The sequence below is a fragment of the Eschrichtius robustus genome, chromosome 13 (assembly GCF_028021215.1).
Source record: "Eschrichtius robustus isolate mEscRob2 chromosome 13, mEscRob2.pri, whole genome shotgun sequence".
Lineage (NCBI taxonomy): Eukaryota > Metazoa > Chordata > Mammalia > Artiodactyla > Eschrichtiidae > Eschrichtius > Eschrichtius robustus.
This window is the reverse complement of record NC_090836.1, coordinates 32,542,811-33,119,526: the sequence shown is the minus strand read 5'-3', so window position 1 is coordinate 33,119,526 and position 576,716 is coordinate 32,542,811. Positions and strand designations below refer to the sequence as shown.

Below are 576,716 nucleotides of genomic sequence, written 5' to 3'. Positions count from 1 at the left end.
TAAGCAACTGCACCAGCTTTAGACTGCCTACCTCCAGACTTCTTGTTATGTGGGGGAAGTGAGCTCCTATTAAGTTAAGCTACTGCAGTCTGTTATATGAAATTGAACAGAATTAATTGGTACAACCCATTTGGAAGAATGGAACAATAATTCTTTTCTGTCTAAATAGGATGATCTGTTATTGTAATTTGTGCCATGAAATACCAGCCAGAGCTGGTTTGTTGTATCGCATTTAGGTGTTGAAAAGCATAGTTCAGTTTTAACCACTGATATGCAAAAGTTTTAATGGTATTAGGCCAGCAAGTTTCAGGATTAGCCAAAAGTTCCTCCATACATACCATGTAAAGGAAAAAACTTTGGGGAAAAAAAGGAAATTGTGTACGGGCCCTGAGGTTATAAATTAGTTTCATAAGAGGTTGATTTGCAGGATGTGAGTCAGTATCTTAAGAATACAGTCCAAAGATTCTTGGGATGGCAGGAGGGGAATATGGGGAAGGGAGAGGGGGAAACAGGGGAGTGTCAGAGTTCATGGGAGAATGTGCAATTTGAAAAAATCATATTAGAGTTATAATGACTTTTGATCAATATATTTAATTTTCTTTGAAAATTAATAATGTTAATAATAGACATTTTTTATGTTCCAGGCTATATACTAAGCCTCATAAAAGTATCATAACACTGACTTGTCACAATGATACTTTGCAGTAGCTACTCTTAGTATCTTCATTTAAAAGATTAGGAAACAAGTGTAGAAGTGTCAGCTCACATATCTAACAAGCTCTGGCATTTAAAATCAAGTATGTCTGGTTCCAGGATCTATGTCCCTACTCACATCACTGAACTGTTTCCTTGCTAAATAACATTAAAGGAAATTATAGGGCTCTTATTTTATCAAGCGGCACTTTACAAAAGGGATTTTTTAAAAGTTGAGTAATATTGTCATACTCAGGGAAAAATGAAAATATGTTTTCCTACCTACTGATAGGAGTAAATCACATTGCCAAATGACATAAATGGCATATTTCTAGATGAATATAACAATTTAAATTGACAGTTGACTTGTATGAATCTATAACCTGAGTTCATTGCAATGTAGCTAAGAAATCTTTTCTCAATTAAAACATAAAAAATGAGGTATATTTGTTTCACATAAATTATTTGCAAGAGGAATATGTGTAGCCCTACTGTATACATTGCTCATAATTCACTTTTATATGAGATATTTTGAATCATGCTAGAAATGACAGGCAGCTTTAACTGTCATTCTGATTTAGGAAATGCTAGGTATCTGCAAACTTAATTGGCATGAATAAAATATGACTTATGAAAGATTTTGGAAGGATTTTTGTAAATTTTTCTATTCATAGTAAATGTATGTGATTGTATTCTTGAAAATTATTGTTTGATAAATTATGAAGTAGAAATTTCTACCAGAATAAGAAGAAATACATTTTCCAACATTTATAGTCCTTTTAGTAGGCATACTTTTTTTTTTAACCCTACCTATAACAGATTTTCACACTGCTTATAATAGATTAGCATGGAACAACCAACTATTGCCTTATGAACATAAAGATTTTCATGAAGAGCTTATGGCATTCCTAATAAAACTGAGCACAGGACTGAATAAATTGTCTCAAATAGCAATTCCCATGTATTGACAGTCATAGCAACAAAATCTCATATCTGAAGTAGCATCCATAATAATTTAATTCTAATATCAGTACATAGTTCCATAAATTATTGATTAAAGAAAATAAATGTACCTTCTTTTTTTCAGAAAAAGACTTCTGCATATAAATGCATAAAAAGAGACAGCTAAAAATCAATATCACTGCAGTACTAGCCTCTGTGAGGGACACTGCCTGATGAAGTGTATATTATTTGTACCCTAGATGTCATGTGGGATCGCCAGTCCCCTTAATGTCTGAATAAAATTTCCTCCATCATCCCATTCCATGACTCGTGTCAGCACAAAACTTTTCTCAAGTTTTCTGAAAATTATCTAGGTCTTACATTTTCTTTGTTCTTCTGGCTTCTAGCTTTCTGCTCTTTGAATTAGTTTACCTTTTCACCTTTTCAGCTATCCTTTCTGTTCCAGGTCATATTAACCCAGATATGAAATTCAGTCATTTATTATAGTACCACAAAATTTAAAAAATAATAAGACATATTATGTAATATAATGTACTAAATTTGGGGGAGAAAAGGGATAGGAGAGAATTTACCTGGAAGAAATATCATCATCTTAAATTGAATAATAGACATCTTAGTTCAAAATACTTCAGCCATGCCACTCACTGCCAGGGATTTTTCATTGGTACCTCACTGCATATAGACCCTCAGCCTCATACCATCTCTTTGGCTCCTTATTCATCTTCCCACTTCTATCTAGTCTCTTCCCTGCCCTCGCCATCCTGAATTACCACGAAGAACTCCAAATTCAGCCGAGAAATTCATCTTGTCTTCCTCTGAGTACCTTAAAAAAACAAAAAACAAAAAACAAACAAACAGAAACACACAGAGCCTGAATAAAGCTTCCCTGCTGTTTTATCAGGAAGTGAAATTCCAGGGAAGCAAGAATGAGGTAAAAAGGAAAGTGAAGCAAGGAAGAAAAGAAAATATACGGGGGTGTATTACTGACCTGGCTGTAGTTTCACAAGAAAACATAACTTAGTATTGCAGGACATGTGGAATTTTTTGCATCTCCAAATAGTCAGGGGCTGGAAGAGATCAAAATGTATCTGCGGGACCCTTTCCATCTCCTGCCTCTCATTGATCAGTTTCCTTCTAGTGGAGTTTTAACTTCACAGCCCTTGTGATTTTAAATAAGATTCCTCATCAGATACATATATTACATTACTTGATTTCTGGATACACATAAATGGTAAACTCTGCTTCAGAAGTTTAATTAGCAATCAGACTCACCGGCATCCATAGTCTGTCATTTCAAACAACCTCTTATCACTGTCCTAAATTCTTCAACCTTGTTATCCTTTTGTCACCACCTGCTAGGGAAAAAACCCCTAAAACAATATATCTGCACTATGCAATGCTGGTGAAAATTGTACAACTGGGAATTCTGGCTACAAATTCAACAACCTTAACTGGATTTTCAACACTGCCCAATTCAACTGCTTTGTTTCCTTCATTAGTTTGCTCTCCTGTTTCCACACAATTTAAAATCTTCACTCTCCTTAAATCTCAAGCCCCAAGCTTTTCCCTCACCCTTAGGAAATGACCCTCCACCCCATATTCAGAAAGAAAAAGAAAGCTTTTATACAGACTTTCCATCAAATACCTATGACCCAATTCTCAAAGCTACCTTCATCCTTTGTATCAACAGGCCCTGGCATAGAGTGGGTACACAATAAGTATTTTTAAATAAATACATACTCACTCTTATCTACTCCCCCATGTCTAATGAAGAAATGTCCGTTCCACCTGTCTCTCCTATGTCTTCAACCTCCCACTCCTTACTGATGGACATTTAAATTTGCTATAGTGTCTCTAACTTGTTTGTTTGTTTGGTTGTTTTTCAATCTTCCTTCAGTCTTACACTTTCAGCCTTACCCACCCACAGCTGAATAGGATTCCACTGTATAAGTGTCATTTCTGTATCCATTCTACTGTTGGTCATTTGAGTTGTTTCCAGTTTTTTTTTTGCTATTACAGCGATTCTACAAAGATACTTGTGCATGTTTCCTGGTGCATATATGTAAGATTTTCTCTAGAAGAGAAATTTCTGGGTCACTAGGTATACACATTCTCAACTATAGTACATAATGCCAAATTATGATCCAGAATGGTTGGACACTTTACACTTCTGCCAGCCATACGTAAGGTTTTCCCATAGCTCCACATCATCGTAAATTGATAAACTCATTATTTCTTAGTTTTTACAAATCAAATGGGCGTGTAATGATATCACACTTTGGCTATAATTTGCAGTTTCTTGATTACTAATGAAGCTGATTATATTTTAATGTTTTTAGACCATTCTTTTTTCTGTGAGGACCTTTCTCAAATATTTTGCCCATTTTTCTTTTGGGTAACTTTTTAGTGTTGGTTTGCTGTTCTTTGTATATTCTGGATATTAATAATTTTATATTAAATTTGTTTCAAATATCTTCTATTTTGACTTGTTTTTCACTTTCTATATGCTCTTTTGATAAATAGATGTTTTATTTTTAACATAATTGAATTTATCAGTCTTTTCCTTTATAATTTGAGTAGTTTGTTTCTTGCTTGAGAATCTTTGCTGTGAGATACTAAGGATTCTCATAGACTGTCTTTCAAAAGTATTATAGAATTATTTAATTCACCTATAATTTTTCTGTGTATATGTGGTAGTCAGTTTCCAAGATGGCCTCCAATAATCCCTGCCTCTGTTATTCTTACCCTTGTGTATTATCTCCCCACAATGAATAAGGCTAACCTGTGTAATAAATACTAGATGTGGAAATAATGGCTTTTGACCTCTGAGTCTAGATAATAAAAGGCATTGCAGTCTCCATTTTGCTCTCTCTTATATCACTAACTATAGGAGAAAACAGCTGCCATGTTGTGAGGATACTCAGGCAGCCCAGTGGAGTAGTCCATGTAGGTAGGGGCTGAACTCTCCCTAGCCAAGAGCCAGTAAGAAACTGGTTGACAACAGCCATATGAATAAGTCATCTCTGAAGTGGGTCCTCCTGTCTCAGTCTTGCTTTCAGAAGACTGAAGCACCTGGTTAACATTTTGACTGCAACCTCATGAGGGACTCTGAGACAGAACTACCAAATAAGCTGCTCTTGAACTTCTAATTTGCAGAAACTGTGTGAAATAAATGTGTTATTTATTAGCCCTAAGCGTTGGGCTAATATGCTGCGCAGTGCAGATAATTAACAATTATATATGTAAGATAGCATTTAAATTTCAATATTTTTCATTTGCATAATCAGTTTTTCCAGCATAATTTATTTGAAAAGTCCTTTTTATCTACAGTTATCTGCAAGACTAGCTCTGCCATAAATAAATTTTCCACTTATATGTGGATCTGATTCTGGACTCCTTATTCTATTTTATTGGTCAATTTGTACACCCTTGAGTTAATTCTTCATTAGTTACTAAGCTATATAACTTTTTATATTTGGAAGGCAGCTACAATAACCACTAACCAACACACACTAACTTTTTATATTTGATAAAACATGCTTCCAATATTCTTCAGGAAATTCTTATTTGTTTTTAACCCTTTGATCTTCTATGTGTATATTTAGAATCATCTTATCATTCTCTGCAAGAAAACCTATTGAGTCTTTTAGTATTTTAGCATTTTGAATATTTTAGTCTATGTGTATCCATTTGGAGTTGTCTTTAACAAGTATTATAATTTTCTTCAAAAAGACCACATAAATTTTTTTATTAGATTTATACCTAGGTATTTCATTTTTATAAACCAGCATGGAGTATTATAAAATGGAATTTTAAAGAAGATATAATCTAAAATAGCATAAAATATAACAAATTACTCAAGCCAGAAACCGGCCTATAGTAAGCACTCCATAATACTTTAAAGAAGACTTATGAATGAATAAATGGATAAATGGTAAATAACTAAATGGATGACCATTTACCATTTATTTTTGAAGTGACTGGTATGCCTACCTCTAATATCTATTTCAGATACCATTTTAATTAGGTACTCAGTATTCTCGGGGGATTTTTCCCCCACAATAATAAACCTTGATGTTTCTAGTTCTCATCTCAGTATGCCACTGATCCAGTGATACAGGATCTAAAGGAATACTTCAAAGGGGCATAAGACAGCATCTTATATCAACTCGTCTTTTCTTTTTCCATGATACCCTTTTCTTCTTTATAACATTTGACATGTGTTACTGAGCTCTCCTGCTAAGTATATTCAGTTCAACTTATTGTACTTCTGTTCAACTTATCGTACTTCAGTTCAACTTATTGTACTTCACTGAGGCCTTTACAAACCTTTTCATGTGTAAGGATAATAGTTACATATTTTTCTATACTTTATTTTGTTGCTGATATTGTTGTTGTTTTCTTTCATTTGTTATAAAGATTAGACTCTTATTCAATGGAAAAAGTTTCAAAAATTATATCACTATTATCCTCATTCCTCACTGTATATGGAATTTATAAATATTTCCAAATTCTCAACCCTGGACATCTTTCAGTGATATTTTTTTAAGTCTCTTAAGTTATTCAGCAATTTAATAACTCCCTTTTGCTATTTTTTTCAAAGCCTAGGGAAGAAAGTGCATATTGGACTTGGGCCAACAATATGTGTTTCTCTCTGTGGATAAGCAAAATTTCATATGAACTAAGATAATTCAAGCAGATGTTCATGATGTAACTGCCAGAAAAAGCACTCGGAGGCACAAAGATAAATTCAAATTCAGTGTTTGGAAATTTCCCCACTATACCCAAGCATCTTTTGAAGAAGCTATTTTGTGAGTTTTAGGTAATTTTAAAGACCTTCCTTAATTTCATCTAAAAATCACTTTTGAAATTTGAACTACTATTCCTGGAAATATATCTTAGATGGATTTTGGATGGAAGTGAGGGAGTAGATATGGGTCTTTATCTTTTAGTGGCTCACTCACAAATATATGGAGCTCTCCGTGATCAAGCCACAGCTTATTTCTTGTCACTTCCTATTTTCATATCCTCTTCCAATTATATGGAAATTCCAGCATCTCCTAAAGCATGTCATGTTATTTCACACCTCTGTGGCTTTGCTCACTTTGTTGTCTTTCCTTAGAATGCTCTACTCTAAGCCCCACTGCCATTATCCACCAGGCAAATACATACTGTGTTTTCAGGTACAGCCCAACATCACCTGTTCTAGGAAAACTCCTCTGACTGCCATTGATCTCCCACAGGCAAATTAACTACTTTATCTTTCATACTTTCTCTCTCTATATTCTAGACCTTTCTATCATGGTACCTATATCATTGTATTGGCTTATTTGAATTTTTGTTTCTCCCTGAGCAACCATAAATTATTTGGAGGTGAACATTTTATCGTCCAGTTCTGGATTACTAGCACCTAGTAGTATCTGACTCAGTATGAACTCAGTGAATTCATCTCAAAGGAATGAATGAATGTCTCTATTTCCATCAGTGATTTAATACTTGATAGTAAAGGTTTTAAATTTTATTCTCCCACATTTTGAGATTTTGACTTTAATGAAATCTCTTTCATACGTTAGACATTACTTTGTCCTTTTCATTTGTCCCTAACACATATGAGATAAATAATATCCATAAATGTTAAGAGAACATATTATAATATGCCATACCATAGAAAAGGCATACCTAAAACACCATAGTGCAGACACTTTGTTCCAATGTTTGACAGAATGCTGGACTAAAACTTAAAGAATCTTGAAAAGAAGGAATACTTAAATAAGGATAACTTTATAATGTGCATTTATATCCTTAGAACTGTAATGTGTTCCCTGAATAAGTTGCCTCATTTAATTTAATGTGCACAACAAGCCTACAAGATTTGTGGGTATTTTCCTCATAGCAGATAAGGAAACTGAGAGATTAAATAAATCTGAGAGAGAGAGATTTGACATAAATTGCAGCAATATTTTTTTCAGATTAAATAAATCTGAAATAAATAAATAAATAAATCTCAGAGAGATTAAATAAATCTCCCAAGGACACACAAAGTGACTTTGACTCTGGTATTTCTAACACGAAAGCCCATGATTTTTGTTTTCTTTTCTTTTCTTTTTTACAGTGGTAAGAACACTTAACATGAGATCAACCCTCAACACATTTTTAAGCATGCAATGCTGTATTGTTACTATAGGCACAATGTTATACAGCAGAGCTCTAGAACTTAATCACCTTGAGTAACTGGAACTTTATACCAGTTGATTAGCAGGTCTCCATTGCTACACCCCCCCACACACCCCACCCTTGGCAACACCATTTCACTCTCTACTTCTATGTGTCTATTTTATTTTATTTTTAATTGAAGTAGAGCTGCTGTACAATATTACATAAGCTACAGATGTACAATATAGTGATTCACTATTTTTAAAGGTTATACTCTATTTATAGTTATTATAAAATATTGGCTACAGTTCCCATGTTGTACAATATAACCTTGTAGGTTATTTTATACCTAATAGTTTGCATCTCTTAATCCCCTAGCCCTAGAGTCCCTCCCCCTTTCCTCTCCCCACTGGTAATGACTAGTTTGTTCTCTATATCTGTGAGTATGCTTCTTTTTTGTTATATTCACTAATTTATTGTATTTTAGATTCCACATATAAGTGATGTCATACAGTGTTTGTCTTTCTCTGTCTGACTTATTTCACTTAGAATGATGCCCTCCATGTCTTTTCATGTGCCTGTTAGCCATCTGCATTTCCTCTTTGGAAAAAGGTCTATTCAGTAATGCCCATTTTTTAATTAGGTTTTTTGTTTTCTTGATGTTGAGTTGTATGAGCTGTTTTTATATACTGAATATTAATCCCTTATCAGTCATATCATTTGAAAATATCATCTTCCATTCAGTAAGTTGTCCTTTGGTTTAATCCATGGTTTCCTTTGCTGTTAAAAAGCTTTTAAGTTTATGTCCCATTTCTTTGTTTTGCTTTTATTTCTTTTACTTAGCAGACAGATCCAAAAAAATATTGCTGCAATTTATGTCAAAGAGTGTTCTGCCTATATTTTCCTCTAGGAGTTTTATAGTATGAGGTCTTACATTTAGGTCTTTAATTCATTTAGGTTTTTAGTATGGTGTTAGACAATGAATTTGATAAAGTTGCAGGATACAAAATTAAGACACAGAAATCTGTTGCATTTCTATACACTAACAATGAAATATCAGAAAGAGAAATTAAGGAAACAATCCCATTTATGATCACATCAAAAAGAATAAAATACCTGGAATAAATCTACCTAAAGAAGTAAAAGATCTGTACTCAAAATCTATAAGACACTGATGAAAGAAATTGAAGATGACACAAACAGATGGAAAGATATACTGAGTTCTTGGATTGGAAAAATTAATATTGTTAAATGACCATACTACCCGGGTCAATCTACAGATTCAATGCAATCCCTATCAAAATACAAATGGCATTTTTTTGCAGAACTAAAACAAATAATTTTAAATTTTGTATAGAAACACAAAAGACCTCCAATAACCAAAACAATCATGAGAAGGAAGAATAGAGCTTGAGGAATCATGCTGCTTGACTTTAGATTATAATACAAAGCTACAGTAATAAAAACTGTATGGTACTGACACAAAAGCAGACACATAGCTCAATGGAACAGTATAGAGGGCCCAGAAATAAACCCACACAACTATAGTCAGTCAATTTACAACAAAGGAAGCAAGCATATACAATGGAGAAAAGACAGTCTCTTCAATAAGTGGTACTGGGAAAACTGGACAACTACATGTAAAAGAATGAAGACGTTTGACTATTTTAGAGTCATGGTATAGGTTGAATCATACAATATTTGTCCTTCTGAAAGCCTGTTTTAATTTATTAGCCCTTTGAAAAATAACAATAATAAACTGTAACATGTTAACATAAGATTTATGAATGATATTTGCTACTGAAGAATTGATTTACAATGTTGTTTTAGTTTCTAGTGTACAGAAAAGTGATTCTAATACATATATATGTATTTATATATATATATTTCCTGATTCTTTTCCATTGTAGGTTATTACAAGGTATTGAATATAGTTCCTGGTGCTATACGGTAGGAACTTGCTGTTAACTTTTTATGTATTAGTGTGTATCTGTTAATCCAAAGCTCCTAATTTATTCCTCCTCCTCCCTTTCCCCATTGGTAACTATAAGATTTTTTTCTATGGCTGTGAGTCTCTTTCTGTTTTGTAGATAGGTTCATTTGTGCTGTATTTTAGATTCCCCACATAAGTGATATCATATGATATTTGTCTTTCTCTGACTGACTTACTTCACTTAGTATGATAATCTCTCATCCATGTTGCTGCAAATGGCATTATTTCATTCTTTTTTATGGCTGAGTAGGATTCCATTATATATATATACCACATCTTCTTTATCCATTCATCTGTCAATGGATATTTAGGTTGCTGCCATGTCTTGGCTATTGTAAATAGTGCTGCTATGAACATTACAATGAATGTATCTTTTCAAATTAGAATTTTCTCCAGACATAGACCCAGGAATGGGATCGCTGGATCATATGGTAATTCTATTTTTAGCTTTCTGAGGAACCTCCACAATGTTTTCCATAGTGGCTACACCAACTTACATTCCCACCAACAGTGTAGAAGCGTTCCCTTTTCTCCACAGCCTGTCCAGCATTTGTTATTTGTAGACTTTTTAATTATGGCCATTCTGACAGGTGTGAGGTGGTATCTCATTGTAGTTCTGATTTGCATTTCTCTAATAATTAGTGATGTTGAGCATCTTTTCATGTGTTTGTTGGCCATCTGTGTGTCTTCTTTGGAGAAATGTCCATTGAGGCCTTCTGTCCATTTTTTGATTGGGCTGTTTGATTTTTTTGATATTGAGTTGTATGAGTTGTTTGTTTGTTTTGGATATTAACTCCTTGACAGTTGCATCATTTGCAAATATTTCTCCCATTCCATAGTTTTTGTTTTGTTTTCTTGATTGTATCCTTCACTATGCAAAAGCTTTGAATTTAATTATGTTCCATTTGCTTATTTTCACTTTCATTCCTGTCGCCTTGGGAGAGTGACCTAAGAAAATATTGCTATGATTTATGTCCAAAAATATTTTGTCTCTGTTCTAGTCTATGAATGAGTTTTATGATGTCGTCTAGTATTTACATCAGCCATTTTGAGTTTATTTTTGTGTATGGTGCAAGGGAGTGTTCTAACTTCATTGATTTACGTGTAGCTGTCCAGCTTTCCCAGCACTACTTGCCAGAGAGACTGTCTTTTTTTCCATTGTATATTCTTGCCTCCTTTGTTAAATATTAATTGACCATAGTTGTGTGGGTATATTTCTGGGCCTTCTCTTCTGTTCCATTGATCCATGTGTCAGTTTTTGTACCAATACCATGAAGTTTTGATTACTGTAGCTTTGTAGTATTGTCTGAAGTCTGGGTGGGTTATGCTTACTGCTTTGTTGGGTTTTTTTTTCCCCCTCACAATTGCTTTGGTAATTCTGGGTCTTTTGTGGTTCCATATAAATTTTAGGATTATTTGTTCTAGTTCTTTGAAAAATGTCATGGGTAATTTGATAGGGATCACATTAAATCTGTAGATTGCTTTGGGTAGTATGGGCATTTTAACAATATTAATTCTTTCAATCCAGGAGCATGGGATATCTTTCCATTTCTTTGAATCCCCTTCAATTTCCTTTATCAATGTTTTATAGTTCTCAGCATACATGTCTTTCACCTTCTTGGTAAGGTTTTTTTCTAAGTATTTTATTTTATTTTTTTGATGCAACTTTAAAAGGAATTCTTTTTTTTTACTTTCTCTTTCTGATATTTCATTGTCAGTGTAAAGAAATGCAGTAGATTTCTGTATGTTAATCTTGTATCTTACTAACTTCCTGAATTTGTTTATCAGTTCTAGTAGTTTTTGTGTAGAGTCTTTGAGGTTATCTGCATATAATGACAATTTTACCTCTTCCCTTCCAATTTAGATAGGTTTTATTTCTTTTTCTTGTCTGATTGCTGTGACTAGAACTTCCAATACTATGTTGAATAGAGGTGGTGAGAGTGGGCATCTTGGTATTGTTCCAGATTTTAGCAGGAAGGCTTTCAGCTTTTCACTGTTCAGTATTATGTTGGCTGTGGATTTGTCATAAATAGCTTTTTTTTAATTTTATTTTTTTAATTGAAGTATAGTTGATTTACAATGTTGTGCCAATCTCTGCTGTACAGCAAACTTACTCAGTTATACACATAGAGACATTCTCTTTTTTTAATATTCTTTTCCATTATGGTTTATCACAAGATATTGAATATAGTTCCCTGTGCTATTCAGTAGAACCTTGTTGTTTATCCATCCTAAACATAATAGTTTACATCTGCTAATCTCACACTCCCAGTCCTTCCCTCCTCACACCCCACCCCCTTGGCAACCACAGATCTGTTCTTTATGTCTGTGAGTCTGTTTCTGTTTTGTAGATAGGTTCATTTGTGCCATATTTTAGATTCCAAATATAAGTGATATCATGTGGTATTTGTCTTTCTCTTTCTGACTTACTTCACTTAAGAAGATAATCTCTAGTTGCATCCACGTTGCTGCAAATGGCATTATTTCGTTCTTTTTTATGGGTGAGTAGGATTCCATTGTATTTACATACCACATCTTCTTTATCCATTCATCTGTTGATGGACATTTAGGTTGTTTCCATGTTTTGGCTATTGTGAATAGTGCTGCTATGAACATAGAGGTGCATATATCTTGTTGAATTATAGTTTTGTCTGAGTATAGGCCCAGGAGTGTGATTGCTGGATCATAGGTAATTCTATTTTTAGTTTTCTGAGGAACCTCCACACTGTTTTCCATAGTGGCTGCACCAACTTACATTCCCACTAACAGTGTAGGAATGTTCCCTTTTCTCCACAGCCTGTCCAGCATTTGTTATTTGTAGACTTTTTAATGATGGCCATTCTGACTGGTGTGAGGAGGTACCTCATTGTAGTTTTGATTTGCATTTCTGTAATAATTAGTGATGCCAAACATCATTTCATGTGCCTCGTTGCCATCTGTATGTGTTCTTTGGATAAATGTCTCTTAAGGTCTTCTGCCCATTTTTATATTGGGCTGTTTGGGTTTTGTTGTTGTTGTTGTTGAATTGTATTAGCTGTTTGTATATTTTGGAGATTAAGCCCTTGTCTGTCACATCATTTGCAAATATTTTCTCCCCTTTCATAGGTTGTCTTTTCAGTTTTGTTTGTTTGTTTCTTTGTTTTTATGGTTTCCTTTGCTGTGCAAAAGCTTGTAAGTTTGATTAGGTCCCATTTGTTTATTTTTGTTTTTATTTCTATTGCCTTGGGAGACTGACCTAATAAAACATTGGTATGATTTATATCAGAGAATGTTTTGCTTATGCTCTCTTCTAGGAGTTCTGTGGTGTCATGTCTTATGTTTAAGTCTTTAAGCCATTTTGAGTTTCTTTTTGTGCATGGTGTGAGGGTATGTTCTAACTTCATTGATTCACATGCGGCTGTCTAAGTTTCCCAGCACCACTTGCTGGAGACACTGTCTTTTTCCCATTTTATATTCTTTCCTCCTTTGTCAAAGATTAATTGACCATAGGTGTGTGGGTTTGTTTCTGGGTTCTCTATTCTGTTCCATTGATCTGTTTGTCTGTTTTTGTGCCAATAGCACACTGTTTTGATAACTGTAGCTTTGTAGTATTGTCTGAAGTCTGGGAGAGTTATGCTTACTGCTTTGTTTTTCCCCCCCTCTCAAGATTGCTTTGGAAATTTATGTCTTTTATGGTAGCATGTAAATTTCAGGGTTATTTATTCTAGTTCTGTGAAAAATGTCTTGGGTATTTTGATAGGGATCACGTTAAATCTGTAGATTGCTTTGGGTAGTACTGCCATTTTAACAATAATAATTCTTCTAATCCAAGAGCATGGGCTATCTTTCTATCTCTTTGAAACCTTTTTCATTTCTTTTATTAATGTTTTATAGTTTTCAGCATATAAGTCTTTCACCTACTTGGTCAAGTTTATTCTTAGGGTTTTGTGGGTTTTTCTGGTGCTATTTTAAAAGTTTTTTTTTTTTAACATTCCTTTTCTGATATTTCATTTTTAGTGTAAAGAAATGCAACCAATCTTTGAATGTCAATCTTGTATCCTGTTACTTTGCCGAATTTATTTATTAGTCTTTGTGTGGAGTCCTTAGGGTTTTGTATATATAGTATTATGAAATCTGCATATAGTGACAATTTTACCTCTTCCCTTCCAATTTGGATATGTTTTATTTCTTTTTCTTATCTGATTACTGTGGCTAGGACTTCCAATATTATGTTGAATAGAAGTGGTGAGAGTGGGCATCCTTGTCTTGTTCCAGATTTTATCTGGAAGGATTTTAGCTTTTCACTGTTGAGTATTATATTGGCTGTGGGTTTGCCATAAATGGCTTTTACTATTTTGAAATAAGTTCCCTCTATTCCCGCTTTGGTAAGAATTTTTATCATGAATGAATGTTGAATTTTGTCAAATGCTTTTTCTACATCTATTGAGATGATCATGTGGTTTTTGACTCTTCTTTTGTTAATGTGGTGTATTACATTGATTGATTTGCAAAGTTGAACCATCCTCGTGAACTTGGGATGAATCCCACTTGGTCATTCTGTATGATCTTTTTTATATGTTGTTGGATTCAGTTTGCTAATATTTTGTTGAGAATTTTTGCATCTATATTCATCAAAAATATTGGCCTGTAATTTTATTTTTTTGGTGGTGGTCGTGTCTTTTTCTGGTTTTGGTATCAGGGTGACTGTGGCTTCATAGAATGTCTCTGGGAGTGTTCCCTCTTTTTCAATCTTTTGGCAGAGTTTGAGAAGAATCAGTATAAGTTCTTTGTATGTTTGGTAGAATTCACCTGTGAAGCCATCTGGTCCTGGACTTTTGTTTGTAGGGAACTTTATTTTTTATTACAGATTCTAATTTACTTCTAGTGATTGGTCTGTTCAAATCATCTATTTCTTCTTGATTCAATTTTGGTGGGCTGTATGTTTCTAAAAAGTGGTCCATTTCTTCTAGGTTGTCAAATTTGTTGACATATAATTGTTCATAGTATTATCTTATGGTTTTATGCATTTCTGTGGTATCAGTTGAGATTTCTCCTTTTTCATTTCTTATTTTGTTATTTGGGTTCTTTCCTTTTTCTTCTTGGTGAGCCTGGCCAGAAGTTTGTCAATTTTGTTTACCCTTTCAAAGAAACAGCTCTTGGTTTTATTGAGTTTTTTCTATTGTTTTTTAATCTCTATTTTATTTATTTCCTTCCTGATCTTTATTATTTCCTTCCTTCTACTGACTTTAGGTTTTGTTTGTTCTTCTTTTTCTAATTCTTTTAGGTGGTAGGTTAGGTTGTTGACTTGAGATTTTTCTTGTTTTTTGAGGAAGCCTATATGGCTATGGACCTCCCTCTAAGTAGTGCCTTTTCTGCATCCCATAGATTTTGTAATTATTTTCATTGTCGTTTGTCTCAAGGTATTTTTTAATTTCCTCTTTGATTTCCTCATTGACCCACTGTTTTTTTAGTAGTATGTTTTTTAGTCTCCATGTAGTCATTTTTTTCTCTTTTCTTTTCCTGTGGTTGATTTCTGGTTTCATGCCATTGTGGTCAGATAAGATGCTTGAAATAATTTCTATACTCTTAAATTTGTTGAGGTTAGTTTTGTGTCCTAGTATGTGGTCAATCCTAGAGAATGTTCCATGTGAGCTTGAAAAGAAGGTGTGTTCTGTTTTTCATGGATGTAATGTCCTGAAAATATCAAGTCTAACTGTTCTATTGTATCATTTAGGATCTCTGTTGCCTTATTGATTCTCTGTCTGGAAGATCTGTCCATTGATGTGAGTGGGGTGTTAAAGTCTCCTACTATTATTGTATTTTCATTGATTTCTCCTTTCATGTCTGTTAGCATTTGTTTTATGTATTTAGGTGCTCCTATATTAAGTGCATATAAGTTGATGAGTGTAATATCTTCTTCCTGTATTGATCCTTTTATCATTATATAGTGTCCTTCTTTATTTTTCTTTATATTCTTTACCTTGAAGTTTATTTTGTCTGATATGAGTATTACAACTCCTGCTTTCTTGTCATTTCCATTTGCCTGGAATATCTTTTTCCATCCTTTCACTTTCAATCTATGTGTGTCCTTTGTGCTAAGGTGGGTCTCTTGTAGGCAGCATATTGTAGGCTCTTGTTTTTTTAATCCAGTCTGCCCCTCCATGTCTTTGATTGGAGCATTCAGTCCATTGACATTTAAGGTAATTATTGATACGTAAGTATTTATTGTCATTTCAAACCTTGTTTTCTAGTTGATTCTTTGTTTCTTCTATATTCCATTCTTTCTCTTTTTGTTTTTCTTTTTGTGGTTTGATGGTTTCCTTTTATTTTATGCTTGTGTTCTCTTCTTTTTGGTTTTTATAAATCTATTTTATGTTTTTGATTTGTGGTTACCCTGTTTTTCAAGGATATTAACCCCTTCCTATATCTGCTTGCTTTAGACTGATAGTCATATAAGGTCAAAAACATTCTAAAAAAAAGAATCTGCATTTTCTTACTCTTCTTCCCCACATTTTATGATTTTGATGTCCCTCTACATCTTCATGTTTATCCTTTTGCTGTTCCATGAGTTTATCATTGTTTTCATAGATAGGTGTTTTTTTTTTTGATCTGTATACTTGTTTATTTAACTGATTTACTTTCCAATTTTGATTTCCTCTTTCCTATATCTTCTTGCTTATTTTCTACTTAGAGATGACCTTTCAATATTTCTTTTAGGATAAGTTTACTATTGCTGTATTCTTTTAGTTTTTGCTTGTCTGAGAAATTCTTTATTTCTCCTCTTATTCTAAATGATAATCTTGCTGGGTAGTTTCTAGATTGCAGATTTTTCTCTTTCAAATTTTGAATATATTTTGCCACTCCCTTCTGGCCTGCAGTATTTCTGTAGAGAAATCAGCTGATAGCCTTATGGGGGTTCCCTTGTAATTGACTCTCTGTTTTTCTCTTGCTGCCTTTAGAAACCTCCCTTTATCTTTAAATTTTGCCATTTTTTAGTATAATATGTCTTGGTGTAGGTCTGTTTGGGTTCATCTTGTTTTGGACCCTCTGTGCTTCCTGTATCTGGATATCAGTTTCCTTTTTAGGTTTGGGAAGTTTTCAGCCATAATTTCTTCAGATACATTTTCAATCCTCTTTTCTCTTTCTTCTCCTTCTGGAATCCCTATTATGCATAGATTGGCTCACTTTATATTATCCTATATGTCTCTTATATTGCTTTCATTATTTTTTTAATTTGGCTTTCTGTCTGCTCTTTTGATTGGGTAATTTCCATTATTCTATCTTCCAGGTCACTTATTCTTTTTTTCTGCATTGTTCATTCTGCTATTCATTGCCTTGAGCTCAGCTTTCACCTCAGCAAATGAGTTTTCTAATTTTTCTTGACTCTTCCTTATAGTTTCTAGTTCCTTTTTACATCAATCTGCATTTCTGTCAATAGCCTTTCTTCAGTATTTTCATTACCTCCTTTTTGAACTCTGTGTCTGTTAGACTGAAGAGGTCTGTTTCATTGTTTGTGACTTCAGGGGAATTCTCTTGGTCTTTTAACTGAGAGTGGTTCCTCTGATTCTTCATTCTGCTTATATTTCTCTTACTCTGTGAATTTAGGAGAAACAAATATCTACTGTAGTCTTGGAGAACTATTTATATGTGAGAGCATCCCTGTGTAGCTTCTGTGGGTTTAATATTTTTTTGGCATGAGGGCTGTTTTTGGTTTGGATGCTTGCCGTCTCTTTCCTCAGCATGTGCTGGTGGTTATCCCCTTGATAGGGGGTGTACAGGTGCATAGCTCATGTGCACACTCCCAGAAAGGCAAGTGCAGTGGTTGGCTCCAGGTTGTGGGTCCCTTGGCAGAGGCGACTGGCTGCATGTACTCCTGGGGTGGTGAGGGTAGTGAGCTGCACCCACCACAGGACCCTCAGTGAGAGCAGTTCACACCTGCCTCTGGAGTCTGAGATGGCAGCGGCAGCTCACACCTGCCCCCATAGTTCATGTAGGCAGTGCCCTGTCACCTGAGAGTTCATAGATAAAGAAGCTCCTGTGGTGGGCCCGCTCGTCTCCAAGTGTGCCCCCTAACAATTGCACCTTGCCTCTCTGACAGGCCCAGGCTTCTTCCCATACTCCCTAGTTGTGGCACACCACATCCTAGCCCTCTCAGGGCTGTCTTCATGCAGCCAACCCCCATCCTCTCCTCAGGGTCTGACCTCTGAAGCCTGACCCTCAGCACCCAGCCCCTGGCAGCCCCAACAGACAAACATCTCAGGCTGGGGAGTGCTGGTTGGCACAAATCATTTGTGTAGGTCTCTCTCTGCTTTGTCCTCCGCAAACCTGTTGCTGTCTTCTCTGGGCTCTGAAACTCCCCCTCTGTCCTGGCTGATCTCCCTGCCAGAGAGGGGACTTTCCTGTGTGTGGAAACCTTTCCTCTTTCACAGCTCCCTCCCAGGGGTGCAGGTCCCATCCCATTCCTTTCTCTCTTTTTTTTCTTTTGTCCTGCCCAGTTACGTGGAGATTTTCTTGCCCTTTTGGAAGTCTGAAGTCTTCTTCCACTGTTCAGTAGATGTTCTGTGAGAGATGTTCCACATGTAGACGCATTTTGATGCATCTGTGGGGAGAAGATGAACTCCATGTCCTACCCTCCACCATCTTGATCCTCTCTCATAAATAGCTTTTATTATGCTGAGATATGTTCCATCTATCCACTTTGGTGAGAGTTTTTTATCATGAATGTATTCTGAATTTTATCAAATGCTTTTTCTGCATCTATTGAGATGATCATGTGGTTTTTGTCTTTTGTTGCTGTGGTATATCACATTGATTGATTTGCTATGTTGAACCATCCTTGTGAATCTGGGATAATCCAACTTGATCATGGTGTATGATCCTCCTTATGTGTTGCTGGATTTGGTTTGCTAATATTTTGTTGAGGATTTTTATGTCTATATTCATCAAAGATATTGAACTTGTAATTTTCTTTTCTGGTAGTATCTTTGTCTGGTTTTGGTATCAGGGTGATGTTGGCTTTGTAGAATGAATTTGGGAGTGTTCCTTCCTCTTCAATCTTTTGGAAGAGTTTGGGAAGAATTGGTATAAGTTCTTCTTTGTATATTTGGTAGAATTCCCCAGTGAAACCATCTGGTCCTGGACTTATGTTTGCAGGGAGATTTTTTAAATTACAGATTCTATTTCACTTCTAGTTATTGTTGTCTTCAAATCATCTATTTCTTCTTGATTCAGTTTTGGTGGGCCATATATTTCTAGAAACTTGTCCATTTCTTCTAGGTTGTCAGATTCGTTGGTGTATAATTGTTCATAGTAGTCTCTTATGGTTTTTTATATTTCTGTGGTATCAGTTGTTATTTCTCCTCTTTCATTTCTTATTTTGTTATTTGGGTCCTCTTTCTTTTCTTCTTGGTGAGCCTGGCCAGAGGTTTGTCAGTTTTGTTTATCCTTTCAAAAGAACAGTTCTTGGTTTTATTGACCTTTTCTATTGTTTTTTAATCTCTATCTTATTTATCTCTGCTCTGATCCTATTGTCTCCTTCCTTCTGCTGACTTTAACTTTTGTTTGTTCTTCTCTTTCTAATTCTTTTAGGTAGTAGGTTACATTGTTTATTTGAGATTTTTCTTGTTTTTGAGGAAGCCTGTATTAGTATACAGGTCCCTCTTAGGACTGATTTTGCTGCATCCCATAGATTTTGTAATTGTTTTCACTGTCATTTTTCTCAAGGAATTTTAAAATTTCCTCTTTGATTTCATCTTTGGCCCATTGGTTATCTAGTATCATGTTGTTTAGTCACCATGTAATCATTTTTTTCTCATATCTCTTTCTGTGGTTGACTTCTAGTTTAATATCATTGTGGTCAGAAAAGATGCTTGAAATAATTGCTATACTCTTAAATTTGTTGAAGTTTGTTTTGTGTCCTAGTATGTGGTCTATCCTAGAGAATGTTCCTTGTGCCCTTGAAAAGAATGTGTATTCTGGGGGTTTTTTTGGCTGTAATGTCCTGAAAATATCAATTAAGTCTAAATGTTCTATTGTGTCATTTAGGATCTCTTTTGCCTTATTAATTTTTTGTCTGGAAGATCTGTCCATTGATGTGAGTGAGGTGTTAATGTCTCCTACTATTATTGTATTCTCATCAGTTTCTCCCTTTATGTCTGTTAGTATTTGTTTTATATTTAGGTGGTCCTATATTAGGTGCATATGTATTAATGAGTGTAATATCCTCTTCTTGTATTGATCCTTATATCATTATATCGCATCATTCTTTATCTTTCTTTATGGCCTTTGTTTTAAGTCTATTTTTTCTCATGTGAGTATCACTACTACCACATTCCTGTCATTTCTGTTTGCATGAAATATCTTTTTTCAATTTCCTCACTTGCAATCTGTGTGTCCTTCACCCTAAAGTGGGTCTCTTATAGGCAGCATATTGTTGGCTCTTGTTTTATTATCTAATCTGCTGCTCTATGTCTTTAGACTGGAGCATTTAGACCATTGACATTTAAGCTAATTATTGATAGGTATGTATTTATTGCCATTGTAAACTTTTTTTCCAGTTGCTTTTATATTTCTTTTTTGTTCCTTTCTTTTTCTGTTTCTTTTTCCTTTGTGGTTTAATGGTTTTCTTTTGTATTATTTATGCTTGAGTTCTCTTCTTTTTAGTTTTTGTGAATCTATTGTATATTTTGATTTGTGGCTACCCTGGTTTTGAGAAGACCTTTCAATATTTCTTTAGGTTAGATTTAGTACTGCTGTATTCTTGTAGTTTTTGCTTGTCTGTGGAATTCTTTCTCTCTCCTTATACTCTAAATGATAATCTTGCTGGGTAGAGTATCCTGGGTTGCAGGTTTTTCCCTTTCAGGACTTTGAAGATATCATGACACTTCCTTCTGGCCTGCAAATTTTCTTTAGAGAAATCAGCTGATAGTCTCATGGGGGTTCCCTTGTAACTGGCTCTTTGGTTTTCTCTTGCTGTTTTTAGAATCCTCTCTTAATCTTTAACTTTTTCGATTTTATTTATGATATGTCTTCGTATGGATCTGTTTGGGTTCATTTTGTTTGGGACCCTCTGTGTTTCCTGTACCTGGATATCGGCTTCCTTCTTTAGGTTTAGGAAATTTTTGGCCATAATTTCTACAAATACATTTCCAATCACCTTCTCTCTAGCTTCTCCTCTGGATCCCCTTTATACATACATTGGCACAATTTATATTACCCATAGGTCTCCTATACTGCTTTCATTTTTTTTCATTTGGCTTTCTGTCTGCTGTTCTGAGTAATTTCCACTATTCTATCTTCTAGATCACTTATTCACTCTTCTTATTTTTCTTTAACATCTTTATTGGAGTATAATTGCTTTACAATGCTGTGTTAGTTTCAGCTTTATAACACTCTTCTTCTTATTATTTAGTTTGCTGTTTATCACCTTTAGCTCAGTTTTCATCTCAACAAGTGAGTTGCCCAACTTTGATTGGCTCTTATTTACAGTTTCTAATTCCTTGTTACTGTTATCTGCATTTCTACTGATAACCTTTCTTAATTCATCAGCATTTTTATTACCTCCTTTTTGAACTTGGGGTCTAATAGACTGGAGAGGTCTGTTTCATTATTTGTTCTTTGAGGAGGATTTTGTTGTTCTTTAAACTGGGAGTGGTTCCCTTTTCTTCATTTTCTTTCTATTTCCCTGACTCTATAAATTTAGGAGAAACAGTTATCCACTGTGGTCTTGAAGAGCAGTTTTTAGGTGGGAGCATCCCTGAGGAACCTGTGTGAGTCCAATATTTTTGGTTGCTTTTGGTATGGATGACTGCCACATCTGTCCTCAGGATGTGCTGGCCATTATCCCCTTGATTGGGGTTGTGATTGGTATTGTGGGGACCAGAGCCTGCACTTTATGTTGAACGGGACCTCTTCTTTGCTCTGTTGGATTGTATTTTTGGTGTTTTTATGAGTGGAGGTGGGCTCTACACCTTTCAATTTCACTATCATGATCTCCACCAAATAACTATATTATTTAAAAATTGGAAGAATGACATAGTTCTATTTTTTATTTTTTCTAACATCTTTATTGGACTATAATTGCTTTACAATGGTGTGTTAGTTTCTGCTTTATAACAATGTGAATCAGCTATACATATACATATATCGACATATCTCCTCCCTCTTGCGTCTCCCTCCCACCCTCCTTACCCCACCCTTCTAGGTGGTCACAAAGCACCTAGGTGATCTCCCTGTGCTATGCAGCTGCTTCCCACTAGCTATCTATTTTACATTTGGTAGTATATATATGTGCATGCCACTCTTTCACTTCGTCCCAGCTTCCCCTTCCCCATGTCCTCAAGTCCATTCTCTACATCTGCATCTTTATTACTGCCTTGCCCCTAGGCTCTTCAGAACCATTTTCTTTTCTTTTCTTTTTTAGGTTCCATATATATGTGTTAGTATACGGTATTTGTTTCTCTCTTTCTGACTTACTTCACCCTGTATGACAGTCTCTAGGTCCATCCACCTCACTACAAATAACTCAATTTCATTTCTTTTTATGACTGAGTAATATTCCACTGTATATATGTGCCACATCTTCTTTATCCATTCATCTGTCGATGGACACTTAGGTGGCTTCCATATCCTGGCTACTGTAAATAGAACTGCAATGAACATTGTGGTACATGGCTCTTTTTGAATTTCAGTTTTCTCAGGGTATATGCCCAGTAGTGGGATTGCTGGGTCATATGGTAGTTCTATTTTTAGTTTTTCAAGGAAGCTCCATACGGTTTTTTTTTTTTTTCTTAAACATCTTTATTGAAGTATAATTGCCTTACAATGGTGTGTTAGCTTCTGCTTTATAACAAAGTGAATCAGTTATACATATACAATATGTTCCCATTTCTCTTCCCTCTTGCATCTCCCTCCCTCCCAACCTCACCATCCCACCCCTCTAGGTGGTCACAAAGCACCGAGCTGATCTCCCTGTGCTATGCGGCTGCTTCCCACTAGTTATCTATTTTATATTTGGTAGTGTATATATGTCCATGACACTCTCTTACCCTGTCACATCTCACCCCACCCCCTCCCCATATCCTCAAGTCCATTCTCTAGTAGGTCTGTGTCTTTATTCCCGTCTTGCCACTAGGTTCTTCATGGCCTTTTTTTTTTTTTTTTCCTTAGATTCCGTATATATGTGTTAGCATACTGTATTTGTTTTTCTCTTTCTGACTTACTTCACTCTGTATGACAGACTCTAACTCCATCCACCTCATTACAAATACCTCCATTTCATTTCTTTTTATGGCTGAGTAATATTCCATTCTATATATGTGCCACATCTTCTTTATCCATTCATCTGTCTATAGACATTTAGGTTGCTTCCATGTCCTGGCTATTGTAAATAGAGCTGCAATGAACATTTTGGTACATGACTCTTTTTGACCTATGGTTTTCTCAGGGTATATGCCCAGTATTGGGATTGCTGGGTTGTATGGTAGTTCTATTTGTAGTTTTTGCAGGAACCTCCATACTGTTCTCCATAGTGGCTGTATCAATTTACATTTCCACCAACAGTGCAAGAGTGTTCCCTTTCCTCCACACCCTCTCCAGCATTTATTGTTTCTAGATTTTTTGATGATGGCCATTCTGACCGGTGTGAGATGATATCTCATTGTAGTTTTGATTTGCATTTCTCTAATGATTAATGATGTTGAGCATTCTTTCATGTGTCTGTAGGCCATCTGTATATCTTCTTTGGAGAAATGTCTATTTAGGTCTTCTGCCCATTTTTGGATTGGGTTGTTGGTTTTTTTGTTATTGAGCTGCATGAGCTGCTTGTAAATCTTGGAGATTAATCCTTTGTCAGTTGCTTCATTTGCAAATATTTTCTCCCATTCTGATGGTTGTCTTTTGGTCTTGTTTATGGTTTCCTTTGCTGTGCAAAAGCTTTTCAGTTTCATTAGGTCCCATTTGTTTATTTGTGTTCTTATTTCCATTTCTCTGGGAGCTGGGTCAAAAAGAATCTTGCTGTGATGTATGTCATAGAGTGTTCTGCCTATGTTTTCCTCTAAGAGTTTGATAGTGTCTGCCCTTACACTTAGGTCTTTAATCCATTTTGAGTTTATTTTTGTGCATGGTGTCAGGGAGTGTTCTAATTTCATACTTTTACATGTACCTGTCCAATTTTCCCAGCACCACTTATTGAAGAGGCTGTCTTTTCTCCACTGTATATTCTTGCCTCCTTTATCAAAGATAAGGTGACCATATGTGTGTGGGTTTATCTCTGGGCTTTCTATCCTGTTCCATTGATCTATATTTCTGTTTTTGTGCCAGTACCAAACTGTCTTGATTACTGAAGCTTTGTAATATAGTCTGAAGTCAGGAAGCCTGATTCCCCCAGCTCCATTTTTCGTTCTCAAGATTGCTTTGGCTATTCGGGGTCTTTTGTGTTTCCATACAAATTGTGAAATTTTTTGTTCTAGTTCTGTGAAAAATGCCAGTGGTAGTTTGATAGGGATTGCATTGAATCTGTAGGTTGCTTTGGGTAGTAGAGTCATTTTCACAATGTTGATTCTTCCAATCCAGGAACATGGTATATCTCTCCATCTATTTGTATCATCTTTAATTTCTTTCATCAGTGTCTTATAATTTTCTGCATACAGGTCTTCTGTCTCCTTAGGTAGGTTTATTCCTAGATATTTTATTCTTTTTGTTGCAGTGGTAAATGGGAGTGTTTTCTTAATTTCACTTTCAGATTTTTCGTCATTAGTGTATAGAAATGCAAGAGATTTCTGTGCATTAATTTTGTATCCTGCTACTTTACCAAATTCATTGATTAGCTCTAGGAGTTTTCTGGTAGCATCTTTAGGATTCTCTATGTATAGTATCATGTCATCTGCAAACAGTGACAGCTTTACTTCTTCTTTTCCAATTTGGATTCCTTTTATTTCTTTGTCTTCTCTGATTGCTGTGGCTAACACTTCCAAAACTATGTTGAATAATAGTGGTGAGAGTGGGCAACCTTGTCTTGTTCCTGATCTTAGTGGAAATGGTTTCAGTTTTTCACCATTGAGGACAATGTTGGCTGTGGGTTTGTCATATATGGCCTTTATTATGTTGAGGAAAGTTCCCTCTATGCCTACTTTCTGCAGGGCTTTTATCATAAATGGGTGTTGGATTTTGTCAAAAGCTTTCTCTGCATCTATTGAGATGATCATATGGTTTTTCTCCTTCAATTTGTTAATATGGTGTATCACATTGATTGATTTGCGTATATTGAAGAATCCTTGCATTCCTGGGATAAACCCCACTTGATCATGGTGTATGATCCTTTTCATGTGCTGTTGGATTCTGTTTGCTAGTATTTTGTTGAGGATTTTTGCATCTATGTTCATCAGTGATACTGGCCTGTAGTTTTCTTTCTTTGTGACATCTTTGTCTGGTTTTGGTATCAGGGTGATGGTGGCCTCGTAGAATGAGTTTGGGAGTGTTCCTCCCTCTGCAATATTTTGGAAGAGTTTGAGAAGGATAGGTGTTAGCTCGTCTCTAAATGTTTGATAGAATTCACCTGTGAAGCCATCTGGTCCTGGGCTTTTGTTTCTTGGAAGGTTTTTAATCACAGTTTCAATTTCAGTGCTTGTGATTGGTCTGTTCATATTTTCTATTTCTTCCTGGTTCAGTCTCGGCAGTTTGTGCATTTCTAAGAATCTGTCCATTTCTTCCAGGTTGTCCATTTTATTGGCATAGAGTTGCTTGTAGTAATCGCTCATGATCTTTTGTATTTCTGCAGTGTCAGTGGTTACTTCTCCTTTTTCATTTCTAATTCTATTGATTTGAGTCTTCTCCCTTTTTCTCTTGATGAGTCTGGCTAATGGTTTATCAATTTTGTTTATCTTCTCAAAGAACCAGCTTTTAGTTTCATTGATTTTTGCTATTGTTTCCTTCATTTCTTTTTCATTTATTTCTGACCTGATCTTTATGATTTCTTTCCTTCTGCTGGCTTTGGGGTTTTTTTGTTCTTCTTTCTCTAATTGCTTCAGGTGCAAGGTTAGGTTGTTTATTCGAGATGTTTCCTGTTTCTTGAGGTAGGCTTGTATTGCTATAAACTTCCCTCTTAGCACTGCTTTTGCTGCGTCCCATAGGTTTTGGGTCGTCGTATCTCCATTGTCATTTGTTTCTAGGTATTTTTTGATTTACCCTTTGATTTCTTCAGTAATCACTTCGTTATTAAGTAGTGTATTGTGTAACCTCCATGTGTTTGTATTTTTCACAGATGTTTTCCTGTAATTGATATCTAGTCTCATAGCGTTGTGGTCGGAAAAGATACTTGATACGATTTCAATTTTCTTAAATTTACCAAGGCTTGATTTGTGACCCAAGATATGATCTATCCTGGAGAATGTTCCATGAGCACTTGAGAAAAATGTGTATTCTGTTGTTTTTGGGCAGAATGTTCTATAAATATCAATTAAGTCCATCTTGTTTAATGTATCATTTAAAGCTTGTGTTTCCTTATTTATTTTCATTTTGGATGATCTGTCCATTGGTGAAAGTGGGGTGTTAAAGTCCCCTACTATGATTGTGTTGCTGTCGATTTCCCCTTTTATGGCTGTTAGTATTTGCCTTATGTATTGAGGTGCTCCTATGTTGGGTGCATAAATATTTACAATTGTTATAGCTTCCTCTTGGATCGATCCCTTGATCATTATTTAGTGTCCTTCTTTGTCTCTTGTAATAGTCTTTATTTTAAAGTCTATTTTGTCTGATATGAGAATTGCTACTCCAGCTTTCTTTTGATTTCCATTTGCATGGAATATCTTTTTCCATCCCCTCACTTTCAGTCTGTATGTGTCTCTAGGTCTGAAGTGGGTCTCTTGTAGACAGCATATATATGGGTCTTGTTTTTGTATCCATTCAGCCAGCCTGTGTCTTTTGGTGGGAGCATTTAATCCATTTACATTCAAGGTAATTATCGATATGTATGTTCCTATTCCCATTTTCTTAAATGTTTTGGGTTTGTTATTGTAGGTGTTTTCCTTCTCTTGTGTTTCTTGCCTAGAGAAGTTCCTTTAGCATTTGTTGTAAAGCTGGTTTGGTGGTGCTGAACTCTCTCAGCTTTTGCTTGTCTGTAAAGGTTTTAATTTCTCCATCGAATCTGAATGAGATCCTTGCTGGGTAGAGTAATCTTGGTTGTAGGTTTTTCTCCTTCATCACTTTAAGTATATCCTGCCACTCCCTTCTGGCTTGCAGAGTTTTTGCTGAAAGATCAGTTGTTAACCTTATGGGGATTCCCTTGTGTGTTATTTGTTTTTTTTCCCTTGCTGCCTTTAATATGTTTTCCTTATATTTAATTTTTGGCAGTTTGATTAATATGTGTGTTAATCACACATATGTGATTTCTCCTTGGGTTTCTCCTGTATGGGACTCTCTGTGCTTGTTTCTCCTTGGGTTTATCCTGTATGGGACTCTCTGTGCTTCCAGGACTTGATTAACTATTTCCTTTCCCATATTAGGGAAGTTTTCAACTATAATCTCTTCAAATATTTTCTCAGCCCGTTTCTTTTTCTCTTCTTCTTCTGGGACCCCTATAATTCGAATGTTGGTGCGTTTAATGTTGTCCCAGAAGTCTCTGAGACTGTCCTCAGTTCTTTTCATTCTTTTTTCTTTATCCTGCTCTGTAGTAGTTATTTCCACCATTTTATCTTCCAGGTCACTTATCCTTTCTTCTGCCTCAGTTATTCTGCGATTGATCCCATCTAGAGTATTTTTAATTTCATTTATTGTGTTTTTCATCATTGCTTGGTTCCTCTTTAGTTCTTCTACGTCCTTGTTAAATGTTTCTTGCATTTTGTCTATTCTATTTCCAAGATTTTGGATCATCCTTACTATCATTATTCTGAATTCTTTTTCAGGTAGACTACTTATTTCCTCTTCATTTGTTAAGTCTAGTGTGCTTTGACCCTGCCCCTTCATCTGCTGTGTGTTTTTCTGTCGTCTCATTTTGCTTATCTTACTGTGTTTGGGGTCTCCTTTTCACAGACTGCAGGTTTGTAGTTCCCGTTGTTTTTGGTATCTGTCCCCAGTGGCTAAGGTTGGTTCAGTGGGTTGTGTAGGCTTCCTGGTGGAAGGAACTAGTGCCTGAGCTCTGGTGGATGAGGCTGGATCTTGTCTTTCTGGTGGGCACGTCCACGTCTGGTGGTGTATTTTGGGGTGTCTGTGGCCTTATTATGATTTTAGGCAGCCTCTCTGCTAATGGATGGGGCTGTGTTCCTGTCTTGCTCGTTGTTTGGCATAGGGTGTTCAGCACTGTAGCTTGCTGGTCATTGAGTGATGCTGGGTCTTGATGTTGAGATGGAGATCTCTGAGTGATTTTTGCCGTTTGGTATTACATGGAGCTGGGAGGTCTCTTGTGGACCAGTGTCCTGAAGTTGGCTCTCCCACCTCAGAGGCACGGCCCTGATGCCTGGCTGGAGCACCAAGAGCCTTTCGTCCACACGGCTCAGAGTAAAAGGGAGAAAAAATAGAAAGAAAGAAAGAAAGAAAGAAAGAAAGAAAGAAAGAAAGAAAGAAAGAAAGAAAGAAAGAAAGAAAGAAAGGGGCTATAATATAGTGAAGTAAAATAAAGCTATTGTAAAGCAAAGCTATACAGACAAAATCTCACCCAGAAGCATATACATATACACTCACAAAAAAAAAGGAACAGGGGAAAAATTAATATATCCTGCTCCCAAAGTCCACCTCCTGAATTTGGGATGATTCATTGTCTATTCAGGTATTCAACAGATGCAGGCACATCAAGTTGTTTGTGGAGTTTTAATCCGCTGCTTCTGAGGCTGCTGGGAGAGATTTCCCCTTCTCTTGCCTGTTCACACAGCTCCTGGGGTTCAGCTTTGGATTTGGACCCGCCTCTGTGTGTAGGTCGCCTGAGGGCGTCTATTCCCCGCCCAGACAGAACGGGGTTAAAGGAGCAGCTGCTTCGGGGGCGCTGGCTCACTCAGGCCGCGGGGAGGGAGGGGTACGGAGGAGGCGGGGCGAGCCTGCGGCAGCAGAGGCCGGCGTGACGTTGCACCAGCCTGAGGCGCGCAGTGCGTTCTCCCGGGGAATTTGTCCGGGGATCACGGGACCCTGGCAGTGGCGGGCTGCACCGGCTCCCGGGAGGGGCGGTGTGGAGAGTGACCTGTGCTCACACACAGGCTTTTTGGAGGCGGCAGCAGCAGCTCCAGCGTCTCACGCCCATCTCTGGGGTCTGCGCTGATCGCCGCGGCTCGCGCCCTTCTCTGGAGTTCGTTTAGGCGGCGCTCTGAATCCCCTCTCCTTGCGCGCAGCGAAACAAAGAGGCAAGAAAAAGTCTCTTGCCTCTTCGGCAGCTGCAGACCTTTTCCTGGTCTCCCTCCCAGCCAGCTGTGGTGCGCTAACCCTTTCAGGCTGTGTTCATGCCGCCAGCCCCAGTCCTCTCCCTGCGATCCGACCGAAGCCGAGCCTCAGCTCCCAGCCCCGCCTGCCCCGGCGGGGGAGCAGACAAGCCTCTCGGGCTGGTGAGTGCTGCTCAGCGCCGAGCCTCTGTGCGGGAGTCTCTCCGCTTTTTCCTCTGCGCCCCTGTTGCTGTGGGATCCGCGCTGTTAGCTGCGGCTCGCGCCCATCTCTGAAGTTCGTTTAGGCGGCGCTCTGAATCCCCTCTCCTCGCGCACCAGGAAACAAAGAGGGAAGAAAAAGTCTCTTGCCTCTTCGGCAGCTGCAGACTTTTTCTCGGACTCCCTCCCGGCTAGCTGTGGTGCGCTAACCCCTTCAGGCTGTGTTCACGCCGCCAATCCCAGTCCTCTCCCTGCGATCCGACCGAAGCCCGAGCCTCAGCTCCCAGCCCCCGCCCACCCCGGCGGGGGAGCAGACAAGCCTCTCGGGCTGGTGAGTGCTGGTCGGCACCGCTCCTCCGTGCGGGAGCCTCTCCGCTTTGCCCTCCGCACCCCTGTGGCTGCGCTCTCCTCCGTGGCTCCAAAGCTTCCCCCCTCTGCCACCCGCAGTCTCTGCCCGCGAAGGGGCTTCCTAGTGCGTGGAAATCTTTCCTCCTTCACAGCTCCCTCCCACTGGTGCAGGTGCCGTCCCTATTCTTTTGTCTCTGTTATTTCTTTTTTCTTTTGCCCTACCCAAGTACGGGGGGAGTTTCTTGCCTTTTTGGAGGTCGGACGTTTTCTGCCAGCGTTCAGTGGGTGTTCTGTAGGAGCAGTTCCACGTGTAGATGTATTTCTACTGTATCTGTGGGAAGGAAGGTGATCTTCGCGTCTTACTCTTCCGCCATCTTCTCTCCTCCCCCATACGGTTTTATAGTAGCTGAATCAATTTACATTCCCACCAACAGTGAAAGAGGGTTCCTTTTTCTCCACACACTCTCCAGCATTTATTGTTTGTAGATTTTGTGATGATGGCTATTCTGACTGGTGTGAGGTGAAATCTCATTGTAGTTTTGATTTGTATTTCTCTAATGATTAATGATGTTGAGCCTTCTTTCATGTGTTTGTTGGCACCATGTATATCTTCTTTGGAGAAATGTCTGTTTAGGTCTTCTGCCCATTTTTGGATTGGGTTGTTTGTTTTTTTGATATTGAGCTGCATGAGCTGCTTGTATATTGTGAAGATTAATCCTTGGTCAGTTGTTTCATTTGCAAATATTTTCTCCCATTCTGAGAGTTGTCTTTTGGTCTTGTTTATGGTCTCCTTCACTGTGCAAAACCTGTTAAGTTTCATTAGGTCCCATTTGTTTATTTTTGTTTCTATTTCCATTTCTCCAGGAGGTGGGTCAAAAAGGATCTTGCTGTGATTTATGTCATAGTGGGTTCTGCCTATGTTTGTTTTCATCTAAGAGTTTTATAGTGTCTGGCCTTATATTTGTGTCTTTAATCAATTTTGAGTTTATTTTTGTGTATGGTGTTAGGGAGTGTTCTAATTTCATTCTTTTACTTGTAGTTGTCCAGTTTTCCCAGCACCACTTGTTGAAGAGGCTGTCTTTTCTCCATTGCATATTCTTGTCTCATTCATCAAAAATAAGGTGACCATATGTGCATGGGTTTATCTCTGGGCTTTCTATCCTGTTCCATTGATCTATATTTCTGCTTTTGTGCCAGTACCATACTGTCTTGATTACTGTAGCTTTGTAGTATAGTCTGAAGTAAGGGAGCCTAAGTTCTCCAGCTCCATTTTTCTTTCTAAAGATTGCTGTGGCTCTTTGGGGTCTTTTGTGTTTCCATATAAATTGTGCAATTTTCTGTTCTAATTCTGTGAAAAATGCCAGTGGTAGTTTGATAGGGATTACATTGAATCTGTAGATTGCTTTGGGCAGTATAGTCTTTTTTACAATGTTGATTCTTCCAATCCAAGAACATGGTATATCTCTCTATCTGTTTGTATCATCTTTAATTTCTTTCATCAGTATCTTATAGTTTTCTGCATACAGGTATTTTGTCTCCTTAGGTAGGTTTATTCCTAGGTATTTTATTCTTTCTCTTGCAATGGTAAATGGGAGTGTTTCCATAATTTCTCTTTCAGATTTTTCATCATTAGTGTATAGGAATGCAAGAGATTTCTGTGCATTAATTTTGTATCCTGCTACTTTACCAAATTCATTGATTAGCTCTAGGAGTTTTCTGGTAGCATCTTTAGGATTCTCTATGTATAGTATCATGTCATCTGCAAACAGTGACCGCTTTACTTCTTCTTTTCCAATTGGGATTCCTTTTATTTCTTTTTCTTCCCTGATTGCTGTGGCTAAAACTTCCAAAATAATGTCGAATAGTAGTGGTGAGAGTGGGCAACCTTGTCTTGTTCCTGATCTTAGAGGAAATGGTTTCAGTTTTTCACCATTGAGAATGATGTTGGCTGTGGGAGTGTCATATATGGCCTTTATTATGTTTAGGTAAGTTCTCTCTATGCCTACTTTCTGGAGGGTTTTTATCATAAATGTGTGTTGAATTTTGTCAAAAGCTTTCTCTGCATCTATTGAGATGATCATATGGTTTTTCTCCTTCAATTTTTAATATGGTGTATCACATTGATTTGCGTATATTGAAGAATCCTTGCATTCCTGGGATAAACCCCACTTGATCATGGTGTATGATCCTTTTCATGTGCTGTTGGATTCTGTTTGCTAGTATTTTGTTGAGGATTTTTGCATCTATGTTCATCAGTGATACTGGCCTGTAGTTTTCTTTCTTTGTGACATCTTTGTCTGGTTTTGGTATCAGGGTGATGGTGGCCTCGTAGAATGAGTTTGGGAGTGTTCCTCCCTCTGCAATATTTTGGAAGAGTTTGAGAAGGATAGGTGTTAGCTCGTCTCTAAATGTTTGATAGAATTCACCTGTGAAGCCATCTGGTCCTGGGCTTTTGTTTCTTGGAAGGTTTTTAATCACAGTTTCAATTTCAGTGCTTGTGATTGGTCTGTTCATATTTTCTATTTCTTCCTGGTTCAGTCTCGGCAGTTTGTGCATTTCTAAGAATCTGTCCATTTCTTCCAGGTTGTCCATTTTATTGGCATAGAGTTGCTTGTAGTAATCGCTCATGATCTTTTGTATTTCTGCAGTGTCAGTGGTTACTTCTCCTTTTTCATTTCTAATTCTATTGATTTGAGTCTTCTCCCTTTTTCTCTTGATGAGTCTGGCTAATGGTTTATCAATTTTGTTTATCTTCTCAAAGAACCAGCTTTTAGTTTCATTGATTTTTGCTATTGTTTCCTTCATTTCTTTTTCATTTATTTCTGACCTGATCTTTATGATTTCTTTCCTTCTGCTGGCTTTGGGGTTTTTTTGTTCTTCTTTCTCTCTAATTGCTTCAGGTGCAAGGTTAGGTTGTTTATTCGAGATGTTTCCTGTTTCTTGAGGTAGGCTTGTATTGCTATAAACTTCCCTCTTAGCACTGCTTTTGCTGCGTCCCATAGGTTTTGGGTCGTCGTATCTCCATTGTCATTTGTTTCTAGGTATTTTTTGATTTACCCTTTGATTTCTTCAGTAATCACTTCGTTATTAAGTAGTGTATTGTGTAACCTCCATGTGTTTGTATTTTTCACAGATGTTTTCCTGTAATTGATATCTAGTCTCATAGCGTTGTGGTCGGAAAAGATACTTGATACGATTTCAATTTTCTTAAATTTACCAAGGCTTGATTTGTGACCCAAGATATGATCTATCCTGGAGAATGTTCCATGAGCACTTGAGAAAAATGTGTATTCTGTTGTTTTTGGGCAGAATGTTCTATAAATATCAATTAAGTCCATCTTGTTTAATGTATCATTTAAAGCTTGTGTTTCCTTATTTATTTTCATTTTGGATGATCTGTCCATTGGTGAAAGTGGGGTGTTAAAGTCCCCTACTATGATTGTGTTGCTGTCGATTTCCCCTTTTATGGCTGTTAGTATTTGCCTTATGTATTGAGGTGCTCCTATGTTGGGTGCATAAATATTTACAATTGTTATAGCTTCCTCTTGGATCGATCCCTTGATCATTATTTAGTGTCCTTCTTTGTCTCTTGTAATAGTCTTTATTTTAAAGTCTATTTTGTCTGATATGAGAATTGCTACTCCAGCTTTCTTTTGATTTCCATTTGCATGGAATATCTTTTTCCATCCCCTCACTTTCAGTCTGTATGTGTCTCTAGGTCTGAAGTGGGTCTCTTGTAGACAGCATATATATGGGTCTTGTTTTTGTATCCATTCAGCCAGCCTGTGTCTTTTGGTGGGAGCATTTAATCCATTTACATTCAAGGTAATTATCGATATGTATGTTCCTATTCCCATTTTCTTAAATGTTTTGGGTTTGTTATTGTAGGTGTTTTCCTTCTCTTGTGTTTCTTGCCTAGAGAAGTTCCTTTAGCATTTGTTGTAAAGCTGGTTTGGTGGTGCTGAACTCTCTCAGCTTTTGCTTGTCTGTAAAGGTTTTAATTTCTCCATCGAATCTGAATGAGATCCTTGCTGGGTAGAGTAATCTTGGTTGTAGGTTTTTCTCCTTCATCACTTTAAGTATATCCTGCCACTCCCTTCTGGCTTGCAGAGTTTTTGCTGAAAGATCAGTTGTTAACCTTATGGGGATTCCCTTGTGTGTTATTTGTTTTTTTTCCCTTGCTGCCTTTAATATGTTTTCCTTATATTTAATTTTTGACAGTTTGATTAATATGTGTGTTAATCACACATATGTGATTTCTCCTTGGGTTTCTCCTGTATGGGACTCTCTGTGCTTGTTTCTCCTTGGGTTTATCCTGTATGGGACTCTCTGTGCTTCCAGGACTTGATTAACTATTTCCTTTCCCATATTAGGGAAGTTTTCAACTATAATCTCTTCAAATATTTTCTCAGCCCGTTTCTTTTTCTCTTCTTCTTCTGGGACCCCTATAATTCGAATGTTGGTGCGTTTAATGTTGTCCCAGAAGTCTCTGAGACTGTCCTCAGTTCTTTTCATTCTTTTTTCTTTATCCTGCTCTGTAGTAGTTATTTCCACCATTTTATCTTCCAGGTCACTTATCCTTTCTTCTGCCTCAGTTATTCTGCGATTGATCCCATCTAGAGTATTTTTAATTTCATTTATTGTGTTTTTCATCATTGCTTGGTTCCTCTTTAGTTCTTCTACGTCCTTGTTAAATGTTTCTTGCATTTTGTCTATTCTATTTCCAAGATTTTGGATCATCCTTACTATCATTATTCTGAATTCTTTTTCAGGTAGACTACTTATTTCCTCTTCATTTGTTAAGTCTAGTGTGCTTTGACCCTGCCCCTTCATCTGCTGTGTGTTTTTCTGTCGTCTCATTTTGCTTATCTTACTGTGTTTGGGGTCTCCTTTTCACAGACTGCAGGTTTGTAGTTCCCGTTGTTTTTGGTATCTGTCCCCAGTGGCTAAGGTTGGTTCAGTGGGTTGTGTAGGCTTCCTGGTGGAAGGAACTAGTGCCTGAGCTCTGGTGGATGAGGCTGGATCTTGTCTTTCTGGTGGGCACGTCCACGTCTGGTGGTGTATTTTGGGGTGTCTGTGGCCTTATTATGATTTTAGGCAGCCTCTCTGCTAATGGATGGGGCTGTGTTCCTGTCTTGCTCGTTGTTTGGCATAGGGTGTTCAGCACTGTAGCTTGCTGGTCATTGAGTGATGCTGGGTCTTGATGTTGAGATGGAGATCTCTGAGTGATTTTTGCCGTTTGGTATTACATGGAGCTGGGAGGTCTCTTGTGGACCAGTGTCCTGAAGTTGGCTCTCCCACCTCAGAGGCACGGCCCTGATGCCTGGCTGGAGCACCAAGAGCCTTTCGTCCACACGGCTCAGAGTAAAAGGGAGAAAAAATAGAAAGAAAGAAAGAAAGAAAGAAAGAAAGAAAGAAAGAAAGAAAGAAAGAAAGAAAGAAAGAAAGGGGCTATAATATAGTGAAGTAAAATAAAGCTATTGTAAAGCAAAGCTATACAGACAAAATCTCACCCAGAAGCATATACATATACACTCACAAAAAAAAAGGAACAGGGGAAAAATTAATATATCCTGCTCCCAAAGTCCACCTCCTGAATTTGGGATGATTCATTGTCTATTCAGGTATTCAACAGATGCAGGCACATCAAGTTGTTTGTGGAGTTTTAATCCGCTGCTTCTGAGGCTGCTGGGAGAGATTTCCCCTTCTCTTGCCTGTTCACACAGCTCCTGGGGTTCAGCTTTGGATTTGGACCCGCCTCTGTGTGTAGGTCGCCTGAGGGCGTCTATTCCCCGCCCAGACAGAACGGGGTTAAAGGAGCAGCTGCTTCGGGGGCGCTGGCTCACTCAGGCCGCGGGGAGGGAGGGGTACGGAGGAGGCGGGGCGAGCCTGCGGCAGCAGAGGCCGGCGTGACGTTGCACCAGCCTGAGGCGCGCAGTGCGTTCTCCCGGGGAATTTGTCCGGGGATCACGGGACCCTGGCAGTGGCGGGCTGCACCGGCTCCCGGGAGGGGCGGTGTGGAGAGTGACCTGTGCTCACACACAGGCTTTTTGGAGGCGGCAGCAGCAGCTCCAGCGTCTCACGCCCATCTCTGGGGTCTGCGCTGATCGCCGCGGCTCGCGCCCTTCTCTGGAGTTCGTTTAGGCGGCGCTCTGAATCCCCTCTCCTTGCGCGCAGCGAAACAAAGAGGCAAGAAAAAGTCTCTTGCCTCTTCGGCAGCTGCAGACCTTTTCCTGGTCTCCCTCCCAGCCAGCTGTGGTGCGCTAACCCTTTCAGGCTGTGTTCATGCCGCCAGCCCCAGTCCTCTCCCTGCGATCCGACCGAAGCCGAGCCTCAGCTCCCAGCCCCGCCTGCCCCGGCGGGGGAGCAGACAAGCCTCTCGGGCTGGTGAGTGCTGCTCAGCGCCGAGCCTCTGTGCGGGAGTCTCTCCGCTTTTTCCTCTGCGCCCCTGTTGCTGTGGGATCCGCGCTGTTAGCTGCGGCTCGCGCCCATCTCTGAAGTTCGTTTAGGCGGCGCTCTGAATCCCCTCTCCTCGCGCACCAGGAAACAAAGAGGGAAGAAAAAGTCTCTTGCCTCTTCGGCAGCTGCAGACTTTTTCTCGGACTCCCTCCCGGCTAGCTGTGGTGCGCTAACCCCTTCAGGCTGTGTTCACGCCGCCAATCCCAGTCCTCTCCCTGCGATCCGACCGAAGCCCGAGCCTCAGCTCCCAGCCCCCGCCCACCCCGGCGGGGGAGCAGACAAGCCTCTCGGGCTGGTGAGTGCTGGTCGGCACCGCTCCTCCGTGCGGGAGCCTCTCCGCTTTGCCCTCCGCACCCCTGTGGCTGCGCTCTCCTCCGTGGCTCCAAAGCTTCCCCCCTCTGCCACCCGCAGTCTCTGCCCGCGAAGGGGCTTCCTAGTGCGTGGAAATCTTTCCTCCTTCACAGCTCCCTCCCACTGGTGCAGGTGCCGTCCCTATTCTTTTGTCTCTGTTATTTCTTTTTTCTTTTGCCCTACCCAAGTACGGGGGGAGTTTCTTGCCTTTTTGGAGGTCGGACGTTTTCTGCCAGCGTTCAGTGGGTGTTCTGTAGGAGCAGTTCCACGTGTAGATGTATTTCTACTGTATCTGTGGGAAGGAAGGTGATCTTCGCGTCTTACTCTTCCGCCATCTTCTCTCCTCCCCCATACGGTTTTATAGTAGCTGAATCAATTTACATTCCCACCAACAGTGAAAGAGGGTTCCTTTTTCTCCACACACTCTCCAGCATTTATTGTTTGTAGATTTTGTGATGATGGCTATTCTGACTGGTGTGAGGTGAAATCTCATTGTAGTTTTGATTTGTATTTCTCTAATGATTAATGATGTTGAGCCTTCTTTCATGTGTTTGTTGGCACCATGTATATCTTCTTTGGAGAAATGTCTGTTTAGGTCTTCTGCCCATTTTTGGATTGGGTTGTTTGTTTTTTTGATATTGAGCTGCATGAGCTGCTTGTATATTGTGAAGATTAATCCTTGGTCAGTTGTTTCATTTGCAAATATTTTCTCCCATTCTGAGAGTTGTCTTTTGGTCTTGTTTATGGTCTCCTTCACTGTGCAAAACCTGTTAAGTTTCATTAGGTCCCATTTGTTTATTTTTGTTTCTATTTCCATTTCTCCAGGAGGTGGGTCAAAAAGGATCTTGCTGTGATTTATGTCATAGTGGGTTCTGCCTATGTTTGTTTTCATCTAAGAGTTTTATAGTGTCTGGCCTTATATTTGTGTCTTTAATCAATTTTGAGTTTATTTTTGTGTATGGTGTTAGGGAGTGTTCTAATTTCATTCTTTTACTTGTAGTTGTCCAGTTTTCCCAGCACCACTTGTTGAAGAGGCTGTCTTTTCTCCATTGCATATTCTTGTCTCATTCATCAAAAATAAGGTGACCATATGTGCATGGGTTTATCTCTGGGCTTTCTATCCTGTTCCATTGATCTATATTTCTGCTTTTGTGCCAGTACCATACTGTCTTGATTACTGTAGCTTTGTAGTATAGTCTGAAGTAAGGGAGCCTAAGTTCTCCAGCTCCATTTTTCTTTCTAAAGATTGCTGTGGCTCTTTGGGGTCTTTTGTGTTTCCATATAAATTGTGCAATTTTCTGTTCTAATTCTGTGAAAAATGCCAGTGGTAGTTTGATAGGGATTACATTGAATCTGTAGATTGCTTTGGGCAGTATAGTCTTTTTTACAATGTTGATTCTTCCAATCCAAGAACATGGTATATCTCTCTATCTGTTTGTATCATCTTTAATTTCTTTCATCAGTATCTTATAGTTTTCTGCATACAGGTATTTTGTCTCCTTAGGTAGGTTTATTCCTAGGTATTTTATTCTTTCTCTTGCAATGGTAAATGGGAGTGTTTCCATAATTTCTCTTTCAGATTTTTCATCATTAGTGTATAGGAATGCAAGAGATTTCTGTGCATTAATTTTGTATCCTGCTACTTTACCAAATTCATTGATTAGCTCTAGGAGTTTTCTGGTAGCATCTTTAGGATTCTCTATGTATAGTATCATGTCATCTGCAAACAGTGACCGCTTTACTTCTTCTTTTCCAATTGGGATTCCTTTTATTTCTTTTTCTTCCCTGATTGCTGTGGCTAAAACTTCCAAAATAATGTCGAATAGTAGTGGTGAGAGTGGGCAACCTTGTCTTGTTCCTGATCTTAGAGGAAATGGTTTCAGTTTTTCACCATTGAGAATGATGTTGGCTGTGGGAGTGTCATATATGGCCTTTATTATGTTTAGGTAAGTTCTCTCTATGCCTACTTTCTGGAGGGTTTTTATCATAAATGTGTGTTGAATTTTGTCAAAAGCTTTCTCTGCATCTATTGAGATGATCATATGGTTTTTCTCCTTCAATTTTTAATATGGTGTATCACATTGATTTGCGTATATTGAAGAATCCTTGCATTCCTGGGATAAACCCCACTTGATCATGGTGTATGATCCTTTTCATGTGCTGTTGGATTCTGTTTGCTAGTATTTTGTTGAGGATTTTTGCATCTATGTTCATCAGTGATACTGGCCTGTAGTTTTCTTTCTTTGTGACATCTTTGTCTGGTTTTGGTATCAGGGTGATGGTGGCCTCGTAGAATGAGTTTGGGAGTGTTCCTCCCTCTGCAATATTTTGGAAGAGTTTGAGAAGGATAGGTGTTAGCTCGTCTCTAAATGTTTGATAGAATTCACCTGTGAAGCCATCTGGTCCTGGGCTTTTGTTTCTTGGAAGGTTTTTAATCACAGTTTCAATTTCAGTGCTTGTGATTGGTCTGTTCATATTTTCTATTTCTTCCTGGTTCAGTCTCGGCAGTTTGTGCATTTCTAAGAATCTGTCCATTTCTTCCAGGTTGTCCATTTTATTGGCATAGAGTTGCTTGTAGTAATCGCTCATGATCTTTTGTATTTCTGCAGTGTCAGTGGTTACTTCTCCTTTTTCATTTCTAATTCTATTGATTTGAGTCTTCTCCCTTTTTCTCTTGATGAGTCTGGCTAATGGTTTATCAATTTTGTTTATCTTCTCAAAGAACCAGCTTTTAGTTTCATTGATTTTTGCTATTGTTTCCTTCATTTCTTTTTCATTTATTTCTGACCTGATCTTTATGATTTCTTTCCTTCTGCTGGCTTTGGGGTTTTTTTGTTCTTCTTTCTCTAATTGCTTCAGGTGCAAGGTTAGGTTGTTTATTCGAGATGTTTCCTGTTTCTTGAGGTAGGCTTGTATTGCTATAAACTTCCCTCTTAGCACTGCTTTTGCTGCGTCCCATAGGTTTTGGGTCGTCGTATCTCCATTGTCATTTGTTTCTAGGTATTTTTTGATTTACCCTTTGATTTCTTCAGTAATCACTTCGTTATTAAGTAGTGTATTGTGTAACCTCCATGTGTTTGTATTTTTCACAGATGTTTTCCTGTAATTGATATCTAGTCTCATAGCGTTGTGGTCGGAAAAGATACTTGATACGATTTCAATTTTCTTAAATTTACCAAGGCTTGATTTGTGACCCAAGATATGATCTATCCTGGAGAATGTTCCATGAGCACTTGAGAAAAATGTGTATTCTGTTGTTTTTGGGCAGAATGTTCTATAAATATCAATTAAGTCCATCTTGTTTAATGTATCATTTAAAGCTTGTGTTTCCTTATTTATTTTCATTTTGGATGATCTGTCCATTGGTGAAAGTGGGGTGTTAAAGTCCCCTACTATGATTGTGTTGCTGTCGATTTCCCCTTTTATGGCTGTTAGTATTTGCCTTATGTATTGAGGTGCTCCTATGTTGGGTGCATAAATATTTACAATTGTTATAGCTTCCTCTTGGATCGATCCCTTGATCATTATTTAGTGTCCTTCTTTGTCTCTTGTAATAGTCTTTATTTTAAAGTCTATTTTGTCTGATATGAGAATTGCTACTCCAGCTTTCTTTTGATTTCCATTTGCATGGAATATCTTTTTCCATCCCCTCACTTTCAGTCTGTATGTGTCTCTAGGTCTGAAGTGGGTCTCTTGTAGACAGCATATATATGGGTCTTGTTTTTGTATCCATTCAGCCAGCCTGTGTCTTTTGGTGGGAGCATTTAATCCATTTACATTCAAGGTAATTATCGATATGTATGTTCCTATTCCCATTTTCTTAAATGTTTTGGGTTTGTTATTGTAGGTGTTTTCCTTCTCTTGTGTTTCTTGCCTAGAGAAGTTCCTTTAGCATTTGTTGTAAAGCTGGTTTGGTGGTGCTGAACTCTCTCAGCTTTTGCTTGTCTGTAAAGGTTTTAATTTCTCCATCGAATCTGAATGAGATCCTTGCTGGGTAGAGTAATCTTGGTTGTAGGTTTTTCTCCTTCATCACTTTAAGTATATCCTGCCACTCCCTTCTGGCTTGCAGAGTTTTTGCTGAAAGATCAGTTGTTAACCTTATGGGGATTCCCTTGTGTGTTATTTGTTTTTTTTCCCTTGCTGCCTTTAATATGTTTTCCTTATATTTAATTTTTGACAGTTTGATTAATATGTGTGTTAATCACACATATGTGATTTCTCCTTGGGTTTCTCCTGTATGGGACTCTCTGTGCTTGTTTCTCCTTGGGTTTATCCTGTATGGGACTCTCTGTGCTTCCAGGACTTGATTAACTATTTCCTTTCCCATATTAGGGAAGTTTTCAACTATAATCTCTTCAAATATTTTCTCAGCCCGTTTCTTTTTCTCTTCTTCTTCTGGGACCCCTATAATTCGAATGTTGGTGCGTTTAATGTTGTCCCAGAAGTCTCTGAGACTGTCCTCAGTTCTTTTCATTCTTTTTTCTTTATCCTGCTCTGTAGTAGTTATTTCCACCATTTTATCTTCCAGGTCACTTATCCTTTCTTCTGCCTCAGTTATTCTGCGATTGATCCCATCTAGAGTATTTTTAATTTCATTTATTGTGTTTTTCATCATTGCTTGGTTCCTCTTTAGTTCTTCTACGTCCTTGTTAAATGTTTCTTGCATTTTGTCTATTCTATTTCCAAGATTTTGGATCATCCTTACTATCATTATTCTGAATTCTTTTTCAGGTAGACTACTTATTTCCTCTTCATTTGTTAAGTCTAGTGTGCTTTGACCCTGCCCCTTCATCTGCTGTGTGTTTTTCTGTCGTCTCATTTTGCTTATCTTACTGTGTTTGGGGTCTCCTTTTCACAGACTGCAGGTTTGTAGTTCCCGTTGTTTTTGGTATCTGTCCCCAGTGGCTAAGGTTGGTTCAGTGGGTTGTGTAGGCTTCCTGGTGGAAGGAACTAGTGCCTGAGCTCTGGTGGATGAGGCTGGATCTTGTCTTTCTGGTGGGCACGTCCACGTCTGGTGGTGTATTTTGGGGTGTCTGTGGCCTTATTATGATTTTAGGCAGCCTCTCTGCTAATGGATGGGGCTGTGTTCCTGTCTTGCTCGTTGTTTGGCATAGGGTGTTCAGCACTGTAGCTTGCTGGTCATTGAGTGATGCTGGGTCTTGATGTTGAGATGGAGATCTCTGAGTGATTTTTGCCGTTTGGTATTACATGGAGCTGGGAGGTCTCTTGTGGACCAGTGTCCTGAAGTTGGCTCTCCCACCTCAGAGGCACGGCCCTGATGCCTGGCTGGAGCACCAAGAGCCTTTCGTCCACACGGCTCAGAGTAAAAGGGAGAAAAAATAGAAAGAAAGAAAGAAAGAAAGAAAGAAAGAAAGAAAGAAAGAAAGAAAGAAAGAAAGAAAGAAAGAAAGAAAGGGGCTATAATATAGTGAAGTAAAATAAAGCTATTGTAAAGCAAAGCTATACAGACAAAATCTCACCCAGAAGCATATACATATACACTCACAAAAAAAAAGGAACAGGGGAAAAATTAATATATCCTGCTCCCAAAGTCCACCTCCTGAATTTGGGATGATTCATTGTCTATTCAGGTATTCAACAGATGCAGGCACATCAAGTTGTTTGTGGAGTTTTAATCCGCTGCTACTGAGGCTGCTGGGAGAGATTTCCCCTTCTCTTGCCTGTTCACACAGCTCCTGGGGTTCAGCTTTGGATTTGGACCCGCCTCTGTGTGTAGGTCGCCTGAGGGCGTCTATTCCCCGCCCAGACAGAACGGGGTTAAAGGAGCAGCTGCTTCGGGGGCGCTGGCTCACTCAGGCCGCGGGGAGGGAGGGGTACGGAGGAGGCGGGGCGAGCCTGCGGCAGCAGAGGCCGGCGTGACGTTGCACCAGCCTGAGGCGCGCAGTGCGTTCTCCCGGGGAATTTGTCCGGGGATCACGGGACCCTGGCAGTGGCGGGCTGCACCGGCTCCCGGGAGGGGCGGTGTGGAGAGTGACCTGTGCTCACACACAGGCTTTTTGGAGGCGGCAGCAGCAGCTCCAGCGTCTCACGCCCATCTCTGGGGTCTGCGCTGATCGCCGCGGCTCGCGCCCTTCTCTGGAGTTCGTTTAGGCGGCGCTCTGAATCCCCTCTCCTTGCGCGCAGCGAAACAAAGAGGCAAGAAAAAGTCTCTTGCCTCTTCGGCAGCTGCAGACCTTTTCCTGGTCTCCCTCCCAGCCAGCTGTGGTGCGCTAACCCTTTCAGGCTGTGTTCATGCCGCCAGCCCCAGTCCTCTCCCTGCGATCCGACCGAAGCCGAGCCTCAGCTCCCAGCCCCGCCTGCCCCGGCGGGGGAGCAGACAAGCCTCTCGGGCTGGTGAGTGCTGCTCAGCGCCGAGCCTCTGTGCGGGAGTCTCTCCGCTTTTTCCTCTGCGCCCCTGTTGCTGTGGGATCCGCGCTGTTAGCTGCGGCTCGCGCCCATCTCTGAAGTTCGTTTAGGCGGCGCTCTGAATCCCCTCTCCTCGCGCACCAGGAAACAAAGAGGGAAGAAAAAGTCTCTTGCCTCTTCGGCAGCTGCAGACTTTTTCTCGGACTCCCTCCCGGCTAGCTGTGGTGCGCTAACCCCTTCAGGCTGTGTTCACGCCGCCAATCCCAGTCCTCTCCCTGCGATCCGACCGAAGCCCGAGCCTCAGCTCCCAGCCCCCGCCCACCCCGGCGGGGGAGCAGACAAGCCTCTCGGGCTGGTGAGTGCTGGTCGGCACCGCTCCTCCGTGCGGGAGCCTCTCCGCTTTGCCCTCCGCACCCCTGTGGCTGCGCTCTCCTCCGTGGCTCCAAAGCTTCCCCCCTCTGCCACCCGCAGTCTCTGCCCGCGAAGGGGCTTCCTAGTGCGTGGAAATCTTTCCTCCTTCACAGCTCCCTCCCACTGGTGCAGGTGCCGTCCCTATTCTTTTGTCTCTGTTATTTCTTTTTTCTTTTGCCCTACCCAAGTACGGGGGGAGTTTCTTGCCTTTTTGGAGGTCGGACGTTTTCTGCCAGCGTTCAGTGGGTGTTCTGTAGGAGCAGTTCCACGTGTAGATGTATTTCTACTGTATCTGTGGGAAGGAAGGTGATCTTCGCGTCTTACTCTTCCGCCATCTTCTCTCCTCCCCCATACGGTTTTATAGTAGCTGAATCAATTTACATTCCCACCAACAGTGAAAGAGGGTTCCTTTTTCTCCACACACTCTCCAGCATTTATTGTTTGTAGATTTTGTGATGATGGCTATTCTGACTGGTGTGAGGTGAAATCTCATTGTAGTTTTGATTTGTATTTCTCTAATGATTAATGATGTTGAGCCTTCTTTCATGTGTTTGTTGGCAACATGTATATCTTCTTTGGAGAAATGTCTGTTTAGGTCTTCTGCCCATTTTTGGATTGGGTTGTTTGTTTTTTTGATATTGAGCTGCATGAGCTGCTTGTATATTGTGAAGATTAATCCTTGGTCAGTTGTTTCATTTGCAAATATTTTCTCCCATTCTGAGAGTTGTCTTTTGGTCTTGTTTATGGTCTCCTTCACTGTGCAAAACCTGTTAAGTTTCATTAGGTCCCATTTGTTTATTTTTGTTTCTATTTCCATTTCTCCAGGAGGTGGGTCAAAAAGGATCTTGCTGTGATTTATGTCATAGTGGGTTCTGCCTATGTTTGTTTTCATCTAAGAGTTTTATAGTGTCTGGCCTTATATTTGTGTCTTTAATCAATTTTGAGTTTATTTTTGTGTATGGTGTTAGGGAGTGTTCTAATTTCATTCTTTTACTTGTAGTTGTCCAGTTTTCCCAGCACCACTTGTTGAAGAGGCTGTCTTTTCTCCATTGCATATTCTTGTCTCATTCATCAAAAATAAGGTGACCATATGTGCATGGGTTTATCTCTGGGCTTTCTATCCTGTTCCATTGATCTATATTTCTGCTTTTGTGCCAGTACCATACTGTCTTGATTACTGTAGCTTTGTAGTATAGTCTGAAGTAAGGGAGCCTAAGTTCTCCAGCTCCATTTTTCTTTCTAAAGATTGCTGTGGCTCTTTGGGGTCTTTTGTGTTTCCATATAAATTGTGCAATTTTCTGTTCTAATTCTGTGAAAAATGCCAGTGGTAGTTTGATAGGGATTACATTGAATCTGTAGATTGCTTTGGGCAGTATAGTCTTTTTTACAATGTTGATTCTTCCAATCCAAGAACATGGTATATCTCTCTATCTGTTTGTATCATCTTTAATTTCTTTCATCAGTATCTTATAGTTTTCTGCATACAGGTATTTTGTCTCCTTAGGTAGGTTTATTCCTAGGTATTTTATTCTTTCTCTTGCAATGGTAAATGGGAGTGTTTCCATAATTTCTCTTTCAGATTTTTCATCATTAGTGTATAGGAATGCAAGAGATTTCTGTGCATTAATTTTGTATCCTGCTACTTTACCAAATTCATTGATTAGCTCTAGGAGTTTTCTGGTAGCATCTTTAGGATTCTCTATGTATAGTATCATGTCATCTGCAAACAGTGACCGCTTTACTTCTTCTTTTCCAATTGGGATTCCTTTTATTTCTTTTTCTTCCCTGATTGCTGTGGCTAAAACTTCCAAAATAATGTCGAATAGTAGTGGTGAGAGTGGGCAACCTTGTCTTGTTCCTGATCTTAGAGGAAATGGTTTCAGTTTTTCACCATTGAGAATGATGTTGGCTGTGGGAGTGTCATATATGGCCTTTATTATGTTTAGGTAAGTTCTCTCTATGCCTACTTTCTGGAGGGTTTTTATCATAAATGTGTGTTGAATTTTGTCAAAAGCTTTCTCTGCATCTATTGAGATGATCATATGGTTTTTCTCCTTCAATTTTTAATATGGTGTATCACATTGATTTGCGTATATTGAAGAATCCTTGCATTCCTGGGATAAACCCCACTTGATCATGGTGTATGATCCTTTTCATGTGCTGTTGGATTCTGTTTGCTAGTATTTTGTTGAGGATTTTTGCATCTATGTTCATCAGTGATACTGGCCTGTAGTTTTCTTTCTTTGTGACATCTTTGTCTGGTTTTGGTATCAGGGTGATGGTGGCCTCGTAGAATGAGTTTGGGAGTGTTCCTCCCTCTGCAATATTTTGGAAGAGTTTGAGAAGGATAGGTGTTAGCTCGTCTCTAAATGTTTGATAGAATTCACCTGTGAAGCCATCTGGTCCTGGGCTTTTGTTTCTTGGAAGGTTTTTAATCACAGTTTCAATTTCAGTGCTTGTGATTGGTCTGTTCATATTTTCTATTTCTTCCTGGTTCAGTCTCGGCAGTTTGTGCATTTCTAAGAATCTGTCCATTTCTTCCAGGTTGTCCATTTTATTGGCATAGAGTTGCTTGTAGTAATCGCTCATGATCTTTTGTATTTCTGCAGTGTCAGTGGTTACTTCTCCTTTTTCATTTCTAATTCTATTGATTTGAGTCTTCTCCCTTTTTCTCTTGATGAGTCTGGCTAATGGTTTATCAATTTTGTTTATCTTCTCAAAGAACCAGCTTTTAGTTTCATTGATTTTTGCTATTGTTTCCTTCATTTCTTTTTCATTTATTTCTGACCTGATCTTTATGATTTCTTTCCTTCTGCTGGCTTTGGGGTTTTTTTGTTCTTCTTTCTCTAATTGCTTCAGGTGCAAGGTTAGGTTGTTTATTCGAGATGTTTCCTGTTTCTTGAGGTAGGCTTGTATTGCTATAAACTTCCCTCTTAGCACTGCTTTTGCTGCGTCCCATAGGTTTTGGGTCGTCGTATCTCCATTGTCATTTGTTTCTAGGTATTTTTTGATTTACCCTTTGATTTCTTCAGTAATCACTTCGTTATTAAGTAGTGTATTGTGTAACCTCCATGTGTTTGTATTTTTCACAGATGTTTTCCTGTAATTGATATCTAGTCTCATAGCGTTGTGGTCGGAAAAGATACTTGATACGATTTCAATTTTCTTAAATTTACCAAGGCTTGATTTGTGACCCAAGATATGATCTATCCTGGAGAATGTTCCATGAGCACTTGAGAAAAATGTGTATTCTGTTGTTTTTGGGCAGAATGTTCTATAAATATCAATTAAGTCCATCTTGTTTAATGTATCATTTAAAGCTTGTGTTTCCTTATTTATTTTCATTTTGGATGATCTGTCCATTGGTGAAAGTGGGGTGTTAAAGTCCCCTACTATGATTGTGTTGCTGTCGATTTCCCCTTTTATGGCTGTTAGTATTTGCCTTATGTATTGAGGTGCTCCTATGTTGGGTGCATAAATATTTACAATTGTTATAGCTTCCTCTTGGATCGATCCCTTGATCATTATTTAGTGTCCTTCTTTGTCTCTTGTAATAGTCTTTATTTTAAAGTCTATTTTGTCTGATATGAGAATTGCTACTCCAGCTTTCTTTTGATTTCCATTTGCATGGAATATCTTTTTCCATCCCCTCACTTTCAGTCTGTATGTGTCTCTAGGTCTGAAGTGGGTCTCTTGTAGACAGCATATATATGGGTCTTGTTTTTGTATCCATTCAGCCAGCCTGTGTCTTTTGGTGGGAGCATTTAATCCATTTACATTCAAGGTAATTATCGATATGTATGTTCCTATTCCCATTTTCTTAAATGTTTTGGGTTTGTTATTGTAGGTGTTTTCCTTCTCTTGTGTTTCTTGCCTAGAGAAGTTCCTTTAGCATTTGTTGTAAAGCTGGTTTGGTGGTGCTGAACTCTCTCAGCTTTTGCTTGTCTGTAAAGGTTTTAATTTCTCCATCGAATCTGAATGAGATCCTTGCTGGGTAGAGTAATCTTGGTTGTAGGTTTTTCTCCTTCATCACTTTAAGTATATCCTGCCACTCCCTTCTGGCTTGCAGAGTTTTTGCTGAAAGATCAGTTGTTAACCTTATGGGGATTCCCTTGTGTGTTATTTGTTTTTTTTCCCTTGCTGCCTTTAATATGTTTTCCTTATATTTAATTTTTGACAGTTTGATTAATATGTGTGTTAATCACACATATGTGATTTCTCCTTGGGTTTCTCCTGTATGGGACTCTCTGTGCTTGTTTCTCCTTGGGTTTATCCTGTATGGGACTCTCTGTGCTTCCAGGACTTGATTAACTATTTCCTTTCCCATATTAGGGAAGTTTTCAACTATAATCTCTTCAAATATTTTCTCAGCCCGTTTCTTTTTCTCTTCTTCTTCTGGGACCCCTATAATTCGAATGTTGGTGCGTTTAATGTTGTCCCAGAAGTCTCTGAGACTGTCCTCAGTTCTTTTCATTCTTTTTTCTTTATCCTGCTCTGTAGTAGTTATTTCCACCATTTTATCTTCCAGGTCACTTATCCTTTCTTCTGCCTCAGTTATTCTGCGATTGATCCCATCTAGAGTATTTTTAATTTCATTTATTGTGTTTTTCATCATTGCTTGGTTCCTCTTTAGTTCTTCTACGTCCTTGTTAAATGTTTCTTGCATTTTGTCTATTCTATTTCCAAGATTTTGGATCATCCTTACTATCATTATTCTGAATTCTTTTTCAGGTAGACTACTTATTTCCTCTTCATTTGTTAAGTCTAGTGTGCTTTGACCCTGCCCCTTCATCTGCTGTGTGTTTTTCTGTCGTCTCATTTTGCTTATCTTACTGTGTTTGGGGTCTCCTTTTCACAGACTGCAGGTTTGTAGTTCCCGTTGTTTTTGGTATCTGTCCCCAGTGGCTAAGGTTGGTTCAGTGGGTTGTGTAGGCTTCCTGGTGGAAGGAACTAGTGCCTGAGCTCTGGTGGATGAGGCTGGATCTTGTCTTTCTGGTGGGCACGTCCACGTCTGGTGGTGTATTTTGGGGTGTCTGTGGCCTTATTATGATTTTAGGCAGCCTCTCTGCTAATGGATGGGGCTGTGTTCCTGTCTTGCTCGTTGTTTGGCATAGGGTGTTCAGCACTGTAGCTTGCTGGTCATTGAGTGATGCTGGGTCTTGATGTTGAGATGGAGATCTCTGAGTGATTTTTGCCGTTTGGTATTACATGGAGCTGGGAGGTCTCTTGTGGACCAGTGTCCTGAAGTTGGCTCTCCCACCTCAGAGGCACGGCCCTGATGCCTGGCTGGAGCACCAAGAGCCTTTCGTCCACACGGCTCAGAGTAAAAGGGAGAAAAAATAGAAAGAAAGAAAGAAAGAAAGAAAGAAAGAAAGAAAGAAAGAAAGAAAGAAAGAAAGAAAGAAAGAAAGGGGCTATAATATAGTGAAGTAAAATAAAGCTATTGTAAAGCAAAGCTATACAGACAAAATCTCACCCAGAAGCATATACATATACACTCACAAAAAAAAAGGAACAGGGGAAAAATTAATATATCCTGCTCCCAAAGTCCACCTCCTGAATTTGGGATGATTCATTGTCTATTCAGGTATTCAACAGATGCAGGCACATCAAGTTGTTTGTGGAGTTTTAATCCGCTGCTTCTGAGGCTGCTGGGAGAGATTTCCCCTTCTCTTGCCTGTTCACACAGCTCCTGGGGTTCAGCTTTGGATTTGGACCCGCCTCTGTGTGTAGGTCGCCTGAGGGCGTCTATTCCCCGCCCAGACAGAACGGGGTTAAAGGAGCAGCTGCTTCGGGGGCGCTGGCTCACTCAGGCCGCGGGGAGGGAGGGGTACGGAGGAGGCGGGGCGAGCCTGCGGCAGCAGAGGCCGGCGTGACGTTGCACCAGCCTGAGGCGCGCAGTGCGTTCTCCCGGGGAATTTGTCCGGGGATCACGGGACCCTGGCAGTGGCGGGCTGCACCGGCTCCCGGGAGGGGCGGTGTGGAGAGTGACCTGTGCTCACACACAGGCTTTTTGGAGGCGGCAGCAGCAGCTCCAGCGTCTCACGCCCATCTCTGGGGTCTGCGCTGATCGCCGCGGCTCGCGCCCTTCTCTGGAGTTCGTTTAGGCGGCGCTCTGAATCCCCTCTCCTTGCGCGCAGCGAAACAAAGAGGCAAGAAAAAGTCTCTTGCCTCTTCGGCAGCTGCAGACCTTTTCCTGGTCTCCCTCCCAGCCAGCTGTGGTGCGCTAACCCTTTCAGGCTGTGTTCATGCCGCCAGCCCCAGTCCTCTCCCTGCGATCCGACCGAAGCCGAGCCTCAGCTCCCAGCCCCGCCTGCCCCGGCGGGGGAGCAGACAAGCCTCTCGGGCTGGTGAGTGCTGCTCAGCGCCGAGCCTCTGTGCGGGAGTCTCTCCGCTTTTTCCTCTGCGCCCCTGTTGCTGTGGGATCCGCGCTGTTAGCTGCGGCTCGCGCCCATCTCTGAAGTTCGTTTAGGCGGCGCTCTGAATCCCCTCTCCTCGCGCACCAGGAAACAAAGAGGGAAGAAAAAGTCTCTTGCCTCTTCGGCAGCTGCAGACTTTTTCTCGGACTCCCTCCCGGCTAGCTGTGGTGCGCTAACCCCTTCAGGCTGTGTTCACGCCGCCAATCCCAGTCCTCTCCCTGCGATCCGACCGAAGCCCGAGCCTCAGCTCCCAGCCCCCGCCCACCCCGGCGGGGGAGCAGACAAGCCTCTCGGGCTGGTGAGTGCTGGTCGGCACCGCTCCTCCGTGCGGGAGCCTCTCCGCTTTGCCCTCCGCACCCCTGTGGCTGCGCTCTCCTCCGTGGCTCCAAAGCTTCCCCCCTCTGCCACCCGCAGTCTCTGCCCGCGAAGGGGCTTCCTAGTGCGTGGAAATCTTTCCTCCTTCACAGCTCCCTCCCACTGGTGCAGGTGCCGTCCCTATTCTTTTGTCTCTGTTATTTCTTTTTTCTTTTGCCCTACCCAAGTACGGGGGGAGTTTCTTGCCTTTTTGGAGGTCGGACGTTTTCTGCCAGCGTTCAGTGGGTGTTCTGTAGGAGCAGTTCCACGTGTAGATGTATTTCTACTGTATCTGTGGGAAGGAAGGTGATCTTCGCGTCTTACTCTTCCGCCATCTTCTCTCCTCCCCCATACGGTTTTATAGTAGCTGAATCAATTTACATTCCCACCAACAGTGAAAGAGGGTTCCTTTTTCTCCACACACTCTCCAGCATTTATTGTTTGTAGATTTTGTGATGATGGCTATTCTGACTGGTGTGAGGTGAAATCTCATTGTAGTTTTGATTTGTATTTCTCTAATGATTAATGATGTTGAGCCTTCTTTCATGTGTTTGTTGGCACCATGTATATCTTCTTTGGAGAAATGTCTGTTTAGGTCTTCTGCCCATTTTTGGATTGGGTTGTTTGTTTTTTTGATATTGAGCTGCATGAGCTGCTTGTATATTGTGAAGATTAATCCTTGGTCAGTTGTTTCATTTGCAAATATTTTCTCCCATTCTGAGAGTTGTCTTTTGGTCTTGTTTATGGTCTCCTTCACTGTGCAAAACCTGTTAAGTTTCATTAGGTCCCATTTGTTTATTTTTGTTTCTATTTCCATTTCTCCAGGAGGTGGGTCAAAAAGGATCTTGCTGTGATTTATGTCATAGTGGGTTCTGCCTATGTTTGTTTTCATCTAAGAGTTTTATAGTGTCTGGCCTTATATTTGTGTCTTTAATCAATTTTGAGTTTATTTTTGTGTATGGTGTTAGGGAGTGTTCTAATTTCATTCTTTTACTTGTAGTTGTCCAGTTTTCCCAGCACCACTTGTTGAAGAGGCTGTCTTTTCTCCATTGCATATTCTTGTCTCATTCATCAAAAATAAGGTGACCATATGTGCATGGGTTTATCTCTGGGCTTTCTATCCTGTTCCATTGATCTATATTTCTGCTTTTGTGCCAGTACCATACTGTCTTGATTACTGTAGCTTTGTAGTATAGTCTGAAGTAAGGGAGCCTAAGTTCTCCAGCTCCATTTTTCTTTCTAAAGATTGCTGTGGCTCTTTGGGGTCTTTTGTGTTTCCATATAAATTGTGCAATTTTCTGTTCTAATTCTGTGAAAAATGCCAGTGGTAGTTTGATAGGGATTACATTGAATCTGTAGATTGCTTTGGGCAGTATAGTCTTTTTTACAATGTTGATTCTTCCAATCCAAGAACATGGTATATCTCTCTATCTGTTTGTATCATCTTTAATTTCTTTCATCAGTATCTTATAGTTTTCTGCATACAGGTATTTTGTCTCCTTAGGTAGGTTTATTCCTAGGTATTTTATTCTTTCTCTTGCAATGGTAAATGGGAGTGTTTCCATAATTTCTCTTTCAGATTTTTCATCATTAGTGTATAGGAATGCAAGAGATTTCTGTGCATTAATTTTGTATCCTGCTACTTTACCAAATTCATTGATTAGCTCTAGGAGTTTTCTGGTAGCATCTTTAGGATTCTCTATGTATAGTATCATGTCATCTGCAAACAGTGACCGCTTTACTTCTTCTTTTCCAATTGGGATTCCTTTTATTTCTTTTTCTTCCCTGATTGCTGTGGCTAAAACTTCCAAAATAATGTCGAATAGTAGTGGTGAGAGTGGGCAACCTTGTCTTGTTCCTGATCTTAGAGGAAATGGTTTCAGTTTTTCACCATTGAGAATGATGTTGGCTGTGGGAGTGTCATATATGGCCTTTATTATGTTTAGGTAAGTTCTCTCTATGCCTACTTTCTGGAGGGTTTTTATCATAAATGTGTGTTGAATTTTGTCAAAAGCTTTCTCTGCATCTATTGAGATGATCATATGGTTTTTCTCCTTCAATTTTTAATATGGTGTATCACATTGATTTGCGTATATTGAAGAATCCTTGCATTCCTGGGATAAACCCCACTTGATCATGGTGTATGATCCTTTTCATGTGCTGTTGGATTCTGTTTGCTAGTATTTTGTTGAGGATTTTTGCATCTATGTTCATCAGTGATACTGGCCTGTAGTTTTCTTTCTTTGTGACATCTTTGTCTGGTTTTGGTATCAGGGTGATGGTGGCCTCGTAGAATGAGTTTGGGAGTGTTCCTCCCTCTGCAATATTTTGGAAGAGTTTGAGAAGGATAGGTGTTAGCTCGTCTCTAAATGTTTGATAGAATTCACCTGTGAAGCCATCTGGTCCTGGGCTTTTGTTTCTTGGAAGGTTTTTAATCACAGTTTCAATTTCAGTGCTTGTGATTGGTCTGTTCATATTTTCTATTTCTTCCTGGTTCAGTCTCGGCAGTTTGTGCATTTCTAAGAATCTGTCCATTTCTTCCAGGTTGTCCATTTTATTGGCATAGAGTTGCTTGTAGTAATCGCTCATGATCTTTTGTATTTCTGCAGTGTCAGTGGTTACTTCTCCTTTTTCATTTCTAATTCTATTGATTTGAGTCTTCTCCCTTTTTCTCTTGATGAGTCTGGCTAATGGTTTATCAATTTTGTTTATCTTCTCAAAGAACCAGCTTTTAGTTTCATTGATTTTTGCTATTGTTTCCTTCATTTCTTTTTCATTTATTTCTGACCTGATCTTTATGATTTCTTTCCTTCTGCTGGCTTTGGGGTTTTTTTGTTCTTCTTTCTCTAATTGCTTCAGGTGCAAGGTTAGGTTGTTTATTCGAGATGTTTCCTGTTTCTTGAGGTAGGCTTGTATTGCTATAAACTTCCCTCTTAGCACTGCTTTTGCTGCGTCCCATAGGTTTTGGGTCGTCGTATCTCCATTGTCATTTGTTTCTAGGTATTTTTTGATTTACCCTTTGATTTCTTCAGTAATCACTTCGTTATTAAGTAGTGTATTGTGTAACCTCCATGTGTTTGTATTTTTCACAGATGTTTTCCTGTAATTGATATCTAGTCTCATAGCGTTGTGGTCGGAAAAGATACTTGATACGATTTCAATTTTCTTAAATTTACCAAGGCTTGATTTGTGACCCAAGATATGATCTATCCTGGAGAATGTTCCATGAGCACTTGAGAAAAATGTGTATTCTGTTGTTTTTGGGCAGAATGTTCTATAAATATCAATTAAGTCCATCTTGTTTAATGTATCATTTAAAGCTTGTGTTTCCTTATTTATTTTCATTTTGGATGATCTGTCCATTGGTGAAAGTGGGGTGTTAAAGTCCCCTACTATGATTGTGTTGCTGTCGATTTCCCCTTTTATGGCTGTTAGTATTTGCCTTATGTATTGAGGTGCTCCTATGTTGGGTGCATAAATATTTACAATTGTTATAGCTTCCTCTTGGATCGATCCCTTGATCATTATTTAGTGTCCTTCTTTGTCTCTTGTAATAGTCTTTATTTTAAAGTCTATTTTGTCTGATATGAGAATTGCTACTCCAGCTTTCTTTTGATTTCCATTTGCATGGAATATCTTTTTCCATCCCCTCACTTTCAGTCTGTATGTGTCTCTAGGTCTGAAGTGGGTCTCTTGTAGACAGCATATATATGGGTCTTGTTTTTGTATCCATTCAGCCAGCCTGTGTCTTTTGGTGGGAGCATTTAATCCATTTACATTCAAGGTAATTATCGATATGTATGTTCCTATTCCCATTTTCTTAAATGTTTTGGGTTTGTTATTGTAGGTGTTTTCCTTCTCTTGTGTTTCTTGCCTAGAGAAGTTCCTTTAGCATTTGTTGTAAAGCTGGTTTGGTGGTGCTGAACTCTCTCAGCTTTTGCTTGTCTGTAAAGGTTTTAATTTCTCCATCGAATCTGAATGAGATCCTTGCTGGGTAGAGTAATCTTGGTTGTAGGTTTTTCTCCTTCATCACTTTAAGTATATCCTGCCACTCCCTTCTGGCTTGCAGAGTTTTTGCTGAAAGATCAGTTGTTAACCTTATGGGGATTCCCTTGTGTGTTATTTGTTTTTTTTCCCTTGCTGCCTTTAATATGTTTTCCTTATATTTAATTTTTGACAGTTTGATTAATATGTGTGTTAATCACACATATGTGATTTCTCCTTGGGTTTCTCCTGTATGGGACTCTCTGTGCTTGTTTCTCCTTGGGTTTATCCTGTATGGGACTCTCTGTGCTTCCAGGACTTGATTAACTATTTCCTTTCCCATATTAGGGAAGTTTTCAACTATAATCTCTTCAAATATTTTCTCAGCCCGTTTCTTTTTCTCTTCTTCTTCTGGGACCCCTATAATTCGAATGTTGGTGCGTTTAATGTTGTCCCAGAAGTCTCTGAGACTGTCCTCAGTTCTTTTCATTCTTTTTTCTTTATCCTGCTCTGTAGTAGTTATTTCCACCATTTTATCTTCCAGGTCACTTATCCTTTCTTCTGCCTCAGTTATTCTGCGATTGATCCCATCTAGAGTATTTTTAATTTCATTTATTGTGTTTTTCATCATTGCTTGGTTCCTCTTTAGTTCTTCTACGTCCTTGTTAAATGTTTCTTGCATTTTGTCTATTCTATTTCCAAGATTTTGGATCATCCTTACTATCATTATTCTGAATTCTTTTTCAGGTAGACTACTTATTTCCTCTTCATTTGTTAAGTCTAGTGTGCTTTGACCCTGCCCCTTCATCTGCTGTGTGTTTTTCTGTCGTCTCATTTTGCTTATCTTACTGTGTTTGGGGTCTCCTTTTCACAGACTGCAGGTTTGTAGTTCCCGTTGTTTTTGGTATCTGTCCCCAGTGGCTAAGGTTGGTTCAGTGGGTTGTGTAGGCTTCCTGGTGGAAGGAACTAGTGCCTGAGCTCTGGTGGATGAGGCTGGATCTTGTCTTTCTGGTGGGCACGTCCACGTCTGGTGGTGTATTTTGGGGTGTCTGTGGCCTTATTATGATTTTAGGCAGCCTCTCTGCTAATGGATGGGGCTGTGTTCCTGTCTTGCTCGTTGTTTGGCATAGGGTGTTCAGCACTGTAGCTTGCTGGTCATTGAGTGATGCTGGGTCTTGATGTTGAGATGGAGATCTCTGAGTGATTTTTGCCGTTTGGTATTACATGGAGCTGGGAGGTCTCTTGTGGACCAGTGTCCTGAAGTTGGCTCTCCCACCTCAGAGGCACGGCCCTGATGCCTGGCTGGAGCACCAAGAGCCTTTCGTCCACACGGCTCAGAGTAAAAGGGAGAAAAAATAGAAAGAAAGAAAGAAAGAAAGAAAGAAAGAAAGAAAGAAAGAAAGAAAGAAAGAAAGAAAGAAAGAAAGGGGCTATAATATAGTGAAGTAAAATAAAGCTATTGTAAAGCAAAGCTATACAGACAAAATCTCACCCAGAAGCATATACATATACACTCACAAAAAAAAAGGAACAGGGGAAAAATTAATATATCCTGCTCCCAAAGTCCACCTCCTGAATTTGGGATGATTCATTGTCTATTCAGGTATTCAACAGATGCAGGCACATCAAGTTGTTTGTGGAGTTTTAATCCGCTGCTTCTGAGGCTGCTGGGAGAGATTTCCCCTTCTCTTGCCTGTTCACACAGCTCCTGGGGTTCAGCTTTGGATTTGGACCCGCCTCTGTGTGTAGGTCGCCTGAGGGCGTCTATTCCCCGCCCAGACAGAACGGGGTTAAAGGAGCAGCTGCTTCGGGGGCGCTGGCTCACTCAGGCCGCGGGGAGGGAGGGGTACGGAGGAGGCGGGGCGAGCCTGCGGCAGCAGAGGCCGGCGTGACGTTGCACCAGCCTGAGGCGCGCAGTGCGTTCTCCCGGGGAATTTGTCCGGGGATCACGGGACCCTGGCAGTGGCGGGCTGCACCGGCTCCCGGGAGGGGCGGTGTGGAGAGTGACCTGTGCTCACACACAGGCTTTTTGGAGGCGGCAGCAGCAGCTCCAGCGTCTCACGCCCATCTCTGGGGTCTGCGCTGATCGCCGCGGCTCGCGCCCTTCTCTGGAGTTCGTTTAGGCGGCGCTCTGAATCCCCTCTCCTTGCGCGCAGCGAAACAAAGAGGCAAGAAAAAGTCTCTTGCCTCTTCGGCAGCTGCAGACCTTTTCCTGGTCTCCCTCCCAGCCAGCTGTGGTGCGCTAACCCTTTCAGGCTGTGTTCATGCCGCCAGCCCCAGTCCTCTCCCTGCGATCCGACCGAAGCCGAGCCTCAGCTCCCAGCCCCGCCTGCCCCGGCGGGGGAGCAGACAAGCCTCTCGGGCTGGTGAGTGCTGCTCAGCGCCGAGCCTCTGTGCGGGAGTCTCTCCGCTTTTTCCTCTGCGCCCCTGTTGCTGTGGGATCCGCGCTGTTAGCTGCGGCTCGCGCCCATCTCTGAAGTTCGTTTAGGCGGCGCTCTGAATCCCCTCTCCTCGCGCACCAGGAAACAAAGAGGGAAGAAAAAGTCTCTTGCCTCTTCGGCAGCTGCAGACTTTTTCTCGGACTCCCTCCCGGCTAGCTGTGGTGCGCTAACCCCTTCAGGCTGTGTTCACGCCGCCAATCCCAGTCCTCTCCCTGCGATCCGACCGAAGCCCGAGCCTCAGCTCCCAGCCCCCGCCCACCCCGGCGGGGGAGCAGACAAGCCTCTCGGGCTGGTGAGTGCTGGTCGGCACCGCTCCTCCGTGCGGGAGCCTCTCCGCTTTGCCCTCCGCACCCCTGTGGCTGCGCTCTCCTCCGTGGCTCCAAAGCTTCCCCCCTCTGCCACCCGCAGTCTCTGCCCGCGAAGGGGCTTCCTAGTGCGTGGAAATCTTTCCTCCTTCACAGCTCCCTCCCACTGGTGCAGGTGCCGTCCCTATTCTTTTGTCTCTGTTATTTCTTTTTTCTTTTGCCCTACCCAAGTACGGGGGGAGTTTCTTGCCTTTTTGGAGGTCGGACGTTTTCTGCCAGCGTTCAGTGGGTGTTCTGTAGGAGCAGTTCCACGTGTAGATGTATTTCTACTGTATCTGTGGGAAGGAAGGTGATCTTCGCGTCTTACTCTTCCGCCATCTTCTCTCCTCCCCCATACGGTTTTATAGTAGCTGAATCAATTTACATTCCCACCAACAGTGAAAGAGGGTTCCTTTTTCTCCACACACTCTCCAGCATTTATTGTTTGTAGATTTTGTGATGATGGCTATTCTGACTGGTGTGAGGTGAAATCTCATTGTAGTTTTGATTTGTATTTCTCTAATGATTAATGATGTTGAGCCTTCTTTCATGTGTTTGTTGGCACCATGTATATCTTCTTTGGAGAAATGTCTGTTTAGGTCTTCTGCCCATTTTTGGATTGGGTTGTTTGTTTTTTTGATATTGAGCTGCATGAGCTGCTTGTATATTGTGAAGATTAATCCTTGGTCAGTTGTTTCATTTGCAAATATTTTCTCCCATTCTGAGAGTTGTCTTTTGGTCTTGTTTATGGTCTCCTTCACTGTGCAAAACCTGTTAAGTTTCATTAGGTCCCATTTGTTTATTTTTGTTTCTATTTCCATTTCTCCAGGAGGTGGGTCAAAAAGGATCTTGCTGTGATTTATGTCATAGTGGGTTCTGCCTATGTTTGTTTTCATCTAAGAGTTTTATAGTGTCTGGCCTTATATTTGTGTCTTTAATCAATTTTGAGTTTATTTTTGTGTATGGTGTTAGGGAGTGTTCTAATTTCATTCTTTTACTTGTAGTTGTCCAGTTTTCCCAGCACCACTTGTTGAAGAGGCTGTCTTTTCTCCATTGCATATTCTTGTCTCATTCATCAAAAATAAGGTGACCATATGTGCATGGGTTTATCTCTGGGCTTTCTATCCTGTTCCATTGATCTATATTTCTGCTTTTGTGCCAGTACCATACTGTCTTGATTACTGTAGCTTTGTAGTATAGTCTGAAGTAAGGGAGCCTAAGTTCTCCAGCTCCATTTTTCTTTCTAAAGATTGCTGTGGCTCTTTGGGGTCTTTTGTGTTTCCATATAAATTGTGCAATTTTCTGTTCTAATTCTGTGAAAAATGCCAGTGGTAGTTTGATAGGGATTACATTGAATCTGTAGATTGCTTTGGGCAGTATAGTCTTTTTTACAATGTTGATTCTTCCAATCCAAGAACATGGTATATCTCTCTATCTGTTTGTATCATCTTTAATTTCTTTCATCAGTATCTTATAGTTTTCTGCATACAGGTATTTTGTCTCCTTAGGTAGGTTTATTCCTAGGTATTTTATTCTTTCTCTTGCAATGGTAAATGGGAGTGTTTCCATAATTTCTCTTTCAGATTTTTCATCATTAGTGTATAGGAATGCAAGAGATTTCTGTGCATTAATTTTGTATCCTGCTACTTTACCAAATTCATTGATTAGCTCTAGGAGTTTTCTGGTAGCATCTTTAGGATTCTCTATGTATAGTATCATGTCATCTGCAAACAGTGACCGCTTTACTTCTTCTTTTCCAATTGGGATTCCTTTTATTTCTTTTTCTTCCCTGATTGCTGTGGCTAAAACTTCCAAAATAATGTCGAATAGTAGTGGTGAGAGTGGGCAACCTTGTCTTGTTCCTGATCTTAGAGGAAATGGTTTCAGTTTTTCACCATTGAGAATGATGTTGGCTGTGGGAGTGTCATATATGGCCTTTATTATGTTTAGGTAAGTTCTCTCTATGCCTACTTTCTGGAGGGTTTTTATCATAAATGTGTGTTGAATTTTGTCAAAAGCTTTCTCTGCATCTATTGAGATGATCATATGGTTTTTCTCCTTCAATTTTTAATATGGTGTATCACATTGATTTGCGTATATTGAAGAATCCTTGCATTCCTGGGATAAACCCCACTTGATCATGGTGTATGATCCTTTTCATGTGCTGTTGGATTCTGTTTGCTAGTATTTTGTTGAGGATTTTTGCATCTATGTTCATCAGTGATACTGGCCTGTAGTTTTCTTTCTTTGTGACATCTTTGTCTGGTTTTGGTATCAGGGTGATGGTGGCCTCGTAGAATGAGTTTGGGAGTGTTCCTCCCTCTGCAATATTTTGGAAGAGTTTGAGAAGGATAGGTGTTAGCTCGTCTCTAAATGTTTGATAGAATTCACCTGTGAAGCCATCTGGTCCTGGGCTTTTGTTTCTTGGAAGGTTTTTAATCACAGTTTCAATTTCAGTGCTTGTGATTGGTCTGTTCATATTTTCTATTTCTTCCTGGTTCAGTCTCGGCAGTTTGTGCATTTCTAAGAATCTGTCCATTTCTTCCAGGTTGTCCATTTTATTGGCATAGAGTTGCTTGTAGTAATCGCTCATGATCTTTTGTATTTCTGCAGTGTCAGTGGTTACTTCTCCTTTTTCATTTCTAATTCTATTGATTTGAGTCTTCTCCCTTTTTCTCTTGATGAGTCTGGCTAATGGTTTATCAATTTTGTTTATCTTCTCAAAGAACCAGCTTTTAGTTTCATTGATTTTTGCTATTGTTTCCTTCATTTCTTTTTCATTTATTTCTGACCTGATCTTTATGATTTCTTTCCTTCTGCTGGCTTTGGGGTTTTTTTGTTCTTCTTTCTCTAATTGCTTCAGGTGCAAGGTTAGGTTGTTTATTCGAGATGTTTCCTGTTTCTTGAGGTAGGCTTGTATTGCTATAAACTTCCCTCTTAGCACTGCTTTTGCTGCGTCCCATAGGTTTTGGGTCGTCGTATCTCCATTGTCATTTGTTTCTAGGTATTTTTTGATTTACCCTTTGATTTCTTCAGTAATCACTTCGTTATTAAGTAGTGTATTGTGTAACCTCCATGTGTTTGTATTTTTCACAGATGTTTTCCTGTAATTGATATCTAGTCTCATAGCGTTGTGGTCGGAAAAGATACTTGATACGATTTCAATTTTCTTAAATTTACCAAGGCTTGATTTGTGACCCAAGATATGATCTATCCTGGAGAATGTTCCATGAGCACTTGAGAAAAATGTGTATTCTGTTGTTTTTGGGCAGAATGTTCTATAAATATCAATTAAGTCCATCTTGTTTAATGTATCATTTAAAGCTTGTGTTTCCTTATTTATTTTCATTTTGGATGATCTGTCCATTGGTGAAAGTGGGGTGTTAAAGTCCCCTACTATGATTGTGTTGCTGTCGATTTCCCCTTTTATGGCTGTTAGTATTTGCCTTATGTATTGAGGTGCTCCTATGTTGGGTGCATAAATATTTACAATTGTTATAGCTTCCTCTTGGATCGATCCCTTGATCATTATTTAGTGTCCTTCTTTGTCTCTTGTAATAGTCTTTATTTTAAAGTCTATTTTGTCTGATATGAGAATTGCTACTCCAGCTTTCTTTTGATTTCCATTTGCATGGAATATCTTTTTCCATCCCCTCACTTTCAGTCTGTATGTGTCTCTAGGTCTGAAGTGGGTCTCTTGTAGACAGCATATATATGGGTCTTGTTTTTGTATCCATTCAGCCAGCCTGTGTCTTTTGGTGGGAGCATTTAATCCATTTACATTCAAGGTAATTATCGATATGTATGTTCCTATTCCCATTTTCTTAAATGTTTTGGGTTTGTTATTGTAGGTGTTTTCCTTCTCTTGTGTTTCTTGCCTAGAGAAGTTCCTTTAGCATTTGTTGTAAAGCTGGTTTGGTGGTGCTGAACTCTCTCAGCTTTTGCTTGTCTGTAAAGGTTTTAATTTCTCCATCGAATCTGAATGAGATCCTTGCTGGGTAGAGTAATCTTGGTTGTAGGTTTTTCTCCTTCATCACTTTAAGTATATCCTGCCACTCCCTTCTGGCTTGCAGAGTTTTTGCTGAAAGATCAGTTGTTAACCTTATGGGGATTCCCTTGTGTGTTATTTGTTTTTTTTCCCTTGCTGCCTTTAATATGTTTTCCTTATATTTAATTTTTGACAGTTTGATTAATATGTGTGTTAATCACACATATGTGATTTCTCCTTGGGTTTCTCCTGTATGGGACTCTCTGTGCTTGTTTCTCCTTGGGTTTATCCTGTATGGGACTCTCTGTGCTTCCAGGACTTGATTAACTATTTCCTTTCCCATATTAGGGAAGTTTTCAACTATAATCTCTTCAAATATTTTCTCAGCCCGTTTCTTTTTCTCTTCTTCTTCTGGGACCCCTATAATTCGAATGTTGGTGCGTTTAATGTTGTCCCAGAAGTCTCTGAGACTGTCCTCAGTTCTTTTCATTCTTTTTTCTTTATCCTGCTCTGTAGTAGTTATTTCCACCATTTTATCTTCCAGGTCACTTATCCTTTCTTCTGCCTCAGTTATTCTGCGATTGATCCCATCTAGAGTATTTTTAATTTCATTTATTGTGTTTTTCATCATTGCTTGGTTCCTCTTTAGTTCTTCTACGTCCTTGTTAAATGTTTCTTGCATTTTGTCTATTCTATTTCCAAGATTTTGGATCATCCTTACTATCATTATTCTGAATTCTTTTTCAGGTAGACTACTTATTTCCTCTTCATTTGTTAAGTCTAGTGTGCTTTGACCCTGCCCCTTCATCTGCTGTGTGTTTTTCTGTCGTCTCATTTTGCTTATCTTACTGTGTTTGGGGTCTCCTTTTCACAGACTGCAGGTTTGTAGTTCCCGTTGTTTTTGGTATCTGTCCCCAGTGGCTAAGGTTGGTTCAGTGGGTTGTGTAGGCTTCCTGGTGGAAGGAACTAGTGCCTGAGCTCTGGTGGATGAGGCTGGATCTTGTCTTTCTGGTGGGCACGTCCACGTCTGGTGGTGTATTTTGGGGTGTCTGTGGCCTTATTATGATTTTAGGCAGCCTCTCTGCTAATGGATGGGGCTGTGTTCCTGTCTTGCTCGTTGTTTGGCATAGGGTGTTCAGCACTGTAGCTTGCTGGTCATTGAGTGATGCTGGGTCTTGATGTTGAGATGGAGATCTCTGAGTGATTTTTGCCGTTTGGTATTACATGGAGCTGGGAGGTCTCTTGTGGACCAGTGTCCTGAAGTTGGCTCTCCCACCTCAGAGGCACGGCCCTGATGCCTGGCTGGAGCACCAAGAGCCTTTCGTCCACACGGCTCAGAGTAAAAGGGAGAAAAAATGAAAGAAAGAAAGAAAGAAAGAAAGAAAGAAAGAAAGAAAGAAAGAAAGAAAGAAAGAAAGAAAGGGGCTATAATATAGTGAAGTAAAATAAAGCTATTGTAAAGCAAAGCTATACAGACAAAATCTCACCCAGAAGCATATACATATACACTCACAAAAAAAAAGGAACAGGGGAAAAATTAATATATCCTGCTCCCAAAGTCCACCTCCTGAATTTGGGATGATTCATTGTCTATTCAGGTATTCAACAGATGCAGGCACATCAAGTTGTTTGTGGAGTTTTAATCCGCTGCTTCTGAGGCTGCTGGGAGAGATTTCCCCTTCTCTTGCCTGTTCACACAGCTCCTGGGGTTCAGCTTTGGATTTGGACCCGCCTCTGTGTGTAGGTCGCCTGAGGGCGTCTATTCCCCGCCCAGACAGAACGGGGTTAAAGGAGCAGCTGCTTCGGGGGCGCTGGCTCACTCAGGCCGCGGGGAGGGAGGGGTACGGAGGAGGCGGGGCGAGCCTGCGGCAGCAGAGGCCGGCGTGACGTTGCACCAGCCTGAGGCGCGCAGTGCGTTCTCCCGGGGAATTTGTCCGGGGATCACGGGACCCTGGCAGTGGCGGGCTGCACCGGCTCCCGGGAGGGGCGGTGTGGAGAGTGACCTGTGCTCACACACAGGCTTTTTGGAGGCGGCAGCAGCAGCTCCAGCGTCTCACGCCCATCTCTGGGGTCTGCGCTGATCGCCGCGGCTCGCGCCCTTCTCTGGAGTTCGTTTAGGCGGCGCTCTGAATCCCCTCTCCTTGCGCGCAGCGAAACAAAGAGGCAAGAAAAAGTCTCTTGCCTCTTCGGCAGCTGCAGACCTTTTCCTGGTCTCCCTCCCAGCCAGCTGTGGTGCGCTAACCCCTTCAGGCTGTGTTCATGCCGCCAGCCCCAGTCCTCTCCCTGCGATCCGACCGAAGCCGAGCCTCAGCTCCCAGCCCCGCCTGCCCCGGCGGGGGAGCAGACAAGCCTCTCGGGCTGGTGAGTGCTGCTCAGCGCCGAGCCTCTGTGCGGGAGTCTCTCCGCTTTTTCCTCTGCGCCCCTGTTGCTGTGGGATCCGCGCTGTTAGCTGCGGCTCGCGCCCATCTCTGAAGTTCGTTTAGGCGGCGCTCTGAATCCCCTCTCCTCGCGCACCAGGAAACAAAGAGGGAAGAAAAAGTCTCTTGCCTCTTCGGCAGCTGCAGACTTTTTCTCGGACTCCCTCCCGGCTAGCTGTGGTGCGCTAACCCCTTCAGGCTGTGTTCACGCCGCCAATCCCAGTCCTCTCCCTGCGATCCGACCGAAGCCCGAGCCTCAGCTCCCAGCCCCCGCCCACCCCGGCGGGGGAGCAGACAAGCCTCTCGGGCTGGTGAGTGCTGGTCGGCACCGCTCCTCCGTGCGGGAGCCTCTCCGCTTTGCCCTCCGCACCCCTGTGGCTGCGCTCTCCTCCGTGGCTCCAAAGCTTCCCCCCTCTGCCACCCGCAGTCTCTGCCCGCGAAGGGGCTTCCTAGTGCGTGGAAATCTTTCCTCCTTCACAGCTCCCTCCCACTGGTGCAGGTGCCGTCCCTATTCTTTTGTCTCTGTTATTTCTTTTTTCTTTTGCCCTACCCAAGTACGGGGGGAGTTTCTTGCCTTTTTGGAGGTCGGACGTTTTCTGCCAGCGTTCAGTGGGTGTTCTGTAGGAGCAGTTCCACGTGTAGATGTATTTCTACTGTATCTGTGGGAAGGAAGGTGATCTTCGCGTCTTACTCTTCCGCCATCTTCTCTCCTCCCCCATACGGTTTTATAGTAGCTGAATCAATTTACATTCCCACCAACAGTGAAAGAGGGTTCCTTTTTCTCCACACACTCTCCAGCATGTATTGTTTGTAGATTTTGTGATGATGGCTATTCTGACTGGTGTGAGGTGAAATCTCATTGTAGTTTTGATTTGTATTTCTCTAATGATTAATGATGTTGAGCCTTCTTTCATGTGTTTGTTGGCAACATGTATATCTTCTTTGGAGAAATGTCTGTTTAGGTCTTCTGCCCATTTTTGGATTGGGTTGTTTGTTTTTTTGATATTGAGCTGCATGAGCTGCTTGTATATTGTGAAGATTAATCCTTGGTCAGTTGTTTCATTTGCAAATATTTTCTCCCATTCTGAGAGTTGTCTTTTGGTCTTGTTTATGGTCTCCTTCACTGTGCAAAACCTGTTAAGTTTCATTAGGTCCCATTTGTTTATTTTTGTTTCTATTTCCATTTCTCCAGGAGGTGGGTCAAAAAGGATCTTGCTGTGATTTATGTCATAGTGGGTTCTGCCTATGTTTGTTTTCATCTAAGAGTTTTATAGTGTCTGGCCTTATATTTATGTCTTTAATCAATTTTGAGTTTATTTTTGTGTATGGTGTTAGGGAGTGTTCTAATTTCATTCTTTTACTTGTAGTTGTCCAGTTTTCCCAGCACCACTTGTTGAAGAGGCTGTCTTTTCTCCATTGCATATTCTTGTCTCATTCATCAAAAATAAGGTGACCATATGTGCATGGGTTTATCTCTGGGCTTTCTATCCTGTTCCATTGATCTATATTTCTGCTTTTGTGCCAGTACCATACTGTCTTGATTACTGTAGCTTTGTAGTATAGTCTGAAGTAAGGGAGCCTAAGTTCTCCAGCTCCATTTTTCTTTCTAAAGATTGCTGTGGCTCTTTGGGGTCTTTTGTGTTTCCATATAAATTGTGCAATTTTCTGTTCTAATTCTGTGAAAAATGCCAGTGGTAGTTTGATAGGGATTACATTGAATCTGTAGATTGCTTTGGGCAGTATAGTCTTTTTTACAATGTTGATTCTTCCAATCCAAGAACATGGTATATCTCTCTATCTGTTTGTATCATCTTTAATTTCTTTCATCAGTATCTTATAGTTTTCTGCATACAGGTATTTTGTCTCCTTAGGTAGGTTTATTCCTAGGTATTTTATTCTTTCTCTTGCAATGGTAAATGGGAGTGTTTCCATAATTTCTCTTTCAGATTTTTCATCATTAGTGTATAGGAATGCAAGAGATTTCTGTGCATTAATTTTGTATCCTGCTACTTTACCAAATTCATTGATTAGCTCTAGGAGTTTTCTGGTAGCATCTTTAGGATTCTCTATGTATAGTATCATGTCATCTGCAAACAGTGACCGCTTTACTTCTTCTTTTCCAATTGGGATTCCTTTTATTTCTTTTTCTTCCCTGATTGCTGTGGCTAAAACTTCCAAAATAATGTCAAATAGTAGTGGTGAGAGTGGGCAACCTTGTCTTGTTCCTGATCTTAGAGGAAATGGTTTCAGTTTTTCACCATTGAGAATGATGTTGGCTGTGGGAGTGTCATATATGGCCTTTATTATGTTTAGGTAAGTTCTCTCTATGCCTACTTTCTGGAGGGTTTTTATCATAAATGTGTGTTGAATTTTGTCAAAAGCTTTCTCTGCATCTATTGAGATGATCATATGGTTTTTCTCCTTCAATTTTTAATATGGTGTATCACATTGATTTGCGTATATTGAAGAATCCTTGCATTCCTGGGATAAACCCCACTTGATCATGGTGTATGATCCTTTTCATGTGCTGTTGGATTCTGTTTGCTAGTATTTTGTTGAGGATTTTTGCATCTATGTTCATCAGTGATATTGGCCTGTAGTTTTCTTTCTTTGTGACATCTTTGTCTGGTTTTGGTATCAGGGTGATGGTGGCCTCGTAGAATGAGTTTGGGAGTGTTCCTCCCTCTGCTATATTTTGGAAGAGTTTGAGAAGGATAGGTGTTAGCTCTTCTCTAAATGTTTGATAGAATTCACCTGTGAAGCCATCTGGTCCTGGATTTTTGTTTGTTGGATGATTTTTAATCACAGTTTCAATTTCAGTGCTTGTGATTGGTCTCTTTATATTTTCTATTTCTTCCTGGTTCAGTCTCGGCAGTTTGTGCATTTCTAAGAATCTGTCCATTTCTTCCAGGTTGTCCATTTTATTGGCATACGGTTGCTTGTAGTAATCTCTCCTGATCCTTTGTATTTCTGCAGTGTCAGTTGTTACTTCTCCTTTTTCCTTTCTAATTCTATTGATTTGAGTCTTCTCCCTTTTTTTCTTGATGAGTCTGGTTAATGGTTTCTCAATTTTGTTTATCTTCTCAAAGAACCAGCTTTTAGGTTTATTGATCTGTGTTATTGTTTCCTTCATTTCTTTTTCATTTATTTCTGTTCTGATCTTTATTTCTTTCCTTCTGCTAACTTTGGGGATTTTTGTTCTTCTTTCTCTAATTGCTTTAGGTGTAAGGTTAGGTTGTTTGTTTGAGATGTTTCGTGTTACTTGAGGTAAGATTTTGTTGCTATAAACTTCCCTCTTAGAACTGCTTTTGCTGCATCCCATAGGTTTTGGGTCACCGTGTTTTCATTGTCATTTGTTTCTAGGTATTTTTTTATTTCCTCTTTGATTTCTTTAGTGATCTCTTGGTTATTTAGTAGTGTAATGTTTAGCCCCTATGTGTTTGTATTTTTTACAGAGTTTTTACTGTAATTGATATCTAGTCTCTTAACGTTGTGGTTGGAACAGATACTTGATACAATTTCAATTTTCTTAAATTTACAAAAGCTTGATTTGTGACCAAAGATATGATCTATCCTGGAGAAATTTCTACGAGCACTTGAGAAGAAAGTGTATTCTGTTTGTTTTGGATGGAATGTCCTATAAATATCAATAAAGTCCAACTTGTTTATTGTATCATTTAAAGCTTGTGTTTCCTTATTTATTTTCTGTTTTGGATGATCTGTCCATTGGTGAAAGTGGGGTGTTAAAGTCCCCTACTATGATTCTGTTACTTTCGATTTCCCCTTTTATGGCTGTTAGTATTTGCCTTATGTATTGAGGTGCTCCTATGTTGGGTGCATAAATATTTCCAATTGTTTTATCTTCTTCTTTGATCCCTTGATCATTATGTAGTGTCCTTCTTTGTCTCTTGTAATAGTTTTTATTTTAAAGTCTATTTTGTCTGATATGAGAATTGCTACTTCAGCTTTCTTTTGATTTCCATTTGCATGGAATATCTTTTTCCATCCCCTCACTTTCAGTCTGCATGTGTCCCTAGGTCTGAAGTGGGTCTGTTGTAGACAGCATATAAACAGGTCTTATTTTTGTATCCATTCAGCCAGTCTATGTGTTTTGGTTGGAGCATTTAATCCATTTACATTTAAGGTAGTTATCAATATGTATGTTCCTATTACCATTTTCTTAAATGTTTTGGGTTTATTTTTGTAGGTCTTTTCCTTTACTTGTGTTTCCTGCCTAGAGAAGTTCCTTTAACATTTGTTGTAAAGCTGGTTTGGTGGTGCTGAATTCTCTTAGCTTTTGCTTGTCTGTGAAGGTTTTAATTTCTCCATCGAATGTGAATGAGATTCTTGCTGGGTGGTGTAATCTTGGTTGTAGGTTTTTCCCTTTCATCACTTTAAATATGTCCTTCCACTCCCTCCTGGCTTGCAGAGTTTCTGTTGATAGATTAGCTGTTAACCTTATGGGGATTCCCTTGTGTGTTATTTGCTGTTTTTCCCTTGCTGCTTTTAATATTTTTTCTTTGTGTTTAATTTTTGATAGTTTCATTAATATGTGTCTTGGCGAGTTTCTCTTTGGATTTATCCTGTATGGGACTCTGTGCACTTCCTGGACTTGATTGACTATTCCCACTCCCATATTAGTGAAGTTTTCAACTATAATCTCTTCAAATATTTTCTCAGTCCCATTCTTTTTCTCTTCTTCTTCTGAGACCTCTATATAATTAGAATGTTGTTACATTTAATGTTGTCCCCGATGTCTCTAAGACTGTCCTCAATTCTTTTCATTCTTTTTTCTTTATTCTGCTCTGTGGTAGCTATTTCCACTATTTTATCGTCCAGGTCACTATCCGTTCTTCCTCAGTTATTCTGCCATTGATTCCTTCTAGAGATTTTTTAATTTCATTGTGTTGTTCATCATCGTTTGTTTGCTCTTTAGTTCTTCTAGGTCCTTTTGAAACGTTTCTTGTATTTTCTCCATCCTATTTCCAAGATTTTGTATCATCTTTACTATCATTATTCTCAATTCTTTTTCAGGTAGATGGCTTATTTCCTCCTCATTTGTTTGGCCTGGTGGGTTTTTACCTTGCTCCTTCATCTGCTGTATGTTTCTCTGTCTTCTCATTTTGCTTAACTTACTGCGTTTGGGGTCTCCTTTTCGCAGGCTGCAGGTTCGTAGCTCCCATTGTTTTTGGTGTCTGTCCCCAGTGGCTAAGGTTGGTTCATTGGGTTGTGTAGGCTTCGTCATGGAGGGGACTAGTGCCTGTGTTCTGGTGGATGAGGCTGCATCCTCTCTTTCTGGTGGGAAGGACCACGTCCAGTGGTATGGTTTGGGGTGTCTGTGACCTTATTATGATTTTAGGCAGCCTCTCTGCTAATGGGTGGTGTTGTGTTCCTGTCTTGATAGTTGTTTGGCACACGGTGTCCAGCACTGTATCTTGCTGGTCGTTGAGTTGAGCTGGGTCTTAGCTTTGAGATGGAGATCTGTGCGAGAGCTTTCACCATTTGATAATGTGTGGAGCCAGGAGGTCTCTGGTGGACCAATGTCCTGAACTCGGCTCTCCCATCTAAAAGGCAGAGGCCTGACACCCGGCTGGAGCACCAAGACCCTGTCTGCCACGTGGCTCAGAAGGTAAAGGAGAAAAAAAGAAAAAGAAAAAAAGATAATTAAAATAAAAAAATGTAAAAATTATTAAAAAAAATTTTTTTAAGTAAAACAAAAAGAAAAGAAAGGAAAGAAAGAAAGAAGAGAGCAACCAAACCAAAAAACAAATCCACCAATGATAACAAGCACTAAAAACTATACTTTAAAAAAAACACACACAGAAAATAGGACAGACAGAACCCTAGAAAAAATGGTAAGAGCAAAGCTATTCAGACAAAATCACACAAAGAAGCATATACATACACACTCATGGAAAAGGAAAAAGGAAATATATTTAAAAATCTATATATAAAAAAAAGGAGGAAGAGAGCAACCATCAATAAATAAATCTACCAATGATAATAAACTCTAAATACTAAACTAAGATAAACATAAAACCAGAAACAAATTAGATGCAGAAAACAAACCCCAAGTCTACAGTTGCTCCCAAAGTCCATCACCTCAGTTTTGGGATGATTCGTTGTCTATTCAGGTATTCCAGAGATGCAGGGTACATCAAGTTGATTGTGAAGATTTAATCCACTGCTCCTGAGGCTGCTGGGAGAAAGTTCCCTTTCTCTTCTTTGTTCACACAGCTCCTAGGGTTCAGCTTTGGATTTGGCCCCACCTCTGCATGTAGGTCTCCTGAGGGCGTCTATTCCCGCCCAGACAGGACAGGGTTACAGGAACAGCTGATTAGGGGGCTCTGGCTCACTCAGGTGGGGGGCATGGAGGGGCACGGAATGCAGGACGAGGCTACAGGCTGCAGAGACCGGTGTTATGTTGCAACAGCCTGAGGCGTACCATGTGTTCTCCCAGGAAAGTTGTCCCTGGATCACGGGACCCTCGCAGTGACGGGCTGCATGGGCTCCCAGGAGGGGAGGTGTGGATAGTGACCTGTGCTTGCACAAAGGCTTCTTGGTGGCGGCAGCAGCAGTCTTAGCGTTTCGTATCAGTCTCTGGTGTCCACGCTGATAACCACTGCTCGCATCTATCTCTGGAGCTCGTTCCGGTGCTGCTCTGAATTCCCTCTCCTCGCACACCCCAAAACAATGGTCTCTTGCCTCTTAGGCAGTTCCAGACTTTTTCCTGGACTCCCTCCTGACTAGCTGTGGCACACTAGCCCCTTCAGGCTGTGTTCACACAACCAACCCCAGTCCTCTCCCTGGGGTCTGACCTCCAAAGCCCGAGCCTCAGCTCCCAGCCCCCACCCACCCCGGCGGGTGAGCAGACAAGCTTCTCAGGCTGGTGAGGGCTGGTCGGCACTGATCCTCTGTGCGGGAATCTCTCTGCTTTGCCCTCTGCACCCCTGTTGCTGCACTCTCCTCTGTGGCTCTGAAGCTTCCCCCCGCCACCCCCCGTCTCTGCCAGTGAAGGGGCTTCTTAGTGTGTGGAAACTTTTCCTCCTTCACAGCTCCCTCCCAGAGGTACAGGTCCCATCCTTATTCTTTTGTCTCTGTGTTTTCTTTTTTCTTTTGCCCTACCCTGGTATGTGGGGAGTTTCTTGTCTTTTGGGAAGTCTGAGATCTTCTGCCAGCTTTCAGTAGGTGTTCTGTAGGAGTTGTTCCACATGTTGATGTATTTCTGATGTATTTCTAGGGAGAAAGGTGATCTCCACGTCTTAACTCCTCTGCCATCTTGAAGGTCTCCTGCGACATAGTTTTACATATCACCACCAGTCTCCTTAAAATGTTTGAACTATTGGAAAACATTAACTTCATGCTGAGAGACACACATTTTCCAAAATTTAATTCTTCCTTTAAAATTCAAAGTTTATCATTGGCAACCTATACTGTCAGTTGTTTTCCTTGACGTTGCAAACCCACTTTGTGCATTTTCAAGAAAATATTTGCCCAATACCCAAATCTGAATAGATATAGTTTGTCAACATTCTTTTAATGATCTTCTGTTCCGTTAAAAAAAAGTGGCTTGTTCAACCTGCAACTCACTTGCACAAATGCTTTTCTTCAAGAAAACCATTATACCTTCATAAACAGCAGAAGAGCTTTATGTGTGCTTCTCATTTCATCACGCGGAATTATTAACAAGATGTATTCTCAAAGGTTGAGATTTAATAACTTTATAATTTCTATTACTACATCAAGGATATACAAACCTTTTTTTTTTTTTTTTTTTGATGTGCACAGTTGTGGTTGTAGAGAATACAGTGACTTTTGGTAGAGTTTGGTGCCACTGTCTTGATTCATGCTAAGGTGACACCAGTATTACACATCATTGCTTTTCCACCATCAGTGCATATGTCAACACAGTGAAAAAGGCAAATAACATCTTACTTACCAAGAAAATAGTCTTAACTTCATGGATTCCTGAAAGGTTCTCAGTATTTCCCTGGAGTTCCTTAGACTACACATTGAGAAGTATACAACAAGACAATTGCCACAGCTTCCTACTAGCCCTTCTATAATCTTTTCTCCCCGTAACACTCTAAATCAGATCATGTTACCCTTCTGTACAAAACTACATGAACTTCTCATCTCATGCAGAATAATGTGATGTGTTCTGATCTTTCCAGTCTCATTTCTTACTACTTTCTCAGTTTCTCACCTTCCTCAAATCTAGTGACCTCCTTATTCTTGGACATTTCAAGTAAGGTCCTTCTCAGTGGGTCTTTACACTCTCTATTCTTTCTGCACAGAGCATTTTTTTTCCTTAGAAATTTCCGTGGGTCATTTTCTCCTTTTCATTCAGGTTTCTGTTTCAATATCACCTGACAGGAAGGGCCTCCCTTGACCACACTCTACAATTGTGGTTCTGTCATTCTTTAAACCCTTGGCTTGCTTTTTGCCACTTATTTGTTATTGTCTAACTTCCCCCATGCTAGTATGTCAGCTCCATGTAACCAGGAATTTGATTTTGTTCACTACAGTGGAAAATTTTTGAATGAATTAATAAAAACTACATGCAGGTAGGCCCATCAAGGTGAATTCACAAGAATGTTTGCTTTATAGAAGCATAATATAGTACTTCTTAATTGCAAGTTCACAGGTAGACTGCACCAAATTAACTTAGGATATTTTTAAAGTAAAGAATTTAGGCTCTTCCCCCAAAATTCTGATTCAGTCAGTCTAAAATAAAAAGAGACAATGTATATTAAAAAATTCCCCAGGTATTTCTCAAGAGCTGTCAGTTTTGGAAACCCTTTTTCTAAATCAACATGCTACTTTCCAATGTAAGGCATTAGTAGATGCTGGATTTATATGAAATTCAGTTGGGCAATCTGCTAAATCATCATTCAGGTCATTCAAATGTCTAAGGATCATGATTATGCAGATGGTCATAAAAACATGTAACTTTATAAAAAGCCTCAAAAAGTAGAATAAACTAAATGTTCTATATTTACTTAGTTACAATATCAATATACAAAAATCAATTGCATTTCTATATGTTAGCAATGTTCAATATGAAAATTAAACTAATGAGGCAGTTCCATTTACAACGGCCTCAGAAAGAATAAAATGCTTAGAAATAAGTTTAATGAAAGAAATGTAAGACTTGTACCTACTGAAGACTACAAAGCATAAATAAATAGGAGGACATCCCATGTTCATGGTTCAGAAAACTTAATATTGTTAAGATGAGAGTAGTCCTCAAACTGATGTACAGATTCAATCAGAATCCTCTCAAAACTCCATCTGGCTTTTTTGCAGAAATTGACAAGCTGACCCTAAAATTCATACAGAAATTTAAGGGACTCAGAGAAGCCAAAAAAATATTGAAAAGTAAGAGCTATGCTTGAAAGAAGAGTTTTTTCAACAAATGATACCAAGATATCTGGAGATCTATATACAGGAAATGAAGTTGGATGCCTTCCCCACAATATACACAAAAATAATTCAAAATGGCTCATAGGCTTACATTTATGAGCTAAAACTATAAAACTCTTAGAAGAAAATATAGGAGTAAATCTTCATGTACCTTGGGTTATGCAGAGTCTTCTTAAATATGACAACATAGGCACAAACAACAAAAGAAAAAATTGACAAATTGGACTTCATCAACATGAAATATTTTGTGTTTCAAAGGATGCCATCAAGAAAATGAAAAGACAACCCACAGAATGGGAGGAAATATATGCAAAAAAAATATGGGATAAAGAACTGGTATCTATCTATAAATAATTATTAAAATGCAATACTAATAAAAAAATAAAATGCAACAATAAGACAGCCCAATTTAAAATTGACAAATAAAAAAATAAAAAAAATAAAATTGACAAATAATGTAAATATATATTTCTTCAAAGAAAATGGGCAAATGGCCAGTAAACACATGAAAAGATGCTCAAAATCATCTGCCTTAAAGATATGCAAATCAAAATCACAATAAGATGCTACTTCCAGCTGACTAGAATGGCCAAAATAAAGACCAAAAGAAAATAACAATCGTTAGCAAGAATGTAGAGGAATTAGAACACTCTCACATTGCTGGTAGTGATATAAAATGCTGCAGCCCCTTTGGCAAAGAGTCTGGCAATTCTTCAAAAAGTTAAGCATAGAGTTCAGCATTCCACTCCTAGGAATCACTACACCTCTCACCCAAAGTGAAAACATATATCCATGAAAAAACTTGTCCATTAATATTCATGGCAGCATTATTTGTAATAGCCAGAGTAGCAATAACCCAAATGTCCTTCAGCAGCTTAATGGTTTTAAAAAATGTGGCATATCCAGAAATGGAACATTATTTAACAATGAAAAGATATGAAGTACTGATGCATACTACTACACAGATGAACCTTGAAAACATTATACTAAGTGAAAGAAGCCAGTCTGAGTACATATTACATGATACTATTTGTATGAAATGTCCAGAATCGATCTATAAAAACAGAAAGTAAATCAACATTTTCCTATGTTGATAGGTGGGGGCTTGGAATGGAGTGACTGCTAATGTGTCTGTAGTTATGTAGTTTTTTAGGTCTATCAGCCAGAATGGACTAAGACAAACTCCATAGTTCAAGTATATGGTTTTCAAATCTTAAGTGTGTCAAATGTGTATTCTTGACAACCAGGTTACCTTCCAGAATAACAAAGACAGAAAAGCTTCCAAGAAAAGGGATGGAGTGAGTCTCTAGTTTAACTCCTGTGCTTCCTTTCATATCTTCCTTGATTAATTTGTGAAAAACTACATTCTTTTAAAGTTATGGACCTCGTTACCTACAAGGGGTTTTAGCATAATTTAAAAAATTATTTTCTTAAAGTACAGCAACAGAGGGTAATAGAGGTGGGTAGGGACATTTATTTTTCTCTGCCCTTTCTCTAATGCACTCAAATACTATTTAACACTCAAATGCCCTTTCACTGCAACATCAAAATATCTAATTCACTATTTATATTTTATTTTCACAGTAAAAACTTGTTCAGCCTAAAGAGTATTAAATTGTATAGTAAGTGACTTTTTTATTGTGGTAAAATACACATAACATAAATTTACCATTTTAACCATTTTTAAGTGTACAGTTCAGTGGCATTAAATGTATTCACATCATTGTGAAACCATCATAGCAAGTAACTTTTATATAAATAACTCGATAGAAAATTCAAACATATAATCAAATCTACAAAGTACTTTTCATTATTAAAGTAAAATCACAGTTCTAATAAAGAATGTTATAAGTCTTCAGCTAAACTAGTAATCCTATTGATAAATTCATGACATTATTATTTATGGAATCATATTAAAATATATTTACACTTGTAATTTCCTTTTTTAAAAAATAATTTATTTATTTATGGCTGCGTTGGGTCTTCATTACTGTGTGCGGGCTTTCTCTAGTTGCAGCAAGCGGGGGCTACTCTTCTCTTCGTTTTGCAGGCTTCTCATTGTGGTGGCCTCTCTTGTTGTGGAGCATGGGATCTAGGCGCATCGGCTTCAGTAGTTAGTTGTAGCACGTGAGTTTAGTTGCTCCTGTGGCATGTGGGATCTTCCCTGACCAGGGCTCAAACCCGTGTCCCCTGAGTTGGCAGGCGGATTCTTAACCACTGCGCCACCAGGGAAGTCCCCTCCTTTTTTTTTTTTAAATGTCTTTATTGGAGTATAATTGCTTTACAATGTTGTGTTAGTTTCTGCTGTATAACAAAGTGAATCAGCTATATGTATACGTATATCGCCATATCCCCTCCCTCTTTCCTCTCCCTCCCACCGTCCCTATCCCACCCCTCTAGGTGGTCACAATGCACCGAGCTGATCTCCCTGTGCTATGCAGCTGCTTCCCACCAGCCATCCATTCTACATTTGGTAGTGTATATATGTCCATGCCACTCTCTCACTTCGTCCCAGCTTACCCTTCCCCCTCCCTGTGTCCTCAAGTCCATTCTCTATGTCTGCGTATTTTTTCCTGTCCTACTCCTAGGTTCTTCAGAACCATTTTCTTTTCTTTTTTTTTTTTAGATTCCATATATATATGTGTTAGCATATGGTATTTGTTTTTCTCTTTCTGACTTACTTCACTCTGTATGACAGACTCTAGGTCCATCCACCTCACTACAAATAGTTCAATTTTGTTTCTTTTTATGGCTGAATAATATTCCATTGCATATATGTGCCACATCTTCTGTATCCATTCATCTGTCGATGGACACTTAGGTTGCTTCCGTGTCCTGGCTGTTGTAAATAGAGCTGTAATGAACATTGTGGTACATGTCTCTTTTTGAATTATGGAAAAATGTTCATCTAGATTTCATATTGAAAATAAATTCATTGACGCATCATGAGACAGATTGCATATTAAGTACATTAAATGTCAGGCTTGTTTTTCTAGTTTCATTTGAAAAACAAAGTTTTCCATAAGGCATGGACAGATGTTGATAAGATAATAGCAGCTGTGGTGAGAATACATTTTCGTTAAGGAAAAATGACAGTGTTTTTCTTTAATGGTTAAGATTATTAATAGTTCTTTGGAAGTATTAGACAGAAGTTGCTACAAGATATTTTAAAATAATCATTAACCTGTGCACTGTGTTTTTTATTTTGGTGCCAGCTGCTACTGTTTCTTCTCTCTTGACAAGACATCAAACTCCAAGGCCATGTCTACCTGACCATATCAGAGAGGTCAAAACATAGCTACCCACTTGACTAAGAGAATTATCCAATTAAGCCAGAATTTCCTCAGTTTTTCCTCTTTTCATGTTCTTCCTCCTTTATGCATGGGTCTTTTATCCACCCCCTCTAGGTCCTTAAGGGCTTGCTATCAATGATTTTTTCATCTATGCCTTTATCTTCAAAGTTTATAGGTTCTTTCCCCTCAGTGTTTCCACACTTTGTAAAGAAAAAAATAAAAAATAAAAATCCTTTTTCTTATCCCTCATGTTCCCACTTAGTTAGTATTTAAGATCTCTACTGCACTTTTTAACCAAATTTCTTTAAAGAGAAACTGACATCCCCTCTCCACTTTCTCACCATGATTCCCTCCTTAATCTACTGGAAGGTTGCATCTACTGAAATTGTCCATGCTGAGGCCATTAAGGCCAATGGATATGTTTTTGTCTTCCTACTTGACCTCTCTTGGCCTTTGATGGTTTCATGGATCTTTACCCTTGAAACTCCCCTGCACTGGCCTGTGTAACACTAGCTCTCACAGTTCTCCACATTTCTCACTCCTTTGCAGTTTCTCTTGTGGACTCTTCCTTTTCTGTCCTCTTAAATACTGATGTTTTCCATGTATCCAATTCCTTACAAAACATCTATAATTGGATAGCATATCTCAAACTCAATTACAAAATTCAATTCCTTATTTTCTCCTCAATATTCCCCCTCCTTAGATGCTTTCTCTCTCAGTGAAGGGTGCCACCATTCACCCAGTTGTTCAAGTCTGAGCACTATCCTTGGCTTCTTCTCCTTCCTCTCCCACATGGCACCAGTCACCAGGTCCTGCCATGTTCTCCCACTACTCTGTTCTCCCTCAACATACTGTGCTTCATGCTCAGAACTGGCTTACTGCAATAGCTTCTAACCAGTTGCTTTATCAGTCAGTTTGATTCCCCACACTGTTTCAGACTCATTTTTCTAGTATTTAAATCTGGTCATGTCACCCCTTGACTTAAATATCCATAAATATCCCAGGCATAACCTCAGGCGGACTTTGATGTCCCTCCATTTGTTCACCTAAAGCTGTCTCTACATGCATCTTTCTAATTTGGCTCATATCAGAGTAAATTGTAATCCTAGATTTGCTTTTATTTCCTCTACTAAATTGTCGACTCTTTTTTTTTTAATGTTTTCCTTATTAATTTTTAGTAGTTTTAAAAAAATTAATTTATTTATTTATTTTTGGCTGCATTGGGTCTTTGTTGCTGCGCGCAGGCTTTCTCTAGTTGCGGCAAGTGGGGGCTACTCTTCGTTGCAGTGTGCAGGCTTCTCATTGCGGTGGCTTCTCTTGTTGCGGAGCATAGGCTTTAGATGCGCAGGCTTCAGTAGTTGTGGCACGTGGGCTCAGTAGCTGTGGCTCACGGGCTCTAGAGTACAGGCTCAGTAGTTGTGGCGCACAGGCTTAGTTGCTCCACAGCATATGGGATCTTCACGGCCCAGGGCTCGAACCCATGTCCCCTGCAATGGCAGGCGGATTCTTAACCACTGATTCTGCGCCACCACAGAAGTCCCTAAATTGTCAGCTCTTGAGGGAAAGGAATGTGCTACAGTCCTAGAACTAAGTAAAGTGTTTGGCTGTAGTAGTGAGTAATAAAAGTTTGTTGAATGAAAAGTTTGTTGTAATGAATACAGGAATAAATTTAATCAACTAAACTCGTTTTGACTTAAATATATGGCTGACCATATATTGGTTATTCTTCTAACACAAGAACCCAGAATTATTACCCCGCTACTCAAAATGCTTTGAATTGAATCCACTAAATAATTGGGTTTCAGTTTGGTTGATTCTTAAACAAGAAGGTTTAGTATACTACAGAAGTCATTTAATTAAATTTTATAGTTTTATTTTTCCTAATTTTTGCAAACTGTCACATATGTATACTCTAGTGGAAAAAATATTTGAGCTTGACTTAACATACAGTTGGTAGGCATTTGTGTGTGCATGAATATAAAAATCTCTGGCCACCAGAATAACTTGATCCAAATTGTGAAACAAAAGGACAAGAGACTTCCAGAAACATTGATTACACTGTTATAATGACAGGGAGTTCCAGTCAGCCACTCTCAGGCAAGATCATAAAGCTATGGTTGGTTTATCTGTTTGCTTATTTTTTCCTTGCCTTCAGTGCCTGTCAATGCTAAGTACAGAGTAAGACTGAGTAATAATTTTACATTCACATAGCAATTTAAATTTAAAAGTACTTTCAAGTTAATTTTCTCCTGCGAAACATTTGTTGGTATGTCTATTTTATTTAATCCTCCTGAATCCTCAATGGTTCTAACAAGAAACAAAACTGTGTTTCTGCATTTTACTGTGTCTAAAAATCAAAATCCTATTTTTGTCTGAATATTTTAAAAATATTTTCATTGTGTTTCAGTCAGTTTTTTTTTCAATTTTAAAAATGGTCTGTCTTGGGTTTTATAATACTTTTAAATGAGCTTTAAATTATTGTTTTCTATTTTAAAATACATAGGTATCATTCAGAGAAATATGTAGCTCTAATCAGAAGTATTTCAATGACTTCTATGGATGACCTTTAGCTCCAAATTGCTTCTATGAAGTATTTTTTCCAGTTGTTAAGGTAAAATGTCAAGTCACTACTTTATTTTGAAGTTACTCCTTATTCTTGCAATGCATTGCAATGCTCTTATAAATATATCTTTTCTTTAATGGAGGAAAAGCAGTAACTGTTATTTCCAGGCTTTAGAAGTAACTTTCTGTCCTATCTTACCCTTGAACCTAAATCTTTGAAACCTACTGAACTTATTCTTACATGCTATCTACTCTCAATGTCTTCATATTTAATTCACAGTAGGACTATACTAAGAATGCATACATAATAGAATTTATGTTTTAAATTGTCTGTATGGCTTACATAGCTTCTGCCGGTCACATATGGAGACTGTGTGACTGAGCATAAATAGTTAAAAAGTCAGCAACTAGTTTTTGATTCCTCCTGTGGGTCAGGTACTGTTATAAACCCTGGTAAATAGTACTACCATTGATATGTTACAATCATACAGAATGGCCAATTGTGTTTTATATGAAGCGTCTTGATTACCATCATTCAGAGTCACACCTTAAATTTCATATTTATTTTTCCTACCTTAGTATTCCTTTTGCCCTTAATTCTTTAATACATTATTTTAAAATTCTTGATTTGTATGTAGGTTTGTATAACCCCTCAAGTCATTATGGAATGAGGTATGATGTAAATAACCAAACACAACTCAACGTAGAAATACATTTTCAGCATAGACACAATAAAGAAGTCACTCTTTCCTCCAAGTGAACAGGAAATGAGTTTCCTTTGCCTCAGCAGATGGAGAATGCAGAGCACTCAAGTCAGAAATCAGAAAAGTCAGCACAAGGAAGCAGAGACAGAAACCATTCCCAGATAATCAGTAACACACATTTTGCAGAGCAAACTTTTTAGAAATGATGCTTACATTTTTTAATAAGGTTGATATTTAAAGTAAACCTTGAGGAAACAATCAGCCAAACCCAGTACGTGGGAAATTCTACAGAACAAATGATCCAATTTTTCAGTAAATAAATGAAAGAAAGAAAAGAAAAAAAATAAAGAAGAAAGAAAGAAAGGAAGGAAGGAAGGAAGGAAGGAAGGAAGGAAGGAAGAAAGAAAGAAAGAAAGAAAGAAAGAAAGAAAGAAAGAAAGAAAGAAAGAAAGAAAGAAAGAAAGAAAGAGAAAGAAAGAAAGAAAGAAAGAAAAAGAAAGAAAGAAAGAAAGAAAGAAAAGAACTGCTATAGATTAAGAGAGTTGTACGACCTTGTTATAATCCTGACTCCAGTAAACTATAAAAAAGACATTTATTACACAATTAAGGAAAACTAAACACGTATTAGGTATTAGATAATATGAAGAAAATATTGTTAATTTTAGGAACGTGATAATGGGACTGTAGTTACATTTTTTAAAGACCTTATATATGAGATACATATTAATATATTTATAGATGAAATATGTCAGATATTTTCCTTAAAATAGTCCAGATTTATTCATTTTATATGTGAATAAGGAAGTTTATCAGTTTAAAAGTAAGTAAGAAGAATAAAGCATACCTTGAATCACAGTAAGTCTCTAGAACCAATCCACAAGAGATACCTAGGGATAACTGCAATGTTTTAGGAACATGATTCCAGGGAACAACATTGAGAGTCAGAGAGAATAAAAATGGAGAAGAGAAAGCCAGCAAAGGAATGCACACTGAGTTGGCTACCCACTTTTGGATGACAAGGAGTTCAATCCTGCACGAGCAAAATGCATCTCAGAACAATTCACTGGGGGAGCAAAAGAGAAAGCATTTATCAATCACCTCCTTTCTCCACTGATCAAGGCTAGACCACAGGGCATTAACACCTCTGGACTTCTTAGTTCACGAGCATGAATGCTGAGAGAATTCTGTGGTATCTAATGACTTGGCTAATAGAAGCCCTCCAGCAGAAAGTAAGAGGTGCTCAGCATTGGCCTGAGGCAATGTGCTGTCAGGTTTCACCTGAATGCATCTGGTTGAAGTCTTCAGGGGAACTAGTCTCCACAGCTAAGATCAGAATAAAAGGATTAGAAGAGATTCACAAGAGTTGTTCCAATAGTCTATTCCCTGTGCCTACCACCCACATTCCTTTTTCCTTCCATAAAGTCCAGTCAGTTACAGAATTCCTTTCAATATGGTGGCCAGCTGGAATCTCTGCAGAGACTGAATGTAAGAACGTTAGTGAAACAAGCTGCCATCCCCAACGCTATACCTGATTCCAAGGCCACAATAGACATTATTTATCTCCCTCATCTATTACCAAATTTAGAATTGTCTCAGCTTAGGTCTGGCTGATTTATGTTGTTTTCCTTCTGAGGTGACCCAGACTTTTATCCCCAAAGGTTCTGTGCCATTGATTTCCTTGTGCTTGGCAGTCTGTGGTTGCTGCAATCTTCCATCTATAATTTTCACTGGCCATGGTAGCACCAAGAGACATCCAGGGGGCATCCCCTAGGCACTCTGTAGGTCCCAGTTACTTATCTCCTTGCCTTCATTTTGTAGTCAGAACCCTAGCTCCTCATGGTAAAAATCAGAAATAATTACCACTATGAATACAAAATGGCTTTCTTTGCCTTTTGTTAGATTTCAGGGCTATAAGTGTTCAAACATAACAATGTACAGGTTACCAATAAGATACTCAGAATATAACATTGAATGTGGTAACAGAACAGTGATCAAGGTCAAAAACAGTCTAATTAGCAGCTGGTGATGTGTTATACTTTTGTAAACTTGACTTCAAACCATTACCTTAAAATACAAAAAACAAAGCTAAACAAAAACAGGTGGTTGAACAGGTCTCAAAATACAAGGTTATGTTACATGAAAATTTCTTCCCATGAACCATTCTAGAAAACTCTAATTCCCGTGATTGTTTTTTATACTATTTAAAATAATTTATACTTTTTCTCATTCAATAAAGACTTGAAGGAAATATGTTGGATTAATAATTTTTACCTAGTGTGGACAGAAGCGTAAGAAAGCTTATTTAACAGAAAAGTGGAGTCTTATCTACCTCATCAGTTATGTCTATTCTGGATGCATTTGCTTATTCATTAATAATGCAAATGCTTCCATTTATTTTGTACATCTGTTGTGATCGGCTCTTCTGTGAATTGGCCTTAATCCCCACAATAATCTGTAAGGTAGGAAACTGAGGAGTTATAGGAAGCAACTTACCCAAAGTCAAACAGTTTCTAAACACCTAAGCCAGAATTCCAGTTCAAACCTGTTGCCTTCAAACCATCATCTGGAATAACAAACGAAATCATTCATTTTATAGGTGTAAATATTGTAGGAAATCTATTTAGATTTGCCTTCATTGGATTGTCATTTTGTGAGTCCAAGTTAAGAACAGAGGTGTAATGAAGAGCTGAGGGGTAATTCACAGACCGTTGGTTTCAAACAGCTGGCTTTTGTATTATTCCATCATTGCCTCATCCATCACAGGCAAAAGCAGAAGTCCACATACAGTCTTTGTGGGTTGAAAATCAAGGTGCCCTGGTCTACCATAGTCAAGGAGTTGTCATTTGACTTAAGTAAGAACAGTCACATTTTCTCTCCTGAGATTTTGATATGTGAGTGAAGTGACATGACATGAAAGAATAGACAAAGCATATTTACTCTGGGGCAGCATTCTTACAAGACAGCTAAGCAATTCTGGCAGCTTAGCCTTTGGATTCTGTCATTTTATGGGCAGCTCTTTAGTCTTCCTGTAGCTTTTGTAAGGATATCATTATATCTTTCCAATTAAAAACTTTTTTCTTACATTAGGCAGTCAGCTCCTATTGGTAGCCATCAAAGAACCCTAAATTATATGCAATTGCAACCAAAAGTGATCATTTCTTTCTCTAAATACCTATTGAATCAACAGTCCACACCACAAAGTTCAGCATCAATGTTCTCTAATCCCACCGGGATTAATCCTGCCTCCCTAGCTCGAGTGTAAACTATTTGGGCATTACTATCATTATTCTTTGGCTTCCCTCACATGACCTAGCACAGGGCTATGTACTAAATTGATGGATAGACTTTAAAAACATGCTAGAATGGACACAATGGTAAGGGATAAGAAGTCAGGTAAACCAGGGGTAGGAAATGAACATAAAGATCAGGGAATGGCAAAACAGAAAGCCAAAGCCATCTCCTTATATCCTGCCTCAACCCACTCATGACTATGGCAAAAACACCATTCTCTACTGGACAGCTATTCAGACTAACAATAAGTTCATAAAAAACAATCATGCTGGTCATGTCTGCTTGTGTTTACTAAAACCCACTCTCTTCTATGTGGGGAAAAGAGTTGGGATTATTGGATTCCCATAGAATTATGAATGAGTCATGAACATGTTTTTTGCACAAATATTTTAAAAGTTATATAGAGTGGTATTCTCATCTTTTACCAGCATTAATGATTATTGAAAATATTAAGCAAATTGGCAGGAAGAAAATATAATCTCTTATTAGACACTGTAAACGTATTACTTTGTAGAGTTTCTAAAGTTGTAGTAGAATGAACTATTTTCCTAGGCTTCCAGAGTATAAACAATTTATTTCACACACACATACACACACACACACACACACACACGCCTCAATAGGAAAGGGTGATTACTTTTAGTATATTGAATCGTTGAGGAAGTGCTTATCATACCTCTTAAGTCCTTCTGAGATATGAATTAAGAGCATTTGTTGGTTGTTCACAAAGCATGGTTGTTCTCAGCCTGAATACTGAGAAAACAAAAAGGAAGAAAAACCTTTTAGGAAAAGTTTAGATTTTTAGAAAATAGTTCTGGTTGAATAGCATGACATTTACTGTTTCCTCTTTGCTTTTAGCCATATAAATGCATGCTTTTTAGCAATTACAAAAGGTGATTTCATCTCAGATTGGTCTCATTTACCTTGAGACAAATTAAACATTACCTCCTTATGCCTACCATGCTTTCCTTCCTTCCTATAATTTTCTTTGAAACTCTTCTTAAAGACATGTTATTATGGTAAAGTATATACCTGATAACTAAATTAAACAGGTTCTTGAAATTTTTCCATAAAGAACATTTTCTGCAACTAACAATAGTCCGTGAAGTCATTCAATTTTGAAGGACATTCACAAACTCTACCTCCTACAAAACTGCATAAAAAATTATATAAGGAGTTAATCCAGGCAGTGTGTAAAGAAATACCAAAAGAGGGAAACAGGATATAAGAAACAGGCCAGCTAAGTCTTACCCAGAAGAAGTTAAGAACAAAATTTGAAAAAAAAATAAGAATATCATAAGTTCAAGATGCTTGGAAGATTTCCCTTAGAGTAAGAAAATTTAATGATACAAGGTTACATATATTTCTTTAGGCATCCAACCATATTACTTGGTTCAACAGAAAATATCATTTATATAGTAATATTGTATTACTGTTGATTGGTTTTTGGAATGATTCTACAAAGGATTAGAAACATAATTTTAGTGACTGTCATAAACCTTAGCTATCAATATAATAACACAATAACACAACTATAAAAACCAGAAGGTAAGTGGGGGAAAGAGAAATTGGGAGGTAGGGTAAGTACACTAAATGTCCTCATGCTTCTGAGTGGGTAATCAACAGATACTGTCTAATGTTGTTGCTAAATCTAAAAATGACAACCAGGGACTTACTGACCTTGAAACTAATGAAGTTTAATCCTTAATCCTTCTGGAATCTTCACCTGCAAGGACTCCTTGAAAGGCATTGGGGGAGCCCTAGCAATTTTGTATATGTAATTTTGCATTTATTTTCTTACAGATGTGTCTTCCCAAATGTATACATTTTAGGCCCCACATAATCTGGATCCACTTCTGGGCCACTCCCTGCGTGTTGGGAGAGACTTATGCACCTGGAGGACCCTGAAGTTAAAATTTCTGTAGCTACAAAGTAAATTCAACCTTAATGGTAACAACCAAAATAACTAAAAGTAGAAACCTCTGCTTCTAGAGGGTGGTCCTGGTAGAACTAGGAGGGGAGGAGGGGTGGGGGAGAAGGAAGAGGGACATTTATACTTTTCATTTCATAGCCACTGGTATGGTTTTATTTATTTATTTATTTACCTGTAGATGTATTTTTTTAATAGCAATTTATTAGTCAACATGCACTTTCCTCTTTCACATGTACAAAAGCTGTAATATTGAAGACAAAAGATAGGGCTGCAATGTATATATGTATATTTTATCCACAACTGTAGTGACAAACCTTATTTTCTCCTTACACACAGATCTATCCTGGATTCGGTGCTACCTTTCAAGTTAATAGGAATTCCACATGTGAAAATAGCAGTGCCTAAGATAGTAGGAAATAAAAACACCTGGCTTTAAATTCTTGTTCTTAGGAAGAACAACTGCAGAAAACATCAGTGATTGTCTTTTCTCACCAAATACATAGTGTTATTGATAGAATGCTTAAAATATAGTATTTTCTTCTTATAAAGAGTTTTCTCGTGAATGAATTTTGTTCTTTCCTAAGATACTTAAAAAAAGAAATTCATGATTTTCATCATAGAATCTCTGTAGCATTACAACAACAGATGAAGCGTTGCTTTTTTCAGATAATTAGACTGTTCTTTACCTGCCATGAAGGAAGGCAACAGTGAGCAGACACTAAATCCATGGTAACATGCAGATCAGCATTTTCCTTTTCAATACCTAGGAAGCATCATTTCTCTGAACATCTGCTCGGGCATTTTTTTCTCAGTAACAGATTAGACAACTAGCAGCAAAGAAAATGTTTAAACATGTTTAAACCTGAAAGCATTATTGGGTCATTCAACTACTTAAACAAATGAAAGGGAACAAGAGAAAAAGATATGTGTAGATTTCCTCCCAGCCTTGAGGTAAGAGAAGTTTGGCTGGAGGATCCCTGCTGGTAACTAGGAAAGCCTCACTGCTTTCCTTTTGCTTATCTCCTGGACAGCTTTGCGAAGAATGGCAGAGTATAAAAAGAGAATCTAATTTAATTAAGCAATGTAAATAATTGCCTTTTGATTTATTTTTCATATTGCTTACTTCCAGTTGAATGGTTAATAGTATCAATAACATTAGAAGCAGGCATTTAAAAGCCCCAGAGAAGTTGGTGACAGCAGAATTAACAATAAAAATTTAAGTTGCATGGGTTATTTTGAAGTAGAAAGAAATGAATATTTGTAATTACTATACAATAACAATTAAAGTGCTAGCAAGAGCAGAATACCATGCAAGAATATTCAAGACTAAATGAATGATCTGGCATCATATTCTAGAATTCAAAAAATCAGGGGAAGAGAGAAAAACATCAAGCAGGAGCAACAAAAAATTTATTGAAAGTTTATCAGTAGAGAACACTCATTCTGCAAGACCCTATGGATCTTGTCCCTGTTACTTCTCCCAAATCATCTTATTCCCCATCACCTTCCCCCTACCATACCATGTGTTCTGGTCATATGATCTTTCATTAATTTGAACATGACAAACTCTGCTTAACTTCAGATCCTCTGATCATCCTGTTTCTTCTGCTACAAATGGTCTTCCTTCTCTGCATGACCAGTTCTTTCTCATCCTTTAGTCTTAGCTTAAAATATTATCTTGGCCCTTTATGATCCCTAGTAAAGATCCTTATAAAAGAAATTAAAGTCTAAGTACCACAGTGCTTAGACTTATGGCTACTGACTGCCACTATTTTCTATGTCGGCTATCCTTATATTTTTTTTCTGCAGAGTGCATTTCAAAACTTGCCATTATTTTACTTTTAAGACTAGAAATTCATTTCAAAGCTAGAAATTAAGCACAATGAGGGAAAGGACTGTGTCTTTCCTTTTTACTGTTATGAGCCCAAGACCTACTATGGTACTTAGCATGCAGTAAGCACAAAATAAAGTATGGTGGAATGAATGACTTAATTGATTAATGAATTAATAAGCAATACATATAAATAATATGATGTAAAATACAGTGCGATAGGTAGACAAACATCTGTTCTAAGGTTGCCTTTTGCAAATATGCTGTTTTCCCCTATTTTTTGGAAATCCTGGCTTAGCTTAGACCACAAGCCCATGGTAAAGCTGTCAGCAATCTGGCCTTTTTGGTTTCTGTAGTTAGAGGCCTCCACCAAGACTAGCAGAGTAGCAGATTTTCCAAATATCAGAGGAAGAGTCAGCACCTGGTGGCCTCTGGGCTCGAGCCTCTGAACTTCAGGACTTCCTGTACCCTGGAAGCCAGTGGCTTTAGGAGACTCCTCCCCATCTGCCCTTCTGCAGAGACTTAGGCTTTGAAGCCGGGTGTGATTGATTGCCTCTTGCTTGGTGAAGTCCTCACTAGATCATTAGAGCCATAAGAGAAGAGCCCTTGTCCAGTGAATTTGCTGCTCTCCCAGACCAGGCCGGGGACACATATAGGTGAGACCGAAACCTAGGAAATACTTATGACTAAGGTCTCTGGTCTCATGGAATTTATATTCTAGGCTGAGATTATGTAGAAAATAAAAACTGAACTATAGTTTTATCTTAGAAAAAAAAAAAAAAGGAAGAGTCAGGTGCTAAGCAGCCAAAAGACTCCCAAGAAATGTTCATAACAAGAGCCAGGGGTCCTCATATTGGGATTCATTGTGTACAAGGGCTGAGGAAGAGCTCTATTTAAGAAATACAAGTGAGTTTGTTCAACAGTTATTACTGAACTCCTGTTGAGTACCTATTGAGAAACAATTGAGTGCCAAGCTTACTACCAAGTCCACAGAAGATAAAGAAAAAGAAGCAATCCTTGCTTTGATGAAATTCAGAGTCTAATAGAAGAAACACACAGGTATATATATAGGACAGTTTTCTACAATTTTGAGAATTATGTTCTTGAAAACTCTGTGACTGGATAATTTGTAAGCTAAAAATGTAAGAACTTAAGAGGCAGTAGGGATGTGGGACAAAGTTCAAAAAAAAAAAAAAACAGGAAGGTCTTATTAAATGTGAGATTTGTATACCCTTAAAAACAGTTTTTCAATGCAAGAGATCATCCAAGGATTTCTTTTTATATTAAAATTTGATATTCAATTTAGCAAGGTTCTTCTTTAAAATTTTAAGTTGAACATACAAACCTACTTATAGTTTAGTTTAGCATTTCCTGAATAATGTTTGATTGGTCCCATTTAATATTTTAAAGTATTTTAAACTATACCTATAAATACACAATATTCAATTTCCTTCTTAAATCCTTTGATTTATGACTTAAAATCCTCTGAAGTATAAAATTAATTCTTATAACGATATTAAACTTCTGAATAATTTGGTTCTTAAGTTCTCTTAAATGTTTCAGTGTATGAATTTAATAAAGGCTTAGTTTAAAATCAAAAGTCTAAATGAATCGCTAAATTACTCATTTTAAATTGAATGAAATGCTTGACGTATGTTGCTCTAAAAGGCTAATTTCTTTTTTTCATTAGAAGGACATTCCTAATATCCTCAGATTCTGTAACATAGAAATGTTAATATGATGCTTCTGATTCTTTTTAACTTTTCTGTATTTAGTTCTAAATCTTTTAATAGTTGAGAGATGCTTCCTTGATAAGGAAATAATTATGTCATCCCACTTGAATTTCAGCCCAACTTCTGTTTGGTGTCACAATCAGAGCTTTTGGCTCTGATGCTGACTAGATTGTTATCAGAGACTGATGGGACAGGTTTAGCATTACTTGTACTCCTATATCAATGTGATTTACAGTAAATCACATCACTGGGTTCCACTTACAGATATCTGATTCTTCTGCCTACTGATAGAAGTGTCATAGCCCTACCTGGGTTGTTTATATCACATGATTGGGTTTCATAATTTGTAAACACTTAAAATATGTACTTGTATTTTCTGGCTACCTTTGATCTGGAAGGAGTCCTACATTTAAAATATAGATTTCCTAATTTACAGGACACATAACTTATAGATGTGATATGCAATTCTATTTTTAATGTTTTAATGGCTTAGTATGACTATTCAGGTACAACTTCTTAGGATTTGAGTTAAACTGCTTGTAACAACAACAACAACAAAATTTTTAAGATGAGTAGTTTCTTAAACATTGGTGCTTTTAATTTTTTCATGTATGAGGAACACATAGCTGGGCAGAAAATAGCTGATATGGCATCTTCATGATGACATCAGACACCCAAGCCCTTTCCATCTTTTCCCTAACCTTCCCATTCTCATGTACAAAATATTTTATATGCTTAAAAAATAATAATAAACTCAGCATATAAAATAGAAAAAATATTTTCTTTTTTTTTACCAAGGCATATAAATGTAAGCTCTTAAAATATAAGCTCTTAAAAACAGATTTATTAAGGTGTAATTGACACTCAATAAACTATATATTTAAGGTGTATAATTTGGTAAGTTTTGACATATGTATACACCTGAAAAACCATCACCACAGTCAAGGTAATGAACATAACCATCCATTTCAACTGCTTCCTACAGCACCTGTGAAATCTCTTCCAACTCTTCCCCTATCCCCAATGCCATTCTAAGACAACCAGTATCTGCTTTCATTTACTATAGATTAGTTTGCATTTAATATAACATTATATAAATGAAATTTTACAGGGTATACTGTTTTGTCTGGCTTGTTTCACTCAGCACAATTATTTTGAGATCATCTATGTTGCTACATGTACCAATAGTTCATTACTTTTTATTTCTGATTAGTTTTCCATGTATAGATATACCACAGTTTGTCTAATCATCTGTGATGGAGATTTGGATTGTTTTCATTTTTTTGTCTACTACTAGTAAAGCTTCTATGAACATTAACAAAATGTTGTATGTACATATGCTTTCATCTTCAAAGAAATACCTAGGAGTGGAATGACTGGATTGTATACTAAGTGTATTTTTAACTTTTTAAAGAAAATGTCTCACTATTTTCAAAAGTGGTTGTATCATTATACATTCCCACCTGCAGATGAATGTTCCAGTGCTTCCACATCCTTGTCAACTCTTGATATGATCAGTAGGTTTACTTTTAGCCATTCTATTAGGTATGTAGTAATACCTCATCAGGGTTTTAATGTACATTTCCCTAATGACCAGTGGGTATTAAGCATCACTTCATATGCACATTTGCTATCTACACATATAGTCTTTGATGAATGTTTTTCAGGTTATTTTGTTCACCTTTTAGTTGAGTTGTTTATTATTTAATTTCAAGAGTGTTTTATTCTGGGTACGAGTCTTCTATCAGACATAAAATTTGCAAATATTTTCTAGTCTGTAACTTAATCTTCTTATACTCTTAAAGTTGCCTTTCGATAAAAGAACATTAACTTCAGCAAGGTTACATGATAAAAAATAAAAATATAAAAATCAATTATAATTCTATATACTAGTGATAAAAATGTTAATGCCAAAATTGTAAATATATACCATTTACAATCTCTGGAATGCTAATGAAAGAAATCAAAGAAGTTAAATAAATGGAAAGACAGACCGTTCCTGGATATGAACACTCAACATACTCAACACTATAAAGACATCAATTCTCTCTAAACTGATATACAAGTTTAACACAATTCTTATCAAAATCTCAGCATTTTTGTAGATATATACAAGATTGTCCTAAATTTTAAATGGAAATGGAAAGGAACTAGAATAGCTAAAACAATTTCAAAAAAGAAACATAAATTGGGAAGAATCTGTTTACCCAATTTTGACACATTAGATAGTGGCAATAGTTAAGACTGTGTGGTACTGGGGGAGGGATAGACACCCAGACACCACAAATAGCCCAATTAATTTTTGACAAAAGAGCAAAAGTAATTCAGTGGAAGAAAGATGTCTTGTCAACAAAATGATGTTGGAGTAAATGGACATCCATGAGCAAAAAAATCAATATTGACCTAAGTCACACATCTTATACACACATTAACTTAAAGTGGGTCACTGGATTAAGTGTAACACTGTATGTTTTATTCCATAACACTTTTAGAAAAAAAAACTAAGAGAAAATCTTTGGGGTCTAGGGCCAGGAAAAAAATGCTTAGACTCAAAACCAAACACATAATCCCTAGAAGACAAAATGAATAAATCCGATTTGACTAAAACTGAAAACTTTGCTTTGCCAAGCTCTCTGTTGAAAGGATAAAAAAATCAAACTACAGACTTGGAGAAAATATTTGTTCTCCACATATCCAACAACAACAAAATAGACTATTATCTAGAAGATATAAAGAATTCTCAAGAGTAAAAAGAACAATCCATTAGAAAATGGGCAAAGAACATGAAGAGATATTTCACTGAAGATGATATAGAGATGGCAAATTAGGACACAGAAAGAGTTGAACGTCAATAGCCTTTAAGAAAATGTTAATTGTGAGCAGAGGGCTGGTGATGGCAGTTGTTGGGGCCCGGTGACTGCTGGCAGTGAGAGGTTTGGTCTGAGCAGGGAGAGCACCAAGCAGGGGGTCCTGTGGTGATCCATCAGTCAGACCATCAGCCTCAGCTTCACTGGCATCTGGCATATACGTCATCACCTCAAGAGCTTCTTTAGAGCCAAGAAGCTGGTGTAGTGTCCTCTCTGTTGACCCTTCTTTTTCACCTCAATTATTTGGTATTTCCCCAACTCAACACCTTGTCTACTAGTATTGAGAGGGGAAAATGAAAAAAAGAATATAAGCCACACTGATTTCATGGCAACAAAGCTTTCGGATCAGCCACTTGTTAACACTGGTCCTCAAGAACGTGAGGGCTTCCCTGGTGGCGCAGTGGTTGAGAATCCGCCTGCCAATGCAGGGGACACGGGTTCGAGCCCTGGTCTGAGAAGATTCCACATGCCACAGAGCAACTGGGCCCGTGAGCCACGATTGCTGAGCCTGCGCGTCTGGAGCCTGTGCTCCGCAACGAGAGGCCGCGATAGTGAGAGGCCCGCGCACCGCGATGAAGAGTGGCCCCCACTTGCCGCAACTATAGAAAGCCCTCGCACAGAAACGAAGACCCAACGCAGCCATAAATAAATAAATAAAATTAAAAATATATATATTTATATAAAAAAAAAAAGAACGTGGGACATTGGTCCAAGTTTTCGAAAATCTGTCTTAGCTTTTGTGAGGAGTTGGAACAAACTCAGAACTAAAAGTTTTGCTTCTTTCACCTCCAGGCAATTCCCTCCATCCTATCACAAAATGAGCAAATGAAAAATCTCCTCTTCTACTCCTTGGATGTCTCCTCTTCTGTTTATGCAGTGGATGACTCAAATGGCCCATCAAGGAGGCACCACCTCACTGCTCCCCTGTCAGCCCTGGGCTTATTCAGTGGCACTGTGAATGGAAATAAGGGGCAGGTCTTGGCTCCAGAGGATTTAGATATTTCTCAACTTACTACAACTATTTTTTGTTAAATTATATATCTTCCTTCCTAGTTGAAGTGTTCTTGCCTGTATGTGGCTACCTGAAAACACCAATGCAGTCCCTTCTGAATTCTGTTTATTCACACATTTTTGATAACTACCATGGCAGCTCTCAGGATTTCAGTGTCTATGGGCCAGAAAGCAGATGTCACAGCTGCCCTCCAGGCCTTATCAGAGAGCCCAACAGAGTGAATTCCCTGGCAGTCCAGTGGTTAGGACTCCGCACTTTCACTGCCAAGAGTGTGGGTTCAATTCCTGGTCGATCCCCACAAGCCTCATGGCACAGCCAAAAGAAAAAAAAAATTATAAAAAAAAAAAGAGAGAGAGCCCAGCAGAGAATTCTCTTGGGCATGTGTGATTGCCGTTACACAGGGCCTCAGAGCAAGAGGTAAGGTAGTGATAGAGCTAGCCCAACGCAGCACACTCTTACCGCTCCCCCCCTTCACCTTTATTTAAGCTGTGGGGGATGTTTTCTTCATAGGAACCAGATTTGGTTCTTTACACAGATTTTCCCAGTGAAATAAAATATGTTGTAGTTAAAAAAAAAGAAAGAAGAAGAAGGAGGCCGAGGAGGAAAAGGAGGAGAGGAAGAAAACAAAGGAAAAAGAAAATGCACACTGAAACCACAATGAGATATCACTACGCACCTATAAGAATGGCTAAAAGGAAACAAAGTAACAACACCAAATGTTGATGAGGATCTGGAGATTCTGGATCTGGAGGATTAATGTATCGCTGGTGGGAATGTAAAATGGTACAACCGCTCTAGAAATCATTTTGGTAGTTTCTTGAAAAACTAAACACGCAACTACCATATAACCCAGCGATTATACTCTTGGTCATTTATCTTAGAGAGATGAAAATTTCTGTTCACACAACAACTTGTACACAAATGTTTATAGTAGCTTTATTTATAATAGGCCAAAACTGGAAACAACCCAGATGTTCTTCAATGAGTGAATGATTAAATATACCATGGTATACCATACCATGGAATATAACACAGTAAGAAAAAGGGAGGAAAGATTGATACATGCAACAACTTGGATGAATATCCAGAGAATTATGCTGAGTGAAAAAAGCCAATATCAAGAGTTTACATACTGTGTGATTTCATTTAAATAACATGACAAGATTACAGAAATGGAGAACAGATTAGTGGTCTTCAAGGTTAAGGAGGATGTGAGGACTGGAGGGAAGTCAGTATGGCTCTAAAAGGACAACATAAGAGATCCTTGTGTGGGAAACATTCTGTATCTTGACTATTATCAGCAACAATATCCTGGTTGTGATATTGTACCGAAGTTCTGCAAAATGTTACCGTTGGGGGAAACTGGGTGGAGGATACCTAGGATCTCTTTGTGTTATTTCTTACAATGCATATGAATCTACCATTATCTCAAAATAACAAGTTTACTTAAAACAAAAAGTAACTTTTGACATGAGAAATTTCCAATTTTGATGAAAACTAATTTATCAATTTGTTCTTCTACACATTGTGCTTTTGATTGCGTATTTAAGAACTCTGCCTAACTTAAGGCAACAAAAAGTTTCTCCTCGGTTTTCTTCTAGAAGATTTTTAGTTTTCGGTTCTTACATTTAGGTAAATGTTCCATTTTGAATTAATTTTTGTGTCTGCTGAAAGGTATGAATTCAAGTTCACTGTTTTTTGCATATGGGAAACCAAATGTTCCAGCTGTCCTTTCTCCACTCAATTGCCTTTCACTGTGTTGAAAACCAGATGTGCATACATATGTGGATCTATTTCTGGACTCTATGCTATTACACTGTTATATTTGTCTGTCTTTACATCAATGCCACACTACCTTGATTACTATGGCTTTATAATACAGCTTGAAAACAAGTAGTCCTTGATTTTAACTGGCCAACTAAAGCATGTTTGTTAGTCCTCCAACTTTTTCATTTTAAAGTTGTTTTGGATATTTCACCTCCTTGCATTTCCATATAAAATTTTAAATCATTTTGTCAATTTCTTCAAGAAAAGCCTGTTCGAATTTTGAATGGGATTGTGTTTAATCTATGGATCAATTTGGGGAGAATTAACACCTTAGTAATACTGAATTTTTCAACCCATGAAGGTAGCATATATCTCCATTTGTTTAGGTCTTTAATTTTTCCTAGCAACGTTTTATAGTTTTTTTCAGTGTATAGGTTTTTCACATCTTTTGTAAGATTCATCCTGAAGTATCTAATATTTTTTGATGCAATTGTAAATAGTATTTTTATTCCAATTTTTGATTGTTGCTCGTATTTAGAAATACAACTGATTTTTGTTTATGACAGTATATCTTATAACCTTGCTAAACTCACTTATTGGTTCTAGTAGACCTTTTGTAGAGTCCTTTGGATTTTCTAGAGACCAATATGTCATCTGCGAATAAAGACAGTTTGATTACTTTTTTTACACTCTGGGTGAACTTTGTTTTACTATTATTATTTTATTTCTTTGTCTTGCTTTATTGTTTGGCTAGAACCTCCAGTACTGTATTGAATAGAATTGGTGAGAGTGAAAATCTTTAATTTGCCCCTGACACCAAGAATAAAGTGTTCCAGCCTTTCATCAGTAAATATGATGTTAGTTGTAGATGCCTTTTATTAAGTTGAGAAAGTCTTCTATTCTTAGCTTGTTGAGGGTTTTTATTTAAATCACAAATGAATGCTGTATTTTTCAAAATTTTTTTCTGCATCTGTTGAGATGATCATACGAATTTCTTAAAATAAGTTTTTAATATAATGAATTATATTGACTGATTTTTTAAAATGTGAAACCAACCTTGCATTCTTAGGACTAACTCCACTTAGTCATGATGTATTATCTTTTTAATACACTGTTTGGTTTAATTTGTTAAAAATTATTTTTAGAAATTTTGCATCTATGTATATGAGAGTTTTGCAGTTTTCTTAAAATGTCTTTGGTTTTGGAATCAGGATAATGCTGACTTTCTCCTCCTCTTTGATTTTCTAAGAGTTAGTATGGATCATATTATTTCCTCCTTAAATGTTTGGTAGACTTTACCTGTGAAGCCAACAGGGCCTGGAATTTTCCTCATGGGAAGGTTTTAAACTATAAGTTTCTTAATAAATATAAGGCTATTCAGATTATCTATTTCTTTTTGAATGAGATTTGGTAGGTTTTTTTTTTTTTCTATTTCAAGGAATATGTCCATTTCATCAAATTTTTTTGGCATGAATTGTTTATCCTATTCCTTTACTATTATTTAATATTTGTGGAATGTGTAGTGATATAACCTCACTCATTCCTGATACTGGTAATTTGTGTCTTCTATATTTTTTCCTTGATCAATCTAATGAGAGGATTATTAATTTTATTAATCTTTTTAAAGAACCAGCTTTTAGTTTTATTGATATTTCTCTATTGTTTTTCTGTTTTCCATTTCACTGATTTCCACTTTGACCTTTATTATTTCCTTTCCTCTACTTAAAGTTTCATTTGCTCTTCCTTTTCCTGTATTTGAAGTTTGAAACTGAAGTCATTGATTTGCAATCTTTTTTTGTTTCTATTATAGGCTATGCATATCCCCTAAGAGTTGCTTCAGTGGGATCCCACAAATTTTGGTCTGTTGTGTGTATATTTTCTTTCAGTTCAAAATATTTTCTAATCTCCCTTTTGATTCCTTCTTTGATACATGGATTATTTATATATGTACTATTTAGTTTCTAAATGTTTGGGGGCTCTCTGGTATTGATTTCAATTTAATTCCATGTGAACAGAAAATATACTAATGTCTTGAATCACTCTAAATTTATTAACACTAGTTTCAAAGCCCAAGTTATGGTCTAACTCGGGTAATTGTTTCATGTGTACTTGAAAGGGATGTGTATTCTATTGTTGTTGGATGGAGTGTTCTCTAAGTGTCAATTATGTTAATATGGTTGATAGTGTTTTTCAAATCTTTTACATCTTTGTTATATCCTATTTTCTGTGTACTACTTCTATCAATCATGGAAAAATGAGTATTGAATCTGACTGTAATTGTGGTTTTATCTACTTTTCTTGTATCTCTATCATTTATTTTGAAGTTCTAGTTTTTGTTTTCTTGTTTTTTTGGCCATGCGGCATGTGGGATCTTAGTTCCCCAACCAGGAATGGAACCCGTGCCCCCTGCAGTGGAAGCACAGGGTCTCAACCATTGGACCGCCAGGGAAGTCCCTTGAAGCTCTGTTTTCAGATGCTTAAACTTTTAAGATTATGTAATCTGATGAATAGACACCTCTATCATTATCTTATTTGTGTGTATTAATATATCCAGCTTTCTATTGGCTAGTGTTAGCATGATGTATCTTTGTCTATTCTTTTATACTTAATATATAATAAATAAATATAACAATATTTAATATATCCTTTATATTTAAAGTTGGTTTCTTGTAGGCAGCATAGAGTTGAGTTCTGTGTTTTATATCTAATCTGATCATCTTTGCCTTTTAATTGGTATGCTTAGACTATTTACCTTCTATGTGATTACTGATATGATTGGGATTAAATTGACCATTTTGCTATTTTTCTATCTTTCCCTGTTCTTCATTACCTTTTTCCTCTTTTTTCGCCTTTTTATGGATTGAAGTTTTTAGTACTATGGCTATTGTATATTATATATTGATATAAATGAAGTCAAAGGATTTTGCAAGAGCCAGATAATCACACCTGGAGGCGATGCGTCCAACCACATCTTAATTACTCCACTGGTTGCTCAGTGGAGACTCTTCTGCTGCTGCTGGGTGAAGACACCACATCATCCACTGCCAACTTTGGACATAGTATGCCCCCACTAGTACTCCTGCTGCCACTTTTTCAAGGCTGTATGGCTTCCCTCTGCCAGTCTTTGCCACCCTCAGTAGAATAGACTTCATAGAGAGCCTACCTCTTCATGTTATTCTCTTCCAATCAAAGTCTTGTGCAGATGTCTTTGACTGGCTGACCTTGGGTGATATACCTGCCCCTAACTCCAAGGAATGCTGGGAAAGTGAACTTCTGGCTTCTATTTTGACAAAGTGAGACTCATAATACAGGCAATTCCCCAGAGAAAGCGTGTCCAAAAGTACAAGATCACAAAGTATAATAGATGTCTGCTACAATTTAGGGAGGTTAAAAAAAAATGGGTTGTATTAGAAGATAATTTTAAAAAGAAAAAATTTAAAAGGCCATAAGTTTTTAAAAACAAAAGACACAAAGCAGTTTTTCTTCATACCTAAACTGTAACAGAAATCTGAAGCATTATTTTTTTAATGTTTAAAATTATGAGTATATATAGTTGACTGCTTTTCCCCCTTATTATTCACACTGTGAGTTTCTCATCCATTAGGATGATAATTGAAAGCTGAGTCTTCACTTAGCCTGTAGGTCTATGAAAAATAGCCTCAGGGTATTTTTAATATATATGATTACCTCAGGGTTCCTGCATGAAAATTTCATGGCAATTTCACAAAACAAAGATCCTACAGAAGAAATTGACTTTGCTTTTCTTGTCAGTGCACTATTACATTCTTATTTTCTTACCAGATCACTCCCTGATGAATAGCTGTCATCATTAGCCAGTGGCAATAACGTATTAACTGAATTTTTCTGTACTCATCCAAGCATCTCTTATAACAATTCGATGATTTAGAGAAAATAATGAAATTATCTTAGATCTTCAAATGGTGCAATCTAAGGAATGCTTTTTTGCACTTGGAAGCTTTCTTTTTCCTTTTGGTATTGGGAAGAGCTGCTAAAGTATTTCCATCCCTTTCTTGTTCTCCATAGAATTCAGAGTAATTTTCTAAGATGACAGACCATTGATTGATATGTATATTGACTTAGCTTTCAGCTTGAAAATTGTCAAAATTTTCTTTTAAAAGATTTTCAAAATATGTGTTCCTATTCTATGTTTTGGAATTTATGCAATTTTTCTTCTATTTGACAATTTTTCATTGGAATAGTATGCAAAACCACATAGTGATAAGCAGGGTGATTATGTCTGGTTAGTAGCTGGGTAAGATGTCTATTAATTAAGAGGTAGCACACAGAGATTGTGCTTTGCCACTTGTAACCTAGGGGTCCCCAAATTAATGATGAAATAGACTGTAATCACTAATAGACCAGAAAAATGAAAAAAACTAAGTATACTGTAAAACCCAAAAGCAAAATGATATTATTTACTCTTTAGTTTGATCAGTTGACATTTCATCAACAATTTTGGTAGCAATTAGGAATAGGAATAATTCTATTGCAACAACTTTGTTTTTTTATGTTATACCTTTGAACTGGAGAAAATAAATACCATTTTGTTTTTTTTAATTTAAATTTCAGTCCATTGATCTCTCTTCTCTTCTTAAACAGAATTTTGTCTCTTTCAATAATTTGGTACATAATGATTTAAATGATCAGCTATTTTTATATATGAGTCTGCAGTGTTTTCCTATTGGGAATGAGGACAATTGAAGACAGTGCAAAGTAAAGTGCTTTTCATAAAGTTCGATGCCCAAGAAATATTGCATTTATTTCTGTTAACATCTATAGGCTATGCTGCGTATTTCTTAAGAAAAAGCATGCTTGTTTGATCAGTTAAAATCTGACACTGCTTGAGCTATATTTAGGGTTTGGGTCAGGTGGCATGTTATACACATAATTTGTATTATCTCAACTTGTTATTTCATCATATTATGCATAGGTATGGAAAGTGATGACTTACAGACCTGAGCCAAACAGATTCCATGCAGACTGATATCCCTCACTCACTCATTCATTCATTCATTCAATAAATACTTATGTGCCAGCAATGTGTTAGACTCAGGAGATATAATGGTGAACAGAGAAAACACAGGCCCTGCTCTCATTTACTAAGGACACTTTTCTTTAACTATGGGCTGACCTGTAGATAAAACATCTCTAATTGCACTTATGAAGACATGTTTTCTAGGAGTCTCAGTTTAGAAAAATCACAGGAAGAGAGTACAATAAGTTCCCTACATATGAACGAGTTCTGTTCCGAGAGCACGTTCATAAGTCCAATTTGTTTGTAAGTCCAACAAAGTTAGCCTAGGTACCCAACATAATTGGCTATATAGTACTGTAGTGTAATAGGTTTATAATACTTTTCACCCGTGCGCCACAACTACTGAGCCTGCGCTCCGGAGCCCGCAAGCCCCAACTGAAGCCCCGGAGCCTAGAGCCCGTGCTCTGCAACGGGAGAAGCCACCGCAGTGAGAAGTCCGCGCACCGCAACAAAGAGTAGCCCCCGCTCACCGCAACTAGAGAAAAGCCGCGCACAACAACAAAGACCCAACGCAGCCAAAAGTAAAAAAAAATTTTTTTAAACCCCACAAAAAATAAAGAAAATAGTTTTAATCTTATAGTACAGTACCTTGAAAAGTACAGTAGTACAGTACAACAGCTGGCATACAGGGGCTGGCATCGAGTGAACAGGCAAGAAAAGTTACTGACTGGAGGAGGGAGACGAGGTGTGAGATGGTAGAGATGAAGGAACGTCAGCAATAGGAGACAGAGGGCAAGCTGCAGTTTCACTCATGCCTGATGTTGATGGAATGCACGTTTGCATCTTTGAATGTTCGCAACTTGAAGGTTCATATGTAGGGGACTTACTGTAATGAATGCTCCTATTTCCACCATAAAGACTCTCTGTCCCATACTTACTGACTCAGCATGAAAATCAGATATAAAAGCAAGTTCAGTGTTACTGAATTGTCATTTAGTGTATTTGAGATATAAAAATGTTCAATGCTGTACACTGTAAAAATTGTGAGAGAGAATCTGAGAGGAAATTACAATACTGTTTTTTTGGAAACATTGAGATTGACCACTCTTCCTGAAATATTTTTTGCGTAAGTTTGTTTAAACAGTCATATTTTGCATGTGCTAGTACTACTGGCTGGGAAAACAAAAGCATCCTTCAAAGCAGTGCTTGTTAATGCTGTGCAACTTATATGGTCAGTGAATTACATAATTTGTATTATTAAATTAAAAGTTTTTGGTTCTCCTGAGTTAAGAGGAATGTATAAGGAAATAGGAATTTATTATTTTATCTAAATAATTCCAACTACAAAGTATAAATTAATTGTTTCAGCTGGATATTTACTTAGTTTTAACATGGTAAGTTCACTCAGTTTGGCAAAGCAGAGTCACCCTATTACCATGCTTACAACATAGTGACTCTGCTTCAGACAGAATCACTATTACAAGTGAGTTTACAATTTGGACGCAAAATGCAAAAGAAAACCTACTGACTTTTTAAAAACAAAATCATTAGTGAGGAGCTCTTCATGTTACAAGATACATTTGAAAGTATTTTCCATTACTAGTCAAACGACTGAAACTGGCTGAAGAACCAGTGTCATACCAAGTTAATAATTTCTCAATTAAAGAGGGTGAGTTGTTACTAATTTCATTAGTGATTCTACTTTGAAACAAATACTTCCCACTACTCTCATTTCAGATTTTTGCATCCTGTTTAATTAAGAGATTTCTTGAAGTTGCAAGTCAAGATTTGTTTTTTTTTTTTTTTCCTTTCTGTTATTTTTTTTAACAGTTATCATTTGCAGCTACTCATTTGGGTCAATAAATAATATTTTGACACTCTTCAATCAAAGTTGAGTTCCACTGGAATTTTTGTTTCTAGCTCCAGTTTGGTATACTATGCTTTGTATTATTAGGTATATCTAAACATAGTCATGTTGGTCTTTTACTACTTGGAATATATTGCGTTTGAGAATAGGGACTAAGTACTGTACTTTTCTGTATACATTAGAAAAATGGTACCTGGAAATGTTAGAGCCCTCTTATAGAAGCCAGCAGAGGGCAAAACTAATACACTAAGAATAGCAGAGTGGAGAAAAGGACAGAATCTGGATCTTTGACACCATTTTTCAAAGACTGATCATACCATTCCTGATGCTGCCACTTCTGGACATTCAGATTTATGTAATAATACACTTCTGTAGTGTATAAGGCAGTTTCAGTATGGATTTCCTGTTACTCAGATTGAAACCATCTAACTACTGAGACAGTATTATTATCCTCCTTTTACAGTAGAGAAACCTGAAGTTTAGAGAAAATAAGTAAGTGGTCATACAGTTAAGGAAGTAGCAGATTGAAGATGTGAACTTGGGTGTTCCTGCTTACAACATCTAGGTTCACTCCATCCCCCATCCCCCTATTATCCATTTCATGAAAGCTTTCTTTTTCTACCTTTTTTTTAGTGATTATACTATTACTTATGCTATTAATTAACTATAAGAGCTAGCCTAGTAAAAGTCCTTGGGCCAACAACAGCACCCAGAATTGAGTGCTAATAGTGTGGATACTTGCCAGTCCCTCAGTTAAAAGCTACCAAGGTCAACACTGTATTTTTGTTATTAATGCCATGTTCTTCTTTCCTGCTTTTTTTATTTTTGCTTGCCTTCTCTTTTAGAGGAAGAAGTGTTCCTCCTCTTCCCTGTGGCTGGGTTAGCCTCTCTCTTAATGATCTTGCTCATTTCCTCCCTGCCTTCTTTGAGACTTTGCTCTATCAATCATGCAGGATCCTGACTTGTCAATATATTCTTTTCACTTCAGTATATGAATAAATTTGTCATGCCTAACCCCTCTACCCCTTCTCTTGATCCTGATATCTCTTTAAACTATTCTCTCCTTCATTGCATTTACCAAGAGACTTCTAGAAAATGCAACCTACAGTTGCTATTTCCACTATTTTCTGTTAATTGACATTGCTCTCCTAAAAGTCTCTGAGGAGGAAGAGGAGCTGCAACCCTCCCCACCCAAAAGAGGAGGAGGTGATATTATGTTGCGTCGCAAGTTCTGTTCCCAGTTGGGCATGGTTATTAGTGGGCAGGGTCAATGTGTGTTAAAATATCATCCATGCCTCATGCTTTCTTGTATTTCCTGCTCCATGTCTCCATGTAGTAAGCAGATCTAGATAGGGCATTGTCCATTGGGCATGGTGACCATCCTGTTTTCTTACCTTCCATTCTTGCCTCCCATTCCATCTCTTCTTCCTTAGAACAAGTCAAAGGCAAGATTTGGGGGGAAGTACTAAGCACATATTAAACCTCATAACTAAGCCATGGGACCCGCTACCTTTGTACCTACTAATAATATATTTATTTTGATGCTGCTATTGTCTATTATATGTACAGAAAGGAAGAAAGATCAATAGGGCAGGATTCTGGCATTACTACTTGGTTTCTGAATGTAATACCAGCAAAATACCATCAAAACAATATTCTGATTCTCAGCAGTCACCATCGACTTTTTTTTCTCTCTTCTCCCCCCCAGCTTTATTGTTGTATGATTGACAAATTAAAAATGTATATTGTTAAGGTATACAATGTGATGTTTTGATATACACATACACTGAAATGATTACCACAATCAAGCTAATTAGCATATTAATCACCTCACAGATTACCTTTTTTGTGGTGAGAACATTTAAGATATATTCTATTAGCAAATTTCAAGTGTACAATATATTAACTATTAACTCTAGTCACCATGGTGTACATTAGGTCTTCACCATTGACTTTCTAATAGTCAAGTTCAATGATTTCATATGAGTTTTTATTCTCTTTGATCTCTATGCAATATATTTGGTTCTCTTAGACAGCCCCTCCTTCCTGAAACGCTTTACTTGCCTTTTATGCCATGTTACTTTACTAACTCAAATCTGTTGGTTTTATTGCCCAGGATTTATTTGCCTGTCTTCCGGCAAAAAAGTACCCCAGATTTCTTATGGGAATGCCCCCCCAAACACACTCGAAGCCCACATGATTTACTTCTATTAATAGTTCAAGATGTGGGCACTAATTGGCCCTCAGATATGAGTAGAATAGGAAATAGACCTTGGAACCTGCTGTAGTCACTTGGCTACCACATGGAATTTGAGAGTGGAGTGCAAGTAGCAAGAAGCAGAATGGAGAGATGGAGCTCTTGGTGACATCCTGGTTTTTGAGGCCCATATTCAGCTGTACTCGAAATCAGCCTGTTGAAAGCTTTTCAGAGACAAGAGTCAATAAATCCTCCCTCTCCACCATAATTTTGGCTTAAACCAGTCTGATTTGGGTTTTCTTTCTTTGTGATCTAAACAACAGTAAAACAAACTTTGTGTTTTAGTGTGTACATATAAATGCATACAGAAAGTTCTGGAAAGATACGTTTCAAAGTGATAGGTGTGGTTATCTCCGGAGAAAGGGAACTGTTATGGTGGGAGAGATGAATGGAAAGGGATCTGTAGCAGTACAGCTAAAACCACTCTCTCACTTCTTTCCCTCTTCCTGGAGGTTGTAAAGCAAATGTACTTAAAACTTGGGTTTTCAAATTCACCTTGCAAGCCAATAATGATGCTTAGAATTATTATTTACTGTGCAATAGCAACTAGGTATATTTTAAAATTATTTTTCATTTCTAGTGAATGAGTCATTGCTGTACCAATATCTGCTCTGCAAATAAGAAAACAAAGAACAGACTAATTTAGTGGTTGTCAAAAGTTGTACAGTGAAACAGTGATACTGATAGGACTCATGTCTTTTGATCCTTAGCTTTCCATTTCATCATAATCTGCGGTTGGGACAGGCTTCAGGGAACTATACTTTGGACTCACGCTGTAGTGTTAAAATGAACTTGGCTCCCTCCAAGGGCTGGAAAGAACTCTGTTGAACTCTCTGATCCCTTTTTTTCATGTCACATTTCTTTTCAGATGTAACCTGATCGTAGGTATTTAGGTGCCGTGATGATTTGGAGTGGAACCATTTTAAGTAGTTTAGCGTTCTGTGACACAAAAGCTGAATTTCCAGCAAGGATGCTCAGGAGCCAAGGTGTTCCTGACAGGAGTAAAAGGAAGTTTGTTTCATCTCAGCAAGAGGGAACTGTCAACAGTACCAGCTGATTCTCATCTGGTAGAAGAGCCCTGCTCTTCAAAAGCGATGAACCGGCTCACCACCAGGTGGCGCGGTTTTATTACAGCAGGCATGGAAAAGGGCGCTCTCTTACCTAAATCTTTTTCTGTAGCCTGAATATTAGAGTTCATTGCTCCAGAGCTAAAAGCTCTCTCTGTTTAATTGATCCCTGGGAATTATGAGAGAACCTTACTTTAAAGCCACACAATAAGTTTAAACAGTTAAGTCCTCTAAGCCCATTAGTTCATTTTTCCTTGGTGCTGTTAAGGAAAGTGTTATATTATGGAGATAATCATGACTGATAATCCAAAGGAAAGCAATTTTGACAAATTCTAATATAAATTTTTATTGAAAACGAAACGACAAAATCCTTTTCTTTAATAAGAACAAGTTTTAGGCTGCATGAAAAAATAGGCCTCAGACTAAGACTTTTGCTCAAATAAGGAAAATAAAAGAGCACTGAAATGATAAGGAACAAAATTATATGATGCTTTACCTCCTGCCCTGAGCCTGAAGAATGAAAGCAAATCAGAGGGACAAAGTTTGTCTTCTAAAGTGGAGCTGTATAAAATGATTTACTACTGACTTCAAAGTGAGGAAAAAAACTAACAACCGGCAATTAACTCAGTTTAAAAAACTGGTGGCAAGTAATGTCATCTTTGCTTTGTTTCAAGCAAATGAAGCAGTTAAAATTGCCCCTGCAAATGGAAGGCAACAGTGCAGACTTCTCAGGGGAGAAGACATCCTTCCTTTTAGTGAGTATGTTGGGGGAGTTAGGTGGAGATTTCCTCTTAAACGTTAAATCACATCAAATATTGGGTTTACTTTGTACCAGTGGGAGCTCTTTGGTGATACAGGAGTGTAATGTATAAATGTGAATTTTCTTTTACACATCAGGGATCCCTGGAAGGAAGTTTGGGATTCACCTGGGGAGATTCGTTATCTCTGTCCTCAAAGAAATAAGATGTACCGTGCCTTTAAAATAAGCATAAGTTGAGGAGGGACTGGCGATAAGAAACTTAATTGCTCCAGAACAGACCCATTTTTGTCACAATATTATAAAAGTAAGGAAGAGTACTTGCTATATGCCATAACAGGATATTTTTTCCTAGGCCCTTTCCAGCCTTGGCCATCCTCAGGCTTTTATAAGAGATTCTCTCCTTGCCTTTCCAAACCGTGCAATCATCGTAGGCGGTTTCTCCGAGTCTGAAAGCCTAGTAGCCGGCATTCAAACATTGGCTTGCTACCCAGCTGCGGCCCCGAAACTAGGGGGCTTAAAGCTGTAAGGATGCGAGAGCCACGTAAGAAGGAGCCTAGGTCAGAGGTCGCGATCGACCGGGGGGGAGGGGGGGTGGGTTTTAGGGATCGGGGCGGGCTCAGGTTGGTCCCGCCCGGGGAGGGGGCGGAGCGTCTCCGGCCCGGCCCTGCCGGCTGGGGCTGCACGTGACCCGTGGCCCCACCTCCCGCTCGCTCCGCAGCGCCAGCTCGGCAGGCGCGGGGCGTGAGTCTCGAGTGAGACCTGCCAGGCTCCAACTCTGCAGCGCCGGGGCTCGGCGGGCAGCAACTTTCTCCCCGGAGCGGCCGCGGCGGCGGCGGCTGCTGCCGTGGCAGTCGGAGCGGGAGCCGGGAGGAGGAAGGCGGCGGCAGCGGTTCCTTGTGCCCGCTCGGGCTGTCTAGCCCTCCGAGACCGCCGGCCCGCGGAGCCTCGTCCCCCCGGGCAGCCCCGGGCCCCTGCCCTATGTCCCGCAAGGCGAGCGAGAATGTGGAGTACACGCTGCGGAGCCTGAGCAGCCTGATGGGCGAGCGGCGCAGGAAGCAGCAGGAGCCGGACGCGGCGAGCACTGCTGGGGAGCGCAGCCTCCTGGCGGCCGCCGAGTCCAGCGCCAGCCTGCAGGGCTCGGGCGGCGGCGGCGTCGGGGACCTGGAGCGCGCGGCGCGGAGGCAGTTCCAGCAGGACGAGACCCCCGCCTTCGTGTACGTGGTGGCAGTCTTCTCCGCGCTGGGCGGCTTCCTGTTCGGCTATGACACCGGGGTGGTGTCGGGGGCCATGCTGCTGCTCAAGCGGCAGCTCAGCCTGGACGCGCTGTGGCAGGAGCTGCTCGTGTCCAGCACGGTGGGGGCGGCCGCAGTCTCGGCGCTGGCTGGCGGGGCCCTCAACGGCGTCTTCGGCCGCCGCGCCGCCATCCTGCTGGCCAGTGCCCTCTTCACCGCCGGCTCCACGGTGCTGGCTGCGGCGAACAACAAGGAGACGCTGCTCGCCGGCCGCCTGGTTGTAGGGCTCGGCATCGGTGAGTTCCGGCTTGGCGAAGGGCGCCCGGGGGGCCCCTGGCGACACCGCCCTTGACCCTAGTCGCTGCGTTCCTTTTGCCCCTTCGGGGTCCCCGTCGGGTCTGGCCGGCTCCCGAGAATACTCCGCGTCTCTTGTTCCTGCTCTAAGAGCCCATCTGTTTGTTAGTCCGGCCTCGCAGGCTCCCCCTAGGGTGGGGGTGGGGGTTCTCTGTAGTCTGTCCCGAGCCCACGAGTAATCTTCGATTTCCCACAGACAAGTGAATCCGCGTGATTGTTGCCTCTCTAAGCCCTTCCAGGAGCCCCGCGTATCACCAGCGTTTTCCTTGATCCAGCCCTACCTGATGCCTATCTAGAGCTTAGGAAGGAGGGTCTCTTTACTTTTCAGCATTGTCTCACTTTGTTTCTCCATTGCTAGACCGTTTCCTTTACTAGGATTCCAAACTCCGAACCCAATCAGTCTTAAAAGTCACAGTAAGAGAATTTTTAAAGTTAATCAAGTCATCTGGACTCTATTTTTTGCTACTCTTCACTTTCCTTCTCTAGTCATTTATCTTTAGGGTGGAGTATTATTTTTTCTCCTCTTTTGCTGTTACTTTTTGTATTGCCCTTTGCTTTTCATTTTCTTCCCAAATAAATTCTTGCCTTTTCTGTTTCTCTGACTTTTTCCTTTAAATCTATATTCACCCACTCTCCTCTTTGTTTTGCCTCTCCTGCTTTCCCTTAGGTCATGTTCACTTCCTAAATTCATTTAGGAATTATTCGCCCTGTGGATAAATGCCTAGCAAGGTAGATGTTCGCAATTTACTTCCAAAATGAAGGGATTTAGGTTCCCTTGGCATTGATTTTTCACCCTGGTTGCTGAGCAGGGGAGGTGCAGTTGGTAAGTTCTTGGCAGATGGAAGCTATTTGGAATGTGCTTAGTATTATTAGAAAACACTTTTGAGACAAAGTAGGGGGTTGAGACTTAAATCTCGCTAGTAATTTTTCTAAGACACGCCACTGTTGCTTTTTTAATGTTGCCTTTCATAATTCAGTTTTTTTGTTTCCTTTAGGGTGCTGTTGAAGTATTTCTTCCCTGTGGCTAGGGATTGATGAAAGAGCCCTTTAAATCTTGGGCTCCTGATGATCTGTCCATTCACCACTTGTTTGACCTTTATGCTTTTTGCCTCTTCTCTGTAGGCTCTATGGGGGAGAGAGCCCCATTTATACAACTCCACATGTAGGAACCATGGGCCTAAAACCCAACTCACTGCACTTTTATATCCAAAATCGATTATTACTGACTTCCTTTTTGTTTGTGTATCGCACTGTTAATTGGGAAGCAGGACAAGCCTCTCAGTAAAATGTTGAGTTGGTGCATTAAAGTCCAAAATGACCAAAAAGTACAGCTGAAATGAAACCTCTCTGTACAGGAACTACCTGTGCCTTCAGGATTATTTTCTCAGAATTCTCTGCCTGGGATATCAGACTACCTTTTTTGTTTCTTTGGACATTGAAATAATGTAATTTTAGGTAGCAAGATTTGTTCAGTAAGACTGAATCTTATTTGTGATTTTGGAATTCAATACTGTTTTGCAGAGATCTCTAAATGAAGTTTCCTACTGTTTAGCTATGGCAAGTATTGGATGTTTGGGTATTATGTTTACTCTTATATCTGATAGGAAAATTAACCCGCTGTTGTGTGTAAGGGCCCTTTCCAGATGTTGTGAGCAGAACAGTGAGGAGCATTTATATTTCAGTGAGAGTGGCAGGGCAGGACTAAAGCAAGGTAGAACTTGCTCATCTCCATAAGAAAGGATCACAGTGAGGGCTGATGAATTAAAAGAGGGTACCATTACTCCCAACAGAAGAAAGCCTAAGCTCTTCCAGATGGAAGTGGTATGTTGATGAGTAGTATTTTGACAGAAGAAGTAAGGAAAGGACCTTCTAAGCCAGGGAATGAGTAAAGAAAGGAAACCATAGGCCATACGTGGGGAACCAGGTGGATGCAGCAAAGAGGATGAAGCCAGAGGTTAGATTGGAAAGGTTGGTGTGCAAGAACTGCATCTGTGTCTGTGGCACCTGGGCTGCTTTCCTGATAGTGCAGCCAGTTGAGACGTGGTCCTGATAAAAAATTAGTTAAATTTTTTTTAACTAACGGCCTGTCTCATTTCCAGGGAGAACACCCCTTAGACTGGAAGCCCTGATACAAAATTTCGTAAAAAGCCCTCCTTACTTAAAAAGTGAAGAATGTTTTAAGGTCATAAACAGGTTTTCAAATAAGCCACATTAAACATCACCACCTTTCAAATTAGGATCTATGTGATGCATGTAATTGTACACATAGAACTCTTAAAACTCACAAAGATTACTAACCATTCAAAAAAAGAAGTCACAAATATTTTTAGCTACAAGGAAATGGATCCTAACATGAGCATTTTTTTAGGGATACAAAATCAGTTTTGCTTGTTTAGTACACTAGATCTGAGTTTATTTCATGCTGTTTTAAATAGTTAAATTTTTTATGTGGTCAGGAGTTTTTGTTGTTGTTGTCGTTCTTTTGATATTTAGTAAATGTTGAAGAATAACAAAATGTGTCTTCTGGTATAGTTTTCAGACAAGTTTGCAATGGTAATTTCTTACTTCCACAGATTTACCTGTGGTAAATATAAGGGCCGGGAGGACAGAGTTTTTTATTCATTTTGTTCACTAATGTACAGTACTCCCAGCCCGTAGGAGGCACTGGTTGTACTTGTAGAATAAATGAGTGAATAGTAAGCAGAAACATTAAAAAATTCCACTGCTGATAGGGTATCGCTCTAAGTTAGGATTGTTATTATTTTTTTAAGGGTATCATGAAATATTTGAAAGGTCATCTAAGGGTTTTAGTTTGTAATAGTTTAATGAAATCATTTATTTGTTTAACAAATGCAAATTAAGCTTCCATTATTGATTGTGTCAGTTTCGGAGTAGGCAGTAATTAGATAAAAATCCCACCCTGGAGGTGTGCATACTCTAATGGAACAGAAAGGCCAGCAACAAGAAATTAGGGACTTCCCTGGTGGCGCAGTGGTTAAGAATCCGCCTGCCAATGCAGGGTTCTAGCCCTGGTCCCGGAAGATCCCACATGCTGCGGAGCAACTAAGCCCGTGCGCAACAACTACTGAGCCTACGCTCTAGAGCCTGTGAGCCCGCGTGCTGCAACTACTGAAGCCCACGCACCTAGAGCCCGTGCTCCGCAACAAGAGAAGCCACCACAATGAGAAGCCCGTGCACCGCAACAAAGAGTAGCCCCCGCTCGCCGCAACTAGAGTAAGCCCGTGTGTAGCAACGAAGACCCAACGCAGCCAAAATAAATAATTAATTTTTAAAAAAAGCAATTAAAATACAATAGAGGTTTCTCGAAGTGCCATGGGAAACACAGGAGAATAGGCAATTGCATTTTTGGGGGGGAAGAAAATAGACACATAATTAAGCCGGTTTTGTAGAAACAGATATTTAAAATGGGGTTTGAAGGATGAGTAGGAGTTCAGCAGATTTACAGAGAGCCATGAAACGAAATATTATTGGTGCTTTAGTATGGACTAGGAACCCTGCTGTTACTTTATATAGGTTATCTCATTTAATCCTTTTAGCTCTAGAAACAGATCTCCTTTTGCTGGATGCATACCTCATAGATATTGTGGGTTTGGTTCTACACCACCGAAATAAAGTGACTATTGCAATAAAGTGAGTTACACAAACTTCCAGTTCATAAAAAGTTATATTTACACTATACTGTAGTCTATTGTGTACAAATAGTATTATGTCTAAAAAAAAATGTACGTACCTTAGTTTAAAAATACTGCTAAAAATTGTTAACCATCGTGTGAGTCTTCAGCTAGTAATCTTTGGGGGTGGAGGGTCTTGCCTCCATATTGATGGCTACTGACTGATCAAGGTGGTGGTTGCTGAAGCCTGGGTAACTGTGGCAATTTCTTAAAATAAGACAACACTGAAGTTTGCTGCATCAGTTGACTTTCTTTCACAAATGATTTCTCTGTAGCACGTGATGCTGTTTGGATAGCATTTTACCTATAGTTAGAACTTCTTTCAAAATTGGAATCAATCCTCTCAAACACTGCCACTGATTTATCAACTAACTTTATGTATTGATAGTATTCTAAATCCGTTGCTGCCACTTCAACAGTCTTCACAGCATCTTCACCAGGAGTAGATTTCTTTTTGAGAAACTACTTTCTTTGCTTATCCGTAAGAACCATCTCCTTATCCGTGAAAGTTTTATCATGAGATTGCAGCAATTCAGTCACATCTGCAGGCTCCACTTCTAATTCTGGTTCGCTTGCTGTTTCTACCACATCTGCAGTTACTTCCTCCACTGAAGTTTTGAACTCCTCAAAGTCATCATTAGAATCAACTTCTTCCAAACTCTTGTTAATGTTGCAAAACAGACCTCTTACTATGAATCACTGATGTTCTTAATGGTATCTGGAGCGGTGAATCCTTCAGAAGGTTTTCAATTGACTTTGCCTGTATCCATCAGATAAATCACTATATATGGCAGCTATAGCCTTACACAGGTATTTCTTAAATAATAAGACTTGCAAGTCGAAATTACTCCTTGATCCATGAGCTGCAGAGTGGATATTATGTTAGCAGGCATGAAAACAACATCAATCTCATACATCTCCATCAGAATTCTTGGGTAACCAGGTGCATTGTCAATGAGCAGTAATATTTTGAAAGGAATCTTCTGAGCAGTAGGTCTCAATAGAGGGCTTAAAATATTCAGTAAACCGTGTTGTAAACAGACTTGCTGCCATCCAGGCTTTGTTCCATACATAGAGCACAGACAGGGTAGATTTAGCCTAATTCTTAAGGGCCCAGGGATTTTTAGAATGGTAAATGAGCATTGGAGCCAGGCATTGACCTCTCTCTATCTATGGAAGTCCTAGAAGGGATCTTCTTCCAACATAAGGCTGTTTTGTCTATGTTGAAAATCTGTTGTTTAGTTGTAGCCACCTTCATTAATTATCTTTACTAGATCTTCTTGGTAACTTGCTGCAGCTTCAACATCAGCTCTTGCTGCTTCCCCTGTACTTTTATGTATGGAGTTCTTTCCTTAAACCTCATGAACCAACCTCTGCTAGCTTTAGACTTTTCTTTTGCAGCTTCCTCACCTCTCTTAGCCTTCGTAGAATTGAAGAGAGTTAGGCCCTTGCTCTGGACTAGGCTTTGGCTTAAGGAAATGTCGTAGCTGGTTTGATCTGTCAGACCACTATAACTTTCTCTGTATTAGCAATAGGGCTATTTTGCTTTCTTATCATTTGTGTGTTGCTGGAGTAGTACTTGTAATTTCCTTCAACTTTGCCATCATCACAACTTGGCTAACTGGTGCAAGAGGCCTAGCTAGTGGCCTGTCTTGGCTTGAGACATGCCTTCCTCATTGAGCTTAATCATTTCTAGCTTTTCATTTAAAGTGAGAGACCTGTGACTTTTTTCACTTTAACACTTAGAGACTGTTAAAAGTAGGGATATTAATTGGCTTAATTTAAATATTGTTGCCTCTCAGGGAAATAGGGAGGCCTGAGGACAGGGGGAGAGGGGCTGGGAAGCTGTTGGTTCCTGGAGCAGTCAGAGCAAACACAACATTTTTTAAGTTCCCATCTTATATGCGTGCGGTTTGTGATGCCCCAAAATAATTACATTAGTAACATCAAAGATCACTGATCACAGATCACCATAACAATTATAGTAATAATGAAAGAGCTTGAAATATTGTGAAAATTACTAAAATGTGACCCAGAGACATGAACAAGTGAGCAAGTGCTGCTGGAAAAATGGTGCCAATAGACCTGCTCTCTGCGGGGTTACCACAGACCTTCAATCTGTAAAAAAATGCAGTATCTTCAAAGCTCAATGAAACAAGGTATGCAATAAAACAAGGTGCAGCAGTTAAGTGACAAAGTCACTGGTGCAAAATCAGAATTAAAAAAACAAAACCTCGGAGTCTTTCGCTCTTCGAATTACTGGGCATTTAAGTTAACAGCAAGAGTAAAGGCAGCAAAAAGTAAAAGCAGTATATGAAGCAAAAAGTGACTGAAGGGTGATGATGGGTCAGCCATGAAACTGGAATGATTTTTTGCGGGGAGAGGTGTGGATTAGGCTGAATAGGGTTTATTTGGTCTTGCCTACGCGGGGACAGTCTTTGGAGATTTCAGTTGTAAATGATATGATCAGATTAAACATCCCTTGAATTTTTTTTTTCCTTCTTCTTTAAACCATTCTGCTTTTAAACTCTTACTTTCTTCGACCTTTTGTTAACCCCCCCATCCCCCGCAAAAAAAAAAAAAAAATCAGGAGGCTGCAAATAAGAAAAGAGTTTATTTGGGGTCTTAAGAATTGTGATTCGGGAGATACAGATTCAGGTAACCCTGAAAGAGTGTTCCAAGGAAGGGAAAGAGTCAGGTAAAGACAGAAAGTCATGAGGTTGCTAAAAGTTGCCTGGTAAGAATTGTGATTTTCTCTGATGCAAGCTGGAAAATATCTAAAGGAATCATGAGTTGTTTTAGAGTAGGGCTCCAATAAGTATCTTGAGTTTCTGGCAGGTGTTCTGGGTGACTTCAGGTCCAAAGGTCAGATTCCATACAGGCTGAGAAATGCACTTTCTTAATGGCGTCCCAGCTCTGTTTAAGAGAGCTCTTTTAGCAGTACTGACTCCATTTTGATTTTCCTTTCACACCTTGCCTCTTTCAATTTTGTAGTATGAGAAATCCTTTGCCGAGATGGTTACTACCAGGTGGCTAAAATATGTGGTCATGAATTACTGGAATAGGAAGAGTCAGTGCTCCCTTCAACAGAAATCTTTGAAAAATATAAAGATATCAAGCAGTAGAGTATAATTGTTCAATCTATAATTAGAATGTATAATTATATTAAATGATTCATGTAACAGAAGCATAAGAAATCGGGGGTGTTTGTATTTGTTTTATTTGTTTTAGTTTAAGGGTTCAGTTTCCTTGACTAGTTACAACAAAATCAGCTTATTGAGTACCCATTTTGAAAATGGCATATTTCAGGTTTTGGTTTCACCAGAGGTTCCTTTGGTTCCTCCTGCCTCTTATCCTTGGCTTGAGTCCTGGGACCAGACTTTTGCCATTGTTCCTGCCCTACTACTTCTGACACCAAGCTTTTTAAACCTGAAGACTCTAATTTCAAATAGGACACAAATTTGCAAACTCAGAATTTATTATATTCTATAGAGAATCTTATTTTCATGTCTTTTACACAGTTAGATTTTGTAAGTGCTCAGCAAAATTGTACCTACAATCAAAGTTTTTAGGTGTGGTTAGGTACAAAAGGATTGAAGGAGTGTGAATTTGCATGTTTTGCTTCATGTGATTATTGTCTGGGACCTTGTGTCTCTCATGCATAACACACACACAAGGTTGTGTGACAGGGCAGAGTATAAGAATGCTATACTGTTATCATTGTTAGCATGTCCATAGCCAAAAAGCACACAATGTAATTTCTACCTTTTTCCACAGTGTTGGCATTTACTGCTCATTGTAAGTGGTGATTTAGCGCCTGTGTGGGGCATATTAAAAAGGGTCTAAATTCAGATATTTACCAGTATCCAAAACGTTTACTGAGAATTGACATGTTAGTTTATACAGCACTGGGTTTGCTGAATTAATCTTAGATTTACACCAGTTTCTCCTCTGTCGGCCTCTGTTGCGGTACTCCCTCTATTGGAACACAGTTTGTAGCTGCTTATTGCAGCTTTTAGTTGGTATGTTATGGCCTGTTGAGTAATATTTTTCAAAAATGTATCAGTTTTATTCAAACAGCACTTTGAATTTTTATCCTTTAATGCAAAGCAATTGTAAAATCCTGTCTGATCAGAAAGTCATACTTTCTCAATACAATCTCAATACTGAGATTAATATCAATAAAGAATTTCATTTAAGGTAATCATAGAATCAGACAGATTTTTAAATAGTTAATCAGCTAGTGCTGATTTTTTCTTTTTGCAATCAAGTTTGTTCCCTTCCCCACCCTCCGTAATTTCTTTCAGTTTTATCTTTTTTTGTTTGTTATCGGAATAATTATTTTCTTAACATCTTTATTGGAGTATAGTTGCTTTACAATGCTATGTTAGTTTCTGCTGTATAACAATCAGCTATATGTATACATATATTCCCATATCCCCTCCATCATGCATCTCCCTCCCACCCTCCCTATCCCACCCCTCTAGGTGGTCACAGAGCACTGAGTTGATCTCCCTGTGTGATGCAGCTGCTTCCCACTAGCTATCTGTTTTACATTTGGTAGTGTATATATGTCGATGCTACTCTCTCACTTCATCCCAGCTTACCCTTCCCCCTCCCTGTGTCCTCAAGTCCATTCTCTATGTCTGTGTCTATTCCTGTCCTGCCCCTAAGTTCTTCAGAAACAATTTTTTTTTTTTTTTTTTTTAGATTCCATATATATATGTTAGCATATGGTATTTGTTTTTCTCTTTCTGACTTCACTCTGTTTGACAGTCCCTAGGTCCATCCACCTCACTACAAATAACTCAATTTCGTTTCTTTTTATGGCTGAGTAATATTCTATTGTATTTATGTGCCACCTAAGTGTCCATCGACAGATGAATGGATAAAGAAGATGTGGCACGGTTTTATCTTCTTTTAAAGCAGGATTTCTGTATTGGATTTTTGCTCTCTACTGGTATGAAACTGACATGTAAAGTAAAACTTCATTTGACTTCTTTGACTTCTGTTTCCTTGTTTCATACATGTTAACAGTTTGTGTGCACTGCCCCACCCAGCTACCTCCACACTTTTATATCTGGTGGCATTGACATTGTAGAGTTATAGTGAGAGTTATGACCTAATTATGTTTGCCTAGTAGTATTGCATTGCGCTCCTTGAGTGAGTTGTCAGTGAGATGACATCAGTGTTAACGTGAGTTCTATGAAGTTGTTCATGTGACTTCTCTATAAAACATTTATCTTTTTTATCCATCCATACTTCTCTCTTCTGTGTCTTAAGCTCAGAGTAAGAACACAGTCTGAGTTGACTGAGTCACACTAATGTCTTTGGCTTTAACACCTTTAATGATATAGAACCTGCTGGTAGATCTCAAATAGCAAGCAGTCTTTGCCATCTTTACTCAAAAGCACATAAACTATTTTTCTTTTTTCTTCCTGATTGAACTTGGTTCCTTTATACATCCTTCCCATCCTTCCTGTCTGTAACTCTTTTCATTTTCTTACCTTTCTCTTTCCTTTGTCCTTCAGAGTAAAGAGTAAGCAACACTTCTATAGAGAAAACTTTCATTGTCTGGAGAAAATATGTACTCAGTAGAAAACCCCAAAACATTTTGTATATTTAAACTTTAACTTCCTTGGATGTATAGAGAAAAAAATAGCCAAGTTTTACAGATACGTCTAGACTCAAGTTGGGAGGGAGTACTGCATGCTTCATACTTAGGCCTTTTATTATTAAATATTAGCACCATTGTTTGGAATTATGTGGTCTGGAATATGTTTTGAAAGCCACACAGCAGAAGCCTCATTTCACAACAAGGCTGAGCAGTGTGATGGGGTCCCCAGTGCCACAGTGCACAGTGGCATCATGGTGGCACCAGCATCCTTCTGTACTGATTTCAGCATCTCCCTGCTCTGTGCCAGGGGGAGTCTCCCCAGTCGCTTCAAGGCAGAATGTGAATTGGCAATCGATTTAGCGACCAGCACCCTGGAAGTGATACCTAACATTTATTCAATGCTTACTCTATGCCAGACACTCTTCTAAACATTTTGCTTATATTCCCATAATTTTCATAATAACCCAGTGAGCTAATACTATTACAGGCATACCTCATTTTATTGTGCCTCACAGATAATTGTGCTTTTTACAAATTGAAGTTTTGTAGCAATCCTGCATTGAGCAAGTCTGTCAGCACCATTTCTCCAAGAGCATTTGCTCGCTTCATGTCCCTGTGTCACATTTTGGTAATTGTTGCAGTATTTCAAACTTTTCAATTTTTATATTTGTTACGATGATTTGTGATCAGTGATCTCTGTTACCATTGCAAAAGATTATGACTTGTTGGAGGCTCAGATGATGGTCAGTATTTTTAGCAATAAAGTGTTTTTTACTTAAAGTAGTACATTGAGTTTTTAGACTTACTGCTGCTTTGCTTTATTGCAATATTTGCTTCATTGTGGTGGTCTGGAACTGAACCTGCAACGTCTTGGAGGTATGCCTGTATCTTCTTTTAAAGAAGAGGATATTTAGGTGAAAAGAGATGAAGTAACTTTCACATGGTCACAAAGCTCCTGAGTAGTGGAGCCAGAGATAGCTCCCAAGAGGTCTGGCTTCAGAGTCTGTCCATGCTCAACTGTTTTGTAACTCTGTCGCTTCTCCCTGAAAATAGCCTAATTGTTTTTTACCATGATATATTATTGTGAAAGTTAATTTTAAAATATAACATTTTTAAATGAGTTTTTCAAGAACATGGCCACAGCATGTCAAGGAATGACAATGAGAAAAGCAAAGCTTAGAGATTAGAACATCTCTTTCCTTTGCTAAGAGCTTGTGGACAGGGATGCCTATAATCAGAGCTGCTGTGTTGCACAACTCCAGGGGGCTCATGCACACTGTATTCACCCTTGAGGAGGTATATTCACATGGAATATAGCGAAAGTGGGACTCCCTGGAGTTGGAGAGCACAGAGGTATTGCCTATGATACAGCAACTAAAATTAAAAACTGCTGCTTTTCCCTTTAAGTTCCTGATGTTCTCTCTGTTTGGAATGAGCTTTTCTATAACATTCTCTCTACCCCTTGTCCCAAAGCTATTTACTGAGTGATGACTTTGTTGGGTGTTGGAGAGAAAAAGATAAAACTAGTCGCTGTTCTTCAGAGACCTAAGTCTAGTGGGGGAGAGACAAACATGAGAGCACAGTAACATGTTCTTAATCCTACACGAGAAGTATCTATAGGATGTTTACTCATCCTTCCAGGTTCAGCTTTATCGTGAAAGCTTTCTCAGTTGGCCTCTGCTAAATATTGGCACTTTCTCTGAAGCAACTCATGGCCTTTAACTGCGTTATTCCTTACAATGTATATATCTTTTTGGCTGTGACTCATCTCCCCTGGTAGAACAGAAACTCATGGGGTTAGGTAATTAGGTATTAATAGTATTTGTGTCTTTTACTGTGCTGAGTTACACACTGTTTATATATTAAGCTCTTAAATATGTAGCAGACTAATGAGTACGTAAAAGTAATACCCAAAAGAACATTACTGTAGTTGAACACTAGAAGGCTCAGGTACATACTTAATTGCTTCACTGTTAATTCAGAAATGGGACTACATGGTGGTGAAGCTTGAGCCCTCTGGATTCACACTGCCTGGGCTCACACCCTGGCTGGCCACTTACTACTTGGGTGATTATGTCAAGTCTTGTGCTTCAGTTTCCTCATCTGTAGAATGGTGATAAGACCTGCCTCCTAGGGTAGTTAAGAGGATTAAATGAGTTCATATTTATAAAAGTGCTTTTAAAGTGCCTGGCAAAGTAAAACATCAGTGTTTGTTAAACATTCACACATAAGATGTGTAACCTTGGGCATTTTGTGCCTCAATTTCCATGTCTTTAAAATGAGTGTTATGATAACGCTTAGAAAATAGCATTGTTGTAGAAATTAAATGAGCTAATTCATGTAAAACTGTCTGGCTATCAATAAATGGTAGTTCTTGATCATTGCTTTAATACCTTTTGTAATCAATGGAATTAAATTATCCTTAGATTTTTATGTTTATCATAACTAGTAACAGATGAGTAAAAATTCCATAATATAAATCGAACAGTCAAACTTGAAAGAATGAGTAGTTTAAAAGTGGGGCAGTATTCTTTCTTTCAAGTGTTCAGTTATATTATGTAAAATTTATTTTCCAGCAAGACAGATGAAGTTTTGAACTGGGTCTTGAAGAAAGTTACAAAAATTGGTTATCTGAGAGAAGGGTACATTTCTGGTTGGGGAAGGGGGCAGTGATAAATGTAAAGCATTGAGGAAAGTAGGCAGCTTTTCTTGGCTAGGTGGAGGGGTTGAATAAGAAAGTAAAAATGTGAACCTGTTCGTTAGAGCTAGTAGTAAGGAACCAGTTGAAGCTGTGATATTAGCTCTGTCTTGTAATGTAGTATTTTATGTGCCTACTTACAGACAAAATAGTTCTGTTCTCAGTGGAAAAGATATATCTGCCTTTTTAGAGGCAAAGAATGAATAGTGTTAGTAAAACTTGAAAAATAATAGTTTTGGAGTAAAAAGAATTTTAATAATGGAAACTTTCATATAAAACTTCATTATCATGTTTTTGGGCCTAGTTTATGACTCCATGTCAGGAACTCATTCTGTACAACATAGCAAGAAAATTGGAAACGAAAATGCTGTGCATGGTTTTTAAGGACTAAACATTAACCATTTAATGTTTGCTTAGCAACTGCTTGTAGTTTTGAAAGAAAAATGCAGTGACTGAAAATAAGTTGCAACCATGTCTAACAGTAGATATCAAAGATTCTTGAAATATAGTCATTATTAGAAATTAACATCAGCATAAAATTTGAAGCAGTACTGCTGTGTCTACCTAATTCTAATATTTACTATAAAATCATAAAGAAAATGGCTTCTAGAACTCCTCTCTCCACTATTTTTGGATGCATAAGTATAGTCAGTGTAACGTGGCCCTCCGTGATTTTGTAGGTAAGATAATATGTGTATCTGGACTATATCAGAGGCCATGCAAGGCCCCTTCTGCCCACCTGGCAGTGAAGTTGGTGAGGCTGGAAAATGTACAAAAAACACACAAAGCCGAAAACTGTTCAAGTCCTTGGTCATGTCTCTTGAAAGCAAGCTTGTTTCTTATAAAATTCTTATAAAATCTTACAAAATCTTTCATTATATTCTTATAAAATCTTATAATTCTTGTAAATTCTTTCATTATAAAAATTCTTATAAAATCTTTCATTATATTCATTCCTAGGTTAGGAAAATATTTAGAATTTTTAGGAGTTTACTATTCCTTCCTCTACTTGTTTGTCCTTTTTAAATGATGTTTTAAGTTAAAATTCATCCCGTACTGCAAAGAACATAGAATTCTAACAGTTTGTCATTTTTCCTTGAATACCCTTTATCTGTGAAAATTCGTAATCTTCATTGCTTGGGATATGATGCTTACTTAAAGGTAGCTTAATAGAGGTATTGTAAAAAGTCAAAATATAGTAGGTCCTAAAACAAAGCCCATTCTTTATGCCTATGTGTGTATGTTTTTTATGTGCATTCACTCATTAACCAAGAAGGTTAGTACTTTCCTTAGTTTAAGAGTGAATTAAAGGAGTGCAAAGAGGTTAGGTAAATTAGTACTGTTAGTGACAGTGCTGAGATTCAAATCCAGGTTTCTGATCAAGAACCAATGTGTGCCTTACCTCTCCACTATGTGATAAAAGCAGTTTTTGATTGTGAAAGCTAAGTATAGTTATAATGATATTTCCTAGGTTAGTACATGTGTATGTATACATATATGTGTATATAAAATACATAATATATATGTTTTATGTGGTATAATAATATATTATTAAAAGCAGAAAAGAGGTGAATAGAACAGAATAAAAACTTCAGCAGTAGATCCAACTATTTGTAAGAGTTTCGTATTGAACCAGTCAGATAAGATAATAGGGAAAAGAAAGAATTATGAAAAACAACTGAGAAAAACACAATATGAAGAAAAATAATGTAAATGCAATTTGATCTTATATTCTCATTAATACCATATTGTTTTAAGAATCTAAGTTTAAAAAAATAGAAACATTAACAAATTGGAGAATAAAAATCATTCGATCATCTCAATAGATGCAGAAAAAGCTTTTGACAAAATTCAACATTCATTTATGATAAAAACTGTCCACAAAGTGGGTATAGAGGGAACATACTTCAACATAATAAAGGCCATATATGACAAACCCACAGCTAACATCATACTCAACAGTGAAAAGCTGAAAGCATTTCCTCTAAGATCAGGAATGAGACGAGGATGCCCACTCTCACCACTTTTATTCAATATAGTATTGGAAGTCCTAGCCACAGCAATCGGACAAGAAAGAAATAAAAGAAATCCAAATTGGAAAAGAAGTAAAACTATTACTGTTTGCAGATGGCATGTTACTATACATAGAAAATCCTAAAGATGCCACCAAAAAACTAGTAATGGCTCATCAACGAATTCAGTAAAGTTGCAGGCTACAAGATTAATATACAGAAATCTGTTGCTTTTCTATACACTAATAATGAACTAACAGAAAGAGAAATTAAGAGAACAATTCCATTTAGCATCACATCAAAAAGAAAATACCTAGGAAGTCTAAGGAGGTAAAAGACACATACTCAGAAAACTATAAGACACTGATGAAAGAAATTGAAGATGACACAAACAGATGGAAAGATATAATCTGTTTAAAAGAATTAATATTGTTAAAATGACCATGCTACCCAAGGATATCTACAGATACATTGCAATCCCTATCAAAATACCAATGGCATTTTTTACAGAACTAGAACAAATAATTTTAAAATTTGTATAGAAACACAAAAGACCCTGAATACCCAAAGCAATCTTGAGGAAAAAAACAGAGCTGGAGGTATCGTACTGCCTGACCTCAGACTATACTACGAAGCTACAGTCATCAAAACCGTCCAGAACTGGCACAGAAACAGGCACGAAGATCAATGGAACAGAATAAAGAGCCAAGAAATAAACCTACACACTTGTGTTCAGTTAATCTATGACAAAGGAGGCAAGAAAACAGTCTCTTGAGAAAAGACCATCTCTTCAATAAGTGGTGTTGGGAAAACTGGATAGCTACATGTAAAAGAATGAAATTAGAACATTTTCTCACACCATGTACAAAAATAAACTTGAAATGGATTAAAGGCCTAAATGTAAGACCAGAAACCATAAAACTAGAAGAAAATGTAGGCAGAACACTCTTCGACATGAATCGTACCAGTGTTTTTTTGTGTCTGTTTCCTAAGGCAGAGGAAATAAAAGCAAAAATAAACTAATGAAACCTAATTAAACTTAAAATCTTTTGAACAGCAAAGGAAACCATCAACAAAATAAAAAGACAACATACTGAATGGGAGAAATTATTTGCAAATGATATGACCAATAAGGGGTTAGTATTCCAAAATACATAAACAGCTCCTACAACTCAATATCAAAAAAATAAATAAAACCCAATTAAAAATGGGCAGAAGTCCTGAATAGACCTTTTTCCAAAGAAGACATACAGATGGCCAACAGGCACATGGAAAGTTGCTCAACATCGGTAATCATCAGAGAAATGCAAATCAAAACCACAATGAGATATCACCCACACCTGTCAGGATGGCTATCATCAAAAAGACCACAAATTACAAAAGTTGGCGAGGATGTGGAGAAAAGGGAACCCTTGTATACTGTTGGTGCAAATGTAAATTGGTGCAGTCACTATGGAAAACAGTATGGAGAGTCATTTAAAAACTAAAAATAGAACTTTCATATGATCCAGCAGTTTCACTCCTGGGTGTATATCTGAAGAAAACAAAAACACTGGTTCGAAAAGATACATGTACCTCAATGTTCGTAGCAGCATTATTTATAATAGCCAGTATATGGAAGTATTCTAAGTGTTCATTGACAGCTGAATGGTTAAAGAAGATGTGGTATATATGTACAATGGGATACTACTCAGCCATAAGAAAAAATGAAATTTTGCCATTTGCAACAACATGTATGGACCTGAAGGGTATTATGCTTAGTGAAATAAATCAGACAAAGATAAATACTGTATGTTATCCCTTATTAGTGGAATCTAAGAAATAAGTGAATATAACAAAATAGAAACAGAGATCAAACTAATGGTTACTTGTAGGGAGAGAGAAGCTGGGAGGGGCAAGATCGGATTAAGAGGATTCTTAATTAAGAGGGGATTAAGAGGTTCAAACTACTATGTATAAAATAGATAAGCTACAAGGATATATTGTACATTACAGGGAATATAGCCAATATTTTATAATAACTCCAAATGGAGTATAATCTATAAAAATTTTGAATCACTGTGTTGTACACCTGAAATAATAATTGTAAATCAACTATACCTCAATAAAAAAAGTGTTAAAATAAATGTATCAAAATTAAAAAGATAGGAATGGAGTGATTTTCTTTTATCTGTGTCAGTGACATTGTTCTTTACATTATAATTTTTAATTAAATTTATTTATTTATTTATTTTTGGCTGTGTTGTGTCTTCGTTTCTGTGCGAGGTCTTTCTCTAGTTGTGGCAAGCGGGGGCCACTCTTCATCGCGGTGCGCGGGCCTCTCACTATCGCGGCCTCTCTTGTTGCGGAGCACAGGCTCCAGACGCGCAGGCTCAGCAATTGTGGCTCACGGGCCTAGTTGCTCCGCGGCATGTGGGATCTTCCCAGACCAGGGCTCGAACCCGTGTCCCCTGCATTGGCAGGCAGATTCTCAACCACTGCGCCACCAGGGAAGCCCCTACATTATAATTTTTAAAACCTCCAATCAGGTTTGAAAAGCAAATGACAGATTGGAAAAATATTGTGGTATATTTATTTACCTAAAACTAAATATACTTATGCCCAAAGCATATTAAGTAGACTATTTACAGCAAGAGGAAGTGTAATTAGTGAATAAACTCTTGGGAAAGTGTTAAACCTTGTTAAAAATTAGAAGTGAAAATTAAGATAACATTGTACTTAGTAAATTAGCAAATTAGAAAACACTCAGGGTTGTACCCTAGGAAGAGATTTTTCTGCTTTAAAATATATTGGGATAATTTTCTTTAGAGAATATTCTAGATAATAGCCAGGCATATTTGTCATGTTTCATGCATTAATTCTTTTGTTCATGAATTCAACAAACCTATTTTGAATTACTCATATATTTTAGATACCAAAGTAAATACTTGGAATGTGGGAGTTAATCCAGTGAGGTGTATGCTCTTGGGGTTCACTTTGATCAGATATTCTTTGATCTGGAACTTTAGCTTTAGGGATTACAATATAAAGAAATAAAAGAAAAACTCATTTTGCATAAAGATATTTATAGATGTATACAATGCAATGTTTTAAAAACTTGGGAAATCTCCAAGTGCCTAGTGACTGGGAAATGATTATGTAGACCATGGTATAAAGAGGAACATTGCATTGCTGTTAAATGAAAACGTGGACCTGAGATACATATAAATCCACAAATAATAAATCCAAAGAATAGAACCTAGTTGTGTGGATACACTGGTTACAGTTATCTAAAAAGTTATGGCTGGATGTAGAGTTTGGAAGAAGGCATAAAATTGTATATATAATTTACCTATGACAAAATGGACTTTATATTTCATTTTTTTACTATTTCCTTTATATTTGTCATGATAACTGTACGTGGATTTCAGATTTTTGTTTTAAAATACACAGACACATATATAACAAAAGACTCCAGCAATAGAATATTTTTACAAATGAAATTTTACCTTTATTTTATGGAATGACCTTTTTAAGAAATGATGACAAAAGTATAAAGACTAATCATATGAAAGTGGCATGGTTGTATTTTTTTCTCCCAATTTTTAACTCACTGCATAAATTAGCAAGACCTCATGATGTATCATGCACATTTTTTTTTATCTTTTTTTTTTTATTTTAATGAATCCCAGGAAAGAATCTTGCTTACTTTATCACTATGAAAAATAGAAACAATCAGAATGATGGTGTCCATCCCCAAACTCCCTCATCTCCTTCATGTTTCCTCAGATGTCACTGCCTACACTGTCCAGAGGTTCTGTCTTCCACTGTTCGTGCTCCTGGCCAAAGCCAGCCCCTCTACTTGTGTCTGAGAGCTCATCCCTTCTCTCCTATTCAAAGCTATCATTCCAGCTATGAAATCCCTTTCTTTTATAAATTTCTCTTTCTTCTGGATCATTCCCATAAGCATGCTGTTATTTTTGCCATCTGAAAAAAAAAAAACAACTTTCTACCTCACTTCATCTTTCAGTTACTATCACATTTATCTCCTTTTTTTTACACAAAACAGTTGCCTATGGCATTCCTTCTCTTCAGTTCCTCTCTTTCCATTTTTTTGTGACCCCCTTCCCAGGCAGGATTTTGCCCTTACAATTCTACCAACGTTGCTCTTGTCAAGATTCCATGCCCTCTGTGTTGCTCAGTCCAAGGGCAATTTTCAGTCCTCATCCTATTTGACCTGTCAAAGACATTTGACACAGGAAATCATGACTTTGTGAAGTACTTTCGTTGGCTTCTTGGACACCACACTGTCCTGGATTTTCCTTAGGCTGTTCGTTCTCAATGGCCTTTGCAGATTCTTCCTCATCTCCCACACCTTTTTAACTTTGGCAAGCCCCAGGGATCACTCCTTGGAGCTCTCCTCCTCTGTGTTTTGCATTCACACTGCGGGTGATCTCATCCCATCTCATTGGGATGCCTTCTGTGTGCTGAAAACTCCCAAATCTAGATCTCAGCCCAGACCTCTCTCCAGATCTCTAGACTCCTGTCCACGGCTTCTCACCCAGGTTCCTGCTTTGCCCACCATCTTCCACATACCAGGTAAGGGCATCCTTCCTGGTGTTTGGGTCAAAAGCCTTGGAGTTGTCCTTGACTCTCATGCCCCACATTCAATCTGCCAGGAAATCCTCTGAATCTATATTCTTATAGCTTATATAACTATAATTAGCTTCTAATTATATCTAGACTCTGTTTCTTATCACTTCCACTGCTATTCACCCTGATCCAAAATGCCATCTCTCACTTGGAGCATTGCAAACTCTCCTAATACTTCACTTTGTCTTTTTCTTGACCCTTTTGCTACCTTTTCTCCACATGACAGCCAGAATGATTCTTATGTAAATAGGATTATGCCAGTTCACTACTACTCATAGTGCTGCCCTTAGTAGCTCCCCATCTTGCTCAGAGTAAAAAGCCAGTGGCCTGCAGTGCTGTAGTGTTCTTGCCTTTCCCCTCTCCTCCTGTGATCTTACTTCTCCTTCTCCCTACTCCTGCTGCAGCCACCCTGGCCTCTAGGAACAAACAAGTCATCCTCCCAGGCCTTTGCAAGGGCTGTTTCCTCTGCTAAGAAAGCGCTCCCCAGATATCCACTTCAGTCCCTCATCTTTGCACTTCCTAAAATGTCTCTTAGTGAGTTCTTCCTTAATCTCTCTGTTTAAAGTTTCAGCGCCTCCCACTGGCATTCCCTATTCTCTTTTTAAAAATTTCTTATTTTTTTGCTCTATTTTTTCTCCCTGTTTTATTTTTCTCTATGATACTTTTCACTAACTGATATTTATGTTACATATTCTTTCCCTCCACTAGGATGTAATCTTCATGAAGGCAGGTTTTTATTTTTCTGTTTTGTTTACTCCTGTTCCATGAGTACGTAGTATAGTATCTGGCACACAGCAGACATTCAATAAATGCTTAATGAGTAGATAAAAACTAAAACTGTGTAACCCTGGTGAGTAATTTTTGAGCTGAGATTGGATTATCTGTGCATCAGGGATATTGTAAGAAGTGTGTGCAGTGGGTGGAGGTAGTGTTCTCTAGGGTTGCTTCTGACTCAAGTCTGTGGTTTCAAACTTTTTAAAGTAGTTGGGAAAAAACATTAATTTTAGGTTCAATTAAGACATTTACAAGTCTTATATTGTTCTCAGTACCTGGGACAAAAGCAGGTCTCTTCATCAGTCTTGCGAGTCCAAAAAAAATAGAAGTTGATTCATGTATGAAAAATGACAGAGTCTCAGGGATGAATTTACAGTAACTACATTGACATACAATGGTGAAATCAACTGGCATGCAAACTTATTACGTGATGCATGTCCTTTTCAGATGGTACTAATGCTCTAATGTCTCTTATCTTTCCTCACAGGGAGATTGGTGGGAAGGAAGATTATGATTCAAATAGTTGCATCTTTATAGTTGAACCCAGAATTAAAATAAGATGGGAAGGAGTGTTGGAGAGTCATACTTCACTCAGACTATAAAAGAGACCTGGTCTCTTTTCCCTGACCTTCAATCATCTCTGTGATGACTCTAGTTTTCAAAGTTCATTGAATCTTTCTCCTGGAGAAAGATCCATACTGGATATGGAATTTGAAATCTTCTCTTGTTCTCTTCTTAGTGCTCAATCTGAATTTCATAAAAGACACTATTTTCCACTTACAGGTTTGCTTATAAATTTAGGGGACAAAACATATATGTAAGTGTATTATGATGTGATAAATGTTAAAAGAGGGTATTAAATGTATGGAATTTAAAAAATAAGTATCATGATCTTGAGTTTGCTCTGATCCTTAAATGATTTAGATTTTAAATCTGGGTATGAAAAGTGGGGCTGTGTTTCAAGTGAAGCTAGTTTGTAACTCTTCATAGCAATGAAGTGGCATGATCATTACTCCAATTTGTGATAATTAAAATACTAGTCTTAGATTACATTTTAAACTTTTGTTTGAATATAAGTGCTTCAGATAAATGTAGAAACTTAAACTGTCAAACAAAATAAATTATGTTATGAAGACCTGGCTCAAGCCAGATTTTCCAGTTTACCATTCTAGTTTTTAATTTTGTAAACCGCTTTAACCCTTAATAACTATGAAAAAGTCCCTGCATCCCAGACACACTTTCTTATGCCTTTCTCTATACCTCTTCTATTAACATATGTGATATTCATATTTCATTGATCCAGATGGTAATAGAAAAATATGTGAGGCACAGTAGCACAGATAAAATCTACCTGGAGCTAGCAAGTCAGATTCACAAAGAACTTACTTCATAGAGTTCTTTGTGTTGGCAAATTGATAAGGTATTTTCTATTAAAAGCTTAGCATAGTTCCTAGTACTTAGTAAATGCTCAATAAAAATTAACTAATAATATTGTTGTTGTTGTAATTGTGTTTTTACATAGCTGTTTTTTCTACCATACTATAAATTTTAGAAGTACAGAGACCATGTCTTTTGCCCACCCCTAACCCCTTTTTAAATCTCTGTGGTCTAGCTGAGTCCTGGCACCTGTGTTTGATTGACTGATCAGAATTTTTCCTCCCGTTTTCTTTCTGTTGTAGCTAGACATCAATACCTATTGGATTGGTGAATAGAACTAGGTTATGCTCATTAAGTTTTACTGGCATGTTAGTAATGAAAATCTTTTGTAGGCCTATAATTTGCATATTAGTATGAGTACAAATAGGCTACCTATTTACATAGTTTCACATCCATAATTCATAGCTAAATGGAGAAATTTTGAAATTTCCATAGTGTGATTTGAACCTTAAACTTTAGGGCTGGATAGAAAGAAATGGATTTACTACATTAATACATGAAATGTCATTACTCTTTGTTGTTAGTAGTTGGCCAGTTTCAACTTTAATTGAAGTGTAGGCTATTGTTATGGTATACAAAAATACAACAAAAGATTCTAATATGCTTTTGTTTTTAGATCAGATTTTCTTCTTATCCTGTGAAATAAACAGGAATAAATAAATGAGACTTTAATATTGTAACAGTGTCAACATAAGTAAAATTTATAGAATCTAATGACATTTAGATGGATGAATTTATTGTCCATATTTAACTTACTGCACAAAGTATGATACATAAAGTGGAATTCAGGGATCTTACTTTATATAACAAAATATCTACATGTGTACATCTTTACCAAGAATCTCTTACTAAAGATTCTATGGTAGTAACTTCATTTTCTTTTTCATAAGGCAATATAAAATAGCCACAAATAGAAAGGACATTATTTATTGTGAATAAGCAGATATTGAGATCCAGGAAGTAAGAACTCATTTTGAAAAACTGAGTTTCTTAACCTGATTAAGAAAAACATGAATGTTGGAAAAGAAACACATAATTTTGTGATATTCATTTGGTAATTACACAGTCATTTATTTAACCTTCATCCGTGTAAGAGATTTTGTTCTGGAGCATTTTCAAAATTAATATTTTTCTAAGTTTAACACCATTTTCAAATACACATTTATATGTATTAAGCATTCAGAATTCTACTTGTTGATAAGCATTAAAGATTTGCATATAGATAGCCACTGCTGTGGTTAATAGTTATCTTTTATTCTAAGTGAACAACTAGTGGACTTAACCCAACTTGGATTAAAAGAATTTGTAGATGTGAACTAAAAGCCACTGTCAGTAAATTTTTCTATTTCTAAGCAGTCATGAAGATGAGGTATCCAGAGATAAGACATAGAGGCAGACAGTGAATAGTTCAAGAGGGAATGAGTTCTTGGAATTATAGATCAACAGACATGACATTAATTTCTAGCAAAATTATAAAATATTAAAGTGAAGATTTGGAAGCACTTAGAAAACAGTCTGACGATTACTAAGACCTTTTGTGGGTTCAGTAGGAATATGTATTATTAAACTAACCTCATTTTTTTTTTCTTTGAAAGCATTGTTGGATTGGTAGATTAGGGAAATTCTACAGATAAAGAATTTGACATACTTCCTTTCATTTAACATATTTGTAGAACATTTACTTTGTACTTGGTGGTGAACAAAATAAACTTTATTAAACCTGTGGGGGATAATGATAACAAGTAATCTCTGAAATTTGGCAAATAAAAAAGATGAGGTTTCGTTGGATGCTCTATCAGGGTTGAAGAGTAGGCCCAGAAGGAGGTCACTAACAGGGTACAACCCAAAGCTCAGTCCTTTGTGCTCCATGCTTATCAAATCTGGGGAGCCCAGAGTAAGCCAAATCACTGTTATGCTCAATAACAGAGTTAATATTCAAAATATTTTCAAGATACTGGAATGCTCTGAAAAATTGAGAAAAATTAAAAGTCACAGGTAATATGCTTATAATATCTTTATACTATCTTTTACATTTCAGATATGTTTGCAGTATTTCCTCTTGACCCACACTTAGACCTGGCCAGCAGTGAGACAGAGTCCTCCAGTGTATGTCCAGTAGGGAGACTACAGGAGTCTGTCCAAGTAGGCAGTCTGCTTACGGGACAGAGAGGCCTCTTTAAAACCTGAAGGAGAAGTCTGCATTGTATTCACAGCTGGACTGGAGGACCGCCGTAGTCCCACCTGATTCTAAAATTCAAAGGGCTTCTTTGATGATTACAGTGGAGAAATGGTTTTGTCAAATCTACATGGGAACTTGTCCTCTGAAATGGAGTAAATCAGCTAATATTGCATACTACTTAAGAGGGGAGACACTGTCCCCTTTTTGTAACTTCCTGTTAGTGTTTAGTAAATGTTGTTTGACTCACTGACAATACCTGTGCCATTTTATTTTATTACTTTTGGCTCCTGTGTTATAAGTTGTCAAATTTATTCTTCTTGAATATAGTTTGAGCCTGTTTTTATGAAATCAAGAACATTATTTCCTGTTGTTCTTTTTATAAAGAGAATTGGTAGAATATGAAGAAGGCAACTCTGCAAGCCATATGTCTCTGGCATCCTCCATGGAATTCCTTAATTCTCTCTTGACTCTAAATGATTCATTCTGCCACTTGCATGATTCCTCTCAAGAAAATCAATTATTTAGTGTTCTTGAGGTGATTGGCTTGCAAATAATCTTGTGATCTTAAGCACTTTTTGGTAAATTTACCAATTTCTGAAAACTAGAAATTATTTCCACACTTACTTGAGTTGTAATTGAGTTCTTTAGAACAGATATTCAAAGATTCATAGGCTCTCAAAACTAGTAGGTGTGGGCTCAATATTACACGTTCATCTTCAGTTTTGTTGTTGTTAAAAAATATTTCGCCAAAGAAATTCTTACCTTGTAAAAATGAAAGCCAACTGTTTTGTCACATGCCTTTCCTGGAGCTTAGGTCCCCACCCCTCCCTATCCCCTCATTTTCTTCCCTCCTCCATGCTCATTATACGTTGGTGTTTTTACTCTGATAAAAAGGTTGGTGTTTCTCGATCTTAGGTAAAGTGTGAATAAAACCATCTTTAGAATTTCTTTGTTTATTGATCTGTAATATACCACACACATAGTATACTTTTTTGTCTGCGTTGAGTCTTTGTTGCGCGCAGGCTTTCTCTAGTTGTGGCGAGCGGGGGCTACTCTTCGTTGCTGTGCATGGGCTTCTCATTGTGGTGGCTTCTCTTGTTGTGGAGCATGGGATATAGGCACACAGGCTTCAGTAGTTGCAGCACGTGGGATCGGTAGTTGCGGCATGCGGGCCCTAGAGTGGGTGGGCTTCAATAGTTTTGGTGCGTGGGCTCAGTAGTTTTGGCTCACGGGCTCTAGAGCACAGGCTCAGTAGTTGTGGTGCACGGGCTTAGTTGCTCCACAGCATGTGGGATCTTCCCGGACCAGGGATCCAACCCGTGTCCCCTGCATTGGCAGGTGGATTCTTAACCACTGAGCAACCAGGGAGTCCCATAGTATACTTGCTGTGTCAACAATACTTCAAGACAAGGCCCCTAGCTCTTCTTCACCCTGAGTAACACTCCCCCAAATCCCATCCATATAGAACTTATGGAGCTGTGACAGCTGTTTAGGTAATTACCTGTCCTTAAAAGGCAGCCATTGTTGATTATTGGGTTCAGAAAGTATTCTGAAGAACCTATGAGTCTTACCCCCGAACAGTTGACTGGCTAGTCAGATGCAGTTTCTTCTACCTTGTAATTCCGTTTATATGTGATTTGAGGCCAGTCAGAAGGATAGCAGTTTTAAAATAAAGTGGTCTTGCAAAATCAGTGTTTAAATGTCATCTTCTTCAGTTTAGATATTAGTAAAATATTCACGTTCTACCAAGCAGGTTTTTTTTGTCGTTGTTGTTTTTTTTGAGTAAGAACTGCCCACACTGTGGTGCTTATTATCTTTAACTCTTCCTCTTTTGAGCTTCGTGTCCTAAAAGAAGTGTTATACCACTGATTCCTTTTACTTGATTCCTAATACTTAATTCCTTTTACTTTAAACACATTTTCAGGCCACTAAAAAAATGAATATCTCTCTTCCTCCCTCCCTTCCTTCCTTCATACAAAAATTTGGTAAAGTACAGTGGAAGAAAAAACCTGGCAGGTTAGGAAGAAATTGTAATACTCTTTCTGTCTGTAGTCTTTTAGTTTTTATTTTAAAAAGTTTTATTCTGATAAAAGCACTTATCTACTCTTAAATTTTTCAGTGTATGGTAATGTGTTGATAACTATAGGTACAATGTTGTACAGCGGATCCGTAGAACTTATTCATTGTGCTTAAGTGAAACTTTATGCCCAATGGTTAGCAGCTCCCCATTCCTCCCTCTGCACAGCCCCTGGAAACCACCAGTTTGCTCTCTACCTCTATGGGTTTGACTATTTTAGCTACCTCATTTTAAGTGGAGTCATGTAGTTTTCCAATTCATCTGACTTGAGCTGTTTCCTCTTCCTGAAATATATTTCTTCCCCTAGGCATTGTTCAAAGTATTCTAATGTATCAACTCACTTAATCTTCATAACATACAATAATGTTATTTCTCATTTTATAAAATAGGATCTCAGACACAGGAGATTGAATAACTTTCCGAAGGACATGCATTTAGTAAGTTGTGGAGGTGAGATTTGAAGCCAGTGGTTTAACCACAGAGTCTGGTCTCTTAACCACTGCACCATGCTGCTTCAAGCTGGTAATAAGAATACCTGTCTCACAGAGTTGGCATGAAAAGTAAATGAGACAAGCTGTACAAAGGTCTTAGGATAGTGCCTAGCATATAGTAAATATATAGTAAGTGTTAGCTATTAGCATTTCATTTTGATTTTAATAAGTCTACCATGTATCTTCCTCAGTGGGATAGTATAAATGATATTGATACTGATTGTAATGTGACTTGTTCCATGAACTTATATATTTTACCAGCCCCGTCTGAGTTGTTAGCATTAGCTATAGGGAAAATAGTACCCACTTCATAGTGGTTTTATGAGTATTAAATTAGGTAGCATTATATAAGAGTAACTGGTACATATAAATGTCTAGTAGTGTTGGCTTACCCTGCTCCCTTATGAGATGTATGTTCCTTAAAGACAGGGTCAATGTTTTATTATTTTTGCATCCAACCAAGGGTGTATCACAGCTGCTGGCACATAGTAGGCATTTTGTAAACGCTTGTAGAATAAGTGAATGAGAGCATTGGAAGGAGAAAGAACAGAAGGAAGGACATATGAGTGGAAATTTTTCTCCTGGAAGTAATTTTCTTCTAGGGAAAAAAGGTCATTTGAAGGCCACATGGATCTAAAAGCTTACCTTTTTTTTTTTTTTTTTTAATTTAAAGGTTAAACTGTTCTGATATTTAATTCTAAAGTATTATACAACTAATATGGCCACTTAAGGACTGAAGAGTGGAAGACAGTGGAGAGACAAAGAAAGGGTAAGAGATTTAGTAAGTACTATAGACATGTTACATTCTAAAGCTCTAGATAATACTCTTTAGCAGTAGCTTCAGAGTCTTAGCGCCAGTGATCAGGGGCCTTTGGAAATCGAATTAGATGATTAGCCTTTATTTTCAACAAATTATTTACTCTTTGCCTATAGGTCTTTGATGAATCCTTTCTGAATGGAACTGCAGCCAGAGGTGGTAGTGAGGGTCATGGAAGTTTGATGAGGGTGTGTGTGTGTGATTGCATCACCAGTAACAAGAGCAAACAACCTGGTATCTGATGAAATCAAACTGAGGACATATTGTCTGTCTTCACCGTCAGAGCTAAGGCAGCAGTTGGGAGGGAAGATGCGTTTTCAAGGGTTGGTTGTGATGTTCTGTCTCAAGGCCTCATTATGTCTCTTGGGATGAGGTAGTGAAACTTATGTCCTGAGACTGACCTTTGGTAACAACATGAGAGAAGTCTAGCTTGATAGGTCAGTCCCTCAACTTGGTGATTTCTCCAGAAACATGTTGCAGTGTTAGGTCAAGGGAACAACTAGGATCTGTCCGTAGCTTTAGAGGCACACCTAATTACACTGCCCATCAATTGTGTCCTGGCAGTTATGTGTGCCATGATCTTGTTGCAGGTCTTTCTGCTTGTGGGCAAGAGGCAACAGTGCCTCCCTCCATTGTTCTTTCCTCTTAGTTTCTAACTGTTTGGCTTTTAAGACTGAATTGTTTGGAATACCTTCTGCTGTTGAGGTAGTAAGGAAAACAGTGTGGTATTTTTCACCAGAGGGAAAAATGAAATATTTCTTACCCATAGGAATAAAGCATGAGACTAGACATGTAACTTCTTGTTTGTGAGCCTCTTTTGTTTCTCAGTTCAGGTTTGGTTTTGCCATGTTATTGGTGACCACAGGTTAAGAAAATATATGCCATCAAATGAAAAGACCACACTTCCTTTTCTCATGGCAACGTGTTTACTTTTATTTATTTTTATGAATAGATAAAATCAGATGTCTTCAAATTAAATTGTTTTTCGGAAAGATGATATCAGGTGGGAACAGGGAGATTAAGAAAAACATCACCCAGGCCACCTGCATTTCGACTGCCAATGTATCTGCTATTGGTGCCCGGATTAGCATCTCCCAGGTGGCATTGGTTCAGAAGTTTCCCACGTTTCACCCTCGCTTGGAAGGCATCATGGAGTAGTGGAGTGGAGGGAACTTGGCATATGAAATTGGAAATCCTGTGTTATGGTCTTGCTTTTGTCTTTTACTTAAATATGTGATTTTTGACAAGTCACTTAACTCCTCTGAGCTTGCTTTCTCTTCTATAAAGTAAGAGAGTTTCATCAGATTCTAGGCAGAGTTTCTTTTAACATAGGCACTTCATTGACCAGATGAGAGGAAAGAAAAATGAATACTGAAATGATCTGCCACCTTCCAGGCCCCTTTCTCAGTGCGAAATGGACACAAAAGCAGAGCATGTCAGGCCTTAACGGGAGAGAGAGCTCAATCCTAGTCTCATAAAATTACAAGATGCTACATAGATAACTTAAGTTCATTATGAAAATGAGGCTTTAAGTCCAAGCCTGCCCTATGGTATATTTTTTTGCATTCATCCTAAATCATTTTAGCTTTTAACAGACTGCTGTTTTCCTCCACTAGGAATTGGTACTCAGTTCTGGATAGCTCTTCAATTGAATGACCTCATTTACATTAAATTTTGTTATTTGAGCCAGTGCTTTGAGAAGCTTGCTTTGCTGGCTATATGTGTATTTCTTGTTATTTAAGGCATCTTGTTGAAGCTGAAGAGTACACTCTTTGAAAGTGTTTTTAAATGGAAAACTGTTGCATTGAAAAGTGGCTTTGTGTTTTCATAGACCACACAATTCTAAGCCAACTGACACGGTTTCAAAGTAGTTTTTGGTGGATAGAACACACAGGTAAGTACTTGAGAGCCCAGTGCTTGTAGTTTGAAGTATTTGTAAGTATTAAAGATGGAGAAGAAAGCATGACCCAGGTCTGGAGTTTCCTATTTGATTATTTTTACAGTATCTTAGAATACATTGACGTTTTGCTGTTACCTTGCGAGATGTGCACTTCTTCAATAAATGTATCAGTTAAAAGCATTTGGTCTAATGTCCAATATCCTGAATACTTAATTGTTACTGATATTGTTGGAATACCTTTTACTAACTCCCAAATCCATATTTGTATCTATACTATATGCCGTAAAGGAAAACAACTGCATTTTAAAATATGGTGAGTGATATCTAGTGCTGGTTAAAATGGAGTAGTAAGTCCTCTACATCCTGTCTCTCCACTGATTACAGTTAAAAAGTCTGGAAATGGGGCTTCCCTGGTGGCACAGTGGTTGAGAATCTGCCTGCCAATGCAGGGGACACGGGTTTGAGCCCTCGTCTGGGAAGATCCCACATGCCGCGGAGCAGCTAGGCCCGGCCCGTGAGCCACAACTACTGAGCCTGCGCGTCTGGAGCCTGTGCTCCGCAACAAGAGAGGCCGTGATAGTGAGAGGCCCGTGCACTGCACTGAAGAGTGGCCCCCGCTTGCCACAACTAGAGAAAGCCCTCGCACAGAAACGAAGACCCAACACAGCCAAAAATAAATAAATAAATAAAATAAAATAAAAAAAAATAAGTCTGGAAATGATGCAGAACACAGTTGAGGACTCTGAAAAGTAAATGATAGCAGGCAAATTGGGGAGGGAGGTCAAAATTTGAAGCCTAACTGGTATGGCAGTGAATTTACTATTTGTTTTTTTGTCCTTAATCTCCTGTGGGTGGGCTTTTTTCTTTCTTTCCTCTCCTGGCCCTGCTTTCAGGCCAGCTCCGGTCACAAAGCTATGCTGCTGCAGTGGTAGTGGCAATGGTGCAGGCACCAAGATGCTGAGATAGAGCCCACTTTCTGCCTAGAGGAACCAGGAAAGGGGTCTTTAGGCTCTAGAGAGTGTGTGGGGAAATTACTGTTACTTTCTCTCTAGTCTCTCTTGCTACTTTGCCCAAGGGCAGTCCCAAATATCTGGAACTGCATGCCAGTGTAAAAGATTAAAGTTCTGAGGGAAATCCTGGACTTCTAGACAATAGATTGTGAAAAGGGGACCCTGGGAGCAAGAGAGTGTCAGGGAAATTTTGGAGAAGAGAGAGCTGAAAAGGGGGAGCTTGTAATTTGTGTGTAAATCAACACAAGTCCCAAGTTCACCCCTAAGCTGCATATGCACCGATCAGTTATGCCCAAAGGGGCATAACAAAGTTTATGGTATAAACTACCATTCAAGTCCCAGACTATTCCCTAAATAACCCAAATAGCATAGGCTGTTGAAAACTGATTTGATATGGAGCTATTTTCTACAGAAGGCAGGGCAGAATTTGTATTCTGAACCTAACTGGGTTGACTGACTAGATTACTCAAACAAGCACACGAAAAAAGTAATCTACATTTGCTAAAGGATTTTAAGAGTACCCAGAGACTCACAACATATAATATTCAGTATATCTAGAATATAACCCAAAATTACTTGACATACAAAGAACCAGAGAGCTCTGACCAATTCTCAAAGGAAAAATCAACAAATGCTAATTGCAAGATGACCCAGATGATGGGTTTATCAGACAAAGAATTTAAAACAGCTTTTATAACTATGATCTAAGAGATAAAAGTGAATACTCTTGAATGGAAATATAGAGGTTCTCAGCAAAAAAAAAAAAAAAAAAAAAAAAAAAAGTGTAAAAAAGAACCAAATGGGTATTTTAGAACTGAAAAATACAATATCTGAAATTAAAAACAAAAACGAAAACAAAAACTTTGCACAGGCGTTTTAGCAGAAGGGAGAAAACAGAAGAGTCAGTGAACTTAAGATAGATCAGTAGAAATTATTCAAACAATAGAAATTATCCAAAAGAAAAGAGGAGCAAGATTTTAATTAAAGCCTAAGGGACGTGTGGGACAATATTAGAGGGTCTAAAATTTGTGACATCAGAATCCCAAAAGGAGAGGAGAAAAAGTTGGATTCAGGAAAAAAAAAAAATTGAAGTAACAGCTGAAAACTTCTCAAATTTGGTGAAAGGCGTAAACTTACAGATTCAAGAAACTCAGTGAACTTCAAGCAGTGTCAATTCAAAGAAGGCCATACTTAGATATATTACAGTCCAACTGTTGAAAATCAAAGATAAAAAACCTTGAAGGCAGTGAGAACCACCCCCCCTCCCCACCCCAGCCCTGCACCTCCAGTATACACTAGGGACTGTAATGATTGTGGTTTTCTCATCAGAAATCATGGAAGCCAGAAGACAGTGGAAGAAAACCTGTGAAGTGCTGAAAGAGAAAACTGTCAACCCAGAATTTGATATCTAGTGAAAATATATCTTTCAGGAATGAAAGCAAAAGAAAAGCATTCTCAATAAAGGAAAATTAAGAATATTTATTGCTAGCAGCTCTAACCTAAAATATTAAGAAAATTTTCAGACTGAAGGGAAATGATACCACAAGGAAACTTAGAACATCAGAAATGAAGGAAGAGCAACAGAAATAGTAAATAACTGTGTAAATATAGTATTCTATTTTTCTCCTTTTAAGTTCTTTAAATTATGTGTGGTGTTCAAAACAAAATTCATGGCATTGTCTGATGCTTTTTCAGTGTATGTAGTTTAATATATGTGACTCCTATTACCGAGGGGGAGGTGAAGGGTTCTCTATTGTTGTGAGTCTTCTGCATTTCACTGAAAGTGGTAAAATATGATTTTTAAGTAGACCAAAAAGTTAAGGATGTATACTGTAACCCTTAGAGCACATACTAAAAAGATAATACCAAGTGTTACTGCCAAATGACCCAATATGTAAATTAAAATGGAATATTGAAAAACAGTCAAAAAATCCAAAACAAGGCAATAAAGAGGAACAGAAGAACAAGAAGCAGAGTGTATAAACAGAAAACAAATAATAAATTAATTACAAAATTATATTAAATGTAAATGGTCTAAATACAGCAATTAAAAGACACAGGTTGTCAGATTGACTTAAAAGGAAATCTGTGTACTTTCTACAAAAAAAAGGTGACATTAAATATAATGGTAAATATAGGTTAAAAGCTAACAGAATGGGAAAAGATATATCATGCTAACACTAAGTAAAAGAAAATTGAGTGTCTATGTTAATATCAGATGAAGTAGCTTCAAAACAAGGACATTTTTCTTAGATGTCGTTCAATAAGTGAATGGATAAATAAACTGTGATACATTTATACAATCGATACATATTACTCACTGCTAAAAAGAAATGAGCTATCAAGCCACACACAAAAAATCAAGGAATATGCATTTAAACATATTACTAAATGAAAGAAGCCAATCTGAAAAGGCTGCATACTGTATTATTCCAACTATGTGACATTCTGGAAAAGGTAAAACTATGGGGACAGTAAAAAGATTGCCAGGAGTTTGGGGGGAAGGTGGGAGAGAGGAATGAATAGACAGGGCACAGGAGATTGTCAGGGCAGTGAGACTGTTCTATGTGATTCTGTGATGGTAGATACTTACCATTTTACATTTGCCAAAACTCATAGAATATATAACACAAAAGTGAACCCACATGTAAATTACAAGACTTTAATCAATAATAATGTGTGAATACTGGCTCATCAATTGTAACAAATGCACCACATTAATCTAAGATGTTAATAATGGGGAAACTGGTTAGGGGGATAGGGGATCAGGAAGTGAAAGGAGGTATATGGGAACTTCTGTACTTTCTGCCCAGTTTTTCAGTAAACTTAAAACTGCTCTAAAGAATAATAATTTTTAAACCGATGCTCTATATCATTAGTTATTAGAGAAATGCAAATTAAAACCACACTGGATACCACTATACACCTATTAGAATGGCTAAAATAGAAATCTGACAATACCAAGTTCAAGTGAGTATAGGGTGCAACTGGAACTCTCATATATTGCTGTTTTGAATGCAACATAGTGGAGCCATTTTGTAAAGCAGCTTGGCAGTTCATTCTAATTTAGATATTCACTTACCATACAGCCCATCTAATTTAAATATACACGTACCATACAGTCATCCCACTAGTAGATATTTACACAAGGAAAATGAAAACTTATTCACACAAAAATCTTTATACAAATGTTTATAGCAGCTTTATTCATAATCACCAAAAACTGATAACAACTGGAATGCCTTCAAATGGTGAATGAACAGTGGTATTTCCATACAGTGGACTATTACTCTGCAATAAAAAGGTATGAAGTACTGATATATGCACCACCATAACATATTTGAATCTCAAATGAATTAAGTGAATAAATCAGACTCAAAGACTATATGTTGTATAATATTTATATGACACTGTAGAGAAGGTAAAACTATAGGTATGTCAAAACCTAAGTCAGTAGGTGTGGGGCTGCTATTTGACTGCAGATAGCACGAGGGAAAGCTTTATGGTGATGGAAGTCTTCTGCATCTTGATTGTGGTGATAGTTACATTACTGTACATTTATCAAAATTCATGGAACTATACTCCAAAAGGGGCAAATTTTATAGAATATAAATTTAAAAATAATTAAATTTATTCCCTTTTATACAAATGAGGGAACTGAAACTTGGAGATGTTAAATAAAGTTTTAAGCTAATAAATGGCAGAGAGAGGCCTCATTTCTTTCTTCCTAACTGGATTTTTCAGTCTTGGCAGTATGATATATTAGGCTGGATAATTCTTTGTTGTAGGGAGCTATCTTGTGCATTGTTTGATATTTAGCACCATCTGTGACCTGTACAAACTTGATACCAGTAGCAACCTCCTGCCCCCAGTTGCAACAGTCAAAGTTTCTCCAGATATTGCCAAATGTTCCCCAGTTGTTAGATGTGGGGGGAATTGTCCCCAGTTGAGAACCACTGCTGTCACCCATACATTGAGTCACTGTATGTATCCTGTTTGGTCATCAGTTTCCACATAAGAAAATTGGCTCATAACTGGTCCTGCCTGTTTCAGAAGGTGGTCCTAAGCATCAATTAGATGATAATGTGGAAGTGTTTTGCTAAATGTAAAACTCCAAATAGATTTTATGATTTTAGGTTGTTAGGAATAAAAACTAAAATTCTGGGGAAAGAAAGGATGCACAGAAAAGAAAAGGAGTACCTATTATGATCACAACTAAAGAAAAATATTTTGAATAGAGATTAAGAATATTGACAATTAAGGAAAGATATATAGTGGCTGTTCAAACAGGACCTTGTTGGATGGTGTAACTTTACTGGGGTCACTAATGTCCAGGTGCTGGCCCTCAATTTTCAAGTCTATAAAGTTGGTTTTTCCCAGTTTTTATTGAGTTGATTAGGTTTAGGAGTGCTGTTTCCCACCAATTCAACCCAGCACAGATGGGGGAAGAACCAGATGCCTTTTGTGAAATTAGAGAAAAATAAGTGCCAGGTGGATTGAAGTGCTCAGTTTAGCTGGTCAGCATTTTGTTGTTTTTGTTTTGTCTCTCTTCCAACCCACTCACCTTTATGGAAAGATGCTTGGTGAACTTGCAGTAAGCACACAGAGAGTTAGTAGCATACGTAGAATATAGTTCGTGATATTTAAATATTCATTTCCCATTTATTTCGAATCTGGAGAGAAATCTACCAAGTCAAGTACTCTTCCACTGTTTTTTCAGGGAGTTCTTTACCTTTTCAATGCCAGAGACACATGGACAAGTCTTCCACTTTGGCTTTTTTTTCTCATCCTAGGTTTCATACAGACCAGTTGGCATTCTATTAAAATACTTGTTCAAACTAATACTAATACGACTGATTAGTTTACATCAGATTCCATTCATGCCTTCCTGAGGGTATGTCCTTACCACCTTGATTTATAATAGCTTTGGTGTTTGGAACCCTTCAATCAAGAATTTGTTTATAAACCTTCTCTTATGGAAGGGAACCATATTAATAATAGTTCTCTTACAATAATTACAAATAGCTCTCTTAAACTGATTACACTTAAGAAATAATGAGCAGTATAAAATTAGTGGTGCACAATAATGATTTAATGTGAAACCTATTGATGAAATGCAAAATTTAAAAAGTCATAGCAAGTAAATAATGTGACTGATGCCTTATCTGAACAAAAGTTTAAATGGCAAATTATTAGGAGGTTTTAAAACATGGGGTGTTTGTTAAATGGATAAGAAACTATTGAAAGAAACTTCTTTCTGTGGAAGGTAGGCACCATTCTCCCCTCTTCTCATCACAGTACTAATTAATTCATATATTCTACATTTCCATGGTAGCAAGATAGCACCTCTAGGCACTTTTTTTTTAATTTTAAATTGAAGTGTAGTTGATTTACAATGTTGTGTTAGTTTCAGGTGTACAGCAAAGTGATTTCAGTTATATGTGTGTTTGTGTGTGCGGGTGTATATATATACGTATAAACACATATTCTTTTTCAAATCCTTTTCCCTTATAGGTTATTACAAAGTACTGAATATAGTTCTCTGTGCTATACAGTAGGTCCTTGTTGGTCATCTATTTCATATATAGTAGTGTGTATATGTTAATCCCAAACTCCTAATTTATCCCTCCCCACACCCCACCTTTCCCCCTGTTGATAACCATAAGTTTGTTTTCTGTGTCTGTGGCTCTATTTCTGTTTTGTAAATAAGCTCAATTGTATTTTTTTTCCTTTTTTAGATTCTGCATATAAATGATATCGTATGATATTTGTCTTTCCCTGTCTGGCTTCACTTAGTATGATAATCTCTACATCCATCCGTGTTACTGCAAATGGCATTATTTCATTCTTTTTTTATGGCTGAGTAATATCCCGTTGTATATATATACCATATCTTCTTCATACATTCATCTATCGATGGACATTTAGGTTGCTTCCATGTCTTGGCTATTGTAAATAGTGCTGCAGTGAACATTGGGGTGAATGTATCTTTTTGAATTATGGCTTTCTCGGGATATATGCCCAGGAGTGGGATCTATGGATCATATGGTAACTCTATTTTTATTTTTTTAAGGAACCTCCCTACTGTTCTCCATAGTGGCTGTACCAATTTACATTTCTACCAACAATGTAGCAGGGTTCCTTTTTCTCCATACCCTCTCCAGCATTTATTATTTGTAGACTTTTTGATGATGACCATTCTGACCTGTGTGAGATATCTTGTAGTTTTGATTGGCATTTCTCTAATAATTAGCAATGTTGAGCATTTTTTCATGTGCCTGTTGGCCATCTGTATGTCTTCTTTGGACAAATGTCTATTTAGATCTTCCTATTTTTTGATTTTTAAAAAAAATATATTGAGCTGTATGAGCTGTTTATATATTTTGGAAGTTAATCCCTTGTTGGTAGTATTATTTGCAAATATTTTCTCCCTGTTGTTTTTTCATTTTGTTTATGGTTTCCTTTGCTGTGCAAATGCTCTTGAGTTTAATTAGGTCCCACTTGTTTATTTTTGTTTTTATTTCCACTACTCTAGGAGACGGAGCCAAAAAGATATTGCTGCTATTTATGTCAAAGAGTGTTCTGCCTATCTTTTCCTCTAGTTTTATAGTACCTGGCCTTACATTTAGGTCTTTAATTCATATTGAGTTTATTTTTGTATGTGGTGTTAGAGAATGTTCTAATTTCATTCTTTTACATGTAGCTGTCTAGTTTTCCCAGCACCACTTATTGAAGAGACTATCTTTTCTCCATTGTATATTCTTGCCTCCTTTGTCGTAGATTAATTGATCAAAGGTTTGTGGGTTTATATCTGGGCTTTCTATCCTGTTCCATCAGTCTATATGTATGTTTTTGTGCCAGTACTACACTGTTTTGATTACTGTAGCCTTGTAGTATTTTCTGAAGTCAGGGAGCATGATTCCTCCAGCTCCGTTTTTCTTTCTCAAGACTGCTTTGGCTCTTCGGGCCTTTTGTGTTTCCATACAAATTTTTAACATTTTTGTTCTAGTTCTGTGAAAAATGCCATTCTTAATTTGATAGGGGTAGCACTGACTCCGTAGATTGCCTTGGGTAGTATAGTCATTTTAACAATATTGATTCTTCCAGTCCAAGTATATGGTATATCTTTACATCTGTTTGTGTCATCTTCAGTTTTTCATCAGTGTCTTATAGTTTTCGGAGTATAGGTCTCTTGCCTCCTTAGGTAGGTTTATTGCTAGGTATTTTATCCTTTTTGATGCGATGGTAAATGGGATTGTTTCCTTAATTTCTCTTTCTGATCTTATTAGCATATAGAAAGATTTCTGCATATTAATTTTGTATCCTGCGACTTTACCAAATTCATTGATGAGCTCACTTTCTGGTAGCCTCTTTAGAATTTTCTATGTATAGTATCATGTCATCTGCAAACAGTGAGAGTTTTACTTCTACTTTTCCAATTTGGATTTCTTTTATTTCTTTCTTATCTGATTGCTGTGGCTAGGACTTCCAAAACTATGTTGAGTAAAAGTGGCCAGAGTGGATATTCTTGTCTTGTTCCTGACCTTAGAGGAAATGCTTTCAGTTTTTCACCATTGAGTATGATGTACACACTTGTAATTTAGTAGTTGCTAATGGATTAAAATAAAATGTACTATTACAGAAATGTTAGCTATTGTGTTGGACACCATGATTCGGGAGACTTTTCTTTTTTCTCTGACTTATTTCTTTATATTTCTTGACATGCAAAATCCACATCATTTACAAAATTAATATTTCATCTTATTGAAGGGATACAAAAGGGAATTAACTTTATTACTGAATGTCATCAAACGGATTGTTCAGAAACATTAAATGAATAAGTAGAGTATTCAATTTCTTTCATTATACTGTATGCACTTTTCTGAATATAATATTTCTGCTAATGGATACCATAAAGACTTTTCTCCCTTGCCTCCCTCTCTCTTCCCTTCAACAGATATTACATACCTAATATTTGCCAACTTATACCAGCTTTTCCTTATACTTTGTCTTTATGACTCTTATTTTAATTACGAAGTATGTAATCATCTTATCCATTAAGAAACATAAATGTGTAAAAAGACTGTCTTCCTCTGCCCATTTATGTTTAGACATTCCTAAACATGGCTGGTCATAAGTCATTTGTTCACCAGTCCCTCAATTCCTTGCAGGTGTACCCTGTGGTCAACTTTTGGTTACTCAGGTACTTCCTAGCCTTTTCTTCCTAGTCCTGTCTTTGGGTCATTTCACTTTTGGAAAAGGAAAAACAGAGTACTTAGATGAAGTGAATTAATTTGATAGTTATTCATTATATATACCTATTTGTGGAGTAGTTTCATAATTATTTTTAAATTTATGAAAAGTGCCTACAATTCAGAAGGTTAAACTTTTTGTGCAACAGAATATTTGTTCAACATGGTAAGAACAAACAACTTTTACTACAATCAACCTGTGTTTGAGGCTAAACAGTGAAGAAGGGTAAAGAAGAGAGAAAATCAATGAAAAAATTGATATAATGACAAATATTCTTTGAGTAAGTAAAATAAAGTTTGTAGAGAGAAAAGAATATATGCAGAAACATATTTGCCTTAATAAGCAGTTTCTTCAGTGCTACATATTACCAGCAACCTACTGGTGACCTTAATAGACATGTAATAAATTAGTAATACTAAATAGTATTAGTAGAATAAAGAAGAAAAAAGAATAGAAAGTTGTATGTTTAGAGAGACAGTAGTCTGATACTATAAATTACCAATGATTCCAAAGAATTAATACTTCTGTGTAAATAAAAAGCTAGTTAAAAAAGGATTATTATTTATATTACCATGTTTACTATATTTAAATAACAGACCCTGCTCATTATTAAATATTAAAGTTCTTTCAAAGAACGTTCTTAGGTACAAAAAACAGAACAGCTTATTTAATTTAGACTAAGAATTTGATTGTAAAGAATTTAGATAATAAAATTAGCACTTCTGCTTTCTCTTGTATATTATCTAATTGAATCCTAAACCTCTTGAGTTAAGATTATCACCCACATTTTATAGATGGTTAAATATTTTGCCAGTGGTCACATACATAGGAAGTGTAAGTGGCAGAGCTGTAAATTGAATATTGTCTGTTAGTGAAATCCAAATACTTGGCTCTCTCCATATATCACTATGTGATTTGCTTTAGTAGCTAGTTTAAATTAATTTCCTTAGGAATATTAAAATTAAGTCTTTAGGATTGTTAAGTCTCATGATTCTAGAGAAAAGCTTTTTTAAATTCAACTTTGGGATTTAGCTTTTGACAGTTATGTGACTGTGATATAATTATTCATTAAGATGTAATAATTTTCCTTTCATTAAGTTACCTCCTTTTTACTTCAAGCCTAGTTCTTTGAAACTGCCTGATAAATCCAAAGTGATCTTCCCCTCCTATGAATTTAGGAGCGCTTCTTATCGTTAACATTCATTTCACACATACTATTATGCATTATTATTAATTGTTTTGTGTCTCCAGCTATATTACAGGCTCCTTGTATTTTATTTATCTTTATGTGTAGGCATAGCATCTTATTATAGTACATGTTCGATATTTTCTGAATGAGTGATTATTATTGCTCCTTTATATCTTAGTTCTACTTCTAAAACATGTTGGGTCATCTTCTCACAGTGAATGTTCGTTAGGTAGAGTTTGAAGGAGCTGAAAGCCTTTGCTACTCTGTCATTTCTTAAAAGAGTGCATGTTATTTCTTTGACTAGACACTCATATAACATTCACTTTTCCTTTAGAGTAGTTATATTTTAGGCAAGCAAGATTGGAAGAAATGCCTATGGGTTTGTTTTATGGCTGACTTTAGGGCCATTACCTGAATATTATATTCAGTACAGCTTGTCTTTCTAGTCACTGCTTTAAATATTATTAGATACAGGCCTAAAACTTTCTGGCCAGACCTCTTTACCTGGAGACTGGTTTTATGGACTCAAAGTTACTTTAATATATAATTAATCTCAAATGTCTGCATTTAGTTACATCCATTAGATGGCTCCTTTTAATTTTTTTTTTTTTTGTGTGTGTGTGTACATGCATGCACTTTCTTAAATTGTTTTTCATGTGTAAGTTTCTTAAAACTATTTTTGAAAAGTGGGCCAAATATAAATAGTTTTAGAGAGACTCTTGGGCTACATAAGCATGAATATTCAGATCAGACAGTCTTGCCACTTGCTAGCTGTGTGACCTTGGGTATTTTGTTTACTTCATTCAGGCTTCTGATTCTTTAGTTTGTTGTATAATTGGGCTTAACTATATCTATTCCAAAGTGCAGTTGTGAGAATTAAAATGAAAGCATGTATGTAAAACCAGGCTCATAGTAGGTGTTCAAGAAATTATTATTGTTTATCTCCTGATTTACCTTGCCTCCACTGTGGTCAAATTTTGTAATATAGTATCACAATCAAATATTCCTATCCTTTTAAGATAATTTGGCTCTTCAGGTCACTTCAGGTTGCAATGGAGAAGTTATAAGGTGTCTGTGCCATATAGAATTTTTATAGAATCCTAGTAGACAGCTAACAACATTTTTTAAACATTCAGGTTTTGAAGGGTGGCAGAGAGATCTGAGTATGTTAATAAAATAGCCAGAAGGATCTATAATTATTGTATTATCTCAGCGATTTATTTTCATGTTGATAATCCTGTTCATGTAGCCTACCATGGACTAGAGTTTCCTTCGTTTTTGTTTTTTTGGTCTTACTTAAATATTGGTCTTACTTAAATATTAGTGCTCCACTTAGTTTTTAGTAGCTAGACTTTAGTAGCTAGCTAGACTTTAGTAGCTAGACTTTAAACTTTTCAAGATTGAGTGTTATGACATCATGTGTTATGACATCAGTGTAGACCATCCACAATATTTGCTGAATGAATTATAAATTAAAAAATAGGGCATTGTTTTGTTGTGTCATTTAATTATAATGATATCAGTGTTTACATTTTTAAAGTTTTTATTTTAATCTATATTATTTGGTTTTAAGAAAAAAGTTTAAATTTTTCTTTGAAATAATTTTATATTGAAATTTAATGAGTCTTGATTTACTAAATTAACCATCAAAATACAGATTTTTGAAGGGTTTCTAACAATATGACTAATGATTCACCATGATTTCTCCTGTTGATTTTCACTACTAACACTTTAGTATTTTACAATAGCCTCAAATAACATCCTTGATGGAATATTAATAGCCTTGATTAAATATTTTGCTATGTTTGTTGTAATGGAAACTTAATATACTGAGATATTATTATGAGATGTAACAAGCTTATAATGGATTCCAATTTTGGTAATTTTAATAAGGCAGAAAGCTGTGGGACACTTACCTTGGAGTGAGAGTCTCTTGATCATGAAAAGAAATTCCTTGCGCTGTGGGAGTCCATTAGCTTTTTTAGAATTATTGTCATATTTATTCTTTCCTTCCTTCTTTCATCAATAGATAATTGCTTCACCCTAGGTATTTTTATTTAAGTTGAAATGCAGCAAAATAACATTTATTATTTATTTATTTATTTATTTATTTATTTTTTTTTTTTTTGAAACTTACATGTTAAAAATTTAAGACCACTCAGTTGTGAGAAATGGACCTGATACTTTAACGTATATTTATAATTGATACTGAAGATTTTTTTCACACAAAAACCACTAGAGAAAAGTAACCCAATGTTTGATATTTGCTGCATAAGCAATGATGTTTGGTTTTATCAAAAGGAAACAAACTAGTTCATGAAATTACAGTCATTATTTTTATGAGGTAAGCTGAATAAAACAAGGTGAAGTTGTCGATAACATTTTTTGGAGTTGCACACCTTAATTAATTAATCTCTCCTCTTTGACTTTCTGGTTGGAATCATTCCTCCAGTTATAAATAGCCCATGCTTGGTAATCCAGATGAATGCGTGTGGCTATTGTCATTTCATCGCTATGGCAATTCTACAATTAGTGTGGGACTTTCTGGCAGGCTCTTGGGCAAGAGTTTTGATGTACTGACTTAGAAGTGGAAGAATAAAACCCTTTTCACAGCTGCTGTGTGATTCTGAACAGAGAAACAGAAGCTGGTTTTTTTTTTTTTTTTTCAGTTTTATACTAATTTAGGTATATAGACATCATGCTTCAAATGAATTGTTGGCAGGAATACTTCCTTTTTCTACTGTTTATCAAAGGGAAAGCAAATTTAGATTTCAAGTAAATATTGGGACAGTTTGTGAAAATTCCAGAGAGTAGTCCTGGAACTGAATTTTCTCTCTCTCTTTTGGCTTTAAAATTGAGATGTTACAAATGGTGGAACAATCAATAATCTACAAAACTTCACTAAGAGATTTTTTAGTAATTGAAATGTATAGATTTATCCCATTCTTTGGGGTAAAATAAAAAGTTGTTTAGAGAGATTGATGAAAGAATATCTTTCATCAATTATAAAATAGATACTGGAAAATGGTAATTTTATCTGCATTTCACTAGCTAGCTATTAACTTTTTCAGTAAATGTCATTTTAAAAAAAGAGATACAGTGACTTCTTACTCTTTCACCAATCACTAAGTTTCCATAAAGATAGATAAAGCAGGATATATAATTCATGTTTTCAAAAGGGAGACTTTTCTCTAAATTTAGTGTCTAATTAATGTTAGTGTAATACTCAAAAAGATTTTAGAAAAATTTTTTCCTACTCAAGATGAATTTGAATGTTTATCTTAAACTCTAAGTTTATTTTTTTCCCCTAACAGCTTAGTACGTTTTAAAAACATGCCAACCCAGTGTAATTTTTTTCTAGGAATATGAAAGATTGCAGTAAAGTTTAGTTTAGCCATCAGTTTTTATTCTGAACTTACTCCTAAAATAGTTTAGAGTTGACTTCTTAATTTTGTTTTTAATTACAAACATCTTTTTCTCATTTTTTTCTGAAAATCCTCAAATATATAAAATCAGATTTGCTTTTTTTCTTTCTGTTTTGTGTTATCAATATGCAATATTTTCTTCTTTATACCATCTCCATATTTACAAGCTGTGGATCTTTTGCTTTCTCTTTCTGATGCTACAAAAGTAAGAAAACAAGAAATTTAGTGTTTTTTTGTGAATCTGTACTATAGTAATCTCAATTTCTGGTCAGGGTGCTACCGTCTATCATCAGCTAGCGTAGGTTATCCTGAAGATTTGCAGGTCTTCTCATTACAAAATAGTAGCCTCATTACAAACTTTGTAGGTTTGATTTTGGAATGCATTTCTTTAACTCAGCTTGCATTGATAATAGTGAGAGGTAGGGGTTCAATTTCATTTTTTAACATGTTGATGGCCAGTTATCTCACCATGATTTGTTAAAAGGCCCATCTTTTCCTCTTGACCTACAATATGTCCTCTGCTATATATCAAGTGTTGATGTATGATTGTGTCTCATTCTGAGTGTTCTCTTCTGTTCTGTTGGTCTGTATGTACTATGTGGTTATAATAGCATTATAGTTAATCTTGACACATGGGGGGACAAGTTCTTTATTTGTTCTCAAGAGTAAGTGACTATTCTTGGTTTCTTGATTTCCATCAAAGTGTCAACTTGCAAATTTCCATTTTTATTTTCAGCTTATCAAGTTAAAAAAAGCCCATAAGCTTGTTGGAATTTTGATTTAGAATGTTCTGAATCTATATATCAATTTGGAAAGAATTAGCATCTTTATAATACTGAGTTTTCTAATCCATGAACATGGTTTATGCATCAATATTGAGATATTCTTTAATGTTGTAAAAATAAAGTCATATAATTTTCTCCTTAAAAGTCTTCTTTTTTTTTTTTTGAGTTTACAGTAGTGTGAAAGCAATGGCATTCAGTAGAGAACTGCTTTGAATTTTGATCTTTTCCCAGGCTAGCAGTATGTGGTATGATACTCTTGTGATGGTGGGCAGGGTGGCAAGCCACAGCTCCCAGTCAACCATGCAATCATGAGGGGAAACAACTGATATACTTACAACCATTCTGTACCTATACAACCATTCTGTTTTTATTTTCAGTACAGTATTAAAAAAAATTACATGAGATATTCAACACTTTATTATAAAATAGGCTTTGCGTTAGATGATTTTGCCCAACATAGGCTAATATAAGTGTTCTGAGCACATTTAAAATATGACCTTTGGTAGGTTAGGCATATTGAATGCATTTTTGACCTAAGATGTTTTCAACTTACAATGGGTTTATCGGGACATAACCTCATTGTAAGTTGAGGATCTGTCCTTGAAGCTAGATGTTTTATATTTGTTGATGCTGTTGTTAATGGTATATTTTAAAATTTTATTTTCAGCCATTGCTAGTGTGTAGATATATAATAGATTTTTAAGTACTTTTTAAAATCCAGTGATATTGTTAAACCCTTTTATTAAATTCCAATAATGTATCTGAAGTATTTTGGGGATTTAAAAAAATACACAATTATATTACTTGTGAATAATGACTTTTTCCCTTTTCAAATCTTATACATATTTTCTTGTCTTATTCCATTGGTTAGAACCTCTAGTGTTGACTAGAATTTTCTTTCCAATTTCAGATAAAATGCTTTAATCATTTCTTGTTAAGTATGCTGTTTGTTACAGATTTTTTTGTGGCTACCCTTTATCAAATTAATGTAGTCCTCATTTAATTCTTTGTTTGCTCTTCATTTTTATTTTTAATTATTAATGGATGTTGAATTTTATCTAGCACATTTTCTATATCTGTTGCTAGAAGCATGTTACACTTCTTTGATGGCTTACTAAAGTACATACATTAATTGATATTGTATTTGGAGGCTAATCTTGGTTCCCGGGATAGCATGAAACATTTTTATACAGTGGTGGACTGCTAGGTTTGGTTTGTTATACATTCTTAGGATTTTTCTTTTTTCATCTGCTCATTTGTGCTATAGGACTTATGCTGACCTTTTTGGGTTTAAGCATGTCAGGAGCTGTGAAGGGTGTGAGGTTTTATTCTTCTTGTAAGCTAAAAGTTAACCTGCCATAGTTTTATGGATTCTGGTAGAAGACACAAGTTTCCTGGGTCAGAGATGAAGGGCAGTTTTTTATGCACAGCAATACCCAGAGAATCAGCATTTTTGCACCTATTCCCTGAGCCCCAATTCCTGCATGGTGATGTGAAGAGAACCGGATAACACTTGCACACACAGTGGATTGTGTTTCAGGACAGGATCCCTGAGCTTAAGGAATTCAAACTTTGTAATGGGCAGTAAGCATGCCTGCCTTCTGCTTTGGTGGGAGATGCTATCTATATCTTTAATGCTGTATTCAAAACTGCCCTTTGCTCTGAAGAGAGATACTCTCTCTGTCTTACAAGACTGTTTGCTATACTAAACATCCTTGAAAAGACAGTGTGGAACAAAGCAGTCAGTGCCTATTTGTAAGACATGGAAAACCCAAGAGATCCACAGAGAAGAGTCTCCCAACACAATTTGTTTCTTGAAAGTTTGGTAGAACTACTTAAATAAAACCATCTAGACTTGATGTTTTCCTTATGACAAATTTTTTTGACCATTGATCTTGTTTCTTTAATGGTTACAGGACTATTCAGGTTTTCTAATTATTCCTGAATAATTTTTTTTAGGAGTGTGTCCATTCATCTCAGCATTTTTTTTTTTTTAAGTTTCCTGTGTAATTGCTTTGAGGTTGGAAATCGTGATCCATATCATTTTGACCCTGTGATACATGGTGAGGACTGTTTCATGGACTAGAAGATAGTTTTTATAAATGCTTCTTTTTTGCTTGTAACAATAATATGTATTGATATCTTCACTTGTTGAATGTAAAGTTCATAAAGTGGATGTAGATCCACTTTAATTGTATTGTTCACCTCGTCTGTATTTTTCACTGAACACTTATTTCCTACATCTATCAATTACTGATTTTAGATGTGTTACTGTCACCCACTATGATTTTTTTTTAACATCTTTATTGGAGTATAATTGCTTTACTCCCACTATGATTTTTGTGGATTTGTCTGTTTCTTCATATATTTCTGTCATCTTCTGATCTCTATGTTTTGAAACCATATTATAAGGTCATATACAGTTTTTTTTTAACATCTTTATTGGAGTATAATTGCTTTACAATGGTGTGTTAGTTTCTGCTTTATAACGAATTGAATCAGCTATACGTATACATATATCCCCATATCTCCTCCCTCTTGCATCTCCCATATACAGTTTAACAGGTGAATTGAACCCTTTATCATTAGCAAATGACCTGTTTGGTCTTTAGTAATGTTTTTGCTTTAATGTTTATTTTGTCTGGATGAATATGGCTACTTCAGCTTTTTTTTGTTTAGACTTTTCCTCATTTATCTTTTCTATTCTTTTGCTTTCAGTCTTAATCCTATCCTTTTAACTTATGTTTTTTCGGTACAAAAATAAAGTATAAATTTTAAATCCAGACAGATTGCTTTAAATCCAGGCTGATTGCTCTTCTTTTTACTTGGTACATTTGATCCATTTACACATATTATGATTATTGATGTAATTGTATTTATATCTGTGTTTGCATCCCCAACTTATTTGTGCTTCTTTTTCTCTCCTCTTTGAACTGCCCTGTATGTATATTTTTTTCTCATGCAACTTTCTTTCAACTAGTTTGGAAGTTATATTTTGTTTGCATGTATGTTTTAGTAGTTGCCATTGAAATTTTACTTATGCATATTTAACGTAACAGAGCCTGAAGTTACACAGTATCTTTATCTTCCTCCTCAATAACATAAACAACTTAACAGCACATTAACTCCTTTTAACCTCCTCCCAACTTTAATTCCATTTTTTCATGTATTTTGATTTCCTTCCTGAGGTTGCATTTATATACCACAAGATATTGCTAATGTTGTTTTGTTTTGTTTTGTTCTTTAGATTTTCATATGTATTTACCACATTCTATGCCTTTCATTCCTTCTTGCATTTTTCTTGCATCATCTATTTGAGATCACTTTCTGTCTGAAATACTGTGATATTATGATTTATAGGAAATATATATTTGGTCATTCAGGTGACCAGGATATATTTCTCATGTATATTTGGTCTTCATCCACAGTTTTTGGATCACACAGCTTGAAAACCGTTGGAATTTCCTAAATGTTGAGAGTAATAAATGTGCCATTTGTTATGTTAAGGAGGTGACTTTTGGAAAGCACGTAAGGATGGGGCTGGTTGCCAGTGGAGCCAACCTTGTGATTAGAGGGTTGGAACTTTCATTTCCACTCCCTGACCTCTGGGGAGTAGGGTGATAAAGTCGCCAGTGGCCAATGATTTAATCAATCATGCCTATGGAATGAAGCTTCCATTAAAAACCCAAAAGGACAGGGTTCAGAGAGCTTCCAGGTTAGGTAACATGTGGAGGTGCTGGGAGAGTGGCTCCTGAAGAGGGCATGGAAGCTCTGCATCCTTTCCCCATTCCTTGACCTGTGCATCTCCTCCATCTGGCTGTTCCTGTGTTATAACCTTTTATAATAAACTGGTGATCTAATAAGTAAAAAATTTTCTTTGAGCTCTGTATGCTGCTGTAGCAAATGAATCGAACCCTAGGAAGAAGTTGTGGGAACCTCTGATTTATAGCCAGTCAGTCAGAGGTACAGGTAACAACCTGGATTTGCAATTGGCATCCTGAGTTGGAGGGGGTGGGTCCCTGGAACCTCCAGTTTGTAGCCAGTTGATCAGAAGCACAGCCTAGACTTGCAACTGGCATTTGAAATTGGGGATATGTGCAGGGGGTGGTCTTGTAGGACTGAGCCCGCAACCTGTGGAATCTGATGCTGTCTCTGGGCAGATGATGTTAGAATTGAGTTGAACTGAGTTGAATTCTGAGGCATCCTGTTGGTGTCCAAGAATCGTTTTTTAGTGTGGAGAACCGCCCCCCCCCACTGCGATTGGGTCCCCAAAGAAATACACTTTTGGAATTTCCTTATTTAGGAATTTTGCTTTTATTCTTTTTTTAAAAATTAACATAATAAACTTTTATTTATCTCTCACTCTACATGTGTAATGTGTCAAACTGTTTCTCACAGTCTGTCATGGATCCGGGCTGGTGGAGGCTCCACTGTCATAGAGCTGTACAATCTGAGACACATAGGCTTCCTGGTAGCTGTTGTATTGGAAGAAGATGCTGGAGGGTTTGTACCAGGAGTTAAATGAATGCATATCACTTCACCTCACAGCTTGCCAGTCTGTCATGCACAGAGCAGGGAAATCCTCCCTCGTGCTAGGTTGGAGAGGAGAAGTGGATGTGAATAATCACTCTGAGGCTCTCCTCAGGTAGTTTTTTATTTTAAGTTATAATTTTTCTTTTTTCTTTTTTTTCTTTATACATCTCTGTATATGTTTAAGGTGTACAGCATAATGATTTGATGTATATCATGAAACGATTATCACAGTAAGCCTAGTGAACATCCATCATCTCGTATAGATAAAACATTAAAGAAATAGAAAAAATGTTTTCCTTGTGATGAGAAATCTTAGGGTTTACTCTCTTAACAACTTTCATATATAACACACAGCAGTGTTCATTATATTTATATTTAGGTTATATATATTATACTTAATTATAACTGGAAGCTTGTACCTTTTGACTACCTTCATCCAAGCCTCACCTTTGTTCTGAAAAGGGATTTTTTTCTGTTGGAGTAGAAACCTAGATTGATAGTTATATTCTCTCAGCACAATGAAAATGAAAATACCATTTTACTGTCTTTTGGGTTCCATTGTTGCTGGCAAGATGTTAGCTGTCATTTAACAAAGAATTTCTGATGTTAATTAGAACATTGGAGATGGCCAAATACTGTAGTATTTCTTGCTTTCAACTTTGTATTTCAGAAGAAACTAGTTATGCATGGGAATTTCCCTTCTTATGTTTCTGATCCCCTCCCATAAATATGAAGAAAGACACAGGCTTAAAGTTGGGACATACCTGAAGAAAAGAAACCTCAGGACTTGGGGGATCTTTTCCAACTTTTCCAAGGCAAATGTTAATAAAAGGAGTTTTTAATTTTTTGCATTTAAAGTTACCCATTTAAAAGTTTTCATCAAGTTGAAATTAGTCCTTTGAAAATGGATTTAAATGATATTTAGTTATATATCTTTTTTTTTGTCACCTACTCATCATCCTTCCACATCTGTCTGTCCTCTGTATCTATCTATCATAGGTCTTTGTACCTACTCTGCCTTCTCTTGAATAGGAGATTGACTTTATATAAATAAGAGCCCATTGAAATATGCCATTGACATACTTATAGATAAGAGATTTTGCAAAATATAATTCAAAAAGAATAAGACAATGAGCTAGGTATTTTTACAATTAAATCGTTAAAGTAAAATGTGAGTAGCAGCAGTGGTAAAAGTCATCTTACCTCATTATTTGTTAAAGAATTCTAAATCACTGCTTCTGTTCTGGCCTGTCAGTGTCACAAAGCTGCTGGAACAGAAATAAGAGACAGTTTCAGAGTTAATGCCTCATAATTTGTGCCAGAGCTAGGCTCTGTTGACTTAGAGCTGCCATTAGATGTACAAGTAGAGTGAAAAGATGTTTATAAGTCATGGAGAGTAATAAGGGGTTCATTTTAATCACCTCTCTCTAAGGCCAGCTCTTTTCATAGTCATTTGGCTTGTTCATTATTTGTCATATCACTTGGAGTCTGTTTCTAACAGTGTTAGTTGTGGTATCTTGCTTATTGCCTTTTATAAATGTTAAGGATCCGTATACTCTCTTTAGACCCTCCAAGAAAAAAGTATTGTAAAGCATTGATACATGTTTCACTGTGATTGGTTCTTACAATTTCAAAGAATCAACCAAATGATATTAGCATTATGTGTGCATTCCTGATATACTAAAGAACAAATTATGAAGTTGGTTATATCTATTAAAATAATCTTGACTCTGTGTTAAAGAGAACATAAAGATCTTCCCTCTCCTTCACTCTATTCCCTTTTATCATTAGTGAGATTTAGCTTCCTTAAAGCTAGATGATACAGAACTAGAGCTCCTAGAAGCAGACTCTGTTTAATTTTAGCGTGGCTCTAATTCTTACCATTGCTCTTTAACAAACTTCCATTTTCTATTTCAAAAGTGTCTTGGACAATAACACAAAACATGTACATGTAGAAAATAATTCCCTATTTTATAGTACTGCAATAAGAGGAAGTGGAAGCAAAGTTGGCTATGTTCCTCATCAAAAAATTAAAAATTTATAATAGACTCCCATGATTACCATGGATTATCATTGAGGAGTCTGGAGAAGTGTGTATCACTGTAGATCTTAAAAAAATGTACCTCTTTCCTATGCATTTTTACTTGGTTAAGAATTTACTACTTATATTGATTTTTGAGTATAAGCAGCATAGCGATGTTCATATGGCCTAGGTAGAAAGATAATATTAGAAGAGATTGGGAAAGATAATATCTTTTGGTGGGTGGCTTATATGATTTTTACCACTTGAAAAAAACTCAAAAGCCAGGGTCATTCAGTCTACTTTTTAGAGACACAGGAAATCATTAAGAGAGATCTTTGGTCATGAAGATGGACATTATGTTGCTCTATGAATCTATGTCTCATGAACATTAAAAAAAAAAAGAAATTTTAATTTAATAATTACTCAAGCTTAGCGTTCTCACCAGGTAAAATATTTAGTGATTGTTACCAAGTGCTGGAACAGGAAAAGGGCAGTTAATACTTTGAAGTATCAATAGTTATCAGACAAGCCAAAAATTCTTTCTGTGTAGCTGAAGAAGTGTGTTACTAGAACTGGGGAAAGAGATGAGCCATAGGAAGAATAGTTGAGTGAGCACTCAGTGGTATACTTATTCAGCTCGATTTCTGTAGTCCAAACTAAGTGAGGGGCAGATCCTCTGAGCCGCTTATACTAAAACTTTCCTATTCGTAAAGTTTTTGTTGTTGTTAATCTTCGGGTTAGTTTAGAGGTTGTTTCAAAAGTAGTAAAGTGGTGATTTATTTTCTGAGATTTCTCCTACTTGAGACTGGCTTTCACATGCTCACTCCTGAAAGACAACTTGGCAAGGCATAAAATGCTTGGATCACATTTTTCTCCTTAAATGTTGCAGTTGTTGCTATATGGTATTTCATACTGCCTGGTTTTTATTACTTTGTGTGTAAGCTTTTTTTTTTTCTTTCTGCCCTGTCCATAGAAAACTGATCAATTTTTGTTAACCTTGCAAATCAGAACATTTCCCAGGATGTCTCTAGCTGTTACTACCTACCCCTGGGCCCGTTTACTTTTTTTATAATGGTTTCTTTTTCAACAATATCTTTTATCATTTTAATTTCCTTTGATTTCCATTTTTATTTTTTTCAATTAAAATTTATTTATTTATTATTTATTTATTTTTGGCTGCATTGGGTCTTCGTTGCTGCACACGGGCTTTTCTCTAGTTGAGGTAAGGTAAGCTGGGGCTACTCTTCATTGCAGTGCACGGGCTTCTTATTGTGATGGCTTCTCTTGTTGCAGAGCACTGGCTCTAGGCGTGCGGGCTTCAGTAGTTGTCACACGCAGGCTCAGTAGTTGTGGCACACGGGCCCAGTTGCTCTGTGGCATGTGGGATCTTCCTGGACCGGAGATCGAACCCGTGTCCCCTGCATTGGCAGGCAGATTCCTAACCAGTGTGCCACTAGGGAAGTCCCTCCATTTTTAAATTGAAGTATAATTGACATTATACCTGAGGTATAATTAGTATCAGGAGTACAAAGTAATTATTTGATATTTATACATACTGCAAAATGATCACCACAGTAACTCTAGTTGAAATCCATGACCATACATACACACAAAATTTTTTTTCCCTTCTGATGATAATTTTTAAGATTTAGTGTTTAAGCAACTTTCAAGTATGTGATAAAGTATTAACTATAGTCAACATGCTATGCTATAGTTAACATTACATGTAACTATAGCATGTACATTACATGTACATTACATCCCCCCATGACTTATTTATTTTTATAACTGAAAGTTTGTACCTTTTGATTCCTTTCACCCATTTCTCCCACTCCCAACCATTGACCCTGGCAACCACTAATCTATTCTCTGCATCTATGAACTTGGCGAGTTTTTGGTTTTTTTTTTAAGATTCTACATATAAGTGAGATTATATAGTATTTGTCTTAATCTGTCTGAGTTATTTTACTTAGTATAATACCCTGAAGTCCATCCATCTTGTCACAAATGGCAAAATTTCATTTTTTTTATGACTGAATAATATTTCATTGTATAAACATACCACATTTTCTTTATTCATCCATCCATGAACATTTAGGTTGTTTCCATTTCTTGGCTGTTGTAAATAATCCTGCAGTGAACATGGGGATGCATATATCTTTTCCAGTTAGTGTTTTTGGATAAATACCCAGAAGTGGAATTACCAGATTATAGTAATTCTATTTTAATTTTTTGAAGAACATCTAAACTGTATTCCATAGTAGCTGCACTAATTTACATTCCTACCAACAGTGCACAAGGGTTCCCTTTTATCCACATCCTCACCAGCAGTTGTTGTCTCTTGTCTTTTTCATAAAGGTGGATCATTCTAACTGGTGTGAGGTGATATCCCATTGTGATTTTGATTTGTATTTCCCTGATTTCTTTTCATATTCCTGTTGGCCATCTGTATGTCTTCTTTGGAAAATATTACTATTCAGGTCCTCTGCCCATTTTTTAATTGGATTGTTTACTTTTTTTGCTAGTGAGCTGTATGAGTTCTTTTTATATTTTGGATATTAGCCCCTTATCAGATATATGATTTGCAAATCCCTTCTCCCATTCAGTAGGTTGCCTTTTCATTTTTGTTGATGGTTTCCTTTGCTGTGCAGAAGCTTTTTAGTTTGATGAAGTTCCATTTGTTAATTTTTGCTCTTATTGCCTTTGCTTTTGGTGTCAAATCCAAAAAATTATTGCTAAGGCCAATGTGAAGGTGCATACCACCTATGTTTTCTTTTAGGAGTTTTATGGTTTCAGGTCTTACATTCAAGTCTTTAATCTATTTTGAGTTAAGTTTTGTGTATTGTGAGATAGTGGTCTAGTTCTATCTTTTTTGCATGTTCCTCTCCAGTTTTCCCAACACCATTTACTGAATGAATTTAGCCTTTCCCCATTATATATTCTTGACTCCATTCTCATAAATTAATTGACCATATATGAGTGGGTTTATTTTTGGACTATCTGTTCTATTCACTTGCTTTCCACGTGTCTCTTTTTATGCCAGTACCCTACTGTTTTGGTTATTGTAGCTTTGTAATAGAGTTTGAAATCAGGGAACCTGATGCCTCCAGCTTTGTTCTTCTTTCTCAAGATTGCTTTTGGTATTTGAGGTCTTTAGTGTTTCCATACAAACTAAAAAGTTATTTGTTTTAGTTCTGTGAAAAATGCCAATGGAATTTTAGTGGGGATTGCAGTGAATCTGTAGACTGCTTTGAGTAGTTATGGGCATTTTAAAAATATTAATTCTTTAAAAGGTGGATCAAGATGACAGAGTAGGAGGATATGGAGTTTACCCCCCCACCCCACCCCGCAAACAGATCAAAAATACACTTACATGTGGAAAAACTCTCACCGAAAACCAACTGGAAACTGGCAGAAGATCCCATACAGTCAGAGCTGCAAGAATTGGTAGGATAGAAAGAAAATGAAGAGGACAAGACCTGCACCTCTGGGAGGAATCTGTGAAGGAGGGAGGGTCCAGCCATGCAAGCCCTCACCCTTGGAACCCCCCCTGCCTCCTTAGAGGTCTGCCAAGACAGATAGAGGGGCTAGAGGGGCCTGGACTCTGCTTATGAGGAGTGCATGCATGCTGGCTTGCTAGCAGTCAGGGTGGAGAGTGACCAGCGCTGATGGCTGCCACCTCATAGCACTTCCCAGCCCAAAATGGTCACCAGGCAGGGCTGCTAGTATGCACAGTGGCTAAGTGCTGAGTCTCAGGTGGACAGGCCCTGGGAGAGGAATCAGTCTAGCTGCTCAGAGACAACCCTGAGGGACCTAAGATGGGGTCTGGGCCTAACCTCAGAGCCCATGGTCAGCATGTGCATAGTGCGGTATGGGTCTGCCATTGGAGCCCATTGTAAGCCTGTGCATGGTGGGTGGGTTGGAGGTGGGTCTGGCAATGGTGAACTTTGTTTGCATGCCCACTAGGTGGTGTCACAGAATCACATATTTCTGGTGGACAGCCCCTGGGGAGAAGTATGTAGCAGTTTCTTTCCCTGTGGTAATGCTGTGGTTCCACTCACCTAACACTGAAGCTTGAAACCACATTGGGGGTGGACAGGTCCTGGGAGAGCCCTCCCACAGAGACAGCCCAGGTCCCATGTTGCAGCACAACCATCTCAATTCCTGCAGTCACAGCACCTCAGGCCCCAGCACCAGCCTAGCACTAGGTCTGAGATGAACACAGCTGAGAAAGGAACATGAACTTGGGCTGCTTGTGGGCAGAACCATGGATGTCTGCAAGGGTAGTGCATAGGTTTGCTGTGACCACAAAGGCGGCCTCGCTTGCTTCAGCACTCACCTCCTTTGGGAGAGAGCATGCACTTAAGGGCAACGGAGACTTATCAACCGCAACCCTCAGGGCTTGTACTCCAACAACTCGAGAGCAGATCTCACCCCTGACAGGGCTGGGACAGCCAAGCAACAAAAAGGAGGCTGCACCTAAAATCCAGTGCAGACTCTGGACACCACAACATCAATCACACCCACGCTCAAGGGGATAATGGCCAACACACTCTGAGGAAAGGTGTGCCTGGCATCCATGCCAAAAAAAGCCCTTGCACCAAAAATATTGGACTCACACAGTCTACACAGGGATGCCCCCACATAAAAACAACACTTTAAGACCATAGTGGATAACTATGAAAATTAAGTAAAGTGAAAAAGCAGAGGAACTACTCCTAATTAAGTGAACGAGAGAAATTCCATGAAAGAATAGTGAAACAGATCTCACTAGTCTATAGACCCCAAGCTCACAAAGGAGGTAATAAAAGTGCTAAAGGAATTACGAAAGTTTATTGATAGAAATGGAGATCACTGTACAAGGAAGTAGAAACTATAAAGATGAACCAATCAAAAATAGACAACTCAATTGTCAAACAAAAACCAATTTAGAAACAATGAATAGCAGACTAAGTAATGCAGAAGAATGACTAAGTGATATGTAAGATAGAATAATGGAAATCGCCCAATCAGAACAGCAGACAGAAAGACAAATGAAAAAAAAAATGAAAGCAACATACAAGATCTATGCGATAATATAAAGTGTGCCAACCTACACATAATAGGGGTTCCAGAGGGAGAAGAGAGAGAAAGGGATTGAAAATGTATTTGAGGAAATTATGACCAAAAATTGCCCAAACCTAAAGAAGGAAACAGATATCCAGGTACAAGAAACGCAGAGGGTCCCAAACAAGATGAACCCAAACAGACCCACACTAAGACATATCATAAATAAAATGTTAAAAGTTAAAGGTTAAGAGAGGATTCTAAAAGCAGCAAGAGAGAAACAAAGAGCCAGTTACAAGGGAACCCCCATAAGACTATCAGCTGATTTCTCTACAGAAAATTTGCGGGCCAGAAGGGAGTGTCATGATACATTCAGTGTCCCAAAAGGGAAAAACCTGCAACCTAGGATTCTCTACCCAGCAAGATTATCATTTAGAATAGAAGGAGAGAGAAAGAATTTCACAGACAAGAAAAAACTACAAGAATACAGAAATGCTTAACCTAACCTAAAGAATTATTGAAAGGTCTTCTCTAAATAGAAAAGAAGCAAGAATCTATAGGAAAGGGAAAATCACAATAGGAAAGGAAAATACATAAAAGGATTGAAGATCACTTAAATAAGCCAGTACATAATCTGTACATTCCAAAAAACAATCCAAAAATTTTGTGAAAGTGATTATGACTAAAATTAACAGCAAAAGGGTAAACATGAAGATGTAAGTAGGACATCAAAATCACAAAATGTAGGGGAGGGGAGTAAAAAATATAGATCTTTTAGAATGTGTTTGAACTTATATGACTGTAAGTCTAAAGCAAGTAAATATAGTTTGGGTTAACATAATTGAAAACCAGGGTAACCACAATCAAAAACATACAATAGATACACAAAACCGAAAAGAAAGGAACTCCACAATAATACAAAAGAAAACCTTCAAACCACAAAAGGAAAAGCAAAAAGAAGAAATGAACAAAGAACTACAAAATCAACTGGAAAACAAGGTTTAAAGTGGCAGTAAGTACATACCTATCAGTAATTACTTTAAATGTTAATGTACTAAATGCTCCTATCAAAAGACATAGAGTTGCAGACTGGATAAGAAAAAAAGAACCTACAATACAAGATAGAATACAAGAGCCTAAAAGAGACTCACTTCAGGGCTAAAGACACAAAGTGATTGAAAGTGAGGGGATGGAAAACCATTTTTATGCAAGTGGAAATGACAAGAAAATGAGGGTAGCAATACTCATATCAGAGAAAATAGACTTTCAAATAAAGTCTGTAACAAAAGACAAGGGCATTATACAATGATAAAGGGATCAATACAAGAAAAAGATATTACACTTGTTAACATATATGCACCCAATGTAGGAGCACCTAAATGTATAAAAGAAATACTAACATACATTAAAGGAGAAATTGACAGGAATACAATAATAGTAGGACACTTTTTCACCCCACTCTCATCAATGGAAAGATCTTCCAGACAGAAAATCAGTAAGGCAACAGAGATCCTAAATGACACAATAGACTATTTGGACTTGCTTGATATCTACAGGACACTACATCCAAGAAAAACAGAATACACATTTTTTTCAAGCTGGCATGGAAAATTCTCTAGGTTAGACCATATACTAGGCCACAAAACAACCTCAACATATTAATGTTTAAGAGGATAGAAATTATTTCAAGCATCTTTTCTGACCACAATGGTATGAAACTAGAAATCAACCACAGAAAGAAAAATGGGAAACAAAAGCTATCACATGGAGACTAAACAACATGCTCCTAAAAAAACCAGTGGGTCAATGATGAAATCAAAGTGGAAATCAGAAAATACCTTGAGACAAACAACAATAAAAACACAATCTCAAAATCTATGGGATGTAGCAAAAGTTCTTCTAAGAGGGATGTTTATAGCAATACAGGCCTTCCTTAAGAAACAAGAAAAATCTCAAATAAAAAAACCTAACCTACCACCTAAAAGAATTAGAACAAGAACAAAAAACCCAAAATCAGCAGAAGGAAGGAAATAATAAAGATCAGAGAGGAAATAAGTAAAATAGAGATTAAAATAAATAGAAAAAAATCAATAAGACTAAGAGCCGTTTTTTTGAAAGGATAAACAAAATTGGCAAACCTCTGGCCAGGCTCACCAAGAAAAAAAGAGAGAGCACCCAAATAAACAAAATAAGAAATGAAAGAGGAGAATTACAACCAATGCTGTGAAATACAAAATACCAGAAGAAAATATTATGAACAGTTATATGCCAACAATATGGAAAACCTAGAAGAAATGGACAAGTTTCTAGAAACATACAGCCTGCCAAAACTGAGTAAAGAAGAAACAGATAATTGGAATAGACCAATCACTAGAAGTGAAATAGAATCTGTAACAAACACTCCCTGCAAACAAAAGTCCAGGACCAGATGGCTTCACTGGGGAATTCTACAAAACATATAAAGAAAAACTTACACCTATCCTATCAAACTATTCAAAAAAATTGAAGAGGAGAGTACAGTCCCAAGTTCATTCTATGAAGTCACCATCATCCTGATACCAAAACCAGACAAATAACACTACAAAAAAAGAAAATTACAGACCAAATATCTTTGATGAATATAGATGCAAAAATCCTCAACAAAGTATTAGCAAACCAAAAAAAAAAAAATCTAGGAATATACTTAATCAAGGAGGTAAAAGACCTATATGCTGAAAACTATAAAACGTTGTTTTTTTGTTTTTTTTTTTAATTTATTTTTTTGGCTGCCTTGGGTCTTCATTGCTGCACACAGGCTTCCTCTAGTTGCAGTGAGTGGGAGCTACTCTTCGTTGTGGTGCACAGGCTTCTCATTGTGGTGGCTTCTCTTGTTGCGTAGCACGGGTTATAGGCATGTGGGCTTCAGTAGTTGCAGCATGTGAACTCAGTAGTCGTGGTGCTTGGGCTCAGTAGTTGTGGCTCAAGGGCTCTAGAGCGCAGGCTCAGTAGTTGTGGTGCACAGGCTTAGTTGCTCTGTGGCATGTGGGATCTTCCCAAAGCAGGGATCGAACCCATGTCCCCTGCATTGGCAGGCAGACTCCTAACCACTGCACCACCAGGGAAGTCCCTAAAACATTGTTAAAGGGAATTGAAGATGATTCAAAGAAATGGAAAGATATTTTTGATTGGAAGAATTAATATTGTTAAAATGGACATACTACCCAAAGCAATCTACAGTTTTATGTGATCCCTGTGAAAATACACATTACATTTTTCACAGAACTAAACAAATAATCTTAAAATTTATGTGGAACCACAAAACATCCAGAATTGCCAAAGCAATCCTTAGGAAAAAGCACAAAGCAGGAGGCATAACTCTTCCAGACTTCAGACAATACTACAAGGCTACAGTAATCAAAACAGCATGGTATTGGCACAAAAACAGACATATAGATCGGTGAAACAGAATATAGATCCCAGAAATAAACCCACACACCTACAGTCAGTTAATCTACAACAAAGAAGACAAGAATATACAATGGAGAAAAGACAGTGTCTTTAGTAAGTGGTGTTGGGAAACCTGGACAGCTATGAGTGCTTTAATGAAATTAGAATACTCACTCAAACCATATACAAAAATAAACTCAAAACGTTTCAAAGACCTAAATATAAGACATGACACCATAAAACTCCTAGAAGAGAACAGAGACAGAATATCCTGGCACATAAATCATAGCAGTATTTTCTTGGATAACTCTCCCAAGGCAAAAGAAATAAAAGCAAAAATAAACAAATGAGAACTAATTAAATGAAAAGCTTTTGCACAGTGAACGAAACAATCAACAAAACAAAAAAAGACAAAGTATGAAATGGGAGAAAATATTTGCAAATGATGCAACTGACAAAGGGTTAATATTCAAAATAAACAGCTCATACAACTCAATATCAAAAAAAGAATCAATCCTATTAAAATATAGGCAGAGGATCTCAATAGTAATTTTTTCCAAAGATGACATACAGATGGCCAACAGGCACATGAAAAGATGTCAACATTACTAATTATTAGAGAAATTCAAGTCAAAACCACAGTGAGGTATCACTGTGGAACCAGAAGGCTATCATCAAAATGTCTACAAATAATAAATGGTGGAGATGATGCTGAAAAAATGGAACCCCTCGTGCACTGTTAGTGGGGATGTAAATTGGTATAGCCACTATGGAGAACAGTATGGAGGTTCCTTAAAAAACTAAAAATAGAGTTACCACATGGTCCTGTAATCCCACTCCTGGGCATATATTGGAGAAAACTATAATTCTAAAAGGTAGATGCACTCCAATGTTCATAGCAGCACTATTTACAATAGCCAGTACATGAAAACAACCCAAGTGCCCATCAACAGACGATTGGTTTAAGAAGAAGTGATAAATGGGTAAATATGTATATACACACAAATATGCATGCACATATATGTAGTGGAATATTACCCAGCCATAAAAAAGACTGGAATATTGCTATCTGCATTAACGTGGATGGACTTAACAAATATCATACTAAGTGTAGTAGTTAGAGAAAACAAATAGTATATGATTATCACTTATATGTGGGATATAAAAAATAATACAAATGAATCTATGCAGAAAACAAAAACTGACTCACAGACATAGAAAACAAACTTATGGTTATCAAAGAGGAAAGGGAGGGAGGCAGATAAATTAGCAGTATGGGGTTAACAGATATTAAACTACTATACTTCAAATAGATAAGCAGCAATGATTTACTGCATAGCATAGGGAACTATATCAATTTCTTGTGATAATGGAAAATAATCTGAAAAATATATATATAACTGAATCACTTTGCTGTACACCTGAAACTTACACAATATTGTAAATCAACTATAATTCTCTAAAAACACATTCATTCTTCCAGTCCATGAGCACAGAATATCTTTCCATTTATTTGCATCATCTTCATTTTATTTCATCAGTATTTTATATTTATCAGTGTAGAGCTCTTTCACCTCCCAGGTTAAATTTATTCTTAGGTATTTTATGCTTTTTGATGCAATTTTAAATGAGATTGTTTTCTTAATTCTCTTTCTGATAATTCATTATTAGTCTATAGAAATGCAACAGATTTCTGTATATTGATTTTGTATCCTGCAGTTTTACTGAATTCATTTATTAGTTCACAGTTTTCTTGGTGGAGTCTTTAAGGATTTTCTATATATCGTACTGTGTCATTTACAAATAGTGACTGCTTTACTTGTTCCTTTCCAATTTGGATGCCTTTTATTTTTTATTTTATTTTTAATTTTTTACTTCTTTTGCCTAATTGCTGTGGCTAGGAATTCCAATACTATTTTGAATGAAAGTGGAGAGAGGGAGCATCCTTGTCTTGTTCCTGATCTTAGATTTTTTTTTTTTTTTTTTCGCTGTGCTGTGCAACTTGTGGGATCTCAGTTCCCCAACTGGAGATTGAACCCAGGCCACAGCAGTGAAAGCCTGGAATCCTAACGAATAGGCCACCAAGGAACTCCCCCTGATCTTAGATGAAAAGCTGTCAGCTTTTTATTATTGCATATGTATTTTGTGGGCTTGTCATATATGGTCTTTATTATGTTGAGGTATGTTTCCTCTGTATTCAGTTTGGAGGGAATTTTTATCATTAATGGCTCTTGAATTTTATCAAAAGCTTTCTGCATGTATTGAGATGATTATATGATTTGTATCCTTCATTTTGTTAATATGGTGTATCACGTTGTTGATTTGTGGATATTTAACCATCCTTGCATCCCTGGGATAAATCCCACTTGATCACGATGTATGATCCTTTTTTTTAATATATAAATTTATTTATTTATTTATTTTTATTCATTTATTTTTGGCTGCATTGGGTCTTCGTTGCTGTGTGCGGGCTTTCTCTAGTTGTGACGAGCAGGGACTACTCTTTGTTGCAGTGCACGGGCTTCTCATTGCAGTGGCTTCTCTTGTGCGGAGCATGGGCTGTAGGTGCACAGGCTTCAGGAGTGTGACACGCGGGCTTCAGTAGTTGTGGCTCACGGGCTCCAGAGCACAGGCTCAGCAGTTGTGGCACACGGGCTTAGTTATTCCACGGCATGTGGGATTTTCCTAAACCAGGGCTCAAACCCATGTCCCCTGCATTGGCAGGTGGATTATTAACAACTGCGCCACCAGGGAAGTCCCTGATCCTTTTAATGTATTGTTGAATTTGGCTTGCTAATGTTTTGTGGAGGTTTTTTGCCTCTATGTTTTTCAGGGATATTAGCCTCTGATTTCAGTGTGCATATGTATTTTACTAATACGTGTTCATTGTATGTACTTATTACATATATATACTTATTATATGTATTTTTTTTTTGTAGTATTTTTACATTGTTTTGGTATCAGGGTACTACTGGGCTTGTAAAATGAATTTGAAGTGTTCCTTCCTCTTCTGTTTTTGTAAGAGTTTGAGAAGGACAGGTATTAATTCTTTCATGTTTGGTAGAATTCACCAGTGAAGCCATCTGGTTATGGTCTTTGTAGGGAGTTTTTAAATTACTGATTCAATCTCATTACCAGTAATCTGTCTCTTCACATTTTCTATTTCTCCATGATCCAGTTTTAGAAGATTGTATGTTTCTAGGAATTTACCAAATTCTTCTTTGTTGTACAGTTTATTGGCATATAATTTTGTGTGGTTTCTTATGATCTGTTTCATTTCTGTGGTATCAGTTGAAAGGTTTCTTCTTTTATTTCTGATTTTATTTATTTGAATAAAAAATAAAAAAATTATTTTTTTCTTGCTTAGTCTAGCTAAAGGTTTGTCAATTTTGTTTATCTTTTTAATGAATCAGCTGTTGGTTTCATTGATTTTTTTCTGTTGTCTTCTATTTCTGATCTCTGATCTTTGTTATTTCCTTCCATCTACTATCTTTGGGCTGTGTTTATTCTTTTCCTAGTTCCATTAGGTGTAAGGCTAGGCTGTTTATTTAAAATTTTTCTTGTTTTTTGAAGTAGGCATTTATTACTCTGAAATTCTCTCTTAGAAATGCTTTTGCTGAACCCCATAAGTTTTGGTATGTTATATTTTTATTTTTCTTTGTTACAGGTATTTTTTTATTTCACTTTCGATTTCTTTGTTAACCCTTTGGTTGTTTAGTAGTGTGTTGTTTAGTCTCTACATATTTGTGACTCTTTCATTTTCTTTTTGTATTTGATTAGTAGTTTCATACCACTTTGGTTGTAAAAGTACTTGATATGATTTCAGTCTCCTTAAATTTGTTTAGATTTGTTTGTGGCCTTACATATGATCTGTCCTGGAGAATGTTTCATTTGCACTTGAGAAAAATGTGAATTTTGTTGCCTTTTTGTGGAATGTTCTGTATGTATCTGTATACCTTGGACTAGGCCATGTAGTCCAAGGTATCCTTTAAGGCCAATATAGTCTTACTGATTTTCTTTCTGGATGTAAGTGGGTTATTAAATCCCCCCAGTATTATTCTGTTACTGTCTATTACTTCCTTTAGGTGTGTGAATATTGCTTTATATATTTAGTTGCTCCTTTTTTGGGTACATAAATATTTACAAATGTGATATTCTCTTCTTGAAATGGCCACTTTATCAATATTTAATGTCCTTCTTTATCTTTTATTACAGTCTTTGTTTTAAAATCTTTTTTGTGTGATATAAGTATAGTTACTCCAGGTTTATTTTGGTTTCCATTTTCATGGAATATCTTTTACCATACTTTCAATTCTAATCTATGTCTGTCCTTACATCTGAAGTGAATCTCTTACAGGCAGTATACATATGAATCTTGCTTTTTTTTTTAAATCCATTCAGTCACTCTGTCTTTTCATTGGAACCTGTAGTCCATTTCCATTTAAAGTAATTATTGATAGGTGTGCTTATTTCCATTTTCTAAATTGTTTTGGCTGTTTTGTACTTCCTGTTTCTTTTTTCTTCTTTTGTTCTCTTTCTTTGTGGTTTGATGACTTTCCTTAGGGGGATGCTTAGATTCCTTTCTCATTATCTTTTGTGTATCAACTACAGGTTTTTGCTTGGTGGTTACCATGAGCCTTACATATAACAATTTATATGTAGAACAGTCTATTTTATGTGGATGACAACTTAACTTTTAATGCATTCTAAAGCTCTACATTTTTACTCTCCCTCACACATTTTATTTTTGATGTCACATTTTACATCTCTTTATATTTTGTATCCCTTACTAATTATTGTAGTTACAGTTATTTTACTACTTTTGCTTTTTAACCTTTATATTCGTTTCATAGGTGATATATATGCTACCTTTACTGTATAGTTACCTTTACTAGTGAGACTCGTACTTTCATATGTTTCTTGTTACTAATTAGTGCCCTTTCTTTTCAGCTTAAAAAAGCCTTTTTAACATTTCTTGTAAGGCCAGTTTAGTGGTGATGAACTTTTTTTAGCTTTTGGTTATCTGGAAAACTCTCTGTCTCTCCTTCAGTTATGAATGATAACTTTGGCAGTTTGAGAATTCTTGGTTGGAAGTTTTTCTCTTTCATCACTTTGGGTGTATCATGCCACTCCCTTCTGGCCTGCAAAGTTTCTGCTGAAAAATCTGCTGATAGTCTTATGGAGTTTCTCTTACATGTAACAAGTTGTTTTTCTCTTGCTGCTTTTAAGATTCTCACCTTGTCGTTAACTTCTAACATTTTAAAATTATAACATGCTGTGTTTTGTGTCTCTTTTGGTTCATCTTATTTGGTAGTCTCTGAGCTTTCTGAATCTGTTTGTCTGTTTTTTTCGTGAAGTTAGGGAAGTTTTCAGGCACTATTTGTTCAATGAAGTTTTCTGCTCCTTTCTCTCCTCTCCTTCTGTGACTCCTATAATGTGAATGTTAGTTCACTTGATGTTGTCTTGTAAGTCCCGTAATTTCATTTTTAAAAATTCTTTCCTCATTTTTCTGCTCTGTCTGGGTGAGTTCCATTGCTCTATCTTCCAACTCACTGATTCATTCTTCTACTTCATCCAGTCTGCTATTGAACCCCTCTAGTGTATTTTTAAGTTCAGCTATTGTTTTCCTCATCTCTGTTAGTTCTGTTTGGTACTTTCTGATGTTTTCTGTCTTTGTTGAAATTGTCACTGTGTTCATCCATTGTTTTCCCAGGTTAGGTGAGCAATTTTGTGACCATTACTTTTTAATTCTTTATCAGGTCAATTACTTATCTCCCTTTCATTAAGGTTTTTTTTTTCTTTAATGAGGTTATATGTTATTCCATCTCTGGAAACATATTACTCAGTTTCTTTCTTTTCTTTTCTTTTTTTTTTTTTTTTTTTGCTTCACTCTCTGTGTTGGTTTGGTTTCTGTGTATTAAATGAAGCAACTCCCTCTCTCAGTCTTGAATACAGTATTTGTCCTTGTATAGGAGATGAACCTTATCATTCATCCCTGCTGTAGCTCTTGGTTGTTTTTCAAACCTTTGTGATTGTCCAAGCAGCCTATTTTATTTTTAGTAGCTCCTGGTAATTGAGGGTGTGCCAAGACCAGTCAGTGTCCCAAAGGGGAAGATCTCAATCAGCATCTAGATTCAGGTTGATTGGAAGGCAGATGCTCAGGCCATGGCTTTTAAAGAGTGCAAATATATAGTCATGTGGGTCTGCAAGTTTAAGCTCTGAGGGCTCTCTGGGGTGATCTGGCAGTGTCACCTGGGTAGCAGTCACAAAAATCAGGGCTTCACACAAGTGTACTAACTCCTTTCTGGGAGATATTGATGAGCTTAGCGAGGCAGAGGTGGAGTACAGAAATGTTGGTCCCCATTCTGCTATCCCTGAGCATACCTCCATAGCTTCTAGCTGTGTGCCAAGGCTGAAGCCTGCCCCTGTGGCTGAACCTCCATGACTAGCAAGGAGGCTTCTTTCACCAAAAGACTAGGGGTGTGTTTTAGTCTGCTATCTCTGTTGTGCTCTGGGGGTGGTAGCCTGCCAAGTACTGTCTTTCTGATTGTTTCAGTCCTGTGGGACCTAGGAACATAAGCCCTCCTGGCCACCAGAACCAGGTGATCAAGGGGTATCTCTTAGGCAGCAGCCATAAAAACCAAGGCACCAGTCATAAAAACAGGGGAACCAGATATGTATAAGAGCTCCCCTTGGAGAGATTCTGGTGGTCTGGAGTGCTGCAGAGGGAGAATGTGAAGTTAGTAACCTCCCTCCAAGGTCTCAGGAAAGGTTTACAGTCAGACCTTAGATGTGTGTTTAGTTAGAAGCCTACCCCTCATGTTGCTGCTGTGGTGGCACGGTAATAGTCCTCTTTCACAGAAAGGTGAGCTCTTGAGTCTGTTGCCTCTTCCTGTGCCCTGGGGGTGGGAGCTGTTTAAGACCTCTTTCTATGTTGGTTACAGTCCTGTGGGACCTGCGAGCTAAGCCCCACTGGCCACCAGAGCCAGGTGTCATAGGTGTGTTTGTTCCCTGGCTGCAGCCACACAAATCAGGGTGTCAGACAGGTGCATAAGCTCCATTCTGTAAGATGCTGATGAGCTGGAGTGAGAGAGAAGGAGAGTGCAAAGATTGCATTCACCAGCCTTTGTTCACTGACAGCCCCTCCGTAGGCCCTATAAGTGTGCCAAACCAGAAACCAGCCCCTCAGGCCAAAGCTCCTGGACAGGCAGCTAGGCTTATTTCTGAGAAAGATTAGGGTGTGTTTTAGCCTGCTATCTGTGCAGGGCACTGAGAGTGGCAGTCTGCCAAGAACTGTCTCTCCAATTGTTACAATCCCAGGGGACCAAGGGACAAAAGCCCACTGGCCTCCAGAGCCAGGCGCTTCAGGAAATCAAGGGGCATCCCCTGGGTGGCAGCTGCAAAAAACAGGTCATGGGTGAAAACAGGCTCCAGATACGTGTAGAAGTTTCCCTCTGGGAAATACTGGAGCTCTGGAGCATGGCAGAGGGGGAATGCAAAGATGGCACCTGCTGAGAAAAGGAAAACAATGGAAAATAAAAGAAACAAAAGAAAAAGAAAAATATGGTACCCACTGGCTTTAGCAAGGCAGATGAGAGTGTGCAAGATGACACCCACTGGCTGGAGCATAAAGATGGCACCTGGGGGAAAGGGAAAATAAAGTGTTGTGGTGGGGAGATGGTGCCTGCCAGGTTTAGCAAGGCAGAGAGAGAGCAGGACGATGGCGCCCACCAGCCTGCATATCCATAGAGTATCCCAGGAGGCCCCTGCCCCTCAGACCAACACTTTATTTAAAAGTCGAAAATGAGTCTCTTTCGTATAAAGTCTGGTCACTTTTCAGAGGGCTGCTTCTCCACTGGGACCTGGGTGGATGCGTCTGTGCACTGGCCCTTTAGGAGCCATTCCTCAGTTCATCCCAGCCTCGTTGGTCTCATGGGTGTGAGTCCTACTGGTCTTCAAAGCTAGATGTTTTGGGGGCTCATCTCTCAGGGGCCCATCTTAAAAGTTGGGGTGCTGGATGTTGTTTGCCTCTCATTTGCCTGATGTGAAGCAGTTGCTCTGCCGGTGTTTAGGTTTTCTTTCAGAGGCAATTGTTCCATAAATAGCTGTAGATTTGGCGTGTCTGTGAGAAGAGGTGAGTTCAGAATCTTCTTAGGTTGCCATCTTGAACTGGAACTTCTGCTTTCCGTTCTTGGAGAACATCTCAAATTGATGTTCCACACTGGTTCATATTTCACACATATTTATCTCTATTATTTACTGCCTCCAATATGGTGTTTACTTCTGTAATTATTTATATATTCTGCTATTAAATTTTTAGCATTCTTGAAACCCTTCTGTACCCTACCCATTTCCCTGTTTAATTCTATTCTGTTGTCTTTTTACTTAAACCAGTTCCCTCCTCCTGGCTCTCTTCCTGCATTTTAGGTAAGGCCCAACCCCGTATTGAAGAACAGCTTAAACATTTTTTGAAGGGTGTGTTCATTTATTATTTTGCCACTTTAATATTTTCTTTAAGAGTTCCTTCTATTTTACTCCTCAACCCTTTATATCTATTGGATGAATATTTCTATAGGTAACTTCTAGCCCTGAGCTTATCTTACTCTGTATATATTTCTTAAGTATTTTATCTGTTCCTATTCAATTACAGTCTGTATGCAGGCGATTCACAGACTTTTAGCTCCAGTTTAGGTCCACATTTTTGTTGTCCTTAGAACATTTACCTCTAGATGTCACATAGAGCTAAATATGACAAAGCACCACTTACTTTGCTGTCTGCTAAATTCACTGCCTTGATGAAAAGGTATTGATTTCTTATTAACCTTTGTGCATTCCATTTGTCAGGTGTAAAAGCATACTGCTTCTGCTTTTGCAGCATTTCATATAGCTCTCTTTCTCTTATAACCTCGAAACTCTATTGTAAGAAATTTCTTACATATCTAGTAATTTCTGTATTTGCTATCTCTCTCCATAAAGAAATTTTTTCCTTCTCTGTTATTTTCCTTCCTTGTTTACATCTGTGTGTTCCAGGAACACATCTTTTTTCACCTTATCTGAATGCTGGAATGTTATACTGTTACTTAAAATGATTTTGTACTCTAAGGGTGCTAAACAGGTATCAAGAGTGTTGTATACGGCTACATAGGGATGTGTTTTGTTTGGATGTTTTCATTGGCCTATAGTGTATTGTACCTTAGTTGTTAGTAAGCAGCTTTTATGCTCAGTCAGCTTCTATATTTATGGTACCTGCCTAGCTTATGTAAGAAGTTTGAAACTCCTTAATGGAAAAGAATAGTTAGAATGAAAATATTTGCAGTATAATGAGTTAAAGTTACCTTTAAAGACTTATGGAAAAAATACTGCAAGTTATAACCAAATTTTAATAGTGGTTATCTACGGGTGGTGTGCTTAAAGGGGATTCTTAATTACCTTACTTCTTACTTGTAGTTTCCAAATTTTCCCTAATAAATAATATATTTAGTATAAAACCAATCTATTAAGACTAACTTAAAAGGATATGGTTTTGTATATGCATCCCATAGTATTAAGCGACAACCGTTAAGCCCAGGTCTGTGCTTGACACGTAGACCAATTATAGTTCAGAAGATACATGAGATACGAACATTCCATTAAAGGGCTTGTAGTCCTGCTTTGAGAAACAATGTGATACAGGCTCTACTGAGATGTTACCAGTAAAAAAGGACATTGGCAGATCAATAGAATATTCTCAAGTAATAAAAAAGGAAGAGGCCATTTAGGTTGTGAGAGACTTTACTGAGTTGAAATGATGGTAATATGTTTGTAATGCCTTGTTAGGAGGTTTTTAATGCTGTAGAACATGAACTCTGCTAGTTATCCCCATAGATAGAATCTTTCTCATAACCTGGCTCTTCTGTTACAGGCACTTGATGTTGTATATATTTTCATCACTTTGGGGCTTACTGCTCTTTGAAGTTGTCCAGCAGTTTTTATGTGCCTTAAGCCTTATTGTTCAGAAAAGAAACAAAAACAAAAACTGGATTCTAAGGTGTTAATAATCTGGTAAATGTGATACTTGATTATTTAGAAGAATGCAGACATAGCAGTCCTGGGCAGGACAGCCAAACTGAAACAACTACAGTGAGGGATACTGTTTGTTTGGACAGATTATTTTTATTAAAATTTTTTCTTTAGAGATCATAGAGCAATAATTTACAAAATGAAATTAGGACCTCATAATCATTCTTGTTCAAGAAGCATTATTATTAAAAGGTTGCTTCATGTGCTTCTAAGAAGCTAATTAGTTGCTGCCTGGCTTATCATGCTGAGAGGCTGCTGTGATTGATGGGAATTCACCCATCGCAACAGGATTTTCTAATGCTATTTGGTTATGAAATTATTTATACTTCTGACTCAGGGCTTTAAAAGGGCTTCCAGCAGATTTTGAAAGCCAACTTTTGAGCTCAAGAGCATTTTGTGCCATTTATGGTGAATCAGCTTGGCAGTATGAGAATGTGTGAATTGGGTTGCGCTGTAGTACCTGAGGTACAGTTTTCTGGTGAGGCTCCTCAAGCTAAACATGATAATGAGTTTTCATTGATGTAGACCTCTTTGTTTTGTTAGAAATCAAACTTTTAAAAAATATTCAGAAACAATACCAACACAGGTTTTTGTGGTTGTATTTACTCTAATAAGGTATTAACAAGAACTTGTGCCACTACATTGTTTATGTTAATTTCAATTCATGAGTTTAGTATGGATAATTAAGAATTTGTTCTTTCTTTATGAGACATTTATTTTATTTAATTAGTGATTTGAATAGGGCAGAAATCAAAAGCTCTTTATAGAATACTCCTAAACTTTAAATATCATTAATTACATTCATTTGTGAAGCACTTAGTTCTTAATTTGCAGGATTTCATACAATATTACTTAACTGTCCTTCATAAGAATAGTGAGCTTTGTTGTTTCCCCAAAGTGGAATGGAGATTTTGGGGTGACATAGCCTTAATGTTGAAGGTTTTTCCAGAGTAGACATCATGTTTAGAAATCCACAAGTGATGGCTTGCCAGGTTGTTTTATTGACAGCAAAGTGAGTTAACAGGGCCTGTGCTTAACATATGCATATTGGACAAATGTGAGTAGTGAACATGGAGCCTACTACTACTCTTCCTGATCATCGGCATTCTTTTATAGTCCTCCATTTTCATACGGCAGTTTTATGAAAGGAGACTTTAAACTTGTCTAGCTTGAAATTATACAGTTAATCACATTCAGTTCTCATTTTTCTTACTAATTCATCTGAGCTCTTTAACATGACACCTGCTGGCAGTAAGTCACATAGCAGGTAGTAGGAGCAGGGAAGAGATCAGACTCTTCTGCCCCTTGAAGTTCATACGTGCTCACTAAGGTAATAGGGCCAAAAATAAAATGTTCCTGAGAAATTTCCAAAGGGTCACATTTGAAACAGGCACGGCAGTCCGTCTTCCAGTGACACGTTACAAAGATTAAGGAATGTGAGCCTATGAGATCCACTTTGATGTTAACTTGCTATGGGACTTTCTGAAAACTTCTTAGTGTCTGCCTCTGAGGCTGGGGTTCTTTACCTTTTCTAAGGGGATAGTGAATGATACCTGTCCCACCTACCTATTGAAAGGATGACCTTACATGAAATACAAAATGGTAACATAAAAAGATTGTAGAAAATAACATAGTATTCAAGGGTAAGGTAGATGCTTGCTGGTCACTTCTTTTCTTTCTTCCTTCTTAAATATTGGAATTTTTCAGGACTCAGTTCTAGGCATTCTTCTCGGGTTCCATTGCTGGGAAATCTCATCCTTCCTATGGTTTCTGTTATATGTACCATCCACACAGAACCCTCTTTTGAGCTCCAGGTATTTGTATAACTCCCAGGCTCCACTGGGCCCAGTCCAGTCTCAGTTTGGAATTGCATTTAAAGAAATACAGTCCAGCAACTAAAAGTAATTAAATAGTAATACTACTCCTTACTTGAGTCTCGAAGAATATAATAGCATGGAGGTTATAATTCAGGAATATTTCAAAAAATCTTTTATCCACTCCCGCCCCCAGTCAAACCTCAGTCAGTCCCTGTGTTATGGGCTCCCATTTTTCCATACTGAGCCTGAGACTCTCATTCACAACTCCCTGCAGTCTTTTTTCATTTGAACGTCTCACAAACCAGATCTTTGGCCCATGTTTTCTTCTCTATCCTTTTTTGCCTAGCATGATAACAGCCCAAGAACTAGGCGGCAAACACCAGATTCTCCCTTGAGGATGAGAGAGGAAGGAAAGGTTAGTTAGTGTGGCAAAGGCTCTTATTTGGGTAGGAGAAAAGAGTGGGCTGGGAACATTTACATGTAAATAATTTATGTTCCCAGCATACTTGTGGAGTGTTCTACTTGTTCTCTACTTGTATATTTCACAGAGCACCTCTGACTCAGCCTGTCTAAAACTTGACCTTACTATCTTCCACACAAATTTGCTTCTCCTCTAATATCTTCATACAATGTATCTATCGTGCTTCTAGTTGCTTATTCCGGACATCTGAACATCATCCTCAAATTTTTCCTCTCCTTCACAGTTCCATTCATGTTCTCTTCAGCCTCGATACTGAATACATACTTCTAGAGTCTCTCCATTTTACTCCATATCTACTGCTGCCAGTGAACTCCCTGTTCCCCGGCAATATGTTTTCCGTACTCCAACCAGTATGATCCTTTAAAAACATGAATCTGATCATGCCTTTTCCTCCTTTACACTGTTCAAAGGTTTCTGAGTACCAAGCCCTTAATTATGGCCTCTAAGATCCTGTATACTCTGGTTGGTCTCTGCTTATGTCTCTAAAAATAGTCCCTTCCTCAACAGGATGCATTTCTTCCTGCCTCAAGGCCTTTGTCTAAGCTGGTCTGGTTGTATAAAGTATCTTTCACCCTCCTCACCCTCCACCCTGTCCCCCAACCTCCTCATCCAAGGTTTCTCTGACTCCTCAGGCTGGGCCCAGTCTCTTTGATGAGACCCATTGCACTTGAAATCTAATTACTTGTTCCCACACATTTTGCACAGTAGATCCTAAGCTCCACGAGGGATGAAGTGCTCTCTCGTGTAGTACTTCATCCCTTGTGGTTAGCACAGTGCCTAGCTCAGATCAAGTATTAGTTGAACACTTGCTGATTAAAGGATACTTCTTCCATGATTTGGGCTTTGTCTGTCTCTCATCTCCATACATATTCTGCTTCACGCTCTGTTTACCCCTGAGAAAATGTGATTTCATATTTTTTAAGCTCATGCTCTTCTTTGCAGAATTGTCTTCCCAGCCCTTCCTAGCTACCACCTAATCATTGTCAGCACCTCAAAATAGAAACCAATGTGTAGCTGCACTGTGTCCCTTACCATGGTATTCTGAAATTATTTGATTGCATGTTTTTGTGAGTAAGGCTGTATGTGGCTTCCTTTATAGCAGGGGCAGTATTTTTGTTTACTTCTCATCTTGATAATCCCAGCACCTAACAAGGTCACACTGAATCAAAAAAGTTGGCATACTCATAAGTAGAGGTATTGTAATAATAAAAATAACTGCTGACATTACTGATTATTTTCTGTATGCTAGGCACAATTTTAAGTTCTTTCATGCTACTAACTCATTGCATCATCTCAACTCCTATGAAGGAGTTACTTTTATTCTTCCAATTTATAAATGAACTAGAGACCCAGAAAGGTTAAATAAGTTGTCCAGACTTAACCAGCTGGTAAGTGGCAAGGCTGGAATTTAAACCCACTGTTTCCGGAGCCTACCTCCCTCTGTGGGACAGTCACTGTAGTTATAGTGCTTTCAAAATTGAGTTCTGGAATCTTTGTCTGATTCCAATTCTGTTTCTACTTACCTGTATGACCTGGGGTAAGGTCCTTCTCTGTAAAGTGGGGATAATTATATGTCCTTTATAGGGATGTTCTGACGATTAAATAATCAGTCCATCTGTAATATCTAATAGGATGTAGGCAATTGTAACAGCATTAAGTCAGTGTGAGCACCTGGACAGATATTTTGGGATTCTTTCCAACTCTAAATCCAGTGAGTCTTTTTATAGTTTTTTAGTCTTTTCCATTTGCCATTTACTTTTCAGTGTTCTGGTATTTATTTTTAATAATCAACATTTATAAGGGCCTGAGGACATCTCTGCATTTGCTATCAAGTAAAATCTAAGGGCTTTGTGAAAAACTTGTGCTGCCTAAAACTACAGTGCTGATTTCCCATGCTCAAATCCCCTGCTAGGTGGCTGAGTAAAGATCTCTGGCTAAAGAGAGCAACTGAATTACAGCCAGACCAAAGCAGAAAAAGAAATCTAATCAGTTACTGTTATCTGATTTTGAAAGTTTATTGAGATGTTCTAATCATAAAAGAACTAAAAAGAATATACAGTTAACAGGTCAACATTTGCAGCTAATGTTTCCTCTTTCCAAGTTAAATGAAAGTCGATTTAGAGTAGTCTGTGCTATTAAATTGATTAGCAGTCAGATGGAAACTTTCAGCAGTTTAGGTGATGATTCAATTATAACAACTATTCATAGTTTGTCTACTAACATTTGCTTATTATTTTATGAAACTCATAAAATCATATGATTTTTTTCACCATCACCATATACCGACAAGCACTATAGTAGCAAATAACATTGGTAGAAAATACAGAGTATATAGTTCTGAGACTTAATGGTCTGACTTGTGTGCAAACTCAATAAATGCTTACAGGTAGTTTTACAACAATACAATGAATATTCCAGAAGTAGATATATGTACGATTTAAATAAATCTTCTTGATCTGTTTATTTGTTCTACCTTTGAACAAAGCAAATAAATAGCAAAAAAAATTTTAAATAGATGAAATTGTAGATGATTGTGGCATCAGGAAGGAATTTAGTTCACAGAATAAATACCATGAAGTCCAAAACACTTGGTAGAAATGTGCCTCTCTGACTTCTACATAAAAAGGGAGATAAAAGACGGCTATGTGATTTATAGTGCCCATAAACAAACACAAGTCAGTTATTGAGAAGCACAACTATTGCAGCTGCTGAGACTAGAGAGGAGTTTCTCCTTTGTTGGAATGTGGTAAATGGTAAATGGCAACTTTTCAGCCCTTGTACAGAAAACACAGCCACAGGATTTCTTAGTGCTGATACCTTCAATAGCAGCAGGCTATTTTTTGACATCATAAAGATCAATTCATTAAAAACAATTCTACATGGGTCTATTATGCAACCCATTGATGTTCTTGCTTAAACTGGGTATCTGTTTATAGTATCTACAAATATAAAAAGATTAAATTACTTTAGATAATCCTTAATTTTTTACACTATGCTTTTGCTGACTGTTGATTAGATGTTAGATTTATGTTAAGTAACCAGACATATCTGGAAATTGGAAGTGCCACTGGGAAGTGAGCTAGATATGGCCAGCAGGGCAAAGATTTTCTCTTAAGAAATAATTTAGGATTGGCTCAAAGTTGTATACCATAGAACTGTAGTTTTTAAAATATGTGGTGAGCATCAGGGTCACCTGGAGGATTTTTAAAAGTCAGGCTCATCTCCCGCCTCTGTAGTTTTCTACTTAATAGGTTTGGGTGGGAGAGGTGAATGGATCTTCATTTTATTTATTTATTTATTTATTTATTTATTTATTTATTTATTTATTTATAAAACATCTTTATTGGAGTATAATTGCTTTACAATGGTGTGTTACTTTCTGCTGCATAACAAAGTGAATCAGCTATACATATACATATATCCCCATATCTCTTCCCTCTTTCGTCTCCCTCCCACCCTCCCTATCCCACCCATCTAGGTGGACACAAAGCACCAAGCTGATCTCCCTGTGCTATTCAGCTGATTCCCACTAGCGATCTATTTTACATTTGTATATAATATAATTTGTAGTACATATATGTCCATGCCACTCTCTCACTTCATCCCAGCTTACCCTTCCCCCTCCCTGTGTCCTCAGGTCCATTCTCCACGTCTGTGTCTTTATTCCTGTCCTGCCCCTAGCTTCTTCAGAACGATTTTTTATTTTTAGATTCCATATATATGTGTTAGCATATGGTATTTGTTTTTCTCTTTCTGACTTACTTCATTCTGTATAACAGTCTCTAGGTCCATCCACCTCACTACAAATAACTCAATTTCGTTTCTTTTTATGGCTAAGTAGTATTCCATTGTATATATGTGCCACATCTTTTTTATCCATTCATCTGTCGATGGACACTTAGGTTGCTTCCATGTCCTGACTATTGTAAATAGTGCTGCAATGAACATTGTGGTAAATGACTCTTTTTCAGTTACGGTTTTCTCAGGGCATATGCCCAGTAGTGGGATTGCTGGGTCATATGGTAGTTCTATTTTTAGTTTTTTAAGGAACCTGCATACTGTTCTCCATAGTGGCTGTATCAATTTACATTCCCACCAACAGTGCAAAAGGGTTCCCTTTTTGCCACACCCTCTCCAGCATTTATTGTTTGTAGATTTTTTGATGATGGCCATTCTGACCGGTGTGAAGTGATACCTCATTGTAGTTTTGATTAGCATTTCTTTAATGATTAGTGATGTTGAGCATCCTTTCATGTGTTTGTTGGCAATCTGTATATCTTCTTTGGAGAAATATCTATTTAGGTCTTCTGCCTATTTTTGTTTTGGGTTGTTTGTTTTTTTGATATTGAGCTGCATGAGCTGCTTGTATATTTTGGAGATTAATCCTTTGTCACTTGCTTCATTTGCAAATACTTTCTCCCATTCTGAGGGTTGTCTTTTCATTTTGTTTACAGTTTCCTTTGCTGTGTAAAAGTTATTAAGTTTCATTAGGTCCCATTTGTTTATTTTTGTTTTTATTTCCATTTCTCTAGGAGGTGGGTCAAAAAGGATCTTGCTGTGATTTATGTCATAGAGTGTTCTGCCTATGTTTTCCTCTAAGAGTTTGATAGTGTCTGGCCTTACATTTAGGTCTTTAACCCATTTTGAGTTTATTTTTGTGTATGGTGTCAGGGAGTGTTCTAATTTCATTCTTTTACATGTAGCTGTCCAGTTTTCCCAGCACCACTTATTGAAGAGGCTGTTTTTTCTCCATTGTATACTCTTGCCTCCTTTATCAAAGATAAGGTGACCATATGTGCGTGGGTTTATCTCTGGGCTTTCTATCTTGTTCCATTGATCTATATTTCTGTTTTTGTGCCAGTACCATACTGTGTTGATTACTGTAGCTTTGTAGTATAGCCTGAAGTCAGGGAGCCTGATTCCTCCAGCTCCGTTTTTCTTTCTCAAGATTGCTTTGTCCATTTGGGGTCTTTTGTGTTTCTATACAAATTGTGAAATTTTTTGTTCTAGTTCTGTGAAAAATGCCATTGGTAGTTTGATAGGGATTGCATTGAGTCTGTTGCATCTTCATTTTTAAAAAAAGCCACACAAGTGATTTTAGTGATCAGTGAAGTTTGAGAATTGCTACCATAGATTATGCTGTATTAATTTTATATAGAAACAAGTTTAAAGCAGATGTAACCAAATACACGTTATCCACAAAACCATCTATTTTATGGTTAAGATCATCTGGTTTTGAAGACTGTAAATTCCCAAGGTACTATCCATTGTAAGCTGTTTCTGAAATGTACATCTAGCCAGTTGAGTAAGGTGATTTAATGTATAGACATCTAATTAGTAAACCAGTTAAGAGTTTTGGTGTGTCTACTGGAAATGATGACTTTGAATAGTTAATATGTATTTGGGGATAATTTTTTATTCTCACCATTGTCTGATTACATTTCCATATGGACCAACAATATTTCAATAATTATATTCTATCTAGAGAGCATTTTCCTATTTTTAGTCTTCAAAAATTATAAAGCATACTGACATGCATTCTGAAGTTATCTGAGATCTCTAGGGGTACTTTCATTCGTAGGCTTTCAAGTGATAATATGAAAAATGATACTCAGAGATTGGTATCTCACATCTTATCTGCAGTAGTCACTACTTATAAACAAAATCTTTAAATATGTGGTAAACCTTTGTTTAAAGTAGAAAACTAAGCCTGTATATGTGTGTGTATGTCTTAATCTGTCTTAATATCTATGACAACAGAAATCTTGAATAAATGTCTAATGTTTACTTTTTATTGTTCCTTTATAGGCATTGCTTCTATGACAGTGCCAGTATACATCGCTGAGGTCTCACCCCCCAATTTAAGAGGTCGATTAGTCACCATTAATACCCTCTTCATCACGGGAGGGCAGTTCTTTGCAAGTGTTGTTGATGGAGCCTTCAGTTATCTCCAGAAAGATGGATGGAGGTCTGTAAATAGTTCTTACATTTAATTTTCAAATGAATTATGACTATTTAGGGGATGGAAGAAAAATTGAGAAATGATAGAAAAAATATAGGGTATTTTGAATCATTATAGCTAATTTATATGATGGCATTCAGCAAAATCGAAAGTGGACAAGAAGCTGATATTTATTTTAATGTTAGACAAGGAACCTACCGTTAACAATTGATATTTACAGGGTGTTTTAGCATTTACGTGACATTGCTCACAGTGAGTGTAATATTTTGCAATATTTGTTTAAAATGAATGCAGCAATAAATATGCGTGGAGTTTTTGAATTGTATCAGTGATTGACAAGCTGTTTATGAACTGCAGATATAACTAACATCCTTTTTTAGATTTAGGTAGCTACCTTCTAATCTGAATGAAAGAAAACTCAGTCTTTAAAGGTACAGGTTTAGTTATATAAAAAGATGTTATATATGTAAAACTTAAAATACACAAATTATTTATGATCATTATTTGGCTTACTTTGAATCAAAAGAGATGAGAAAAATGTTTTAAAAACTGCTTTAAAATATTTTCAAACCTAATATTGTAAAACAAACTGATCTTATGTTAAAGCTTAAAGATATTATGGGCTCTGGATTTTGATATACTTCATGGTATTCAAAGCAACAGATTCATGTAACCCTTCCAGGGTTTTAAATTTTAATAAAATTTCCCTATACTCTGTATAGGTGCTGGAGATAAAATATTCCACAAGACAGACTCTGGTGTGTTAGCATGGTGCTTAAAGTTTTGAAGTTAATTCTTAACAGCTGAAGAAAAAGGGTTTGCTGCTATGTGGATGTAGGGAATTAAACTTATGTATGTAAGTAGCACAATAAATCGAAGCTATTGAAGACTTAGACTGATGAAGTTTTGTTAAAAGTCATGTGAGAAAACTCAGTGAAGGCAGTTAGGGTGTATGTTTGTCAGGACCACTGAAGAGAGGACACATTTCTTTAAAACATTAGCTGTGTCTGCACACGTTGCTAAACCACTTTCTACCTCTGAAGGAATGAATCTCCGAAATAGTGAGAAACTACTGAAAAATTGAAGAGGCAACAACTTCATCTTTCTTTTCCACTCTGTAGAAGAACAGAAAGAGGGAGATGATAACTTGTTACAAGCATAACCTGATATTTTGAGTTTTTCCTGGAAGCTCAATGGAAGTCAGTTAATCTTTCAGCCCCACGTAGCTTTAAGATCTAAATTATCTATTTACATTTTGTTAAGGAATTTTATTAATGTAACCAATATAGAAATATATATCTGCTTTTATTAAAAATCTGTTTTTAAGTGAAAACATATAAATTACATAAGTCATGTTTTTAATCCAAGTATCACAATTTATTTTTATTTATGTATTTATTTTATTAATTTTAAAAATTAAGCAATTTATTTAAACTAAAAAGAGAGTTTACCCATTTCCCCCATCCCCCACCCACCACTTCTGGAAACCCCTAGTCTGTTCTCTGTATATATGAGCTTGGGTTTTTGTTTGTTTGCTTTTTTATTTTGCTTTTTCTGTTAGATTCCAGAAATCTATAAGATTTCTGTATAAGAAAGCTCATAGAGTGTTTGTCTTTATCTGTTTGTCTTATTTCACATAGCATAGTGCCCTCGAGGTCCATCCATGTTGTTGCAAATGGCAAGATTTCACTCTTTTTTATGACTGAATAATATTCCATTGTGTGTATATATACCACATTTTCTTTATCAATTCCTCCATCAATGTTGGACAATTAGGTTGTTTCCAAGTCTTGGCTATTGTAAATAATGCTGCAATGAACATGGGAATACAGATATACATATCTTTTTGAATTAGTGTTTTCATTTTCTTCAGGTAAATATACAGAAGTAGAATTGCTGGATATTATGGTAGTTCTATTTTTAATTTTTTGAGGAACCTCCATACTGTTTTCCACAGTGGCTGCACCATTTTACAATCCCACCAACAATGCACAAGGGTTCCCTTTTCTCCACATCCTCACCAACAGTTGTTATCTCTTGTCTTTTTGATGATAGCCATCCTAACAGGTGTGAGGTGATATCTCATTGTGGTTTTGATTTGCATTTTCTTGATGATTAGTGATTTTGAGCATCTTTTCATGTACCTGTTGGCCATCTGAATGTCTTCTTTGGAAAACATGTCTATTCAGATGCTCTGCTCATTTTTTAATCAGATTGTTTGCTCTTTTGCTATTGAGTTTGTATGAAATCTTTATATATTTTGGATATTAACCCCTTATCAAATATGTGATTTGCAAATATTTTCTCCCATTCAGTAGGTTGCCTTTTCATTTTGTTGATGGTTTCCTTTGTTGTGCAAAAGCTTTTTAGTATGATATAGTCCCACTTATTTATTTTTGCTTTTGTTGCTTTTACTTTTGTTCTCAGATTCAAAATTTATCTCCAAGACCTATCTCAAGGAGTTTACTGCCTATGTTTTCTTCTAGGAGTGTTATGATTTCAGGTCTTATGTTCAAGTTTTTAATCCATTTTGAGTTAATTTTTGTGGATGGTATAAGATTCATTCTTTTGCTTGTGGCTGTCCAGTTTTCCCAACACCACTTAAATATAGCAATTTAGGTACCTTTTCTCAGTACTGGGTTAGGAAAGAAAGAAAGATACAGTAGTGAAAATAATTTATGAATGTGGTATCCCTGTGCAGAAGTGGAGGTCTTAGGATAGGCATTAGAACACTTTTGAGAGGCAGGGTGACATAGTGATAGACAGAGCTGTATTTAAATCTGTTTTCTATGAGTAATTAGCTACAAACTTTGGACAAGTTACTTAGTTCCCCTGAGATTCACTTTTGTCATTGTAAAAAATGTGACCAAAGATGCTTATCTTGTAAGGTTATTGTGGGATCTAAATTAATTATTGTATATAAAGTACTCAGCACAGTGTTTGGCACATGGCAAATACTCAATAAATGATGAATCGCGTTATTATTTACTATTCTGATGAATGCATAAAAGATGGGTGCTACTAGAGGTAAATTGTAAGGGAAGTTGAAGGTAACACATTCTATGACCTCTGGTTTCTTAACCAGTAAAGTTGGGGCTTGGAGGTACTAGGGCAGAGGCCTAGAGAAAAAAAAATGTTAAATGCTTATATCTACCATAGAAAGTACAAGAAGGAAAAGACTGAAGACAAAAACGATTTTCCAAATAACCATGAGATCCCAGCTTATGTTGGAGGCAGATATTTGCAATAAAGTGAAGTAGCATACCTGTGTGAATTTTTCCCATAATATTGGAGAACCCAGGGGTGAAAAAATAAAATAAGAGGATGGAAAACAAACTTGGGCTAGTATTCAGACCAGTGCATTAACATATCAGATCACTTTGAATCCACTTAATTTTTGTACAGATACATGTTTATTTGTGTATACATGCAAATATGTCTACTTTTTTTCTTACAGGTGAATTTTCTGTGTACTATTTTCTTCTATTTTTCAGCATCCTTAGCTGTGTGTTTACCTCATCTGACTCCTGGACTCATAGGAGTGTGGTTACAAGCAAGTGAAAATTGGAGTATTACCTAAGCATCAACATTAGAATTATCAGCAATTATAGCTTACTCATGATTATAACAATAGATAATTCATCATTTTGTGGCCATGTATTCCAAAAGTTCTAAGGAAATGTGGTTTTAGATGTTTCATATAAAATTGCTTTCTCATACTCATATTTTCATGTATCATAAAGTAAAATGTTCCTTACATTCCAAGAGTTTGAATATGTTAACATTTTGTTTCTTTTTTATTTGCCTTTTTGACCTTTATTGCTCTGAAACTCTACTTTAAGCTACTAACATTTGATGTCATACCATATACCTAGTGTCCCAGATTAACTAGTTCACTTTACACTGATGAACAGTTTTAGAGTCTGTTAGTGAATATCATTTGATCTTCACCAAAACCTTGAGAGGCTGGTGGAACTAGTATTATTCCCTGTTTGTAGATTAAAGAAATGCTCAGAGAAGTTAAATATTTGCCTGAGACCACATGGTTATTATGTGGCGTAGATTAGAGCCAGTTCTTTTTACTTGAAATGTAACCACCTTTTTCCTCATTCTGCTTCTAAGTGTTTATAATCTAAAATATGATTACTGATAATTTTTATGATAGTGATCAGATTAAGATATACAGAAGATGAAACTGACAGAAAAACTTCTTAGATGTTGAGGTTGATGAAAGACTAAATCACCTTTTGTGTCAGATGGGTCAAAACTTCTGTTCTCTTATTGTTTGGATGTCATAGAAATAAATTGTTTTTTGCTGAACTGTTGAAAGATAAGCTTTTCTAGAAAAAATTGCCAGTAGAAGATTGCCTGCTGATACTTTTGTAGCACTGTAGTGTCATAATACTACTATACTGGGAAGAATATCATTGGGCTCCATGAGGAAAGAGGAAATAAGGATTTTGAAAATATCAGTAAAGATTAAGTTTTTAAAAATAACTTTATTGAAATATAATTCATACACCATTCAATTCACCCATTTAAAATGTACAATTCAGTGGCTTTCAGTATGTTTACAGAGTTGTGCAGTCATCACTACAATCAAATTTTGAACATTTTTATTACCCCGAAAAGAAAACTTGTACCCCATAGCTGTCATCATCCAACTTCCCAGCTCCTCCCAGCTCTAGAACTATTAATCTGCTTTTTTTCCTCATAGAGTTGCCTATTCTGGGTATTTCATGTATCAATATGTGGTCCATTGTGACTGGCTTCTTTCACTTAGCATGTTTTTAAGGTTCATCCATGTTGTAGCATGTGTCAGTACTTCATTTCTTTTTATTGGCAAGTAATGTGGATATACCACATTTTGTTTAGCCATTCATCTGTTGATGGACATTTGAGTGGTTTCCACTTTTTTGGCTATTAAAAATAATGCTGCTCTGAACATTTGTGTACAAGTTTCAGGGTGGGCATATATTTTCAGTTCTCTTGGGTGTATACCTAGGAGTAGAATTGCTAGGTCATATGGTAACTATGTTTACCTTTGGAGGAACTGCAAGACTCTTCTCCAAAGTGGCTACACTATTTCACATTCCCATTCAGCAATGTATGAGTTCCAGTTTTTCCATATCCTAGTAAACATTTATTATCTCTCTTTTTCAATTATAGTCATCTTAGTGGGTATGAAGTGGCATCTTGTTGTGATTTTGATTTCCATTTCCCTGATGACTAATAATTTTGAGAAAGATTTTATTTTTACCTAATATATTATAGTGCTTATAAAGATGACAGTTATTTTGGTAGTTAACACCTACATGACGTTTTATCACTGTTTGCCCTTTTCTGTGCTAATATTTTTGAATTGTGCTTATTGAACATAGTGAGGTTTACTCACTACACCTCAGGCAAAGAAAGGTTTTCTTTCTTTCTTTCTTTTTTTTTTTTTTAACGTTTTTATTGGTGTATAATTGCTTCACAATATGGCACATGGTTTTCTTTTTTTAATTGCCGAGTTAAAGCCTGGCACTCTATAAACATATAGTAAAGTGAACTTCGCCATCACCATTATCGGTCTAAAACATTTATCTGGACATGCCACTGCTAAAATGCTTCCAAGACTCCCCATTTCCTACAGGAAAAAAAATCAGTCTCTTCATCATGGCTTGTAGTGTCTTTCATTATCCAATCCATGCCTGCTTTCCTAGATTTTTAAATTCATTATTACTTCCTTCCTTCCTTCTTTATACAACATAGGTTTACGTCTATAAACTGCATACACTAGTCACATCTTGCTTTTTCATGTTTGTTTTTTTCCTTCTGCTCACTTTGCCTATAATGTCTTTCTACTCTGTCCTGCTTTACTGGTTCAGTTCTTGTTCCTCTTTTAAATCTTTTGCTTGTATATCATGTGAAACTGTCTTTGTTCCTTTGCCTTTTCATAATACTTTGTACGTGGCATCACTTTTATAATCACTATTTTTTTGAACCAGTTGCTTATTTTGTCTATTTCTTCTAATTCACTTTGGAGCTTTTTAATGTCGTTGACCTTGTACTCATTTTTAGGTCTAGGAAAGGGTCTGGAACATAGTAAAGGCTTACTAAATGTTTATTGAACTTAGCTGAAATTGACTGGGCTCCAGGGAAGAGACTCTTAACCAAAGTAAAAAGATATTGATTATAAACCAAAATACCAATTCATTAATTTATGCTGGGGAATAGATATCTTTGCAGGTAGCTGAAAAACTAAATTATTAATTGTAAGTATTTCTTACTGAGCATAAAAATCAGAGAAAGAAAACTGGTTTCTGAGCCTATGAAAATTTACATCCCTCAAAATAATGTGCCTCTCTGGGCCCCAGGACATTCTTTGCTCTTCTCTCTTGGATAGAGCTGATTTTCCAATGAGTGCTCCTCTGTTTATAATTACATAAATCATCATGTGATTTATATTAAAAAGAATGGTATATCTATAGAAGGGCTAAATTCTCCTTTATATTGACTTTTACTAATTCTCAGGTTTAATTTTTTTAAATTACAGTTATCTTATTCCACCTCACTAGACTATATACAGCTATTTGCAAAGTATACTGGGTATTTTTGCATGTTTCATCATTCACATGATGTTCTTTTGTTTTCTTTTTCTTTTTTCAGCTGAAGACAGAAAATTTGAGGTAATACAGGTATTGAATGAAAAGCACAAGGTATTAGTGCTAGTTACCTCTATATTAGATATTTTTCTGGAGTATCACCAGGCTAATTCATGGACAATGTGAGACTTGTGCTGAGCTTTGAAGAATTGGCAGGATTCATGTGGACTGAGGTGAAAATGAGGACAGAGAGTAGGATGGATGAGGGCAGGATCAGGAGGCTTGAAACTGAAGTTAAGATGTACATGGTAGATTGGAGCCCGATTGTAGAGGTCTATGAATTCTAGGCTGGAGAATTTTATCTTTGAAATTTTATCTACAGACAAAGGGAATCTATTACTTTTTAAGCAGTTCATGCCTTAATGTTAGCCAGTGATTAACGTGACAGTGAGGTCCAGAATTTATTGGCACTCTTGGCTCTTGGGTGGGTTCAGGGAACCTATTGTGAGAGTACTGCCAGAATATTGGTGTGAGGTACTGACGTGATACTCTTGGAGACATCAGTTAACATTTTTTTTTTTTTTTTTTTAATTTTTGCTGTGTTGGGTCTTCGTTTCTGTGCGAGGGCTTTCTCTAGTTGCGGCGAGCGGGGGCCACTCTTCATCGCGGTGCGCGGGCCTCTCGCTATCGCGGCCTCTCTTGTTGCGGAGCACAGGCTCCAGATGCGCAGGCTCAGTAGTTGTGGCTCACGGGCCTAGCCGCTCCGCGGCATGTGGGATCTTCCCAGACCAGGGCTCGAACCCATGTCCTCTGCATTGGCAGGCAGATTCTCAACCACTGCGCCACCTGGGAAGCCCAGTTAACATTTTTATTTGAGTATAATTGCTTCACAATGTGGCACATGGTTTTATTTTTATTGGAGTATGGAAATCATTCAGTCATTCAAAAAAATTGTTTGGCACTACTACATACTCCTGTTGTACTTGATACTAGAGATAGAAAGATCAATAAGAAATGTACCTGTCCTTAAGCAATCAAGCACCTCACAGACTAATGAAGGAGAGACTTTTCGTCAGCGTGTTAAGTAAATGATAGTGTTATGGGAGCTCTCGGGGAATAAATAACTTAGCTTCACAAATGGAATAATATTTGAGCTGAGTCTTTTATGAATAAAAGAGTTCGAGGCAGAGTGCGGGAGAGGGAAACTCTAGGTGAAATATAATTTTCAAAGGCCCTATAGTGTAAAAGAGCCAGTCATATTTGGGCAATGGGGAGAAGTTTAGAGTGGCTACTGGGAGGGCCAATGATTACTATTTGGGAGTTTGAGAGTGAAGTGGGAAGGCTAGTCTTAACAGGTATGAATAGAACTTTAAATCCATTGCACTCTCTAACAGTACATTGAGTTCAGTTTTGTTTATTGACAGTCTTAGAAAATAATTAAAAAAAAATCAACATTACTTTAGATGAAAAAATTTATGAGCTTCTCTCCCCCGTAATATTTTGCAATTTAAAAATCATGGCAATATGATGATTTTCAGAATCATATTTAAAAGAGGGTGTTATTTCTAAACAAATTTATGCTGGGGAAAGTACTCTTATAATTTATGACATTGGCCATTTTAAGATAGATGGATTTGGTTAACAAGTAAATATCTTACTACTGAAAATATTTGTAATTTGACAGAATTAAGATACAAGATATATATATGACTGTTTATCATAAAGGTGTAGTGGACGGAAGAGATTTGAGACTTGCTTTAACAACACATGCATTGCTTTATTTAAGCACTGACATGCTCATTAGCTAATGCTTCAGCAATTGTACAGTGTTACTGTGAGGATCAAATGAGTTTTAGTAGCTGTGAACATACTTATAGACTCTTAAATGTTCCTAGGTATTGTTTGCTGTTATCTCCAGAAAAATCTTAGGTTGGGTCTCTATCCTGCATAAAACTGGCAATAAAAATCACCCCCACGTTCAACTATCTGAATTTTCCAGGTGAAAAGTTAATATAGTTTGCTAATGAGACTGATTGGCATAAGACTAACCTCCCCTGAAGGTAACCATTATAAGTCATAGACAGAATTAAAAAAAAAAAATGTTTAAAACACTGGAGAGCTCCAGCACCAAGAAACTAAAGGGGGATTTGATCCTTGAAGGGAACAGTTCATGGTGAGATCTACACCTATGACTTTTTCTCTGAGGGCAGCCCTCAATCTATGATGCTGGGCAGCAAGAATTTAAGCAGAAAACTACAGTTTTATTGGCTTGTGGTATAAGTGGCTAGAGTTTGGGATGGCCAGAGCAGCTGAAATTTGAGGGGTAAAATCCAGGAAAAGAATGACCCAGAAAGGAGGAAGCCACCAAATCTGAATATTGATTTGCTACAAATGTTTTACAGATCCCTGAACTGTGAATATTACAGGGGAGATTCCATGGAGCCTGCAGAAAGCAACAGTTAGAAGATGGTGAAAGATGAGACAGATTTTATTTCCTGCCCATAGGAGGAAGGACATATTTGGAATTTGAAACCTGCCAGGTTAGAGGGGCCAAGAGCTTGAGCTTCCACGGAAATCATAGAAGCACCAGCCTTAGGAGTAAAGACTTGTTGCATGATTAAGGAATTTCCCCTAAGACAAGCCAAAACTGAAAACAGATTTACACTAGCCAAGTGTAAAACCAAGCTTCCACAGATATAAGGTGCCTAATAAAAAAGTGAGTGTTCTTCAGAAGAGAACAAAATCTAGAGTCTCCAGAGTTTATCCACAATACTCAAAACACATTAAAAATTATTAGATAGGGCTTCCCTGGTGGCGCAGTGGTTGAGAATCTGCCTGCCAATGCAGGGGACACGGGTTCGAGCCCTGGTCTGGGAAGATCCCACATGCCACGGAGCAACTGGGCCCGTGAGCCACAATTACTGAGCCTGTGCGTCTGGAGCCTGTGCTCCGCAACAAGAGAGGCCGCGATGGTGAGAGGCCCGTGCACCGCGATGAAGAGTGGTCCCCACTTGCCACAACTAGAGAAAGCCCTCGCACAGAAACGAAGACTCAACACAGTCATAAATAAATAAATAAATAAATAAAAGAACGTGAATTTCTTAAAAAAAAAAAATTATTAGATATGCAAATAAACAGAAAATGTGACCCATAATTGAAAGAAAAACTGGTCAGTATAGGCAAACCTCAAGATTATGCTTATAAAGACATTTTCAAATAATCTAAAGTTAGGACAAATTGTCACCACTAGACCTCCTGCATTATAAGAAATGCTAAGGAAAATTTTCAGACTGAAGGGAAATGACACTAGATGAAAGCTCTTCCATCTACAGTAGGGAGGAAAAGTAGTGGCTATCAATAAGAGACCAAATATAAAGGAATTTGTTTTTTTCTTCTGTCCATTTTTTGAAAGACATATGACTGTTTACATTTAAATTTATTGTGCAATTTATAATATATATAAGTTATAAAATATATGATGACAATAGCAGAAAAATTGGGGTCAGTAAATAGAATTATACATGTTTGTGAAGAGTTACAGTGTTATCTCTAGGTAGACTGATAAGTTAAGATGCATGTTTTATCCCGAGAACAATCACTGGAATAGATTACAAAAGGATACAGCTAAGAAGCCATTATAAGAATTAACATGAAATACTTAAGATATTTGGATAATCTGAACAAAGGCAAGAAAAAAATAAATAGGGACTTCCCTGATGGTGCAGTGGTTAAAAATCCGCCTGCCAATGCAGGGGACACAGGTTCAAACCCTGGTCCAGGAAGATCCCACATGCCGTGGAGCAACTAAGCCCGTGCGCCACAACTACTGAGCCTGTACTCTGTGCCACAGCTGCTGAGCCCACGTGCCACAACTACTGAAGCCCACGGGCCTAGAGCCTGTGCTCCACAACAAGAGAAGCCACGGCAATGAGAAGCCCGCACGCTGCAACGAATAGTAGCCCCTGCTTGCCACAATTAGAGAAAGCCCGCACGTAGCAATAAAGACCCAATACAGCCAAAAATAAATAAATAAATAATAAATTTTAAAAAAAGAAGAAAGAAAAAAATAAATAGCAGATGGGACAAATAGAAAGCAGATAGCAAAATGGTAGACTTAAAATCCAATTACAGCAACAGTTACATTAAATGTAAAAAAGTATCATTGTGTACAAAAAGCATGGCACAGATTTATATTGTGTAAGAGAGATACACTTTAAGTAAAATGCTATAGATAGGTTAAAAGTGAAAGGATGGCAAAAGATAGACTATGCAAACAGTAAGTATAAGAAAGCTTGTGTGCTATATTAATAATCACACAAAGTAAACTTTAAGACAAGTGGTATTACCAGAGATGAAGAGGGACATTTCATAATGATAAAAGAGTCAATTCATCAGAATTAAAAATGATAAAGAATGTATAGTTTACTTCAAAATGCAAAAACAAAAGTTAACAGATGGTGGTTGTACAACATTGTGAATGTACTTAATGCTACAGATCTATACACTTAAATATGATTAAAATGGGAAATTTTATTTTGTATACTTTATCACAATTTAAAAATTACAGAACTAAAGGAAGAAATAGACAAATTCAGGCTCATATTGGGAAAATTTTTAACTCTTTTCTTAGCAACTGATAGGACAACTAGACAAAAAATGTAGAAAAACTGGAAAACACTCTTAATTGCCTAGGCATAATTGACATTTGTGGATAGCTACACCCAACAGCTGCATCGTACACATTCTTTTTCAAATTCACATCAGACATTCTGTAAAATTGGCCATATCCTGAATCATAAAATAAATGTTAATAAATTTAAAAAATGACTCTTATAGAATATGTCCTCTGACAATAGCAGAATTAATTTAGACATCAATAAAATAGCCAGAAAAGCTTCAAATATTTGGAAATTAAAGCAGCATGTTCTAAATAACTCATGGATTTAAGGATATGTCAGAAGGAAAATTAGAAAACAGTTTTGAGTTCAAAGAAAATAAAATATATCAAAATTTGTAGAATGCAGCTTCAACTGTGCTTAGAGCATAATATATAGCTAAAGTGATTTTATTAGAGAAGTCAAATGATCTAAGTTTCATGTTAAGCTAGAAAAATATGAGCATATTAAAACCAAATGAAACAAAAGGTATTAAATAATGAAGAATAGAAGCCAATGTAATACAAAGCAGACAAACAATAGAAAAATAATGTTGGTTCTTTGGAATTATTAATAAAATTGGTAAACTGATTATGACCAATTTAAAAAGATAAAGCACAAATTATCAATATCAGGAGTAAAAGCACATCATTTCTATGGACATAATAAGGATAGTGAGGGAATACTTTGAAAAACTTTGTGCCAATAAAGTCAACAACTTAGATGGAATGGACATATTGCTTGAAAATCACAACTCTACTAAAAACACAAGGTAAAATGGAAAATCTGAATATTCCTATATTTATTAAGTCAAATCATTGCTAGTAACCTACCTGAAAAGCTAACTTCAGGCCCAGATGGTTTCACTGGTGAATTAAATAAAACATTTAGAGAATAAATAGCTCCAAGCTTAAACAAAAGCTTTAAGAAAATAGAGGTAGAAGGAGTACTTCCCGGCTGAGTTTTGAGGTCAGCATAGCTAATATGGTGGCTTTTTTTTTTTTTTTTTCTGAAATTAGTCATGCCTCATTTAATTGTCCAGTTTTTTTTTAGTACATTCAATAGTGACACAGATTCTCAATAATTCATAACTACATGTTAAATATTAAAGTATATCATAACAGACTCCAATACATTTTATGTTAGATATTATACCTAAGGTCTACCCATTCCTATAACAAATTGAATGAGGCTCTTCTTCGTGAAATTGCCACTGAATACACTTTACTTAATTTTGTTTCTGTCCTTCTGAGACTGTTAAAGACCAGCAGTGACCTGGATGGGCTGCACTTCTGGTAGTAATGGAGATTCCAGTACACTGGGAAAGACAGTGGTTCGGATTCATGGCTTGTTAGTTCTGGAAGTGGCTTAAGTTGTTACAAGCAAAGAAAATTCTAGACACAGTTTGAAGTATCCTTAAAATAGTAGTAAGATCAAACCCAATAATATATAAAAGAATAATAAATCCTTTTATATAAACTGACCAAGGCAGTTTTCTCAGAAAAGTCAGTTTGTTTACCATATGAAAATTAATTTGTGCAAGTCACCATGCTGAAATTATTTAAAGGAGGAAAACCTAAAGGATCTATCTCAATATATGCAGGAAAACATTTGACAGAATAACCTTTATTTATGATAAAACCTTTCTGCAAACTAGAATGGAAGAGCACTTCTTGAATTTAATAAAGGGCATCTACAAAAAAACCTGCAGCCAGCTTTATACTCAATGGGGAAAGCCTGAATGCTTTCCCTTCTGATGGAATTCAAGACAAAGATGTTGGCTATCACCACTTACATTCATTCAAATTCACTGAAAAGGACAAGTAGATTCTAAAATTTTTACAGAAAAGTAAAGGACCTAGAATTGCCAAAACCATCTTGAAGAACAAGTTGGACGATTCACTATCTGATTTCAAGACTTACTATAAAGCTAAAACAATGAGACTGGTAAGGATTGATAAATAAATCGGTGGGTCAGAAAGAATGGATGTATCTCAAAAACAAGATTGAAAGAAGCTAGATACAAAGAAGTATGGTCTCTAAGATTCCGTATGAAGTTCATCAATATGCAAAATTAGCTATGGGGACTGAAATTCGATCAGTGATTGTCTAAGGCAGTGGGGATTGACTGGAAGGGGGTAAGGTATGAGGGAACTTTCTGGGATGGAAAGTTCTGTTTCTTGATTGGGATGGTACTTACAAGGATATATATATATATATATATATATATATACACACACACATATATATATACTCATAGAATGGTACACCTTGGATCTCATTTTATTATATGCAAATTTTGCCTAAAAAGAAGTTAATTTTAACCTTATGTTGGCTCCCTCCATTATATTCCTTTTCTGCAATGGTCAGTGATAGTTTAAATGTTGTTTCTGCCATGACACTTTTTCTAATATCCTCTGTTGAAATAACTTTTCTCCTTACTCTTACACTGTGCCTAAATCTCAGTCATAGCAATTACATAATCCTGTTCCATGATTACTAGGTATGAGCTCCTTGAAGCAAGGGAATATCTCTTAGTCATTTCTGTATCTCCAAAATCCCAAACACAGAGCTTTGCATATGGAAGATATTCAGAGTTTGAAAAAAAATGGTGTGTATATAGGTATGGTTGTGCGTGCATTATTTTCAGCACTCGTACTGTGAATTTTGTACATCTTAATGCATTTTGCCATGTTGTTTAAAACTATCTAATATCTCTGCAAAATACCACATTCATTTATTTAAATAGCATCTAATCTTATTCTATTAAAGCAAGTATATCTTGCTACTTCTGCTATGACCACAGCACTAAATAACCTCGGCCAAGCCATTTGCCTTATGTAGTGATATCAAATTACTTTGAGAGATTTTCCCTAACTATGTAGATAGAGTTAATATTTTCTTTGGCTTATATATATGTTTACATCTATGGCTATGAAATTTTTAGCAGTTTACATAGACTCATTTACTAGGTAACATAAAAATTGCTCATTTGCTGGTGATGTATCACATCACCTTTTTACTTGAAAGAATCCAACTTGACACATTGATTTTTTTTTTTTAATTATGTACCCCCAGCTGTGTGTCTCCTGTTTGCTCTCTAACTGCCATCAGATTTTCAAGTGTATCAGTCACTGATGTTGATATTCTACATGGCCCTTAATGGCAGAGGAAAATTAACTTATTAGCCTGAGGTCTCAATTAGGCAGTATTTTCTTTTTTTTTTTTTTTAATTTTTATTGGGGTATAATTCATTTACAATGTGTGTTAGTTTCAGGTGTACAGCAAAATGAATCTGTTGTACAAATACATATATCTGCTCTTTTTTATATTCTTTTCCTGTATAAGCCATTACAGAGTACTGAGTAGAGTTCCCAGTGCTATACAGTAGGTCCTTATTAGTTATCTATTTTATATATCATAGTGTGTATGTGTCGATCCCAGTCTTCCAATTCATCCCTCCCCCACCCCTTACCCCCCGGTAAGCATAAGTTTATTTTCTACATCTGTAACTCTATTTCGGTTTTGTAGGTAAGTTCATTTGTAGCCTTTTTTAGGCAGTATTTTCTTATTTTAATTTCTTATCTATTGAAATGGATCTGTGAGTGATGAAGAAAAAATTTTAAATATATTATCAAGTAAGTTGTAACTATAGCAGGTAGTTAAATTCAGTGTTATCTTCTTGCATTTAAAACTTGCATTAAGTAGGAACATATATAAATCACAATTCATGTTTGATGACTATCGAGTAATTATTTTATCATTGATATTTAAAGGTGGCTGTTTCTTTTGTAAATCCAAGAATAGGGATCTAGGAGTAAATGCATTACTCATGTGATTATTACTTAAAGTTTATGAAAAAACTCAAAATCCGTAGGACTCTTGAACAACGAAGTTGGGTAGCTCTAGATATAGGGCTGAAGGACGGTGTTCTTGGATGTGATTTGAAGGGATGGGGTTATGCCATTTTAAGGGGAAACTTAAAAAGTGTATAATGATAGAGATCATTGGAAAGGTGAGCTTGGGGAGATGTTTTCGGATTTATACAGTAATGCACTCTCTCTGGTTAAGTTCATTCATGATGCTCAATTGCTTAATGATTGGCTTAGAGTTTGGTACTTAACTTACATTCAGATGTTTGCTGGGTAAACAGCTGGAAACATCTCAGATGGCAAGTTCAGCCTTAGCTTTCAAAGCAAACACAGTAAATCTTCAAAAAGTAACATTTTCAAAGAATTTACTTATTCTAACTGCTAACCCTTTCTATTTTCAATAAAATGTTTCAGGAAAAAAAGGTTTAAAGTTTATTTCACAGTTATATGTAAAAGAATACCAATTTGAAACTGTAGAGTTTTAAAGAATAAAGCATAGCATTATGCTTAGTATTTATGATACAGTATTCCTCTAATTGATTTATGCTCTTAGAATGGGCTAACCATTCTTGATTTCCAAATTAATAGCAAATAGATATAAACAGAATGCAAGCTAGAAGATAGAGGATGGAGGTAAAACTATTGGAATAACAAATACAGATTTGTCATTTGATTTTTTTCAGCTTATTATAAGACAGTATTAGATATTATTAGAGAATATTGCTAAAAACCCTCCCTGTACCCAGGACAGTTTCAGAGATTGTGACTGAGCTCATCTTACTGTTTTGAAAAATATCAAGATCCTCTAGGACTAGAAAAATGTAACATGAGAATTTGGCTTAAAAATGTATACTTTAAACAACACGAGGTCTAGAGACAGGTAAGGAAGTGATTATTGAACTGCACATTAATGCTGTCATGGCCTATTAGGAGGATATTTGGCTAAATGACTGCAGTGTCCAAAAAATCTTTACTGTGCTTCTCAGAGTGAAAATGTCTTCCCTTAATAGAATTCAGCACCTCAAGAGCCATAAAAATAATTTTATACAATTTGTTTTAAATATAATATTTTGTAATACAGTTCCCTTAGCTATGATAGTCTTTCTGTTACAGCTTGACTTACAAGTAAAACCATAAATCGTAGGGGAGAAGAGAAGTAAACAGAATGTGATGTAGGATACAATTCCTCAATCCAGCACAATTCCTTTTGGGGCGGCCTCTGGAAGGCAGACATTGGAAAACAAAGTGTAGAGAAAAGTGACTTTAGATCTATCACTTCTGTCATATATAACATTTTAAAAGGATCAAATCTTAAGTCCGAATTTTTTGCTCTCAATCATATTTTAAACTATCTATTGTGTTATTATCTAAATTTTTCCTATATGAAAAGTTTACCAGTGTATGTTAAAGAAAAATGAAATCAAAATTCATTTTGGCACAGTGTTCAAAGTGAGCACTGCAAGTTTACCCTTACAAATGATATATGTTCTTTTAACTAATAGTCAACTGTTTTCATAGAAGCACTCTGGTGTTGAGGATAATAGAATATCCCATTTGCCACGACTGGGGCTGTGTTGTTAAATCCAGTTTGCAGTTCCCTAGCCCAGTGGGTGCTAAGTGTCAGGTGCTACGCAGGGTTTGGCGAGATTGGGAGGGGCTGCACCCAGCAGCCCTTTCCCCTGTTATCGCCACAGGGCTTTACTGCATTTCACAGAGATGTGTGAACAACAGACTTCTAAAGCGATCCTTAAACATGAGGCTGAGGTAAATTTATGCCCCCTTTTATGAGTTCTGCAGAATTATTATCAAGTAATCATGAAACATTTATTATAGCTTGACTTACAATAAACATTTATTATAGGGATCCTGGGTTTTAATCCTGGTTCCACCGCATCCTAGTTCTGTATCTTCTTTGTGCCTCATTTCTTTGTCTTTAAAATGGTAATAATAATGGTTCCTACCTTATAGGGATGTTGCGAAGATTAATGAGTTAAAGTATTTTAATTCTTTTGAACAGTGCTTGGCACATAGTAACTAGTGCTATGTGTTAGCTATTCCTTTTGCTGTTTAAGCTGAGTTTGACCTTCAAGTAGATTTTTATGTATTTGGAACATAATCATCACCGCTGTGGAACTACTAGAGATAAGAAACATGTTTATCTGTTGACTGTGTTTTCAGATAACCATGTTATCATCAGTTCAGAGAGGGGCAATTATGAACTGCAAAATTCTGTGTCTTAAATGGCCATCTATTCAAAGATACTGGTCTTTTGTTTCATAGGTTAGAGCAATATGATTCCTTTAAAACAAGAATGATTGTAAATTGTTCAGTTCAATGAAGGACTTGTTTGGTTTTGTGTGAGGCACAGGCCGTCTGATGGCAGCAGCTCAGCAGGTCTGCTCAGCCACAGTGGGGAGGGCAGGCACCCAGGAATGAGGGATGTTTGGTTTACAGAGTTTCAGTTCCTGACACTGGGAAGGCTTAATCTGAGGTGAAGAAGCCCAACTTGTCTCCTTTGTTGATAGGTGGCCCAAACACACAATTTGAAAGTATTGCTTACTATTTGAGGTCCCCTCCTTAGTTTTCTGGTAGGCAGGCGCTGGTACTGCTAGTTGTACCAGAAAATAGCTCATTTGTTAACTTCAGTTTAGAAAGTTTTAAAAGGTATCTTTCTGTGAGTTATCATGATGCTAAAGAATATTCTAAAAATTTTTAGAACTCACGAAGGCTTGGCATTTTTGATTGAGTCAACCTCCTTTCCCCTTCTGTCAGCTTGATGTGCTATCTGGCCTCCAGAAGGTAAATGGCGTTTGCTCTAAGGTGGACCTTGGGTGCTTATTGTTCACTTTCACCCCCTGGATTTTTAAAACACTTAGATCAGTGGTTCTCAGCCTTGATGGCACCTGGGGAGCTTTTAAGAAAATAGAATTCCCTGAGCTTGAAGCCCAGAGCAATTAGTCAAAATCCCCAGGGTAGGTGGGCCCTGGACACTGGTGTGTTTTAAAAGTCTCCTGGGTGATTCTAATGTGCAGCCAGGGTTTAGAACCCTTGATTTGGCTTATAATTATGAGATCCCCCATGTCAATAGGGGGCTGCTTGTCTGTTTGGGGATTGCCTGCCTGGTTTGTCAGTGTACTCTTGTCATTCATCTGGTTCCTGGTTTCCTTGGATTTACAGGACTCTTGGTAAGTCTGTAATTGTGCCTTAACTAGCCTATAGAGTTCCTCCTCTCTTAGTCTCATGTTAAAATTTTCATCAGTATCACAGCAAAGCAAACTCTTATTTATTCTTCTTATTCTCCAGTATGCATATCATTGGAGGAACAGTTTTTCCTCAAGAAAGAAACTGGTTACTGCTGCCTACTAAAAGTTTGGGTGGATGATATAGCTGGGATAGAAAAGTTGCATTGAATTAGTTGAGAGGGGAGAAGGTCAGGGAGGTAAAAACATTTTTTGCTGAGCTTTCTCTTTGTGCTTAGGTACTGAAAGAATGATCTCACTTAATTCTCCCAACAGCTCAATGAAATGGACACTGTCATCTGTGCATTAAAATGTTATGTAACCTGATCAGGGTTTTGTGGTTAATATGTCCAGAGGTGAAGTATGACCCAGGTCTGCTCCTACCCTCTCTCCATCATAAACCACAGTTACCTGATCTCTTGTGTATTTGGTCTCTACAAAGCCATGGTAATTTATTTCTATCAAAATATTTTTATCATGAAAGATAATTAAAATATAGTAAAATAAGCTCCTTTGTTTTACTTTTAGAAATCTTAGGATGTAAATGTATAAAACATGTTTGATCTTGACTAGTCTCTGAAAACAGGCTTTAATATCCTTAAAGTTTGGCAATAGAGTGTGAGTTCCTTTTTCCTACCCTAGTATTAAGGCATTGAATTGTAAATGTCAGACCTAGACTCTTGGGACTTAGAGATTTCAGAAGGCTGGAGGGCTAAAGTATTCTGTCTTCTACAGCTCACTTAAAAAAACAGGCTAATATGTATCTTTGCATTTTTCTTTTTGTATTTTCCCTTTTCTTCCCTTCTTTTCTTTTTTCTTTTAATTTTTAAAAAATATTATGTTCTGGGATTAAATAGTGAGTAGTAAAGTGCAAAGTATTATGTGAGCATCTTCGGGTCTAAAAATGATTCAGTTTCTATATTCATTTCAGTGCTTCTTTGAAGTAGTCAGTGCACCCCTTTAATCTTAATTCATCACTAAGGGGGTTTGGAAAACAGAAGGAAAGATCAAGAAAGGTATAGAGAAATGAAAAGTAAAGGCTTTCATCTTTAGTACTTTTCTTATTTATTTCCTAATCCAATATATTTGGTTTCTACCTTTTTATTGCTTTTCTTTTGAATAATTGGCAATGTAGGATAACCTTTTTTCTTAAATTTTTTAAGAGAGAACACACTGAATAGAAATTTCATTCAATTATAGCATTAAAACACACGTTAAGATTTGGTTATACAAGTTAACATCTTAAGGGAAAGAGGCCAGAAATATTTGTATTTCACAAATATCATTTGTGTGAGCTGATCTCTCTAGTTCCCATCAGATGAGTCTTCAGAAGAAAAGGTCTGGTCATATCTAGAGTAACAAACAGAAGAAAAGGTCTGGTTATATCTAGAGTAACAAATAGTTTCATTGGAAAGAATTTCTGTGTAAGTAACTTTGCAGAGCTAAATGATCCAGTAGAGTTGCTGCATAAAATGTTACTATATGAGTGTGAAACAGTTTTCTGTTTAGTTTATATAGACAGTTTTGATATATATAGCTGTTTTTGTATCATTTCATAAAACATTTACTAAATGCCTACTGTGCAAGATACTTTATAAGGTGCTATGTTGAATATAAAGTTAAATATGCAATCAAGTGAAATAGGTAAATAATTTATTATAATACAAGGTATAATGACATAAATAGAGGTTAAAAATGTTTTCTAGGTGAGCAGAGGAAGGAGTGATTAAGTATTGGTGTAATTATCAGTACTCATGGATTAAAGTACAAAACATGTCTAATAAGATTTCCTTTAATATTGTAGGCCAAGTGATTCATTTAGTCATTCATAAACACTTTGTTCACTTTCTAAATCTTAATTTTTCTGAGTGTATTTATAGCTACTGTTTGGGTAGGAGGTACTCTTAACACCCATGTAGCAATTGTGTTTTGTTTTTCTACTCTTTTTGGAAGTAAAATGAAATTGCCTGGAAAACAATAAACTTATTCACAAGATATGTGTCTTCAGGACTGCTATACTTTAGGTTTAGCATGGCTTAAAAGTTAGAACAGCTTTGAAAAGTGTATTGAGTCAGGTGAATTCTCGTTGATTTATGAATACCAGTGAGTATAGGTTGTTATGTAATCAGGACTGGCCTTCTGAGCTCTACCACCATAAATCTACCATGGAAAATATTCTGGGAACTTGGATCAATAGAAAACATCCAGGTGTCCTAGATTCATAGAAGCCACCAATTTAAAGAGACCTTGAAGTTTATGTAATCTAACTCAGTTTAAAAAGATTGAGGCCTAGAGGTATTAGGAGATTAGTCCAGTGGTCAGAATAATTTGGAGAGATCTTTGATATTGATATACTCATATTGCTATTTTTGTTATTTCTCTGGTAGATTTAAAGTGCTATGATTATTTGTTATTTAGAATTTTGCCAGTCATTAAGAATAGACATTCGAAGAAGATGACAACTTAAAACATTAGCAGCTTTTTCATATTTCTAGTCATTTTAATAATGATTATTAGCATCTGACTTCATCTTTTTTCTATCGGCTGCTATGTGCTTTCCTAACTCTCCCTCCACCCCCCCTTTTTTTGTTGAGTAAAGTGCTTTTTTGCCTAAAAAAAAATGATGCTTGATGGCAAAATGAAATCATAACTAATCATTTACAGAGAAGAAATAACTGTAAAGAAATAAATCTGAGCATTTATTTTAATGAAAAGTATATCTTTTAAACAGATATCAGAGAGTTTTGTCTTAACCCCATTTTTATATTGTAAATTACAGAATTATATTATATTAGTATCAGATAGGAATGGTGATTTTGGTGTTTTGCATGTTGTGTTTGGTTCAGAATGCCTATCCAAAATGATCGTGACTTTTGTCCATTCTTTTTCATTGTAATTTGTGGGAGAGATAAAGAAGAATCAGATTTTTCTCATTTTTCAATTTTTCACTACAATATAAAAATATCTTTTCTGGTGACACACACATGCACATACGATGAAAAGAAAATCATTCTAATTTTTACCATTATATGTTATTCCTAATGTGGTGAACACAAACCTTTTATTCATACTCAATGCTAATAAGACCACATTTTACAACAATGTATTGATTTCTTATTGCAGGTACATGCTGGGACTTGCAGCAATTCCAGCAGTTATACAGTTTTTTGGCTTTCTCTTTTTACCTGAAAGCCCTCGATGGCTTATTCAGAAAGGACAGACTCAAAAGGCCCGTAGAATTTTATCTCAGATGCGTGGTAACCAGACCATTGATGAGGAGTATGATAGCATCAAAAACAACATTGAAGAAGAGGAAAAAGAGGTTGGCTCAGGTATGTGGATTTTATACATATATGAATTTTAAAACTACATAATAGTTTTACTTATAAATTATATTCTTTTAGTATTATTTAATGTCTCTCAATGATGAAGTGGTTTAATATGTATAACTAAACCAAAATAAATATATTTTAATTTTAAAAGCAATATAATAATGTTATAAAAGAATGAAGAAAACACTGCCATAATGCCACTGTACTCAAATAATTACTATTTTTATTTTTGTAATTTCTTTTATTTTAAGTCAGATATAATTGACATAGTTGTCATTTTGAGTGTGGGGACATTTTTTGAGTATATGTATATTTTACATATAAATATTTAATATATAAAGATAAGTATGTATTATTGACCTTCTATATTAAATAAAAATTCAGTTTGAACTATTGTCAAAATAAATCACTTTAGTAAAATTAAATACCTTGTTTACATGTGTTACATTAATTTCCATACTAATTTTTATAAAGATTAAGAATACCTTCATATACTATTTATGGAATAATTTTGCATTTCCCTGTTCTCATTAAAATGTTTAATTGTCTAATCACAATTTAACCATGTCAGGAAACAAAAAAGCATGGTTCTGGTTAATTTATGTTGGTGAATTTATTTTCAGAGAAGAAATCATGTAGGGATTTAAAAATTCTCAGGCAAGATCTGTAATCTTGACAGTCTGACTTGGGTAAGCAATTTGCCAGATGGGAATGATGGGAAAAGGTAGACATTTTACGATTCCCTGCTGGATTCACATTTCCCAAAATTGTTTCATTTTCTCTCAACCTTCCTTCTGCCTCTACATTAATTGGTTGTCCAATGGAGATGCTTACTTATATTAGTCAAATTATTTTTCACACCTGAGAAAATGCCAAAAACACACACAACCCTTTATTGATATATGTCATACACAAGTCTTGGAAGGTCTGTTCACTCACTCTTACTATCTTTTGGTAGAGCTGAAGAAGCAATAGAATGAACACTCTGCAGAAACTGGTCACTGTGGTAGCCACACATGGTTTGACTTACATATACACAGTACATGATATTTACATACACAGTGTGATCTTATTACCTCCTTGCTCAGACCAAAGCCCCTAGATAATTGTGAGCCCACTCTAGGTGAAAGTCATTTTTAGCAAAAAGTTTCTGAGTATATACCATGTGCCTGGCATTGTCAGCATTTCCGATACTCTGCACATTAGTGCAAGTATTAAAGAGAATTTTGCTTTAACAAAATTAATTCACTTAGTGAGTTCAAGATTGTGTTAATTTTTAAAATACACTTTTAAGTGTCTATCTAAATTACAAATAACTTCTTTCATGCTTCTGTCTAAATTCCTCTCAGCAGCTGCTTGAACGAAATACGAGGTTGTTTCATATTGTAATCAGTAATGTAATGTAATTGCATGTAATCAGTATACTTGAAACCCATGTGCTAATAATGTGTGAGGGGAAATCTTTTCAGAGTATTAGGTTATATTAAATACTACTTAGAACATAAGTTTTTATTAATTTATGTTAAAGATAGAAACAACAACTTAATAAAAAACACCTCTTGTTTAGGAGTAGGGATACCACTGACTTTACTACAAAGCATTGAACATGTAGCTTCACTTTGACTACTTAAAAAGTTGTCTGACTGGTCTAGCCATGCAGTTGTTGACGATGCACGCTGTTTGAGTCTCATGACTATTTGGAATGTGTAACCAAATGGGTTTTTAGAAACGAGGTAGATAGGATTACAGTTATCTGTGTCTGCTTTAGTTTTTATTAGACGTCTTTGGGAACTAAGTAGGGCACTATTTTACCTATACCTATTGGATATAGATAAAATAGTTAGCTATTTACCTATTTTCTCATATTGCTTTATATGCACATTTGGCACAAATCTTTTTTTTTAAATTATATACATAAAATTTATTTGTTATGCATTACACATTGATAGAAAAATTAAAGGCAGATATCACTTCAAAGACAAAGTGGCACAAATCTTAACACCATAATATTATCCACTGAATCCTAATTTGTCTTATGCTTGGGTAAATATTGTAAACTTTGTAACTAATAGGATTAATAATTTTTCCATTTCTGGATTTGTATTATTTGAGTACTGTCATCTTGCTTAATTTTAAAACTAATCTTATGTTCTTTTATAAAGGTAAAGAATTAATAGCATTATGGCATGAATGCACACAGACAGTTTTGCCAGGGTTACACAAGCACCAGTAATTTGGGGCTTCATTTTTGTGACTGATAAATTTGACCACAGTAAAACATATTCTGCACAGTATGAATTTTATTGCATCGTTTTCATGTCAGGTCAGTTGGAGAATAGAGAGTAGTGCTAGGACTTGTGTTACAAACCAGAAGGTCCTGCCCTCAGTCACTTTACATTTGAAAAGATAGGCTAGATGGACAATTACACATGAAGAAACAGCTAATTTTGAAATAACAAAAATGTTCTGGCTCAGAGAACAGTCAGCCATTGTGTTGGAGGGTTAGAGAGTGACCTGTGTTAATCTGTCCATGGATTCTGATGAGGTGAATTTTGAGCCATGACTTCAAGCCCAGGAACTCTGAGTAGTGGAGGGCAGTTGCTTGGAGGGACGAACCTTGTCCTAGGCACCATAAAATACTCAGCTATTCCAGGAGGGTAGAAAATAGTTGTTTAATATGACCACCTTTCCTTTTGGCAGAAATGTTTTATCATCAGACATGGTGGCTTAGTTACCTGCTACCTGTGAGCCAAATAGGTCAGATTCCAGATCAGTGAACGATGTCCTTCTCTCAGAGTTTCCAGTGGATTTGTGACTTGTGACTATTATGGTACTTGGTTATGTGAGCCTCCTCTATTTGTAGGATTTTTTTCCTTGGTCACTTGAGTTTAAATTTGACCTCTTTGAGGAAAATAGGCATAGCTGCTGAACTATGTATTAATTTTTTTGATGTGTGAAATAGTGTATATGGGACTTATTTGCTTCCTGTTTCAAAACAGACTTTATGACTTTATGTAGTGAATATGGTGGCTTCTCTGACCAGGTCTGCAGGAGAAGTGAGGCTTATAGGCCATGCTGTGGAACAGGATTGGGTTATAATGGGATTTCATCTCTTCTTCTGCACATGACATAAAAGTCGACCTCTTTAGCATGTGATTTCTCCACTATAGGGGAAAAAAGGCAGTTTATGGGAAAGGAAGCAAACAATTTTCATTTGTGTTCAACACTGTTTAAACATCCTGTAGGACTAATAAACTGAGACTAGAAGAAACGACAGCTTGGTTGGGAAAGGTCTCAGAATTGGGAGACAGGGAAATGAAAGACTTGTCCTGGCTCCATTCCAAACCTGTAATCCTAAAAGGATTTTGGGGGGAGCCCTGAACCTCAGTTTTCTATTAGGTTTGTAAGAAAAGAGAACCAGATTATAACAGCTCCACAGTCTGATTTTTTAGTTTTAAAAGTCTGTGAGAAATGCCTGTTTTAAAATTTCTAAATACTGGGACTTCCCAGGTGGTCCAGTGGTAAAGAATACGCCTTCCAATGCATGGGACGCAGGTTTGATCCCTGTCGGGGAACTAAGATCCCACATGCCGCAGGGCAACTAAGCCCGTGTGACACAACTACTGAGCCCATGCGCCTCAACTAGAGAGCCCCCCGTGTGCTGCAAACTACAGAGCCCATGCGCTCTGGAGGCCGTGCGCCACAACTAGAGAGAAACCCACATGCCGCAATGAAGATCCTGCGTGCAACTAAGACCTGACGCAGCCAAAAATAAAAAAAATTAAAAATAATAAAATAAAAATTCTAAATACTGTACAAGAGTCTTTCATTCAGAAATACTTATTGAGTGACACCAATAAATGTGGGGATGTGGCAGTAAGTAGATAGACAAGGTTCTGGCCCACTGGGAAGAGGCACACAACTGATAAATAAAAGAGTAAATAATTACCAGATAACTACAAATTGTGGTAATTGCTTTGAAGGAAACAAACAGGATAATAACATATTTATAGAGGGACTGAAGAGGGGCTACTTTAGGTGGGATGATTAGGAAACGCTTCTCTGAAGAGGTGAGTTTGAATGGTGATAAAGAATCAGCAATGTAGAGAACTAAAGAGGCAGAGGAAACAGCAAATGCAAAATTATATGTATTGTTAAGTTACCAGATTAATTTTCTTGGAACATTTTGATTATATATATACATGTACATGTACCAGAGTTTAAAGACATTTCAGTAATAACTAACTATACATCTTTATTTATCCCAGGTTGCCAAGCCAAAGCTTGGAATTAGTAGAGACACAATTACTACTTTAAGAACTAAAAGCACATTTGAGTACAAAATAATATACCATTTCTAACATTTTGTTGCTTATCTCTTATGGTTTATCTTACTGGTTTATTTCATGTTGCATAGATGTGGAATAGAGTCATGACTTGTACGTACATGCGCACTTAGGCTGCTTCCAAGTCTAGGCTATTGTTAATAATGCTACAGTGAACACAGGGGTGCATTTATCTTTTTGAATTAGTGTTTTGGTTTTCTTCGGGTAAATATCCGGAAGTGAAATTGCTGGATCATATGGTAGTTCTATTTTTAGATTTTTAAGGAGCCTCCATACTGTTTTCCACAGTGGCTGCACCAATTTACATTCCCACCAACAGTGTAGAAGTGTTCCCTTTTTTTCCACATCTTCGCCAACATTTGTTATTTGTGGTCTTTTTTTTTTTTTTTTTTTTTTTTTTGTGGTCTTTTTGATGATAGCCATTCTGATAGGTGTGAGGTGATACCTCATTGTGGTTTTGCTTTCCATTTTTCTGATGATTAGTGATGTTGAGCATCTTTTCATGTGCCTGTTGGTCATCTCTGTGTCTTCTTTGGAAAAGCGTCTATTCATGTCTTTGACCCATGTTTTAATTGGGTTGTTTTTTGATATTGAGTTGTATGAGCTATTTATATTTTTGGATATTAATCCCTTATGGGTCATATCATTTGCAAATATTTTCTCTCATTCTGTGTGTTGTCTTTTCATTTTTTCGATGGTTTCCTTTGCTGTGCAAAAGCTTTTAAATAGGGCCCAATTGCCTAAGGTGACAGATCCAAAAAACATTGCTTTGATTTATGTCAAAGAGTATTCTATGCTTTCTTTTAGAAGTCTTATGGTTTCCAGTCTTACATTTAAGTCTTTAATCCATTTTGAGTTTATTTTTGTATATGGTGTGAGAAAATGTTCTAATTTTATTCTTTTACATGTAGCTGTCCGGTTTTCCCAGCACCACTTATTGAAGAGACTATCTTTTCCTCATTGTGTATTCTTGCCTCCTGTGTCATAGATTGACTGACCATAAATGTGTGAGTTTACTTTGCTCTATTCTGTTCCATTGATCTATGTGTCGGTTTTTGGGCCAGTACCATACTGTTTTGATGACTTTGTAGTATAGTCTGAAGTCAGGAAGCATGATACCTCCAGCTCTGTTATTTTTCTCAAGATTGTTGTGGCTTTTCAGGGTCTTCGTGTTTCCATACAAATTTTAAAATTACTTGTTTTATTTCTGTGAAGTATGCCACTAGTAGTTTGATAGGGATTGCATTGACTCTGTAGACTGCCTTGGGTAGTATGGTCATTTTAACAATATTAATTCTTCCTATCCATCAACATGGTATATCTTTGCATCAGTTTGTGTCCTCTTCCATTTCTTTCACAGCGTTTTATAGTTTTCTGAGTACAGGTATTTTATTTCCGTAGTTAAATTTATTCCCTAGGTATTTTATAATTTTTGATGTGATGGTAAATGGGATTTTTAAAACATTTCTCTTTCTGATATTTTATTTTTAGTGTATAGAAATGCAACATATTTCTATATATTAAATTTGTATCCTGCAACTTTACTGTATTAATTGATGAGCTCTAGTGCTTTTTCAGTGGCAGCTTTAAGATTTTCTACATATAGTACCATGTCATCTGCAAACAGTGACAGTTTTACTTCTTTCTTTCAAATTTGGATTCCTTTTATTTCTTTTTCTTGTCTGCTGTGGCTGGGACTTCCAATTCTATGCTGAATAAAAGTGGTGACAGAGGGTATTCTTGTCTTCTTCCTGATCTTATAGGAATCCTTTCAAATTTCACTGCTGAGTATGATGTTAGCTGTGGGTTTTTCATAGTTTTATTATGTTGAGGTATGTTCTCTCTGTACCCACTTTGTGGAGAGTTTTTATCATAAACAGATGTTGAATTTTATCAAAAGATTTTTCTGCATCTATTGAGATAATCATATGATTTTTATTCTTCATTTTGTTAATGTGGTTTATCACATTAATTGATTTGTGGGTATTGAGCCATCTCTGGGATAAATCCCACTTGATCATGGTGTATGATTCTTTTAATGTATTGCTGGATTTGGTTTGCTGTTATTTTGTTGAGGATTTTTCCATCTATGTTCATCAGTGATAATGGCCTGTAATTGTTTTTCTTGTTTTTGATATTTCTGTCTGTTTTTGGTATCAGGGTGATGCTGGCCTCATAGAATGAGTTTGGAAGCATTCCTTCCTCTGCAATTTTTGGGAATAGTTCAAGAAGGATACATGTTAACTCTTCTCTAAATGTTTGGTAGAATTCACCTGTGAAACCATCTGTTTCTGGACATTTATTTGTTGAGAGTTTTGATTATTGATTCAATTTCATTACTGGTAATCAGTCTGTTCATATTTTCTTTTTTTTTTTTTTTTTTTTTTTTTTAAACATCTTTATTGAAGTATAATTGCCTTACAATGGTGTGTTAGCTTCTGCTTTATAACAAAGTGAATCAGTTATACATATACAATATGTTCCCATTTCTCTTCCCTCTTGCATCTCCCTCCCTCCCACCCTCCCCATCCCACCCCTCTAGGTGGTCAAAAAGCACCGAGCTGATCTCCCTGTGCTATGCGGCTGCTTCCCACTAGTTATCTATTTTACATTTGGTAGTGTATATATGTCCATGACACTCTCTTACCCTGTCACATCTCACCCCACCCCCTCCCCATATCCTCAAGTCCATTCTCTAGTAGGTCTGTGTCTTTATTCCCGTCTTGCCACTAGGTTCTTCATGGCCTTTTTTTTTTTTTTTTTCCTTAGATTCCGTATATATGTGTTAGCATACTGTATTTGTTTTTCTCTTTCTGACTTACTTCACTCTGTATGACAGACTCTAACTCCATCCACCTCATTACAAATACCTCCATTTCATTTCTTTTTATGGCTGAGTAATATTCCATTGTATATATGTGCCACATCTTCTTTATCCATTCATCTGTCGATGGACATTTAGGTTGCTTCCATGTCCTGGCTATTGTAAATAGAGCTGCAATGAACATTTTGGTACATGACTCTTTTTGACCTATGGTTTTCTCAGGGTATATGCCCAGTATTGGGATTGCTGGGTCGTATGGTAGTTCTATTTGTAGTTTTTTCAGGAACCTCCATACTGTTCTCCATAGTGGCTGTATCAATTTACATTCCCACCAACAGTGCAAGAGTGTTCCCTTTCCTCCACACCCTCTCCAGCATTTATTGTTTCTAGATTTTTTGATGATGGCCATTCTGACCGGCGTGAGATGATATCTCATTGTAGTTTTGATTTGCATTTCTCTAATGATTAATGATGTTGAGCATTCTTTCATGTGTCTGTAGGCCATCTGTATATCTTCTTTGGAGAAATGTCTATTTAGGTCTTCTGCCCATTTTTGGATTGGGTTGTTGGTTTTTTTGTTATTGAGCTGCATGAGCTGCTTGTAAATCTTGGAGATTAATCCTTTGTCAGTTGCTTCATTTGCAAATATTTTCTCCCATTCTGATGGTTGTCTTTTGGTCTTGTTTATGGTTTCCTTTGCTGTGCAAAAGCTTTTAAGTTTCATTAGGTCCCATTTGTTTATTTGTGTTCTTATTTCCATTTCTCTGGGAGCTGGGTCAAAAAGAATCTTGCTGTGATGTATGTCATAGAATGTTCTGCCTATGTTTTCCTCCAAGAGTTTGATAGTGTCTGCCCTTACACTTAGGTCTTTAATCCATTTTGAGTTTATTTTTGTGCATGGTGTCAGGGAGTGTTCTAATTTCATACTTTTACATGTACCTGTCCAATTTTCCCAGCACCACTTATTGAAGAGGCTGTCTTTTCTCCACTGTATATTCTTGCCACCTTTATCAAAGATAAGGTGACCATATGTGTGTGGGTTTATCTCTGGGCTTTCTATCCTGTTCCATTGATCTATATTTCTGTTTTTGTGCCAGTACCAAACTGTCTTGATTACTGAAGCTTTGTAATATAGTCTGAAGTCAGGGAGCCTGATTCCCCCAGCTCCATTTTTCGTTCTCAAGATTGCTTTGGCTATTCGGGGTCTTTTGTGTTTCCATACAAATTGTGAAATTTTTTGTTCTAGTTCTGTGAAAAATGCCAGTGGTAGTTTGATAGGGACTGCATTGAATCTGTAGATTGCTTTGGGTAGTAGAGTCATTTTCACAATGTTGATTCTTCCAATCCAGGAACATGGTATATCTCTCCATCTATTTGTATCATCTTTAATTTCTTTCATCAGTGTCTTATAATTTTCTGCATACAGGTCTTTTGTCTCCTTAGGTAGGTTTATTCCTAGATATTTTATTCTTTTTGTTGCAATGGTAAATGGGAGTGTTTTCTTAATTTCACTTTCAGATTTTTCGTCATTAGTGTATAGAAATGCAAGAGATTTCTGTGCATTTATTTTGTATCCTGCTACTTTACCAAATTCATTGATTAGCTCTAGGAGTTTTCTGGTAGCATCTTTAGGATTCTCTATGTATAGTATCATGTCATCTGCAAATAGTGACAGCTTTACTTCTTCTTTTCCGATTTGGATTCCTTTTATTTCTTTGTCTTCTCTGATTGCTGTGGCTAGCACTTCCAAAACTATGTTGAATAATAGTGGTGAGAGTGGGCAACCTTGTCTTGTTCCTGATCTTAGTGGAAATGGTTTCAGTTTTTCACCACTGAGGACAATGTTGGCTGTGGGTTTGTCATATATGGCCTTTATTATGTTGAGGAAAGTTCCCTCTATGCCTGCTTTCTGCAGGGCTTTTATCATAAATGGATGTTGAATTTTGTCGAAAGCTTTCTCTGCATCTATTGAGATGATCATATGGTTTTTCTCCTTCAATTTGTTAATATGGTGTATCACATTGATTGATTTGCGTATATTGAAGAATCCTTGCATTCCTGGGATAAACCCCACTTGATCATGGTGTATGATCCTTTTAATGTGCTGTTGGATTCTGTTTGCTAGTATTTTGTTGAGGATTTTTGCATCTATGTTCATCAGTGATATTGGCCTGTAGTTTTCTTTCTTTGTGACATCTTTGTCTGGTTTTGGTATCAGGGTGATGGTGGCCTCGTAGAATGAGTTTGGGAGTGTTCCTCCCTCTGCAATATTTTGGAAGAGTTTGAGAAGGATAGGTGTTAGCTCGTCTCTAAATGTTTGATAGAATTCACCTGTGAAGCCATCTGGTCCTGGGCTTTTGTTTGTTGGAAGGTTTTTAATCACAGTTTCAATTTCAGTGCTTGTGATTGGTCTGTTCATATTTTCTATTTCTTCCTGGTTCAGTCTCGGCAGTTTGTGCATTTCTAAGAATCTGTCCATTTCTTCCAGGTTGTCCATTTTATTGGCATAGAGTTGCTTGTAGTAATCTCTCATGATCTTTTGTATTTCTGCATTGTCAGTGGTTACTTCTCCTTTTTCATTTCTAATTCTATTGATTTGAGTCTTCTCCCTTTTTCTCTTGATGAGTCTGGCTAATGGTTTATCAATTTTGTTTATCTTCTCAAAGAACCAGCTTTTAGTTTCATTGATTTTTGCTATTGTTTCCTTCATTTCTTTTTCATTTATTTCTGACCTGATCTTTATAATTTCTTTCCTTCTGCTGGCTTTGGGGTTTTTTTGTTCTTCTTTCTCTAATTGCTTCAGGTGCAAGGTTAGGTTGTTTATTCGAGATGTTTCCTGTTTCTTGAGGTAGGCTTGTATTGCTATAAACTTCCCTCTTAGCACTGCTTTTGCTGCGTCCCATAGGTTTTGGGTCGTCGTATCTCCATTGTCATTTGTTTCTAGGTATTTTTTGATTTCCCCTTTGATTACTTCAGTAATCATTTCGTTATTAAGTAGTGTATTGTGTAGCCTCCATGTGTTTGTATTTTTTACAGATCTTTTCCTGTAATTGATATCTAGTCTCATAGCGTTGTGGTCGGAAAAGATACTTGATACAATTTCAATTTTCTTAAATTTACCAAGGCTTGATTTGTGACCCAAGATATGATCTATCCTGGAGAATGTTCCATGAGCACTTGAGAAAAATGTGTATTCTGTTGTTTTTGGGTAGAATGTCCTATAAATATCAATTAAGTCCATCTTGTTTAATGTATCATTTAAAGCTTGTGTTTCCTTATTTATTTTCATTTTGGATGATCTGTCCATTGGTGAAAGTGGGGTGTTAAAGTCCCCTACTATGATTGTGTTGCTGTCGATTTCCCCTTTTATGGCTGTTAGTATTTGCCTTATGTATTGAGGTGCTCCTGTGTTGGGTGCATAAATATTTACAATTGTTATAGCTTCCTCTTGGATCAATCCCTTGATCATTATATAGTGTCCTTCTTTGTCTCTTGTAATAGTCTTTATTTTAAAGTCTATTTTGTCTGATATGAGAATTGCTACTCCAGCTTTCTTTTGATTTCCATTTGCATGGAATATCTTTTTCCATCCCCTCACTTTCAGTCTGTATGTGTCTCTAGGTCTGAAGTGGGTCTCTTGTAGACAGCATATATATGGGTCTTGTTTTTGTATCCATTCAGCCAGCCTGTGTCTTTTGGTGGGAGCATTTAATCCATTTACATTCAAGGTAATTATCGATATGTATGTTCCTATTCCCATTTTCTTAAATGTTTTGGGTTTGTTATTGTAGGTGTTTTCCTTCTCTTGTGTTTCTTGCCTAGAGAAGTTCCTTTAGCATTTGTTGTAAAGCTGGTTTGGTGGTGCTGAACTCTCTCAGCTTATGCTTGTCTGTAAAGGTTTTAATTTCTCCATCGAATCTGAATGAGATCCTTGCTGGGTAGAGTAATCTTGGTTGTAGGTTTTTCTCCTTCATCACTTTAAGTATATCCTGCCACTCCCTTCTGGCTTGCAGAGTTTCTGCTGAAAGATCAGATGTTAACCTTATGGGGATTCCCTTGTGTGTTATTTGTTTTTTTTCCCTTGCTGCCTTTAATATGTTTTCCTTATATTTAATTTTTGACAGTTTGATTAATATGTGTCTTGGCGTGTTTCTCCTTGGGTTTATCCTGTATGGGACTCTCTGTGCTTCCAGGACTTGATTAACTATTTCCTTTCCCATATTAGGGAAGTTTTCAACTATAATCTCTTCAAATATTTTCTCAGTCCCTTTCTTTTTCTCTTCTTCTTCTGGGACCCCTATAATTCGAATGTTGGTGCGTTTAATGTTGTCCCAGAGGTCTCTGAGACTGTCCTCAGTTCTTTTCATTCTTTTTTCTTTATCCTGCTCTGTAGTAGTTATTTCCACCATTTTATCTTCCAGGTCACTTATCCTTTCTTCTGCCTCAGTTATTCTGCTATTGATCCCATCTAGAGTATTTTTAATTTCATTTATTGTGTTTTTCATCATTGCTTGGTTCCTCTTTAGTTCTTCTACGTCCTTGTTAAATGTTTCTTGCATTTTGTCTATTCTATTGCCAAGATTTTGGATCATCCTTACTATCATTATTCTGAATTCTTTTTCAGGTAGACTACCTATTTCCTCTTCATTTGTTAAGTCTAGTGTGCTTTGACCCTGCTCCTTCATCTGCTGTGTGTTTTTTTGTCGTCTCATTTTGCTTATCTTACTGTGTTTGGGGTCTCCTTTTCACAGACTGCAGGTTTGTAGTTCCCGTTGTTTTTGGTATCTGTCCCCAGTGGCTAAGTTTGGTTCAGTGGGTTGTGTAGGCTTCCTGGTGTAGGGAACTAGTGCCTGAGCTCTGGTGGATGAGGCTGGATCTTGTCTTTCTGGTGGGCACATCCACGTCTGGTGGTGTATTTTGGGGGTGTCTGTGGCCTTATTATGATTTTAGGCAGCCTCTCTGCTAATGGATGGGGCTGTGTTCCTGTCTTGCTAGTTGTTTGGCATAGGGTGTTCAGCACTGTAGCTTGCTGGTCATTGAGTGATGCTGGGTCTTGATGTTGAGATGGAGATCTCTGAGAGATTTTTACCGTTTGGTATTACGTGGAGCTGGGAGGTCTCTTGTGGACCAGTGTCCTGAAGTTGGCTCTCCCACCTCAGAGGCACGACCCTGATGCCTGGCTGGAGCACCAAGAGCCTTTCGTCCACACGGCTCAGAGTAAAAGGGAGAAAAAATAGAAAGAAAGAAAGAAAGAAAGAAAGAAAGAAAGAAAGAAAGAAAGAAAGAAAGAAAGAAAGAAAGAAAGGAGGGAGGGAGGGAGGGAGGGAGGGAGGGAGGGAGGGAGGGAGAAAGAAAGAAAGAAAGAAAGAAAGAAAGAAAGAAAGAAAGAAAGAAAGAAAGGAGGGAGGGAGGGAGGGGAGGGGAGGGAGGGAGGGAGGAGGGAGGAGAAAGAAAGAAAGAAAGAAAGAAAGAAAGAAAGAAAGAAAGAAAAGAAAGAAAGAAAGAAAGAAAGAAAGAAGGGAGGGAGGGAGGGAGGGAGGGAGGGAGGGAGGGAGGGAGGGGAAGGAAAGAAAGAAAGAAAAGAAAGAAAAGAAAGAAAGAAAGAAAGAAAGAAAGAAAGAAAGAAAGAAAGAAAGAAAGAGGCTATAATATAGTGAAGCAAAATAAAGCTATTGTAAAGCAAAGCTATACAGACAAAATCTCACCCAGAAGCATATACATATACACTCACACACACACAAAAAAAAGGAACAGGGGAAAAATTAATATATCCTGCTCCCAAAGTCCACCTCCTGAATTTGGGATGATTCGTTGTCTATTCAGGTATTCAGCAGATGCAGGCACATCAAGTTGTTTGTGGAGTTTTAATCCGCTACTTCTGAGGCTGCTGGGAGAGATTTCCCCTTCTCTTCCCTGTTCACACAGCTCCTGGGGTTCAGCTTTGGATTTGGACCCGCCTCTGCGTGTAGGTCACCTGAGGGCGTCTATTCCCCGCCCAGACAGAACGGGGTTAAAGGAGCAGCTGCTTCGGGGGCGCTGGCTCACTCAGGCCGCGGGGAGGGAGGGGTACGGAGGAGGCGGGGCGAGCCTGCGGCGTCAGAGGCCGGCGTGACGTTGCACCAGCCTGATGCGCGCAGTGCGTTCTCCCGGGGAATTTGTCCGGGGATCACGGGACCCTGGCAGTGGCGGGCTGCACTGGCTCCCGGGAGGGGCGGTGTGGAGAGTGACCTGTGCTCACACACAGGCTTTTTGGAGGCGGCAGCAGCAGCCCCAGCGTCTCACGCCTGTCTCTGGGGTCCGCGCTGATCGCCGCGGCTCGCGCCTTTCTCTGGAGTTCGTTTAGGCGGCGCTCTGAATCCCCTCTCCTTGCGCGCAGCGAAACAAAGAGGCAAGAAAAAGCCTCTTGCCTCTTCGGCAGCTGCAGACTTTTTCCCGGTCTCCCTCCCAGCCAGCTGTGGTGCGCTAAACCCTTCAGGCTGTGTTCACGCCGCCAACCCCAGTCCTCTCCCTGCGATCCGACCGAAGCCCGAGCCTCAGCTCCCAGCCCCGCCCGCCCCGGCGGGTGAGCAGACAAGCCTCTCAGGCTGGTGAGCGCTGCTCGGCGCCGAGCCTCTGTGCGGGAGTCTCTCCGCTTTTTCCTCTGCGCCCCTGTTTCTGTGGGCTCCGCGCTGTTAGCTGCGGCTCGCGCCCGTCTCTGAAGTTCGTTTAGGCGGCGCTCTGAATCCCCTCTCCTCGCGCACCAGGAAACAAAGAGGGAAGAAAAAGTCTCTTGCCTCTTCGGCAGCTGCAGACTTTTTCTCGGACTCCCTCCCGGCTAGCTGTGGTGCGCTAACCCCTTCAGGCTGTGTTCACGCCGCCAATCCCAGTCCTCTCCCTGCGATCCGACTGAAGCCCGAGCCTCAGCTCCCAGCCCCCGCCCGCCCCGGCGGGGGAGCAGACAAGCCTCTCGGGCTGGTGAGTGCTGGTCGGCACCGCTCCTCCGTGCGGGAGCCTCTCCGCTTTGCCCTCCGCACCCCTGTGGCTGCGCTCTCCTCCGTGGCTCCGAAGCTTCCCCCTTCTGCCACCCGCAGTCTCTGCCCGCGAAGGGGCTTCCTAGTGCGTGGAAATCTTTCCTCCTTCACAGCTCCCTCCCACTGGCGCAGGTGCCGTCCCTATTCTTTTGTCTCTGTTATTTCTTTTTTCTCTTTTGCCCTACCCAAGTACGGGGGGAGTTTCTTGCCTTTTTGGAGGTCGGACGTTTTCTGCCAGCGTTCAGTGGGTGTTCTGTAGGAGCAGTTCCACGTGTAGATGTATTTCTACTGTATCTGTGGGAAGGAAGGTGATCTCCGCGTCTTACTCTTCCGCCATCTTCTCTCCTCTCTGTTCATATTTTCTATTTCTTTCTGGTTCAGTTTTGGGAGATTGTACATTTCTAGGAGTTTGTCCATTTCTTCTAGATTATTCATTTTATTGGCATATAATTGTTCATATGATCCTTTGTACTTCTGTGGTGTCGGTTGTAAGTATTCCTTTTTACATTTCTGATTTAATCGATTTGGGTCCTCTCTTTTTTTGTTGGTCAGTCCGGCTTAAGGTTTATCAATTTTGTTTATCTTTTTAAAGAACTGGCTCTTCATCTCAGTGATCTCTTCTATTGTTTTTTTAGTTCCTATTTTATTTATTTCTACTCTGGTCTTTGATTTCTTTCCTTCTACTAACTTTGGGTTTTATTTGTTCTTTTTCTAGTTCCTTAGGGGTAAGGTTAGGTTGTTCATTTGAGATTTTTCTCATTTCCTGAGGTTGGCTTGTATCACTATAAACTTCCTTCTTAGAACTGCTTCTCCTACATCCCATAGATTTTGGATTATTGTGTTTTGTTTTCATTTGTCTCCAGGTATTTTTTTTTTCTCCTTTGATTTCTTTTTCCATCCCCTCACTTCAGTCTGTGTGTGTCTTAGATCTGAAGTGAGTCCACTGTAGATAGCATATATATGGGTTTGTTTTTGTATCCATTCAGCCACTCTATGTCCTTTCATGGGAGCACGTAGTCTATTTAAATTTAAAGTAATTATTGTCAGGTATGTACTTACTGCCTTTTAAAAATTGTTTTGGGGTAGTTTTGTAGTTATTTTTTGTTTATTTCCTCTTCTTTTGTTCTATGCCCTTGTTATTTGATGACTGTCTTTAGTGTTATGCTTTGATTCCTTTCTCTTTTTTGTTTGTATCTATTATAAGTTTCTGGTTTGTGGTTACCATGAGGTATATTTATAACAATATATGTATTCATATATATATATATATATGATTATTTTAAGCTGCTGATCTCTTAATTTCAAATGCTATTTAATAATCCTGCATTTTATTCCCCTTTCCCAGGATTACTTTTTTTGACGTCGTATTTTACATATTTTTGTTTTGTGTATTCCTTAACTACTTATTGCAGATACAGATGATTTTACTACTTTTGCCTTTTAACCTTTTTACTGACTTTGTACATGGTTGATTTACTACCTTTACTATATTTTTGCCTTTACCAATGAGCTTTTTCTTTTAGTAATTTTCATGTTTCTAGTTGTGGCCTTTTCTTTTTTGCTTAGAGAAGTTCCTTGAACATTTCTCGTAAAGGAGTTATGGTGGTGCTGAACTCTTTTAGCTTTTGCTTATCTGTAAACCTTTTGATCTCTCCATCAAATCTGAATGAAAGCCTTCCTGGGTAGGTATTCTTTGATATAGGTTTTTCCCTTTCATCACTTTAAATATGTTGTGACACTCACTTCTGGCCTGCAGGGTTTGCGATGAAAAGTCAGCTGATAGCCCTGAGGGTCCCAAGTCTAGTGTCTGTGCACTGATGTGTGGTCCTCGGTCCTAGGCCCTCTGGTGGACATGGCCATGTCCAGGGGTGGCTATGGGCTCAAGGGGTCTTAAGGCAGCTTTCCTGCTTTTGGGGGGCTGTTTCCCCTCCAGGCTAGTTGCTTGGCCTGAGGCGTCCCAGTATAGGTGCTTATAGCCTAGTGGGCAGGGCCGGGTCCCTAGGCTGATAAGCTAGAGGGAGGGCTTGCTAGCACCACTGTCCATGTGGTAGAACAAGCTCCCCAAAATGGATACTGCCAGTGTCTGTGTCCCCAGGGTGAGTTCCAGTTGCCTCCTGCTTCTTCTGGAGAGTCTCCAAGATCAGCCTGCGTCTGACCCAGGGTCCTTTAAAATTACTCTTTCTGCCTTAGGTCTCTGAGCATGTGGTGTGTGTGCCCTTTAAGAGTTGAGTCTCTACGTTCCACAGCCCTCTGGCTCTCCTGAATGTAAGCCCTACTGGCCTTCAAAGCCAAATATTCTGGGGGCTTGTTTTCCCAGTGAAGGACCCTCTGCAATTGTAATTATCCTCCCATTTGTGGGTTGCCCACCTGGAGGTGTGGGTCTTGACTATACCTCTGCCTCTCCTATCCATCTCATTGTGGTTTCTTCTTTATACCTTTAGTTGTATAATATTTTTTTTTTTCTGGTAGGTTCTGGTCTTTCTCATCAATAGGTGCTCTGTAAATGGTTGTAATTTTGGTGTGCCCGTGAGATGAGGTGAGCTTAAGGTCTTCCTACTCCACCATTATGGACAAGATCTCTTCATTTTTTTTTTTTTTTTTAAATGGAGGTATAATTGACATATAACTTTATATTAGTTTCAGGTGTACAACATAATGATTTGATATATGTACATACTGTGAAATGATCACCACAATAAGTTTACTTAATATCCATCACCACACATAATAAAAAACATTTTTTTTCTTAACTTTTTCAATGTCTTATCCAGCACCAGAGAACAGGTATTTATCTAGGGTGGTGTCAAAGGAGAGTGAAGGCCGTTGCTGACATGCTTAGCAGAAGAACCCCTTAGGCAGGGCTCAGGGAAAGTATGAAATAAGGCACCATCTCTGCCACTCCCTTCTGGGCTCTGCAGTGGGGGATTAAGGCAGGATCATTGGAGGGAAAATGTAAACAAAGAAAGCTTTTTCTCCCTAGAGAAATATGCAGATGTTGATGTTAGAACCATTACAAAAAGACCACGGAAAGTGTTTTGGGAGCTTGGAGCTGTCAGGGCAACTTCAGTGCAACAACAGATTGATAAAGGGAGCCACGCAAGGGGGAGACTGAGTCCAGACCTCGGGTGGCAGGGGCAGCCTCCTGCAAATCTGTTCATCTGTTTACAGCACATGGTCATTCTCAGGAATTTAAAACTGTATATGGACTTTCTTTTAAGGAAAAAGCTTTTTTGTGTGTCCTATCTATTTATATATATATATATTTTACAGTTAATATTTCCTAAGTCACCTAAATCACAGATACTTCCAAAATTGATTTATTTCATGTAAAAGTATCACTGAGAAAGCTGGCCCTACCCTTTGGGCACTAAAATCTTAATATTTAGGTATATGTGAGAAGTAGCAGCCTAGAGGCACTAACTAATGCTTTAAACTGAAATTAGATCCAGGTCTACTGGTTGCTAGTCACTATTGTAGTGCATTCAGTGTTACCTATGCAGTGTATAATCTTTGCAGAAACATTTACATCAAGAAGATTTACATTGTTTACTTGTATCAACAAATCAATTCAGTAATCTGGGAGAATGTTGGCTCTTTGTTTTCCCTTTGTTGGGTAGTTTAATCTCTAGCCTGGAAAGGAAGAATGTTGTAGGGTAGAAAATTTATTCAAGACCCTCCTGTGAGTTCGTTTTTTTTTTTTTTTTTTTTTAAACTTTGGGTTTATTTATTTTTTATTTATTTATTTATGTCTGTGTCGGGTCTTCGTTTCTGTGCGAGGGCTTTCTCTAGTTGCGGCGAGCGGGGGCCACTCTTCATCGCGGTGCGCGGGCCTCTCGCTATCGCGGCCTCTCTTGTTGCGGAGCACAGGCTCCAGACGCGCAGGCTCAGTAGTTGTGGCTCACGGGCCTAGTTGCTCCACGGCATGTGGGATCTTCCCAGACCAGGGCTCGAACCCGTGTCCCCTGCATTGGCAGGCAGATTCTCAACCACTGCGCCACCAGGGAAGCCCCTGTGAGTTCGTTTTTTAAAACCTGGTTTGATTTACCTCTAGCTCTTTGGGGGTCACATCTATGGTGTACAGGAAAGAACAGCTGCATCTCTCTTTTTTTCCTCCAGTAATTTTACAATTAGGTCATCAAGACTCATATCCTCATAAGTCAGTTTCTTTTCCTGTGAACTGATATTGTCTGTGGTCATTTCAACAAATCATGTTCTGCAGAGAGGTCAGAAAGGGTAGATATATATCATCGATTTTGATAGAAATCCTTCCAAAAGTTTCTTTAGAAATCTAATTCCAGCCTAGTGACATTGCAGTGGAATGCTTATTACAGGTGACATCTGCTGCACTTAGAACAAAGTGTCATTTTTCCTAATATTTCTGGTAGTTTTGCTTATGTTTTCTTCGTGTGATAGTACAGTGCTTTCTGACCCAAAATAATTGCATGTATGCTATTTACTGGGTGAACTTGAAATAGATATTAACAAATTGTTTCTCAGCAAGATGACAACCAATTTTCCACATGTAGGCCAAGAAAACATATCTATATCTAATATTCTTGAGGTTGCCACAAAATTGCCCAAATTGTCAATGTGTGAGGTTGTTATACATATCTCCTATGGTAAAGGGTAGATTAAGATAAAAGGTCAAGTAAAAAGCTGCTTTAATTTTCTATCCTTGTGTTAACAAGCTGTAAGCTGAAGGATTATTAAAACAATATATATGTCTTTTTTTTTTTTTTAAATTTTGATGGCTGTGTCCGGTATTAGTTGTGGCACACGGGATCTTCATTGCAGCGTGTGGGCTTCTCTCTAGTTGTGGTGTGCGGGTTTTCTCTTCTCTAGTTGTGGCATGTGGGCTCCAGAGCGCATGGGCTCTGTAGTTTGCGGCATGCAGGCTCTCTCATTAAGGTGCCCGAGCTCAGTAGGTATGGTGCTTAGGCTTAGTTGCCCCGTGGCATGTGGGATCTTAGTTCCCCAACCAGGGATTGAATCTGCATCCCCTACATTGGAAGGTGAATTCTTTATCACTGGACCACCAGGGAAGTTCCTCAGATTTTAGTTAAACTTACTTTTTTAGGCATCATGACTTATTTAAAAGAACCTCTATTTAATTCAACATGGCTTTAAATAAAGGTTGCTTTGGATTTTCTAAACCCCAGAGAATTTTTAAAATCATAAGCAGAATTAGAATAGTTCTTAGACAAAGAGATAAAGAATGGCATAGAGAAGATTTTCCACTCGGCAAATCACAGGAGAAGGAAGTACTTTTCACATTACCTGTAGCCTTTCAAGCCATTTTCACTAATTTGTATTGAAAATCCAGATTGTCTTAGGAAGTTGATAGGTAGTACTTCATGGTTCATCCTTCTGCTTTCTTGCTACGATGTACTTAAATCCATATTTCATTAAAAAAATCCATGCTAAAGGAGTTTTGATTGTGTCAAATTTTTCTTTTTTACTCCTACACATTGTGAGGTTTTTCTGTATTTAATACAAATAGAAGGAGAAAACCCAACAAAGTACATTTCAAAAGGAATATAGTTCTTGAGTTGCTGCTTTAGGGTAGTTCATTTCCAACTTAACACTAAACCCATCATTCAACACAAGTGACAGTCTGGTTTGTAAATAAAACTCTGGTCTGGAGTTTTTTTCCTTGAGAAAAGACAAGTTGTTGTGCCCTTTAAAGGTTACCTAAGGTGTGGAGAAGGTTAGAGGAATATTCTGAAGAAAACCCAATTTTCTCCATCTCAAAGGGGAAGGCACATGAACCACTCTTGAATGTTGGGACTTTTTAGTGATAACAGGAAAGTTCCATTGATGGGCTCTAGAATCACAGTATTAATAACCATGTTGTGTGATATCTGAAGAACCTTACCTATTAACAAATATCAGAAGAGATCTTCTCGAATGTTTCTCAAAGATTGAAGAATTACTCTTAATTTGTTCTATCGTTTTATTTTTTTTAACATCTTTATTGGAGTATAATTGCTTTACAATGGTGTGTTAGTTTCCGCTTTATAACAAAGTGAATCAGCTATACGTATACAGCTATACATACACATATATCCCCATATCTCCTCCCTCTTGCGTCTCCCTCCCACCTTCCCTATCCCACCCCTTTAGGTGGTCACAAAGCACTGAGCTGATCTGCCTGTGCTATATGGCTGCTTCTCACTAGCTATCTGTTTTACATTTGGTAGTGTATATATGTCAGTGCCACTCTCTCACTTCGTCCCAGCTTACCCTTCCCCAAACCCGTGTCCTCAAGTCCATTATCTACGTCTGCGTCTTTATTCCTGTCCTGCCACTAGGTTCTTCAGAACCATTTTTTTGCTTTTTTTTTTTAGATTCCATATATGTGTGTTAGCATATGGTATTGGTTTTTCTCTTTCTGACTTACTTCACTCTGTAGGACAGACTCTGGGTCCATACACCTCACTACAAATAACTCAATTTCGTTTCTTTTTATGGCTGAGTAATATTCCATTGTATATATGTGCCACATCGTCTTTATCCATTCATCCGTCGATGGACACTTAGGTTGCTTCCATGTCCTGGCTATCGTAAATAGAGCTGCAGTGAACATTGTGGTACATGACTCTTTTTGAATTATGTTTTTTTCAGGGCATATGCCCAGTACTGGGATTGCTGGGTCACATGGTAGTTCTATTTTTAGTTTTTTAAGGAACCTAAATACTGTTCTTCACAGTGGCTGTATCAATTGACATTCCCACCAACAGTGCAAGAGGGTTCTCTTTTCTCCACACCCTCTCCAGCATTTAATGTTTTTAGATTTTTTGATGATGGCCATTCTGACCGGTGTGAGGTGATACCTCATTGTAGTTTTAATTTGCATTTCTCTAATGATTAGTGATGTTGAGCATCCTTTCATGTATTTGTTGGCAATCTGTAGATCTTCTTTGGAGAAATGTCTGTTTAGGTCTTCTGCCCATTTTTGGATTGGGTTGTTTGTTTTTTTGATATTGAGCTGCATGAGCTGCTTGTAAATTTTGGAGACTAATCCGTTGTCAGTTGATTCATTTGCAAATATTTTCTCCCATTTTGAGGGTGGTCTTTTCATCTTGTTTATGGTTTCCTTTGCTGTACAAAAGCTTTTAACTTTCATTATGTCCCATTTGTTTATTTTCGTTTTTATTTCCATTTCTCTAGGAGCTGGGTCAAAAAGCATCTTGCTGTGATTTATGTCGTACAGTGTTCTGCCTATGTTTTCCTCTAAGAATTTTATAGTGTCTGGCCTTACATTTAGGTCTTTAATCCATTTTGAGTTTATTTTTGTGTATGGTGTTAGGGAGTGTTCTAATTTCATTCTTTTACATGTAGCTGTCCAGTTTACCCAGCACCACTTATTGAAGAGGCTGTCTTTTCTCCATTGTATATTCTTGCCTCCTTAATCAAAAATAAGGTGACCATATGTGCGTGGGTTTATCTTTGGTCTTTCTATCCTGTTCCATTGATCTATATTTCTGTTTTTGTGCCAGTACCATACTGTGTTGATTACTGTAGCTTTATAGTATAGTCAGAAGTCAGGAAGCCTGATTTCTCCAGCTCCGTTTTTCTTTCTTGAGATTGCTTTGGCTCTTCAGAGTCTTTTGTGTTTCCATACAAACTGTGAAATTTTTTGTTCTAGTTCTGTGAAAATGCCATTGGTAGTTTGATAGGAATTGCATTGAATCTGTAGATTGCTTTGAGTAGTTTAGTCATTTTCACAATGTTGATTCTTCCAATCCAAGAACATGGTATATCTCTCCATCTATTTGCATCATCTTTCATTTCTTTCACCAGTGTCTTATAGTTTTCTGCATACAGGTCTTTTGTCTCCTTAGGTAGGTTTATTCCTAGGTATTTTATTATTTTTGTTGCAATGATAAATGGGAGTGTTTCCTTAATTTCTCTTTCAGATTTTTCATCATTAGTGTATAAGAAGGCAACAGATTTCTGTGCATTAGTTTTGTATCCTACTACTTGACCAAATTCATTGATTAGCTCTAGTAGTTTTCTTTAGGATTTAGTAGTAACATCTTTAGGATTCTCTATGTATAGTATCATGTCATCTGCAAACAGTGACAGCTTTACTTCTTCTTTTCCGATTTGGATTCCTTTTATTTCTTTTTCTTCTCTGATTGCTGTGGCTAAAACTTCCAAAACTATGTTGTATAGTAGTGGTGAGAGTGGGCATCCTTGTCTTGTTCCTGATTTTAGTGGAAATGGTTTCAGTTTTTCACCATTGAGAACCATGTTGGCTGTGGGTTTGTCATATATGGCCTTTATTATGTTGAGGTAAGTTCCCTCTATGCCTACTTTCTTCAGGGTTTTTATCATAAATGGGTTTGAATACTATCGAAAGCTTTCTCTGCATCTATTGAGATGATCATATGGTTTTTCTCCTTCAATCTGTTAATACGGTTTATCACATTGATTGATTTGTGTATATTGAAGAATCCTTGCATCCCTGGGATAAACCCCACTTGATCATGGTGTATGATCCTTTTAATGTGCTGTTGGATTCTGTTTGCTAGTATTTTGTTGAGGATTTTGGCATCTATGTTCATCAGGGATCTTGGCCTGTAGTTTTCTTTCTTTGTGACATCTTTGTCTGGTTTTGGCATCTGGTTGATGGTGTCCTCGTAGAATGAGTTTGGCAGTGTTCCTCCCTCTGCTATATTTTGGAAGAGTTTGAGAAGGATAGGTGTTAGCTCTTCTCTAAGTGTATGATAGAATTCACCTGTGAAGCCATCTGGTCCTGGGCTTTTGTTTGTTGGAAGATTTTTAATCACAGTTTCAGTTTCAGTGCTTGTGATTGGTCTGTTCATATTTTCTATTTCTTCCTGGTTCAGTCTCGGAAGGTTGTGCTTTTCTAAGAATTTGTCCATTTCTTCCAGGTTGTCCATTTTATTGGAATATAGTTGCTTGTAGTAATCTCTCATGATCCTTTGCATTTCTGCATTGTGAGTTGTTACTTCTCCTTTTTCATTTCTAATTCTGTTGATTTGAGTCTTCTCCCTTTTTTTCTTGTGAGCCTGGCTAATGGTTTATCAATTTTGTTTATCTTCTCATGGATCCAAATTTTTGTTTTATTGATCTTTGCTATTGTTTCCTTCATTTCTTTTTCATTTATTTCTGATCTGATCTTTATGATTTCTTTCCTTCTGCTAACTTTGGGTTTTTTTGTTCTTCTTTCTCTAATTGCTTCAGGTGTAAGGTTAGGTTGTTTATTTGAGATGCTTCTTGTTTCTTGAAGTAGGATTGTATTGCTATAAACTTCCCTCTTAGAACTGCTTTTGCTGCATCCCATAGGTTTTGGGTCATCGTGTTTTCATTGTCATTTGTTTCTAGGTATTTTTTGATTTCCTCATTGATTTCTTCAGTGATATCTTGGTTATTTAGTAGTGTATTGTTTAGCCTCCATGTGTTTGTATTTTTTACAGATTTTTTCCCATAATTGATATCTAGTCTCATAGCATTGTGGTTGGAAAAGATACTTGATACGATTTCAATTTTCTTAAGTTTACCAAGGCTTGATTTGTGACCCAAGATATGATCTATCCTGGAGAATGTTCCAAGAGCACTTGAGAAGAAAGTGTATTCTGTTGTTTTTGGATGGAATGTCCTATAAATATCAATTAAGTCCATCTTGTTTAATGTATTATTTAAAGCTTGTGTTTCCTTATTTATTTTCATTTTGGATGATATGTCCTTTGGTGAAAGTAGGGTGTTAAAGTCCCCTAGTATTATTGTGTTACTGTCAGTTTCCCCTTTTATGGCTTTTAGCATTTGCCTTATGTATTGAGGTGCTCCTATGTTGGGTGCATAAATATTTACAATTGTTATACCTTCTTCTTGGATTGATCACTTGATCATTATGTAGTGTCCTTCTTTGTCTCTTGTAATAGTCTTTATTTTAAAGTCCATTTTGTCTGATATGAGAATTGCTACTCCAGCTTTCTTTTGATTTCCATTTGCATAGAATATCCTTTTCCATCCCCTCACTTTCAGTCTGTATGTGTTCCTAGGTCAGAAGTGGGTCTCTTGTAGACAGCATATATACGGGTCTTGTTTTTGTATCTGTTCAGCCAGTCTGTGTCTTTTGTTTGGAGCATTTAATCCATTTACATTTAAGGTAATTATCGATATGTATGTTCCTATTACCATTTTCTTAATTGTTTTGGGTTTTTATTGTAAGTCTTTTCCTTCTTTTGTGTTTCCTGCCTAGAGGAGTTCCTTTAGCATTTGTTGTAAAGCTGGTTTGGTGGTGCTGAATTCTCTTAGGTTTTGCTTGTCGGTAAAGGTTTTAATTTCTCTGTCAAATTTGAATGAGACCCTTGCTGGGTAGAGTAATCTTCGTTGTAGGTTTTTCCCTTTCATCACTTTAAATATGTCCTACCCCTCCTTTCTGGCTTTTAGAGTTTCTGCTGAAAGATCAGCTGTTACCCTTATGGAGATCCCCTTGTGTGTTATTTGTTGTTTTTCCCTTGCTGCTTTTAATATGTTTTCTTTATATTTAATATTTGAGAGTTTGATTAATATGTGTCTTGGCATGTTTCTCCTTGGATTTATCTTGTATGGGCGTCTCTGTGCTTCCTGGACTTGATTGACTATTTCCTTTCCCATATTAGGGAAGTTTTCAACTATAATCTCTTCAAATATTTTCTCAGTCCTTTTCTTTTTCTCTTCTTCTTCTGAGACCCCTATAATTTGAGTGTTGGTGCGTTTAATGTTGTCCCCGAGGTCTCTGAGACTGTCCTCAATTCTCTTCATTCCTTTTTCGTTATTCTGCTATGCGATAGTTATTTCTACTATTTTTTCTTACAGGTCACTTATCCATTCTTCTGCCTCAGCTATTCTGCTATCGATTCCTTGTAGACAGTTTTTAATTTCATTTTTTGTGTTGTTCATTTTTATTGTTTGTTTGCTCTTTAGTTCTTCTAGGTCCTTGTTAAACGTTTTTTGTATTTTCTCCATTCTATTCCCAAGATTTTGGATCATCTTTACTATCATTACTCTGAATTCTTTTTCCAGTAGCCTGCCTATTTCCTCTTCATTTGTTTAGTCTGGTGGGCTTTTGCCTTGCTCCTTCATCTGCTTTGTGTGTGTCTTCTCATTTTGCTTAACTTACTGTGTTTGGGTCTCCTTTTCGCTGGTTGCAGGTTCGTACTTCCCATTGTTTTTGTGTCTGCCCCAGTGTCTAAGGTTGGTTCAGTGGGTTGTGTAGGCTTCTTGGTGGAGGGGACTGGTTCCTGTGTTCTGGTGGATGAGGCTGGATCTTATCTTTCTGTTGGGCAGGACCGTGTCTGGTGGTGTGTTTTTCACTGTCTGTGACCTTATTATGATTTTAGGCAGCCTCTCTGCTAATCAGTGGGGTTATGTTCCTGTCTTGCTAGTTGTTTGGCACAGGGTGTCCAGCACTGTAGCTTGCTGTTTGTTGAGTGGAGCTCGGTCTCAGCATCGAGACGGAGATCTCTGGGAGAGCTTTCACCGTTTGATGTTATGTGGAGCCGGGAGGTCTCTGGTGGACCAGTGTCTCGAACTCAGCTCTCCCACCTCAGAGGCACAGGCCTGACACCCGGCTGGAGCACCAAGACCCTGTCAGCCACATGGCTTAGAAGAAAAGTGTGAGAAAAAGAAAGAACGCAAGAATGAAAAATAAATAAATGAAATAAAGTTATTAAAATAAAAAATAAAAAAATTATTAAAAATTAAAAAATTAAAAAGTAATAAAAAGAAAGAAGAGAGCAACCAAACCAAAAAACCAATCCACCTATGATAACAAGAGCTAAAAACTATATTAAAAAAAAAAAAAAACAGACAAAACCCGAGGCCAAATGGTTAAAGCAAAGCTATACAGACAAAATCACACAAAGAAGCATACACATTCTCACTAACAAAAAGCGACAAAGGAAAAAAAATATATGTCTATATATAAAAAAAGAAAAAGGAAGAGCGCAACCAAATCAATAAACAAATCTACCAATGATAATTAAATCTAAATACTAAACTAAGATAAACATAAATCCCAAAACAAATTAGATGCAGAAAACAAACCCCAAGTCTATAGTTGCTCCCAAAGTCCACCGCTTCAGTTTTGGGATGATTTGTTGTCTATTCAGGTATTCCAGAGATTCAGGGTACATCAAGTTGATTGTGGAGATTTAATCCGCTGCTCCTGAGGCTGCTGGGAGAAAATTCCCTTCCTCTTCTTTGTTCACACGTCTCCTGGGGTTCATCTTTGCATTTGGCCCCGCCTCTGCATGTAGGTCTCCTGAGGGCGTCTGTTCCGTCCTGTCTGGATGGGGTTAAAGGAGCAGCTGATTAGGGCGCTGTGGCTCACTCAGGCTGGGGGAGGGAGGGATACGGAATGCGGGGCAAACCTGTGGTGGCAGAGGCCAGAGTGATGTTGTAACAGCCTGAGGTACGCCGTGTGTTCTCCTGGGGAAGTTGTCCCTGGATCACGGGACCCTGGCAGTGGTGGGCTGCACAGGCTCCCAGGAGGTGAAGTGTGGATAGTGACCTGTGCTTGCACACAGGCTTCTTGGTGGCTGCAGCAGCAGCCCTAGCGTCTCATGTCCGTGTCTAGGGTCCACGCTGATAGCCGTGGCTCGCGCCTGTCTCTGGAGCTTGTTTAGGCGGTGCTCTGAATCCCCTTTCCTTGCGCACCCCGAAACAATAATCTCTTGCCTCTTAGGCAGTTCCAGACTTTTTCCCGGACTCCCTCCTGGCTAGCTGTGGCGCACTAGCCCCCTTCAGGCGGTGTTCACGCAGCCAATCCCAGTCCTCTCCCTGGGATCTGACCTCTGAAGCCCGAGCCTCAGCTCCCAGCCCCTGCCCACCCCAGCGGGTGAGCAGAGAAGCCTCTGAGGCTGGTGAGTGCTGGTCGACACTATTCCTCTGTGCGGGAATCTCTCAGGTTTGCCCTCTGCACCCCTGTTGCTGCGCTCTCCTCCGTGGCTCCAAAGCTTCCCTCCCGCCAGCCCCTGTCTCCGCCAGAGAAGGGGCTTCCTAGTGTGTGGAAACTTTTCCTTCTTCACAGCTCCCTCCCAGAGGTGCAGGTCCTGTCCTTATTCTTTTGTCTCTGTCCTGTCTTTTTTCTTTTGCCCTACCCAGGTACGTGGGGAGTTTCTTGCCTGTTGGGAAGTCTGAGGTCTTCTGCCAGCGTTCAGTAGGTGTTTTATAGAAGTTGTTCCACATGTAGATGTATTTCTGTTGTATTTGTGGAGAGTAAGGTGATCTCCACATCTTACTCCTCCGCCATCTTGAAGGTCCCCCTTTTCTAACGTTTTAAATTCAGTTTGTATTGGTAGATAGAGTAGGCAAATAACATTAATTTTCTCCTCCTATTACCACTGTACATCAAGCCCTGTAAACCCTTTGGTTTACCCAGTGAGAGTGATTTTTAATCAGTTAACTTTAACGAATTTAACTAATTAAATAAAGTATTTTTAACAAATTATTTAATTTTTAATCTTAGTGAACACTTACCACAGGTGTTTACATTTCAGTTAACTTACTTATCAGCGTCTATATTGCTTGAAATATAGTAGCCTTTGATAAGGAGATGTGTGCTTGGCAGAATAGACTGAGGAGAAAAATACTAGGTTTCTGAAGCTACATCAATAATAAATTGCTGTAGAATTGTCTCACATTTTTCGTATAGTTGTTTCCTCCCTGAATTTTTCAACATATTTCTTTGAAAATGATTCCCACTGCATGTCTTAGAATAAACCTTCAAAATACTTTTTTTTTAAAAGATGGAGCCCAATAAATGTTCTTTTCTAGGGGTTGGAGGAGACCCAGAGACCTTTTTTTTTTTTTGGCTGCGTTGGGTCTTCATTGCTGTTTGCGGGCTTTCTCTAGTTGCGACGAGTGGGGGCTGCTCTTCGTTGCAGTGTGCGGACTTCTCATTGCGGTGGCTTCTCTTGTTATGGAGCACAGGCTCTAGGCACGCAGGCTGTAGTAGTTTTGGCAGGTGGGCTCAGTAGTTGTGGCTCGCGGCCTATAGAGCGCAGGCTCAGTAGTTGTGGCACACAGGGTTAATTGCTCCGTGTCATGTGGGATCTTCCCAGACCAGGGCTCGAACCCGTGTCCCCTGCATTGGCAGGCAGATTCTTAACTACTGCGCCACCAGGGAAGTCTGAGACCCAGAGACTTTTAAAACCAGCTTTGCATAAAAGCAAAGACCTTTTATACTGCTGTCTTATTCATATTTAAATAATAATAGTGTGAAAATGACGGTAGCAATAACCATTTACTGAATGCCTAGTTCTGTAAATGTTTCTTGTGTGCACACACACACACACATTCTCTCTGATTCTTAAAATAACCCTAAAAATTAGACATTATCATCCATATTGTACTGAATAAATGAACAGCTGTCAAAGTCAAACATCTAGGAAGTGAAAGAGGCAGGATCTGAGCCCCACGCCACCACCTCTCAAGCCTTTCCTTATTCCACTTGGCCAACTGTGCATATCATGCCACTTCTGTGCTATGCAGTTTGGATGTAGATACTGAAAAAATAAATTAGACTTGGTCCTTGCTCTTAAGAAGCTTAGAACTTTTTAAATTTCCTTAAGAATGTCTTCCTTTTCTAAAGGAAAGAACACAAAACAACCTGAAAATATATAAATAAGACAACCCTCAGAGTCAGTTGGCAAGTTAATTTAATTCACTTGCTTTCACCTTGAGCGCATATTTCCCATCAATTCCCTCTTCTCCACTCTTGATGTCATTGCCTGCGTTGGGTTTCTTCTGTTCATCTTCTCTGCTTGGGTAATAGCTAACAATGGCTTCCACTGGTCTTCTTGCTTCTGGCATCTCCCCCTCTTCATTCACTTTCCCAAAGGCTTCCAAGGGTTATCATCCCAACACACAGACAACATCATTTCCCTTTCCTGCTCAGAAAAACATTTCTTAACTTGCTATTAAACTTTCTTTAAAATATGCTTTCAGTTTTCCTTTCCAGTTTATTTCACTAGAGCCAAGACTCCATCATCATCAAAAGGAAGAAGCCGCCCCCATTGACTGAGAGCCTCCTGATTCTCAGGGCAGGGAGTTGATGACTAGGTTGGAGGTGGGGTAGAGTGGGACACACCCTGAGATGGTCTGGGTGGAGTTCCTGAGCTTCACTATTTAATCCAGCATTATGCAAAGAAAATGTGAATATTGCCTCGCAAAAAGAATATATTAAATTTGAGGACTAGTAACATAGTAGCGATTTTCTATGCTAAGAAGACCTTTTGATACTACTCTCCATTAGCAAATTTAACGTGATTCATCATTCAGTTTACTTGTGTGAACTTTTTTTGAAAAAGACAGATATAGAAGTACTTAGGTGTTTCTGCTTAGTCCAGTAGATGCTAGTATTGTTTTTATTGGGGTGTACAAGAGTAGAAAGTCTACAAATTAGGTAAAATCATATTTCATCTGAAAGAAATTTTAAAAAGGTACTAATAGGGATATTTTAATTGTGCTTTTAATGTAATAGACTTGGGGCTGCTCTCATTGTTGGTAGAATGATTTTTATTTTGATGCCTTATTCCAGGAGTCCCAAACTTTTTCTGTAAGGGCCAGATAGTTAATACTTGGCTTTGTGGCCACATGGTCTCTGTTGGAACTACTCAGCCTGCTGTTGCAACATGAATGCAGCCGGAGACAGTCTGTGAAGGAATGAGTGTGGCTTGTGACAATAAAACACAAAAGCTTATTATTTTGTACCTGTTATATTTTATTATTTACAAAAATAGGAAGGTGACCAAATTTGGCCTGTGGGTTATGGTTTGCTGACCCCTTCTTAATCAGTCATTAAAAATGTCTTATTTTATCAGTTGCCTCAGTTTTTACTGTTACAACTATTTTAAATTAGGGATTCTACTTTAAAAATGTTCATTGAAGCCTCTTCAACATAATATTCACTAGTGGGTGTGTCTCCTTTGCTTTCTATGCAGGTGGTGAAGTTGTGTGAGAGTGTGTCTGTGTGTAAGTGTGCACGTGGTGCATAGTCACAGAACCAAAAAGGTAGTGTTTCAGGGAAGCTTCTGGGTAATAGAAGCAATAAACCTTTATGAGACCACTGCTCAGAGAGGCTTTGCCTAGCTGCCCTTTCGAAACGGCTTGACCCCCTTGTTCACACAGGGACAGAAACTGTCACTCCCTTTCCTTGGATTACAGTCAAAGCAAGATGATACCCTTTGTGGAAGACAAAATGCATTGGACAGTTGAGGTGATTTTATTCAGGCTGTTGCAATAGGGAGGTTCACTGACAATGAACTTCTCAAAGAAGAGGGAAAAAACCTGGGGTTTTACAGTGCAGGTAAATAAGAGTTCTGAGGAAGGGTGAAGGCAGGTCTTACCTCAGAATGGGGGAGGGCAGTGCCTACCTCTCTGTGCCCCTCCAGAACTCAGTAATGCATCTCTGCGGCAGCTGACGATTGATCTTCCCGTCCCTGTCCCACTAGTGACTCATCCTTATTTATCTTTGCATCCCTGCCACCAGATACAGTCCCTGCCCTACATCAACAAGGTACTTAATGTTTCTCTGATTGATTTTCCACTCACATGGGAGGAGTGGATAGTGAAGTCTTATCTTTGACCCTGGGATTTGGAGGAGGAAATGGACTTCTTACAGCATGAGAAGCCTTCCTTGTGTGTGACTCAGTCATCTTGAAGCTCCAGGGAGCCCCAGTGGTTGGTGAAGAGGAGATGTAATTCAGCACACATGATTATTTGTTGAATGACCCTGTTTTCAGGGGCAGATGTATATATTTAAAATCTCATTGTGGATTTTACCAAACCACTTGGAATTTATTTGTGTGTGAGGAGTTAGTATTTTCTTTTGGTCTCTAACATGTTGGGCCCAATTAAAAAACTTAAACTTTTTGAGGTCAAACATGTATGAGTAAAATGGAATTTCAAATATAAAAGTTATAAAATCTTATGTGATTTATTATTATTTTAGAATTAATTTTTAAAAAGACCCTGTTCATGTCCAAATCTGGAAATACCACTTACAAATGAATGAATTAGGCTTTTGTTAATAACTATGGGGAACAGATTATAATTCAGAGTAGGTGCTTATAGGTATGCAGACTTCAAGTGTAGAATCTTCTACTGTGAAGGGTGAGCCTTCTGAAATCCAGATATTTTTTCACTAGCCATGGCTACAGTGGTTTTGGCACTCTTAAAACAAATGACAGTTTTGACAGTAGAATTGTAGTCAGAACTTTAGGTGTGAAATTTGGTGTTTGTTTTGTTTCTGCTACTCTCATTAATTAGTATATATTTAGATGTACCCACTTCAGGAAGTAATTGGAAACTCATATTCCTCAAAAATGTTCTGTGAAAAATGTTTTAATTTTACTTTTTTTTTTTAATTTTTATTTTTTTAATTTTTAATTTTTTTTAATGACATTCTTGTCTGCTTACATTCTTTTTATGTACGTATGTATGTATGTATGGCTGTGTTGGGTCTTCGTTTCTGTGCGAGGGCTTTCTCTAGTTGTGGCAAGCGGGGGCCACTCTTCATCGCGGTGCACGGGCCTCTCAATCGCGGCCTCTCGTTGCCGAGCACAGGCTCCAGACGCGCAGGCTCAGTAATTGTGGCTCACGGGCCCAGTTGCTCCGCGGCATGTGGGATCTTCCCAGACCAGGGCTCGAACCCGTGTGCCCTGCATTGGCAGGCAGATTCTCAACCACTGCGCCACCAGGGAAGCCCTAATTTTACTTTTTTTTTTTTTAATGCTATTCTTGTCTGCTTACATTCTTTTTTTATTTATGTATGTATGTATGTATGTATGGCTGTGTTGGGTCTTCGTTTCTGTGCGAGGGCTTTCTCTAGTTGTGGCAAGTGGGGGCCACTCTTCATCGCGGTGCGCAGGCCTCTCACTATCGCTGGCCCCTCCTTGCCGAGCACAGGCTCCAGATGTGCAGGCTCAGTAATTGTGGCTCACGGGCCCAGTTGCTCCGCGGCATGTGGGATCTTCCCAGACCAGGGCTCGAACCCGCGTGCCCTGCATTGGCAGGCAGACTCTCAACCACTGCGCCACCAGGGAAGCCCTAATTTTACTTTTTGAAACAGCTTGTCATCAGGGTGTCTATTCATTTCACAAGAATTAATGAAATACAGTTGGCATCATTAATGTAATAATTCTGTAGATTTTTCTATCTTATGCTTAATAATCCTGTTGAACATTCATTCAGCTTTCTGGAGTAGTGTTTTTTTAAAATAGTGTGTTTTAGAATATGAGTTCTGTATCCTCATATGGAATAATGGCAATTGCTGCTTACCTATACAGGTGACTTTTTTGGCAGCAAAGAGAATAGTATCACTTAAATTCTTATTGTTTTTAAAGAGGAAGTTTGAAAAGCAATCATGAATATTCTGATTTTAATTTATCTGTTAGCAATTTGTTTGAAATTAATAAAAAATAATGATCATTTTTGAGCATTTACTATGTGCTGTGCAGTGTGTATAGCACTTTACATGGTATTATTGCATCCTTTAATTCTACAATCCTGTGAAATAGTAGTAGTAGAAGTTGTTATTTTTATTATATTATTTTAGAGATGAGAAAATTAGGCTTAGAAAACATAGGTCTCCTTGTCTAATAAGTGGCAAAAGTCAGAATTCAGACCTTAGTTCAGATACATATTCTTAATCATTAACCTGTAATTCAATGAATTTTAAGATTATTGTATGATAAGAAAAGTATTATTTCCATGCTTTAAGATTTGCTTTTAAAAGTATTTGTTGTATTATAGTTTCATATACATAGTGTATTTGTTTATACAGAAACACAGGCTATTCAATTTCTTTGACAATCTTTCTTGAACTGTAACATATTATCACATCATTTTAGTAGCTGGAATTGAACAAAATGACACTCTATTTCTGCCTAGTATCAGTTCATTTATTTATGGTTCCTGCCATGTTAAAATGAGTTCCCAAAGATAATTGTTCATACTTTTTCTGATTCAAATCAGAGTTTTGTTTTTTAAGTAAAGGTTGATCATACTTTATTTATTGACTATCAACTATAATAGAAGAGAGGCAGTTAAGAACTCAGAGTTTTGTAAGGTTAGAATAATTCATTTATCCACAAGCATTGTTTGGCTACGTACCATGTTTCGGGTACTATGCTAGGTGCCAGGATACGGGGTTTTACAATAATGATGGCTAATATTTGTTGAGCACTTTCTATGTGCCAAATATTATTCTAAGTCCATTATGTGTCTAACCAGTATAATTATCACGGCAACAGAGGTAAATACTATTAGGATCCCCATTTCACAGATGAAGAAACAGACTCAGAGGGATTAAGTAATTTGCTGAATTACTTAATTCAGCTGGTAAGTGGCAGAGCCAAGATTTGTTCTAAGTAATCATCTCTTAACCATCATACTTTATAGTCCGTCATACTGAATAAAATAGACAAGGTCCCTATTCTGATAGACCTTATTTCTAACTAAAAGAAACAATCACTAACTGGCAAAATAAGTAAAGAAGAGACTGCCAACTACTGTCAATAAAATTGAAATGTTCTGAGGAGGAATGGGAGACTATTCCAATGGGTGGTCACAAAAATACAGAGATAGGGGCAGATGACAGTGGGGTTGTGTAGACACAGTAATACACAGGGGAATCAGATAAGATTCTTATTAAATCATACAAAGCTTTCAATAATCTTATCTGTTAATATTATACTTATGTAGCCCTTGGAAGTACACAAAGTAAGTGCATTGATTCAGAATGCAGTTTGCATGGTTTCCAGTAGTATCAGTGAGGGTAGTCTATCATGTGATACATTTTTGTTTCTTTTAATGATCCTTTAAACAATGAAGGCTATTTAGTCAACAAATCAAAAGGCTTTAAGTAAGTAAGAAAGAAGGTTTTATTTGCTACATTTCATTATTCAAAACTTGGTGTGTCCCTTGAAAACTTGAGACAGGGGAGTTTAGGACATACAATCATTTTTCAAAAGGAAGTACAGGTCCACAAATAGATACAAAGATTATCTCAAAAAATACAGTTTACCAAAATATATATGATGTCAAAATTCTTATGAATTTCTATAAAGAAGTGATGACTCTTTTATACTTAGTTTGCTATTTCCTGTGTATTTTAAAGTTTGGAGAATTGGTAAAATTAGAACAGAACCTATAGTAAGTGGCAAACTTGCATACCCATTGGCAGCAGAACTTTCACTACATTCATTAATTTATTCACTTAACAAAAATTGAGCACCTATCAAACACCAGACTCTGTTCTTACTGCTAAGATTACAGCAGTGACCACAGCACAGACTCTGCCTTCATGGATCGACATTCTGGTGAAGGAATACAGACAGTAAAGGAATATATAACATACTGAGGAGTGGTAAGTGTGATGTGGAAACGTACAGTGTGTAGGGGAGAGAGTGTTAGGAGCCTGTGGGTTAGAAAGGTGAGGAGTGGCCTCTTTGTTGAGGTGCCCTCTGAGCGAAATCCTGAGGAAGTGAGGGAGCCAGCCACACGCATGTCTCCAGGAAGAGTGGTCTGGGAGGGGGACCTACTGGTCATTGTTAAGAAGATCCCTGGGGTGGGATGGTACTTGGTAAGTTCAAGGAAGCCAGTGCTGCTGGTGTGGATAATGGATAAAATTTGGCTGGATCTAATATAGCTTATATTTTGTACAGGAAGGTGGTAATTTAGGAATGTCTTTTGTAAACTGGATGAGTCTAACACTTGATTTTAAATTACTGAAATGGAATATTTGTATGGAATTCTTAGGGGAATTGTCTCTCAACTTGATGTTTTGGTGTACTAGTTTGCTAAGTTGTAAGATCTTCTCCTTTTATAGAGGGATAGACAGTTTCCCTACTTAGGTAAATTAGTGGGAGCTAGAGATCTCCACAGTTGTTAGCATTTTGTATCTTGCACTTAATTGGCATATCAGACACACATTAGTTCTTTGGTGAATTTTTCTTACCTCTGGGCCAGACATACATATTCATTCATTATTTGACACATGTTTATCAGTTCACTACTTGCAGGTTATAGTATTAAACACAGTGTGGTATGCAAAGTTTTTAAAAACAAACCTTCCTGTTTCCAGGAGCTTTTATACTTTACTAGATAAGATTAAACATCTAAACAAGGAAGCAGGAAATTGGTGTTATATAATATTTGAGTATAGATATGTTCTAGATATATATGAACATTTATGTCTCAATAGACTGTATTTTCTCATTTCTGTTGAAATTATATGGTTTTGTTTAAATATAAGCCTGACCATTTGCTATCTGTGTAAACATGAGGAAAATACTTAATTTCCTTTCTAAGTATTAAATCTCTTTGGCTTTAAAATCAGGTGAAGTCTGCACTACACAGTTGTTGTGAGGCATGACTAGGACGGAGTATGTACAGTGCCTTTTGCTGCGGGGCTACAGACAGTAAGAGCTCATTAGAGTGGATTCCTCATCCTTTGTTTTGTACATTGGTGAAGTAAGCCCCAAAAGAGCATGCCCACAGTCAAATTATAATGAAGTTATTTTCATTACGCGAAATATAAATGTAAAATGTCTGAGTGGCTTACCGTTATAGGTTTAGGATAATGAGTTCATTATATAGTGGGATCAGCTTTGCAAAATGGCAAACTTGAGTGGATTCAAGGCCTAGCTTTGATGCTTGTGACTTCCGTAAGTTACTTAACATCTCTGAACTCAATACAGAAGGAGTAGTAAGATTTAAAGGTTCCAGGCAACTTTTTGAAATTATTCATTGTGGAATGAGCAGCTTTATCTATTATGACCTCCTGGTCAGTCTCTTAAGACCCATACTTTGCAGTGGTTTCATGAATCTACAAGTTTTCTGACATTGGTATTGGTTATACATTCAGTGTTTTATGTCTAGAGAGCTGCCTGCCTTAAAATCTCTGGGAACTGATGGTGGCTCTAAGGGCTTCGGTAGCAGTTATTAAGAGATAAATTTGTGGAAGACACAGCTACCATTGTAGCTATTTTAGGAAGACCCTCACTGGTTTTCTTAATTTTATAAGGGTTAAGCATAAAAAAAGAAGACATTTCCTTCAAACATCATGTTTCCATATAATATTCTCTTTTATTATGCATCCTGATCTTTTAAGCCTAAGCAATCCACCAGACTAGGTGGGCTGAGAGGGAGCAGAGACCAACTAGGAGACCCTGCTGATCTCATCTGATGTGCTTCTTCGAAAGTACCAGAGGCCTCTGGAGTTCCCTCAGTATTTGTTTACAGTGGTTCCTTTCGGAGAATAAACTGCAATTCACAATGGTCTCTGAATTACAACTGAGGATAAAATGTACAAATTCTTGCTATAATTCATTTTGTGAGAAAGACTGTTTAAAAGATAGGTTAAAAGAAGCAAAGGAAGTCATAGACCATAGTGAAAAACAAACAAAAAGATCTTCAGCTCCACCCCTACACTGAAAAGACAAACCATAAAATTTGGCAAAGGATAACCTTATATTTGATTGGCAACATAAAGTTTAATTTTTCCCTAGATTTGTGAAATAATGATATATTTACTATGAGTGAGATAGGAAAGCAGTGCTTTTCATCATAGTGTTTTGTCCTGTAGATTGCTTTATACTTCTGTGGTAAAGAGGTTAAGAACGTGAACTCTAGAAATAGAACACCTGGGTCTTAATTGCAGCTGTGCAACATTAGACAATTTAGTTGACCTCTTTGTGCTTCAGTTTCCTCTTGTATCCTGGAGATAGTTATCATGTCTGTCTCAAATAGTTATTTTGAATATTGATTGATTTAATGTATAAATCTATATGAATACTGCTTAATACATTATAAGCTCTGTACAAAGTGTTTATTATTATTGAGGTCAGCATACCAACAAAGTAACCAAGGGTGTGCTAAAAGTAATTAAGTTTGCACACCTCTTGCATTTCTAAAAGGTTTCATATAAGGAATGAGAAGTCAGAATCTAATCCACTATGAGCCAATTTATTCTACTATCTTTTTGAAAACACCTGTCTTTTTTCACTTATCATTGGAGGTGACAACTGATTTCATTCATTTAATACATATTTTTTTGAGTGCCTGCAACATTCTAGGCATGGGGAAGAGGGTGATAAACAAGATTCTCTGCCCTTAACATTAATCCTTCCCTTTTCTACTCTACTGTAAGTTTTAGATCTCCTTCAGCCTTTGTAGAAAATAGTTCATTTTTACTCGTTTTTTTTTTCTTTCATCATTTAATAAAACTTGGTGATTTGTGGTACTCTCTGGTTAAATAAAAATTCGAATTTTAAGAGAAGACAAGAAAAATTTAAACATAAATTTTTTCTCTGCCCATTTTTGCCTCCCTCCTGCCCTCTAGTGCATTGTGCATCTTCATTATGCCTTAAGCAGACCTCCCCAATAGCAGAAATGCCTGCTCAACCATAAAGATCAATATTTCTCCTCCTTTCTCAATTATATAAAAAGGTCATGATGACACACCACTCACTTTGTACATGTAGACAGCTTTGGTGAACTTTATGTCCAATGCCAATATGTCAGTTCTCTTGAAGATAGTGGTTGATGCAGAACAGACTGGTCAGATTGCCTGGGGGAGATACTGGGCTGCACCTACTGGAAGTTCTTAGCTTAAATACTTACTTATGACCTACTAATGTTACTGGGTATATTACTTCTATTCTGCCTATTTTATAAGATAAGTTTCTTGCATTACCAAATGTATGACTGAGCCTCAGATAAAATGAATGATGATTAGGTGATTTGAAACGATTGATCAAATAAATAGTTCTATAAGGTCAATGACTGTAATAGTGTAACTCTAGATATGGGAAGAAGCAATGAGAGGGAACCATTTCCTGGACCGTAACAGACTAGTAAGATGGGCAGTCCAGAGGCTTTTGGCTACTGGTAACAGGGCCTAGTCCAGTAATGGCACATTGAGTGACCTATCAGTGAAATCCTTGCCTGATCTGGGAATGAGCATTCCTAGTGCTGTGGACAAATTGGTCATGAAATGCCACCCAAACCTAGGTCAAAATTAAGACTGAAAAAAAAAAAAATTAAGACTGAAAGGGAAGGGATTGTAAAATAAAGAATGTTGCCCACCATCCAGTTCTGTAAGAATTAAGTCATTACCTACTGCAGTCACTGACCTACAGTACATCCTAAAAGGAATTCAGGGTGAAGATCAGGATGAGGCACTCTACTCTGGGAATACTGACAGAACTGCCCCTCAGATAGTTAGATATTTTCAGGAGAAATTTTTATGAACCTGATTCTTCTGTCTTCCCATACCTATAATAAAGCACTAAAACCATTAACTAAGATGTCTGTTCCTAGTGACTAGCAGTGACCTTCTACCAAGATGTGTGCTTGGTTGCATGTACCCCCTTCACCAAAATCACACATATACTGGCCTCCCCTTTTACCTCTTTGGAACAATTCTCAGAGCTCTCTGAGAGACTGTGTCCCAGGTTGTAACCCTCAGGTTGGCTTGAGTAAAATTTTCCATTTCTTTCTTAGATTGACTATTAATTTTTTCATTGACACATTTTTGCAAATAGTTCCTTAGAAACTGTCCTTTGTATATATCTTTTGATTATACAAATTTTTAAAACTATTTTTTCCTGTAGCTGCCACTATATATACTTTGCCAGTGCCTCCTTATGTCTGAAGGATGATAGAAATATCTTTAGAGGAGTTTTTCTTCCAACACCCTTGAACTTAGAAACTGGAAAGCATGGATTTAGAAGTGACATCTTCTGTCAAACATTCCCTAGCAATTGCTTTTAACAGCATTGTCATTTGGTCCTGGTTTCAGAGGTGTGCTGTCTCTGGCTGCTGAAGTGTGACTTCCTATGACACTTTCTATTCTGGAATGGTAAAATTGGATTTCAATCACTTGTTCGGAAGATTGTGATTTGTTGTTTTAAACATTACTGAACCAACGTACTGACCTGTGTTTTGGAAGCCACCTTATCCGTAACAGAAATACTTTTGCCTTGTTTAGTTACATTTGGAAGAATGTTAAAAAAAAACAAAGGAAAGGAAAAGGTAGAGTCAAGTATGTCCTAGTGATCTTTAGCAGGTAAGACCAAACTGATGATATTAAAGCTAGATTTTTAGGTTCATTGTGGTCACACGTGCGATAGAAAAACATAAACATCATATCTTTCATTAACACATGTTCTGACATTTTATAGTAAGTGGTTATATCTCCCTTGATTATACTGAAACAACGCTAATTTCCACACCTGGAGTCAAAACACTAATCACTTAAAGAATGAATCCATTGCCAAAGATAAATTTTGAAGAAAGAGTATATGTTCCCAAATGGCAAAAGAACATCACTAATATCTTCTCTAGCATTCAAAGAAAGGAGACAGATGCTACCAGTAAAATATTATGAGCTCCTCATGGTTGTTTCCAATAAAACACAAATGATTTCCTGGTCCTATAATTTGAACTGTCAATGTCATTCAGTAGGTTTGTGTTGAAAAGTCTGATTTCTAAAATATCGAGACAAGACGTGAATTTACTATTATATATGATATATTTTTGTGAAATATAGGGAATATTAACGGAAAAATGTGATAAAGGAAAATTCGAGACCTTCCTCGTTGGGATATAATAGATCTTAACATGACTCTAAGTTTAGGAAACACAGCATCAGGAATCCCAAATCATAAGTCCTGCCCTGCCCATGACCAGGTGCCATCAGCAGGGCTAGCTTCGTGGATGTGCAACCTTCTGCAGTTGCCTGGGGCCCTGCATTCAAAAGGACCCTGTGCTTGGTTTAATGCTCTACTTGTTGCTGCCTTGAAATTCTTAATTTTTGAATGAGGGGCTTACATTTTCATTTTTCCCTTGGCCCTTCAAATGGCCAGTCCTGGCCATTGACAGCTTACTTCTCTGAATTTCAGAAAAGGCAACAAAGATCCTCAATGTGGAGTTCAGAGTCCCAACAAAATTTACTAGAAACCGAAAGCTCCGTGTTCACCCTAACCGCAATGGTTCTCAGCCAGGAGCAATTTTGCCCTCTAGTGGACATTAAGCAATGTCTGGAGACATTTTCAGTTGTCCCTGCTCAGGGGAAGCTGCTACTGCATCTGGTCGTAGTGGGATGTCCTCCAAATGCACAGGACAGTCCCCACAGCAAAGGAGCCCCAAATTTATACACTTCTGAGGTTGAAAAACCCTGCGTAACTCATTATTTGTATCTCTAACACTTGGTACTGCACCAGCGAGGTTACTCAGTGGTTGTTGAACCAGTGGGTGTAGCCAGGATCTGAGGTTGTTGTGTTCCTTCCCATATACAGACTGAAGAATGAATCTGGTGATTATTGAATGTAATCTAACATTGCCACAAGGTGCAGTACAGAGATACTCTCTCCACTTCTCACACTTAACCCAGTTAACTGGCAGGCTCCTGACCCTCATTAGACCTTCTCTAAAACACACCACACTGACAGTTGGTGGATGACTTTCCAGGACACCTTTGTATTTCTGCTGCCACCTGTTGGGCTGTTTACCAAGTCCTTGGGTTTGTTCCCAAATCTGTTTACGCCATTGTGCTGGTTGCTGTCATTATGCAATGTAATCAACTATTACAGAAATTTAGGGAAAGAAAAATATAAAAAAAGAGAGAGATTTCAGTGAAAATCTAAGTTGAATGCTTTGGAAAGATTCAATAAAGGTGTCACTAAAGAAAATTGCCCTTGAATTAACTGTAGGCAAGATGACTCTAAAAGATTTGGGAGAGAATCATTAGAATTAGATTCTGTGTTGAATTTGCATAACCATTTATGGAGACTATAGACAACTACATCTGTGGTTTTTGCAAGAAAGACTACTTTAGCTAACCGATCCATGCTCAGAAAAAGGCCTGACCCACATCACAAGATTGCAGAATGACATTTATGTATTTTGGAATGGTATGAATTGTTTTATTTAGGAATGTAACTTAAGATGATTTTCCTAATAATCAGTGTATCAGACAACAGGCTTTCTACTGTATTTTCTGGTGGAAATAAAGAATATATTTAGATATTCTACTTTGGTCACTTGTAGAGCCAAACAACTCTCAGCTTAGTGATGTCTATGAATAATTTTCCTTACTTACCACCACCTTATATCTTAAGAAGATACTCCTTTAGTTTTTGATTCCATAAACACCAACATAAGGTCTGTCTCTTGCCAGATTCAAGAGCTGCTTGCTTCCTTTTTAGTTCATATATTTTATTTCTTGAACTTTCCATGTGCCTGTATAGATTAGAGGTAATGTGTCACATTCTTTAAGAGTTGAGCAAGTATAAGTAATATGATCAGAAGTGTCATCAAATCAGTTAATTTCAAAATACTGTTTGAGCTGAGGTGAGAGACATTTATTTGTTAGTCTGTGTGATTTTCAGGGTGGCTTTTAACTTGGTATTGTCTTGTTAGGACTCGTGTCCCTGACTTGGAGCAGAGTTCTGGGTCTCTTAATCCTGAGCTTGTTGAAAGAAAACAGTGGACAACCTCTTTAATATAAATCAACCCTTGGTACTTTTTGTTATACCCAATGTAACACATCTTTGTTACACCACATAATATTTTATCTTCCATCAGTCGTCACAATTTTGCAGACATTGTTGAACAATTTAGGCATAAACATCTTATTTGGCTAGTAAAACAAAGGATTTAACATTTATGATCAAAGACATCAGGAACTTTTTTAAAAAGTAGTTTAATTTAACAAGTAATATATAAATATACCCTCCTTTTAAAAGGTTGGAACTTTAGAGATAAAGCTAAATTCCTCTTTGCCCATCTAATACAGACTTGAAATGTATCCTTCCAGACAAGGACACCCCCCTACATACAGAAACACACCCACACACCTCTACAGATTTTTTTTAGAGTTCTGGTATCATACTGTGTGTATTGTTTAGTTACGTGATTGTTTTCTTTACACAAGTTCAGTCAATTTGAGTCAGATCTTATATAAATCTAGTTCATTTCTTTTAGCTGCTATATGATATCCCAGGTATGATTATACCTCATTTTATTTTTCTGTTTCTTTGTTAACGGACATTACATTTTTGGTATCAATGTTGTAATGAATATCCTTTATATGTTTTCTTTTGTACATGTACATATGTTTCCCTAGGATAAGTTCCTAGAAAGTAGATCTGTGGACCATCTATATCATAGCATTACAGTGTTGTCTTGATTCATTTGTTTTAGTGGTAGATTCTTTCTTAGCTACATAGTATATAGGACAAAAGTCATAGAATCGTAGCCTTTTAGAAATCTAACATACCTTAGGTATCACCATATGATATAAAGGATTAATTTATTTCTCCATACTCTTAATATTTAATATTTTTACCCTGGAGCTTCCTTCTACTCCCCCTGCTTTTGATACCTTAGTAAAATCCTTTTAGGTCTTCTTTCACTTCTGCTTTTAGTAACAAAGTTTCAGTCAACAAAATACATTATAATAAGGAATCATTTTAGCAGGCATGTTACTATGTTCAGTCTAAAATTTTTTTAAAAAATTAGTAGGGCTTCCCTGGTGGCGCAGTGGTTGAGAATCTGCCTGCTAATGCAGGGGACACGGGTTCGAGCCCTGGTCGAGCATGTGTTCGAGCCCACATGCCGCGTAGCAACTAGGCCCGTGAGCCACAACTACTGAGCCTGCACGTCTGGAGCCTGTGTTCCGCAACAAGAGAGGCCACGATAGTGAGAGGCCCGCGGACTGCGATGAAGAGTGGCCCCCGCTTGCTGCAACTAGAGAAAGCCCTCGCACAGAAACGAAGACCCAACACAGCCAAAAAAATAAATAAATAAATAAATAAACAAATGTGGGGTTTAAAAACAAAACAGAAAGAAAGAATGAAATTTATTAAAAAAAAATTAGTAAAATACTTTCTTGAAATGTTTTGAGTGACTGATTCTTTCAGAATTACACCTACATTGGTTTAACACTTGGGATAGTCAGATATTGTTGAATTACCTCAGAAGTGGAAAATGCTTAGATTTAAAATCTAGGTTTTCCTTTAAAATCCATTGTGTGCTATAAATGTACCATAAATAAGGCATACATGTATGGTATGAAAACTAGGGGCTGATTGCCTCCTATCTTATTTGGATAGTGTTTCTTCACCTGAATAATTACCACCACTCATATTTAATGGCTTCTATGTGTGAGGTGTTGTGCCTGTGTTTTTCCCTTTAATTCTTACAGCAAGCCTAGGAACATGAAAATATTATTCTCATTTTATAGTTGTAAAAATTGAGAAAGAAGTAACATTCGCAAGGGTCACACTATTAGGAAGTAGTGGAGCTAAGAATTCAAAACAAAGCTTATCTCGTTAGAGCCATATCCACTCTTCAATGTCTATATAGGGCTACCCCTTGCCCACCATCATTTAAAAATCATGAGAGTCTAGTTTTAGAGTTATGCTTAATTTTTAAATACTAATGATTTAAAAAAATCTTTCAGTTGCTTTCAAGCATAATTGTAGGTAAAATAGTTTTTGGTGGACAATCACAGTTAATTTTGTCTGCTTTTATTTTTTCTCAAGTTGTCAAAAAAAACTTACCAAGGTGTAGAACATTTATACTGTTACTTTCATTTATTCATAAACTATTTATTGACTTTCTGTTATTGATTAGGCCCTATGCTTAAATTTTTCATATGTTGAAAATAATACAGGCTTATTGTGGAAAATTTGAAAAATATCCTAAACTATTGAGGAAAAAAATGAAAATTATTGGTAATTCCATCAGCTCTATTTCTAACAGCAAAATGAACAAATGACTGTTCCCCGCCCAAGCATGTGCCTGTGTGCCTGCACACTGACTGCTTCTCACACACGGAGTGGGATGTGGGCATGGTTTAGTAGTTTCAAGAAATTCTTATACTGGGTCAAGTTTAGTGAAAAGAAAGAAAGTACATGAATAATTGTACACATGTGTTTGTTTGCTAATTAGAATATCTGACTCATTTTTGTTATAAGAACTAATTAATGGCTCACTGCTGCAAACTGGAAAAATCAGCAGTAAATATGCATCTACTAGCATTATAGATACTCAAATGGGATTTCCTTTTCATTATTTTTTTTTAAGATTTATTATTTATTTATTTATTTATTTATTTTTGGCAGCATTGGGTCTTAGTTGTGGCACACGGGATCTTGTTGAGGCATGCGGGATCTTTTGTTGCATTGTGGTGCACGGGCTTATCTCTAGTTGTGGCGTGTGGATTTTCTCTTCTCTAGTTGTGGTGCACAGGCTCCAGGGCGCATGGGCTCTGTAGTTGTGGCGCGTGGGTTCCAGAGCATGAGGGCTCTGTAGTTTGTGGCACGCAGGCTCTAGTTGAGGCACCTCGTGAGCTCAGTAATTGTGGCACACAGGCTTAGTTGCCCCACGGCATGTGGGATCTTAGTTCCCTAACCAAGGATCGAACCCGCGTCCCCTGCATTGTCAGGCGGATTCTCTACTACTGGACCACCAGGGAAATCCCTCCTTTTCATTAGTAATGGTTAACTTAATGAAGAAATTAAAAATATTATCTTGGAATCAAAGAGAGTAAGAATTCGTTATCCATATTTGAACACTGTCTAGCACAACTGCTGGCATGCATTTTAAAACTCTTGTGAAGCACTTAATCCCGAGAGAGGCCTGAGTGAACAACGGGTTGCTTCCATTGACAGGAGGTAAGGAAGTTGAATGCAACATCCACAGCTATACTCGCTGCCTCCACAAAAGATAGGGAGAACTCCCCTAAAGTTTTAGTATTGCTGTTGTTTTTGTACTTTTTTCTTAGCTTAGAATATCACAGAGATGTTTTACCAGACTCTTAGAACTTACGCATAGTTTTGTTGCTGTATTTTCATTTTAGTATGATTTTCTTCTTAGTTATAAGCCCACACTTAGCATAAATATGTGCCAGTTATTGTACTAAGTACTTTACATGTTTTATTTATTTAATCCTCGCAACCTCGCTTTGATATAGGCTCATAATATTGACTATTTTATAGTGGAAGAGAAGTGGAAGCTTAGGAAAGAAAAATGAAATTAACCAAAATGTTACAGCTGATGGATGACAGAGCCAAAAACTTTTGCCCACCTGTACCTGAGTTGCAAAGTCAATTTTTCTTACCACTCTGTTAGAGCTTATGTATTTCAAAATTTCTTTTTAGAAAAATAATTTTTCCAGTCTTATGTTTTTCACAATTGACTTGTTTAATAAAACCCTTTTCGTTTTTTATTTTTAACTGTTAAATCTGTATTGTTGATTTCAACTTTGTATTTTGCCTAAGTATTAGCTGACTCTGTAGTTGTTTTAGTTATTAATTTATATTTACTTGGCAAAAAATATGAGTATTTTGTGACTTAAAACATTAATACACTGTTTTCCTTTCTTAAATTTTTAAACCAGTTTGATTGAGACATTTAAAGACGTGATTCTCCACCGTGGCTGAACATAGGAATACTAGGAATCTAAACAAATAAATAAGCAACTATTAAATCAGACTTTCTGAGGTGGGGCCCAACCTCAGAAGCTTCCAGGTGATGCTAATGTGCAGTCAATGTAGAGAGCCAGGGACTTAAAATAGTCTTTGGTGGTTACATGGCACTTAGTATAGTTTAGAACAATGGCTCTTAACTATTGTACATCTGAATCACCTGCAGAGAGAGCTTGCCCAACAATCTGAGTCAGTAGGTCTGGCCCAAGAATTTGCTTTTCTAACAGGTTTTCAGGTGATTCTGATACTACTCTTTTGTGCTGTCCTTTGAGAACCACTGCAGGTCTAGGTATTGCTCTTTGAGGCAGTGAAGGTTTCACTTTCTGAGTTGTCCTTTTAGTTTAAGTGATCATACCATACCCACCCACCCTTCTGGCTGCATACCCACATTGCCTTTGCAAGCTATCATTCAGAATTACTAGGAGCCCCCGTATGCCCACTACCACTATTAAAGTGTAGTCATATCTCTACATGAGGGATTTGTTTTTGCCCACATGGCAAGACCTCAAGTAAATTTCACTCTTCCTTCACCTGTCCTGTGAACTATAGTCAGATCACTTCAGTTTAGAGATCTCTTCATACCATAGCTATAGGCTTTCTTTTTTTCTCTTTACTTCTTCAGTGATTTTTAAAATCCCAAAAGGTGAATATTTTCCACCCTAATTTCCTTTTGCTAATTTGTTGAAAAACACACACTTTTGCTAGAAACAATGGTAAATGATTATAGATAAATTAGGGTTAGCCAATATTTACCAAAGGATTATTTAACTTAGAAAATTGGAATAAAAAACTTTTTTGTGGTTAAATACATACAACATAATACTTGCCATCTTAAATCATTTTTAAGTTACATTTCAGTAGTATTAAGTACATTCATAACATTGTGCTACCATCACCACCATTCATCTCTGTAACTTTTCATCTCATACGTCGGAAACCCTGTACCCATTAACTTCCCATTCCTTCCTCCCCAACCCTTGTCTCTATGAATTTGACTACCCTAGGTACCTCATTTAAGTGGAATCATATGGTATTTATCTTTTCTGTCTGGCTTAATTCACTTAGAATAATGTTCTTGAGGTTCATCCATGAGTGGCATGTGCCACAATTTACTTCCTTTTTAAGGCTGAATATTATTCTATTATATATATTTGCTAACTTATGTATAATATAACTAATAATATACCATTATATATACATGTACACATAGACACACACAAACACACACACCACATTTTGCTTATCCATTCATCTGTTGATTGCTTCTACCTTTTGGCTATTGTGAATAGTGCTACTTTGAACATGGGTGTACAAATATCTGTTTGAGTCCCTACTTTCAGTTCTTTTGAGTGTATACCCAGAAGTGGAATTTCTGGGTCATGTGGTAAGTCTATACTTAATTTTTTGATGAACTGCCAGACTGTTTTCCATAGTGACTACCGTTTTACATTGCCACCGACAGTGCACAGGGGTTCCAAATTCTCCATGTTCTCACTAACACTGGGTGTTTTCTGTTTATATGATAATAGTCATCCTGATGGGTGTGAGGTAGAGAAAGTTGGCATTCTGAAAAAAAATGGAGGAGAAAAGGACAGATAAAACCTTGTTATTCGGCTGTAAAGTTTCCAGTAATAAATTTGGGTGGAGAGAATTTCCATTTAAAATTGAAACTATCAATGCAATACACAGTCTGTTGTTTAATAAAGTTAGCTATTTAAATTTTTCTTTGAGAGAAGATAATATAGAAGCACACTATATCAATTACACATATTTCTGGAGGGATTGATACATGATCTATAAAGGATGTCAAAAGTCTCACATTCATGCCTTTGTGGATGGTCCTAGATATCAGTTACTTTGCCAGTTAGCACATTCTTTCTGTTGAAGAAGGGAAAGAATGGGGGAAAGTAGAGTTTTGTTAAAAGTAACAAGTTGCTTTTCAGCAAGAAATTCTTTGATTTAAAAAATTTACATTGGTATATAGTTATAACAATACCTGCCATTCATTGTTTTCTATATCACAGTAATTCTATTTTATTTTTTCATTCAACCACGTAAAAAGGTAAAGCATAAAGCCAAGCACGTGGACTGAACTCATGTGGCCTGGTTTCTAATTCTGATTCTGCCACTTAAAAACAAATTATTTGATCTCTCTGTAAGGTTATGTCCATTTTCTTAACACATATTACTTTTAAAAGTTTTATCTTTACCTTAAAAAATATTAAGGCAATAGATACCCAAAGCTTTTTAAAAATCAAATAATCCTAAAGATTTATAATGCAAAAGAATGACAGTGCCCAAACTTTGTTACCTCTTATCATCCTTCTACAGAGTAAACACTTTACTCTCTTAGAATATGTTCACCTTCAAATGTAAAGAAATATGTTTATATCAACTTTTATTTCTTGAATCATCCTTTTGGGTAAAGTGGCCGCTTTTACAATATTAATTCTTCCAGTCCAAGAGCACAGGATATCTTTTTGTTTTTTGTATCATTTTCAATTTTCTTCACCAGTGTTTTAGAGTTTTCAGAGTATAGGTCTTTCACCTCCTTGGTTAAGTTGATTTCTAGGTATATTATTCTTTTTGGTGCGATTTTAAAGGGGATTTTTTTAACTTTCTCTTTCTGCTAGTTTATTATTAGTGTATAGAATGACAACAGGTTCCTGTATATTAATCTTGTATCCTGCTGCCTTGCTGAATTTATTTATTAGTTCTAATAATTTTTGAGTGGAGACTTTAGGGTTCTCTATATAAAGTATCATGTCATCTGCAAATAGTGACAGTTTTACCTGTTTCCTTCAAATTTGGATACCTTTCTTCTTTCTGTGTTTGGCTACAGATTTATCAATTTTGTTTATCTTTTCAAAAAAAACCAGACCTTGGTTTCATGGATTTAAAAAAAATTTTTTTTAATCTCTATTTTATTTCCTCTCTGATCTTTATTATTTTCTTCTTTCTGCTTTTACTTTGTTTTTCTTCTTTCTGATTATTTTAGGTGGTAGGTTAGATTCTTTATTTGAGATTTTTCTTGTTTCTTGAGGAAGGCCTATATCACTATGAACTTCCCTTTTAAAACTGTTTTTACTGAATCCATAGATTTTGGAAAGTTATATTTCCATTTTCATTTGTCTCAAAGTATTTTCTGATTTCCTCTTTGATTTCATCATCAGTAGCATACTGTTTAGTGTACATGTTTGTTCTTTTCCCATAGTTCTTTCTGTAGTTGATCTCTAGTTTCATACCACTGTGGTAGGAAAAAAATGCTTGGTATAATTTTTCTCCTTGTAAATTTGCTGAGGCTTGTTTTATGGCCAAGTATGTGAACTATCCTGGAGAATGTTCCATGTGCACTTGAAAAGAATGTATATTTTACTGTTTTTGGAGGTAATGTTCGTTAGATATTTAAGTCCAACTGGGCTTTTGTGTCATTTAAGATTACTGTTGCCTTATTGATTTTCTATCTGGATGATCTGTCCAGTGATGTCAGTGGGGTGTTAAAGTCCCCTACTATTATTGTATTGTCAATTTCTCTCTTTATATCTGTTAGTATTGTTTTACACATTTAGGTGCTCCTGTATTGGGTACATATATTTTAATTCCCTTTGTTATAGCCTTGTTTTAATGTCTTTTTTGTCTGATACAAGTATGGCTACCCCTACTCTCTTGTTGTTTCCATTTGCAGGAAATATCTTTCCATCCCCTTCACTTTCAGTCTGTGTGTGTGTCTTTAGCCCTGAAGTGAGTCTCTTGTGGGCAGCATTTTGAAGGGTCTTTTTTTTTTTTTAATCAAATCAGCTGCCCCGTGTCTTGATTGGAGCATTTAGTCCATTGACATTTAAAGTAATTATTGGTAGGTATGTACTTATGGCCATTTTATTCCTTGTTTTCCAGTTGTTTTTATAGTTCGTCTCTGTTCATTTCTTCTTTTTATTTCTCCTCTTGTGGTTTGGTGATTTTCTTTAGTAGTAAGCTTGGGTTCCTTTCTTTTTGTATTTTTGTGGTTACCAGGGGGTTCATATATCTTGATCCTTAATTATATCTACTTGATCTAAACTGATTGTCATAAATTCAAACACATTCTAAAAGATCTATATTTTTTACTCCCCTCTCCCACATTTTGTGTTTTTAGTGTCATATTTTACATCTTCATTCTTATCACCTTACTGTTTATTGTAGTTATAGTTGCTTTTACAAGTTTTTGTCTTTTAATATATGTACTGGCTTATTTAAGTGATCCTCAATCCTTACTATATATTTGCCTTTCTTATTGGAATTGTCCCTTTCCTGTAGATTCTTACTACTTTTCCATTTAGAGAAGACCCTTCAACATTTCTTTTATGGTAGGTTTAGTATTGCTGAATTCTTTTAGTTTTTCCTTGTTGGAGAAATTCTTTATCTCCTTCTATTCTAAATGATAGTCTTGCTGTGTAGAGTATCCTAGGTTGCATTTTTTTTCCCTTTCAGCACTTTGAATATATCATGCCATGCCCTTCCGTCCTGAAAAGTATTTGCAGAGAAATCAGTGTATAGCCTTATGGGGATTCCTTTGTATATGACTTTCTGTTTCTCTTGCTGCCTTTAGAATTCTCTCTATCTTTAACTTTTGACATTTTAATTATGATATGTCTTGGTGTGTGTGTTTGGGACCTTCAGCTTGTTTGGGACCCTCTGTGTTTCCTGTACATGGCTAATTGTTTCCTTCTTTAGGTTTGGGAAGTTTTCAGCCGTAATTTCTTCAAATACATTTTTGATACCCTTCTCTCTCTTCTCCTTTTGGAACTCCTATCATGTGACTGTTTGCACATTTGATGTTATCCCTGAGATCTCGTATGTTGCCCTTGTTTTCTTGCCTTTGCCTTTCTGTCTGCTGTTCTGATTGGGTGATTTCCATTATTCTATCTTCCAGATCGCTTGTGTGTTCCCCTGTGTCATTTAGTCTGCTATTGATTGCTTTTAGAGTTTTCCTATCTCATATATTGAATTACCTATTTTTGGTTGGGTCTTTTTATATCTTATAGTCCTTTGTTAAAATGATCTGTGTTTAAAACAATTCTCTCCCTAATTCAGTTAACATTTTTTATTACCAATGTTTTGAATTCTTTATCTGGTAAATTGTTTATTTCTGTTTCATAACTTATGTTTCTCTTACTCTATTTGACTTTGTTTTTTTTTGTTTTTTTTTTTAACTTAAGTTTCTCTGTCTCTATGATTTTAGTTGAAACAATTACGTATTGTGATCTTGAAGGGGTGTTCATTCATGGGAGCATCCCTATGCAGACTGCATGTACCCAGTGACTCTGGTGGGAGGGCTGCATTTGATGCGGACACAATCATGTCTTTCCTCAGGGTGTGCTGGCACCTATCACCTTGGTAGGTGGTGAGGCTGGAGATAAGGGAGTTAGCTAGAGCCTGCTCATGGTGTGAGGCAGGACTTCCTATCTGCTCAGTGGCCATCACTACCCTGTCGAGAGTGGGACTTGTTTCCAATTTGCTGGAGAAGAAGCCCTGAGGGTCTGGTTCAAGCTGACTGTGTTCCCTTTAAGTGTGTGTTTTTCCTTCTCCCTATACTGGGACTTTTGCCTCAAAGGAGGGGAGTGCTGAAGCAAGTGGGGCTTGTGTGCTTACAGAGGTCCGATGCCCTGTCTGTGCAGATGTCTGTGGTTCCACTCAGATGCAGCCCACGATTGTGTCTTTTCCCCTGTTGTGGCTGCCCCAGATCTAGTGCTAGGCTGTGGCCTGGGGTGGGTGGGGCTGGGGCATTCACTAGGCTCAGACTGGGGAGCATGGTGAGGAGGCAGCAGTTAGGACAGACCTCTCTCTGCCCTAACTGGGGGCAAGCCAGCACTCCTCACAAGTGGAATCTAGGCTTCTCCAGCCTTTCTCTCTGTCCCAGTGGTTCTCCAGGCTGTCAGGGGGGTTTGTCTCCTCTGCATAGGACCCCAGGACTGGGAAGCCCAGTCTGTGGTTCTATCCACTCACTCCTCAGCATGAGGGTCTGCCCATATTATCTCCCTTTTCTGTTGAGTCCCCTCCCAGGGGCACAGGTCCCGATCTGATGCTTCCCGTCATACCCGATTACATGTGTATCTTTCTTACAGCCTTGGTTGTACAGGAGTCCTTCTGCCAGTTTCCAGTCAGTCTTCCATGAGAATTATTCCACATGTAGATGTATTTTTGATGTGTTTGTTGGGGGAGGTAAGCTTCATGTCCTCTTAACACTGCCATCGTGATCTCTCAGTCTAAACCTCACTATTCATATTTTGTTAGTTTTACTTAATGTCCTTTTTTTCTCTTCCAGGATCCTATCCATGATACCACATTACATTTAACTATCATGTCACCTTAGGCTCTTTCAGACTGTGAATTTCTCAGACCTTCCTTGATTTTGTTGACCCTCAGATATGAGGAATATTGGTCATATATTTTGTAGAAAGTCCCTCAACTGGGATTTATCTGAGTTTTTCCTCATGGTTAGACTGAGACTGTGGGCGTTTGGAAGGAAGACCGTAAAGATAAAGTGCCATTTTCATAACATCATATCAAGAGTGCATACTATCAACATGACTTGTCACTGCTGATGTATGGTGCAGTTACTCTTCTCCCCTTCCAGCCTGCAACCTTCTTTACTGTACTCTTTGAAAAAAACTCACAGCATAGCCCTCACTCAAAGTTTGGACGTTATCTTCACCTCTTTGAGGACAGGTATCTACATAATTTTTTTGGAATTCTTTCACATGGGAGATTTGTTTCTTTTTCTCCATCTATTTATTTATTCATCACATATACATCACTATGGACTCATGGATATTTACTTTATACTTCGGGTTATAATCCAATATATTTTGCTGCATAAATTATTCAGCCTTCGCCTCTGCTAGCTCTTTTAGTTGGCCCTTATGCCCCTCTGATCTACTCCTGTCATTATTTTTGTTTTTAGCATTTCCTTAATTTCTGACTCAACTCCAGTTGGAGAACAGTATTAGAAACCAAGGTCTGGCACTTGCTGTGCTCATTGCCATGTAAGTATTATTGCTTTTAGGCCCGCTCAGCTGAGAGCAAGGAAATATATGTGCATATACAATTTCAGGTAGATATACATATCTATAAATATTTCTATATGTAACCATGTATATCTATATTAGACTAAACCTGAGTTCGTACTGATATTTCTAAATAGTAATGGTAATAATGGTAATGTACATGGAATGAGAACAAAGGGGAGAAGAGACATGACACCTGAGAAAGAGAAGAGGATGAAGATGGTTAGGACAAAAATACTAGAATTGATCTAACCCTAGTTTCTGTCTGTTTCTGTCTCTGTCTTTCTTAAAGGCAATTTTGAGAATTTATACATTTAGGAAGATTTTTAAAAATATACTTAATTTAATTAAAATATAGTAAAATAAGGAAGGCCAATATTTGTGATGAGTTGGTTCTAAAGCTTGTGTATTGAACAGCTACTACAAGGAATTCTACTCTTTTTTAAACTTTTTTTTCTTTTTTATATGGAACTATATTGAAATCCAGAGAAAGACAAATAGGCTATGAAGGGAGAAGGAGAAAAGAAAGCAGAGGTAGATTGAGAGGTTGATCATTTCATGGAATAATATTGCCAACTCATGGACTTTCAGGATCTCTACTAAAGTATTTTCCAATTTAATATTTATGAATGAAGATAAGATGTCTTCATCATGTTCTTGTATGGCGATAGACCAGGTTTGAGTAAGAGCTCTTTCCCTTATTGCCTAGGTACACTTGGCAATGGGAATAGCAATAGCTACCTTGCTGAAGTGAGGGTTAAATGAAATGAAGTATGTAGGGAACTGAGCACATTGATTGGCATAAAATAGAGAATTATCAAATGTAATTTCCAGCTTGACTTGTATGTTGAATGCCGTTGAAAGGTCCAAGGTTTTTCACCATTTCCCTAATATGTCTTTGGGAAGATGGATTAATTCTAAGACTTGGGTATGACTTAGGTCTAGCCAGCATATATGCTTCAAACTTATTATCTGCTCTGTTGGAAAAAAAAATAGACATTTGATTCAATGTTCAGTTTTACCTCATATTAAGTAAGTTTTATGTATGAGAAACTAAGTTTATAGAGAGCTCAACAGTGGGATTGTTTTAAATAATGAGTTCCCATTATTGATTTGAAATTATTTGAATTGCCCTACAAACTTGGAATTATAAATTTGGTCACATCATTAATTTTTTTTTTTGCAAATAAGACTTTTTATTTGTCACCATTAAAAGACTGGATTTTAAAGAGATTCTTGAACTGATGGCTCATATCTTTCAGCTTGGTCAACCTTAACACCTATCTCATCCCCAGTAACTTTTCCAGAACCACTGCCTTCACGGTGAAGCTCCATGAGTTTTCCCAATTCAAATTGAGCTTCTTCAGCATTTTTACTTTGTTAATGACTACATCATGGGGGCGGGGGTGGGGATTAAGTAGATTACCCTTTTCCATATCTTTTTCAGTGCTATCTGGAATCACTTTGTTGACTGCTTCTTTCAAGTCATTTGTCTGCACCTTGAGCTCATGATTTCCATCTTCGTCTGGATTTGGTGGACCTGTTGATGGTGACCATAAGAGGTCTTCTCAATCTGATTTTTGTGTTTTTTTAGTAAAACCAGTGCAGAACAGAAAAAGCAAATAACCATCAGTAGTCTTGACATCAACATGAGCTTCATTCATATCTGCTATGTTTTTGATCATGGAGCACATCTTGTCATGAGTAAGATTCATGCTATGGAAATTAGTCAGGTAGTTTTAAAACATTCTCAGTAATTAGGGTGAATTTTCTAAGTGCAAATTCTTCATTCTGCAATTAGTAAATCTCATTTCAGAAACCCTTGAGGCCACCAGATCACTTTTGGTTCCTTGAGTTCTTGTGACTAGTGTTTTCCCAATATTTCTTATATCAAACATAGCTGGTGCTTTCATACCATAGCAGTTTTTCTTAGAAAATGGATCGACCTTTCTTCTTGGCTCCCTTTTTGCCGCTTTTCATAAGATGCTTGTTTTTGCCAACCAGCAGGTGTTGCTCAGAGAGCCAAAAGAGCACATCATTTAAATTTATTCTTTAAGTTGAATCACTGAAACCCTTAACTGTCTTATTGAAAGAAATCTGTCATCACCTTAATCACATCTGGAAGTTCTGTTCGCCATGTAATGTAACAAAAAAGATAACAGATGATAGATATAAGATAAAGAAGGCTGTATGTATGAAGATTCCAGGGATTAAGTCATGGGAATCTTTTGTAGGGGGGCACATGCCTCTGGTACCACACCAGGTTACAGCTCTTTTTGGTTCACATGCTCAGGCTCTCCTATTGCTTTACAAATCACAATTGCTGGTCCAGAGGCAGATTTTGATTCTGCAGCAGCCATACGTTCAGCTGTATTGAGCCTTTTTTCCCCCGCAAGCTCTCAAATCGTGATGTAGGGCACAGGTCACTAGCCTAGGTGCTTTCTTTCCTCAGTGTGCATATTTTTATTTCAGAGATCTTGTTTCACATCCCTGCCAATAAGCTTTTGTAAGGGGACCTCCTGGTCTGCTGTGAAAACACGTTCCTAACTTCACCACTCTGGGAGCTGAGGAATTATAGATTCGGTGCATTTCTTAAAGTAAATTCCCAACACTTATTGAAGGTTTCTCTTTCGGGAAGATTCGCATTTTTATATCAAGCGTTAAGGCATATCAGGGATTTGGGATGTTGTTTAGCCCCTTCAAAATTCACCTTAGTGGGAGTCTTAGAATTAGCTACCCCACTGTGCAGTGTGCCCAAGGCTTAGACTTAAGGATTCAATAACCCTTATAGGTATTTTCCTACAGGGCAACTTTGACTTTTAAGTTTGGTTCTTACTGTCAGCTCCCATTCATTATTTGGTTAACTGATGTTTTCATCTCTCTCTTCCTTGGTCCTAGAAGATATCCATTACTTTCTTCGGAAGCTAGCACTGCAATATCAATAACAAATACTGATATGAGAGATTGCAGAATGAATGGATTCTAACTTGTATTAAGTAGGTGGCCATCTTTGAAGAACAATTTCAGAATCTATAAAATGAGACATAGAAACAGAAATATCTCTAACCCCAATATCCACCTTCCAGAAAGCCATTTCATCTGATGGTGTAACTAGTGATTTTCGTTATGTTAGCCTGAAATTGTTCATTGTAAAGCAGTCTTCTGAGATGTTTTATAGGTATAGTTAATTGTGTTTTCATCATCAGAAGAGTCTAAAACAGTGTCCTCTGGTAATTGTAATTCATTAGTAATGACTCATTTTATGTTGCCAATGGGTTACTACTCGTAAATAATCAGATAACATTTCTTTTAACATCTTTATTGGAGTATAATTGCTTTACAATGGTGTGTTAGTTTCTGCTTTATAACAAAGTGAATCAGTTATACATATACATATGTCCCCATATCTCTTCCCTCTTGCATCTCCCTCCCTCCCACCCTCCCTATCCCACCCTTCTAGGTGGTCACAAAGCACAGAGCTGATCTCCCTGTGCTATGAGGCTGCTTCCCACTAACTATCTATTTTACGTTTGGTAGTGTATATATGTCCATGCTACTCTCTCACTTTGTCCCAGCTTACCCTTCCCCCTCCCCGTATCCTCAAGTCCATTCTCTAGTAGGTCTGTGTCTTTATTTTTAATAAAACCTTACTAGAATTGCCTGTTAGACTGACAGTAAAAGATATTATTAAGAGCTGTCAGAATTTAGAGTTCTTTGAACTAGTATCAGAGATTCACTCATTAAAAAAGCAGTAGAATTACTGTTGACACTTGAACAACATGGGTTTGAACTGAGCAGGTGGATTTATGTGAGGATATATTTCAATGGTAAATACTACAGTACTGCATGGTTCGTGGTTCGTTGAATCCACGGATACAGAGGAACCAAGGATACATTGAGCTGATTATAAGTTATATGCAGATTAACCCCAGTGTTGTTCAAGGATCAACAGTACTTGTTTTTAAAATATAATGGGCCCTCTGGGCAATTTCCAGGTAAAATACTCTCATATATGAAGTGCTAAAAGAGCAAATAATTTGATTTGTAAGTCACAAACAAGTTAACTGCTTTAAATACTTTTTCTTTTTTTTTGGAGTAAAGGCAGGTATAAATAAATCAATAATAAAAAGAAGCTATAATACTTTTTGCTACAAGGAATTAAAAATTTCCAACTTTCTTTGCTTAGCAGTTACAAAAAGCCTCCAGAAAGTTTATGCTTGAAATTGCTAACATATATTTACTTTTTTGATAATGTCATACCATATTAAGAGCCATCATGATTTGTATGATTGGGTACCTCATAAAAATGTCAACTGTTTACTTGTATTTGACAACTATTTTCAAGTATTCTAACTGAAAATAAATTTAATAAGGAGACTCATTCCACAAACTTGTGGTTTATTTAGTATGAAATGAATGTTTGTGAGTGTTGGTTAGTAAAATGGAATAAGGCAAATAAATGGCTATTATTCCATACATTGTTTCATTTTAGATTGTTTAGATGTTTAGATTGTTCAAAATAGTGCTTTTCTCGGAAAATATCTTATTTTGATGAAATAATATGAACTGAAGGTGGATGAGTGAATAAATGTGAACAAGAGGATTTCAGACTAGGTACTTTAAATTATCTAGTAAAAATGTAAATGTTTTTGTTTGTTTTGCTTTACTTTTTGTTTTTAAGTATGGTTTATTGAAAAACAGCCTTCAGTTTATACAATAAATAAACTTCGGAAATACGTTATTTCTACCTATATATTGTAGTATTTACTGAATGTAAACTCTATATAAAGACATGAATCTAGCTCTGACCTCAAAATAGATAGAAAAATGCAAAAATATTGAGCCTTATTAACAATTATACATGTTACATCTCTAGTCTCAGTAACAACCCTGTTTAGTGCAGTGTAATGATTGAATTTTATCTTAATAAATGCATCTTAATGAACTATGGACATTGAAACATTCCTTTGGATCAGATCAATGCTCCATATAACATTTAATTTTTAAAGTTTTTGGACTCAAAAATTATATTCATTCATTCATTTTTTTAAAAGACAATAATATGACAAAAGTGTCTATCCCTGGGTTTCCTACCCTCCTACTCCAGTTCTTCCTCATTCCCAGAATTGGACCCTGACTGGGCCTCACAGGCCTCTGAAATGTAGGCAGCAACATTGAGGGACATGTTCTCAATGGATGTGTTGTAGAAGTTCTCTGTGTCCTAAGAGGTCCTCTTCTTCTGTCCCTATGTTGATAACCACACCCTTAGGCGAAAATGTCCACCATGACTGATTCTGTGGATATAGCTTTTCCACAGAAAACTAAAGCAGGCTGCTTTTGTCATTGTTGATGACGAAAGCAGGCTGCTGCACATCAGTGCCTCTGGCCCACGTCAAGAAAGACGGCAACTTCAGTATGTGGATGTGAAAGGGGGACTTAGGCATATATGTAGGCAGTTGTAAGTCAAAAGAAAGCATCATTTTACCCTCACAGACCTTGAGCATACCAGATTTTATCCTGAGTTGCTATGTTTCTGGGAGCTTGGGGAGCACTGGCTGGCCCGTTGGAGAGGAGATCACCTTGGAAGAACATACTGTGTAATATATCTGAGTGATCAAACGAATACTTTGTGTGAAAGGACAGTAATGTCCTTGCATGGGCATTATTGGAAGGTTACTAACATAATATTCCATCCACAACTTTATGTAATTCTTTCATAAGTGCTTATCAGGATCATGTTTCTTTTATTGCTAATCTACTGAGTCACTTAGCCACAGGACTTAAATAAGAACCAGGGTCTCTCTAACTGATGTTTTATCACTTTTTTTTTGTTATTTATATTTGCTTTTATGTATTTCTGAAATTCTCTTTAAATTTTTGTGTGTATGTGTGTAATAAGGTAGTTATGAAAAACTAAAATGTCACTTTAAAAAATGCTAACAGTCAGGGAAAAGGGGGGGCAGCATGATCACTTATTACATCTATGATGCTCATTAGATGAAAATGTGTACTTGTTTGGAAGAAGTACAGCTTTTCTTATTACTGAAACAGGAAGTCTGATTTGCTCTACTGACTCTTACGGAGGAGACCTTGCTATGTAGTAGGATAACTGATCAACAGGCTTTTTTTTTTTTTTTTAACATCTTTATTGGAGTATAATTGCTTTGCAATAGTGTGTTAGTTTCTGCTTTATAACAAAGTGAATCAGCTATACATATACATATATCCCCATATCCCCTCCCTCTTGCGTCTTCCTCCCACCCTCCCTATCCCACCCCTCTAGGTGGGCACAGAGCACCGAGCTGATCTCCCTGTGCTATGCAGCTGCTTCACACTCGCTATCTATTTTGCATTTGGTAGTATATATAAGTCCATGCCACTCTCTCACTTCGTCCCAGCTTACCCTTCCCCTCCCCGTGTCCTCAAGTCCCTTCTCTACGTCTGCATCTTTATTCCTGTCCTGCCCCTAGGTTCTTCAGAACCATTTTTTTTGTTTCTTTGTTTTAGATTCCATATATGTGTGCTAGCATACGGTATTTGTTTTTCTCTTTTTGACTTACTTCACGCTGTATGACAGTCTCTGGGTCCATCCACCTCACTACAAATAACTCAATTTCGTTTCTTTTTATGGCTGAGTAATATTCCATTGTATATATGTGCCACATCTTCTTTAACCATTCATCTCTCAATGGACACTTAGGTTGCTTCCCTGTCCTGGCTATTGTAAATAGTGCTGCAGTGAACATTGTGGTACATGACTCTTTTTGAATTATGGTTTTCTCAGGGTATATGCCCAGTAGTGGGATTGCTGGGTCATATGGTAGATCTAGTTTTAGTTTTTTAAGGAACATAATACTGTTCTCCACAGTGGCTGTATCAATTGACATTCCCACCAACAGTGCAAGAGGGTTCCCTTTCCTCCACACCCTCTCCAGCATTTAATGTTTTTAGATTTTTTTGATGATGGCCATTCTGACCTGTGTGAGGTGATACCTCATTGTAGTTTTGATTTGCATTTCTCTAATGATTAGTGATGTTGAGCATCCTTTCATGTGTTTTTTGGCAATCTGCATATCTTCTTTGGAGAAATGTCTATTTAAGTCTTCTGCCCACTTTTGGATTGGGTTGTTTGTTTTTTTGATATTGAGCTGCATGAGCTGCTTGTAAATTTTGGAGATTAATCCTTTGTCAGTTGCTTCATTTGCAAATATTTTCTCCCATTTTGAGGGTTGTCTTTTCGTCTTTTTTATGTTTTCCTTTGCTGTGCAAAAGCTTTTAAGTTTCATTAGGTCCCATTTGTTTATTTTTGTTTTTATTTCCATTTCTCTAGGAGGTGGATCAAAAAAGATCTTGCTGTGATTTATGTCATAGAGGGTTCTGCCTATGTTTTCCTCTAAGAGTTTTATAGTGTCTGGCCTTAACATTTAGGTCTCTAATCCATCTGGAGTTTATTTGTTTATGGTGTTAGGGAGTGTTCGAATTTCATTCTTTTACATGTAGCTGTCCAGTTTTCCCAGCACCACTTATTGAAGAGGCTGTCTTTTCTCCATTGTATACTTTTGTCTCCTTTATCAAAAATAAGGTTAACATATGTGCGTGGATTTATCTCTGGACTTTCTATCCTGTTCCATTGATCTATATTTCTGTTTTTGTGCCAGTACCAGACTGTCTTGATTACTGTAGCTTTGTAGTATAGTCTGAAGTCCGGGAGCCTGATTCCTCCAGCTCCGTTTTTCTTTCTCAAGATTGCTTTGGCTCTTCAGGGTCTTTTGTGTTTCCATACAAACTGTGAAATTTTTTCTTCTAGTTCTGTGAAAAATGCCATTGGTAGTTTGATAGGGATTGCATTGAATCTGTAGATTGCTTTGGGTAGTATAGTCATTTTCACAATGTTGATTCTTCCTATCCAAGGATATGGTATATCTCTCCATCTGTTTGTATCATCTTTAATTTCTTTCATCAATGTCTTATAGTTTTCTGCATACAGGTCTTTTGTCTCCTTAGGTAGGTTTATTCCTAGGTATTTTATTATTTTTGTTGGAATGGTATATGGTAGTGTTTCCTTAATTTCTCTTTCAGATTTTTCCTCATTAGTCTACAGGAATGCAAGAGATTTCTGTGCATTAATTTTGTATCCTGCAACTTTACCAGATTCATTGATTGGCTCTAGTAGTTTTCTGGTAGCATCTTTAGGATTCTCTATGTATAGTATCATGCCATCTACAAACAGTGACAGTTTTACTACTTTTCCGATTTGGATTCCTTTTATTTCTTTTTCTTCTCGGTTTGCTGTGGCTAAAACTTCCAAAACTATGTTGAATAATAATGGTGAGAGTGGACAACCTTGTCTTGTTCCTGATCGTAGAGGAAATGGTTTCAGTTCTTCACCATTGAGAATGATGTTGGCTATGGGTTTGTCATATATGGCCTTTATTATGTTGAGGTGAGTTCCCTCTATGCCTACTTTCTGGAGGGTTTTTATCATAAATGCGTGTTGAATTTTCTCGAAAGCTTTCTCTGCATCTATTGAGATGATCATATGGTTTTTCTCCTTCAATTTGTTAATATGGTCTATCACATTGATTGATTTGCATATATTGGAGAATCCTTGCATTCCTGGGATAAACTCCACTTGATCATGGTGTATGATCCTTTTAATGTGATTTTAGATTCTGTTTGCTAGTAATTTGTTGAGGATTTCTGCATTTATGTTCATCAGCGATATTGGCCTGTAGTTTTCTTTCTTTGTGGCATCTTTGTCTGGTTTGGTATCAGGGTGATGGCGGCCTCATAGAATGAATTTGGGAGTGTTCCTCCCTCTGCTGTATTTTGGAAAAGTTTGAGAAGGATAGGTGTTAGCTCTTCTGTAAGTGTTTGATAGAATTCGCCTGTGAAGCCATCTGGTCCTGCGCTTTGGTTTGATGGAAGATTTTTAATCACTGTCTCAATTTCAGTGCTTGTGATTGGTCTGTTTATATTTTCTATTTCTTCCTGGTTCAGTCTCAGAAAGTTGTGCTTTTGTAAGAATTTGTCCATTTGTTCCAGCTTGTCCATTTTATTGGCATATAGTTGCTTGTAGTAATCGCTCATGATCCATTGTATTTCTGCATTGTCAGTTGTTACTTCTCCTTTTTCATTTCTAATTCTATTGATCTGAGTCTTCTCCCTCTTTTTCTTGATGCGTCTGGCTAATGGTTTATCAATTTTGTTTATCTTCTCAAAGAACCAGCTTTTAGTTTTATTGATCTTTACTATTGTTTCCTTCATTTCTTTTTCATTTATTTCTGATCTGATCTTTATTATTTCTTTCCTTCTGCTAACTTTGAAGTTTTTTTGTTCTTCTTTCTCTAATTGCTTTAGGTATAAAGTTAGGTTGTTTATTTGAGATGTTTCTTGTTTCTCTTGGTAGGATTGTATTGCTATAAACTTCCCTCTTAGAACTGTTTTGCTGCATCCCATAGGTTTTGGGTTGTGGTGTTTTCACTGTCATTTGTTTCTAGGTTTTTTTAAAATTTCCTCTTTGATTCCTTCAATGATCTCTTGGTTATTAAGTAGTGTATTGTTTAACCTCCATGTGTTTATATTTTTTACAGATTTTTTCCTGTAATTGATATCTAGTCTCATAGTGTTGTGGTCGGAAAAGATACTTTATACGATTTCAGTTTTCTTAAATTTACCAAGGTTTGATTTGTGACCCAAGATATGATCTATCCTGGAGAATATTCCATGAGCACTGGAGAAGAAAGTGTATTCTGTTGCTTTTGGATGGAATGCCCTATAAATATCAGTTAAGTCCATCTTGTTTAATATATCATGTAAAGCTTGTGTTTCCCTATTTATTTTCTTTTTGGATGATCTGTCCATTGGTGAAAGTGGGGTGTTAAAGTCCCCTACTATGATTGTGTTACTGTCAATTTCCCCGTTTATGGCTTTTAGCATTTGCCTTATGTATTGAGGTGCTCCTATGTTGGGTGCATAAATATTTACAATTGTTACATCTTCTTCTTGGATTGGTCCCTTGATCATTATGTAGTGTCCTTCTTTGTCTCTTATAATCGTCTTTATTTTAAAGTCTATTTTTTCTGATATGAGAATTGCTACTCCAGCTTTCTTTTGATTTCCATTTGCATGGAATATCTTTTTCCATCCCCTCACTTGCAGTCTGTATGTGTCCCTAGGTCTGAAGTGGGTCTCTTGTAGACAGCATATATACGAGTGTTGGTTTTGTATCCGTTCAACCAGTCTATGTCTTTTGGTTGGAGCATGTAATCCATTTACATTTAAGGTAGTTATCGATATGTATGTTCCTATTACCATTTTCTTAATTGTTTTGGGTTTTTGTTGTAGGTCTTTTCCTTCTCTTGTGTTTCCTGCCTAGAGAAGTTTCTTTAGCATTTGTTGTAAAGCTGGTATGGTGGTGCTGAATTCTCTTAGGTTTTGCGTGTCTGTAAAGGTTTAATTTCTCCATCGACTCTGAATGAGATCCTTGCTCTGTAGAGTAATCTTGGTCATAGGTCTTTCCCTTTCATCACTTAAAATATGTCTTGCCACTCCCTTCTGGCTTGCAGAGTTTCTGCTGAAAGATCACCTGTTAACCTTATGGGGATTCCTTTGTATGTTATGTGTTGTTTTTCCCTTGCTGCTTTTAATATTTTTTCTTTGTATTTAATTTTTGATTGTTTGATTAATATATGTCTTGGCATGTTTCTCCTTGGATTTATCCTGTATGAGACTCTCTGCGCTTCCTGGACTTGATTGACTATTTCCCATATTAGGGAAGTTTTCAACTCTAATCTCTTCACATATTTTGTCAGTCCCTTTCTTTTTCTTTTCTTCTTCTGGGACCCCTATAATTCGAATGTTGGTGCGTTTTATATTGTCCGAGAGTTCCCTGAGACTGTCCTCAATTCTTTTCATTCTTTTCTCTTTATTCTGCTCTGCAGTAGTCATTTCCACTCTTTTATCTTCCAGGTCACTTATCCATTCTTCTGCCTCAGTTACTTTGCTATTGATTCCTTCTAGAGAATTTTTAATTTCATTTATTGTGTTGTTCATCATTGTTTGTTTGCTCTTTAGTTCTTCCAGGTCCTTGTTAAACGTTTCTTGTATTTTCTCCATTCTATTTCCAAGATTTTGGATCATCTTTACTATCATTACTCTGAATTCTTTTTCAGGTAGACTGCCTATTTCCTGTTCTTTTATTTGGTCTGGTAGGTTTTTACCTTGGTCCTTCATCTGCTCTGTGTTTCTCTGCCTTCTCATTTTGCTTAACTTACTGTGTTTGGGGTCTCCTTTTCTCAGGCTGCAGGTTCGTAGTTCCCATTGTTTTTGGTACGGCCCCCAGTGGCTGAGGTTGGTTCAGTGGGTTGTGTAGGCTTCCTGGTGGAGGGAACTAGTGCCTGTGTTCTGGTGGATGAGGCTGGATCTTGTCTTTCTGGTGGGCAGGACCATGTCTGGTGGTGTGTTTTGGGGTGTCTGTGACCTTATTATGATTTTAGGCACCCTCTGTGCCAATGGGTCGGTTTGTATTCCTGTCTTGCTAGTTTTTTGGCATAGGGTGTCCAGCGCTGTAGCTTGCTGGTCATTGAGTGGAGCTGGGTCTTAGCATTGAGACGGAGATCTGTGGGAGAGCTTTCACCATTTGATATTACGTGGAGCCAGGAGGTCTCTGGTGGACCAATGGTCTGAACTTGGTTCTCCCACTTCAGAGGCACAGGCCTGATACCTGGCTGGAGCACAAAGACCCTGTCAGCCACACGGCTCAGAAAAAAAGGGACAAAAAAAGAAAGGAAGAAAAAAAATAAATAAAAAGAAATAAAGTTATTAAAATAAAAAAAAATAATTTAAAATGTTATTAACAATTAAAAAAATTAGAAAGTAAAGAAAAAGGAAAGGAAGAAAGAAGAGAGCAACCAAACCAAAAAACAAATCCAGCAGTCGTAACAAGCACTAAGAACTATACTAAAACCAAAACAAACAAAAAAAAAAAACGGACAGAGAATCCTGGGACAAATGGTAAAAGCAAAGCTATACAGACAAAATCACACAAAGAAGCATACACATACACACTCACAAAAAGAGAAAAAGGAAAAAATATATATATATCTATATATAAAGAAAAAAAGGAAGAGAGCAACCATCAATAAACAAATCTACCAATGATAATAAACTCTAAATACTAAACTAAGATAAACATAAAATCAGAAACCAGTCAGTTGCATACAGCAAACCCCAAGTCTACAGTCGCTCCTAAAGTCCACTGCCTGAATTTTGGGATGATCTGTTGTCTATTCAGGTATTCCACAGGTGTAGGCTACATCAGGTTGACTGTGGAGATTTAATCCGCTGCTCCTGAGGCTGCTGGGAGAAAATTCCCTTCCTCTTCTTTGTTCTCACAGCTCCTGAGGTTCAGCTTTGGATTGGCCCCGCCTCTGCGTGTAGGTCTCCTGAGGTTGTCTGTTCCCGTCCAGACAGGATGGGGTTAAAGCAGCTGCTGATTAGGGGGCTCTGGCTCACTCAGGCTGGGGGGAAGGAGGGGTACAGAATACAGGGCGAGCCTGCGGTGTCAGAGGCCAGAGTGATGTTGTAACAGCCTAAGGCATGCCGTGTGTTCTCCCGGGGAAGTTGTCCCTGGATAACAGGACCCTGGCAGTGGTGGGCTGGACAGGCTCCCGGGAGGGGAAGTGTGGATAGTGACCTGTGCTTGCACACAGGCTTCTTGGTGGCAGCAGCAGCAGCCTTAGCATTTCATGCCTGTCCCTGGTGTCCGCGCTGATAGCTGTGGCTCACGCCCATCTCTGGAGCTCATTTAGGCGGTGCTCTGAATCCCCTCTCCTCGCGCAGCCCAAAACAGTGGTCTCTTGCCTCTTAGGCAGGTCCAGACTTTTTCCCGGACTCCCTCCCTGCTAGCTGTGGTGCACTAGCCTCTTCAGGCTGTGTTCACTCAGCCAACCCCAGTCCTCTCCCTGGGATCCGACCTCCGAAGCCTGAGCCTCACTTCCCAGCCCACACCCGTCCCAGCAGGTGAGCAGACAAGCCTCTCAGGCTGGTGGGTGCTGGTCAGCAGTGATCCTCTGTGCAGGAATTTCTCTGCTTTGCCCTCTGCACCCCTGTGGCTGCACTCTCCTCCATGGCTCTGAAGCTTCCCACTTGCACCCCCCGTCTCCACCAGTGAAGGGTCTTCCTAGTGTGTGGAAACATTTCCTCCTTCACAGCTCCCTCCCTGAGGTGCAGGTCCCGTCCCTATTCTTTTGTCTCTGTTTTTTCTTTTTTCTTCTGCCCTGCCCGTGTACGTGGGGAGTTTCTTGCCTTTTGGGAGGTCTGAGGTCTTCTGCCAGTGTTCAATAGGTGTTCTGTAGGAGTTGTTCCACATGTAGATGTATTTCTGATGTATTTGTGGGGAGGAAGGCAATCTCCACGTCTTACTCCTCCGCCATCTTGAAGGTCTCATCAACAGAGTCTTTAAAAGATTTTAACTTGAATTCTCTCTTTCATGTTATGCTTAAAGATCATTTAAATATAACATGTTGAGTAAAATTCTGAAGGATATACAATTCATTCATTCTTGTTTAAAATTTTTTTATCACGATGAAATTCATATACCATAAAATTCACCTTCATTTATTATTTAGATAGTATAACTATCAAAAATTTGTGTGTTTGGTCCACATAATTTTGGCCCATCAGAAATTTACTTTTTCCCAAATAACAGAATATTACATGGCACTGGCTTGCAAGGAGAGTGAAAACCAGCATCATGAAACCCCTTCATATGGCATTTTTGTAACTCTAGTCTATGCCATTACTCATATTAATACCTTTTAAAATCTCTTCTGTATGTTTACCTTCCTTTGTAGACTTTGAACTTTTCAAGTGAAGGGATTGTGTCATATTATTCTTAGAGTCTTAAGGAGCTATGAGAGTGCCTGATTTATGGTTTATGGTTTATGACTCAACAGTTTTGTTGCATGAAAGAATAAATATTTCTTTTTTTTGAGACTTTCAGAGGAAATTCCATTATCTCATTCATTAATTTTATTAATAGTGCATGCTGTTTAGAAAGTTAGGTTTATTTTTGTGGCTCTATATGCCCATTTCTTCTCCTGCTTTCACTTGTGATAGGTGATATCGCGTTATTCTTTGTGTTCAGAATCAAGGCAGTAGAGTGAAATGGGTTTGAAAAATGGGTATGAAGTAGTACCCGCTTCATAGAATGGTTGTGAGGATTGAGCAATATAATGCACACAAAGCACTTAGCAGGCTAATAATAAGCACATAATAAGTGCTCAATAAAACAAATTTTATTGTAGTTGATATTTGATAGTTTGTTTTCCCTTCATCCTAATTAAGGACATTTTCTTTGACCTAATCAAAGTCTAATTTTCCAGTAGTTCAATTGTTGTCATTAATTTCAGTTAGCAGGAGGAATGTTTATAGACTAGTGAAAATGTGTATAGTAGATAAATAAGATCTACTAGGTTAAATTCTGCCTTGTATTATTAATTATGGAAATTCCTTTTGTTGCTTTGAATTTTTATTATGTTTACCTAGTTATTTGGCATAGTGAAATAAATTCTCATAAAAAATGCTACTTTTAAAATCTAAGATGATAGATACCTTTAAAATGTTATATTTGTTGAAGAAGTGGTCAGAATTATTTTTATTTCAGACTAAATTCATTTTGTGATTATGTGCAGAATTTCAGCAAATCTAATTTTATTTGTAGACTTTTACAGCCCGGTGGTGCTAAATAAAGAGCAATTTGCGAGATTGTAGTTTCAATGCCCTGAATGTCATTAAGTCCCAAGAATAAATAGTGCTGACTTAGAAGTCAGAAGACCTGCATTCTTGTTCTGATTCCCTTGGTTATTAGTTTGTGACCTTGGGCAAGTCATTTAATGTCACTCAGTTTCATTATCCTCATCTTTTCCCGCCTTCTCTATCTCACAGAGTCATTATGAGGGTGAAGTGAGAAAATGTTAGGGGATGGTAAAAACTGTAAAAATACAAGATATTATTTTTTGTGTAAGACAGTGTTCTGTGATGTTAATTTTTTAGATGAGATTAGAGCTCAGGCTGAAATAGTGAAAATGTGTTTACAATCTGAGTTTTTACTCCAAATAAATTTTAGAAATATTCAGGAACTGTTTTTAATGATTTTTATAGTTCCTTTGAAAGAAAATTTGCAAAGTCATCACATAATGGCTTGTCATTTGTATCCCCTCCCCATTGTTGACTGCCAGTTTGCATTTTAGCAATGAGGTTCTTTTAGTAGAAGGCCCAGCTTAAGTAAATGCCAGAGTCTGCAGTTAGGGTTGAGGAAACTTTCTGAAAACCGTTGAACATACCAGTGTTTATCCTTTCAGTTTGTGAGTCCAAGAGACTTTTATTTCCTCAGCCATGTTGATATTTATGTATATTAACATAATTTCTCCTGAATGGCCATGCCCTCCCTTGTTTTTTTCTTTCTTGATAAGGACCTGGAATTTTTGGACAATAGGGAATGCTTTGCAGCCTGTGTCTGGAGCTGGTTATCTGGTTACCTTTCTTAGTGCTTAGGGTTCCACTGAGATCAATTAGAAGTGGAATGTTATGGACTAAAGTGTGCCTCTCCACAATTTATGACATCCTAACCCCTACTACCTTAGAAGTGACTGTATTTTGGCAATAGGGCCTTTACGGAGGTAATTAAGATTAAATGAGGTCACATTGGTGGGTCCTAATTCACCATGGTGTCCTTATAAGAAGAGGAAGAGACACCAGGGGTGCATGTGCAGGGAGGAAAGACCATGTGAGGACACAGTGAAAAGGCAGCATCTACAAGCCAAGAGGAGAGGCCTCTGGAGAAGCCAAACATGCTCACACCTTGATCTTGGACTTCCAGCCTCCAAAACTGTGAGAAAATACATATCTGTTCTTTAAGCTGCTCAGTCTCTGGTATTTTGTTGTGGCAGACTTGGCAAACCAATACATGGAGTCCCCCAGATCCCAAGTGCTGGAATTCCTTGCGTATATGTTGGCCACTGGGATTGTAAGAAACACCCTAAAGAGGGTGCATAACCCACATGTAAATTCAGTTTCAATTTGAGTTTAGTAGAGGGTCACAGATCCTGCAGCTTGTAAGTTCATTCTCTTGAAGTTAGAAGTGATGGCAAAGCTACTTTTAGCATGGAAAAGACGAAGAGGTCATTATTTTAGATAGTTTATTTAAAAGCTTACTTTTACATCTTTCATAGTTTGACATACTGTTCTACTTTGAAATTATGGAGGAATTAATGCAAATGACTTAAAACCTTTTTAGAGACATGCACAAGGCAAATTCTTTCTTGTGGTTTTTTTTTGTTTTGAATCATCGCTTTCCCATATTAGTAAATCAGACCAAGTGTTTTGATGTTAATATCAATGAAACAGTCTAATTTATGTATGAAATTTTGGAAAAAACCTCATCCATTAATGATTTTTAGTTGGCTTAATTTTGATTTTCAAATATTGAGTCCTATTCACATGTCTATTCACTGAATTGGCCATTTTATAAATAAGATAACAATACTCCCTTTTCATGTATGGTGCTATACAATTTTAAAATGCTTGCACATGCATCATTTCATCCCATCCCCCCCAAAACCTACTTATGCTAGCATTATTCTCTTAATTTTCTGGGAAATGATTCCCAGAGAAGTTAAGACACTTTTTCAGAGTCACACAGTGAATTAATGGATCTCATGTTTCCCAGCTCCCCATTCAGAGCTCTTTTATTTTTCCTTAGGCCCAAGTAAACCAAGCCCCAAGGACTGAGAAATGCATTTGATGTGTATGTGAGCGTATGTGTGCACATGTGCCTGTGCGTGCAGTGTGTGTGTGTGTGTGTATGTGTGTGTTTTCCCTTAAGTTGTTTCTAGTTGTTTCTCCTCTGGTTATTTTGAGCCAAGTATTTTATTGTGGTAGTGGTGATGTGTGTGCTTTCTTTCTTATTCTTCTTCATTTCTTGTGTATCGTGTGTGTGTGTACACAAAGGTGAATGTGCATACACGTATATATGTGTAGCAGTATCAAAATACAGCTTGAAGCAGTGAAGAGATTAGTTCTTATCATCTGTAAGTTTGGATAGCAGGATGGGTGCAACTCCTGGCTGAAAAAAATATTTTAAGGTATCTACAGCTGTTACTTCTTATTTCAGTAGGTAATAGAGTCTGTTTAAAATAGTTAAAGGGTACGACTCAAAGTCTGTTTCTCTGCAAAACATCACCTGTAATCTTTAGCTTCCTAAGGTAGGCAACAGTTAAAGAAGGTTATACGTTAGCGTTCAGATAACGATTAAGCTAGCTCTTTGTTCCCCAGACCTAATACTGAATCCCTCTTTGACGTTTCCTAGCAACTGACTCACGTGGAGGATGCAGAAGGAAAGCCATCAGGGACTTGCTCTGCATTTCTCAAACAGCATCTGAGAAATGGTACCCAGATTACATTGTTTCTCTTCATGGTTCCTACTAAAAGCATGCCTCTTACATTTATTAGCTTCTAAAATGGATAGTCATAGAAGATGAGCATGAAAAATTGAGTAGTGATGATAAAAAACTTTCAAATTATTGGAAAGTTTCATCAGTAGTAATAGGTTTTAAATAGTCATTGCTATTTATGTAATCTTGAATTGATGGTTACTGGGATAAGGAGATGAAATCAATTCTGTTTTATGCTTGAAAATTAAAATCTTTATTATTATAAGGATATTCCTCTTAGATGTGTAATTACTTGTTCATATTTATAAAATAAGATGTATCTTCAGTTTTTTTCCTTAAAAGAAAGGAGGACAATGTACTGTAAATATATTATACATATATGCATGTATATGTAACTGTTGTACACACATCTGTGAATTTTAAACCTTTAGGTTGGCAATTTGAAAAATGCTTTGTGAACTAAATGATAAATTTCATTATGTTTAAGCTAAGAAAAATAACACCAACTGAGCACCAATTTCTGTTTATGAGAAATTGATAGTAATTTGATTTTGTCATCTTTAGCACATGTTTAAAATGGAAACTATGATTTTGTACTTTTATATATTTTTATGGTCATTTAATCTTATCACTTAATTTTGGTGGTCTAAAATGTAAAATATAATGATATTAACCTGTTAATAATAATAATAGTAAGACATATCTATTAGAAAATAATGGCTTTCAGATGACAAGAATCTGAAATGATGTCTCTTCCTTTTTTAACTGTCACTCTGCCATTTGCTGTAATTGACCCTAGCTAGGAAAGGAGATAAGAAGAAGAGTGATGGGTGAAGATGGGAAAAGAGAGCAAGAGGAAAATGGAAGGAAAGCTGAAGCATGAGTAAAAAAAAAAAAAATGGCTACAACCAATGAGTGGGGGGGGCGGTGGAATTTACATCTTTCTGCCTACTGCCTCTATAAAATATTATTCTATTATTCTCCTGCCCAGTATTGAGTTTGCTAACCAGCTAGCCCCTACTAGGGGCAACTGGTGTTATCCATGACATATTCAGATGGAAAAAAGGTTAAGGGTAGAAAGCATAATCACCTGGGTCCTTAAGTGTGAGCTGAACACCGTTTTCCTCATGTGTGAAATGAAAGCTTGGATTAGATCAAGTCTTTCCCAAAAGCTACACGGTGGACCTGTGTTGATCCATAGAGAGGTTTTCCTTGATTTGCAGCCAACTTAGAAAACTAAGTATTTTACATCGGGTTCATTATATAGTCTTAACTTCAAAGATTTCCAACATAAAAATAGTTTATTTTTCTTTACTCATTGAGCCCAGCTGTGTTTATTAGAACTGCCTTTTCTCATAGGTAAGCAGAGTTCTCAAATTCTGTTCCCCATTTTTTATAAGTCCATTTTATATAAAACTTCAATTTCATATCTGAATTAAAGTCTTGCCCTTCATCTAAGATGAGCTCAAAGCATCTCTGTTGTTCTGCCACATGACAGTTGTTCAGGCTACTCCATTCGACTCCCCTACTCTCCCCTCTCCTACTTCCCACCTACTACTCCTGCTGCCATTACTCTCCACATCTCCCTCCTTCTTTTCAAATACACACAGGGGGCAGATCAGCAAGGCTACCTCATAAACACGTGTCCAGCTAGGCAGTGAGATGCTGGACTCCCCCATTCATGCAGGCACCTCCTATCTTTATGGATGATTTTCTTGATCCCTTATCTGTTGGCTTAGGAGACAAGGAACAACCCATCTCTTCTCACATGGGAGCCCTTTTTAGAATATAGGTTACTTAATTGCTGTTGATCTACCACAGCTTTCGACACTGTCAATTCAGGGCAATTAAAAAATGTCCCATTCACCATGCTATTATTTTTTCATGTGTCTTGGTATAAGGTTGCCTAAGGGTCTTTCTTTGGAAGTACTTCACTTTATGCTAAGATCATATTCTTTCTACTTTTAAAATTCTTTTCTGTATGAAATGGTGATAGAAGAGTGTAATTGGGTTTTTTTTGTTTGTTTTTGATGGAAAAATTAAAAGTTGCCAGCCCCTTCTACCTCACACATCCTGGTTGGTAAGCCCAAATATTCTCTAGGCATTCTTTTTCCCCTTTTTTCACTTTGATTACACTTAAGGTCTGAATAAGGTGCACCCACTGTTACCCTGCAGGCAATTTAAAAAGAGAGAAACAGCAGTTATGGCAGGTTTTACAGCTTTCTCCAGATCACTGACCATCAGTGAGCTTTCCAGGTATCTGGCTTCTCTGGCTGGTGTGGGGGGAGGAGAGGCTGAGAGAAGGTCCCTAAAGTGGGTGGGGAAGGCAGTGGTGAAGTGCTTTTTGTTCACAAAGCCAATTAGGGAGCTGCCACAGCCTGAGGAGACCTGAACCAGGAAAGAAAGATGGTTCCCGGGCAGCTGTCTGAACCAATACAGAAGGCACTGTTGATTACTACCTGCAATGATTGACAGGGAATTAGCAGGCCTTGGGGTTCCTTCATCAACCAGTGAAACATTATTTCACATGTGTTATAAACACAAAAACGTCTTTTGAATGATGCTAATAGCCATTCATGAAATGTATAACTAAATGAATGCATAAATGAATGAATGAGTGAATTTTGATGGCGGGCAGCAGAAGATGAGGTGGAGGGAGGGAGAAATGGATGCTGCAGTGATGGAAAAAATAGAGAAGATTTAGGCCTTGATGCTTAGGTTTGTAAATTTAATACAATTGAGACTAATTTGAGTGTGTGTGTGGGAGTTTAGAGATTTAAGGAGCAATACTATTTTGGCTTTTACTAAAGGTTTTATTATAGAGACAATTGGCATTGCTTAAAGTTTTTAAACTGTGATCATGTTATATAATGCATACATTAAGTATGGGTAGTAATACATTGAAGTGTCCCAAGCACAGCTGCCACAAGAGGATGACAGAAGGCCCCAAGTGTCACCTCTGTGAGGCAGAGATACCTAGTTGCCGCCCTGAAACCAAGGTTGCAAGAATCCCATTGCCTTCTTTGGTCCTGTTTCTCCAAGCACTATATCATCAGAGCAACTTTTCCCACACTTTATGCTTCTCTAATATGTGCTGAGATACTATTCCCAGAGGTGGTAAAGCCAGAAATGCAAGTGTGGACACAATTCTACTTGTACTTTTGATGATGTCGTTAAGGAGAAGACCTCTTACTCAGGAGAAAATGTACTGCTAAAATACGTGCTGGAAGTTAAAGTCTCAACTCCTTGTGTGAAACATTCATTTATTTATTACTTGAATTTTATTTATTCAATAAATATTTATTTATTTTAATTTATTCATTGAGCATTTATTGATTGCTCTGTGTGGTTGGCACCTATCAGATCCTAGGGGTACTGTGGGAAAGATAGACAAGTCCCTACTCTGTTTGAAGGAATTCATTTTCTAATGAGAATGTAAGAAATAAGCAAGAAAATATGAGGTAAAATGAGGTAATATTTGAGAAATATGATTTTAGAGTACATGGCATAGGTGTCAGTAGAGTAGATTTTCCACAGAACTCTGAAGTGCTACATATTGAATACTTTTTTCTTCTCCTTGGTTTCCTTTTTTATTATTTATTTTATTTATTTACTTTTGGCTGCATTGGGTCTTTGTTGCCGTGTGCAGGTTTTCTCTAGTTGTGGCGAGTGAGGGCTATTCTTAGTTGCGGTGTGCAGGCTTCTCAATGCAGTGGCTTCTCTTGTCGCATAGGCTTCAGTAATTGTGGCATGTGGGTTCAGTAGTTGTGGCTTGCAGGCTCTAGAGCGCAGGCTCAGCAGTTGTGGCGCATGGGCTTAGTTGCTCTGCGGCATGTGGGATCTTCCTGGACCAGGGCTAGAACCCATGTCCCGTGCATTGGCAGGCAGATTCTTAACCACTGCGCCACCAGGGAAGTCCTGGTTTCCTTTTTTAAAATCAGAGCTATAGTCCTATCATATAGGGAAAATTCTAGGAGAATAAAATTGAAATCTTACAGCAAAAAAAAAAGTCAAGGCAATAATAAACAGATTACTGGGAGTACGTTTATATTATTCAGGAGCTTAATATATTTTATAGTAATTTCTTATCTGTAAAATTTCATGAGAACTGTGGTAATTTTCTTATTGCTAATCTGTACCCTGATTCTTTTCTGGATCATGGGGATTAATTTCTTTCCTGGGGTTTTTCTCAGTTGGAAAGTTAATAGTCTTTCCTACAATATATTTTTCTGCTTCAAAATTTTGTGGAAAATGTTGCGCATATGACAATGATATTTTTAGCCCTTTCCACATCAGGCAAGCTTGAATCTTTCAAGACTTAGTTTCAGTGTCATCTGGCTTGTGTAAATCTGTCCCTGATACTCCCCATAAACAACTGGAGCAAGGTATCCAACTTTGATTATTCATTCATTCAGAAAATATTTTTTGAATGCCTATTACATACCAGGTACAGTTCTGGGCACTGACGATTTAGCAGTGAACAAAAGGAAACCTTCTTAAAGTTTTCTTCCTAGTGGCGAGAGGTGACCAATGAACACATAAACATATGAATAACAGGTGTTAATAAAGAGCGATGGTGATAAAAATTAATGAGCAGATGAAGGATGGTAGATGACAGTGGGGCAAAGTGGTTGCACTTTTTTAATAGGTTGTTCCAAGAAGGTCAGAAAGGTGGCATGTGTTCAAAAGGCTAAAGTAAGTTAGGAGAGTGAGCCATGCAGATATCTGGGCCAGCATGGCTAAAGTACAATGACCTGGAAGGTTTTAGGAGGTAAGGTCAGAAAGAAGAGCAGGTTATGTAGGGACTAAAAGGATTTAGGCTTTTTTCTGAATGAGAAGGGAAGCCACTGGAGGGTTATGAGCAGAGAACTAACGCAACTGACTTGGGTTTAGAAAGGTTCATCTGGCTCCTGTGCTCAGAAGAGACAGTGGAGAGACAGTGGTGAGACAATGGTTGAATCAGGTCCCTTAAATTGAAGGCCACTGGAATAACCCAGAAACAAGAGGTCTAGGCCTAGGTGATTGCTGGGGGTGGGGTGAGGGGTGAGAAGTGGTGGAGTGTAGAATTGACAGTATTTGCTGATGCACTGGAAATGGGTTATAAGAGAAATAGAGGAATTAAGATGACCTGACATTTTTTGGCTTGAGCATTTTAGAAGATAGGGTAGCCATTAATTGAGAGAGACAGTGAAAGCAGCAGGTTGTTATTATTATTATTTGGGGGAGGGGAATTAGGAGTTTGCATTCAACACACTTAGTTTGAGATGCCTTTAGTCATCCAAAGAAGAAATTCAGCAGACAGCTAGATGAGTAAATTTTCAGTTAAGGAGACAGGGTAAATTTGGTGATGTGAATTTGGGAATCATTGGTGTATAGATGGTATCTGAGACCATGATCTTTATACATGTCTCAGTTATAGCACTTACTTCATTATTTTGTCATTGTTTGTTGCATATCTGTCTGTTTAGGTTAAGATCCTTGAGGGCAGAGACTGCATCTTTTTGACATTTAAATATTTTGTTCATGGAAGTCCGACGTGGCAACTTTAATCAAGACCAGTGCCTTAGAAACCCTGAAGGAAATAAACTTCATGTAAACCCAGACCTGCAACCTGTTGGCAAGCACCATATATATGCCTAAGATTAATGCTCTTTGAAATTGGTCAGCTTGATCAGTGTGACCTAAAGTGAGGCCCATAAACTGGTGCCTGTCTTTAATTCACCACCCCCTTTTTTTAATCTACTATGGGTTAAATACAGAAATCGAGAATAAGCATTTAGAAGCTTTTATAGCATTGGACAGAGTAATTTTATGTCTGTTGAATCTAATGAAAATTGCTTGTATTTTGTGTGTCTTTTTGAAATTTCATTTTCCTAGTAAATCATTTTTTTGTATTTAACAAAATGTCAGTCTGCAGCAAGTTGAAAAATTTTTTTAATTTGGTCCATCGCAGATAGTTTGAGAAGCAATATACTGGTTCATTGTATCAGAAGGCACTTCATTAATTGAAGACTCAGCTAAATCAGTAATTCTCACTGGAATTGGTTGAAAATGTAGCCAACAAGCATGGTTAGTATCTCTAGAGGATAAGTGTACATTGAAAAAATTCTTTATATTCATGCGATGACATTGATGAGGGGAGCTATGATACGGTAGCATGAAAAGTGGTAAAAGAACCACCCTACTACAAGGAAACTAAAAAACTGAGGGATTTGTTTAATTTTTGGTTGGTCAAGCTACCTATGATCCTAAGTCTGACATTTTTGTGGGTGGATTATAAGGTATAGGACCACTGCTGGGTTTTGTAAACATTTCCTTTTAGCACCCAAACTTTGGATGTTTCTTCACATGTCAGTGTGTTGTTTTATGGTTTCCTAAAAGTAATCTTCTGGTCTACAACTCATCTATGTATCAAATACTTAACCTTGTTTCTTAGCTTCTGGAGCATTTTTACACCTTTCATTTATCTTTTTGACACTTCAAAAGGAAATTATCAAAAGACACACTGTGAATTAATAATCATTTTGGTCAGTTCTTTAATACTTTCCCTAACCATTTTTACCTCCCATGAATAATTTTATTTCATTTTTATCAACAAGCAATGGTAATATGCCTCAAAGAATGCAATTAATAGCTAACCTGGTAATTTCAGAAAAAGGAAATAAGCAGCTGTGAGGAATAAAAGTAAAGGGAAGCTATGGGAATTTTTATCAAGCCATCTGATAATAAGCAACAAACAGCAGGATGAGCAGTATACACAATAAAGCACCAGGAAGAGAAACAAGACCATAATAAGAGTAGTTTCTTCTAGACTATGACTCTGGAGATTGTCTCCCCTGTTTTTCATTTTTTGGAACTTTCCAGATTATCAACATTAACTGTATATTATTATTATTATAAAAATTGTTTCCATATAGTCCTCCCCCAAACATATAAGTAAACTAACTACAGGTTGAAGAAGCACGTTGGTGGATTTGGTATTCTAGTTTTGATGTTCTTGCTTTTGAAGAGCTTAAAAATTATTGTCAAACTTCTTTGTGATTTCCCCAGTGACATCCTATAGAATGCTTCTTCCATCTTTGCAAAGATATATGACAGCAAATCTCTGGCAGTTAATGAGCACCTGAAAAGCTATTTGTTTAAGAGCTGTTTGCTTTGCTACTTTCAAAACCATAAAGATGTTAACAAACATCTTTCAATCCCTATAGAATACTCTCAAGTTTTAGTCAACAAGGACATCAGCCACTTGAAAAATTAACTGAAACTATTGGCTACTTTTTATGAAACATTATTAAAGAAGCAAATGGTTTGATTTTAAAATAATCACTTTAAAAATAATAAATGGGATTATTTACTGGTTGTTAATAACCCAGAAATTTCTGCATTAAACCTTTATAATCAGTGGTAGTAATGGTTTTCTAATAATTTACTTTCTTTATATATATAGTATAGCATATTGACTCATAGTTTATGTACCAGAAATTTACATTTAAATTGGGTAGAAACAAAAATTAGATCAAAAAATTATTCCTATATCTTTTTTTCATTAAACTCCTTATTTATAAAATATTACATTTATTATTGCTTTATTATACTATTTTGTGAACAGTTTATTAAAGAGAGAGTATGACTCTAAAAGTAAAAATTTCTTAATCAACCAAGAAGAATTTACCTATTCTCTCATTTTGAGGGAGAAGGACTATACTTTAGTGATACTGCAATTTGCTGCTCAGAAGAGTTCTACTTTTATTAGAATTACCTTGAGAGCCAGTTCTTGAGTCACAAACCAATGTTTCATTCACTCACTCAACAAAAATTTACTGTATTCTTACTCTTGTATCAGTTCTCTCTAGATGCCAGATATACTGTGGTGACAAAATCACATGGTTATTGAGCTCAAAATCTTATAATGTAGTAGGGGAGACAATATTAATAAAAACACACAGTAAATACTTTTAAAAGTAGTAATAAGAGCTATAAAGAAAACAAACGTGCTTATGAAAGATAATTTAGATAGAAGAGGGGTGGGTATTTAAAGCAGGTGAAGAATACACAATAGCTTGGCATAGCTTGTTAATTTATTGGCACCTCTTTTTCATCTCAAATGCTTTTACTCAACTAAACAAGCCATCTTATCAATAAGGCTTGCCTTTGGATGACTCCACTCTCAAAAGCCAAATTCTTTTGCAAAGGATGAAACTTTGTGACCACTGAGGATATTCATAGTGTGCCACTGGTGCTGAAGATGGTTCTAGAAGATTTTCAGAAATACTTTGATCTGTAACATCATCACTGAAATGATTGTATAATTTCCTTCCCAAGGTGACTTTGAAGGAAACAGATTTTGAAGTTCTGATATGTTTCTTCAAAAATGAGCCACATTACTTCATAACGTTTTTTTTTTTTTTTACTTGAAAGCAAATATTTATTAACTTTTTTGAAAAATTCCTAATGGTTCAACATGTAAGAAAAAAAAAAGGCCAGCACTATTGCAGAACAAGTCAAGAAAAGTAAGCCTGAAATGGTCTACATATAACAGAAAACTTTCTTCTGGGCTGCTGTAGATGCTCTGTACTGTATACATCATTCATCTCGGTCTGCAAGCCCCATTTCTACTAATGACATATGAAATGCTTCTTCCATAACCATTTTTAATGTAATAAGAATAGGAAAAGGCTGTACTTCTTTTTAGAGAGGGCCGCTTTTTCTTCTAGGGAAAGTGCAGATTGAGACAAAACAATCTCTGTGATCATGAATGAAGTTCTGTTTGCCTCAGTTGCTGTTCAATGTCTGAAAGAAATTAGAGAAACAGTTTGATATGTGGAAAGATTAGGGACTTTTTGGGACTTTGAAGTCAGATAGGCATTGACCTTAGCATTTACTAGTTCTTTGATCTTTAAAAAAATTACTTTGCCTCTCTGAGCCTTTGTTTTCTAATCTGCCAAATGAGATTAATATTACAAATCTCTTAGGTAGCAGTGCAGATTAATTTGCATAGAGCTTGAATCTAGTAGGAATTAAATAAATATTAGTCCATGCCAACCTTCCTCTCTCTAATCCCTTCAGCCCCCAGTTTTACCATAGGCATCAAACCTAATGAAATCCAGTCATTGGCTTAAAATATATACATTGTTTTCATGCTTTCCTTTCTGATTTTTTAAAATTTAATTTTTAGTAAAACATGTTAGTATATTACATGAGGTAGCAATAGTAGGATTAGGGGTAGAGAAAGACCACAGACTAAAGTTTTTCTAGAAGTAGGTTTTATTCTTCATCTAATGATAAGGCTAGAAAGCTTCAAGAGATGTAAGTGTCTAGAAAGATGGGAGTTTGGGCTTTGGTAGATGGAAAATATACAATGAAAAGTTCTTATATAAAATATTTGATAAGGTAAGTCAGTTTGGTCCTCCATACTCAAATGATATATTTCTGATTTAAAGTTAAAACACTGTTATACATAGGAAACACCATAAATTGCATTTATGAAAGTTAATGATTATAACTTGAAATGAATCATGGAACTAATAAATAATCACTTTAAAAATAATAAATGGGATTACATATTATATAGGTGTTCATATAGAGTCTACTTCAGCTAGAATAGCTCTTTTCTGTTCTCAACTCTTAGGTCTTTCATTCACCTTTGATAGCTCTTACCTTAGGCTACTGTTATCAGTGCCATCTACAGTGTAGGTTTCTTGAGGATAAGGAACATGTCCAATTTATCTTTGAGCCTAGCAGTTATTACAGTCCTGATGATGATGATAAATTGCATTTGATGGTAACTAGAAAGAACTTACTTTGGTATGGTCATAATGGGTACCTGAGACTATTTTTTAAGGGAGCAGCTATTTCAAGGTCTGTTTTCAGCCCTATTAGAAGACAAGAAGATGCACTCCTGAGCAAAGCTGACACCTATGACAACTGTGTGATTCACATTTCTGAATGGTGTCATTGTTCTGATGATGCATGAGTTGTTATATTTGGATACTTAACTTAGAAGGGAGCACTCCCAGTCTGCTGTTAGTACATATAATTATTTAGAATGTTCAAATTTAAGAACATGGTTTGACCTTTATTTATGACTCAGGATTTATAAGAAATATGCTTTGTTGAATATTTATATACTTTGACTCTTTGGAGTTGCTGTATGCATTTGTGATGCATGTTAATAGAAAATGAAATAAAAACAGTTGTGTATAAAGAGCTACATCTGTTCTGTGCATGGGTTGTTTGAAGTTTGGAAAGCTATTCTGATCAAATAAGTAAATCTTCAGACAGGTGGCTTACTTGACTACTTATAACTTATTTTCAGATTCCTCTTGGGAAATCTTATATTTGGCTGCAATTTCTAAACTGTTTTATCTGCCAAAGATAAGCAGGGAATGGGAAGCTTCAATTAAAATTAATGGAATCTATCAGGGAGAAATTTAGAAAAATTTCACTACCTTTCCGTGGCACAAATGTAGTAAAAATATAGGCATTGTCCAAGTAGTCACTTGAATAAAGCTTATTACATGGGCTTATTTTTGTATGGAAATTCAAAATGCAGATAGGATGTGTGTAGTTAAAATTGCTGTACTGGTTTAATATTAGGAAGTACAAACCTTTCTCGGTCCCCTCCTTGGGTCATTATCTTCTTCCTATTCCATAGCAAATTAACAAAGTGTAAGCCAGGTGGAGGGGATAATTTTTTTCCTCTACCTTAATTTTTAACACTCACTGTTTAACAGAAAGTATATAGTTTGCCTACATGAAATGTGCTCTCCACATCTGTCTGTTAAATGTCTGTCTAAACTGGAGGCATGGGTTAAAAGGATCTCCATGGTGAGCAGCAGTTCAGCCCTTTCCAGGCATAGCAAAAGTATTTGGTTATGTGACATAAAAGAAAAATCTTGGAGAGAAAGGATGCATGCTTTTTGATGCTACTATGAAATTTACAATTTCTGAATAGCAAAGTAAAATTGAGCTATACTTCGGTTATAACACGTAAAAGTGCTTGAACACAAAACATTTGATTAATTTGACATTTAGGAAATGTTGACAACAGAAATGGATTTTGCCACTAAGTTTTCTGTGAAAAATTATGTAAAAGTTTACGAAGAAAATGTAGAGTGTAATTTATCAGAATTCATATTGTGAAACTTCTCAGATAGTTTAAAGGCAGTCGTTTTCAGTGATGTTTGTCATTGTTCCATGCCATTTTTCTAAAATTGTACAAATTGCTATATAATATGGTACTTTAATAAGTTTGAACGTATCTTGTAAAATAATTTTGTAGCATTTACACTTAGATTCTCAATGAAGAGGTGCTTCAAAAATACTGGAAGATAATACAGGGACTAAAAACTTTTGGAAATAATGTGAAGCTTTTGAAAATGCAGTCTAGTGCATACAAGTGTCAGAACTCAGGACAGGGGGCTAGTAGCTGATGACTGCATACCTTGTCCAGGCAGTGTGCATACATCATCTTGATTTGTGTCATCATCACCCTGCTCTATAGATGAGGACACTGATTATATCAGCACAGTAAGAACATGAGTTGGGGTCAGATATGGCCTGAGTCCTCTCTGTGCCATTCATAACTATGCAGGAGGCCTTGGGCAATTTGTTGAACTGGGGTTGTAGGAGAACATGTGGATTAAGAGGAGGAGCTTTGGAATCAGATCCTCAACTAAATTCTGGGTATACCAGTTAGCATTTCTGTGATTCATGAAACAGGAATGATAACACTTGCCTCATATATTTGTTGTTATAATTAAATGATGTGTATGAGGAAGTTAACATAGTTTGTGGAATATAGTAAGTGCTGAATAAATGATGTCACTGACAAGGATAATGATGCTGGTGGGGGTGGGGTAGTAGAGCAGAGCTCATACAGAAACTCAGGCATATCTATAATTCCAGAATACGTGCTTTTTCCACTGACTCTGATACTGGAAAGATCGGACAGAATGGTATGGAAATATGCCTTGAATCAAAAGCAGTTGTAGTTTTTGAAGCAAAAGAATTCTCTCAACAAATATGCAAGGCATGGACTGTTTGGGGGATAGGCATTAGAGTCGAGGACCCCACCCGCATAGAAACTTGTCTGGTGAGGGAGAGAAACAGTACCCTAGAAAACAAATATATTGTGCTATGGAGAAAAAAGCAGCCTAAGTGTATACATTTTATTGACAGGTGTGAGGGAGAGATGCCTCTAGTTGCTTAAGCAGCTGGGTGAATGGAGGTTTTATTTCGTGGAAAGAGGAATGCTAAAGAAGTAAATTGCTTGGGAATCAAGAGTACTGTTTTGGATAGTATCATGTGAGGTGATGATTATATATTCAAATGCAGATGTAGGGTAAAAAGTTGAATGTGTAAGTTTGGAGCTCAGAGGTGAGGTTGGCATGGCAATGTTAATTTGGGAGTCGTGGGATTGGAGGAGATCCATGGAGAATGCATACATGGAGAGAAAAGAAAGGATCTGGGCCTTAGGGCATCCCAAAATGTGGATCCAGCAGAGGAGACTGAGCAGAGGCATCCAGTGATGGAGGAGTAAATCTAGGAGAAAGTGGCTTCTGGAAGTTAGTGATGGAAGTGTTTCAGGAAGGAAGGGAAAACAGCTGTTTTCTGTGTTGCTCATAGCTTAGGATTGATCATTGAATATGCAAAGTGGAGGTAGCTGGAGACCTTGACAAGAACAATTTCAATGGGTTGGTGGGCATGAAAGCCTGCTGAGAATGGGGTTGAGAAGAGAGCAGGAGGTAAGGAAGCAGAGATGTAAGATGACTCTTAAGGAGATTTTCTGTAAACTAGGTCAGAAAAATTAGGCATGAACTGGAGGATGATGTGGATTTTCTGAAAGTTGACATTTCAGTTTATTTTACTGTGGATGTTAACTACATCGAGATTATGTGCTAATGGGAAGGATCCAATTGACAGGGAAAACTGATGTTGGGATAGAGGGAATATAATTATATTCTCTGTGGGCTCGAAGGGCTAGGATTCAGATCTTAAGTAGGGAGGCTAGCCTTGTACTGAGGAGATGGCAGAGTATACATATGGGTCAAGATACAGGGAGATTGCCTTTGTGGTGGTGAGAAGATGAATTAGTTCTCCTCTAATTGCTACTCTTTTCTCAGTAAAATAAGAACCAAGGTCATTAGGAAGTGCAGTAATTATAATGGATGAGTCATGTTAATTAACCAATATCTGCGTAAACTGCATTCTTGGGCAGCAGGATCCTGGGAGATATGTTTCCCAACAGAAGGGCTTTAGACTTTATGGACTATGTTCTCTGCCCTACTTTAGCCATAAATGCTGTTCCTCTGTTTCTACCATATGATTCTTACAGATTTCAGTTGACCAGTGAGGTGTGAATGAAAGGTCCCAATGAACAACGTATTTTATTCCTTCAGTTTTTCACTGTGTTTTTATCAGATGATTTCCTAAGAAGTAGGGCATCACTGTCAACCTTTATACATACACAATATCTTCATTTTTCATTGTAGACATGTATATTGTTCCAAACGCCTAATATAAATTATAATTATAATTTATAGCTATATATAGTATATGTAGTAAGTCATAAGGTAATGAGAGGAACCACCTATTTATTTACTCACTGCCATAAGAATCTATAGCATAGAGATTTTCCTCCACCCAGAGATGCTGACATGATGCAAGCCAATTCTGAAATGATGGAAAAGCTTATGGTTAATAAGCTTCTCGTACCTTTTGACAAAGGTTACCACATTTAAAATTATTTGTTAATGTTAGACCTTAAAAGAAATAAATGTTTATTAGATGAAAACCATTTAAAGGAAATGTTTTATATAAACCAAATTCTTTTTAATAATTCAGTTCAGTAATCTCTCAGTGAGCACGTGCTGTAAGCCACACCAAGGAGACAGATATATCTATAACACATGAACTAAGCTGTTAAGGAGCTTAAACACCTGATAGATAAAGATATGTATAAAAATGGTCATCGTGCAAGTCAAAATATAAGAGATATGAGAGGAGTGTGAAAAATAGGAGCAAGCAAATAATTCTGACATTTGTGCCACATTAGAGAAGGACTCCATGGATAAGATATTATTTGAGCTGGACCTCAAGGGATGGGTAGGATTTGGGAGGAGGAGATTTGCGACTGGTTTAAGCACTCCAGGAAGATGAAGAACTTGGAATAAGGCATAGAGGGGTGGCAGTGTATGTGTTACTGAGTGGTGACAGGTTCAGTGTGGTTATATTATGGGAGTTAGATTTGAAACTATTTTGAGCACCATAATAAGGAGTCTCTAAGCATCAGGGGAAACACTGAAATTATATCTTGAAGAAGGGAGTGAAATGATTATGGCTGCTCATTAGTTTGATAATTGGTCACAAAGTATGAAATGGAAGTAGGGGATAGTCTGAGGCCATTTGACAAGCATATTTGTTGATCAACCCAAAGTAGTATATAAGGAGCAGAGAAACAAAAAATGAGCTGATAGTTCTAGAAAGACTTTTTTTTTTTTATACCTTTTATCCCCAAAAAGGGACACAGAGCAGGGATATCATATTTATTTGTTTTTGTGTGTATAACTGTGAGTTATTTAATGAATTTGATTTTGAATTTGCTGAGTACCTACAGTTGTTCTGTTTTATTTGTTTGCTTGTTTTGTTATGTCTTATTCCCTAAATGATTTGGGGAAACTTATGGTAAATATATTAAATAAATGGAGCTAAAATAAAAATAAAAACATAATGATATGGGAAATTGAAAATTAGAAGGGAAAGCCAATACCAGGGGGACAACTAATGTGTAGATATATATTATTGACCATAGAGGCATAAACAGTAACGATTGGTTGCGTACTTGATTCTGAGCCTCCTATCAGCCATAACAGGAAGAATAATACAATCAGGTACATGATTCTCACTGTCCATGAGGAAGAAAAATGGAATGATACTTTCACTGGCATTTACATATTTTCTTACATGAGGCTTCATATAGGGGATACCCAGTGTGGATAAGAGAAAATGTCCTCCAGGACAGCAAACGCAACAAATTTTTTTTTTAATTAACTTATTTTTGGCTGCATTGGGTCTTTGTTGCTGCATGCAGGCCTTCTCTAGTTGTGGCAAGCGGAGGCTACTCTTCGTTGCGGTGCGCAGGCTTCTCGTCGTGGTGGCTTCTCTTGTTGCGGAGCACAGGCTCTAGGTGTGCGGGCTTCAGTAGTTGTGGCTCGCAGGCTCTAGAGCGCAGGCTCAGTAGTTGTGGCACATGGGCTTAGTTGCTCTACGGTATGTGGGATCTTCCCGGGCCAGGGCTCAAACTCGTGTCCCCCGCATACTTTCACTGGCATTTACATATTTTCTTACATGAGGCTTCATATAGGAGATACCCAGTGTGGATAGGAGAAAATGTCCTCTAGGACAGCAAAGGCAGTAATGTTAGTCCTCTAGGCAGCAAAGTTAGTTCTTGAAACATCAGGGTACTTATTATATTAATATAGTACTTTGGTGTTCAAAAAGTATGGAATTATCAGTAAAAATTTTTTGTGTGTGCATTTTAAAATTTTTTTAAATTAAAAGATGGTGTTTTAGAAGTAAAAAAGACTGGCTACAATAGAATTTAAAGGACTTGGGGAAGAACCTTGGAGAATGCCTACATGAAGGATGAAAGAAGAAAAGGATCCAGCAGGGGTCAATGAAATAAAACAAAGAAATGTTAGAGGAGAAACAAAATTCTGTAGTGTCAGAGAAAGCAAAGGATAAGAGAGTTTTGCAAAAGAACTGGACATAACATGAAATGTAAGGAGTTCAAAGAGAATGACTACTTCATTATTAGAATTAGCAATTAGAATATCATTAATGACCTTTTGAGAGAGTTGTTTCAGTAGAATGGTGAGGGATGGGGGTGGGGGAGCTTACAGTGGCAGAAATTGAGAAAGCATGTGTAGATATTCTTTCACAAATGATAAAATTGTAGTTTGGCATAATTGGGATAGAGGAATTGATTGAAAGGGAAGAAAGGGGAATAAAGATGTCCAAGATCTCAGAGGAGGAAGGAGACAGGACCATATAAATGGAGGCTCAGGGAGGAAAGGATTACTTTCAGTGAGCTGGAAGGGGAAGAGAAACAGGTAATGGTATTGAGGAACTTTGTATTGGAAAGGAGCTAAGTAAGTTACAGGAATTTACATCACATGGCTTCTGAATTGCTTGAAGATTTGAGGTAATCTGCAAAGTGAGTTGAAAGTATGTGTGGATGGGGATTCTATTTAAGTCATGACTCTCTTAAGTCAAAACATCATTTTAGAACAGATATTTTTGAGGTTATGAAAATGCCATTTCCTGGTTTTAAATGTCAGTTTTTTGTTTTATCAGGAATAATTTAGTTTGCTTTGTCCCTTTAGAACCACTCAATTCCCCCACAGATGTGTTGCTTTTTCCTTAAAATACCAAATGGATATATAGCAGTAAAGTGAAAGCTTTATACTAATAGGCTAAATAGAATATTTATGAAGAGTAGTTTTTAGGAGAGTGCTGAAAAAATGACTTTTCACTATTTTCCTAAAACATTTATAGTAACTTGATGAATAATGAATGGGAATAATTCATAATAGCTACAGACCTCACTCAAATACAACATTTGTTTATACTCCTACGTAACAGCTACATCATGGCTATATTTCACATGAAGAGCCATATATTTTTTAACATAAATGTTGCTAAAATAGTTTCATTTAACAGAGTCTTAGAATCTTTTTGTTTTAAGGGACCTCAGAGGACAGGATGTTCTAGAACATCCCTGAAAAGCATTTGGCCACACATTGCTTCACCCCTAATTAAATTTTGTATTCAAATGATCACGAGCCATACAAGGATATAGTCTAAGTAAACCATAAACAAATTGAGTATCGAGATTAGAATCATTTCCGCATCTCTGATAATGAATATAATGCTCTGCTTTTTTATATATGCATAACTGAAAAATACATAGAAATGAGTTTTATTTTGTAATTGAATTTTGTGGTACAGTGAGCAGGTTGCATTTTTAAAAGACTAAGTTTCAGCATTCAGAAAAAGTAGAAGGATCAAAGCATTTCTAAGTAGAAACTCAAATTTCAGTCAGTATTTTAAATAGACACATCCTGACTCCCTTCACAGACTGCTATTGACCATATGGTAACTACAGACATGCCTCAAAATAAAACGGCCATATGTAGATTTGCAGTACTGACCTCATCCCTAGAGAGCCATATTTATCTAGAAGAGCTTCTTAAGCCACATCAAGTAAAATTAAGGTTGTGTCATGTTAAAAGATTGGAAGAATCTGCCTAATGGAAAACAATCACAAGTTAAAAATATCAAGGAAATAAGGTTAGATACCCACAGACATCTAAAAGCAAGGACATCTGGAGAAATGTCTTTCGAATTCTCTTAGCCCAGTTGTTATACACAGTAGCTTAATACATAAAAGCAGCATTAAAAGCTATCTTGTGCTATGGTCATCAAAATGGATTTAGTGAAAATACTGAAGGTGTGATCAGCAGGGATGCTCATTGTGTGTATCTGTTTTCAGGCTAGCAGGCTCTGCTGGCTGTGCTAATCGAACACCAATATTATTTTTTTTCTCATTCTTACCATACAGTTTCTAGAGCAGGACATGTGGAACTCACTTCTCCCATTTCCTGCTGCCAATTGTTCTCTGCTGAAATTCTGCCATGGTTTTTCAGAAGTTTTAGTCTTGTGGGCATGTGCCTATGAATTAAACAAAAGCAAGGAAGAAGGAACAGAATTGTTGTAGCAACTTGAAAAAATTTATTTATATCTTTAATGATACCTCATTTTCCTCATCTAAGTAGGAGTGGAGAAGAGGTCAAAAAGGGGGATGAGGAACTAAATTTCTGTAAGTAATAAGAGATTCTGTAATGGTTATCATTGAATTGCAAAATCTGTGTGTGTGTGTGTGTGTGTGTGTGTGTCTGTGTGTGTGTAAATAATATATACACATACATATACACACACATATATATTTATATATCCATAAATATACATATGTCTGTGTGTACATGTATGTACATATGAGGGAAAAAGGAAGATTTTAACAATTTTAACACCCTTGTAGTGTACAGGAAAGCCCCGTTTCCCGTAGATGCTGTATTATGCTAGCGTACCTCTCATGTCCAAGATTTGATTTAAACAAAACTCCTGCTGATCATCCCTTCAGCATTTTCACTAAATCCATTTTGACCCCCATAGCACAGGATAGCTTTTAATGTTGCTTTTATGTGTTATCCTGCTGTGTATAACAACTGGGCAAGGAGAATTCAAAAGACATTTCTCCAGATGCCTAAGTAGCCCTGGGTACTCAGAGATATGCTATGTGCCTAAAGTTAATAAAATAATATTAATCACTCCTAAATGTTATTTGAGAGCTTTAGTTTCCCTTTGCTTTCCTTTGGATGTAGTACTATTTTATTGGGTTTCATTGAGTGATGAGTTATGTTTCAGGTAGTAATATGTCATAGATTTATCTTAAAATAAAGTTGTGACCTTGAAGGAAACCGCCCTCATAGACCAAGAACACTGAAAATTACACTCTGCGTAAAAGGTCACTGAAATTTCTGAACCAATCTTTATAATATATGAATAAACCTAAACCATAGATTTACAAAGCTGAGCCCCCTCATATAGATGGATGGATGGATGGATGGATGGATCGATGGATGGATGGATGGATGGATGGATGGATAGAGATATATATCACTGTATTTATAAGTAGAAATTTGTGAAAATTTATTTTTGAAATTCTTTTTTGTTTCGTGTTAATTTAGAAGATTACTTCATTCTAACCCAGATTTATAAGTGGTTTTTAAAAGTATTTTGAACTCACCCAGATTTATCAATCTCTCCACCTTTTCTAGTTATCTCATTTTGTTCTTTCAGCTTTGCTAAAAGTAACAGGATGAGTTGTTAGCAGAGAAACAATAAAAAGATTGATTCATTATGGAAATCCAATAGCTTTTTAAAACTAAAACTAATATACCAGCTTGTTAATGTGCATAAACTTCCTTTTCAATATTGATTTGCCTTAGGTATTGATCGCATGAGGAGGGGGTGTTTAGTTGATCACTTTAGGTCATAAAATGTTTTGTGGAAAAGAAAGTTAAAATGATTATTGTGGTACTGTATTGTTCTTAGCATATCCTTCTGGAATAAATGAAGCTGTGTTTATGCCAGTTAACTGGTCTTACTGTTATTTAAGTTATTAGATTTGGGAAATACAATGATTATATTTCTCATTTGTATGGAACATTTTACTGGTGATTGTTTTCTTCTGAAATTTTGTAAATAAACACGAGAAGACTAAATGGCATATATAGTGAATTTTTCTATGGAAATCCAGGGTTTGATTCATACTTGCTCTATAGATCAACCTTTTCTCTAGGTCTGCCGAAGTGACTGGTATCCTTTACTAACTCAAAGCAAGCTCAGCAGCCATGCAGAGCTTTGGTGGAAAGACCTTAATTGCTGAGATGCCATGAATAAAAGCATCCCTAAGAAGAGAGATTTGTTTTATTTATATACTATGATATAGGATGTTTCTTGAATGACACTGTGAGCAAAATACATTCTAGAATCCATCATCAACCTTGTGGCCTTCAGGATCCTGTGTACCAACTCTCTTGCATTTAGGGACCAAACACATTTATGGAGCTCCCTTGTAGGATCTGTCTGTTGTGTTCATGGTGTGGTAAAGACATTTTAAATCTCACGTGTCCTAGCATACCTGAACAAATGGAAAATAAGGTTATTGCTTTGTTCCTTTTTCAGCAGCATTTACATTCTGACATAAGTTTTATTTATTTTAGGAGTTAAACCTATAAGTGAAAGATGAGAGTACTGGAAAATCCATATTTTTAATCAACTCTTCTTTTCCATGAACCCAAAGCTCTATTTAAAGATCATTCTATTTTGGAGAACTTAGCACTAAGTTCTTTTTACAGAATATCTTTATTTCTTTTTTTGATATTTTCTTCCAGTTTTATTGAGATATAATTGACATATAGCACTGTGTAAGTTCAAGGTGTACAGCACAATGATTTGATTTACATACATCATGAAATAACTACAATGGGTCTAGTGAATATCCATCATCTCATATAGATACAGAGTTAAATAGAAAAAAGTTTCCCTGTGATGAAAGCCCTTAGGATTTACTCTCTTAACAACTTTCATATATAACACACAGCAGAGTTAATTATATTTATCACGTTGTACAGTACATCCCTAGTACTTATGTATCTTATAACTAGAACTTTATACCTTTTGACTGCCTTCATCTAATCCTCCCCCCCAACCCCCTGCCTCTGGTAACCACAAATCTAATCTCTTTTTCTATGAGTTTGTTGTTTGTTTGTTTTTGAAAGTTTAATTGACCTACAACACTATGTTAATTCCTATTACACAGCATAGTGATTCACTATTTCTGTACATTTCAAAATGATCACCAGCATAACTCTAGTTACAGATGTCATCGTACAAAAATATTACATAATTACTGACTGTATTCCTCATCCTGTACATTTCATCCTCTTGACTCATGTGTTTTGTAACTGGAAGTTTATACCTCCAGATCTTCCTTACCTATTCCTTTCTTACTCCCAGCTCCCTCCCCCTGGCAAACACCTGTTTATTCCTTATATCTATAACTCTGTTTCTGTTTTGTTATGTTTGTTCATTTCTTTTGTTTTTGTAGATATAACATGTAAGCAAAATCATACAGTTTTGTCTTTCTCTGTCTGTATTTCACTTAGCATAATACCCTCTAGGTCCATCCATATTGTCACAAATGGCAAGATTTCTTTCTTTTTTTTTGATGGCTGAGTAGGCTGAGTAATATTCCATATATACATATATATACCACATCTTCTTTATTCATTCACCTGTCAATGGGCATGTAGGTTGCTTCCACACTTTGGCTATTGGAAATAATACTGGAATGAACAAGGGATGCATATATCTTCTCTAATTATTATTTGTTTTATTTGGATAAATACCCAGAAGTGGAATTGCTGGATCACATGGTACTTCTATTTTTAATTTCCTAGGAATCTCCATACTGTATTCCATAGTGGCTGCAACAGTTTACATTCCCACCAACAGTGCACAAGGGTTCCTTTTATCCACATCCTTACCAATACTTGTTATTTTTTGTCTTTTTGATAATTGCCATTCTGACACGTATGAGGTGATATCTCATTGTGGTTTTGATTTGCATTTCCCTACTGGTTAGTGATGTTGATCATCTTTTCATGTGTCTTTTGCCCATCTGTATATCCTTTTGGAAAAATGTCTGTTCAGATCCTCTGCCCATATTTTCATTGGGTTGTTTGTTTTTTTGATGTTGAGTTGCATGAGTTCTTTGTATATTTGGATATTAACCCCTTATCAGATATATCATTTGCATATATCTTCTCCCAGTCAACAGGTGGCCTTTTCATTTTGTTGATAGTTTCCTTAGCTGTGAAAAAGCTTTTTAGTTTGATGTAGTCCCATTTGTTTCCCTTACCTGAGGAGACATATCCAAAAAAAATATTAATAAGACCTATGGCAAAAAGCTTACTTGCCTATGTTTTCTTCTAGTAGTAGTTTTATGGTTTCAGGTCTTAACAGTTAAGTCTTTAAGGCACTTTTAATTTATTTTTGTGCATGGTGTGGAAGAGTAGTCCAGTTTGATTCTTTTACATGTAGCTGTCTAGTTTTCCCAACACCATTTACTGAAGAGGGTGTCTTTTCCCCACTGCATATTCTTGCTTCCTTTGTCATACATTCATTGCCCATATAGGTGTGGATTCATTTCTAGTCTCTCTATTCTACTCAGTTGATCTATGGGTCTGTATTTGTGCCAGTACCAGACTTTTCTGATTACTGTAGCTTTGTAATAGAGTTTGAAATCAGGGAGCATGATATCTCCAGCTTTGTTCTTTATCAAGACTCTTTGGGCTATTTGGGGTCTTTTGTGTTTCCATATAATTTTAGACTTATTTGTTCTAGTTCTATAAAGAATGCTATTGGTGTTTTGATAGGGATTGCATTGAATCTGTAGATTACCTTGGGTAGTGTGGTCATTTTAACAATATTAATTCTTCCAAACTGGACACAGTATCTCATTCCATCTGTTTGTGTAGTCTTCAATTTATTTCATTAATGTCTTATAGTTTTCTGAGTACAGTTCTTTTACCTCCTTAGTTAGATTTATGCCAGGTATTTTATTCTTTTTGATGTGATTGTGAATAAGGTTGTTTTCTTAATTTCTCTTTCTGATAGTTTGCTCTTAGTGTATAGAAATGCAACAGATTTCTGTATATTAATTTAGTATCCTGCAACTTTACCAAATTTATTGATGAGCTCTAGTACTTTTTTGGTTGTGTTCAGGATTTTCTATGTATACTATCAGGTCATCTACAAACAGTGACGGTTTTACTTTTCTTTCCAATTTGGATTCCTTTTATTTCTTTTTCTTGTCTTAATGCTGTGGCTAGGACTTCCAATAATATGTTGAATAAAAGTAGTGAAAGTAGGCATCCTTGTCTTGTTCCTGATATTAGAGGAAATGGTTTCAGTTTTTCACCATTGAGTATGATGTTAGCTGTGGGCTTGTCATGTATGGCCTTTATTATGTTGAGATATATTCCCTGTAAATCCACTTTGTTGAGGGTTTTTATCATAAATGTTGTGGGATTTTGTCAAAACGTTTTCTGCATCTATTGAGATGATCATAAGATTTATATTCTTCAATTTGTTATTGTGGTGTATCACATTGATTGATTTATGAATATTGAACCCTCCTTGCATGCCTGGGATAAATAACTCTTGATCATGCTGTATGATCCTCTTAATATATTGTTGAATTTGGTTTGCTAATACTTTGTTGAGGATTTTTGCATCTGTGTTCATCAGTGATATTGGTATGTAATTTTCTTTTTGTTGTAATACGTTTGTCTGGTTTTGGTATCAGGGTGACACTGGCTTCTTAGAATGAGTTCAGAAGTGGTTCCTTCCTCTGCAGTTTTTTGGAGTAGTTTGAGAAGGATAGGTGTTAACTCTTCTCTAAATATTTGGTAAAATTCACCTGTGAAGCCATCTGATTCTGGATTTTTGTTTGTTGGGAATTTCTTTATTACTGATTCAGTTTCATTACTGATAATTGGTCTGTTCATATTTTCTTTTTCTTCCTTGGTTAAGTCTTGGGAGATTATACATTTCTAGGAATTTGTCCATTTTATTGGCATATAAATGTTCATAGAAATCTCTTATGATCCTTTGCATTTCTGTGGTGTCAATTGTAACTTTCCTTTTTTCATTTCTGATCTTCCTGATTTGGGCCTTTTCACTTTTTTTTCTTGATGAGTCTGTCTAAATGTTTATCAATTTTGTTTATCTTTTCATAGAACCAGCTCTGTTTCATTGATCTTTGCTATTGTTTTTCATGGTCTCTATTTCATTTATTTCTGCTCTGAACTTTATCATTTTTTTCCTACTACTACCTTTGGATTTTGTTTGTTCTTTATGTAGTTACTTTAGGTGTTAAGGTTATATCATTTATTTAAGATTTTTCTTTTTTCCTGAGGTAAGCTTGTATAGCTCTAATCTTCTCTCTTAGAAGTGCTTTTGCTGCATCCCATAAATTTTGGATCTTTGTGTTTTCGTTTTCATTTGCCTTACATTACTTTCTGATTCTTCTTTGATTTCTTCAGTAATCCATTGTTTGTTTAATAGCATATTGTTTAGCCTCCACGTGTTTGTGTTTCTTTGCATTTTTTTCTTGTAGTTGATTTTTCCTTCTAGTCTAATATCACTGTGTTAAGAAAAGATGCTTGGTATGATTTCAGTTATTTTAATTTACTGAGACTTGATTATTACCTTTCAAGTGTTATATCCTGCTGGAAAATGTTTCATTTGCCTTTGAAAAGAATGTGTCACTTGCTGTTTTGGATGGAATGTTACACACACACACACACACACACACACACACACATAAATCCATCTGGTGTAATGTGTCATGTAAGGCCAGTTATTCATTATTGATTTTCTGTCTGGACGATCTGTTCATTGATGTAAGTGAGGTGTTAATGTTCCCTACTATTATTGTGTTACTGTCAGTTTCTTCCATTATGACTGTCAATATTTGCTTTCTGTATTTAGGTGCTTCTATGTTGGATGAATATATATTTGCAATTGTTATGTCCTATTCTTGGATTGATCCCTTGATCATATTGTAATGTCCTTCTTTGCCTCTTGTTACAGTCTTTGTTTTAAAGTCTATTTTGTCTGATACAAGTATTGATAACCTGGCTTTCTTTTCATTTGCATTTGCATGTAATACCTTTTTCTATCTCCGAACTTTCAGTCTGTGTTGATCTTTAGATCTGAAATCAGTTTCTGTATATAGCAATCTCTCTCTCTCTCTCTCTCTCTCTCTGTATATATATATAAAGTTGCTGATCTATTAAGTTCAAATGCATGTGTATAATATATATAAATATATATATTTTATATAATATATAATTAATTGTATACATATAATTAATTATATATAATTATATATAATATAATTATATATATAATTATATATTAATAAAAATGCAGGGTTCTTAAAATGCATTTAAACTTAATAGATCAGCAACATTTTATATATATATAAATATAATATAAATAATGTTTATAAATATATAAATATATACATTCATATAATTTATATAAGTATATATTATATATAATATATATATATAACTACTTATTGCAAATACAGATGATTTTACTACTTTTGTCTTTTAACTTTCCTACTACGTTATATGTGCTTGATTTACCAACTTAACTGTGTATTGCCTTTACCAGAGAGAATTTTCTTTTTGTAATATTCCAGGTTCTAGTTGTGGCCTTTTTCACTTAGAGTAGTCCCTTTAATATCGGTTGTAAAACTGGTTTTGTGGTGCTGAACTCTTTCAGCTGTTGCTTCTCTGTAAAACTTTTATCTCTCCATAAAATCTGAATGAAAACCTTGCCAGGTGAAGTATTGTTGGTTTTAAGTTTTCCCTTTCATCCCTTTAAATATATCATGCCACTCCCTTCTGGCCTGCAGTGTTTCTCCTGAAAAGTCATCTGATAGCCTTAAGGGGGTTCTGTTATATATAACCTGTGGCTCTTCCCATGCTGCTTTTATTTTTTATTTTATTTATTTTATTTTTTGGCATGTAATAAATTTTTTTAACATCTTTATTGGAGTATAATTGCTTTACAATGTTCTGTTAGTTTCTGCTGTATAACAAAGTGAATCAGCTATATGTATACATATATCCCCATATCTCCTCACTCTTGTGCCTCCCTCCCATCCTCCCTATCCCACCCCTCTAGGTGGTCACAAAGCACTGAGCTGATCTCCCTGTGCTATGCAGCTGCTTCCCACTATCTATCTATTCTATACTTGGTTGTGTATGTATGTCAATGCTACTGTCTCACTTTGTCCCACTTTACCCTTCCCCCTCCCACGTCCTCAAGTCCATTCTCTACGTCTGCATCTTTATTACTGTCCTGCCCCTAGGTTCATCAGGACCAATTTTTTTTTTTTTTTTAGATTCCATATATATGTGTTAGTATATGGTATTTGTTTTTCTATTTCTGACTTACTTCACTCTGTATGACAGACTCTAGGTCCATCCACCTCACTACAAATAACTCAATTTTGTTTCATTTTATGGCTGAGTAATATTCCATTGTGTATATGTGGCACATCTTTATCCATTCATCTGTCGATGGACACTTAGGTTGCTTCCATGTCCTGGCTATTGTAAATAGTCCTGCAATGAACATTGTGGTACAAGACTCTTTTTGAATTATGGTTTTCTCAGGGTATATGCCCAGTAGTGGGTTTGCTGGGTCATGTGGTTGTTCTACTTTTAGTTTTTGAAGGAACCTCCATACTGTTCTCCATAGTGGCTGTATCAATTTACATTCCCACCAACAGTGCAAAAGGGTTCTCTTTTCTCCACACCCTCTCCAGAATTTATTGCTTGTAGATTTGTTGATGATGGCCATTCTGACCGGAGTGAGATGATACCTCATTGTGGTTCTGATTTGCATTTCTCTAATGATTAGTAATGTTGAGCATATGTGTTTGTTGGCAATCTGTATGTCTTCTGTGGAGAAATGTCTATTTAGGTCTTCCACCCATTTTTGGAATGGGTTGTTTCTTTTTTTTTTTTGATATTGAGCTTCATGAGCTGCCTGTATATTTTGGAGATTAATCCTTTGTCAGTTACGTCATTTGCAAATATTTTCTCCCATTCTGAGGGTTGTCTTTTCATCTTGTTTATGTTTTCCTTTGCTATGCAAAAGGTTTTAAGTTTCATTAGGTCCCATTTGTTTATTTTTCTTTTTATTTCCATTTCTCTAGGAGGTGGGTCAAAAAGGATCTTGCTGTGGTGTATGTCATAGAGTGTTCTGCTTGTGTTTTACTCTAAGAGTTTTCTAGTGTCTGGCCTTACATTTAGGTCTTTAATCCATTTTGAGTTTATTTTTGTGTATGGTGTTAGGGAGTGTTCTAATTTCATTATTTTACATGTAGCTGTCCAGTTTTCCCAGCACCACTTATTGAAGAGGCTGTCTTTTCTCCATTGTATATTCTTGCCTCCTTTGTCAAAGATAAGATGACCCTATGTGTGGGTTTATGTCGGGGCTTTCTATCCTTTTCCATTGATCTTTATTTCTGTTTTTGTACCAGTACCATACTGTCTTGATTACTGTAGCTTTGTAGTATAGTCTGAAGTCAGGGAGCCTGATTCCTCCAGCTCCGTTTTTCTTTCTCAAGACTGCTTTGGCTATTTGGGGTCTTTTGTATTTCCATACAAATTGTAAAATTTTTTGTTCTGGTTCTGTGAAAAATGCCACTGATGGTTGATAGGGATTGCATTGAATCTGTAGATTGCTTTGGGTAGTATAGTCATTTTCACAATGTTGCTTCTTCTAACCAAGAACATGCTATAGCTCTCCATCTGTTTGTATCATCTTTAATTTCTTTCATCAGTGTCTTACAGTTTTCTGCATACAGGTCTTTGGTCTCCTTAGGTAGGTTTATTCCTAGGTATTTTATTCTTTTTGTTGCAGTGATAAATGGGAGTGTTTCCTTAATCTTTCTTTCAGATTTTTTGTCAGTATATAGGATAGCAAGAGATTTCTGTGCATTAATTTTGTATCCCACTACTTTACCAAATTCATTCATTAGCTCCAGTAATTTTCTGGTAGCATCTTTAAGATTCTCTATGTATAGTATCATGTCATCTGCAAACATTCACAGTTTTACTTCTTCTTTTACAGTCTGGATTCGTTTTATTTCATTTTCTTCCTGATTACCGTGGCTAACACTTCCAAAACTATGTTGAATAATAGTGGTGAGAGTGCACAACCTTGTCTTGTTCCTGATCTTAGAGGAAATGGTTTCAGTTTTTCACCATTGAAAATGATTTTGGCTGTGGGTTTGTCATATATGGCCTTTATCATGTTGAGGTAGGTTCCCTCTATGCCCATTTCTGGAGAGTTTTTATCATAAATGGGTGTTGAATTTTGTCAAAAAATTTTTCTGCATCTATTGAGATTATAATATGGTTTTTCTCCTTCAATATGTTAATATGGTGAATCACATTGATTAATTTGCGTATACTGAAGAATCTTTGCATTCCAAGGATAAACCCCACTTGATCATGGTGTATGATCCTTTTAATGTGCTGTTGGATTCTGTTTGGTAGTATTTTGTTGAGGATTTTTTCATGTATGTTCATCAGTGATATTGGTCTGTAGTTTTCTTTTTTTGTGACATCATTGTCTGGTTTTGGTATCAGGGTGATGGTGGCCTCATAGAATGAGTTTGGGAGTGTTTCTCCCTCCATTATATTTTGGAAGAGTTTGAGAAGGATAGGTGTTAGCTCGTCTCTAAATGTTTGATAGAATTCACCTGTGAAGGCATCTTGTCCTGGGCTTTTGTTTGTTGGAAGATTTTTAATCACAGTTTCAATTTCAGTGCTTGTGATTGGGCTGTTCATATTTTCTGTTTCTTCCTGGTTTAGTCTCTGAAGTTTGTGCTTTTCTAAGAATTTGTCCATTTCTTCCAGGTTGTCCATTTTATTGGCATATAGTTGCTTGTAGTAATCCCTTGTGATTCTTTGTATTTCTTCAGGGTCAGCTGTTCCTTCTCCTTTTTCCTTTCTAATTCTGTTGATGTGCATCTTCTCCCTGTTTTTCTTAATGAGTCTGGCTAGTGGTTTATCAATTTTGTTTATTTTGTCAAAGAATCAGCTTTTAGTTTTATTGATCTTTGCTGTTGTTTCCTTGATTTCTTTTTCGTTTATTTCTGATCTGATCTTTATGGTTTCTTTCCTTCTGCTAACTTTGGGTTTTCTTTGTTATTTTTCTCTAATTGCTTTAGGTGTAAGGTTAGGTTGTTTGAGATGTTTCTTGTTTATTGACGTAGGATTGTATTGCTATAAACTTCCCTGTTAGAATTCCTTTTGCTGCACCCCATAGGTTTTGAGTCGTCATGTTTTCATTGTCATTTTTTTCTAGGTATTTTTTGATGTCCTCTTTGATTTCTTCAGTGATCTCTTGGTCATTTAGTACTGTATTGTTTAGCCTCCATGTGTTTGTATTTTTTACAGTTTTTTTCCTTTAATTGATATCTAGTCTCATAGCATTGTGGTCAGAAAAGATACTTGGTATGATTTCAATTTTATTAAATTTGTCAAGGCTTGATTTGTGACCCAAGATATGATCTGTCCTGGAGAATGTTCCATGAGCAGTTGAGAAGAAAGTGTATTCTGTTGTTTTTGGATGGAATGTGCAATAAATATCAGTTAAGTCCATCTGGTTTAATGTGTCATTTAAAGCTTGTGTTTCTCTGTTAATTTCATTTTGGATGATCTGTCCATCAGTGAAAGTGGGCTGTTAAAGTCCCCAACTATGATTGTGTTACTGTTGATTTCCCCTTTTATGGCTGTTAGCATTTGCCTTATGTATTGAGGTGCTCCTATGTTGGGTGCATAAATATTTACAATTGTTATAACTTCTTGGATTGATCCCTTGATCATTATGTAATGTCATTCTTTGTGTCTTGTAATAGTCTTTATTGTAAAGTCTATTTTGTCTGATATGAGAATTGCTACTCCAGCTTTCTTTTGATTTCCATTTGCATGGAATATCTTTTTCCATCCCGTCACTTTCAGTCTGTATGTGTCCCTAGGTCTGAAGTGGGTCTCTTGTAGACAGCATATATATGAGTCTTATTTTTGTATCCGTTCAGCCAGTCTATGTCTTTGGTTGGAGCATGTAATCCATTTACATTTAAGGTAATTATCGATATGTATGTTCCTATTACCATTTTTCTTAATTGTTTCGGATTTGTTATTGTAAGTGTTTTCCTTCTCTCATGTTTCCTGGCTAGAGAAGTTCCTTTAGCATTTGTTGTAAAGCTGGTTTGGTGGTGCTGAATTCTCTTAACTTTTGCTTGTCTGTAAAGGTTTTAATTTCTCCGTCGAATCTGCATGAGTTCCTTGCTGGGTAGAGTAATCTTGTTGTAAGTTTTTCACTTTCATCATTTTAAATATGTCCTTCCACTCCCTTCTAGTTTGCAGTTTTTCTGCTGAAAGATCAGCTGTTAACCTTTTGGGGATTCCATTGTATGTTATTTGTTGCTTTTCCCTTTCTGCTTTTACTATTTTTTCTTTGTATTTAATTTTTGATAGTTGGATTAATATGTGTGTTGGTGTGTTTATCCTTGGATTTATTCTGTATGGGACTCTGCGCTTCCTGGACTTGATTGACTATTTTCCTTTCCGCTTTAGGGAAGTTTTCAACTATAATCTCTTCATGTATTTTGTCAGACGTTTTATTTTCCTCTTCTTATTCTGCGACCCCTATTATTCGAATGTTGGTGCGTTCAGTGTTGTCCCAGAGGTCTCTGAGACTGTCCCCAATTCTTTCCATTCTTTTTTCTTTATTCTGCTCTGTGGCAGTTATTTCCACTATTTTATATTCCAGGTCACTTATCCACTCTTCTCCCTCAGTTATTTTGATGTTGATTCTTTCTAGAGAATTTTAATTTCATTTATTGTGTTGTTCATCATTGTTTGTTTGCTCTTTTGTTCTTCTGTGTCCTTATTAAACGTTTCTTGTATTTTCTCCATCCTATTACCAAGATCTTGGATCATCTTTACTATCATTACTCTGAATTCTTTTTCAGGTAGACTACCTATTTCCTCTTCATTTGTTTAGTCTGTAGGTTTTTACCTTGCTCCTTCATGTGCTGCATATTTCTGTGTCTTCTCAGTCTGTTTAAATTACTGTGTTTGGGGTCTCCTTTTCGCTGGCTCCAGGTTTGTAATTTCCGTTGTTTTTGTTGTCTGCCTGCAATGGGTGAGATTGGTTCAGTGGCTTGTGTTGGCTTCCTAGTGGAAGCGACTGTTGCCTGTGTTCTAGTGGGTGGGGTGAATCTTGTTCTTCTGGTAGGGAGGGCCACGTCTGTTAGTGTGTTTTGGGGTATATGTTAACTTAGTATGACTTTAGGCAGCCTCTCTGCTAATGGTTGGGGTTGTGTTCCTGTCTTGCTAGTTGTTTGGCATGGGACGTCCAGCAGTGGAGCTTGCTGGCTGTTGGGTGGAGCTGGGTCTTAGTGTTGAGACGGAGATCTCTGGGAGATCTCTTGCCGATTGATAATACGTGGGACCGGGAGGCCTCTGGTGGTCCAATGTCCTGGACCTGGCTCTCCCACCTTGGAGGCTCAGGCCAGACACACGGCCAGAGCACTAAGACCCTGTCAGCCACACGTCTCAGCAGAAAAGAAAGAAAAAGGAAAACAAACAAACAAACAAACAAAATGAACAGATAGAGCTCCAAACCAAATGGTAAAAGTAAAGCTAAACTAAGAAAATCACACAAAGAAACATACACACACACACACCCATAAAAAGAAAACAAACCACAACAACAACAAAACGAACAGTCAGAACCCTAGGACAAATGGTAAAAGCAAAGCTAAACAGAGAATATCACACAAAGAAACATACCATACACACTCACAAAAAGAGAAAAAAGGAAAAAAAAAATTTTTATATAAAAAAAGAATAAAAAAATAAAAAATAAAAAAGAAGAAAACCACCAAACCAATAAACAAATCCACCAATGAGAACAAGCACTAAAAGCTAATCTAAGATAAAGCTAAAAACCAGAAACAAATCAAATGCAGAAAGCAAACCCCGAGTCTACAGTTGCTCCCAAAGTCCACCGCCTCAATTTTGGGAGCATTTGTTGTCTATTCAGGTATTCCACAGATGCAGGGTTCATCAAGTTGATTGTAGGGATTTAATCTGCTGCTCCTGAAGCTGCACGGAGAAATTTCCCTTTCTCTTCTTTGTTCACACAGCTCCTGGGTTTCAGCTTTGGTTTTGACCTTGCGTCTGTGTGTAGGCCACCCTCAGGCATCTGTTCTCTGCCCAGACAGGAGGGGGTTAAAACAGTGGCTAATTAGGGCTCTCTTGCTCACTTGGGCCGGAGAGAGGGAGGGGTACGGTAGTCATAATTGGAATGCAGGCTAGGCTGCAGTGGCAGAGGCCAGTGTGACATTGCAACAGCCTGATGCACGCCGTGTGTTCTCCTGGGGAAGTTGGTTGTCCCCGGATCTTGGGACCCTGGCAGTGGCGGGCTGCACAGGTTCACCGAGGGGTGTGGTGTGGGTAGTGAACTGTGTTTGCACACAGGATTCTTGGTGGCAGCCGTGACAGCATTATTGTTTCATGCCTGTCTCTGGGGTCCGAGGTGATAGCCGTGGCTCACATCCATCTCTGGAGCTTGTTTAGGCCATGCTCTGCCTTCTGTGGGCAGACGGGGAAGGAATCCCCTCCTCTTGTGCACCCCAAAACAATGGTCTCTTACCTCTGAGGCAAGTGCAGACTTTTTCCCGGACTCTATCCCGGCTAGCTGTGGTTCACTAGCCCCTTTCAGGCTGTGTTCACACAGCCAACCCCAGTCCTCTCCCTGAGATCTGACCTCTGAAGCCCCAGGACTCAGCTCCCAGCCCCCACCCACCCCGGCAGGGAGCAGAGAAGCCTCTCAGGCTGGTGAGTGCTGGTCGGCACTGATCCTCTGTGCGTGAATCTCTCCGCTTTGCCCTCCGCACCCCTGTTACTGCGCTCTCCTCTGTGGCTCCGAAGCTTTCCCCCCACCCACCCCTCATCCCCGGCAGTGAAGGGGCTTCCTAGTGTGTGGAAACTTTTCCTCCTTCACAGCTCCCTCCCAGAGGTGCAGGTCCTGTCCCTGTTCTTTTGTCTCCATTTTTTCTTTTTTCTTTTTCCCTGCCCAGGTACGTGGGGAGTTTCTTGCCTTTTGGGAAGTCTGAGGTCTTCTACTATGTTCAGTAGGTGTTCTGTAGGAGTTGTTCCACATGTAGATGTATTTTGATGTATTTGTGGGGAGGAAGGTGATTTCCGCGTCTTACTCCTCCACCATTTTGAAGGTCTCCTTCCCCGCCCGCCGCTGAGGACCACACTCTCCACTCAGCCCTCTCAAGTCATCCTCTGGCTTCAGCAGGAGAGGACAGGGGGGGCTCCACTTTTGTTCCCTGGGGCTGGCAGGTCCGTTTGGGGCCAGGGTGTGCAGGAGATGCCGCAATGGTGGGTATCCCAGACAGGAGATGCCCACTCCCAGCAGCTCTGCCGGCAGCAGTAGCAGTGGTGGCAGTGGCGGCAGCAGCAGCAGTAGCAGCAGCAATAGAGATAGTCCCTTGCTGCTTTTAACATTCTCTCATTATCTTGGATTTTTGCCATTTAATTACAATGTGTCTTGGTGTGTTCTTCCTTGTACTGATTCTGTTTGGGACTGTATGTGCTTCCCGGACCTGGACATCTGTTTCCTTTCTCAGGTTAGTGAAGTTTTCAGCTATTATATCTTCAAATATATTCTCTGCCCCTTTCTCTCGCTTTCTCCTTCTCCCTGTAATGTGAATATTAGTACACTTGATGCTGTCACTGAGGTCTCTTAAACTGTCCTCATTTTCTTTTCTTCTTTTACCTTCTTCTGTTCGTCTTCAGTGTTTTCCAGTACTCTGTCTTCCATTCGCTGATATCATCTAATCTACTGTTGATTCCTTCTGGTGTATTTTTTATTTCAGTTATTGTAGTCGTCATCAGTTTTTGGTTCTTCTTTGTATTTTCTAACTCTTTTAAAAGCTTCTAACCTCTTACTCTGCTCATCCAATCTTCTCCTGAGTTCTTGGAACAGCTTTATAATCATGACCTTAAACTCTTTATTGGGTAGATTTCTTATCTTCACTTCACTTAGTATTTCTTCTGGGGCTTTATTTTGTTCCTTTGTTTGGAACATATTTGTCTGTTACCTCATTTTGCCTAAGCTCCTGTTTTTATTTCTATGTATTTAATAAGTTGATTATGTTTCCCAGGCTCGGAGAAGTTACCTTTTGTAGGAGACATCCTATGTGTCCCAGCAGCTTACTCTGCTCTGGTCATTAGAACTATATGCTCTATGGGCCATGTGGGCTATGTGGGTCATTCTGTCATGACGAGCTTAGAACTGTGGGTGTTCTGGTAAGTGTGTCTGGCTTCTGACCTGGTTGGTTGCCAGGCCCTTCCTTGTGTGGAAGCTGTTGGCTTCTAGTGAGTGGGGCCAGGTCTAGTGCTGGCCCACTGTTAAGCAGTGCTGGTATCTGGGATGGATAGTTGTGCCAGGGGTCCCAGATCTAGTGTCAGCCTGCTGATGGGTGATGCTAGCTCCTTACATAGCTGGCTGCAGAGGCCAGGGTGTCCTGAAGCTTGTGTTTGCCCAATGGTGGGGAGGGCAGGAATCTTAGGGTGGCTTACTGAGGGACCCAAGGTGTCCCAGAGTTGGTGTTGGCATGCTGGTGAGTGGGGCCAGGGTTCAAGAGTTCCCTGCTCTGGTGCCTGCCTGCTGTTTTGTGACCTGGGTACTGATAGGCTGCAGGTCCGTGGTTGTCCTGGGGCTCATGTTCACCCACTGGTGGGGGGGGTCAGAGCCCAGGAGATTCCACAGCTGGTGCCCACCCATTGATAGGTGAGACCTTGACCTGGGACTAGTGCCTGCCCGTTGTCGGGCAAGGCATATCCTGGGGTCTCTGGCTGTAGGGCCCTTGGGGTCCCAGAATTGATGTGTGGCCTGCTGGTGGGTTGGGCCTGGGTCTCTGCTATCCTGGGGCTGGTGCCTGCCCACTGGTGGGTAAAGCTGGTCCTGTGTCTAGTATAGGCCCACTGATGGGCTGAACTGCATCCTGGGGTCTCTAGCTGCAGGGCTCTATGGGTCCTGGGCCTAGTTTATCACCTGGTGTGCAGGGCTGTGTCCTGGACCCTCTGGTGGACAAGGCCATGTCCCAGGACAGCTGAGGGCTCAGGGGGTCTTAAGACAACAGGTCTGGTGGGTAGATGCTGTGTCCTTGCCTGGGTAGATGCTTGGCCTGAGGCATCCCAGTACAGATGGTAACAGACTGGTAGGTGGTGCCATGTCCTGGATCTAATAAGCTGAGGGAGGATTCCAAAATGGTGCTTGCCTGCAGTAGTGTCCTTGTGGTAGAAGAAGCTCCCAGAAATGGCTGCTGCCAGGGTCTGTGTCCCCATTGTGAGCTCCAGTTGCCTCCTGCCTCTCTGGAATGCTCTCTAAGATCAGCAGGTAGGTCTGACCCAGGCACCTGTCAAATTACTGCTTCTGCCCTGGGTCCCAGAGCATGTGAAATTTTGTGTGCACCCTATAAGAGTGGAGTCTTTTATTTCCCACAAGCCTCTGGCTCTCCAAAAATTAAAGTTTGCTGGCCTTCAAAGTGAAACACTCTGGGGGCTCATCTTCTGAGTGTAGGACTTCCTGACTGGGGAGCCCAATGTGGACCTCAGACCCCTCACTTCTTGGGGAGAACCTCTGCAATTGTAATTATCCTCCCATTTGTGGGATGTTCACCCTGGGGTATGGGTATTGACTATACGTCTCTGCCCCTCTTACCCATCTTGTTATGGTTTCTTCTTCATTTCTTCAGTTGTAGAGCATCTTTTTTTCTAGTCTTCCAGTCTTTCTCTTTAATAGTTACTCTGTAAATAGTTGTGATTTTGGTGTGCCCATGGGAGGAGGTAAGCTCAGGGTCTTCCTACTCCACCATCTTGGCCACACCTCAGAACATCTTTATTTCTTACTCTATATTTAATAACTATCACATATTTTTTTCACAGGTAGGAGACAATTATTTTTATTTTTATTTATCTTTTTTCTTTATAAGATGTAATTGAAAAGTAGGAAGAGAGTTGTGACAGGAGAACTGCTTTGGAATTAGAAAATATGTGTGTATATATATATATATATATATATATATATATATATTCTTATAAATTTGTTTTGGTTCTTTTTTGTTTCTCATTCCTGGATATTTTTGAAATAAATATGGTTTTCCAAGAATCATGCTGACAGAAAACACAGTCTCTTTCCTTTAAGATATTATATTTCAAGGTACCACATATGTTTGCAGCAGTCATGCTTCCAGAATCTGGTGGAACAAACGTGATTTTAGATATTCTGCCCCACTGTAAGATCATGGACCCTTTAATTCGGCCTGGTTTTTATCTTTTTGGTATATTTATTCATAGTAACTATCACATGTAAAGCTAAATATAGCAAGAAAGAACAGTATGAAACACATGAATCATGGTTAGATTTTCATCTTTATTCTCAATAGTACTTATTTGTTGAATGCTTGAATCTAAAAAAAAATCATGTTAATCGAATATGTCCAAACATACATATAGAATTCAAATATCCATATAAATACATACTTTTTTAACCAAGCAAATGATTAATGTTTAGAAACATAGTTCATATATCTTAAAATGTTTAACTGATAGTAATGTAGAAATACTTAGATTCTAGGAAGGCTACATGTGATCTAAAATGAAGTCAGGGGAATAAGATCATTCTAATTTATCTGTATTTGTATGAATAGTTTGGCAGTATATATAAATGAATTTGATAGAACTGCCATTTATTACAGGAGCCTGAAGTATAATTCCTATTGATTTATCACCTTGTGTTTATCAATCATCTGTGTAGGAGTGTTCTGTTAATTATAAAAGATATAGAAATTATAACTATAAAATTAATCTATTTTTATGTTAATGAAGCTTTTTGAATTATTTTATGGGACCTTAAGAATGAAATCTCTTTGTTTACATAGAAGGAAACCCTATGTAATTTATTGACAGTTGTTTTTTACTCAAAACTTTCAAATTGTATTCAACTATGGAGAAATTCTACAGAGCTGATAGATGAAATCATAGCATCATTATTTGAGTTTTGGTGCAATATACTTCACATGTACTACCACCTTTAATTATCAAAATACAATTGTGAAGTAGATGTTATCTCATATGAGGCATGCGAGGCTCAGAAAGGGTAAGGAACCCGCCCAGGGTCACACAGCTTCTACATAGCTGAGCTGGATTTGAATCTGGGTTTTCCTGTTTTGGAGACTCTTACTCTTTATACTGTTCAACACTGCTTATGGTTGTATAGCCTTTAGCAGATGCAAGTCATACACTGTCTTATATCTTAGTGTTTAATATCTATTGAAAAGTTAGGTGAGAAACTTTATATCACTAAGAATGACAACTTGTTATGAAAATACTCTCAGAATACCATCAGGTTAAAAGTATGTGTCCTTTCATTTAAAAATTGCTTTGCGAAAGACAGTATTAATGTTAAGAATATAATGGTTTAAGGACTACTCATTTATTTATTTACTAAGAATTACTCATTTCTTTAAAAAAAAAGATACTTCACTTTGCTCAAGAAAGGTTTTCTAAAGTAGTAATTCTTAACATTCTTCCCCTCAGCAACACACCACACTCCCATGGCTGTTATGAAGTTCAGAGATCTCTTGTTTGAGAATTGCTTGGCTAGGGGATATATTTTATGATGGCTTTTGTTTATGTAGATACCTTTGATGAAGGAAATATTTTTAGAATTTAAAAAGAATTCTTGGTAGTAACAAGAGTAGGTTTTTGAAAAACAGTATTTTAGTAACATTAAGCCCTATCACAGAAAACAGTCTTTACTTTAGCAACCTGCAATAATAATGACTAGATTACTGAGTCAGTGCATACTGTACCATGATCAGCTCACAAACAGGCAGCTATAGACAATCAGCCCAACACAACATCTTGGCAAATTGATTCTTTAGAAGGATTTCAGAATGTATTGGTATAAATGCCAGACTGTGAAGGAATGATTGAACCACATGGGGTTGAATTTATCAATAGCAGCAGTCCATTCTTCCGAACAGAACATGTGCCAAGCACCAGCTTGTAATCACAAACATCATCTGCTGCATATTGAAGAGGAAAACAGCATGGCTGTGCTCAAGATCTTAGTGGTAGTTTATAATTAATCACAACATTGTTTAGCAACTTGCAGTGTATTCAGATTGCTTCATTCTTGATCTCAGTAACCATTATTTGCTCCGGTGTTTCTTTCTCCCTTCTTCCCTTTCCTCCTTCTTTTCTTCTTCATGTTCATTAAACAGATATTTATTGAATCTCTTCTATTTGCATGACCCTAAGCTAAGTACAATGGGAAGCAAAATGATAAAACAGAGATAAAACCTGGGCCATTCACCCCACATAATCCAGTATAAAGATCGTAATCCAGTATGGAAGAGACATCAGCTACATAACCTGTAAAACAAATTAGCCATCAGTGAGAACATAAGAGAAGCATGAAACTGACACCATCATTCTGATGAGAGAATATCTTCTTTTGGGATCAGGGGCGACCTCATAGAACAGGAACATTATACGAGACAGAAATGTAAAAATATGAGGCTTCTTTGTGTAAAACAGGCTACCCAAAGATTGTTGAAGCCATGTGTGTTAGAGAAGAAGTAGTGTGAGATAAGTCTTGAAAGGCAGGAGTGTGCCTTTCATGAAGTAGACCCTGATGGGTCTGTTATCAAAAGTTTTGAACAGGTCAGTGAAGAAAGTGATCAGTGTTATGCTTTAGTAGACAGGATGGAAGCAATGTGGAGAGGCTGGATTGATTCAGTAGAGACTGGAGATGTGGAGACCATACACAAACAAGGCATTGTTATTGAATACATAACGTGTGAGTTAGTATTAGTCAGGGTTTTCCAAAGAAATAGAACCAATAGGACATCTATGTCTATATCTATATCTGTATCTATATCTATATTTATATCTAATATGTGTATATATATATATATCTCCTATGAGATTTATTTATTATGGGGAATGGGCTCACATGATAATGGAGGCTGATAAGACAGTCTACTCTGCCCTTGGCAAGCTGGAGACCCAGGAGAGCTGATGGTGAAAGTCCTAGTCAGAGGGCAGGAGAAAACCAATGTCCCATCTCTATAATAGGCAGACTGAGAGAACAGACCTTCCCTTCCTCCTCTTTTTGTTGTATTTTAGGTCCTCATGGATTGTATGAGGCCCATCCACATTGGAGAGGGCAGTCTGCTTTACTCAGTCTACCGATTCAAATGTTAATCTTATCCAGATACCCTTATAGACACATCCAGAAGTAATGTTTAATCAAATATCTGGGCACCCTGTAACCCAGTAAAGCTGACACACAAATTAACCATTACACATAGTGTATGCCTGGAAGTTTACTATCTCTAATCTTCATAATGACAAGTACTACTACTATGTCCACTTAACCAAGGAGGAGATAGAGGCTTAGCAAGATTGAATAACATGGGCAAAACCTCACGGCAGCTGAGTGGGGGAGCTGGAATTTCAACGGCGGCCTGCACAAGTACTGTCCACTGCCATGCGGTCTCACCAAGGACACGGATGAGAGCCCCCAGATGAGAGCCCAGCAGGGCAGTAGAGAGCTGGGGAGGGCACGGATGCAAAAGCAAGAGAAGTTTTTCTGACATTTTGTGGAAAGAAGTCAGGTATATATACATTAATTTTCATTAGAATTTGGCAACTCATTGGATATGGAAATTAGGAAAGGGAATGAATAGCCAAATGCCACATTTTTTTATCCTGACTTAATGTGAAATTAGGTACCATAGTGTTTGGGGTGAGAAATGATGACTTCTCTTTTATATGACCTTGAGCTGGCACACCCTTTCTGGGTTCTTCCCTATTCCTCAGTCTGATAATACTTTACATGTACCTCTGTTAGAGCCCTTAGATTTTTGTGGTGCAACTCGTTTTGTTTCTGTGTGTGATTCCCTCCCCACTCTGATATTATGAGCTCTTGCAGGGCAGGACCTCTTCATGTTTCTGTACCTAGCAAAGAGTAGGCTGATGGTCGGTGCTTCAAGTATGCTAAGTGAGCTAGGGAATACTTGGTCTGAAAGGCTGCAGAGAACAATGGAAGTCCAAGGAGGAGTGTTTGAAATGGATGTGGTTGAGAATGTAATTGAGAGCCATCTCGAGATGAATGGCACTCCTCAGGTAGCATGGAGGGCCTGACTCACAGAAACCCTTAATTTGCCATGAAACCAGGTCTATTTTCCTAATTATTTGTAAACAATGTTCAACTCCCTGGATATAGGATTGGAGAAAAGAACAGATTGAAATAAATGATTTGAGATAGATAACTCGAGAGTAAAGACTGGCGATAGTGGCAAGTGAGGCCATAAAAAAGATAAGAGAAAAAAAAGAGATGGAGGGATCGAGTCATGATGAACACAGAGAATGTGTATTCCTGTAGCTTGAAAGTGCTTTAGTTTTGTGTTTTGTTACTCATACTATTCATAATTGTTGATTTTCTTTTTATGCTAAGGAAAATCAGCTCATTTAAGTATACATATAAAATTTCTTGTCATTTATGGCATGAACAGAAGTTAGCTCAAGTCCTAGCTCTACATACTTAATAGTTTGTGACCTTTGGAAAGTTACCTGATCTCTATGTCTTCTTTCCTCAATAATATTACCTGTTCTTTCTTGCTTGGTAGCACTCTAATGATGATGAAAAATGGTTCATAAGGCATGAAGAGGTATCAAAATATTAGAAAATTCATTGAGATTTGAACAGATGCCTAATACTCTTGGTGTTATGGACTGAATGTTTGTTGTCTCCCCAAAATTCATATGTTGAAGCCCTAATGCCCAAAGTGACGGTGTTTGGAGATGGAGCTTTTGGGAGACAATTGGTTTAGATGAGGTCATGAGACTGTAACCCTCTCTCATGAAGAAGAAAACAGACCTCTCCCTCCCCCTCTCCCCCACCTCCCTCCCTCCTTCCCTCTCTCCCTTTCTCCCTTCCTCCCTCCTTTCCTCTCTCCCTTTCTCCCTCCCTCCCTCCTTCCTTCTCTCCCCTTCCCTCTCTCCCTCCTTCCCTTTCTCCCTCCCTCCCTCCCTCCTTCCCTCTCTCCCTTTCTCCCTCCCTCCCTCCCTCCCTCTCTCCCTTTTTCCCTCCCTCCCTCCCTCCATTATTCCTCGGCTTATGGCTACATCAATTCAGTATCTGCATTCATGGTCACATTGCGTTCTCCCATTCTGTCCTGAATCTCCCTCTGCCTCCCTCTTATAGGGATACATGTGATTGCATTTAGGGCCAACCCAAATAATCCAGGATAATCTTCCCACATCAGAAATCCTTAACTTAATCACATCTGCACAGTCTTTTTTTTTTTTTTGACATCTAAGGTAACATTAACAAGTTCCAGGGATTAGCAGGTATGTATCTTTTGAGGGGCCATTATTCAGCCTTCCATAGTCTTGCTCAAAGTTTATCAGTTTTATTGATGTTTTCAAAGAACCAGATTTTGGTTTCATTAATTTTTTTTCTCAATTGTCTCCTTATCTATTTAATGGATTTCCATTCTGATCTATCTTATTTTTTTATCTTGTGCTTTTTTGAGGTTTCCTTTGTCACTCTTCTTCTGGTTTTGTTAGGTGGAAGCCAAGATCATTGCTATAAATTTTCCTCTGTTATACTTTAGCTCCATTCCACAAATTTTCATATGATGCATTTTCATATTCTTTCAGTTCAGAATACTTTCTCATTTCCCATTCTTTCTTTGATCCATGGAAATATGTTATTCAGTTTCTGATCTGGAGGGAATTTTCCAGTTATCTTTCAGTTTATTGATTTGTATATTAATTTTATTATGATCAAAGAACATTCTTTGTATGACTTTAATCCTTTTAAGTTAATTGAGACTGAATTTAGAGCTCAGAATATAATATAATCTATCTCAGTAAATGTTCCAAGACATTTACCATGCATTTACTCTTGGAAAGAACATTTGGTCTGTAGGGTATTGTCTAAATGTCAGGTCAAGTTTGTTGATAGTGCTGTTGATGTCTTCTGTATCTTTGCTGATTATCAGCCTACTTTTACTATTACTCAGAAAGACGTGATGAAATATCCAAGTATAATTGTGGGTTTTTCTATTTTCCCTTGCAGTTGTGTTTTTTGTTTCATATATTTTGAAGCTTTTATTAGGTGCAGAGACATTTAGGATTGTTATATCCTCTTGCTGAATTAATCCCTTTATCATTACAAGTTGTACTTTCCTGCCTTTTTGCATGCCTCGTAATTTTATATGGTATGCCAGACATTATCAATTTTATCTTACTGTTGAACTTAGTTGTGGGATGCTATTCAGTTCCTTGGAAGCATTTGGGTCTTTCATTTAAACTGTTTAGATGGTGCCCAAGTAATATTTAATCCAGGACTAAATTTATACCATTACTGAGGTAAAAACCCTTCTGAATATTATTCCTTATGCTCTAGGTTTTTCACTCTCAGTCCTGTGTAAATTCCTGGGGTTCATTTCTTTCGTCCTTTCCTGTGGCTCTTTCCCCTGACTGGGTAGTTTCCTCACACACATCCACTGATCAGTATTCAACTGAAAAGTCAAGGAGCCCTGCAGATCTCCAGTGTCCTCTCCGTGAGTCTCTCTCCTCTCCAGCACGCTGCCCTGTGAACTCTAGCCACCTGGATCCTGAGCTGCATCTTTTCAACTCAAGGAGACCACCACCGTCTGCCTGCTTTCCCCTCCCTGTGCTATAGCCTGGATACTTTTTTCCAGGCTTAGGCTGGGGCATTTGGAGGGTTCATCTCATTTGCTTCCTGAATATCAGGGGTCACTATTCTTTGTCCCATTATCATGAGAACTACTGTTTCATGCAGTTTTGCCTGACTTTTTAGTTGTTTCATGTTGGAGGTAAATCTGATAACTGTTACTCCATCTTGGCTGGAAGTGGAAGTCAAGAGCTGGACTTTTATACGAAGTGTGTTCTAGTACATTTTAATCATACCTGGAGAAACTTTTATAGACTCAGCTTCCTCACAGACATCCTGTCCACAGGAGTGGTTGCACTTGTCGCACTGTCCTTTTTAGCCCTGCCACCAGAGCCACCAGAGCACCTGCCACACCTGGACAACCATTGTGAAAGTTACTTAGTATGAGGTGTCCAGAATGATGGAAAAGATGACCCATTTGCGGTTTTTGCCTCTATTGTTTTATTATGTGTTATATTTTGAGTTCTGCATTTCCATTCTGCTTTTGTTATCTAGAGGTTTTAGTTTTTATTGCGTGGGAATTTCTGTATTTCAAAGACACAGATGTTTTGTTAAAAATAAGGTGTGAAATGGTTGTATACATAAAAATGTTTTTAATTACAAAAGTCAAAAGAAATGTAATAAGTAGAGCATGACATTTTAAATTTTCACTTATGAACATTCAACCAATTCATGTATTTGAATTTGTCTTCGCCTCAGCTTCTGTGATATAAAGATTAATGGTTTGCATTTGTTGTTAGTTTTACTGCCTAATATAGCTAGGTTTATGATTTTAATAAAAGGACATTTTTTACTTTTGTTTATGCATAATCAGATATGCAGCTGCTGTGACCAAAATTTATCTTTAAAAAAAACAATCCAGTCTTATAAAGGAACTACCATTGTTTATTTTTTACAGGAAGTCCAAAAGAAAGTCCAAAACCCAGATTTTTTTTAGATGTAACCATGTTTTTTTTTTTTTTAATTTTTATTGGAGTATAGTTGATTTAAAATATTGTGTTAGTTTCTGCTGTACAGCAAAGTGAATCAGTTACACATATACATATATCCACTCTTTTTTAGATTCTTTTCCCATGTAGGTCATTAGAGTATTGAAAAGAGTTCCCTATACTATTCAGTAGGTCCTTCTTAGTTATCTCTTTTATATATAATAGTGTGTATATGTCAATCCCAATCTCCCAGTATATCCCTCCCCTCCCCCACTGCTTTCCCCCTTGGTAACCATAAGTTTGTTTTCTACATCTGAGACTATATTTCTGTTTTGTAAATAAGTTCATTTGTACCATTTTCTTTTAGATTGCACATATAAGTGATATCATAAGATATTTGTGTTTCTCTGTCTGACTTACTTCACTCAGTATGACAATCTCTAGGTCCATCCATGTTGCTACAAATGACATTATTTCATTCTGTTTTATGGCTGAGTAATATTCCATTGTATATATATACCACATCTTCTTTATCCATTCCTCTGTCAATGAACATTTAGGTTGCTTCCGTGTCCTGGCTATCGTAAATAGTGCTGCAGTTAACATTGGGGTGCATGTATGTTTTCAAATTATGGCTTTCTCCAGATATATGCCCAGGAGTGGGATTGCAGGATCATATAGTAGCTCTATTTTTAGTTTTTTAAGGAACCTCCATACTGTTCTCCATAATGGTTGTACCAATTTACATTGCCACCAACAGCATAGGAGGGCTCCCTTTTCTCCACACCCTCTCCAGCATTTATTGTTTGTAGATTTTTTGATGTTGGCCATTCTGACCGGCGTGAGGTGATACCTCATTGTAGTTTTGATTTGCATTTCTCTAATAATTAGTGATGTTGAGCATCTTTTCATGTGCTTTTTGGCCATCTGTATGTCTTCTTTGGAGAAATGTCTATTTAGATCTTCCACCCACTTTTTGATGAGTTGTTTGGGTTTTTTTGATATTGAGCTGCATGAGCTATTTGTATATTTTGGAGATTAATCCCTTGTAAGCTGCTTCTTTTGCAAATATCTTCTCTCATTATGTGGGTTGCCTTTTCATTTTGTTTATGGTTTCCTTTGCTGTGCAAAAGCTTTTAAGTTTAATCAGGTCCCATTTGTTATTTTTGTTTTTATTTTTATTACTCTAGAAGGTGGATTAAAAAAGATCTTGCTTCAATTTATGTCAAAGAGTGTTCTGCCTATGTTTTCCTCTAAGAGTTTTATAATATCTGGCTTTACATTTAGGTCTTTAATCCATTTTGAGTTTATTTTGTGCATGGTGTTAGGGAGTGTTCTAATTTCATTCTTTTACAGGTAGCTGTCCAGTTTTCCCAGCACCACTTATTGAAAAGACTTGTCTTTTCTCCATTGTATATTCTTGCCTCCTTTGTCATAGACTAGGTGACCATAGGTGCTTGGATTTTTCTCTGGACTTTCTATCCTGTTCCACTGATCTGTATTTCAGTTTTTGTGCCAGTTCCATACTGTTTTGACTACTGTAGCTTTGTAGTATAGTCTGAAGTCAGGGAGCCTGATTCCTCCAGCTCCTTTTTTCAAAGCCCAGATTTTTTAAAACTAGGAAATAAATATGTGATGTTTATGTGATAATTTATCTCTTGATATTTTGACAAGTCAAACTTTAATCCAAATTTGTCATAATTTTCTCTTTATTTTTCTGCCCTCCAAACTCAGTATTACCTAATCTGTCTATCAAACCATGGAACAGTTTAATAGTGAAAGTAGATACAGCTATCCAAAGATTATGATAGGTTTCTTGCAGAAGGCCAGTTTCTCATCTGTGGAGTTTCTTAAAAGCTGAAAAAAGGGTTTGAGTGTTTTTTGTTTTGTTTTGTTACAACATCATAGATGTCATTTTTAAATTTTTCCATGGTATATAAGGTAAATTATAATCTTTTATTTGAATATTTTGATTTATGGAAATAGATGTTTATATGATGCTGTGCACAGTTCTTATTTTGTGGCTCATTCATAGATATCTAAATTTGCAGATGAGTCTGCTTATCTTTCAGAGAACTGATCTAGATATATTTCAATATTGTCACAAAGTCTACCTATTTCATATAACCTTTCTGATATACTAGGTTTTAATACCACTTTACTTGCATCTAAAACATTTTGACATTTATAATACTCTCACCCTGCTTTCTAAATGGGTGTGTCCAGTCTTAGCATTTAGAGACAAAATTGTTTGCAGTAAATCAAGTCTTCATGTGATTGTAATCATACCTGTGTAGAGATGAATATCCTCACCCCAGTAATGTTCAGTTCTAATTAATCCCCTGGCTTAACATCCTGTATTAACTTTTATTGCTGAGACAATAACACGGTCTATTCCATATTCCATTTCTGTGAACTGGAATATTAGATTTCCAAAAGATTCTGAAATGGTGAAATTTCCTCAGAATTTAATTTACTTTACTTGGTTTAGGGTTCACTAATGAAAATTGCCTCCAGGAAAAATGCTGCTAATGAAGCAATTAACATCCCAGTGATCCCAGGCTATACCATAGGTCCTAGGAGTCAACTCTGGTCCCATAAGGACACTATATAGAATGCCTCTTAAGGCTAAGGTGAAGGCATAACAAGCACTTCTGAGAAGAGAAGGGGCACTTTAGGTAATTATGCCCAGACAACAGGCATCAATTGGTTAGTCATCTTACTTAAGGCCTCAGTGGTTCAGATCTACAGCTTTTCAGAATTGATCTAGAGTTCTGATATAGGGACCAAGGGATCTGCACCATTTTGAAAGCCCATTTATATTTTGAAATGATCATTGAATACCTCTTAGGGAACTATTAAAAATATCTAGAAATATCATACATATATACCTATATAAAATAGACATAAATTTCATCCTTTTTTTTACCTTTTGGGTAATTTTTATTAATAATATCCATTACAGTCATAACCAATTCTGATATCACCCCCAAATTCCTTAACTTGAATTAAATAGACTGGAATGAATTTTGTTACTTTAGCCAAATAAATTGTAATGAATTCTGTTACTTGTTTAATTGTTTTTAATGAATGCCATTCTTTCAGTTGATTAAAGCAATTTTTCCAGTGACTTTGTAAGTAGTCCCACATTGAATGGATTTTAAATAGTAACTAATTGCCCAGGAAGCAGAAGAGCAAAGAGTGGTTAATACAGCTTGTAAGGATTTAAGGAAGAATAATTTGTGGCCGTTACAGTTATGTAGATCTTTCTAGTATCTATAAATTGCTTTAACTTGAATTCTCTCTTGTTGATTTTATAGTTTTAACTCAAATATGTACTGTTTTCAAAAATATATTGTGCCCAGGTTTCTGTAAAAGTACATATGTTCTATTTTTAAATGCCCAGTCATGTTGATTTCACAGAGATTTGGGGAAATTTATCCTAATGGGAATAATTACTCTGGGAGCTAAAAATAATAGACATGTCCTTCTTTTTCTTTCTTTTTTATAAAAGCTGGACCTGTGATCTGCAGAATGCTGAGTTATCCCCCAACTCGCCGAGCTTTAATTGTGGGTTGTGGCCTACAAATGTTCCAACAGCTCTCAGGCATTAACACCATCATGTATGTATTTCTTTCTGGCTTTTTACTGAAAAGATTGTGAAGGAATTATTTTATATGGAAAAAAAAGAGTAGGACTCTTGGTGATTTGTTTTTATTAAATGTGTAGAATTCTCCTTTTGGAAGATACTTAACTTAACAATTTTTTAAATCCTGTAAAATTGTAACTAGAAGGAAGTGACATTTTGTTTGTTGTAATTATTGACTTTATTTGATTTCACACGATTTCTCTTTTATGCCATCCAATATGTCCCTATATTCTGAGCTACTGAATGTATCATTTTCATAAGCTATTTCTTGATTCACATTAAAAAGTAAAACAAAAGGAAATCACCTGGCATTATTAGAGATTAATGGACACACAGATAACTAGTTCATTTCCTTTTAGGGCAGTCAGTTACAATGCAATGTGATAATAACATTAATAGAAGTATGTTTTTTACAACCAGAGTACAGTGGGCCAGAGATTGAGTGGGAGCAGAGAAGTAGGGAAGACACACAAGTTCCCTGTTTTCTAGTTTTCAGACTAATTCCCAAAGTTATATGTGTGTTGTGGATGGAACAGGGGGAATAGTGGGGGTTCTACCATGTTTCATTCATTCAATATTAAACCCATTTTTGATGGTCTATTTTGTACTAGGTACATAACAGTGAATAAAGTAGACATGGTCCTTGGCCCTACAGAGCATACAGGCTGGTGGAGGAAACAACACATTAAATAAACTCACAGTTTAATACAGAATTTCAAATTGTCATAAGGTCTATGTAGGACTATTCCAAGGGGGGACTTTTAAGATCCTAGGTGATAGAATGTGGGTTAGAGAAAAGCCACGATTTTTGCTGAGAATCTGGTTGTTGGGTGAAAAGCTCCTAAATCTTAGAAGCTTTCCCCCACTACCTGTTGGTTAAAATTATTCATTAGAAAAATACAAATTGTGTAAAATTAAATTCTACCTAGTAAACCATTTGTATTTAGGAGTCTTGATATTTTCCTTTAAAATTACTTGGGTTATAATGAATTATTCCACGGTAATTTGAGAAGAGTGAATTAGTTAAAATAATGGCTAGGGCCCAATGACCGATTAGATTAAATTGGAATTTGCTAAGAAACTCCACCTTGAATACATCCACGCCATTTGTGAATTTGACTTTGATGGTAATTCTTGTTGGACTTCAGCTTCCTGGACTACATTTTTAATATTGGTTTTCTCCTCCTTCCCTCTAACATTTACTTTCATTTTTTTCCTCACCTTTATCAGCTCTATTTAGGCCCATCTGTTGGTATGGTGCCCAGCATTTTTGTTTCTGGATGTGGCACACCATGACTTTTCTGAGGCACGTCCACTGTCCTCAGTGTGGTGATGATATGGAATTGTAACAAGACTAGCACCAAGCTTTCAAATAATGCAATGCAGTAATAACCCTATGTGAAAATCTAGTTTATCAACCTAAATTAAAATATGCCCTATTTCTGAAAATCTTTTTTGTTTGTTCTACTCAATAATCTGTAGAAGTTGAAATGTTTTTTATGAAATCCATCTTTCACCCCAAGTTTGTGTGAACCTGAAATATGAGGTATTTTGAATTCTATTTTTTGCCAAGAAAAGTTCATAGAAAGATCATATGGGAAAATATTGAAAGATAAATCATCCTTAAAATTGTATTATGTAATCTTACCATGTTTAGTTTTCTCTTTTCTCCCTCATGGGATCTTTATTTCTATCTACATGAATTATTTAATGTTCTGTCTCAGTTAAGGAAATAGATTTACTTCTTGGAATATTTAGTTTTTTCATTCTCTACCATGAAAAAAAAATATATGTGGTGTGAGTGTATTTAAGTATCTTTTATTTGTATAACTTATGTTTATATCCTAACTCATACCTTATCATCCTCTTCTATCCCATTGTGCATAGGACTTCTAAGATCTTAAAACGATTACATACTTCAGACAGTACATTTAACTTTTAGAAGAGGCAATTTTCTGTTATGACTCTGATCACTGAATAATTTCAAACATGCAGCTGAATAGATTATTCTCTATTCACAAGAGAGAAAGAACAGAGCAAATGGAGTTCTGTTTTCCTAATAAATTCCTGCTATATTATTGCACTGCCTCACAGACCAATAAAATATTTCCACATCTGTCAAAATAAAAGGGAGAGTAATGATAGATGAAGATGATGATGGTTAATGTGAAGACAGCTCTCTTAAGAAATTCTCATGTGATCTATTCTAAACCCTAGTTATAGTGTCAATAATTTTCAATTTTCTGACTAAGAATTTTTATTTTATTAATAAATGGATCCTTCCCACATTATTATTACCACAACCAAAATGTGTATGGGTGAGTAATTAGGTAGGTAGGCAGGTAGGTAGGGAGGGAGAGAGAAAGAAAAAATAGAGAAAGAAAGAAAACAACTGGTTCCATCTGGGTTTGATAGCATCTTGCTTCTTTTGAGGAACTTAAAATAAGCTATATTTTGATATGTGTTGATAAACATAAAAGCAGTTCATCTTGGACAGGTGGAAGGTATCAGATTTTTACCTGGGAAGACCAAGAGGTTCAATGGCTTATTTTAAGGTTACACAGAAAATCCGCAGTAAAGAGAAGGAAATCCAGAATTTTAATATTTTTATGTCATCTTCAGGTAAAAGGAACTGTGGGTGTGTAAACTTCTTTTGGACACTCCATACCAGTCCTTTATTTTTAAGCTACTCTTCTTTTAGGTTAATGCTCCCAGCTTCATCTCTTCTTACTCTTCCCTTTTCTACTAACTTAAAGTAGGGGTGGGAAATAGGCAATTATATTGGCTGGGCAGATCATTCTTACCTCTATAACTGCTTTACCTTAATCCCCAGTGGGTCACTTCTATTGTATTTATAAGAGATAATAGAAAATATTTCGGAAAATATGCCCTTGCAATAATAATCTTAATAGGTATCATTATTGAGCATTAATACCAGTACTACTCTAGCATGTATTAGCTCAATAAATATTAACAGAAAAGGAAAAATAGGACAAAACTCTTAGCCTGTCTAATGGTGTAATTATTTATTATTGTCATGATAAAAACAAAAATGTTTACTGTTTTATATATATATATATCTAACACTATAAAATATTTTCATAGACATGATCTCCCTTGTGCTTTATAAAAATCCTGTCAAGTAGGCAGGGCAGTTCTGTTTATTCTCAAGCCAAGGCAGCAAAGGCTTAATGAGTTAAAGTGACTTGTCCACTCACACAATAAATTTTAGAGCTGAGGGTAGAACGCTGATTTTCTGACTCTAGGTCACCTGGGCTACCCTTCAGTTGTAAAACACCTGAAATGCCCAGGGCTGAATCTTTAAAGCTTGTTTGGGGGTAATATAAGTCAACAAGTAAAAGTTAATGAAATTCACTACCACCCAAGGATAAAAGTCCAAAACGACTCTGTGCTAATAAAATTGCATCCATCTCAAGAATCATAAAACCCATCAAACTATTTAATCTACTGGTACCCAGCTGAGGCCTTTGCTCTATATTCTGATCTAGAGTTCTTGGGCAGGCCAGGCTGATGGTATGATATTTGTTAATCATATTTAATTAATTTAATTTCATAAGTGCAATATTTCTGAATCTGTTCCATTCTCATATTTTATCCCCAACAAGCTCTCCTAGTGTAAAAACTTACCATGCAATCAGGAAACATGGCACAACAAGCAGGCCAGATGGTGGTAAATGCAGAGAAAAATAAAGGTGACAGGAAATAAGAAGAAAAGAATAAGGATTTATGCTCTCTTATGTTGTAAGTCTGAACCAGAGGTGACATTTTACTCTCTCTGAGGTCCTCAGCAGGCAGCATGAGTGGACCAAAATACTAACTCACTAATGTGAGCCTTCTCCTCTCTCTGCATCCTCAGTAGGGCTCAGAACATAATCCAAAAAGCTATTGAAAGATAATATGCTTATCTCATTGGAATGTTTCAAGATGAGTGTATTTTAGTCATTTGTGCTCATTGGGTGAAAGTCATTGAATGAATGAGAAAATGTTCAGTTTCATGGTTCACTCTTTTGAAAGATGAGTTTAGAGTGCTGGGAAGAATATTGACCCAGGAATCAGGATAATTAGTTTCAAGATCTGTCTCCACCATGGAACTTTGGGCATGCCAGGTAACTGCCTTCATTCTAATTACCTATAAAGTGAAATAGATGGACTTTAATGTACATTTGAATGAGGAAAAATGGAGTTTCAAGTGAAAGTGGAAGCTCAAACATTTGTGTTTGAAATACTTTAAACCTTTCTTGAGTGAAAAGTTATCAGGAGATTGATTTTAATATAAAAAGAAAAATGTAAACAATAAAACGGGAGTTTCATAAGAGATGGTGAGAGTATATTTTCTTGAATATTATAATCTTTTGTTTTCTTTTTATAATTCACAAATAATTGTGTCCTGTAATAGGAATCTTAAAACTACATCTGCTAAAGTATTCATTTATTTATTCTTCAACCAGTATTTACTATATTGTTGCTAGAGCTTCAAATATTTGGAAACTAAAATTCTTGTCTTTGAGAAGTCTATATTCTACCTAAGCAGACAGACCAAATAATTATAATGCAGTATTATAAAAAAACAAATTAATATGCTATATGAACACAGAAAAAATGAGTGACTAATTCTACCTCGAAAATAAAGAGGGAACATATAAACAACTTTTTGTTATTTTAAAATTTTTCTTTATATGTAGTCATTTTGGGGGTAGAAACATGGTACATCAAATATTAACACAACCTATGGTGTTAGATCTGAATTTAAATTGAAACCCATCACGCTTGCTAGCTGTGTAAACTCCACAAGCTTCTTAACTTCTCAGAGCCTCAGTGATCTGAAAATCAGGAAAAACACCTCCTGTGCTTCTTGTGATTAAATGAAATATCCTGTATGGTTCATGCCCAAGAGGGGAACTGAGACCATGTCAACTTCCCTTCTGCTCACTGTGTGTTGCAGCTTAGAAATTCCAGAGCATTTGTGGAAAGCAGGGCCATTCCATAGTTGATTCATTCTCTTTGGCCCAAACCTATCCATCAGTCCAGCATTTGAAGCATCCTTTGTAGAAGCAAAATTGTTGTAATACCCTTTTTTTCATACTTGTCTCTAATTTTCAAAATATAGAAAGAAGTCAAAATAGTGTTTTTCTTCTAACTTATAAATGTGGTAGGAGTGTTGTCTGCTTCAGTGTTAGATACATTCTTTACCTCTTAAGTCAGGGAGAAAAGACTTCAATGAATTTTATTTTTAATTAATTGTTATTGGAGTATAGTTGCTTTACAGTGTTGTGTTAGTTTCTTGCTGTACAGCAAAGTGAGTCAGTCATACGTATACATATATCCACTCTTTTTTAAATTTCCTTCCCATTTCGGTCACCACAGAACACTGAGTAGAGTTCCCTGTGCTATACAGTAGGTTCTCATTAGTTATCTATTTTATACATAGTAGTGTATGTATGTCAGTCCCAATCTCCCAACTCATCGCATCCCCTCTTCCCTCCTTGGTAACCATAAGTTTGTTCTCTACATCTGTGACTCTATTTCTGCTTTGCAAATAAGTTCATCTGTACCATTTTTCTAGATTCCACATATAAGCAAACCAGAAAAGACCTCAATGACTTTTGAACAATAAGAGCTAATAATGCCTCCTTAGGAAGTGGGGGATCTGTGACTAAGTATACCCTGGGTGGCATGACTTGTGGTTTACATCAAAAGATAGTCAAATTCTTTTGGCATGTTTTCCAAGTCAGATGTGAATTTAAGGTTCTGTGATAATTAATCGAAATTTATCTCCACTGGTTTGTAAAGTATCAGCAACTAAGATTTGGGTTCCTCAGGACATCTTTGGTGATATGAAAATATGGTTTCCTTGACTGTCCTTTCTCTGACTGATATGTTTTGCTGAAAGGTAAGCAGAAGAAATGAAGATGCTGTTAATGAGTTGAAATAACAGCATGAAATCCAGGGATGTGCCCCAGGAAATAGGCCTGCTGTGTCCCTAAAGCAGAACCTTGCCCCCCAAATCATATGTGAGTTTGAGAGTAACCAGTCCAGTTAGTTCCAGGTAGACTATTACAAAATTGTAAAAATGTTCATTCTTTAAACAAATCGGTGGAAGGCACTCCTCCAGGGACTAGATAAACACAATATGACATAGCCCATCCCCAGGGAACTTTGGTCTTTTCCCTTATCTTTAAAAGGATATACTGTCACCTGTCTTGAAAGGTTGCTTTGAAGATGAAGTGAGGCATGAAATGTCTGCCACACAGGAGGTACTTAGAGGATGTTGGGGAGTTTGGTTCTCCTCTTCTCACACTCACATTTGTTATCCTCTCAATTAGTCAGGCATCTGGGATGTCCTCACTTGGCCAGCGTTCTCTTTAAAAATTTTCCCTTATTGGCACATCATAGCATTTCATCTTGAGTCTCCTTCATGACTTTTTCTTCTCAATTTATACTTTAAGGCTGGTGCTCCGCAGGCCTTGGCTTACAACTCTGCTGGGAGATTTTGTTCACTTCCATAGTTTCAATGCCCAGCTACATGGAAGAGGTGGCTTAGCCTACGTTTCCAGATCAGAACTCCTCTGAGATACACAGTCATATTCAACTGCTGGGCATTTTTATTTGGATATCCTACTCTCATCAATCTCTACATGCACAAAACTGAATCCCTATTGTTTCTCACCAATTATGCCCCTCCTCCTATTATCCCCATCTCAGTGAAGGGTATGACTAGTGGGTGCCCAGGACTATGGCTGGGGAGCCAAGACATCCAAATGCAACCAGTTGCAATTTCCTTAACCTTACTCCCTTAACACCTTTTATATCCTTCCTATTCTCTTCATTTTCATTATCTGTCCGAGTTTAGGCCCTGCTTTACTTAGGGCTCATTGTATTTGCAAGTATTTGAATTTTACTCCAACCTAACTTAAGAAAAATCAGGGCAGTTTACAGTAAGGGCACAGGGACTGAAGTCAAGAAATACAGCTGCAACTACCAAGAGGCTGTCAACAAAAGAATCAATCAATAGTCAAATCTAAGAAAGAAATGGAAAATTTCTTTATTTGGGCCAACCTGAGGATTATAACCTGGGAGACAGTCTCTCAGAGAGCTCTGAGAATCTTCTGAAGAGGTAAAGGGGGAGGCCAATATATGTGTGATTTTGGTGAAGGGAGTACATGCAACCAAGCACACATCTCAGTAGAAGGTCACTGCTAGTCACTAGGAATAGACATCTTAGTTAATGGTTTTAGTGCTTTTATAGGTATGGGAAGACACAAGAATCCAGTTCATAAAAATTTCTCCTGAAAATATCTAACTATCTGAGGGGCAGTTCTGTCAGTTTTACCTCATCCTGATCTTTGCCTGGAATTCCTTTCTGGGTATATTGTAGGTCAGCGACTGCAGTGATTAACGACTTGATTCTTGTAGAAGTGGTGGACAACATTCTTTATTTTACAATCCCTTCCCTTTCAGTCTTAATTTTGACCAAGGTTTGGGAGGCATTTCATGACCAGTTTGTCCCACAGTGCTAGGAACGCTCATTCCCAGATCAGACAAGGATTCCATTGATAGGCCGCTCAATGTGCTATTACTGGACTAGGCCCTGTTACCAGTAGCCAAAGCCTCTGGACCACTGCTTTACTAGTCTGTTATGATCCAGGAAATGGTTCCCTCTCATTGCTTCTTCCCATATCTAGAGTTACAGTATCATTACAATCATTGATCTTATAGAACTATATATTTGATCAATCGTTTCAAGTTACCTAATCATCATTAATTTTATTTGATGCTCAGTCACACATTTGGTAATGCAAGAAACAATAATCTTATAAAATAGGCAGAATAGAAGTAATATAGCTAGTAGGTCATAAGTAAATATTTAAGCTAAGAACTTCCAGTAGGTTTGGCCCAGTATCTCCTCAGGTTGTCTGACTAGTCTGTTCTGCACCAATTGTTATCTTTAAGGGAAATGATAAATTGGCATTGGACATGCATAAAGTTCACCAAAGATGTCTGCACCTACAAGGAAAATAGTGGGTCATTGTGACCCCTTACAGGATTGAGAAAGAAGTGTTATCTTCTAAGGAGCTACATCACTGGTGCCAGAAGGGGAAAAATTGATCTATGTGGTTGAGCCGGTATTTCTCCTATTGGGGAGGTCTGGTTAAGGCATAATGTAGATGTACACTAGAAGGAAGGGTAGAGGCCAAAATGGGCAGAGAAAAATTTTACATTTAAATTTTTTCTTGTCTTGCCTTAAAATATGAATTTTTATTTCATCAGGGCTGAAACCAGAAACGCAGCCTCTGTGTCCACGTGGTATTGTGTTCTTGTTTCTCTCTGGCTATATGCATTCTCTTCCTTCTTTCTCTTTGAGATCTTTCTCTGGTTTTGCTCATATGTGATCACACTCTGCCACCATAACCTTGGATATACTTCTAAGTTCAAGCGTCACAAAAGATTGACTGGAATTGTCTCAATTCCTAATTCCTAAGAGAGAAAAATCAAAGTGAACCTCCCTTTGTGAGGGAGGATTTGAGGCCAGACAGCTGGGCAATACCATAGGATGAGATGCACAGAGAATTTTTCTGCAATAAATCTCACGTCCCTCATTTCATCCTTCTTATCTCTGCGTGTGAACTTTCCGAAACAAAGTCAACTCCTACCCCATCTTGACTTAAAATCATTTAATGGTAGGCATAGCGTTCAGCAGAGCTCAAAGTCTAGAGCCCTTCGTGGTCTGACTTTTGTCCATCTCTGCACTGTCCTGTGTCCGACCACTTCTCACATGCTTTTGCCTCCTGCTATGTGGAACGTCCTCTGCTTTAGGTGATGATTAATTGAAGCCTCAGGGCCTTCATACATACCGTTCTCCCAACTCAGGTCACATGCCATCTCCCTACACTCAGGAGCTAATTCAGACGATCCTCCTTTAGCCTCCTATAGCACTCTGAGTAGATATCTGTCATAACAATTATTGTGCTTTATTTGTTTGTGCTTTATTTAACATTTATGCTTTATAAAACTGCAGATTTATTTTTTTATTTCCCCAGAAAGACTATACAAATAATAAAATTGCCCCCCCTCAAAGTACTCCCCAGGGAGAGCCAGCTAGATTTTTGTTCCTACTGACTGTTCTGTTTTTATTCTGTTCATCACCACGGTCATAGTATCGTGTTATGCTGGGTCTGTTTCTGTCTGACTACGTGAGTGTCTTCCTTAACTAGTTTGCAGTTATGACCTCAGGAAAACAAAACCAATGACATTCAAGATTTGAGAACAGGATTTTTCAAAACCACTGCCAGATGAGTTCTTATCTTTAGAATTAGTGACAAGCTATAATGACATTTCTACTAATGTATAATATTGGTTAGATACTCTTTAAGTTTAGTTTGGGTTTCAACACTGAAGGTCCCATGACAAAAATTCTGAAGACAGAGCTCTTGGTTCCTTCTTAGGGCAACTGAAGAGCTAAGGTAGTGACTTCTGTCCACATTTGTGATAGTACTTCCTGTGGCTGATAGAATTACAGGATTTCAAATGCTATTAAGCTGCTAGATGCAGAGACAAATAGTCTAATGACATGTCATTCATGGCAGGGAGAAAAATGAACAGTGTTCCCTGCTGGAACATCTTCATTTATTTTGATAAGATTATTTTTTACTGGGCAGATTAAAATATACAGAACGAAATATAAGGTGCTCCTGTTTCCATTTCTGTAAAAACACACAGTACCAGAAAATAGAAAACGTATAGAGTATATTTAACTATGTGATTTTAACTACAGTTTCCTGCATAGAATTAACAGTCTCCCCCTGGATTCTTCTGATGATCTTCTTCAACTTCCTTAAGGTTCTCCCCTCAGTCACTTGTCATAACTTTGTTGGAGAAGTTTAATTCTGTATCTAAGACTATTTACAAGGACTAAATTTAGCCCCGAGACATGTTTTCTTTGGAAAGGACAGAATTTTTGCACTTGTTAAATTTCACACTAAAGTCCGGATTTCAAGGGGACTGCATTGCCTCTTGGAGCCTATGTGTCCTCTCCAGTTCCCCACATTCCCTGCTACTCTCCATGGCTGGGCACCATCAAGATGGTTAAGGTTGTGCCACCTGCCCTAAGAAATCAACATTCAATTAATAGTCTACTTAGAACTTTCGCATGTATGTCCTGTTCAAGGCTGGATAAAAATGAGGGCAGATAATTTAGATTGCTCTGATTTTAGGAATAGCAGTATAGTCTAATCATTACAGCAAAGCTGTGGATATTTGTAAAATGTTCAGTTTTATCTTCTACCCTCAAGACCTTCATTCCACATTAAAAAAAATTTTTTTGAGACTAAGTGGATGAGACTACCATTTGCCAACACTTTACAATCATTTTTATCACCTAAGAGGGAATGTGCTGTAGGTGACGTCGGAATCAGACAGATCTATCTAACAATGTTGTTAGAATTAAATGAGATACCATATTTAATGTACTCTAAGGTGACTAACTTATAGCAGCTCATTATTTATTACATTATTATTTTATTTGGCATCAGACAGATCTGGAGTCAAATTTTACCATGTTTCCTGACCAGTTGTGCTACCTTGCATGACTTACACAGCCACTCGAAGTCTCAGCTTTCTTATTTACAAATGGGATATAATCTACCTTCCAGGGTGGTTGTGTTTTCCTTCATTCTTACCCATCTCAGTGAGCAGTGCTCCCATCTATCCAGTTGCTCAGGCCCAAAACCCAGGAGTCATCGTTGATTTTCTTCTCTTTTTACTTCCCAATCCAGTTCTCCAGTAAGTCTTAGCCCCAAAACCATGATTTTCAAACTGTGCAGAGGCATGAGACACTCCTTACAGGGGAGCCGAGGGATATTTTAAATTAAATGTGTGAGGGAAACACTACATGCTCAGACTACCAGTATTAATTAGTTTTACTTTAATAAACAGAACCATTAGGTATTTCTTTTGGCTTAGAGGTGCTGAAAAAAATTACTCAGACACGAAGGGCTCCATGAAGCAAACAAGTTTGGGAACTTCAGCACTATGGTAGTGTATATCCTTCCCCTTATCTTCATCTCCACTACTACCAGCCACACTAGCCACTATTGTCTCATTTATTGCAATTGTCAGTCTCCTAACTGGTCTTTCTGTTTCCATGTTTACCCTCCATAAACCATTCTCCACAGAGCAGCCAGAATTAAGATCTTAACTCTCCATTACTCAGAAACTTCTGGTAGCTTTCCATCACACTTAAAGTCAGCCCAGCTTTTCACCATGTTCCTGTGACTCTGCTCTTTGGGCTCACATCTTGTTTACCATCCTCATCTCCTGCTACTCACCCCAGCACTCACCAGGTTTCAAGCACAATGGCTTTTTTCCTTTCATTTGTTTCTCAAACTCTCTATGTTTGTTTCCCACCTTAGAGACTTTGCAGTTGCTTTTCCTTCTGCCTGGAAAGATCTTTCTCTAGATCTTCCCAGTGGCGGTTCCTTGTCACTTGTGTCTAAATTAAAATGTCAACACCTCAGATAGGCCTTGACCCTATTTGACCTCCTCCCTTCACTGTTATATCTCTCCATTTATTTTCTTCATAGTATTTATCACTGCCTAAAATTATCCTCTTTGTTTACTTGTTTGTTAATAATCTCATGAGAGTAGAGCCCTCATCTGTCTTATTCACCTTTAAATTTTGCTCAGCATACAGTAGACACTCAGAAAATATTGGTAGCATTGGAAATGTGGACAAATGCTTGTTCTGTTTCCCTTCTTTAGAACCAAATGATGTCACTGATGATCATGTGCCCTTTGCTGTTTCTTTATAGTAAAGTCTTGCTGAAGTTTTGAAAGATGGGGAACTAAGTGTCTTGGTGGGTCAAATGTTGGAGCATTTATTTATTTTGCTTTAATAGTCAAGAAATGTAGTCATACTGCATGCTACCTTTATTTGAAGTGCCTGACTTTTCCAAATCCTTAGTAAATTTATTAAACAACTGAGAAAAAATTCCTTTTCTATTTTCCTCTTTACCCAAATCTCTGAATTGGCAAACCTCGTAGTTGGAGAAGTATTGGAGTAATATATAGTAAAATCAAAATCACTCCCGTATATCCCTCATTCCATTAAAACACAGAACTGAGAACAGCATGGAAGAAAGGTTTTTATATAGACTTTGGGTTTATCCCAAATGAACGAACTGGATTGCCAAATTGTATTGCACAGGGTCAGTTTGCAGTTCAGTGAGATGAATCTTTGCAACAATCAGTAAAGAGAAGAATAGCTTCATGAGTAACAAAATGAGGACTCCATGATTGGACCTCAATAAATCTATAGTATAATAATACAGAATAATATACAATAAATTAAATCTATAATAACATTTTTGTAATTAGGGTAAAATGCAAACAAGTAAATTCAGATAAGTATTTACAATTGTAGGTATTTATGTTCTGGCTGTTTTTTTGTGGGAGAGTATTTCTTTCTTTCACTAATCTTTACAGAGTGTACCTCAAACTTACTAATTGGTTATCTTCTAAGGATTTAAAATTCAGTTGGAAATTTCCCGGTGGTTAACTATGTGGCTATGTTAAACTGTTATACAAAATCCCCTTATGCCTTACCATATCTGAAGTGCTGAAACAATCATATCATTGCTGTTGTAGGAAAACTTCCAAGTTACAACTCAAGATTCCAAGTGTATTTTCCCTCAGCCCCAGAATTCCTGTGGCACCAGTTCCAGACGGGAGTAGAATGAGAGAACACAGATGGTCAGGAGGCCCAGGTACAGGTGTGGGTGTAAGTAGGTACCAGACCCTGTCAGCAGGAGAATGGGTGCACAGGAGAGGGAGTGGCAACAGCAAAGTCATTGGCAAGGGCAGCTGGTTGTAGTGATGAGAACTCTGGTTATTGTAGGGTGTTTGTCTTGCCCCTGGTAGGGGAAGAAGGAAGTAGATGATGCTTATAATTGTTCTGACAGTGTTAGAGGTGAAAGGTGCACAAGATCATTCCCATGTATCAATTGTTAGTATGTTTGTATATAAATGGTTATCTCTAATATGGATATATTAGTTGATAATTCAAATGATTTCTAAAACCAAAAAATCTGAAACGATTAGGGCTTCTCAGCATAGATCGTATAGTAATCATTTGTTCCCGCAAGTTCATTAGAAAGCCAATTTATGAATTAATTTGGTTATTAAAATTATACTGGTAACTTAGGTTCCATGTATATAATGTTTCAACAACCAGGTGAAAAATATTGGTTAGCTGGTTATTTTGATAGTAGAATATGAATCAAATTCTATTTGATTTTGAAGACTTGACTGATTTGAAGACTGATCTATTAAAGCACAGTAAAACAAGTTTTCCTATTTTCCTGATTTTAAAGTATTTTCAATAAACAATAAACTATGCTCTTGAATCTGGGTCATTTATGTGGTGGGTTAAAAAAGTCACAGACTCATTTTAACGTTATTCATATTTTATATTTTGAGTTTAATTTTTATTGTGGTATTACATATACAAGAGTGAAGGTAGTATAAGGTTTACCATGAAAAGCAGTTGTCCCTGTCCCTCATCCTTTACCTCAAGTTCTACTCTCCAAGGACAATTACTTTCACTTCTTTTAGATATTTCTTTCCATATTAACACTATCTGTATTTCTAAGTAAATAATATTTATATAATTTTTATTGATTTCAATGTTTGCAATTCTGTATTGACTTTCCATTACAGGAGATACTTCTTCCAACCACCTCCATTCACATTCACATTCACACAATTCCCCCCACCTTTATAATTATATCTCAAGTTTTGGGATTAACTAATGTTCACTGTTTTCAGCATTGTGACCACAGAAACATTGTTTCCAACTGAGCAACTCAGTGCGCTGTGAGTATGTGTACTTCTGTTGTGCTGCACATCTTCTGTTTGCTACTCAGGTGACACCTCCATCTTTCTCTACCTTACTCTGCCTGAGCCTGGCCTGGTGAACTGATTGATACATGCGTACCAACATTTTTTCCTCCCCTATTGTAAATAATTGCCTCCTCCTTTAATTTGCTCAGTGTTCTGTGTACCCCTCATTAATCCTGTCTGCACACTCCTCAGTGGAACTGCGAAACCCCTCTCTTGTTGGTTAAACCTAATAAGAAACATCAGGAAATCCATCCTTGTACTTCTGCTTCCCCACGCCTTGCCTTCCTTGCTGATCCTCCTCCTGGAGCCTCCATTATCCTGCCTGCCCCATCCCCCCATCAGGATGCTGTCCAGGCACAGCTGTAGGAATTCTCTTTACTTCTCTTCTCATTAGCTTCCCTGTTTCCTGGATCTCATTTCCTCTCTTTAGCCTTACAATGCAGTAGTTGACTGTGAAAAGCTCAATGGGAAGTAAAAAAACAGTGAGACTGTGAAAATCTCTATTCTGCCCCCAGACTTAATTGTTGTTCTCCCTCAGAATTTTCAAGCCGTAGACTCTCATTTTCAGACCATGCCTTCCAGCTGGCCTTCATTGTACCTGTTCTCCTCAAATCTGCAAGCTTGATTGCTCAGTCTCTAGACATTAAACCTCTGCCTCCTTCCAGGTGTGGGTAGGGTGAGAGATCTGGGAGGGAGACGAGGGGCTCTAACTGATTGTTATAAAGCCTCTCAACTTGTTTTCAGTCAGTGTCTGAAATATCTGGTACCTCCAATCCTTGGACTTTTCTGGAGTTCTGTCATGTAACTCATCCCTTGCTCCCCCACTCCCATATGTTCTGATGTTTTAAGCAAGTCATCACATGTCTAATCTCTGATCAGTCTGAAACTTCTAGTCTAATGTTCTTTATCTTTGCATAGTTTTTAAAACTTTTAACTTATTTTATAGTAGTTTTAGTGGACAAGTTGAGGAAATAAAGGTACTGGGTTTAACTGGACATAAGTATTTTAAAATATTAAGGCAAAATATAGTTGAGTTCATAATTGAAATGCTTCTCTGAAGTAAAATACATGTTGTTTTAAAATATTAGTTCTGTCATAGATTAGAGGACCATATCCTGTTCCATTGATCTATATTTCTGTTTTTGTGCCAGTACCATACTATTTTGATTACTGCAGCTTTGTAGTGTAGTCGGAAGTCAGGGAGTCTGGTTCCTCCAGCTCTGTTTTTCTTTCTCAAGATTGCTTTGGCTATTCAAGGTCTTTTGTGTTTCCAAACAAATTTAAAGATATTTTATTCTAGTTCTGTGAAAAATGCCATTGGTAATTTCATAGGAATTGCATTGAATCTGTAGATTGCCTTTAGTAGTATGGTCATTTTGACAATTTTGCTTCTTCCAATCCAGGAACATGGTATATCTTTCCATCTGTTTCTGTCAGCTTCAGTTTCTTTCATCAGCATTTTATAGTTTTTGGAGTACAGATCTTTTGCCTCCTTAGGTAGGTTTATTGCTAGGTTTTGTTTTTTTTTATTGATGCAATGGTAAATGGGACTGTTTTCTAAATTTCTCTTTCTAATCTTTCATTGTTAGTGTATAGAAATGCAACAGATTTCTGTGTATTAATTTTGTATCCTGCAACTTTACCGAATTCATTGATGAACTCTAGTAACATTCTGGTAGCATCTTTAGGATTTTCTGTGTGTAGTATTATGTCATATGCAAACAGTGAGAGTTTTACCTCTTCTTTTCCAATTTGGATCCCTTTTATTTCTTTTTCTTCTCTGTCATGGCTAGAGCTTCGAAAACTATGTTGAATAAAAGTGGTGAGAGTGAACATCCTTGTCTTGTTCCTGATCTCAATTAATCTATGACAAAGGAGGCAAGAATATGCATTGGAGAAAAAACAGTCTCTTCAGTAAGTGGTGCTGGGAAAACTGGACAGCTACATGTGAAAGAATGAAATTAGAATATTCTCTAACACCATACACAAAAGTAAACTCAAAATGGATTAAAGACCTAACTGTAAGACCAAATACTATAAAACTCCTAGAAGAAAACATAGGCAGGACACTCTTTCACATAAATTGCAGCAATATCTTTTTGGATCCCTCTGCTAGAGTAATGGAAATAAATAAACAAATCAGACCTAATTAAACTTAAGAGCTTTTGCTGCACAGCAAAAGAAACCATAAACAAAACAAAAAGACAACCTACAGAATGGGAGAAAATATTTGCAAACAGTGCAACCGACAAGGGATTATTCTCCAAAATATACAAACAGCTCATACAGCTCAAATCAAAAAAGCAAACAACCCAATCAAAAATTGAGCAGAAGTTCTAAATATTTCTCCAGAGAAGACATACAGATGGCCACAAGGCACATAAAAAGATGCTCAACATTGCTAATTATTAGAGAAATGCAAATCAAAACTACAAAGAGGTATGACCTCACACTGGTCAGAATGGCCATCATCAAAAAGCTTACAAATAATAAATCCTGGAGAGGGTGTAGAGAAAAAGGAACCCTCCTACCCTGTTGGTGGGAATGTAAATTGGTACAGCTACAGCCACTATGGGCAACAGTATGGGGTTCCTTAAAAAACTAAAAATAGAGCTACCATATGATCCTGCAATCCCACTCCTGGGCATATATCTGGAGAAAACCATAATTTGAAAACATGCATGCACCCCAGTGTTCACTGCATCACTACAATAACCAAGACATGGAAGTAACCTAAATGTCCATTGATAGATGAATGGATAAAGAAGATGTGGTATATATATATATACAATGGAATACAATTTAGCCATAAAAAATGTAATAATGCCATTTGTAGCAACATGAGTGGACCTAGAGATTATCGTACTCGGTGAAGTAAGCCAGACAGAGAAAGATTCATATCATACGATATCACTTATATATGGAATCTAAAAAAAAAAAAAAGATACAAATGAACTTATTTCCAAAACACAGAGAAACTCATCAACATAGAAAACAGATTTATATTATCAAAGGGGGATGGGTGGTAGGAGGAGGGATAAATTAGGAGGTTAGGATTAACATATATACACTACTATATAGCACATAGATAACCTAAAAGGACCTACTGTATAGCTCAGGGAACTACACTCAGTGTTTTGTAATGACCTATAAGGGAAGAGAATTTGAAGAAGAATGCGTGTGTGTGTGTGTGTGTGTGTGTATAACTGAATCGCTGTGCTGTACACCTGAAAGTAACATGATATTGTAAATCAACATACTTCAATTAAAAAAGGAAAGTAATGCAAAACAAAAATAAACAACTATTTCACTATAAAAATTGGTTCTGTATTTAATATATCTTCAAAATTTTTAAGATTTAAAAATCTTAACTCTCATCATCTGTATAGTAGAGAATCTAGCATTTTGGTTCTATTTTATGTATTGCTCTTTTATTAGAAGAAGCTCTCTTGGTACCACCACTTACACAGAAAGTGCAGTCAGAGCCTGAATGAAGGATTGGCAGGCTCTCAAATTAAATCAGTAAATTTACATATTAGAAATAGCATTGTAAATCAACTATACTTCAATTAAAAAAAGAGAAAGAAATAGCATGGATTTACTTTATAGACTTTTTTAGTCTGAGTAAGATTTTTTACTCGAATTAGTAAGCAGAAACTGGGCAAAAGCATATCAAAACTTAGTGCTCTGTGACATTAAATTTTTTTTCTGATGTGTGAAATATTGTTTGATCTTTGAAATAGATGTTGTGTTAAAACATTGTTTCCCTTTTAGAAATAATGTTGCTATAGGAGAGAATCAAAATGAAGTAATGTAAGTAATAAATTCTTAAACATATACCAAGCTCTTGTTACTGGAAATTTAATTCATTTTTCAACAATATATACATTTGATACTAAGCTTACAATTACAAATACGTTTTAATTTATACTTTAATGTTTGTGTGTCCAGTTAACTTGAAGTTTAATTTATTTAATTACTTATTTCAGGGACTTCAAGGGTATGTACCGTTTATTTTTGTATTCCAAACTTCCATAGGAGCTCAATAAATGTTAAAATAAAACAGTCATGTTTTGTATATCAGCACAGTGCTTTGAACATACTGAAGCTTAATAAATTCATCAAATTAAAGCATATCCTTTAGCTTTTCTGAATGTCCCTTAAAATAAAAATTTTGAATATGAAACAAAATTTAGCCAAGTTTCTATAGCATTGCATATTGATTTTGAAAAACAGCTTTGAGGGTAACAATAGCAAATGCAATATTCTTGTTTGGTGTTATTCTTTTAGAAAAGATACATTCTAATTAGATGTAGGCCAGATATAATGAATATGCTTCTTTGAAATATAAAACATTTATTAACTTTAATAGCCCATGTAATCCTGAACTAACTTATTGTATAGTAAAGATTTTATATTTTAAATGACATTTGGGGGAGAAAAAGGCAAGGATATGCTTTGATTAATGTTTATACTTTTTCCACGAAACTTTTTAATTCATATGCCTCACCAGTTTTCAATTAGTTTACTTCGTACATTGATCATTATTCTATACCTAGAAGAAAATATTAAACTCTACAAGTATTTTGGTATCAGGGATCAAAGGTAGAAGTAAACTTGTGAAATTCGAGATTTTAAAAAATTCTATAAAATGCACAAAATGTAATGGAGCATTTCATAAAGAGAATGAGAGAGAAACATTATTTCTCGACTCAGAAGCACCACGCCATTTGATTTTAATACAAGAACTATAGATATTTGGCTGACAGGAATCTTATCTCTTTAAAATGCTTAGTACACAATCTATTACTGTTTAATTTGTATGTGAACAAACTAAATGCATTGGTTCTAAAGGTACTATTAATTATGTACTGACACCTTGATGGATTGCTCCATCAGCTGAGCAGCCTTTCTCAATCAAGTAGCATCAGGAAGAGAATTTTCTCTATAAATGAAACCTATAAGAATTCTTCACATTTAAAGTTAGAAATATATATAGTTTATAAAATTGTAAAGATTTATTATCTATTGAAATGATGATATGGCTGTTAAAATACCAGGGAAGATATGTCAAAATACTTAAGAGCAGTTTACAAAACAATATTACATGTCTCACTCATTTATTATAGAATGCTGACCATGCAGTTCATCTCTCGGCTCCCACTTTTATAAATGTCAGAACCATATAAATATGTTTGAATTTTTGAAATTCCTCATAAGAAAAGTATCTATAATGTTTCCTGAGAGCACTCGTTATAACATATGTCTTTGAAACTTCCCAAGCCTCTAAACCTGAAACGTACATGTAGGATATTCTTAAAAACTGACTAAAGGGGTATTATTCACTTCCTCAAAATAGTTATCAGTCACTATTTAATAAAATCTTCCTTGTCTTTGAGTGGAAAGAATTACTTAAATAAAAAGGATTACTATTATTCACATATTTTAATGACTGAGGATGAATTTATTGTGTTTTGAGGGACATTTTATTTCTCACTGCTTTAATGTTCTGCACATTATTTGAATTTTTCCAATAAATTCCGAACAACCTTTGTTTCAGTATTATAAATATTTAACCAACCAAATAAAGAAGTGCATCAAATCCATGCCCAGTTGAAGCAATAGGCTCCTTTTGTATTTTGGAATCTATCCCTTTCTTAAAGGACTGCATAGGATATCCTAACAACTAGGTGAGAGTCACTAAAGAAATTAATGTGGTTAACTTAAATAAAATAGGAAAATTATTTATTTTTTATTAAACTCTGTACTGCTATGAAAGATTGGTAAATATTGATGTGACTTAAATGTGCTATTAGTTGATTTGGTTTTAAATGCTTTAGACAGTTTTTTTCATATTCAATTAATTTATCATTCATCTTTCCATTTAATAAAACTGAAGCATCTTAGAGGGAAAGAAATATGCATTTTATTTTATTTTATTAAATCATTGAATCCTCCATGTTAAGAATCTAATTAAAATGCAGCTTTTCTAAAGTAATGGTTGTTTTGGTTTTGTTTTCATTAATTATTCCATAGGCAACCCCAGAATGACCCAGATGTTGGAGTCATTAGATAACAATTTTAAAGCATGGGTTATAACTATGCTCCAAGAGATGTAAGATGATATGTTTGTAATGAATGAAAAGAAAGGGAATCTCAAGAAACTATGAAGAATAACCAAATGCAAATTTTACAACTGAAAAATAAAGTACCAGAAGTAAAGTGTTTACTAGATGGCTTTAATATCAGAATGAAGACAATAAAAATCTGAAGAAGAGAAAGAAAAAAGTTTTTTTTTGAGTAAAGATAGCCTCAGATTATGTGAGGCAATTTCAGAAGAAAAATGGAGTCTCAGATGGAGACAGTGCAATAATGGAGCAGAAAAAAGAAATAGAAAAAGTACTGGCAGAAAAGCCTCTGAAATTTGTTAGGAGATACAAATTTACAGATTTATGGACTCAACAATCTGTTTTTTGTTATTTAGTTTTAAGAGTATTCTATGTATTGTGGCTATTAATCTCTTATAGGATATATGATTTGCAAAATTTTCTCCCATTCTGTGGGCTACTTTGTTACTCTGTTGATATTGTCTTTTGATGCACAAAATTTTTAAGAAATCTAATTTGTGTATTTTTTTCTTTTGTTGCCTGTGCCTCTGGTGTTATATATAAGAAATCATTTCATGAAGATTTTGTCCTGTGTTTTCTTCTAAGAGTTTTATAATTTTAGGTCTTACATTTAGATCTTTGACCCATATTGAGTTAATTTTTGAATGTGGTGTTAGGTAAGGATCCAATTCCTTTCTTTTGCATTTAGATATCCAGTTTTCCCAGAACCATTTGTTGAAAAGACTGTCAAAATTCCATATGAATTTTCTATTTCTATTTCTTAAAAAAAATCCCTGAGACATTTGTAGGAATTGCATTGAATCTGTAGAACACTTTGGATAGTATTGACATCTTAGCAATATTAAGTCCTCCAATCCATGAACATGGGATGTGTTTCCATGTATTTATGTCTTCCTTAATTTCTTTTAGAAAAAATTGTAGTTTTCTTTGTACGAGTCTTTCACCTCCTTGCTTAAGTTAATTTCTAAGTATTTTATTTTTTTTGATGCTGTTGTACATGGAATTATTTTCTTTATTTCCTTTGAGATTGTTCATTGTCATTGTATAGAAATGCAACTGATTTTTGTCTGTTGGCTTTATATCCTGCTACTTTGCTGAATTTGTTTATTACTTCTGGCAGAATTTTTATAGAAACTTTAGGGGTTTTGGCGTAAAAGACCATGTTATCTGCTAACAGAGATCATTTTACTTCTCCTTTATTTTTCTTGCCTAATTGCTCTGGCTAGAACTTCCAATACTATGCTGAATCGAAGTGGAAAATGGGCATCCTTGTCTTGTTCCTGATCTTGGAGGAAAAGCATTTAGTCTTTCACCATTGAGTATAATGTTTACTATGGATTTTTCTTATATTGCTTTTATTATGTTGAGGTAGTTTTCTTCTATTCCTGGTTTGTTGACTGTCTTTATCACAAAAGGGTGTTGAATTTTATCAAATGCTTTTTCTGCATCAGTTAAGATGTGATCATGTGATTTTTTCGTTTTGTTGATATGACATATTGCATTGATTGATTTTCATATGTTGAACCATCCTTACATTCCCATAATAAATCCCACTTGTTCATGATGTATAATCCTTTTAATATGCTGCTAAATTTGGTTTGCTAGTTTGTTCATAAAGAATGTTGGTCTTTAATTTTATAATGTCTGTCTGGCTTTGGTGTCTGGGTAATGCTGACCTCATTGAATGAGTTAGAAAGTGTTCCTTCCTCTTCAATTTTTTGGAAAAGTTTGGAAAGGATTGATAGTAGTTGTTTAAATGTTTGGTAGAATTCACTAGTGAAGCCATCTAATCCAGGGCTTTTCTTTGTTGGAAGATTTTTGACTACTGATTCAAACACCTTAATAATTGTAGGTTTATTCAGATGTTCTGTTTCTTCATAATTTAGTCTTAGTAAGTTTTGTGTTTCTTGGAATTACATGTAGTCCATTACATGTAGTTTATCCAATTTATTGGATATAATTGTTCATAGTACTCTCTTATAATCCTTTTTATTTCTGTAGTATCTGTAGTAATGTCCCCACTTTCATTTCTGATTTTAGTACTTGAGTCTTCTCTTTTTTATTTAGTCCATCTAGCTAAAGATTTGTCAAATTTATTGATCTTTTCAAAGAACCAACTTCTTTTTTTAAATTCTTCTATTGCTTTTTTTTAAAATTTATTTATTTAATTTTGGCTGCATTGGATCTTTGCTGCTGCGCGCAGGCTTTTCTCTAGTTGTGGCGAGTGGAAGCTACTCTTCGTTGCAGTGCACGGGCTTCTCATTGCGGTGGCTTCTCTTGTTGCGGAGCACGGGCTCTAGGCACACAGGCTTCAGCAGTTGTGGCATGTGGGCTCAGTAGTTGTGGCTCGCAGGCTCTAGAGCACAGGCTCAGTAGTTGTGGCGCACATGCTTACTTGCTCTGCGGCATGTGGGATCTTCCTGGACCAGGGCTTGAACCCATGTCCCCTGCATTGGCAGGCAGATTCTTAACCTCTGCACCACCAGGGAAGTCCAGGACCAACTTTTGACTGCATTATTTTTCTTTTCTTTACTTTGTTTACCTCTAATCTCAATTATTTCCTTCCTACTGCTAGCTTTGGGTTTAGTTTATTCCTCTTTTTCTAGTTCCTTAAATTGTAAAGTTAGGTTGTTGATTTGAGATCTCTCTTATTTTTTAATGTAAGGGCTTATGGCTATAAATTTTCCCCTTAACACTGCTTTTGCTGCATCCCATAAGTTTTGTATGTTGTGTTTGTGTTGTGTGAAGATGAAAATCAGTAATCATAGCGATTGTTGAAGTATCACAGTACTTGTATTCAAGCAACACTTATTTTACTTGATAAAGGCTCCAAAGCACAAGAGTAATAATGCTGGCAGTTTGGATATACCAAAGAATAGTCATAAACTGCTTCCTTTAAGTGGAAAGGTGAAAGTTCTTGACTTGATAAGGAAAGAAAAAAGTCTTTTGCCAAGGTTGCTAAGATCTGTGGTAAGAATGAATCTTCTATCCATTAAATTGTGAAGAGAGAATGAAATTTATGCTAGTTTTGCTTTCACACCTTAAACTGCAGAAGTTATGGCCTCAATGTGTGATGAGTGCTTAGTTAAGATGAAAAGGCATAGAATTTATACAGTGAGATATTTTGAGAGAAAGAGGGAGACCACATTCACATAACTTTTATTATAGTATACTGTTATAATTGTTCTATTTTATTGTTATTGTTGTTAATCTCTTACTGTGGCCGATTTATAAATTAAACTTTATAATAGGTATGTTTGGAAAAAAATGTAGTATATGTAGGGTTTGGCACTATCTGTGGTTTCAGGCATCCAATGGGGGTCTTGGAATGTATCCCCCATGGATAAGGGGGGACTATTGTAACAGTATTGGGAGCATAGGAATATGAACAAGGTGTTTGTATGGGTGGTAGTAGGAATAGTAACAGGGTGCTAAATCCCGATGATTAAGGGAATAATGGATAGGAATTGCTGAAAACTTTTTATCAAAAAACATCAACATACAGACAGATATAGAAGTAAATAACAACTGAAAGTAAAGTGGCAATGACCTCAGAAATGAGTTAGAAGTGATATAGGGAACTAGTATTATTAGATACTTGTGTGACTTTTTTAATAATAAAAACCAAAATAATTTATCTAAAAGAAATTAAGCCATGAAAAATTATAAAATTTCCAAACCATAGCTTGTAGACTTTTGAATATTTCTTTACCCTTATTTCAAAAGTACTTCTCTTGTTTAATTTTTTTAAATATACGAACGAAAAGTACTAATGTGCTGTCATTGTACATGCTCAGCTGGTATAAGTAAATTCGGTCATTGACATGTATTACTATGGCTACTTTCTTTTTTTAAAGATTGACATTCAGTGGTAAAAGATAAATGACAGAAGTTGAAAGATTGAAGTAAAATACACTCATTCAACTCATCTTATTACTTTCTGACTTGTTTTAGGTTGATATTACAAATGCAAATAATATATCTGTATATATATATATATGAAAGCTGACCTTTTCATTCATGTGGTATATTACATATCATATTCTGTAATATGTATGGTGATATTAACAAATGTTGAAGAATGTTTTTAAAGGAACAGTCCTTGGCAGATTTTCTGCAGTGTATTAACATAGACAGACAAAGAAACTTGTTCTTCATAATTAGTATCTCTGTGGAGTCAGAAAAAGGCGAAGGCCTTTCAACTTGCTAAATGACTAATTCAGCTTCCCACATAACTTACTGACATCAAAATAAAAACCTGGATATCTCTTATGCTTGAATATTTGGTAAAAGTCTTCATTTTAACAAGTTTAAACATTTTGTTTTCAAGAATGTTTTGGGTTTTCTGACAGTTAAAGACTGTAGGATATTTTGTGCAAACATTAATTATATTTGTTTAAGAGTTTACATTATTAATGTATTCAGAAGAGAAATGAAAGAAGTCATTTTAAAATAACACTTCTTCATTCTATTTTGTGTTTGTTATTTACCTTGATAAGCTATATTCAATACAAGTAATTTTGGAGCTTTAAGTATAAAAGCCTTCACAAAAAAATAGAATTATTATAGCTTTAGTGGATAAATGAAAATAATAGCATGTTTTTGGTTTTAATTCTTTTCCCACATTTGTATTATTTACATGTCTTATGTGTTTATAAAAAAGGATGTGCTTATGCTAATTTTACCTCATAAACAGGTAAAATGTGCTTTGAGGGAGACAGAACAGATACTGAGGTGCTAAGAGATTTGTAAAGTATTTTTGTTTTTTGTAGTTTTTCCATTTTTGCTTCTTTTTTAGTGTATTTTTATTGTGGTAAAATATATCTAACAAAATTTACCATTTTTACCATTTTTAAATGTACAGTTCAGTGGCATTAATTACATTCACATGTTGTACAGCCATCACCACTATCTACTGCTAGAACTTTTCATCACCCCAAACAGAAAATGTATACCCATTAAGCAATAATTCCCCATTTCTGCTTTCCCTCAGTCTCTGATAATGTGTAGTTTATTTATTGAGGTATTTTTAATAAAAATAAAATATAAACAAAATGTATTTATAAATAATATGATATGTTATAAATAATATTTATTGTTATATTTAGGTTAAGTGGCTTTACCTTATTGAAAGGTTGATTTCAATATTACTTCACCTGTTATTTGAATTAGTCTATTGGCACATGAAATGCATTCTAATTATGATGTAGTAATTTAAATTAATTTTCCTTTTCCCTTAGCTAGAATGTTTAAGACACACATACAAGGATTACTATCATTTCCAATATAATCAGTTGGGGTTACTTCAATGCAGGTATGTTACTCTTAGATGCTGCCTCGTGGCCAAATCAGAATTGTGAATTGCCAAACTAAAATAGAATACAAAAATATGGTAATACTTATGCCCTGCACTGATACCCTTTGTAGAATATTTTGTTGGTCATCAGTCATGGACTCATAAGCAGTAATGTGTATCACTTGAGAACAGTGTACTCAATATAAGCAACTAGAGGTGCTAGAAGCTCCCTGGTGACTTTCCTATGCAAGGATGGCTGGGATACATTCCTGCATACTTAAAACACACTGAAGGCTCCTGAAATGGGGGAAATGTGACAGCAGGGCAGGAGAGATTTCCCTTTCTTTGTCAGTGGCTTCTTTGAACTAAGAGGAACCTCCTGCTTCAGAAAGACTCTACAAGATGTTATTAATAACTGAAGATTATCATTTTCCAGGACCAGAAAGAGGGAAATTCAGGCACCTGAAAACAAGCTAATCTTCCAAGGCGAACACCAGAGATTGTGCACAAAACTCAATTCTAACACTTGAAAATTACCCCTTTTGCAGCTCTTATATAGGCAATCCTGTTACCAAACGCAAGATCATGTGCCTGATGCACGGTGAGGCCAAACAAACTGAAACTTTGGAGTTCGGAGCAGAGAAAGGTTGTAGAGCCATGCAAGGAGTCGAGTGGCTTGTGCCCCCCAAAACCCTGAACTCCCCAATGGTTTTCAGGGAGAAGCTTTTCTAGGCAAAATTTGGGATGAGACCTACAGGGTCTGTGACTTTCTTCTGATTGATTGTTGTGAGGTAACAGGGCAGCGTTCCAGGACTCTTGTGCTCAGACTGTAGTTACCATCCTCCTCCTGGGTGGGGGCCTTAGTTCCTGCAGGAGAACTCAAAGGTACTGTTAAGTATATTCTTCCTTCAGGAAGAGCCAGGACCCTGCCCCAAGGCTGTAGTATTGTTTCTTGACCACCCCTCCTTATTTTCTGCATTCCCTCCCTTCCCTGACTAGCAACTGTTTGAATCTGCCCTTTGGAACTCAGGGGAGGTCAGGAAGGCTGAATGAAGCGTATTTCCTACAAACCAGAAGCAGCGGACAAGGAAAGGATTTGTACTGGAGAGGGCCCCACAGGCTCCTGCTCCATTTCAATCCCAGTGCTAAATATCCCAGTTAGAAATCCTATACATAAAGCCAAAATCAGTCAGTTATGTTTCAATTATTTTTGGTTTACATTTCAGTATCACCCTTAATCCTATCAGACTTGTGGTTTTCTGTATTTGAACTACTCTTTGCAAAAAATTTTATACGAAGTACTGAAATGCTTAGTTCCAATGTTGTTTAGGCCTGCTTATTATTTACACCAGCCAATGAGGGCAGGAACCGGCTTTCCTTCAATTATCTGTCCCTAGCTTTTGGCCTAGTACCTGGCATTTAGTAGGCATTCTAATGATAGTTAAGGTCTATTCAGTTGTGTTTGTGTGCCAGAATGCTTTGCATAGATGACTTTCTTTAATCCTCACAATACCTTTGTATGGTTGGTTTGATTACTATGCTGATTTTACAGATAAGGAAGCTGGAGCTCAGTGACCTGTTTCGCCTGAGGTCTTAGAGCAGGGATCAGTATAGCTGAGATTCAGAGCCTGAACTTCACCCCAGAGCTCTTAACTACTCAACTGTAGTGTGTTTATAAATGATTGTTGACCAGAGTGCTTTGTTAAATGAAGGAAGAAGCCAGGATATATTCTGCCGTTGTGTTCTGTTCAGTTTTTCGGTTTATACCCCAGTTCTCAGCAGTATAGAGGTTATGAAGAAGTACAGAGGTTAAGAAGAACTCTGGTACAGTTCTCTCTACCACTAGCCAACCTTATCCTAACTTGCCTTTTTCCGTAGTATAAGCCATTAACCAGTAAGAGGAATTGGTTAAGCATGTTCTTAACTAACGTGCTAGGTTTCCTAGGAGATAATTAATATGTAGAAATTCATAGCCTCTTATTATATATTATACATACATATATGTAGGATATGGCTGATTCTAGTTACATACAGAAAAAAAGGTTAAAAAAAAAAATATATATATATATATATCCATACACTCTATAAGTATTGGAAGGGTTTGCTTTTAAATATGTTGTAGTGCGAGCATCTTAGAACGTGTCTTGGATGATGAGGAATATAAGAAGGTGCATTTTCCTTGATGAGCACAGGCCAGCTGAGACTCCTTTTACCAAGGATCAGTTTGCTAATATTTCACAGCTGAACTCTTAAGTAACAAAGCTGATTAAAATAATGTTATTCAGAGATAATAAGTGTATCAAGGTGCCAAGTATGGTTTAGGTAAAATCATTTGAAATTTAATATAATATTTGAAATTTAATATAATAGCTTTAATATAATAGCTTTGGGGAATGAGAAAGAATGCACTGTAGAGCTTTTCACATCTAATCATCATCACAAAATATGGGAACATGTGGGAAGAATTCTCTTTAGATAAATAAAATCTAATTAAAGCAGTGGTGATTTACATTAATATATGACCACCAGGTAAGGTAAAAGTTGCTGTTTTTTAATGAAGTTTATAAAATATTAGGCACTTGTAGATTTTCTTTGTTATGTTTATGTATGTTTATACTTTTAAGATTTTATATTATGGTCTAAAGCATTATCTTATTTACACAGTTTTCTTGGAACATGTTAGGATAACTATACTTTGAAACCTGTGGGTTGATAGATTTTTTTTTAATTACTGTATTAATTATGTACTATCGACTTAAAAAAATGCACAACGTGAGAGTTGTGAGTCAGGTTTTATTTGGGGCAAAATGAGGACTATAGCCGGGAGACAGCATTTCAGATAGTTCTGAGAAACTGCTCCAAAGAAGTAAGGGGGAAAGTCAGTATATATGTTATTTCGGTGAAGGGGGAGTACATACAATCAAGCACATATTTTTTTGCAGAAGGTTTCTGCTAGTCACGAGGAGCAGTTATCACCAGGAAGGATTTTAGTGCTTTTCTAGATATGAGGAGATACAAGAATTGGGCTCAAAAACGGCTCCTGAAAATATCTATCTATCTGAAGACCTGTTCTGCCAGTTTTCTCAGAGCACAGAGGGCCTCATTTCTGCTCTCCACCATGAACTCCTTTCAGGTGGTGTTGAAAATCAGCAGCTGCAGCAGCTCATGATTTAATCCTTGTAGAGGTAGCTGGCAAGTGCCAATTTGTTGTTGACAGTATCATAGAGAAATTTTACACATATGAGTAAACATTCTTGAAAAACAAAAAAAGGAGTAATGTAATATATTGTTAAAAGTATCAGTTCATCTTGATTATTTTTCTTTCATAAGGTACCTTTATTTACCTTAGCATGAAACAAGATACAAAGATATCAATAAGGTCATCTGTGATGTAGTTATCCATAATCACAATTATATCTCTTTTAATATTGAAATACTAAGGGATTTTTTTCATTGTAGCATTTTACTTCAGCATTAGCCAAGAAGAATATTTATCACATATACAGTTTATATTCTTCCACATTAAAATATTCATAATCTGCAAGCATCTAGAAACTTCAGGTCTGGTTATAACTAAAAAGTTTTTCTTTAACTCTTTCTAAAATCCTGTGCACATGCGCACTCACCATCCATCCTATTTTGTAGATACATATAAAATATGGTAAAAATAATTGTATATTTGTTTCTCATGAATGATGATTTACTGTACCATGAAGTCAGCTTTCTAATATTCATAGTCATTGCTCAGTATAAATGTTACCAAGTCCAAGCTCGGTCTGCTCGCTGCACGACAGGCCAACGAATCGGAGACAAGGTGTTGAGGCAAAGAATACAACTTTATTCGGAAAGCCGGCAGACTGAGAAGATGGCAGACTAAAGTCTCAAAATAACCATCTTATCAGGGTTTGGATGCCAGTTTCTTTTATAGCATAGAGAGGGAGAGGAGATAAGGAAGTAAAGTAAAAAGGCCATAAGTTTTGCAGACATCACCTGGAGTGGCCTGCCTCTGGGAGGGGATGTGTTAATTTCTTCTTTCTTGTAGCCATCCACAGGTGGACAGCATCTGGATGTTTGCCTGAACAAAGGCACTTTGGTTTAACATTCAGGCAGAGGGTCAGGGTTCCCCGAGGCAGATATTATGTATAGACAGTATCCTTTTGGTGAACAAAAGCATCAGAAAGCAAATGTTAAAGTAAAAGAAACAGATCCAACGTGCAGTCAAGATTTGGCTCTTCCCTGTCAAAGGTTGAATAGAAGCTTCCTTGACCTTATTTAGGACTAACTGTAAAATTTGCATGGGGGGATTAATGTCTGATATAAAATTATTTTATTTGAATTAAATTCTTTATTTTAGAGGTTAAGATGCGAAAAAAGTTCTTGTTAATCAGGAAAGGGTTCTAATTAGTCAAATAATTTTTATGTAGGAAAGCAAGAGGAAAGACAATGGTAAGTATGTAAAGTGATAGATATATTAGTTAGCTTGACTGTGGTGATCGTTTCACAATGTATATGTATATCAAGATATCAAGTTATACTCCTTAAATATATACAAAATTTGTTATTTTACCTCAATAAAGCTGTTTTTTGTTTTTGTTTTGTTTTAAAAAGAAGAATAAAAAGCCAGTATAATGAAGTGTCTCAGAGCATAGCATCTGATGATGTAAGCTATGTGAGTTAAATATTAAAATAATGTTCATCTTTCACTTTAGTGAATAATTTAATTCTACTCAAATATAATTAGTGCACATGGTGTATATATATATTAACACTGGAGTACAGCAAAATAAAGTAGATAAGGTCCTTTCAATTAAAGAATATGACATCTTTTTGAGCACCTACTATACATCAGGTAGTATTCTAGGCACTGGGGATTCCTTGGGAACAAAACACACAAATTTGCTGCCTTCATGGAGTTTAAATTCTAATGGAAGATAGATAATAAGCAACATAAAGCAATTATGTAATATTTTAGAAAGCAAATACTGTAGAGAAAAATAAAATGGAAGGGATTATATGGGGGCTGGGGTAGAGAGGAGGTTGAATTTTAAAGTGTTAAGGGGAGGCCTCACTTCACGTGAAGGTAACAATTGAAAATAAGTCATAAAAGAATTGAAGGAATAGGCCATGAGTATGTCTGGGGGAAGGGCATTCCAAGTGGAGGAGAGAAAACATGCCAAGACTCTAAGAAGCGCCTGGCATGTTAGAAGAGCACCAAGGAGGCCAGTAAGGCTGGCAGTGAGTGGGTGAGGGAAATGAGGTCAGAGAAGTAAAAGGGATTAGTTATAGGAGCTGAAATGCAGAGGACTCTGCATTCAGTCAATTTGGGGAAGGATGAGGAGCTCACATGAAGTTTCAGTAGCCTATATATTCATGTATAAATGGGGAAAGGAGTTCAGGGAAGCTGTCCAGGCTGGGGATATGAACCTAGAAGTCAGCAGTGGGTAGATGGTATTTAAAGTCCTGAAACTGGGTGGAATCAACAAAGAAGCTAAAAGACAAGAATAGATACAAGGATGTTCCTGTGGCACTTTGCATTCGATGGATCCAACCAAGGAGAAGGAGCAGCCTAGAAAGTGCTGTCTCATGCAAACCTAGTGGGGGGGAAAAGCTGATTTAAGGGAGGAGGGAGTAATCAGCTGTGTCAGATGTTGCTGATAAGCCGATTAATGGAAGGACTAAGAATTGGCTATTACACTTAAAACATGGAGGATGTTGGTGACCTTGAGATAGGGTGGGGCAATCAAAAACCTAATTAGAAGAATAAGAGCAAAAGAATCACAATGAGTACAGCCAAGTCTTTTGAGTTGCCTTTTTTTTTTTTAAAGGGGGAAGTGGAGTCAAGCAAGTTGCATGTTTTTTGGTTGATGGGAATGTTCCAGTAGAGAGAAAACAAATGATGCAGGAGAAAGAAGGAAGATTGCTGAGTGATGCTCTTGAGTAGGTAAAGTGTTTCCATTTGAGCAGAAGAGTTCAAGTTTTAGAGGTAAACACATTTTGTTCAAGAGTGTGATGACTTCAAAGTTCATGTGAGAATCTAGTAGTGGAAATAGGCTATAGAGTGCTTTGAGACAAAGGAGAAGTGAACTTTATTTTGTAGGTAGTGAGATGCTGTTACAGGGTTCTGAATAAGAGACTGACAAGATCCTCATTTGAGACAATTGACCTGGCATAAGTGGACAAGATAAATAGGTAGTGGAGAGACTATATATAAGGAGACAAAGTAGAAAGGCATTGCAAGTCTGAACAATGAGAAAATGGTGAAAATACTGAGTTTTCCATCCTGGTAATTGATAAATGATTAATTAGTCATAGATAAAGAATGTTTACAATAAAGAATAGCAATTGACACTTTCTTAATTTTTAAATTGTTTTCATTCTTATTTGGTGGGCTATACAAAAACAAGTGGCAGGCCAAATTTGGCCCCTGGGCCATTTGTCATCTTGATCTGGTAAAGAACAAATTGATGTTTATTGTGCTACATTTTAAATTTTTCTGTAGAATTCTAAAAATTCTCACAATAAAAAGGTGGAAGAAAGTGATTAATCTTGAGAATAAAAGTAAAACCAAAAAACAGTTTCAAATTTGTTAATTATTCTTCACTGCTAGAATGAAAGGATAATAAATAAATTTCTGAGGAGAATGCATCTCTTTGAAGAAAACTGGCTTCAGTGGAGAGAGAGCAGTAGTTAACATACAGGATGTGTGGAGTGACCATAATTTGTCATCCAAATGGGGATGCTTTTGAGAATGGAAAGGGATGTCAATGATAATTTGTCCTGGACAACAGGTACAAATCAATATGTGTGGTCACCCTAGACGTTGGATTAAGAAGGTTGTACTCATTTTCTAAGGCTGCCGTAACAAAGTACCAAAAATGGGGTGGCTTAAAACAAATGAAACATTCTCTCGCAGGTCTGAAGGCCGGAAGCCTGAAATCAAGATGTCTGCTGGGTCATGTTCCCACTGGAGGCTCTAGAGAAGAATCCTTCCTTGCCTCTTCCAACTTCCAGTGGTTGCTGGCCATTCTTTGCCTTCTAGACACATCACTCCAATCTCTGCCTCCATTGTCACATGCTCTTCTTTCCTGTGTGTTTCTCTGTCTGTATCTAAATCCCCCTTTCATTTTTCTTATAAAGACACCAGTCATTGGATTTAGAGCCTACCCTATGCCAGTATGGCCTAACCTTAACTAACTACATCTGCAGAGACCCTATTTCCAAATAAGGTCACATTCCGAAGTTGTGTGGAAACACTGTTTAACCTAGTACAGTTTTATTTGATTGGTTGTTTTGTCTGGGTTTGTTATAAAACAGGAGAGGCTTTGGTATGCTTAAGGAATGAGGGGAAGTAGCTAATATAATAAAGAACGTAAAGATTTTGTTTTCCAGACATGTCTCTGATTTGTGTTGAAGTAAAACCCACTTCAACTAAGTGAAGAAAAAAAGAGTAACATCATTGAAAGGATACAACAGAAACTTTCATAGCATCCAAGCACTGGAAATGATGTGTCTTGTCAAGGAGGATCCTAGAACTTGAAATTAGAACCTAGTTACTTCCCCTGTCTTTTAAGCTGCCTGTGTCTTCTTCTCCCTTCAACCCCTTCATTGTCTGGCTTCTCTATGCAAAAAGAGGGAGGAATTAGTGTGTGAATGTTTATCACAACAGGAAAATGGAGAGAGTGCAGGCCTTCGTTAAGTAGGAGCCAAGATTCTTTACTCACATAGAGTGAATTGGGTAGCACAGGTATGCTATTTATTCTTTTTTCAATATGTGGCATGTTTTGTTGTTCGCTCAACATGTCAAGCAGATCTTTTCATGCTTTTCACAGAAAATAATGTCAGTGTAGACTCCTGAATATCCCTGAGGATCTTGCCTGAAGTAGTTCTCCATGAAGACTCTTGTGTATATTTCCCCCACCACACACAAAAATTGGAATCCTATATTCCATTCTGCTACATGTTCATGTTTATTTTAATTTGCTCCACTTCCTCAAAAACTTGAGTTAAGTTCAAGCTCAAAGAAGATGTACCATATTAACTCCTGGGATTTTATACTGCCTAGGACAAGGTTGTGATCCTGGGGGTGTGAACGCTAAAAGTTACAGACAGTGTGAACTTTCTTGTACGCTGGATATATGAATGTTGTAGTGACCGTGTTTCTTAATCCTAAGGGCTTTGCATGGTAGATACTAAATGAGTGTTTAATTGATATTTTTATGTACATTTCCTCATTGACAATTAAGGTTTTTTTTCAATTAAGGTTTTTTTGTTTGTTTTTTGCACTTAAGCTATATTTTTCATCTTTGGAAACAGATTAGGGAAGAAATAAAATTAAGATAAAGTGAATAAGAGAGGAGAAGGGAAAGGAAGAGGAAAAGGCTGCTTTGCTTTTCAGCCACATGGGCATTTGTGTTACCAGAGACCTTTGTACATGCTGTGTCTTCTGAATAAATAGCCTTCCTTTCCCTTTTTTCTGAGTTAACTCTTAAGAGCTCTATTTAATCATCCCTTCCTCAGGAAAGACTCTTCTGACCACTCTGATTAGGTCGTATTCTCAAAGCTCCATATGCTTCTCTGGAGTCATCATCACATTCTAACTTATTTGTATGTATTTGATTGATGTATGTATCCTACCCTAAACCAGAACCTCCGGGAACAGAGGGACCATGTTTGGTTTTGCTACCAGCATAGTGGATGACCCATAGCAGGTGTTCAATAACTATTTGTTGATGAGTATGTGAAATGTGACATATTTTACTGGTGTAATTAAGAAAGAGGATTCTTGAAATCTCATGAGGTCATCCAAGGTGGAGAATGAATAAAGCTGTGTTTTCCCTGTCCTATATGTTAGGGAAGAAGATGAAATTGCTAGTACCTGTGCATACCCCAGGAGAAGAACTGTCTCTGTTTCCACTTTGATTATTTAAATTATACTCCTTCCCCAGGACCATGACTACAGAATTAGGAGGATAGAGATACTAAGTTCATTAATTACATAAACACATGAACTTCAAATTCTTGTAGAAGTCAGGTTATTGCTGTGCTCTTGATGTTTTTAATATATAATGATGGTGCGAGCCAAAGCTGACCTGGCTGCCTGGTGAGGTCTGTGTTCCAAGGGAACATTTCTGGAAAACATGACTAATTTTAAAAGTGTTTTTCTCCTCACATGAAAAAATAATAATTAACCTTCGTTGTTAATACCATTTAGTTTTAGAATGTCGATGTGTGTGATATTGGGATACAAATAGTATGTATAATTAAGCTAGCAGCTGAGATTTCCATTTTCAGAATAAAGATTTTAGCAGTAGTAGGAAGAAATTAGTTTTGCTCTCACTTTCACTTTCCTTAGCAGTAAACAGGGAGATCTATGTTTTTTATTTGTGTAAGGGGAAGCACTGCTGGCCTCAATTTCTCAGAAAATTTCCTCCAGACAACTGAGAGCAAAAGAAAAATGCAGTACATTTTGGCAGCTGCTTATGTTCAGTTATGTTCTTTATTATGTACTGCCTAACTTGAGATTTATCTGTGCCATAATGGAACTTAAAAATCATACATAATTTATACTTCTTAATGTTGTCCCTTCATAGTAGTCACCTTAGGAATCAAAGAAGATTGCTGTTTTAAAAAAAAATTTTTTCCTTTTTAATTTGCTTATCAATTCCTAAGGCAAGTTCTTTTAAATATTCTCAGTGGTGGTGGATCTTTGTCCTTTGAGGATGGTTAGATTGTTGGAAATAGGCAGGAATAAAAGGCATTTAGAAGACATTCTATGCCTTTTGAATTAAGGTATGTGATCAAGCCTTCTTGATTATTTTTTTAACTTTTTCTTAGAAAATGTGCTGTGAATCATATTTGTCATGATGGAGTCAATCATTGAGCTCTTTATGTCACATATATTCTTAAGCTTCAAAATTTCTTCATGATGACTGTGATTAATGTTTGGACATTTTGGATTCTGCAGCTATTTTTAAGTCAGCAATGTGCTCGGTTGTCAGGTTGTCATTTTGATGAACCAACTTGGTCTTGATATTTTTAACCCTAGAATTTTGTGCTTTCTTTATATGTAATACTCAAAAATTCCCTTTCATCACTGACTATTTTTAAGTTCCCTGTGAAAGATGACAATAAATGTTATATCTTTTACTCACTGAAAATTGATGGGCTAGTTTTTTTCAAAACTTCTATGTTCAACTTTCCTTTCAGAAGGGATCCATATACTTTTAACTCTTCAGCCATGATTTGTCTTTGTGACTGAATCTGGTATCTGACCTTCCCCTATGTGTATTTTACTTCCTTGTGAGGGTGTTTGTATGACTGTCTTATGCATCACTATTATTGTCTGCCCAATGACAACATTGCTCTTGACTTTGCTTCATTCTTTTCATGTCACTGTTAATTCATTTGTCAATGTGATTACCTTAACTGAAAATTTTATATTAGCTCTTACTGGTTTTTATGCCAATATAAAACATAACCAAGGCCCTGTCCTAGTTTCTTAGGTTTTTGCACGTTATCATTGCCATTCTTCTGTTTTTTATTATCCACCCCCCATCTTTCCTTCTCTATAGGAGCTCAATGTACCTATGTATTTAATACTCAGTGTATTTAATATATATTCTTTCAATCTATTAAATTCTTATTTTGATTAATTTTGTTTTGTGGTATTGTCCTAGAAATCTTGTTCTCTAACTTTCCCCCATAATGTTTGGTTGTTATATGCATTATTAATACTTCAACTGCTGTATTTTATCCTAGCATATTTATGTAACACATTTAATGTATCCATTTTCCTACTGATAGAGAACCTTGGTGCCTCCATCTCTTAGCTTTTATAGACAATCGTGGATGAACTTCCTGTTACATATCTCCATATTAATTTCTATGAGCATATTTCTGAGGTATTAATATATATCCTGGAATGGAGTTTATGAGTTCTAGGATATTCTTCTTTTTCTTTTTTTTTTTTAATAATTTTTACCTCAACTTCAGGTCAATCATTTTAAGGCTTTTTTTTTTTTTAATTAAATAAATGTATTTATTTATTTATTTATTTATTTATTTATTTTTGGCTGTGTTGGGTCTTCGTTGCTGAGCACGGGCTTTCTCTAGTTGCAGCGAGCAGAGGCTACTCTTCGTTGCGGTGCGTGGGCTTCTCATTGCAGTGGCTTCTCTTGGTGTGGAGTACGGGCTCTAGGCTCACAGGCTTCAGGAGTTGTGGCTTGCAGGCTCTAAAGCACAGGCTCAGTAGTTGTGGCGCATGGGCTTAGTTGCTCTGCGGCATGTGGGATCTTCCCGGACCGGGGCTCGAACCCGTGTCCCTTGCTTTGGCAGGCAGATTCTTAACCACTGTGCCACTAGGGAAGTCCTAGGATATTATTCTTAACTTTGCCAAGTCTTTTCATATTATTCTCACATATGACTTCATCCATATTCATTATAAGTATTTGTGTAAGTGTCACCATTCCCAACTCCCACCCCTCCTAACACTTTATATTATGCAACTTTATAAATTTTGGCAATCTGGCAGGTATATATTTTTACCTAATATTTTAGATTTAACTTTACTCTGATTATTAAAATTATTATTTATTGAAAATTCCTTTTCCCTGCATGACCATCCATATCCTTTACCCATTTCTCTATTGGTCTTCCTGGCTTTTTCTGTCTGACTTGAAGGTGTATCTTATGTATTGCATATATCAATCCCTTGAAGTCTTTTGTTCCAAGTCTATCACCTACCTGTTAATTCTGTGTTGTCCTTTGTTGATGTAGTCAACAATTTTTTCCTTCATAATTTGTGCACTTTAGATATGTAAGATATTCTGCTTTTTAATAAAGTCACAAAGATATTTTCTTACATTTCCTTCTATTAGTTTATAGTTTTATCTTATGCATTTAGTTCTTATATTCTTTTGGATTTTTTTTGGTAATGTAAGGTTGGGAATTCAATTCTACATACTGAGTCAATTTTTCATTCTCCACTTAACATATAGTCTGTCATTTCCCACTGGTTTGTTATGCTATCTATATCATAAGTATGTATATATACATAGGCATGATTATAACATGGAACTTTATTCTTCTGCACCCTTAATAGGATTTATTAAATATTCCTCTGAAGATCCAGTGCATTCTTTGTTAGGTTGATTCCCAGATGTTTTTCTTCTTATTGCAAATGTTAATCTCATTTTCTTTCACATGTTCAACTTGTTTATTTTTGGTGTAGAGAAAAGTTAAGAAAATTTATAGGTTGATTTGATGAGCCAGGACTATGATACTGCTGAACATAAATGGAAAAACAAGCATCCTTGCCCCAGACTTAAAGGGAATGTCTAAAGTTCCTTCACTAAGTATGGTGTTTCCTATAGAATTTGATAGCTATTCTTTATTGAGTTATCGAAGTTCTCCTTGATATCTTGTTTTCTGAGTTTTTATTATAATTGTTTGATAATAAACATTTATAAGATAGTCCTGAAAATGATTTGGACATGAAACAGTTTTTTATTGGGAGGTGGGGGAGGATGGTGGTATAAGGTTTTAGATACTGTTTCAACTTCTTAAAAAATTACTGAACTCATCATATTTTCCGTTTCACTTTTTTTTTTTTTGGGGGGTTTTGGTTTTCAGAATGGATCTATTCCATTCAGGTATTCAAGTCATTGGCTTATACTTGTTCATAATATTCATTCATCTATTTTGTGCTTAATCTGTGTAATGCTTCATGATAGTAGTTACCCATGGATTCACTCTATGGTTAATTTATATTTTCTGTCTGTTCCTTTTGATCTGTCTTACCAGAGGTTTGTCTATCTTATAAATCTTTTCAAAGAGTCAATTTTTGGTTTTGTTAATCATTCCACTTAGAAGGAGGCTATTCAACTCTAGTGAGGTATGGTTTATATAAAATAAAATTTACCATTTTAAGTAAACAAGTTTTGAGTTTTGACAAATGTATACAATCATAATAAAAAATGGTTCTGTTACCCCCAAAAGCTTTCTCATGACACTTTGGAGTCAATTTATCACCCTGCCCCTTACCCCTGACAGCTACTCAGTTGATTTTGTAACTATAGGCTTGCCTTTTCTAGAATTTCATATAAATGGAATAATCATACAGTATGGAGTCTTTTGTGTCTGCTTCTTTCAGTTAGTATAAGACTTTTGAATCTCACTTATGTTGTATATATCAGTCATTTTTTCCTTTTATTGCTAGGTAATATTCCATCATAGATATACTTTTTAAGATTATTTGTTTGTTGATGAAGATTTTAATCTATTCCAGTTTTTGCCATTACAAATAAAGCTGCTGTTAATGTATATATACAAATCATTGTGTAGACATATATTTTCACTTTTCTTGGGTAAATAGTTAGAAATAGAACTGTTGGGTCATATGGTGTAATTTTAACATTTTGAGAAATTGCCAAATTGTTTTCCCAAGTGGCTGTAACATTTTGCATCTCCATGAGAGTTCTGGTTCTTCCATATCCTGCCAATGTTTGGTATAGTCAGTCTTGGTAATTTTAGCCATTCTAGTAGAGGTGAACTGGAATCTCACTGTGGTTTTCATTTGCATTTCCCTAATGACTAAATGATGTTCGATATTCCTTTATGTGTTTATTTGCCATCCATATATCTTTTTTCAACTTTATAAAAGTATAATTGAGAAATAAAATTGTAATATATTTAAAGTACATGACATAAGGATTTGGTAAACATATACATTGTGAAAGAGTTTTTACCCCCATCAATTAACACATCCATCACCTCACATATTTATTTATTATTTTGTAAGACATGGAAACAACCTGAGTATCTAGTGAATGTCTTGGCTATTCTGAATAATGCTTAAGTGAACATGGGAGTACAGATATCTATTTGAGATAGTGATTTTGTTTCCTTCAGTTATATATCCAGAATTAGAATTGCTGTATCACATGATAGTTCTATTTTTTATTCTTGAGAAATGCCCTCAATACTCAGACCAGGAATACTATTTTCCATAATGTCTGTACCAGTTTACATTCCTAAAACAGTGTATGGCAACTCTATTTTCTCCACATCTTCCCACCATTTGTTATCTCTTATCTTATTGATAATAGCCATCCTAACAGGTGTGAAGTGACAACTCATTGTGATTTCGATTTGCATTTCCCTGAGGATTATTGATGTTGAGCAACTTTCATGTCCCTGTTGGCCATGTAAATCTTCTTTGCAAAACTGTCTATTCAGTACCTATGTCCTTTTTTAATTGGGTTGTTTTTTGCTATTGCATTTTATCTTTTATATTTTGGAAATTACAGATAGTATATGTGGTTTGGAAAGATTTCCTCCCGTTCCACAGGTTGCCTTTTCATTTTGTTGATTCTTTCTTTTGCTGTGCAGAAACTTTTTAGTTTGTTGTCGTCCCACTTGTTGATTTTTGCTTTTGCCACCTTGGTTTTGGTTTCAAATCCAAAAAATCACTGGTAAGATCAATGTCAATAAGCTTTTTCCCTATATTTTCTTCTGGGAGTTTAGTGTTTAACAATCTTATGATCAAATCTTTAATCCATTTTGAGTTGATTTTTATGTATAAGATAGCAATCTAGTCTTTTGTGTGGATATCTAGTTTCCTCAGTGCTATTTATCCTTTCCCCATTGGATAATTTTGATTCCTTTGTTGAAATATAATTGACCATATATGCATGGATTTATTTCTGGACTCTGTTCTGTTCCATTGACCTATGTGTTTGATTTTAATGCCAATACCATATTATTTTTATTACTGCAGCTTTGTAATATAGTTTGAAATCACAGAGCATGATGCCTCCAGCTTTGTTTTTCGTTTTCAAGATTGCTTTGGCTATTTGGAGTCTTTTGTGGTTCCATACAAATTTTAGAATTTTTTATGTTCTACTTCTGTGAAAAATGTCATTGGAATTTTGGTAGGTATTGCATTTAATCTGTAGATTGTTTTTGCTATTATGGACATTTTAACAATATTAATTCTTCCAGTCTGTGAGTGTGGAATATCTTTCCATTTATATGTGTCTTTAATTTTTTAACTAATGTATTAGAGTTTTAAGTGTACAGATCTTTCACCTCCTTGGTTAAATTTAGTGCTAAGTATTTTGTTCTTTTGCTACTATTTTATTTTATTTACTTATTTATTTTAACATCTTTATTGGAGTATAATTGCTTTACAATGTTGTGTTAGTTTCTGCTGTATAACAAAGTGAATCAGCTGTATGTATACATATATCCCAATATCCCCTCGCTCTTGCACCTCCCTCCCACCCTTCCTATCCAACGCCTATAGGTGGTCACAAGCACCAAGCTGATCTCCCTGTGCTATATAGTTGATTCCCACTAGCTATTTTATATTTGGTAGTGTATATATGTTAATGCTACTCTCTCACTTCGTCCCAGCTTACCCTTCCCCCTCCCTGTGTCCTCAAGTCCATTCTCTACATCTGTGACTTTATTCCTGTCCTGCCCCTAGGTTCATCAGAACCATTTTTTTCTTTTTTTTAGATTCCATACATATGGGTTGGCATACAGTATTTGTTTTTCTCTTTATGAAGAACTTCACTCTGTATGACAGACTCTAGGTCCTTCCACCTCACTACAAATAACTCAATTTCATTTCTTTTTATGGCTGAGTAATATTCCATTGTATATATGTGCCACATCTTCTTTATCCATTCATCTGTCAGTGGACATCTAGGTTGCTTCCATGTCCTGGCTATTGTAAATAGTGCTGCAGTGAACATTGTGGTGCATGTCTCTTTTTGATTATGATTTTCTTAGGGTATATGCCCAGTAGTGGGATTGCTGGGTCGTATGGTAGTTCTATTTTTAGTTTTTTAAGGAACCTAAATACTGTTCTCCATAGTGGCTGTATCAATTTACATTCCCACCAACAGTGCAAGAGGGTTCCCTTTTCTCCACACCCTGTCCAGCATTTATTGTTTGTAGATTTCTTGATGATGGCCATTCTGACTGGTGTGAGGTGATACCTCATTGTAGTTTTGATTCACATTTCTCTAATGATTAGTGATGTTGAGCATCCTTTCATGTGTTTGTTTGCAATCTGTATATCCTCTTTGGAGAAATGTCTGTTAGGTCTTCTGTCCATTTTTGGATTAGGTGGTTTGCTTTTTAATATTGAGCTGCATGAGCTGCTTGTGTATTCTGGAGATGAATCCTTTGTCAGTTGCTTTGTTTGCAAATATTTTCTCCCATTCTGAGGGTTGTCTTTTCGTCTTGTTTATGGTTTCCGTTGCTGTGCAAAAGCGTTTAAGTTTCATTAGGTCCCATTTGTTTATTTTTGTTTTTTTCCATTTCTCTAGGAGGTGCGTCAAAAAGGATCTTGCTGTGATTTACATCAAACATTGTTCTTCCTATGTTTTCCTCTACGAGTTTATAATGTCTGGCCTTACATTTAGGTCTTCAATCCATTTTGAGTTTATTTTTGTGTGTGGTGTTAGGAAGTGTTCTAATTTCATTCTTTTCCGTGTAGCTGTCCAGTTTTCCCAGCACCACTTATTGAAGAGGCTGTCTTTTTTCCATTGTATATTCTTGCCTCCTTTATCAAAGATAAAGTGACCATATGTGCATGGGTTTATCTCTCGGCTTTCTATCCAGTTCCATTGATCCTTATTTCTGTTTTTGTGCCAGTACCATAATGTCTTGATTACTGTAGCTGTGTAGTATAGTCTGAAGTCAGGGAGTCTGATTCCTCCAGCTCTGTATTTCTTTCTCAAGATTGCTTTGGCTATTTGGGGTCTTTTGTGAAATTTTTTGTTCTACTTCTGTGAAAAATGCCATTGGTAGTTTAAGAGAGATTGCATTGAATCTGTATATTGCTTTGGGTCGTATAGTCATTTTCACAATGTTGATTCTTCCAATCCAAGAACATGGTATATCTCTCCATCTGTTTCCATCTGTATCATCTTTAATTTCTTTCATCAGTGTCTTACAGTTTTCTGCACACAGGTCTTTTCTCTCCTTAGGTAGGTGTATTCCTAGGTATTTTATTCTTTTTGTTGCAATGGTAAATGGGAGTGTTTCCTTAATTTCTTTTTCAGATTTTTCATCATTAGTGTTTAGGAATGCAGGAGATTTCTGTGCATTAATTTTGTATTCTGCTAGTTTACCAAATTCATTGATTAGCTCTAGTAGTTTTCTGGTAGCATCTTTAGGATTCTCTATAGTATAGTATAGTATCATGTCATCTGCAAACAGTGACAGCTTTACTTCTTCTTTTCCAATTTGGATTCCTTTTATTTCTTTTTCTTCTCTGATTGCTGTGGCTAAAACTTCCAAAACGATGTTGAGTAATAGTGGTGAGAGTGGACAGCCTTGTCTTGTTCCTGATCTTAGTGGAAATGGTTTCAGATTTTCACCATTGAGAACGATGTTGCCTGTGGATTTGTCATATATGGCCTGTATTATGTTGAAGTAAGTTCCTTCTATGCCTACTTTCTGGAGGGTTTTTATCATAAATCAGTGTTGAATTTTGTCAAAAGCTTTCTCTGCATCTATTGAGATGATCATATGGTTTTTCTCCTCCAATTTGTTAATATGGTGATTGATTGGCATATTGAGGAATCCTTGCATTCCTGGGATAAAACCCACTTGATCATAGTGTATGATCCTTTTAATGTGCTGTTGGATTCTGTTTGCTAGTATTTTTTGAGGATTTTTGCATGTATGTTCATCAGTGAAACTGGCCTGTAGTTTTCTTTCTTTGTGACATCTTTGTCTGGTTTTGGTATCAGGGTGATGGTGGCCTCGTAGAATGAGTTTGGGAGTGTTCCTCCCTCTGCTATATTTTGCAAGAGTTTGAGAAGGATAAGTGTTAGCTCTTCTCTAAACGTTTGATAGAATTCGCCTGTGAAGCCATCTGGTCCTGGGCTTTTGTTTGTTGCAAGATTATTAATCACTGTTTGAATTTCAGTGAATTTCAGACCAATTTCAGATTGGTCTGTTTATATTTTCTTTTCTCCCTGGTTCAGCTCAGAAGGTTGTGGTAAGAATTTGTCCATTTCTTCCAGGTTGTCCATTTTATTGGCATATAGTTGCTTGTAGTAATCCCTCATGATTCTTTGTATTTCTGCAGGGTCAGTTGTTCCTTCTCCTTTTTCCTTTCTAATTGTGTTGATTTGAGTCCTCCCTTTTTTTCTTGTTGAGTCTGCCTAGTGGTTTATCAATTTTGTTTATCTTCTCAAAGAACCAACACTTAGTTTTATTATCTTTGCTATTGTTTCATTCTTTTCGTTTTCATTTATTTCTTATCTGATCTTTATGATTCCTTTCCTTCTGCTACCTTTGGGGTTTTTTTGTTCTTCTTTCTCTGATTGCTTTAGGTGTATGGTTAGCTTGTTTATTTGAGATGTTTCTTGTTTCTTGTTTCTTGAGGTAGGATTGTGTTGCTACAAACTTCCCTCTTAGAACTGCTTTTGCTGCATCCCATAGGTTTTGGGTCGTCATGTTTTCATTGTCATTTGTTTCTACTTATTTTTTATTTCCTCATTGATTTCTTCAGTCATCTCTTGGTTATTTAGTAATGTATTGTTTAGCCTCCGTGTGTTTGTATTTTTTACAGGGTTTTTACTGTAATTGATATCTAGTCTCATAGCGCTGTGGTCAGAAAAGATACTTGCTATGATTTCAATTTTCTTAAATTTACCAAGGCTTGATTTGTGACCCAAGATATGATGTATCCTGGAGAATGTTCCATGAGCACTTGAGAAGAAAGTGTATTCTGTTGTTTTTGGATGGAATGTCCTATAAATATAAATTAAGTCCATCTTGTTTAATGTATTATTTAAAGCTTATGTTTCCTTATTTATTTTCATTTTGGATGATCTGTCCATTGGTGAAAGTGGGGTGTTAAAGTCCCCTACTATGATTGTGTTGCTGTCCATTTCCCCTTTTATGGCTCTTAGCATTTGCCTTATGTATTGAGGTGCTCCTATGTTGGGTGCAGAAATATTTACAATTGTTATATCTTCTTATTGGATTGATCCCTTGATCGTTATGTAGTGTCCTTCTTTGTCTCTTGTAATAGTCTTTATTTTAAAGTCTATTTTGTCTGATATGAGAATTGCTACTCCAGCTTTTTTTTTATTTCCATTTGCATGGAATATCTTTTTCCATCCCGTCACTTTCAGTCTGTATGTGTCCCTAGGTCTGAAGTGGGTCTTTATAGACAGCATGTATACGGGTCTTGTTTTTGTATCCTTTCAGCCAATCTGTGTCTTGGCTGGATAATTTAATCCATTTACATTTAAGGTAATTATCGATATGTATGTTCCTATTACCATTTTCTTAATTGTTTTGGGTTTGTTTTTGTAGGTCTTTTCCTTTAGCATTGTGTTTCCCACTTAGAGAAATGTTTCCCACTTAGAGAAATTCCTTTAGGATTTGTTGTAAAGCTGGTTTTCTGTTGCTGAATTTTCTTAGCTTTTGCTTGTCTGTAGAGTTTTTAATTTCTCCATCGAATCTGAATGAGATCCGTGCTGGGTGGAGTAATCTTGGTTGTAGGTCTTTCCCTTTCATCACTTTAATTATGTCCTGCCACTCCCTTCTGACTTGCAGAGTTTCTGCTGAAAGATCAGCTGTTAACCTTATGGGAATTCCCTTGTATGTTATTTGTTGCTTTTCCCTTGCTGCTTTTAATAATTTTTCTTTGTATTTAATTTTTGATAGTTTGATTAATATATGTCTTGGCGTGTTTCTCCATGGAGTTTTCCTGTATGGGGCTCTCTGCACTTCCTGGCCTTGATTGACTATTTCCTTTCCTATGTTAGGGAAGTTTTAAACTGTAATCTCTTCACATATTTTCTCAGACTCTTTCTTTTTCTTTTCTTCTGAGACCCCTATAATTCGAATGTTGGTGCATTTCATGTTGTCCCAGAGGTTTCTTAGACTGTCCTCAATTATTTTCATTCTTTTTTCTTTATTCTTCTCTGCGGTAGTTATTTCCACTTTTTTATCTTCCAGGTCACTTATCCATTCTTCTGCCTTAGTTATTCTGCTATTGATTCCTTCTAGGGAATTTTTAATTTCATTTATTGTGTTGTTCATCATTATTTGCTCTTTAGTTCTTCTAGTTCTTATTAAACGTTTTTTATATTTTCTCCATTCTATTTCCAAGGTTTCAGCTCATCTTTACTCTCATTATTCTGAATTCTTTTTCAAGTAGACTGCCTGTTTTCTCTTCATTTGTTTGGTCTAGTGGGTTTTTACCTTGCTCCTTCATCTGCTGCATATTTCTCTGTCTTCCCATTTTGCTTAACTTACTTTGAAACATTAGTTCTTTAATGGATACATAAAATTGACAGTGTTCTGAGATTTAAGATACTCAGTTGCTCTAGTGAATCCTTCTGTGATACACAGAAATTCCCCAACTGATCTTTGCTTTTTGTGTTCATCTGTTCTGCTGGAGCAGCGCATTCCTGGTGGATGAGGAGCTCTTCCCGTGGGTGTGTGTATGCACACTCACTGCTCTCATCTCAGGCCAAGATGAGTGCAAGGTACTATTTTAATTGTAATTATTTTCTTAATTTCTCTTTCCAATAGTTCAGAGTTAGTATGTGGAAACTCAACTGATTTTTATATACATCAATTTTGTATCCTGCAACTTGACTGAATTCCTTTATTAGTTCTAGCATTGTTTTACTGGAGACTTAAAGGTTTTTTTAAATATAATATGTCATCTGAAAATGGAAACAGTTTTATTTCTTTCTTTCCCATTTGGATGCCTTTAAAATTTTTTTTTTTTGCTTAATACTGTGGCTAGGATTTCCAGTGCTATTGAATAAAGGTGGCTAGAGTGGGCATTCTTTTCTTGTCCCTGATGTTAGAGGAAAAGCTTTAAGCTTTTCACTGTTTTGTGTGATGTTAGCTGTAGGTTGGTCATATATGGCATTTATTATGTTGAGGTACATTCTTTCTACACACAATCTGTCGAGATTTTTTATTGTGATAACATACTGAATTTTGTCAAATGCTTTTCTGTGTCTATTGAGATTTTCATGTGATTTTTATCCTTCATTTTATTAATGTGGTGTTTCAAATTGATTTGTGTGCATTCCTGAAATACATCATGCTTGATTAATTTTGTATGATCCTTATAATGTGCTCTTGAACTAGGTTTGCTAATATTTTGATGAGCACTTTTATATCTATGCTCATCTGGGATATTGACCTGTAACTTTCTTTTCTTATAATGCCTTTGTTTGTCTTTGGTGTCAGAGTAATGCTGGCCTCATGAAATGAGTATGGAAGTGTTTCCTCCTTTTTTTATTTTTTGGAAGAGTGTTGGAAAGATAGGCATTGATTCTTCTTTAAATGTTGGTAGAATCTGCCATTCAAGCCATCTGGTCCTGGGCTTTTCTTTGTTTAGAGATTTCTGATTACTGATTCAATCTCCTTACTAGTAAGTGGTCTGCTCAAATTTCCTATTTCTTCATGATCCAGTCTTAGTAGGTTATATGTTTCTAGCAATTTGTCCATGTCTCCCAAGTTATCTAATTTGTTGGTGTAAAACTGTTTATAATAGTTTATTATGATCCTTAGTATGTTTGTGTTATCAGTTGTAATGTCTTCTGTTTTGTTTCTGATTTTATCTGTCTCCTTTTTTTCTTAGTGAGTCTAACAAAATATTTGTCAACCAGCATTTCTTTTCAAAGGACCATCTCTTAGTTTTATTGATCTTTTCTATTGTCCTTTTAGTTGCTATTTCATTTATTTCTACTCTGATCTTTATTTTCTGCCTTCTACTTACATTAATCTTCATTTGCTATTAGAGTTCCTTGAGGTGTAAAGTTATGTTGTTTGAAATTTTTTTTCCTTAATGCAAGCACTTATTGCTATAAACTTCCTTTTTAGAACTGCTTTTGGTACACCCCATAAGTTTTGGTATGTTGTGTTTCCATTTTCCTTTGTCTTTTTTTTTTTTTTGTAAAAAAGAAAAAATTTTAATTCAATTTGTAAACATGTTATATACAAAAATTACATTCTGATAGAATATATCTATTGGGTAAAATAAAATGCAGCATCAATCTACTTCTTGTCTAGGATGTTCAGGTCATGCATGAGATGTTTCTTTTAAGTTTTTTTTTTTTTGAATTTTCGAATTTTATTTATTTTTTTATACAGCAGTTTCTTACTAGTTATCCATTTTATACATATTAGTGTATATATGTCAATCCCAATCTCCCAATTCATCACACCACCACGCCCCCCACCCCCCCACCGCTTTCCCACTTTGGTGTCCATACGTTTGTTCTCTACATCTGTGTCTCAATTTCTGCCCTGCAAACCGGTTCATATGTACCATTTTTCTAGGTTCCACATATACACATTAATATACAATATTTGTTTTTCTCTTTCTGACTTACTTCACTCTGTATGACAGTCTCTAGATTCATCCACATCTCTACAAATAACCCAATTTCGTTCCTTTTTATGGCTGAGTAATATTCCATTGTGTATATGTACCACATCTTTATCCATTCATCTGTCGATGGGCATTTAGGTTGCTTCCATGACCTGACTATTGTAAATAGTGCTGCAGTGAACACTGGGGTGCATGTGTCTTTTTGAATTATGGTTTCCTCTGGGTATATGCCCAGTAGTGGGATTGCTGGGTCATATGGTAATTCTATTTTTAGTTTTTTGAGGAACCTCCATACTGTTCTCCATAGTGGCTGTATCAATTTACGTTCCCACCAACAGTGCAAAACTGTTCCCTTTTCTCCACACCCTCTCCAGCATTTGTTGTTCGTACATTTTCTGATGATGCCTATTCTAACTGGTGTGACATGATTCCTCACTGTAGTTTTGATTTGCATTTCTGTAATAATTAGTGATGTTGAGCAGGTTTTCATGTGCCTATTGGCCATTTGTATGACTTCTTTGGAAAAATGTCTATTTAGGTCTTCTGACCATTTTTTGATTGGGTTGTTTGTTTTTTTAATATTGAGCTGCATTAGCTGTTTATTTTGGAGATTAATCTTTTGTCTGTTGATTCATTTGCAAATATTTTCTCCCATTCTGAGGGTTGTCTTTTCGTCTTGTTTGTAGTTTCCTTTGGTTTGCAAAAGCTTTGAAGTTTCATTAGGTCCCATTTGTTTATTTTTGTTTTTAATCTCCATTACTCTAGGAGGTGGATCAAAAAAGATGTTGCTGTGATTTATGTCATAGAGGGTTCTTCCTATGTTTTCCTCTAAGAGTTTTATAGTGTCCGGTCTTACATTTAGGTCTCTAATCCATTTTGAGTTTATTTTTGTGTATGGTGTTAGGGAGTGTTCTAATTTCATTCTTTTACATGTAGCTGTCCAGTTTTCCCAGCACCACTTATTGAAGAGACTGTCTTTTCTCCATTGTATATCCTTGCCTCCTTTTGTCATAGATTAGTGGACCATATGTGCATGGGTTTATCTCTGGGCTTTCTATCCTGTTCCATTGATCTACATTCCTGTTTTTGTGCCAGTACCCTATTGTCTTGATTACTGTAGCTTTGTAGTATAGTCTGAAGTCATGGAGTCTGATTCCTCCTCCTCCGTTTTTTTCCCTCAAGACTGCTTTGGCTATTCTAGGTCTTTTGTGTCTCCAAACAAATTTTAAGATTTTTTTTCTAGTTCTGTAAAACATGCCAGTGGTAGTTTGGTAGGGATTGCATTGAATCTGTAGATTGCTTTGGGTAGTATACTCATTTTCACATTATTGATTCTTCCAATCCAAGAACATGATTTCTCTCTCCATCTGTTTGTATCATCTTTAATCCTTTGTATTAAGACATTTTTGATTTCTTCTTTGAAATTGGTTGTTCAGAAAAGTGTTGTTTAATCTCTGTATACTTGTGAATTTTCTAGTTTTCCTCTTATAATTGATTTCAAGTTTATACAGTTGTGGTCAGAAAAGATGCTTGATGTGCTTTCATTCCTCCTAAATTTATTAATACTTGTTTTGTGGCCTAACATATGATCTATCCTGCAGAATGTACACTTGATAAGAATGTGTATGCTGCTGTTGGATGGAACATTTCATATATATCTGTTAAGTCAGTGTGGTATAACATGTAGTGTGTATCCAATATTTCTTTATTGATTTTCTTTCTGGATAATCTATGCATTTTTGAGAATGGGGTAATGAAGTCTCCTACTATTATTGTATTGCTGTCTATTTCTTTCTTTAGATCTGTTAATATTTGCTTTATGTGTTCAGGTGCTCCCATGTTAGGTATATAAATATTTACAAACGTTATATCCTCTTGATGAATTGACCCCTTTATCATTATATAATAACCTTTGTCTCTTGTTACAGTTCTGGCTTACAATCTCTCTTGTCCACTACCCTATTTTCTTTTGGTTCCCATTTTCATAGAACATCTTTTTTCATCCCTTCACCTTTAATCTGTGTGTGTCCTTAAGCTGAGGTGAATCTCTTATAGGTAACATATAGTTATGTTTTATTATTTTATCCATTCAACCACTCTATGTCTTTTGACTTGAGAATTTAGTTCCTTTACATTTAAAGTAATTATGAGTAATTATGAGTAAACGATTGAGTAAACGATTAAATGAGTAAACGAGTAAACGATTATGAGTAATCGTTTCTTTGTTCTTACTCTCTTACTCTCTTCCTTTGTTTTGATGATTTTCTTCAGTGGTATGCTTTGATTCCTTTCTCTGTATCTTACTGTATCTATTGTGGGTTTTCGCTTTGTGGTTACTGAAAGGCTTACATAAAACATCCTATAAAAGTCTATTTTAAGTTGGTAACAACTTAACTTCAAATGAATAATAAAGCTCTACATTTTTACCTTTGCTCCTCCCAAATTTTATGCTTTTGGTGTCATACTTTATATCTTTTTATATTGTGTATCTATCAACAAATTATTATAGTTATAGTTATATTTAATACTTTTGTCTTTTATCCTTTACACTAGAGTTATAAGTGATTTCCCCACCACCATTATAAATCTCATTATATAGGATTTAACTATATGTTTAGTTTTACCATTGAGTTTTATACTTTAGCATCCTTTCATTTCTGCTTAAAGAACCTCCTTTAACATTTCCTGTAAGGCTGGTCTAGTGGCAATGAACTGTTTCATCTTTCATTTGTTTGGAAACTCTTTATTTCTCTTTTGTTTCTGAAGGACAACTTTGCTGGGTAGGGGATTCTTGGTTGGCAGGTTTTTTTGTTTTTTTTTTTTCTTTTGGTACTTTGAATATATCATTCTATTCTTTTCTGGCCTGCAAAGTATCTGCTGAAAAATCCACTGATAGTCTTATGGGGCTTCCCTTGTATGTAACAAATTGCTTTTCTCTTGCTGCTTTTAAGATTCTCTCCTTGTCTTTAGCTTTTGACAACTTAGTTATAGTGTATCTTTGTGGATGTCTTTAGATTCATCTTATTTAGAATTCTCTGGGCTTCCTGGAGCTTTATGTCTGATTCTTTTCTAAGTTCAGGGAAGTTTTCGGCAATTACTTATTTATATAATCTTTCTGCTTTTTTTTTCTCTTCTGGGATCCCTATCATGTAGGTATTGGTATACTTGATCATGTCCCATAAGTCTCTTAACCTATCTTCACACTTTTTTATTCTTTTTTTCTTTTTTCTCCTTTGATTGGGTGAATTCCACTGCCCAGCCTTCATGTTCTCTTATCCTTTTTTCACTAGACCTAGTTTGTTGTTGAATCCTTGTACTGAATTTTTCACTTTAGCTATTGTGTTCTTCAGCTCTTTGATTTCTGTTTGGCATTTGTGTTTTCTTTCACTTAGTTTAAATTCTGACTTTGTTCATGCATTGCTCTCCTGACCTCAGTGAGCATCTTTATTATCATTATTTTGAATTCTCTATCCAATAAGTCACTTATCTCCTTTTCATTATGATCAGTTTTTGGAGCTTTATCTTGTTTTGCTTGGGACATATTCCTGTTTCTTCATTGTCCTTGACTCTCCATGTTGGTTTTTACACGTTAGATAGAAGTCACCTTTCCCAGTTTTGACAGACTGGTCTTGTGTAGGAGATGAAACTTGCAGATCAACCTGGCCTGAGCTTCTGGTTCCCTCTAATAAACCTTTGTGATGTCTGAGCCACCATCTTTGTTCTTAGTGTCTCCCAGTAGTAGAGGGTGTGCCAAGACCCATCAGTAGCCCAAAGAGGAGGAAGACAGTCAGCATCTAGATGCAGGTTGATTAAAAGTCAAGCCCTCAGGGAGCAGCTGGTAAAGTATGTAGTCAGACCTCTTCCAGGGAAAGACTGGGAGTTGAGCATTTTTGCCTGCTCCCTCTTTGCTGAGCCCTGGGGGGATAGCCACAGCAAGTGTTCATGCATCCATTAACAACTGATTCTTTGTTTGCTATAGTCCTGTGGGACTTGTGAATGCAAGCCCCACTGGCTTTCAGAGCTAGTTCATTTGGGGGTCCATCCCTTGGATGGTAGCCTTAAAAGTTGGGGCACTTGATGTGTAGTCCAAACCCATCACTTCTCAGAGAGAAGCTGGAAGTTGAGGGTTCCCTCTTGATTATGGTGCTGTGCCAAGGGTGGGGTGTATTTTAGCCTTTCCTATCAGTTTTGATGATGTGCATATTTTCTCAGTCATCTGATGTATAGGAGTCACTCAGCTAGTTTCTGGAATTCTCTCAGGGAATTGCTCCATTTCTTAGCTGTACATTTGATGTGTCCATGGGAGGAGGGAAATTCAGAAGCCTCCTGTGTTACCATCTTGGTCTGGATTCCTGAACTATGACATTCTTTCCCCAGGATGTTGGTTCTGCCATCTATAAACCTTTTTAGATGAAACATTTGGTCAAATCTTATGCCCTTATTTTATTGAGTTGTTTGTCTTGTTGTTACTGAGTTCTAAGAGTTTTTATATATTCTTTACCACCTATAGGGCCATTTCACAGGGTGGTATTTGCAGTGAACAGCCTTGAGAAATAGATAACATCTTTCCTCAGACAAACAACAAACTCACTCCCACTTGCTTTAAAAGTAGCACATTCTACCAAGGTCAGTGTTTAACAGACTTACTCCCACTTGCTTTAAAAGTGACACATTCTACCAAGGTCAGTGTTTATCTCCTATAATTTAACCCTCTGCATGTGCAGACAACTGTATAGGTCCACTTGTGTTTGCCACCAAGGGACTTCGTGTTCAAGGGAGAACCATTGCCAAGTAATATGATATTCATGCTGCTTACTCTTCCTTGTGTAACAAAATCCTTTGTCTCTGACATAGTAGTCTGTGTCTTCTGCCAGCATCCATGAAACAATAACAAGTTAACTTTCAGCTTACAAAGAGGGTAAAATAGACCCCTCACAGATTCTGACAGGACATAGTTCAGTTACTTGTAAATAACATTGTCCTTTTCAAGGCTTGCTTTTAAATTTTGTTGGGAAAGTTCCAGAACTAGTTTCAGTGTGCACACTATTGAGGTAATGACATGCTAAGGACTTTACTCAGTGCCCTGTGTGTCCATTCTGGCTGGTGTGTATACAAACTATTCCTGACCCCATGTGAGCTCTGGGGGATTTTTTTCCACTTGCTCATTTGGTGGTTCTTTGTCCAGCCTCAGTAGTTTCTCCATACATATGCACTGAGCATTACTTACCAAAGGCTTCAGGAGAACTGATGGCAGACCTCTGGAGTACTCTTTCCTCTGTGCAACCCTCCTCTCCACTACTCTGAGTTCCCTTGTGCTACAGTCTGGAAGCTAGCTGTGACATCTGTAGAGGTCACCTCATTGTCCCCCCTTCTCTCAGTGTTCTCTGTCCTGTGCTGACTGTTGTCCAAAGTCTCAAAACCCTAGTTTCTTATATGTCACTTGATTTTCTGATTGTTTAGCATAGTAGGGTAAATTCAGTACCTGTTATTCCACCATTGTTGTAAGCAGACATTCCATTTCTTAATTTCTCAAGTAGAATGCTTAGCTCGTATGTTATCACTGTTTTGTTTTATGTGAAAAACTATTTAAATCTCTGCATTTCTTCCTAGTGCTTTAGATGCATCTCACACAGCCTTTGACATGTGGAACTTTCACTGTCATTCAGCTCTTAAGCATTGTATAATTTGTCTTGTTACTTCCACTTCATTTAGCTATGAGATCATTCATTTAACTATTTAGTTTCCTGACCTTTTTTTAGCTTTTCTTTTATTATTAAAGTTTTGAAATTTATATAGAAATCATGATGCATACATTAATTTTTTGGAATTAGTTGAGAGGTCCTTTTGGTCTAATGCATAAAACATTCATATGATCTTGGAGAAAATGAGCATTTAGTTTGTTGGGTAAAGTTTTACTATATTTATATTTTTAGATTGAGCTTGTTAATGGTGTAATTCACATTTACTGTACATTTGCTTCTTTTTTTCTGCATGATCGATCCATTTCTAAGAAATCTGTATTAAAATTTCCAGTGAAAAATTGTACCTGTTCTGTTAGTGGTTTCATTTCAGATGGATATATATTTATGATTATGTCTTATTAATACACTATATTTAGGAGCAAAGTATGTTTCTTTTCTTCTTAAATTGCTTGCTCTAGTATTTAAACTGCTATTTAATCTTTCATTTGGTTAACATTTACTTTATGTATTTTTTTCCATCTTCTCCATCAACCATTCTTTGCCTTTTGTGGACAGTTTAATGCTAGATTTTTTGTAAATCTGATCTGAGTCTTTTGATCATTGAGTTTGAGAAATGTATTCTTATTGTCTTTGTTATTGTATGGAGATTTTATTTCTGCCATCTTATTTCATGTTTTTATCCATCATGTTTTCTTAATTTTTCCTCCTTTCCTACCTTCTATTATGTTGACAACTCAGACTTCATTTTTTTTTGTTAGAAAGTTACAAATTCTATTTTTTCTTTTGTTATCTCTAACTTTTTAAGATTCATTATACTTGTTTTTTCCCTTCTAATGTGTAAAATTTGTATCCCTGTCTTCTCCCTCAACAAGAATCTTAGCAGTCTCTCAACTCACTTCTCTACTATGACCTCCCTTCCTTTCATGTTGGAATGTTTTAGAGTTTTTGTTCTATATTTTTTATGCTTATTCTGTTAGCAATAAATTTACTAAGTTATTACTTGCCATTGATTCCCTTATCTCTTTGCTTTGTCTAAAATTCATTTTTCTTCTTGTTACAGAACATCCTGCAAGATATCTTCAGAGTATCTGTAATTATGTGATTCATTGTCTGAGACTAGTACTTCTTCCTAGGCTATGCATCTGTGGTCACATCTCAGACCATTCTTTTTGTTTCCCCTGTTCATTCAGCAGCTATTTAGTGGTTACTTGTTTTGTAACAGGTATTATCCTAGGTCTGAGGAAGGAAACAAAGCCAATAAAAATATCTGCCCTCTGGAGTTTACACAAGGTACAGAAAAGAGGGGTAGAGAACACTAGGGGCCTGGCCAGCTGTCAGTCTCTGGTAAAAGCTCTACACTCCAACAGAGCTCCAGAGCTGCCTTGATGTTACCCTGCTGTTTCTGGATGATACTGAGCAGGAGGTATTCCTTTCTTGTCACATCAGTATGACTGGGCACGTGATATTTTAATCAGGGAATTCCAGTAGAGAAAAAAGGCCAGTTAGAGAGCCATTCCCAATCCATCCCAAGTCTTTGGCTTTTGACTCTTTCTCTTTAGATTATAACTTTACCTACCATGTTAGGACAATTTCTTCCTATTCCCCAGGGTTTCTTGTTTGTGGTTGTTTTTATTGTTTTAGCTGTTGTTTTATTTTCTAAGTAAGGTTCTGAAAACCTCAAAACTCAATATTACCTGTAATAGCTCTGAGATTTGGCTGGGAAAGGAATCCATCAGCCCATGGTAGTTCTTCATCTTGTCCAGAATTGGTAGTCCTCATAGAATTTATTATCATTTATTATTATTATTTACTATTGTTTTGGGATGCAAATGCAAATGGGAATTAATGCTGAGAGAGTTTTCACAGATGATTATCAAACACATTCTTAAGTTAAAAGAGAAAAGCTATGAAATTTAATTATATATGTGGCCTATTAGCCTAGAAATTATCAGAATCTTAGGACGGTTTTATCTGCTAAACTCCTAGGAGAGCTGAGCATTGTGGGAAAAGGGGACTCAGAGGAGAGGCTGAGGATCACTGAGTGACCCTTTTCTACATGGTTTCAGGAGGCTGGACCACCTCCCACTTCCAGCTCATCACAGGAGTCAGGAATGAGTGTTCTCTAGTCAGAGACTCAGAACCAGTCCTGAATTTCAAAGAAGTGGAGACAGGAATCTCTCTTAAAGAGCAGCTGCAAGTGACCAAGCCATATTGTCCATCTGACAGTGTATTGTCCTGCCTGGCAGTTTGTCTTGCACAGCTTTGATTGAGACCATTCCCTGTTCCTGTCTATGTAGCCCTAATTTTTGGACACACTACCCACTGTCCTTGACTCTTCTTTAAATTTCCATGTAAAGGACTTTAGTATTGGATTTTATCTTAGTTTACAGCTCAGTAATTTCCTTGGTACTCAGAAATTCTCAGACCCTATTTCAGGGAAGGGTGCCAACACTGCAGAAGGCAGTGGAAATGGACCTTTGTCTAGTAGTAACTGAAAAAAAAGGGGCGGTGTCAGGGAAGCCTGTGAATTTTGGGTACTGTTCTTACATTGAAACATAGTATAAATTGGAGGCTGGAACAAATGCCAAGAAAGGGTAAGGGCTATATTAAACCCCCCATTTAATAAATCCTCTTGTGCTTTTTTCCTTTTATTCCCTAATTTTTATTAAATCTAATTATCAGAAAGGGAGACAACAGGATGAGGTAACAGTATCCTAAAACAACAGCAAAACAGGTTATATATCTACAATAATACTTATATTAAGTCACCAAACAGCAAAAGATTTGACTTTAAAATAATGTCAGTAAGTGAAAGAAAGTATCAGAACAACAGTGATGTTCTAAAGGCAGCTCAGTAAATTAAAAGCAGACATTAATAAAAACCAAAATTCTATTGTTGTTTTAAGCTAAATTTAGTCATGTTCTTGCCAAGGCCAAAATTTGAACATATTCACCCTTGCCATGTGCTCTAAATAGAAGCTCATGAAATATTAATGAAATACCAATTCCTATTAAAATGAAAAAGGTTGGGCATTTTGTTCTTCCCTTAATAAGCCAAACTTATTAATTAAACCACTCACACACAATCATGCTCACACACACAGCCCCACCAGGTTGTAGTAGTTTTTCCTGTCAGGAAGTCTTAGTGAATGACAATTTGTTAAACTAAGGATTTGAGTCCTGCAGCTATCAGACGTGTTCTGTGGGTTCCCGAGGTTGTTGATTTTCCTCTGCCATAACAGATGGAGTGCAAGAGAACAGAAGAGAATATCTACCTAACAGGAGGCAGGCATATTAGTATTCCAAATGTATTTATATATTGAAGCCAGTCAGTGATTATATCTGAAAAAATTACCTCAGACTTACAAAAATATCACCTATAACACATTGGTGGCTTGATAATGGTTGTATCCTTAAAAAAAAAATCACTTGACATTTATCCAAGTATTAACTATACCATATGGGTGGTTAGAGCATAAATACATACTTTCCATAAGTATACACTAAAAGACCATTTGCCTCAAAGAAATGGTTAAATTATAAAAATATACATATATTTATTTAAATATAGCAATTATTAAAAATTGAAATACTCATGTAATAATAAATATCAATTTCCAGGATTGCTAATGTCATTCATTATTCAGGAAGGAAATGTATATACAATATATGTGACACAGTGGGCATTACTGCACAGGGAGACAGGTAATGAGGGTATTGTCCTTCCTCTTCCAGGAGCTCTTGAGAAAGCCACATAACCCTAGTGGATCTAAAGGCCCTCCCTAAAAGGGGGGAAATTGTAGTACCTTAACTACCCCCAGATAGAATAGTAGGCCAGAGCTCCTTCCCTCCTCTCGCATTTGTGTCTGTGTGTGTGTCTGTGTGTGTGTGTGTGTGTGTGTGGTAAAATACCAGAGCTCCTTTTAACTTGCCTTTTATTTCAAACATCTATGATTTATTTATTTTTTTTTTTTTTACTGTAACCTGGAGTTGTGGCAAGGGAGGGTGGAGAGAACCAAACATTTATGGATTCCCTATGTATTAGGGAGACATTCTCTATGTTACTTAACCTCCTCAAAAAAAAAAAAAAAAAAAAAAAAATACCCTGAAAGGAAAGAAGTGAGAAGAGAACTGGTATTCGTTGAGTACCCACGCTGTACAGATTGCCTACATTTTCTCATTTAATTTTCAATGAAATTCCCTAAGTATTTTTTATTAGCACAATTTGAACAACTTGTACTCAGAAAGATTGAATAAATTGTCTTTGAATATCTCTTTAAAAAGATAAAATAAATTTATTCATAGAGTCAACATTGATTTTTGGGGTTTTTTGTGGCTTTGGATATATTATATCAGGACTGTATGAATGTAATGAGTATTCAGCAATATTATAGCAATATGTTGAAGGTTAACACATTCTTCTGAAATATTCATGGTAGGCAAAACAAAGAGCATCAAGTTTTAAAAATTCGTTGGCAAATTTTTTTTGCCACATTATTGACAGATACAAGCTATTCATATTTTGTCATTGGGTAAATTTGTTAGTCCTGTTGTAATTGCCATTCCTCTCATTCTGTAAAACTAATTTCAGAAAAGAAAAGCATATTTAAAATAGAATTTAGAAATAAGAAGAAATGACTTAAAAGGAATTATATGATTGAGAAATATTATAAATTTAGACCTCACAGCAGTGTATGATAGAAAGATCTTATTATAATCCTTTTATCTTTATTTGAAAATTGATTAGTACAAAATATTAATTTTCTTCCTCTGTCGTTAATCTCTATCCTAGAGGTTTCCAAACATGGAAAATATATTTGTGTCACTAGATGTCTTGTGAGTACTACTTGTCTCTACCCCCATGAATTACTCCCTTTTTAATATAGTCATTAAAAAAAAAAAAAACCTCTCTTAATACTTACTAATTTTCAAGTCTTATCTTGATATAGTCCATCTCTGACTTGTCTGTATCCTTCACTTATAAATAACTGTTCAGGCCCTGTTATCAGCTACACACCTGTTCTGAATTGCCCCATAGAATTTCCTTCCATCTTCTTCATACATACAAAGTCTGTTTTTCTGGTCCTTCCAGATAGCAAGCCCATTTTGCTTTTTGCTTTACCCCTGCAGTCAAGGCCTCACAGCAGTTGTGGTGCAAGAAGTACTGATCTGGATATTAGGATGAAAGTGAAGTCAGGGAAACACCTCCTCACTCCCATAAAACTCACCTCTAAAACCACCATCCTGGTATTTTTGCATCCCCGGCATCCACCCCTTGACCTTCATCTCGTTCTCCTCAGCCACACCCTGGTTTTCTTTCCCTTCCCTCCCTCTTTCCTTCTGTCTCTTCTCCTCTCTTTTCCTCCATTAATACAATCTGTTGTGTCAACTCCAGGTTTCTCTTCCTCCTTGTGTTTTGAGGAAAGGAATGCAGCCATATACAGTTTTCCCTTTACCTATAATCCCAAGGCAAGCATATAAGTCTTTGTGGTGGTCTGAGGGGAATTTACTATTAGAAACATTAGGGTGTCCAACAATGGGTAGAAGTAACAGGAGAATGTTCACATTTCAAGCTTCACCATTAGAATCTATATCACCTTCATGCAACTTTATCTGTTTTTCTCACTGTTGTTGGAATAAATTGAGAAGAGAAATTTAAGAAGAAAGATGCCCCTCAATCTCCAATCCCTGTAATAGATGGTCTGTACAGTTCTTGTGATTCATAAATTTTGCAGCTCCCCCTTGCTTCCTTTGTGGTTCCCATGTGGCTCCCACCATGGCTCCAACACACTGAAACTTTTGAAGGTGTGGCTGTAAAGGTGGAATGATCAGGGAAAGAGAATGGGTGGATTGGGAGTGTAGACTCCAAGGTTCCATTCTCTTTCTAGTACCTAGGGAAGGAGAGAGAGCAGTTGAACTGAAGTAGAGTTAGAATCAGTGGATAAACAATCAGATAGGCAAATACATGTAAAAGAGAAATTACTCCCAGGATGAGCATCTAGCCCAGATACTTTCCAGACCTTTAGAGCTTTCTATTTTACAGGCAGAGAGTTTTCTACAGAAGATTGGTGAGTGAGATGTGCCTGATTCTATTTCCAAGACAACATGCAGGGGATAGGTAATTTTAGCACTCAAAACTGGATCATTTAACACACTATCCCACTAAAATATCACTCTATGTTATGGATGGGTCCTATATTCTATTAGTATTATATATCAGGTACATTATGGATTTAATAGGGTTTTGTGCGAGGCCAGGGCCTCTAACTTCCTTTTGTTTTATGAGAAAATTCATCCTGAGGACCACACAAATAGATTTTTGGAATCTTGTAAACTAGACATCAGCTTGTAAACTCAGTGAACAAATATTTTCTGTTTCTCAACTGAGAAAATTAAATAAGGAAATCAGCATAATCAATTTAAATTTGCTCACTGTGTTTATAAATAATACAAGTATGTTCTCTTTCAATATTTTATATCTTGATGGATTTTCATGAATATGTAGATATTTTAATGACTAAATACATACCCATACTTGTTAGAGCCAATAAAATAGAATAGCTTTCCTGTTTATAAGATTCATATATTATTTTAATTACCAAGAAAATTGCAAAGGGTTACTAAAATGCAATAACAACAATAAATTAAGCATTAATAGCATATAAATATAATAAGACTTCTATTCATTTACCTTGATTTATGTGTTAATTTGCTTAGTTCCTGCTTAGAAATAGCTCAGTATATACAATGGAGAAATCTAAGAGACAAAAAAAAATTGACTTTTCTATTTATAAAATGAATCAAGTAAATATACATTTTTACTTCCTAATGGACACTGCAAAACAAATTTTATCTTACCTATTTTGTCTTCCCTCATTATGGTTTTGCCTACTTTCATACTTCAAGGAAAAGAGGGGAAAAAACATTAATGCAATCATCTCCACTTTATCAACTTGTAATTTAAAATAATCACAGAAGACATATGAGCCCCCTACGTTTAAGTAGCTCTCACTTTAATAAGAATTTCAGTAATTGATTTAATATTTATTTGGCCTGAATAATGAAAGTGAAATTCTCTGCCACCACTCCATCCTCATCCTCTTGGTTGCCCAGCAACATAGAACAGAGCAGAGACCCAGCAGAACAAAAACAGGCTTAATGATCACAGAAACTGATGAAAAGAAACTATTTCTTCCAGATTAGATAAAACACTGGGGAGAGTTATCTCATGATTTACATATCTAATATGTGCGAGTATGTACATATAAATTTAATCCTCATAAACAGTAGGAGTTGTGACAGTTACCTCTGATGAAATTTAGTTAACAAGCTTGCTTTAGTTATTTAAATAGAGTTTCAGGTAGTAATTTGCCCATAGCCTCAATTTCTTTCCTTAAGATAGAATATGAGAATTGGAGTTATTGCCCTCAGGGATTGAGGACTGGGGGTATAAAAGCCAATAGAAAGGTGTGCCTTGTAAAACGGTCTCAATTGAAAACAAACCACAGTTCTTTATATGCAAGAATTAGAGCTTATCTAACTAACATATGAATTTTATCACAAACAGGTTTGTCTGTAGCAGTAAAGTTGAAGTGTTTTTAGGATTTTGGATGCTTTTCAGATTATAAGAATCTTTTTAATCAGCTGTTTGTTTTCACTTGAGAAGTAAAATTATAAATATGTTAAAGCCAGATATAATTTAACCTAACAGAAATTATTATTCATCACAGCCAAAGACATACTGATAAAAAAAATTCAAAGAATATCTCATCTATGAGAGATAATGGAATGAGTTACCCACGGGGGTAAGGAAATTTTTTAAGAGAGTATTTTCATATAATAAAAGACTAGTGCCATATGAGCGTCTGTTTGAATTTGGAGCAGACCTTTTCTCTTTAGGTTAAAAGGATATACACAATTGCTTCCTGAGGTTTCTCGAGCTGTGTGATTCTGCAGTATACTTTAGAATATTAATATTTATAGGTATTAGGTGTCTTAAAGATAGCATTCTAAATTAAAATCAGCAACATTTGTAAGACTTAAAATGAGGAAAATTCACTCATATATGTTTACTGTACTTTGATTCAAAATGCCTTATTTACTTAGAGATAGTATTGTAAATAAGAAACGGGGCAAGATGCCACAAAATGAAGCAACTCTTCTATAAACTTAATTAAAATCATGATGATACATTCAGCCTTGAGTTTCGTTTTATTTTCAGCTAGTCATCTGCAGCCTTGCTTCCCACAGAGGGAGATTGCCAGTCTCACAACACACTGTGCAGCTTGGATGAACAGTATTACAGGCTGCTTATGAGCATATTACATCTGGGATCTGTGGAGAGCAGCCAGAGCAGCAAGACAGCAATGCTGAATGCAGGGTATTTTCTAGGTAGATTTCCTAGCCACCTAAATGCTCACCACTTTTCTTCAATACAAAGTTCAGAATGCAGTAAAAAACAAAATATATTTCCATTTTAACTGTTGTTCCTGGTAAGATCAGCAGGTTACTCTGATTTTAAAATTTTGATTTTAAAATTGTTCATATGATCATAAGCCCTTTGCTATGGGCATATTTGTGTTCTTCAAGTTAATTTAGCGACTTTGTAGCTGAAGTGGTAAACTAGTTTTAGCTCCGGCAACTGAAGCAGCCATTCTACTGCCGACACTTGGTTAGTTTGCCTAAACTGTATGTCTGTGTCAGAAAGTGTCATGCCTTTTATGTGTCTATGAACATGTGCACATACATTCAAAGGATAGCAACACAACAAAAAGACAGTGTGGAAGATCCATTAGTTCAGGGGCATGGCAGGTTTACATCTTGGGAGGTAGGTATTCATCCAAAAAATATGTTTTAAAGAAGTATGAAGGGCTAAGAACTCTGGATACAAAAATAAATAGAGCATTGACCTGACCTCCAGTGGTTTGTAGTCTAGTTTACTTGGCTGCAGCAGAGCAGGGCATATAAAGAAAGGCTGGAGCTTGAAATGAGGTCCATCCTTCTATCAGAAGAGGGCAAATGGTAGGACATTGAATTCATCTGCAATATCTATGATGTCCAGTGTAGCAAACAAGTCTCCACAGCATGTGGTGGGCAGCAGTTGGAGGAGTATTCAACTCGAAGTCTTGAAACATCCTAAAAGAAAGATAGCGTGCAGGGAAGAGTCAACATAGCAGGTCTAAGACTGCTATCCTTAGGAACACTGGCTTTTAAGGTTGGCCTTTGGCTGGTGTTTGGGAACTTGAATGATAAAGTTTCCTAGACTGATTTAAAACTTTCTCTAAATGGCAGGAGTGGCTCACTGTGTACTATGTCTAAACTATTTTTACAATGTGTTTTATTTTTTTATTTTTATTTTTTTTTAAATGTATTTATTTATTTATTTTTGGCTGTGTTGGGTCTTCGTTTCTGTGCGAGGGCTTTCTCTAGTTGCGGCAAGCGGGAGCCACTCTTCATTGCGGTGCGCGGGCCTCTCACTGTCGCGGCCTCTCTTGTTGCGGAGCACAGGCTCCAGACGCGCAGGCTCAGTAGTTGTGGAGCACGGGCCTAGTTGCTCCGTGGCATGTGGGATCTTCCCAGACCAGGGTTCAAACCCGTGTCCCCTGCATTGGCAGGCAGATTCTCAACCACTGCGCCACCAGGGAAGCCCTACAATGTGTTTTATACTGAATATCCGTTTTCCTTCAGAGAGGCTGGAAATTTTGTACATGTTACAAAAAAAAATTTAAAGCAAATAACTATTTCTATCATTCGTTTTTAAAGAACCAAGGAAATATAGAAAATATAAAAAACACAAACAGCTGCAATTCAGGGAGTAAATAAAGGAATGACACAGGCCGTAAATTTAACAGCCTCCAAAGCCACCTGCACTGCATCATCAGTGAGGGGGCTCTGTTACAAGGGCAAGATCCTCCAGCCTATGTGACTGTCCCCCAATAAAATACCCTGGGTACTCATTCTTTAATGATCTTCCCTGGTAGACATTTCACAGGTGCTGTGACAACTCATTACTGAAGAAATTAAGTATGTCCTGTGTAACTAAACTGTTAGACTCTTGGAAGTTTGCACCTGGTTTCCTAAAGATTTCACTGTAATAGGCCTTTCCCTTGCTGCTTTTTACTTTGAATCCTTTTGCTGTAGTACATTGTAATCATAAATATAACAACTTCTTGGTTCTGTGAGACTGTCCACTGAATCATTGAGACTGAGGATGGTTGTAGGGACCACCCCCAACAAAGGCAGAATCTGAATTTCAAACTAATATGTAACAGCAGGAGATCTGATGGATAGCAGTATCTTATTTATTGTCCATAAGTCCAAATATGAGACTCCAAGAGATATTGGTCCAGTTTGAAGTACCTTTTCTTCACTTCCTCTGACAATATAAGAGGCATTCAGTCTACCCTGTTTTTTCCACCTCCATGCCCATTAGTGTTGAGTGATGGGAAACTTAAGCTAAATTGGAATTTATTGATTCTCATAACTGAACAATTCTGGGATAGAACTTGTTTCGGTTTGATGCTCAGCTCAAATGACACTTTCTTCTATGATCAGGGACAAGACAAATATGCCCACTATCACCACTCCTATTTAACATAATACTGGAAGTTTTAGCCAGCACAATCAGGCAAGAAAAAGAAATAAAAGCTATCCAAATTGGAAAAGAAGAAGTAAAATGGTTTCTGTTTGCAGATGACATAATATTACATATATTAAAAAAATCCCAAAAAGTCCAACAAAAACTGCTAGAACTAATAGACAAATTCAATAAAATTGCAGAACACAAAATGAACATACAAAAATAAGTAGCATTTCTATACACTAAAAATGAATTATCTGACGAATAAATAAATAAATAAATTCTGTTTACAGTAGCATCAAAAAGAATTAAAAACTTAGAATAAATTTAACCAAGGAGGTGAAAGAGATACCGAAATCTCTGAGTATACTGAAAACTCTAAGACATTGGTGAAAGATATTGAAGAAGACACAAATAAATAGAAAGATAGCTTGTGTTTATGAATTGGAAGAATTAATGTTGTTAAGATATTCATACTATCCAAAGTCATCTATGGATTCAATTCATTCCCTATCAAGATTCCAATGGCATTTTTTTTTACAAAATTATAAAAACAACCATAAAATTTGTATGGAACAACAAAAGACCCTGAATAGCCAAAGCAATCTCGAGAAAGAAGAACAAAGCTGAAGGCATCACACTTCTTGATTTCGAACTATATTACAAAGCTATAGTAATCAAAACAATATGGTATGGGCATAAAAACAGACACAGAACAATGGAGCAGAATAGAGATTCCAGGAACAAACCCATACATATATAGTCAACTTATACTTGACAAGGGAGCCAAGAATACTTACTGAAGAAAAGGTAGTCTCTTCAATAAATACTGCTGGAAAAACTGGGTATTTACATGCAAAATAATGAAAGGATGCCTAACTTACACCACTCACAGAAATTAGCTCAAAGTTGGTTAAAAACTTACATGTAAGACCTGAAACCATAAAAATCCTAGAAGAAAACATGAGGAAAAAGCTCCTTGATGCTGGTGTTGGCAATGATTTTGTGGATATGACACCAAAAGCACAAGCAACAAAAAACAAAAGCAAAAATAAACAAGAGTGGTTATATCAAACTGAAAGTCTTCTGCAAAGCAAAAGAAATGATCAACAAAAAGAAAAGGCAACCTATGGAACAGGAGAAAAAAATATTTTCAAACTATACCTCTGATAAGGCCTTAATATCCAAAATTTATAAGGAACTCATACAACTCAATAGCAAAAAAATAATAATAATCTGATTAAAAAATAGGCAAAGGAGTTGAATAGACATTTTCCAAAGAACATATACAAATGGCCTACAGTTACATGAAAAGACACTCAACATCACTTATCATCAGAGAAATCCAAATCAAAACCACCATGAGATATTGCATTACACTGTTATGAAGGCTATTATTAAAAACACAAGAGATAACAAGTGTTGGCAAGGATGTGGAGAAAAGGGAACCCTTGTACACTGTTGATGGGAATGTAGGTTGGTACACCCACTGAGGAAAACAGTATGGCATTTCCTCAAGAAATTAAAAATAGGACCAGCATATGATCTAGCAATTTCATTTCTGGGTATATTTCCAAAGGAGATGAAATATCTCTAAGAGATGTGTACACTCTCATGTTCATTGCAGCATTATCTGCAATAGCCAAGACATGGAAATAGCCTAAGTGTTGGTCAACAGATAAATGGTTAAAGAAAATTACACACACACACACATATATATATATATATATCCAAACACTAATGTATATATATATACACACACAGACTTATGCACACATATACAGTAGGATATTATTCAGCCTTAAATTAGAAAGAAATCCTGTCATTTGCAACAGTGTGGCTGAACCTTGAGGACATGATGCTAAGTGAAATAAGTCAGAGAAAGACAAATACTACATGATCTCACATATATGTGGAATCTAAAAAACCAAACTTCCAGTTATAAGATAAGTACATTCTGGGGATGTAATGTACAACAAGGTGACCATAGTTAACAATACTGTATTGTATATCTGAAAGTTGCTAAGAGAATAGGTCTTGAAATTTCTCACCACACACACACACACAATTGTAACTATGTAAGGTGAAGGATGTGTTAACTAACCAATATATTCATATATCAAATTTTTAAAATCCCTGGTACACATGATAAATTTTATAACTGTGTCTTCAATATTTTTGTGCCTTTTGAAAAAATTCTGCCCAAAGTAGCTAATCTATCCAATACACTTTTTTGATTAAAGGGCTGATCACATAGATCAGTCTGAAATCCTTTTATTGTATTCCAGTTAAGTCCTATACCTAGATTAATGAGATGAATGCCATATTTCAGGTTCAGAATATTATTCAGACTTTCTCTAAGTAATTGAACCTATGCCTATCATATCAATTTAGATTTTCAGCCTATTTTTCCACCTAGATTGGCTAACTGGATTCAAATTAAGTTAATTACTGTATTCCTATGGCCTTTTAATTCTGTCTCTTCGCCTTATTACTTGTCTACTAAGCACAGTAATTTAACTTTCCATCACCTTGAAGAAAGGAAATTAGTTTTTTATGAACAAATGTTTCCCAGAATGTGGTCAACCTTTTGTATGCAACTCAATAGGGAATAAGATGCAGAATAAGCATTGAATTCTTAAGGGAATTCATTTCCCAGCTGCTTATTTCTTTTGAGTTTGAACATGAAACTGCTGTGTCAGTCATCTCATTCACAGTAGATAACTAAAATTACATAAATTATGTAAATGTAAAATTATATAAATCCCATTATATTTTATTCTTTCTATTAGCCTATAAGGTAAATGAAGATGACTCTATGGGATACATGAGTTACAAGGCAGTGCAAGAAAATGGTAACCTCTGCCTCTGACATGCTAAGCCTAATTTAGACACATCTTTTTCTAGGGTTCACTTTGGTACAAAAAAGAATATTTCTTCTCTCTTATGATTTTAATTTAAGTACACCTGGCAGAGCTTAAAAACAACATAGACCTTCTATGGTGTGTACCAAGGATATACCACTGTTTAATTCATTACAAGCAGGATAAACAGAGCATTGAAATAATACTGCACACTGGTAGGGGGAGAAAAGGACACATTTCAGTTTAAAAATAGTTCTCTCTCATGTGCATACACACATTTTTTTCACTCATTTGTTTTCCTTCTCACCCTCCTTTTTCTTCCGTCTTTCATTTTATACACAAAGATGAAGAATGTGTTAAATATCCTATACAGCAAAGTCATACAATTTATACATTTAACTTGTTCATGCTGAAAGAGAATAATCCAAGAGATATAAATTGTGTGGGTGACTAAAGTTCCAGTCCATGAACATATGTCCCAGATTGAGCAGTAAAATGGGAAATTACAATCTGCAGTTTTCTCATGATGTCTCAATTACCTGTATATCTAATAATGTGAATATAATGCTGACTTGTGTGGGAATCCTTAATTTAAAGATACATATGTTTCATATAAAATAGACCTAAGGACAAGTCAGCTATTATACTTTGCCTGGGGTCTAGCTAAGGAAATAGTAATTTGTTCAGTGATAGAGGAAACAAACCTGAATACAACATGGAGCTCTTTATTTTTTTTTTTTTAACATCTTTATTGGAGTATAATTGCTTTACAATGGTGTGTTAGTTTCTGCTGTATAACAAAGTGAATCAGCTATACATGAACATATATCCCCATATCTCCTCCATCTTACAAGTCCCTCCTACCCTTTCTATCCACCCTTCTAGGTAGACACAAAGCCCCAAGCTGATCTCCCTGTACTGTGTGGCTGCTTCCCACTAGCTATCTATTTTACATTTAGTAGTGTATATATGTCCATGCAACTCCCTCACTTTGTCTGAGCTTACCCTTCCCCCCTCCCCATGTCCTCAAGTCCATTCTCTACGTCTGTGTCTTTATTCCTGTCCTGGCCCTAGGTTCTTCAGAACAATTTTTTTTTTTTTTTTTTTTTTTAGATTCCATATATATGTGTTAGCATACAGTATTTGTTTTTCTCTTTCTGACTTACTTGTATGACAGTCTCTAAGACCATCCACCTCACTACAAATAACTCAATTTCGTTTCTTTTTATGGCTGAGTAATATTCCATTGTATATATATGCCACATCTTCTTTATCTATTCATCTGTCAATGGACACTTAGGTTGCTTCCATGTTCTGGCTATCATAAATAGAGCTGCAGTGAACATTGTGGTACATGACTCTTTTTGAATTATGGTTTTCTCAGGGTATATGCCCAGTAGTGGGATTGCTGGGTCGTACGGTAGTTCTATTTTTACTTTTTTAAGGACCCTCCATACTGTTCTCCATAGTGGCTGTATCAATTTACATTCCCACTAACAGTGCAAGACGGTTCCCTTTTCTCCACACCCTCTCCAGCATTTACTGTTTGTAGATTTTTTGATGATGGCCATTCTGACTGGTGTGAGGTGATACCTCATTGTAGTTTTGATTTGCATTTCTCTAATGATTAGTGATGTTGAGCATCCTTTCATGTGTTTTTTGGCAGTCTGTATATCTTCTTTGGAGAAATGTCTATTTAGATCTTTTGCCCATTTTTGGATTGGGTTGTTTGTTTTTTTGATATTGAGCTGTATGGGCTGCCTGTATATTTTGGAGATTAATCCTTTGTCTCGTTGCTTCGTTTGCAAATATTTTCTCCCATTTTGAGGGTTGTCTTTTCATCTTGTTTATGGTTTCCTTTGCTGTGTAAAAGCTTTTAAGTTTCATTAGGTCCCATTTGTTTATTTTTGTTTTTATTTCCATTTCTCTAGGAAGTGGGTCAAAAAGGATCTTGCTGTGATGTATGTCATAGAGTGTTCTGCCTATGTTTTCCTCTAAGAGTTTTATCATGTCTGGCCTTACATTTAGGTCTTTAATCCATTTTGAGTTTATTTTTGTGTATGGTGTTAAGGAGTGTTCTAATTTCATTCTTTTACATGTAGCTGTCCAGTTTTCCCAGCACCACTTACTGAAGAGGCTGTCTTTTCTCCATTGTATATTCTTGCCTCTTTTATCAAAGATAAGGTGACCATATGTGTATGTGTTTATCTCTGGGCTTTCTATCCTGTTCCATTGATCCATATTCCTGTTTTTGTGCCAGTACCATATTATCTTGATTACTATAGATTTGTAGTATAGTCTGAAGTCAGGGAGCCTGATTCCTCCAGCTCCGTTTTTCTTTCTCCAATTGCTTTGGCTATTCAAGGTCTTCTGTGTTTCCATACAAATTGTGAGATTTTTTGTTCTAGTTCTGTGAAAATGCCATTGGTAGTTTGAGAGGGATTGCACTGAATCTGTAGATTGCTTTGGGTAGTATAGTCATTTTCATAATGTTGACTCTTCCAATCCAAGACCATGGTATATCTCTCCATCTGTTTGTATCATCTTTAATTTCTTTCATCAGTGTCTTATAGTTTTCTGCATACAGGTCTTTTGTCTCCTTAGGTAGGTTTATTCCTAGATATTTTATCCTTTTTGTTGCAATAGTAAAGGGGAGCGTTTCCTTAATTTCTCTTTCAGATTTTTCATCATTAGTGTATAGGAATGCAAGAGGTTTCAGTGCATTAATTTTATATCCTGCTACTTTATCAAATTCATTGATTATATCTAGTAGTTTCCTGGTAGCATTTTGGGATTCTCTATGTATAGTGTCATGGCATCTGAAAACAGTGACAGCTTTACTTTTTCTTTTCTGATTTGGATTCCTTTTATTTCTTCTTCTTCTCTGATTGCTGTGGCTAAAACTTCCAAAACTATGTTGAGTAATAGTGGTGAGAGTAGACAACCTTGTCTTGTTCCTGATCTTAGTGGCAATGGTTTCAGTTTTTCACCATTGAGAACGATGTTGGCTGTGGGTTTGTCATATATGGCCTTCATTATGTTGAGATAAGTTCCCTCTATGCCTACTTTCTGGAGGGTTTTTATCATAAATCAGTGTTGAATTTTGTCGAAAGATTTTTCTGCATCTATTGACATGATCATATAGTTTTTGTCCTACACTTTGTTAATATGGTTTATCACATTGATTGATTTGCGTATATTGAAGAATCCTTGCATTCCTGGGATAAATCCTAGTTGGTCATGGTTTATGATCCTTTTAATGTGCTGTTGGATTCTGTTTGTTAGTATTTTGTTGAGGATTGTTGCATCTATGTTCATCAGTGATACTGGACTTTAGTTTTCTTTCTCTGTGGCATCTTTTTCTGGTTTTGGTATCAGGGTGATGGTGACCTCGTAGAATGAGTTTGGGAGTGTTCCTCCCTCTGCTATATTTTGGAAGAGTTTGAGAAGGATAGGTCTTGGATCTTCTCTAAATGTTTGATAGAATTTGCCTGTGAAGCCGTCTAGTCCTGGGCTTTTTTTTTTTGTTGGAAGATTTTTAATCACCATTTCAATTTCAGTGCTTGTCATTGGTCTGTTTATATTTTCTATTTCTTCCTGCTTCAGTTTCAGAAGGTTGTGCTTTTCTAAGAATTTGTCCATTTCTTCCAGGTTGTCCATTTTATTGGTATATAGTTGCTTGTAGTAATCTCACATGATTCTTTGTATTTCTGCAGTGTCAGTTGTTACTTCTCCTTTTTCATTTCTAATTCTATTGATTTGAGCCTTCTCCCTTTTTTTCTTGATGAACTTGCTAATGGTTTATCAATTTTGTTTATCTTCTCAGAGAACCAGCTTTTAGTTTTATTGATCTTTGCTATTGTTTCCTTCATTTCTTTTTCATTTATTTCTGATCTGATCTTTATGATTTCTTTCCTTCTGCTAACTTTGGAGGTTTTTTGTCCTTCTTTCTCTAATTGCGTTAGGTGTAAGGGTAGGTTGTTTATTTGAGATGTTTCTTGTTTCTTCAGGTAGGATTGTATTGCTATAAACTTCCCTCTTAGCACTGCTTTTGCTGCATCCCATAGGTTTGGGGTCATCGTGTTTTCATTGTCATTTGTTTCTAGGTATTTTTTGATTTCCTCTCTGATTTCTTCAGTGATTTCTTAGTTATTTGGTAATGTATTGTTTAGCCTCCATGTGTTTATACTTTTTACAGATTTTTTCCTGTAATTCATATCTAGTCTCATAGCGTTGTGGTCGGAAAAGATACTTGATACGATTTCAGTTTTCTTAGTTTTACCAAGGCTTGATTTGTGACCCAAGATATGATCTATCCTGGAGAATGTTCCATGAGCACTTGAGAAGAAAGTGTATTCTGTTGTTTTTGGAGGGAATGTCCTATGAATATCAATTAAGTCCATCTTGTTTAATGTATCATTTAAAGCCCGGGTTTCCTTATTCATTTTCATTTTGGATGATCTGTCCATTGGTGAAAGTGGGGTGTTAAAGTCCCCTACTGTGATTGTGTTACTGTCAATTTCCCCTTTTATGGCTGTTAGCATTTGCCTTAAATATTGAGGCGCTCCTATGTTGGGTGCATAAATATTTACAACTGTTATATCTTCTTATTGGATTTATCCCTTGATCGTTATGTAATGTCCTTCTTTGTCTCTTGTAATAGTCTTTATTTTAATGTCTGTTTTGTCTGATATGAGAATTGCTACTCCAGCTGTCTTTTGCTTTCCATTTGCATGGAATATCTTTTTCCATCCTCTCACTTTCAGTCTGTATGTGTCCCTAGGTCTAAAGTGAGTCCTTTGTAGACAGCATATATACAGGTCTTATTTTTTGTATCCATTCAGCCAGTCTCTGTCTTTTGGTTGGAGCATTTAATCCATTTACATTTAAGGCAGTTATCGATATGTGTGTTCCTATTACCATTTTCTTAATTGTTTTGGGTTTGTTATTGTAAGTCTTTTCCTTCTCTTGTGTTTCCCGCCTAGAGAAGTTCCTCTAGCATTTGTTGTAAAGCTAGTTTGGTGGTGCTGAATTCTCTTTGCTTTTCTTGTCTGTAAAGGTTTTAATTTCTCTGTCAAATCTGAATGAGATCCTTGCTGGATACAGCAATCTTGGTTGTAGGTTTTCCCCTTTCATCACTTTAAATATGTCCTGCCACTCCCTTCTGGCTTGAAGAGTTTCTGCTGAAAGATCAGCTGTTAACCTTATGGGGGTTCCCTTGTATGTTACTTGTTGTTTTCCCCCTTGCTGCTTTTAATATTTTTTCTTTGTGTTTAATTTTTAATAGTTTGATTAATATGTTTCTTGGCATGTTTCTCCTTGGATTTATCCTGTATGGGAGTCTCTGTGCTTCCTGGACTTGATTGACTATTTCCTTTCCCATATTAGGGAAGTTTTCAACTATAATCTCTTCAAATATTTTCTGAGTTCCTTTCTTGTTCTCTTCTTCTTCTGGGACCCCTATAATTCGAATGTTGGTGCATCTATTGTTGTCCCAGAGGACTCTGAGACTGTCCTCAATTCTTTCCATTGTTTTTTCTTTATTCTGCTCTGCAGTAGTTATTTCCACTATTTTATCTTCCAGGTCACTTATCCGTTCTTCTGCCTCAGTTATTCTGCTATTGATTCCTTCTAAATAATTTTTAATTTCATTTATTGTGTTTATCATTGTTTGTTTGTTGTTTAGTTCTTCTAGGTCCTTGTTAAACGTTTCTTGTATTTTCTCCATTCTATTTCCAAGATATTGGATCATCTTTACTATCATTACTCTGAATTCTTTTTCAGGTAGACTGCCTATTTCCTCTTAATTTGTTTGGTCTGGTGGGTTTTTACCTTGCTCCTTCATCTGCTGTGTGTTTCTCTGTCTTCTCATTTTTCTTAACTTACTGTGTTTGGGGTCTCCTTTCTGCAGGCTGCAGGTTCATAGTTCCCATTGTTTTTGGTGTCTGCCTCCAGCGGGTAAGTTTGGTTCATTGGGTTGTGTAGGCTTCCTGGTGGAGGGACTAGTGCTTGTGTTCTGGTGGATGTGGCTGGATCTTGTCTTTCTGGTGGGCAGGACCACTTTGTTTTGGGGTGTCTATGAACTTATTATTATTTTAGGCAGCCTCTCTGCTAATGCGTGGTGTTGTGTTCCTGTCTTGCTAGTTGTTTGGCATAGGGTGTCCATCACTGTAGCTTGCTGGTCATTGAGTGGAGCTGGGTCTTAGCATTAAGATGGAGATCTCTGAAAGAGCTTTTGCCATTTGATATTACATGGGGCCGGGAGGTCTCTGGTGGGCCAATGTCCTGAACTCAGCTCTCCTTCCTCAGAGACTCAGTCCTGACACCCAGCTGGAGCATCAAGACTCTGTCAGTCACATGGCTCTTTCCTGATATTATATTCTTCTTGAGGGCCAGCACTTGCTCATCTCTGTATCTCCAATCTTGAAAAATAGCTGATGCCTCTTAAATGTCTTGAAAAGACATCATAGAGACTTGAGGTGTAGGTCTGCCTCCTCAGTTCTTCATGGCCGGCCAGTTAGCTGTGCTTTCCCTGTTCTCAGTTTGTCAAGCCAGAGAGTCCAGGTAAGATGCTAAATGCACAAAATAATCCACCTTGCTAACTCTGAAGGGCTGCTAAATCCACAGGAAGCAACATGGAGCTCTTGAGGGGCAGAATGTGGTATGTCAATCTTCAAAGGGACATACAAATACTATTTACTGTATTTTAAGGGTAAAACAAAGGATTTTGAAAGAAAATTATGAGACCTTTAGAGCCTAATCATCTCCACTGTATCATCACCATCACCATTATCTCTTCACCCTAATTATATAGGCATAGGGTTTGTAAGCCTTATCTAATATTTTCAAAAGAGCTTTGTCTTTCATTGTTTCTTTTCCGTGAAGTTAATTTGATAATAGTTATCGCAGTCTGAAAAGGAGACATTTGACCCATTAAATTCAATTCTAGAATTTTTTCCTAAGGGAATATTCCTGCATATAGAAAAACGTATGTACAAATATGTTCACCGCAGGGCTTTTTCAAGAACAAAAATAGGAACAAAAACCTAAACTTTCAACAATGACGAACTGTTTAATAATTCCACCTCAATATAACAGTGTACTAGTAAGTCATTAGTAATAACAGATGATATCTATAAAGTGTTTACCATGTGCCAGGCACATAATAAAATTACATGTATTAATGTAGTATAATTCTTAACAGCCATTAGATTTTGTCTAAAATATTATATTTGTATATATTTAGTTTATATATGCATGGATATATTTTGTGATTTATGAATATATTTGTACACAAAAACTTTTAGAAGACTATAACAAAAATGTAAATAACAATATAGGTGAAATAGGTTAGAATGATTTCTTTTGTTGAAGTATTTTTAATATACAAAATTATATTTCAGGTGTACAGCATAGTGATTCAGTATTTTTACAGATTATACTCCATTAAGTTATTACAAGATAATGGATATAATTCCCTGTGCTATACGATATATCCTTGTTGCTTATCTATTTTGTACGTAGTACTTTGTATCTCTTAATCCCATACCCCTAATTTGCCCTCCCCTTTTGCTCTCCCATTTGGTAACCAATAGTTTCTTTTCTATATCTGCGAGTCAGTTTTTGTTTTACAAATACATTCACTTGTATTACTTTTTAAGATTCCACATAAATGATAACACACTGTATTTGTCTTTCTCTATCTGACTTATTTCACTAAGTATAATATTTTCTATATCCATCCACATTGCTGCAAATGCCAGAGTTTCACTCTTTTTTATGACGAATATCTATTGTATGTATATATGCCACACTTCTTTATCCATTCATCTGTTCATGGGCACTTGGGTTGTTTCCATGTTTTGGCTAGTGTAAATAGTGCTACTGTGAACATTGGAGTGCATGTATATTTTCGACTTACTGTTTTTGTTTTTTCTGGTTTTATACCCACAAGTGGAATTGCTTGTGTCATATGGCAGTTTTCTTTTAGTTTTCTGAGGAACCTCCATACTGTTTTTCACAGTGGCTTCACCAATTTACATTCCCACCAGCAGTGTACAAGGATTCACTTTTCTCCACATCCTCTCTGACATTTGTTATCTGTAGACTTTTTGATAGCCATTCTGACAGGTGTGAGGTGATACTTCATTATTGTTTTGATTTGCATTTCTCTAATAATTAACAACGTTGAGCATCTTTTCATGTGTTTGTTAGCCATCTGTATATCTTTGAAAAAATATCTATTCAGGTCTTGTGCCCATTTTTTGATTGGGTTGTTTGGTTTTTTGTTGTGTAGTTGTATGAGCTGTTTATATATTTTGGATATTAACCCCTTATGAGTCATGTCATTTACAAATATTTTCTCTCATTCCATAGGCTGTCTTTTCATTTTGTCTACGGTTTCCAGTGCTATGCAAAAGCTTTTAATTCAGGCCTACTTATTTAGTTTTGCTTTTATTTCCTTTGCCTTAGGAGACAAGTCCCCAAAAAATTGCTACAATTTATATCAAAGAGGGTTCTGCCTCTGTTCTCTTTTAGGAATTTTATGGTGTCAGATCTTACATTTAAGTTTTTAATCCATTCTGAGTTTACTTTTGTATATGGTGTGAGGAAGCGTTCTAATCTCATTCTTTTACATGTAACTGTCCAGTTTTCCCAGCACCACTTGTTGAAGAGACTGTGTTTCCTCCATTGTATATTCTTGCCTACTTCATCAGAGATTAATTGACCATAGGTGTGTGGATTTATTTCTGGGCTTTCTATTTCATTCCATTCATCTATGGGTCTGGTTTTGTACCAGTTCCTTGCTATTTTTGATTTTTTTTTTATCGAGGCACAGTTGATATACAATATTATATAAGTTTCAGGTGTACAACATAGTGATTCACAATTTTTAAAGGTTATACTTCATTTATAGTTATTATAAACTATTGGCTATATACCCTGTGTTATAAAATATATCCTTGTAGCTTATTTATTTTATACATAGTGGTACAAACTCTACTAATTGTAGTTTGTACCTCTTAATCCCCTACCCCTATGCTGCCCCTCCCCACTTCCCTCTCCCCCCAGGTAACCACTGGTTTGTTCTCTGTATCTGTGAGTCTGTTTCTTTATTGTTACATTCACTAGTTTTTTTTTTTTAGATTCCACATGTAAGTGATAACATACAATATTTGTCTGTCTCCATCTCCATTATTTCCTTAAACATAATACCCTCCAAGTCCATCCATGTTGTTGCAAATGGCAAAATTTCATTCTTTTTTATGACTGAATAATATTCTATTGTGTATGTATAAGATTCCACATACATATAAATGATATAATATATATATACCACTTATTGAAGAGACTGTCTATTCTTTGTTGTATATTCTTGCCTACTTTGTCATAGATTAATTGGCCATAAATATGTGGGTTTATTTCTGGGCTCTCTATTCTGTTCCATTGGTCCATGTATCTGTTTTTGTGCCACTACAATGCTATTTTAATTACCAAAGCTTTGTAGTATATTCTGAAGTCTGGGAGCATGATACCTCCAGCTTTGTTCTTTTTTCTCAAGAATGCTTTGACAGTTCGAGATCTTTTATGGTTTCATACGCATTTTAGGATTACTTATTCTAATTCTGTGAAAGATTTCATGGGTATTTTGATTCAGATTCCACTAAATCTGCTGATTGTTTTTAGTTAGTGTGGTCATTTTAACAATGTTAATACTTTCAATCTGATAGCACAGGATATCTTTCCATTTCTTTGTATCATCTTCAAATTTTTTTATCAGTGTTTTATACTTTTCAATATATAGGTCTTTCAACTCCTAGCCTAAATTTATTCCTAGGTATTGATATGATTTTAAGCTGGATTGCTTGTTTTTTTCACCCTCTCTTTCTGATATTTCAATACTAGAGTCTAGAAAAGCAACAGATTTTTGTATATACCTTTAGTATCCTGCAACTTTGCTGAGTTCATTTATTAATTCTAATAGTTTTAGGGTAAAGACTTTATGGTTTTCTTTATAAAATATCTTGCTGTTAGCAAATAGTGATAGTTTTACTTCCTCCCTTCCAATTTGGATGTATTTTATTTCTTTTTCTTGTCTGATTTCCATGGCTAGGACTTCCAACACTATCTTAAATAAAAGTGATGAGAGTGGGTATCCTTGATCTATTCGTAATTTAGAGGAAAGACTTTCAGCTTTTCACAGTTGAGTATGATGTTAGCTGTGGGTTTGGCATAAATGGCCCTTATTATGTTGCAGTATGTTCCCATTTGTGTCATGAGTGGATGTTGCCTTTTGTCAAATACTTTTTCTCCATCTTTTGACATGATCATGTGAATTTTATTCTTCCTTTTGTTAATGTGGTGTGTCACATTGATTTATTTGCAAATATTGAGCCATCCTTGTGACCCTGGAATAAATTTAACTTGAACATGGTGTATGATCCTTTTTATGTGTTGTTGATTCAGTTAGCTAATATTTTGTTGAGTATTTTTACATCTATATTCATAAAAGATATTGGTCCTTAATTTTCTTTTTTATTTTCTTCTTTTTTTTTTTTTTTTTTGTAGTGTCTTTGTCTGGTTGTGTTATCAGGGTAACAGTGGCCTCGTGGAATAAACTTAAGTGTGTTCCCTCCTCTTCAGTTTTTTGGAACAGATTGAGAAGGATTGATATTAGTTCTTCTTTTTGTGTTTGGTAGAATTCCCCTGTGAAGCCAACCAGTCCTGGACTTTTGTTTGCTGGGAGGTTTTCTGTTTTGTTTTGTTTTTCTTTCCTTTGTCTTCTTTTTTTTTTAATTGAAGTATTGCTTTGTTTTTTTTACAGTGTTGCATTAGTTTCAGGTTTACAGCAAAGTGTTTCAGTTTTCAGATTCTTTTCCATTTAGGTTATTACAAGATATCGAATACAGTTCCTTATGCTATATCCTTTTTGTTTATCTATTTTTTATATAGTAGTGTATATCTGTTAATTCTAAACTGCTAATTTCTCCTTCTCCCACCCCTTGCTCTCCTCTTTGGTAACCATATGTTTGTTTTCTATGTCTATGAGTCTATTTCTGTTTTATAAATAAGTTTATTTGTCTCATTTTTTTGGATTACACATATAAGTGACATTATATAATTTTTGTCTTTCTCTATCTGGCTTACTTCACTTAGTATGATAATCTTTAGGTCCATCCTTGTTGCTGCAGATAGCATTATTTCATTCTTTTTTATCACTGAGCAATATTCCATTATATATATATGCTGGGAGGTTTTTTTATTACAAATTTAATTTTACTACTACTGATGGTTTCATTCAGATTATCCCTTTCTTCTTGATTCAGTCTTGGCAGGTTGTATGTTTCTAGAAATTTATCCATTTCTTCTAGGTTGTCCAATTTGTTAGTATATATCTGTTCATAGTACTCTCATGATTTTTTTATCTCTGTGGTATTGGTTGTTATTGCTCCTCTTTCATTACTTATTTTGTTTATTTGCATCCTCTCTATTTTCTTCTTGGTGAGCCTGTCTAAACGTTTATCAAAAACCAGCTCTTGATCTTTCCTATTGTATTTTTTAAATCTCTATTCTATTTATTTCCTCTCTGATCTTTATTATTTCCTTCCTTCTGCAGACTTTGGGCTTTGTTTGTTCTTCTTTTTCTAATTCCTTCAGGTGCTAAGTTAGGTTGTTTGAGATTTTTCTTGTTTCTTGAGAAAGGACTGTATTGCTATAAACTTCCTTCTTGGAACTGCTTTGCTGTATCCCATAGATTTTGAAGTGTTGTGTTTGCATTTTCATTTTCTCGAGGTATTTTCTGATATCCTCTTTGATTTCGTCATTGACCTGTTGGATTTTAGTAGCATATTGTTCAGTTTCCACATGTTTTTTCTTCTCGCATTTTTCTGTTTCTAATTGATTTTTAGTTTCATACCATTGTGGTTAGAAAAAATGTATGATATAATTTCTATCCCCTTAAATTTGTTGAGACTTTTTTGTGGCCTAGCATGTGATCTATCCTGGAGAATGATCCATGTTCACTTGAAAAGAATGTGTATTCTGCTGTTTATGGATATAATGTCCCATAGACATTAATCTTTTAAGTCCAGCTCGTCTCTTGGGTCATTTATAATCACTGTTGCATTATTCATTTTCTGTATGGATGATCTGTTCATTGATGTCTATATGGTGTTAAAGTTCCCTAATATTATTGAACTGTTGTTAATTTCTCCCCTTAGGTCTGTTAGTATTTGTTTATAATATTTAGATGCTTTTGTAGGGGGTGCAAATATGTTAACAAATGTAATATCCTCTTCTTGTTTTGATCCCTTTGTCATTATATAAAGCCCTTCTTTGTCTTTTGTTATAGCCTTTGTATAAGTCTATTTTTTTGTATATGAGTTTTGCTACCCCTGCTCTCTATTCATTTCTATTTTCAGGAATTATCTTGTTCCATCCTCTCTCTTTCAGTCTGTATGTATTTTTAGTCCTGAAGTGAGTCTCTTGTAGGAAGCATATTGAGGTCTTGTTATTTTATCCAAACAGCCACCCAGTGACTTTTGATCAGAGCATTTAGTCCATTGACATTTAAAGTAACTATTGGACTAAAAGACAACCCTCAGAATGGGAGAAAATGTTTTCAAATGAAGCAACTGACAAAGGATTAATCTACAAAATTTACAAGCAGCTCATGCAGCTCAATATCAAAAAAAAAAAAAAAAAAGCCAATCCAAAAATAGGCAGAAGACCTAAATAGACATTTCTCCAAAGAAGATATACAGATTGCCAACAAACACATGAAAGGATGTTCAACATCACTAATAATTAGAGAAATGCAAATCAAAACTACAGTGAGGTATCACTTCACACCAGTCAGAATGGCCATCATCAAAACATCTACAAACAGTAAATGCTGGACAGGGTGTGGAGAAAAGGGAACCCTCTTGCACTGTTGGTGGGAATGTAAACTGATAGAGCCACTATGGAGAACAGTATGGAGGTTCCTTAAAAAACTAAAAATAGAACTACCATACGACCCAGCAATCCCACTACTGGGTATATACCCTGAGAAAACCATAATTCAAAAAGAGTCATGTACCACAGTGTTCATTGCAGCTCTATTTACAATAGCCAGGACATGGAAGCAACCTAAGTGTCCATTGACAGATGAATGGATAAAGACGATGTGGCACATATATACAAGGTAATATTACTCAGCCATAAAAAGAAACGAAATTGAGTTATTTGTAGTGAGGTGGAAGGACCTAGAGACTGTCATACAGAGTTAAATAAGTCAGAAAGAGAAAAACAAATACCGTATGTTAACACATATATATGGAATCTAAAAAAAAAAAAAAATGGTTCTGAAGAACCTAGGGGAAGGACAGGAATAAAGGTGCAGATGTAGAGAATGGACTTGAGGACACGGGGAGGGGGAAGGGCAAGCTGGGATGAACTGAGAGAGTGGCATGGACATATATACACTGCCAAATGAAAATATATAGCTAGTGGGAAGCAGCCACATAGCACAGGGAGATCAGCTCAGTGCTTTGTGACCACCTAGAGGGGTGGGATAGGGAGAGTGGGAGGGAGATGCAAGAGGGAAGAGATATGGGGATATATGTATATGTATAGCTGATTCACTTTGTTATAAAGCAGAAACTAACACACCATTGTAAGGCAATTATACTCCAATAAAGATGTTAATAAATAAAGTTATTGGTAGGTATGTACTTATCATCATTTTATAACTTTTCTAGTTGTTTTTATAGCTCTTTTCTGTTTCTGTTCATTTCTTCTTCTTTTTGCTTCTTCCCTTGTGGTTTGATGATTTTCTCTAGTAGTATGCTTGTGTTCATTTCTTTTTTGTGTTTTGTGTATCTATTTTAGGTTTTTTGATTTGTGGTTACCGTGGGGTTCATATATGTTGACCTATAATTATATCTACTTGTTTTAAACTGGTAGTCATTTATGTTCAAACATATTCTAAAAGATCTACATTTTTTACTCCCTTCTCCCACATTTTGTGTTTCTGATGTTATATTTTACATCTTTATGGTTATCCCTTAACTGTTTACTGTAGTTACTGTTTCTTTTACAGTTTTTTGTCTTTTAATCTATGCCCTGGCTTACTTAATTGGTTGGTGCTCAATTCTTAATATATATTTTCCTTTCTTTGTGGAATTTTCCCTTTCCTATAGATTCATACTTCCTTTCCATTTAGAGAAGGCTCTTCTACATTTTTCTTAGGGTAGGTTTAGTATTGATGAATTCTTTTAGTTTGTCCTTGTCTGAGAAGTTCTTTATCTCCCCTCCTGTTCTAAATGATAATCTTGCTTGGTAGAGTATCCTAGGTTGCAGGATTTTTGCCTTAACACTTTGAATATATTATGCCACTACCTTCTGGCCTGAAAAGTTTCTGCAGAGAAATCAACTGATAGTCTCATAGGGATCCCTGTGTATGTGTCTTTTTTTTTTTTTTCTATTGCTGCCTTTAGAATTCTCTCTTTATATTTAACATTTGCTATGTTAATTCTGATGTGTCTTAGAGTGGGTCTGTTTGAGTTCATCTAGTTTGGGATCCTCTGAGCTTCCTGTACCTGGATATCTGTTTCTTTCTTCAGGTTTAGGAAGTTATCAGCCATAATTTCCTCAAATACCTTTTCTATCCCCTTCCTTTTCTCTTCTCCTTCTGGAACCCCTATAATGTGAATGTCAGAATGCTTTGTGTTATTTCAGTGATCTCTTAAATTGCTTTCATTTTTGAAAGTTTCCTTTTCTTCTGTTCTGATTGGGAGATTTCCATCATTCCATCTAGATCACTTATGCATTCTTCTGTATCATTGAGTCTGCTATTCATTCCTTTTACTGTGTGTTTTTTTTATTTCAGCTGTTGAATTATCCATTTCTGATTTTTTTTTATATTTTCTGGTTCCTTGTTAAAATATTCAGTGTTTAGATCAATTCTTTTCCCTAATTCAGTTAACATTCTTACAGCAATGTTTTGAATTCTTTATCTGGTAAACTGTTTATTTCTGTTTCATTATTTATTTTTTCAGGGATTTTTCTTTTGCTCTTTCAATTAAGAGTAGTTCCTCTGCCTTTTCATTTTGCTTTAACTTTCTCTACCTCTATGAATTTAGGTGAAACAGTTACTTATTACAGCCTTAAAGGGGTATTGTTGTGTGGTACTGTATCTATACAGACTGCATGTGCCCAATGCCTTTGATGGGAGAGCTGGGTTTAACATGGATGCAGTCGTCTTTCCTCTGGGTGTGCTGGCAGCAGTCACCTTGGTAGTGGGTGGGGCTGGAGATGGACGGGCTAGAACAGGCTGCAGATATGAGGCTAGACTTTTCTGCTCACCACCCAGTCTAAGTTGCTTACCACTAGATTCTAAGTTGCTGGAGCAGAAGCCCTGAGGTTCAGGCTTGAGCTGGCTCTGTTCCCTTTAAGTGTGTGTTTTTCCCTCTACCTGCACTGGGACCTTTGCCCCAGAGAAGGGGAATGCTGAAACAAGTGAGGCCTGTTCACCAACAGAGATCCGAGGAGCTGCCAGTGTAGGCGTCTGTGGCTCTGCTCAGATGCAGCCTTACATGCAAGACCCCTTTGTCTCTCACAGCTTATCACTGCTCCCAGCCTTCACTGCTCCACCACTGTTGTGGAACCACTCTGCAGGCCAGGTGGGGACCCATGTGGACTCTCAGCTCATGTCTGGGGATTAGCTGTGGTACAGCAGCCACCATCAAGGATCTGGGCTGCTTATGAGTCTCTGCCTGAGTAAGCACCAACAATGGCCACTGCTATCCCACCCAGGCTCCACCTTGGGACCAGGTTGAGTCTTTCCCCTGGTCCTGGCAGCCCCAGATCCAGTGCTGCACTGTGGTGTGGAGTGAGCAGGGCTGGAGCACTTGCTCAGCTCAGACTGGAGCCCACAGTGAGTCTGTCACAGGAAAGCTGACTGCTGATAGGGCAGACCTCTCTGCACCCTGCCTCGGGCTAGTTTGTGTGCCCCTTGTGAGCACCGTCCAGGTTTCTCCAGCCTTTCTGTCTGACCCAGCGGTCCTCCAACCACCCAAGGGGGCTTGTCTCCTCCTTGTAGGACCCCAGGACTGGAATGCACAGTCTATGGCTCAACCTGCTCATTCCCCATGGTGAGTGTCCACTCATGTAATCTCCCTTCTTCTCTCAGTCCCCTCCCAGGGGCACAGGTCCCAACCTAATCACTGTTCGTCCCCTCCTATCCAAGAACATATGTATCTTTCTTACAGCCTTGGTTGTATAGGAGTCCTTCTGCCAGTTTCCAATTAGTTTTCAGTGAGGATTGTTCCATATGTAGATGTATTTTTGTTGTGTTTGTGGGGGGATGTGAGCTCCACGTCCTCTTACTCGCCATCTTGATTGCCCTCTGTGGAATGATTTTTTTTTAATATTGTGTTTTCTAATTTTTATAAACTGGAGATATGAACTTCATTTGGGCCTTTAGTTACAGATTCTCTAACTCTGTGCTGTCAATAGAATAGCTCTGTGGAATAGAATGGCCCCATGCATTTTAATGAAAATTAATTTGAAATTAAGTAAAATCTAAAATTCACTTCCTCAGTAGCACTTGCCGCATTTCCAGTATTCAATAACCACAGGTTGTTGGTGTTTCTTTCATATTGGACAAGCAAATATAACACATTTCCATCATCACACAATGCTCTGTTGGGCCAGTGCTGCCTAACTCTTGAATTAAAGGCTGTAGTTCAACAGCAGTTCCTTGTAGAAACAGTAAAACATCTCCATCCTACTAGTTATAGCAGTGTAATTGTTATATCTTTTCCTGCATACTTGTGGTAGGCAATTGATTGTTATAACAGCTGTCTGTTAAGCAGAGGGATGAGATTCTGAAATTGGGAGCCCTATTTGGGCATAGCTTAAAGTCTGTCTTTGAAGACTAGCAGAAATATAACCGTGTTCTTTCAAAGTGCTTGATTACCTCACACCTGTCAGAATGGCTGTTATCAAAAAGACCACAAATAGCAAATGCTGACAAGGATGCAGAGAAAAGTGGACCCTTGTACACTGTTAGTAGGGATGTAAATTGGTGCAGACACTCTGGAAAACAGTATGGAGGTTCCTCAAAAAACTAAAAATAGAACTACCATATGACCCAGCAGTGCTACTCCTGGGTATATATCCAGAAAAAAACAAAAACACTAATTTGAAAAGATACATGCACCCCAGTGTTCACAGCAGCATTATTTACAATAGCCAACATACGAGAATAACCTAAATGTCCATCAACAGACAATTGGATTAAGAAGATGTGGTATATATACAGTGAAATATTACTCAGCCATTAAACAAGAATGAAATACTGCCACTTGCAGCAACATGGATGGACCTAGAAGATATTATGCTTTAGTGAAGTAAGTTAGACAAAGACAAATCCTATGTAATATCACTTATATACATAGTGGAATAGTGGAATCTAAAAAATAATAAAAATGAATGTATATGCAAAACAGAGAGAGACTCATAGACAACAAAATTGTGGTTAGCAAAGGAAGAGTAAAAGGCAGGGGAGGGACAAATTAAGGATATGGGATTAACAGATACAAACTACTATATTTAAAATAGATAAGGACCAACGATAGACTATATAGCACAGGGAATTATATTCAATACATTGTAATAACCTGTAATGGAATTTAATCTGCAAGAATACTGAGTCATTATGCTATATACCTAAAACTAACACTATATTACAAATCAGCTCTACTTCAATTTTAAAAAATTAACAATAAAAAATAATAAAGGGTTTGAGCTAGTCTCTTTGTTTTAAATGTGTGTATTATATAGATATCAGTTGTCACCATCCTTTTTTTTAATGGATGGAAGGATTGGGTCGCAGAAAGATTGGCCAAAAGGCATAATATGTCTCTTACTCCAGAGGTCTCTTTATTCACAGGAATAGTGATACAGAAATAACAATTAATATCAATTGCTTGCCCTCGTGAAAGTAAGCACTGAACTAAGGGTTAGAAATTGTCTGTTCTTCAGTTTTTTTTTTCCTTTTGCTATCCCATCTTTTTGGTTAAAATAAGATAAGTGAAGACATATATTACATATACACTCCACCATGTAGCAAGTTGAAATTCCAGTTAAAAAAAAAAAAAAAGACATGGGTTTTTTCATGCATGTAACTTGATTGTAACAATTATAAAAGTTGCAAATATTTTAACTCACTATTGGCAAAATAATTTGTTTTTCAATAAAAGTGTATATAACTTTACAAGCTTTTGATTATATGAAAAACTAATAAATATGAAGTACAAGGTGTTTTACTGGGATATACTGAATAATATCTGAAGTCTTCAATTTCTAAGAAAACTTTGGACATATTTAAATGCTGTTGAGCACTATTATTTTCTTCTGGAAATCGTATTTTTCTTTGAAAAATACCTGTAACTTCTGCAGTTTAGTACATCCTAAGGTGCATCCAAGAGTGGCAGACCCACTCACCACCTATTACTTAGTGTTCTGCTGCTGCTGGTTGTGGTTCCTTCTCTTTCCTGCAGGATTTAGGTCATGGTCCTAGAGTGCATTTTAAGTACAGGTATAGTAGGGTTTGCTCACCAGCTTTCTGTGTAGCAGTAGCTTGGACAGTTATTGTTAATAGTCTGTGGTTTCATCTCCATTTCTTCTTCTTTTTTGTCTTACCTTCCTTCTCCTTTCTTTCCCTTTTTGCTTGCTTTTTCTCTCTTTATCTTTGTTGCATCTCCCTGCTTTCTTCCCTAATCTTTACATTTGTTTTACTTGTATTTTTTATTGCCACTGAAGGCCAGTATTCTCCCATGAGCCTAGCTAGTCCTTTGGATTGACCTTGAACGTAATGATTGCTGATGTCTGCTGTAGTTGTTGACCCTGATTCTAAAATATATACCTTTGAAGTAACACAAAAAGATCGGTTTAATTTTATTTTGCCCTTTAATCAGTTCAGTGTTAGAATTTTTAATCCGTTTCAAATATGGTCTGGGTTTAACCATGCCAATGTCCAAGCTAAATCAATTCAGCAGGACAAATTATTTTTGTAGACTTGAAGGCTAATTTTACCTCTTCTTGACATTCTTTTCTTATATCAAGCAAATGTTTTCCTTAAAGGTTTAGTGACTTACATGTCTGAATGTTGATTATAGCTCAGAGAAAAAATTCTACAAAAATCTTGTTGTAATCTACTTTTATTCATCATGTTCATGAATGTTCTGTTAATCAAATTGAAAATGTGGATAACTAGTATTCGGTGAATTAGAATTAAACAAAGTAAAGCAAAATAAAGTTTTAACTCAAAAGCTGTGATGGCCGTATTTTTTACTGATAACAATTGAAAACAAATCAAGACTTTCATCAGAGTCCTTCATTTTCAATTTAGTTAATAGAGCTGCTGCTATATGCAAAGACCTAGTGATATGGTACTGTAGCTAGTAGAATGCTGGTATGACCATGCTTGCTAAATGCTTGCAAAAACATTTATTAAAATGTGCTAAACATTTACCATAATGTACCAACTGCCTACCAAGTGTACTAAAACATTTAAAAGTAAATTGCTTTGCCTTTTGAAATATTGTACATGTCAATTTTTTCAATATTTATGTTACTCCCTACTAACACATTTATCAGTTGTAAAAATTAATTTATTGTTTAACAAAAAGAATGGATTGACTTTTTATGTTTTCAATTATTAACAGAATCTGAAGACATTATTTTTTATGCTTAAAATAAATTGCAGAAAATATGTTTCTTTTAAGGTTAGTTAAATAAATAACTTGAAAATGAAGACTTTAAAACCAGGTCCAGGACTCCTCCCATAAACAAACCTTGTCCCCCCCCAAAAAGCACATATTATTTATTGTACAAAAGATTAGTTTTTCTATTTGGAATCTGACTTCTTACTTTTAAATTAACCCTAAATTTTATTTTTAGTAGAAAAGAGCTGTAAATTTTCAAATAAATATTTTATTTTCTATAAAATAGATACAGATAAAATAAATTATTGGAAGAAGACAACCATCTGTTTAAAATGCCATCAGGTATTTTCGTAGAGAATTGGCCAGCCTAACTTAAATGGTATGACTTATATGGTTTCACTTTCTTATTCTCTGTAACCCTCATTGGTTTCTCTTATTTAATGTTTTGTACTGTCTTTCTCAGTAGAGAATATGCAAAGAGTACATTATCATGGTTTTCATTTCAATAATATGGAGATTGAATTCAATTAATTGAATTGAGTAACTTGAATTCAGATTGTAATATCAAAATTAGAATCTAGTTAAAATTTTTAATTTTATTTTTCAATATAAGGTTTGGCCGAGTATCAGTATAAATGTCAGGGTTTGCTTTCTTTGCAAACTTCATGATGCTCTACAATTTTGGCTTATGTAAAAGGCAGAAAATCTAGTAGAACTTTGGCTGATTTGACCTCTGCTTTTAAACTTAGGTCTGTACTCATGTTAGGGACAAATTTTTATCCCCTCTGTTACAGAGAGTTTTTCTATTACCAGTTTGGAACCAATATGATACTTCTTGTTTGTTTGTTTTTAATAATTAGTTGGTTTTTGGTTTTATTTATTTATTTACTTATTTATGGTTGTGTTGGGTCTTCGTTTCTGTGCGAGGGCTTTCTCCAGTTGCGGCAAGCGGGGGCCACTCTTCATCACGGTGCGCGGGCCTCTCACTATCGCGGCCCCTCTTGTTGCGGAGCACAGGCTCCAGACGCGCAGGCTCAGTAATTGTGGCTCACGGGCCCAGTTGCTCCGCGGCACGTGGGATCCTCCCAGACCAGGGCTCGAACCCTTGTCCCCTGCATTGGCAGGCAGATTCTCAACCACTGCGCCACCAGGGAAGCCCTTCTTGTTTGTTTTTAAAGAAAACCAACTAGGTCCAAATTAATTGACCAGGCTACTATCGATATTCATTAATCGCTATTTTCTGTGGTCGAGATGAAAGGCAGATTCATGAGAATCTGCTCAAAGAAATAGGTTTATTGTTTAATGCACTCAAATTATCATTTAAAAAAAAAAAACAAGAAACCAATGAAAATTAAAATGAGGATAGCAATTTTTTTTCTAAAGTGTCTTCCTCTTGACTAAAGTTAAGCCTCAACAGTCTACAGATCAAGGCACAGTGATAAAATCATAAGCAATCTAGAGCTCATCCAGTGAAGTCTGTTATAGCATAGCACCAATGGCAGCTCCTGTGGCCGGGCCAAACAGTATCATGGATCCCCTCAGGGAGGAGTAAAGACATGCACAAGCCAGCATATCTATCCCTGTGACCCAACCAGTGAAAGGATAAGGAAATGTGCCCTTGCCAACCTGCTCCAAGACATGCAGACTAATGATATAGATGGGGTAAGAGACAGCCTTAATAGTTACAGAAATGTAACCATGGCTTTCTCTCAGCTCAGGCTCCTTTTATTACTTACAATATAAATAGTATACTATGTGGTGCAGAAGTGGAAACATAAACTACAATAAAATGCATGCTCCCTGATGGTTTGCAAATTTTTGAGAACAGAAGTTAAGTCTGCTCTTCTCCACAGGAGAGAATTAATAGGCTTGCTTAAACCTACTAACAAAACCATATTCATTATTGAGATAAACATATTTCCCAAGATAAGGATTATTTTCCTCCTGTATCTTTACAAACCTATTTTTTTTAAAAAAAAAAGCAGAACCATAGGCAATAATGATGATGATGAGACCACTTATAAAAATGGTAATTTCACAGTAAAGGAGACAGATTGTCTCAGCTGAGTGACTAGGAAAGGCTATAGATAAATGTTGAACCCATATAGATTTAAGCAGCAGTGTGATTTAGGGGGATGAGTCCTTATCTGAACCCATCCCTACCACTAACCTCAGGCACGTTCTTAACCTCTCTAAGCCTCCAGGTTTCTAAGATGCAGAATTGCAAACCTTGAGGACTGTTGGCAGTAAAATAGGCCTGCAGAAAATATCCATTATTTTCAAATTCCTGTCTTAATCTTCACTATAGAACTCATGAAGTAACATACTTTCATTGCTCCTATAATTCATTAACTGAAGAAGCAGTAGGGTTGAGTAAGTATATCAGAGGTGTTCATATGCTTTCTTAAAATAAATTATAAACCCCCCATCTTCTCTGGCCTAAACTATTAATGATTTTACTCATGAGCCAAGCTCTGTGAATGGATAGGAATATGCAATCATGAGCAAAATAGGGTGCCTTCCTTAAGGTTATTGAGAGTTCAATGGAGGAGTCACAGAAATAAAGAAGCAGTTATCCTACAATGCGAAGATGCCATGTTAATAGTAATCACAGTGCATAGATGGGAGCTTAGTGCTTAATGGAAAGGGTGATGGGGATGGGGAATGGTTGGTAAAGTTTTCCAAGAGAAGAAGCTTCTTATATGCATCTTCAAATTAGATCTGAAAAAGTACTTTTGAAACTTTGAGGGACTTAGTAATTTAGGTTCCCAACATTTTTCTGTTACCATTTGTTTTTTAAGAATATGTATGTAATAAAATTCATCATTAACATGAAAAAGTAAAAAGAAATATATTTAAATTTTTCATAATCCCATCTCTCAGAGATGACATTTCCCTTTTTATGTTATGTGTATATACTTTGACTTACAGAATTAAAATCATGTCATATATACCCATTTATTAGTTTTATACTTAATAGTAGGATGTTACTATTTTCCATGTTATTACTTATCATTTTAAAATGTTTTTAATAGTTTATAGAATTATTTTGTATAGCTAGGCCATAGTTTGTTTAACCAATCTCATAATGGTAGGATATCAATGTATTAGTTTTCTGTTGCTGCTGCAAAACCCCACAATTTAGTGACTTACAAAAATCCTACAAATTTATTATCTTAAATCCTCTATGTCAGAAATGTGACAGGGGTCTCAATGGGCTGAGATCAAGATGTCAGCAAGACTGCATTCCATTCTGGAATGTGTAGGGAAGAATCCATTTCCTTGCCTGTCCAACTTCTAAAGGCAACCCTCAGTTCATGCCCCCTCCCATCCTCCACCCAAAAATCCATCTTCAAAGCCAGCAATGGTGAGTTGAATCCTCACATCACATCACTTTGACCTCCTTCTTAGTCACATGTCTCTCTGACTCTTCTCTGCCTCCATCTTTCACTTTTAAGACTCTTGTGGTTATGTTGGGCCCACCTGAATAATCAACTATCATTTCCCTATCTCAAGGTCAACCTTAATTCCATCTGCAACCTTAATTTTCCTTTACTGTGTAAAGTAAATAACATTTTCACAGATTCTGGACATTAGGACATGGACACCTTTGGAAGACCATTACTCTGCCAGGCACAACGTGGTTTTAATTTTTTTCAGTTTCATAAACCATGTTGTATAATAATAATGATGCTCTAATGAACTACATGAGTTTTCAATTACATCTCTTTTTTTAAGGTAAACAGATGGCCAACATTTTCCTGTAAATTGAATAATATTCTCCTTACTTATTCATTACGTATGACTCAAGATTTTATATACTAATAATTGCATGATTTCATACTAAAAAAGTGATACAGACATATAATACTTAATACTGGTGACTGGGATTATTTTACAGATTGTAGAGTTTCTACTCACATGTAGCAATTTTAACTTATTATAGAAATAAAAAATATTATTAGCCAGAGACAAGTTGGAAGCGGAAGCAGATAAAGATATGAATAATTATATTTATTTTTTAGTTGAAATAATCATATGGGATAATAAGAACAAATGAGGGTTTAGAACTTAAAGTAAAATATTTTTCACCACTAAAGCATAAACTCTGCCTGTACTCACTTGAAGTGTATAATAGTGTGTAGGGGTGTAAAGTACATTCACACTCTAATAATTATAAAATATAGAATAACTTGTTTGAGAGGAAGCATATACTTGTATTAATGTATGTTAAAATTTCTCATTTAATATAAAAAAGCACAAGAATCTGCCAGTACTTTAAATTTTAAGAGAAATATATAACATCCTGAGAAAATAAGGTAATAATTTAGAAATACATAATGAAAAATTTAGCAACAAATATGAGATTGATAACAAATTTTGAGATTTGATTGGAATTATAAATAAGTGAGCAGTCAGATATGTATGATCTGCAGAAATATAGGCCTAATAAACTTTAAAATGAATAGTATGACATGATAACGTAAGCCAACATCTGGTTTGCTTTTAGTAAAAATAAGAGCAATCCCTTCATCTAGTTTGTAAATATTTCTAAAACCACAGTATCATGGCTAACATTTTAAGTCATATTGTTCAATATAGGGAGAGTTTTCATTTGTATTTTTGAAAAGTAAACACTTTGAACCATTCAGAAGAAAAATAGTTCAGTGTTTATGGTTATTTGAAATCCTGGAATAATTTTAGTTGTTTTTATTCAGATATAAGCAGATCATAACTGTATGAGATTATAGCTGTATGAGTCAGGATATAAAGCTAAGTCTCATCAAGTAGTATTATATTATAAAATTTTGATTATAAGAATTCCATACGGAAGGAAATACTGTCTATATTCAAAGGGATCTCTATGTTGAACTTCTTTGCCTGTTATGCCACTGTTAACATCATATTTAAAAAGGGATCACGAAAAGTTAGTTCAGTGCCTTCTTGCAATTCTGTCCTGTCTGATAAAGGGTAAATATTCAAAAACAGGATAAGTTTTGCATACTGTCACTAATTGTAAGTACGTCGCTAAATTGTATGTTTTAAGTAAAGAACCTAGAACGGTTAAGTACATAAGCATTTTCTCCCATGAACTAGACAAGCAGCAGAACTTGGGCATTTGAGGCAGCCTACTTACATGGCTCTGCTACTTCTCCAGAGGAACATGGATTCTCCAGGGGTTTTTACTAAGTCAGCCCAATCGATTCATTAGTTGATATCTGCCAGATCAGTTCCATAGAGTTTCCAGGCAATCCATCACAAGGCTGCGAGTGGGTCTGGGATGTAGGGTACAGAGCAGGGGCAAACCCATTTTTTGAAGGTTCCTGAAATTAGAAGGAAAAGAGTTGTTGATCACTGGTCTGTTCACACCATACCCCTCTGGCTTCTGCCTTATTTAATGAATAAGGGGAAGGCAAAACAGAAGAGGGGCCTCATACAGTGACAAGAATAAGCACATACTTCTTGGCTCCAGGTCCATGCTCTTTCCTCTCTGTAGTAATACCGTCACTTCTGTGCCTTCCTTGCCAAGAAGAAAGAACTTCTAGAAATCAAAACACACACACACACACACACACACAGACAGATTTAGTTAAAATATAACAATAGTCTTCACAACAGAATAACAGGTTGCTTTCTCATAGAACTGGAATAAGTAAGTAATCCTCAACCACAGTCAGGTCATTAAAATAGAAGCAGCTGGAAGGAGAAGGAAGTCTAATCTCCGGTGTTTAAAAAACAAAACAAAACAAAACTCCTGTTCAGTATCCAATAGTTCCTTGCCCCACCATCACCATAATAGACAGAATGTGTGAGTAATTCTACTTCTCCTTTTTCTCCTACGTTTGTAAAGATGCTCTTTTTGTTATTTATATTCCCCTTTAAGTCTGTTATTTAAGTTTATTTTAATTGATTCCAGAGTTCCCAGTGGAGAGGAGAGTTTAGTTGGCTTTGGGCTTCTGGGACAAGCTAGTGCTCTATATCCCCCTTAAGGGGCAGCATACTTCTGGGATATCTCTTGTAACAGGCTGGCTGCCCATCCATTGGCCCATCTCTGAAGGTCTCTTTCTAACTAAGTGTAATTTTATGATTTTTATATTTTATGAATTAACGACAATTTATTTGGCAGCAAAAGTGTTAAACAATACAAAAGACTCTAGCTGCAGAAAATGAAAATAGTTTTCATGCAGAAAAAAATTGTAAAGTTGTAAATGTGCACATAGGGTTTATGTTTTGCGCTGTGCATAGAGTGAATAAACTGAGTAAGAATTTCCATAACAGTCTCTTTGGGATCCTGAGTATGTGTGAGAATGGAGAGCTTTATGTTGAGTTAATTATACCCTAAAAATGCTTATTATTGACTCTTATTGAGTTTACATTTTCATAAAGTGTGATGATTGAATGATATAATATGGGTAAATCACATCTGGCTACTACTTGGCATATGGTAAATGCTCAATAGATGTTATTTCTCCTTTTCCACTTTTATCAGGAGAGAAGTTCTGCCATCAGCTCCAACTCTAAAATTGAGTTTCATAGACTCAGAAAATGCTAATAAATGTTAGCCATTATTCTTGTTGTTTTTCTCTTCCATGTTTCTTATGAAGCAGCTTTAGGTTTTCATCATAAAAAACAAGAAATGAAAAGGGCATTTATAGAACCAATTCTACATATTTAAAAGAAAGTGGAGAATTAAGGCAATCCAGTCAATTCAGACACACAAAAATATTTAACTCAAAAGTATTTTCCTAATTCTGGTTTTTCAGAATTAACAAGATGATTCAATGCTTTTCTATAGTATTTAAACATTAAAATGAATGTCTTTCATGATGTATCACCTCAATAAATGTATGCTGACTCACTGATAATTGCTTTTTCTTCTTGAGGTCAAACTTCATGTGTACACATAGGCAGAATTTTTTCTGTCATTGGTGAAAGGTCCTGCACTTCCACTAATAATTGAACAAGCATGTCCTGGTGCTGCCTGCATGCACTTGAAATGAACCAAGTGCAGTTTTAGGTCTTTCTTTGAACATCAAAGGGCACAGTGCTGTCAACGTGCCTGCATCGTCAGCCTAATTTACTGTTTAATAATACACTGGTGTGGGAGCCCTCTCTTTGCAGTGTTTTTTGCCCAAGGCTGTTACAGCTCAACTTGTTCCTCTGCTGTTAAAAAATTGATCAGCTTTCTTTCCCCAATATTTGGAAAGGGAAAAATAAGATTTATTCATACTAATTCAAAAGTCTTTATTCACTTCAACCCTTCCTTATTCCAGAAAAAGTTTAAGAGGACTTAAATAAACATATAGAGAGGCAGTAGGTACAATCTTTAAAGATAGTGATTTAGGAAAGAGGACAAAGTAGGACAAGATAAGATGATTTCTGTAAAAGAAACTTGCTGTAGAGTAGTGTCTGTATGAACTAGGTCACAAAGCCTATCATTTTCAAAGTGTTCTTGGAACCCCCTAAGTTAGAATCTCTTAAAATGAATCAATTCTGGGCAGTGGTGAGTGGGTGGGGATGAGCAAAGAGGATGGACAACTTAGAATCTTGTGTTTGTTACAATCTCCAGATTGATTTTTATTCACACTACAGTTTGAGAATCGTGTTACTCTAAATGTTTTAGCAGCCAATACAATATAGACAATACATGTTTCACAGTGTCCCTAAGATTGAAAAAAATCAATTATCCCAGAGAAGCACAAGAAGTCCTCCTTACTAAGGTCAGAGAGAACTTCTCTCTGGGTCCTTGTGGTGACTATACTATCCATTAATATTTATCTTTTCATAGAAAGTTTATTGTAATCATCTAAACTTATAGGTATTGGTTTTCATATCTAGAACAGTTAAGTCACGCCATGCAATTCCTTCATCCACAGTATAGCAGGAAATAGGGAAACAAAGAAAACTATCTGTATACTTTTTACATGATAGGTGACGGAATTCTCTGGTACCTTGTTCACAGAATTGCATTCTACTTCTGCTGCCTTCTCTTGTTCCACAAGCCCACTCTTCCTCAGGAGATGGACTCATCATTTTGGAGAGTGGAAGAGTGAGCATATTAGGGAATTTCAAGTACAGCCAGGCAGTGTGTTGTTCTCACTCTTTGAGAAGTGAGCAATCCTGTTGACCTTTATAGCATCCTTTCCTTCCAGTATGCCTCCTTCCTCACTCAACTCTTTGGCTTCATGAGCACCAGTGGATGGAGCTCCGTTTCCATTTATCATGGATCCCCTGCATCAAAGGCTCACCTTAAATGTAGTCACATTCAGATCATTGCCATCTCCTATGAAATCAAAATCAAGAATTTCCTTCCTGGCTATAACATCCATCTCTGCCACTACAGTTTTTCTAGTCAGTGAACCAAATAGGTATTTGTCATTCTGATTATGATTTATAGTCTCACAAGTCCTTTCTACTTCTCTCTGTGCACGATCCTTGAGCTGGTTTCAAAGGCTGTCCCAGACTAAGTCTTGTGGTAACTAGCAACCTAAATTCCTTGACCTTTTGTATTTTTTTCAATGTTGGAATATGAGATGTGGTAATATGGCTAATTGGAATCACTGATTAACAATTTGGACTGTTGGGTGGAGTTGATCACTGCCTTTATGTTTGAATAGCACTTTAATCTTACAGCTCCCATAAAACTTGGCCCATGGGATGTAATTTTTTATGTGTATGGCAGTTTCCCTCAGTGGAATGAGAGACCCTGCCCTCCCCAAACAGTCCCAGATATTACTTGTCTTTTTATATCCCACTGTCTCTAGCACATAGTACGCCTTGAATAAATATATTTTAATTGCATATAATTGAGACATTCAGCCATTATATACTTATCTTCCACTAAAACATCTATTACTATTATCATGTAAATTTTTGTTGAATTAAATAGATAAGTTACACATTTATTACAGTGTCTTATTTGTGGTGTTTTGGGCACTAAGACATAAAAAAATATATCATTTCATCTAAGAAAATACTAAATTTGGCAAAGAAAAAATAAGTTGTAAGTGGCTTTATCTGAAGAGAAACAGACATATATTAGTTCCTCATGATTATTATTTCATGTTTGTTTTACTTAAAATAATATTGGATTTAGTTCACAGAGTTGGAGGTTTATGGTGCCTGAATACAATGTATGACATATTCTAATCTACAAAATTTTAATACTTTTAAATAGCATATGTTTATTATGGAAAAGTGGAAACCTACAAAGAAGAAAAGGCATCTAAAATCTTTGATTTAATGTATCTTAACATTTTGGTGTATTTATTTGTCTTATTTTTCTGTGATTAATTTTAATAGTTGAGATTCTGCTCTCTAAATAATTTTGCATTTTGTTTTTTCTTTTTTTTTACTTCATCCTCCATATTCTTGGTCTGTTTTCCCAATCTGTGATTCTGCAGAGATTTACAGTTATAAATAATGTGCATAAAACTACATATCTTTGCATAATCACAGTTTTGTTGACCATGCTGTGAAATGTTGCTTTTACATAGAATGAAAGTTCTTGTAAACTTTTGCTTACAAACAAACTTTTGAGTGCCTTGTAGCTTAAAATAAAATACCATTTTATACCCTTTTGATAGTGCCAAAAGCAGTTTTTTCATAAAGTAAATGACATGACCTGCCCTTTTTTCTCACTCAGGCTCTTAGACCCCCTGAGAAAAATTTTAAATAGACCATCACCTTTTTGCCTCTTGTTTGCTTTAATGAGGTGTTATATGTATACAACTTGGAGCTAAAGAGAAAATTTGTCATTATTTGAGTAAAAAGGCTCACAAGTCAGACAGTCACTTTTAAGGTTCTCTTCCCTAGCCTTGAGGGTACCCGGGTACCGGGCTGGCCAGTGGAGTGGAAAGGAGTGCAGCTGAATCAGGAATGCATGGTGGTAAGGAGTGTATTGAAACTCTACCCTTCCCTCTCACCCTACTCCAGAAACATTTTTATTTCTTTAAACCCTCTGGGTTGCTTTAATACTTTATTGTGAACATTATTTTAATTAAGGGATTTAAATTTAGTCATAGGTATACTAAAAACCACTGAATTATACACTTTAAAAAGGTAAGTTAACTCCAATACCAGAAGGGAAGTGGTATGTATTGTAAGAGAGGTACACATAAATTGCTGAGGAATAGCAGATGAAAAGATTAATAATTCAAGCAGAAAATATTGAAGAAGGAATCTAGAAGAGAAATATTTGAATGCTAGTTGATTTTCCATGAATTAATGTAGAATTGATCAGGTAGGTTGATAGATTTGGTGGTGGTAAGATGAGGTTGTACCTCTCTGATTGTTCACACTTTCTCAGTGAATATTAGGCGAGATTTCACCTGAGGCTATTTAGACTGGAACAGTGGAAAGAAGGGAGATACTATGAAATCATCCTTTTGAGAGCTGTAGAGTTTGCACCTTAGGGAATTTCATGTGAGGTCAATTTGTGTGTTTCTCTCTAGAACCTTTCAGCTGCTAGGTGTAATTGCAGAGTGGAAGAATAGCTGAATGTAAGTAGACAGAGTTGGATTTTATGGCATGAATATTACAAAGGGGGAATAGGCCAGGGAATTTGAGAATGGTAAAAAGAAAATGATTATAATAATGGTTTGGGGAGTAAGTTTTCAAAGCAGTGTCAGCATCACCTGGAAACTTGTTGGAAGTGCAAATTCTTGGTCTTAGACCTACTGAATCAAAAATTCAGAGTGGGGCCTAGCAATTTGTGTTTTAACAGGTCCTCCAGGTCATTCTGTAGCACACCAATACCTGAGAACCACCGGACTGGGAAATCTAAACTACTTAAGACTCTAAGTACAGTTATAGGAAAGAAGCAGAAATGGGTGATGATGGATAACCAAAAAGAGGTAGAATGTATGGCGTAAAAGTCTCCACAAGAGTGAAGAATTGTGTGGGTGGAGGAATTCAAGTAAGCGAGCTGTGACCAGGTGGTGCTGGTCAGAGACTAGGATAATTGAAGGATTTTAGAAGTGAAGCAGTTAAGAGACTAGGTGTTTTATGGGTGGACCATGTTGACGCTACTCTTACAAAGAATCATGACACAGAGGTAGAAGTGGAGAAGAAATTGTGAGGCAGGTACTGAAATTGCCACTGAATGAGGAGTGACCAGAAATAGGCCAACAACTGAAAAAGGAGGGTTAGAGGATGCTGTAGTTCATTTATTCCCCTTGCTACCTTCTCCTCTTCTTCAGGTCTCCTTGAGTTTATAGGATGTGAGAGAAAAACAGCCTGGACTCTAGATCCAAGCTGTAAGAAGGTGGTACCCTCATGTCCAGACTTAGTTAACAGGGCCCAGGGAAAGAGTGTGGGAGGGCTGGGACAAGAGGAAGATTGAGGCAAATTACTGAATCTACAGGTTAATATGGAAGTAAGTGACCAGCTGGAAATAGGTGACCTGAAAGCCTTGGATTGCTGCTTGTTGCTGAAATAAGTAGGGTTGTGAGATATGGTGAGGAAAGGTGGAAACCCTCTTAACTGACATGATGAAGATCGGCTCTTGTTTAGTTAACTGAAACAGACAGTTATGAGGAAATGATATATATATCACATATATACCTTCAACATTTTATTTTTAGTTGTACAATAATTCATCACATCCACTGCTTGAACTTCCAAATTGTTTTTCTTTCATAAACCACACTCAATATTGTCATCTATGAATTCCAGGCTTAGTTTCTTTCAAATAGAACAAGAACTGAAAGACATATGAGAAGAATCCTAAGGGCAGACTTAGACTTTTACATCTTATCCCCAATTTTTTTGTGGTTGTGTTGCCCACAAATTTTTTTAAAATAATTTAACTGTTATTGACTTTTTAAAAGCATACAGTTTTGTTTTTAATGTAACTCTCTTTTAGCATCTTATATTTTATTGATTTAGGTATTATTTGATTAAATTACATAATTATAATGACAGGCATAAACAGGTTTGGGAACAAACACACCTGATTTGATACACATACATTAAACAAATGGGGAATGTGAGCCTGCATGAAGTCCCAAATGTTCAATGCCCTGTGGCCATATATTTTATAGAAAGAATTAATAGGTTAATCTGGCATATTGATGAATTGGAGGTCAGATTAGAGAGCTTCTATCATTGTTCTTAGTGATGCACAGGGGAAGGTTAATGATGTGGTTAAGCTGGGTGAGATCAGTTATTTCTCCTGAGGTTTCCAGTCATGTGAAGCCAGGGTGAGGGACTGGTCTCTGAGATGGAGTACCAGTCACATTGGGTACCCTGAGGGTCTATAGAAATCCCTAATTTCCTTTGGCACATTTTTACTTTTTTCTTCCCAAAAGATTAATAAAATCATTTAAATTACGAAAACTGTCTTGTAATATATTAAATGTGGTAAGTAATTATGCTTTCTGAGGATTACTATAATTTTTGGATCATTGCCTGATTTAAGAATAGTATGACAACAATAAACTAGTATATTAGCTTAAACACATGTATGATATAAATGAAATCCTAATTTCTACTTTTCTAACTTCTATTTTTGGCTTTATGGTTTGCGTCTAATAGTACACAAAGAAGATTTTTCAATATACAAAATACATAAAATAGATTCAAAAAGTTTAATTATTTTGTAAACTGTTTTTAAGATTTTTTTATTTGGGTGAAATAGTCTTCTCTTAAAGCTATTGATGTAGTTACCATAGTTACCCATGTTTTTGACTGTATAAACACCATCCCAGTAGGAAAATATAATATTTTCCATTAAAAGAACATCTTCTATTATAATAGCATCTTAAATCTGTAGTCAGTGTATTCTGGCATATGATACAAATAGGGGCCAAAAGAATCAAACAACATAACTTAGATAATGGGAATCTTTCAGGGTTTATAGTCCTTCAGCTATGCTCCATAAGTTCCAATCTTCTCATTTAACTTGGTCGTTCTCCCAAGTGTGAACGTGACCTGTAAGTCTATTGAGTAAGACAAGGTTTGTATTTGGAAACTATCCGCAGCACTGCTAGTACATATCACCTTTGTGCCACATGAATTAAAATAATTATGACTAAATTTCACCTGTTAATTTGTTGTATTTAGACTGGCTGACAGTGTCAGGAAGAGTATATTCCATATCTCTTTTACTCATGAAATTAAATTCTTTATAATTTCCTGCCCGAAAAAGTTTAGTTTCATTATGAATTGTTTTTGTTTTTTTTTTTTGTCAGACAGTTAAAACAATCATTTACTATTTTGCCTTGGCTGCCAGAAATTTTAGAGATAGCTTATAGTGATTATGCATCCAAAGTTTTCATATAGTTATCTTTATCTTTTATCCCTCCTACTCTCTCTTCTCAGTCTTTTATTTTTATTTTAGCAATTCTGTCATGTTTTTTATTATAAATATTCTTAATTCCTTTTTAAAAGTTGGTGGTAGATAAGTTCAATAAATTTAACATACAATTATTGGGAACCTACTTCTTGCTGTTAAATTAACACTTATATTAGCAATAGTGAAAAAGACAGGCTGTGGCTTCAAGAAGCTGAAAAAAATAACTTTTTCAGAAATTCCTATGAAATGCTTTATTCAAATAGGAACATAACATATGTATTTTGCTCAGCATATAAAGTGCTCATGTTTATGCTTTTATTGCTAGTTAAAAGTCATCATTAGGATAGATTGCTATTAGCAAAGCCTACATGTTTTCCAGAGCTATTTTGTTTTATTCAAATTTAAAATTCAGAACTGGAAGCTGCCTCTCACATAATCTCTAAGATAGCGATATACATACAATCTGGCTGTTTCTGTTCTTAGACATCTATAGAGATTTGTGAAGCTGGTCTTCTGTGAGAACACACTGCCTTCAGGCCTTTCATATTCACTTTGGGGAACAGATAGTATGTGTGAGATAACCAAAGGTAACCCAGGGAATCTTTGAAGATGATGATAGTTTGTCAGATAGATAGTATAAAATGATTTTGAAAAGAGAAGGCATCCCTCCTTTGAGTCTAAAAAGGAAAGAAAACCTTTTTTAGTTGTTCATATTGTTCTCTTATGACGAAAACTCTGTTTGCTTTGTGCAAATTTAAACTACTACATGAAGGCTCAGACTAAGTACAGTGGTAGCCTATTACATAAATGGTTGGCTGATAGCATCATTTACAAAAACATTGCAATTCACACATTTTAAAATGTAAATTAAATGTGTCTTTTCACCACTCCATGACCTGACTTTTAAAAACTAGGTTCATGAATTATTCTGACCTAGATATGTCATCCCCTGCCCTTGAAAGAGTCCTATGAAAGGGAATATAGTTATTGTCTAAATTCTTCTGGAACTGATTACCCTTTAAGTGAATATCCTTATCTTCATTCCTCCCCTTCTCGTTCTAACTGTTGGCCTTTTGCTTATTTTACTGTTTATTAGCACCTTTATGTACTAGAACAATCCCCTCCAAAGATGTGCATGTTGTAAACAACCTGTGAATATTTTACATTACATGGCAAAGGGAAATTAAAGTTGCAGATCGAATTAAATCTGCTAATCAATTTACCTTAAAATAAGGAGATTATCCTGGTTATCTGGGGTAGTGTAATCACAAAGGTCTTTAAATGTAGAGGAAGCAGAAAGGAATATCAGAGTGAAAGGACCTGAGAGGGACTGGACCTGCCTTTGTTGGCTTTGAATATTGAGGAAGGGGGACCCTCAAGCCAGGGCATGTGGGAGACTTGCAAAAGCCAAAAAAAAGCAAAGAAATCTATTTCCCCTGGAGCCTCTCCAGCTGGCATCTTTGATTTTTGACACCCAATGAAACCTGTGTCAGATTTCTGACTGATAGACCTGTTAGAAAATAAATTTATATTGATTTAAGCCATTAAGTTTGTGGTAATTTATGGCAGCAGTAAAACCTAATACATTTACCAATGTTTTAGAAAGAAAAATGAGGATGAAAACTCAAGACACTCCATCCAGGAAAAGATTTAGTGTGGGTTGAAGTTGCAACTCTTGATGACAGGAGGATATAAGGCCATCATTGAATTCCAGCCTTTGCTCTCACTGTTTCACATTAATACAGAACATCTACAGGGTCCTGTTTCCAGTATAATGACCTGAAAATGCTTTAAAGAAATATACCCTTGTTTCCGTCTGCATCCTGTCTGCCCAGTTTGCTGTAGTTAGAGTGATCTTTTCACAGAACAGACTTAATTGTGTTACTTCTCTTTAAAGTCCATTTCATGGTTCTCCATTGCCTACAGAATAAAAACCAAACGTGTAGCATGGCAATCAAGACCCCTCTATAACAAAACCTTCTGCTACAGCCTTATGTCATACTTCTCTTTCCTATGGACCTTCTTATGTTCAGCCACGGTTACATACTTTTGGTCTATGAGCCCAGCATAGTATTTTGTACTTTTTCGTTCATACGTGTCATTTCCTTTACCACCAATGTCCTCCCAGATCATCACACCTGCTGGCAAACCCCTATGAATTCTTCAAAACTCAACTCAAACATTAAATTTACTGGAAAGTCAAGGAACTTTATACATCAAAGAAAATTATTTGGTCTGTCCCTTATGCCACATTGTGATTTGTATACCTTGCGATATTAAAATTATTTCTTTCCGTTTCATTGTCTTATACTAAACTGTGAGTTTCTTTAGGGCAACAACTGGATCTAATAACATATCTGTGGGCTCTCAGTAACTCACATAGCTTAATAGTATGTCCTCAATACATAAATATTAAGTGAACAAATGCTTATGTTACCTGACCTGGCCAGCACACCACAGAGATGCCTTTAGAATGACAGTTTCTGATTCCCAGGCCACTCTTTACTTATAGTCCTCTATAAATTAAGTACCATAAAAGAAATTATTTTACATACCTAGGACACATTTTTCATTTTAAATAAAATTCTGGGGACTTCCCTGGTGGTCTAGTGGGTAAGACTCTGCACTCCCAATGCAAGGGGCCCGGGTTCGATCCCTGGTCGGAAAACTAGATCCCGCATGCATGCTGCAACTAACACCTGGCACAGCCTAAATAAATAAATATTTTGTTAAAAATCACTAAATAAATAAATAAAATAAACTGACCAACTTATTTTGTTTGATACCACTCCCATTTCTAGCCATTAATTTAACACCTGTAATTTCATGATTTTATTGTGTCAAAAACGAAAACATCGAAATACAGTTGTCCCTCGGTACCCACGGGAGATTGGTTCAAGGACCTCCATGGATACTCAAATCAGTGGATGCTGAAGTCCCTCATATAAAATGACAAAGTACAGTCAGCCCTCAGTGTCTGTAGGTTGTGCATCCCCAAATAGAGAGGGGGGGGGCCTTTTGTAATATATCTGTTTTGTTTAGTTTATTCTCGCTCTATTTGGAAGCATTACTTTGTGCAGTGTATCTGTTGTTATTCCTAAAACATTGAGAAGATTCTAAAATGTAATAGAATAGCATGACAAGTATCAAATTCTTTTGGCTTTAAATATTTGAATTTTCTCTCAGCATTTCTGTTTTCTGCCTTTCTAGATTTATGTGAGTTTCTCAGTGGTTACATACAGGTATGACCTTGCTGCCCAGGTCTTTATGAAAATGAGATAATGTATGGAGTAGCACTTGGAAACTGTATAGTACCACTCATATGGACTGAATTGTTTTCATAATCTTTATTATCACTTTACAGTCTGACTGCAAAATGTTCACAATTGTCACAATGATGGGAGAGGTTTCACTGGGAGTTTCTCTTTTTATAACAGCTGTCAGAATTCAAAATCTTAAAATGGTTAGCATAACTTTTAGTGTGATCAGTAAAATACATCCTTCACGCTGCATAGTAAGTTATTAGTTTACCACTTTAAAAAAGGAAAACACTTTTTATTAAGATGAATGAGTCCATGTTGGTGTTACTATTTTACATAAGAAGATCATCATTAATTTAAAAAACAGACTTCTTAAAAATCACTACTGAAGGTGGCGGAATAGGAGGACGTGGAGTTCACCTCTCCGCACAAGTACATCAAGAATACATCTACAAATGGAACAACTCTCACAGAGCACCTGCTGAACACTAGCAGAGGACCTTGGACACCTAAAAGGACCAGTAAAATCCCCGTGCAGCCAGGTAGGATGAAAGAAATAAAAAAAGAAAAGAAGAAACGGGACGGAACCTGCACCCCTGGTGCGGAGCTGGAGAAGAAGTTCCCGCACCGAGGAAGCCCCCTCACCAGCGGGGAGATCAGCTGGGACAGAAGGGTAGCTTCGGGGGCTCAGAGGAGAGCGCGGCAACTGGTCTGTGGCAGGTAGGACAGAGTGAGAGGTACACAGATGGTCCCTGCCACAGCCCTGCGTGCCTCAGCCTGAGACAGGTGTCCGCCGTGGTGCACGGGGGCTGGGTGCTGGAACGTAGGGTTTGGAGAGTAGACCCAGGGAGTGGACAGCTGTTAGCTGACAAGAGACAGCCTGAAGGGACGGGAGTGAGGAGCTCCACAACTGGGAATGTTCACGTTAGAAGCTTGGGCTGCCATAGAGGCAGGGCGCCATTGTTGAGTGGCACGCAAGGGGCGGGGCCACCATTGCAGCCGCGTTGCCTACGTGCAGGCCCCAGCCTCCGCAGGCACTAGGAGGGGCTCGCACCTGAACAGGCTCCCATGACCCGCCTGTCTCCCCCTCCGCCCCCGCCTGCCTGGGTGGGCACCGGTTCTCCTGGGTAGCCTCTGGAGCAGACTCTGGTGAGAGGCCCACACACAGAGGTGGGGCTGAAACCACAGCTAAGCCCCAGGGGCCATGCATCTAATGAAGAAGAGCTGAAATCTCTTCTTGTGGCTGCGGGAACCACGGATTTACAGCCCCGCTGCCGGCTTTGTAAATTCAGCACCTGTAGAACATCCGAATGGAAGAGCGCTACTGCAGCTGAGACAGGTCTAGCTTTGGCAGCTGTGGGCTTTGTGGGCACGTACAGGTGGGGATTGGGCCAGGCCAGAGTCTAAGGTGCCTCCATAACTCCGCCAGCGGGTGCAGGTGCACGATTACTGCACTCCTGGGACCTGACTTTGGTGGATCTGCACTGGAGGCCTAGTGAAAACAATGCCTTAGAGACACCAGGGCCAATTGCCAGCATACCCATGGTTAAGATGGGGCTGGGAGCATTTCCAACAACAGTGTAATTTGTGAGACCACACAATGGGTGAAAAGTGACACAACAGAGTACACTTACAGGTGAACAGCTCCAGAAGAGAAAAACTCAAAGGCTTCTCTCCCAGTGGGGGTGCTCCAGTCCTGCCTACCTCATACCACAGCTCAGAAACACAGCTCAGAAACAGATCTGGGGCCCTCTACTCCAACATCTAGGGAGCAGGCCCTGCCCCTGACAGGACAGTGACAACCACAGAGCAAAGGGGAGGCCCCGCTCAATATCCAGTGCAGGCTCTGGTCACCACAACAACAGTCACACCTCCTATCAAGGGGATAACAGCCAGCATGCACTGAGGTGAGAGGTAGCAGACATCCATACTAAAAACAGCACTCACACCAAAAAATATTAAACCCACACAGCCTACACAGGGATGTTCCCACATAAAAATAGCCCTCCAAGACAGTCTGAGGGTCAGGCATCAGGAGGAAGAACCCACAGAGCATTTGGCTTTGAAGGCCAGCGGGGCCTGAGTGCAGGAGCTCCACACTCAGGGAGAAACAGAGACTCCACTCTCGGAGGGTGCACAAAGGTCTCAGGTGCACTGGGACCCAGCACAAAGCAATACCTCCATAGGAACCGGGGCTACACCTAACTAGGGGTCTTGGAGGGTATCCTGAGGAGGCAGGGGTCAGCTGTAGCTCACTGTGGGGGCAAGGACACTGGTGGCAGAGGCCCCAGGAAACACTGATCTGTGTGAGCTCTCCTGGAGGTCCCCATTTCAGCACCAAGATGCGGCCCCATCCAACAGCCTACAGGCTACAGAGCTGGAATGCCTCAGGCCAAACAACCAGCAAGACAGGAACATAGCTCCACCCATTAGCAGACAGGCTGCCTAAAGTCGTACTGAGCTCATAGCTACCTCAAAACGCACCCCTCGACATGGCCCTGCCCAACATTATCCAGCAATCCCACTCTTGAGCATATATCCAGAAGAAATTATAATTCAAAAAGATACATGCACCCCTATATTCAATGCAGCACTATTTACAATAGCCAAGATATGGAAACAACCTAAATGTCCATCAACAGAGGAATGGATAAAGAAGATATGGTACATATATGCAATGGAATATTACTCAGCCATAAAAAAAACAAAGTAATGCCATTTGCAGCAACATGGATGGACCTAGAATTGTCATACTGAGTCAGAAAAACACAAATATCATATGATATCGCTTATATGTGGAATCTAAATAAAATGGTACAAATGAAGTTATTTACAAAACAGAAATAGAGTCACAAATGTAGAAAACAAACTATAGTTACCAGTGGAGAAAGAGGGGGAAGGGATAAATTGGGAGATTGGGATTGACATATACACACTACTGTATGTAAAATAGATAACTAATAAGGACCTACTGTATAGCACAGGGAACTCTACTCAATACTCTGTAATGACCTATATGGGAAAAGAATCTAAAAAAGAATGGATATATGTATATGTATAACTGATTCACCTTGTTAAATTAACACAACAGAAACTAACACAACATTGTAAATCAACTACACTCCAATAAAAATTTTAAAAAATAAAATAAGAATTTAAAAAATAGTAGACAGTAGCCATTGATGAATCAATGAGACTTGAATGTATTCAAACAGATTTTATTTTTGAAATATTATGAAAAAGTAGACTAATATCCAGAAACTGTAGATTGTAACTATGGAAATATCCAGCTTGATTGAATACATTGCTCAGATGCCAACTGTTGGATTTTGGTAAAGCTAACTTGTTGTTTTGGAATGGCTTAAAAGCTAGGCAAAGCCATGGTTCAGAATGTATCTTCAGGATTATAATTTTGTCACATTTCATAAATGATTTGCCAGGAGTATTTTGCTTCCTTTGTTTTAAGGGCCACTTTAAAGTAATCTTCTGATACAGCTCCTGATGTTTCCCCCGGAAAAAAAATGTCCTGTGAGAAACCTGTCACTTTAAACATACCAGACATATCTCCCATTGTGCGTCAACAAGTTGGCATTATGATTTTTTAGAGCCAGTTTCCAGTGTATTTATTTGGAACAAAATGAGTCTATAGAACCTAACTAGGCACATTGTGCTGGAGACTTACCAAAGAGTATACCTTTCTAGGAACCACAAAGGCATTCTCTGTGTACATCATGTAAGTTTCTTATCTCCTTACCAGATGCCAGATAAACTGATATATTCTTACTCCTTGTGTCTTTGAAGAAGTTCTTTACTTGTACCAGATTTTTGCCATTATATCACATTTTCTTTAGTATATGTAGCAGTTCTCCTTATTCTTTTAAGTACTAAATTTACAGCGTATGGTGACTTCTGATTCATTCCATGGATTTGGAGCTTTATCCTTGGTAGTTATAGTGAAACTACCAGCTGTCAACTGTCCCTAGGTGTGGGGTACATTCAACTTTTAAAGGCTTCAGCCCTCTATTCACTTGCTTGAGTATTTCTTCTTACTGATACAAAGTTAAAAATGAATTCATCTGAATACAGTCTCTATATTGTGATCCTTTAAATAGTTTGCATGAATTCCCATCTTAACTTGGTGTTATTAATAGTTATTCCTGGTCTGTTTTAGTCGGGTAGATATTTTTCTATATGAATAACTGTTTCTTTGAATAACTAACAACAATTGTTTTATTCTTGCCTCCCAGGTACTACAGTGCAACCATTCTGCAGATGTCTGGTGTTGAAGATGATAGACTTGCAATATGGCTGGCTTCAGTTACAGCCTTCACAAATTTCATTTTCACACTTGTGGGTGTCTGGCTTGTTGAGAAACTGGGTCGCAGAAAGCTTACGTTTGGTAGTTTAGCAGGTAGGTGCCGAAGAATTCAGTTATAAACTTTTCTCTAATGATGGCAAGTTAACCTTTTAAAATACAGTACCAATACCACTTCTGATATAGTTTTCATAGCTAAATAATAGAGTTCCTCTGAAAAATTTTTTAATAAGAACTTATTATGATATATAACTAGAAATTAGAATTGTGATAACAATTTGAACCTACTGAGGGTAGCATTTTGCTGTTATTATTTTGAGTTTTGCTCAAAGGTACAAAATGAAAAAGAAAACTTGGTATTCATAAACTCACTTTTTAACATAGTTTTTTTAAATTTGGGATAATGTGGAAGTAAATTTGGAGCATTTTTTTTCAAAGTTCTTTCAACAGCGGAACATTAGAACCATATAATTTCTTCACAAAGCAGGGACAGACTCTTTTTGTGTTTGAACGAGGCCTAAATCCTAGTGTAATTTCTGGTTGGTTAAGTATGTTTCCTATGATAACTAAATAAGAAAAACCCTTCTCACATTCAAGTATCTTTTGTCTTTAAATCCCACCCATTTCATTTATTATTTCTCTGTAATGCAAGGGCTATTTCACTTGCCAAAATGAGACCCATCTCTGTCATTGTCTTCACATGTTTGCATCATGTAATTTTCTAATCTTTTTCAAATATACAAGCAGATTCCTACTTATCAATTAGCTGTCCTCTAATAACTCCTTTATAAGTTTATTTAGAGTAAGAATACATTTTTGTATTAAAATGTAAATTTTCCAGGCCTGCATTAACTAAATTATATTTTAACTAAATTGTACCTAAAACACTGATCTAATAGAACTGCTCAAGGCAGTTGTCCCAGATTTTGATGAGAAAATACATTTGGAGTTTCATACTCAGTTATTAAGAGCACATACTCCCTCCGACCCTTAACTCCAGAAGGAAGAGTGGAATGCTTCCACCCTCTGTTCTTGCCTTGAGTGGAAGCCTTGAATTCAATAATGTAAGTTGAACTGCAGTATCAGCACTGAGGGGAAGGTAGGGGGAAGACTGTCTGATTAAAAGGCAAGGGTAATCGCAACAACCAATGTATATAGGGAAGCGGGAGGGTAAGTGAGGAAAGGTGAGGGACAAGTGAGGGTTAAAAACCATATATTTATAAACCTGTTCAAGGAACCAGAAGTGTTTAGGCCCAGAAAAAAGACTAAAGAGACACCTAATAGATATCTTATTCTCACAGATGGTAGCTGTTATGAGGACATAGATTTTTTACTTAATATAAGAAAAATATTCCTAATAATCAGAGCTATCCAACAATGAATTGGGCTGCCTCATTAGGACGGTAAACTCTCAACAAAAGGGTAGATGGCCATCAGGCAGTGATGTGCTAGAAACAAATTCCTACAGTGGGTTGAAAATTGGATTTGCCGACGCCTGAGGTTCAGGTCAACTCTAAGAAGAGGTAATAGCTGCTTTAAAATTTTTTAAATGGACACATTTGACAGGGCCTTAGTATATTGCTACCTCAAGAGGCCTATTTTTTAAATAGAATTTCAGGTCATGAATTTGGGATTTGGGTTTTGAGATTTGGAGAAAAATGCTGATTTTTGAGATGGGGGAAAATGCTTTTACTAGCAACCTCTGTCCCTTCGTTTGTTGTATTCCAGGATTTTGAGGCATTATAGATATAAAGCCAGACTGTTTGGGTTTGAATTGTGTGATATTGAGCAAGGTTCTATTTTCTCATTTGTAAATCGGGGTTAATTATAGTCTCCACTTCATAGGGTTGTAATGAAGACTAAACACATTTATACATGTATAACATTTCAAACAGTGCCTGACACAGACAGTAAAATGCCCAAAGCATTTTGCTATCACAGTAGTGTTACTGCCAAAGAGTGATTCTTTGTTGTTTTAACCATAATGTAAAATCAACTTGCATCAGAATCCAGGAACTTTCCTGAACTCCTCTTGCTGATGTCATGTTTCACCCTGCCATGTAGGTCCTCTGCCCCAAGGATTTCCAGAGCCCATCCCTGACTATTAAAAGAAAGTATTAAGACTTGGGGGAAAGACCAAGAGATTCCAGGGACTGCCTTTATGAGCAACCTGGAGGCACTTTTCTTTCCTGCAGACTTAAGAGGTTGTCATTAAATTTGTAATATTTACAAGAAAGACCAGTTCTGTTAGCAAGCTTTGAAAATATTAAAAGCCACAAAATGTCCTACCTTTAAATTATTCGTGGACTGTATATTTTGTATTTCTTTGTATAAAGAATTTCTTTGTCTGGGTCTAGCTAAATACAGTTTATTTGTAGTACTTTTTAAAGAATTAGCACCAAAAACATTTTTTAAGATTTTATTTATTTATTTATTTTTAAAATTTTAAGGAAATTAATTTGATATTTTTTTTCACTATTTTTCACCTAATAGAATTTTTTAACTTTTGATTCAGTTTTATTCCCTATTTTGTGTTTTTATTATGATTTATTTTATAATATTGGGTGAAAAATAGTAAAAAAAAAAATATCAAAATAACTTTTTCAATAGGAACTTGTTCTTTAAAAATTACTACAAATAAACTGTATTTAGTTAAACCGGGACAAAGAAACTCTTTATACAAAGAAATGTAAAATATATAGTCCATGAATAATTTTAAACGTAGGACATTTTGTGGTTTTCTGACTTTTAATATTTTCAAAGCTCCCTAAGAGAACTTAATGACAACCTCTTGATCCTTTTAATAGAGGAAGGCTTATATCTATGTAGCTTTATTGCTTATAAATCAGAAAGCCAGAAACACTGTGTTATTTTCTGCCAGATATTTTGGTAGTGGAATATTTCCTAAAACATTACTCACAGGCTGTCTTCATCAGAGTTGCCAGGGATACTTATTTTAAATTGTGAATTCTTGGGGCCCAACCCCAGATCAACTAAATTAGAATCTCTGAAGATGAGGTCTGGAGTATATGCAGGTGATACCTACACACAAAAAGTGTGCTCTGTTAGAGTCTTAGGGAGGGAAATTATTTTTTTCTGAGTATTTACTAATAATCCAAACCCTGTACCAGGTAATTAAGGTAACTTATTTCATCAGATGTTTTTGAGAATGCTATTTATCCAACACACTTCACCTCCTATGGAGAACATTTTAATTAGGAAAATGATATCAGAATTCCAAAATGTGACAGTATACTTGGTTAAGAGGGACTCTTCTCTTAAAATATAAAGAATGTCCCCAACCTACGCAGTACAGTGGAGAAGGTCCTTTCATACAAGGCCTTCCTGTATTGGACTCAAATCTAGGTTGCAATAATGGATCATTGACAACAACTATAACAACTTTAAATACTAACAAATGACTGATAAGACATCTGTAATTTGTTAAATTAAAGGAAATAGATAATTCAAGTAGTTTTAAGCCTTAAAGATATATGAGTATATGAAGGGCGAGGTGATCGTTTTAAAAATTTATTCCATAAATAAAGTCACATAAGACACCATTCCCTTCCCTTAAGGAGTTTATCGTCTCATAAGGATTTTTACCCTGTCTGGGTATCACAATCACCTGTGGAGTCATGTTATCGGATCCCCATTTTCTGGAGACTCTGATTCAGAGGTTGAGGTACATTCTAAAGATTTGCTTTCCAAAGGAAGCCAGGATTGAGAACCACTACTATATGTAATAAAGTAAAGGAATGATACTGACTTTTAAAAGATTTCCATCCCCAATGTGTCAAAATAAAAATAAATTTGTGTTTAAGAAGGATAAACCTTCAACTATTTAGGGATTTTTTGTATCCAAAATGGGTTTTCCCCCAAATTTTGCAAGTTGGTTGGACTTTTTAAGAGATGGATCCACGAGATATAATATCGATACTGCAGAACTCTCATCTAGGATATTTGTCCCATACTAACCCCATGACCTCAACTGAATAGTCTTAACATGTTTTGTTGTTTTCTTCAAAAATAGCCAGTATTGCAAAAATCTGTGGTTCTATGGGATCTGCTCTATGCCAGGCACTAGAATTGAACATATATTAGTATGTGTTAGGTATACTATCTAAGAGTTTACGGTTTATCACAGACAAGTTATTTAAGTAGTGTTATGAAAGAAGAGTATCATCTTTCCATCACATCCAAAAGTATCAACTTTTCCAGGTTGAAACAAATCTTACCTGTCCCATGACAATATTCTATGGAGGTAATTTGGGAAAATACTTAGGGACGCAGCTTCTTTCATAGACAAAGTAACAGTAAAACTCATGGTTTATTTTGCTTTGTTTGAGGAGAGAGGGATAATTTTTATTTACAGGCCTAATATATCTTTTCTCTTTCTAAGAGACAGACTTCTGTTTTGTTTCCCAATTCATGGCTTGGTAGATTTTTGAGAAAATAATACCTCAAACTATTCCTAGTTCTGGTTTGAATTTTAAGCCAACAAGGGGAAAATGAACTGTGATTTTAGATTCATGCCTCTTCATCCTGGTGTGGTAAAATGGCTTCTGATCTTTTCTTCAAGCCTCCTCCCCCTTTTTCAACTTTTTTCTAGAGTTTTAAAAATATGCTGCTGCTGCTGTTTCTAATGATAATTATAGTACAATAATTAACACTTTTTAGCATTATAAAAATCTTTCAAATGTATTGTGATATTTAAAATTCACTGCAATTCTGCAAGGTGAGTATTCTCACTAAGCCCCAGTTTCAGCAGAAAGAATAGAATTTTGGAAAGGTCTTGTGTTTTGCCCAAGATCACTGAGTCAAGAAACAGCAGAGCTAGGACTTAACCACAGTGCTTAACTTGACACATCCCCTCTATCTTAAACACAAACCTATTATGTAATCCAATTACACTTTCACAGTGCCTCCCAAAGTTGTTCTTTTGTCCATTTAAAAAATATTTTTGGTCATTCTTAAATTACTTTCCCATTTATCTAATAGAAACTTTACTGCTACATAAATGACCTCCCTGAATTCCATATTTTAAACATGTTGCCTCGTTCTAATAAATTGTACAAACAAATGCAGCCATATTTTCTTTCTCCTTTCTTCCCATGACCCTTTTTTTAATCTTCACAATGGCTGGAACAATAGTCAGAAATTTGAAAACTTTCTTATTTACTATCAGTATTTCTATCAGGGACTCAAAAATGAGCTTTTTAAGTGATACATATAATCACATTCTGTACCTTAAAATCAAAGACAAATATTCCACTTCCAAGTGCCAACAGGAAAGACAACTGAATATATGTGTTATGTCATTTCTGACATTTTAAGTCTTTACCAAATGCCACTCCTTTTTAATGAGAAATACTCTTTCAACTGCTTTTGAAATATTTAGTTTGTTACTTTTTAGTTTACTTATTTGGGTCTTTGCAGATTGATTGACATTAGAACAATTTTCTTGGTAATGAAAGGAACACTTGGTGTAAATCTGTTGCCTTTCATACTTCTAACATGTTAGGCACTCAATAATATTGGTTACATTAATTGATTTTGAGACAGCAATGCAAGATGGTGTTTGTTTAGAAAGTTATTAACCAACCTACTGCTTGGCTAGCAAATGTATTTGATTTGAATTTTACTCTTGTCATTTCTCACAGTGAATATGCTAGTGAGTTTTTATGACAATATATATGTATAAGGATCATTTTTTTTTTTAATCCAATGAAGATAGATCAAGGTATTTTTTTAGAGATATGTCTTGCCAAACCCAGTCCGCTTTGGAAGAATATTGTCAATTCTTTTCTGATGTAAAACTTTTTTTTTCTTTCCTTTTTTTTTTTTTTTTTTTTTTTTTTAGGTACCACCGTAGCACTCATTATTCTTGCTTTGGGATTTCTGCTATCAGCCCAGGTTTCTCCACCCATCACTTTTAATCCAATAGCTCCTTTAGATCAGAACACTTCTTGCACAAGATACAGGTGAGATTTTATAATGGTCCCTTTCCTTAACCTAACTGTGGTTACTTTTTTGTTTTGCTTATAACTTTCCTAAAATAGGAAAGGTAAGTAGGAGCTTGCTAGGTATCCAGACTTAATGGTGGAAAGGAAGAAAATGGGAAAGGTGTTAGGGAGGGACCACCAGGAGGAGGAAGAGCATATACAAAGAACAGCATGTGTAAATGCATGCTTAAGGAAAAGTGAGTTATTAGACACAATTTTGGTGATGTTTCTCTGGAAGTCGAAAGTATATATATTGATACAGAATCTAAGCAGGAATACTGTGAAACTATTTTATATCGTATATGACTCGGTGACATCTACATTCTAGATGAAATAAAGAACTTTCATCAGTAATTAAACTTTTCCATGATGTACAGGTCTGATACAGTTGTTTATCATCTGGATAGTCTAGCAATTAATCTTCACTGTGTTCCACAGGTATCGCCTCATTCATTTAAGCAGAAAATAATGTTTCCTCTGACTACTAGGTTTCTTGCAGAGCAATAAAAAGTGGAAAGAGTTGGTAGAAGAGAGTGTTTTAATGGTCAGCTGCAGGTTTAAGAGCTCATTAAGTTTAACAGTTTACACCCTACGTGATAGATTGATAGATGGAGAAATGGATGGATGCATACATGGGCTGACAGATGGACTGAAGAATGAGCAAGTGAATTAATTAAAGATTGAATGATTGAACAGATCAATTAATAAATTTGTCAGGAGAGTTTCAAAGTTTTTTACTTCAGTTTAGTGGCTGGAAAGGCTAATGACCCCTTTAAAATATATGGATAGAATAGCTTTAAAAACAAAAACTGATATTCCTTCAGCTACAACTAACCAGACCTAAGTCTCAAATCAATGGGTAAATGATTTATTAAGTCAGGTACTCCTATGTGAAATTACAAAACATTACACTGATATACTAAATTCCACTTGGAATCACTAGGAGCTTCTCATTGAACAGAATTTATGGTGCCTTCTCATTACAACAATGAGGAAGACATATATTATTATGTCTTTCTGGTTGCAATTTATGATATCCACTTGCCTTTGGAAATGAATAGTTTATATGCTTATCGCTTTACTGTTTTTTTTTTTTTTAATAGTCTTTATGTTCCAAAGGAGATTGAAAGGTGTCTTAAAAGAAGTTACCCTTAGTGTAGACTATTCCTGGATGTAGTGATCTTTACTTTCTTTGGACATCTCACCTCAACTGCTAGAAAGATGACAGACCATTGCTAGAATTCTGCATGCTCTAATTTTGTTTTTCTTGACAGATATTTTAAGTTAAATGTTTTTTAACACAGTTACCTCTAACAAATTATTAAAAAATTACTATTGTTTGAACAACTTAAAATACCCTCTAGATCTGATGTATGATTTAGATACAGCAATTTAGATTCAGAATAAGATTGATACACTGTCAGGTCAACTAAAGGCAGAAAGTCAGCCAGAGAATATGAAAAAAATTTTTATGAAGTTCTGATATAGGAAAGGAATAACTAACTTTTTAATGATTTACATAATGAAATAGTTTTCCTGACATCGACTTTTAAAATTTAAATAAAAATATTTATTGCCATAGTATAGTTCACTGCACAGCAATTTATGGTCATCAATCTATTAATCCTCCTGATCCATCTAAGTTATTATCATCTACCTACCAATATAGGTAAGTGACAATAAGATACTATCACCTACCAATATAATATAAAGTTGTAGTGGAGTGAGAGAAGTGGTACAACCTAATTTTATTCTTATCACAAAAATGGGCAGCAATTTTTGAAAACAGAACCAAATTTTAGATGTCCTCTGGGAGTCACTGAGTATGCAAAACACTTATTTCTTTTGTGCTTTCTTTCAGAGTAACATATTAGGCTTTGTGAGAATTTGATAACATGTATTTATAGTCTGAGTGATTTTATAAAATGTATCTACAGTTCCCTTACTGATTTTGTTGTTGTTAAAACTACCTATACACATTTCTCATCTCTTTACAATAAACATGAAACATACAATATACAACATATATGAAAGTTGTTAAGAGAGTAAATCCTGAGTTCTCATCACAAGAAAAAGATTTATTTTATTTCTTTAATTTTGTATCTATACGAGATGATGGATGTTCACTAAACTTACTCTGATACTCATTTCATGATGTATATAAGTCAAATCATTATACTGTAAACCTTAAACTATACAATGCTTTATGTCAGTTATATCTCAATAAGACTGGAAGAAAAATAAAAATTAAAAAGGAGATAAACATGAAACAGTTATGTTTGCCTGACCTTAGGATGAGTAATGTTCATGCTGTAAGTATAGGTGGTATGTTTTCCTCTTGGAATGATCCATATAGGAAAATTGAAAAAAGAAAACAGATTTAAAGGGAGAGATGGTTTAGTATCTATCTTTTTTTTTTTTAACATCTTTATTGGAGTATAATTGCTTTACAATGGTGTGTTAGTTTCTGCTTTATAACAAAGGAGAGATGGTTTAGTATCTATCTTTTTTTTTAAATTTTATTTATTTTATTTATTTATTTTTGGCTGCATTGGGTCTTCATTGCTGTGCATGGGCTTTCTCTAGTTGTGTCGACGGGCTTCTCATTGCGGTGGCTTCTCTTGTTGTGGAGCATGGGCTCTAGGTGCGCAGGCTTCAGTAGTTGTGCATGGGCTCAGTAGCTGTGGCTTGCGGGCCCTAGAGCGCAGGCTCAGTAGTTGTAGCGCACGGGCTTAGTTGCTCTGCAGCATGTGGGATCTTCCCGGACCAGGGCTCGAACCCGTGTCCCCTGCATTGGCAGGTGGATTCTTAACCGCTGCGCCACCGGAAAGCCCGATCTTTTTTTTTGTTTAACATCTTTATTGGAGTATAATTGCTTTACAATGGTGTGTTAGTTTCTGCTTTATAACAAAGTGAATCAGCTATACATATACATATATCCCCATATCTCCTCCCTCTTGCATCTCCCTCACCTCCACCCTCCCTATCCCACCCCTCTAGGTGGTCACAAAACACCGAGCTGATCTCCCTGTGCTATGTGGCTGCTTCCCACTAGCTATCTATTTTACATTTGGTAGTGTATATATGTCCATGCCACTCTCTCACTTTGTCCCAGCTTACCCTTCCCCCTCCCCGTATCTTAAGAACATTGTATACTATTGGTGGGAGTGTAAATTTTTCTCCATTTTGGAAATTAATATACTTTCACCTAATAAAACTTAAATACATAGACCCCCTCGATTCAGCACCTCCACTTGTAGAAATCTATGTTCTACAGTGACTAGTATGTAATGCATTCTGACTAGAAGATTTAAGAAAGTGAATGGTTCAGGAAAAATGGTTGTTCTTTATTTTAATTCAATAAATATTGATTGTGTGGCATCACCAGGTAGGTTAGAACCAAAAGTATTGTAGGTTGGGGCTCACTAATGACTTTGGACCTAAGACATTGACTACCCTAAATAATTTCTAATAAGAACTTACCCTTTTTAGAATTTTTAATTTTTTAATTGATGATATTTTGTTCCAAGTCCTGGTTAGATTTTGTGAACCAAATGTATTAAAGAACATCTTTCAGATCCACTTCCTTGCAGCTAAAACTGTGTACAGTCACAGGGTGCCAACTAAGGCTAGGAGAAATAACTCTAGTGGGGGTATCATCTGAATCATATATCCGTATAAGAATACACATGCATACTCCTAATACGGCCTTAAGCTCCATGCTCTCAAATTACTAATAAACATATTTTCTTATGAGAGCTATCCAAGCTTTGAGGATTTAAACATTTCCCTTGTAACACTTCCCTCGAATCTTTTGACTTTTTATTATTTGTAAGTATGATCTCATTATATTCAAACCCTTCAAAGTAAACATATGTCTTAAAGTATACAGCTGTAGAATTGCAAGGTACTCTTGTCCTAGGGCTTTCATCACATTGCCACTAATTCATTCATTCATGCATGCATGCATTTAAAAAATATTTTGGAACACCTATTCATAGGATTGTAGTAAGGATGAATTAATATATGGAAAGCACCTAAAACAGTGCTCAGCACATAATAAGCACTCAATAAATATTATAGCCATTGTTATCATCCATAAACCTATTATAAGAGATGAGATTGTGATGATGGGTAGAAATATTTCCCATCTTTTGAAGAAGAGGAGTTTTAAGCAGTATTAAGTAGTGTTTTAATTTTAAGCAGTTTTAAGTCGTGACTTGACCAGATTTTCTATTCTAAACTTTCTCTCTGGGGCACAGAGAGCACATGTTGATATAGGCGGACTGATTATTAGAATTGTCTATGAGAGAGATTGATAACTGCCTGGACTATGAAGGTGATACTCAAGATAAATAGGTAGACAGATTCTAGATATATCTAAGAGAGAAAAATCAACAGGAATTAAAAATAAGTAATTGATTAACTATGAGCAACCAGGTAGAATATATCATGGAAATGAGTTGGGGTAATTGAAAGAGAAATTGACTAAAGGGACTCTGCCTCTAATTCACTGCTCTTTTTGCTATTAATATTTTTCATTTGAGAGTCTTACCTAGAACCATCTGAGGAGGCACTTAAAGCTGCCCGTCCCTCACTCCCACAGATCTGCCTCACCAGGACAGTGGAGAATAGGTGATTCCAGTACATGTTTAATTAAGAACCACTGCCATACGCTTCAGTGTTTTTTTTTTAATTTATTTATTTTATTTATTTATTTTCGGCTGTGTTGGGTCTTCGTTGCTGTGCACGGGCATTCTCTACTTGCAGCGAGCGCGGGCTACTCTTCGTTGCGATGCGCGGGCTTCTCATTGCAATGGCTTCTCTTGTTGCCGAGCATGGGCTCTAGGCACACGGGCTTCAGTAGTTGTGGCTTGCGGGCTCTAGAGCACAGGCTCAGTAGTCGTGACGCACGGGCTTAGTTGCTCCGTGGCATGTGGGTTCTTCCTGGACCAGGGCTCAAACCCGTGGCCCCTGCATTGGCAGGTGGATTCTTAACCACTGCACCACCAGGGAAGCCCGCTTCAGTATTTTTTAACTGCGTAACTGCCAGCTTTCTTTCTTTCCTTTTTTTTTCTTCTTGAACATTATTAAACCAAGAGTACAAAAATAATCAATGTGGCTCTTTTTCTATAAAGTAATATTTTCATATTTCCCTCTCTAAATGAAGTTTCCAAATATCCAGGTTGACAAACCGTTCCTTCATCTATAGACCTCCCTATGGTGGTGACACTAGTTTTGAGAAACTGTATATGCCTAACTAATTATAGTTAGTCTCGTCAAAGTTCATTTACAATAAAAAATAATTTTGCATTCACTACACTTTTCTTCTCCTTTTGCCAACCTTGTGTGATTGAGCACATGTCATTGGCATTAGCACTATGAGACTGTTAGATTCAATCATAAAACTCTTATTTGACCTTAGAAATGTGCAGAAACCCTATTACCCCCCCCCCCTTTTTTTTCAGTATTTGGCATCCTGCTGACTGATAATGTGTTTGTTTCTAATAATTCTTAGCAACTTGACAATGAATATAGTGTTATACTGTGAATGAGACTTTTGTTTTCTAAAACTTACTGATTTCCTTTAAAAATAACATATTTTAATTTTTTTTGGCCTGATGGTACAAGCTAATAGGCCTTGAGGTTAATATTAATAAAACTACGGAAGAAAATATGCTATATCTGTTGAATAATATCCACAGACTTAAGATAAAGATAGATGTAATTAAATTAGTTGAAAGGGAAAATGAGGTTTGAAACAAAAAGCCCACATAACCTTATCATGTACCTTTATCTCCAAATAATTGTACATGTCTTTTGCTAGCACTTAAATACCCAGTACCGAATTTGACATCTGGATAGGAGGATGGTGGAAGTTGACCACTTATGGGACATATTCATTGAGTTCCTCATGACCTTTTTATCTTGATGCCTGGGCTTTTGACCGAGGACCTGCCAGGCCCCCACAGTGGCAAGATCCCCTACTCAAACCTTATTTTCCACAGTCAAGAAGTGCTTTTTGGGAAGCCTTAAAGACAGAAAAGAAAGCTTTTTATTTTAGGTTTGCAAAGAGTGGGGGAAGAGCATTCCAGGAAGAGGGGACATCATGTGTACAGGCCCTAAGCATGAGCAAGAGAACAGCACAAAGATAGACTGGATGGCAGGCCAGTGACAGACCACACTGGGACCCTCATAAACCATGAGAATTTTAGACAGCATCAGAATACTGAGAAGCCTTTAAAGAATGATAAGATAAGAATGATTTAATCAGATTTGTGTTTCTAAAAGATCACTCTGGCTGCTTAGGAGAGCTGATTAGAGCAGGACAAAGGGCAGTGAAAGGAGATCAGATAAAAGAAATCAGTAGCCTAGGTAAGAAAATAATGCAGCCTTGACAGTGGCAGTAGAGACTCAAGAGATATTTTGGAGGGGCGTAACAGGGCTGGGTGATTGGATGAATGACATACAAGAACAGATGCTTTACATGTGGTTAGGATAGTACTTATGTAACAGGAGTCTGGGACTCTGAAATCTCACTGTAGCTTACTTCTTAGAACACAATTTCAAAGATATAAATCAGGAGAGCCTTTCCCTTGCTTTCCAGTTAAGTACAGCAGTCCCATAATAAGAACAGTATTTGCTGTCACTTATACTTTTATTTGAAATATCATTTTTACTCCCTCTTGAACTCAAAAGACTTTTGAGAAAAGCTCTTCTGAACTTATCCATTTAGATCTGAAGTAACACAAAGAGGTAAAGGGGAAAACGTGTATCTCCTAAACTCAAGGACTTTTATTCTCATTCTAGAGCTCTGATCATTACAATGAGTAAATAAAATCAACCTGGAATTTTGTTCACATTTCAAGTCAATCCACTCTAGAATATCATCCCTATTTTGTCCTATATTTTAAAAAGGAATACATTATCCAGTCCTGTGACAGTGTTCTTGACAGTGAAATAGATGATTCTATCATTTTTGGAAGGTAAACTTTGAAAATTTATTTTAAACTGTGTAGGGGTACTTAATTTATACTGATTGATACTCAAAGCTCAGCATATCTTGAGCATGCCATATTATTAAGTAGCTGATAATACAAATCAGTCCTTTATTCCCCTGCTTTTCACTTGATACATCTAGAGTAACTGGCATTTTTCTCCATGTGCATCTAAATTGCATAGTTACCAGTTTTTGTGGAAACCTGTTACTCCTTGGCAATTAACATTGATCATTATGTAAATTCTATGCTAATTTCATCATAGAACAAAATTTTTTGAAATGATGTTGTACATTACAACCAACTTGCTGGTAGATAATAAAGTTTCCACCCTTCGCAGAGGTTAAAAATGTACTGCTCATTTTTATAATTATCAATGAATCATAAAGTCATTGCCAGTAGCCCAGATGAGGGTCAGAATTTAATTTTTTAAGCTTCTTATTCCCCTTTCTTTTGTTTGATTTTGATTTTTATATGATAAATGCATGCTGATTAGTCTTATCAAATCAGGAATAAAAATTATTTCATTGAGAGAACTTATTAGCGTTTTCTAGTTCATTCATTTTGAAAGCAAAGGAAATCTTTATTTTATTTAAATTGATTAGTATTTATATAAATGTTTAACTTTGTGGGACCTAAATATTTAGTTCTTCCTGATTTTTAATTTTTATCATTGTGAAATTGATTTGTGACTATGTCAGTTAGATATCTTCACAGAATTTTAGTGTAAAATAATAAATATTTGAAATTTAAGATAGTAATTTATCCCTCAAAACAATAAATCCCTCAAATCTTGGCCTGTGTAATCAAATTCAGCAAGAAAGTATATTATCCTTACTCATATATGCTATACAATTGTGTGTTGTATTATAGAAAAACCACTAGTAAATGAACGTATAAATTCTTGGCAGTTAACACGTACTAATGTTTACACAGTTATAACTATTTGTTAACTTTATTTTCATCTTTCATATTATATAAGTGTATAATGTATATGTGTGATGGCTTGCTATAAATTATAAAAATAAACTTCAGAAATCTAAACAGGCTAAATTTAATATTACTGCTTTTCATCTTGCAAATGTGTGTACCAAAGTGGTCTTACATTCTTATGCAAACTGAGAGTGCCGTTTTCAGTTCAACTACAGAAGAATTACAAGAGGAGTTCGAGTGTTGTACTTTTTTAATATCTATTCTACTAATGTCTATAGGCCACCTTATTTTACTTAATCCCTAGATTGTTGAAAAATATATCACTGCAGTAGAGGAACTCAGTATTTTAAAGAGCCATTCATCTAATTATGTTTTAAAGTAATTACTCCTTATTATAGAAGGCTTCCCAAAGCTGGGCAGTGAGGAACTGGTTGGAGTTAGATGGAATAAGCAGAGGAAGACAGCATCCCAGACAGAGGAAATAGCGTGTGTACAGAAACAGGAGAAAGCTTAATATTTTCTAGAAACTACAAGTACAGGATATTCTCTAGTTTCAGATACTCGATTTCACAAAATTCATATTTTCCATTTCATTGAACTATGTGCCTTATATGCCTAATTTTTTGGAGATGTTCTGTGGAACAGTAATTTTAATTTCTGGTATGGGAGCACTGAGAGTAAGAGAAAAGGCTAAGCCATGTAAGGGGGTCCTGAAGGTTCTCAAAAGTGCTTATGCTGAGCTTAGCAGAGCTGCATCAGCCCAACTCAGAGGATCTACAACTGTCTCCTGTCCCTTTCCCTTTCTTTTCCAAGCAGAGGGGCTCACTTGCCAGTCAGGGTCAGCGTCACCAGTGAGCATCAGTTCCCAGGGCCTGGCCCAATCAACCTCCCATCCCCTGCCTCTATTAGACAGTTAGGCATGTGGCGAGCTTTACCAGGGTCACCTGGGTTTGTAGAGGAGAAAGCCAAGGCCTCGCCCCCATGGTGGTCTCTGCTGCTGAGGCTGCCGAGGATAGTAAGGATAGAGACCCCCCACTCCCCACCCCCAGCAGCCTTGACAACACCTGCTCCAGGTGTCTGTCACAGGCTAGTTCAGAAGTTCAAAGAGCAGGGGCTTTCCAACCATCTTTCCCAGCCCTGTGGCAGAGAGGCAGAGGCCTGGAAAGGAGACACTTCCCAGGGAAGGCTCTATGGTAGTTCTTCTGTAGCAGATACCTCTCCTACTTTCAGATGCTGAATTTCAGACAAATTTTCAGAAATGAGATGCTGCCTATAATTCCATTCAGGAGACATGTGGTGATCTCTAAACAGAAGTAGGAAATGGCAAGAAATAAAACCTGAAGAGACTGTTGGGAATTTAAATTATAAGAAGTCATGTGTAAAAAAATCTACAAACAATAAATGCTGGAGAGGGTGTGGAGAAAAGGGAACACTCATGCACTGTTGGTGGGAGTGTAAATTTATACAGCCACTATGGAGAACAGTATGGAGGTTCCTTAAAAAACTAAAAATAGAACTACCATATGACCCAGCAATCCCACTACTGGGCATATACCCTGAGAAAACCATAATTCAAAAAGAGTCATGTACCACAATGTTCATTACAGCTCTATTTACAATAGCCAGGACACGGAAGCAACCTAATTTTCCATCGACAGATGAATGGATAAAGAAGATGTGGCACATATATACAATGGAATATTACTCAGCCATAGAAAGAAACGAAATTGAGTTATTTGTAGTGAGGTGGATGGACCTAGAGTCTGTCATACAGAGTGAAGTAAGTCAGAAAGAGAAAAACAAATACTGTATGCTAACACATATATATGGAATCTAAAAAAAAAAAAAAAAAATGGTCATGAAGAATCTAGGGGCAGGACGGGAATAGAGAAGCAGACCTACTAGAGAATGGACTTGAGGACACGGGGAGGGGGAAGGGTAAGCTGGGGCAAAATGAGAGAGTGGCATGGACATATATACACTACCAAATGTAAAACCGATAGCTAGTGGGAAGCAGCCACATAGCACAGGGAGACCAGCTCGGTGCTTTGTGACCACCTAGAGGGGTGGGATAGGGAGGGTGGGAGGGAGACACAAGAGGGAGGAGATATGGGGATGTTTGTATATGTAGAGCTGATTCACTTTGTTATAAAGCAGAAACTAACACACCATTGTAAGGCAATTATACTCCAATAAAGATTTAAAAAGAAAAAAAATTCATTTAAGACATTTTCTGTGGAAAAAAAAAAAGTCATGTATAAAGGTAATAAGATTTTGGACTCTCTCATTTAAAAAAAAATTATGTGAAGCTATTAAGAATATTATTATCAGATATGTGTTTTACAGAGGCCACTCTGGCAGCAAAGTGGAGATGGCAGAAGAGCAAACCTTTGGGTCTAAATTGAGACCTGAAGTGAAGGGATGGGCTCTTGTCAGGTCTTGGTGACTGGAATGACTTATTATTTACAAGTTAATGTTAATGTTACTTAACTGCCCAGTTTTTGTGGCTTGTCTTTCCAAATGGAAATTTGTAACTTGAAAGGAGGAATTATGTTTCCTGTTTTTTTTTTTCTTGTTTTTTTTCCTCTCTGCTTTCTTCTTTATATACCTAGCAGCTAAAATCATGTCTTATATAATGTATTTGTTTACTGATTTAGCCAAGTATTGAGACTGATGTGTGCATGACTATGGTGTTGACATGTATTTTTCCTCTGTAACTGTAATAATTACATAAACTGATCTGAAATTCAATAAGAAATTTTTCCATCGGTCTTATGCCTACCTCAGCTAATTCAAGGTTTTCAAACAAGTCCGTTGCAGTACTCTAAACCGCTCCTCAGGCCTGGTGATAACACTGATAATGCTTCATTGCTGTTTGATTGGATTCTTGCACTGAGCTTTCAGCACTTGTCTATTTTGTCCTGATAAACTCAATTTGAATTGAGTTATCAAGGAAGATGTGGAAAGACACAAGAATCTATAGATTTTAAACTGCAGGTCTAAAATAAATTTATATATATTACTGTTATATTAATTATATATTGATATATTAATAACAAAACAGAAGAAAAATACCCCTCTGAGAGAATTTAAAAAAAAAAAAAAAAAGTAAACAGAGCTTTGAAATCTAACCAGGAAAGAAAAGAGGGGAATGGCCATATAATTCTGAAAGTTAGGGTCTACAAGATCTTTGAGGATTAAAGTATTAAAAGATAAAGGCAACAAATTGAACATACAGTAGAAAAAGCTGAGAAATTTACACATAAATGAAACTCAAATAAATATGAATCTTTGAGACTCCAAGAGGGACACACATGGTAATAATTCTGTCAGAGAGAAATCGGAGCAACAGAAATTGTAGCACTAAAAAAGAAGCTTAATTGCTCAATTACCCTATAAGGAAGAGTCACAGAAGAACAATTTACCATCTCAGAGAGGTGCTGAAGTAAGAAAGATACAGTCATAAGCACCTCAAAAAACAGAATCACAAAGCAAAATAACCGTGACAAGCTAGAGCACTCACTGCCCTCATCGTCACCAAGCTGGAGTCTCACAGATAAGAGGCCAGCCATGAAGGCTCAGCCATTCTTGGGTGAGTGCAATTAACTGGGTGAAGCATTAACTCTTAGAGACTTTTAGGTCACCTTTTCTTGGTGTCCAAGTAACTTGAAGGAACCAGCATGCTTGGTAAATGCCCCATTCACCACTAGACATTGACTGCATCACTGAGAAGATCCAGAATTACAAATATGCAATTATAGGTACACAGAGACACTATTAGGGATTTTTTTCCCACTTTTTATTCTTTCATTTGGCCTCCATTACTGACCATTTACCAAGTGTTGTGCCAGCTGTTAAGAAAACAAAACATGAGATATAGCCCCTTGTCAGGAGTTGGCAATATCTTAGAATGGCTTTTATTTACATTTTGAACCCATACTCAAGTCTCATATCTTCAGAGATGTTGCGACTTGGGTAGAAGCTGATATTTCAGAATATATATATAGAAATTAGCAAAAATATGTTTTAAGCATTTGAATAAGTATTTTTCTATCAGTGAGGAATTGTGTTTGGCTGTGGATAACAAAAGAACCCAAAATAACTCTTAAACAAGAAAGGAGTTTCTTTCTTGCTCATGTAAGATAAATTCAAAGGCAGGGATTTTGGAATCATTGTGCTATACCTAGTGTCATCAGGGATCCAGGCACCTGTCTTTTTGCTGTACCCATATAAGTATTCTTCACAAGTTCATGAGGAAGGTCCACGATGGCTGCAGGAGCACCACAGTCATGTCTGTGACACAGGCCAAAAGGAGAAAATGTAGAAGGAGCAATGCTTCCTGGCTGAATCAGCTCCCTTTGAATTGAAGCCTTCCTGAAATCCCACACAATACTTCTCACGAGTTAGAATTAGTCCCCTGGTCATATCTAGTTTTAATGGAAACTGGGAAATGTATTCTTTTCTTCAGTGGTTGGGAGAGGAAGGGATAAGGGGCACAGCGTTCCCAGTTAAGAATCAGAATTCTCTTACAAAGGAGGAAGCAAAGAAGGAATCTAGGGATAGAACACTAACAATCTTTGACACAACAGTACTGGAGTTAACTTTATGGGACATGAATAGGTGGTTCTGCTTGACAGCAGGAAGGATGAATTAACTGATTAAATAGGGCTCTAGCTACTTACTTTTTTTGGTTTCGTTCTCTTTATAGTGACTGGAAGTCTAAGGTCAGCTTTGCAGGTGGCAAGAAATATGGCCACATTAGATAATGTACCTCCAGCTTTGCAAGGGAGGAAGAATCATTACAGTCTCTTCATTTATTGCATTTCGTTTGGCCTTGGAAACCAGTGAAATAGCTGCTCTTTGTTGTGTGGTTTGCTCGTCTATTCAAAAGGAGTAATCATGTCAGCTACCATTTATCGTATAGTCACGATGTGCCAACTGCTGTGCTAAGGCTTACATGGATTCTCTCTTTTATCCTTCAGCAAAACGGAGGTAGATGGTATTATTTCCCGCACGTTACCAATGACACCGAGGCTTAAATAAGTTGAGTGAAGAAGTTTAGAAGATCATATGGCTTAGCAGACAGTAAAACTAGCTTTAAGTAAGAGCCCAGCTAGCACTACACTTATCATTCTGAAATTTACCAGTTAAGCAGCAGGATGCTTCTACTGACAGGTGTTGCACACTCTTTGGGAAGTGGACAGTAATTCCTGATGATCAAAAGCCAGTAGGTCTAAAAATACCTATGTTGGTGTATTTTCACTCATTCAGTGTAATTGAGATTCTTTCTCTAAGAAACCATTTTTGTGAGTGGTAGTCCATTTGGGACTTAAAGAAGATTTATTTTTATTTCATTCATTTATTTTTATTTCGTTCATTTATTTTCATTTACATGTATTTACTCTGCTCAGAAAATTCTTTTTCTGCTGTTAGCAGTATCATCATAGAACATCTTTGCTATAAAAGCAAGTGCTTAACATAAAGTGAAATCATTCTTAAGTGTTTTAAATGATTCACTACCTTTGGTTTCCTTAGAGCAGAGTGGCCTTAACCACATAGTTTTGAATTTGAGTATCTGATGCAAGTTTAATTGTAGTTTTTATTTTGTTTAGTTGGTTTGTGGTGAGTGTTGTTTTTTAGGCCTCTGTTACACAGATAGATAAATATGGAGAAAGTAATTTAAGAAAAGAAACAAAGAGATGAGTTGCACTCACAAAGAAATACCTTTTGGGCAAATTAGACTGTACCTATACACTCAGATGAGAAAAAAAAAAAAGACTATGAAAGCTGTTCTCTTCTTATCTTCCTTCTTTAGTTATGGAGAGATGTATGATATGTGTGAATCTGAATATCTTCCTTAGAGAGGAAGAATCACTGTGTGCTGGTATTAGTATTTTGACCCAACCCCTGACATCACTTTACTGGTTCCTATTGGTTTCATCCACTTTGAATTCTTTTTATTTTGTAAAATGCTGTCAGTGAGGCAGGTTCTAGTTTGAAAGAGCACATGATCACACTAGAGTTGCAGGCATCAAAGGACATAATCATGTCCAGAGAGATGACGTCCAGGCCACCTCATTTCATCTCCATGAAGCAGCGCAGCTTCCAAATCAAGCATCATTCTGGGGCTTCAGGGCTGATTGTTTCTCTCACTCTCCAAGTAAAACTCACTTTGTCCTTCACGTTCAAACATATCATTTCCTATGAAAATCAAAAAGTCCTCCAAGCAACCATGGAAGAGCTGATAAGCAAAGCCAAATAAACCAAAATGTATTTTACCTCTTGATTTTGTTTTCTCTGTGTGAAGCACTTGCCAGTATGTTAAACATAGTGCCAGGTGTTGTAGGGTTTGATGAAAAATATAAAACAGGCTTGATCACCAAATTTCTTTCTTGCTGCATAAGGAGATACTTGGGTAATACTTAAAATATAATTGTGAATTATCAAAGCAAATGAACAAACAAAAATGGGTCCCCCAAAGAGAGGCAGTTTTAAGAAGTGTTTGCACAGATGGATAAAAAAAATATTGTTATTTTAAAAAAACCTATTTTTTCGTGTTGACCTAAAGAAGATATATGAAAGTCAATATAACCATGTATTCACAAAGAATGCAGATACTATACTATATATTCACATTTCACTTTTTATACTCCAAACAGTGAAAGTTAACAAGAGACCTAGACCTTGAAATATTGGAAAGTTCTCAATAAGTAGAAGAGCTAGTGTTAGGAGCACTATGCAGAAATCAGCAACTCATATCTGGTGGTGTGATTAGTTAAATGCATATCTTAGGAGTGTGTTATACAGCTTTTTAGGGACAGTGTTTATACAAATACAATCACAAATACATAAAATAAAAGTCTTCAAATGGTAATGATGAGCCCCAAACAAAACTGTGTTCTTACATTATTTTTATTTATTATTATTCTGGTAAAACTATGTGACTTAATATAAAGTATCTGTCAACAAAATAGTGATCAGTTTGTAACTCTTCAATAAAATCACGTGTCAATAATCATATTACTGTAGCTGATAACCAGGATGATACATAAATAATTTCAGCTGTTATAGCAGTCAGGCTAGGAAAGGCATTACCTTATAACACACACACAAAAAAAGAAAAACACCAAAATATTAGTGGTTTAAAGCAACAAAGGCTCTGCTCATGTCTCAGGAACCTAGGCTAATGGAAGTTCCAACATTTTATGATGCCACCTCTTACCTCAAGGCTTTAGGATTCATCGCAGAGATAAATAGTGACCTACCACTATTACTTACTCACAATATATGACCACAGCTAGTCACTTGGCTGCTCCTAACTTCAAGAGGGTAGGGAATTATAATCCTCCATAAACCTTGAAATGGAGGGCAACTAGACATTGGTGAACATTACTTGTATCTTCCCACAATTTATTTGCTGCTTTTATTGGCCAAGATTCCCTATCATTCTTTCTGCAGAAAGGCATAAAGAATTTTCTTTCTGCTGATTGATAGCACTGTTATCTTGAAAACATCTTCTTTTTTGGCGGTACCCATTAACAAAGTTCTTCAGTTGACTACTGCTCTGGAAAAATTGATGACATTCAAGACTATGCCTGTACTAGTACAATTGGTTGAAGATTAAATATCAGAACATGAAACATGTTTGACATGCATGAAACAGTTTGTCAGTTTTCAAAGCATTAAACATAGAGTTATCTACCATGGGACCCAGCAATTCCACTCCTAGACATATACTCAAAAGAATTTTTTAAAACATTCACATAAAACCTTGTACACAAATGTTTCTAGCAGCATTATTCATAATAGCCAAAAAGTAGAAATAACCCAATTGTTCCATCAACTGATGAATGGATAAACAAAATATGGTATATCCACACAATGAAATATTACAGAGCTATAGAAAAGAATGAAGTACTAAAATTTGGATGAGCCTTGAAAACATCATATTGAAAGAAGCCAGAAACAGAAGACCACATATTATATGATTGCATTTATATACAGAAATCTGTTGAGACATGCAGTAGTTTAGTGGTTGCCATGAAATGGTGAGAGGTGGAAATTGGAAGATATGAGGTTTATTTTGGGTGTTGGAAATTTTCTGGAATTGAATAGTGGTGATGGTTGCACAACTCTGAATATAATAAAAATTACTGAATTGTAAACTCTACAATGGTTAAAATAGTAAATTTTATATTACGTGAGTTTTTTCTCAATAAAAAATTTTAATTAAAGTAAAAGTATGTGCCATAGTGGTCACCACTTTTCCAAATTGTGTTGACCTCTCTGCCTTCATTTTCCTGGGAGTGTAACCACTGCTTCGTATGCTCTCTACACAAGACAACAGAAGATTCCAAATCATCTATGCACAATAAGTATTTATTTTATCTATCACAATGTCAGTATCTTCAATATGCTAATCAATTTTCTCACAAGGATAACTTTAAATTTCAACAAATTAAAGGCTAAGTAGAGTAAAAATTGCGTTTGGAGTCAGAGAACCTGCATTAGGGACATGAGCAAGGCTTGCTTTTCTGAGCTTTGGTTTTCTCATCTGTAAAGTAGGAATTTTAATGCATACCTCACCAACTTGTTGGAAAGACCAGATGACACAGTGTATGTGAAAGTGCTTTGTAAATTTTACACTGCCATAGAAACTGTAGTTCTTTTCTTTCCAATTTTAATTTTAGCATATTTCCTTTAAAACTTTTAGCCTATTTCACTTTAAATAAACTTATAAAAATCTGGGCATTTGGAGTCAATACACTTAGGTCTGAATTCCGGCTCTGCCACATTTTAGCTGTGTGACCTTGCTTAGATAGCTTAATCTCTCTAAATGTCAGGTTTCTCATCTAACAAAAAGGAAAGTAAAGCATCTCTCATAAAGCCCATGTAAGGATTAACTAAGCACATGTACAGTGTTCTGCATGTGGTGAGCTCTGTGATAGCGCCACAATAAAACACACCCTCCACAATTCTCTTCAAATCTACAAATGCTAATCGACTTGGTCTGTTGGCAAACCTAAAAATTCCAATCTCTTAATGTTTCTTCTAATATTTTTCTGTCCCATCAAAAATGAATAACATATACTGTCACCAGAGAAGATGAATTACTGTCTTTTTCCTTTGAAGGTGACATGTTGCACACTAATTAGATTGTATTTGGGTGCCTATGTGTTGATTACCAAATAGTATTGTAAATCTGAATTTACTCTCAACTTATAGACTGAAAAATTTGTATTTAAATACGTGTGCATATATATATATATATACACACACACACACATGCAGATTTACTTACATAAATACACATATGTACATATATAAACACATGCATATACATGTCATCTTATATTTGCAAAGTTGGAATTGAGGGTTTTGTTTTTAAGTATGTTGACCAAAGGTTTATGTAGTATAATAGGAAAGCACTTAGCCCTATTGAAGGTGACGGGCTTGGCAGATAGAACTCTCTTCTTCTACCTCCCTCCCCTTTAGAGAGTTTATTGGTGTACTTTTCTCAGATAAAATAGGAGAACAAATCCAAGAATTCATAAAAGAAGGTTAGACAATCAGTGACTAGAAATTAGAGCCTAAAGTACTAATAAAATTTTTTAAAAAAAAAAGAAACCCACTCTGACAAATCAGCTAAACTTTCCTTATTTAATAGCACCGAAGAGCAAGATCCTGTGCTTGCTTTTAATCAGCAAGCCTCACTGCTGTGAATTACTTTTTGCCTCTAACTCAGGAATCCACTGCTTTTTCAGCCTCAGTTTCTAAGGGGAAGTGATGAGAAATATGACTGTGTTCCAAAAGGTTGCAGCAAATTATATGTGGATTTGATCTGAGAGCCATGAATTGTAAGGAACAATTCATAGCTTGATTTCAAGCTTCAACCCTATGATCTCATGGACCAAGATGTGGTGAATGAGATGTCACTTCTCTAATGGAACTGCAGGGAGAACTACCAAATCTGTTGTCAATATAAGTGACATTCATTCATCCCTTTATTTACACAACAGGTATTTATTGAACACTTATCTATCAGGCAACATGGAAATCACTAGGAATAAAAGATGTACAAGACAAAAGTCTCTACCTTGAAATGGTCACAGTGCATTAAGGGAAGGCAAACATATCACAAACCCTTAGAGAAATGGTGGGATAGGCAGTAATAATAATAGACTTTTGTGATCCTCTGATAACATAGTGATACATCTAATTCTGCTGGGGTCTGAGTTTCACAGAGGAGGTGATGCCAAATATGAGTCTCGAGGCAAATGTGTAGGAAAACAAAGGTGGAAAGTAATAGTCCAGACAGAGAAAACATTATGAGGAAAAACATAAGAACATGTCATATTCTGAATCCTGCAGTTTGTATGGAATGGCTACAACCCATGACATCTGTGGAGAAATAGCACAAAAGATTGACAAGAAGGGACTAGATCATGCCATGATAAGATTGGTCTTCATCCTATAGGCAATGGAAAGCTATTGCAGGATTTAAACAAGAGAGAGTTCAGATCAGGTTAGATTTAGGACAATGTAGAAGATGAAGTGGAAGGAGTCTAGAAGCAGGAAGACTCAGTAGAAGACTATTGGAAGAGTTCAGGTGAGAGGTGGCAAGTTCAAGTCAAAGTCCCAGTGAGAAGTGGTAAGAATGGAGAGTAGAGAAACTACACATGCTTTGGAGATAGACATGATGGAGTTGTAACTATTTAAATGTGAGTGGTCTCAGATCATGCTCAGGTTATTAAATTGTGAGACACAGAAGAGCAGTAGGAAAGCTTTGAGGGGAAAGTCAAAGGTGGAGTTTTAGGTACTTGTGAACATTCAGAAAATTGGGCGGTGGAAATATGGGTCTGGCACTTAGGGAGGAGAAACAAACTAGAGAAACAGGTCATGGAGTCTCTGTGTATCACTGATAATAATGGTTGTGTACTGCTGATGTTTCCCAGCAAAAGTTATACAGAGTAATGAAAGAAGATTGCCAAGAACAGAACCAAGGAGAAAGAAAAGATGCATCAGTCTGAGAGGTGGAAGAAACATAAAGGACATGGTGTCAAGGAATGAGAAAATTTTAGGAAAGAGGGAAAATGTTTAGGAAATTTTATCATAGAATGACAAGTTTAGGAAAGAAAAGCACCCAGAGTTAACAATGAGAAGATCACCAGCAATCTCTGTTAGGGCAGTTTTCATGAAGTGGTGAGGCATGACTTACTTCATAAAATCAGCACCAATAGTCCCTAGCTTTTTAAATTAATTTCCAATGATTTACTTAAGTCCCCCAGAATTTCTTATTTTTTAAAAAATTCTCACAAGTTCCCTACTTTCACAGTCCAAATGAGGAGAGGGAGTCCCCTGACATCTACTGTCTGGCTGAGAAAGAAGGCAGGTGTCCTGGAGTTCTCTTTGCAGAACTCGTGAAGAAATCTGGCCCTGCAGAGAGCTACAAGCAAGGCAAGCTGTCCCCCCAGTAAGAGTAAACTGGATTCCAGGTTGCCTACTTGAAGGCAATGGGGACAGTTAGGAGTAAGGAGGGCATAGTAAGGAGTAGAGAAAATTTAGAATAGCTGTCTGGGAAACAGAGTGACATAATTACACAAAGTAGGGTATTAAACTCATGCATAAGGAATGAATGAGTGAACAGTTACCCACAGAGAATGAAAGTGGACCTGTGGCAATGGATTGTCCTAACACCTGCATTTACCACAACTGAGTTTTTTTTTAATTTAGGCCATGCCAAGACAGGCATTTTAAGACCACTGTTCTTAATGTTCTTATCTTATTGGATTTAAGGAGACATACTTAAAAACAAATGGACTGTTTTCTATAGGGCCAGATTCACACTCAACTTCACAGAGTAGAAACTTAAAATGTTTGAAATTAACTGAAATCAATTTTTAAAAGATTTTCTCAGGAGAGAGAAGAGGGCACATTTGGTTAAGACCTTGAATGCCATGTGAAACATGTAAAAGATTGACTGAATGAAAATAGGCCATCCTTTCTCTCCCTTAGACACTAAGCCACCTTTTATTCTACTCTTTTTTACTTTAATTGGAAATATTTTAAGATTTTAGAACCAGTTTTTTTCTAAATATCTGAATACTTATTTTTCTCCCTTTCTAAAAAGAAATGTCAGAGATTAAAAAGTTAAATCTTCCTTCCTTGAAACTAGCAAGAAAAGAACTGTTTGGTTCTAATTGTAGTTATTGTCTGGATTATATATTTTCCAGTTTCCTAGTAGAGTTTCTAGTATGCTCTGCTAGTTTCCCCAGCAGTTTCATCCCCTAGTAGAACATTGGCTATTGTATATTCTCCCCAATTGAAAGTATCCACAGTCAAGAACAACAGCATGCATTCTGGGCACACTTATTTACCACAATTTCTCTCTAAATATCATAATGTCCTTTCACTATGAAATTTTGCAGGCTATGATGTAAAAGAGAGTCCTTTCTCTGTGTGGCTCTTTTCTTTGGGTTTCAAGGAAATTGGCCCTTGCAGCTGCTGTTTCTGAAAGTGAGTTATCAAAATTACTAACCAGTTCCATTTAGGTTGTGGATTAAATGTTTGCAAATGGCAGCTTTAGCCTCTGACAATTTAAAAACTGGGCTTAGCTTAAAGTACCATCTGACACTAGGTTTTACCTTCTTTTAATTTTATTCCAAAAAATGACTCAGATATTCACTCCAAGCTACCCACCCCCCAAAATTATTTTCTGTTAATGAGCAGAAACAGATTAATGAACCTACAGTGTGCCTTGATTTATAGAGCTACCATGCTTTGATTCATTCAATAAACATGCATTGGGTTGGGTATCTAGCCTACACTGGGGTGCTGCATTTGCAGAGTTCGTAAGCATGGCCTTTTCCCTCAGGTCCTTGCAAACCAGTCAGTAAAGAACATTGTAAGTTCTACAATAGAGGTGTGCACAGAGCAGAGAGGAAGGCCATCACCATCAACTGTACTATATACTGACTTGTCTGAAGTTTAAAATATTTTGTATCAAAAGAGAGGGATCCCCATTTTATGTAATTAATTCAGCAATTCCTTTGATAAAACATAGCCCTTTTGTAAATGCTTTCTTAATTCGTTTCCTTTGTAACTTTAGAATTTCTTAAAGTAAGGCACACTAATAATTCTGCCCTTGAAATAAGTATGTAAGAGTAAATATTTGTGAGATGTTACAGCATCCTAATATGTTTTACACTATTAAAGTTTGTGTGAATTTAGAGTGAGAGTATATGTATTTCTTTTTCTTTCATGTAGAATCTTGCAACTGGGTGGGTTCTTAGAGATCGTGTGCTCTTGGGATGGAAAACTTGAAGTCCAAAATTTAGAACTCACCAGGTCATACTGTGAAAGGGGACAAATAGGGCCTAATATACCAGTCTGCTTTTCACAAAAACATATTTTAATCTATGCTTAGAATGTTCTTATGAGCATTGATTTAGTAACAATATATTTAGTAACAGAATATTTAAATTCTCAAATTTTATATTTAGAAAATTTCATGTAAATTTATCAGGTCATGTTCAAGAAAGCCCTAAAGAGCAAATCATGAATAAAAAATAGCCACTTCTAGAAGTTGTTCCTTTTTTCAACACTATTTGTTAAAGCCACAGTTATGATATATGCTCTCTGTAAAAGGTCAATTAGCAGATTCCCCAGGATATTTAAAGTTTTGTGTTATCTTCTAAATGTCAAGTTGAAGTTAGAAATGTTACATTTGGGAGAATTTTGCCATAAAATAGTCCAAATGATGAAAAACAAATATTCCAGGTCAAGGATAAGGGAGTGGTAGGGAATCATACTTTGCCTTCAGAAGCCTGAGAGGCTCCAAGGCCAGATCAGTTGGCCAATCAGTTCCCAACAGTGGCCCACTCCCTGAGATGGCAAGGAAATTGAATTCTTTTTAATATTTGGCCTCTTTTCACTGACTGACTCCTATGAACTGGTGTGAAGTAGTACAAAAGAAAGTTTTTCATGCTTTTTTAATATGAGAAAGGCCAGAGCCTGCACATAAACTATGGGGTATGTTCTAGGAGAGGTCTGAAAGTATAAAGAGAAGAAAATAACCAATGGGACAAAGTGTTGGTCCTAGTGAAGACCAAGGGGAGTAAGATTAAAAGCTCTGATAGAAGGATGACCTTTGAGCAATTCTTTTTCAGAGCCTGGAGGAAAACAGGCGAGGATAGATGTGGCTATAGATATCTTTGTTCACGTCTGAGTTTAAAGTTGAAAAAGCTCATTCCTAATCTCTTCAGTTTTCACTGGGAAGCAAGGCAAGGCCATTTTCCAAAAGATTTGTAGGAAGGAATAAGGATTGGGATTGTAGGAGAGTTGTGGGCATTTGGGATATCAGTTGTGGGAGTGGGGAAAATCACTGATTAGGGACAGGTAAAAGTTTCCTCTCAGCAGTGAGGATCCAGCTGCAGTTGAATGCTGTGATTGTGGAGTTTCACCAATATGCCTGGTTATGTTAATTCTCCACCAGTAAAGAGCAACTTACATGTAGAAAGTAAAAACGTAGAAAGAAAGAAACATAAAAGTTTATAGGTTGACTTTATAGGAGAACCTAAATACAAAAACACTGAGGGTCTGGTGAAAGTGGTTAAAGTCGTTTACCATGAAAGTCTGACAGAGAAGGATGCAAAGCCATGAAGTTAGTGAAGCATCAGGAAAAAAGGAGTGTGGGAGATCTCTGAGACAGAAGAACAGTTATCCTAGGAGTAAAGAAGTAAGAGATCTTGAAGGAAAGGAATAAGAAATCTGTGTTTGTGATTAAGATCAGGGATCAGCAGACTTCCTGTAAAGGGTAAGATAGTAAATGTCTGTGGCTTTGCAGGCCATATGGATTCTGTTAGACTTCTCAACTCTGCCCCTGAAGTTGAAGGTATTCATAGATAAGTAAACAAATGGACATGGCTATGTTTCAGTAAAACTTTATTTACAAAAACAGGGGGTGGTCTGTATTTGTCTCAAGGGCTATAGTTTGCTGACCCCTCTTCAAGATAATGACAATTACCAGGATGTGGAGGAAGTTAAGTGGAGGTGAAGGCTGATAGAAACCAAGGGGCCAAGATGCTTTAAGATTAGTATATTGAATATAAACCATCTAGATCTAACAGACATCTAGAGAACACTTCACCCAACAACAACAGAATAACACATTCTTCATAAATGTACAAGGAACATTCTCCAGGACAGATCATATGCTAGGCCACAAAGCGAACCTTGGTAAATTTTAAAAAGATTGAAATAATACAGAGTATGTTCTCTGATCACAGTGGAGTGAAATTAGAAATCACAAATCACTAACAAAGAAATCTGGGAAATTCACAAGTATATGAAAATTAAATAATGCTCTCCTCAATTGCTAATGGATCAAAGATGAAATCACAAGGGAAATTACAAAATACTTTGAGATGAATGAAAATGAAGACATAACACACCAAATATGGGATGCAATTAAAGCTGTGCTTAGGGGGAAATTTATAGCTATAAATGCCTACATTAAAAGGAGAAAAATATCACAATCAAAAATCTAATCTTTTATCTTAAGAGAAAGAAGGAGCAATAATCAGGTTTGAGATGACCTGAGGAGATGGAATGGGATGAAAGCCCAGATAGAGAAGTTGACCTCAACTGAGAAGAATGGCTTCTCTTCGTAACTGGAGCATAGGAAAGTAGAATGGTTTATATGTTTGCTATAAGATTATAAATTTCCCATCTTTACCACTTTCATCTGTTTTCTCTGTAAAGCTGAAGTTGAGGTCATTTGCAGAGAGTAAAGGGAAATGGAGCATTGGAGATTTGAGGAATAGTTTTTGTGTAGAATGGTTAAAATAGTCCTCCTATAGAGTTGACTAGAGAAAACTACTGAGAATTTCAGGCTGTTGAGGATCCTTTTGAGGCTGGTAGTAGTGTGTTACAGAGGAACTACTGATCTGCCGTGTTGTGTAATCCCTTCACCTGCATTTGGGTAGGTGGGTGAAGGCACAGAAAAGGCAAATGTTTGTGTTCATATATAGCTAGATGGGTGAAATGAGAAGATAAATAGGCAGGGAAATTTAGGATGTTGAAATGATGGGTCATGGTCAATAAGCTAGTTAAGGACAGAACTAAAGAAAGGAAAAAGCTAAGGAATAGGGAGCAAATAGATCACTTAACTGGAGGTCACCAGGAGGTCTAATATACAAATCGACTTCATGAGGGCAGAGAAACTGTTTTGTTCGCTAATGAGTCCCAGCCCCTGGAATAGTGCCTGGCACAGAGTAAGTGTAAAATATTTGTATTTGTTGCATGAATGATCATGGCAGAGCAGGGATCATTTAGGAAGAAAGCTGGAAGAATGGAAGGTTGTGGTCAGAGTTGGATGCTTGAATGGTGATAGAGAGGCAGAGCATTATGGGTAACACCTTGTATGTCTGACATGCACATACAGTAGGTTCTTGGCAACTATTAGTCTTTATCATTAAGTTTTTTGGCCTTTTATAGGAAATAAGTATTTTTTGAGAAATTAAGTAGAGAGTCACTTCTCTACAAATGGATGAATTGACATTTCCCAAATAAGTATCATTTAAAGCCATTGAAACAATCAAAGTTGTTAATTCTACCTCATATGGACAGAATAAAAAAGCAAACAAACAAATAAATAAACAAAATACTAGTAGGAATGATCTTCCTTTCCAAATTAGCCTAGTCTAGTTCTCAAAGCCAGAAGCTCGGAGTACTTCTTATGCTTTCTATTGTTTTATTTTGCTTATCACCAGTGTGGGAAATTTTAGATTCACAATACTGTATCACCTTTCTAAAGTGTATTGATCTTTTGGTAGGCTTTGAAAGACCTCTTTTTTGCTTTTAGAATACGATTGAAGTCTCATTAAAAATAGACTATTTGCAAAGGAAAGGTTTACAGACAGAGGCTGAAATGGCAATAATCTAATTTTTAAACAACGCCAGTTTTTTTCCATTTAGCTAAATGTATCAAAGAAGTATTTTGGTTTTGAGGATTCATGTCTTCTTTGGGTAACTTGTGGTAGTTCTTACCCTGTTTCTCTCCCACACCCCACTGTGTAATTACTTGTACACAGTAGATATTTAATAAGTCTGTATTGACTGTTCTTTAATTATGTATGGAGTTCGTTCAGGTTTTTTCTGTGAGATGTTATGGAAAAACCCGAATGAACTTTTTGGCCAACTCAAGAACAAGCAGTTCTCTGAAATGCCCTTCTCTCTACCTCTTTGCTGGGTAAATTTCTCTTATGATCCAGTTCAAATATCGTTTCTGAAATTATCCCCCACTCTTACAGGCGAATAATCAGGTCTCTGTCCTTAGAGTAGATCTTAACTGTTATCTATCATATTACCATTATTTACCGGTGTAGCTATTTCTCATCGTTGCCTTTTATCTATCAAGGTGAAGGGACTTTAGCTTATTCACCTTAGGGTCTCCATACCTTGTGTGTGCCTGCTATGTATAAAGTGCTCCAGGTTTGTCTGGCAAATAGTATGACAGTGAGAAAACTCATTCTACAAGCACGCTGTAGGCTTATGTTGGAAAACCCTGCCCTCTAAAGGATTTTGCCTCTTTAAAATTTTCCTGCATTTAGGATACTGCTGTTAGGTGAGCAATGATTAATTGGTTATGGCTCTGTAATCCAATCAGTGGATGTAATTAACTTAGAGAAAAGTTAGCCTTTTTCCCTACACCAACTTTTTTTTTCTTTTCTCTTTTTAAAAAAAAATTTAGGGACTTCCCTGGTGGTCCAGTGGTTAAGACTCTGTGCTCCCAATGCAGGGTCCTGGGTTTGATCCCTGGTCGGGGAACTGAGATCCCACATGCCACATGGTGCAGCCTAAAAAATAAAAAAAAAAAATTATACAATTTTGAAAGGTTACAACTTCTTTTAATTAAGCACACAACATAGTTGATTTTCAATATATATTTATTAAAAATACAGATGTCCACCAAGATTTGGGTGACCATTATTTGGGTGCTGGCATTTTTATTTTTTAACTTTTTTCTCTAGATATAATTTTTTTCATTCTTTGAATTTTCTATTTCATGATATATATTAGGGGAAAATTCCAGTTTTTAGAAGATATGGTACATGATGGAGACATTTAAGAGAAATAAATGCTTTGGTACAGTTGGGAACCAGGCAAGCTGGTTCAGGATGGACCAGTCCATGCTCCAGTAACAAATCTCAGTGGCTTAGGAAAACAAAAGTATATTTGCTGTAGGTAGACAGGGGTTCTTCTACATCCAATATTGCACATCCAATCCTCCTCCATCTCAAAGTAGTTTCCAGAGTTGCTGCAACCAGAGGAGGGAGAGATGGAAGAGACCAGCCAGCTCTCACCTGTCTCAGCACATGTCATTTGCCATGGCCAAAACAAGTGCCATGGCCCCAAGCTTACTGCAAAGTAAAGTGGAAAATGCAGGGGAGCACATATTGTGTACTGACTGAGCAGCAATTGTCTCTGCTAACATGACTACAACTCGTTTCATTTTACAGTTACTGTAATGAATGTATGTTGGATCCAGACTGCGGTTTCTGCTATAAGATGAATAAATCAGCTGTCAGTGACTCCTCCTGTGTTCCAGTTAATAAAGCATCTACAAACGAGGCAGCCTGGGGCAGGTATGTATCTCAGTATATACCATAAGAATATACAATACAATTTCAGAATGAGTCTTATTTTTAAACTTACAGAATGACTGCACTTACACTCAATGACTCTACTTCTTTTAAATTGGTCTTCTTTTAAAGAATCTTTGAAACTGGTCTTTATAACTACATTACTTTGCAGCATATTCTGATGAGTGTGGGTAGACAACATTGCAACTGTACGTTTCACAAACTTAGAATATAAACTCTAGCCTAGACTTCAGGAAATCCAAATTTCAGACCCAGCATTGTCCTAATAAGCTACAGGAGTTTGGATCTTGAAGCAGGTATTTCTAAATATTGCCAAGGCAGTTTCTCCTGTTGGGTATTTTTAAATTATACTAATAATTTCCAAACTCCCAAACTTAAGTGAAAGACAGAAAATTGTCAAGTCAAAATGAATTACTATCACTTTAAATTCTTTTATTCTTTTAGTACTTTCCTGGAAGTCAGAGAAATTAAACAAAGTAAGGATAAAGTTGGTAATTATAGGCACGTATGAGAAAGTATAAACCTTTCTCTTTTTGACAGATCACATTGGTTTATAGTAGGCACATAAAAGAAATATTAGTATAGAACAAATATGAACTAATATTCATATTCATGGACACAAAAACATGTAAGTATTATTTGACATGGCTTTAACCTCTTTTGTGTTTTAAATTCTCATAAAAAGAGTAGTATCCTCTCATTCTGTCTCCTAATACTGATGAAGGCAATGAAATCTGTAATAAAATGCTTGTATCTCCTAGGAGCCATGAAGTATAATATATCATTATTAATCATTATGCTGTTGTCGTTAATCATTTTATTAGGGAATTACTCCAAAGAAGTGGAAATAAATTATATGGTAGTTGAGTGAAAATCCAGACCACATTTTAAATACACTGATTAAAAAAAAATATGTAAAAGAAATGCAATTATTACTTAAAATGAAAACATGAAAGAGCTTCTTTTAAAAACACCCGCGCATACTTTTCATCAGTCAAGCTTTATTAGGAAGTTAATTGATTAAATATTTTTAGATGTAATAGTTTACAGCTTTAATCCTTATGATTTTTTTCAATAGAAAAAACCTGAAAGTTACTAGTCAAGAATTATGAACATTATGAAATCTGTGTATGTAGTTTCCTGTATTTCATAGAATTAATATACAAACTTAAGGGAAATGTCTACTGATGGTAAAGGGACGCTAAAATTAGATGTTTCTCTCTTCCTCAGTAGAAGGTCTAGAGGTCAGAGGTCTCAAAATAAGAATCTTGTTCTTTTTGCAAATAACAAATTGTACAACTTTTTAATAGAAATGTGTATTACTTCTTTCATTTCAACTTATTCTTAGATTTTATTTATATTTTTGTACCATTATTCCTTGGTTACACACACTACTAGAGAAAAGTGAAAACAGATAATACCCAGGTAGGAAAAATACAAAGAACTAAACAAAATATACAAAGAACTTTCATGTTTGTGGACTATTCTTAGAATAACCTCAAATTCTTTACTGCCTGCCCCCCTGAAAAAAAAAACAGGTTTTCTCACTCTTCTCTGTGCTAAGCAACAACCCTCCTCCTAGCTTGGCCACTGTGGTGGGTTGCCTCAATCTGTTCTAGAAAGGAAGCAAAAAATGCAGGATTGTGTTAACCATGAAAAATTCCTACGACAGATTTTCCATTTGTAGGTAAAATAGCATTCACTATATTTTTGTTTATTAGTTGGTTGACAGGTTTTATGCAGTTACCTAGAATGGAATTTTCAGGGTAAAATCTACCATTACCTTGGATTCATATTTGAGATATACTATTTCTAGATGTTTTAGGGTCAAGTATTGAGGCAATTCATAGACAGAAACTGAGATCTCTAATTGTAGCTCTTTCCTGAAAAGACACCAGGTAAAATGATAATACCATTCATGATGGGGATAGTATGCTGATTTTGATGTACTCTGAATTATCTCAACATAATGAAAACCATTTGTCCATATAATCAACTATAATTAGTTGGAAACAAAACTTTAAGTCAATCAGCATGCTTTTCTATATCTATGTAGTTATAGTTCAATCAAAAGATTTTTTTAAATCATTTAGTTCTCAAAAGAGATATACAAATGACCAAGCACATGAAAAACGGTTCAGCATCACTAATCATTAGGGAAATGCAAGTCAAAACTACAATGAGTTATTACCTCAGACCCCTTAGGATAAAAAACAACAACAAAAACAAAACAACAATTGTTGTGAAGGATGTGGAAAAATTGGAAACTGTATGCACTGTGGATAGGAATGTGAAATGGTGCAACCAGTATGGACAGTATTTTAAGACAGAATTATATATCATTTAACGATTCCATTTCTGGGTATATGTCCAAAAGAATTGAAAACAAGGTCTTGAAGTTATATTTGAATACCCATGTTCATAGCAGCATTATTCATAATAGCTAAAAGATGGAAGCAACTCGAGTGTTATTTGACAGATGAATGGATAAACAAACTGTATATACAAACAATGATATATTATTCATACTTAAAGGAAAGAAATTCTGGCTACTACAACATGAATGAACCTTGAAGACATGATGATAAGTGAAATGAACAAATACCGTATGACTCCACTAATATGAGGTACCTAGAGTAGTCAGGTTTATAGAGACAGGAAGAAGAATGGTGGTTGCCACAGGCAGGGGCAAGAAGGGAATAAGGAGTTTGTTTAATGAGTATGGAGTTTCAGTTTTGGAAATGGAATGAGTTTTGGAGGTTGCTTGCACACTAAGGTGAATATGCTTAACACTACTGAACTGTACAATAAAAAATGATTAAAATTTAAAATGGTTAGTTAAGATGGTAACTTTTATGTAATGTGTACTTTACAATTAAAACTTTTAAGAAGGAAAATCCGTGTTAAAATCATTTAACATACGTCTAGAAAATATAGTACACTTAGCTGATAGAAAACCTCCTCCCGTCCATCGTCCTCTGTACCTCCCACATGCCTCCCCCACACAGGCAAATACAGGTTTAATTCACAGCTGAACTTGAGAGAAATGCCCACGTGCCACCAATGAGAATGAGAGCAGTGAGCCCATGTGGAAACCTAGCAGCCCATGGGAATATCAGAAGCCGGCCTAAAGGGTGAGAGGCTAGTATTTTAGGTGCTGAGAAGACAAAGGTGCAGGTCTTGACTCTGGAGCTATGATGGACTACCTAAGGCTCTGAAATAGAGACAGGAAAAGCTGTTGGCCTGGGCTAGGCAAGCTGCTAAATTCTCTGTGGCCCACTTGGGACCTTGAATAGAAATAGCGTCACACATGAGAAATCAAAACCAGGAGCATTTGCTGTGGGGAAATATGGCTTCTAATTTCACACTGCCTTTGTGAAGGGGGAACCATAGGAGAAACATGAAGAGTGAAAAAAAAAAAGTGGGTCCCAAACTGGAGACATCTATAGAGCTAACTCAGAAAGAAACATGCAATTGTCAGAATCCAGGACAACATGAGACTTCCATGGAAAGCAAATATGAGATAGTCAAAAATTTTAAACTACATCAATTTATGAAGGAAAGGAAGCCACCAAGTGTGACAGATGGAAGAATGAATACCTAAAGAACCTTGTATTACCAAAAAAAAAAATTTTAAGAGACTTTAATATGTTTAAAAGAAAAAAAGGAAATAGTATAATTTTTTCAATTATACTGAAAGCTGCACACATGATTTGTGCAGTATATGGGTATGTATGTGCGTGTGTGTATATATATACACATATATATACATATATAACAAACGTTATACTTAAGTAAATTTTGTAAAAAAATAAAAAACTTGGAAAGCTAAATTTCTGGATAAATAACATAGAATGTGGTATGGGAACTTTGGGGGGAAAAAAAAGCCCTCTATATTCTTTTGTTTGTTTTCAGAAGGAAATGGAGATTATAATTAGTTTTGCAACTTGTTAAATATAGGTGTTAAAAATATAAGTATAATCTCTTAAAGATATATACTAGTACCGAGAGAAAAAAGAGAATCAATCAAACTAATAAAGACAGGAAAAGGGGAAAATTACAGGAAAAAAACATGGTTAAGAGAAACCACCAAAAAAAAAAAAAAAAACCCAGCAAAATTAGTTACATGTAAATGTACCTGTTATTAGAGTGAAAATAACTCAATTAAACATACCTATGAAAGACAAAGTTCCTCGCACTAGATTTTTTTAATGCAGTTATATGCTGTTTACAAGAGACAATCATTGAAAAGTTGGAAATAAAGGAGTGGAAAAAATTAGATAAGTGCTCAATCAAGAAGACAAAAAATAGCAGAGTTTAGAGAATTTGGAAAACTTAATAACAAGCTTGATGTAAGAGTTAAATAATGAACCTAACACACAGAGAACTTCATTCTTTTCAAGCAAACATAAAACACTATGAAGATTTACCATATTCAAGCACAAAGAATAAATTTATATAAATGTAAATTCCAATAAATTCTAAGTAAATCCAGATAATCAGTATTGTGTAAAATGTCTTTTCAGTGATAACACTGCAAAGCAATAGAAAGATATTTGTCACGTCTTTTACTTTAGTCTGTAAACTTAAAAAAAATCTTCAAATTAATTAATGGGTTAAGAAGGAATCATAATGGAAACCAGGACACTGAAATTAGTAACTGACAAGATCCACAAGAAGTGAGAGCTAGAATACAGAGTTAGCCTGTACAGTAAGCAGAGGATGGAAATTAAAAGACAAGAGGAAAAAATAATGCAAAGCAAAGAAATACTAGAGAAGATCCAAAAACAAAAGTTGGTTCTTAGAGAACACAAATTTAATGGAGAAACATCTGGCAATACTGGTTAAGAAGAGAGAGAAGGCACAGACAGTATTTAGAATGAGAAAAAAGGACATATAAAGATAGTAAAGATTTTAAAATTCATAAGAGAATATTATGAATAATGCTGTCCAGTGCATTTGGAAACAAATAAAATAGACAGTTTTCTAGAAAAAACATAGCCTTCCAGAGCCAGCTTGATACCTCTGTGAAGTGTGATTTTTATTCCCATTGTACAGATGAAGACAGTGAGGCTTAGAGGGTCTGAATTACTTTCTCAAAGTCAAAAAGCCAGTAAGTCCATTGCTTTTAGGGTAGCAACAATTGGGTAGAAGAAAGATGCACATTTTTGAGTCGGTTTCAAATTTGAGCTTTTACCGTTTCCCTCATCATTGGCACTGGGATAGCCTGGGCCTCTCTGAGCCCCAGTCTTCATCTTTAAAATGGGAATAATATAATTGCTGTGTTGAATAATATGGTTTTTATTTGTTTTTATTGAAGTATAGTTGATTTACAATACTGTGTTAGTTTAAGATGTATAGCACAGTGATTCAGTTATTTTTTTCAGGTAATATTCCATTATAGGTTATTCAAGATATTGAATATAATTCCCTGTGCTATACAGTAAATCCTTGTTGCTTGTCTATTTTATGTATAGTAGTTTGTGTCTGTTAATCTCATACTCCTAATATACAATATAACATACAATATTCCATTGTGTGTGTGTGTGTCTATAGATATATATATATGTATATATATAGGCGTGTGTATGTGTGTATGTATATATCTATAGACACACACACACACACACACACATCTTCTCTATCCATTCATCTGTCAATGGACATTTAGGTTGCTTCTGTGTCTTAGCTACTATAAATAGTGCTGCTATGAACACTGGGGTACATATATCTTTTCGAATTAGAGTTTTCATTTTTTCTGGATATGTACCCAGGAGTGGGATTGCTTGATCATGTGGTAGCTCTATTTTTAGTGTTTTAAGAAACCTTCATACTGTTTTCCAAAGTGGCTGCACCAATTTACATCCCCACCAACATTTGAGGGTTCCCTTTTATCCACAGCAGTATGGTTTTTATGAACTTTAAATGAGTATTTCTGAAGACACTCATAAAAATGTAATGTTCTGCACACATATAAGTAGTAAATATCCTGTAATAATTTTTATTTTTCTTACATTTGTCAATAACACATTTTCTAGACTAGAATAAGTACTTCCTAACAGATAAGTGCATTAGAATACTTTCTATTTATTTATCTGTGTCTATTCATGCACCTCCATCTCTCCTGGCTTTCTATATACACAAAAACAAAAATAATCTATTCTGGTACTTCAAATATCCTGACTCTTTAAAAGTATTGTTAATTAGGGATACTTTCTTAATGTGCTGATTCAGTATTTGTTTCCTATAATACAACATTTTCGCTCTGTAATTAGACACACCAAAATAGCCAGATAGATCCTTATTTGGCAATTCATTGTTCTAACTTGCACTGAACGTCTGGTTTATTGTATTCATTCAGCAGATATTTTTCTCAAAGCTGCACTCTGATACAACACCAGCCTGTCTTCCCAGCTACCCACCACTCTCCCACACAGAAGTCTAGTCAATCGAAACCCCCTGCTGTCACCCTAATATCCATTATGATTTCTGATCTCTTTGCCTTTCCTCATGCTGTGCTTTCTGCCTAGGATTTACCCTCCTTCTCCCTCTTTTGAATCTCTGACTCTGACTTCTAAGCATTATGTTTTGCCCAGATTAGGTATCACTTTTTCTTTGCAATCTCTCTGATTAGCCCCAGAGAACAATGCTTATTATATCGCCTGTTGTCCCCTCTAGCACTTACCTGTATAACTTATGATAATTATACTGTCTTATGTGATAGTGATTTGAGTTTGGATGTATCTTCTCTTTTATTAGATTATAAATTCCAATGTCTGTATCCTGCAGTATTTTAAATGCCTCAGTGCCTTACCATTCAGTCAATAATCATTAAATAACAAAAAGGGAAAAGTCTGCCATCACCAGAAAATATATAAGGGTTTGAAAGTAACAAAGTTCCAAATGAGAGGATATGATGTTCCCATTATTTCATTTTAGTGATATCTTCTACATTCATTCTAAAGGAAAAATGAGAATGATGTGATTTTTAGTAAACAATCTTAAATGTTTACTTGGTACTCATTAAAACACTAAGAAAGTTTAAAAAATAAAAATTAACCATGTACTCCAAATATGCATACTGCATATTGCTTGTGGTCATACTACATGAAAAATACTTTTTAATAATTATTGGAAGAAGTATTCAGCAAATTTCCTCCAAACATTCATTGGTATGCTAGGGAAGCAATATATCTATGGTGACAGTATAAGATCAGATGTATTACAGAAGTAGGCCAAATAGTAAAAAGGGGATTTTCCCTTTATCACCTCTTCTTTTTTAATTTTTAAAGACATATATCAGTTTTGCATTTAGAAAAAGGAATTTATTTTATCATTAACAAACTATATCAGTATCTTAATTATTCATGTACAAGATTGATATTTTTATTAGTTATTCATATTAGGGATTTAAAATCCTCAAGCTGTGCTCCTAAACTAATAACAGTATAGTTCAAAATTAATTTTTGCTAGCATATATTTTATATAGAGAGAGAAGTAATAGAGAATCTAACATAGGATACTTTTAATCAATTTTGCTGTTTTAAATTTTTATAATTTTTATTTTTTTATTGAGGTAGAGTTGATTTGTAATCTTTCAGGTGTAGAGAAAAGTGATTCAATTGTACATATATATATATTCTTTTTCAGATTATTTTCCATTATAGGTTATTACAAGATACTGAATATAGTTCCCTGTGCTATAGAGTAGGTCCCTGTTGTTTATCTATTTTATATGTAGTAGTCTGTATCTGTTAACCCCAAGTTCCCCTTTGGTAGCCATAAGTTTGTTTTCTACATCTGTGAGTCTCTTTCTGTTTTGTAAATAAGTTCATTTGTATCACTTTTTTAGATTCCACATAAAAGTGATATGATATTTGTCTTTCTGTGTCTGGTGTACTTCACTGACTATGATAATCTCTAGGTCCATCCATGTTGCTGAAAATGGCATTATTTCACTCTTTTTTTATGGCTGAGTAGTATGCTATTGTGTATATATACCACATCTTCTTTATCCATTCATCTGTCAATGGACATTTAGTTTGCTTCCTTGTCTTGGCTATTGTAAATAGTGCCACTATGAACACTGGGGTGCGTTTATCTTTTCAACTTAGAGTTTTCTTTGGATATACTCCCAGGAGTGGGATTGCTGGATCATATGGCAACTCTATTTTCAGTTTTTTAAGGAACTACTGTTCTCCATAATGGTTGCACCAGTTTACATTCCCACCAACAATGTAGGAGGGTTCCCTTTTCTCCACACCCTCTCAGAGCATTTATTGTTTGTAGACTTTTAAATGATGACCATTCTGACTGGTGTGAGGTGATACCTCATTCTGGTTTGATTTGCATTTCTCTAATAATTAGCAATGTTGAGCATCTTTTCATGTGCCTGTTGTCCATCTGTATGTCTTCTGTGTAGAAATGCCTGTTTAGGTCTTCTGCCTATTTTTTGATTGGGTTGTTTGTTTTTTGATATTGAGCTTCATGAGCTGTTTGTATATTTTGGAAATTAATCCCATGTCAGTCACATCGTTTGCAAATATGTTCTCCTATTCCATAGATTATCTTCTCGTTTTATTTATAGTTCCCTTTACTGTGCAAAAGCTTTTAAGTTTAATTATATCCCATTTGTTTATTTTTGGTTTTGTTTCCAGTACTCTAGGAGACAGAGCCAAAAAAATATTGCTGCAATTTATGTCAAAGAGTGTCCTGCCTATGTTTTCCTCTAGGAGTTTTATAGTATCCTGTCTTACATTTAGGTCTTTAATCTATTTTGAGTTTATTTTTGTATATGGTGTTAGAGAATGTTCTAATTTCATTCTTTTACATGTAGCTGTCCAGTTTTCCCAGCACCACTTATTGAAGAGACTGCCTTTTCTCTAATGCGTATTCTTGCCTCCTTTGTTGTAGATTAATTGACCATAAGCATGTGGGTGTATTTCTGGGCTTTCTATCCTGTTCCATCGATCTATGTGTCTGTTTTTGTGCCAGTACCATACTGTTTTGATGACTGTAGCTTTGTAGTATAGTCTGAAGTCAGGGGGTGTGATTCCTCCAGCTCCATTCTTCTTTCTCAAGATTGTTTTGGCTATTCGATGTCTTTTGTGTTTCCATAAAAATTTTAAAATTTTTTGTTCCTGTTCTGTGAAAAATGCCATTGGTAATTTAATAGGGATTACACTGAATCTGTAGATTGCCTTGGGTAGTATGGTCATTTTAACAATGTTGATTTGTCCAATCCAAGAACACGGTGTATCTTTCCACCTGTTCATGTGGTCTTCAGTATCTTTCATCAGCATTTTATAGTTTTAAGAGTACAGGTCTTTTGCCTCCTTAGGGAGGTTTATTCCTAGCTTTTTGTCTTTCTGATGTGACAGTAAATGGGATTGTTTCCATAGTTTCTCTTTCTGATATTTCATTGTTAGTGTATAGAAATGCAGCATATTTCTGTATATTAATTTTGTATCCTGAATCTTTACCTAATTCATTGATGAGCTCTGGTAGTTTTCTGCTGGTGCCTTTAGAATTTTCTATGTATAGTATCGTGTCATCTGCAAATAGTGACAGTTTTACATCTTCCTTTTCAATTTGGATTCCTTTTCTTCTCTGATTGCTATGGCTGAGAATTCCCAAACTATGTTGAATAAAAGTGACGAGAGTGGACATCCTTGTCTTGTTCCTGATCTTACAGGAGATGCTTTCAGCTCTTCACCATTGACTATGATGTTATCTGTGGGTTTGTCATATATGGCCTTTATTATGTTGAGGTATGTTCCCTCTATGCCCACTTTCTGGTGAGTTTTTGCCATAAATGGATGTTGAATTTTATCAAAAGCTTTTTCTGCATCTATTTGAGATGATCATATGGTTTTTATTCTTCGTTTTGTTAATGTGGTGTATCACATTGATTGATTTGTGGATATTGAATAATCCTTGCATCCCTGGGATAAATCCCACTTGATCATGGTGTATGATCCTTTTAATGTATAGTTGCATTTGGTTTGCTAGTATTTTGTTGAGAATTTTTGCATCTATGTTCATCAGTGATATTGGCCTGTAATTTTCTTTTTTATGTGATACCTTTGTCTGGTTTTTGTATCAAGGTGATGGTAGCCTCACAATTTTGCTTTTTAAATTACGCTTTTCTTCATGCTTTTGCTTGAATAGAAATCATTATGTTAGATTAATCCCTTTAAGATCTGTAGCTGTATAGTATATATTTGTAAGTTTTATCTATCCATAAATAATTTCAGAGATGGCAAGCCTCTTTTTTCAAGTCCAGAAACTAAGACTTTCTTGGATTTAGTGATTATCTATATTGCAGATTCTGGTGCTATTTATGTTGCAAAGTGTACAAATCAGAAAAGAGCAAAACATTTCTGAATAATTTATCTCCCTCCTCCATGTTAGTTTGTCCAATTTCTTCATTGACATTTAATTATAATAAATAAACACATTTTAACAGTTTTATCTAAGTAGTAATGTTCATAATGTTTTGACTACCCTTCATCTTAGGCCAAAACCTTACATTTCTAGTCACTTCCTTTTCCTTTTACATTTTTTAAATTACTCTTCAGTTTATACTTCATCTGAAAAGTAGTCTGTGAGTTATTTCTCACTAAAGAAGACTGTAAGACTTTTTGTATGAGAATAAGGGCCGAGGCATGAATTGCATGTGCTTGGTAAATATAACAGAAGTGAGTCTTGGTTCATCAAGTAATGGTGCAATTAAGCAACAGAAGGTGTGGTAGCGCAGAGATGAAGTCTGGGGAGGTTGGGATTTGTCAAAAAGGGGGCATAGGGAGCAGTGGGAACAAGAGGAAGGAAAATGCATGGCTGGAGCTGATACTGGAAATGTGAGTTGGATCAGAGTTTCAGAGAGCCTTATTTAGGAGTTCTATTTTGACTTTTGTAGATGTATTTTCATAGGTGTGGAAATCATACTGGTAATGATTTTTGGTGAATGACTTTATGTTATACCTGGATGTGGATATGAATTATATCATATAGAGAGACATAGTTCTCTTTCAAATATTCTAAATATATTAAGAAGAAAATCAGTTGGCAAAATTTTAACACTTGGTAGGAAATATTATCTAACTAGAAATTAATAACATTTTGTTTTCATTCCATTTTATTTTAATTATCTTCTATTTTTGATAAGTGTGTTTGATTCTATTATTGTTCAAACTATCTGCTGCACTCGCTAGGAAAGGATTAGATTTCCCTGGCCCATTCAGTCTTATCCACATGCCTTGCTCTGGCCAAGGAAATGAAAGTGGAACCAATCTGTGTCATTTCTAAACTGAAGCTTTAAGAGCAATGATTGGCCATATCCTCTTTTCCCTCTGCAGTAAAGTTGTCAATGCCCCAATATAGAAGGTGTTCCATTAGCTTTGGTCACAGAGTAAAGAAAATGTGGAGCAGAATCACGACTAACCTCAATGGACCAGTAGCATGAGCAATAAATTAACCCAGTTTATGGCACTGGGATTTGGGGCTCTTTTGTTACCTCTGCATAACCTATTCTCTTCTGACTGATAAAGCAAGATGAACTGCATTCCACTGTGCAAGTGGCACAAAATTTACTTACGCTATAAAAGGAAGCTCATTTTAAAAAACTATTAAACAAATAATAATACAGGAAAAAGAAAGACATGGTGGTTACCAAATACCTTAACTTTGAAGGATATTGCTATACGTGGTAGGAGCTGTTAGGTTTTTAAGTAGGGGCTAACGTGAATGGCTTTGGGTTTAGAAGGTAAAATTCTGATAGAAAAAGGAGGGAAGAATTTTTAAAAGCATGGGTAGAAGGTAAGGCAAGGCATTTGGAAATTTATTAATATAAGGGATATATAGAGTAATGGTATCTGCAGTTTAAAATGTTGTTATATTTTTTAATAAAGACATTTAAAGGGAAGACTATACGCATTGCTAAGATACAGAAAGAAGGATAGCATTAGAAATCCAAATACTCTCAGGAAATTTCTTGCTAGATAGCAGGTGTGAACTAAAATCCAGTTACTCACATTAAAGAGCTGCTGCCTCAGTACACATAATTTAGCACTCAAGTCCTTCCTACTCTCATGGTTTCAGTGCTAGCTTCAGAAAAAAGTGAACAAAATTGGTTTTCCATTAGTTATTATCTGGGTTTACAACTTCTATAGTTTGTACAGTAACAACTGCATGTTTTATCACTTGGAATTTGCATAGACATTCATGAACCAGAACCAATCAGAATTCTTACTGTTTCAAAATAATACCAAAATGGCAACCTGGAAACTGAGAACACAATACTCTATCCCTGTGATTTCTGGGAAGAATTCATTATAATACTGTTCACTGTATCATCACTTGTCATCTGTTATGATAAGTGCTCCCCATGTCATCTAAGAATTTAGTTTTAAAGTAAATAGTTCCAAAGTATTAACCAACTTTATTTTCATTTCAGAGGCACATGTGCCCTGGAACCCTCTAAAAAATAAATTTTTTTTTTCCTTTTTGTCGTTATTTATTTATTTGATATATGAGTATGGGGGAAAGGTTGGAAATAAACCTGTTATGCATGTACAAATTCATATATGTTAATATTTTTACGTTTAATTATTGGTAGGTTGGCTTTTTGTAACAGAATTTAAATTCTATTCATGTTTAAATTCTATCTATTTGTAACTGGAAATACAAAGAGGTTTTTTTTTTCTGAAGTCATTTTATAACATTGAAATTTGATATTGTGCTATATGCTATTAAAAATGTATTTATTTCAACTATTAGAAATGCAGGAAGGGATTTGAGTGATAGCTAGGGCCACTCTACTTCCTGGTTTGCCCAGGATAGTCATGGTATGCTTGTGACTCTAATCATAATTATTAACAGCTCCCTTTCATTCTCAAAAGTGTCCTGGTTTGCACTAAAATTATATGGTTACCTTAGTGTTAGTATCTTCACCCTTGTGTTACAAGTGAGGAAACCAAGCCACAGAGCAGGGCTGTGACTTAGACAAAGTTATGGACTTAGGAAGGGACCGGAATTAAAACCCAGAAATATCTAGAAGTCTTCCTATTCAATGCCAGGACTCACCAGTAACAAGGTAATGGCAGTGACTGCCATGGCCAGGATTTGGACACCAGCAGTACACATGAGATATAAAGTCTGTGTGAGCAAGGCTCTCCCCATCCCGGAGGAACTTTACAGGGTCAGGAGCTGAAGGCTGAGAGATTTAGGGGATCTTCGTGTACCTAAGCCTGGCCTAGTTCTCTGTGCACTTGTGGCTTCTTGTCCACCACTCCTACTGATGTGGGAAAGATTATGAGAGACATAAATTAGTTTTAGACATGTTAAATTTGAAACAACATTTCAGCATTTAACTGGAGATGTAGAATAGGAAGCCAGACTGGAGATATCAGTTTGGGAGTTAACAATGAAAGGGTGGTATCTGAAGCTTAGGGCACTCATGAGAAGAGCAGGAAAAAGAGTTCTGCAGTAAAGAACAGGAGTCAAAAGGAACGTGAAGGGTGAGGAGATGAAAAAGGCGTTAGGACGCTGAATAACCAGCTCCAATAATGAGAGGAAGACAAAAATAATGTCTACAACAATAATGATGATAAACTGCAGTTACTACCATTACTGGAAACTTTTTACGTTCCAGCAACTCCACCAAGTACTTTATATACATTAGCTTAGTCCTCATTACTATCCTCTGAGGTAGGGAAAAAAATAAGGCCAGGGATGTTAGGAAACTTGACTGAAGTCACAAAATAAGCAGCAGAGCAGAAATTCAGACTCAGCTCTGCCTCTAAAGAGCTCTGTGATCTTTCTACAATGTTCTGCATATTGGATCTTATCTTCCCTCTTTTCTGCTTTGTCCTTTGTATGTGATGATTTATAAGGCTTATAAATATTTTTCTTCTGTGAAAACAAAAAAAAAATGTATTTATTGATAAAAAGACACAGACATTACCTCAAGACTTATAATCTAGGACAGATGGAAGCATTTATGCAAGCAAATTTTAAAGTAATTGTAAATAAATGAATGTTTCTTTTTACAAATACGTAAAAAAAGAAAAGTATTTACCATGTATACTACTTAAGGTCAAGGCCATTTGGGAGAGAAGATGTGTGAAAATGTGTTGTAGCATGTGCAAATATGGAATGAGTTTTAAAAACCAAACCTGGCTTTTAGGAATTTCAAATAATGGAAGGCTTGAGGAATAAATGTTTATGGCAAGCTATGAGGCAGAGTATTTCAGATATAAAGTATGGACTGTAAATATTTATAAAATTATGTGTTCCCACCTTAAGTATATTTTAAAATAATGTTGAATACCCCCTATCATGGTAACTTAACTTGAACTTTCTATGACATAACTAAGGAAAATGTCTCTAAACTGTAAACCCATTAATAAATCATTAATTAATTTTATGAGCTTTTAAGCCTCATGAAGATATAGCCTATATTATTCTTTATTATTATTTTTTCCAGCTTTATTGAGATATGATTGACAAATAAAAGTTGTTTATATTTAGGTTGTACAATATGATTTTCTTAAGGTGTATAACATGGTGATTTAACATACATATACATCGTGAAATGCCTACCATCATCAAGTTAGTTATCACACCCAGCACTTCACATAGTTACCTTTTATGTGTTTGTGTGTGGTGAGAACATTTAAGATTTACTCTCTTAGCAAATTTAAATATAAAATTCTGTATTGTTAACTGTAATCACCATGGTGTACATTAGGTCCCCAGAACTTACTCATCTTATAACTGAAAGTGTGTGCCCCTTGACCAACGTCTCCCTATTTCTTGCATCCCCCAGACCTTGACAACCACCATTCTACTCTCTGGTTCTATGAGCTTGACTTTTTAGATTCCACATATAAGTGAGATCATACAGTATTTGTCTTTCTGTGTCTGATTTATTTCACTTAGCATAATGCTCTCCTGGCTCATCCATTTTGTCACAAATAGCAGGATATTCCTCTTTTTATGGTTGAATAATATTCCATTGTGTGTGTGTGTGTGTATATACACACACATACATAAAACCATGTTTTCTTTGTCCATACATCCATGGACAGACACTTGGGTTGTTTCAGTATCTTGGCTCTTGTGAATAACACTGCAGTGAATGTTCTTTATTTTTCTTGATGAAAATTTCATTGAAAGCTTAAAAATGAGATTGATGTGTGATGCATGGAATACCATTTATTAAAATATTAGAGCTATCCAAACTTTTGAAGCATCAGGGATGGGAAACTATTGTTCAGGTAACTGTACTGATTTTGTTCCTTGTGGGTGCATGCTGGTTGACTGAAAACTGATTAGTAATGGAAAATCATCTTACTTGTTTTAGCATTGAGCTTTTAGGAAGTAGTTGATTATGCAGACCTATTGTTACTTTTTAATTATTTGGCTTAGGAAACAGGAGATCAGAATTCTGCTCAAGAGAATCTAGGGATGAAGGAAAGGGCAGAACAGAGTTAAGTCAACATTTTATATTTCAATAACATCTGAAACTCTTTTCTACATCTGTGCATTCAGACTGTAGTTGTCATGCGGGGGAAAACATGTATGAAACTTATTATCTATATATATTCTGCCTATTTATTCAACAAACATTAACTAATAACTTTGCCTATAACCTAAAATAGGATTGCAAAGTTTAGTATTCTTAAAAATTGGGAGAGATCAAGTAGGACAGTTAGACAGACTTGAAAAAGAATTTCAAAGGTGATTACGAAGCACAGAAATGTCCTTGCCTTCGGCAATGTCACAGAAGCCACTTTTAGTAACATCAGAGTTCAGCAAAGATGTATTATTGCCCAGAACATCCTCTTCCTTGTTAACAAAGCTACTATTCTAAGTTCTTCATTGATTTGTAAGATATCTGATATCTTGGGAGCAGTGAACATTTAGCAAATAATTCTTGATATAGTGTTACAACTTTGTTCCTTTAAATAGAAATTAAGAAGGAAATAGTCTATATCTTTTACAATTAAACCAGGAAACATATTTAGTACTGCTGCTTATTTAAGCCTGAGAATTTCTATGTGATTATTTCTGTCTGCCCTGAGCCAGGAGGGAGGCAAGCTCTGAGAATTCACATAGGGGAGAAAATTCTTCCTCTATCCATCCTAGGTTCTCGGCTAGGCTCTGTAACAAGACAGACTAACCAGAGAAAACAAACAGGAGTTTATTAACATCTATATCTCATATATACATGTTAATGTGAGAAACTCAGGAATGAATAACTCAAAGAGGTGGCTCAGAATTCAGGCTTATGTAGCATTTTCAACAAAGAACAATAAATTTTAGAAAGTGACAAGGCAAAAGCAAAGGACCTTGAGTCCCTAGAGGTGGCAAATTGTAGGAAGGCAAATATATGGGAAAGGAATGGGAGATCAAGGCTAGCTGGTAAAGTCTGTTACATAGATTCCTCTGGTGCCATCTCCAGGCTGATAAGAGCCTGAAGTTGTTCCTGTGATTTTTAGAGACGGAAGGAGGGACATCTTTCTAAATTTATGTCCTGCTTTTAGGCACATAGGAGAAGGGCAGAGAACTTTCCTGCTTTTGCTGCTTTTTAATTGCCTTTAGATCAAAATAATTCTTATACGGAAAAGGCTATTTTGGCATGACGTATTCTGGTTTCGTTTATTTGGCATAACTATGAAGGGGGATCACACTCTTAAGTATGTCAGTTGGGTCATAGGAGCGGCTCAAGAAAGCTCAGCAGCAGAGTATAATGCAGGAAGTAAATTAGGAGTATGGGGAGAGGATAAAGAGCTGGAAGATGTTATCATAAAGATATCCAAATTGGAATGATAAAGTAGAGAAGAATCTGGAGATAAAAAGGGCAAACGTAGACAAGTTCCAGGAAGGCAGCTCAGGAAACACACTGTGGACATAGTCAGTCTTCTCTGTAGTGAGTTTTTTTCTTATTTGCAGATCTCTCTTGCCTGGGCAAAGAACTGCCTTTGAAGTAAGCAGAATTGCTCTAGATGTTGACAAAGTCCTCATAAGATTGACAGCTTTGAATTTTTCTTACGGATTTAGTATTTAGTAGCTGTATATTGAATACATTGGGTATAGAAATTTCTTAAGTATATATTTAACATATACAAAAACTAAAGATGAAATAGTATGTATAGCATTAATTTTGTTATATCTACTGTGTACAAATAACTTTTTTTTGAATGTAGATGAAGGGTACTATATCTTTGTTTCATTAAACCCCTCAGCAATCATCAGTTTCTTTTCTCAACTGGTTTCTATAAATTTTTCATGTCCTGTAGTGCAGCCATTTCATTCCAGGCAAGGTATTGTTTTCTGCTTTAGATGAGGAGGTGATAGAGTATAAATTATTGTGAGCCTAAATTTGTGGAGCATGTAATCCAAAATTGGAAGCTGGCAGAGCCCATCCTAAATTGAAATAGGAATAGAGCTGATCACCCCGTGAATTTACTTGTGATTTGTAGCAGCAGTGTAACCTTGACTGATGACCTCCTCCATCCCACCCCACACATACACACCACTCCTGAAATGAGTGACATAAAACTGGTTGTGAATTAATCTGAGTCTTTGGAAAGACACTTTCTAGCCCTTATGAATTTGTTTTCAGTACTCCTGAGTGAGATGTTCAAAGAAGTTAGTGTTTTCCCAGTACCATTCATTCTTCTTTTATCTTCCAACTCAAAAAATTGAATGAGATATTCTGTGTGTGCTGTTTTGAAAAGAGAAGGAGAAAGTCACTCACTACCTACATATTCTTTTCCCCCCCTTCAAGGCGTTTGTGGCTGTTGTTTTTCTAAAATTGGAAATGACCCGAACGACACTGGAATAATAATATACTTGCCCAAGATAAGAGAAATGATAGGCACACCTAGTGTTATTGGATATAAAACATGTTCAAAGCATCTGATCCTCTATGCCTTTTTTTATTAAAGTCTTTCAAACTCTTAAAAATAATAATATTCGGAATTATTCTGAATTCAATAAAGTGTTGCTTATCACAAACTTATCCCTAAGAGCTAAGTAGAATAAAAGCCAATGGATAGAGGTTCTGGCGGCATAGTCCAAAGAGACGCATGAGAGGGCAGGTTTATTTGTTTGTATTTGTTTGGTTTTTAATCTAGTGTTTTTTTAAATTTATATGAATTCTCCTTTATATTCTAAAGTATAGCCATGTTCAGTTTAGTATTATAATTGTTACTACTTATCCATTAATTTTTCTAGACAACACCAGCCTACCACCTCTCATCCTTCATCCCATCAGTAAAAAAAGGAAAATTTTTGTTCTTTGGAAATGTGCTTTTATTCTGTAGCACATGTGCTAATTTGAGAAGCGTGACAATAAAGCATAGACCCAACCCAGAAACAAAGAATCAGTTCACTAAAATTTTAAGAGGAAGAGGCAAATTCAAGTGAAACTATTTCAAACTTCAGTATCACTCTAGGACACACTGTATGCCTCATGGATTTAAATGTTATAGTTAGAATTTTGTGAACACTGTAGGATCTACACAGTATAGCTAACTGGTTAATACTTGAACATCTAATTGAATTTCTTGAACAAAAAATATTTCTCTGAACAAAAGGGAAAATATTTCAGAAACCTCTGGATTTATAATATCACCCACTGATTCTGAAGTGTAAACATTAAAAGATTATTTTACTTCTCCAGTTTTTTGGCTACATTTGTTTTATACATAAAATATATAAAAAGTGTGGCCTTACAGAAAACTCTCAAAAATCTCTTACAGAGTGGTGGCCTGTGATATAATTTATCAACTATTGTAAAATAGTAGTTAATTATTTTTCTCAGACTGGAAATATAGGAAGTTATTTCATTACAGCTAGCATATATTAAGATACTTTTCAGCTATTACTCCAAAACACCCTATTCTCAACGCCTTAAGTACAGCTGCTCTCTAGTACTTTATCAATAATCTATAACTATTTCCTTATGTTGCGTTATGGCAATTTATATACCTGTTTTCCTCTGACTATCCTCAAACTGGAAACTTCTCAAGGGCAAAGTTAGACAGTGTTGTTCTATCTGCCAGGCATTATGCCTGGCACATAGAAATCTCTCAGTATGTGTGAAAACTGTTGAAAGAATAGTAATAAGGAAAATGAGAGTGCTCCAGCCACCAGTCCTCTACAGGTGTTTTGACAAAGAATCTGTCAATTTTATTCTTCTGGATGATTTTGTGTAATATAGACAAGGCCAGACTTTTCTGAGAAACTTGCAGTAGAAATGACAATAGTTAACAATAAAGGCCAGACCATTATCATATCCACCACAGCTCACAGGATTCTAAGCCTTATTCTATTGTCTCTTTTTCTATTTCTGACTCATAGTTGAGTATATGGGATTCCGGAAGTTTTTTTCAAAAGTCTAAAATGAATTGACCTCTGGTGTAGCAGAAAGAATGCACTACATGGAGTCAGAAGACCTTGATTTTTATCTGGACTCAGTAGCTGACCACAGTGTGCCATTGGGTCATTTATTTTACCTGTCTTGTTATCAGTTTGCTTATCTTTAAAATGGAAAGAAGGATTTTACTTGCCATGCAAGATCATTGAAAAAGTCAAATGAAAATATATGTGAAAAGAATATGTACACTTGATTAAAAAGACCTGATTGTAAATCTCATTTCCACAATCTATAGATAACTTCCACAATCTAAGATAACTTCCTGATTTAACTAACTTTGCAAACTGGAATTGCATACCGAATTGGCACATGTAAAATTAAAAATTTCTTTATTAAGCATGCAAGTATTTTGAGATTTTCCTACAAATGCATTCTTAAGTTTATAAGAACTTTCATCAATTCATTTTCATTATACTTATACAATTATACCAATGCTTAGTATTATCAGAATTTTTATTAAATTTCTTTTGTAAGACAGTATGTTATTTGATGACATAATAAAATCAGCTCAAGCCTTGTGTTTTTCTTAAAGTAATAGATGTTTCCACTTTACCCTCTACTTGTAAAAAGTTTAGGCTGGTAAAAAAAATGTACACTGAGGAAATTATAAATAATTCATTAAATGTCATCAATGAGCTTATTCCTTGTAAACTATCAACTGCTGTCTATATCTGTAGCTCATTGCCTTGAGCGGTGAAGTAATGACATTAAAACTCCAGAAGTACAGTCTACATCAGAATGGTTGGTTAATATTTTGGAGTCTTGTCCCTAGTCTTCACATTTTAAGTTAATTTAACCCCTAATTGTCATAAAGAAATAAACAACATTGTGCAGGCAAAATTTAAGAGAATATTCATGAGCAGTTTTCCTCCTCCTGAAAGGTGTGATTATGGCCTTACAGAATTTGGCAATATAATATTAATGAAGCAATAGGAAATCACTCATACTGGATACTGTCCAAAATTGAGACTTTTAAAATATGGAGTTACCTAAGATTTGTGAGGGTAGGCATTAGAGAATTTCCAAGATTGACATTCTTCAATATAAAATGGAGACCCTAATTCAAAAAATGCATGTAGTGTAGGAGTTTTGTTTAATTAATATTACAAATTAAATCTCTTAATTATTATTTTAAATTTTAAATCAAACGGAAGTCATGATGGGATTCAAAGATGGTAATGACAGCAGCAGTGTTTTTAAATCTCCCTGAATCTCTTTCATTCCCACCACCCCAATAAAAACAAACAATTGCAAGGAATGACCTTATTTGAATCTCAATTCAAATAAACTGTGAAAAAAAAATCTTTTAACAGTTCAACCAGAGAAATGTGAACAGTGATTGGATATTTAATGCTATTAAGAATTTATTGTTAATTTTTTAAATGCACTAATTATATTGCTTTTATATTTTTAAAAGTCCTTGCAGAGATACATACTGAAATAGTTACAGATGAAATATAGGCATACCTTTGAGATATTGCAGGTTTGGTTCCAGATCATTGCAGTAAAGCAAATATCACAATAAAGCGAGTCACACGAATTTTTTGGTTTCCCAGTACATATAAAAGTTATGTTTACGCTATACTGCAGTCTGTTAAATATGCAATAGCATTATGTCTACAAAAACAGTGTAGATATCTTAATTTGAAAAATACTTTATTGTTAAAAAATGCTGACCATCTGACAATACAGAGTTGCTACAAACCTTTGATTTCTAAAAAATGCAATATCTGTAAAGAATAAGAAAATGAGGTATGCCTGTAATATGATGTCTGGAATTTGCGTCTAAATAATCTAAGAGAGGAGAGTTAGTGGGTGTTTAGATGAAACAAATGTATTTATAGTTGTTGAAGGTTTATTATGGGTATATCAAATTAATTATATTGGTGTCTTTTGAGTATATGTGAACATATTTGTAGTAAAAGAAAATGTTCATCTTATATCAAAATAAATGATGGCCTAGATTAATGACTAAAAACTAAAACAAAAGTGATAGCTAAGAAGCAAATAGAAGAGATAAAATGGAATATGAAAACATATGCAGTTATGGCAACAGAAATCCTAAAAAAAGAATAGGAGGAGTAATGAAGGTCAGATGGGAGAAATACAAGACAAACAGGTGGTAGATTTAAACCAACTATATTGACAAATTAAATGTAATTTGTCTAGAAACTCCAAATAAATAAAAAACAGAAATTGTCCAAGTGGATTTTAAAAAAACAATACTTAACTATTTGCTGTCTAGGGGAGAAAAAGCAATTTAAATATAAAGACAATTATGGGTTAGAAGTAAAGGGATGGGAATATTATTAGAGATAAAGAGAGACACTTCATAATAAAAGGGCCAATTCATCAAAAAGATATAAAAATCTTAAGTGTATATATCTCTAATAGGAAAGCTTAAAACTGCATAAAGCAAAAACTGAATCTACAATTATAATTGGAGAGTTTTTCACCACTGTCTGAGTAGTTGATAGTACAAACAGACAAAAAATACTAAAGACATGGAAGACTTGAACAGTACTGTCAACCAACAGGACCTAACCGACTGGATATTTGCAGAACATTCCACCCAACAACAGCAGAATACATACTCTTCTCAAATGAACATGGAACATTACTAAGATCTACAATATTCTGGGTTATAAAACAAGTCTCAACATGTTAAATAAGTGAATTCATATAAAGTGCATTTTCTGACCACAGTAAAATTAACTTAGAAATCAGTAAAAAAAAAAAAAAAGTTTTCACAAAAATTTCCACATATTTAGAAATTAGGGCTTCCCTGGTGGCGCAGTGGTTGAGAGTCTGCCTGCCGATGCAGGGGACGCGGGTTCGAGCCCTGGTCTGGGAGGATCCCACATGCCGCGGAGCGACTACGCCCATGAGCCACAGTTGCTGAGCCTGCGCGTCTGGAGCCTGTGCTCCGCAACAAGAGAGGCCGCGATAGTGAAGAGGCCCGCGCGCCGCGATGAAGAGTGGCCCCCACTTGCCGCAACTGGAGAAAGCCCTTGCACAGAAATGAAGACCCAACGCAGCCATAAATAAATAAATAAATAAATAAAATTAAAAAAAAAAAAAAAAAGAAATTAAACAGCACACTGCCAGGTAGCCCATAGTGTAAAGAAGAACTCACAAAGTAAATTAGAAAATATTTTTAACCCAGTGAAAATGAAAATACATCAAAAATCTTGGGATGGCAGCTTAAAGCAATGCTTAGGGCAAATGTTAGTTTAAAATAATTATATTAGAAAATAAGAAAGGTCTCAAATCAATAATCTAACAACTTCCAATTATGAAGCTAGGAAATGAAGAGCAAATAAAACCCATAGTAAGTAGAAGAAAAGAAAGGATACACAGAAGTCAATAAAATAGAATACAGGACAGTAGATAAAGCAGTAAAGTAAATGCAATCAAAAGCTATTTTTAAAGAGAGCAATAAAGTTGATTAACTATACCTAGATTCATCAAGGGGGAAAAAAAGATAGAGAATATATAACTCATTACTATTAGAATTAAAAGAGAAGACTTAGATGAAGTGGACAAAATCTTTGAAGATACAAATTACCAAAACACACACAAAAATTAAAAACTTAAATCATCTTATATCTATTTTAAAAATCAAATTTGTAATTAAAAACCTCCCCACAAAGAAAACCCAAACCCAGATGGCTTCTTTGGTGAATGATACCAGATATTTAAGGAAGAAATAATGCCAATCTTACATAAACTCTTTCAGAAAGTAGCAGGGGAAGTGGAGGGCAGGGGAACTTAAGATTGGTATCATCTTGGTACCAAAGCCATACAAAAACTACCAAAAAAAAGGAGAATTATAGAACAATATCCTAATATCCCTCATATATATAGATACAGAAATTCTCAAATTGAATACAGCAATATAAAGGAATGCTAGATTGATTTATCCTCTGAAATCGGTTGATGTAATTCATCATACTAATAAAATAAAGGTAAAAGCACATATGATCATCTCAATATATAGAGAAAAAGTTTTTGACAAAATTCAACACCCATTTGTGATAAAAACTCTCAGAAGGATAGTATTAGAAGGAAACTTCCTCAAACTGATAAAGGACATTTGTGGGAAAGCCCTACAGCTAACATCATACTTAATGGTGAAAACTGAATATTTTCCCTCTAACCTTGGGAACAAGGTTAGAATGTCTACTACTACTTCCATGCAACATTTTATTGGAAGTTTTATCTGGTATAATAAGGCAAGAAAAAGCATACAGGTTGGAAAAGAACATGTATTCTATTTTCAGATGATACTATTTTTACACAAAAGCTACTAGAACAAATAAGTGAGGTTAGCAAGTTCTTAAAAATGTCAATATACAACAATAAGTTTTATTTCTAATACTTAACAACTGGCAAGTGAAATGTGTTTTAAAAACAAAGCTAATTATAATAACACCAAAATGTATAAATTCTTAAAGATAAATAGAACAAGAAATGTCAAGACCACTACACTGGAAACTACAGAATGTTGCTGAATGAACTGACGATCTAACTAAGTAGAGAGATATAACAGGCTCATGAATTGGAAGATTCAGTATTGTTAAGATGTCAGTTTTCTCCAAATTGATCTATACATTCAAATAATACCAATCAAAATCCTAACAGCTTATTCTGTAAGAATGGCCAGTCGATTCTAAGGTTTATACAGAAATGCAAAAGAAGTGGAGTGGCCAAAACAGTTTTGAAAAAGAAGAACAATGAAGATTTGGCTTGAAGGATTTCAAGACTTACTATAAAATTACAGTAATCAAGACAATGTGGTATTGGTAGGACAGACATACACATGAATGAAACAGAATAGAGTCTAGAAATAAATCCATACATGTATGACCAGTTGATTTTTAACAGAGATACAAAGTTAATTCAATGAGGAAAGGATATTCTTTTCAACAAATGGCACTAGAAAAATTGGCTATCTGAATCAGGGAGAAATGCACCTCAATCCTTACCTCACACCATAAAGAATAAATAACTCAAAATGGATCATAGACCTAAATGTAAAACTTAGAATCATAAAACTTCTATAGGAAAACGTAGGAGGAAGTCTTTGTGACTTCAAGATAGGCAAATAATTTTTAGGAAGGTAGGACTCAAAAAAAGCACAGACAATAAAAGAGAAAATTTTTTGATATATTAGAGTTCATCAAAATTAAAATCATCTACTCTGAAAGTCACTGTTAAAAGAGTGAAAAGCATACAGACTAGAAGTAATATTTACAGACCAGAAGTAAATATTTGCAATACATGTATCTGACAAAGAACTTTATGGATAAAGAATTTTTACAACTTAATAATAAGATAAACAAGGAAACAATAACCCAAATAAAGACCAAAAGATTTGAACAGACACTTTACCAAACACAATATAGAGATGGCAAATAAGCACATAATGAGATGTTTAACATTGTTAGTCATCAGAGAAATGAAAATAAAAATCACTGTGACATGCCACGCCACAGCTAACCACTAGAATAGCTAAAATGAAAAAGACTGACCACTACCAAGTGTTAGTGAGGTTGCAAAGCATGTTTGTAGGAATGTAAACTGGTACAAACACTTTGGAAATCAGCTGGGAAGTTTCGTATAAAGCTTATCATACATTTTCTGTACAATCCAGTAATCCAACTACTACGTATTTACTCAAGTGTGATAAAAACATGTGTCCAAGAAAGATTTATATGTTATTGTTCATAGCAGCCTCATTCATAATAGACAAAACTGGAAACTACTCCAAAGATTACATCAATAGGTGAATGGATAAACAAACTATGATATACCCTAACAGTTGAATACCACTCAGAAATAAACAAAATGAATGACTGGTATATCCAATACCTTGGTAGAATTTCAAAACACTATATTGGGCAGAAGAATCTAGACACAAAACAATATATAATGTATAGTTGTCTTTATTTGAAATTCTAGAAAAGCAAAACTAATCTCTAGTGACCAAAAGCAGATCCTAAGATACAAAATTACGTTTTTTCTAGCTGTTTTCAAAGGGCAGACTGATTCTCCTCTTAGCAAGCAGCATTTGGTGACACCATGAGCTACTGCAAGATTCTCCTGGTAGTTATTAAAAGCCAAATTCTGAATAACTTTATCAGTTTACCTTTGAAAGTGAATGATTAGCCAAGCTCATACATTTATCATGTCTTCTAGCCATGCTTTATTAAAAACTTTTTAACCTTTTAATTTTAAATAATTTTAGATTTACAGGCAGCTTTAAGAAATTAAGGGTAAGTGATATCAGCATCATAGCATTATGGGATGGTTCCTTTGTCTCTCCGCTTCAATCTACATCTAGTTAAACATCCATAATTCTACAAGGGTTCCTCCACCCAACACAGCAAGATGCTGGAGAGATCCATACATCTGTGCATCTGAACATGGGTAGATTGGAACACATAGAGGAGGCAGAACAAGGGGAACAGCAGAGACGGTGCCCACAATCCTGGTCCCTGACCACAGTGGCTGAGGCCACATCCCCAGACAACCCAGTAACAGCAGTGGAGGTGGTGCACATGACTCCAGCCTCCCAGTCACAGCAGCACCCACAGGCAGGGAACTGGGCAGAGGTGGCAGGTCCTGTAAGCTTGGGCCCTCTAGCCACAGTGATGTAACTCAGGCCACCCTGTTACAGTGGTTGTACCCACAAACCTAACAACCTTGGATGCAGTGGAGGCATCCCTGACCCCAGCTCTCCCCACCACCTTCTCCCTTCCTCCAACGTGGTGATGGTGCCCATGACCCAGGTGACCCCACACACATCAGAGGTGCCTTCCATCACCATGCCCCTGGTGGTGACACCAACACCATTAACAGCAGCAGCAGCAAGGCACCAGGAACCCTGGAGGAACAAGCAACAAAGACAAAGGCACCAGGGACATCTCTGGCAGAGGCGGTAGAGGGTGGAAAGTGCTTATTCTCCAATATAGCCAGAAGCACCTCAGGTGAGAGATATCAGAAACTTGGGCTATAGTGCCACCTACTGAAAAACAAAACAAAGATCTCGAATTGCCAATCTTTCAATTGTTAAAATCAAAGCTTTGCCTAAATAAGAAAGTTGTTTGCTACATCAAATACACCAGCAGAGGAACAACTCATCAAGCACCATGAAAAACCACAATAACACAGTATCACAAAAAGAAAATGATAAAACATCTGAAACCAAAGTCACATAATGTTGATATCTAACTGACAGAGAATTCAAAATAGTTGTCATGAAGAAGCTCAGTGAGCTAAAAGAAAACTCAGAAAGGCAGTTCAGTGAGCTCAGGAATAAAATTAATGAACAGAAGGAATACTTTACTAGAGATCAAAGCTCTAATAAAGAACCAAACAGAAATTGTGGAGCTGAAAAACTCACTAAATGAGATGAAGAATTCATTAGAAAGCATTGGAAGTAGAGCTGACCATATTGAAGAGAGAATTAGGAAACTTGAAGATAGAAATCTAGAAATGATTTAAATAGGAGAGAGAATTAAGATTGTTTTTAATGAAAAAAACTCTACAGTAACTATTCCACACCATTAGAAAAGTCAACATATAGTTAATGAGTATCCCAGAAGAAGAAGAGAGAGAGAAGGTAGCAGAGATTTTATTTAAAGAAATAACATCTGGGAATTTTCCAAACCTGAGGATGGAACTATATATGCAGATCAACAAAGCTAATAGAACACCTAATTATCTAAATGCAGAAAGACCTTCTCCAAAACACATTATATTAAAAAGTCAGTCATAAGGAAAGAATTTTAAAGGCAGCTAGGGGGGAAAAAAAGGCACCAATTAGGCTGATATCTCACTAGGCTATCAGCACATTTCTCAGAAGAAATTCTACAGACCAGAATGAAATGACATACTTAAAATATTGAAAGATAAAAAACATGTCAGCCAAGAATACTCTATCCAGCAAAGTTATCATTCAGATATGAAGGAGAAGTAAAGGCTTTCCCAAGACAAACAAAAGCTGAGGGAGTTCATCACCACTAGAACCTACCTAACAAGAAATGTTGAAAGGAGCTTTTCTACCTGAAATGAAATTGCAGAAGTACACAAAACTTGAGTAAGGTGGTAAATAGACAGACAGAATCAGAAAATTGCAACTCTATATCAGAATAGGTTGTTAAAGAATTATATCATAAATGTTAAAGGGGAAGAAAGCATTAAAAACAACTATAGCTACTTTGATTTGGTAACAAACTTGCAACATAAAAGGGGGCAATCTGTGACAACAAAAGCAAAGGGGAAGAAGAAAAGGATGCAACCTGTATAGGCAAATGAAGATAAATGATATCAGCAGAAAAAGGACTATTTTACCTATTAAAGGTTTTATTACAAACCTCATGGTAACCACAAAACAAAAATCTAGAATAGACACAAAACATAAAAAAATTAAAAAACAGAAAAAATTATAGAAAGCCACCAAATTAAAATAGCAGACAGAAACACAAGGACAAATAAACAATGGAGATATTGAGAACCAGAAAACAAAAGATAAATGGCAGTACTAAGTCCTCATCTATCAGTAATTACCCTAAATGTAAATGGATTGAATTCACCAGTCAAAATACACAGAATGGCTGGATGGATTGAAAAACAAGATCCAACTAATATATGCTTCCCCCAGGAGACTCATCTCAGCTCTAAAGACAAACAGGCTGGAAGTAAAGTGATAGAAGATGATTCTCCAAGTATATGGTAACCAACAGAAAGCAGGTGTAACCATACTCATATCAGACAGAAAAGACTTCATGCCAAAAGAGGTATCAAGAGACAAAGATGGATATTATATAATAACAAAGGGGTCAATATATTAAGAAGACATGACATTTATTAACATATATGCACTTAACATAGGAGCACCAAAATGTATAAAGCAATTATTAACAGACCTAAGGGTAGCAATTGGCAGCAATACTAGTAGGGACCTTTAACACACCATTTACAACAATGGATAGATAATCCTGACAGAAAGTTAGCAAGGAAATATCAGCCTTAAAGGAAACAGTGGATCAGATGGACTTAATACGTATATACAGTACATTCCATCCAAGAGCAGCAGAATACACATTCTCAAGTGCACATGGAACATTCTCCAGAATAGATCACATGCTAGGCCACAAAACAGGTCTCAGTAAATTTAAAAAGTTTGAAATTATATCAAACATCTTTTCTGAACACAACAGTAAGAAACTAGAAATCAGCAATAAGAAGAAAGCTGAAAAAAATCAAATACGTGGAAAATAAACAGCAGCTACTGAACAACTATTGGGTCATAGAAAAAATCAAAGGAGGATTAAAAAAATACCTCAAGACAAATGAAAATGAAAATATGACCCACCAAAATCTATGGGAAGCAGCAAAAGTGGTACTTTTATAGCAATATAGGCCCATCACAAAAAGAGAGATAAATCTCAAATACACAAATCTTAGCTTACGCCTAATGGAACTAGAAAAAGAAGAAGAAATGAAGCCCAAAGTCAGTCGAAAGGAAGGAAATAATAAAAATAAGAGTGGAAATAAATGAAGTGAAGACTGAAAAAACAAAAGATCAATGAAACTAAGAGCTGGTTTTTCAAAATGATAAACAAAATTGACAAATGTTAGCTAGACTCACTAAGAAAAAAAAAGAGAGAAGCCTCAAATAAGTAAAACCAGAAATGAAAGAGGAGAAGTTACAATGGATTCCACAGAAATAAAAGGATTATAAGAAACTGCTATGAACAGCTACATGCCAACAGAGTGAACAATCTGGAAGAAATGGATACATTCTTAAAATCATACAACTGTCCATGACAGAATCATGAAGAAATAGAAAATCTGAACAAAAAAAAAAGCTCCCAAAACATAAAAGTCCAGGACCAGAGGGCTGCACTGATGAATTCTACCAAATTAAAAAAAGATTTAATACCTGTCCTTCTCAAACTCTTCCAAAAAACTGAAGAAGAGGCAATGCTTCCTAAATGATTTTATGAGGCCTATATTACCCTAATAACAAAACAAGACAAGGAATACCCCTGAAAAGAAGTTGCAGCCTAATATATCTTGAACATAGATGAAAAAATACTAAACAAGATAGTAGCAACCACATAAACAATACATTAAAAGGATCATGCATGAAGATCAAGTGAGATTTATTCCAGGGATGCAAGGATGGTTTAACATCTGCCAATCAGTCAATGTGATAGACCACATTAACAAACTGAAGGGTAAAAATCATATGATGTGATCATCGCAAAAGATGCATTTGACAAGCTTCAACATTCATTTATGATAAAAACTTCCAATAAAATGGGTATAGAAGGAAGGTACCTCAACATAATAAAGGCCATACATGACAAACCCACAGCTAACATCATACTCAACGATGAAAAGCTGAAACCTATTCCTCTAAGATCAGGAACAAGACAAGGATCCCCACTCTCTCCACTCTTATTCAACATAGTATTGGAAGTCCTAGCCAGAGCAATTAGTCAAGAAAAAGAAATACATGGCATCCAAATTAGAAATAAAGAAGTAAAACTGTCACTATTTGTGCATGAAATGATTTTAGATGTGGAAAACCCTAAAGACACCCACAAAAAATTATTAGAAATAATAAACCAATATAATAAAGTTTCAGGGTACAAAATTAATGTACAAAAAAATTTGTTGTGTTTCTATACACTTACAATGAACTAGCAGAAAGAGAAATTAAGAAAATGATACCATTTTCATCCACTACAAAAAGAATAAAATACCTAGGAAAAATTTAACCAAGTAGGTGAAAGACCTGTACACTGAAAGCTATAACCCACTGTTGAAAGAAATTGAAGACACAAAGAAATGGAAAGATACTTCATGCTTATGGATTGGAAGAATTAACATTGTTAAAATGTCCGTATTACCTAATGCAATCTACAGATTCAAAGCAGTCCCTATCAAAATCCCAATGACATTTTCCACAAATACAGAACAAAAATTTCTAAAATGTGTTTGTAACCACAGAAGACCCTGAATAACCAAAGCAATCCTGAGAAAAAAGAACAAATCTGGAAGTACCATGCTCTCTGATTTTAAGGTATACTACAAAGCTACAGTCATCAAAACAGCATGATACTGGCAGAAAAACAGACACACAGATCAATGGAACAGAAGTGAGAGCCCAGAAATAAACCCACAAATACATGGACAACTAATCTACAAAAAATTACCCAAAACATACACTAGAGAAAGGAAAGTCTCTTCAATAAATGATGTTGGGAAAACTGGATAGCCACACAAAAAATAATAAAGCTAGGTCACTATCTTACGCCATGGATTAAAAATGAATCAAATGGATTAAATACTTGAATGTAAGACCTGAAACCATAAAACTCCTAGAACAAATCATAGGCAGTACACTTTGACATTGGTCTTGGTAGTGTCTTTTTGGATACTGGCAAGGGAAACAAAAGCGAAAATAAACAAATGGGACTGCCGTTAAACTGAAAAGCTTCTGTACAGCAAAGGATACTATCACTAAAATCAGTGGAATGCAATATTATTATTAGCCTTTTAGTGCTGAGTACACTGTAGTGTGTACAAGAATTCAAATTATACTGTTCACATGAAAATTATGTAATGTTATAAGCCAATTTTACCTCAATTTAAAAAAAAAATGGAAAGAGATCCCATGTACTCCTTACCCAGTTTCCCTCAGTGATAACATTTTGCATACCTGTACTACAGTATCACAACCTGGATATTGACCCACTGATCTTATTTAGGTTTCCCAAGCTTTACTTGTATGTGTGTGTGTATTTCATCACAGTTGTACACCTGCATATCCACCAGCACAGTCGAGGTACAGTTCCATCACCACAAGGATCCCAGATATTGCTCTGTTATAGTGATATTCACTTTCCTCCACTCCCCTCCCCTCAAACCTCTCCACCCCTGGCCTTTACCCCTGACAAACACTATGATTTCTATTACGATAATTTTGTCATTTCAAGAATGTTCAATAAATTTTATCATAAAGTATGTAACCTTCAGGGGCTGGCTTTTTTATCAGCATAATTCTCTAGAGGTTTGTATTGCTATATCAGTAGTTTGTTCCTTTGTATTGCTAACTCGTATTGCATAGAACTGAATGTATCATTTTTAACCATTCACCAATTGAAGGACATCTGGGTTGTTTCCCATTTTAAATGCTAAAAAGTTATTTTCAAATATCTTGATTTCATTATTATATGACAAAACTTATAACAACTAAATTGTTTCCCATATGTAATTTAAGCACTTAGGAGAATTTTCAAGTATTATGATGTTGACCGTTTGTATACTGTCTAAAGTACCCTTGAGATCTTTTTCCTGAGTTGAACTATAAGGAAGTTTTCTTGAAGAAGTTATAGCTTTTCAAGCACAGTAGTATTTCATTTATCTAGCACCTAGATCTGTCTCAGATTAGATTTTATCTCAACTGAAAACATGCCTTTTTATGGACATTTTATAATATGCAGGTAATGATAAATGCAGTCAGCATCCTGTGTCGCTTCTAATTGGAGCCTAGGGGAAATGTATCCAGTAGCATTTAGGGGAAAAAGACAGAATACCCTTTTGTCCTGGAAAAGGGTAATTCATCAGGCACCTAGGGTCAATTAGATATTTCCCTTAAGAATACCTTACACTTTGTTGGACAAAGGTATGGTTCCGACATATCCTTCATTTCATTTTCAAAAGGATTGAGAGCTTTTGGTCTGATAGTTCAGCTTCAGGGGTTTCAGGCAAGATCAGGGAAGTCAACTCTAAAATATAAACTTCTCGGGGCTTCCCTGGTGGCGCAGTGGTTGAGAATCTGCCTGCCAATGCAGGGGACACGGGTTCGAGCCCTGGTCTGGGAAGATCCCACATGCCATGGAGCGACTAGGCCCGTGAGCCACAGTTGCTGAGCCTGTGCGTCTGGAGCCTGTGCTCCGCAACAAGAGAGGTCACGATAGTGAGAGGCCCGCGCACCGCGATGAAGAGTGGTCCCCACTTGCTGCAACTAGAGAAAGCCCTCGCACAGCAACGAAGACCCAACACAGCCATAAATAAATAAAATTTTTAAAATAAATAAATAAATAAATAAACTTCTCAACACATTTTTATTAATTTTTTGATTTTGAAATTACATTCTCAGGAGCCTGTTTTATGCATTCATATACAAATGATCTTGTGGTTTTAAATAATCTGTTCTGCTGTAGCTAAGATTTCGTCACTCTAAGCTTTCTCAGGCAGCAGCCAATATCAGAAAGAAAGTTGTAAAAATTTCAGGCAAGCTGCTATAGCTAAGAAAAGTGTTTAATGAATACACCAGCCATTAATTGTCTCTTGCTGATTTACCCATTTACACATGAAACTAGGTGAATTCTCCCCACAGCTTTCTGCTTTCTGCCTATGTTTCTAAAATGTCCATTCAGCTATCTTTCCTTTTTCCGTTCGGCAAACAAAAGTGAAGAAAAAGCCAGGTAACTCCTCTTTCTCTGTCATTTGTCTAAGACCTTGACTGAATTGCCCACTCAGATCCAGTTTCCTGGGTACCTGAGTTACTGAGGAGGTGCCACCCCCCAAACTCCCTTTACTTCCCTTTGCCTTTTAATGAACAGATTGTTTATGCAGAATAGATTTTTATTGAGGTATAGTTGATTTACAATATTATATAAGTTTTAGGTGTACAACATAGTGATTCACAATTTTTGAATATTATACTCCATTTATAGTTATTATAAAATATTGGCTATATTCCCTATGCTGTACAGTATATCATTGTATTTCATTTATTTTACACATAGTTGTTTGCACCTCTTAATTCCCTACCCCTATCTTGCCTCTCCCCTCTTCTCTCTTTGCACTGGTAACCACTAGTTTTTTCTCTATATCTGTCAGTCTGTTTCTTTTTTGTTGTATTTACTAGTTTGTGTTATTTTTAGATTTCACACATAAGTCATATCATACAGTATTTGACTTTCTCTACCTGACTTATTTCACTAAGCATAATACCATCCAAGTTCATCCATGTTGTTGCAAACAGCAAAATTCCATTCTTTTTTATGGCTGAGTAGTATCCAATTGTACATATATATACCACATCTTCTTTATCCATTCATCTATTGATGGACACTTAGATTGCTTCCATATGTTGACTATTGTAAATAATGCTGCTAATAACACTGAGATGCATGTATCTTCTCAAGTTAGTTAGTTTTCATTTTCTTCAGATAAATACCCAGGAGTAGAATTGCTGGATCATATGGTAGTTCTATTTTTAGGTTTTGAAGAACCTCCATACTGTTTTTCCACAGTGGCTACACCAAATTACATTCATACCAAAAGTATACAAGGGTTCCCTTTTCTCCACATCCTTCCCAACATTTGTTATTTGTGGTCTTTTTGATGATAGCTGTTCTGACAGGTGTGAGGCGATATCTCATGTTTTTTTATTTGTATTTCCCTGATGATTAGTGATGTTGAGCACCTTTTCATGGGCCTGTAGGCCATCTGTATGTCTTCTTTGGAAAAAGGTCTGTTCAGGTCTTCTAGCCAATTTTTTAATCAGATTGTTTGGTTTTTGATATTGAGTTATTTGAACTATTTGTATTTTTGGATATTAACCCCTTATCACTCATATCATTTGCAAATATATTCTCGCATTCAGTATGTTGTCTTTACATTTTGTCAGTGGTTTCTAGTGCTATGCAAAAGCTTTTAAGTTTAATTAGGTCCCATTTGTCTATTTTTGTTTTTGTTTCCTTTGCCTTAGGGGACAAATCCAAAAGAATAGTACTATGATTTATGTCAAAGTGTTTTGCCTATGTTTTCTCCTACAATTTTTATGGTTTCTGGTCTTACATTTAGGTTTTTAATCCATTTTGAGTTTACTTTTGTATATGGTGTGAGGAAGTGTTCTAATCTCATTCTTTTATGTGTAGCTTTCCAGTTTTCCCAGCATCACTTATTGAAGAGACTGTCTTTTCTCCATTGTATACTCTTGCCTCCTTTGTCATTGATTAACTGGCCATAAGTGTGTGGGTTTATTTCTGAGCTCTCTGTTATGTTCCAATGATCTATGTGTCTGTTTTTCTGCCAGTACCATACTATTTAGATTACTATAGTTCTGTAGTATAGTCTGAAGTCAGAGAGGGTGATACCTCTAGCTCTGTTCTTTTTTCTCAAGATTGTTTTCACTATTTAGGGTGTTTTGTGTTTCCATACAAATTGATTACTGCAAACAACTATATGCCAATAAAATGGATAACCTATAAGAAATGGACAAATTCCTAGAAATGTACAGTCTCCCGAGACTGAACCAAGAAGAAATAGAAAATATGAACAGACCCATTACCAGTACTGAAATTGACCAGTAATAAAAACTCCCAACAAATGAAAGTACAGGACCAAATGGCTTCACAGGTGAATTCTACCAAACATTTAGAGGAGAATTAAGATCTATCCTTCTCAGACTATACCGAAAAATGGCAGAGGAAGGAATGCTTCTGAATGCATTCTAAGAGGCCAGAATCACCCTGATACCAAAACCAGAGAAAGATATCAAACACGTACAAAAAGATTACAGGTCAATATCACTGATGAACATAGATATAAAAATCCTCAGCAAAATATTATCAAACTCAATCCAACAATACATTAAAAATATACACCGTGATCAAGTGAGATTTATCTCATGGATGCAAGGATGGTTCAGTATCCACAAATCAGTCAATGTGATACATCACATTAACAATTTGGAGAATAAAAACCATATGATCATCTCAATAGATGCAGGAAAAGCTTTTGACAAAATTCAACATCGATTTATGATAAGAAGTCTCCAGAAGGTGGGTATAAAGGGAACATAATTCAGCATAATAAAGGCCATATATGATAAGCCAATGGCAAACATGACACTCAGTGTTGAAAAGCTGAAAGCATTTCCTCTAAGATCAGAAGCAAGACAAGGATGCCCACTCTTGCCACTTTTTTTTTTTTAATTATTTATTTATGTATTTATTTTTTGCTGTGTTGGGTCTTCGTTTCTGTGCGAGGGCTTTCTCTAGTTGTGGCAAGTGGGGGCCACTCTTCATCGTGGTGCGCGGGCCTCTCACTGTCGCGGCCTCTCTTGTTGTGGAGCACAAGCTCCAGACGCGCAGGCTCAGTAGTTGTGGCTCACGGGCCCAGTTGCTCCGCGGCATGTGGGATCTTCCCAGACCAGGGCTCAAACCCGTGTCCCCTGCATTGGCAGGCAGATTCTCCACCACTGCGCCACCAGGGAAGCCCCACTCTTGCCACTTTTATTCAACATAGTCTTAGAAGTTTTAGCCAACAGTGGTCAGACAAGAAAAATAAAAGGAATCCAGGTTGCAAAGGGAGAAGTAAAACTGTCACTGTTTGCAGGTGACATGATACTATACACAGAAAATCCTAAAGATGATACCAAAAAACTACTAGAGCTCATCAGTGAATTTGGTAAAGTTGCAGGATACAAGATCAATATACAGAAATCTGTTGCACTGCTATACAGTAACAATGAGCTATCAGAAAGAGAATTTAAGGAAACAATATCATTTACCATTGCATCAAAAAGAATAAACTTAATCTAAGAATAGACTTACCTAAGGAGGCAAAAGACCTGTTGTACTCAAAACCTACTAGGACACTGATGAAAGAAATTGAAGATGACACAAACAGATGGAAAGGTATACTGTGTTCATGAATTAGAAAAATTAGTATTGTTAAAATGACCATACTACCCAAGACAATCTCAGATTCATTGCAATCCCTATCAAAATACCAATAGCATTTTTCAAAGAACAGATTTTTTAATGAGAGCTCTTAACAGTATTTACAACTTCTTCAAAGCTTTTTTTTTTTTTTTTTTTTACACATGTTGCAATAGATCAGTTTTTCAATACGGTTTTTTCAGGCCAATAGCCTATGGGGGTTAGGACTGTGAAAAGAACAACAAATCAGAGGCATTAAGAACCTGAAAGAAAGAGTATAATGTGGGTGGCTGCTGCTGCCTGGAAAAGGCTCATCATTTATCCTGTGGGCCCTCTTCACAATAGACCCAGAATCCTACTTCTTCCCATCCCTTCCACTTCTTGTACCCTTGTTTCCAGCTGCTGTCCTCTCTCCCCTGGATTACTTTAGGAGTCTCCTAACTCATCTGCCTGCGTTAGCCCTGGCACCTGCACAGCCTCCCCTGTACTATGTTCTCCACAAAACTGCCACAGTGGCCCTTTAAACTGGAAGCCAGTTCACACTACTATTCTGTTCAGAACTCTCTCATGGCTTCCCGTGTCACTTGGAATAAAAACCACCCCTACAAAGTCCTACACACTCTGAGCACATGGAACACACACTTCTCTGACCTGGCCTCCCAATGCAGTCTTCCTTGCTCACTTTGCTGCAGCCTCTGTTCTTGCAGATACTGAGCAGGCTTCCATCTTTGGGTTTCACACTTGCCTCTCTTCAGATACCTACAGGGAGTGCTCTCTTCCATCTCTGCTCAATCATCACCTTACATTAGAGCCCTTAACTGAGAGCCCTATAAAAATAGCAAACTACCCCTGCCCTACTCCTTGTACTTCTCACTCTGTTTTGTTTCCCTTTTTAGTATTTATAATACTATGTTTATATTTAACATGTAAATACAAACATGTTTGTATGTTTATCTGTTTGTTTTCTGTGTGCCCACCTAGAATGTAAGCTCCATGAGAGTAGAGACCTTTTCTGACACCACAGACTAGAAAAATGCCTGGAGCCTAGGAGTCAAGCAGTAAATATTTGTTGAGTAAATTAATTAACCAGTCTGTGTCCCCTTTATGTTACACTGCATTAGCAAAAGTGGCAGAACAACCTAAGAGCAGAGGAATCAGGGAATACTAAAGCAAGCATATGTTTATAACATGAGAATGATAAGTAAATTGGTTTTGACAGATAACAATTATTATTAACCTAGGAGTTTTCGAGAATGAATGTTCAATTCTATCCTCATGATTGTGAAGTTGTCAGTTTTATTTGAAATCCTAGTGTTGCTCTACATAGCTTGAAGCATATTTAATCAGGTGTTTACAAGATGAGAACTATTATATTTTTCTGATGAAATGAACCTTTTATTATTATGAATCATTTATTCCTGATAACTATTTTTGCCTTAAAATCCATATGTCTATTATTGTGTAGTTTCACCAGTTTTCTTTTTGTTAATTTTGTTTGTTATATCTTTTTCTTCATTATTATTTCAACTATCTGCATCCATATATTTAGGTATGTCTTCTGAATAGCAAACACAGTATTTTTTTCCCACCATTCTAACCAGTGCCTTTTCATCAGATCACTGCTTGTTTACATTTATCCACATGCAAACCAGTTTTCTGTTCATAATTTCTTTCTTTTTTAATAAAATATAGTTGATGTACAATTTTATATTAGTTTCAGGTGTACTTAATGATTTGACATTTGCATGCATTATGAAATGATCACCATAAGTCTAGTAGTCATCTGTCCCCATACAAAGTTATTACAATAGTATTGACCATATTCCTTATGCTGTATATTACATCCCCATGGCTTATTTATTTTCTAATTGGAGGTTTGTACCTCTTAATTCCCTTCACCTATTTTTCCCAACACCCTCTACCTGCTTCCCTGCTGACAACCACCTGTTTGTTTTCTGTACCTATGAGTCTGTTTTCATTGTCTGTTTTTGTTTTTAGATCACACATATAAGTGAGATCACATGGTATTTGTCTTTCTCTGTCTGACTTATTTCACTTAGCATAATACCCTCCAGGTCCATCCATGTTGTCACAAAAGGCAAGATTTCAATTTTTTATGGCTGAGTAATATTTCATTGTGTGTGTGTGTGCACGCACATGCATGCGTGTGTGTGTATAACATCTTTTTTATCCATTCATCTATCTGTGGGCACTTAGGTTGCTTCCGTATCTAAGCTGTTGTAAATAATGCTACAGTGAACATTGGGGTACATTTATCTTTTTGAATTACTATTTTTGTTTTCTTTGGGTGAACACCCAGAAATGAAATTCATGGATCATATGGTAGTTCTATTTTGAATCTTTTGAGGAACCTCCATAGTGTTTTCCACAGTGGCTGCACCAATTTACATTCCCACCAACAGTGCGTGAGGGTTCCCTTTTCTCTAAATCCTTGCCAATACTTGTTATTTATGGCCTTTTTAATAATAGTCTTTCTGACAGGTGTGAAGTGATAGCTCATTGTGGTTTTGATTTGCATTTCCCTGATGATTAGTGATGCTGAGTATCTTTTTGTATGCCTGCTGCCCTTCTGTATGTCTTCTTTGGAAAAATGTCTATGCAGGTCATCTATCCATATTTTAATTGCATGGTTTGTTTTTTTGATGTTGAGTTGTATGAATTCTTTATATATTTTGGTTATTAACCTCTTATCAAGTGTATCGTTTGCATATATCTCCTCCCTTTCTGTAGATGGCTTTTTTATTTAGTTGATAGTTTCCTTCACTGTGCAAAAGCTTTTTATTTGGATATAGTCCCATTTATGTATTTTTGCTTTTGTTTCTCTTGCCTGAGGAGACAGATCCAAAAAAAAACATTCCTAAGTCTGATGTCAGAGAGCCCACTGCCTATGTGTTCATCTAGGATTTTAATGGTTTCAGTTCCTACTTTCAAGTCTTTTATCCATTTGAGTTTATTTTTGTACATTGTGTGAGAAAGTAATTCAGTTTGATTCTTTTGCATGTAGATGTCCAGTTTTCTTAACACCATTTATTGAAGAGTGACTTTTCCCCATTGTATAATCTTACATTCTTTGTTGTAGATTAATTGACCATGTATGTGTGGGTTTATTTCTGTGCTCTCATTTCTGTTCCTTTGATCTATGTGTCTGTTGCTGTGCTAGTACCACACTGTTTTGATGACTACAGCTTTTTAGTATAGTTTGAAATCAGGCCGCATGATACCTCCAGCTTTTTTCTTTGGATATTGAGTCTTTGTGTTTCCATAAAAACTTTAGAATTACTTGTTCAGTTTTGTGAAAAAAAATGCATTTGGTATTTTCATAGGCATTGCATTGAATCTGTAGGTTGCCTGGGGTAGTGGTGACATTTTAACAATATTATTCTTCCAGTCCATGAGCATGATATGTCTTTCCATTTGTTTGTGTCATCTTCAGTTTCTTTCATTAATGTCATATCGTTTTCAGAGTACAAGTATTAACTTTGTATCCTACAACATTACTGAATTCACTTATTTGTTCTAATAGTTTTTGGTAGCGTCTTTTGGGTTTTCCATGTAGTGTATCATGTCATCTGTGAACAATGACTGTTTTACTTCTCCCCTTCTCATTTAGATTCCTTTTATTTTGTATTCTTGTCTGATTGCTGTGGCTAGGAATTCCAATACTATGTTGAATAAAAGTGGCCAGAATGGGCATGCTTATCATCTCTTTGATCTTAGAGGAAATGCTTTCAGCTTTTCACTGTTGAATATGAAGTTGGCTGTCGGTTTGTCATATATGGCCTTTATTATATTGAGGTATGTTCCCTCTATACCCACTTTGTTGACAGTTTGTATCATAAATAGATTTTGAATTTTGCCAAAAAGTTTTTTTGCATCTATTGAGATGATCATATGATTTTTATTCTTCTTTTTGCTAATGTGGGGTTTCACATTGATGGATTTGTAAATATTGAACCATCCTTGCATCCCTAGGATTAATCCCACTTAATCATGGTGTATGATCCTTTTAATGTATTGTTGAATTAGGTTTGCTAATATTTTGTTGAAGATTTTGGCATCTATTTTCATCAGTGATTTTTTTTTTTTTTTGTAGTGTCTTTGTCTGCTTTTGCTATCAAGATGATGCTGGCCTTGTACAATGAGTTCACAACTGTTCCTTCCTCTTCACTTTTTTGGAATAGTTTAAGAAGGATAGGTGTTAACTCTTCTTTAAGTGTTTTGTAGAATTCACCTCTGAAGTCATATGGCCTGGACTTTTGTTTTTTGGGAGTTTTTTGATTACTGATTCAACTTCTTTGCTGGTAATTAGTCTGTTCATATTTTCTATTTCTTCCTGAGTCAATCTTGGGGGATTGTAGACTTCTAGGAATTTATCCATTTCCTCTAGGTTGTCCATTTCATTGGCATATAATTGTTCATAGTAACCTTTTATGATCCTTTGTATTTCTGTGATGTTGATTGTAACTTCTCCTCTTTCATTTATGATTTTATTGATCTGAGCCCTCTCTCTTTTTTTATTGATGTGTCTGGCTAAATTTTTCCCAATTTTGTTTATATTTACTAGAGACCGTCTCTTGGTTTCATTGATCTTTTCTATTGTTTTTCTAGTCTCTTTATTTTATTTCTGCTCTGATCTTTATTATTTCTTTCTTTCTACTAATGTTGGATTTTTTGTTTTTCTTCTTCTAGTCCCTTTAGGTGTAAGATTAGATTGTTTAGTTGTGATTTTTCTTATTTTCTGAGGTAGGCTTTTATCACTATAAGCTTAGAACTGCTTTTGCTACATATGGTATATTTTGGATTGTTTTTATCTATTTTTATTTGTCTCTAGATATTTTTTAATTTACTCTTTGATTTTGTCAGTGATCCATTGGTTGTTTAGTAGCATATTATTTAGACTCCACATGTTTGGTTTTCGTAGTTTTTTTCTGTTAGTTGATTTATAGTCAATACATTTGTGGTCAGAAAATATATTTAATGTAATTTTAATATTCTTTTTTTTAAATTTTAATATTCTTAAATTTTGAGACTTGTTTTGTGGCCTAGCATGTCATCTATCCTGAAGAATGTTCCTTGTGCACTTTTTAAAAAAATGTGTATTCTGCCTGTTTTGCATGGAATGTTTTCTATATATCTATTAAATCCATCTGGTATAATGTGCTGTTTACTGCCAGTATTTCTTTATTGATTTTCTGTCTGGATCATCTTTCCATTGATATATGTGGCATGTTAGTCCCCCCAACTATTATTGTCTTACTGTCAATTTCCCCCTTTATGTTTGTTTCTTTTTGCTTTATGTGTTTAGGTGCTCCTACACTGGGTGAATATATATTTGCAATTGTTATATTTTCTTCTTGGTTTGATCCCTTTATCATTATGTAACATCCTTCTTTGTCTCTTGTTACAGTCTTTGTTTTAAAGTCTGTTTTGTCTGATACAAGTATTGATACCCCAGCTTTCTTTTGATTTCCATTTTCATCGAATATCTTTTTCCATCCTTTCAATTTCACTTTCTGTGTGCCTTTAGATCTGAAGTCAGTCTCTTGTAAGCAGCAAATATGAAAGTCTTGTTTTTGTATCCATTCAGCCAGTCTATATCTTTGGATTGGAGCATATTATCCATTTAAATTTAAAGTAGTTATTGTTTGGTATGTACTTATTGCTCTTTTGTTAATTTTTTCTGGTTGTTTTGTAGTTTTATTTATTTATTTATTTTGGCTCCTTTTGCTTTTGCTCTCTTCCTTTGTAATTTGATGACTGTCTTGAGTGTTATGCTTGAATTCCTTTCTCTTTTTTGTGTGTGTACCTATTATAGGTTTTTGGTTTGTTATTACCGTGAAGTTCATATATAACTATATATAACTATGTATGTAATACACAAATATACACATATACACATAAATATATTATTTTAAGTTGATAATCTCTTAAATTCAAGCACATTCTTACCACCTTACATATTTACTACCCCCCAACATCTAATATTTTTGACATCATATTTTACATCTTTTTGTTTTTGTGTATCTCAACCTTTTATTGTGAATATAGATGATTTTAACATTCCTTCTAGCTTTATGAGTTTTTTTAATAAATTTATTTTATTTATTTATTTTTGGCTGCATTGGGTATTCATTGCTGCGCGTGGGCTTTCTCTAGTTGCGGCAAGCGGGGGCTACTCTTTGCTGTGGTGCATGGGCTTCTTATTGCGGTGGCTTCTCTTGTTGTGGAACACAGGCTCTAGATGCACAGGCTTCAATAGTTGTGGCACACGGGCTCAGTAGTTGTGGCTCGTGGGCTTAGTTACTCCATGGCATGTGGGATCTTCCTGGACCAGGGCTTGAACCCATGTCCCCTGCATTGACAGCTGATTCTTAACCACTGCACCAGCAGGAAAGCCCCTTCTAGCTTTATGAGTTTTTGATTTGCTACCTTTACTGTATGTTTTCTTTTGGCAATGAGATTTTTCCTTTTATAATTTTTATATTTCTAGTTGTGGCCTTTTCTTTTCCACTTAGAGAAGTCTCTTTAACATTTCTTGTAAAGCTGGTTCAGTGGTACTGAATTCTTTTAGCTTTTGCCTGTCTGTAAAACTCTTTATCTCTTCTTCAAATCTGAATGATAACTTAGCCAGATAGAGTATTCTTTTCAGAGGTTTTTTCCTTTGATTACTTTGAGTATATCTTGCCACTCTTCTGGCTTCAAAGTTTCTGCTGTAAAGTCAGCTGGTAGTCTTTTGGGAGTTTCCTTCTACTTAACTAGTTACTTTTCTCTTGCTGCTTTCCTAAGGTTCTCTCTATATATTTAATTTTTGCCATTTTATTCAACGTGCCTTGGTATCGACCTCTTTGGGTTGATCTTGTTTGGAACTCTCTTTACTTCCATGATCTGGATGTCTGTTTCCTTGCCAGGTTAGGGAAATTTTCAGCTATTCTTTCTTCAGATAGTTTCTCTGCTTCTTTCTCCCTCTCTTCTCCTATCTCTCCTATGGGATCCCTAAAATATAAATTTAGGTATAGCAGTTATTGTCTCCAAAGTCTCTTAAACTTATCTTCATTTTTTTAATTCTTTTTTTTTTTTTCTGTTCAGTTTGGGTGATTTCCACTACTCTGTCTTCTAGATCACTTATCTGTTTCTCTGTAATATCTAATCTACTGCTGAGTCCTTCTAGTGTACTTTTAATTTCAGTTATTGCATTCTTCAGCTGTTCGGTTCTTCTTCATATTTTGTAACTCTGTTGAAATTCTCACTGTGTTCATCCATTCTTCTCCCAGGTTCATTGAGCATCTTTATGATCATTACCTTGAACTCTTTATTGGGTAGATTGCTTATCTCCATTTTGTGTAGCTCATTTTCTGAGGTTATTTCTTGTTCCTTCATTTGGAATGTATTTCTCTGTCTCCTCATTTTGCTCAGTTCTCTGTGTTTATTTCTATATGTTAGGCAGGTCGTTAACATTTCCCAATCTTGGAGAAGTGATCTTATATAGGAGACCTCCTATGTGGCCCAGCAGCACAGTCCCCTCTGTTCAACTATATGCTCCTGGGGTACCTTATAAGGGGGTTGTATGTGCTCTTCTGTTGTGGGGTGGGGGACATGACTACTGTGGGCATGTGGGAGGCTGGGAACCAGCCCTGCCTGGTTGGCTCATGTGGTGACTGCAGTTCTGCTCTTATATTGGGCCAGGTCCCTGCCAGGCTTTCTGCATCAGCACCTCGGTGCTGGTGCTGACATTGGGCCAGGTCCCCAGCGTTAATAGGCTAGAGGGAAGATTCCAAAATAGCACTTGCCAGTGCCAGTGTTATCGCAGTAGAATAAGCTCTCCAAAATGGCTGACGCCAGCATCTCCTTCCCCAAGGGAAGTCCCAATTGCCTCCTGACTCTCTGTGTGGCTCTCCAATATCAGCAGGTGGGCCTGACACAGACCCCTCTGTGCTGGGAGTCAGAGCATGTGAGATTTTTGCACACACCCTTAATAATGGAGTCTCTGTCTTGTAGTCCTAAAGCTCTTCTGAACATAAGCCCCACTGGCTTTTAGAGCCAGACCTTCTGGGAGTTTGTCTTCCTGGTGCAGGGCCCCCAGGCTAAGGAACCCAATGTGGGGCTCAGACCCATGACTTTCTGAGGAGGACCTCTATGATTGTGATATTCCTCCCATTTGTGGGTCACCCACATGGGAGTCCTGATTATACCCCATCTTTGTCCCTACTACCCATATCATTGTGGTTCCTTCTTTATGTTTTTAGCTGTGGAAAATCTTTCCTGGTAGTCTCTAGGTCATTCTCATAGATAATTGCTCTGTAAGTAGCTGTAATTTTGGTGTGTCCATGAGGGGAGATTATTTCAGGGTCTTCCTTCTCTACCATCTTGGCCACCCCCTCATAATTTCTTGTTCTATATTTTTTTTTTCTGTTTTTGCTAAACTTATATTCATAAATATATGAATATATGTAAGAAGAAATATGTATATATATTTCTTCTTTCTACTGTATCCTTTAGAAGCCTTTTCTGCAAGAGTATTGAGAGACAACTCTACCAAGAGTTGTCTGAAATTTTACTTATTTTTGCATCACTGTTTATTGATAATAACCTGGACATAGAAATCTAGATTTAGGGTTTTTTTCCTCACAATACTTTGAAAATGTCATTTCTTAGTCTTCTGAATAGCCAGCTGCCAGGGTAGTTATCATTCATTTTTAAGTATTCTTTGCTTTCTTTGGATGCTTTAAGCCCTGTTGCTTGTCTTTAGTATTCTGTAGTTCAAATAATGTACCTTGATGTGACTTTAATTTTACTTATCCTGCTAAGTGATCATTGTACTTTCTGAATATTAAGAGTCTTGTTTCTCATCACTTACGAAAAGTTCCCAGCATTATATCTCAAAATATTGTCTCTCTCCCCAAATTCTCTCTCTTCTGTCCTTCTGGAATTCCAGTGAGATGCGTGTTGGCCTTCACGTTCTGCCTTCTTTGTCTCTTATTTCATGTCTTTTTTAGTGCCATGTTCTGGGACATTTTCTCAGATCATCCAGTTCTCTAATTTTCTTCACTGGTATCTAATCTGATGATTAGCACATCTATTGAAGGATTTCTTTCCAATGACTATATATTTTAAATTATATTTGATTCTTTTTCAAATATGAATATTTTATGGTGTTTTATTTATATCTTAGATATCTTCTTTTAATCATTTATTCTTTATTTTTGCTTGTAGATGAGTTTTACAGTTTAAAGTTTTTTGCAGCTGTGAATCTGTGATTTATTGTTATCTACTAGCAATTGATCACAGTAGATTTTTTTTCCATATGTGCTCTGTATAATTGTAGCATAAGTTTATTTTCAACATGGTTTTATCTTGGAAATCCTGTGTATTGAGATTGTTCTTCCAGAAGTTTTTTCCATTTGCTTCTGTTATGTACTGTGCAGGGCTGTCACCAACCTGCAGGTTGGTCCCTTAAAAGGGCACCTACAGTGGCTGCCCTATGTCCTATATTTCAGTTGGAGGGAGCTGTATGTTACTCCTCTTTTCTGAACACTTTTACAAATAAATTTAGACATTTCTGTCATTTTAGTATCCCAGAGGGCCCATGGAAGATACCTACATTGAGACTTCTTTTCAAATGTAATTATCTTGGATTACTCCATACTGGTTGAGTTGCCCTTCTAGTGGGCTTTACTGTCCTAGTACGTATTTTTATGTTAATTTCTCTAATTGGGCATTCCTAAATCATTCAGTTTATACCAAGAAATCTCAATCTGATGTGATATTTGGCTTGTAGATATAATCATATATAAATATGTGTATATGGACAAGCTTTCTTGTGTCCCTCTGCCACTGAGTGAAATTTCCTTCTTATACAATTTTATCAAGTACACGATCCTTGTACTAGATAAAATCTAATCTCCTACAAGACCCTATATGAACTGGCCCTTACCTACTTCTCTGGCCTCACCTGCTGCCACTGCATTTCTCTCAGTTCCATGCATCAGTCTTCTTAATCTTCTGTTTCTCAAACACGTCAAGATTTTGTTGCTGTTCCCTCTTGTAGAATGTCCCTCCACCATTATCACAGAGCTCTAGCTCCTTCTTGCCCTTCAGGTCTCACTTCTCTGCAAGACCAGGGACATGTGAGGCTCAGTGTAAAATGAAAATTTAAGATCCTTTATTAAAAACTTCAAGACAGTGACAGCAGAGCATTAAACAAGCTCTCCTAAGCATGGGCCTGTGCAATCACACATGTCATACAATGAAGAAGCTGGCCCCACTTTCCCTGACTAGCCAATCGAATGCCCATTTCCACTTAGTTTTTCTCTATGTTTTTCACTCTGGTATTTCTTTCTTCATGACAATTACCATTACCTGAAATTATTTGCTTACTTATTTATTGCCTATCTCCAACTGCTAGAATATAAAATCTTTGCAAACAGGGACTTCCATATGGTTCACTGCTGTAGCATAGAATTTTGCCTGGCCCCATAAATATTTTCTTTTATGAGTGAATAACTTAGTCCATTATTTTCAGTGTTACAAAAGCAATCTACTTTAAGGCCAGAGATATTCTAAAATGACTTACCCTATCCCTAAAGCCAGAAAATCTCAAACAACATATATATTTGATAGATATAAAAGTAAACCCACAATCAGAATTTTAAAAGATTAGCTTAGAAGCAAGAAAAATATTCTTCCCATTCAGATGCTTGAAGATGGATTCTAGGACCCAAGAAAAAGAGAGACCTTAAATGATTTATGTTTTTGTTCATCTAATACGAAATGATGTTTGGTGATGTTGTTTATTACAAAAAAAAAAAAAAAAGAGGTTAATGTTACCAAGGTTCCCAAGAACTTGTGAGGGCAAATTTTACTTATGTTTTTTTGAACAGCAATTTTATTTTATTCTTTTCAGAGTTCAAGTAAAGCTCAAAACTATCATATGGACTTAAGCAGGTTTTATTGTCTTGAAAATGTCAGTGATATTGAAATTTATCATTAGCATATTCTCTTACTGCTAGATTTCATCATGTTTTTTTTGATCCAAGGACAGTCAATCCATTATGGTCAGATAACTTAGTATCAAGCCTTACAGAGGAAATGAATTTGAATTCATTAACTTCTGTGGTTTTCCTATACTTGTATGATTTTACAACTTTATCAGAATGCACTTTAAAATATTTTTATGAATGTGTAAATTATTCTAGACTAAAATCACTCAAAATATTTTCTAGTTTGTTGTTTGATAAATGTACATTTTAACTAAGCTTTTGTTAATTCATAATTGAGAAATAGGTTAATGATCTCCCCAATAGCAGCAGAAAAACCATGGATTAAAATGTGACAGTAAATTGACAGCTCTATTTTTTAATCCATTTTCTTTTCAAATTTAGGTGGTAAAGACTACAATGTTTTTTTAAAATGCTGCTCTAGCTATTTAGAGTTTTACAGTGAGGTAACAGGCAAAGTACAAGGCATTTTAATGAAGTACTGGATATTATACCTGTGACTGATAGGTATAATATTGCTTCACGCCTGTGAAATGCATAACCATGTTCTGGTCATGATCTTGGATTTTTATCTATGCAACCTAGTACCTACCATTAAGTTTACTTTTCTTTTTTAACTGAACATGAATTTCTTTAATATAGTCATTATTACCTCTGCAAATTAACAACCTTTAACAATAAAGGATTTTCCTTCTGTTCATTACTAAGCTCTTGAAATAACCTGCCCTGGGTTTTCTGGTTAGTTATGTTCAATGAATAAATGATAGAAAGTTATAGTTGCAAGTGCCCTTAAGGATGATTGAGTCCAAGAGTAGTGACTGTGCCCTTCTCCAGCCATTCCTTCACCATGTCTTGCCCTGGCAGACATTACTATCTGGTTACAGTCTCCTTTCCTAATGGGGTCCAAGCAGCCTGAGAATTTTCCTCAGCACAATATTGATCTTCCACAAACTAGTAATTCCTAGATCCTAGTCTAGTTCTTTCATTATACAGATGAGGAAACTGAATCTCAGACATTTTAGATGATTTGCTAAGACTCACAAAGCCAACTAATTAATGGCCAAGCTGGGACAAGAGAATAAGTCAGCTGACTCCCAATTAAATCTTCTTTCTCTCAGCACTAGTACCTTCAGTGAATTTTCCTATTCTAGTCATCTTTTTATTCAACTACCTGACTTTAAAAAAAAAAACAAAACAAATTTAATAACATGTATACTTCCTTGTAACATGGAAGATACCCAGGAAAACTGAGTAACTCCCTAAAATGGTCCAACCCCTCACTTAAGTAACATCTCCAGCTAAAGACAAAAGAAGATATTGGGGATAGATGGGAGTCAGTTATGGGATCAACTACCTGACTTTTAAATAATCTTGTAATGGAATACTACCAATTTTGAATCCTACCTTTGTGCCAGTGGGAATCAGGCTAGCCAGAAGGTCAGCCCTCTCAAGTAGATTGTCATCATCTCTGAGGGAACTTCTCTGTTTATGACTCTGCTACCCACAGAGCCCCCTCTGGGAAATGGGTCTGCAAAATCTTACTCAGCATAACTTGCATTCCTATTTATATTATCAATATTTTCAAAAGGGAATTTAGCCACAAATTTTTCTTTTGTTTACAGTTCTTATTCAGAACATGTCAGTACCAATTACCTCTCTGCAAAAATGCCAAGGGTTTGAAGATGTATGACTGGTGTGGGAAGCTCAGCGGCAGTTTTAGAGTTGCCCTGATTTCTCCATGTACTAAGAAGATTGGAATAGTTCCAACTAAATACACGATAAGTATTGTGTATGTTTTCTCAGCAAGGATCTGTTTTTCATGGAATTGAAGAAAAAGCTGATCTATCTTCATTACATATTTTGTATGTAACAGTTGCTTCAATGCAGATCGGGAACAAATTCTTACTCTAAGGATTCTGACAGGTTACAAATTATACTGTTATAAATTTGATTCTCTCTGGACCAGTGAACTGAAAGGTCTACCAAGTTTCTTTCTGGATAATGTGAACTCATGGTTCAGCAAATCCTCCTCAATTGTCAAACTTTAGTAATGGGAAGGCATTATTCCTCTTTGTCTCTGTGCATGTTTTTTTATAATTGGCCTTCAAAATGCACTCAGTTGCTGCATTTCACTGATATCCAGTCTCCACCTTTTGAATTGCTATTAGTTGTACAGACCAATCTGTAGCCTTGATTTTTCCAATCTTTTTGACCCACCTACTAGCTATATTTCAGATTTTTGTTTGAGCTGTCATATTTGTTTCCTTTATTTGCCTTACTCAGCCAGTGGCCATGGAAATGAAACTTATTTTTACTGTAATCTTGAGATTACTCTGTGTATGTCTCTGTAAAAGTGTACCTTGTGGGTGCTAATGTTCAAAATTAAAGTACAACACTGATTTTCCAGGTGGTTGTACCTTTCTTGAGGTGGGAATGGGGGATAAGGGTGATGAGACTGCATATAGTTTGAAGAGAGGCAGTACCTTTGTTTCATTACCTTGATTTATTTTGGGGACCATTTATAAAGTATTTTGAACTTCATTTAGTATAAAGGGGTGTGAGAGATTTTTATGTTTATACAAAGGTGTCATGGAAATGTTCTAAAAACTTAGGAAAACCTTGAATGGAGCTAATGTGTCCCATGAGTCTCTCCTCTGCCTTAGCACTAGCCTAGAATATTCCTGGGAGGCGTATTCATGTACCTTGCAAAGAGGCTGAACACAGGCTAGATGGCCTACTTAGGAGTGAAGCACTGGCTCTACAGTTGACAGAGTTAAAGGGCTCTTATTCATAATAGTATCTTGTAAATTTTTGATGAGTTAAAAGTTACTTGGGGAGACCTTCAAGATGGTGGAATAGTAAGATGTGGAGATCACCTTCCTCCCCACAAATACATCAGAAATACATCTACATGTGGAACAACTCCTACAGAACACCTACTGAACGCTGGCAGAAGACCTCAGACCTCCCAAAAGGCAAGAAACTCCCCCACGTACCTGGGTAGGGCAAAAGAAGAAAGAAAAAACAGAGACGAAAGAATAGGGATGGTACCTGCACCAGTGGGATGGAGCTGTGAAGGAGGAAAAGTTTCCACACACTAGGAAGCCCCTTCACTGGTGGAGATGGAGGGTGGTGTGGGGTAAGCTTTGGAGCTATGGAGGAGAGCACAGCAGCAGGGGTGCAGAGGGCAAAGCGGAGAGATTCCCGCACAGAGGATCGGTGCTGACCAGCCCTCACCAGCCTGAGAGGCTTGTCTACTCACCTGCTGTGGTGGGTTGGGGCTGGGAGCTGAGGCTCGGGCTTCAGAGGTCAGATCCCAGGGAGAGGACTGGCGTTGGATGCGTGAACACAGCCTGAAGGGGGCTAGTGCGCCACAGCTAGCTGGGAGGGAGTCCGGGAAAAAGTCTGGAACTGCCGAAGAGGCAAGAGACTTTTTCTTACCTCTTTGTTTCGTGGTGCGAGAGGAAAGGGGATTAAGAGCACCGCCTAAACAAGCTCCAGAGACGACGCGAGCCGTGGCTATCAGCATGGAACCCAGAGACGGGCAAGAGACACTAAGGCTGCTGCTACAGCCACCAAGAAGCCTGTGTGCAAGCACAGGTCACTATCCACACCTCCCCTCCCAGAAGCCTGTGTAGCCTGCCACTGCCAGGATCCCGTGATCCAGGGACAACTTCCCCGGGAGAACACACGGGGTGCCTCAGGCTGGTGCAATGTCACGCCAGCCTCTGCCACCACAGGCTTGCCCCACATTCCGTAACCCTCCCTCCACCCGTCCTGAGTGAGCCAGAGCCCCCTAATCAGCTGCTCATTTAACCCCGTCCTGTCTGAGCAAAGAACAGACGCCCTCAGGCAACCTACACTCAGAGGTGGGGCCAAATCCAAAGCTGAAACCCAGGAGCTGTGCAAACAAAGAAGAGAAAGGGAAATCTCTCCTAGCAGCCCCGGAAGCAGTGGATTAAATCTCCACAATCAACTTCATGTAACCCACATCTCTAGAATACCTGAATAGACAACGAATCATCCCAAATTGATGCAGTGGACTTTGGGAGAAGCAATTTTTTTTTTTTCCTTTTTCTCTTTGTGAGTGTGTATGTGTATGCTTCTGTGTGTTATTTTGTTTGTATAGCTTTGCTTTTACCATTTGTCCTAGGGTTCTGTCTGTCCATATTCTGTTTTTTTTTTTTTCTGGGTTTTTTTTTAGTATAATTTTTAGCACTTGTTATCATTGGTGGATTTGTTTCTTGGTTTGGTTGCTCTCTTCTTTCTTCCTTTTTTCTTTTTTTTAATTACGTTTTAATTCTTTTTTTTAATAATTATTTTTTATTTCAATAACTTTCTTTTTTCTTTCTTTCTTTTTTTCTCCCTTTTGTTCTGAGCAATGTGGTTGACTGGGTCTTGGTGCTTTGGCCAGGTGTCAGGCCTGTGCCTCTGAGGTGGGAGAGCCAAGTTCAGGACATTGGTCCACCAGAGACCTCCCAGCACCACGTAATATCAAACGGCGAAAATCTCCCAGAGATCTCCATCTCAATGCCAAGACCCAGCTCCACTCAATGACCAGCAAGATATACAGTGCTGGACACCCTATGCCAAACAACTAGCAAGACAGGAACACAATCCCACCCACTAGCAGGCTGCCTAAAATCATAGTAAGGTCATAGACACCCCAAACCACACCACCAGACGTGGACCTGCCCACCAGAAAGACAAGATCCAGCCACATCCACCAGAACACAGGCACTAGTCCCCTCCACCAGGAAGCCTACACAACCCACTGAACCAACCTTACCCACTGGGGGCAGACACCAAAAACAACGGGAACTATGAACCCGCAGCCTGCAAAAAGGAGACCCCAAACACAGTACATTAGGCAAAATGATAAACAGAGAAACACACAGCAGATGAAGGAGCAAGGTAAAAAACTGCCAGACGAAACAAATGAAGAGGAAATAGGCAGTCTACCTGAAAAAGAAGTCAGAGTAATGATAGTAAAGATGATCCAAAATCTTGGAAAGAGAATGGAGAAAATACAAGAAATGCTTAACAAGGACCTAGAAGAACTAAAGAGCAAACAAACGATGAACAACACAATAAGTGAAATTTAAAATTCTCTAGAAGGAATCAATAGCAGAATAACTGAGGCAGAAGAACGGATAAGTGACCTGGAAGATAAAATAGTGGAAATAACTACTGCAGAGTAGAATAAAGAAAAAAGAATGAAAAGAATTGAGGACACTCTCAGAGACCTCTGGGACAACATTAAACACAACAACATTCTAATTACAGGGGTCCCAGAAGAAGAATAGAAAAAGAAAGGGACTGAGAAAATACTTAAAGAGATTATAGTTGAAAACTTCCCTAATATGGGAAAGGAAATAGTTAACAAGTCCAGGAAGCACAGAGAGTCCTATACAGGATAAATCCAAGAAGAAACGCACCAAGACACCTAATAATCAAACTATCAAAAGTTAAATACAAAGAAAAAATATTAAATTCAGCAAGGGAAAAACAACAAATAACATACAAGGGAATCCCCATAAGGTTAATAGCTGATCTTTCAGCAGAAACTCTGCAAGCAAGAAGGGAGCGGCAGGACATATTTAAAGTGATGAAAGGTAAAAACCTACAACCAAGATTACTCTACCCAGCAAGGATCTCGTTCAGATTCAACGGAGAAATTAAAACCTTTACAGACAAGCAAAAGCTAAGAGAATTCAGCACCACCAAACCAGCTTTACAGCAAATCCTAAAGGAACTTCTCTAGCCAGGAAACACAAGAGAAGAAAAAGACTTATGATAACAAACCCAAAACAATTAAGAAAATCGTAATAGGAACATACATATTGATAATTACCTTAAATGTAAATGGATTAAATGCTCCAACCAAAAGACAGAGACTGGCCAAATAGATACAAAAACAAGACCTGTATATATGCTGTCTAAAAGAGACCCACTTCTGACCTAGGGACACATACAGGCTGAAAGTGAGGGGATGGAAAAAGATATTCCATGCAAATGGAAATCAAAAGAAAGCTGGAGTAGCAATTCTCATATCAGACAAAATAGACTTTAAAATAAAGACTATCACAAGAGATAAAGAAGGACACTATATAATGATCAAGGGATCAATCCAAGAAGACGATATAACAATTGTAAATATTTCTGCACCCAACATAAGAGCACCTCAATACATAAGGCAAATGCTAACAGCCATAAAAGGGGAAATTGACAGTAACACAATCATAGTAGGGGACTTTAACACCCCATTTTCACCAATGGACAGATCACCCAAAATGAAAATAAATAAGGAAACACAAGCTTTACATGATACATTAAACAAGATGGACTTAATTGATATTTATAGGACATTCCATCCAAAAACAACAGAATACACTTTCTTCTCAAGTGCTCATGGAACATTCTCCAGGATACATCGTATCTTCGGTCACAAATCAAGCCTTGGTAAATTTAAGAAAATTGAATTCATATAAAGTATCTTTTCCGACCACAACATCATGAGACTAGATATCAATTACAGTAAAAACTCTGTAAAGAATACAAACACACAGGGGCTAAACAATATGCTACTAAATAACCAAGAGATAACTGAAGAAATCAATGAGGAAATTAAAAAATACCTAGAAACAAATGACAATGAAAACAGGATGACCCAAAACCTATGGGATGCAGCAAAAGCAGTTCTAAGAGGGAAGTTTGTAACAATACAATCCTACCTCAAGAAACAAGGAACATCTCAAATAAACAACCTAACCTTACACCTAAAGCAATTAGAGAAAGAAGAACAAAAAATCCCCAAAGTTAGCAGAAGGAGAGAAATCATAAAAATCAGATCAGAAATAAATGAAAAAGAAATGAAGGAAACAATAGCAAAGATCAATAAAACTAAAAGCTGGTTCTTTGAGAATATAAACAAAATTGATAAACCGTAAGCCAGACTTATCAAGAAAAAAAGGGAGAAGACTCAAATCAATAGAATTAGAAATGAAAAAGGAGAAGTAACAACTGACACTGCAGAAATACAAAGGATCATGAGAGATTACTACAAGCAACTCTATGCCAATAAAATGGACAACTTCGAAGAAATGGACAAATTCTTAGAAAAGCACAACCTTCTGAGACTGAACCAGGAAGAAATAGAAAATATAAAGAGACCAATCACAAGCACTGAACTTGAAACTGTGATTTAAAATCTTCCAACAAACAAAAGCCCAGCACCAGATGGCTTCACAGGTGAATTCTATCAAACATTTAGAGAAGAGCTAACACCTATCCTTCTCAAACTCTTCCAAAGTACAATGGAGGGAGGAACACTCCCAAACTCATTCTATGAGGCCACCATCACCCTGATACCAAAACCAGACAAAGATGTCACAAAAAAAGAAAACTACAGGCCAATATCACTGATGAACATAGATGCAAAAATCCTCAACAAAATACTAGCAAACAGAATCCAACAGCACATTAAAAAGATCATACACCATGATCAAGTGAGGTTTATCCCAGGAATGCAAGGATTCTTCAGTATACGCAAATCAATCAATATGATACACCATATTAACAGGTTGGAGGAGAAAAACCATATGATCATCTCAATAGATGCAGAAAAAGCTTTTGACAAAATTCAGCCCCCATTTATGATAAAAACCCTCCAGAAAGGGCATAGAGAGAACTTACCTCAACATAATAAAGGCCGTATATGACAAACCCACAGCCAAAATCGTCCTCAATGGTGAAAAACTGAAACCATTTCCACTAAGACAAGGTTGCCCACTCTCACCAGTATTATTCAACATCGTTTTGGAAGTTTTAGCCACAGCAGTCAGAGAAGAAAAAGAAATAAAAGGAATCCAAATAGGAAAGAAGAAGTAAAGCTGTCACTGTTTGCAGATGACATGATAATACTATACATAGAGAATCCTAAAGACGATACCAGAAGAATACTAGAGCTAATCAATGAATTTGGTAAAGTAGCAGGATACAAAATTAATGCACAGAAATCTCTTGCATTCCTATACACTAATGATGAAAAATCTTTAAGTGAAATTAAGGGAACACCCCCATATACCACTGTAAAAAAAAAAGAATAAAATACCTAGGAAAAAACCTACGTTAGGAGATAAAAGACCTGTATGCAGAAAACTATAAGACACTGATGAAAGAAATTAAAGATGATACAAGTGGATGGAGAGATATACCATGTTCTTGGATTGGAAGAATCAACCTTGTGAAAATGACTGTGCTACCCAAAGCAATCTACAAATTCAATGCAATCCCTATCAAACTACCACTGGCATTTTTCACAGAACTAGAACAAAAAATTTCACAATTTGTATGGAAACACAAAAGACCCCTAATAGCCAAAGCAGTCTTGAGAAAGAAAAACAGAGCTGGAGGAATCAGGCTCCATGGCTTCAGACTATACTACAAAGATACAGTAATCAAGACAGTATGGTACTGGCACAAAAATAGAAATATAGATCAATGGAACAGGATGGAAAGCCCAGAAATAAACCCACGCACATATGGTCACCTAATTTTTGATAAAAGAGGCAAGAACATACAATGGAATAAACTCAAAATGGATTAAAGGCCTAAATGTAAGGCCAGATACTAAAAACTCTTAGAGGAAAACATAGGCAGAACACTCTATGACATAAATCACAGCAAGATCCTTTTTGACCCACCTCCTAGAGAAATGGAAATAAAAACAAAAATAAACAAATGGAACATAATGAAACTGAAAAGTTTTGCATAGCAAAGGAAACCATAAACAAGACAAAAAGACAACCCTCAGAATGGGAGAAACTATTTGTAAATGAAGCAACTGACAAAAGATTAATCTCCAAAATTTACAAGCAGCTCATGCAGCTCAATATCAAAAAAACAAACAACCCTATACAAAAATGGGCAGAAAACCTAAATAGACATTTCTCCAAAGAAGATATACAGATTGCTAACAAATACATGAAAGAATGCTCAACATCATTAATCATTAGAGAAATGCAAATCTAAACTACAATGAGGTATCACCTCACACCAGTCAGAATGGCCATCATCAAAAAATCTACAAACAATAAATGCTGGACAGGGTGTGGGGAAAAGGGAACCCTCTTGCACTGTTGGTGGGAATGTAAATGGATACAGCCACTATGGAGAACAGTATGGAAGTTCCTTAAAAAACTAAAAATAGAACTACCATATGACACAGCAATCCCACTACTGGGCATATACCCTGAGAAAACCATAATTGAAAAAGAGTCATGGACCACAATGTTCATTGCAGCTCTATTTACAATAGCCAGGACATGAAGCAGCCTAAGTGTCCATCAACAGATGAATGGATAAAGACGATGTGGCACATATATACAATGGAGTATTACTCAGCCATAAAAAGAAACGAAATTAAGTTATTTGTAGTGAGGTGGATGGACCTAGAGTCTGTCATACAGACTGAAGTAAGTCAGAAAGAGAAAAACCAATACCGTATGCTAACACATATATGGAATCAAAAAAAAAAAAATGGTTATGAAGGACCTAGGGGCAAGACAGGAGTAAAGATGCAGACCTACTAGAAAATGGACTTGAGGACACGGGGAGGGGGAAGGGTAAGCTGGGACAAAGTGAGGGAGTGGCATGGACATATATACACTACCAAATCTAAAATCGATAGCTAGTGAGAAGCAGCCGCCTAGCCCAGGGAGATCAGCTCGGTGCTTTGTGACCACCTAGAGGGGTGGGATACGGAGGGTGGGAGGGCGGAAGATGCAAGAGGGAAGAGATATGGGGATATATGTATATGTATAGCTGATTCACTTTGTTATAAAGCAGAAACTAACATACCATTGTAAAGCAATTATACTCCAATAAAGTTGTTAAAAAAAAAAGTTACTTGGGAATATAGATTTTAATTTACTATTTAGGTTTCTCCTTTTGCCTTTCAATTTCTTATTCAGGTTAATTGATCCTCATTTTATATTCAAAAGCCCTTATATTAGTAATCTATTTCTATGTAATAAAAATCCCAAATTTAGCGGCATCAAACAATAAACGTTTATTGTGCCATATAGTTTCTATGGGTCAGCAGTCCAGAAATAGCCTAGCTGAGAAATTCTAGCTCAGTGTTGCTCATAGACTGCTCTCATCTGAAGTCTTAACTAGAGTTAAAGGATCCACTTCCAAAGCGATTTACTCATGTGCCTGACAAGATAATGCCGGTTGTTGTCAGTCATGCCTAGCTTCTTTTCATGTGTAACTCCCCGTCTGGCTGATTGAGTGTTCCCGTGACATGGCATCTGGCTTCCCCAGAACAAATGATCCAAGAGACAGTCAGGCAGGAGTCACAATATCTTTCATGAACTAGCTTCAGAAATCATGCTCTATCATTCCACAATATTAGTTACACAGGTAACCGTTTTCAGTGGGAAATACAAAAGGCATGAGTACCAGGAAGTGGGATCATTGGGGGACATCTTGCAGGCTGTTTCCCATAACTCCAAATAGAAGTCATGTGTGAAGTAGATTTTAATCAAAACAATAGCTTTTATATTCATATGGACAGAATGTATGCTTTTCAGTCTGTGTCTATGTATGTCTGTGTTTACCATAACTGGCATATAACATGTATCCATTAACTTTTTTATTTTAGAGCACACTTGTATCTGGGACTATGGTTAAATTATCTGATTTATGTTTATCATTCTCACAGCATAAAAGCTACCAATACGAGACAACAAAAATTAGGCAACTGTCCTCATCATCTATGTGAAACGGACTGAAATATTTAGCTAAGAGGAGATGGGTTATTGGATTAGTTCCTCATTTTGTGTCAAATCACCACTTACATATTTTTTACATATTGCTATTGTTTATGAAAACAGAAAACCATTTTCTGCTACAGAACCACAACATAAATGAGAAAATATTGAGCTGAAATGGGAAAATAACATTATAATTATAGGTCAGGAAATGCAAGTCAGAAATCCAAAATAAGTTCAGTGTACGCTGAAAACGTTAGCATTTTTTAATGTACTTAAAGATAACTATATTGCAAACATAATACAATTTTTACCATTGTTTCCCAGTTGAAGGGCTTAGGGATGATCACATGCTTACTTTACATCCCTTGAAGAGATATGTGTTATTTTCTTAGCATCAGAACTTATACAAATAATAAAATGAATAGTTTTCACTATTCATTAGTTACTATTATTTACCCTAAGCACGTTATCAAATAGCACTTTTTAGGTTTTTTTTTTTTTTAAGTTTTAAGTTTTAAAAAATGATCAAAAAGCACTCTACTGCACTGTCAAGAATAAAACAAATCATCTTTCTAAATGGAAATTTGTGAATACCTATCGAGAGACTTAATGATGTCCTCAACCCATGATTAGCAACCCTACTTCTAGAAATGTGTTATAAGGAAATAACTGGAGAGTAAGTTAGGACATATATGTTCACGGCAGCATTTTTATTATTAAAAATATTGGAATAATATCCAGTTAGCAAATGATAAAATAAATGATGCTACATTCTAATTGTGTTATTTAGTATACAGGTTAAACTGTTGTAACCAAAAGATCTATCTAAATAAGGTTTATTTCAGTCAATTTCAATATTCCAGAGATACTAAACCTTGTGACTATGCACCAAAACATGGTCAGGGACCTAGGTCTCCACTCTCTTTCTCTGTTAGTTTGAAGAATAATACCTTCTACATAGTTTCAGCCAACTCACCGTCACCATCACTTTGCACCAGCCCATGGGAATGGGGAAAAAGGAAAGGGAGAGCAAGCAGCTTTCTTTTAAGAAAATGACCTAGAAGTCACATACATTATTTCTGCTCACGTTCCAATGGCTAAAACTTAGTAACTTGGTCACACTGAGGTAAAGTTAGGATGTCAAGGGCTACACTCTGCATTTGAGAGGGAATGAAATATGAGTTTCCATGTATAACCTTGAAAACATTATTTTAAGTGAAAGAAGCCAGTTATAAAAGGCCACATACTATACGATTCCATGAAATGTCCATAATGGGCAAATCTAGAGACAGAAAGTAGAATTATGGTTGTCAGTGGCTAGAAGGAAGAAGGATTGGGGAGACTGCTAACGAGGATGGGGGTTCTTTTTGGGGTGATGAAAATGTTCCAAAATTAGATAGTGATGATGGTGGCACAACTATGTGAATACACTTAAAAATCATTGAAGTATATACTGGAAAATGATGAATTTTATGGCATGTGAATTATACTTCGATAAAACTGTTATAAAAGAAAAAAAAAAATGTTCCCTTGCAGAAAAGTACAAGGAAACTTTCCTTTCTCAGCCCTCAGGTGGATAGAAGGGGAAACCACTCCACCCCAAGAATTTAAAACCAGAAGTCAGCCCTTATGTGTGGCTTCATGCTCCCTGTGTCTGTAAAACCTCCAGCTGAGGACTTAATCTAAAGTGGTCCTGGTTTTACAGCAGCTCCTGCGGGTCTAGCAGAAGCAAATGTAAATCCTATCTGGAAATATCAACCTCAATCAAAGCCTCAAATCATTCCCATAGATAAAATTCCAAGGAAAACAAGCAGTTCACAGAGCAAATCACAAAACATCCAAGGGTACTAGGCACCATGAATGGGAATCAAAGAAACACACAACAGCAGTAATTGCCTGCAGAGGTTTCAGATATTAGATTTGTTTTATATATATATATATCACATTGAATGTGGTTCTGGAAATACAAGATAAATAAAAAGGAAATTTCTCCCTCAAGTGCCTCCAGTCTAGTAGACAAGATAGACAAATATATTCACATAATTATAATACTTCTAGCTCTTAATTAAGGAAATGCAAATTAAAACTATAATGGATTACCATTTCATCTATCAGATTAGCAGATGTTTTTAAAAAAAAAAAAAAAACTGTTTAGGTTCCGTGCAGAGCTATCCCTTGTCTACTGCTGGGGAGAATCTAAACTGGTACAACTCCTTAGGACACGATTTGTGTTATCTATGAAGTTGACTTTGTATATACCTATCATCCCACAATTCTACTTCCCTGTATTTAATAGAGAAACTCTTAGACACATGCACCAGGAGACACGTTAAAAATATATTCATAGCAGCATTATATGCAACTTTTTAAAACTGGAAAAAAACAATTGAATGGATAAACTGGTATGTTCATACAACTATATACTATAGAGCACTGAAAATCAGCTATAAGCTAAAGGAATCACCATGGACAAATCTCAAAAGCATAATATTAAAGAATGAAGCAAGTCATAAGAGAAAGCATATAATCCCATTATATTAAATTCAAAATCAGGCACAACCAAGAAATTTATTTTTTAGGAATGAGTGTATAAATAGGATCATAATAGAGAGACAGCGTAATTATCACAGAATTAATGATAGTGATTATCTGTGGGCCAAGGGAGGGGATACAATCAGAAAGTGGCCCATGGACAACTTCTGCAGTCTGATAATGATGTAGTTCTTAACCTGGTTGTTGAGTATATCAGTGATTATCTTATTATTGTTCTTTAAAGTATACATAAATATCTTATAAGAAGTTCCTTGTATGTATGATAAATTTTAATAAATTAAAACAGGCTATAAAACAACTATATCATGAACCTAATTTTATTTGCACACACACACACAAAAACTAGATTCTTAAATATGTGTGGGAAAAGAGCTCTAAGGAAGTACACCAAAATATTTATTTAATGATGAAAGGATACATGTAGATGAGTAATTCAAGTAGAAGTTTGGACATTCAGGTTGCAGGGCAGCTTTGATTGTTGAGCTAATTTCTAATAGAGGTCAGCATTCTGCTAATTGTGCTTATCAAAAACATAAGCAGCATTATATCACTACAGACCTAACAGGCAAGCTTGAGTATTTTTAGGAACGTTCTAGATGCTTTCTAATTCTTTTGCACATATAGAAAGTTATGATTAGTTCATTTCAATGTACATAAGTCTCCTAGAAGTGGAAAACTTTTTTTATATACTTCAGCAAGTATGTAATAGAATATTATTTTGATTACTATGTAATTGTTCTTAGGATATATTCTCATGCTTCAGTCAAATTTCTATGATGAATGAACCCTATCACATGTAACAGTATCACATATTATCTTAGTACCAGTAAACTTGTATTGTACATTTAGTGAGTAAAAATACCTCTCCTCTCTTGGTCGATTCATGGCTAGCAAATATCAGTTTATCATCAATAAACTTGGTGAATTCGCCCTTTTATATTTTTAGACAAAGAGGAAATATGAGCTAAGTCTCTCAACTATTTCCATTCACTTTGCATCATGATTCATCTATTTATTCACAAGCCACCTTCTCTTGTCTCTTACCCTTGCTATTTATTCATTTTCATCCTAAAATTTATCATAATCGTCTGAAAGACAATGCTTACATTACTGTATAGAAATACCAATAAGTTCATTCATGATTGAATGAAGGGAAAAATTGTTTCAATAAGAACAAAAGAGAAAGCTAAGGAAGTATAACAATTTATTAAAAGACTAACAAAAGGCTTGTGACTGACATAAATACATAAAATAAGCTGAAGAAAAAAATAATGTCCTAGGAATCCAGATGACGTTACTTCCTTCTCCTTTAGGAAACACATCATACCCACAAGGCAGTATTGTAATGTATAGAACTTTATAGAAGGAAAAAATATTCTTTTTTGTCTTTGGAGCCCAGGCCTGCTGAATACATGCATTTTATTAATAGCAAGAATAATTACTGTTATTTTCATAATAATAATAATTTCATTACATGCTAAGCATTTTTAAAGAAAGATAGCAAGCCTCAGGTAGGTTAAATAACTTGCTTAAAGTCATTGGTGGAAGCTAGTAAGCAGTTGAGCTAGAATTCAAACCCTGGTCTGCTCTATTGCAAAGTTTGTTTCTGTTAAACAAACTCTGTGTAAAACTGGCCACATGCCCAAATCCATCTTCATTTCCTCTGTAGCTTTTAACCAGATTGAGTCATTCCTGGTATATGGATCAGAGGTTTATCTTAACATCTAGGTTGATTACATTGTTTTACTACATTACAGGGCCCAATTTTAACTTTTTTAAAAGAAAAAACATTTACAGAAAATTTAATTGTGGCTATGATTTGACTCATATAAAAATGTTCCTGCTATTATAGGTACTAAGCCAAGAACAAACACAAGTGGGACAAAAAGGAGCTCAGGGTAGCCCATTTACTGCAATCTTAAATTTAAGTAGCACTCACTTTCCAGGGAGAATAGTCTTTTACCTGTTATAGGAGAGAGAGAGGCCCATGAGCTATCTCCCACACTCCACACTCCACATACGGTAAAGATAGTGCAAAAATGATCCACTCACCAGGGTTGAGCCCATATTTAACATTCTTTGTCTGAAGTGTCCCCAACTCCTAAATTTTGTGACACTGGGTTTTCTAGGTGTGATTAGGGTAGCCAGACTGATCTAACTATCCCTGAGGACCCACCGCTGAATTTTGTGTTCTCTCTGTATATACCAGTATCTGCTGAGAATGTATTTCAGATGCTTTGGAACCTCCTTTCCCTTAAGTGAAAGAACTTTGAGACATATTACTAGCTCCAAGGGTCCTTCTGGGAAAACTTCTCCCAAGGTAAATTCAAGGTTTTCTCAATAGGAGACTACCTTTTACTTTGTAATAAAAGCATAACAAGCCTTCCTTAAGTTTGAGTATATGCTTTTCACCCTAAAATTTGTCTGTATCTGCTAAGACCTTGGCCTTATTTCTAGGCATAATTCCGTAACCATGGTTACCCTAACCCCACAGAGTACAAGTTTATCTAGGATCCAAGATAGAACCCAAACATTGAGTAATTCTCAGTTCACATGTTCATGCGACACCCATAATCTCAGATTGTCCATTGCTTATTCACTTGCCCAGAATAGTCCTCATTACCAGGCATTAGAGATGATCACCTAAACAACCCTACAAATACAGGCAAATGTGCCTAAGTCCCCTCCTTCAAGATACGTCAGAGTCCTACCCAAGCCCACCCTCCACTTTTGTCCATTGCTACCAGACCCTTTTCTCTCTCTGTGAAGAAAAATACCACAGATTTCCACAAATATTTCTTTTATGGTATGTGTGTGTGTGTGTGTGTTGGGAAATATAAAAACTCCCATCTCACTTCACCTGACAATTTCTTTTTGGCTGTGTTTCTAATAATTTCAGTTGGCACTTAGCTTGTAGTAAATGATTGTTGAATGATAGAATGATTTAATATTTAATTTCATCTATTCTAATGCTTATTCTCATGCCTAGAACACACAGACATTTATTTGTTGAAATAATAATCAAATGAGTAATTACTTGGAGTTAAAATTTATGTAGCTTTAAATACCTGCTGTAGATTATCAAAATATATGAAAATTCACACAAAGAATAAAAGATACATTACATTGCTAATTCATTCTATCCTTAACATAAAATTGTTTTGGAAATAAAGTAATTCATTTAACAAATACTTAATGAGCCCCAACTGTGAACCTGCCTCTGGGCTGGGGTTGGAGGCACAGGGGTGATTGATGGTAGTGAAGTGGAGGAGGTGCGAGGTAAGGCTGGTGCAGGGGCCTCCCCCAGCTTGAAGCCACAGCTGTTTTTAGGAGGATGAGTGTGATGGTGAGTATGACACAGTTTGCTTTGCTCCAGTGCCAGGAACAGATCAGAAGGAAGGATATGGTGGATTTCAATGGACCTGTTTAGCTGTATTCACCGAAATGGTAGAAAAACCATCCTTTGCTTAGAACGATTGAGACGCATCTTTTCTGTTTTATAGTTCTGTTTCATTGCTGATAAAAGGTGTTTCAGAAATTTCTATTACAAATCAGGAAGTGAGAAAACAGGCAATTGCAGTTATAATGCTTAATTTGTTAAGCTATTACATTTTCACTTTAGCAGTAATTTGAGATAAAATAATGTGAAACTGTCTTACAGTTTTATTATATTGACTTTCCATCTCATTATTTACAAAATTTTTATGTCAATAACTAATGGCACTTTTTCTTTTTAAGTATTTGCTGAGACATTCCATATGTATTTTCATCATCCTCCAAGAAACTTCTGGGAAAACTTTTTTTTAATTCCTTATAACTGTATCAGACAAAGTCATTAGGTAGCTTTGTGTTTTAGAATATGTATTACTTAAAGACTGCTATACTGCCATCTTATAATATTAGAATGACTGTTTTCCTTGTCTGTCATACATTTGTAGTGTTGTCCTCAAATGAGTTAGCCAGTTATTGAGATTGTTATATGATATTTTAGTGTCCAGCTTATATAAGCATTCTTTTTCTTCTAATTATTGTTTTGTGCTTTGGAGAAAAAATGGATGCTGAGTCAAAAGAGAATGTACAAGACACAGAGGCCCAGGTTTGCCATGATGCTGCTTATTTTAATTCCTAATGCTCTTTAGGAAGCATTTTATTCTCCTCATTTTAGATAGAGGTTTAAATGACTGACTTTACTCCCGACATTAAGGCAGAACACTGACTTAGGGGAGATTTCAAGCAGAGTTTTCATCTCAATTCTTTTTCCATTTAAATTCCACAAAAAGTTAAGTACCCCGAGAGAGAGGTTTTCGTATATACCTTAACTGGTGGGATGATTATGTTGAAGGTGAAGGAAACAGATAACACTGAATTTCAAATCTTTGTTACCTCTGCTGTGTAATCTTGGGAAAACCACTGTATTTTAAAAAGGCTTGTAGCATATGCAAAATGGGAAGAATGGTGCTATTGCTTTGGATTATTATGAGAATTAAATGAGTTAATGTATATTAAGGTGTATTGTATAGTGTAATACTTTATACAAATATTAGTCAGTTTCATCAAGTGAAGATTTACAGTTATTCAAGGACATTTCTGTTGGGAGCACAATTTTCATAAAGAAGCCATAGAACTCACACTTGATGGAAGGCAGCTGTAGCATGGATTGAAAAGAATCCAAGAACAAATTATACCATTGTTTGTATCAAGATAGCCTACAGCAATATCAGCTACATTCATTCCCATGCACCTGCAAATAAAAACAAGTGAGGGATCCTGTGCAAGCATTCTTGCAGTGGAAAGAAAATCAGATCAGAGTCTTGGTGTGGTTTGAAATGATACAGATGGATTTTGCAATGCCTATGGTATGGAAACATGTACTACCACAGGCAATAACTCTTTTAAGTAAGTAGCAATAACCTTCTTAGAATTTAAAAAATTTTAATGACAAATATATCTGTCTTCTCTAATGCTTACAATATAATTGTAAAATAGTATTGTAATTTAATTGGTGAAATTAAATTACAATATAAGAAATGAGTGTCAGATGATCAAAGACCAGCTTAATGGGAACTGATTAAATTATTTTTATTGTTTTATTTAACAAACATTAATTGAGCATTGCTTATGTGTAAAATGTTGTACTGAGTACTGGCCTGTGAAGCCCAGGGAAGGAAGAAGGAAGATAGAGGTGCTGTGTCCTCACTGGAGAAAGGTCCCCAAGTAAAACGGGAGCAGTAAAAGAAGTCAGGTAGGAGAGAGAACCCTTCAGTGTGGAAAAACCTCAAGTCTCTGATTGAAACTTGAGAGGGGTGGTATAACTCCCCATCCTGAGATCCTTGTCACAGCACAATCACATGAGGACTAATCCTAACCCTTTATATATATAATATATAAATTGTATTACTAATTTTACTTGCTTTAGTATTTTTTATTTGAAAATTTGTTTTTAATTATTAAAAGATTATTAAATTGTTATTAAATTATTAAATCAGTTGTAACCAGCAGAATAACTCTATTGAACACATTAAGCCTTTTCTTCATTCATTTATTTGACGAATGTATACATTGTGCCAGGTAATGAACATCATTTAAGATATCACAACAAGTGGCTATCAGCTTATATACTGATGATTGGAGAAGGGTGCCTTCAGCAAACCCCATTTAGCATCATCCCTCTCATTTCTCACTCTTCTAGAGCCCATAACACACAAATGCACTTTTTCTCTGTGTTTGTTGCTGTTATTTCCATTACACTGTCTCCCTACCTCCACTCCATTAGTTCAGTCTCTTCTTTCCACCCAGTACTTCAGAATTCCTCATGATTGCCTCACGATAGCAAGAAATAAAAGAAAGAGGGAAGGAAAGGAAAGGAAGAGAGCCTGAAGTAGAAAGTAAAAGAAAAAAAAAATAAGGTTGATTTTCTTGACTGACAAAGAAGCAGATTCTGAATATGATTCCCAAAGGAATTCTAGAAAATATGAGCAATATAATACAGCATAATTAGAATAAGTGTAGCACCTCCCACAGTGACTACATGGGGAAATGTTGTGATGTTTGAAAAAACCTTGTTGCAGGAATGGATCTGTATGGCCATTGTGATACACTCTGTACACTCTTTTGAGGACCTGTGGAATTTTATAGATTTAGAATCAGGATCAGTACTCTATCATAGAACTTAGCCTTTATCTTGTTAGAACTTCTCATGTTGAGAAGAACAGAGACACACTTGATTTCCTCAGTTAATGGAAGTTTTATGGTAAAGTTGCATAGAAAAGTAAGGGGGGAAATGAGAAAGAAAAAAGTCTCAACTTCTACCCAGCCCTGCTTCATGGATATCTAGAATACTAATCATCAGACTGGTAGCTGTCTGCTCTTGGCCTCTCTCTTCTGCATGTCCCCCATGGCTATCAGCTACATGACCCTTCTTATGACCTCTGCCTATTCTTCTCTCTCTGAGTCTTTCCACTTCTGTATTGCTCTATCCTCTTCAGATATTTCATATTCTGTCTTCCTGAGAGAGAGAAAATATAAATCGTTTCTCAACATTCTCTGGTATAAAGCAACCACCCTATGCCAAGGCTATTGACAGCCTTGGTGTCAAACATAGTTAGAGCTAGGCAGGCAGTTTGTGGGACAGAGCATTACCATTTGCACATGGGAGACCCCTAAGCTGTGGATAGAGGCAGGCCCTGTGAGACTCCTGAGAAGGGAAGCAGTGTAGTGATGACTATGGCATATAAATATGCAAACCAAAGCTTTTGAACCCTTTTGGGTAACAGCGTGATGGAGAAGGTATGTAATTCAAAGGCAAGATTTCCCTTCCTTTCAGTGCCAGTCGAAGCAGAAGAATAGCTAATAACTTTAATGTCTGCCTTTACTATGGGAAAAATTTTAGAGTGAAGAAAAATGGAAGAAGAATCCCAAGATTAGTTGTCTACGAGTCACTAAAGGTTTTCCCACCTTGTCAGAGTGACACTATCACAACTATAAATTCAAAAGTGAAAACAATCATCATCTTAATAGATTTACTTTCCCCCCAATTTTCCATGTTTCCATTTACTCTTACCCATATAACCTTATATCCTAGATAATATTTTGAGTTTGATATCCCCTATACTGCCAACTTCATGGCATTTTCCATGTTCCCAGGTAATCTTTACAAAGTAGACCATGACCAGGTAGGTGTGATGATGCAGTAGGAAAAAGAATGAAGTATTTTCTTATTAAGTAATACAGTGGAAAATTTTTCTTACACAGAAATGGAGTTGAACCCTGAATGCTAATGTGAGCTCTCTCCAAGGCAGAGTTCAGGGCTCCTCTGACTTGGTAGATTCTTTACTCTACATTGAGCACAGAACTTCAGAGACAAGTCTGGGAGGGGCCAGACAGGCAACAGGGGACCATGTCCTCTTACTTGGGTCCTTAATTGTGCATCCATTGTACTGTTTGTTTGCCAGTTTGATACCAAAATGAAAGTAACTGAACTTAAATCTAAGACATTTTGACCAATCTTCAAACCCAGACCATCCTTTGTGGCTTGGACCAGCTTACTTTATAATTATTATTTTAATGGCTCCTTTATTCTATTCAGTTGTGGTACCTTAATTGACTTAACTACCCTCCATTGTAGTATATCAGCAATTTTTCTAATTATTTAACTATGTTATGCTTGTGATAAATAAAAGTACAGTGAAAGTATATCTTTCAGCATATAATATTTTTCCATTTAGATCATTTTCTAAGGATAAATTTTAGGAATGAAACTTTGGGTCAGGAATATTTGGGTGTGAATATTCTTACATAAAACTGCCAGATTTCATCCCAAGAGGAAGTTATACTAACTTAAATTCTTACCAGAATTAGAGACTATACCAATACCACTGTATCTTCATCAGCTTTAAGTATTATTATTATTTTCATTTGCTTGCCCACTCATATTCTGTCCATCTTTTTCACATATTTAGGACATATAAGCTAGCCAACATACTGGTATATGGTTTATATTCAGTGATTTATATATAAATAAAACTTTATTAATTCTTTATTATTCAATAAAAATGGCTTTTAGTTCCAAATTTCTAGTGCTTTTGAAATTTACCGATGTCCATGTTTAATCATCTCAATAATTCTAAAGGTTTTATTTTCACCAGAAAATAATAGTAATTAACAAAAGAGGTGATTTTTTTCAACTTGCCTTTATGTGACAGTCCTCTGCAGGAAAAACGTAAAACATGAAAACAGGGGAAAAGGCTTGACAATAGAAAAGTATCCAAGGCCAAGATGTTCATCATGGTCTGCATACTGCAAGCTCGGGAGCCATACTTTCCTAAAATTATTCAACTACAGATATGTTAGAGTTTAAATGCTATGTTGCAGTTCAACTTATGCTTGACATAAGTTTATTTCATGTTAGTTTATTATACAGGAATTATACTAGTGAACAGAAATTACACTGTCTGTGTAGTAATGATTCACGTTTGTAAGAGTAACTTTTTCTGGTTGCTTTGCTGATTTGAAATTTCTCATGGCTAGGGTTATTTATAAATTTATATCATCCTAGTCCTCTGATTGATTGGCATTGTGTTTCTTTATTTCTCCTCAGACAAAAGTGAAGGTGTCCTTTCCTGGGGAGATACTCTATCCTTTTCTAGGTACCTCTCTACCACCAACATCAGACTATAAATGTGTAATCAGATCATAAATTCCTATAGATAAAGAACTATTAAATTTAACCCTTAGCAGTATCCATTTGGTTTTGAGGTGATAGCTTAATGATCTTGTTCAAAGAAACCACAGTCCTGCATCAGGAATTGGAGATGAAATCATACTTCACTCACACTTCTACGTAATGAATTGACAAGTAAAGCATGTGCAGTAAACACAGTAGAAGAATGGTAGATGTGTCACACAAATCGTAGTAACCTGTCCCTTCCCTTCTCCAAAACCCCAGGTCTTTTATAAACTCTTTTGGGAAGGTGGCAAAGTTCTGTAGGTTTCTCAATGATTAGGATTGGATAGATAAAATTAGAAGTTTTGTGCTATAAATACAAGTTGTATTTTCACCCATCCCCCATACATGAACATGAAGCACTTAAATAATTCCATCATAGTAAATAAAGGAACAAAACAAAAAGCATGTCCTGTGTGGGAAGCAAAGAATAAGTTCCTTATGGTTAATTGTGGCAAGAGCAATTGCACCACTTAGTTCCTTTGGTTATTTCTTTGGTTCAAAACTCTTTAGAGATCTGATGGAGAAGTAACACCAAAATATAGGCAGAAATAGCTCTATGTATGAACTGATTTTGGGGTGGGTGTTCAGTAGGCAAGGGAGGATTGTTGTACCTTCAAAGAAGGCTGTTAATTTCTAGCTGCATTATTAAGGGAAGCACTGTGGGCTCCATGGCTGAAACAGGGAACTAATCATTTTTTTGGTCTACATATCAGGTGTTAGTCTAGTCTGCTAGTAAAGAGTAGTTCTCTCACTCTGCCAAAATGAGACCTATTTTGCCTGTTTGCATATGATTCTTCTGCTTTGTCCACTGCAGCACTATCTGCACAGCTGCCATTATTGTAATTATTTTCTGGTTTTGCTCTAGGATGTGGTGAGAAGGCGCCCTATCAGAGAGCATGACTTTTTCTTATCCCAACCCACACACTGATGTCAGAGTATTTTTGTTCTTTCCCCAGAGCATTGTGTTCTTCCACCAGCAGTCACTAAGCCAGGAAAACATGAGGGTATTTTGCAATAACACTTGGAATATACATTTTTTATTTTTTAGTTGGAATTTCTAGCGTTTATATTTTGAAGGTCATGTGTGATGTCACATTCTTAGTCATTAGCTGTCTACGTATTGCTGGGTATGTAACTCTGCCAGGTCCATGCCTGCAGTGCTTTCCTAAAATCAGCATGAGGATGAAGAGGCGTTAGCCTTTTATGCATATAAATGTGTGTGTCCAGATGGTTAAAAGCTACATCACAGCAAGCACAGAGTGTACCTGAAAATATCCTGCTTTCCATTGTTCCAGCAAGCGATCATGCAAGGAACTTTGATAATTATCAGTGTAAATAGTAAATAGAATTTTTTAGTGAATTTTAGTGATTTGATTATTTGTAAGCATTTCTCTCCACAGCAGCCTGTCTTTTCCCTTTCTTCCCCCTCCATCCCTTTCTCCCATCATTCCCCTCCCCTCTCCCACTTTCTATCCTATTTTCTCATTTTAAGATGTTCACAACCCAAAAGACTATTTGACTAGTGGGAAGTGAAGGTGGAGGATTATTGATCAGGGGATTTCTAATGCTGTTTACTACTCACTATTAAACAAATGTATGCTTCATTCATCATTCAATGAGCATTTTTCTCTATACAGAGTACTATTATGGACTAGAGGTTGAGATTTTTAGAAGGGAGACACAAAAATGACTATTCTTTGCAAACACTTAGATAACTTGCTTTCTTTGTGCTGAGCAATTAATCTTTGTAACAAGTCCATTATTAGGGACTCCCATTTTACGGATTAGAAAACCAAGGTACAAAGAGGTTAAGTAACTTGCCCAAAGTTAAACAGTGGGTACGTGGCAGAACTGAGATTCAAAACCATGCAGCCTGACTCTAGACCCTGTGTCCTTAACCTTTGTGCTATGCTGCCTGGGATGAGAGCTCAGGACAGTAGAAGAGGGAGTATATTCAGACAGCATAATACAGAGCACTATGTGATAACAATATAGATGAGGAAAATGAAAAGGCATTGAGAGGAGGGAGAGAATATTTCAGACAGGTGAATGGGTGGCATCTGTACTAGCCTTGAGGACTGAGGTAGATTTTGATGGTGGAGATCAGGAGTGAGAATTTGCTTTCAGTTAGAGGAAATGGCATGCATAGAAGATGCTGGGTCTGGAAGGTAGATTCAGAAAATAAGTAGTTTAGTTTAGTTGGAGAAAGAGATTGTATACAACAGTACCGGATAAGGTAGGCTACAGCCAAATTTTGCAGGCCCCATTTCATAGGCATTTGGAATAAGGAGGGTGAGAGTTTTTGAGCAATGAGGTGGCAAGAACAATGCTCGAAAGAGCTCAACTTGATGGGGTAGTAGTTTGAAGAAAGGAATGCTAGAAGCAGGAAAAATAATTCAGAAACTGTATTTGTTTTCTATTGCTGCATAACAATGTTAACACAAACTTAACAGCTTAAAACAACCAACATTTATGATATCAGTTTCTGTGGGTCAGGAGTCTAGGCACAGCTTAGCTAGGTCCTCTGCTTAGGGTCTCACAAGGCTACAATCAAAGTGTTGACTGGGGCTGTGATTTCATCTGAGGCTCAACTAGGAAAGGATTAGTTTTTGTTAGCAGAATTCAGTAACTTTTGTATCAAGGACTCAATTTCTTGCTAGCTGTCAACCAAAGGCTACCCTCAGCTCCTAAAGACTTCTCTCAGTTCTTGCCATGAGCATTCCAACACTGGCATTCTGTAACGTGGCAGCTTGCTTTTTGAAAGCCAGCAAGGGAGTGAGAGACTTCAGCTAAATAGCACTGTAATCTTAATCACATGTGTCCTGTCACTTTTGCCATATTCTGTTGGTTTCTAACCAACAAGTCAAAGGTCACCCCCACACTTAAGGGGAGAGGATGATCCAAGAGCGTGAACATCAGGAAACATGGGTCATAGAGTGTCTACTCTAGAGTCTGCCACAGACAGATACAGTTGGTGAAACAAACACTCAAGAGTCTGAATTAGGGTGGTATGAATGCACATAGAGAGGAAGAGTTAGATTCAAGAAATTACATCTAGGAAATATAATTATGATTTCTTTTGAAATTCTTTGCCTACATTAACTCATATATGCCTCAAAATATCTCTTTGACGTAGGTGCCAGGAAAATCCTTATTTCACAGGTGGGGATACAGGCTTTTAAAAGTTAAGTGCCTAGATCACATACATATGAGCTTCAAATCTGAGTGTCCTAACCTAGATTTGGAAGTAGGATGGCAGTCCCAGAGCTCATAGTTGTGGCCACCCTTCTTTACTTGGACCTAAAAGTATAGAGAATTTAAAGAGAGATGGATAAGAAAATATTGACGATAACTCCAAGATTTCAACTATTTTCAACTCCATTTCAACTCAGAGAAACGTCGTGAGAAGCACTATTAAAGTAATATTTATTGTGCGTACACTACATGCCAGGCAGTGTGCTAAGCACTCAGCACGCATAATCACATTTAATGTTGCCAACAGCCTATGAAAATAGTCCTTTCCCCTATTTTACAGATCAGAAAACAGGACTGTGCCTGTGCCCACTAAACCCTCGTTTCCATAAGTGCAAAGGGTTATTTTGTTCATAGCTCTATCTCTAATGTCTGACACATATAAAAGTGTTCATTATATAAATTTTTGAATGAATGAGCTTATAAGTGGTAGAGTCATGAGTTGAACTCAGAACAGCCTCACTCTACCTCCTGGAGTAGACAATGCATTCCATTGTAGCCATAGCAGGAAATCTAGATATGGATATTCAGCAGATATATAAATTCTATTAAATGGAGCTTGAGGAAATGGTCAAGGCTAGGCTCCCTGTCAGGGAGCATCCATGTGGAGATCAAAAGTCCCTAAAATTAGATGAGATGATTAAGGGAGAGGGTATAAGCTCCAAACCAGAACCTTAGAGAACACCTATGTTTAGAGGCTGAGGGGAGGAAGAGGCATTTTAAAAAGCAATGAAGACATATGTATCAGAGAGTTGAGATGGATATATAGATATAAAAGCAAAGGGGAAAGAGAAGGAAGGAGGGTTTTCAGCAATATCAACCACCACAGGGTAATCAAAGAGCCTCAGAATTAAGGCAAGATAAGTGCATTTGGGGATTAGGAGGTCATCGATTCTGGGGTGAGCAGATTCGGAAAAAAATAGAGACTGAGTAAGAATCGGGTAGGTGTCTGAGTAGGTGGGGAAATGGGCTTGTGTAGGAAAGAGTGGATAATAAGGATACAGAGCTCACTAGTATAAACTTCTTTGTAATTTCAGATGAGCTAGTAGTAGTAATATGAGAGGGATGAAAGATTTTAATAGGAGTAATTTTTTGTGTTGTAAACAGAAGGGTAGGCTCAAGTAGGAAGAAACTAAAGATCGCATAAAGAGAATTGACTACTGATGGAACATGACCCCAGAGGAGACAGAAGGAGAATGAGATGCAGGACCACTAATAGGAAGGGCAGACCTTAGAAAGGGACATGTTACCATTCTAGGTAGGAGAAGAATCTAAAATAAAATATAGAAAAGTAGAGGTCCAGTAGAGAAAAATTGAGCGTATTCAAATTGAAAGTCCTCAATTGTCTTAAAGATGAAGGCAAGTTCTTCGTACCCAGAAAGAGAGGGAAAGATTTCATGACTAGAGGATAGTAAGAAATATTTTAATTAATTGAGGCAACAGTTGACAAAAAGTTTATTCAATGTCTACTCTGAAATAAGCAGAAAATTCAGTACAGAAGACAATAAAGGGTAAAAATAAGCATAATTAGGAACCCAACTGAGAAGAAATAGCATGAACTTTTAATAGAACTCAGCAGCATGGTTTCATAATTTTGCCCAGCTTCTGAAAAGCAGTTATTAAAGGAAGTTAATGGTCCTGCTCAGGGTTGGGAACTGAAACTGTGAGAATGACAGGCAAGCATGGAGGAATGAAAGATGGATTCTAGAGGTCAGCGAAGACAGTATTGGCATGGTCTAAGCAGTGATGTGAATGAATACTGAGAGGAGTGTAGAATCTAAAGATTGTAATTTGGGTGTGGAACAAGCTACCAGAAATGAAGAAATAAAGTGCTTGTAATCAGAAATGGAATGCTCTAAGTTTGAGAAGTAAAACAGTAAAATTTTGAAGTAAAATAGTCCCAAATCAAGCTAATTATAATGCCCTTTCCACAGTTTCAGAGGTTAAATAAGGAACTATGAAGCCAAGTTATCAGACAGGCCAGAAGTAGACATAAATGAATGTGACAGAGGATGAGAGGGATGGAGAAGATGACTGACCAGGCATCAAGTCAGATGGGGTGTTACGATGGAGGTCATAAACACAGCAATAATAACAGGGCTTAGATGTCAAGGTTCAATAATAGAGATTGGTAGAGAGAAAACAATAGCCTAAAAAAATGACAGTAAAGGATAAGAAAGTTTTTCAGGCTGATCATGTCTTCAGGTGTAATTCAGATTTCAATTAAGGTAAAGAACTGGAAGTTCAACTTGAGAATCAGTCTAGAACAATAGGAGACTTTGCTTCACTGTAGAACTAGGAAGCAAAGTCAGCAGGGAGTGACTGAGAGAGAAGCAAGTACACACAACAGGAAAGTAAAGGGTTAGTTTGAATAAGAAATAAGCATTGCTCCCTGCCCACATTCCCCTATCACCCCTTTCCAGGTGACCCTTCTAATCCCTAAAATTACCTGTTAAGCATTATACCCCATTTTACAGATGAAAAAAAATCTGGTTCTGGAATTTGAATCGTGTCCTAACTGCAAAATCTAAAGCTTTCTACCACAACCTACTTACTCTCAGTGGTTTTAAACTGTTGCTGCAGCCTTCAAGGACTAACGGGAAATCATGTCTGACGTATGAAATGGGTATGAAACACAATTTTTTTTTTTAGGTATATTTTTACATATACAACATTATATTACTTTCAGGTGTACAACACAATGATTCAATATTTGAATATATTGGGAAATCAACACAATAAGTCTAGATAACATCCGTCACCACACATATTTACATTTTATTTCTTATGATAACTTTTAAGCTCTACTCTCTTATGCAATACAGTATTATTAACTATACCTACCATGGCATATATTACATCCTCATGACTCATTTATTATATAACTGGAAATTTGTACCTTTTGACCCATTTTCACCTCACATTACCCCTCACCCCTGGCAACCACCAATCTGTTCTCTGTATCTATGAGCTCTTTTTTGTTTTTGTTTTTTTTAATATTACACATATAAGTGAGATCATATAGTATTTGTCTTTTTCTGATTTATTTCACTAAGCATAATGCCCTCAAGGTCCATCCATGTTGTCTCAAATGGCAAGATTTCCATCTTTTAATGGCTGAATACTATATATATGTGTATACTATATATATACACCACATTTTTTTTATCCATTCATCCATTGATGGATACTTAGGTTGATTCCATGTCTCGGCTATTGAAAATAATGCTGCTGTGAACATGGGAGTGCAGATATTTTTTCAAGTTAGTGTTTTTGTTTACTTCTGAAAAATACCCAGAAGTAGAATTGCTGGATCGTATGGTAGTTCTATTTTTAAGCTTTTGAAGAATCTCCACGCTGTTTTCCATAGTGGCTGCACCAATTTACATTCACACCAACAATGCGTGAGGGTTCCCTTCTCTCCACATCCTTGCCAACACTTTTTATTTCTTGTCTTTTTGATGATAGTCATTCTAACAGATGTTAGACGATATCTCGTTGTGGTTTTGATTTGCATTTACCTGATGAATAGTGATGTTGTGCACCTTTTCATGTGCTTGTTGGCCATCTGTATGTCTTATTTCGAAAAATGTCTATTCAGATCCTCTGCCCATTTTTCATTCGGATTGTTTTTTTGCTGTCGAGTTGAATGCACAATGTGTTGTTGTTCTTGAATTATATTCAGCTCTAAAAAGTTTTATGTGAGCTTACATATCTAATCCTCCTATTTAAATCTTAAATTATTTTTCAAGAGAAACATCTTGGATTCTTTTCCTTAATGACATTAAGGAACTTCCAAATACCTTCTAGATGATCACACTGAATTTCTGCAACTATACCCTAAAACCCTAAGTTAATATTTATATTGCATTATTTTTCAGGTGTGAAAATGAAACCAAATTCAAAACAGAAGAAGTATTTTGGGCTTACAATTTCTGCCCTACTCCATACTCCTGGACTGCACTTCTGGGCCTTATTTTATATCTTGTTTTCTTCGCACCTGGTAAACAAAGGCTTTGTTGTTATTATTGTTATGTTAATTAAATTGTCTCTATTTAAAGGAGAAAAACTACGCTTTTAAATTTCTTACTACATTTACTGAAATTCATTTTGTATTTCTCAGGAATGGGACCAATGCCTTGGACTGTGAATTCTGAAATATATCCCCTTTGGGCAAGAAGTACAGGAAATGCATGTTCATCTGGAATAAATTGGATTTTCAATGTTCTGGTTTCATTGACATTTTTACACACAGCAGAGTATCTTACATACTATGGTAAGAGAATATTTTTTCCAGCTATAGTTTCATTTTTATTTTCCTACTCTATTTTTAGATATGCTATCATTTGTGATTGAAAGATTAGATGGTTATATTTTTGCTATTATAAATGTCTCTATATGGCTTTGTTATTCCCCACAGCCCTTGGAAATGTTTCTGGGAAAAAATAAGAGGAACTCTCCTTTCCTAAGCAGTATTGCTTATAGCCTTCACCCACCCACCTACACTTCAAACCCAAACATCTCCCACCCATCTCCCCAGTTGGAAATCTAAACAACAAGGCCTTTAGTTTAATGAAAAAACATAAACAGAGAATGGTAGAAAACTGCAGGAGTCTAGGGCTAATGCTTGAAGATGTCTCATAACAGGATGGAGTGGTATCCAAGAGTGGAAGTAGTGTTAAAGTAGCTCCCCCAAATGTTGTGCTATGAGTTATGCCTTCCACTCTATCATCTGTGCTGTTCAGGCCAAAGCATTTCAGGATCCACTGAGACCAGCGCTTACCACTGCCAAAACTATAAATGTGGCAGAAGTGTTCAAGTGAAAATGTGTGGAGACCGTAACTCGAAGAAAACAATCTTGAGAAGTGACTGAGTTAGGAAAAAACTTTGGGAAGCTACTTCAAGTTTATCTTTGCTAAAATGAAATGATTTTGGCTTTTTAGCAAGAGGATTTCTTCATTGTATGAGTGTATAGCTGTGATTGGATTCTAAATGATGAAATAGGAGGTTTTCATTCTAATCTTCTCATGAGCCTCTGTGATGGTATATTGAATGCCTATTGCTTAGACCATTCTCTGATCCCCTCCCCCATCTCTCACCTCATCTCATCTCATCCCATGTTCTGGCTACTTATAATTCCTTTTTGTAAGAACAGGTTTATTTGTCAGCTCCCCTACCCCACCCCTCACTACTGGACCATAAATCCCTTGCGCTTAGGCCAGGATTATGCTTTGTTCACCATTATATTCCCAGTGCCCTCCAGGGCATCCTATTCACTTAATAAGCACTCAGAAGTATTTGTCAAATGAATAAATACACGGATGAACTTTTGTCTGAATGGTGAATATGAGGAAACATTATAAAAGTCTATTCCTCCTCTCTTCTGAACATGCTGAATTGATATTTACTTCTATTTAAAACTATTTATCTAATGCTTTTTTTATCTTTATAAAACTCCTCTCTCTGCCGATCACCATTTGGGACATTTAGAAATATTTATTTTCTTGGAAAGGGAACGCACTGGCATTTTAAACTGGATATATATTTAGTATATTCAGCCTTATCCCATTTGACAATTAAAATGTTTTACATAAATATGTAAGCTTATCTTCCTAACAGCATAAATATGAACACAATAAATATTTATCCATATTTTCTGATTCTTAAGAACACGTAAATATTTGAAGACCTAAATATAGACTAATATCTTGAGAAAGCATTTTTTAATAGAAAGTCATAGACCAAATAATAAAAGTCTACGTGGTAAGACTTTTGATAGCAAAGCACCTCTTCCTTGAATACATTCTGTCAGAAAAACATGAGGCAACAGAAACAAAATTTAAATATGGCATAGCCAGGTTACTTTCAAAAATATCTCCTTAGAAGAAGCTTTTTGCTTTGCATTAAGCCAAGCTTCTATCATGTCAGCACACTGTCCATTAGGTCCTCACTAGTGGAACAATATCTCAGCTCAGGTTAGATTTTCTCTGTTTATTGCTCTATATTTTAATCTATAGGTTACTGATTTATGTAAGGTATATGTTTATATTCCTGATTTAACAAATATGCACCATAATGATGTATTTCTCTGGAAATATTCATGTCTTCTTTTACTTCCTTTTTTATTGTTTCATAAGACCTCAAGTATTTTTTGTTTGTTTGTTTGTTTTCCAACATCTTTATTGAAGTATAATTGCTCTACAATGGTGCATTAGCTTCTGCTGTATAACAAAGTGAATCAGCCATACATATACACATATCCCCATATCCCCTCCCTCTTACGTCTCCCTCCCATTCTCCCTATCCCAACCCTCTAGGTGATCACAAAGCACCGAGCTGATCTCCCTGTGCTATGCAGCTGCGTCCCACCAGCCATCCATTCTACATTTAGTAGTGTATATATGTCCATGCCACTCTCTCACTTCGTCCCAGCTTACCCTTCCCCCTCCCCGTGTCCTCAAGTCCATTCTCTACATCTGCATCTTTATTCCTGTCCTGCCCCTAGGTTCTTCAGAACCTTTTTTTTTTTTTTTTTAGATTCCATATATATGTGTTAGCATACAGTATTTGTTTTTCTTTTTCTGACTTACTAAACTCTGTTTGACAAACTGTAGGTCTATCCACCTCACTACAAATAACTCAATTTCGTTTCTTTTTATGTCTGAGTAATATTCCATTGTATATACGTGCCACATCTTCTTTATCCATTCATCTGTCGATGGGCACTTAGGTTGCTTCCATGTCTTGGCTATTGTAAATAGTGCTGCAATGCACATTGTGGTACATAACGTTTTTTGAATTATGGTTTTCTCAGGGTATATGGCCAGTAGTGGGATTGCTGGGTCGTATGGTAGTTCTATTTTTAGTTTTTTAAGGAACCTCCATACTGTTCTCCATAGTGGCTGTATCAATTTACATTCCCACCAACAGTGCAGGAGTGTTCCCTTTTCTCCACACCCTCTCCAGCATTTATTGTTTGTAGAGTTGTTAATGACAGCCATTCTGGAGACCTCAGGTTTTGATTCCTTCCTAAACTATACTGCCTAGAAAGGTCTGCCTAGGACCCCATTCAGTAATGTTTATTACTAAAAATTATCATTAAAATGTCACCAGTATATCACTTTATTTATAACACATGTGACTAAATAGATCCCTTGTTGAGCATTATTATTAAAGTTCCTGTGTTGAAGTACTGAAATTCAATCAAACATGGTCTTTAATTCCTCATTTTATATGATTCAATTAAATATTTGTTTTAATCTGAAATTTAATATAGGATTCTAATAAGATTTATTTCCTTTAGAATAAAGCTGAGGAATATCTGCACTCTTTAACAATCCTGACAGACTTGTTACAGACATTTTTTTCATTTTCATTCCAAGGGGGCATAATTAAGAAAGTGAGTTACATAATTGACTTGCCCATTACATGGAGCAGGTCACAGCCTCCCAGGCCTGCCTACACCTCACCTCTGTGGCTTAACCACAGGTCTCACCAGTGAAGCCCATGTATGCAATTTTGACATTTGCCTTCTTTAGATTACTCAGATTTTTATAAAAGGAATAGAATTTCCTTAATGTTATTTGGCTTTGGGAATCTGGTTCACACACAGGAGACTTCATGGCCTTTAAGAATCTTCGTAATCCATCTAATTGTTTTTGACTGTATGAGTTTAGTGCTAACAGATTTGATTTGTTACTTCTAATCATGCCACTGCACCTAAATTGTGAAAGATGATGAATATTTCTCAATATTATATTTTATAAAGCCAGACTATATTTACTATGTTAGATATTTTAGAGTTTAGTGTCCTGATTTGGTCTAAAATGTTTTACACTCCGCACTTATTTTTTTCTGTATCATCAACATGATTACCATCCTTTCTTTGCCCCTCCCCACTGAAGATTCCATTTCTCTTATGTCCACAATTTTGTTTATCTGTATTCAGAACACAGGACTTCATCTCCTATCATTTTTTTCTCAAAATTCCACATTCTCCAAGAGCTAGCTTGTCAGTATCACCCTTTAGATGAAAACATTACCAATTTATTAGTCATGCTGATCTTACTAGCCATTTAGTAGAATTTAATAATGCTGTCTATCACTCTTTTGAGCAACTAACATCCAAAATTCTAACAGGACTATAACATACATTGTTTCTATTCTTTGCAGTTTAGCCAGGCAGAATTTATTTTCCCTGTCAGATCAGGAAACTAAGGTCAAGACAATTCAAGAAACTGCTCAAGGATTCAGCCTGCATCACTTGGTGACTTTCAGACCTACACTCTCTACAGAGACATGGTGCCTTTCTCTCACTATAACACTCAGCTATTCATTCCAGATGACCTATTATTATTTTCTGATTATTTATCAAGTATAAGACATAAAAATATATAAACTTGTAGTAAGTGTTTAATGTAAACCACACTGAAATGAAGTAATTTTATTTATTTATATTTGTAAATGGAATTGTATTTTTATTAAAGAAAGAATTTGATTTATGCAGGTCCCACTCCGTAAGAATTATATAGCTTCTGATGATTTCATCTAACAAATTATGTCTTGGTTTAGTCAGCCCTTTCATATTTTTCCTAATGTCTCATAGTTTACCTCTGTTTCCCTTTTATTTTCTCATGGCTCCTCATTCCAAAGAGCAGATGCTTTGGAGTGGCCAATTCAGCAGCATTTTTCCTCTGTAGTTTTCCTTGAGTCTTCCCAAGAAATGTTTCTGTGGATAGTACTGAAATGGTTACTTATAGGCCTACTAAACTACTTTATAGGCCTAAAAACTACTTTAAGAAAGTAGTTTTAGTAATGTTTTTCCATATTCTGTAATGATTCAGCAGAACTGAGAAATACTATTCAGTTCTTTAATTGCTGTACTATTTAGCTTATAGCTTGACTTTCAAATATGTCTTCATGATGTCTAGTATAGCCCTTTATTTCAGATCTGCTATCCAGTGTGTTCCATCTGGCAGTCAACAAGAGAACGTTCATTCTCTAAACACTCCAATGTGTCCGCACTGTACTAGGAACCCAAAGACAAGCCATAGACTCTGTCATTGAGGAGACCACTTTTGCTGGTCTCCTCCTCAAGCATCTCATAACCATCTTTCCTATACCTGGTCCTGATTTGGGTTGTAAAACCTACAGAATTATAATTTAAACCATAAATTTAAATAGGAGCTGAGAAATGATCTTATTTTACTTAATGAGGAAACTGAGGTCCAGGGAGGAGGTTAAATGACTATCTGGAAGTCACATAGCAAGACTTAAACCAGATCTTCCAACTCCCAATCTGATATCCTTTCTCCAGCCATTTGTCTTTTAAGACCAGAGATATCCAGGAATGGTGAGAGGTGGTCATCTTTGGATTGTGATTGAAGGTAGATCCAACAGGATTTTCTAACAGAGTGGGTATTGGGTGGGAGAGTAAGAGAAAACTCAAAGTTGACTCCCAGACTTTGGGCATTGACCCATGAATTCAGCAATATCGTCATTGAATGTGGTTCTGGAAATACAAGACAAATGAGAAGTTAATTTCTCCCACAAAGTGCCTCCAGTCTAGTAGACAAGACAGACAAATATATTCACATAATTATAATACTTCTTGGTTGTTATATACCACTTTACCTCAGCAGAGTTTCATGAAAACACAATTAACTCTAACCAGGGAAGTGAGGAAAGACTTCAAAGCAGAAGTTACATCTGAGCCTGGTCTGTCATTCTTCTTGAGTGATTACATGACTTGAGTTTAGAAAGACAAATTGCATTATATTCACAGCATTAGAACAATTAGAATAAACGAGATTGGAAGCAATTTTTTGGTTCCATCTCAGACCACAGTCATGCATGATTGACCAGAAAGAAAAGTTAAGATCAAGTACCCTTTCCAATGTAAACCTATACATATATATTATTTCTCATTGCAGGAGCCTTCTTCCTCTATGCTGGATTCGCTGCTGTGGGTCTCCTTTTCATCTACGGCTGTCTTCCTGAGACCAAAGGGAAAAAATTAGAGGAAATTGAATCACTCTTTGATAACAGGCTATGTACATGTGGTACTTCAGATTCTGATGAAGGGAGATATATTGAATATATTCGGGTGAAAGGAAGTAACTATCATCTTTCTGACAATGACGCTTCTGATGTGGAATAATTGTCAGCTGCTGATATATTTAGTCATTTAAACAAACTTGGGAGAGAAGAACAGCAATTGGTGACCTCACTGCCCTGCTTTTAATCTGGTTCTTTCCACAGTCTAGTTTTGAATGACTTCATATTCTAGAATATTTGATTCCAAGGAAGATACAATCACAATGACATTTTTTTCACAAGCAGAGATGTAAAAAAAAATCTACAGAGATTTTAAACTAATAGTTATTGAGCAAATGTGTATAATTCCTTCCTGAGATAGTTTAAAATGAATATTGTACCCAGTGACTTCCTTGATAATCCTTTTTTCCTAAGACTATATATAATTATTAGTGGCAATTGAGTCAGTGCTAATCTAGCCAAATCATATATATGTGATATACTTACAGCAAAGGATTCTGAAGTATGGTCCAAGGGTATTTTCTGTCAAAGCATGGCCTGTTGGCCCTAAATTCTCCTAAGGACATGGAGCTTACCTGTGATCAGCTATTAGAAAGTAAACTCCATTTAAGCTTTCATCAACAAATTCAAAAGTGCGTCCTACAGGGGCACAGCTGTCCTTTTATCCTTTGGATCCCACATTTTGGTTTCTCTCTCCAATTCAAATCTGGAAAGTTCTTCAGAAGCTGACTCTGTGTAGGATCATTTGAACATTATGAAAAGCAGGTCTTTTAGGGTTTATCTTCCTACATATTTTTTGCATCAGTGAGAAGTATACATTTGCACAGATTAGCTAGCAAGTTTTGATAAGTATATTTTATTGCTAGAAAGTAAGAAAGAAAAGATTTTTATGGACCTTAAAGATTTTTAACCCTGAGTTAGTCACTTAAGTGTGCAACTGTAAACACAAAATAGCACTAGATCTTCAACTGTGTTTCAGGGTCAGTTTTTGTTCATGCCAAAATCACCTGATATTCACCATGCCTTCACTCATCCACTCTGGAGTCCTACTATTTGTGCCTTCATTTGTGTGATATAAATAACTTCTAGCAGACTATTTTTCCCCTTCTTTTAATCAAATAATTTCTGAAACAAGAAAGGAAGGAAGAAAATCGGTGGCAGAAATAATCCTGCTGTTACTGATGTTTGTTTAATTAAGTAGTGGGACTTCTATTTTTCTTAACTTTTTATTAACTCTTCCTAAGGGAATTGTCACATTTTGTTACTTACGATACTCATCTTTTTTTTCTTTTAATTCTAAGAGCATAAACTGGTTTTTATTTTGCACACCCTTTCTCATTTTACCTGGCATTCTATGTAAAAAGATACATAGATTTGTCTGTGGGTGTTTCCTTTGTCTCATGCTTGGCTTGGATTTTTTTCCTCCTTGTCTAAAAATTGGGATTTTCTACTGGAACAGATTAATGGTTCTCATATAATACGTCTTCAAGAAATGTTGACTTACTACATTTCTACAATATCTTTTCAAAGTGTTCATTGGTTTTTATGCTCATTCATCAATGAACTCCAATTTTCACTCATATGTTAAGAACTATATAGTATGTACAAAATCACTCACAAAATTACTTGCTAGTTCCAGTGGAAATATGAGTGACTCTTCTGTGGTCAGTTAAGAGTGCGTACATTTGATGCATTTTAAAATAGCCCTAAATATCTAATAAGGTACTCTTTGGAGTGAAAAAGTGGCTGTCTCTAAATTCAGTATGTTTCTGCCAGTCTCCGAGATGGTTTGGTCTCTCTTGCTTGTTCTTATCACAATGATCACAGCTGAGAATGTAGCCAAGGAGGTTCATTCTCTAAACATAAAAATCCTTCAGCCAAAAAAGAGTTATCTCCCTTTGATAATTTCATGTAATTAAAAAAAATTAGAGAGCTTCTTTCCTTGAATTAGGCACTTTGGCAATTGATTTCTAAGGGGATATTGATTTTGATTTTCCCCAGAAAACAGATGTGCTTTGATAGAGAAAGTTATTATTCTATCAATATTTCTTTTCCCATAAGAAATTTCTTATCTGTATAATATTTCACACAGGTAAAGTGAAGCGGAAAATGAACTATTGTGTGGTAATATATATCAGAATATAATGTGGAGAAAAAATATTTAGACCCATAAAGTGATCTCTTTAGAAGTTTGTTTTCCTGATTTATCCAAATAATTGCCTCAATTCTTCTCTTTATTGTATACATAGCCTTAACTATATGCTTATACTCAGCTGAGCTGAATGCACAGTAACTTTATTAAAGGAGCACCTGGGCTCATTATTTCCTAAAGCAGAACATAGCCTGTTCTCCTTGACATAAGCAAGTGGTGTTTTCAACTTTATATCCATAAATGCACATAATAACAGGGAAAAATAGCCACAGTTCTCTTCCTCTATTCTCCTCAATTCCTTCTATAAAGGACTACTTGTTATTTATATAGTGATAAAGATAATATTCCATATCTTTGAAGTATAAGACAGAGAGGCACAGTATAAGAATTATTTATAATTTTTTAATAACAACTACTTGAAAAGGAACCTTATACAATTAGGGTATTATTTTTAGATTCAGTGAACATTTATAGTATATTAAAAATTAAATGTTTGAATTTTGCAGGTTTTTTAGTATTATGCACCTTTTAAGTTATCAAGCATCTTTGGCTACCACTATCAACTTGAATACATTCCATTTGAAATATCATCAAATATATATTTTGTAGAACAATTTATATATGGTATGATTTGACCTACCATATTAAAACACATTAAGAATCATGCTTTTAGCTGAAATTAAATGTTTCCTTCTAAACATGCTGCAAATTTAATAGAGGTATATTGTGATTTAGGAAAATATAGGGAAGACAGTCATAACCCTTACTGAGGCTTAGCTGGATGGCTGGTGAGATCTGCACTAGATTTAAGAGAATGTAACATTTCATCTGCATCTGAACACATAGGGCTGAATGTGATGTCAGATAGATTTTAAAGATTTGGTATTAATATTTTTCTTAAATATAAAATTTCTTATAATTTTGATTGTTGCACCTTAGTCAATAATGGCCCAAAACATGATTTTTAATGTATATGTAAAAGATCTAAATTAAAACTAGATTTAAAAGGTAATATTTCCATTTGAAATTTTGTTCCCAGTCATATGCAGTAGTTAGTTCCCAGATGGAAAATGCTATGAGTGTAATGCTATCAAGTGCTTTCCATATTTTTATTTTCCCACTGAACCATTTTAATATAAAAGAGTCTAAATATTATTTCTTAAGTTATTCACTCTAAAATGGGAAATCTTTTAAAGCAGAGAATTTAGAAATTGTTTACTATAATTTCAAAATCAGTTATATAGAGGAAGAATTAACAGGAAAAATATAAGTTGACAACTTATCCTTTTCCTTTTATATCAGAAAGTAAAACTGAAATGTACTATAATAATCCATAGATCTTGGGGGGAGGATATTCTAGAAAATACTCTTCACATGTTATCTAAGAAAGTCTCACTAGTCTCATTAGTTTAATGACACTAATATATTTTACAAATACTGTAATACAGTAAGGGGAGTGGGAAAATTGTTTTGACTTTATTTCATCAGCACAGTAATTAAGAACAATAAAATAAGATTTTTGTTATAATCAGATTTTTTTACTATTCTCTTAGTTATAATATCTCAAATTATACTAAGTACCTAACAACTGACATTTATACAGTTGTTGTATCATGTCTTAAGTTGCCAAATTCAGACATTTTCACTAACTACGAATAAAAGAATGACATACCATGCCAGAAGCAGAGAATTCATAATATGTGCGTTATACCAAAATGTATTGAATTGTGGGTAAAATTTACAGCTCATGTGTAGCTTCTGCCTATTAAAAGACTCAGAACTGTTCTCTGCATTAGTTTTAACATCCTGTTTTCTGTCACTTTCTATTCATTTTCTTAGCCTCATGTACAGTAATGTTAAGCTAATTTGATGAAGTGATTCAGGTTGTAGCAATGTAACAATTTTCAGTTCTTCTGGGTGAGCAATATTGCTGCTATTTTCTAGAAATAGCAATCATTTTAAAATGCCAAACAGCTTACTGCTACCAACTCTCTTAAATATCATCTCTTAGAGAAGGAGATTTTCATGTGCCAATAATCATCAGAGAGTTATTTTGTAAGTGTTAATGATGTTCAGAAGTACATGAAAGAATTTTATCTCATAATTTTCTTGTGAGTGTAAAACAATATAATTCTTATAAATCTTTACTTTGTATGTATAAAACACAGTCTGTTGCACTTGAGTGATTTGGTCTATGGAATGTTAAATATATACCTTCATTTAGCAGTAATATTCAGGTTTTGATTTTAGACAGTTAAGTCCATGCATTTGATTTTATCATATCTATATAAATGGGAAAAAGAAATATAGCTTACAAGTACTAAAAATTAAAAACCACCAATATTTTGTCAAGTTTTAAAATTTTAGCAAATTTAACATTATTCCTTCTCATTTGAGGTTTAAAATAAATGATACTTATCTCTAGCCAAAGTTGAAATTTATATTCTACATGTCCAAACTTGTTCCTAGCAGCTTTTGGACTATATCTCACTCGATGTTATAGTATCTTTTATTTGTAATAAATGTTCAAATTTCTATTTAAAAGCTCTAATGTACATCTAGATTAAATGAAAACACAGTTTTATGCTTTTAAAATATGTTTTCAAAAGTATATTTTAATTTCTGAGAGTGCATGTTATATAGTGTTTAATACTCCACATGTCTTAGCAAATCCAATATAAATATTTATTCCTACATGTGACACATGGGATAGCTCTTAAAAATTATGAATACGTATCATTTCCTTCAAAGTCATTGTAGCCTATAGTTGTATCAAAAGTATTGTATATTTTATGGAGATTTAGTGATGTATATGTAAATGTTTTTTAAGTTATTTTATTGAAGTTCAATCTTTACATAAAATTTAAATCTTTTTTTAAAAAAAGTGTCAGTGCCAGAACTGTAAATGAAAATAGTCAAATAAAAGTTAAGACAATTCACTACTCATTTATCTCCCTTGCTGTTTTGTATTTTATCCAATTCTTTTCCTTGGATTTTAGGATCTAGGTTACAAAGTAAAAGCACTTACAAAGATTACCTACCTCTATATATTTATGCAATGCTACTCATTTTAATGATATTTTACCTCTTTTTGACCATGGTTAAACTTAACTACCTTTGAAAATATTTTATAATACCTAAAAATTATTTCAAGGAGTTATTCTAAATATAAAACTTTGAAATGAAGTACTCAGAAATCCTTGAAATATTATTTCTTATTGTTGTCAGAACCAGATGTTGACATGAACCATTGTGTCAGATTGACAAAAATTGTTTACGGTTGTTGCTTTGTAAATGAAAACAAAATACCTGCTGGATGACCAGTTGGCAGTTCTTTTGGAATTCTGCTGCTCTCCATTGCCATTCTGCCCCAACTGTAGATTTTATTAGTAAGCATTATTTTATTGTTTGATCTGGGCAGCCATCAGACTTATCTCCATAGTTAGGGTGTGCCATCCTGAGCCCAACTATAGAACTAGTCTGAGGAGATCCTCTGAAGACACTAGATCCACTGTCACTCAAAGGCTTACAATAGAGTTGCATCTTAAGCAAGGATTCTGATGTCAGCAGGTAAGGCAAAAATCCTACAGTCAAAATGACCCTTGAAAATCCCATAAGTTATGCATAAAGTGTCCACTCATCTGAACACCTGAATAGTGCAGTTCATATCTGTATCAGTGGTCAGAAAAGTCTTCATTTAATTGTCTAATCTTGTGGGGTAAATGTTGTCATACTTTTGTGGATACTAAAACTTAAGTTCAGAACATTTTGGTGATTTGCCCAAGATCACACACTAGGAAGTGTGTACAAAATTTTTCTCTGCAGTGACTACACCACACTCTTTCTCTCTTGATCCTCATTTGGAATGTCTTCTTGTCAGATCCAGGCAGAAAGATTAAAAAATAGACATCATGTTATTGCTGTATTATAACTTAAAGGGTGTGAAGAAAAAGAATCAGATACCTCATTTTAACCTAGACTATAGACACAAATCTTGAAAACTTTTAATTTGGGGATTCTTTTCCAAATATGAAGCAGTATACAAATGGTTTCCAACTTAAAGTTGTACAACTTAATTTTTCAACTATAAGATAATGTGAAAGTGATTCATATTTAGTAGAAGCTGTACTTTGAATTTTTAATTTTGATCTTTTCCTGGGCTAGCCACATGTGGTACAATAGTCTCTCTTGTGATGCTGGGCAGGGCAGCAGCCACAGCTCCCAGTCAGGCACGCTGTCACCAGGGTGAACAACTGATACGCTTATAACCATCCCATACCCACACAACCATTCTGTTTTCACTTTCAAAAGAGTATTCAATAAATTACATGAGATACTCAACATTTTATTGTAATACAGGCTTTGTGTTAAATGATTTTGCCCAACTGCAGGCTAATGTAAGTATTCTGAGCACATTTGAGGTAGGCTGGGCTAAGCAATGATTTCAGTAGGTTAGTATTAAGTGTATTTTCAATTTAGGATTGGTTTGTCAGGATGTAACCCCATCAGAATGAGGAAGATCTGTATAATACATTGTTTAAGAGGTCAGACTGATACAAATTATCTACGTTTGGATCCCAGAGTTTCCACTTACTGCCTGGTACCCTAAATCACTGAGTTACTCTTTGCCTCACCTTCTTATCTATAAAATGGAGATGTTACTATCTACCTCATATATGTGTTGTGGCAGGGAGGGGTCACGTTGGTTAGTCATGTAAAGCACTTAGAGGAATGGCACATAGTAAGTGCTGGATAACTGTTGGCTGTTCTTAGTATCATCGCCCATATGATATCCCTGATGCTAAGGTCATGATGTGCATAGGGACAGGAGCACATGGGCTTCTTTGACACGTCATGCAGGCTGTGTGAGCGCAACAGCCAAGCTCTCTGCTGACCAGAATTGTTTGAGCGGATCTCGCTGACTAACCTGATATCCCTCTTCCTTTCTCCACCTCTTTTCCATTAGCATCCTCCTGAATGGCACAGCTGATAAGAACACAACCTTCTCATTTTCTCCAGATTAACAGGATGTAATATATAATTTCTATTTATGTGATCTCCCAGCCATGAAAAAATAATTTTAAAAAACCCCTCAGTTTATTATCATTTAAATTCTTTTCAGCATTTAAAAAATAATTTTGAAATCCTCTCTGAATGACGACTGACATTAACCCTTTTACCAACAGGCTATATTGAAATTAAGCTCATATTATTATAGATGCTATGAATTCAACATGAAACATTGAAGGTATTTTTTACCTCCAGTATTTCATGCACTTTTCCACTACACTTACAAAACTTAATTTCAGATGATCACCATGCATGGTAAGTAAATTTTTTACATGAAAGAAAATATTGGCATGCTTTACTTTTATCAAATAGATATTAAACTCACAAGACAGATCTGATAGAGCAGTGGTTCTCAAAGTGTTGTCCCCAGACTAGTAGCGCTAGCATCACCTGTGAGTTTATTACAAATGCAAATCTGTGGGCTTTACCCGACCTACTGAATCAGAATCTCTGGAATTGCAGCCCAGGAAACGTTTTTTTAAATATAATTGACATATGTAACACTGTGTAAGTTTAAGGTATACAATGTATTGATTTGATACATTTATATATTGCAATAGAAGTACCACCATAGAGTTAGCTAATACTTCTATCATATCACATAACATTTCTTTTTTGTGGTGAGAACAATTAAGATCTAGTCTCTTAGCAGCTTTGAAGTTTATAATACAATATTGTCTATAAAGCTCACCAGGCCTTATTTGTCCACTAATTCCAAGTTTGTAACCTTAATCATCTCCCCAATTCCTCTACCCCGGGCCTCTGGTAACCACTATTCTACTCTCTGTTTTTATAAGTTCAACTCTTTTAGATCAGGAAACTGTAATTTAACAAACTCTCCAGGTGATTCTGAAGCACATGATTGTGTGAGAACCATTGCATTAGAATTTTGAAATCATCACTTTAAACAGGAGTCAGCATGTTCTTTCAAATGGTAAGCTCATCTACTGAATATTGAACTAATTGAGCGGATTTATCTTCAAGTTACTTAGGAATTCATAAAGCTAAGTCACTGACACTTCAGGGGTGTTGCACATGGTTTTACCTTTGCCTGGTATGCTCATCACCCTATTTGTGCATCTAATTCTTTTTTGTTATTCAAATATCAGCTCAAAATCATCTCTGAGGCCTACCTTGATTATACAACTTAATTACTCCCTTCCTCCCCATGACATTATCAGGTAACCTTGTTTTATTTTCTTCCGAGTGTTTATCACTATTTGAAAATTATTTTTCTTATTTCTTGTCTGTTTCTCCCAATAGAATATACACAGCATGAGAGCAGGGAACTTGTATTATTTACCACTGACTCTCCAGCACCTCATACAACACCTAGCATATAATATGTGCTCAATAAATATTTGAAGAATAAATGGATGCATGCATCACAGGTGCTCCTGTGGTCCACAAAGAAACAGTGGAATATTTTTCTGGGCTAAAAAAATGATGAAAATGACACCATGGCACCCGGACAATATCAACAAGCATGGTTTGAAAATGAACCTCTGTATAGGAAAGCTGTTTTAATCAAACAGCAAATTCCGTGTGGTATATGAATGCATGTGTATTCACATAAACACATTTGGATAATAAATTTTGTTTGTTATGATTCCTGTTAAAAGAAGGGGAAATCTATTGATAATAACAAAATTATTAAATATTAGGATAGCAAGCTTGGGGTGGAATTTGCGTGTTTTATAATAAATTAATCTATTTCTATGTTTTCTTTATAGACAACAACTCATATGACAGATACTTTGCATACATCATTTTATTCTATCCTCACAAAAACCCTATACAAAAAAGGCTGTTATTACCACAACTTTATGAATGAGGAAATAATTGAGTCACAGGAAGAAATGTAACATATTCAGTAGCATAACTTGTAGAGTCTGAACTTAGACCCAGGTCAGTTTCTGTCACTTTTAACCACTTCCCTTTATTGTTGTTGTTGTTGTGTTTTACAATGAGCTTTATCATGGAAAAATTGATACCTGCCTCTATCTGAAAATTTTTGTACTATTTTCTTCCTGCAGGGTCTCTGGTTATTGATTTAGGAACTAAAAAATAACTACTGGATAAAACTGACAGTATAATTTAGAGTCAAATGTGAAAGGATTAGGATTTAGTTAAAGTCAAAAATGATCAGTAATTTCTGAAAACATGCCCAAATTTACATTTATGAATTAACCTTCAGAATCCTAATGTTTCCTTGCTCTACTGTTCTCTGTCTGAAATGAATATAGCTACTCCAGCTTCTTTTAATTAGTGTTAGCTTGGTATTTCTTTCTCCATCCCTTTACTTTTAATCTATATGTGTCTTTATATTTAAAGTGGGTTTCTTGAAGGCAACATATTGTTGGGTCTTGTTTTTTGATCCACTGTGACAATCCACTTTTTAATTGGTGTATTTAGACCATTGACATTTAAAGTGATATAATATCTATCATATTTGTTACTCTTTTCTATTTGTTGCCTTTGTTCTGTGTTCCTATTTTTTCTACTTTTTCTGCCCTTTGGGGTTTTAATTGAACATATTATATGATCCCATTCCTCTTTGTTCTTAGTGTATCAATTATACTTTTTTCCTCACTTTTTTAAAGTGGTTGCCCTAGAGTTTGCAATATGTGTGTGCAACTAATATAAGTCCATTTCAAATAACACTATACTCCTTCACAGGTAGAATAAGTACCATATAATAACAAAATATTCCTAATTTCTCATTTCTGTTCCTTTTATTTCTGCTCGCATTCATTTCACTTGTACATAAGTTATACATTGAATGCCATGTTGTTATTATTTTGAATAAACTATTTGTTCAATCAATTATGAATAAGAAAAATAAAAGTTTTTCATTTACCTTCACTCATTCTTTTTGTTGTTGCCAAGTTTCTGACCTACATCATTTTCTTTCTCTCTGAAGAACTTCTTTTAACATTTCTTGCAAGTCAGGTCTTATGGCAACAAATTCCCTCAATTTTCATCTTTCATTCTATTTCTTCTTCACTTTTGAAGGATAATTTTACAGGATCCAGAATTCAAGGTTGGTGTGTTTCTGTTGTTGTTTTTTTCTCTCAACACTTTAAATATTTCACTCCACTCTCTTCCTACTTACCTGGTTTCTGAGAAATCAGATGTAATTCTAATATTTCTCCTCCATAAGTAAGGTGTTTTTTTCCTCTGGCTTCCTTCAAGATTTTTTTCTTTATTTTTGATTTTCTGCAGTTTGAATATGACATGCCTGTGTAGGTTTTTTGGCATTTATCTGAGCTTCCTAGATCATTGATCTGTTATCGGACATAAATTTGAGGAAATTCTCAGTCATTTTTGCTTCAAATATTTCTTCTATTTCTTTCTTCTCCTTCTGATATTTCCATTACATGTATGTTACACCTTTTGGAATTGTCCCACAATTCTTGGATATTCTGTTCAATTTTTTAAGTCTTTTTTTCTCGTTGATTTTAGTTTTGAAAGTTTCTGTTGACATATTCTCAAGTTCAGGGATTCTTTTCTGAGCCGTTTCCAGTCTATTAATGAACCCATCAAAGTCAGTCTTCATTTCTGTCAAAATGTTTTTGAGCTTTAGCATTTCTTTTATTGAAAGAATAGATTCTTTCTTAGAACTCTCATCTCTCTGCTTACATTACCCCTCTGCTCTTGCATATTGTCTACTTTTTCCATTAGAGTCTTTAGCAAATTAATCATAGTTACAACAAATTCTCAGTTTGATAATTTCAACATCGTTGGCATATCTGAATCTGATTCTGATGCTGTTCTGTCTCTTCAAGCTGTGTTTTTTACCTCTTAGTACGCCTTGTAATTTTTTGTTGAAAACTGGACTTCACATACTGGATAAAAGGAACTCCAATAAATAGGCCTTTAGTGATACAGACATAGGGTGTGGGTGGAGGAGAAGTGTTCTATAGTTCTGTGATTAGGTCTCAGTATTTTAGTGAGCTTGTGCCCCTGGGCTATGAACTTCACAAGTTCTCAGGTTTTTTTTTTTTTCCCCTTAGGTGGAACAAGATGACTATAGGGAACTAGAGATGGGTATTTCCCTTCCTCCAGGTCAATTAGATTCTGATAAAGCTCCAGCAGGTTAGGCTGTAGTAACTCAGTTTCTCTTGACCTTGTTAAGAACAGAATGCTCTGGCCTATTTCAAAATGCTTCCTTTTTCTTCCTCCTGCCAGAAGCCTGAGAGATTTTCCCCAATCTCCACTGTCAGAACCTCGTAGAGCTCTTAGAAGTAAAGCTCAGAAAAGTGTATGGAAGCCTCAGTATGACTGTGACATCCTGGAATTTTTAACTCTCACACTTTTCCACACTGAGCTTCTGTCAATTACAATTTAGTTTTCTCACCTTGGCACTGCTTCCCATAGAGTTTTCTGCTCTTGACTTTTTGCTTAAGTAAGTTGTGATTCTCTGTGTCCTCCTGTCTCCAGTTTAGGGGACAGCAATTTGCCCTGTGACCTCACTTCTCATATGGAAGAGTTGTTGATTTTCAGTTTGTTCAGCTTTTTACTTGTTATTACGGTGGTGTATAACTCCCAAGCTCCTTACATGCCAGACCAGAAACAAATAAGCTTCCTCGGCTCTATAATATACAGTTAGGATTGCTTCAGCTGAGGTAGACACAATACCTTCTTATACGCTTTAAGAGACCTTTTTCATACCAGGAGGAACTACTGGGCAAGTGACCAGAAGACACTGAAGCCTTTTCAGAGGTGGTCACAGGCAGAGAAGTCCCTGAGCTCCAAGACAGCTGTAACTTCAGAAAACAAAAATATATATTACCTTTATTTTTGAGGTTTAATCAGGAATCTCAGGTAACCTGAAGGTGTCAACAGGGAAGCCCTCAAATTGCTAGATGTTGGAGATCATATATCAACACACTTAATAAACATAGCTTAGGTATAACTGGCAGTTACATGGCCTCTTCCTCTCTCTCTCAAAAGAAAAGATGTTTGTGGAAAGGAACCTGAGAGAGTGCCCTTTTATAAAAAAAGCATCCAGTTTTAATCATCCCTTAGTTTAGGGGGAAGAAAAAAAAACTTTGAAAAGAGAAAAAATAACCTTCTTAAAAAAAACAAGAAAATTGTATTTTATTAGCAGATATAGTTGTTTCAACTCCAAATCTCACTTTCTTTCTTTTTCACTATATTACTTCTACAGCAAAATAAGGGTCTCACTGATTCCATCTGGCAATTCATATTTCTAACACAAGTTATCTTTGCAAGTGAACCCAAGATGCAAACTAAATAAAACCTTAATATTTTCACTTTTGCTTGGCAAAGTGCCCCCCCAAATCAAAACAAAACTAACATACAAACAAAAAAGGACGTTAAAAATTACAACAAATTACAACATTGCTTTAGTGAAAATGGATACCTATCTCCTACTAATTTGATACAAACATTTTGGAAAGCAACATAATTCACACATATTCTAATTCCTAATTCCACTTTCACCATAGGAAATCTGCCATAGGAAATAAAATTGGCAGAAAACTTATTTGAAGAAATTCTGGCTGAAAACTTCCCTAACCTGGGAAAGAAAAAAGAGATCCAGGTCCAGGAAGCAGAGAGCTTTAAACAAGATGAATCCAATGAGATCCACACCAAGAAACATAATTAAAAGATTGAAAATTAAAGATAAAGGAAAAATCTAAAAGCAGCAAGAGAAAAACAACCAGTTATGTAAAAGGGAACCACCATAAGACTATTAGCTGATTTGTCAGCAGAAACTTTGCAGGACAAAAGACAGAAAGGAAAAAAACTCCAACCAAGAATACTCTACACAGCTAAGTTGTCATACAGAGTTGAAGGAGAGATAAGAGTTTCCCAGACAAGCAAAGCCTAAAAGAGTTCATCACCACTAAACCAGCTTTACAAGAAATGTTAAAGGGACTTACTTCTCTAAGCTGAAACAAAAGGCTATAACTAGAAATAAAAAAATATATGCAAGAAAAAATCCTCAATAGTAAAGGCAAACAAACTAAAGGTAGTGGATCAACCACTTATAAAGCTAGCATGAAGGTCAAAAGACAAAATTAGTTAAATCAACTTTAACTACAATAATTAGTTAAGAAATGCACAAAATTAAAGTTGTAAAATAAGACAACGGAAACAAAATGTGGAGAAGAGTAAAAATATAGCGCTTTTGAAATGTGTTCTAACTTGACTGTCAAAATAGACTGCTCTCTCTCTCTCTCATATATATATATATGCATCTCATATACACATATATATATACATCTCATATACACATATATATATATACACATCTCATGGTAACTACAAACACATATACACATCTCATGGTAACTATAAACCAAAAACCTATAACAGATACACAAAAAAAAAATAATAGGAAAGAAATCTAAACAAAGCACAAATGTAAGTCATCAAACCACAAGGGAAGAGAACAAGAGAAGAAGAAAGAAACAGAGAAGAGCTACAAAAACAATCAGAAAACAAGGAATAAAATGGCAAAAAGTACATACCTAACAACAATTATTTTCAATGTAAATTGACTAAATGCTCCAATCAAAAGACAAAGCATGGCTAAATGGATAAAAAAAACAAGACCCATATATATGCTGCCTATAAGAGACTCACTACAGATAAAAACACACAGAGACTGAAACAGAAAGGATGGAAAAAGATATTCCATGAAAATGGAAACCAAAAAAAAGCTGGGGTAACAGTACTAGGCAAAATACTAGGCCTATTGGGCAAAATAGGCCTTAAAACAAAGACTCTAACAATAACAGAGAACAGCATAACATAATGATAAAGAATCAGTCCAACAAGAAGAAATAACATTTGTACATATTTATGCACCCAACATAGGAGCACCTAAATATATATAAAGCAGATATTAACACACATAAAGGGAGAAATTCACAGCAATAATAGGGGGCTTTAATACCCTATTTACATCAATGGATAGGTCTTCCAGACAAAAAATCAATAAGAAAACACTAGCCTTAAACAACACATTAAGAGCAGATGAATTTAATAGATATATAGAGAACATTCCATCTGAAAGCATAAAAATACACATTTTTTTTTCATGTACACATGGAACATTATCCAGGATAGATCACATGTTAGGTCATAAAACAAGTCTCAATAAATTTAAGAACATTGAAATCATAGCAAGCATCTTTTCCAACCTCAGTGATATGAAAGTACAAATCAATTACAAGAAGAAAACTTGTAAAACACAAGGAAAAACACAAACACAAAGAGACTAAACAACATGCTACTGAACAACAAATCGGTAACTGAAGAAATCAAGTTGAGAATCAAAAATTACCTGGAGACAAATGAAAATGGAAACACAACATTCCAAAGTCTATGGAATGCACCAAAATCAGTTCTAAGAAGGGAGATTATAGCATTACAAGCCCACCTCAAAAGACAATAAAAAATTCAAACAATCTAATCTTATACTTAAAGGAACTAGAAAAAGAAGAAGAAACAAAACCCAAAATTAGTAGAAGGAAGGAAATAATAAAGATCGGAGTGGAAATAAATGAAATAGAGACTAAAAACTTAGAAAATATCAATGAAACTAAGAGCTGTTTTTTAAAACAATAAACAAAACTGACAAACATTTAGCCAGACTCAGCAAGAAAAAAAAGGAGATGGGCCAAATAAATAAAATTGGAAATAAAAGAGGAGACATTATAACTTATACCACAGAAATACAAATGATTATGAGACTACTATGAACAATTATACACCAACAAATTGGACAACCAGGAAGAAATGGATAAGTTCCTAGAAATTTACAATCTTCCAATTCCATGAATCATGATGAAGTAGAAAACCTAAATAGACCAATTACTAGTAATGAGATTGAATCAGTAATCAAAAAATTCTCAACAAACAAATGTCTAGGATTAGACAGCTTCACTGGTGAATTCTACCAAATATTCAAAGAAGATTTAATACCTATCCTTCTCAAACTATTCAAAAAAACTGAATAAGAGAGAATGCTTTCAAATTCATTTTACAAAGCCAGCATCACCCTGATACCAAAACCAAAGACACCACACACATTAAAAAAAATTACAGGCCAATATGCCTGATAAGTACAGATGCAAAAATCCTCAACAAAATATTAGCAAACTGAATTCAACAATGCATTAAAAGGATCGTACACCATGAACAAGTAGGATTTATTCCAGGGCTGCAAGGATGGTTCAACATCTGCAAATCAACCAATGTGATACACCACATTAACAAAATAAAAGACAAAAATCATATAATCCTTTCAATAGATGAATAAAAAGCATTTGAAAAAGTTTCATATCCATTTATGATAAAAATTCTCAACATAGTGGTATATGCATCAACATAATAAATGCCATTTATGACAAACACACAGCTATCATACTCAATGGTGAAAAGCTGAAACCTTTTCCTCTAAGATCAGGAACAAGACAAGATGCCCACTCTCACCACTTTCATTCAACACAGTATTGGAAATTCTAACCACATAATCAGAACGTGGTCTTAAAACAAAGGCCTCCACTCCATCTCCTCCCTCAGTCAGAGGACTGCTCACTTCCCCCTCCTACTCCAACCCCAACCCTAGGCACCAAGAGGATAAAGAAGGATCAGATCTGCAAGAACAAAAAAACTCCAAACCAAACAACTATAACAAGCCTGAATGCTATCTCCCTGTCTGCACACCCTGGGATCAATGATCTCCATGTAACATTGGATTCCCCACTCCTCCTATGGAATAATGACAACAGATTTTAAGAAAACGTGGATTGTAGTTTTTAAAAATGAACATTTCCATCTTAATCCTATGCAAAGAAACTTGATTAGTGAGTCTGTGCTTTGATGGAGTTCCCAGGACAACACCATGTCATGATGGGTAGAAAGAATATTTTTTACCCTGAAAGAAAAGAGATAGTAAATTTGCTCAAAATGTCACCCAGATTTTTTGAGCCCAGAGAAAATTGCTCTGGTCAGTGACTGTGCCAGACAATTAAAATCTGTATTGCTGGATTCCTTGGCAAGGTTAAAAATAAGGACAAACAGCACCCAAAAAAAAAAAAAAAAAAAAAGACATATCCTTGCAGCAAAAAAAAAAGAAAAAAGAAAGAAAAACAAAAAAAGATTCTAGCCACAGCAATTAGGCAAGAAAAAAATAATAAATGGCACCAATTGGAAAGGAAGAAGTAAAATTGTCACTATTTGCAGATGACATGATACTATGCACAAGAAACTCTAAAGACTCCATCAAAAAGCTGTTAGAACTAATAAATTCAGTAAAGATGAAAGACACAAAATTAATATGTTATTACTTTTCTATACACTAATAACAAACTTTCAGAAAGAAAATCTAAGTAAACAATTCCATTTACAATCACAACAAAAAGAATAAAATACCTAGGAATAAATTTAACTAAGGAGGTGAAAAATTTGTACTATGAAAACTATAAGACATTGATGAAGAAAACTGAAGAAGACACAAATAAATAAAAACATAAACAATGTTCTTGGATTGGAAAAATTAATATTTTCAAATGCCTCTACTACCCAAAGAAATCTATGGATTCAATATAACCCCTATCAAAATACCAATGATATTTTTCACAGAACTAAAAAAAATCCTAAAATATATATAGAAACACCAAAGACCCCAAGTAGCCAAAGCAAATTGAGAAAGAAGAACAAATCCAGAGGAATAATGCTCCCTGATTTCAAAATATACCACAAAGCTATAGTAAGCAAAACAGTATGGTACTGACACAAAAATAGACAGAGATCAATAGAGCAGAATAGAGAGCTCAGAAATAAGCCTATTCTTATATGGTCAATTAATCTATGACAAAGGAAGCAAGAATATACAACAGGGAAAAGAGATTTGTCGTCTCTTCAACAATGATGTTGAGAAAAGTGGACAGCTTCATGCAAAAGAATAAAACTGGACCATTATTTTACACCATATAAAAAATTAACTCAAAATGGATTAAAGACTTGAATGTAAGACCTGAGACCATAAATTTCCTCAAAGAAAACATAGGCAGTAACCTTCTTGACATTGATTTTAGTGATATTTTTTTGAATGTGATTCCACAGGCAAAGGCAAAAGTGAAAATTAAAAATGGGATTATATCAAACTAACAAGCTTTTACACAGTGAAGAATAAACATCAACAAAATGAAAAGGCTGCCTACTGAATGGGAGAAGATATTTGCAAATCATACATCTGATAAGGGGCAAATATCCAAAGTATATAAGGAACTTATGCAATTCAACATAAAAAAAAATCCAGTTAAAAATGAGCAGAGCACCTGAATAGACCTTTGTCAAAAGAAGACATATAAATGGCCAACAGGCACATGAAAAGATGCTCAGCTTCACTAGTCATCAGGGAAATGAAACCAAAACCATGATAAAATATCTCCTCACACCTGTCAAAATGGCTATTATCAAAAAGACAGTAAGTGTTGGCAAGGATGTGGAGAAAAGGAAACACTTGTAAACTGTTGGTGGGAATGTAAATTCATGCAGCCACTAAGGAAAACAGTATAAAGATTCCTCAAAAAATTAAAAATAGAACTACCATAAAATTCAGCAATTCTACTTCTAGGGGTTTATCTGAAGAAATAAAAAACACTCATTGTAAAGATATACATACCCTTATGTTCACTGCAGCATTATTTACAATAGCCAAATGTTACAATAGGGATACAAACAGTGTTTGTCAATGAATGAATGGATAAAGAATATGCAAAATTTTAGCCATAAAAAAGAATGAAATCTTGCCATCTGCAACAACATGGATGGAACTTGATGGTATTATGCTAAGTGAAATGAGTCAGATAGAGAAAGACAAATACTGTATGATTTCACATATATGCAAAATATAAAAAACAAAACAAATGGACAAACAAAACCAGGCTCATAGATACAGAGAACAGACCGGTGGTTGCCAGAAGGGAGCAGGGTTTCGGGGTGGGCAAAATGGATGATGGGGATTGGGTGGTACAAATTTCCAGTTATAAAGAGAATGGGCCATGGGAAATCTAATGTAAACCATGGTGAATGCAGTCAATAATATTGTATTAACTTTTTTTGTTGTATTAACTTTTTATAGGGATGGATGGTGACTAAATTTATTGTGATGATCATCTGATAATGTATACAGACATTGAATCACTGTTGTATACCTGAAACTAATATATTTTATATTAATTATACTTTAATAATAATAAAGAATAAAGAATTCTGGAAAACACTTCTCATGCTTTTTCACCCTACAGGATTTTTTAATGTGTACATGTTCAAAAGTATATGTTCAAGTATATGTATAGCCATCCTAGTGACACCAGAAAATTAACTGGCTGTCTGTAAATGTGTGGACTGTTTGTAAACATTGACTTCACCACATTGCAGAGGAGAAAAAAGATAAATATGACCTTTTAGTTATAAATACAACAAGTTATACCTATTCTGCAATAGCACTCCTACCTCAACCTTACTGTTAGTTGTAAAGAGCTCTTTCATCAGCCATTTTAGCATGGAAAAGGTTCATAATAACATCACCTTAAAATTTTTATTTATTTATTTATTTTTCAAAATTCCTGTGTTTTGCTTTGTTTTTGTTTTTATTCCACACCCCACATCTTAGTCCCCTGACCAGGGATTGAACCAGGCAGTGAGAGCATGGAGTCCCAACCACTGGACCACCAGGGAATTTCCAACATCTTTTTATTTCATTTAATAAAAATATGAAGGTTAATGTCATTAAAGAGTATTTAATAATAGATCAGTAGAGGTTAATAGAATCTCATACATTTAAATAAAAAGTCTGGTTTCTTTCTACTACATTGTAGATTCTAGCATCATAGGGTTTGGAGAAACTCAAAACTCTCTTGGGCTACAAATGCTCACCCCAGTTCAATAATATTATGGACTGATTAGGTGAAGATGACATATGCTGTGTAGAGCATATATTGATAATGGGCTGTGAAAGGAGTAGGCTTGGTGTGACAGCAAGGAAGGAACCGTTGGTTACATAAGGCCTTGAAAGTTGGATGGCTTGTATATATCTACAAAATGGTAAATAAAAACAAACATAATCCATCCTAAAAACATGTCCATCTCAATGTAATTCCAGTAATTGCAAGGTGACCAAATCTACTGAAAAATAGAGTCCTAATAATAAGAACTATTACCACACTTTTTAGTTCTTTGGGTTGATCGGGAGGATTAGAACATATCAATTAACAAGAAAGATATTCAGTTCTTTGGTTATGGGAAAAAGTAATGGTCCTTGGAGGGAGAAACTCATCTTGCTGTTGTTTTTTAAAATGTTATTGTACCATTGATCCCTTGAGTCATTTCTTCAACAAAAATTTAAAAGGCACCTATTGTGAGATACACACTATTCTAAGCATTGTATATAATATATCAAAAACTATTCTACATATTGCAGTGAAATTGAATAAAGACTTCTAGATTAAGACATCTACTGGAGATTGGTTCAAGATGGGGAGGAGAAGGACGTGCGCTCACTCCTTCTTGTGAGAGCACCAGAATCACAACTAACTGCTGAACAATCATTGACAGGAAGACACTGGAACTCACCAAAAAAGATATCCCACATCCAAAGACAAAGGAGAAGCCACAATTAGACGGTAGGAGGGGTGCAATCACGATAAAATCAAATCCCATAACTGCTGGGTGAGTGACTCACAAACTGGAGAACAATTATACCAGAGAAGTCTACCCACTGGAGTGAAGGTTCTGAGCCCAACCTTGGGTTTTCCAACCTGGGGGTCTAGCAATGGGAGGAGGAATCCCCAGAGAATCAGACTTTGAAGGCCAGCAGGATTTGATTGCAGGACTTTGATAGGATTGGGGGAAACAGAGATTCCACTCTTGGAGGGCACACACAAAGTCTTGTGCACACCAGGACCCAGGGGGAAGGAGTAGTGACCCCATAGAAGACTTAACCAGACCTACCTGCTTGTGTTGGAGGGTCTCCTGCAGAGGCAGGAGGGTGTCTGGCTCACCACAGGAACAAGGACAATGGCAGCAAAAGTTCTGGGAAGTACTCCTTAGTGTGAGCCCTCCTGGAGTCCTCCATTAGCCCCACCAAAAAGCCTGTAGTCTCCAGTGCTGGGTCGCCTCAGGCCAAACAACCAACAGGGAGGACACACAGCCCTACCCATCAGTAAACAAGTGGATTATAGTTTTATTGAGTTCTGCCCACCAGAGCAGCACCCAGCTCTACCCACCACCAGTGCCTCCCATCAGGAAGCTTGTACAAGACTCTTAGATAGCCTCATCCACCAGAGGGCTGACAGTAGAAGGAAGAATAACTACAGTCCTGCAGTCTATGGAATGAACACCACAATCACAGAAAGATAGACAAAATGAAAAGGCAGAGGATTATGTCCAAGATGAAGAAACAAGATAAAACCCCAGAAAAACAACTACATGAAGTGGAGATAGGCAATCTTCCAGAAAAAGGATTCAGAATAATGATAGTGAAGATGATCCAGGACGTTGGAAAAAGAATGGAGGCAAGGATCAAGAAGATGCAAGAAATGTTTAACAAAGACCTAGAAGAATTAAAGAACAAACAAACAGAGATGAACAATATAATAACTGAAATGAAAACTACACTAGAAGGAATCAATAGCATAATAACTGAGGCAGAAGAAGGAATAAGTGACTTGGAAGACAGAATGGTGGAAATCACTGCCACAGAACAGAGTAAAGAAAAAAGAATGAAAAAAAATGAAGACAGCCTAAGAGACCACTGGAAAAACAAAAATGCACCAACATTTGCATTATAGGGTTCCCAGAAGGAGAAGAGAGAGAAAGGACCCAAGAAATTATTTGAAGAGATTATAGTGGAAAAATTCCCTAACATCGGAAAAGAAAAAACCACCCAAGTCCAGGAAGAGCAGAGAGTCCCAGGCAGGATAAACCCAAGGAGAAACATGACGAGACACATAGTAATCAAATGGACAAAAATTAAAGACAAAGAAAAATTATTAAAAGCAACAAGGGAAAAACAACAAATAACATATACAGGAACTCCCATCAGCTTAACAGCTGATTTCTCAGTAGAAACTCTGCAAGCCAGAAGGGAATGACAAGATATATTTAAAGAGATGAAAGGGAAGAACCTACAACCAAGAATACTCTATCCAGCAAGCCTCTTATTCAGATTTGATGGAGAAATCAAAAGCTTTACAGACAAGCAAAAGCTAAGAGAATTCAGCACCACCAGACCACCAGCTTTGCAACAAATGCTAAAGGAACTCCTCTAGGTGGGAAAGAGACTAGCAACTTAAACCAACCTTGTTCATATAGATACTGCTATATCAAAACCTCATAGGAACAGCAAACCCAAAAACTACAATAGATACACACAAAAAAAGAAAAAGCAACCCCCAAACAACACTAAAGATGGTCATCAAACCACAAGAGAAGAGAACAAAAGAGGAAGGAAAGAAAAAAGACCCACAAAAACAAACCAAAAACAATTAAGAAAATGGCAATAGGAACACACATACCAATAATTACGTTAAATGTAAATGGGTTAAAAGCTCCAACCAAAAAAAAAAAAAACAGACTGGCTGAATGGATATGAAAACAAGACCCGTTTATATGCTGTCTACAAGAGATCCACCTCAGACCTAGGGACACATACAGACTGAAAATGAGGGGATGGAAGAAGGTATTCCATGCAAAGGGAAATCGAAAGAAAGCTGGAGTAGCAATACTCATATCAGGCAAAATAAACTTAAAAATAAAGACTGTTATAATAGACAAAGAAGGACACTACATAGCAATCAAGGGATCAATCCAGGAAGAAGATATAATAATTGTAAACATATATGCACCCAACTTATGAGCACCTAACTACATAAGGCAAATACTAACAGTCATAAAGGGGGAAATTGACACTAACACAATAATAGCGGGGGGCTTTAACACCCCACTTTGGTCAATGGAGAGATCATCCAGACAGAAAAATCAATATGGAAACACAGGTCTTAAATGACACATTAGAACAGATGGACTTAATTGATATTTATAGAGCTCTCCACTCAAAAGCAGAATACACATTATTCTCACATGCACACAGAACATTCTCCAGGATTGACCACATCCTAGGCCACAAAACGAGCCTCAGTAAATTTTAAAAAATTGAAATCATATTAAGCATCTTTTCCAACCACAATGCTATGAGATTAGAAATAAACTACAAGAAAAAAACTATAAAAAACACAAACACACGGAGGCTAAACAATATGCTACTAAACAACCAATGGATCACTGAAGAAATCAAAGAGGAAATCAGAAAATACCTAGAGACAAATGAAAATGAAAGCACAATGATCCAAAACCTATGGAATACAGCAAAAGCAGTTCTAAGAGGAAAGTATATAGCAATACAATCTTACCTCAGGAAACAAGAAAAATCTCAAATAAACAACCCAACCTTACACCTAAAGTAACTAGAGAAAGAAGAACAAACAAAACCAAAAGTTAGTAGAAGGAAAGAAATCATAAAGATCAGAGCAGAAATAAATGAAATAGAGACAAAGAAGACAATAGCAAAGATCAATGAAACTAAAAGATGGTTCTTTGAAAAGATAAACAAAATTGATAAAACTTTAGCCAGACTCATCAAGAAAAAAAGGGATAGGACTCACATCAATAAAATTAGAAACAAAAAAGAAGTTACAACTGACACCACAGAAATACAAAGGATCATAAGAGACTACTATATGCAACTGTATGCCAATAAAATGGACAACCTGAAAGAAATGGACAACTTCTTAGAAAGGTACAGTCTCCCAAGACTGAGCCAGGAAGAATTAGAAAAAATGAACAGACCAATACAAGCACTGAAATTGAAACTGTAATTTAAAAACTCCCAGCAAACAAAAGTCAAGGACCTGATGGCTTCACAGGCGAATTCTATCAAACATTTAGAGAAGAACTAACACTTAACCTGCTGAAAGTGTTCCAAAAAATGTCAGAGGAAGGAAAACTTCCAAACTCATTCTATGGGGCCACTGTCATCCTGATAAAGAAACCAGAAAAAGATACCACTAAAAAAGAAAATTACAGGCCAATATCACTGATGAACATAGATACAAAAATCCTCAACAAGATACTAGCAGTTCGAATCCAACAATACATTAAAAGGATCATACAACATGATCAAGTGGGATTTATCCCAGGGATGCAAGGATTTTTCAGTATCGGTAAATCAATCAGAGTGATATACCACATCAACAAATTGAAGAATAAAAACAATATGAACATCTCAATAGATGCAGAAAAAAACTTTTGACAAATTCAACACCCATTTATGATAAAAACTTTCCAGAAAGTGGGCATAGAGTGAACCTACCTCAACATAATAAAGGCCATATTCAACAAACCTACAGCTAGCATCATACTCAACAGTGAAAAGATGAAAGCATTTCCTCTAATATCAGGAACAAGACAAGGATGCCCATGCTCACCACTTTTATTCAACAAAGTTTTGGAAGTCCTAGCCATGGCAATCAGAGAAGAAAAAGAAATACAAGGAACCCAAATTGGAAAACAAGAAGTAAAACTGTCACTGTTTGCAGATGACATGATACTATACATAGAAGATCCTAAAGACGCTACCAGAAAACTACTAGAGCTCATCAATGAATCTGATAAAATTGAAGGATATAAAATTAATACACAAAAATCTGTTGCATTTCTATACACTGACAATGCAAGATCAGAAAGAGAAGTTCAAGAAACAATCCCATTTACCATGGCATCAAAAAGAATAAAATACCTAGGAATAAACCTGCCTAAGGAGACAAAAGACCTGTACTCCAAAAAATACAAGGCACTGATGAAAGAAATCAAAGACACAAACAGATGGAAATATATACCATGTTCTTGGATTAGAAGAATAAATATTGTCAAAATGACTATACTACCCAAGGCAATCTATAGATTCAATCCAATCCATATCAAATTACCAATGGCATTTTTCATAGAACTAGAAGAAAAAATCTTAAAATTTGTATGGGGACGCCAAAGACCTCGAGTAGCCAAAGCAATCTTGAGAAAGAAAAATGGAGCTGGAGGAATCAGGCTCCCTGACCTTAGACTATACTACAAAGCTATATTCATCAAAACAGTATGGTACTGGCACAAAAATAGAACTATAGATCAATGGAACAGGATAGAAAGGCCAGAAATAAACCCACACACCTATGGTCAGTTAATCTACGACAAAGGAGACAAGACTATACAATGGTGGAAACACAGTCTCTTCAACAAATGATGCTGGGAAAACTGGACAGCTACATGCAAAAAAATGAAATTAGAACATTCTCTAACACCATACACAAAAACAAGCTAAAAATGGGTTAAAAACCTAAATGTGAGACCAGACACTATAAAACTCCTAGAGGAAAACATAGGCAGAACACTCTCTGACATAAATTGCAGCAATGTCTTTTCTGATCTGTCTCCCAGAATAATGGAAATAAAAACAAAAATAAACAAATGGAATCTAATTAAACTCAAAAGCTTTCTCACAGCAAAGGAAACCATAAATAGAATGAAAAGACCACCTACAGACTGGGAGAAAATATCTGCAAATGATTTGAACGACAAGGGATTAGACTCCAAAATTTACAAACAGCTCAAGTGGCTTAATATCATCAAAATAAACAACCCAATCAAAAAATGGGCAGAAGACCTAAACAGACATTTTTCCAAAGAAGACATATGGATGGCCAATGAAAAGATGTTCAATATCACTAATGATTAGAGAAATGCAGATCAAAACTACAATGAGATATCACCTCACACCAGTCAAAATGGCTATCAACAAAAAATCCACAAAGAATAAATGCTGGAGAGGGTGTGGAGAGAAGGGGACCCTCCTATACCGTTGGTGGGAATGTAAATTGGTACAGCCACTATGGAGAACAGTAGAGGTTCCTTAAAAAACTAAAAATAGAGCTACCATATGACCCTGCAATCCTACTCCTGGGAATATATCTGGAGAAAAACATGGTCCAAAAGGCTAAGTGCACTGCATTTTTCATGGCATTTATTGTTTACAATAGCCAAGACATGGAAGCAACCTAAATGTCCATCGACAGAGAAATGGATAAAGATGTGGTACATATATACAATGGAATATTACTCAGCCATAAAAAAGAATGAAATCCTGCCATTTGCAGCAACATGGACGGACCTAGAGATTGTCACTGAGTGAAGTATATGATATCACTTATATGCAGAATCTAAAAAGAAATGATACAAATGAACATATATTTACAAACAGAAAAATTAAATAAATAAATAAATAGGAAAAAAATAAAAACAAAGAACATTTATTGAAATTCCAGGTCTGGCTATCATCTTCTGTCTTTGAATGGTTTTCTTATTTACAGTGATACATCAACTTCAGTGTATGGGCTATAGAAATATAATTGCCATAACTCATTATTAATAATTAATATTTAGTTACTTTTGAGACTCAGTGGAATCTGGTCAACACTAATATAAATAACATGGGCACCTAACTGGCAATAAATAATTAAAATATCAAAAAAAGACATATTAAAATATATCACCTTCATGGGTATTGAACAAATAAATCATTACTCAGAGATCTTATGAAATAATTTAGGATATGTCACTTAATTTTTTTGTGGGGGTCACTTTCTGTAAAGTCAGATGAACTTATTTTCAAGTAAAAGCAGCTAAGGAAAATAATAACACTTGAATCTGATCTTATGTAAAACGAAGTAGTTCCTTATTATCAATTACTAAAGATAGATTAGAAATGACTAATATGAAACATAATAAAGTTTCAGTATAATTACGTTATGATAGGAAAAGAACATTTTTGCACTCATTGTACTTTGTTTTTTCAAACATCACTTCTTTTTTGATCTACCTTCTTTTATTTTTTTAACATCCTTATTGGAGTATAATTGCTTTACAATGGTGTGTTAGTTTCTGCTTTATAACAAAGTGAACCAGTTATACATATACATATGTTCCCATATCTCTTCCCTCTTGCATCTCCCTCCCTCCCACCCTCCCCATCCCACCCCTCTAGGTGGTCACAAAGAACCGAGCTGATATCCCTGTGCTATGCGGCTGCTTCCCACTAGCTATCTATTTTACATTTGGTAGAGTATATATGTCCGTGCCACTCTCTCACCCTGTCACATCTTACCCCTCCCCCTCCCCATATCCTCAAGTCCATTCTCTAGTAGGTCTGTGTCTTTATTCCCGTCTTGCCACTAGGTTCTTCATGACCTTTTTTTTTTCCTTAGATTCCATATATATGTGTTAGCATACTGTATTAGTTTTTCTCTTTCTGACTTACTTCACTCTGTATGATAGACTCTAACTCCATCCACCTCACTACAAATAACTCCATTTTGTTTCTTTTTATGGCTGAGTAATATTCCATTGTATATATGTGCCACATCTTCTTTATCCATTCATCCGATGATGGACACTTAGGTTGCTTCCATGTCCTGGCTATTGTAAATAGAGCTGCTATGAACATTTTGGTACATGACTCTTTTTGAATTATGGTTTTCTCAGGGTATATGCCCAGTAGTGGGATTGCTGGGTCGTATGGTAGTTCTATTTGTAGTTTTTTAAGGAACCTCCATACTGTTCTCCATAGTGGCTGTATCAATTTACATTCCCACCAACAGTGCAGGAGTGTTCCCTTTTCTCCACACCCTCTCCAGCATTTATTGTTTCTAGACGTTTTGATGATGGCCATTCTGACCGGTGTGAGATGATATCTCATTGTAGTTTTGATTTGCATTTCTCTAATGATTGATGATGTTGAGCATTCTTTCATGTGTCTGTTGGCAATCTGTATATCTTCTTTGGAGAAATGTCTATTTAGGTCTTCTGCCCATTTTTGGATTGGGTTGTTTTTTTGTTATTGAGCTGCATGAGCTGCTTGTAAATCTTGGAGATTAATCCTTTGTCAGTTGCTTCATTTGCAAATATTTTCTCCCATTCTGAGGGTTGTCTTTTCGTCTTGTTTATGGTTTCCTTTGCTGTGCAGAAGCTTTTCAGTTTCATTAGGTCCCATTTGTTTATTTGTGTTTTTATTTCCATTTCTCTAGGAGTTGGGTCAAAAAGGATCTTGCTGTGATGTATGTCATAGAGTGTTCTGCCTATGTTTTCCTCTAAGAGTTCCACAGTGTCTGGCCTTACATTTAGGTCTTTAATCCATTTTGAGTTTATTTTTGTGTATGGTGTTAGGGAGTGTTCTAATTTCATTCTTTTACATGTGCCTGTCCAGTTTTCCCAGCACCACTTATTGAAGAGGCTGTCTTTTCTCCACTGTGTATGCTCGCCTCCTTTATCAAAGATAAGGTGACCATATGTGCGTGGGTTTATCTCTGGGCTTTCTATCCTGTTCCATTGATCTATGTTTCTGTTTTTGTGCCAGTACCAAACTGTCTTGATTACTGAAGCTTTGTAATATAGTCTGAAGTCAGGGAGCCTGATTCCTCCAGCTCTATTTTTCATTCTCAAGATTGCTTTGGCTATTCGGGGTCTTTTGTGTTTCCATACAAATTGTGAAATTTTTTGTTCTAGTTCTGTGAAGAATGCCAGTGGTAGTTTGATAGGGATTGCATTGAATCTGTAGATTGCTTTGGGTAGTAGAGTCATTTTCACAATGTTGATTCTTCCAATCCAAGAACATGGTATATCTCTCCATCTATTTTTATCATCTTTGATTTCTTTCATCAGTGTCTTATAATTTTCTGCATACAGGTCTTTTGTCTCCTTAGGTAGGTTTATTCCTAGATATTTTATTCTTTTTGTTGCAATGGTAAATGGGAGTGTTTTCTTAATTTCACTTTCAGATTTTTCACATTAGTATATAGGAATGCAAGAGATTTCTGTGCATTAATTTTGTATCCTGCTACTTTACCAAGTTCACTGATTAGCTCTAGTAGTTTTCTGGTAGCATCTTTAGGATTCTCTATATATAGTATCACGTCATCTGCAAACAGTGACAGCTTTACTTCTTCTTTTCTGATTTGGATTCCTTTATTTCTTTTTCTTCTCTGATTGCTGTGGCTAACACTTCCAAAACTATGTTGAATAATAGTGGTGAGAGTGGGCAACCTTGTCTTGTTCCTGATCTTAGTTGAAATGGTTTCAGTTTTTCACCATTGAGGACAATGTTGACTGTGGGTTTGTCATACATGGCCTTTATTATGTTGAGGTAAGTTTCCTCTATGCCCTTTCTGGAAGGTTTTTGTCATAAATGGGTGTTGAATTTTGTCAAAAGCTTTTTCTGCATCTATTGAGATGATCATATGGTTTTTATTCTTCAGTTTGTTAATATGGTGTATCACACTGATTGATTTGCATACACTGAAGAATCCTTGTATTCCTGGGATAAACCCCACTTGATCATGGTGTATGATCCTTTAAATGTGCTGTTGGATTCTGTTTGCTAGTATTTTGTTGAGGATTTTTCCATCTATGTTCATCAGTGAAATTGGCCTGCAGTTTTCTTTCTTTGTGACATCTTTGTCCGGTTTTGGTATCAGGGTGATGGTGGCCTCATAGAATAAGTTTGGGAGTGTTCCTCCCTCTGCTATATTTTGGAAGAGTTTGAGAAGGATAGGTGTTAGCTCTTCTCTAAATGTTTGATAGAATTCACCTGTGAAGCCATCTCGTCCATGGCTTTTGTTTGTTGGAAGATTTTTAATCACAGTTTCAATTTCAGTGCTTGTGATTGTTCTGTTTATATTTTCTATTTCTTCCTGGTTCAGTCTCAGAAGGCTGTGCTTTTCTAAGAATTTGTCCATTTTTTCCAGGTTGTCCACCTTATTGGCATGTAGTTGCTTGCAGCACTCTCTCATTATCCTTTTTATTTCTGCAGTGTCAGTTGTTACTTCTCTGTTTCATTTCCAATTCTGTTGATTTGAGTCTTATCCCTTTTTTTATTGATGAGTCTGGCTAATGGTTTATCAATTTTGTTTATCTTCTCAAAGAACCAGCTTTTAGTTTTACTGATCCTTGCTATCATTTCCTTCATTTCTTCTTCATTTATTTCTGATCTTATTTTTATGATTTCTTTCCTTCTGCTAACTTGGGTTTTTTTTTGTTGTTCTTCTTCTTTCTGTAATTGCTTTAGGTGTAAGGTTAGGTTGTTTATTTGAGATGATTCTTGTTTCTTGAGGTAGGATTGTATTGATATAAACTTCCATCTTAGAACTGCTTTTTTTTGCATCCCATAGGTTTTGGGCCATCATGTTTTCATTGTCATTTGTTTCTAGGTATTTTTGATTTCCTCTTTGATTTCTTCAGTGATCTCTTAGTTATTAAGTATTGTATTGTTTAGCCTCCATGTGTTTATATTTTTTACAGATTTTTTCCTGTAATTGATATCTAGTCTCATAGAGTTGTCATCGGAAAAGATACTTGGTATGATTTCAATTTTCTTCAATTTACCAAGGCTTGGTTTGTGACCAAGATATGTTCTATCCTGGAGACTGTTCCATGAGCACTTGAGAAGGGTAATCTGCTTTTTTTTGGATGGAATGTCCTATAAATATCAATTAAGTCCATGTTGTTTAATGTATCATGTAAAGCTTGTGTTTCCTTATTTATTTTCATTTTGGGTGATCTGTCCATTGGTGAAAGTGGGGTGTTAAAGTCCCCTACTATGATTGTGTTGCTGTCCATTTCCCCTTTTATGGTTCTTAGCATTTGCCTTATGTATTGAGGTGCTCCTATGTTGGGTGCGTAAATATTTACAATTATTATAACTTCTTCTTGGCTTGATCCTTTGTTCATTATGTAATGTCCTTCTTTGTTTCTTGTAATAGTCTTTATTGTAAAGTCTATTTTGTCTGATATGAGAATTGCTACTCCAGCTTTCTTTTGATTTCCATTTGCATGGAGTATCTTTTTCCATCCACTCACTTTCAATCTGTATGTGTCCCTAGGTCTAAAGTGGGTCTCTTGTAGACAGCATATATACAGGTCTTGTTTTTGTATCCATTCAGGCAGTTTATGTCTTTGCTTGGAGCATTTAATCCATTTACATTTAAGGTAGTTATCAATATGTATGTTCCTATTACCATTTTCTTAATTGTTTTGAGTTTGTTATTGTAAGTCTTTTCCTTCTCTTGTGTTTCCTGCCTAGAGAAGTTCCTTTAGGATTTGTTGTAGAGCTGGTTTGGTGGTGCTGAATTCTCTTAGCTTTTGCTTATCTGTAAATGTTTTAATTTCTCCATCGAATCTGAATGAGATTCTTGCTGGTTAGAGTAATCTTGGTTGTAGGTTTTTCCCTTTCATCATTTTAAATATGTCCTGTCACTCCCTTCTTGCTTGCAGAGTTTCTGCTGAAAGATCACCTGTTAACCTTATGGGGATTCCCTTGTATGTTACTTGTTGCTTTTCCCTTGCTGCTTTTTATTATTTTTTCTTTGTATTAAATTTTTGATAGTTTGATTAATACGTTTCTTCTTGGATTTATCCTGTATGGGACTCTGTGCATTTCCTGGACTTGATTATTTCCTTACCCATATTAGGGAAGTTTTCAAGTATAATCTCTTCAAACATTTTCTCAGTTCCAGTTTTTTCTCTTCTTCTCGGATCCCTATAATTCGAATGTTGGTGTGTTTAATGTGGTCCCAGAGGTCTCTGAAATTGTCCTCAATTCTTTTCATTCTTTTTTCTTTATTCTGCTCTGCAGTAGCTATTTCCACTCTTTTATCTTCCAAGTCACTTATCCGTTCTTCTGCCTCAGTTATTCTGCTATTGATTCCTTCTAGAGAATTTTTTATTTCATTTATTGTGTTGTTCATCATTGTTTGCTTGCTCTTTAGTTCTTCTAGGTCCTTGTTAAACGTTTCTTGTATTTTCTTCATTGTATTTCCAAAATTTTATAACATCTTTTCTACCATTACTCTGAACTCTTTTTCACGTAGACTGCCTATTTCCTCTTCATTTGTTTGTTCTGGTGGGTTATTACCTTGCTTCTTCATCTGCTGTGTATTTCTCTGTCTTCTCATTTTGCTTAACTTACTGTGTTTGAGGTCTCCATTTTGTTGGCTGCAGGTTTGTAATTCCCATTGTTTTTGGTGTCTGCTCAAGTGGGTAAGGTTTGTTCCGTGGGTTGTGTAGGATTCCTGGTGGAAGGGACTAGTACCTGTGTTCTAGTGGATGAGGCTGGATCTTGTCTTTCTGGTGGGCAGGACCATGTCCAGTGGTGAGTTTTGGGGTGTCTGTGAACTTACTATGATTTTAGGCAGCCTCTCTGCTAATGGGTGGGTTTGTGTTCCTGTCTTGCTAGTTGTTTGCCATAGGGTGTCCAGCACTGTAGCTTGTGCTCATTGAGTGGAGTTTTGTCTTAGTGTTGAGATGGAGATTGCTGGGATAGTTTTTGCTGTTTGATATTACATGGTGCTGGGAGGTCTCCAGTGGACCAATGTGCTGAACTCAGCTCTCCTACCTCAGCAGCTCAGACCTGACACCTGGCCAGAGCACCAAGACCCTGTCAGCCAAACAGCTCAGAAGAAAAGGGAGAAAAAGAAAGAATAAAAAATAATATAAAATAAAGTTATTAAAATTGAAAAAAATTACTAAAAATAAAAAAGTAAGAAAAAAAATGAAAGAATGAAAGAAAGAAGAGAGCAACCAAACCAAGAAACAAATCCTCCAATGATAACAAGCTCTAAAAACTATAGTAAAAAACAAAAACAAAAAACGGACAGTCAGAACCCTAGGACAAATGGGAAAGGAAAAGCTATACAGACAAAATCACACAAAGAAGCATACACATACTCACAAAAAGAGAAAAAGGAAAAAAAAGAAAAAAATATATATATATATATAAAATAAAAAAAGGAAGCGAGCAATCAGATCAATAAACAAATCTACCAATGATAATAAGCTCTAAATACTAAAGTATGATAAAAATAAAACCAGAAACAAATTAGATGCAGAAAGCAAACCCCAAGTCTACAGTTGCTCCCAAAGTCCACCACCTCAATTTTGGGATGGTTCGTTGTCTATTCAGGTATTTCAGAGATGCAGGGTACATCAAGTTGATTGTGGAGATTTAATCCACTGCTCCTGAGGCTGCTGGGAGAAAGTTCCCTTTCTCTTCTTTGTTCACACAGCTCCTGGGGTTCAGCTTTGGATTTGGCCCTGCCTCTGCATGTAGGTCGCCTGAGGGCGTCTGTTCCACCCCAGACAGGATGGGGTTAATATAGCAGCTTATTAAGGGTCTCTGGGTCACTCAAGTTCGGGGGACGGAGGGGTACAGAATGCGGGGTGAGGCTATAGGTGGCAGAGGCTGGTGTGATGTTGAAACAGCCTGAGGCACACTGTGTGTTCTCCTGGAGAAGTTGTCCCTGGATCACGGGATCCTGGCAGTGGCGGGCTGCACAGGCTCCTGGGAGGGGAGGTGTGGAGAGTGACCTGTGCTTGTACACAGGCTTCTTCGTGGCTGCAACAGCAGCCTTAGCATTTCATGCCCGTCTCTGGTGTCCGCGCTGATAGCCGCAGCTCACGCCCATCTCTGGAACTCATTTAGGCAGTTCTCTGAATCCCCTCTCCTCACGCACCCTGAATTATGGTCTGTTGCCTCTTAGGCAGGTCCAGACTTTTTCCTGGACTCCCTCCCAGCTAGCTGTGGTGCACTAGCCCCCTTCAGGCTGTGTTCACACAGCCAACCCCAGTCCTCTCCCTG

The 576,716-nt window shown here is 36.6% G+C and overlaps 1 protein-coding gene, 1 long non-coding RNA gene, 1 other non-coding gene and 1 pseudogene across 3 annotated transcripts; 1 reads left to right on the top strand and 3 right to left on the bottom strand.

Annotated features, from left to right (window-relative positions):
• The first annotated feature begins 105,326 nt into the window (after positions 1-105,326).
• Positions 105,327-546,270, top strand: SLC2A13 (solute carrier family 2 member 13). The gene is made up of 10 exons (XM_068561628.1): positions 105,327-106,113; positions 182,353-182,512; positions 203,983-204,191; positions 320,924-321,032; positions 428,460-428,623; positions 434,391-434,511; positions 460,985-461,110; positions 537,540-537,661; positions 537,782-537,934; positions 543,591-546,270. The coding sequence occupies exons 1-10, from the start codon at positions 105,564-105,566 to the stop codon at positions 543,815-543,817; spliced, it is 1,941 nt and encodes a 646-aa protein (XP_068417729.1). The 5' UTR covers positions 105,327-105,563; the 3' UTR covers positions 543,818-546,270.
• LOC137775139 (small ribosomal subunit protein eS1-like) lies at positions 258,156-262,116 on the bottom strand (annotated as a pseudogene).
• Positions 262,376-262,517, bottom strand: LOC137775977 (small nucleolar RNA SNORA67). The gene has a single exon (XR_011076103.1). It is a non-coding gene; the product is annotated as a small nucleolar RNA SNORA67 (small nucleolar RNA).
• On the bottom strand, positions 383,458-413,156 carry LOC137774650 (uncharacterized). The gene is made up of 3 exons (XR_011075913.1): positions 413,116-413,156; positions 412,793-412,979; positions 383,458-383,632 (listed from the first exon to the last, which is right to left on the bottom strand). It is a non-coding gene; the product is annotated as an uncharacterized lncRNA (long non-coding RNA).
• Positions 546,271-576,716: the final 30,446 nt, after the last annotated feature.

Bases quoted from the DNA above. Each gene is read 5' to 3' on its own strand.
- SLC2A13 (XM_068561628.1), top strand. From the start codon at position 105,564: ATGTCCCGCAAGGCGAGCGAGAATGTGGAGTACACGCTGCGGAGCCTG. The intron at 106,114-182,352 runs GTGAGTTCCGGC...GTTCCTTTATAG, and splicing joins GGTTGTAGGGCTCGGCATCG to GCATTGCTTCTATGACAGTG. The intron at 461,111-537,539 runs GTATGTATCTCA...ATTATTTTTCAG, and splicing joins AACGAGGCAGCCTGGGGCAG to GTGTGAAAATGAAACCAAAT.